General features: G+C 40.2%; 3 protein-coding genes, 1 non-coding gene and 1 pseudogene across 53 annotated transcripts; 4 read left to right on the plus strand and 1 right to left on the minus strand.

The window, feature by feature from the left end:
- The first annotated feature begins 888 nt into the window (after window positions 1–888).
- EPB41L3 (erythrocyte membrane protein band 4.1 like 3) lies at window positions 889–260149 on the plus strand. 50 transcript variants are annotated; one of them, XM_071208464.1, is made up of 23 exons: window positions 889–1195; window positions 155054–155170; window positions 160560–160757; window positions 202045–202149; window positions 203438–203480; window positions 209351–209426; window positions 211647–211865; window positions 212256–212343; window positions 218082–218234; window positions 222080–222177; window positions 222863–223038; window positions 226801–226970; window positions 235651–235704; window positions 237980–238015; window positions 238732–238923; window positions 245248–245322; window positions 248037–248159; window positions 248748–249131; window positions 249859–249990; window positions 256878–256976; window positions 257430–257510; window positions 257774–257890; window positions 259039–260149. In XM_071208464.1, exons 3-22 carry the CDS (start codon window positions 160704–160706, stop codon window positions 257882–257884), a joined length of 2469 nt encoding a protein of 822 aa, XP_071064565.1. In that variant the 5' UTR covers window positions 889–1195; window positions 155054–155170; window positions 160560–160703; the 3' UTR covers window positions 257885–257890; window positions 259039–260149. The 50 variants fall into 50 exon arrangements, with proteins under 50 accessions (XP_071064565.1, XP_058133409.1, XP_058133411.1 ...); XM_071208462.1 differs by having other exon boundaries at window positions 904–1195; window positions 226747–226970; XM_071208440.1 differs by lacking the exon at window positions 889–1195 and adding an exon at window positions 85566–85950 and having other exon boundaries at window positions 155004–155170; window positions 226747–226970.
- A 131249-nt stretch (window positions 260150–391398) lies between these two features.
- Window positions 391399–399455, plus strand: ZBTB14 (zinc finger and BTB domain containing 14). The gene is made up of 3 exons (XM_058277438.2): window positions 391399–391853; window positions 394281–394364; window positions 395482–399455. The coding sequence occupies exons 2-3, from the start codon at window positions 394362–394364 to the stop codon at window positions 396826–396828; spliced, it is 1350 nt and encodes a 449-aa protein (XP_058133421.1). The 5' UTR covers window positions 391399–391853; window positions 394281–394361; the 3' UTR covers window positions 396829–399455.
- A 30057-nt stretch (window positions 399456–429512) lies between these two features.
- On the minus strand, window positions 429513–429619 carry LOC111766192 (U6 spliceosomal RNA). The gene has a single exon (XR_002798300.1). It is a non-coding gene; the product is annotated as a U6 spliceosomal RNA (small nuclear RNA).
- A 28383-nt stretch (window positions 429620–458002) lies between these two features.
- Window positions 458003–458983, plus strand: LOC131273597 (transforming acidic coiled-coil-containing protein 3-like; annotated as a pseudogene).
- A 34353-nt stretch (window positions 458984–493336) lies between these two features.
- On the plus strand, window positions 493337–546439 carry AKAIN1 (A-kinase anchor inhibitor 1). Its single transcript, XM_071208474.1, has 4 exons — window positions 493337–493948; window positions 494059–494136; window positions 494605–494799; window positions 544375–546439. Exons 3-4 carry the CDS (start codon window positions 494724–494726, stop codon window positions 544557–544559), a joined length of 261 nt encoding a protein of 86 aa, XP_071064575.1. The 5' UTR covers window positions 493337–493948; window positions 494059–494136; window positions 494605–494723; the 3' UTR covers window positions 544560–546439.
- Window positions 546440–576716: the final 30277 nt, after the last annotated feature.

Raw genomic sequence — 576716 nt, forward strand, 5'->3', positions numbered from 1 at the left:
TTGATACACACCCAGGGGTCAGACATTTCTGAAGGATTGGATAGCTTTCCAGACTTGTGCTTTTCGGATTTTTATGGCCTTTCTCCTCCGGAGGGCTATACCAAATTAGTTTTCTGGAAGCACGACTTTGAGCTACCAAGACAAAGCATGAGAGAAGTGCGAACCAATACCCTGGGCAGGTTATGTGAACTCCTGCCCTGCTCTTTAGCGTGCATGTGAAAGCGAAAGGAAAGATAACTTCCCATTGTTGAGTTGTAAGGCCAAAGAGTTGCACAAAGCACAGGCCTAGTCTATGCACCGCCTGCGTTGACACCGCCAGGCCCCGGATTCCAGCAAGCGTGGGGCGAGCCCCGCCCTCAGGCCTGCAGGTCCAGTGCGCACCAGCGGTGGGAGTTCAGCAGGTGCTGGAACCCCAGGCCCCTCCCAGGCAGCAGCACAGGCTGGGGGAGAACGGCCGGGAGAGGTCAGAACTTCTCTTCACCTTTTAGCGCTGCTGGTGAAGTGGGGAAGGAAGCTTAAACCCAAACACCACCCAGACCACTTTCGGGCCCACACTACACCCCTGGACTCTTGGCTGCTGTGACTTCAACTCTCTCCAGAGAGTGCAGAAATTTAATCCCAGGGAAAGGAGCCTTGTTACCCGGTTCCCTTAAGGGACACGTAGGACTGTTACTATGTTCTCTCCTTCCTCCAGTCACCAATTCACAGCACTGTATGTGCGTGCGCCTGTGCGCGTGTCTTCGCTGCTTGCAAAGAACGGGGGCTCCTAGACCCCGCTGCATGGAAGCCCCGGGAGGCCTGCAAGCAGCTCTCGCTGCCCCGGCACTGCGCGCGGAAGGCGGATCCGGGCGGGGCTGCCGGGCGCCGCCGCAGCCAACAGGCAGAGGGGGGCGGGCCGGGGCGGGGCGGCGCGGGCTGTCACTGGCGCCCGACTCGCGCTGCAGGTGGGAACTTGGAGGTGCCGCCGCCGCCGCCGGAGGAGCCCGGGTCCGGCGGCCCCTTACAGCCTCCGGCAGTCCTCTCCTGCCGCAGAGCCCGAGATTGGACCCGGGAGAAGCCGAAGGGAAGAACCGTTGTCCCGGGCCCTGTTGGCAGTCCTGCCCTTGCGCTACTTTGTTTCTTCGGGAAAGGTTGTACCAGAGGGCCGGGAACGCGCTCCAGGAGGCGCGAGAAAGGAAGGCGCCCGGCCACTCAGGTGAGCTCCTCTCCTTCCCAGGGTCTCATCCCTCCGCGCAGGCCGGGCGCGGCGGTCGCCCTGGGCAGAGGCAGGGACGCAGGCGCCTGCCCTTGGTTCGAGGTCGTCGGGGGACAGAACTGGGAAGGGGTGAGGCGGGCGCGGCCAGGGACTGGCGCCCCGAGAAGGGACGGGAGAGGAGGTGGTGTCGAGGTGGCCGCAGGGCGCGCGCGCCCTTGGTGGCTGCTGGACAGGTTCGCCGCGGTGCGCGCCGTGGGGGAGCCGCCGCGGGAACCCGGCGCTGCGCCTCTCCGCGAACCCCCCGGGCCGGCAAGGCGAGCGCTGAGAGCTTCGCCGAAGGACGTCATCCCTCTCCCCGCAGCTCTTCCTCCGCCCCACCCGCCTCCACCCTTCGCGCCCGTGGCTAGGCTGATTCGGAGAGGTCGGTGCATTTTGCAGATGCGCGGAGGACTGCTGCTCCCACAACCCGTCCGCCGGGCGCCGGACTGGGCACGCTCGGGTCCCGGCCCCGGCTCTGCCGCCTAGTTTGCGCGCTGGAGGCGAGGCAGCTCGCGGCTTCTGTGCGCCTTCCGCGGCGCGCACTGGCTGGAGGGGCGCAGGGGCTCGCTCTCTAGTGATCCCCCTGTTCTCCCTCCTCGCCCCCTCAGCCCCCACCGGTGGCCGACGGTGCGGCATCTCAGAAGGCAGCCTTTGCTGGCTCTGGAGGATCGAGGGGCGCGGGGTTCCTAGGCTGGTGCGAGCCTTGGAGTAGAGGCGAGCCTCCGCCTCCCTCTCTGCATCTCAGCCCGCCTTGAAGCGCACTGTGTCTCTGACCTCGGCGTTCCGGCCCGCGGTGCGGGGGCGCTGCCGGGAGCGAGCGCGTGTGTCCGTGCGGGGGTGTGGGTGTGCGTGTTGTGATTTTCGGGAGGCCGAGGCGCACGATCCGCTTCCCCTGCCCCTAGCCACCAGCGCTGCGCAGCGGCATCCCAGCAACTCCGGCCCTGCTGGCTCCTCTCCTGCGCGCTCCGGCGCCAAAGCCCCTCCACAGAGCGCGTCCCAGAATAAAATAACCTGGCTCTGTGTGTGTGTGTGTGTGTGTGTGTGTGTGTGTGTGTGCACAGTGGGTGATCGAGACTTCCCCCGACGCAAATGCGGCGGGATTTCAAAATCCGTGGGAGCGCCCCTCGCTGGGCATTTCCTCTTTCCTCCGCTCGCCATGTAGTGGCCTCGGAGGGAGGCTGGTGGAGGCAGCCTGTTAACCAGAGGCCGGCGGCGTACAGTTCGGGACGCCGAAGTTGGGGCTGCAGAGCCTCCCAAGTCCCTTTTGCGCTGTCTACCTACGAAGCGGAGGAGCCGGGAGCTGGCGGTGTGGCCCGAGTTCCAGGGCTCGGCCCGAGGGGGCGCGCCGCGCGGGGGCCGGGGCGCGCCAGGGACCCGAGCTGCGGGACCCGGCGCGCCCGGGTAGAGTGTCAGGCGCCGCAGCTGGCTCTGGGGGTCGAGTCCCGCGGGAAGTTGAGGCCTGGGTGGGCACAGTCGCGGGGGGCGCCGCCTGGCCCTTCCTGAGCGCGGCGGCTGCGGGTCTGGACGCGGCAGCCCAGCCCGGGCTCGGGATCCGCTTGCCCCGCCGACCGCCGCTTTCGCTTTTGCTTCTGCAGAAGTGAAGCGGCAGCTGGAGCTGGCGCGAGGCCTCTGCACGGGGAAAGCCGGGGGTCTGGCGCGAAATCCTCTCCCGAGGGAGAGGCGGGGTTCCAGCAGAGACGCAGAAAGTGGAAACTCCGGGTGCGCAGGTAGCTCAGTCGCGGGAGGCGGGGTGAGCGTCAAGGATCCCCGAGGCAAAGCTAAACGAATGCGGGGTCCTCCTGCTCCCGGCCCTGAGCACCGCTCTTCCCAGGGAACCGGCTGTTGGAAGTCCCAATCCTCAAGACTCATCACCAACTCTTGTGTAATTCCCATCGAAATGCATTGGCTCAAGACCGGGTCGGCAGAATCCACGACATGAACCAAAGTAGAACGACTATAAATCCCAAATCTAATTTCGGTTTAAATCCAAATTCCATTTGATTAGAAATAGATTGTAATCTGGGAGAGCAGCGTCTGGGTGGGGTCCCCTATAGTTACATGTCTCATAGTGGCAGTTACTCAAGGGCCAGGCAAAATTTGCGTGCCCCAAAGTGGAATTGTGCTCAGTGAGGGTGGGAGCTGGGAGTGGGGATGCACGTATCTTTACACGTAATTTAGAACAGGGAAAGCTTCAAGTTGAGATGGTTTTGAAATGACCTTGCAGGCCTCTTCATTCCCTTATCTGTCCTTGGTGGGTCAATTACAGTTCAGACACAAGTGACGTCAGGGGTTAAAGATTCTCTCTTGGAACCTTAGTTTCCAAAAAGGACTTTCCTATAGGCTTCTTAGAACATGTAGCAACCTTGGGAAAGCATTCTCTGTTCTGAGGAGCAAGCACATTTTCATCCGGTCAAACTGACATTTTATACCTAGACTATGAACCTCTCAGTCTCAGTAATAATTCCTTCTCTAGAATGTGAACTCTTGCTGGCAGGGCTTCTCTTGTCTTTCTTATCCTTTCATACCCAGGACCTGGCACATAGTAGTGTTCCTTAAGTATTTGTAGACTGGTACTTATAATTTAAAATATTGACCAGAAAAGGCATTTAATAATTTCTAGAACCAACCATTATTTAAACAAGAATATTAAACTAATTATAATCATCATTTTGAGGACTTGTGTGCATTGTTCCATTGTATACATTTTAAAATTATTTGAGATTGATGAAACTTTAAATAAATAAGGCATTTAAGATTTTAGGACATTTAGAAATAAACGATGAGTTTCATGGTTGAAATCCTTCTAAAACAACCTATAGTTGAATACCTCTACTAATGGGGACCTCACTACTTTCAGAAGTAGTCTATGCCATCTAAATAAATTCATTATTAAATGCTAGAACTCACAAATGAACATGATGTGGTCTCTGTCACATTCTTGGTGTCTGGCCCAAAAGGAAAATTTTTGATAAAGGTGCCACTGTATAGATAACATGAGAAAGTTCAGGGACTTTGGTGACGTGATCCCATGCTTTGAGCTGCAGCAACAAGGGAGAACCTCTGGAAGGACAGGTCCTGTGGCTTGAATGTTGAAGGAGGAGGAAAGTTCTCCAGGAGGACTATATAAATAGACAAAGCTGTTCTCTGAAGGTCTGCCTGCATAGCTATTCATTCCTTCCAGTTCTAGCTTCTAAGCTTTGATACCCCGGCTTCTCTCTTTTCTACATTCCCACCTTTCCTGTATTTAAAACGTTCTCTGCGTCCCTCTGTTTCTTCTCTCCTCAAGCCAAAGAGGCACAGATTCTTCATCCTACCCCCAACCCCAAATGGCCCACTCTCCTCAGAACACACTGAGTGTTGACATGCTACCTCTAGACAAAAGAACAAGAGCTAAGGCAAGGGATGATGTTTGTAGGATTTTAAGTCAAGGAGCTTTGTCCATGAATGGTTCACTAAAAAGACACGGAGAGCTGGATGAGTCACAGTCCATACTGGGCAGCTACTTCCTCATCTGTAAGTAGAATAATAATTTTCACCTACCACACTGTGAGAATTAATTTGCAACTTCAGAGTTCTCTGAAATGCTTGGAAGGAAAGTGTGAGACTTAGACAGGAAACATAGAATTTTCTGATTCAGAACTGGTTCACCGAAAGAGCAAGAAACACAATTAGCAAGACTTTGAAGGGAGAGCTGGTCAAGAGGCTAGAAATGGATCGAACCATGATCTTCACAATGAAGATGGAAAAATTTATATAGCTATTAAAACGTTAATGATTTGTCATATTGCCAGGGAGTTGAAGAAACTGCAATATAGAAATCAAAGTAGCCACCAAATGGCTCAGTTAAAAAAATATATAATTTTGTTTTAATGCTAGCAAGTAGTGTGTGAGGCTTGTACTTGTGACGATTTGGTGTTATTGTGAAATGACTCATAAAACAGCAGGGCTGGTAGATGTCTAACTTGGTTCTGAAGGGCTAAGGGTCACATAATCCAAAGCTGATAGAAAGGACAATAGTTTAGTGGGATTGTGGCAAGAATTTAAGACTCAGGAGCTGAATGCTTGGAATCCAATATAATGAAAGAGTGAGTCACTAACTAGGTTAAAAGCCGCGATGAGATGAGGGGAATGGCACTGAAAATAATTGGGGCTGATTAGGAGAGATTTCTGTCAAGTAGAATGAAGAAAAATCAGAACTAGGGGAAATAAAGTAGTGGGCAGAGGAATGGATAGCAGCGTTTTACTTGGGAACACTGAACTGAAAGGAGGGAGAGAGCCAGCACATCTTGGTGAGGTGGAAAAATAAGGGCACAAGTCAAACTTTACCACCTCTCTCCTGTAATGTGTGAGTGCTTTGTCCTCAGAAGGAGATGAGAGTGTGTTTTGGTGAGAAGTCAGTAGCATGGCATGAAAAACCCCAAGAGCCAGCCTGGGGTTCAAGTCAGCTGCCTATCTCAGTTTGCCAGGGCTGCTATGACAAATACCACACAATGACTGGGCTTAAACAACAGGAATTTATTATCTCATGGTTTGAGAGGCTAGAAGCCCAGCATCAGGTTATTGGTCGGGCTTGCCTTCTCTGGTGTCCACAGCATTCTGGCAGTCTTCCAACACATGGCTCTCTCTCTCGCCTTGTGTCTGCTCTTCTGATTTCTGCTGGATTCCAGATTCTACTTCCACGTCCAATTTTCTTTGCTTATACAGAGTCCAGTCATATGGATGAAGGCCCACCCTGATGCAATCTGGCCTTACCTAAATAGGATCTTCAGAGTCCTCTTGGGGGTGTATGCAGCTCAAGTGGTTGTGTGCCTGCTTCCCATATACAAGGTCCTGGGTTTGATCCCCAGCACCTCCTAAAAACAAAACAAGCAAACAAATAAATGAAAAAACCAACTTTCATTGGGGAGCAGATATAGCTCAGTGGTTGAGTACCTGCTTCCTGTGTACACAGTCTGGGTTCAATCCCTGGTACCTCCTAAAAAAAAAAGTCCTATTCCCAAATGAGCCTGCATCTTAACTAACAATAACATCTTCTAAGACCTTATTTACAACTGGGTTCCCTCTCACAGGACTGGGAGTTAGTTAGGGCTGAAACATGTCTTTACGGGGAGCGCGATTCAATCATCAACACTGCCCCAGCAAAACGCTTCTGGTTTCCTAGAACCAGGGGTATGGGTTGGAACCAGGGGTATGGGTTGGCTGGATGGATTGTTACCAGATAATTCTTCCACATCCAGTAGAAATCTAGTTCTACATTTCCATCTGCCAAGTGGATATTTATATCCAGCTGTTTCACAATCAGAATATGCCTAAAAGCTACATTCATCAATTTCGTATTTCCTCATCTACCCTAGTACCATCATATCCTTGGTCACCCACACCTGAAACCTGGTCTTCACGACCCTGACACGCCACTTCCTGAGCGGGTCCTTAGGTGTTATTTTCTTGCCTATTGAGGTTCTCATTCCCCCTGCTGGAATGCTCCTCTTCACCCCCTCTCCATCTTGAAATTCTATCCATTCTCTAAGTTCTACCTCAAACATTGCCTCCCTCATCAAGTTTTCCTTGATCGTTCTCAGAAGCTCTCTCCCTCATCTTTCCTTCTGCAGCTATATGAGAGAATTCTTGGTTTGGGGCTTTTGCGTTTGTCTGGTCTAGAATCCATTTTAGGAAGCTTTCATCTGATTCCTATCATGGCTCCCTGATTTACAAACTATAACTGTGTGTGTTCATTAGAAGCTGTAGTTGTTTAAGTGTTTCTGATCTAGATAAAATTCTTTATTTGGATTTTAAGAAAATGAAATCTCTTATGGCCCTATACTTCCTTTGTTTTTGTTTGTTTGTTCGTTTTTGTTTCTTTAAATGTACCAGGGCTGGGGATTGAACCCAGGATCTCGAACGTGGGAAGCTAGTTGTTCACGTGTTTTTGTTTTTAGGAGGTACCGGGTATTGAACCTGGGACCTCTATATGGGAAGCAAGAACTCAATCACTTGAACTACATCCACTCCTCAATGAGAGTTGGGTTTTTGTTTTTTTAGGAGGTATCGGGGATTGAACCTGGTACTTTGTACATGGGAAGTGGACACTCAGGCACTTGAGCTACATCTGCCCCTCCCCCCATACATTTTTGTTGCTGTTAAGAATGAATAGACAAAGCCATTCCTCATTGTGCATACTAAATGTTTGAACATTTAGTATGTTGGAGAACATTTAGTATGTTGCTGGTGGATAAACAAATTTTAAAGAGATTGCCAGCTTCTACATTCCAGGAACAGAAAGCTTCTAAGCAGTCTTAAATATACAAACCTTCAAACTTGAGAGGATAATTCCACTCTCATCAAATAGTTATAAACAGTCCATTGCTCACTAGGAATGAGCAAATGGAAAAAACAACAACAGGGAATGATCTGGTACTGAAGTTTTGAATAGTTAGGAATGACACACTCATCCTGTTAGAATTATCTGCTCAAACCTCTTCTGGAATCTGAGAAATTGGATGGACCAAACTGATCAAGAGCTGTTGTTTCTAAGTTACATATATTTTGACACACAATATTTATAAAGTTTGTATAACTATGCTGCAAAATGGAAAAGGTGGTAGGCATCTACTAGGTGAAAATATTTGGCCACACTGAAACACAACCCTTTTCAACCTTCAGATTACTTAGCCCCTTTCAGCCTCAGCTTTCTCACTGGTAAATGGAAATAATCATGTTCCCAACATCATAGAAAGGATGAAAAAAATTAAATGACACCATGTTTTTCTCAGCGCGTTATAAGTAAAGTAAGACACTGGGGTCATTATCTTATTTATTGGTCTGATAATTTAAAAACTCAGCATTATGCCATCTAAATCTCTCTATCTCTGTTATTTGCTGGACTGCCTGAGAGCAAAATCATTTCCTTTATCACAGGAAAAGATTTCAAAAAAGAAACCTTCCATATCAAACTACTACATGGAAGATTCAAAAGGATTAATTGAAATATAAGCAAATGCTTAATCAGAGACTCATAGTGGCCTTTACATAAAGAACGTATTTCTTTTCCCTTAATAGCCACAAAATTCTGAAGAGCTCAGTAATGAAACCAGAAGTCCATGTGGGTAAAGATCGTTTTGATAAGATAGAGGTCAGATATAAAACCAATTGCTATCACAGATGGAAATACATTTGCATTCCACATAGAGTCGATTCTTTGAATGTTAAAGAACCTTTTCAGATTGCATTGTGAACAAGAAAGTATCTTACTCAAAATAAGAATGTTTAAATATCTAGAGCCTGCAAACTCCACAAAGCAAAATAAACATGATAAATGTTTATAAATCGAGAGAGGCACATGTGTGGACATAGTCAGCTGCACCCCGATGTCTCGTGGAGAGTGTGGATATGTAGAATTACACTGACTTTGGAGTCAAACAGGCCTGGAAACAAATCCTACTCAGGCCTTAATTAGCTGAATATTTGGGGCCAATACCCCAATTTTTGGAGTCTTAGTTGCTCCTTCTGCAAAACAAGTTTAGTAAAACCTACCTTGCACAGTTGTGGGGAGAGCAAGAAATAATACTTTTCAATGTCTGGGACATAAGTGCTGAAGCAATAAACCTTAGTCCTAAGTAATTTTCCCTTTATCACTTCCAAGTTTATTTTTTAAATAGTAACTAAAGCAAAATACAGTTAGGAAGACAAACCTGATAACCCTACTGTAAATAGTTTCAGCATTGCATAATCCAAAAGAAATTTTTACTGTGTGGGTTCACACTTTCTATGTCTACAACAGGCCAGTTGGAAAAAAAGTGAGTGCCATAAACATTTAGTTCTGTCTGCAATGAAGCCCCTAAAATAATGTGTGACAAATTCATTTATACTCCTTGATCTTGAAGTGATCTACACTGATCATTTAATTATCAAAATAATTAGATAAAACAGCTGCACTTTTATTTTTTCCAAAGGACAGAGCTGATCTGGCATTTTCAAAGGGCACTTTAAGTTTTAGTGGATACGAATATAACCCATTTGATCCTAATAGCTTAGTAACTCTAAAACAGCCTTTATTTCTTTGACTCTACCCCTACTTGCAACAATGGTGAATTCCAATTACAGTCAGATTTCTCCTAACAAGGTTTAGGAATCCCTGGGGATCTGTCTCCTGCTTCCAAAACCAAATCCTGTCTGTGCCTGGAACCTACTATTCTGACTTGCTCCTCTTCTGGCTGCCATTCTGACATCTAACATGGAAGATTCCAAAGGCACCGATGAATGCCGGGAAACCCATTGTGGCCGAAACCCAACAGAGACTCACCAAAACTGCCAGGGGGTGATGTGCTTGCCTGCCTCCCTGAGCTCTGGAGATTCACAGAGGTTCTGGGTCTCTGCTCCGTATGCTGGGAGATCCCACGGCCCAGGAGGCCCAGCGACCCCATCACACCCCCGTGCCTCCCGGTGGATTCTGTGGTTTCAGGGCAGGAGCTCTTTCACTCTGGATGCAGATCTTCATCTGGCTGCTATGATAGAGGGCACAGCGAGATACGCTCCATGTCATATTCAGAGTCACCATTTTCGTAGAAAATGCCTGGCATGTAGAAATGCTCTAACAAGTGTCACCAACTTCTAAGTTGTTAACAAACTTTGGGGTCTATCTATTTGAAGGATTTTATGCAGGAGAGTAGCATGGGAGCTTCGATCTAGAAAGATAACTCTGGCTATGAGTAGAGAGAATTAGGCTGGAGTAAGAATGGACGATCAGACGGCCAGCTAGGAAGCGTTTGCGCTTAGCACTGCATTGCACACAGGGCTTGGGCCAAAGTGTTTACCTTGCTTCTCTTTTCCCGTTACCTGATTCTTTCCCTGCAGATTCCTTACTTTTTCTCATATGGTTCAATATTGAAATAACAAAAGCTAAAAATGCAGAGATTTGATTTTTAAAAGGTGAGATGGCTTACATACTTCTTTCTGGCAAAATTTATGAATCCTGGGGAATATTATCAGGTTGCACCATCATCTGCATCATATTTATAAAGGATGAGTAATTTGTGCTATTCTTGGCCCTTTGATTCCTTTGAAAAATATATTGAAGATGAAAATGAATTAGATAATGCGATAATGAGTAATGCTGCTAAAGTAAACATGTGACCTGGCTGTCAAACCTTTTCACTCTGTGAAAGAAAACGTATCACGATGTTTTGTTGTAGCTCTGCTACTATTACTTTATAAATATACCCTTACCTCTTTGGTTACTCCAAGTACTGTTTTGTTTTAAGTGTTGCTTTGGTCTCCCTAGTATGCAGTTAGAAGTGTATTTTAGGAAAAATAAGCAGTGATGTCGTTTTCCAGGATGTGGGTTCGTCACTTAATTTCCCTGGATGACAGTTTATTCATCTTTATGATGGAGTTGCAGCTGTTTCAGCTTTCAAATTTACAATCCTAAAACATCATTATAGATTAGAACCTTTTATTTTTTAAACCTGGTAAACATAACAGAGCATAAACTTCATGATTGTTTTTACAGCTCAATGTTATTGAAACACAATTTTGATGCAAGGAAATGGAAATATCACTTTGCACAGAATCTGATATAAAAATGCTGAAGAATGTTTTAATAAAAAGTATAATGATCTTATTAAGGACCAACTAATGTAGTTTTTGCTCTTTGGATAATTGATCACATTGAGCTAACCAATGACACTTAAACTAATCCATTGACTGAATTGACTCAGTACCTTCACTGAAATCTCATTTACCTGGAATCTCATTTTATTCTTTTCTTTTCCTCTCACCTCTCCCCATAGATTGAGATGAATTCAAAGAAATTCTGGGTAATCTTTTCAAAGCATAGCAAGAGAATTTATCTGGGTGGTATCCATTAAAATCAATTGAAATGATAAACTTCTGGCTAAAGTATAGCACATTTCTTATAATACTTTCTCCTGGCCTCCATTTGGCATAAGGAAAGGGAGTGTTTGTTACATCCACTAGCTGTTAGTCTAGTCAAAGACTAAAGTCAGCTAGGCTGGCCTGGAACGTAACAAGTGGCACATTTCCTCCTGACTCAGCATGTGGGCTGCTTATATGATGCTTCGAAGAACTGCTTATATGATGCTTCAAACCACCAGTTGTTTGACCCATAAAAAGATTTCTCTCACCCAAAGCACCATTTTGGCAAGACTAAGGAAAAGGCTGAGAATAGAAAAAAGCGTACAAAGGAAAAGAACCACTTCCTTGTATTGCACTTCACTCTGCTATATGTGAATGAAAGGAGTTCAGTGTATATTCTGCCCATTGCCTCGGAGTATCAGCCTAGACACTCCCCTCCAGAAAAGAAATGGATGTCTTTTTAGAGCCAAATGCAGATTTTTGTGGAGTTGTCCTTTTACATACAGCACATAGTAGGTGTTCAGTAAATGCAAATAAGTATACCCACTTTATTTAGCATTGCATCCTAGGGTAGAATTTTGAGCACATCTGTTCATGTATTTTCAGAAGAATTTAAGTGGCTGAGCTAATCAGAGTGATTTTTAAGACTCTTTCTGTCTTTATTAAACCTCTCCATGTAACTTCAGGAAGCAGTGTGATTATACCTCTAATACTAGGCAGTGAGGATGCTTGTTAGGACCTGATTTCCACGAGAGACGACAACGAGTTCTGTTCTAAACACAATATTTCTTTGGTGGTTGGATGGTTTTGTTGCTGTAGAGACAAGCTGGATTTGCCTGTATGGGGTTGCTTGCTCTGGATTTATGGTGTAGTTCCTACCACATTCTACTCAAAAAGATACACACTGAATTCAGGAATTTGTTTCTTGGCATTGACCTACTAAAGTATCAGTTTGCAGCCAATGTCAAAGCCAGCATAAAAGATGTGAGGAAAAAGAGGTCAATGGCCTCCAAATGTTTAGAACCTTTTCTTTCTCAGCTGCCTTCACATGGGGGAAAGACTTGGTTTCGTTTGTGTGTGCCCCTTAGATACAGGTTGAGCAATGTTGCTGACAGATTCTCCCCCTTTTTGTGCCCCTTGTCTTCTTTTAAACTTTTTTCCATTTCCCACATTAAGGAATGTATGCATATCTCCTGCTCTGGAAGGTTCTGATATTTCTTCTCTGAGTATTTTTCAAACCAGAATGCAAGAAATGATCAGAGAGGAGTTTAATGGATGTTGTACCTTTTTTTTTTTAGAGCATGAAGTGCTTCTTTTCATTCAGCCTCCTGCTTTTTGAGCCCCAGGGGTGAAAAGATTAGCGTGATGAAAGACAGAGACCTACTTTCTGAATATAGGCATTCCCCATTTTACAGATGAGTCATTTTTCCAAAAGTACGGTTGTAAGTAGTTGTTTGATACTTTGAATTCTTTGCCCTGAGAGAAAATGTTTAAAATGATTGTTAGGTTTCCAGGCTAGCCCAGACAACTATTCAATCTCTGTGATGAACACATTTCTGAATTGTAAGACGAGTTGTGGGTTCTAGGACCTGGAAGCCAAAGGGTGCCCCAGCACGTGGCCAGCCTAAGGTGGAAACCTTTGGGCAAGCCTCTAGGGCTTTGCAAGCCCATTTCTTGGCCTATTCTAAGTCATCCTTTTGTGCTCAGAGTCAGGTTGTCTTACTTTCCAAAATACATGCCTCCCTCCTTCTTTCTCGAATACAACTCTCATTCTCTTACCCCTGGGAAATCCTCCTTGGTGTTAGGAGGACTGCAAGAATTAATCGTATTTGTGCAAGGGCTTGATAACCCCTTAGTCCTTCTATACTATTTGTGATTTTAAAATGGAGTACTGTTTAATTCAAATCAAATACAGTTGCTCTATTTATGTTAACTTTCTATTCATCTGTCATCATTTACAAGTAAGGTACGGGCATAGGCTATGAAATATAAATGGGAACAAAATATGATGCTTGTCACCATAGAGGGGACACATTTAAGTACTAATAACACAAAATAAAGTATGATAAGGATCAGTTTCCAAAGTGGGGTTTATGGAAATATCAAATTGTATACATTGCTAAGGGAAGCATGTAAATCGATACAATGTTGAAAAGCAGTTAGGCCTGGTCTTGGCTGCCTCTCCATCCAACCCAGGAATTCCAGGCCTTGTTGCATACCAGAGGGAGGCGCTTGCACATATCTACAAGGAATGTTTCCAAAATACTCATAATTGCAAGAAATCGGGAACAACACAATTGTGTATGGATGAAAGAATGGATAAATTAATGATGGCATAGTCACAGAATGAGTTAGCACACAGCCACAAAAATAAATGAACCGTAGATTTAAACAACCACATGGATGAAGCTCGAACAAAGTAGATCAAAAAAAATTGTAGGAGAATATCTAGGATAGTACCATTATAATTTATAAGGTTCAGAACCACCTTATAAGCTCTGTTTAGGAAGGCAGGAGGACAGAATAGGAGCTACAGTGGTATTAGTAATATTCTCATTATTAAGTCAGGTGTTGGTTTCACAGGTGTTTATTGTATTATTAGGCTTTGTTGCTTACATATGTATATTTATGCGTGTGACATATAGTGCAGACATTTTATGTGCATCTTTTAGTGAACACCCCAGTTCTGGGGAAACGTCAGAGGGAAGAGTTCGTTCTGACTGGGACACTAGGGAAGGCTTGACAGAGAGGCTGGCTCCACGCTGGACTTGGAAGAACAGCAGGGCTTTGGGGTGAGCCATGGGAAGTGGAGGGAGGGGAAGAGAGGGGGAGTGAGGGACAGAGAGACCCAGATAGAAACAGAGAGAGAGGGAGAATGGTAGAGAGTGGAGAGAGGGAATGGGGAGGGAGAGAGGGAACAAGGAAGAGAGGGAAGAACTCAGAGAGATAGTGAGAGGGAGGTAGAGAGAACGGTGGCAAGTGGAGAGAGAGAAAGGGGTGTGGAAGGAGGATGGGAGTGGGAGACTGGGAGAAGCAGCCGCGTTCTAATCTGAGGGGACCACAGCTTCCGAGGAAAGGAGGGGGGCATGGCTGTGGCTGGCTTGAGACATAAAGCAGTCAGTGACTGCTGGGAGGGCTGAGTGGAAGCATGGGGTGTAATAGCAGGACTGGGAGAGCTGAGGAGACGCCACAGTATTTCTATGCAAGGCGGCCAGGTGAATGGGTTGCTCACAAGCTCCTTGAGAACCTACGAGATTCCCAACGGCTTATCTCATAGGATGGAAGAAGAAGCCAACATAGCACCTAGGGGAAGGCAGGGAAGCCAGAAAGCAGTGAAGACCACTGGAAGGAGAACCAGGGGCACAGAACTAGGAAATCCTAGTAAGAGCGGGTTCCAGACCAATGGAGGAAAGGATTCCATACCCCAGGCATAGCATTGTCCTTGGAGAAAAGGGAGTAGTAGTTCACCATCAGAGGAAGATGGTGAGAGAAGGCAGGACAAATTTAGAAGAAGTTGAAGGAGAAATGTTTGTAGAAGTAGCGTATATCGAATTACCCATATCCAATATCAGATTTCAGGGAGGAAAGTTTAAAATAGATTGTCAGTTGATAGAAGGTTCTGATTTGTAATATATTCATTACAGGCTTCCATCTTTTATACCCATACATTCTCTCTTTTTCTCATTTTTCTCTCTCTGTTAAAAATGTACATATTTTTATACCACGTAGGTCAGAATTATCTAAAAGTTGCACTGTCCCTGGCGTAGCCTCCTAGAAAGGAAGAGGCAGAGAAAAGAGCTGCCACTTACTGAGGACCTACTGTGCACCAAGAATTCTCACCCGAGGGCTAGAAATGTCTTTATTTTCAACCTTTACTGATGGCGTGAGAGCACATACTGTCTATCTTCTAGAAACTTCCACCCTGCACTCATGAAAGAGTGAAAGTGAAAAGACCAATAATACCTCTATAGTATATAATATTAGCAGATAATACAGGGTGTGTGAATTGCCCAGGCCAGAGTCCATTCAGGAAAGACAGACTGTCTCTGAAACCCACACTGTGTGCCTCCTTGCTCCCCACCCCTGCCCTAGTGCAACTTTCTTTTTAGTTTTAATGAAGTACATGGAGCTCAATTCCATGCTTTTTTTTTTTTTTTTCTCAGATGTCTTCAACACTTTTAAAGGCCTGCTCTCTCAATGTTTTACCATCTTGGGCTTGAGGGAAGGTTCTTGTGCCTTATCAGTTGCTTGCACTGTACAGGGCACCTCCTTGCTCAGCCGTGCTCTTCTAGCAGGTATCCCTGGAGAATGGACTCTGGTAAAATTGTTGGTTGCAGTCCGCTGGCACTTTCCGTGTTCTCTCTTCACACACGTACCCTCACCTTGATGTGGCTATAGGTTTGTCTCTTTCTCACTGATTTACTAACACAAAATTATTTTCTTGCTATTAAAATCATAATCACGCTTTCAGTTGCTATTTATTCATGGAAACAGCATATTAAAATAATTATTTTTATCTTGCCAACGTTAAAGTCACGAGTCATCAATTTCATAGTCGTAGCTCATTAATATTAACTCCATGGTTTCTAGCCTGTAGCTTCTAGGTGAAATGAGGAATGAGGTTTTTTCCTAAGAGGGAGGGGAGTGTAGAAGGGACTGGGGAATGGATGCCTGGAGGACGTTCACAAGAACTCCTGGGGGTGAGATGGAAAAGAACCAACGAGGCTCTGAAAGCAGCACAGGGGTCCTCGCTGAGGCTAGAAGGAGCCTCTTCTGGGGTAGAACCCTTTGGCATTTCCTTCTTCCTTTCTTCCTTACCCTCATTCTGGCTCTACTTGAAAGGGCATGGCGGCGGGAGATAAGACCAAGCCCATCTGTAAACATTTCCTGCTTCGGAATTGCCCATAAGGCGGATACGAAAAGGTAAGCGCAGCTCAGACCCTGCATCTGAGCATGTTGAGGAGGGCATGCACTTTGGGTGAAGGAGGCTTATGAATCAAAAGTGGTAGAAGAGGAAGTTGAACAGATAATACAAATCAATTTTAATGTTACATATTAATAAAGCACACAGTCCATCCAAAGTGTGCAATCAATAGGTATTTGGTATAATCACATAGTTGTGCATTCATCACTTCAGTCGTTAAACAGAGCATTTTCATTTTGATAATAATAACAATAACAATAAGCAAAACCAGACACACACACAAAAAACAAGAAAATTATTCACCTCTCAATCTCTCTCTGCTTCCCCTGCCATATATTCTATCTATCTATGTATCTATCTATTTTTTTATTTATTTTTAAGCAGCTTTATTGAGATATACTCACATACCATACAGTCTTTCCAAAGTATATAATCAACGGCTTTTAGTATAATCACAATGCTGTGCCTTCATCACCACAAAAGATTTTAGAACAAGTCCATTACTCCAAAAAGAGAAACCCCTTAGCAGTCACGTCTCAATCCCTCTACGTTAATAATTCATTATGTACAGAGAAAGTAACTATAACTGCAGTGCCCTGTACTTGTGGAATATCCTGACATTGACATTAGATAAAGACCAGACTCCCTCTGTTGGCCCATTGGGTCATCCTGATCGGCTTCTACTTTTTTTAGCCTCATTTGTATCATTTGCCCTCTTGCTGACTTCTCTAGACTAGTGGTTCTTAAACATTTTGGTCTAGACATTTTTAAAACACCAGCAAAGACCCCCAAAGAACTTCTTTGTATGTATATCTGTTGAATTTCACTGCATTAGAAATTAAAACTGAAAATATTTATTTCAATAAAAAATAACAACAATAAAGCCAGTCCATGTTAACATAAATAATTTTTATAACAGTTAAACATGTTTTCCAAAGCAAAAATAATTTAGGGAGAAGAGTAGCATTATAAATTTCCTTTAATGTCCAACTTAATAGAAGAGCAGATTTTCATGTCTGCTCTGCATTAGAAATTGGTGGTGTGATATCACGTCATGTAGCTTCTAGAAACTTCCACTATACACTCTTGAAAGAATGACAGGGAAAATGCCAGTAATATCTTAGTGTGATTAGGAAAGTGGTGTTGACCCCATGGGCCTCCTGAAAGGAGCTTAAGAACCTCCAGGGTCCATGGGCCCCTTAAAGAACTGCTGCCCTAGAACGTTCCCTTCCACTTTCTCCCCTCCCCTCTGCCCAGCCGGCCACTTCTCATCCTTCAGGTCTTACCTCAGGAGTCTCCCCCAGGGAAGCCTTCCCTGGCCCTCCCCCCTGTTATGTGATTTGGGTATGATATCAAGAAATTTTTTTTGCTTTGCTTCAGATCATTTATTCCATTGTACATTCATTTGTATAAGTAATAATGTAACATCTCTTCCCTCCACTTGAGGACAAGGACCATTTCTGATTCTGTTTAGCATTTTATCCTTAGAACCCACATGGCGCCTGACACATGATAGAACTTAACTAAAGGTTTGTCAAATGAATGAATGAATGATTTGGTGAGTGAATGAATGTCCCTATTTTAAAATTATGTTTTAAATATCCTCTGTTGAACTAAATTAATTATGGAAATTATAAGTATCTAAAAACAGAGTGTATCTCCCATCTATTACCATAAAGTTTTATGAGATCTTAAGCAGTTCTAAAGTTTTGAAGTTTGTGATAGAAGCTTGTGCCTTTCTGTTCATTTTAGTGGAAGGTGAAAGGATTTGCTTTGATGGCAAATAGCTGGAGTGTTTGGTAGCTGGGAGACAGAGTGAGTGAGGGTTCAGGGGCTTCTGGAATAAGGGACCCCCTCTTCCCCTATGCCTCCAGAAAAGTGCAAAGATAGAGTTGACTTTAGTAATAACAAAGTATCTAGAAGTGTATGAAAAATAATTTCGCTTGGGGAGTCCAAACACACATATCTTTGTAAAATTGATAAATACTAACCACCCCTAATCCTCTAGAACATAGGACATAGAGGAAGTTCCCTAGATGTTTGCCATGTGAGTAGTAATTCCTTTTCTTTCAGTTCAATTCAACTCAAGTCAAAAGATGTGCCCGCTGTTGCCAGGCACTGTTAAAGGTTCGGGAATGTGGTGGTGAACAAGGAAAACCTGCCTTACTCACAGAGGTTATATTCTAGTGGACGAGGCGGACCATCAAGCCTGTAAGTGCCATCGAGTCAGGGGTTGACACGTGAAATGGAGCCATGTGAGCAGAAGCAGGAAAAAAAGGAAAGAAAAAAAAAAAAGAGCAAGTGAGAGATTATCTTGTGTGCATTTTTGCACTTTTTACTTTACCATTTACTTAGTAAGCAACTACTATGTGCAGGAGCTGTGAAGACAGATACAGAAACAATTTACATTTACAAAGCTGAATGAGGCTTCGACCTTGCTTTTCTAAATCTTTATAGGAAAGATGGGCAGGTACATGAATGAGTTCATTAGGTTTTTACAGTACTGAGAGTTCATAATCATGGTACGAACAGGGAAGCAGATTTGACTCAACGGATAGAGCATCTGCCTACCACATGGGAGGTCCAGGGTTCAAACCCAGGGCCTCCTGACCCATGTGATGAGCTGGCCTACATGTAGCGTAGCGCTAATGTGCACAAGGAGTGCTGTGCCATACAGGGGTGTCCCCCACGTAGGGAAGCCCCACGGACAAGGAGTGCACCCCATTAGGAGAGCCACCCAGTGTGAAAAAAGTGCAGCCTGCCCAGGAGTGGCGCCGCACACACGGAGAGCTGATGCAGCAAGATGATGCAACAAAAAGAGACACAGATTCCTGGTGTCGCTGACAAGAATATAAGTAGACACAGAAGAACACACAGCAAATGGACACAGAGCACAGACAACTGGGGGTGGGGGAGGGTAGAGAAGGGGAGAGAAATTTTTTTTAAGTATTTTTTATTTAAAGATTTATTTTTATGTATTTACTTATTTATTTCCACCTCCTCATTGTTTGCATTTGCTTTGTGCTGGTCTTCTTTTTAGGAGGCACCAGGAACCAAACCTAGGACCTCCGATATAGGAGGGAGGCGCCCAATCGCTTGATCCACCTCCACTCTCTGCTTTGCTGTGTCTCTCATTATGTTTTTCATGTCTTTTGTTGCGTCAGCTCACCATGCTTGCCCATCACGCCAGCTCTCTGCCTTGCTCGTCTTCTTTAGGAGGCACGAGGAACCAAACCTGGAATCTCCCGTGTGATAGGTGGGAGCTCAATTGCTTGAGCAACATCCGCTTCCCACAAATAAAGCTTTATGAAAGTTCAGAGGACAGTGAATGGGAGTGCAGTGAGGAAAAGCAGAGGGAAACCAGTGAAGGGGTCAAAGAGGAACCTTGACAGTATTGAGATTTGGGAGGTATGGTTATGATTGGCATGTGGCGGGATACAGGGGGGCTTGCCGGTAGGAGGACCACAAGTTACAGCAGTGCAGATGTTTCTTTCATGTGATTTTATGCTCTGGAAGTATCTGTCTTCATTCACAAGTCTGGAAAAGCAATGCCTGTGGAGGAATGTGCTGGAAACAAGTCAGTAGGGGACTGACGGGGATAATGAGAAATAAGCTTTGAGCCTACAGCATCCACTTCTAATTTGCACATTCTTGACCGAATGCAGACAAAAATTAGGGACATTCAAACCCCCTTTCCCCCCACATTTACCCTGCTTTGTATTTCTCGAAGGTCTTCCACAGGCACCTTTGCATGGGATGTGTACAGTAACCCTATGAGAAAACCAGAATATCTATTACTCCCCCTTTTCACTCAAGGAAACAGGTGTTCAGTGGCTTGCTCAAGGTCACCAGTTCCTTAAAGACAACCCTCATGTCACAGTCCCAGATCCTTCCCCTCTGCAAGTGGGCCCTCCTCGTGAGACAGGCCCCCACCCCACAGGGAGACGGTGATGGAAATTGTTGGCAGAAGGCATTTGGGAGCAAATATTGAGGCTTACCTCCATTGTAGTATCTTATGGAGGCGTCCCTGTGTTCCCTCTGCTGACTCTTTTAGCAGATGAAAATAGTTAGTGTTCAGGAAAGGATCAGCTGTATGCTTTGACCAGGTGAATTAAAGTTTGCATGTCTACAATGGGAGGAAAATTCACTATTCATTATCAAGAGTAAGGACGCTATCCACAGCCCAAGTTGTTAAACTTTTAGAATACTCAAAGGATTTCAGAAGACCTTGCGTAGGCACTTTCCAGGTGTCTGTGGATTTGGGTAGAGTGGGAGCGACAGGAGAGGGCAGCTACCCTGCGTTCCTTGAGAGCCCTGTAATCAGAGCTGCCAGATGGGCTCATTTTGGGTCTTTGTAGGCTTGTTTGTCTTGGTTTCATTCAGCATCTTTAAACAATTGCTTTTCATCCAACCATCTGCTGATAGTGAGACCATATTTCTTGATTGTTCTAACAAACTGCAGTCTTTTTAAAAACAATTTACACCTAGACTCTACTTATACTCTCATTTATCCTTGCCTTTGACAAATTGGGTCTACCCAGGGTAGCCTTGTTAATAGTGACAAGAACCATCCTGACATAGCTTTTGATGGACTGATGACTAGCATACATCTGTAAAGAAGAGGCCCAGGAGGCCCTAGTGGACCTGAGGAGTCCATAATTCTTCCTGCATGATCTTGATGCCGACTGGTTTCCAAAGGTGACTGCTCATGTAGAAAGTCTGTGACAGATGGGCTTTTGTGGTTTTTTTTTCTGTTTTTTTTTTATTGATTTTGTAAAAATATTACATTAAAAAAATATGAGGTCCCATTCGACCCCACCACCCCCACCGCAACCCTCCCCCCCCCAGCAACACTCACTCCCATCATCATGACACACAGATGGGCTTTTGTAAATGAATGCTCAGTTTGACACATTGCATCTACTTGAAAGTATTATTTTATGTAATTTTATGCTGTGAAATAATCTTCCTAATATAGCAACTATCATGGGCTTATGGGACTGACAGACAACGTATCTGGCAAATTTCATGCCATGGACATTTTTTTATTCTGGGACTCTATAAAAAAAAGATAATAATGACATAGTTCCCTGGGCTTTTCTTTGAAGAACTCAAATTCTATGGTATGTCTCTGACTTGTAGCACATCTAAATTGGGTTATAATTTATATTCTTTGAGGATGTGAAATTAGAATTATTTTAGTCAGACGATTGTTGGGATGTATAAATCATTTGACCAAGTTTTCTGGTTATTATTTTGAGTCTGGCTAAGTCTTTACCTTGCAGTAGTTTTTCTTCCTGTTCTAGCCCAGACTCGATGTTAATTATTTTTATATCCCTATATAGTCATACAACTCTTTCATATTATCTTGCTGGAAACATTGATGGCATATGTAAGTGTGGTTTGGATGAGTAGTCTCTTATTTGCCACTGTTAAATGAAAGCGTTAATGAGAGTTCCCTTTGGATTGCCCCTGAATTACCCACCTCGTTATGCTTCAAGAACTTTCTCCATAATCCATAAGATCTTGGCCAGGGGGCAGTTTCTAGAACGGAGGGAACTCTCATGATCATTCTTAGTATGAGGGTGAGGAGACTCCACCACTTGATACATATTCCTAAACTATTTTTTCTTCTCTTTTATGCTCATCCTCCCTGCTTCTTGGAACGTGGAACGTGGACCTACCCATCTTCTGGAAAACTGTCATCTTTGGGTGTCGGGACATCAATAACATGGGTGAGTCCTGAAATTAATGTTTAAGTTGTCGATTTCTCTCTGTTGGAGAAGAAAATTGCCAAATGAAATCACTGGTTGGGAAAATATCTGCAGTCTTCCATGTCTATGTACGGGAGTTGTGTGTGCTTTTTGTTAGTTAATCCTCTTGCAAAAAAAAGGGGGAGACCCCCAAATCCTACTGGTAGCAATACCCAAACCAAAAGAAAGATGAATCATATTCAGTTGACAAAAGTTGCCATTTAAACTGTGGCTGTTGGTTTTCTTTCTTTCTTTTGATTATACCGTCTTTAATAAGAGTTCTTTATAACAAAGCCGTTTGAAAATACTCACGTAGCTTGAAACGGAATATTCTAAGGCTCTTTCTCAATTGTCTCTATAAATTGCACGCCGCAAATCTTCATATTTACCATCATGGCATTGTTTCTAACATAACCCCCCCCCCAGAAATGGGACATTGTTGATGTGTTTATCTTCAATGAGTCACGAACCTGGAAATGACTGCCTCCCGAGTCGGTCTTTAATGGACGGTGTCAAAACTCAAGCTGCTCAATGTCAAACCCTCACTTAGTTCTTTCAAAATTAAGCAGTAACGATGTATGGTGCACTCGGTCATTCAACCTGCAGGCCAAGGGCTGAGAGAGAGCATTAAACTTGTGCTGGTGGATTTCTTGATATGGAAAAAGGAGGCTAGCAATAGGGAGTTGTTGGTTACAAAGTATGTTTTCAAATGCATTTTCCACTAGCTCTTGAGGATGTGGGAAGCAAGATTTGGAGGGAAAACCTTTGATTGGAATGATATTCTAGAAGAGACTGGCTTAAATCCTTCTCCACTTTTCTTTAAGTATTTAGCAGGACTGATGCCCTAAAAAAAGAAATCAGTCACGTTATCTACTTAGGAGAGTCAGTGTCTCAATTATCAATTCCATTTTCATCCCAAGGCCCCCTCTAAATAAATTTCACACTGCCATGTCACTGTCTAAACAGGTAAAGGATGTGAACATTTGTGGTTGCATTTGTTATTTCTGAAATTTCTAAAATGATATTGAATGAAATTTAGCAATGGTGTTTATAAAGTTTTCTATTCTGGTATAAGAAAATTGGGAATAATTACTGTAGATGATTCAGTTATCCATAAATATCCTTAGGAATATGTGTCATTTGAGTTTAGTCTGTTGAGCTGTGAGTAGCTGATGTGACACAGTTACCACCTAAGCACTGTTTTGTATGGTGGTTATAATTCTTTGGTTCCTCAAAGACGATCTTTTTAGATTCACATTTTCCTGTGTGTCCCTGCAGGTCTTTCCATCTCTCTCCTCTTCCTACATGATAATCAACTGCACCATTATCCTAAAATCTCATTTTCTCTACCAGTAATAATCAGTAGCCAAGACCTGCTTCTATTAAATTCGCCTTGTGTTCTCTCCTTCTTTCTGGGACCTAGAAAGCCTTCTGAAGCTACCACTTTATTTGTGAGATGCTCAGGAAATCTTCAGAAATCTTTGACCCTAAAAATAGCCAAGTGTGAGCAAAGGCGCTATACTACTTTCCGCCTTGACTCTGTTGCAGCAGAGTGTGCTTCTCACCAGCCCCTGCCCCTCCCTCGCTTGGTGCACCCTCCTTCTATTAGGCTTTTTTTTTTAAGGAGGTACCAGGGATTGAAATCAGGACCTTGCACGTGGGAAGCAGGGGCTCAACCACTGAGCTACACCCACTCCCTCCTTCTATTAGTTTTGCTTTCAAGCCGTTTGGGGGAGGGGAGGAGGAGAGGCTGGCTGTGCAGCCTAAAGGGTTACTGGCCTGCTCCAGGGGCGCTTTGCCACGCGGACGTGCTTCCCTTTCTGCATTAGTTGTGATTGCACGACCATCACCACCTTCATCACCTCTGCACCTACTCTCCCTCAGGTGCTGGGCTGCAGGCGACAGGAGTCTCAATTAATTCTCCTGACCTCCTCATGCTCCTGGAATTTTGCATCTTCTGATTTATGGAGGAGCAAACTGAGGCCCAGCTTAACCTGCCGAAGGCCTCCTAAGGAGTAGATTGAGGCTCTGGTTCTAATGTAGGCAGTTTGGGTGAAAAACCATATCCATGATTTTTTTTCCTATTATAATGACCCCCCCCCCACTAAACATGTTTCTTTTTAACCAGTTTAATACACTTTTTTTTACTCCTCTGCACCTCGAAAGGGAGAATTTTGGTGCACCCTGGACAGTATTGTTTCATATATGTCTAAATTTACCTTTTACCTGAAAGTTCTGTGAAGCTCTTTCATGAGTCAAAAATGAAAATCCTACAGCGCCAGGGGTGTGTGTTTGGGGGTTTAAGGGACAGCTGTGTGGTGATTCACTTACTAGGTGGAGAAAGTGGCCGTGAGAGTTGCTGGGGGCAGGGAGCGGGAAGAAAAGATGTGATGTGGGGGCATTTTCGGGACTTGGAGTTGTCCTGAATGATGTTGCAGACACAGATGCAGGACATTCTGTCTCCTGCCATAGCCCACTGGGTGGCCTGGGTGAGAGTGTGAGCCACAATGTGGACTGTTATCCATGTGGTGCGGTGGTGCTCCCGAGAGTGCTCACCAAGGGCAATGAGTGTGCCTTGGCGGGGGGGCCGGGGGTGGGGTTGTTGATGTGGGAGGAGTGGGGTGAGGGGGGTGGGGGGTATATGGGAACCTCTTGTATTTTTTAATGTAACAGAAAGAGAAAGAGAGAAAGAAAGAAGGGAGGGAGGGAGGGAGGAAGGAAGGAAGGAAGGAAAGGAGGGAGGGAGGGAGGGAGGAAGGAAGGAAGGAAGGTGATTTCTATTTCCAGATAAGTTGATGTCTCTGCATCTGGTAGTCTAACCATATTTTAGTAGAACTCATAGTAGTTTAGGAGGAAAAATTAAATAGAATCAAAGCCTTCTACCTACAAATGCCATTTGGATTTTTGGCTTTTGTTTTTAGATATCAAGACTTCTAGATCTAATCATGAGTACCTCTCTAATAGATAATTCTTTGCTCTATTAGTCAGGGTTATAAGGACCTTCAAAAAACCAGAGAGATAAGAAAAACAAAAATCAGCTAGCTTGCCTCCCTTGAATCTTTCCAGGAACTTGATTGGTAAGTGTAGGAATTTTTTTTTTTTTTTTGCTTTAAAAAAATAAGAATTTATTTCTTTTTTACTCTAGTAAAGTATACATAACATAAACATCACTTTAAGCGGACAATTCTTTGACATTAAGTACACTGACAGTTTTGTGTATCTTTGTTACTATTTCCAGACTGTTTTCATCATTAGTGTAGGAATTAATGGAGCTCAGCTATGGAAGCAGTTAGCCAGGAGGTCAGTGTTTCCAGTTGCCTAATGTGTGCAACTGGATTTTCGTGACAGTGCCCTCAACCCTCCTTTCTGTCTTCATTCCATCCCCTATCTGCAACAAGAGAGATCTATCCAAACTATCTATCTGTGCTTGCCTCTCGATTGCTGTAGACACTCTGGAACTCCATGCGTCCCCATTGTGCTTCTCCGTCACAGTATTGCAACAACCTGGAGAGTGTTGATGATTTGTGTGGGTGTCACTGATAATGTGTTACTCATAATAAATGCAAGGCTAACTTTTATAAGTTACTTATTTTTTTTAAAGTAAAAACATAGACTAGATTCAAGTTTATCCCTATAACAACATTGCTTATGATACTCACATTTTTTCCTGTGTTATTTCTGGACTGGGAGAGAGAGAGTGATGCTCTAGCAAACTAGGCACCAGGGATTGGGTAAGGGCATCAGCCTCATCTCTCTGTCCCTTTGCCTCATGGCTCCTAGCTAATGATTCTCTTATCAAGGGTTTCTCTAGTGCTTGTGAGTTGTGATTTTATAATCATTAACTTTTGTCCATGTAACTTCACTCATGGATAACTTCTAGGTAAGAAGGAAGACAAGAGTAAATGAAGGAAGTGCCACCCTTTCTATGGTACATAATGACACTGTGGACATTCTTATCCATAATGACAGTAGCTATGATTACCAAATAAACAGCAAAACGGTGATAGAAGTCAAATTTGCAAGAAGATAAATCCTGTGAATAAACAGTTAAGATCTATAAATTACATTTGTTTCAACAACAATGAATGGATCTGCTCTTCAATAGTATGTATTTATTTACCTTTTGAATATTAGTGAAAGGCTGGAAAATAAACAAGAGTCTGTTTTTCAAAACAAAACAGGAGGTCTTGGAAAATCTGATTAGGCTTGATTTTTCTTATAAAATGATTGATTTCATGGAAAGTAAATGATGGCAACACTTGCATGATTATATAAAGGTGTTGTGAATGCCATGCTTGCCCTCCAAAAATGTCTGTGCTATTCTTTGTTTTCTTTTCCCAAAAAATTTTGGGGGAGGTGAAGAGTTGGAAAAACCTGGAAGTGTATGCTGCATGGAAAAGTCAACCGTATTCCATCTATGCCTAAGAAATAATTGTCAAGAAGCAATCCCCTTAAGACAGCCCATACCGTCATTTTTTCATGATCCTAGCACTGCTTACCAGATCCTTCTCCCATTTTCACCTTTGTCCCCACCACTTTCTCACTTGTGGCCCCAGCTCGACCCATCCATGTATCCTTCCTTTAGCATCCCAGTCACCTTTATATACCTTTTTTTTTTTTCTTTTTCTCATCCTTCCCTTATCTTTTCAGGGTACCTGTTTTAGTTTGCTAAGGGCTGCTGGGAACCATATACCAGAAATAGGTTGGCTTTTAAAATGGGAACTATTAGGTTGAAAGCTTACAGTTCTCAGGCCACGGAGGTGTCCAAATGGAGGCATTGTCAAGAGAACGCTCTTCCTGAGCCACAGCTCTGAGCAGTCAGGCTCAGGGCAGAGCATAACGGCGACCCTGCCCGCCTCTGCCTTCCCCTTCAGGCTCACTGGCTCCCGGAGCTCAGCTGTGGATAGTCAGGCATAGGGCTCATCTCTCTTCTCTTCCGGGCCTTGTCCTTTTCAACCTCGTGGAGATCTCTTTCTGCGCTTCTGTGCTCCACTGATTCCAGCCTCTGGCCTCCAGTACCTCTCTCTCAGCCTCTCAGGGTTTCTCTGTTTCTGCAGCTCTTTTCTGTGTATCTGCGACCTTTTAGTCCTCCATTATAAACGACTCCAGTAAGAAGAATAAAACCCACCCTGGGTCCAGCAACTTAATCAAAGGCCCTTAACTGAAGCAATTAAGTAAAAAAAAAAAACTGATCTAATCAAAAGATCCCTTAGGAAGTGGACTTGGCCCAGTGGTTAGGGCGTCCGTCTACCACATGGGAGGTCCAAGGTTCAAACCCTGGGCCTCCTTGACCCGTGTGGAGCTGGCCCATGCGCAGTGCTGATGCATGCAAGGAGTGCTTTGCCACGCAGGGGTGTCCCCCACGTAGGGGAGCCCAACACGCAAGAAGGGAGCACCGTAAGGAGAGTCGCCCAGCGCGAAAGAAAGTGCAGCCTGCCCAGGAATGGCGCCACCCACACGGAGAGCTGATGCAGCAAGATGACGCAACAACAACAAAAAGAAACACAGATTCCCGTGCCACTGACAACAACAGAAGCAGACAAAAAGAAGAACACGCAGCTAATGGACACAGAGAACAGACAACTGGAGCGGGAGGGGCGGGGGGAAGAGGAGACAAATAAATAAAAAAACAAAAGATCCCTTAACCGAATCTAGACAAAAGTTCCCATCTACAATGGGTTTACAGGCACAGGAATGGGTTCTCTTTCAGAATGAGGTCCACAAAAGACTCGAACCAGCACAGTACCACCTGCTTGTCTTGGGCTACTCCAAGAAGTCTGTTCTCCCTGCACCACTGCCCAGGTTTTGGAATCTGTTGGGTGCTGGAGCAGCTCATGTGTACCTTTCTCATACAACTTTACATATTGCATGGGAGTGGTGGACTCACCTGTGTGTGTTCCCCACTGATTCTTAAGACCTGAAAGAACTGGGACCTCATCTTTCAACAATTTCTCTATTTATAATACCTAAAATTGGGTAGACTGCCACAGGCTGTGTTCCTGGGAATGCGGGCTGGGAAATGGAAACCTTGGGGCTAACTCCTGTGGAAGAAGGCAGGCTGGGGCAGTGAGGGAGGTCCGGCGGGGTCGAGTCCCAAGGAAGGCCTCAGCCAACACCGCGGGGCTCTGGCGCTGGAATGGCCTCTGCGTTTTCTCTACTAGAGCAAGGGGGCTGAGCACTTCCCCCCACAGAGACCAGGTGTTTGGATGGGGCTGCCCTTGGAAGGTGATGTGACCCAGGTGGGGCAGTTTTATTTATTTTTCCCCCAGTGGAGATAATACCCAAAAAGGGCTGCCACTTGAGGGATGTATTCTGGCAGCACTTGAAGCAACTGGAGGATTATAAACCCTTCATTCCTGCAAGGGGACCTGAGGGGTATCTCACAGTGTCTAACCTTTTATGAAATTAACTGAAAAAGAGCAAAATGACAATGAATTTGGGGGATTGTGGATAAGAGGAAGAAGCAAAAACACTTGGGCAGTTTCTGTTTGCTCTATTAATAGAAATGGCTTTAATAAAATGGAATTCTCCCTGAATAAGAAGATACGATTTTTAAAAATATTTATTTTATTTATTTATTTCTCCCCTCATCATAGTTTGTGCTCACTGTCTGCTCTCTATGTCTGTTCGTTGTGTGCCTGTCTTCTTTTTAGGAGGCACCAGGAACTGAACCTGGGACCTCCCATGTAGTAGGTGGGCATCCAACTACTTCAGCCACATCTGCTTCCCAAAGATGTGATTTTTAAACACCCCTTAGGCTTTAAGCCTCCCAACCCTAAAAGCAGTAAATGCATTGTTTTGAGCGATTTCACATATTTAACTTTCTGCTACTCATTCTATAATCATTTTTACTGAATACCCAAAATATACACAGCATGCTCGTAACTGGTGGGACTGAAAAAAATGAGTAGAACAAATGTCAGGAGGTTGCAAATAGTTGGTAGATAAAAATAGTGAACACGTAATCATAATAAAAATCAGAATCAAACTAAGATCCATTCTGTACAAGTAGAGGGTACCAGAGAAAGGATGAATTGGCAGAGGGAAAGGGTGTGTGTGTCTGTACATGTGCAAGTGTGTGTGTGTGTAAAATATTTTTGGAATGAGATGTCATATGAACTGACCTTTAAATGCCTGGACACTTGAGTTTCACCCTTCCAGGAAATGTTAGCTTTTTTTGTTTTTTTAATATTCCCCCCCTCCCCAACCATGGCTTTTTTGCATGCTGTCTGCTCTCTGTGTCCATTTGCTGTGCGTTCTTCTGTGTCTGTATTTTTATTTATCATTTTTATTTCCCCTCCCCCCTTGTAGCTTGCTTGCTGTCTGCTCTCTGTGTCCATTCGCTGTGCGTTCTTGTGTCTGTATTTTTATTTATCATTTTTATTTCCCCTCCCCCCTTGTAGCTTGCTTGCTGTCTGCTCTCTGTGTCCATTCGCTGCACGACCCTCTGTGTTCTTGTCTCCCTCTTTTGTTTTGTCACCTTACTGAGTTGGCTTTCCATGGCGCTTTTCTCCATGGCGCTTGCGGGCCCGGCAGCACTCCGCAGCGTGCGGGGAGCCTGCCTTCACAAGGAGGCCCCGGGATGTGAACCCAGGGCCTCCATATGGTAGACGGGAGCCCAACTGATTGAGCCACAGCTGCTTCCCTGTTAGCTTTTATTTTCCTTCTTTAGATAGTATCTCCTCCAAATGTTAAAGTTTCTGCAATCGTTCACCCCTGTGTATTAGGAGGGGCACTCCTATCAAAACGTATAGTTGCCTTTGAAATCAAACTCATAACTCCTCCTTTATTCACTCCCAGAATCTAAAAAGAAAATGACCCTAGTGGATCTGAGCTCTGGTTCCTGCATGCAAACAAGGCTGCTGCACGTGGGAATATAGTTCAACTCCAGGGCTGGGCTTACAGGCTTGTACGGGTCTCGCCTTCTGACCTTGTCTTGCAATGACCTTCCTGAGCCCTCTGTGGACCCTTCTGCCCTTCCGTGACTTTGCAGGTAGACTCTGCATCTGCCAGTTTCCACTGTGTCTAAAAGAAACTGTCTCTGTTCACTCGCCTTTCGCTTGAGGAGGCTCCTCCTTCCTTTTAACAGCTTCTGTGTATATATGTGGTGTCTTTGTTTTTCCTACCTTATCTTTAATTGCTACGACGATGACAGTGCCAATGAATAAGACATTCTTTCTCGCCCACAAAGGTTTAGTAAAACGGAGGGAAAAAAATGAATCATTTCAAATTACACTAGCAAAGTTCTAAATTATGCTTAGGAGGCAGTGTTGATGATAAGGAAGTAGTTAAACATTATTTTGCTTAGAAAGAAACTGTTCTCAGGACCAATACTAAGTGTCAGCTAAATGAAAAACAATTGATTCATCAAGTTCTTTCCTCCCTGGCATGTAACAAATGGGATTAATAGCTAAAGAAATTTATTCTAAATTCCATTTTAGTCTGTAGATTTCATTATCAACCATTTTCTTGTCAGTTCTAAAGTCGTCTTGTATTTAAGAAGTTTAAAACATCTGTTACTCCTTCTTCCCTTTTCATTATTCTAAGGTATTAGAGATAAAAGAGGAGAGAAAGACTGTAATTTGTTGAGTCTGAATTGTTCTTTCCGCCTGGATTTAACATCCCCTCCCTTCTTTGCCAGAAATGGACATAAGGTGACTGGCTAACCATTATCTATCTTTGAAGGAAACAATGTTGAGTATAAGTTTTACTTTTGAGAGGCTATTACCATATTACTGATAATGGCTACAAAAGTGGCAGGAGGGATGAGGAAAGTGCTGTGTTTTGGAGGGGAAGTATTAGCTTGTGTTTTCTAGCCTGCTTTCCCCCTCCCATTTGAAAAATGAATTGGAAAATTCCATTAAATTAAAGCAGAAAATCCAACTGCTTTACTATCAATACCAGACCTTGGTATGAAAATTTACAAAGTTTTACATGAAGGCTGCTGTCAGTTTTAAAGATCTTGAAAAATGCTCTCTGCTTAAAATAGCTGGTCCAATTCTTGCAATCTTTATTTTAGCCAATAAACTGTTTGAGATCTCAGAGCCATGGGTCTTATGTACTAGTTTCTTTTCTGTTTTAAAAATCACCTCTGTCATCAAAAGATTATCCACTCCTCAGTGCTGTCCTTCTTTGCTCCCACTGGTTTTGTTCCTATAGATCATCTATGTAGCAGAGTAATAATTTGGGTTTATTGATCAGTTTGTAAAGTAAAAAAGATTCAGATTGCATATGGAAAACATGAAGCAAACATAAAAGAAAATTTGTTTTTCATAATTAATTTGCTTTAACAGGTATAAATCCCTAGTTATGTATGGAATTAAGTTCTTAGGCTAGCTCTAACTGCCTTCGTGCTTATCTGGCCCTGAATTAAACCAGCTTCTTGAACTTTCTGGGAAAGAAGTTATGTGGGGTCAGTGATTTACACTTGGTCAAAGGTTGCTCAGCCACATAAGTCAGCTGTCAGCAGAACCATGTCTTTCCTGTCCCAGAATTTTGTATAAATCTGAAGAAGAAGAAAAAAAAGAAAGACTCTGCAAAATTTTATTACCTAGCAAACTGACAAATACACGTAGGATATGTCAGCAAAAGCTTTTAGGAATTGGGCCAGGGTTAGCCTCACTGCTGCTCTCTACTTTGCATTTGGAGCACGTTGGGTTTGAAATCAAACCCTGAGATAGCACAGAGGAGCCAACTTAGCAAAGTTGTGAGGAGATAATGGTTGGTTTTATCCTGCAGCAGTGAGTGATCACTAAGTTTGGCTGTGTTATCTCGGAAAGTCTTATCTCCTCCAGCTAGAGTTGACTGTGGGGCTCAGGGGTTCAGTTAGAGCCTATTTTTAACTGCAAGTCCTACTTACCGGTAATTGAACATGTGGTTTGTTCAATTCAGAAACAAACCCTCTTCCTCACACATCGGACAGCTGGAATGTCTGATTGAGGCTACCTGTATGTCCGCACCATGAAATTTTTAGTGGTTTGAATGTGTTTTGGATTTTTTGCATTTTTCTAGTCCAGGTATATATATATTTAAAGAGTCTTTAATTTGTTTTAAACAACAGTGTATCTTTAATTGGAATGCCAAGACTTATCTGATTCCCATGCCCACTTTAAACACATCAGAACATTTACTCTGTTAAATATTTCACAAGCATTCAGAAAAATTTTATTCCCATGCCTTCTCCCCAAACAAAATTTAATGTTGGCAGTGGAATTCAGAGCCTTAGAGCTCTTGACTGTGGAGCAGCAGCTTTACAACCAGTGCTTCTTTATAGTAAAATTTAATGAGTAGTATTTGTTTTAATGGTTTTAATTATCAGAATGAAAAAATTTCCCTTGTGGGACTATAGATTTTAAGGTGGCATTTTAAAAATGTGAGAATATGGGTGCCTTTTTCTGTTTTGCCTCTACTCGTTCTTTTTTTCCCTTTCCTTATTAATCACTTCCAATCTTGGGAAAGGGGCTCCACCTAGTGTAAGTTTTAGGTTCAAAAAATAGTATGGATATATGTGAAGGGGAAAAAATTAGCTGAAAGTACTCCTTTATGATAAGAATGCAAAATAAAGGTGTTGCTATTTCATAAAACACTCTTCAGATCATTAATTTGTGGGAAAAGAGTCTTTCTCATTACTTCATTTCTCCACAAATTCTTATTTTTATTCCTTTTTTGGGACAAAATTATATTATTTATGTATACTTAATACAGCTTTAGGTTGTAAACATCACCTTTGCCAATGCTGAATGGGTTTAGGTTGAATTTTTGGTATTATAAAATGTGAAGAATCTTACATGAAACAATTTGGGATGTCTCAGCAGTTCATAAATTTAAAATTACTGCTTGAAGTAGTATTTTGTGTTTTTCTTTTGTAAACAGGGGCTTAAATTTTAGATCGACGTTTTCATTTAGTAATTTTTATATCATCTAGTTACATATTGAAAACAAAAGTCCTTATGTTGCTCAGCTTGAAGAGCCAGGGTTTTTACTTAGCAACCACTAAGTGGAGCAGGACTACTGTTGACAATTTAATTTTTTTGCAACTTTGGAATTTTCACTGTAGTATGATTTCAGTTTCTTTATATACATTTTATGGTAAAGAGGAATCTCCAGTCCTTATTTATATTGCCAATGAGTGCCACTAGAGTTGATGTCTCAAAAAGATTAAATACTAGACTGAGTTTACCACATAGAGGACCATGATCTAACTTCATGACATCACAACACTTGAGAAAAATGTTCTCTTGGAGATTTGGAGTTTCTGATGTGCAGAGTTTGCCTTAGAATTGACCCATTGTTATTCCAATGGGAATATTATTTCCTGTGAGCCTACTGTGTGCCATGTTATACACATATGATATGTTTAATTTTCAGAACACGCTGTGAATTAGGGTCTGTGAGGTTTTTTTCCTTAAGATGAGGAAACTGAGGCTCAGAGAAATCAAATACTTATGCAGGTCATGTTGGGATTTGGACTCATGTCTGTTTTTCTCCATGGTATGTGCTTTTTCCTCTGTATAATATAACTAACCTACCCAAAACTTAAAAATTCCTTTTCTGACACCACTTTTTTTTCCCTTTTTCACTTAATTATTCTTTTTATTCAAGACTCAATACGTGCTAGATTCCAAGTTTAATTGAAAAGACTATCTGCACTCTCAAGTTTAATTGAAGAGACTGAGCTCAAATGTATTTTCAAAAATCGTATATTCCCTTGTGCATTTCGTTAAGTACTACATGTACAATACAGACTATAGTGTAAAGACAAGAGTGTCTTCTTTTCCACTTCCCCTTCTCCAGCAATGAGAACCTTCCTTCTGGAAGGGTGGAGATGATGAGTCAAAAGAATATTACCTAATGGTCAACCACTACACTTGGGGACCAAGAGAGTCTATACCTGCAAGCAGGAGAATTCCATCCATCAGCCTTGTGGGATCTAAGCCCCCTCTTGATTTAGAGGTGGAGTGGACATTGCCATCCAGGGTCCTCAGGATGGAGGAATGAAATATGGATTAGAGTGGACTTACTGGTATTCTACTGTAAAATTAGTGTGACTCTAGCAATGGAAGAAATTATATCATTGATGTGGAAATAGTAGCTACTGAAGTTGCTGAGGGCAGGAAGAAGGAAAAAGAGGAGTGATATGGGGGCATTTTCAGGACTTGAAATTGTCCCAAATGATATTGCAGGGACATATGCAGGACATTGTACGTCCTGCCATAACCCACTGAATGGACTGGGAGAGAGTATAAACTACAACAAAACTATAATCCATGATTTGTAGCAGTGCTCCAAAATATATACTCATCAAACGCAATGAATGTACCACACTAATGAAAGAAGTTGTTGATATGGGAGGAGTGGGGGGAGTGGGGCTGGGGTATATGGGAACCTCTTATATATGTATTTTTTTAAAGATATATTTTTTATTTATTTCTCTCCTCCCCCCCCCCCACCCTGCCCCAATGTCTGCTTTCTTGTGTCCATTCATTGTGTATTCTTCTGTTCTTCTCTGTCCGCTTGCATTCTCATCAGGCAGCACAGGGAATTCTGTGTCTCTTTTTTGTTGCATCATCTTGCTGCATCAGTTCTCCATGTGTGTGGTGTCACTCCGGGGTGGGCTGTGCTTTTCACATTGGGCTGCTCTCCTTGTGGGGTGCACTCCTTGTGCATGGGGCAACCCTACATGGGGGACAACCTTGTGTGGCATGGCACTTCTTGCGTGTTGGCCTGCTCACCACACAGGCCAGAAGGCCCTGGGTTTGAACCCTGGACTTCCCATGTCCTATATGGTAGGCGGATACTCTATCAGTTGAGCCACATCCACTTCCTTCTTATATTTTTTAATGTAACATTTTGTGTGATCTATGTATCTTTAAAAATAATGATAAAAAATTTTAAAAAGACCATTATCTAAGAACTGTGATTCTCAAACATTTTGGAGTTGATAGCCCTTCATACATAAAAATTGTCAAAGATTCAAAAGAACTTTGGTTGGTTTAGGTAGGTTATACCTATAATATTTACCGTTGTAGGGAAGTGGATGTGGCTCAAGCAATTGGGCTCCTGTCTACCATTTGGGAGGTCCAGGGTTCAAATCCTGGGCCTCCTGATGAAGGCAAGCTGGCCCGTGTAGTGAGCTGGCCCACACAGGAGTGATGGCCCGTGTAGCAAGCTGGCACAGCAAGATGACACAAAGAAAAGAGAAACTGAGGAGAGATAATAAGAGACACAGCAGACCAGGGAGCTGAGGTGGCACAAGAGATTGAGCACCTCTCTCCCACTCTGGAAGGTCTCAGGATCAGTTCCTGGTGCTGCCTAAAGGGAAGATGAGGGGACACAGAAGAACACACCACAAATGGACACAGAAAGCAGACAACAAGGGGGGTGGGGGAGAAATAAATAAATCTTTTTTAAAAATTTACCATCATAGAAATTAAAACTAAGACTATATAAACATATCTATTAATTCATTTTAAAATGACATGAGTAAACCCATTCATGTTTATGTAAATGACACATTTTTATGAAAAATAACTATATTTTATAACAGAACAATTTAGAGAGAAGAGTGGTATTATTTACATATTTTAATCTCTTTAGTGCCTGATTAATAAAAGTCAGCAGGAGTCTCATCTACTTCTGCATTCAATCTGTTCCTTTATTTTGATTGATATATAGGAAGAAAATCCAACTTCACACATGTCTGAAGTTGGGAAAGGAAGGCACATTTAAATAGCCCTTTCAAAATTGTAGCATTGATGTGGAAAAAGTGACCACGGTAGCTGCTGAGGGTAGGGATGGGAAGAAGAGATATGATGTGGGGGCATTTTCAGGGCTTGGAGTTGTCCTGGGTGGTACTGCAGGGACAGATGCTGGACATCATATGTCCTGCCATGGACCACTGGGTGGACTGGGGGAGAGTGTAAGCTACAATGCAAACCATTATCCATGGGGTGCAGCAGGGCTCCTACATGTATTCACCAAATGCAATGAATGTCCCACGATGATGAAAAAGGTTGTTGATGTGGGAGAAGTGGGGTGGCGTTGAATGTAACATTTAAAAAAATAATACAGAGAGAAAAATAAAATATTATAAAATAAATAATAAATAAATAGCCCTTTCAAGTAACTGTGGCTATTCTTTGATACAACACTACACTCAACAAGTGGAGGTTATTGAATGGCTGGTTGCAATGTGGAATCTGAAACCATACTGACAAACTTTTCTTACTCTGAACACTTATGAGAGAGTGAGGGTGGAAAAGGACAATAATATTTTATTATCATTTTAGGAAAATAATTTGACCTTGCGGACTCTTGGAAGGGATTTGAGGACCCACAGGGTTCCCTGTACCTTACTTTGAGAACTGCAGTTCTAAGTAAGATGAGACCTACTTTCAAATGTCACCTCTTCCCCAGGCTTGAAGCCATGGGAAGTTACTTAGAGTTTGGCAGGCCTGTTGAATCAATGAACCTAGAAACAATGTGCATGCAGGGTCTGGCACATAGAAAGCACTCAATTAAGTGGTGGCATTGCTAAGGCGATGCTGTTATGACATGCTGCTGCTGCAGCTCTAGTGGTGGGTGTTGGAAGCCCGGCTTCCAGAGTTAGAAGATAAAGTCACACGCAGCTCTGGAGTGTCTAGGGCCAAAACTATGCGGAAGACCATGATACTTTGAGAAAGCAGGATCTATTTCCTTTTCTAGATTGGACAGCTCAGTCCTCCCAAGTCTTCTGCCATTCCATCCAGAATGAAATTGATTTGCAGATCTTGCACAGCCTTCCTAAACTCTGAATATACTACATTTGGAGAACTAGTTAAGGTGGCTTACTGGAGCAAAATATAACAAAGATGGGATTTTATATTTTATATTCATATTACGAAACTCATTTAAAGTGTTGTGATTACTTGCAATTTTTACCAAAATAAACACTAGAAAATGGTACCATGGGATTAGAAAAAAATTTGAAATATTCCATGGAGGCTTTTGAAATGCTTTTCAGAGGTTTAATAAATGTTGATGTTGAATAAAGTGTTTCATCTGCGACATGTGCTTTGCTCACTTTTTCTAGAACATTTTGAAAACAGCACTGTGTCTGACATGTGACATTCAGGCTTGGAGCTGGGGATGAAGCAGAATAATGGAGGTCAATCCTAACGGCAGGTTCTGAAGCCAAATCATCTTAACAGGGAGACTAAATGTGAATGCTCTGAGTCAGAGAGGAGGTCACGAGATTGGTCCAGGAAAGAACCAAAGACCTGAGAAGCAGGGAGACCAACGTGCTAAAACCAAAGAGGATGTGCATGATAAAGAAGACCGTGGTGTCAAATCAGGAAGTTAGGAAGAAAGAGGAGAGAGAAGTTAGACTCCCATTAGGTCTGGGATGGGGTGAGACAAATGTATGAAAGAACTCTGGTCCAAGCCAAAGCTTGTTGACCAGAACTCTGGTCCAAGCCAAAGGCTTTTATGAACAGCTCTGCTTACTTTTGTGGAGAGGGAGAGAGAAGATTTCAAAATGCTGGAAAAACATTATCATAAAAGTAATTTTTTAAAAGTTTTTTCAAAAGGTTCAAGAAAAAAAAGCCTCATATTAGAACACTATGAAAATGACTCCGTAAAATTTTTTTTCTTAGTGCTTTGTCAGAAGGATGACATAATGTTTTTATTTTAAAAGGCCACTTTAGCCACAGCAATAAAACTGCCACAAGAGATGTATCGTTTAGAGGAAGAAAAAAAATGACTACTTTCTCAACTCTGTTTGGAATGGATTAGGAATGAGGGATTGCTTTTTCCCTGCACCCTCAGTGCTGTTAGGTAAAATGAATATTGCCAACTAGTTTGAAAGTCTCAGGCTGAGTCACATTTTCATGTTTGTAGTGGACATCCAGAAGTTTCAGAAAATCATAGGTGACCTGCCTAATCATAGGTGACTTGCTAATAAGAAGTCTCTCACTTCACTCTGTTACTTTGAGGTTTTAGTGCTTTTGTTTATAACACGAGAGAGTAAGATTAGACTGTACTTCTCAGAGTGTGATCCACAGGCCAGTAGCATCAGTATCACCTGGAAGCTTGTTAGAAAGGCATTCCTGGGCCCCATCCCAAACCTATTATTTCCTTTACTAAAAGCTGCCAAAAGCAATATACCAGAAATGGGTTGGCTTTTACAGTGGGAATTTAATAGGTTGCAAGCTTCCAGTTCTAAGGCTGTGAAGGTGTCCAAATCAAGACATCATCAGGTGATGCTTTCTCCCTGAAGATCAGCACATGGAGGCTTCTGCTGGTCTCTCCCTTCACTTCTGGGTTTCACTACTTCAGCTTCTGGCTTCCTCTTTCCCAGTTTCCATTGATTTACTCCTTGCTTTCATAGCTTTCTCTCTCTGCTCCCAGGACTTTTTTCTATGTTCTGTGTATTTCTCTCTGTATTCATCCCATTTAAAAAGGACTCCAGCAAGAGGATTAAGACCCACCCTGGGTCATACCCTACTGAACTAATCTAATCAAAAGGTCCCACCTACAATAGATTCACAGCCACAGTTACGGATTAGCTCTAAGGACATGATTTTCTGGGGTCTATAAAAGCCTCAAACGACTGCACCTACTGAAAAATAAACTGTAGGGGTGAGACCCAACAATTTGCATTTTCATAAGCCCTCAGATGATTTTGTGCATGATAACGTTTGGGTACATGATAATGTTTGAGATGGACCTGATAGTCACTAAGGTTCCTTCTAGCTTCAGTACTATATGATTCTAAGAAATTACGTAGTTCATTCTAGCCCTCAGATGAATGGTTATCTGAGCCAATCAGAACGGAATATTGGTCTCTTGAAAATCTCCAGAGTATGGTGTGCTCAGCTGGATAATGACCCTTCCAAGATGTCCAATTCCTAATCTCTAGAGCCTGTGGTCACCATATATGGCAAAAGGGACTTTGCATATGGAACTAAGTTAAGGATCTTGGGAGGAACAGGTTATCCTAGATTATCTGGGTGGGCTTTAAACGTAATCACAGGGTTCTTTATACAAGGAAATAAAAAATGTCAAAGGAGAAAGTAGGAAATATGACAATGGAAACAGGAGGTTGGAGGGATGTGAGGAAGGGGCCAGGAGCCAAGAAATGTGGGTAGCCTCTATAAGGCAAGGAAATGGATTTTCCCCTAGAACCTCCAGAAGGAATGCAGCCCTGCTGACACCTTGATTTTAGCCAAGGGAAACTGATTTCAGAACCCTAGCCTCCAAAATATAAGAGGATAAATTTATGTTGTTTTAGACCAGTAATTCTGTAGTAATATGTTGTAGCAGTAATAGGAAACTAATACAGATGGAGGCTGCCTTAGGTGATTCTTTTCACTGCTACCATCTCAGAAAGCACTTCTACTTCATCGTACAAAGATCTATTTAGGGCAGTGTGTTTTAAGTCCCTTTACAATTCCCTTAAAAACTTAAAGAGAGCATTGGAGATTCACCAGGGTGTGTATGGGAAGATGGAAGCACCTACTGGAATATACATTAAATTTTATATGCAATTTCTGAAGATTTACAGACTCCCTAATGCCTATCCATTAGGGCATGGTTGAGAAGCCCTGTGTAGTAGATTAACTCATGTACCCCAACAAAAGACAGGTTATTCATTTTAATCCATATTCCTGGGGCTGTGGACCCATTTTTAAATAGCACCCTTTGAAGGTGTATTATCAGTGGACATGTGGGCTCATTTGTGAATAGAATTTTCTAAGATCCTGTTTAGGTGTGGGCAGACCGAACCATGGGGGGCTCAATCCGTATTGTGGGAAGCCTTTTAAAGAGAAGCCAGAGATAGCTATGGGAGGAGACCAGAGGATATAACCATGTGACAGGCAGAGATGCAAGTCAAGAAACCCCAAGATTGTGGCAAGCCAGCACCAGAACCCTACAGACCCCAAAAGAAAGCCTGACCTGGTCAATGCCTTGATTTGGGACTTCTGTCCTCTACAACCATGAGCCAATGCATTCTTGTTTAAGCCAACCCATTCTGTGGCATTTGTCCTAGCAGCCCTGGCAGACTAAGACACTCTGGGTTAGGAAAAAAATTGATAATCTGTAAGCAGATACTGAATCAGAGAGTCATCCGATAAATTTTCTCCAGTTTTCCTTTGTTTGTCAAGTATGCATCAAACATCTAGTGATAGAAAATGCATTGTTTTGTCCAGGTCCTGTGGAGGGATACATGCCCATACTCTGAACTTTCACACAATTACCTGCAAAAAGGAACAGAAAAGAACCAAATGAACAACAGAGTCCTTCTGCCAAAAAATATGAGGGGGGAATTCTCAAAGGAGATGGCTCATGAGCTGACCTTTGGGGTTGGCCGCAGGATGGAGAAGGGGTGGAGGAACCATTCGGAGCAGAGCAGATGGTGTGAGCACCAGCAGGAGGGTGAAAGACCCTTTAACAGATGGAGAGTTACTGGCCCAGCACCCGCTGGTGGAGTGTCTCCCAGTGAGGAACATGCAGGTCCTTTCACTTTTCTTCGGGGGTTACAAATAAGTCTCTAGAAGTAGGTGAGGTGGAATCCTTTCCGTCCCACTTGTATGTTAATATGCACAGTTGTCAAGTCTCTGCTTTAACTCCAAGGATTCTCTTGGAAACAACGAATTTCTTCTGGCTAAGAGGACTGGATCTTAAACAATTAGACTCACTTTCCTTATAGAACCAGTTAAACCTTTGCCCACATGACATTTCCCAGAAATGAGCTAGGGTTTTACTTCAACTTTAAGGAGTCTACAGATGGGTCATTTTAGAGAGCTAGTAACTAAATAAGTTGCTTACTATAAATGTGCCTAGATTAATTCTATATATTTAATAGGTGCTCATAAGACATTGCCTCTTGATCTTTTAACAAGATTTTAATTAATTTTTGTAAGAAAAGCTAATTTTCCACTTATTTCCTAGTCCTTTCCAATTATAATTACAACCATTTTGTCTTGATGACCTCAGAGTATAATCATGTAGCTCAATATCATTTCTTGGTTGTTTAATTGCAAAAGAAATAGGACTGTTTGAAAGTATTTTCCTGATTTGATGAAAACTTCATGCTTAGTATTCAGACTATATTCAGAGAGAATTCAGTATATTAAGACTTTTTTTTTTTTTTAAAGATTTATTTTTATTTTATTTAATTCCCCTCCCCTCCCCCGGTTGTCTGTTTTCTGTGTCTTTTTGCTGCGTCTTGTTCCTTGTCCGCTTCTGTTGTCGTCAGCGGCACGGGAAGTGTGAGCGGCGTCATTCCTCGGCAGGCTGCTCCCTCCTTCGCGCTGGGGGGCTCTCCTTATGGGTGCACTCCTTGCGCGTGGGGCTCCCCTACGCGGGGGACACCCCTGCATGGCAGGGCACTCCTTGCGCACATCAGCACTGCGCATGGGCCAGCTCCACACGGGTCAAGGAGGCCCGGGGCTTGAACCGCGGACCTCCCATGTGGTAGACGGACGCCCTAACCACTGGGCCAAAGTCCGTTTCCCTATTAAGACTTTAGTACTGGGAAAATGATTTGGCTCAATGGTTAGAACGTCCGCCTACCACATAGGAGGTCCACGTTTCAAACCCAGGGCCTCCTGACCCGTTTGGGGCTGGCCCACGCACAGTGCTGGTGTGCGCAAGGAGTGCCATGCCAAGTGGGGTTGTCCCCCATGTAGGGGAGCCCCACATGCAAGGAGTGTACCCATAAGGAGAGCCACCCTGTGGGAAAAAAGCACAGCCTTCCCAGGAGTGGTGCCTGATGCAGCAAGATGATGCAACAAAAAGAAACACAGATTCCCAGTGCCGCTGACAAGAATACAAGTGGACACAGAAGAACACACAGCGAACGGACACAGAGCAGACAACTGGGGTGGGGGCGGGGAAGGGGAAATAAATAAAATAATAAATCTTAAAAAAAATATTTAGTACTGACAAGGCCTGCTTAAATTCATTGTGAAGGGAAAAATCAATTTAAAGAGCTGGTTTTTAAGGCTACCTTTTAAAAAGTTGGGTGAAGGAAAATAATGATATTGGCTGGTCAGAAAGTACAAGATAAACAAGTACTATCTACTAGAATTTGGGATGACATAATTAAAAGTTAAACTACAAGTATTAAAATTAATTCTTAATATGCATGAATTCTTATGAAAAACACAAATTATCCCTGTACATTTTATTACAAAGGATATTCTCAAGTCCTTTAGAGAAAAAGTATTTCCCTATCTCTTAAAACTAGGTTAAGCAGAATAAGAAGCCCAATAATTTTTCTTTGTCCACGTAAAAAGTAATTGAGAGGTCTAAACAATTGAAGAATTGGAGCCGGCAGAGGGGAAGTAGGTAACAGAGGTTAAGAGTGCAGTCTGGTAAATTGTGCATTGTAAACATCGTTAAACAATGCTAAACAACCAAACAGCAAAAATTCCATGACAGTCAGTGGTTCTCATCCTTACAATCAACTGGGGAGTTAAAAAGCAGTACTGCTGCCTGGCCCGATCCATTGAGCCGCCATCTCTGGAGATGGCCCTGCCCCCAGCCTTGGCATGCCCAGGTGGTTCTCCAGGGCAGCTAGAGGTAAGACTCTCTGGTCCACCCAAAGCCTTCATGCTTGTCCCATTAGGTCTGTGATGTGACTGAGGACAAGATTCCTAGAGATGTAGCCACAAGATGCAAACTCTTTAATGGCAATTGATTTGAAAATGTCCAGGAACTGTTGCCTAAAGCAGCAGATAGCACAGCCTGTTCCCAGAGGTGGAACTTTCCAGGCTTTTCCTGGTTCTCTGTAGGGATGCACAGCTATGGTGGCTAAACCTGTGCACAGCCAGGATCTTCCTGGGTTGGGGGCAGGCAGGTCGCTCTCTTGCTCACGCTTCTTGAGAGCTGCCTACACTCCTGCTTCCCAGTCCCTCTACCCAACCCCTTCTCCCTGTTTTGGAGAGACTGGTGACATGTTTGTTCGCTCACAAGGTGCAAATAGGTCCCTGGAAGCATTCCCCTCCCCCCTCCCGCAGGCCCAGCCAGGCCCCCGACCATCTAAAGTCCCGCTCTAGACAATGAGTGCTTCGATAACTCCTAATTTAAAGTTTCGGGTGATTTTTCTATGTCGAGCTTTTGGTGGCCTTACATTTTTTTAGGTAAATTGTTCATCATCATACTTGATTAGCTCATTGATATTTTTTCTCCCCTCTTTTTAAAAGGCAAGGCACTCGGGAAATTAACCACCATCTAAAGCATTTTTGTTTAAATCCCAAAGCTTGCTTAGTGTGGTATTCTTCTTAGGAAAGAAAGGTTGAATGTCCCTCAGAGAAGAGTTGGCCTGTGAGTTATTTGGCAGTTACTTCATCTTTTCTGGGAAGAGGTGTGGCTGTAAATGATCACATCGTGCATCTGTTTTTGTGATGGTCTCCCTTCCCTGAAAATGGTTTAGTGGAATATTCTGGAAGTTTTCACTTTTCCTTCACTCCTGGCTTTTCTGTTTTATCCTATACATAGGGGAAGGGAGGAAGGAAGGAAGGGAGGAAGGGAGGAAGGGAGAAAGCGAGGAAGAGAGGGAGGAAGGGAAGGAGAATGGATTAAATATTATAATTGTGAGATTCAGACGTGAGTTTTACAAAGAAAATGGCACATCCAAAATTTTAGCAATTGTTGCAATGCCACTTGAAATTTTATTTTCCTATATTACTTCCCCTCTCACCCCCAACCCTCCCCCCACCCCTTCCCAAACGAAAGATATCATTTCCCCTGGCTCTGAAAAGTGAGGCATTGGAGTACACAGATTCCATGAAATTTTATGAAATAGAAAGCAGGTACAGAGAGAAATTGGTAGATAGATGGTATTATCAGTTTGGATTTATTATTAAATCAAGGCTTGTCTCTCTCACACTGCAACATCCTTTTATTTTTTAGTTATATATTTAAAATTACCGTACAGCGTATTTGACTTCTTTGTATGTACAGGATACAGGTTTCCCCAATCAGGATGCAGAATAGTTCCATCTTCACAAAAGTTCCCTTGAATCACCCCTTAATAGTGACACCCTTCCCCCACTCCAATGGAACCATATAAATTCTTTTCTTACTCAGCACAATGCCCTTGAGATTGATCTAGGGTGTTGCATGTATTGACTGTTGGCTTGTTTTTATTGCTGGGTATTATTTCAGCGTATGGATGTACCAATTTGTTTATCATTCCCCCATTGTAGGACTATTTGGATTGTTTCCAGATTGGGGCGATTATAAACAGAGCTGCTTTAAACCTTCATGGGCAGGTTTTGGGGTGAACATACAATTTCACATCTCTAGGGTAAATGCCCAGGCGTAGAGAATTGCTGGGTCATGTGGTAAGAACTTTGTAAGAACATGCCAGGCTGTTTTTCAGAGTGGCTCTACCATTTTGCTTCCCCTCCAGCAGTTAATGAGAAGTTCCAGTTGTTTGACATCCTTGTCAGCACTTGGTATTGTCAGTACTTTCTTATTTTAGCCATAGATGGATAGTGGTCCAGGCTGGTTTTAAAAGAGGGAAGAATTATGCACTGGATGCTATCTGAGCTCACCAATTGCTCTGCAGAGTTGGAGCTGCGTTGGAATGCTCTCCCCCAGGGCTCCAATCTGGGGAGATCCCAGTCCCTGTTCTAGCCCACTGCTGGCCAAGCTTTGTGAGCCCAAGAGGAAAGGGAAAGCAGAAGGGGAAACAGACTGAGTGGGAGGCTGGATCAAAGGAGCCTATCACTCCCCTTCTTTTTTCTTCTCTTGCCTTCTTCCTCTCATTTCCCCTTTCTTCCTTTCCCCACAGTGGCAAATCAATGGGTGTTGTGACTTGCCCCTTTTAATTCAAACTGATGTCTACCCTGAAGAAGGACAGTACACTGTGAGTCCTACAGCCAGCAATCCCCTTCCCCCGGCAGCACGTCTTGACTGCTCTCCCACAGTGGTTGGTAGCAGAGATCTGTGAGCCACCTTCCACAGTCCCTCAGGCCATCACCAGATTGCTGCCAGATGGAAAGCTCCCAGTGTGTGCCTGAGGGTTACCCTGCTCCCTGCGGTACCACGCACTGGGAGCATGGGTCAGCTCCTTGCTGAGCTAGTTTGAAGCAGGAGTGGGGCCAGCCAAGGCTCCACAAAATCCTGCTGCATTTATGTGGGCTCTTTCTTGATTCGGTGTTTGCTCTGTTACTGCATTCATTGAAGTATTTCCTGGAGCACTGAGAAAGATTTTTCTGCGAGATCTTGCTGGTCGTTCAAAGCTTCTGTGGGGGATCAGAGCCCCAAAGCATCCCACTCTGCCATCTTGATGGGGCAAGCTCATATATTTTGTTTTTGTAACAAGTTTCTATTAGACTGCATAGAGATAAAGAATCAAATGAATGCAATCAAATGTGCCTACTCATCAAAAAAGATACATTATAATACTTGCTTCATAGCTATAATTTTATGTTGTCAGTCATCAGGACCTTGAGTAAGAGATAAATAACAATATATACTACTGCAAACCAAACCCCACACTTACCTTTTACAACAAAGAATGGACTCAAGTAAGTTTGTAGTAATCTTTTTAGAGGAAGGAGGTGAACAGGGGAGCACTTTTGGCAGGGAGAGAAGCTTGTTATGGACTGCTAAATATTTTAATGGTTTCCCACAATCATTAGCATTTCTAATGTAATGAGCTGATACCATAAAAGTTGTTTTGGGTTCTCCTCAATGGAAAGAGGAAATTATGATCAACTCTTTTTGTATCTTTAGCTTTAATAATTCTCTAGTATCATCTGCCTCCTCATTTAATTATTTATGGGATCTCAGTGTGCCTGTGTCGCTCTAAATGCAATATAGATCAAATGTTTAAATACCCATCTCTCAAATTAAACACATTCCCATCTCCAGAGTAATAAAAAATTTTATTGAAGAAAGAAGTCATAAATTCGTGGGTGTCTGAAAACACATCTTATATGTAGCCTTTATCCCTTATTTTCTTCAAAAAATAAAATCATCACATTTATTAATGAATTCTACTTTGAAAGTCACAAGATTTTATTTAGATATATTGTTTTGTTTTTTAACTAGCCACAGACTCTTTAGAAATAGCAACCTACTGCTTCAGTTACAACAGTGAGACACTTTTTAGTTCTTTGAGGCTGAGTATTGGTGACAGACTTCTGATGTTTGCTCATTTCTAAAACCTTTGTGACTGTTCAATATGCTTAACCTCTCTGCATCTTATTTTCCTCATTTTAAAGATGAACATGGTAATAGTACTCATATTTTAAGGGTGTGTGAAAGTAATAACACTGAACAAATATTTATTGAATAAATGAAAAATGAATAGCTCTATTGTTTTATTCCTGCTCTTTCACCCAAGACTGCTTCATTATGCCTTTCCAATACATATATGTATGTATATATGTATCGCATATTGCAAATTGAAACTAACATACCATTCTTTTATAATTGGAAAAAGACATTTTCCACATTATTGAAGGCATTCCACATTATTTTTAAAAAAAGTCTTTGTGCACATAACTTTTCGTCTTTTTGAGGATACTATTCAAAGGGCTGTGATCATCAGTGTCATGTCTCTTACTGACAATTGCAAGCTTGTTCTTCAAAGTTCATTGTACTCATTTACCAGAACTTATGATTCCTTGCAACTCCTGCCAACAGTGGAGTTATTATTTTAATTTGTGTTTCCTAGTTCAGTAGGTATGAGATGATCTCTTATATTTATTTAAATTTTTGATGCCCTCATTGTCTGCGAAGGTGAATATTGTTTCAAAGTATGTTATTTTAGAGTTCCTTGTATGAACTGTGTTTCATTGTTGTCAAGTTGGGGGTAGATATTATCTCAAGAGATTTAATCAGATATTTCTAATAGGCTTACATTCATGAAAGGGAAACAATTATTGTGATAATTGAAGCTATTTTTATTTTCATCTTAGTTCTCATTTTCATATCCTATCAAATTATTTTCTGTCATAAAATTGAAGTCATTACCTTTAATAGATTTTTAAGAGCCAAACAAGCAACCTCTTGCTCCCCTTCACAATTAAAATTATCTGTCTCTCCCTTTTAAGCTTGTGTTTACTGCTTTTGGAAATTATTGTGAAATGTTGTGTGAGGAGACGGAAACATGAAGGCAAAAATAATAACTATTATGGACATTTGCAGTTCTGTGCTACACAGTGTGCCCTCCCCTGTGACAGTCTTTTTCCAATTCATAGGTCCACAGTCATTTGATTAACTTCTGCCCTTCTTCTTCCTTGATTATTCCAATTTCCCGAAAACTGCATGAAATTGTTCTCTTTAGTAGTTGATTTCTGTCAGAGATAATGACTCCTACAGGGTAAATTTCAATTCCAAGGTATATATTGAAACATATTTTAGTAAATTCAAAAAATGTCGTAAACCACAGTAAATTTATTCATATTTACCCAGGATATTTTAAAGTGTTAAGGTTTTACTACTTTTCTCATGCAAGAATGAAGCTAAAGAATTGTTAAGAGTTATGAACAGATTTTTAAGAAATGACGACTATAATTACCATGACCCTAAGGTTTCTAACAGTAAGTCTTTTTCCATCCCCTGCTTGTAAATGTGTCATGTTGTCAACCTTGTGGATCAAAATGAGTAGCCAGCCTGCCAAGTAATTTTCTTTGAAAATAACTTAAATTACCATACTTGAAATCCTATTTATCTTAAACAATACCACATACAGAAAAACTCAAAATAATAAAAATTCATTGATTTAAAAAATATATTTAGTATACTTATCATAACATAAGAACCTTGAATGTTTAGCTTCTCTGCCTACTGGGATTTGGGCAAATTAATGTTTTTATAAAAAATCTGACATATGCCAAATACAGAATTTTGTTATAACTGAACACATTTTCGTATATATTGGCTTGATTTGTAATAAACTCATCAGGACCATCTCAGGAAGCAGGAAGCAGAGTCATCTGTGAATTTCAGAGAATTTAATGCAGGGAATTTTGCAGAAATGTTGTCAAGAGTTAAGGATACCAACAAGAGATGTTGAGGCACCTGCATACTAATAATAGTGGAAAACTGTTACCACCCCTGAGCCTGAAATGGTAAGGGGAGGAAATGGTGTTAACAGAGTTCACTGAGAGCTGAAGTAGTAGAAGAGAGACCATCCAACAAGAAGCATGCTTGTCGAGGGATGCAGCCACAGGCACAAAGTGGCACCCAAGCATGGAGCAAGCCTGGGGGAAATACCCCAGTTTCTCTGTCCTCTTTCCCAATCATGTTTCTTACTAGCCAAAGCCAACTAATGGCAGAGGGTCAGGCTGATACAATTCAGAAGGGGTAGAATTACTCCCTGCCTCTACCCACCCCAACTCCCTAGTACGGACCAGAGCAGGGACAGGTGGAAAATGGATCTGGGGAGTTAACAGAATGATTGGCATGATAAAACATTGAGGTTCCCTTCAAGGAAAACTATTGGTAAACACATTAAAAATAGCAGTATGCAATAGAATCATTTATCTTTTAAATAGATCTATACTTGCATTACTTGTTTCAAAGGTAGATGGTTAAGATCCATCTGTATTATTTGAGTAGTGGTAACAGAGCAATGGTTAGACATCAGCAAGAGTTTCACTGGAGCTAAAATGGAAATCTAGTTCTTGTAACTTATAACTACTCACTCCATATAGGCAAATTATTTGAACTCAAACAGAACAATAACTAAAAGTTTACCCACTGTATCTAGGTTTATTTTTTATTTTCCTTTTTCTTTTAACTTTTGTTTTTTAAATATCCTTTCTTGAAAATTATCACACAATTCTTGAAGGGATAAAAAGATTATAACAATTTTGGGAAACTGCACCCTCCTTAACAAGGAAACCATTGACTTAAACAATAAGACTCACACAGTCCTGCAATCCAATTTTCTGAGTCATCATTTCATGCTATACTTAGCATTATATCCATTTCTTTATTCAAGTCAGTCATCTCTTTGAAGCTGTATGCCTTCAGCTTCCGTTTGTTACAGATATTCACTTTGGAGGAGACGAAATAATTTTATACTTTGGGATGCCTCCCCATTCGTGGTTGTAAATTATTTTCATACTGTTTTTAATTAGAATAGCAAAATTCTTCCCTTTATGATGGAAAGAAGCATAAAATATTATTCAGAGAAGAAAACCAATGTGTATTGAACACTTCTTGCATGCCACAATCTTTTTGTCTTTTGTTTGTTCTTTTTACCTCATTTTATTTGAGTTACCACCTAAATTTAATCCTCAGCTCAGCCATGTGCTAGAGGTGCTGTGAATTTTACTTAACAAATAAAAAAAGGAATGTCCAGAGAGCCTAAGTAACTAGTAAGACTATGAACTGAACCAAATATTTCAGTTCAACCTTGCTTTCTCCCCAATAAAAATTAGCAGTAATGATCAGCCAATGTTAAACTTAATACCATGAAAATAACAAAACACAGCTTGCACTACAAACTGAATACACATTACGGCTGTTTCAAAATGGAACACATTCTTGTTGCATCTGCCCAAAGAATTCTGCCTCTGCCACCTAAGAATCTAGCTGCCCTTATGGTTTGGATTGAGAAAACAGCGGCCCAAACTATTTGCTTGTTTTTGTCATACCCTCATTCGCAGTGACATTAGGAATGGAGAAACTGCACATAAAATTTATGGTCCATGTCAGAAACATGTTAGGTAAGCATTTAAGGACTTTTTTTTTCAGAAATAAGTCCTTTATAATGGTTAATCTGAAAGTCTCAAAGGTGTTTATCACCTGAAAAAGTAAAAAAGTAACATACCATCTTAATTCTAGGCCTATGATTACCCCATCAATTTTTTTTTAAGGAGGTACCAGGGATTGAACCCAGGACCTCATACATGAGAAGAACGTGCTCAACCACCAAGCTACATCTGTTCCCCAATAAGAGTTGTGTTTTATTTTTTCATTTGTTTATTTGCTTACTTTGTTTTTATTTTTAGGAGATACAGGGATTGAACCTGGGACCTCCTACACGGGAAGCAGGTGCTCAACCCCTTGAGCTACATCCACTCCTCACCCCATCAATTTAATAACAGCTTCTCAGTGGGGGAGCAACACAATCGCCTTAAACGTAGGCATCCACTTCATATTTCAGCAGTGTGGAAATACTGGGGGGAAAGTCTGGGAAATGAGGAAATACGGAGTTACTTTTGAACATAGGTTTCTCGAAGTAATTTTTTGCCCCTGTAGCCAGCTGTATCTAGACAGAATTCCGAAAACACGAAGGGAAGTGCCCGTTGTTTCTGAACTATCACCAGGCCCCTCCCGGTGACCTGGGATCGGATGCTGTTTAAACAGTGATTTGGGTAAACAACGGTGGGCTCCCCCAGGAAGAGAAATGAGCCTAGATTCCAAGCTGACTGTGCCGCTCCGTCCCTGAGCTTCTCCGGGCTTCATTTATAAAGTGGGCAAAGAAATGGTATTTCACGAGGTTGTCGTGAAGCTTAGAGGAGCCCAGGTGTGTCAGGTACCTTGCCCTGGCTCTGGCACACAAAGGCGTTGTTACTTCGTTCTGCTGTCGTTGTATGGCCGGCTGGTCTCGTCTACCCTACCTGGGAGGTGAAAGGGCTTAATACAAACAGTCACACGATATCATTTCCCTGACTAATCCTTCTACCTGAATTTCAGGAATTGCAGCTGTCCCTGTCTATTTACCACTCAGTGATCGGGAGCACGGAAGGAGACCCCCTGGGCTCCGCCATTTTCCTCTCCCGCTTTCCCTCCAGGCCGTCTGCAGTGGAGCCCCGTCCCGGAGAGGCGGGCGGCTTCGCGCTGAGGATTCTGGGAAGCTCTGCTCTCAGGAGGAAGCTGGGAGCCATTTTCAGCCGCTGCTGAGGCTCGAGTGTCCCTCCGGCATCTTAGGGAAGTGTTTTTACTTTGCACTTACACTTTTATGGCTGCCCCTGTAATTCCAGGGGACACTTAAAATTTTATGAGCGGCTAAAATATTTAAAGTGAAAATGACCACTTAGGTCCCGCTTTCAGCTCAGCTATTTGTGTAGAATCAATAAGTCCCTTAACTCTTTGGGACTCGCTTTCCTCCTTCCTGTATGGAGGGCTTCCTATAATGTGGGCTGTTATCTGGTCCTTTTTAGCACGAATATTCTCTGTGATCAAATAATCTGGGCTGTTGTAAAAAATATACCAAGTCATATGTAGAAAACATGAGTTCTAGAATATCCTTACACATAGTCTGTTTAGCATGTTTAAAGTAAACATCTGTTCAATGTTGGGAGAAATTAAATTGTAGGCTCCAGATGTGGTTGAAGTCTCTCTGAAATACATCTTTAATCACAGATCTCTCACCAGCCTTGAGGTGGTTGCCAAGTTTACGTTTCCCGCCCTTCCCACTCATCCTCCTTTCTGGTACCTGCTTTCTACTCTGCGCAGCCATGACGGTCGTTGAAGTAGTTCCAGCTCTCTCTGCTTCCCCTTCTCTCTAGCAACCAGCTTTTCCAGCCTGGTATCATAGGAAGGCTTTCTCGACGGCACTTCCTTTAGGGTAGATGAGCCAAACAAAGTGACCTTGGAGTCCCAGCCCTTGGAATTCCGTTGGGAGAAAACGCTTGTGGTCTTTGAATTTGAAGTCACTGGGGACTTCACACTGAGACACCATAAAGCCAATTTTTCTAGCTGGCTGTAAAACTCGACATTCCAAATCTTTATTCTCTTTTTCTTTTCAGCTGTTTATGTGAAAGATATAGTGAAAACACATCTTTTAAAAGTTAAGCTTTTGCGTTTTGAAGACCTGAGTGGTATTGGTGAAGTGTGGTAGAGGTAATTCAAGGAGTATACGTGTGAGTAGGGAGACAGGGGTCCCATTCACTCCGCCCCCCGGTGATAACTATGTCTGGTTCTCACATATTTGAGAGATATGGGGTTTTTTCATTTTTTGATTTTTCACATTTCTATATCCCTTTTCCAATTCTTGTCCATTACGTTTTTTATATCAACAGAAAATATTGAAAATTGTAAGCTAGTTACCTTCTCGTTATTCTCCAGAGTCTCTGGCCTTTTAAAATTCAATTTGCGAGAATGTTCTTGTGACTGAATTTAAACTCACTAGAGAATGTCACATAGAGACCCTCTAAGGGGAAACCCCTCCAAACTAAAAAGCTTCAAAAATAAGATACCAAAACCAAATTAGCAAAAATGGATTCTCTGTAAATAATGATACTTTCCTTAAGTGGTTGCAATCCAAACTCCATATGCTATGTATCAATATAAATAAAACACATTTTTGTTTATTTGCTAGTATCATACTACAAAGTTGGAGGGATTTTTCCAAATTTAGAAACATCAGATATAGGCTAACTAGTTTCCATCAAATTCATTGTGCACAGACATTCACAGGTGTAGGCCCTTAGCCTCTAGAGAAGCTTAAACTGAGATGCAGCCAGAGGAACAAGCCACAGCAATGTGCTGAAAACACGTATGATAGTTGTAATTGGGAGCCTCAGGCTGATGATCATGGGGCCAAGTGCTCTGGGTGAATTCAGCTGCTTTTTAAAAAAATTTATTTTATTTATTTATTACTCCCTACCCTCTTGTTGTTTGCCCTTGCTGTATCTGTTCATCTTCCTTGTTTCTTTAGGATGCACCAGTAACTGAACCCAGGACCACCAACGCGGGAGGGAAGCACCTAATTGCTTGAGCCACCTCCATTCCCTACTTTGTTGTGTTTCTCATTATGATTTTCTTCTTGTGTCTCTTGTTATGTCATCTTGTTGCATCACCTTGCTGTCTTGCTCATCTTCTTTAGGAGGCACTGGGAACCTCTGCTCCCTGCTTTGTTGTGTCTCTCATTATATATATTTTTTCTTGTCTCTTTTGTTGTGTCAGTTTGCCATGCCTGCCCATTGTGGCAGCTCACTGCCTTCTTTAGGAGGCACCAGGAACCGAACCAGGGACCTCCTATGTGGTAGGGGGGAGCTCAATCAGTTGAGCAACATCTGCTTCCCCAGGTGATTTTAAGTATAGGTGTTTCTCACATGGACAGCTCTATGTAATATGTGCTGTCAGAAGGAGCGGAAAGTTTTTAACAACAGTTAATCAATCTCTTGAGCAATGCTGGAAAAGCTAGGTGGCATTTTGTGCATGTGTGTGCACATATGTGTGTGTTACAGATATAGGTCTGTGAGTGTTCTATACATTGTGTATGTCTGTGTGTGTGTGAGTGTATTTATACATGTGTGTGTTTCTGCACATGTGCATGTGCATATCAGAGGTGAAGGCCTTGGCAACAGAGCCAGAAGAAAGGCTCTTCCATCTTCCGTCATCATTGTATGACCTTGGAGAAATTTCTTAACCTCTTTTTCTTTCAGTCATTTACTTCATCTTTAAATTGGGGATAATAATCATTCATATCTCACAGGCTGTAGTGAGGGATGTATTTGAAAAATGTTGGTAAAAGTACTGGCTTACAAGCAACCAAAAGTGTTAGTCATTGCCATCATCATCTTCACCATTATCTCAGTTCCCCCCAAGCTAAGGAAACTGAGGCCGAGAATGAGATACATTTGTCCCCAGTGGCCGACATGGGATGTTGCAAGTTCAGGCTTCTAGCCTAGGTCAGGTTTGACATGGCCCAGAAGAACCTCCTTGGCTGCTGACATCTTTCCCGCCTTTCTACATTATCTGGAAGATATGAGTTCTGGCCATGACCCAGAGACGAGGTTCTGCCATCGTGGTGGGTGTGAGTGGGGGTAACTGGTACTGTTTGGGTATCTCTGTGAGAACAGAATAGCGCTCCTGCCAGGTGGAGTCTGGCAGATCTTATTCCGAGTCCCTGATCCATCACTGGGCCAGATTTGTGTGTGTTTGCTATTTTTGTCTTGCTTCTTTGGATGCTTTTAAGAACTCAGATGTACAATGTTGGATTAGTAATAATCCTTAGTTAATGACACACTCCCATCAGTGTTTCCTTTTAATTTGTTCATTATTAAACATTTCCAGTTGTACAATAAGTATCTATGAAATCATCTCCCAAAACAGAAATAAGGATGTGTTACTTCCTCTGACCCTGTGGCCATTGCCTCATCCCCCCATCCCTTCTCTCCACCTGACACAGACATCATCCTGAGTTTCATGCCTCTTAATCCTTTACTTTACTTACTATGCAATCTCATTGCATCTATAAAAATCCTAAAAGGAATATTTTATTTTAATTGCTTTTAACTTTCTAAAAGGGACATTATATTGCATGGGATCTCTTAAGGCTTTTTATTGTGAAGATTCATCTATATATTGTTGTGAGATGCTGTAGTTCATTTGTGTTTTTTCCACTATTTAATATTCCAATTCATAAAACAGAATGCGGTGATTGATGTGTATTTGGGATGTTTTCAGGTTTTTACTGTTGTGGAGAGAGCTGTTTTGACATTGTTGAACGTATCTTCTTATGCATGTGTGTAAGAATTTCTTTTGGATAGGAGTAGAATTTCTGGGCCATATGGTATATGGATGTCCGACTTGAGGAGGTAGGCCAAATCATTGTTCATAGGGGTTGCTCCAGTTTTCACTCCATCAGAATGTGGATCTACATTCCCTCCAACACTCAGGTTCTTCAACTTTTTCCCTTGCTAATTGGAAATAAAACAGCTATCACACAGGGCTCTTCTTTTACAATTCCCTGACTACTAGTGATGCTCCCCTCCTCTTTCAGGTTTATTGGAGGTAGGTGATTCTTCTGTCATGAAAAATGATACCTTTTCGTCATTTTTCTTTTGGGTTGTTTGTGATCTTATTGGTTTGTAGAAGATGCATGACAACCTACTTGATGATTTTGAGGTCATTTCTGCCTCTGTAAAAATGGGGATAATAGTACACTGTTATTGGTTGCCTTTAGGATTAAACTAATTTTACACATGTAAACACTAGAATATAGCATAGTAGACAATAAAAATGTAAGTACTTGCTGCCACCTCCATTCAGTGGACAGGCTTCATTGGAATCTTCCCGTTTGCTTAGTGGAGAGTCTCTGCTTTTTTGGTGTGGCCTATGTAGCCCCATGATATTGTTGTATGTTGGGGCATAAAGCAAGTTCAGTGAATTCAGACTCCCTTGGAGGAAATAGAGGGAAAGAAAGTGGAAGGGAAGTGCTTCAAGGGAGTCTTTGGCAAAAAAGAGAAATAATTATCAGGGTAGTTATCCTGCTGATCTCAACATCCCTATCTGTAGATGTTCGAACTGAATTTAATATAACAACTGGGAAAATTAAGGATTTAAACATTATCCAAATGCATAATTAACGTGAGCAATGGAGACCAAGCAAAAGATCCTGTTATAATTCTCGGAAGCTGGGGGTCCTAGGTAGCCTTATGACAGTTTAGTTTTCTTATTTCCCTGCTGCTAGATCTCCTTCCACAGCACTTTTGAAAGTGCTGCACAGTCATGCAGAGAAGCTGCACCGGGAAGCAGGAAGAATTGTTAGCAGAGTCTGAAGGACACCCTGAAATGCTGTGTAGTTACTGCTTGCAGCTCCTGGATTGATTTTTGAGTGTTGGATTCAAGGAGAGTGTCTGGACGTGACAGTTAAACAATTGTACCACCCTGGATCTCCTTCTTTTGGTGCTTCTTTAACAATATTCCTCGAGGAGTGGCAGGCGGAATGTCAGTGCTACGGGAACTCTGAAATTGCTGCACTGCAGCATGCCATCTCTCATTTGTCTCTATCTGTGTTCAAAGTCCCTCTTAGGATTCGGAGGTAAAAATTTTTTTATTCCTAACATTAATGCATACTTTATGAGAAGTGACCATTTTTAGTGTTTATAACTTTGAATTTGGTAAATCTTTACACAAATCCATGCGCGAATTCTACTAGGGGATTGTGAAAATTACTTTTTAGTGCATGATGCCTCTTAAAATGCATGTTCTCTCATGAATTTGCTGTGCTAATTATTCTGTAGTTTTTCATTGGCTTGGAAGCTCTGGTTTTTAGTGATTAGAAGGAAAATCGGGAAATGGAAACAAATGGAGTTTTAGCTACAGTGTCATCTCACCTTTCCCTTTGTCCTTTTCAGTACATGTCAGTCTGACCGATTAGTCAGAAATCCTTATTTAGTATCTTTGCTCTAGGGATATATGTTTGAAGAGTTGGGAAGCAGGTCTTAGCTGTGATGGCAACTTCAATTTAGGAAGTGGTTAAAAAGAGATGTTTGGGGGAGCAGATGTAGCTGAAGTGATTGAGTACCTGCTTTCCATATACAAGGTCCTGGGTTCAATCCCTGGTACTTCCTAAAAACAAAAACAAACAAACAAAACAAATGAAAAAGCCAACTCTAATTGGGGAGAGGATATACATCAGTGGTTGAGCACTTGCTTTCCACGGTTGAGGCCCTGGGTTCCATCCCCAGTACCTCCTAAAAACAAAAAGTTTGAGTACTCTCCAAAGACAAGGATGCCGTGTACTTATGCTCAAACTCTGTAATTCACAAGTTGTAGTTTGTTTTCCTTTGTGCCAGCAATGACATGGAAGAATAGCAAAATATAATTTGTATGTTTTGTAAGTAGTTTTAAAAACAACGGTAACCCTGCTTCTCTGAAACATGGATGGTACCTAAGCCACAAAGGGATGGTCCTGCTCATCAGTCAAGCCCAGGAACCTATTTTGAGGTCCAGATACTGACATATGGGCCCTTAGTGGCTTTTGTTGGTTCTTGGGAAAATGAACTCCAACAGTTCTTGGTATTCGAAGTGACTAATGAGCAAGGCATGTATACAGAAGCAGTAAATGCTGAGAAGCATTTCAGCAGGCTCTTTTCTCATTGAACTTTTGATCTTGGTGTGTATTTAATAGAAAAGGTTCAGGATAGACTGTTTCCTGGCTATGTCAACTGCCTCATCCTGAGGGACAGGGGTTCTAGCTGATCAGGAGCCCAAGTCTGCCAATGACTGGGTTGCTAATTTTTCTTAATTCTATTCTTCTCATCTGACAGTAACTTTCCAACACTGTACTATTATTGCTACAATATTTTATGCTACAATAATATGCTATAATATTTTGAGATTTTTTCTTATATTTGTTGCAAATATGTTCCTTTGAATGCCTAATTCTGAAATTAATCCAGAAATTTTTGCAGAACTATATGAAAATGACTTTCTACTATGGGGGTTGCAGAGAAAATAGGCCTCCCTTGACAGAGCTGTTTTGCTTTACCATCAACTTTAATAGACTGTGCCTTTTAGTAGCAAATAGTTAAGGAATCGTTTGCACAGAAAATCAAAATCTTGCACCTGGATACTATTTGCACTTGTAAGCTGATTCACATTTTATATGCAAGGTTATTAAGACCTTTCTAGGTTGAGAATTACTCAGAATTCAACAGCAAATGGCAGAAACAAACAGTGGGGGCTAAAACCTGAAACTAGTCTCTTGACTTCAGGTTGAGAACTTTCCGTTTACAAACTTTTCCCTTTCTGTATGACACAAGCAGCGGTCTAACTGAAGCAGTGGGAGTGCATTGATATCTAGAGGACACAAGCTTGAGGAAGGAATGGTAGGGGCAGATTATGGAGGGCTTTATAAGTTAGGCAGGAGAGGCTAGAAATGATGTAGCAAGCCTCGAGAGCTATGTCTGGGGCTTCCAGGTTCAGTACCTCACTAAGAAGATGCGCAGGACTCAGCATTTAGTCATACTCACTGCTACGATTCATTACAGCAAAAGGATACAAAGCAAAATCTGCAAAGAGAAAGGAAATTGGGGCAAAGTCCAGAAGAAACCAGGCACAGGCTTCCAAGAGTCCTCTTACAGCAGAGTCACACAGGATACCCTTCATTCCCCCAGCACCGAGTTGTGACTGCACACGTGAAGTGCTGACTACCTAGAAATTTCATTAGAGACTTTAAGTGCTTGAGGTTTTTACTAGGGGCTGGTCACCCACTGCCTAGCATGTGTCAAAATTCCAGGCTCCCAGAAGGAAACCACGTTGTTTGTACAGTTCAGGCACCATGAGCTGGGGGATGGTGGGAGCACTCCTAAACTCCATGTTTCTAGACGGCAGCCAAGGGCCAAGCTCATGACAGACCTTCCTAAGAAGAGCAGTCTCAGGCTTGCTATGCTGATTCTTCTTTGCCCAGGAATTATTGTAGGTTCTTGAACAGTGACAGAATAGAAGCAATGGTTTAAAAATACTAAATCTGGGCAGAGTGGAAACTGGAGCCAAGAAACTTTAGAAATAATCCAGCCCAAACTTGTGCTATCCATGTGGGAATGAAAAGAGAATAGATGTAAGAGATGGTTGTCAGGAAGAATGGACAGGTTGGAGGTAAGGAATGCTAGGAAGAGTAGGAAGATGTTTTCATGTTAGGAGTTGTTCTTTGCAGAAGAGGATGTCTTATCCCATGATGATGGAGGAGGTTGTTGTTATGGGAGGAGTGGGGTGAGGGGGATGGGGGATATATGGGGACCTCATATTTTTTTTAATGTAACACAAGGGATTACTATCAAATACCAGCTGATGATGTGACTAGAAAATGACCTTGAATAAAAGGGTCAACTCGGACCAGCAGAATATCTCAATCTACATATAATACCAGGAGTTAAAAATGCCTTTTGACCTGAATAAAAGGGGGAAATGGAAAGGACAAATGAGTTTATATGGCTATGAGTCTCCAAAAAGAGCCAGGAGGTTATCAGAGGGGTTGCCCTTATGCACACCTAAGCAGAGTCCCAGAGACACATAAAGTAGATACAACCCCAGGTATTGGTTCTTCTGAAGGCTACAGAGACCCACAGGTTCTATGGTCATGGCAGATGGAGTTCAGTGCCATGTCAGTTGGTCCTACTTTGGAGTTTGTGTTTCTGTGTGATGGAGCTAGATGTGATCTTTGTCCACAAGTGTCTCCTGTTACTTTTACCAGAATTGTAGTTGTTGCTGGGGTTTAGTGTATACCCAGGGGACCTGAATCTCTGGACTGACCATATAATAGCCAGGCCCTGAGCCTCAACAGACTTCAGCTCCTACACTCTGGTTTATTGGACTTACCCCACTCAGCTAACACGGAGGTGAAGAAGGTCAACCACCACACCAGGGAGCCAAGAGTGCCTACAACTGAAAGCAGGAGGATTGCATCCAGCATCCATGTGGAATCTAAGCCCCCTCTTGATATAGATGTGGAGTGGACACAACCATTCCAAGGTCCACAAGATGGAGGAATAGAGTATGGATTAGAGTGGACTTACTGATATTCTATTCATGAACTATTGTGATTAGTAATCAAAGAAAATGTGGCATTGGTGTGGAGAAAGTGGCCATGGTGGCTGCTGGGGGTAGGGAGTGGGAGGAAGAGATGTGATGTGGGGGCATTTTCGGGACTTGGAGTTGTCCTGGGTGGTGTTGCAGGGACAGTTACCGGACATTGTGTGTCCTCCCATGGCCCACTGGGTGGACTGTGGGAGAGTGTGGGCTATGATGTGGATCATTGACCATGATGTGCAGCGGTGCTCAGAGATGTATTCACCAAATGCAATGAATGTCTCATGATGATGGAAGAGATTGTTGTTATGGGGGAGGAGTGGGGTGAGGGGGGTGGGGAGTATATGGGGACCTCATATTTTTTTAATGTAATATTAAAAAAAATAAAGACAAAAATAAAAATAAAAAATAAAATAAATCATGGGTCAAAGAAAAAATTAAAAATAAATAAATAAAGACAAAAAAAACAAAAGAAGAGCAGCTGTTTGAGAGGGGGAAATATTCTAATTTCTGGATATATTGACTTTGAGGTGATATACAGGCTATCAAATTAGAAATATATTTTTTACCACAAATGAAATCCATTTAGGATTTTGGTGAATTACAGTTTTTAAAAACTGATTTTGATAGGAAGTTCATGTCCATGTTATATCTCTTGAGTCATAATTGGGGAATTAGAGTAATTCACATAATTGGGAAATAGTACTAAGAAGGAATTTTGACTTTGTATTAGCTGTGAAGAACACACTGTTAACAGGAATAGTTTTTTTTTTTTAAAGAATAATTTATTTATTTATCCCCACTCCGGTCCCCATTGTTTGCACTCACTGTCTGCTTTCTGTGTCCATTTGCTGTGTGTTCTCTGTGTCTGCTCATCTTCTCTTTCGGAGGTACCGGGAACTGAACACAGGCTCTCCCATGTAGAAAAGAGGCACTCAATCCTGTGAGCCACCTCAGCGTCCTGGTTTGTTATGTCTCTCATTGTCTTTCTACTTTGTGTCTCTCTCTTTTTTTTTTTTAAGATTTATTTCTCTCCCCTCCCCTCCCCCCCACTCCGGTTGTCTGTTCTCTGTGTCTATTTGCTGTGTCGTCTTCTTTGTCCGCTTCTGTTGTTGTCAGTGGCATGGGAATCTGTGTTTCTTTTTGTTGCGTCATCTTGTTGTGTCAGCTCTCCGTGTGTGCAGCACCATTCTTGGGCAGGCTGCACTTTCTTTTGCACTGGGTGGCTCTCCTTTTGGGGCACACTCCTTGCGCATGGGGCTCCCCTATGCAGGGGACACCCCTGCGTGGCACGGCACTCCTTGCGTGCATCAGCACTGCACTTGGACCAGCTCCACACGGGTCAAGGAGGCCCAGGGTTTGAACTGCGGACCTTCCATGTGGTAGACGGACGCCCTAACCACTGGGCCAAGTCCACTTCCCTTTGTGTCTCTTTTTGTTGTGCCATCTTGTATCAGCTCGCCATGCCTGCCCACCATGCAGCTCACCTTTTCCAAGAGGCACTAAGAACTGCACCTGGGACCTCCCAAATGGTAGGCAGAAGCCCAATCGCTTGAGCCACATCCGCTTTCCAACAGAAATAGTTTTAACATGAAAATATTATTGTTGTCAAAGATATACATCGTAGGTAATTTTTTCAAAGAATGAGCACAGTATTCATTGAAGACATAATTCTTCACTTAAGTTGTCTAACTAGTCTTTTTTTTTTACAGAAAAAGTTCATATTTTATTTGTTTGAATGCATGATGCAAATAATAATGAAAATATTTATAAAACCGGTCCCCTGGAGGTTTGTTTTCTACATGGAATGGGAGTCTGCTGGGTATAGAGTTAGCAAAGGAACATAGGAAATAGAGTCTGCTGGTAATATGAAGTATTGAGTTGCCTGTCAGTCTCTAAACCAAACCAGTGAAACAAATGTGTATATATATGTTTCTAAATACTCTAGCATAAGGTCTGTTCCCTACTAATTGTCTACATCAGATGATGAAATTTCAGCAACCTGGAAGTATCCATCACTAACCATAGTGGCATCTGAGTAACTGTATTTATAGTTTGTTTCCTCTACCCAGATATTCCATTACATATTCAGGTACTATTTATTTAAGATGTAGGACTGATTTAGATTGGAGATCTCACTATTTTATTAGCCCAAGAAATGTTTCCACATTTCTCACATGTTTTGTTTGTAATCAATCTGCTCATTTAACTCGTGGGGGTAGAAATATTGTAACAGGTTTGGGATAATTTTTAGGATCACACTTGTGGTGGACAAATGGTGATACAGTTATTTTGCAGCGATCAGAACAAAACTACTCATACCTATGTATTGTGGGGACGATATTCTTATGTTAAACAAATTGGATGTGTCAGGGTTTTAAATGTCACCTTTGGATTTAGTATAGGAAGTGCCTGACTTGCATTTTCTCAACTTTCCTTAGATGTGACCCTGTAGCCACAGTAACTTACTTTCTTCCTGGCTGCCAAAGAATGAAACCTCCTACCTTTCCTTCTTCTGTATCCTACCTCCCCCCTACTTCTATTACTTCTAACTCTGGATATCAGGACTCACAGCAGCAATAAGTGGGGAGATGGCTTGGGAGTATCCTTCCTTCCACTTGGATTCACAGAATGGAGGAGAAAAGAAGATCATCTTCTTTCTCTTCTATGCTATTCTTTTGTTAATTTTTTTACATTCATTGTTCTAAAGCAGATTTGAGGTAGGCATCCCAATTATTGTAATAGAAGAAATCACTGAGTGAGTCAAGGTTAAAAGAAAGTATGGGGAGAAAATAGAAAAGCCAGGACAAACTGAGTATGATAAACATGCACCTGAATGCCTTGTTTGGTTGCTAAAGATGGGTTGCAAAACTGGTTCTTAGGTTCCTAAGAAAGTGAAGGGAAAAGCATGATCACTGATAAAATTCAAAGTATCTATAAGATAGAAACCCAGGTTTTCCTAATCCTCAAACCCAGGAGGCGTTTTCTCCATGGATGCTCTTAAAGGGTAATGTAATGGACATTGAAATTCCTGTAGCACCCTTATAATGGACATGACGACTGATTATGACATTATTGATATCTGCTTATGACATAGTACACAAATCTGATTCAGTAAAAAGCAGTTTTGAAAGAGCCATTGATGTCCAAATGTCCCGTTTTCCTGTCCACGAGAAATTCAGGAAATTTACCAGACTAGGCATTCCTACATCCTTTAGGCCATCCTCCATAAATATATTTCTCCCAATTGGACTTTTGGTAAGACTTACTTGACATAGAGTCTTGGTTTATAATCTTTGACTAAAAAACATGGAGGGCAGTGTTGCCAAAGCCTTTGGGGATCCAATGGAGATAGGATAGGGTTAGTTTTCTCTAATGATGTTTAAGGACTCCTCCCTGAATGAATGGCTCTGCGGCTTTTCTCAGATATGAGATGATGGAAGATCATGAAACAGGGATAAAATCTTCTACTGCAAATAATTCTGCATCTGCTTCAAATCAACATGGAAAACGGTTTTAATGCAGGTTGCCTTAGCTGCATAACAATAATTTGGAAAAGTTAAAAACAACGCCATTGCCTAGAAATGAAATGTCATGAAAGTATGTGCTATTCCCATTGGAAAAGAAGTCTTAAGTATTATGTGAAGGACAAATATTATATTAACTCACTGATATGAAAGAATTAGAATAAGCAAGCTCAGAGAGTCAGAATCTAGAATATAGGTTACCAGGGGATGGAGTGGGGGTCGAGAATAGGGAGTTAAGGCTTACAATGTCCAGAGTTTCTGTTTGGGATGTTGGAAAAGTTTTGGTACTGAATGGCAGTGATGGTAGCACAACAGTGTGGACATAATTCACAGCACTGAATTATATATTTGAATATGGGTAAAAGGGGAAATTTTAGGTTGTATATATATTTGTAAAAGTATCATGTGGAAATGGAATTAACCACCCATTGGCACATTTTTAGGAGCTTAGCATTTGAAATAGAGCAAACTGAAAAAAGTAAACTCCATAGATGACACTGAAATTTTTATCACATTCCTTCCTATTCTATAAGAGCCAAGCAAACCTATAAAACATTTTGCATTCATTTCTCTAAAGAATTTTCTTTTTTTTTTTTTGGTAAGTAGGCTAAATGTATTTCAGGACAGAATTTTCTTTAACATTAATCGTAATGGTTCAAAATGAGGATATTTAGAGCAAATGTTTATTTTCTGACACTTCTTACAGTGCTTTCAAATTAGTTTGCAACTACTTTTTGCATAGTACATGGCTTCAGAATACCAGAAGTTTTTCACTTAAACCTTCAAAGTGTGCTAGTGTAATAGAGAAGCCCATTTGAAAGCAATGGGCATAATTAAAATGCTCCATGTGTAGTGGACTTATATTCAGAAACAAAAGAAGTCTCTAAAAACGTGGCATTTGATTAAAAAAAGCACTGTCTATTTAATACAATGAAACCTCTTTTATTTCAAGGATGACAATGTTAGATGGAAAATGCTGATAAGGACTTGATTTCCATAATGACTCCAATCTGCTCCTTAACCTCTGACATCTCTTACCATGTCTATGTTGCCAGGCAACAGCAGGGAAATAAAACCTGTGTGAGCAAAGAAAGTTTCCAGCATAAGCATGGTTGTATTCTAGAAGTTGATGACCCAGTTATGAGAATTTTAAATACATTGTTCATGTTAAAAAATATTATAACTGGTAGCTTAGTGCCCAAGCATAATTCATAATGCTGTGAGGAAAAGTAACATCTTTGCTAACCAGAATAAATAACTTGATGACCCTTTACCCAAATGCCAAGATCCAAAAAATGAGAAAATGCCATTGAACAGTCAAAATCGATGTTACATATCCCTTGTATTAAAACATGTCCTTCTTAGTTATAGGAAAAACTAGGTGAAACCAAACCCATGCATTCTTATTTTAAATGTAATTTTAGCAAGTCTTACTATGTGATGTGAAGGGTGAGAAAGGATGGCATATGGAGGCACGTAGACAAAATTAAGACGTCATTGCTGACAGGCTGAAGATTGGGGAGGATAAAGAAAACCTTAGAAAAATAAGGCAGGCACACTCACCCACCTCTGGAGGTCCTGAGAAAATCTCCATATTATACCTCCTTATAAGGATTATAACATCCCATAAAGAGCAAAATGGTGCTCCTTTTAAAGATCATAAGTGTACATTTTAAATCACTTGAATCATACATGGGTAGCATTTAAAAGAAAACGGGATAAAATACAAATTTTAAAGAAGTCTTTAGCTCTTAAGTCAAGTTCGGCTAGCTAGGAAGATGAAAACCCAAGCTTTTTCTGTAAAAATACAACACTTTGTTTATATCTATTATTTAGGTGATGTTGCCTTGGGAAGATGTGTTGTGAATTCCAGTAAGGGGCACCAGACAAACATATCCCCCCACTTAGAGGCATTGCAAGTTAGCTACAGAGAGTTGCCTGCTCTTAAGAGATGGACAGAAAAAAAGAAGAGGTATTTTCATCTCTGGGTTGAGAGAAATACACATCTCTAAGGTAGTCACCAGGGAGTTATGAGCTGGTTACTGATATCTGTTTTCCCCTAAGGAAGTTCAGAATGCATCCTTCCATTTCAACATCGCAGATGCCCGATCTTGTGGGCTGGACATTCACCATGGGGTTATCTCTAATTTGGGGCTACTTTATATATTACAAATTAGCATCCTTTTAATCTAATTGCCCGTGAGCCGTGCTGACCCTTAATTCCTGTTTTGGAGATGGACACAACAGCAACTCTAATTCCAAATTAAAAGGTGAGTGATTGGTAGAGCGCCCTTGGGGTCACTTCATCCACCAGTTACCAGTACTTGGCTAAACATATTTCAAAGCGGCTGAGCAGTCCCTTAGCTTGGAATTGTCTAACCAAAACATTCTGTTTACCAAAAGGAAACTTGTTGTTACTGTTTTGTTTCATTATTTATGCCTCTGGATTCCTCTGAGTGTTTCTCTTGCAGATTACTGAAAATTGTTCTCAAATGCTATGCTGTCCCATTGAAGGAAATGTTATCCAATCAAATCTACAGGTTATAATCAAGATGCACTTTGTAAAATTGTATTTATGGAAATGTTCCTCAGGAGATTGCATAACCAGCCCTAACCACAATCTTCAAATGGTTCCTTAAGCCTTAATAACTGAAAGTTTTGGTTTTCCTTTCTTAATGTTTCAGTTTGGGTTTCTCACAGAACTCCTTAAGTTCAAAGCCTTTTAGGGTTTGGACCCGATCTCCTCCCAGTTTCTGGTGAAAAGTGGTTAACATATAACATATTCAATAAAAACTCAATTTGGAAATTCTGAAGTTTGAAAGTATGGACTTCAAGAGCAAAATATTTTAACATGCTTCCTCAGTTAGAGGACCTGTGAGTTGTTTTGAATGGCTATTGCTAGGAAGATGCCTTAGGGGAAAGCTACTGCACCTTCCTTAGTCTCACCTGGTGTTGACAAATAATCAGTATTACCCACAGATGCTTTGCATTTAATCAGGGCTTGAATATACCCTATGGACCCTCTAGCAAATGTGGATTTACCTCTGGGAAATCTAGATCCATATTTCACAGTTTAGTGTTTCAGAGTGTTTCAAAAACATTCTTTGATATGTCAACAAAGCCTTTGCCTTCTCTTGCACCTGGCTTTTTTTTCCTTCTTCTTCTTCTTTTGTAACCATCCAGAGGAATTATAGAAACCACAGGAAGTAGGAAGGGAAAGTTTGGGGTATGGTAGACTCTCTTGAAGACCAGTTACTACTACACTTTTGCTTGTGTACCACTTCAAAAATTTTTGAAAAACTATGCACTCCCTTGCACATTTTTCAGTTTATGTCTAAAAGTTTTATCTTAAGTTTAAAAGATATAAAGGATGTAATTTCAGATATTCATGTATATATCATACTTTAAAATCAAACAAGTACCTTGCTCTTTTATAAATATCTTTAAATATCAAAGCAATTGGATATCCACCATCATCTATTTAACAAATAACAGGAATAAATTTTTCTGTTACAGATATTTTGCATCATTTCATTTTCCCCTTAAACTTTTATTTCCATTCCACTTCCTCCATAACATTTCCAGAATGTTACCCTAATGTAATATATTTATGCTCGAAAGAATTTATTGGCTACCCTATCATAATTCTCTGCAGCAAAATGGATTTATAAATTGAAATTTTCATTTTGCATGACTATAAAGCCCTAAGTTCTAAAAATATATGTATTTTCTCATTTGAGTAACTCTAATTAATAGTATATACTTTGATCTGAACAACATAAACTTATTACACATTTTTATATATTGAACATAAAAAGTAAAGTGTCATTGGAAATTAACCTCTTCATATGACAGCACAGTTTTTCCATCAGTTCATATATCTCTGGATAAATGTTACCTCTAGGTATTGCTAGACTGAGATGGGGCTCAGCAAGAATTTCCTTCCTTCCTTCCTTCCTTCCTTCCTTCCTTCCTTCCTCCCTCCCTCCCTCCCTCCCTCCCTCCCTCCCAAAGGCAGCAGGGAAGGTAGGAGGGGCTCTGACCAGATCTGCCACTGCACATGCACATTGGAGCTTTGGATAGTGTCTCTGGTAGCTGAGATATGGACATAGTTCTCAGTGGCTTCATGGACAGAGGGGATTGGTACCAGTAGCCAATCATTTAGAGGCTGTTCATTAGACTCTTCATCATCGTGGTCTCCACCATCCCCGTCGCCATGGTTAACACTAACTGATGTTCCTCTCTTGACATGGTTTATTGCATTGGATCAGTCATGTCTAGTTCTGTGAGGTAACTTGCCTCATCCCATTGGATGGATGAAGAAACCAAGCCTTAGAAGGATGTATGTGCTCAAAGTCATCTAGTAACAGTTGGTTGCGTGAGGGATAGAACCAGGCCCTATGACTCTAATTCTTTTATCCAAGCTAGTTATGAGCTATTTAACTTCATTGTTTAACTCCTCTTCATACTTTCAGATACAATTCAATCTGGATACAGAGCTGCAAAGCCAATTTACTTTTAATCTTTTAATTTTTAAAAATTTTATAACTTCTCTTTTTGGAATAATTTCAGACTTACAGAATAATTGTAAAAGTAGTACCAAGAGTTCCTATATATCCCACAGCAAGCTCTCCCTACTGTTACTCTCTTACATAGCCGTAGTACAGTGATCAAAACTAAGATGTTGACATTAGTCCAATGCTATGAGCGGAAGGCTTCATTCAGACTGTTTTTCCAATGATGCCCTTTTTCTATTCCAGGAGTCAATCCAGGATACCAAATTGTATTTATTTATATGTCTCCTTAATCTCCTCTAATTTGTGACAGTCCCTTAGTCTTTCCTTTGACTTTTGGTGACTTCAACACTTTGAAGAATAACTGATCAAGGTAGTTGCAGAATGTCTCACAGTTTGGGTTTGTCGCGTGTTTTTGCATGATCAGGTTGAGTTGATGCAATTTGGGGATGGTCACTGCAGGTGTGCCTCCTGTCAGGGGCCATGTGATGTCCATGGACTAGGTGCTTATTCTTGAAGGTAACTTGGAATACCTGGTAAAGGTGGTATCTGCGGCTTTCTTTACTGTCGAGTTAACCATTTTCCTTTTTCAATTAATAAGCATTTGAGGGGCGGAAGATACTTGAAACATTGCAACTATTTTATTTCTCCTTTTACCCACTAATTCCAGCATTCATCAGTGGCTCTTGACTGCAGTGGTTTTTGAATGGTAATTTCCTTCTCCTTCCTTCCTACTACAGTTTTTAATTGGAATCTTTCTGGAACAAACAGTTGTTCCTTCTCTTCCTTTTATTTATTTCTTCAGCCATTTGTTTATATCAGCAAGGGCTCATGGATATTTACTTTACTCTTTGGGATGTAATCTGATACTATCTATATTTATTTATTTGCTCAAATTGTTCCAGCCTTGGCCATAGGAGCCATTCAGATTTGCTCCTGTTTCTGTAAGTCCCAAGTTTTGTGCTATTTTTTTAAAATTTATTTTTCATTTTTTTAGCACTTCCTTACTTTCTGGCACCACAAGATACTCCAGGCTCAGCAAACAATGCAGATGTCACAAGTATATTGCCTCATGCTTGTATCAGACTTAAAAACTAAGTAGCATACTTGAAAATCAAAATTTCTCATTAGACATCTTATTCTGTCTATTACTAGCCATTTAGAAGCTTGACTCGTCTCGTGAAGGATTTGCCTGTGTAGTCGTAAGAAAACCACAGAAGAGAATTGGTTCTTTTTTCTTCTTTCCCCCGAATATAAAGCCTCAGAAATTACTATGTCAAGTGTGGTGTGTAACATTCCAGGCACATGACAACGCCTGCCATTTAATTTCCTCTCAGTAAATGTGCAGACGTTCCCCTTCCTGATCAACGTACCTGAACAAATGTGGTAGATTTAGACTTTTGGAATAGTGTAGCAGGCATCCTGCAGTGCTCTCTAGAACTATGAGGATCTGCATGTTTAATTCCCCTATTACATGAACTTGTACTTTGCCTGTGGCTTTGACTTAGCTTCGGAGCCAGTTGTTTCTTCCTGCAGAGTGAATTTTAAGTTTGAAAAAGTTAAAATGAAAAAATTGCTCTTTCCAGGTAGCCTTATGCTGTCAAAAATGTTCAGTCTTTGTAGTGAATTGTAAATGAATCTCTGGGGAAGCTTTTATCTTAAAAATTAATTTTGAGGTAGAGGTAAGAGTTCTTCACTCATAGTCTTACAGAAACTGCTCTAGTGGAAGTGGTGAATGTCCTCTGCCTTCACTCCTCTCCCTCTTGCTTTGCCATTCTTCGAGGGAATCCATCTACTTTCAGGCTTAGCATGCATCAGCTCTTGGGCTTATTTGCATTTTCACATCCCCCTTTTATATGTATACTAAATTATTTTCTGCATTTCTGTAAATCAGAGTTGCAGAAAACCTCATTCAGCAAACAGGTTCTGAGAGCAGTTGTGGGAAATGGAAATCACACTGGAAAAGGTCATATTGGATTGGGTCAACAGACATACATGTATTTTCACTTCTGGGTGGTTTCAAAATAAAATGAGAAGAAAAATCAACAGTCTATATAAAGAGAAGCTAAATAGCATGCTAATGCTAGACGGTACATCAAGGCAAAGATTTAAATATAATAATTCAGGTCATAGCACAGGTGCAGCATAATGAGCTTTCTCTGGTCTTACTAGCAAAACTATCGTTTATGTGGCTGATGGAAAATATTTTATTTAGATCATGTACAAAGGAATCTGAGGCAGTAATTAAATGGTCAATAATTTTGTTTGTCTTTCACAGGTTTTTATAGAGAGGGAACTGAGTAAATGTTGCATGATTGATATTCACCGCCAAAGGGTTTCAGATTAAACCAAATGATCGTGAATTGATAAACACATCCACAAGTTCATTCATTTGTAGATTGATTATTTGGAACTTAGGAGATCTTTTCCCATAGAAAGACTGTTTTTGTGGTTGGCTTTTCTGGCAGTTGGACAAAATGGGCCATTTAATCCATAACACACTAGAAGTATGGATTAACTATACGATTTCAATTACACCGAATTGCCATTTTTTATATTGCTGCTATGAAGCTTTGCTTTCGGATTCTGTCTCTGGGGCTGGTGAGTTAGCTGGGTGTACACACAGAGCCCCAGATAAGATTTCTTTGGTGTTGGAAAATGCAGCAGAAGAAGCAGGGTTCTAATGGCAAAAGTAGGAACTTCTGTAGCGAAGACAGATATTCCCGGGTACCATCCTTGTCTCTCTCATTTTGTAGAAAATCAGTATTCTAAATTAGGAAACCAGGGAAACGTTTCCTTCTCCATTTTATAGAGCTTTCATTAAGTCCATACATAATGATATAAGAACATTCTCTTGTGCAAAGCATTATCTGTTCTTTTGGTCTGCAACTTTGGAATAACTGTGGCTGCCTCAACTTTATAAAAATAAAACTGGAGCCAAATATTTTGAAGATCACAATGTCCTGTACAGAAAAAAATATATTTATCTTCATAGGGAATCTATGCCAAAGTGTTCTTTTTTAGGGTTTATATAGAAATGGTCCTGTCCTGAAAAATTTTCACTTTAGCAGCTATCATTTAATTAATTTCAGACAATATGTAATGTTGGCAAAGAAAATACTCGTAATGTTCAAAAAACTCAGAGTTGATGTAGGCTAATTGAATTAAGGCACCACTGTCAAAATTACATATGCTTGTAGAAGATGGATATTTGTCCTCTTATGCTCTCTTTCATATAATGGCTCTCTTAAGGAAATTAAGTAATGTATTTTTATATAAATTAATAATATTAGCTAATATTTATAATGTGATTACTATGTGTTTGTTATGCTCAAGTGGAAGAGCTTAACATGTTTGATTCTCAGACAACCCCATGAAGAGGGTAAAGTGGTAATCCCATTTTACAGCAGAGAAACTGAGCCCTTGAAGAGTAAGTGACTTATTATACAGCAGAACCTTCCTGAGCCAGATGTACATCTCGGTCTGACTACTTTGAAACCTCTACATAGCTAGAATAAATATAATGTGTAATTATTCAATGTAATAAATGCTTATGCTTCACGAAAGCATAATGAGTCTGGATATGAATGCCATGATCTGTCAACCATTTCTAGGTTTTTCTTTTTCTTTTTCTGTTGACTTTTTCAAATATATACTTAAAAAAGTATTTTTCAGATACTTAGATGACATAAATGTTACATAAAAAATGTAGGGGATTCCCATATGCCCTGCTCCCTACCTCTCCCACCCTTGCCCATATTAATAACATTCTTCATTAGTGTGGTACATTTGTTACAGTGGATTCTAGCAATGGAAGAACTTTTATCTAGGTTTTTCTTAGGCTCATCCTGCTTCCCACTTGAAAGGGTCTCATAATGCTTCCCATGGGATTGGATAGATATGTACATTTGCAAAACCCTGTTCTCAGTGGTTTGGGTCCCATTCTGGGATAATACTGCACATCTACCCAGTGTTCTGTTTGGCATTGATTGAGGAGCTGAAACATTAAATAATAAGATTGTTGTTGTTTCTTACCAAATATATCGGAGGGCATATATTCAAAGGAGTGTTGCCTTCTTGGAGAGAAGGGAGATATTTAAGTATAGATATATGCACTTATGCTTTCTGCCTGATTGTGACCTTGGCCAAGTCACCCAACCTTTTAACTTTGGATTTCTCATCCATAATGAGATGCCCATTATGGATTAATGGATTAATCACAGGCATACAGAGAATACAAATAGACTCATAGCTTTCCTGAAACTTTAGTGATAGTGTATGTAAAGCACTTTCAGAGTGCCTGGCACATAGTAAGTACCCAATAAATGATACTTTTAATTGTTAGTAGAGACGGTTCTTGGAATTACTTTTTGAATTCCTTTCTGAGCAAGCTCACTAAACTCACTAAACACTAAACTCTTGTAAGAATCCAGTTGAGTTAGATTATAGTGAAGACAGTATTTTTGATGTTGAATGGGCCTACCCAAACTAAATCTCCTTATTCATTAGCCCAATATGAAGTCTTTTTAAAACACTAATCACGTTTTAAAACGTGGATATTTTCAATTTTTGCAGTGATTCCAAAATAGTGAGGCGTGTGCTCTTGAGAGAACTTTTCAAATGAGTGCTTTGAAAATGCTTTGAGCCACGACTGCAAGGCTGGGGGAGGGGAGAACCATATTAGGAAGGGCACATGTTGATATATGTATTCTTAAATGTTTATTTAAAAAGCCGAGCCCGGTTATCTCCTAGCAGATGCTATTTCCTTCACTCACCCCTTTAGCTTCAGGCTATGTAACCAACTCAGCAGGCCCTGTGGGAAAGCCATTAATGGTTCCTGGCTGCTGCTTCCCAGCTCCTCTAAGTGGGTTGGTAAGTTCAGCACACCTCCCAAGGGTCGAAAGCCAGCCTCCTTCACTTTGTCAGAGCAGCTGGCTTTCCAAAGGCGTCCCTGCTTGGGTCCTGCCTTGCTGTGTCCACAGAAATGAGATAGAAGGAGGGAAGCTGCTCTTGGGGAGCTCCTTGGCTGCACTCGCCAGGAGGGGTGGCCTACAAGTATTATTGTGAGCCCTTGTCATAATTGCAACACACCATTGTATGACATTTTAAAATTTACGAAGTGCTGTTTACATGAATTATTTCATTGAATCCTCTCAATGATCCTTGAAGCAGGTTGAGTCACTCGGCTTTGAAATGAAAAAGCATCAAAAGAGATGAGGCAACGCAGCCAGAACCAAGGACTCAGCAGTGGTGGCGATTCCAGGTTCTGAAGGCAGGTCTACTGACTGCAAAGCCCTGCCCTGTCCACCATGCGAGTCCATGGGCAGATAAAGATACCCATTGTCTGCCATGATTTCTCTGTTTTTTCTCTTTTTTTTTAAGATTTATTTTGTTTATTTCTTCCACCTTCTCATGGTTTACATTTGCTGTCTGCTCTCTGTGTCTATTTGTTGTGTGCTCATCTTCTTTTTGGGAGGCACCAGGAACGGAACCCGGAACCTCCCACGTGGGAGGGAGGTACCCAATGGTGAGCCACCTCAGCTCTCAGCTTGTTGTGTCTCTCATTGTGTTTCCTCGTTGTATCATCTCGTTGTGTCATTTTGCTGTGCCAACTTGCTGTCTTGCTTGTCTTCTTCAGGAGGCTCTGGGAAATGAACCTGGGACTTCCCGAGTAGTAGGTGGGCCCCCAACTAGTTGCGCCACAGTTGCTTCCCTTATTTCTTTCTCATTTTTCTGGCCTTTAATTTCTTCAAATGGGTTAATCATGGGCATTCAGAGAGTAAATATGAATCAGTCTGGCAGTTCAGAAGCTGATGCTCTGAGATTGTGTGCTGCTTCCTCCCGTAGTGGCAGCAGTTACGATGCCAAATGTTCCTACTCCAGCTGCACTTCCGGAGGAAATGACAAGGTTTGGTTCCTGGAAGATAAAGTGCCATCAGCAGCTCTGGCTTGTCCTCTACACAGATTAGATGCTCAGTCAATGTTTGTAAATGATGTGGATAAATACTTGGTTGTCCCTTGTGAGAACTGCTTAAACATCCAAGATCCAAAAAGCCTGTTGATGTTTATTTGCTTGCTTTCTTCCTTTGCCTCTGGCAGAAGTCGTTAGCCACTGGCTGCCACCTGTGCTGTCTGACACCTAACTATTATGTATCGGACCACTTCCAATGATGACAGTCCTACCGCAGTCATTTCTCATAAATATTCATTAAGTGCCTCCTGCGTGTCAGGCAGTGTGCTGGCTGGGACACAGTGGTGAGCTGGAGCAAGCCTGGGCCCTGACTGGGACTTGCATCTAGGGTAGGGAGATAGCCATTCCTCAGATCATCACGCATGCAAATGCAGAGCTGCAGCAGTTGGTGGCCGAACTGGAAAGCAGAGGTACTCTGGCTAGCAGAGTCCTTAACAAAGCTGCATGACCTAGTTAGGGATGCTGAAAGAGGACTGGAAAGGTGGTGGGTCTCCTGGAGCAGAGCAAGGGAGCAGGATGAGTGAGAGGGCACTCAGTCCATACAGGCTGAGTTAAGGGCTGTCCTTGTCCCAAGGACAATGTTCTAAGCATAGGTGATGTTATCACCATTGTGTCCCCAAACGCTCACCCACTGTGGGAGGGACCTGATAAGGGACAATTGCAGTAGCCCCAGGTGAAAGCTGATGGGGGTGGAGGGGTGGGACAGATTCTGGAGATTATTGGAGGTAAAAGGTGAAGGACTTGGTAACAGATTTGAGAATGGGGTGGAGGGGACAGTATGTTGTCATAACTTGCGTACCTGGGGATTGGAGGTGTCATTCGCTATACTCTCTAGAATGTGGTGCTTAGGACTTTTTAGAGTTTCTTTTATGTCTAATGTATGAAGCTGTTAATAACAGATGATACAAATGAATAAGACAGACCTGCTCTCTCACAGAACTTACATTCGAGCAGCAGGCATTGGGGTAGTGGTTAAGAGCATTCTACCTAGCCCTCTATCTCTGAAAATGTGTTTGAAGTCTGGCCATTGCATAAAGAAGGCAGTGGTCAATAGATGCAGCCACCACTCCCCCTCCCACAGAAGGTAATTAGGGTGTGAGAGGCCTTAGAACTTGGCACCCCAGCCTCTGGGGATCTGGGGGTCTCCAGATCCCCAGAAGCTGGGAACACAGAGACATCCTTGGCAGATGAAGGAATGACCTCACGATGTTTGAAAAGGCACCGTGAATCACTGAATGAAACCTTAATGCAGATGGAAAAACACAGCACAGCCTTGAAGCTTGAACTCATAGAATTGAAAACTCATCCTTCATGGGCATGCCAAGTGCAATCAAGGAGGTGAGCCATTTAGTGGGACCAAATGGGAAGAGAGTGATTTGTGATGATGAAGGGTGGGTTGTGACTTCTTTCCTCCAACAACCTCTTTAAAGTATTCACTGCTTGATCATTGCTCAGTCTTTATGAGTATCACCATGGCAACCATTGATATGAAAAATAATATTAGCCTGGACCCTTCTGCTTCAGATGATCTGACATTTTGCACAGCAGTGGTCGTGTCCACTGTTTGTGCAGTGAATGAAGCAGCTCCTACTTGGACCCTGCCACATTTTCTTTGGTCTTTAGAAGACGTGTTCATTAAATCCATGAGGAAATAGAGCATTTTGGGGAGGGGCTGGTTTCACCATTGTTTCCTTTCATCCCTGGGTAGGTGGCGGAAGGGAAGCCCCTAGTAGTTATTTGGCTTAGTTCAGGAGTAAGGATGGGGGACCTTTTAGGGGGGGTCGAGAGATTTTTCCCAAACAAGTTCCATCATTGGACCTGGAGAAAAAAGGTCTCATGTAACTACAGACACATTTTTATCCTATGTGCACTGTTCCCTCTTATATCTCCTTGTATCTAATTCCAATCCTGGGCAATCTAACTCTTCTACTCTGAACTTTCTCTCTAGATGCCCTCCCCACAGGGTCCCCTAATTGATAATCCCTGCTGCTTTTTTTCTTTTTTTTCATTCCTTCATTCAACATTTAGTGGATGCCTTTTGTATATGGCAGACACTGTTCTAGGTGGATGGGTACCCCAGACTCCTATCTTTGTAGGGCTTATATCCAAAATTGTAGAGACTGCCCTAAGGGATGTACGTGGTAGGGCAGATGATAAGAACTGATGCAAAAGAAAATAGAGTAGAATCAGATAAGGGGGGAGGGGTAGGAGAGCAGGGGCAGCCCAGCCCCAAGTTTAATAAGGTTTCCTGGGTGGCCTCTTCGAGAAGGCCAGCTGTGAGCAGAGACCTGAAGGAGGTGAGGGTGTTTCCACATCACAGGGAAGAGCTGATGCTGATACCGGGGCTGGGAGTTGTTTGAGCAACTGTGAGGAGGCTGAAGGGCCCGACTGAAGGCGCCTGGGAGCGTGGAAGGAGGGGTCAAGAAAGTGGTTGAAGGGGCAGATGGTGCTGGTCCTGGGAACCTTTGGGGCTTTGAGCATGTCAGGATCTGACAGATTTTTACCAGGTGCACTGTTACTTCTAGAGGGGTACAGGGGTGGCAGCAAAGAAATGTGACAAGGCCATTGCAGGAAACCAGGTGAGAGGTGGTGGTGGCTCGCCCCCGAGTGCAAGCAGTGGGTTCAGTGAGGTTGTCGGGCTCTGGACATATTTTGACGGCAGAGTCACTAGGATTTACTTGTGGGTTAGAGCATTCTCCCTTGGCCTTTCTAACCAAGTCTAAATAGTAACAGAGCCATCTTCAAACTTAGTGTATAGATAAACTTGTTTATCTATACAAGAATTCCATATGTGGTGCAGCTTTTTAAATTTCGGCCTCCCTTTTTCGGGAAATTCCAAGTCTAGGGGCAAATCAGCAAATCAGCACTGTGGCACAGAGCTCAGGATCTGACGTGAACTCTGCTTCCCTGCTTACTACCTGGGTCACCTGGGACGAGAGACTTGGCTTCTCGGTTGCCTCAGGTTTACTGTCTGTCAATTGTGGAAAATAACAGCTCTGCCTTCCCAGAACTGTGAGGAATGAAAAGATAATATCCAGACGAAGCCCTTAAAACAGTGGATGGCACGCAGTAGTCAAATAAATGTTAACTGTAGTAATCATAATCATTATTTCATTAGCATTTGCCGTAAGCTTTTTTCAGTAGCTTCTCAGACCATAAACAACCTGAATAATGTTTCTGTATTAGGGTTTGCAATGGCTTTTTTTTTTCTTCAAGAGTTATTTATTTCTCCCACCCCCTTGTTTGCGCTCACTGTCAGCTCTCTGTGTCTGTTCATTGTGTAAGTGTCTTATTTTCAGGAGGCACCAGGAACTGAACCTGGGACCTCCCATGTGGAATGGAGGTGCCCAGTGGGCTGAGCCACCTCCACTCCCTGCAATGGCTTTTCAGAGGACTTCTTGTTTTCTAATTAGCCTCCAGAGTAGTAGAGCTAGTCCTTCCTTAAGTCAATGGTTCTCTTCATTCATAAGGAATGAAGTGATTTCCCACCACAGTACGTTATTTTTTGAAAATTGCTGTTTCGGAAGTCAAAAGCAGTTGAACATCAGTGATTTCATATGATTCAGCCAAATCTATTTATGTATAGATTTGTATCTATATGAGAATATATGCATGCATTTATACATGCTAGTAGGCCTGTATACTTATGTATGTATACCTACTTACACCTACACGTGTATATTAGAGGCCCTAGGACTCCTGATCAGGAGATACTTTACCTTGGGCACACCACTGAATCTGTATAGTGATGCGGTCTATCTCGTAGTAGGTTCCCTTGCAGGGGTGGGGGATGAGTTATTCTATGTAATGCTCATAGACCAGCACCTAGTACAAGGTAAATGCTCAGTGAATCTTAGCTGTGAAAATAATGATCCCTAAGATGGGTGCCATGATAAGTTTCCCAAAGCCTGAACAACCCTGAGGTTGGGGGTGGAGGGAAAATCCCTGGATCCAATTCATCAAATTTTAAGATTATATTTATTTGAACATGATCTCCCACAGACCCCTCTAAATTTTCAAATATTTTTTTAAAGATTTATTTATTTATTTATTTATTTCTCTCCCCTTCCCTCCCACCCCGGTTGTCTGTTCTCTGTGTCTATTTGCTGCATCTTCTTTGTCCGCTTCTGTTATCAGCGGCATGGGAATCTGTGTTTCTTTTTGTTGCGTCATCTTGTTGTGTCAGCTCTCCGTGTGTGCAGCGCCATTCTTGGGCAGGCTGCACTTTCTTTCGCGCTCGGCGGCCCTCCTTACGGGGCACACTCCTTGCGCGTGGGGCTCCCCTACATGGGGGACACCTCTGCGTGGCAGGGCACTCCTTGCGTGCATTAGCACTGCACATGGCCCAGCTCCACCTGGGTCAAGGAGGCCCGGGGTTTGAACTGCGGACCTCCCATGTGGTAGACAGATGCCCTAACCACTGGGCCAAGTCTGCCGCCAATTTTCAAATATTTTTATCTGCCTCATCAAAAAGTACATGCTGGAAACTTCTATCATTTGCCACTTCAGAGAATCCTTAGGGTGTATCTTCTCTCCATCAAACAGGGACTTAGAATAAAATCATGAATTTTTTTTTTTCATTTTGGTGTTTGAAGAGTTGTTGAAATTGTAGTCATGGTGTTTTGCATGTAATGAGTTCTTTATGCCTGTTGTTAAATATACCAGCGTTTTATTGACACATTACTATGAAATGAGCAACCAGCACAGTAGTAGGTTCCCCTAAAGGGTGTGAGCATCAGCAAATCTGAAGGCAGGCCAAGTCAACATGTACTCAATGGGGAAATGAACAAAAAGCAGCTAGCTTAACAGAAGAAAATGAATATACCTATGTGGATCCAGTGGCTTCTCTGGAGTAGAATAGGTAGGTGGTTGTTATTATTTTTATGGCCCACTCTTTTGAGGAATTCCTAACATTTTACTTAATTTTGTGCTTTAGTCTCCTTTTCGTCCAGGGTTTGTTAACTCTTCCTACACATAAGAATCACTTATTTACAAACAAAACAAAACACAAAACAGAACAAATCCAGAAACTAGAGAGACAATGACAATTAAATGCAATATGTAATCCTGGACAGGGTCTAATAATGGAAAAGAAAAAGCCCAAAAGGACATTTTTAGACATATGAAAACTGGAATTAAGTCTGGAAGCTTTATATCAATGTTAAATTTCTTGAACTTGATAATTGCACTTAAGGTGGTTATATAAGTGAATATCCTTGTTCTTAGGAAACAAACATGGAAGCATTAAATGGTCAAGGAGTATGCTGTATACAGCCTACATTCTAGTGTTCAGAAGATAGATGATAGGTAGCTAGATACACACATTCAGACAGACTAACAGAAAGATAGGGCACATGTGGCAAACTGTTAAAATTGGTGGCTCTGGGTATCTGAGGAGACAGGGATATGTTGGAGTTCTCTGTATGGAGTTTAAATTATTTTTGTGACTGTCCTGTATGTTTGATAGTATTTCAAAATAAAATGTTTTTTTTTTAATGAAAAAAAAATTACTTGGGGAACTTTGATAAAGCTGCTGCTACCCTCGTCCTACTCCCCAGAGATTCTGATTTAATTGGTTTGGAATAGAGCTCAGGCATCAGTATTTTAAATATTTTTTTACTTTAAAATTTTTACTGTGAACTATTTTAAACATGCACAAAGTAGAGAGAATTGTATAAAAAGATAATAAGCCCACATGCGTCTACCAACCAGCCATAATAACTAACTTCAGCTGCTAATTTCTGAACCTTCCCCCAAGTGATTCTAATGTGCAGCCATGGTTGAGAACCACTGCTCTATTCTAATAAAGCAGAAAATAGAAAGAATACTTCAAGTGATATTGATATCTAGAGAAGGTGGAATTTGCCTAAGGCTTCAGGATGATTTTAAGATATTATTTAGCACTGTGTCCATTGAGCCATAATGACACATTTAAGCATGTAATATGGCAAGTGGATGCCAGTTTGATTGAGTTAAGTATGGAATAACTTTGAAACAGGTATTGGGACATCTGGGGAAAATTCAGGAAAAGGTTAAGATCATGGTTTTCCATTCAGAATCTTTATACCTTGATTCAAAAAAACAATAACACATGCAGCTGTATGAGGTAACTCAATAAAGCTTGGCTCAGAGGTAAAGAAATGTCTAGAGAGTGAAGGTGGGATGGAGGAGATGAGAGTTGACAGGTCAGAGTAAACATGTGGGATGGGAAGAAGGAGATAGAAATTTTCATCAGATTTATGGGAAAACAGCACTGAACCAGTGTCTTTGTTTGCCAGAGCTACTATCACAAATATCACTACCTGGTTTTGGCTTACACAACTGGAATGTATTGGCGTATGATTTGAAGTTTAAAGAAGTGTAAACTCAAGGTATTTGCAAGGCTTGCTTCCCCTTGAAAGTCAGAAGTGTTATGGTGCTGGCTGCTGGCAATTTTGGGGCTTGTATTTCTGTCTCCTGTCACACAGCAATGTCCTCTTCTTTTGGCTTCTGTGACCTCTTTTTTCTCTTAGGAGGCCTTAGTAATTTGTACAAAGACTCCACTCATTCAGTTGGTTGCACCGTAATAACATCTTCAAGAGGTCCTGTTGACAATGAGTTCACACCTACAGGGACACGGATTAAGATTAAGAACATATGTGTTGTGATACAGCATTCAACCTGCCACAACCAATGACAAATTAATCTCATCATACAATACAAAGCTTTCACAGGCTATGCAGACACATGGTCAGACATATGTCAGCATACCATAATGCTTTTGTTCTTTGAGCTGCTACCTCAAACAATGTAAAATTGTGGGCAAGCCCTAGTTCCTGAGTGGAAGACAGTTGGAAAACAGTGTGATCTCCAAGTTGGACAGGATCTTTCCCAAATGCCCACCAATAGCATTATTGATGATATCATCTGTTGTCTCCTTGAACATTCTATCTGAAGAGCTTATATTAGAAGGCAATCATTTTTACTGAGCTCAAATTTCATTCTTTGAACATCTCTTTAAAGAAAGAAAATATTTTTAAGTGGCCCTACCAGGTTGTGTTAAATTATTTTTGTTGCACAAATACATACAGATGTAAACCAGCTTTAAACTTCAGGCACACAGGTCTCATACAACTGTATAACCAAAGTAACCTTATATTTTGATATGAAAAATACTGGACTCATACAATAAATTTAATCTTATCAAATGATATTGTTTTGCTGAAACAAAATTCCTGATGTTGTGCTGAACAGTAGAAAGATATAGCCTATTGTCCATTTATTGATTGAACTTGGTCCGCAATTTAGTTTTCACTAATCAGGACAGAAAATGCCTGTCTGCATATGTTGTTTGCAACAAAAGCTAATCATAATTTAAAGCCTGTATTTTCTGGGTGTGGGCTAGACAGATCTCAAACTTAGCCAGCAATTGGTCCTCTAGTTCCCATTTTAATGGGACATCCCTTGGCAGCTTTGTAAAGATGCTTTGTGCTCTTAGAAATTAAGGTCAGAGTCGTCGTGTTATTGCCATCTTCAATAAATGGGCATCTAATCCAGTTATTGCTGGAATTGGGAACAGAACACTCTTTCATTGTAATTTATCATTATGCTTACGCTAATGAACTGCTGTTGAAAACTGCTGCATACGACTCGACCCAAGCAATAACTCTTCTCGCAAAATGTGTACTTACAGTTGTGTAGGTGTTTTCAGCTCAGCGCAGCTATGCTGCTGGGCGACACTCTTCTCCATCACTCTTCTCTGTTCCAGCTTCTATGAAATATCTGTCTGTAGAGTATACTTGGCCACCTGTGCGATTACTGTTGACCGTGGTCACCTAGAGGAGTGGCTCTCAAAACTTAGTGGGATCTAGAACCATCTAGGGAGCTTGTTAAAAATGCTTTCTGGACTCTGCCCCAGAGGTTCTGATTTTCTTAGTCTGTGGCTGGACCCCAGACATTTGCATTAATAACAAGCATTTGAGTGATCTTGCTGTAAATGGTGTGAATACTTATATCATTTTTAAAGATGATTAGTGGCACACAAACATCCAACTTAGAAATTGCCTTATAAACATATGGGTGGGTCCTGGTATGAGAAACTCTGGTATCCTCAGATTTGTGTCATCCCCAAATAGGCCAGCCTCGGATTTTCTGATCTGTCACTGATAAAAATCTTGGACAGAAACAGTCAGTAAGGAGAAGTTTCTTTCAAATGGCTTTGGTCTCTTGAGCAAAACATTTATTTCAAGGTACCTAGACATTCTAGATGCATTATTAACAAGCATTTGAGTGATCCTGCTGTAAATGGTGGAATTCCCAGTGGAATACATTTTTGGCTGGTACACTCTTGGAACCTGCATATACAATGAGGCAACTGGGGAGGGGGAAAAGTGCTGGAAAACAGGAACCAAATGAAGAAGCAGAGCTGATATTTTTCTTAGAGTAGATTTGCAATATGTTTCTTAGTTTATAATGTTAACCATCCATCATACATGTGCCTAAAGAGGAAAATGTAAACTTGGAGAACGGAGCCAATAAGTTGCTGAGCCAGACTTCTTTCTGCATGTGTCTTACAACCCTTTTTTTTCCTGTTAATTCTTATTGATAGCTCTTGGTATGAAATATAAAAGCTGGTAAGGATTGCCTACAACTTTACAAGAGATGTAGAGGCTTGCTGGCATTTATTTTATGTCTTTTTGAGGGAAAAGTGATTACAATGTTAAGTGTCTTGGCATAACCCCATAGGTAATTATGTTTTGGATACCAATGTGGTCTCAGATAGTGAATAGTTTGGGAGTTGAATAGTGAATAGTTTAGTTAGTAATACTAAAAATTACCAACTTCCAATCTTTGTATTTCACCATTTTATATAAAAACACCAAATATAAAATATTCTTAATGGATTTTTACTTTCACTTTTGGGGAGAATAGATTTATTGGGCATTTAAATATTATAGAGAACTGAGGATTAGAATAACATTTGGATTGTATTGTTAGAAATTATTATAGTCAAAGATTCCAAGACTTATTTCTAAAATTTTCTTAAAAAAAGGAGAAAATTAGAAATTTTTAATTAAGGGCATATTGTAATTTACTGAAACTTACATAATATATATTGGCTCTACCTTTATGGAATATATTTTTACAAAAGAAAGAAGAGTGAAAAGGAGGCCAATATGGAATTCTGATGAATAGGGATGCTTTTTCAAAATGACATATTAGTATGTCTAAACTTGCTACCTTTCAAACATATATATTTTTGAATATTTTATGCTGCATTTGTACTTACTGATGTTTTCCATTTCTTTCTGCATCTGTGTTCTGAATGTATAAAGACCCCTGAAATGATATATACAATCTCAGAATAAAGGGAGCATCTGGAAGCCTTAATGAGCTGTAAATGCAACACTATTCTTAGAGCCTAGAAACTCTTAAATGAATTTTTATTTCAGGATAGCTTGTTGCTCTTGAATTATGCACTCTTCCTTGCATTTCTCTTATTTGTGGTCCCCAGTGACACTGTGGCTGAAAACTTTGTGTCCTGGTTTTAGGGATTCAATATGCAATCCAAGAGCTTGACATCATCCTGAGCGAGAAACAGTCCTCAACTAGTTACTCCAAGTGCTGCTACCATTTTACTAAGGCAGCTTAGGTGAAAAATTAGTTAACTTAAAGGATTAAAGAATATGGAGATAGTTTATCACAATGTTTTAGGTATGGGGTAGTCTGAAACTGTCAAAGAGAAATTTATTGTTCTCTGCCTATTAAAGTAGCCTTTGTAAGTTTTGGTCTTTTCCTTATTTTTCCCAAGCCTAATGTTTGAGGCAAAATTCAAATAGATTCCCTGGACAGATTCTCTGTCATTTCTTTCTGGAGACTTCCCCGTGATTCGGTGCTGTCAATGAGCCCTGCAAATTCTATCCTTGCTTTGGGTACCAGGTTGGAGTTATTGTTGCTATTTAGATAAGAGAGCCCAATGAGTACCAGGGAGCTTAATGCTGGCTGGCTGGCTGTTCGTTGAGAATTCTCCTTTCTTCATCTTAGATGAAGTTATATGCATTTCTTAGCGGCAGTAAACTGTGCCCCTTGTATCTGTTCCATAGCTCGGGTTCTGATGTTTTTTAGCTTTTGGTGATCTATCTGCAGTTGTCATGCATAGTGGAGCTGGGAGCTCCTATATAAGATTAGCCTGGTAAAGTAAACCTTAGAATGGTAGTGGAGAGTGGAGATCAAAAAGATCTTGGATGCACGCATGGAAACTTTGCTCACTTTATATGGATTATTTCATTATTTGTGTAAGACTGCATATAGTGTGGTGCGGTATTGCAAATGAGGAATCTGAAAAACTGACCCAAGAACTACTTTTCTGTAATAGTGAAAAAGTGCCAAGGAGTTTTACATTGACAAGAATGGAGGTCTTTGAGGGGTAAAGGGTTGCTTTATTCTTGGTAATGTGAGGAATGCAGAGAGAAGTTAGTCATCTAGGAAAGAAAGCAAATCCAATTATAATTATATGGTTACTTTGCCTTCTATTTTATTTTGTTACATTTCTTCTCCTATCCATCAGGAGAGCTCATTTCTAATTCCTGAGGAGAGTTCAATGGTAAGATGTTCAATATTACTTTTACTCAGCATGTATTAAGATGTGATCTCATCTTTTTATTTTATGGACTCCTAGTATTTTGAACCATAGAGATTTTAGAGTAATCCCTTACTTTATATAGGGAGGAAATTGAACCTTCAAAGTAAAGTGACAGATTATTCCATTCCATGTTCATTATTCCATGTCCATTCATTCATTTAGCAAAAATGCTAAGTGCTTGGCTTGCAATGTACCAAATGAGGCACTGTGGGGAGACAGAGATGGCTAAGAGGGAATCCTGTGTGGTATCACCAACCCTGAATGAAGTGTCATTAGAGAAGTGGGCAAATTATTGTGGGAGCTCTGTGCTGCTCTCAGCTGACTTTATTTTTTAGCATTTCTTTTCTCTATATTTGTGCCTGGAAAAACAACAAAAATGTCACACACAGCCTTGGTGAAGTCCAATTATAATTGCTTCCCAAATTTACTACTGAACTACACAGCAGTGTAGTTTTTAATCCAAATTTTGAATTCATGGAACATTATGACACTAAGCTAGGTATTTCTAACTTAGTGTTCTAATATCCTTCTTCCAAGAAACTAGGGAACTAGTTGTAAGCATATTCTCAGTGATGTTTCTCCATCACCAGAAAGGCTATGATTCCTGAGCCAGAGAGAACAGTTTGTTTCCAGTTTCAAAAAAATAGCAAAAATACCACAAGAAAATGAATGAAAATGTGAAACCATCTGTCTGTCTTGATGATAATGCCAACTTAGTGTTTATTGTAAACAATATGATTTATTCGAGTCCACTTTTAGAGTTCTTTAGTTTACACACATTAAAGGAGAGTGAACCCTTTCTTCAGAGATTTTACATACTATCTGTATATGTATGTATGTGGCACACAGCTGTAGATGTGTATATGTGTTTCTAGCACTCACGTGGCCCTGATAGGAAATGAATGCAGATAATCCCCAAGTTTCTATCATCCAATGGAACTGTCACCATTACCTGCTACTTTAAGAGCCAGGTCAGGCCCTCATGACCTTGCTCAGACCAGGACTTGGTTTCTTCCTTTTGTCTCCTTGCTGTTTGTCAATCCATTCTAGTCTTTGCAATGCGACCAGATTTTTTTCCTAAAACATTAGTTAGGTACACTTTCTTGCTCAAATTTTTCCAAAGCTGCACGTCTTCTACAGAATACAGGTCTATAAACTTTACAGTAGTAATATATAACCATTTTTCCATCTTTCTCACACAACCTGACAAAAACCGCTCTGCTCCAGGCAAATTAGTCAAACACCCTTCTCCCTCTATCTACTAAAAGTTTCCCTGCCCTAGAACCCCCATGCCAAGATCCCCACCTTCCAGAGGCCTCACTTAGACCAGGCCCACCAGTCTCTGGCATCTCTAAAGTTTGAGGCTTCCCCCGCCTCCCTATCCTTGACACCCAATAGTAAATGCAATGCTCTGGTGAATCATTTTTTCCCTCCCTAATGATTCTGGGAGCTCCTGGAGGCCTGCGTAGGGGTATTTAGAAAAGAGACCCTAAAAAATTAATATGCCTCCATTATTTGGTTAGAGCTTAGACACTGTGAGACCACAGAAATTATTTTCCCCCTACAATTCAGGGTCTGAGCCCCCAGGTGAGCTTTGGAGACCTCCTGTGACCCTGGACTTTGATTCCGGACAGGGGGTCGACGGGAGGGGTGGGAAGTAGCCGAGTTGCTGAAGGACAGGAAAACTCTAACCTGAACTTTTAATTCACATCTTCTCTACGAACAATATTTCTTGAGCACCTAGCATGTGCAAGACACTGCTTATTTGAATTATTTAATTTCAAAAAGAAAAAAAAAATCACTGCAGTCCCTAAGCCAACAACTCACCTGAAGGTCAGGAAACACCCCCACCCCATACACACTCACAGGGGGTACCTGGGAGGGGGGAGAGAGGGAGCAAGTAAGTCACCTCAGTGGAAATCCAAAGGTTAACGCTAATGGCAACTGTCTGCAGGCGTTGTCGCCTGAAGCCTGACGGAGCGCCAGGATGGAGACTACTGTTACAATGTAACTGTCCTGAAGTCCCGCGGCGCCGCCCTCCCCCGCATCTGATGGCGAGGTCGGGACTCAGGTTGGCTGTCTCGGCGCGGCCCCTGGGCGTGTGCCCCGCCGCAGCCCGGCGGAGCCGCGTCTCTCCTGCACCGGGGGGCGGGGGACCGCGGCTGAACGGCCCTCCTCGTCTGCTCCCTTCCCGGCTGCGCCCTCCCCGCGCCGCGCCGCGCCCGCCGCCCGAGTCTCCTGCGCACAGCCGGGAGCACGCCAGCCCCAGCCCGCTCGCCACGCTGCGGCGCGCCCCGAGTCCTCGCCGACCAGAGGTAACTTTTCCGCCTCCGGGAGTGGTGGGATCCGCGGGGGTCTCCCCGTTGCCGAGCTGCGGAGGACGTGCCCGAGGCCGGAGCGAGGCGCGCCGGGCGGTGCGGGTGACGCGTGGCTCAGGCGCCGCGGGGCCCCCGGAGATCGCCAGATCCACGCGCCCAGCGCCGCGGCCCGGGCTCCCCGCCGCCCTCCGGGACCCCAGCCCGAGCCCCCCCTGCCGGGGCCGAGCCGCTGCGCTGCGTCCCCCGCCGGGCCGAGGCGTCCCGCCGCGCCGCAGCATCGCCGGCGGCGCGCGGAGCCTGCCCGCTGTCCCCGGCCTGGGGGCCGCCCGCGGAGCCCTCGCCCACCGGGGCGACCCTGCCCGGCGGCCTCTGCTCTCGACTCCTTTCGGTGAATCTCCTCATTCGGGGCGCCATGTTTTGAGTTCCCACTTGGGTGGGGGGCGAGCGGGCTGCGGCGCCCCCCCCCCCCTTACCGCGCCGCGGGGCCCGCAGAGAGGGCCGGGGGAGGGGAGGGGAGCGACACTGCGGCGCCGCCGGGGCGGGGGCGGGGAGGCCGCTGCGCCTGGAGGCTGCGGGCCGGTCCGGGGGGCCGGCGAGGGCGGGCGCGCCTCCGGAAGGTGCGCTCGGCCCCGCGCATCCCCGCCGGGGGCCGGCGGGCCGCTTTATGTAACTTCCCTGGAACTGGGGCCGCGGCCCCCGACGCGCGGCGGTGGCCGCGTCCCGCGCCCGGGGTAGGGGCTGGCGGTGGAGGAGCAGCGCCCAAGCGTGGGCGCTCCCGGCCGGGACACCTGCGTGGCCCCTCGCCCTGCGCGACCCTGCGCCGGGAGGCGAGACCCGGCCTGCGGGGCCGAGGGGTGCGGAGCGGCGCTCACCTGGCGCCCCCGGGGCTGCGGGCCGCCTGCCGCGCGGTGCCTGCGAGGGCGGCTCTGTGGCGGGTGGGGGCGGGGAGCCCGAGCTCCTGGCCGCCGGAGTTGTATTCTTAGCGGGTCCCTTGCGGGTGTTTCCTTTTGCAGGAGGGGCTCGCTTTCTTGGATTTTTTCTCCTCTCATCAAGCCCTCCTTGTGCCCCTCCCCTCCCCCCCCCCGCCAAGTTCATGGCTTCTGCAATGCGGTGGGTGTGGTTACAGAGTAAATTGTAACTCTGGTCCTTTGCGGTGAGAACATTCTATCCTCTTCTGTTTTTATCTTTATGGATTCAGAGTTTTCTAGGGGCTTTTCCTCCAGCTGCAGCCCGGGGTTAAAGTGGGGAAGAGGTTGTTGCAGAACAAATAGAATGATAAAGGAAACATGTGGTATCAATTACGTGTGCAAGGCTCGACTGGGCCATAGCATGAGGGTCAGGCCGTGCTGCTAATGCAGCGGTTCCGATTATGCGTTAAGTTTGGTGTTTCAGGTTTTTAAAAATTTCATTTTGCATCAGTCTTGAGAAATTGCCTTCGCAGATACCGTCCCTGTCTTTTCTTTGACCCAGTTGAGGTTCTGTGGGAGGGCTAGGTGTGCTGGAGTTTTCTATGCCTAGTAGGAACTTTTCACCTTGTGCTAAACATATTCTTTTTAAATTTTACACTGATTTTTGAAATCTCAAGGAAATAAACATGATAAAACTCTGCTTAACTCACCAGTTAACAGGAATTTAAGCCGAGGAGCTCTATTGAGAAAAGCTTCAGGAAACCTTAGGAGGTGATTTGTATTTTGGCTCAGAGAAGGTTTTTGACAAAATGAGTGTAAATTGTGGCCGCAAACCTTTAAAACTCTTGTTGGTGTAACAGAGTTATTGTACGAGGAATAAATTCTCAATTGGAGGAGTGGGACTTCAGTTTATTAATTTCAAAAAGCCTTAATGGAGCTGAATACTAAACGCTATCTCATTTGCATTTCTGATCTTTAGAAAAATAAAATACGGATGCACAAGTTACGGCATAAAGTTTATTTAGTTAATACACGTTGGGCAAATAGTTTTTGCAAAACAGCACATGTTTTCAGAATGACTCCTTAATAACCAGTAGGGAGCACCGACCTTAATTTGTAAATCCCTTTTAGGGAGGATTGAGGAGACTTAGGTCAAAGATCAGTGCCTCAGTGAAATACATTTAATTTTTAAGTCATGTCTTCAGCATGAGTGCATTTTAGGTTAAAAGCATTTTTTTTTGGTCAGTTCTTAAACCGCACTTGGACTTTGGCCAACTTTGAAATGTGCTCAAATAAGGGATCAGGGATGTTTTACTTGATTGGCTGCTTTATGTTATGTATACATTGCTTTGTTGAATTGGTTGGTCAGATCCACTCAGGGGCCACATCTGTAGAAGAGAGGCAACCATTTCCGTACTAAAGGATGTGATATTGTCATCAACCAGGGAGTCCTTTGGGGGCTTATTGTGTATTGGATTATGTATGGCAGGAACTTCTTCAAGGTATTTTCTTCCATGTTGTAAGATATGCATTCATCTTTTAAGTTGGATGCTTTAAAAAAAAAGTCTTAAAACTCACAAATTGGTAATCATGTCCTTGCTGTTTAAAATAGAACTGCAAGAGTAGACTGAAAACTAAATGCACATTTTTTTTTTGTGAGAATTTGACCATAATGGGGAGCAGGATTTTCCTCCCATTTAGATACTCTAGTCTCTTTCAGGTATGCCACTCTGATTTTGTTCTTTGAATATCAGCTTTATTATGGAATATAGACTTACCGTGGAAAGCCATGAATCAACTTTATCTTTAGCACCACTTCATTTAGAGAGTCCCTTAATGAGGTGATTGCTGCATCTCTTGCTTTCAAAAGGCTAGTGAGCTGCCAGTTTCTTTGGAATTCAGCAGACTGTCCGGGCTCCTGGAGATTCTGCTGTTCTTTGCTGTCATTTGATTTGCCTTGGCTGCAAAGAATTATGTGCTCAGAGGCCTGCACCGGAGCAGTGAAGTCATTGCTCTGCCCTGTGTTGTGACATCACTATGGCTCAAAGGAAACAAGGGTGGGGCAGGCAGAACCAGATGGTCTGAAACCTCTTTCCTGGCTTTTAACTTTGCGTGATGAATGAATGAGACGCTCCTTTCTCAAGTTGAACTGTGCCATAAGGTATCGTTTGGAGAAATGGAAGGTAGAAGTGAGTGCAAGACTACATGGGAGAGTGTGTCTCATAGATCAGGAAGAAGAGGGTTTTTTTTTTTTTTTGGTGATACAGTAGTGATGAATGACTTTTGCGTTTATTGGGGAGCATACTGTCATCTTGAAAAAGGGCCATTTAAAAATTATCAAAATAACAAGAGTAATGTGTATAGCTTTATTTCTGCATGGAGTCAGTATATGTCTTACTGTTGTTTGTACCACAATAGAATTCTTGCTGAGTTCTTTGTTTAGATTATTAGTGTTGTCTTTTAAAATAATTTGGTGTCTATAAAGGTACAGAATATTTTTTTTCCGGGCAGGCAGTGTTCTTTCTGATTTAGTTTTAAATGATGAGGTTGTAGTTGGTAATTGGAACAAGGAAAAAGCTAGGGATTTCACAGTAAGATCTCTGCAATGATCTGGGGAAATTGCTTTCCATTTATATTTTTGTTTTATTTGAAGATTATTTTATAATCTAGCATTTTAATCCTAATTTGGAATTCAGTGCAGAGATTATCAAGGACCCATCCCATTTCATCCAGACTGAAATTCAGAGACTATAAAATACAGTTATAGTTTGATTTCTGAATTTTTTGATTATGAGCATAAAGAAGTGAAGAACCACTAGAATAACTACAAATGTTCATTGTCTTTCCTGTACTTTCTTGGTAAGATGACTGTCGTTTTTTCATGTGAGCATATTATGTATATGGGAACTCTGGGCAGCTCTCCATTAACTGTGTAGCTATTCCATAATATATTTCAAAAGCAAAAGGAAGACAGAATGACTGAAATTGAGAAGCTGAAATTAGTTACAAGAAACTGCAGATCACTTGGTTGAAACATCTTCAGTACCGCATTTTTAGACCTTGGGATGATTTGGTAAATTGCACACTTTAGAATTGTAAGCTTCTATTAGCACTAAACCCCTAATTCTTTTGTAATTTGCGGTACAGAGGAAAAGCCGACAACTTAATTTTTAGATGGCTGACATTTTGATACACTGTTCTTATAGCCCTTCCTTAGAAACTTAAAAAAAAAAAAAGAACAAACAAAGAAACAGGGGGGTCTGCATTAGACCCAGAAAACAAATGAAAAATTTTAACTGCCTCATGCATATTGTTTTCTCTCCAGTTAGACTGGATGAGTGCTTGATGTGGGTAGGACTTTCTCTTTCATCCCCAAGGCAGGTATAGAATTGAGCAATTATTTGTGAAATTGAATGTAAATTGAGGCCTTTTGTGACTTGTGCTCCCTTACTAAAACATTTGAAGAGGCATAAACACTGCTTTATTTAAAAATGAGTATTACTGGACTCATCTATGCAGTCGTTATTTTTAATGGATACCTTTTTGTAACAACCTCTCTACCTCTATCTGTGGCTCAAATTGAGTAGGTTCTGGAGATTTTGCCATATCAGAGAAGAGGATACTGCAAGTACCAAGGAAACAAAGAATGGCTTCTTAGGGGAAAGAACTGCAGGCAGCCTGCTTTTCCTCCTGCCAGCTCTAATTGGTGTGCTGGAGGACATCAGTAGAGAGGGCATTCTCAGAAGTGCAGGAGAGGGATCAGATTGAAGCATGACTAAAGCCAAAATGGATTAGTGCTGGGCAGTGATCTTGATCTTGGCATTGAATTAAAAAGAGAAAAACTACCTTCTCTTGTAGATATCAGTTCATTGCTTGTATTTGTACATTTGGTGTTTACATCCTCAAACTGAGTTTCTTTGTATTCGGTCCAAGCCTCAGATGTCATCATTTTTCAAGCTTATGTTTTTCACTCTTCTACATCTCTAAAGTTGGGATGTGGCTTACAATTGCTGTCAGCCCTGGGGTAGTCATGACATAGTTGTCAGTGTTTGTGAGAGTGCTTCGAAACTTGGCAGTTGAGTGTCAGCTGTTGGGAAGAAAATCCTGGAGACAATAATGGAGCACCCTTATAAGAAGTGATGCATCACCAATGCTCTCGGTGACCCAGCAGATAGTGTGTGGATTAGCATGGACAGCAGTAACCCTGAGTTAACATGTCATTAGGAGAGTTGGAATCTGAAGATGGAAGAATATTTAGAAATACCTTGGCCAATTTATATTCTTTATATTTCCCTCATGTGTACGTAGAATACCTGAACTGGTCAAAAATAATTCTTTAAGTAGAAAATAAAAAGTCCAATCTTAAAATGTATTGTCATAACTTAATTGGCAGAGTGCTCCGTACAATAATGCTATCACTTACTCAATCATTACTCAATCATGTTATACATTTTATGAAATATGGTTTGTCCCTTGGCTATGCAAGTTATTTTAAATATGCTTTATAGTATTCAGTGCTTATTTTTGTGGCTCAGTCTATAGACTGGCAATTATGTTTCTTATACTATCTCTTTGTGGGAATAAATGCATTGAACGATTTTCATTTTCCGTTTTGACTTTTCTCTTTTGGCCCTTTGGGAGATAATTGGCTTTTGATAGATTTTAGTGCTTTCAAAGACATTGCAGCTGGGTCGTCCAGAAGCCAAGAGGCCCACATTTAGCTAGAATGTAAGAATGGTGAGAGATGAGGAAAGTTTTTGGATGGAGTAAAGGTTATTTTGGACTTTGCTAGATAGTGGGAGCCACTGAAACGGATTGAGTAGGGAAGGTTGTTCATCTGGTTATGCTTGTAGAATGTATTGGAAGATGGAGGAGTCTAGAGAAAGATGATCTTTTGTTAATGGACTATTTCCAAGTTTTGAGGTAATGGTTTCTCTTCTCAGTTATTGATATTTTGGCAACTCAAACCAGATGTTTTTCTGGGTATATTTAATTGAAGAGTAAATATTACTTTTTTACTGGAAAATGTGATAGAAGAAAGTTGAGAAAATGAGATATAAGGAAGATTCTTCCAATTAAAATATCTCTGCTATTTCAGGTGTTAAAAATGATGCATGATCACTTAAACATATTCTAACAAAACTGAAAAATAAGAAGTCTCACCATCTAGAGACAGCTACTGTTAATATTTTGGGTGAACATCTTTCCAAAGCTACCTTTCTGAATGTATCATCGAGTGTAGTGGGCCTTGGAATCAGACAACAGGGTTGGGATCCCAGCCCAGTATTTAATAGCTCTGTGACATTAGTCTTCCTTGAGTCTGTCTGCTCATTTGTGGAAAGATGCTTTCATCTCAAGGGTGTTGTGAGGATTAAATGATACTGGGTTCATTAATCCAGTACCTGGTATATCCTGAGTGTCTAGTAAATAGTTGTGCACAAAAGAGTTCACATGGACGCTTAACTGCTATCCCTTCAAAGTCCTGCTTACGAGGTTGATCCTTGGCTGGTGACTGAGAATTTGGATATTGGGAAAGTTCCCAGCCTTCCCAGAACTGATAAGAGTGGCTCACTATGCCTAAACTGTTTGTACAAACAATGTGGTGTATGCTGAACACCTGCTTTTCTTCTGGAGCCTGGAATTTTAGGTACTTGCCCGGCAGGGGTTGCCTATATGACCAGCTCCCAATAAAACTCCTGGGCAGTGAGTCTGTAATGAACTTCTCTGGTTGACAGCATTTTGCACGTGTTGGGACAGCTCATTGCTGGAGGAATTAAATGCGTACTGTGTGATTCCATCGGGAGAGAAGCCTGCCCCGAGTTTTCCCCAGACTTCACTCCATGCACCTTTTCCCTTTGCTGATTGCTCTGTGTCCTTTCACTGTAATGCATCTTAGCTGCGTGTGACTGTGGGTGTGTCCACGTGACTCTTCCAGATGAGCACCTGGAGGTCTTGAATATCCTTGACATCATAACAGTAACATTATTTTGGGTAATGATACATACGAAGATATTTTACATGAACAAGCTCTTAAGTACTAATATGTGACCGTTTTCTTTTTTATGTCCTGGGAAGCTTATAATTTGAATGTTCCTTGGAGTCTTCACAGAGGGAAGGCCTCTTCCAGCACAGTTAGACTTGAGTCCCCGGGACGGCTGTCCTTCCCACATGTGCACATCCCAAGAGGATGTGGACCCAACTATCTATAACGGCTCTTGACTCTTGTTTGGGTCAGTCTTAGAGTTAATGCTTTTTGGGGAACTATAGGTCATGTTGGCTCCCAGAGGCAGAAAAAAATAAGCTTTCCTTCATCTTGTTCTGAGTTCCGAACCTTTCCTTGGTTTTTAGCAATAGAATATCAATAATGGCAGATTCAATTCACAGATTTCATTATGGATGAGAGCAAGGTTGTGCCTGGTCTTAGATTTACTTGGAACCCAGTCTCATCCTCCCCATGTTCTCATGGTTAAGGAAAATTGCTTTATCTAGACTTTTCCTGGTTATAAGTGTGGTGCCTTAAGGATGGACCTGAGGTTGGCTTACTTTTATGTAATTTGTACCTTGAGTTGCTCACATCACAGAGATGTGAAGAGTCTTTGGCAATTTCATTACCGGGAATTCCTGAGGAATTTTTGTATATTTTATACATTATTTTGTACTATTTGGTGATGACTTTCATTACCTTGAGTTTAGTAGGAATACCCGTATGTATTGGAAAAATAAGAATAGGGGATTGGAAAAATAGCAGTGGACTAATTTGCTCAAGACCTTTGAAAAGCTATTTTCCCTAATTCTTGAAATACAGATAGCAGTAATCCAAGGGAAGGAGCTGCACTGTAGAAAAAAGAAAATATAATGAGCTAGAAAAGATATGGCTTGAAACCTCTACTGTCCTACGGCGAAGTGACTTGTGTAGATACACCATTTCTGGGGGCATCAGTGTCCGCAGCTGTAAAATGGGGATAATGGTGCTTACCTCAAAGTTGAGGAGAGATCTGAATTTGAAGTCTTCTAGAATGGTGTCCTGTGAGAGTAGGCTCCTGGTACATGGTTTCCTATTGCAGCTAGTATATGTTGTTTGCCTACTTTGCTAGTGCCCAGGGACTCATGTTAGCAGTTGTCAGAATCCAAAAGTGATCTTGAGAAGAATATAGAAGTACCTAAAATTCCATCACAAACTCCATAGTCAAAAAGATGATTTTCCTTGGGAATATAGAATTTTGTCAATATGAAACTCCAAATGATGTATTAAAGGTTTGCAAAGAATTAGATGGCAGTGGTTTTCAAATTTTCATGTGCTACAGAATCACTAATAGAGTTTGTTACAAAGCAATTTTGGGGGACCCCTCCAGAGAGTCTCATTGATAGTTCTGGGTTTGGGTCCAAGCAACTGTATGTCCCTTAAGTACTTCAGTGGATTCTGATTCAAGTGTCCCTGGACCACATTTCGAGATACCCTATCTTATGGAACTGTGTCTTAATGACTCTCCAGCTTACACGCTATTATCAGATAAGCATTTAATCTGGAAAGATAATATGCTGTAAATAATGCTGATATTTGAGAGTGTACTTAGCATAGAGGGAAGCGCCCTGCCTTGGAATCAGAAAACCTGGGTTTCCGTTATGGTTGGTCCATCACTAAGTGGTTTCATGTCCCTAGGAAATAAAATAAAATATCAGAAGTTGAGGAAGTAGGATAAAGGGTTAGTTTTCTTATCTACTAAATATAGGGATGATAGTAAGGACTAGCAAAATGGCCAGAAGGATTAAATGAGGACCATATGTCTTCAGTTGGGTAAGTTTTCTTTCTCTGTGATTGATAATTGAAAAGTGGGGTAAAATCAGAGAGTGAGGGCAAATACTTCCATGATTAAGTGTGATTCTGTTGATCAAACTTATACTGAGCTATTTGGGCCTTAAAGATATTCTCAGGATGTTATAAAGTTTTTAACTTGTATATGTGAAACTGTTAAAATAATTAAAGTCTTTGTTTTCTTTACTGATAACTGCTATTTTTAGTGATACTAATAAAAATGGTAAATGGTCAGATTACTTTATAATTACGTTAATTAGCATTTTCTCCCCTTATTCATGTCCAAGAAGGACACAAACACATAAACCACATGGGGGTGGGGGAGGGACCAAAGCAGAAGTCACTTTTATTTCACATTTAAATGGAACCATTTCTTAGGATCCAAAGGTGAATTCAAGAGGGAGCTTCCAGTCTTTGGAGCTGTAGGTGCAATACAACCATAAGGATCTTAAGCTTTTTGACATTGCAGCTCTGTCTTGATAATGAAAGCCAGCGAGTCAGATGAATTCTTTAAGCATCTTTAGTCCCTGGCTTTTCTCCCCCTTGCAGTCACCTAATTTAGGAGAGCTTCAATTGAAGATAATGTATGTAAAAAGATCTTTGTAAAGGACGGAATATACAATCATTAGTAAATTAACTTTCATAATCTTTTCTTTCTACCTAATTCCAGTGAAAGTTTCCTTGGACACATTTATTGGTTTTATCAGCTTACCATCTCATCTGTTTCTACATGCCCTTATTTAAGGGTTGGATTTCAGCTAGGCAGCGTCCTTGCCTGTGGCTCCTCTTGGCTTGAATTGGAAAATATCTTACGTGGTCTTACTAGTGTAGGTAGGCATCTGTGGTGCAGCTTCTTGGGTGAGCATCTACAGCCCCCAACCTTGACCAGTTTCCAGCTTCTTTATCTCAGTAAATGTTTCACCATCCCCCAAGGTGAGTCCAGGTTTTCTCTTATCAGGCCAGTTTCCTTCTAATTATCTTTTCTCCAAACAACTCTAGTTCACGTGTCTCCCAGCCCAAAGAAATAAGCAAAGCAAAACAAACCCATCTTTTTTTTTTTTTTTAAAGATTTATTTATTTATTTAATTTCTCCCCCTCCCCCGGTTGTCTGTTCTCTGTGTCTATTTGCTGCGTCTTGTTTCTTTGTCCGCTTCTGTTGTCGTCAGCAGCACGGGAAGTGTGGGCGGCGCCATTCCTGGGCAGGCTGCACTTTCTTTTCACGCTGGGCGGCTTTCCTCACGGGCGCACTCCTTGCGCGTGGGGCTCCCCCACGCGGGGGACACCCCTGCGTGGCACGGCACTCCTTGCGCGCATCAGCACTGCGCATGGCCAGCTCCACACGGGTCAAGGAGGCCCGGGGTTTGAACCGCGGGCCTCCCATGTGGTAGACGGACGCCCTAACCACTGGGCCAAAGTCCGTTTCCCCAAACCCATCTTTTGACTCAGCGTTCTCCTCAAGCTTATCGCCAGTATTTTGTCTCAACTGCTTGACCATGAGCCAGACTGCTTTGAAATTATGATTTGTCCAGGAATCATATTTTATTTTGCAACATTAAGAGTTGATATGAAAAGACTCACCACAGTCTACTGAAATGTACATTTAAACAGAAAAGACATAACCTGACCCAAAACACAGTGCTCTGAATCTTCGTCAAGTTTTCTTCCTTCATCTGTTCGTTTATCCATTGGCTTGTTTATTCCACAAATATCTCTGGAATGCTCATCATGAACCTGGTACCATGAGGTGATATGCTGGTGACAAACAGGACAAGCAAGGCCTCTCTCTCTCTCTCCTCCTGGAACCTGTGTTTTAAGCAGTGGCACAGGCAGTGAGCAAATGATTTCAGGTAGCGGGAAATGTTCTGTAGCAGGGCCAGGTCACAGTAAACATGGGTGTGGAGGGCTGCTTTAGATGCTCCCGCTTGGCAAATGTATAACATTTTATTATGCCCCCCGCCTTTATTTTTTTTAGGTACTGGGGTGAGGGATTGAACCCAGGACCTCGTATGTGGGAAGCGGGTGCTCAATGCCCAGCCACTGAGCTACTCTGGCTCCCCAAGTTGCCTTTTTTATTTGTTCAGTTGTTTTGGTTTTAGAAGGTGCTAGGGATTAGACCTGGGACCTTGTATGTGGGAAGCAGGCGCTCAGCCACTTGAGCCATGTCCACTCTCTGTGCCCTTCATTCTTGCATGCATCTGTTTTCTATATGTGTGATGTCAGTTCTAGACTGTAAACACTGCAGGGCAGGCATCCTGTTTTAATCAGCCTTCTATGTACAACATCTTTATACCCAGTGCTCCTCGTTAACTGCTGAATCTTAAAGAGCTCTTACTCTCTCCATCTTCATTTTTGTACCTTGTCTTTCCTTGTGATATTATTTTATCATAAAGTGTATACTTTCCTCCATTTTGTGTACGTTTACTTTCTTTTACTCTCCCATTCACATGTAGACTTACCAGGAAGCTCATGAAGTTTGAGCTTTAGCCCTCCTGACCCCCTTTGCAGAATCCTTTTCCATGTTTATACCTGAGTTCGTAATTTGATGTTTTTCTTAAAGAAAATTCCCCAAATTCTAAAAGCCTCAGCTCTCACAAAACCTGGATCCACCTCTGAGCCTGACCCATATTAAGTTCTGCTCTGGAGTTTTGACTGCAACTCAAGGTAAGCAGTATGGAGACCATGACTGTGTGCCTATTAATCTTGAAGTATTTTGTGAGCACCCGTGAGAAATCCAAAGCCTGAATTTATTTGTGACTTGACTAAAACAAGTCACAAACCTCTCAGAGCCATTAACTTACTCGTAAATGTGCAGAGCCACCCTTTACTTCTTCCTACAGAATTGTTGTGAAGTTCCAACAATGTCATGGGTGGGAAAGCACTTTTTTTTTGGCTTTATTTATTTTTTTAATGTTACATTAAAAAAATAATGAGGTGCCCATATATCCACCACCCCCTCACCCCACCTCCCCCCATAGCAACAATCTCCTCTATCATCACGAGACACTCATTGCATTTGGTGAATACATCTCTGAGCACCACTGCACATCATGGTCAGTGGTCCACATCATAGCCCACACTCTCCCACAGTCCACCCAGTGGGCCATGGGAGGACAAACAATGTCCAGTAACTGTCCCTGCAGCATCACCCAGGACAACTCCAAGTCCCGAAAACGCCTCCACATCTCATCTCTTCCTCCCATTCCCTACCCCCAGTAGCCACCATGGCCACTTTCTCCACACCAATGACACATTTTCTTTGATTACTAATCAAATAGTTCATGAATAGAATATCAGTAAGTCCACTCTAATCCATACTCTATTCCTCCATCCTGTGGACCTTAGAATGGTTTTGTCCACTCCCATCTATATCAACAGGGGCCTTAGATTCCACATGGATGCTGGATGCGATCCTCCTGCTTTCCGTTGTAGGCACTCTTGACTCCCTGGTGTGGCGGTTGACCTTCTTCACCTGCATGTTAGCTGAGTGGGGTAGGTCCAATAAACCAGAGTGTAGGAGCTGAAGTCTGTCGAGGCTCAGGGCCTGGCTATCATATGGTCAGTCCAGAGATTCAGGTCCCCTGGGTATATATTAAACCCTAGCACCAACTATGGTTGTGGTAAAAGTAACAGGAGTGGCTTGTGAAAAAGGATCACATCTGAGTCCATCTCCATTACACAGAAACACAAACTCCAAAGAAGGGCCAACTGACATGGCACTGAACTCCATCTGCCATGTCCATAGAGCCTGTGGGTCTCTTCAGCCTTCAGAAGAACCAATACCTGGGGTTATATCTACTTTATGTGTCTCTGGGACTCTGCTGAGGTGTGCATAAGGGCAACACCTCTGATAACCTCCCGGCTCTTTTTGGAGACTCATAGCCATATAAACTCATTTGTCCTTTCCATTTCCCCCTTTTATTCAGGTCAAAAGGCATTTTTAACTCCTGGTATTATATGTCGACTGAGATATTCTGCTGGTCCGAGTTGACTCTTTTATTCAAGGTCATTTTCTAGTTACATCATCAGCTGGTACTTAGTAGTAATCCCTTGGCACCAGGGAGGCTCATCCCTGGTGTCATGTCCCACGCTGGGGGAAAGGCAACGCATTTACATGCTGAGTTTGGCTTCGAGACTGACCACATTTGAGCAGCACGCAGGCTCTCAGGAGGTAACTCTTAGGCACCCTGCAGCTCTAGGCCTTGTTCTTATTTCAGGTGCACAGGTTCACAAACATAATCATTAGTATCAAGGGCTCATTGTTGAACCTTCATTCTTTTTTGGTCTTTGCCCTTGCACTTGGGGGATTGTTGCTGTTCCTTTAGGGACTGTGATAGAGCTCTCCTGGCTAGGAACTCAGCACTCCCTCAGTTGTTTTTAATTGTATCCACTATGAAAATATCCAAACATTTTTATGTACCCTGCATATATGCCCTGGAGAACTCTCTGCCAACCATATGTCCCCTGTCAATAACATCCCACACCAGTATTCCTCCTCTGGCATTGTTGAACCTTTCTGTGATCCAAAACTGTCTGAAAAGTGAAGCCCAATATATTGCCAGGTTCCATTAATAGTAAAATGGAATATAGCAATGAGTTTAAAGGTTAGATATAGAATACATATTAATTTGGAAAAATTATGGTAAAAATAAATTGGGGTATCAAAACATTAAAAAATGCAAAAGCTTTGTTTTTGATGTTTTGCCTTCCATCACTTTTTGAGCTATGAAGATATATCCGATAATAACCAACAGTTTTGTTATGGAGTTAAGGTGGAACACATTTAGGGAAAGGAACATCTTTGCTTTCTTCCCTGCTCTGCTCCCACAGTTGTATGACTTCATTCATCCTTCTAGCAATAAGATTTGTCTTAGGTACATATGAAGTGCCAGCACTGTGCAGGCACCAGGGTGGTGCAGTGAAAAAAGTGCACGGCAGTGCCTACTCTCACGGAAAGAGCTAAGTGATGATGACTTGGCCATTGCAGCCCACTGTGACAAGTGCTAGGCCAGGGGCCACCAAGTCAACACAAGAGCTGCTTGCCTGTCCAGACTTGGGCATGTGGCCATGGAGAAGAGGGAGTGATACCTACACTGAGACTCGAAGGATTAGCAGGGAAATGGCATTTGGGGGGCGGGGCAGGTATGGGTCTAGAAAGGCCAGAGAGGAGGATGGTTGAGATAACTGGACAGAATGCACAAAGGCCAAAAGGAAAGCGTGAGCTCTGTCAGTTTAAGGAATTGAAAGAAATTTCCGATAGCTAAACACTGGGGTGGGATCTAGGGATAGTGGGGGAAGGCGATGAGATGAGGCTGCAGAGGGAGCTGCCATTGGGGCGAACTGTGCCATCCCGAAGGAATCGCCCCAAGTTCCCCATCACAGTTGTACCTCTTCCTCCCAGAAGTAGGCACAATTCCGAATCTGCCATGTTGAATGACACGAGGAGATGTGTTTTTAGGAAAAGTAATATTCCTCAAATCATAATGAAGGGATGTTTTAAGAGACAACGTATTGTTGTGGCTAACATGATTGTATTTTGAATTTCTTTTTTTGAAGGAATGAATGAGTTGAACTAACTCATTGATAAATCCCGACTCCATACCAGTCTAGCTTTAGAATTTGGCATGAATGCTTAACCTCGAAAACTTGACTTTCTTTTTTGATGAAATAAAAGTAGTCACACTTCACGATATAGCGAGCCTTACAACCACATCGTGTTTAAGTTCTCTTCATATAAGTGTTCAGTAAGAGGTGGTGATGTTACTGTCCAGGGGAGAATTTAATGTGGTCTGAACAAAGTAGTGATGGGGAGGAGTGGATAGTTTAAACTCTGTTTAGGAGGTGGAATTATGAGCCCTGGTGAGGCTTTGGGCCTGGGACGGTCCCTGAGCTTGCCTCCAGCAGAAGGGGATGGTGGGTTGCTGATGGTGGTGCAGAGGGGAAGAGTTCCCCCTGAGGTTCCTGTGGCACATCAAGAAGAGATGTCCACTAGCCTTTACACTTAAGTGTGCAAGCCAGGGGTCCAGCTTAGGAATCAAGGCTCATCATCCTCAAAATTGGTTGGTGATGAAAGCCCTGGAAGAGAGGGTGGAGGGAAGGGAATCTAGGATGGGATTCTGAAGGGATGCGTTTTGGAGGGTCCATGGGAATGAGGAATGCAAAGGAGGAAAACGAGAAGAGGAAAGTGTGAATGCAGCCAGGGAAGGAATGTTCCAGGAAGGAACAGAGTTCCGTGCTGTATGAGCATTCAGGTAATGCAGTGACTGAAACATTCCATTTGCATTTGCCTTGAAGATGTTGACTCTGCCATGAGGGATTTAGAGGCCTGTGCCTCTTTTCACTGCCAGGACACTGAGTTTTCTAGAGGTCACTGAATCTAGACCTAGTGGGTTCAAGGTTGGAAACCAGGATGAAGGGAGAGCCAGCTCACACTGGAGAGCCAGCTCACACTGGTCTTATTTTGATGCAGGCATACCTTGATGCTTACTGAAAGAGAGAGGGAGGGAGGGGGGAGAGAGGGGAAAGAAAGGAAGTAATGAAAGAAGGGGGAGGGAAGGGAGAGGTGGAAAGGGGAGGGGAGGGGTGGAGATGGAAGGGGAGGGAGGAAGGAAGGAAGGAGGGAAGGAAGGAAGCAAGGAAGGGAGGGTTATTGTCTTTATCAAGATGAAGGTGAAACAAGAAATATGTTATTTAAAATCTCCATTTTATCCAATGTTTTATTTTTTAAAATAAGTGTATTAAGAAGCAAAGGTGACTATGCTAAAAATACCTATCTTTTGTGTAGATGAGGACTGTAGTTAGAATTGTGACAGGCAGCTCAGTTTAAAGCACTAAACCTAGAATTGCTATATTTTCTTTTATATAGCCTTTTTCTGTGGACCATAAAAGAGGCTCTAATGTATAGTTTGAGAGTGCCAGAAAAATGTTGACAGCTTTTGAATTCCCTTCATTTCCCCCCTTTCTCCTCTTAATAACAAATGATTCTACCCATGGTAAACTATTTTTAATCATATTGGTACTCTTTTGTCCATTACTTAAAAGACAAGCTTCAAGATGATCCAAACATGGTTAACTAAGAGAAACTAGAGGCTGAGAGATTAGAATAAAAAAAAAAACTTATTGTGAAATATTTCTGACACACAAAAGGGTTGAATGATACAGTAAGGCCCCGTGTACTCAACATTCAGGTTCAGAATTAAAACATGACCAAGTAGGAATGTCCCCAAGTTCCCCGTCACAGTTGCACCTCTTCCAGAAGCAGGCACAGTTCCGAATCAGTGTTTGTCGTAGCCATGCATTTCTCTATACCGTTCCACGTCACAAACTACTGCTAATATCACTCAACCATTTGTAGTGTCATTTTGCATGTTTAAAATCTTTGTAAATGGTAGGCTGTGTCTGTTCTTCCGCAGCTTGCTTTTTGCCCACTTATCATGTGGGATATCGATAGCGTGGTAGTCCATGGTAGGTTTCTTCTGCAAGAAATCTAGTGAAGATGGGACCCCTTCACGGAGGCTTCCTGGCTTCCTTTCTGATCTTTGAACCCGGCCGTGCTGCCACCTTGGAGTTGCTGTTTCTTCCTCCCACTGTCTCTCTACACAGCTTGCTCAGTCACCTCCATCAAGCCTTTGCCTCTTCGAGATGCTTTGCATGCCACTCCCACCACCTCTTGCCTCTTCCAGCATTACCTGCCAGTGTTCCCTATTTACATTTATTCATAGTCCTTATTGCCTTTTAACAGGACACATTTTACTTAGATCATTATGGGGTCTCCCTCAACCAGAAGATAAGCTTCCTGAGGACAGGATTGAAGGCTCTTTGTTTGCTGCTCTAGACCCCAGCTCTTAGAACAGTGCTAGGCAGGGAACAGTCACTCAATAAATATTTGCATGAGTGAATGATTTAAAATACAAGGCGAAACCTTCCCACAAGGCGAAACCATCCCACAAACCCTCTAGAAGGAACCTCTAGCTCTAGGGTTTTGTTAAAGGTGATTATTTAAATTGTAAATGTAATCTTCAAAACTGAGAGTCCCTGATGAGAAGAGCTTGCCTGTGCAGCCTGGGGCTCTTCTTGAGGACATAAGGAAGCTGTATGTGCCTGGTCCCAAACTTCTCTTCACCAAGCCATGGGTTCAGCCTTACCTCCCGTTGTGACAGCTGGGTTTCAGTCATTTTCAATTAAATTGGAGTTGAAATTCTTTGTGCTCCTTAGAGTATAGTAATTTCCCCCTTCCCCAAGAATTAGCACGTCTCTGTTGTTAGTACTTTCCCAGATATACCATCTGGCCTGCTCCTTTCTCTCTCTTCCAATTTTAGCACAATCTAAGGTAAACAGCTTTTTTTTCCCCTCCCCAATGAATATTCCATTGTCTTGCAATTTGGAAAAATATTTCATACACCTTTCATTTTCACTCTCTGTATTCAGTGCTAGGCAAATCAAAGTGCAATTGGTTTTTAATTCTGAGCTCTTCAGTTAGACACTGAGTAAATAAGCAAGGTTTTGATTAGATGTGCATTCTAATTAAAGAAAAAGGGATGGTAATTTTTCATTTGGACTACTGTAAGAGTTTATTCTGCACTGTAAAGATAGATTTTTATGTTGTTCCATGGGCAAAATCAGCTATAACTTAGTTTCAAAGCATTTCTTATGCAGAAAGGAAGTTTCAGTACTGCCTTATTTCTATTTCTTTATAAGAAATTAGACTTTTCTCTAAATCTGGGTATCATGCCTAGAGTTCAGGAGGGGAGAGATCTGGAATTTCTTCTTATTTAGCTCCAAGTACCTAGTAAGCACTGGAGAAACCAAATGATATCTCTGCATTGTTAAGTTTTTAAGTCAGTTATATTACTCTCTTCTTTTTTTTTTTTTTTTTTTTTAAAGATTTATTTATTTATTTAATTCCCTCCCCCTCCCCTGGTTGTCTGTTCTTGGTGTCTGTTTGCTGCGTCTTGTTTCTTTGTCCGCTTCTGTTGGCGTCAGCGGCACAGGAAGTGTGGGCGGCGCCATTCCTGGGCAGGCTGCTCTTTCTTTTCACGCTGGGCGGCTTTCCTCATGGGCGCACTCCTTGCGCGTGGGGCTCCCCTTCGCGGGGGACACCCTTGCGTGGCACGGCACTCCTTGCGCGCATCAGCACTGCGCATGGCCAGCTCCACACGGGTCAAGGAGGCCTGGGGTTTGAACCGCGGACCTCCCATATGGTAGACGGACGCCCTAACCACTGGGCCAAAGTCCGTTTCCCTCTCTTCTTTCTGATACCGGTGATAATTTGTACGATCAATTTGGGTGTATATTAAAGGAAAGTTGATTGGGTGGGAAAGGAGACGTCAATGTAAATAATCTGTAATAACTGATGTTTGGGAAACCTTCACCTTCTATAATCATTCTTTGTGAGCTGTGGTGAGCTGCTCCAACAGCTTTGGCCAGGTGGGTCACTGCTTCGGCTGTGCCTGAATTTGGCGTCACTGATTTGAGAGTGTCTGATGACAAGCATTACTCGGTTGGAAGCTATTGTTCTTGAGCCCTGGGTAGTCAGGATTCTTCCTCTGCCTGGATCAGCAAATTTGATATTTTGAAACTCCTTTGATGGAGTCCCTAATGACAGAGATAATTATTTTTATGACTTTCTAGTGAAGTGCAATTGCCTGCTAGCTGTCTTGTTTCTTGGTGGCCTCTTTTTCTAATACTGAAAAGAGTGTGAGGTTGAAAAGGGATGAGGTTGAGAAACAGTGAGCATTTTCAATAGAAAACCATTATTATCAACTCATAAGCCCTAAATATGCGTCAGCTGTTTCTCCCATGGAAGGCAGCTTCTTGGTTGAGGTACTAAGGTCCCTGCGATGATTTTAATGCATCTGCCTGATAAAGAAACATTGAACTGAGTGGTGTGGAGGATAACAAAATAGATATTCAACTAAAATCATTCTCTGCTGGTCTCTTAAATTCTAAAAAGTATTTGTAAATATTTCATGTATGAGAACTATGTCATACAGTGGATTTATAATATATCTGTAATAACTATACGTATTATAGTCACTGTGGTAGTTTTAGATCAGATTATATATGATATAATCTCTAATCCCAGCTAAATCACTTTTTACAAATAGTGTAGACATAGCCAAGTTATTTAACCTCTCAATCTGTTTCTTCAGCTGAATGTATGGGTAGTAATACTAGCCGCATTAGTTTTTTGTTTTGTTTTGTTTTTATGTCTGTTTGTTTGTGCTTTAGGAACCAGGGCCTGGGGATTGCACCCGGTATCTCATACGTGCCGGCGCTCAATCCCTGAGCCACATGGGCTTCCCTAAGTTGTTTTTTCTCTTTGTTTTGCTTGTCGTTTGCTTTTGTTGGGAACCAAACCCAGGACCTCCCATGTGGGAGGCGGGCACTTAGCCTCTTGAGCCACCGCTGCTCCCTAGCCTCATTGGTTTTATGTAAAGTTTATACACATGTTAAGTGCATGTATAAAATGGGAACTGTAGTAGAATTGACCTCATTGTGTTACCACAAGGGTTATTTTTAATATCATGATGCTTTATAGAGTTGGTTTCAAAATGCCAGCCGACGCTACAGTGCCAGGCCAGGAGAAAGTCTTCCTGGGGCCTTCACGCCCCTCTTGAATGAATTCCTCGTTATTTTAGTTATGCCTTGCCCGTCCCCGCCCCCCCGCCCCCAAACCTCAGGGCAGGTAGCCTCCTGGCCTTCGTGGGCCCTACAAGGAGAAGGTGGAAGAAAGGGCACAGAGCAGAAAAAATTTTTTTAAACAAAACAAAAACAACTTGGCTTCTCTCACTTGCACATATTATTTTAAACCGAATGAAATTAAATATGGCATATCTGTGTTAAAACTGGGTTCCCTGCCCTGGTAACACCGCTCATTGCAGGCATCTCAGTGGGACCAGCTCTTCCTCCCCCGTCCTTTGGCGTGCTGGTGCTTTCCTGGCGATGATCTGGGCTGTTGGTCCAGCCTCCTGCCCCCTGGCCGGAGGAATAGGCTGAGAAGGCAGGTGGATGGACCTGGGCAGGTGCAGCCCTGCATTGCCATGGCAGGTGACCCCAGCTGGCTCCGCACACCCTTCTCTGAGTTTGTTGTGGATGGAGGCACAGGGGAAAGAGGCCTTAGCTTTTTGAATGCCCGAGATAGAAGAATTTGACCTTGTTGCTTGGCCCAGAGAGCTTGAGGCCAACAAGAGAGAAGTGATGAGGTTTTAGTAAAGTTGAATCCCTGAGGTCTCAGCAGATGCTGACTGTCAAATGGCCAGAAAAGTTTCTTATTTATATTTGTTAATTTTTTTTTTTTTAAGATTTATTTTTATTTAATTCCCCTCCCCACCCCCGGTTGTCTGTTTTCTGTGTCTTTTTGCTGCATCTTGTTTCTTTGTCCGCTTCTGTTGTCGTCAGCGGCAGGGAAGTGTGGGCGGCGCCATTCCTCGGCAGGCTGCTCCCTCCTTCGAGCTGGGCGGCTCTCCTTATGGGTGCATTCCTTGCGCGTGGGGCTCCCCTACGCGGGGGACACCCCTGTGTGGCAGGGCACTCCCTGCGCGCATCAGCACTGCACATGCGCCAGCTCCACACCGGTCAAGGAGGCCCGGGGCTTGAACCAGGGACCTCCCATGTGGTAGACTGACGCCCTAACCACTGGGCCAAAGTCCATTTCCCAATATTTGTTAATTAAGGACAGTAGGAAAGTGTAGTATAGCATGGTAGTTTTAAGAGCCCTGCTGGTTACTATCCATTTTACTGTGGAAAAGTTAGATAATCTCTCTGTAGCTGCCTTTTCAATTGTGAATAATAGCGTGGACTTCATAGGTTTGTGAGGACTACATGAATATTTGTGGCATAATATGCATGCACATAAAATATATGTATATAAAATATGTATTTATATATGTATAAGTAATATGTATATAAAATATGTATTTATAGATCTGTAGGGTACTATCAGTATATATATATTCACTTTTTTTTTTTTTTTTTAAAGAAAATGCTCCCCCCCCCCTTGTGGTTGCATCATCATCTTTTTGGTGCTTCGTTTTGCCATGCGGAGGCCTGTGTCTCTCTGAGAAAAGGTTTTTAAGGCCACAAAAAAGTAGGGTGGACATGATCTTGGACTAAAGTACAGTCATCAAAAAGGCCAGTTAACAAGCTTTATACAGTTAACAGATATGAACATTTTAAAATTCAGATATAGTTTTAAAATTGAAAAGGAGAAATATTCCATTTTCTTGTACATGAGATTGTACATTATTTATAGCAGTTTTGATATCAATCTCTTGCAGTCTTGGAGTATTGGTTTGCTGTTTTATTTCCGAAACCCCAATTTAAATTGCTTTAAAGAAGGAAAAAGGAATTTATATGAAGGAAGCTCTGGTGGCCAAGAATCAAAGGAAGACTTGGGGAAGCAGAATAACTTGAAGGGGACCCACATTTGAGCAGCTTCTATTCAGAAATCATCATGGATCATTTTTGCTTTGGTAACCATCTCCAACATGATGTTGCCAGTCTGAAATCTAAAAGTGCGGGAATGGCACTTTTCAGAGTGTTTGTGGCCTTTCTGTAATATGTTTAGAATATATGCCTGTCCCCAGGAAAGGTTTTCATGGGAATTACTCATTTTGTATATCCCTGTTAGCCATACCTGCGATGTTTTGGATACTAGATCCTTCATATTACTTGTCCTTCAATATTTAAGTATAATCTATTTATAACGTGATTTATGGTACATTGTAGTAAAACTGAAAACTTGTCTATGTTATTTTGTATCTGCTGGTTTGCTTTGCTAGTTGTTGTTTACGTTTGGCCCCAGTTAGGAAGGCTTTTAAAAGCCAATTTAATCAGTCATCTTTCTGGCACATTAAATGTAGTCATCAGTCAAAAACTAAGGGGATGGGTGTGTGCTCTAAAGGCTTTGAACACTAATGAAATTTTATGGTCAACAGGCCAATGACTATTTGCATTTGGGTATTTTTGAAGCTAAGTCGGGTAAGAAGAGATGAAATTTACACTGTCTTTAAAAGATAGTCTACTGAGTATACCTTGAGTGACAACACCTTCTTTCAGCCAGACCAGGGTTTGTTTATAATACAGTGTCTACAGGAAGATATTCATTCTATTATTATAATCATATAACTTTTAAAATCTATTTGCATTGAAAGGAATAAATATTTCTGTTCTGCAAAGATAACCCTGTTTCCTGTTATAAACAACCTCTTGAGGTACATTACTTAATAATGTTTGATAACATTCTTACTGCAAGCTGAATTTTTTCCCTTTTATTTTCTTTATTAGAGATTTGTCAGTTTACACAACAATCATGCATAAAATACAGGATTCCCATATTCCATCCTGTTAACACCTTGGATGTGTGGAACATTTGTTACAATTGATGAAAGCACATTTTTATAATTCTACTATTAACTGCAGTCCATGGTTTAACTTAGGGTTGGTTCATTGTGTTGTGTAGTTCCATGGATTTAAAAAAAAAATTTAGTCTGTTACCATATATACAATCTAACATTCCCCCCTTTAATTACATTCAGATATATATTTCACTGCTGCTAATTATGTCCACAATGTTGTGTTACCATCACCACCAGCCATTATCTAAGTCTAACTTTTCCACCGTTCCAAATAAGAACCCTGTACATTTTAAGTCTTAACTCCCCATTTCCTGTCACCAACCCAGCCCCTGGTAATTTATAGTCTGGTGTCTCACTCTAGGAGTTGCTTATTGTAATTATTTCAAATCAGTGAGACCATACAATATTAAGCCTTTTGTGTCTGGCTTATTTCACTCTACATGATGTCTCCAAGGTTCATCCATGTTGTTGCATATATTAACTTTATTCCTTTTTACAGATGAATAATATTCTACTGTATGTATATACCACATTTTATTTACCCATTCATTAGAGGATGGACACTTGGGTTGCTACCATCTTTAGGCAATTGTGAGTAATGCGGCTATGAACATTGGTGTGCAAATATCTGAGTGCCCACTTTGAATTCTTTGGGGTATATACCCGGTAGTGGGACTGCTGGATCATATGGTAGTTCCCTAGTTAGTTTTTTGAGAAACCACCAAAACGTCTTCCACAGTGACTGTACAGTTTACATTGCCTCTAGCAATGAATGAGTGTTCCTATTTCTCTCCATCCTCTCCAACACTTGCCATTTTCTTTTTTTTAAATAGCAGCCATTTTAATGGGTGTGAAACAGTGTTTCCCCGAGGACTAGTGATGTTGAGCATCATGTATGTGCTTTCCAGCTCTTGATATATTTTCTTTAGAGAGATATATTCAGGTCTTTTGCCTATTCATTAATCGGGTTGTTTGTCTTTTTGTTATTAAGTTGAAGGATTTGTTTATATATCCTGGATATTAAACCTTTATCAGATATGTGGTTTCCAAATATTTTCTCCCATTGTGTAGGTTGTCTTTTTACTTTCATGATAGTTCTTTGAGGCATAAAAGTTCTCAATTTTGATGAGATCCCATTTTTTCCTTCTGTTGCTTATACTTAGGGGATAAAATCTAAGATGACTTTTTGACTATTAATATTGTTTATTATGATTAAGGGTAATATTATGGCTAATGTTGAGACTAGTTGCCAATATTTCAATATTTTATGACTAAGGTAATCCCCATAAAATTTTGAATGCCCTGCTAAGTCATTTTACATTGATGTACTTTTTCACAAAGTATTTCTTGAGCACCTATTTTATGCTAGGCACTTTTCTCCGTAGCAGTGAATAAAAAAGAAAATCCTTATCTACATGGAGCTTATATCATAGGGAGCTCTTCTGTTCTCCCTAAGCCTACAGCAGCATTATTAGGAAGACATTATACACCTGGTTTGTAGAGGCAGCAGCTAAACCTTAGGGAGTTAAATGATTCATCCTGTGAAATATGGAGAGTGAATGGAATTTGAAGTGGCTGTGACTAATTCCCAAGCCATTTTGCCATTAGAAATGCTATGTGCATTTTGAGTTTCAAACCGTTTCTCTTATGGTATTGGGTTTTGCTCTTTAGCTAGCCATGCCTATCACAGTGCTTTTTCTTTATTGAATGACTGAATATTAGTAACACATGTTCCTGGCAAGCTCCTGGTATTTGGTGCAAAGCCGGATGAGGTTGGGAATGAGCTGGCTATTAGGCTGTTATAGACCTCAACTGCAGTCTTTGAGGTGCCGGCAGACCTGTTGTATTTTTCTGGGTTCAGGTAAGTGCCTTAATGAAGTGTATTTAGAGTTAGCCAGCAATTTAGATAAAATGCTTAAAAAAGCAAATAGTTGCCTTGTAATCTCTATGCAAGACCAGTTATTGAAAATATGTGCTTGAGTAACAAATGAGAACACTTCTTACAGATGGCTTTCTGGGTTTTAAAATCCTAAAGCATTCTGGAATCGTTTTATTATTATTATTTTTTGCCTGGGGATAAAGATTTAAGTCAATATTGATAATTATTTGTGATCTTCTGTTTTCAGTATTCTGCTTAAAGAGCCTGGGTAGGCTTCAGAGCACATAACTTTCTGCATTTGTTTGTTTTTTAATGCCACTTATTATTGAGTTCATATTCTTGGCCAATATTTACTCAGAAGACAAATCGTGCATTCCTAAAAATTTCTCTAGTGTAAACTAAAGGGCCATTGTGGAGGTTATCTTATTGTACTTCTGTTTACAAGTGATGAAACAGAAGGTCTGGGAGGACCAGAGCCCTGGCCAAGGCCAGGTGATCAGACTGTAGAGCTGAGGCTTTCCCTGGAATGCTTTCTTCTTAGAATTTAATAGTCCAGTCGTGGCAGCAGGAGTTGCATTATTCCAGCTTTTAATTTTGCCCTGGTTGTTCCTTTCTGTATCACGGAGTTTCCATCATCTAGATGTGAGTCCTGAGTAGAAGCTCTAAGCTTTAGGCATTTTTCTCTGGGAGGCGATGGAGAGCTGGATGGGTGATGTTACTGGGAAGTAAAAAACCCAAAGTTAATTAGTGCAGCACTTTCTAATTTTCTTCCCCCAAATAACTGATATTTGTAAGAGTGTTGTTCTCTGTATCGTAGTTGGTGAAAAGCTGGTTTGAAGCGTTACTACCTGTTTTATTATTATTCAGATCTCACATATTGGGTTTTAGGTATTTTTTCTTTAAATAGCATTTTCTCTCCTTTAAATTTTTATTTTGAAATAATTTCAACTTACAGGACATTTGCAAAAATAATACAAAACCCATATAGAAAATTCCAATATACCTCACCCCGATACCCCAAATCACTTTTAACATTTTATCACACTTGCTCTATCATTCTATCATCTATCTAATCTATCTACTTACCTTCTTTCAGAACATTTGAGGGTCAGTTATATACATCATGCTCCTTGTACAAATAATATTTCCAAATATATTTCCTAAGAACAAAGGTATTCACTTATGTAACGACTTTGAGCTGTCAAGTTTAAGAAATTAAGTAGCACTTTGAAAATGAAAACAATGGTTTAAATTCTTGGAAGGTATTTTAAGTAGATTTCATCTTTCATTTTTGGTTTGGTAGACAGTAACCTTAATAACCAAACAATATTCATATAGAAAATGTCATTATAATTCGGCATTTTCTAGCCAGAACATTTTAACTCTCTGGGGAAGGCCCCCACTCCCACCCCCCACCCCCTTGGGTTCCTCTTCTTTAAAATGAGACAGTTCACTCATTGTCTCTTCTGGATTAAAACTGTTGTTTAGAAAACTACCCAATTTATACAACTTGGAAATAAACCTGCCTAGTTTCTTTGGCCTTGATTATTTTCACCTTGATGCAAAGCATGTTATTTTGGGGGACATCTTTGAAACTTGAAATTGCTGTCTATTAGTATGTATGCATTGTTATTCATCATTGTATTGTGAATCCCAGCAATGAAGGAGGAAGTATAATAGTGTACCACGGATAAGCTCTTTGACTCATCTCCAAAGACAAAACTAAACAAAACCATTCCAAGGCCGAGAATCAGTTGCTGCTTTAATGCACTCAGGCATATTGGGTTTTGGCTGTGCTAAGCAATATTTGTGTAGAGCTAGAGATCATGTTATTCTTCATTCTAATGATTTCCTTGAAAATTGAACCATGCACATTTACCTGGTAACCACTGGAGGAAAAGGTATCAGTAATTCCTCAGCTGAAACTACTTCTGGAAAGGCAGGAAATCCTTGCTAAGTGAAAACAAAGACTGCCCTGCAGGTTGAATGCCTTAGGGATTGCTTTGTGGCTGAAAGTAAGGCTGTGCATCTCACGGCCCTCTCTAAGAGGTTCTATATTACTGCAGCGAGGAGACCTCACCCAAGGCACTCACCAACGTAGGGACATCCCAGCTTACTCTGGAGGTCCCCAGAGGACCCCCAAAGGTGGGGGACACCGAAGGAAGTACCTTTCTTTGAAGAAGGGATTCAGCGGTTGTAGAGGAAGAACCCACTGCTCCGAAAGCATGCCTGGCACTTAATTTGTGAAGGTACAGCAATTCTTGGGTATAGGTGATGATAAAGGGAATATTTTCCATGAGAATATTTGAAAAGGAGAAAAATAGGAAGCACTGTGGGCAAGTCAGGGGTAACTGAGATAGAGGACGATGGTGAAGAGGAGACAGTTTATAATAAGTGCACACTCGTAAATCTTTTCCCACTTTACTGTGAGGTCTGAAGTGTCTTACTCTGTAAGTACATCCGTGTGCATTTCTGCTGCTTTACCTGGGCGCAGGACCCAGCCTCTCCGTGCGATACAGACAGGTTTTACCAGAGACGTGATACCTGCTTTCAACAACAACAGCAAAAAACCCCCAGCTGTCGTGTGCTATTGTAATTTCCATCATTGTTTTCCTCTTTAAGCTTAGCGTGAGTCCTTTTCCCTGCAATTCTTCTCTCAAATCGACCCTATAATTTTACTGTAATAATTCCCTGTGGTATATCACTTGACACACAAACAGATCGCCTGAATTTGCTGCACAGAACAAGTTCAGGCACTTTTGGGTGACAGACTCTTTCTGCTTATTCTTGTTAAATTTGGGATAGTTGAGAGATACTGGCATCAAAAGAAAAAGGTCAGGGAGCGGATGTGGCTCGAGCGGTTGAGTGCCTGCCTCCTACACAGGAGGTCCCCAGTTCAGTTCTCAGGGCCTCCTGAAAAAGCAAAAACAAACAGCAAGGAAAACAAATGAAAAAACTAAGTCAGGGAAGCTGTTGTGGCTCAGTGGTCGAGCGCTGGCTTCCCACATACAAGGTCTTGGGCTTAATCCCCAGCCCCTGGTACCTCAAAAAAACAAAACAAAACAAAACAAAAAACTCTTTTGCTTTTTGTACTCATTACCTTTTATTCGCAAAGATGTGTCCATGTAAAAAGGACATTCATTACAGCACCATCTGAAAGTGGCAAAATAATTGGGAAATTGTCCATTTCTAGCAAGAGAGGATGGAGTACTTACATTTTTACATTCGTGTGAGGGACAATCAGACATGGTAAAAAACGAGGAGATCCTTCCATCCACTTAATGAAGATGCTGCTAAGAAGTAGTAGTTAACATATCTTGCTGGTTCATAAATTTTTCAATTAATGTTTATTGAGTGCCTGTCCTTGAATGCCAGGTATTTTCCTGGAAATTGAGGCCAGGTCAGGGAACAAACTGATACAAATCTTGCGCTCTTGGAGCTTATACTCTGGAGGTGAGAAGCAGACAATTAACAGTAAATCAGTACAGACAGTGGACGGTCTCAATGCTCTAGAGAAAAAGAAAGCAGGGAAGAGGCACAGGCAGAGGTGGCTGGAGTTTTCAGTAGTGCCATAGGGGAGAAGCCAGGAGGAGCTGGAGGGGTTCATGGGGGTGTCTGAGAGCGGAACTGCTCAGGGGAGAGGTGTGGAGGTGGGGGCATGCCTGGCACCTTTTTTGGAGTTGCAGGGAGCCCAGAGTGGCTGGAGCAGGGTGAGCAAGAGTAGCAGGAGGTCAGATCAGAGAAGAAATGCAGCCACAGCTTGGAGGGCTTCGGCAACCACTAGGACATGGTGACTTCGCCGAGTGGGGTGGGAAACTACTGGAGGCTTTGAGCACAGTAATCACCTCATCTGACCTTTTATGTATATGTATATATATATTTTTTTAAGATTTATTTTTATTTATTTTTCTCCCCTTTCCCCCTGTTATCTGTGCTCTGTGTCCATTTGTTGTGTGTTCTTCTGGGTCCGCTTGCGTTCTTGTCATGTGGCACCAGGAAACTGTCACTTTTTTTGTGTGTCATCTTGCTGCGTCAGCTCTCCGTGTGTGTGGCGCCACTCCTGGGCAGGCTGTGCTTTTTTCGCTTGGGGCGGCTCTCCTTATGGGGCGCACTTCTTGCGCGTGGGGCTCCCCTACGTGGGGGACATCTCTGCGTGGCACGGCATTCCTTGTGCACGGCAGCACTGCGTGTGGGCCAGCTCACCACACGGGTCAGGAGGTCCTGGGTATCGAACCCCCGGACCCTCCATATGGTAGGCAGACGTTCTTATCAGTTGAGCCACAACCGCTTCCCTGTATATGTTTTTTAAAACTTACATATTTTTGTGTGTATGGTAAAATACCTGTTGGATTAAATTTGCCATACTAACCATTTTTAAGTATACAGTTTTGGCATTGATTATATTTGCGGTATTGTGCGGCCATTGCCATTATTTCTAAAAGTTTTCAGTACCCCTAACAAGAAAATCTGTACTCATTAAGCAATAACTCCCCATTCTTCCCATTCCCCAGCCTCTAGTAACCTCTAAGATTGAAGGTTTTTCTGTCTCAATGAATTTGGCTATTGTAGATATTTTGTGTAAGTGCAATAATCCAATATTTGTCCTTTTGTGTCTGACTTCACTTAGCATAATGTGTTCAGTGTTCATCCATGTTGTAGCATGTATCAGAACTTCATTTCTTTTTATGGCTGAATAATATTCCATTGTCTGCTCTATCACATTTTGTTTATCCTTTCATCTGTGGATGTACACTTGGGTTCTCACCTTTTCATTTTTGTGGCTATTGCTGGTATGTACGTTGATGTACAAGTATCTGTTGAGTCCCTGCTTTCAATTCTGGCCTCTTCTAGAGATGAACTCCAGTAAGGTGAGAGGGAGACATGTTCAGTTTAAAGATCCTAGCAGTTTCCTTTTTTTTTTTTTTAAGATTTTTTTTTTTCTTTTTTCCTCTATCTGGTTGCATCATCTCTTTCGTTCCTGGCTTTGCCATGTGGGGGCCTTGTGCCTATCTGCACAGTTCCTTTTTTTTAAGATATGTAGATCACACAAAATATTACATAAAAAATATAACAGGTTCCCATATAACCCCCACTCCCTTTCTGCACAGTTCTGGGATGCTTTTTTTTTTTTTTTTTTTTTTTTTTTTTAACCGGGAGCTGTTGGGGATTGAACCTGGGTCCTCCATATGGTAAACTGGAGCTCAGCTGCTTGAGCCACAGCCACTTCCCATAGAGCCTGTAGACTCTCCTTCCCCACTTCTTTCAATCCGGGATGCTCTGTAGTTCTTCCATTGGGACCCTGCAAATTCTGACTCTAGTAGGCCCTCAGAACTGCAGTTGGTGCCTCTTATTCATTCATTCAATCACCTATTCATTCAATCACAAATATTAAATGTCTGATATGTGCAAGGAACTGTTTGAAATATTTGTTGATAGAACCATGAGAAAAATGAAACGATGTCACTGTCTTTAGAGTAATGCCAGCCCTTCTCCAGGGCTAATCTGTGCTGGATTTGGGGACTATATTTACATGGGGCTTGGGAATTCTCCTAAAATATTGTTCACATGCGCCTGGCTTAAGACTTTTATAGATGGCCCTTGAAGCCGCACTATTTCTGGGGAAAACTGAATTTTGGGCTCCTGACAACCATTTTATAAGTTACATTTTGGAATACAATTAATTGGAAAATTGGGTACTTCCCATCTAGTGCTGTAAAACTGTTCTTATCGGCAGACTTTGTATGTAATAAACAATTCTTGGTTATCTCTGCTAATAGAAATATGTAGTAGTGTAAATATAAATATGTGTTTTAACCTCTGAGTTAGAAATAAAATCTGTCTCACTAATTGTTATGCTTAGGCTTATCCTAAAATGAGTTTACATTCCCTGAATCCATTTCGACTGATATCCAAGACAGTCTAGCTGGGTGTCCTGATATGAAGGGGTGCTGGAAGTACACAGCTTTCAGCATTTCTGGTTTAAGGGAGACCTGGAAGTGTGAGGAACACTGGCAATCATTTCCACCAAAAATGGTCTTAAAACTTTTCTTCGGTACTGGAAGCCATAAACTTTTGAGTTTATTGGGAAATTCATTTGGGGAACAACTGATAATGTTAGGAAGCCAGCTTGAATATACTCTCTCCTGCTCCACTTAATAGCTGGCTTGAGAAATTCTCACACTCGTAAATGGAATGAGTAAGGGGAACAAGAATTCCCAAATGCTTCCTTCAAATAATAAAGATAAATGGTGAGACTCTTCAGTTGGGTGGGCAAGCTTGTCTTTACATCCATCACTCAAAATTTTTTTTAAAAAAAGCTTCCTTTTAGTTTTGTAACCCTTGACATCTCAAAAATCCACAGAGCAGATGAGTCCTTGGTTGTAGTTAGCTCCTATCTTGTTCTTTCAAGTATAAGAAACCGGTTGCAAGTTGAGTTTCTTGGTAATGGCCAGTTGTCTGTTACACAAAGGGACAGCTTATCTGTCATCAGTACTATTCATGTGACTCTCCATCCCTGGAGAGAAGCCCAAAGGACTGGGGACTGTGAATGGGGTCCCCCAACAAAGGCAGTGCCACCCGCTGAAACTTCGTTATTAAAAGTTGGTTGAGAAAAATTTCCTGAGCGTTTGTTTCCTGTGAATACTTTGACCAGCGTTCAGAGTGTGGCATGGGGTGCCGTGTTATGAAAATATTTTCTTTTGCTTTAAAAATCAGATTTCTCTGTTTTAAAGATCCGTTCCAATTGAAAGCTTGCTTCCTCTTTGACTTTTTGACTTATTCTGACTCGCTTTTTTGCACGCTCTTTTTTTTTTTTAGACTTGTTAACCATGAGGATTTTGAAGCAGGGTGAGATTTTGGCCTGCTCCCTCTCAGTTCCTTCTTTCTGTGCCATTTCCGTTAATCCTGGTGAAAAGGACCATTACGTAAAAAGCTAGGAGAGCTGTTGTAAGAGCTTCAGTACTGATCTTCTCTGCCTCTTCAAATTAGGAAGTTTCTACTTCCCTGTTTTTTATGCTTAGTCTCAGTTCCCCTCACATGGGGCTGACTCAGAGTTGGCTTCAAGGAAGCCCTTGCTTGTAGAACAGACTTATTCATAGCAAATGGTTGAAGACTTCATATTTGCTACCCAAGCTGAATTCCAAACGGTATTATTCCAGCAGGACCATTTTGATGAGGACTTTTTGGGGAATACTGTAGAGAACTTGCAGTACCATTCAACTGTGTAACTCTACAGCTGCTGGAAAGTCTAAGTATAGGCTGGGAAGCCCCTTAGGAATTACAGGCAGTGTTCGCAGAAGGCCTGGGTGTAAATGACAGCTGTTTGCCTTAGGCACCAGGCAGCTGGAGTGTGTACAGAATAAGAATCAAGTGTACTGTCCAGCGTATGTTGGCTTTAGACACGTGTGAGAACCACCCTGTTTAGCGTTCGTAATAATAGATTGTTGGCAAATCACTGTAATAGCTCTGGCTCCAAAAGCCCTGTGAGGAAGAGAACACATGCAATTCTCTTACAGTTACAATTGTGTGTTTGAAGCACTTGATTATTAAGTGCATGTTGATTTAAAGATAGTGTAGGAAATAAACATTTTGCAGCTGTAATTTGGAATATCAGAATATTATGGGCGCAGCTGTGCCCTGTCGGCATTAATGGATTCTAGGACCGAGGAAATCCCACCTCTTGTCAGAAACATATGGCATGAGAAATATTTCATCTTTAAAAAAAACACAAACCCTCAAGTGCCAGAATAATACCAAGGAAGTGATAATGATTCCTCTGAGGGAATACATTTCTCAGACTTAGCATTTTTTCATTATTATAAAAAGCTTCACTTGAAAATATATTGTTTCTTTGTAAACTTTGTTAATATTTTGACATTTCTTGATAAAAATAAAATAGGCACAAACAATAGTATCCCATGCAATTAAGGCTAGGTTTGTGACATTGTCTTTTAAAGAGGAGAAAGTGACTTTGGAAATAATTATGTACAGATGGTCTATAAGGGAGAAAATGTATTTCAAAAGCAATCTTCTTGTTGTGTAACCTATATATGTAGTTTTAATATTTTTACTTTTAATGTCATGTGACTTATTTTGGTTATGGTTTCAAATTACTCTTCCACAAAGTACAAAAAGTTTTATGCCAATTGTGATCAACATCAGATATAAAAACATATATCAACTTATTTTTTCTTGTTGCTTTATCTGAAAAGAGAAATTGAACCTCACCTGGAAATCAATAGTGAAGATTGTATTGTACCAAGAGCTGCCCTGCTGTTTTGTCTCTGTTTGGGGCAAGCAGGAAGACGAAGCATTTCATACTGAAATAATCATTGCATAAGTATTGTCAGCTATGTGGCTGTTAAGAGTTGTAATTTAAGACAAGATATTCTGAGAAAATGCTCCTTTTCTTCACTTTTGTGGCCTTATAATTAGGCTTTTGTCTCTATCTTGATATGAGCAAAGTCTTTTTTTTTTTTTTATTGATGTGAATTTCAGCTTTAAAAATGCAACTTTAGCTTTGGTGTATCATATTTTATCAGATTTCTGTTAGGACATGCATTAAATTGTTTGTTGATTTTCAGTTCTAGATAAGGCATCATGACCATAAGATACTATATTCTGTGCATATTGAATTTGGAATATCAGAATATTATGGATGCAGCTGTGCCTTGTCTGCTTTAATGGATTCTAGGACTAAGGAAATCCTACCTTCTTGTCAGAAATATATGGCATGAGAAATATTCCATCCTTTAAAAGAACACAAACCTACAAATCTTTGAGTGCCAGAGAAGTATAAGAAATATATGTATATAAGTAATACTACCTAATGTTTAAGTTCTTAATATGTACCAGACACTGTCGAACTTACCTAAATTATATCATTTAATTCTCATAAGCTAGTAAGGAAGAACTGATATAATTCTCATTTGGTAGATAGGATTAATATCCCCACTACTGAACCAAGACTCAGAGAGGTTAAAATAATTTACCCAAAGTTACAGCTAATTAATGGTAAAGCCAGGATTTGAACTCAACCATTCTGACTGTAGGGTTTATTCTCTTACCTATTGTGTTGTATTTATTGCCTCTCAATAACAGATGGAGACCAATCACTGACATGAGTAATCCCCTGACATAGTCACAAAGGAGATTCTCCATAAATATTTAAGTGAGAGAAAAGTTTCCATTTTCTAGTCTGTCACATCCTCTATAATCTTGCCATCCTGCCCCATCCTTTTTTTTCTGGGTACTTCAGACTTAGCATGAGCATTGCTGGCTTTTTCTTCTCTCCTTAATGGCATGCATGTGGCCTTCTCCAGCTCAGTCAGTCAGGGTACTTCAGGTTATGCTGCTATGACAACCCCCAAATCTCTGTGGCTTAAAAAAGTCAAGACTCACTTTTTTATTGAGGGATGTGTCCATTGAGGTTTGGCAAGGGGCCTTTACTCGTGGCGATTGCTTAGAGACTCCAGCTAATTGGCCGTCTCATAGCTGAGGGAGAGAGGGAGCTGAAGTTAAATGCTGTGACTCAGGATCAGCACATGTCATGCCCTCTCACAACTCTCTGGACAGAACTTGGAAGATGATTCCACAAGTGGACCAGGAAGTACAATTCCCTAGTATGTGCCTGGAAAGAGGAGAACCAGAAATATTCTGGAGAGAGCACTATTAACTCCTGTGGCTGTCGTCTGCAGCCAAGAGAATAGCACACACCATCCCCTATTTCCTTCACCCCACCATAACACCTTGATTCTTTCTCTGTGGAATGCACTCTTCTCCAGTGGTAGCTATAGCACCTTTAAATCGGTGGGACTTAGCCAGGTAAGCTGTTTAGAAGTGGGAAACTAGAGGATTAATCTTAAACCCACATTTGCAAAGCCTGCCATTTATAACTTCGATTTTTTGGAGGTGGGGGTGACTGGTGGTGGGAATTGGGACTGATGGAGATAATGAGGACACAAGCCCCTCAATCTCCATGCCCCTCAAAGCCACGTCTCCATTTTTGTGATGTTAGAATTACCAAGGGGGAAGCGGATTTGGCCCAGTGGAGCCTACCAAATGGGTGGTCTGAGGTTCAAACCCTGGGCCTCCTTGACCAGTGTGGAGCTGGCCCATGTGCAGTGCTGATGCGTGCAAGGAGTGCCCTGCCATGCAGGGTGTCCCCTGAGTAAGGGAACCCCACGCACAAGGAGTGCACCCCGTAAAGAGAGCTGTCTAGCGTGAAAGGAAGTGCAGCCTGCCCAGGAATGGTGCTGCACACACGGAGAGCTGACACAGCAAGATGAAGCAACAAAACAAGACACAGATTCCCATGCCACTGACAAGAATACAAGTGGGCACAGAAGAACATACAGCTAGTGGCCACAGAGAGCAGACAACTGGGGGAGGGGAGAGAAATAAATTTAAAAAATATTTTAAAAAATTGAAAAAAAAAAGAACTACCAAGGTCATCACCTTCTTTTTTCTGGATCATTGTAATGCATCGCTAACTGGTCTTCTTTAACTTTGACCCCAGGTGCACTCTCCTAATCCATTCTCCACTCTATAGCCAATATTAGAGGTCTAAAGTCAACTGATTGTACTCCTCCACTGAGTCAAACCTTTAATGTGTTGCTCTGAACAGGCACTGCTGAGTTCCCAGGGCTCTGATTCCTGACTCCCTCTCTAGCCTCCACCGTGTCTGACCATCCCCATCCCCATCCCCAGACCTTCACCTTGCCACCTCCTTTGGGTCTCAGATTTCACTTTCCTTGAAAGGGATTCCTGATTTCCCCAGTGGAGGATAATGTCCCCCCTACTCTCTGTCTTGTAGCATCTGGAACTTCCCAGAACTGCCCACTTGCTTGCCTGTTCCTCTCCCTACTACCAGGCCTTTTGGGGTGGGAGTATGCATCCTTATCTTTTTGTTCACTGTGTCCCCAGCATTCGCACACTATGTGGTATTAGTTAAATGACCCAGCAACTTGACAACATTACCTAGTATGATTGCCCTCTAATTTTTCTTCCAAATCTGTATCTGTTTTCTTGCGTAAATGAATTTGACCAAAAAGAAAATTCAAACACTTCCTGATCTCCTTGTCTTATTAAATGCTATTTTCTAATATTACTGTATTCAAGAAACCATTTGAAATTGCTTACTTGGGTAAAGACGTATGTCCATACATTCTAGGAGAGTGGGTCTCTGTGATTTCTTTCAGCCCCATCCCTGCCCCAGAAGTGGTCTTTCTGTGTCTAGAAAGTTAGGCTGTTGAGGGCCCTTGAAAAGTAATCACTGGGAGTCACCCCTTTGAAAATTTCTCTTAATGTTTAAATGTTTCTTTTAGAGGAGAAAAGAAACTTTAAAAAACCTCAGTTCAGTATTGTAGGATATGGATTAAATGTTTCACCGAAAATAATCTCTATTTTGTTAGAATAACTGTAAAAAGACAAAAAAGAAAATATAAAGCTGGGCCAAAGCCAAGCTCCTTCTTTTGAAAGACGGGATATCCCAGGTTTTTACCCACTGATTCCTTTTGCATAAAGGAAAGATCAGTATTAAAAGACAGGAGGGTGGAATTCAGTGCCTTTAACCTTTTCTATCTATCTCTTCAACTCAGTATTTCTAAGGAGATACTGAAGAGAAGCTGAATTAATTTATTTGAATTTCATATACTTTCTATTTTTTCTCCTTCCTTTGTATTGAAGGTCCAAATGCATATCAAAAACACCAAAACATCCAATGCAGGAAGAAGAGGGGGGCAGGTCGAAGATAATGCACACTCTGCCTAACTTAAATGGGAATTTAGGTCTTTGCTCAGAGTACATCATTCAGGTTTTTGACTGTAGCTGTGTAACAGGTATCCCAGCCTTCATTGACTGTAACCTGGTTGTGGAGCTAAACTATTTCCCACTTGAATTAAGGGAGAAAACTCACAAGTAGGGTTATTTCAAACCCTTTACTTTTTTCAGCAACTCGGCATTTGAAATCAGTTTTTATTCTACAGTTCAAACTGACACTCAAATGGAACTAGCATTTAAGGTAAAAAAAATAGTCATATAAACTTAAGGATTTTTATCAGGGAAAACTTGAGGGTGACAGATTATACTTTAAAACCGCCCCTGTATTCATTTCGTCAGTATCTCTCTAATGAACAAACATGTGCGCGGTGTGCTTGGCCCTGTAATAGAACTCTTAAAAGGGCTTGCTCCCTGCAGAGGCCGACCTCAGGGTCAGGCAGGCACCGGGCAGTGGCCGGGCGGCGTGGAAAGTGTCTGAGAATGTGGGCCCTGCTCCAAGCAAGGGTGAGGGGCTCCCCCTGCCCGACCCAGGCTTGGCGCTGTGTAAGGCCCTCTTCCCGTGGTGCAGAGCCCCCCACTGCCAGCAGTCAGTGTCAGACCCTATCCTTCCTTGGACTCCCTGATAGCGGCTGATGGGTAGAGCAGACGTCCTGCAGAGGCACGCAGCTCCCAATGCGAGTTTTTGCAACAAAGTCATAGAGTGTGTTTGTCTGTCATATCACATTAATGGGTCTCTTGAAGTGAAAAGAAATTCTCTTTCAAGGGTACGGAACCGTCAAGGGTTATTTTAAAACCACGCTTGCAATACCAGCTTTCCCTGATTTCCATAGTAAGATCCTGCAACTGTAGCCCGGGGTGACTGCCAGTTCCAGGAGTTCCAGGGACCACCCGTGTTGGCTGGAAGTCACTCGCTTGTATGTATTTAGCTCTTTTGATGATTGTACCTCTAATGTTGTCCTGTGATCAAAAGCTGACTGCATTGAAAGTGAGATCAGAGGCTCCTGTCCTCGGGACCCAGCCTAGGGTGTATAAATACTCTTGAATTTTAGGTGAGTGAGTGAATGGCCACTGACGAAGGCTGATTAGGAAGAAGATGCTTAGAATAAGTATTTTATATTCCAAACAAAGGAGAAGAAGAGCAAAACGGCAAAAGCCCTATTAGCAGAAATGTACTTGAAGCGCTTTGGGAAATGAGGCGAACGGAGCAATTGGTCGCCGGTGGCGGGGCTGTCCTGGGTACTTGGACTGAGATTTCAGCATATCCGGTCAGGAGCCAGCAGACTTAGCGTTTTGGAGTCTTTCGATTCCTTTTAGATTAGCATGATTCTAAAGTACCGCACCGTGAAATAGGAAGATTGTCTTCACTCCCATTTTAGATTTCCAGCCATTTCTTTCTTCCCATTGTGTTTAACTCTCTCCCTTCTGAGCCCTGGGGTCTGTGGGAAGCGCTGCTGGTGGACTGGCGAAGTGTCCTGTGTCACCAGAAGTGGGCGCTGTGGAGTCCCTTAAGCCAGGGCTGTCTCTTTCAAGGGCAGGAAGGCTCACGTGGAAGGTAGTGAGGGTCTCTGCACGGGAGCCAGGCGAGGACTCGCGCCCTTCTCTGCCTCTGGGGCCGGCGTCCTTAAGTGGTCTTTGCTTTACTTTTCTCAGAAATCCATGAGGAACTCCTAAACAGAATCCCTTTCTCTTAAAGTCTCCTCTCAAGCAAACGCAAAGCCCGTGTGAATGTTTCTGAAGGATTTCTCGTGCTTGCACTGGTGTGTGGTGATGGGAATGGTCATGTTTATTATGTGCAAGTGGGTCCGCCCGATCTGACTCTGAAATTCTGCCTTCTGGGGTGGGTCTTGTAATCCTGAAGTTATTGATTAGAGATCACAAAATATCATTTTTTAAACTTCTCATCCACACATGAACATCCGTAAATAATGTGTATAGTATAAGTTGTGAACTTACAAATGAACAGGCATATTATCATACAGGCCTCCCATGCATCTCCCCACCACCAACACCTTGCATTGTTGGGAACCAGTTGCTACAAACAGTGAAAGAGCATCGTCGAAACATTACTACTGTCTATAGCCAATATATTACATCTGGTGTATTTTTCCCCCAACCCACTGGTTAGTGACACCCTGTATTAATATTATATATTTGTTTTAGTTCATGAGAGAACGTTCTCATATTTGTTCTGTTAACCACGGTCCATCTTCCACCAAGGGATTCATTGTACCTGGCTTTGTACAATCCATTCAAAGTGTATATTCAGCACTCATTTTCATCACAGAGTTGGGCTGTCATCACTTCAGTTGATTTTAGAACGCTTTCATTATTCCAAAAGTAAAAATCCTGTATACGTTTATACCCCTCTATTGTTGTCCCTTGGAATTGATATGTTATCTTCTTTGCCACTGCTGCAAAAACATGACACTATTACTGCAGTATTAACTATAGTCCATAAGTTACATTAGTTGTAATTTTCCTATGTATCACAATATATTTGACACTTTGTAAAGGAAGAGCATTCTTATACTTTTAACCACAATCTTCATCCACCACCCAAATCACTGTTATATATTCCCCACATTATTCTTTAGCTTCTTTTCAGTTGAAGTATTATATCCACAGACTACTCCTTTCAGGCACAATCACATTTGTAAATCAGCAGTGTTTGTTATACTCATTATAATGTATTTACCATCAAATCTATTCATTTCCACACATTTACAATAAACCTTATTAAAAATTCTACATACATTAAGCATCAGCTCCCATTCTCAACCCACATTCAATTGCCTCGTAACTTATACTCTAGAGTTTATGGAAATATCTTTTTTATTCTCTAGATTTGGAATTAACTGTAAAGTGTTTGTCCTCACTGTCTCAGCATTATTTATGTCAACATTCTCTTGAAGGCTAACACAAGCACAACTTGCTGTCTTTTTTTTTTTATGTATACCTATCACCTTTGGTTAACTGGTCTGGGTGCAGTCTTCAGACTTGATATTTTACATATCAGATAGCCGTGATTCTCGTTGTATGCAGGAGAAGCAGATGCATGGTGATGGGGCATGAGGGACAATATGGAGAAAATAGAAGAAAAATTAATACTCTGCAGAGGTTTTGGAATAATCCGAAGGTATGTCAGTGGGAGGTGTGAATTCTGTGTTGGACAATGAGAATATACAAATTTTAGTGTAGTTAAACATTCTCTCTTCCCCGTTACCAGGGGTTGGGGGAAGGGAATGAATGGCTTGGAAAGTGATCTGTTTTTTATCGTACCTAAATGTAGAAGACAAAATATTTATAGTATCAAATAAGAGTTAGCCTGTAATAATTATGATATTTAGGACACATAACCAGACTCGGAATCTTGGTGCTCAGAAAATTTATTTACACTGTCTTCCTGGCTAACCAGGGACGTTATTATCACATGTAACCTTTGTCTGAACTCTTTTCCCTCATGCCCCTCCTGAGAAAGTCCCAGGAGTAAGATAATTACCTTCCAGACTCAGATTTTCTACCGAGTTCATTCCAGTAAGTATGCTACTAGAAATGACAAGTGCACAGAACTGATAGATGCTGCTCTTGTTTTCCTGATAGAGTGGCAAGGAGAGAATTCAACCTGTCCCTTAATTTGGCTTATTAATTATGATTATATTAGCACCAGCATTCTTTAAGGCCTGTAAATCTCTCAAGGAAGTGATAATATTTCTTAAGTTTCGAGGGACCTTGTCCAAATTGACCTTTAATTAAGATGTTCGTTTTTTATCCAGCCAGGAGATACTAGCAAGAAAATTTTAATTGCTCCACTGGTTTGACTATAAAGATGGGCCCATTTATTGAATGCCTCTATTGTATATGGTACTATATATTCAGTGCTACTTTTATGTGCATAATTGTACCTAAGTCTCAACACTTGTGAGAGTTGGACATTTTCTCTTCATTTTACACTTGATTAAAACTGATTTTCAGAGGGTTTAAGAAACTTCAGTTCACATGGCTAGTAAGAGACTGGTAAAATTTGAATGTAATCTGTCAGATTTCAACCTTTGTAGGAGATTAGTGGCTGATATGAATCAGAGGAAGTGATGAATTGTGCTTATTATTGTTTCTTGTAATATCTCAAATAATAATGTCCTTTTGGCTTTTGCTGTTAATGCCTTTTGAAAGAAGTTAGCCTTGTACCAAATTATTTCATGCTAAATATGAGATAGGTATGTTATAGTGTGTTGTGTATAAATTAATATTTTAAGCATCCTTTGATTGCCCTGTGCTTTTTTTTTTTTTAATCCTCAGATGTTCTCTTTTGTATACCGGCAGGCAAGGATCTGTCTATGGCAGAGCCTTATTCATAAGGAAGATAATACACAGGAGATCAAGGTTAGGGTTGGAGATGGATGGTGATTATTTAAAGTGCTTTTTTAGGTAATAACCTTTTCGGTTCTGCACAGATTGGGCTGTTCCTCTTGTAGATAAATGAGGAGCGGTTGCATTCTCTGTAAGGCAGGGGTAAGGTATTAGCGTAGAGGTATTTTTAATTCAAGGTGCGCTGTGAGATGACTGTATTCAGCCCTATTAGCTAAACTGCCTTTCAGGTTCCATTCGTTGGGGAACCAACTCTGGGCTGGTCTTTAGGGGGGTGACTCATGGCAGTTCTGAAGGCCCAGAATCTGGAGATCCTTTGATGCTTCTCAGACCTGCTCTTGGAAGGACACTGAAGAGGGAAGAAGGACTCCTTCCCAGGTGAGGAGACATCGTGGCGCTGTGGTGTGTCGGAAGGATAAGGCTCCAGTGCCCTGATTGCCAGGGTGTAGGCACACATGGAGATAATTACCTGGCTTCGGCTGGTCAGGGCCCTGCATGTGGACTGCTTTCCCACCTCCTATTCTGGTATTCCAGTAAAGAATAATCCACATTGGGCAATTTCTCAAGAACATGCTGAAATTAATAAGAAAATCAGTAATAATAGTAGCTGTAATTTATTGAGGACAATAGCCATAATTTATAATATAAAACATAAGATACTAACAACTATATTATATAAAAACATATTATGTTGAGTGTATCTTTATAATATAGTATGATTAAATCATAAAATGATATGATTAAATAGGGGAAGAAGATGTGGCTCAAGCGTTTGCGTGCCCACCTACCACATGGGAGGTCCTGGGTTCGGTTTCTGTTGCCCTCTAAAGAAGATGAGCAAGATAGTGAGCTGATGTGGTAAGATGATGCAACAAAGAGATAGAATGAGGAAAAAAGCACAATGAGAGATCAACAAGCAGGATGCAGAGGTGACTCAAGTGATTGGATGCCTCCCTCCCATACAGAGATCCTGGGTTAATTCCAGGTGTTTCCTAAAAAGAAGCACACAATGAACAGACCCAGAGAGCAGACAGCAAGAAGAAAGAATGGGGAGGGAAATAAATAAAAATATATAGTATGACTTAATAATATGTACTTATGTAATTTAATGTAATTAATATATATTTTGTATATACTATCATTAGTATCTAATTATATATAAAGAATAATATTTATAATAGCAATAATTTGTTGAGGATATGTTGTGCCTTATCATCACCACTCCTGACAACTAGGTAGGCATTGGCTCATTTAAAGATGAAGAACCTGAAATTTGAGAAGTCGCACTGCCCAAGCATGCACATTTAATAGTTGGCAAAGCTAGACTTCCCGTCCATGTCTATCTAACATCAGTGCCACACTCTCTTCACTCTCCTGGGATGTCTTCTGTGAAAAACGATTCTAAGAATTTTGGTAACTATGTTAATTGGTATGCCATTTTGCCTAGAAGTTAACTGCAATAGAAAGCACAGTAGAAAGTAGCTTTTCAGAAATTCAGCAGGTGAGTTGTCATAATTCAAGCAACTTAATTGAATGAGTGCCTATTAGGTGTCCAGCACTTGCTGTTCAAGGACCTCCAGATCCAAAGCTGAGTTTATACACTGAACAAATATTTGTGGAGCACCTGCTGTGTGCCAGGCACTGTTCTAGACAGTGGAGATACAACAGTGCACATCAGATTAAAGTCTCTCTCCTCATGGGCTGTAGAGCCACCAGCTGCAGAAGGCAGATACTAAAGTAAATAAGTGAACTATTTAGTCGGTTGGATAATGGTAAGCATTATGGAGCAAATAGAGCAGGAAGGGGTCTAGGGAGTAGAGTTCTCCCTGATGAGTGAATTTGAACAAAGACATGAATACAGTGAGGGAATGAACCAGGGGAGAAAAGCTGTCAGGCAGAATTAGTGTGTGCAGAGGCCCTGAGTCAGAGGAGTGGCAGGTCAGCAAAGTTGGATCTCAGTGGATGAGGGGCAGAGATAAGATCAGAGAGACAAATGGGGTGCTGAGGGGTGGGAGCATTATGTTAAGGACTTTGGATTTAGAGCAGAAAGTGATATGATTTGATTTATATTCCAAAAGGACCACCCTGGCTGTTGTATGGAAAATATACAAAAGGAAGTGTGAGAGCAGAGGTGGAAGAACAGTTAGGAGGACACTGCAGTAACTGGGCCAGTGATACAATGCCCCGGGGGATGGGGTGGTAGCGGCACAATGGGTGACGCCTTCAGACTCTCCGTGTATTTTGAGGGCAGAGCCATAGTATTTACTAAAGGACTTCATGGGGAGTGTGAGGTCAGGAGTTTTTTATTTTGTGTTAGTGTTTTCTGTGGCCTATGTGGCACCTCAGTATTGTTTATGAATTCCAAAAATAGATATTGGATTATGTTTGTAAACTGGTCTGTTTCTCTGGGCGTATTAGATTCAGAGGTTTCACTTTTACTTCATTAAATCAAGATTAGGGCTTTCATTTGACCACATCATTAGGGCACTGGTTCGAGTCCCCGCCCCACCCCTCTTTGTGGGCTATGTAAGTGGATGCTTAATCAAAGACAGAGAAACAGATATGTAAGGAAAGAGAGAAGGCTCCATTAGACACGGCAGAGGCCCCAGGAAGAGAGATGAGCTTAATAGTCTACAGCGAACCTTGGGAAGAGACCAGAGCAGCTGAGCCTTGGAAGAAACTAGCCCTGGGGGAAGAGATGAGCCTTATGCCAGCCTCCAGCTGAGATAGGAAGAAGCTAGGACCACAGAGCCTTAGGAGGAAGAAGGAAGGCTGAACTGTCCCAGACATCACCCACCATCTTGCTTCAAAACATGGCGACAGACTTTGGGTGAGAAAGTGCCTCTTCTGGTATCTTAAGTTGGAACCTTTAGAAACTTGTGACTATAAGTTTCTACCCCAAATAAACACCTTTTATAAAAAGCAGCAGATTTCTGGTACTTGGCATCAGCACCCCTTTGGCTGACAAATACAACCTAAGACCTGGCCAAGATGTATTGGCCATCTGGGGAGGTCTCAGGCATGAGCTGGTTTGGGGGAGAAAGTTCAGTTCATTTCCTAAGTACGAGTTGTCCACTTGACTTCCAGTTGTGAGCAAGAGTAAAAACCTGGCCTTTTCCCTTAAATGTCTTCCTTCTAGTGAGAGAATGTCAGAGGCAAAAGTCATGCGAGATACATGTAGGCACAGGCACATGTGCAAGTGTAGTGGTTTGCCTGGAGGAAGCCCATTTCTGAGGAGAAGGGGTCTTGGGAAGACTGCAGGGAGTCTGAGCTTTGAAATATAAGGGTATATTAGTTAGCCAAAGGAGTGCTGATGCAAAAATACCAGAAATTGGTTGGTTTTTATAAAGGGTATTTATTTGGGGAAGGGTATTTATACCAGGCCATAAAGCATAAGTTACTTCCCTCACCAAAGTGTATTTTCACGTGTTGGAGTAAGGTAGCTGCTGATGTCTGTGAGGATTCAGGGTTCCTGGGTTCCTCTCTTCCCAGGTCTTGCTTCTTTCTGGGCTCAGCTCCTCTGTGTTTTCTACAAGGTCAGCTATAGACTATGAGTCTCTCTAAACTTTGCCTTTGTCCACAAGGTCAGCTGTAGATTATCAAGTGAACAGCTCTGTCTCTCTCCCTTGGGTTTCTGCCTTGTCTAAGGAGCTGTCTCTATTCTTCTGTGTTCTCCTGGCTCAGGTCCTCTCTTCCTGGAGCTTGCTTCTCTTTGCTCTGCATACTGACTTCCTGGGGCTCTAGCTTAAGACTTCAGCATCAAACTCCAACATCAAAACTCCAACATCAGAAACCCTCAACTCTGTCCTTTGCCATGCCTTTTGTCTGTGAGTCCTCACCTACCAAGGGGTAGGGCCTCAATGCCCTAATGACATGGCCCAATCAAATTTCTAATCATAACTCAATCATGCCCAGGTACAGACCAGATTACAAACAGAATCCAACATTTATTTTTGGAACTCATAAATATGTCAAACTACTGCAAAGGGTGTAGTAGTTCTTGGAGGAAATGGTTGAATTGAAGGCTTATAGGGTCAGGGACAGCATGTTCAAGGGCAAGGAAATTCAGAAAATCACGGAGCACATGGTGCCCTACAGGCCATTCATTATTGCCGAAGCTTGACCTGTGAGGATAAAAATGAGTCTTGAAAATCAAAAAGGGCTCTGTATGTGACTGCCCTTGGTGTTAAGTCAAGCAGAAGAAAAGGATGGAGAAGTGTTGAAAATATTTATTGCTAAGAAAGAAATAGCTTCTCACTCCCAAACCTGCCAAGAGTCCAGCTCTAGACAAGTATCAGTGAAAAACAACAGAGTCTAGATTTTACTCCGTGCCTTTATTTATGATTAGAGCAGTTGTAGGATTACTGAAAAATCACGCAGCAAGAACAAAGTTGTTCCCTGTTACTAACATTTTGCATTAGTGTGGTCTCTTTGTTGCAATTGATGTAACAATATTATTATAATTATATTATTAACTGTAGTCCATAGTTTACATTAGGGTTCATTCATTGTGTTTTGCAGTTGTTTTTGTTCCCTGGTAAATTATATACAACCTAAAATTTCCTATTTTATCCACTGTCAAATATACAATTCAGTGGGGTTAATTGTATTTACCAAGTTGTGCCTCTATTACCGTCATCCATTTTTGCCCTTATTTTGTTACTATTTTATGCTCTTTTTACAAAATTTCTCAAGCCAAAGAATGTTGGGTTTCTAGTTCTCATTTGTGGTATTATACATCATGGAATGAACTTGTGAATGGTGCTTGAGCTCCATTTGGACCCACTGCTGGTTCCTTTCCTGTTGTCCTCAGGGGGAAGCTGTTTTAGTGTGCCAGGCCGCTATCACTAATCCCACACGAGTGGTTTAACAACAGGAATTTATGGACTCACGGTTTTGAGGCTCGATGAAGTCCAAATTCAAGACCGGCAAGGCTTGAATTCTGCTGGAGTTGGTAGTGTTCTGGTGCTGGCTGTCGGTAATCCTGGGATTCCTTGATTTGTGTTGCTGACCCCATCACACAGCCTTCTCTTCTCCTCTCTGGCTGCTCTGACTTCTGTGTTCTCTTCATACGGCCTCCAGAGGTAAACATTAGGGCCCACTCTCACTGAGTGGGCCACACCTTAACTGAAAAGATCACCTTCATAAGGTCCTGTTTACAAAGGGTTCAGACCCAGAGGGACAGGAATTAAGATTAAGAACATGTGTTTGCTGTGTTCCAGAGGCCAACCCATCTCAGAAGCTAAACCCAGGGTTTTGGCTAGGGTGAAAAGAATACATCAAAGATTTCATTCGAAAAGGATTTAACAGGTTACCTTGACATTCAGGATCGGGAAAGTAAGAGGTCAGTCCTATGGGATTTTTTTTTTTTTTAAGTAAAATTTTCATGTGTCTGTTAGCCCTCTGTTTTGTGACCCTGATCCTGACTTGGGGCTCAGTGCTTTGCACGTTTATATTGAATTGAGTTCGAAGCTCAGGGTAAGGGCCACATTGGGGGAGTCCCCATTGGGGATAGCACTAAAGCAAGAACTGAAGGTAGCCTTTAAATTTTTATTGCAGGGTTTTATTTTCCCACTTTTCCTATCGATTCCTCTCTCTCTTGCTAAACATATCCTCTCCTCTGGCAAGTCCATTTCATTTTAAGGCAGAAGCTTTTTCAGTGCAAAGAGGAAATAAGATGTTCTCGACATTTATTTCAGTAAAATTCATCACTCATACAGGTTGATAATACCTTTCCACAAATTATTACCTAATCTGTTCGGGAGAAGATTAAGAAGGACTGAGAGAGAACAGATCTCTTGTAAAATATGGCTGGTAATGAATACTACATATTCATAAAGTTACAGCCTTAAAACTCAAGAACATATCTTTATATACCTCTGAATAAACCAGTAAAACAAAATGGCGTACACATATTTGAAATGCAAAGGCGATTAAGATGGCTGCCCAGATTCAGGGGCAGGAATCAAAATATGCACAACTTGATGGTCTTGACTAAGACCAATGTTGTATTGTTCTCTCTTGTCAATTCTGTCTCCAAATGCAGTTACTCAATGGCTTTGGTGTGAGAAGCTGTTAATTTCCTTGTAGGCCAGTGGTTATCCAACAGTAGTGTGTTCAGGAATCACCTGGGGACTTATTAAAAGTGCAGATACCCTATCTCATTGTTCCTTATCCGGGCTGCCTTTTAGAATCCTAGGGAGTTTTAAAAATTGCCTATGCCTAAATACATACACACACGTGCACTAGAACATTATTCAGCTGTAAAGAGGAATGAAGTGCTGATGCATAGGTGGATAAACCTTGAAAACGCGATGCTAAGTGAAAAGCCAGGCACAAAAGGTCATGTATTGTATGATTCCATGTGTTTGAAAGATCTAGAATAAGTGAATCCTTAGAAACAGAAGGAAGATTTGGGGATGCCAGGGCTAGGTGGAAGGGGTTATGGGGAGTAACAGTTTAATGGGTACAGGCTGTCATTTTAAGGTGATGAAAATGTTTTAAAACTAGGTAGAGGTGGTGGTTTTGTAACATGTGAGTGTGATAAATACCATGGATTTGTTCACTTTTAAATGGCTAGTTTTATGTTGGGTGAATTTTACCTCAATTTAAAAAGTAATGGTCCTATGCCTGGGACTATTACCAGGGATTTGGTTGAATTGGTGTGGCGTGGAGTCCTGGCACCTCAACTCCAGAAATCCTGATTTCATGGACCTGCTGTTTGGTCTACGGAATACGCAGTTTTTAACAAAATCCCAGATGCTTCCGATCTAAGTGGTCTGAGTAGTCTCCATTGCAGACCTGAAACCTTGACTTACGTGCTCCATTCCCTGAGTGGTGGTGCTGAGTTATGGTAATATAGGATGAATGGTTAGGCTTATTCCAGAAGTGTGAAAACAAATTGTATTAGAATTCATCATTGTTGTTCTTTCTACAGAATCTTAAGTTCAGACAGTAGGATAGTCATCCAGCTAAAGTATTTTAAAAATATGATGAAGGAATATTTTGCTGGTTTGCTTTCTCCTGATAATCAATTAACACATATTACAGAAAATCTGGAGAAAAAAAAAAAAAGGGAGCCAGCCTTTTAGGGCATCACTCTTACCATTTGGGTTCTAACTAGAATATTTCTTGTCATGTTGAGTCTGGATGTTGAAATCCTTGGGCTTTATCAATGACCTCTTCCTCTCCAAATGTACGACCTCTCTGTTGAGTGCCCATTTCTTTTTTTCAGAAAGAATTGCCTCCCAGCTCTCAGAAAACAGTTTGTCTTCATTTGCCTCGCTCTAGATCTGAGCCTCAAGTGGGAACCCATGAAGCTCTCATTCTGCCCCAAGCCTCTAACCCTCTCCAGTAAAGACAGACTTTCCCTGTTAAACCTGCTAGTACCAACCTCATCCACTCTTCTCATCAGTTCCAGTAATGCTTTGAATTACTGATTACTAACTACTGTGAAAAATAAGAGCAACTAGTAAGGTTGTTCTCGGTTTGAAGTTTTACTAGTCTCAACCTGTTTGCCAGAGTCTATTTTAGGGGACCAAATACTCCTTTCCTTGAATATTTCAGAAACTATTTGAACAGAAGAGTTTTAGAATAAGGAATTTAGTGTGACTTCTTTACTTACTATGTATAAAAGCTTCCAGTTACACAGATTGATTTTCTTTTAATTACACCAAAGAATTTAAAATTAATTTCATTGTGGAAACTGCAGTAATAAAAAGAAAATATCAACCTATGAAATGGAACAGGTTCTTGCTGTGATTAAACCTTTTTGAAAACCTAGACCTAAAAACGCTAACATTTTTATTATTTTAAGATGAAAAGTGCCTTTCAGTTTTTCTTCAAATTTACTTTTGTCAGTAGGGTTTTAAGTTAATCCCAGTTGAACTGAAAAGATGTGAATTAAAATTGAAAGCGCCGTTTATTGACTGAGTTGCCTGTTGGAGAAAAAGGATATAAATGGAGCATCACCTTGTAGCTGCTTAGTCATTTTTAGTACGTTGTGTGGGAAATTCAACCCCAGTGATTAGAATGCAGTTCCAACCTCAGGGCTGCTGTTTTATTATTTATTTAGTCACCTCAGAGAGAGGAGGAAGATGGCGGTGGGGCCAGTCTCCTGACACTTACATTACAAAGCTCTTGAGAGGCAAATGGCGACCCTGCCCCTGCTACAGGCACCCAGAGAATAGCCCTGGATAAGGAGTCCTCTTCTCGGCCCCTTAAAAAGAAAGAACTCAAGGCACTATTTTCAAGCAGCTCATTTGTATGCCAGTGTGATCTCCTAAGAATGTTTTTTGTGGTCTTCATTACCACTGTAGAGATAAAAAGCTAATGCACTATAGTAAAAACAGAGCTAAATATTTGGCCTCACATTTGTATTGAGAAATGGAAAAAAATGCAGCAGCCTGTCAAATCCCCAGGTAGGGATCCAGACTGACAGAAGAGTTCCCCATTTCCTCTCTATGTAAGGGTTGTGGGAAATACTATTAACTCTTAGTTAATGAGTTGTGGCAAAAGCACCATGATATGGAACTGTGAAGAAAAACTAATTTTATTAATTTGGCTTTGAAATGCAGAAATGGCTAGAAAATGTCGGGATAGAAAAGGGTAACCGATTTGATTTAGCCTATTTCTTAAATTAACTTGTATTCATTTGTGCTCAGCGTAGCACACTGCCAAACAGTCAAGGGATTTAGAGGTCAGACTGCATTGGATCTGATTTCCCAAGACATCATTCGCAGACATGTGACTTAGGGCACGTTTATATTCAGTGAGACTGATACCTTCATTTATTTAAATATTTAAAGAGCACCAGGCTGCCAGTAAGAGTTACTTTCTCTGATTTTGTAAGTATTAGATGGAAACAATAAAAGAGCGCCTGAATTTCCCATATATTTGATGTCTTTCCATTAGCAGTAGAAGTGCCTTTTTTCATACTGCTCAATTGAGTTATCAAATGACTAAGGCCGGTGAGTCCCCAGGATTTGCCATCTGGAACTCCTTTAAATGGCCCTCCTGAGTCCCTGAAAGGCCTTACTTCCCCTTTGTTTTCTTTCTCATTCTCACCGTAGGTCCTTATAATGACTGTAGTTTTGGGGGCCTGCATAGGCTTGTTCTTAGGAGCCACCCACAGAGAGAAGGGCCTTGAGACGGACAGGCCGTTACAGAAGGTGGACAGGTTAGGGCCCTGCTCTGTTGTTCATCTGAATTTACAGGGCTCCTAGAGTTAGTGGAATCTTGTGTGCTTAGGATTCAGAAGTGCACATGGTCCCTTTACTCATTTTCTGTTCAGAGTCTGTTTGTATGCAACATTCCCTGGACAGACACAGAATTGGAAGTGCAGGCATTCATCCTGGTGTGGTTTCTAGACATCCATTCTTGTTCTTTCTGTTCAAATCTGTGGTATTGTTGCCACCCACATTTGTTGCTGTGAAGAGAGACCTGAATCGTGGGTTCTCTGCCAGACACCCAGATAGCGGAGGGTTTATTGGCCCTCCCTCCCAGGCAAAAGTTGGAAGTTTTAGTCTTAGCCTCTCCCCTATTTTTAAAATGAATGGTTCTGTGGGGCGAGAGATCCATTTCAGAAAGTCAGTAAGCTCTCATTTCATGGTAGATAACTGTACAGAGACTGATTCCATTTTAATTTATTCACTCTCTGTGGTTCACACCTCATTTCTCACCAATGCAGAGTCAGATGTTGGGTAATAGAAAAATATGCTCCTGAATTAAGGTGCCAAAGATAATCTTTTTGCTAATAAGTTCTGCTGTGAGATAAAATTGGCCCAATGATACGGAGGAAATATGTGGCCTCTATTTCTTTCCTTTCTTGATTTTAGCAATGGAATGCCTAAAAATTTTAAACAATGAAGTCACACATTTATAACTTGAATGTATGTTATTACATTAGTTTGCGTTAGTTTGACCCCACCCCCAAACATAACTGTTTCAAATTTGGAGCTGATTCAACACTTTGGCTTGTTCATTTGAGGCTAATGGCCACAACCAGTCAAAGTCTGTAAGCTGTTGAGATCACTTGCTTGGTAGAAAATCTATAAGCAGAATAAGTATTTTCTTTAGAAGCAACAATGATCATTTATTTTTCTGTTTTCCAGGATTAAAATGGCAACCTGGACCAGGTTCCGGGAAGTTCATGCTAGATTAGAAATCTCTCTTTACAAAGGATGAAACTAGTGTTTGTGATGCTTAATTATAGATTTTTATAATTGTATTAATAGAGATTTTTAAAAGAGGAGTCAGTAGTAGGGGAAATAGTCTTTAAAACAAAAGATAATTCTATAAAAGTTTGAGTTTCCTAATTTTGACTTAGGTTCACTAAAAGTATTACAAGGTAGCGTATTGTCAACAGGGACTTACAGATGGTCTGATAGAATAAGAACTTTGATAAATTGTCTAGTTCTGAGATACAAATGGGAAGTCAGGAGTAGATTTCACTGATGTCCCAAAGCACAGGACTTGTATAGAAAAAGGAGCTTTGTTATTGACGGCAGAAACTCAGATTTACTTCTTGGCTCTGCCCTTCTTGTCATGTGATCTAGGGCATGTTGGGCACTAACCTCACTGCCCCCGTCTTGCCCCCATCTGTCCTGTGTGGAGTAGTGTATTAGTCTGCCAGAGGGGTGCCAATGCAAAGTACCAAAAATGTGTCGGCTTTTATAAAGGGTATTTATTTGGGGATAAAAACTTACAGTCCCAAGGCCGTAGAAAGTCCAACTCAAGGCACCATGAGAGGTGCTCTCACCAAAGTAAGCTGCCATGTCTTGTAGCAAGATGGCAGGTGATCTTTGCCTGGTCTCTCCTTCCCCTCGAGGCTCCCTCTTCCTCGTCACCTCCATGGGCCCAGCCTCTTCAGTTTCGTGCTTAAGTGATCCCGCAGTCCTCTCTTTCCTGGCATGGGGCTTGTTTCTTTCCAGGCCTTCTTTATTGGTCTTGGCTGTTCTGCTCTCTTCCCCATGTCAGCTGTAAGCTATCAGGCAAAATGGCTCATCTCTCCCTGGGGCCTCAGCCATTTGAGGCTTCTTCCTTTCTGTCACATGACAGGATACAAAATGACAGCCCTCTCCCTGTGTGTCTTCCTGAGTGTCCATTTATATCAGACCCAGCAAGAGAGTGGGGGCTCAACCTGAGTCAGACCTTACTGATGTGGTAGAATCAAAAAGCCCCGAAAGCATTCTTAATAGGTAATCTAATCAGAGTCCCCTCAACTGAACTTAATACAGTCAAAGGGTATCACACCTGGAGGAATAGACCCTTTTACAAACACAGTCTTTCTCTTTTGGTATTCATAAAATAACCTCAAACTGCCACAGGTAGTATCCCCTCCAAGGCTGTCCCGGGTAGGGATGGGGGAGTGAGCGAATGTGAGAGAACCCACCTGAGGTGCTTAGCACTCTATGCCTGTGATTTGCCTGCAAACAACTTCCTTTGCTGTCTCAAGTCCCATGCCATTTTCACTTAAAAGACATTAAAATTCCAAAAGGTTTATAATTTCTAATGAGAAATCATTTCAAACTGCCAAATTCATAAAGACCCTCTGCATTTTAGAATTGAACATCCTTTTAAGGGTAGGTACCACAAGGTAATATTTTATAATATTTTTTTTAGAGTTTAGTTAAGAAGCAAAGATGCCATATTTAAATTTTGCTCTCCACATTCAAGGCATATTGACAATTTCTTCTTTTAAAAGAATAATTTATGTTTAACAGAAAATGGAGAGGGTAGTTGCTATATTTAGCTCATTCACTTACACTTTCCAGGATTCGATTTGACATAAGGGCTGAGTACTGCTCTTTATTCTGCATTTCATTGGTGCTCTGTAATTCCCATTTTGATTTAATTTGTTTTGCTTAAAACCTCAACAATAATGTGGGGACTGCCTTTGGCTAAGGGAAATGAAGTCATAGTCAGTCCTGAATTCTATTTCAATCACAGAGAATGCTAATGAATTGCTATAAGCAAAGCTATCAGGGTATTCGAGAATGTGTACTACCTCCTGAAAAATATGTGTATTTTGGAAGTTTCCTATCCCATAAACAGCTCTTTAAAGTATTTGTGCTATAAAATAAACAATGTCTTAAAAGGCTGCCAAAGTGCAAAATAGAAATATTCTGAATCTCTGAAATGAGTCTAAGTTCAATACTAGGCAAAAGAGAATTCTCATGTGGAAACTTAGAAACTTAAATAAAACCCTTTAATAGCACCAAAAGGATTCTTGCATAGACTACTAAGAAACCTTAATAGCACTTATTTAAGTTCCCAATAATGACAGCAACAGTGATAGTCATGTCAAATTTCATGGAAACTTAAATTCTCAGCCAGATTCTGTGTAAAATGCTAAATACTGCTGCCACTTAGCCATTGTTTAGAAACACATTAGCAAATGCTTTTGTGGTAGGATGCGCAATTTTATTTAAGTTTTTTTTTTTTAATTTTTTTACTTTTTACTTTGAAATACTTTCAAACTTACAGGACAGTTACAAAAAATAATAGAAACCCCATTCAAAGAACTCCAACATATCCCATTCCCCCCAGAAACACAGATCCATCAATTTTAACATTTTGCCACACTTGCTATATCATTCTGTCTATCCATTTATCCATCTGTATATCAGTCCATTTATCTGTGTGTCAATCTAGTTTTGAACACGAGTGCAGGTTATTTACATCATGCAACTTGAACACTTAATACTGTCATGTAATTTTCCTAAGAACAGGGATATTCAGTTATGTAACCACATTAAGTGCAATTATCAAGTTTAAGAAATTTTATGTTGATATAAAGCTTATAGACTGTATTTCAGTTTTTTATGTCCCAAAAATATTTTGAACCTTTTCTCCTCCCTTGCTAGACCTATCCAGGACCTTGCATTTAATCCTCAATGTCTCATTAGTTTATCTTTTTAATCGTGGGAACATATATGCAGCATAAAGTTTCCCATCTCAACCTCTCCCAGGCATACCATTCATGATGTGATATCATGAATATCACATTCATGATATTGTGGGACCTTCATCACCTGCCATTACTAAATGTTCCCATCTTCTCAAACAAAAACCTGACACCCATTATGCAGCAACTCATTTCCCCTGCTCTCCCCACCCCCACAACCTGTACTCTAATTTCTGTCTCTCTGACTGCATATTCTCCAGTTATCCTCTTTGTAGTTACCATGGGGATTAAATTTAACATCCTAAATAACACCCTTGTTGCTTTGATACCAGTTTAACTTCAACAGTATACACAAACTATGTTTCTATACCATTCCATCCCCCATCTTTCTGCAGTTGTCACAGATCTCTCTATACAATATGAGCCCTAAACCACTGATTTCTTATTACATTTCATGCATCCGCCTTTTCGATTCTGTTAGGAAGTAAAAAATGGAGTTACAAACCAAAAATACAGTAGTGCTGGAATTTACATTTATCCACATTGTGCCCTTATCAGATCTTTATTTCTTCATGTGACTTTGAACTATTGTCTATTGTCCTTTCCTTTCTACCTGCAGAACTCTCTTTAGCAGTTCTTATAAGGCTGGTCTAGTGGTGAATTCCCTCAGTTTTGGTTTATCTGGGAATATCTTAATTTCTCCCTCATTTTTGAAAGGCTACAAAATTCTTGATTGGCAAGTTTTTGCTTTCAGCATTTTAAATATTTCATCCCACTGCCTTTTTGCCTCCATGGTTTCTGGTGAGAAACCAGCATGTAATCTTATTGAAGTGCCAGTATTTGTGCTATGTTGCTTCTCTTGCAGCTTTCAGACTTAGCTATCTTTGGCATTGAATGGTTTGAGCATGTTGTGGTGTGGGTCTGTTTGGGTTTCTCATGTTTGGGACCCATTGACTGCCCTAGATATGTATATTCATATCTTTTTATTAAATTTGGAAAGTTTTTAGCCATTATTGCTTTGAATATTCTCTCTACCCCTTTCTCTCTTCTCCTCTAGGACTTCCAAATGTATATTTTTAGTATGCTTGATGGTGTCCCATGGATTTCTTAGGCTCTATCCACTTTTCTTCATTCTCTCCTCATTCTGCTTCTTAGACTGAATTATTTCAGTTGTCTTATGTTTAAGTTCATTGATTCTTTCTTCTGCCAGCTCCAATCCATTGTTGAATCACTCTAGGGAATTTTTATTATCTATGGTCTTCAGTTCTGTTTGGTACCATTAAAAAATATATATTTATTTTTCCTTATTTATTCTCCCTCCCCCCCAGGTGGTTCTCTCATCTGTCTGCTCACTGTTTGCTCACCCCCTCCAGGAGGAACTAGGACCTGAACCCGGGACCTCCCCCATGAGAAGCTAGTGCCCAGTGGCCTGAGCCACACCTGCTCCCTGTAGGCTATGGCATCTGCTGGTTTGAGGCATCTCCTTGTCGTGTGTGTGTGTGTGTGGGGGGGTGGTGGCATCTGCTCATTTTCTTTTAAGAAGCATTAGGAACTGAACCTGGGACCTCCCATGTATTAGATGGGCACCCAACTGGTTGAGCCACATCTACTTCCCTGGTACCGTTTTATAATTTCCATCTCTCTAAGGATATTCTCTCTGTATTCAGCTACCATTTTCCTGATTTCCTTTACTTCTCTATCCATGTTTTCCTCTAGCTCTTTGAGCGTAGTTAGGAGCATTTTTTAAAAAGTTTTTGTTCTAGGTCTGGTTCTCCTTTTTGACAGTATCTAATGTTTTAATTGTCTTCTTTGCCTGGGCCATCACTTCTTGTTTCTTTATATATTTTGTAATCTTTTGTTGAAGCCTAGACATTTTAATTTTCAATGTTATCACTGGAATTTAGACTCTGAAATTTCTGTTCCTAAAGCTTGTATCCAGCTACTGATATGACAGAGCTTTCCTTAAAAGTCATAGGCTAACAGCAACAACAAAAAAGAAAATACTTTTCCCAGTCTTTCCCTATTGATCTAGTGAGTGTTCTTCAGAGTTTGTCCATATAACAAGTTTAGAGAATAGCTCGAGTTCAAAGTGTAGGGGCCTCCCTGATCTTTTCTGCACATACTTCCTCTCTTGAGAATGTGTGTGCAGCCCCATGTATTTCCCCATTTACATGGATATGAATGTTCCCTCTTCCGCAGGAAAGTTTCCTCACAATCCTAGGCACTGCTGTGTCCTTCAGCCTGCAATCCTTTGTTCCAGGCAGCCATGACTTGATTCCTCTCCCACGGTATTCTGTCTGCCTTCTACCCACAGAGCAAGTTCTGATGTGGTGATTTTCCTGGGGCCATCACCAGGCAGATTAGGCCAGTCTTGCATGTTCCTAGTATGCGCACAAGAGTTACTCTGCTCTCCTGGAACCTGTACCAGGGACCTACATTGAAGCCTTAGGCTGGCTCTGTACTGAGCCATGGGGGTGGGAGGTGAGTGGTAGCAGCAAGGATTCCATGAAAGTCTACCACTTTTTTTTTTAAGGTGGTACCCTGGATTGAACCCAGGACCTTGTACATGAGAAGCAGGTGCTCAACCACTGAGCTACACCCACTCCCCAAGAGAGTTGGTTTTATCGTTTGTTTGTTTTTGGAGGTGTCAGGAATTGAACCCAGGACCTCGTGCATGAGAAGCAGGCGCTAAACCACATGAGCCACATCTGCTTCCCAGCCTACCACTTTTAAGTAGTCTTTTGTTGATTGTCTGCTTATCCTATTACTGTAGTCTTTTAACTATTTTCTGGAATGTTGGAAAAGATGTTTCTGCCCTTTCTCCATGGTTGTTCAAAGCTTCTGTAGGGAGTAGAGCCCTGACGTTTCTTGCTCTACCATTTTGATCTGGGCAGGGCCAGTAGGTTTGCAATTTTTTTAAGGTTGGAGCTGTCAGTTTTTACATGACAAGAATACATTCATGGCAAAAAGAACACAACAAAATCAGGCATTGCTTTTCACTTAAATGTTACGATTATAAAAGTTATTGCTGATGTTACAGGCTCACTAATGATTTCCTGTATTAAAGATGATGAGTATGACAGAACAATAGAGAGCTGAAACTTGGTATTTGTTGGATGTCAACTGAAAAATAACAACTAAAAATAAACACCTTAATTATGTGTGATGAATCTGGACTCAGATGGGATCTCCCTTCATAAGACTTTCATGCTAATGTGCTGGAGGTGCAGTTAATGTTGGGGTTTAAGATATATTTAGGGGATTTGAATCTCTGGACTGACAATGTGATAGCCAGATCCTGAGCCTCAACAGACTCCAGCACCTACAATCTGATTTATTGGACTTACCACACTCAGCTAAGATGGAGGTGAAGAAGGACAACCACCACACCATGGAGCCTAGAGTGATTACAACTGAAAATGGGAGGATTGCATCCAGCATCCAGGTGGAATCTGAGCCTCCTCTTGACATAAAGGTGCAATGGACACAACCAATCCAGTGTCCACATAGAAGAGGTGGCATTGGATTGGGAAAAGTGGACATAATGGACAAAGGGTATGGGGAAAGGCAGGAAGAGATGAGAGGTGGAGGCGTCTTCGGGACATGGAGCTGCCCTGGATGGTGCTTCAGAGGTAATCACCGGACATTGTAAATCCTCACAGGGCCTACATGATGGAATAGAGGAGAGTATGGGCCATGATGTGAACCAATGTATATGAGGTGCAGAGGTGCCCAAAGATGTACTTACCAAATCCAATGGATGTGTCATGATGATGGGAACGAGTGTTGTTGGGGGGGGGGGGAGAGGGGGGGGTGGGGGGGGTGGGGTTGAATGGGACCTCACATATATATTTTTAATGTAATATTATTACAAAGTCAATAAAAAATAAAAAAATTAAAAAAATAAAAATAAAAATAAACACCTTAAAATGCAAAGCAATAAAGGCATTTAATGTGGGGTCATAGAACTGCAGTTTGGAGAGCAGAGATTCAGGTGGCAACTCAAATCATGTCCCACCTTGGTGTTTCCAGGCAGGGAAAAGCAAATGAGACAGTTGCTTGTGGTTACTGGGTATTTGGAGTACTTAGTTGTTAACTGACTTCTCTATCTTGTGGTTTGTTTCTGCTGTCAGGATCTCTGTAGGTCTTTCAGGAACCTTGTTCCTTGCGGTTTTGGCTACTTCGGAAGTTTGTTATATGTGGCTGAGACCTGCATCAGAGTAACCTCCAGAAGGACCTCTTACTCCATATTAAATCTCTTAGCCATAGAAACTCTATGTAGTTTTGTTTCTTTTAACAAAGGTGGCAAGCATAACGCATAGATCAACAGATGGCTGCAACTTGACATTTGACCTTAGGGTCTATTGGACAATGTGCTAGTTTGCCATCCTTTCACCTCTAGGGATCTCTGTATATGAGACTTACTATTTATAAGAGATTTGTCCATCCACCTCAGTCCATTTTCCTTCCCTTATCAAAACTCCAGTGGTAGCTCATCTGCCTTAGAAGGACTTCTAGAAGTCATTTCTCTGCATCTCTCCTACTTTAGCACCTCAGCTATTTTCTCTCACCTGGACTGTTGCTGTAGCCTAGGAACAGGGCTTTGTCCTCCCACTCTTCTTACTCCTCCACTCAGAAGCTGGAGCAGTATTTTAATAGCATCAATACGAACCTGTCATTCCTCACCTTAAAATGTTCCACGGCGTTGAAAATAAACTCGAGCTTCAGAGACAGGTTTGCAAAGCTCCCACAGGATCTACCTCTACTTGCTCTGTTCTTCCCTGCAACTTCTGCATCACAGCTACAATGGTCTTTAGATTTCCTGACCATGCCAAGCTCATTTCATCCTCCGTTCCTGGACCCAGCTTTCTGGAAGGCATTATCCCCAGCTTCAGCATCTTCACATGGCTGATTCTTCTTGGTACTTGAATTTCTGCCTAAATGTCACCTCCTTTGAGAAGCCTTCTCTACCCCATCTAGTTTCATCTACTCTACTGTAGACTGGATTGTTTAATATTTGTCTCTCACCGACATGTTACATTTTTTCTCCTGCAGTTAGGAGGTACGTTCCAGAATAATAGAGACCCCATTGTTCTGTTCGGTTCATCCTCAAGCCTCAGAACAGCAGATCAGGCAATGTTTTATGTATGTATTAATTATGTTTTATGCATGTATTAATTAATGGAGAAATGGTGTAGTCACTATTTTTAACCTTAACTAATTTCCAAGCAAAAGCAAAGAAACTTAATTGGCATGTGTAGCCATGCCATTGCTGAGTATAGAGTTTTCCTTTGAGATAGCACAACAAACTCGTAGATCATTGGGCCTCCCTTCCCCAACCTCTGGGGTTCACGCATCCCATTTTGGGATGATCTTTGCTTTGAAGAGTGTGTTCACAGTTCATGGATCCCTAAAGCAGAACTTAAGTGGTTCCTCTATCGACCTAATTTGCAAGTGAGCTTCCCCCTCCGGTCCCCTCCTCTTATGCTATCACTGAGCCCCATTAAAGTCCCTCAGTAATATCTCGACAGGGAGCCAGCTGCTTCCTTTGTTTCTTGAAATGTACTTTGGGGATTCATGGGAAAACCAGATATTCTTGGAATTTCAGAAGTTAGGCAATTTAATACCCTGTTACCTGACTCTAATTGGATTTAGAAATATGATGATATATTGATAAGTTGAGGCCTACACTTTCCATATCAATATATATTCTAAATTGCACTCCTTTATTTTTATGCTCTCAAACAGATCTGAACATTTTTTAATGTAAAAAGGAAAGCTAAAAGCTTACTGAAAATAGGTCTGATTTTTCCAAGGTATAAACTGAGAGTGTTTCTTTAACCTTCTTGGGTTATCTGGGTAAAGCATTTGCTTTGGTGAATTAAGTAAAACCTCAAGAGCCTGAAAGAGTAAATGAATTCTTCCTGATCCATATGGGAAGGTTGACTTTCTCAGTGCTTGAGGATTGTCTGCCCTAATATATAGTGTTATACATGTGGAGCTAGTCGGTAAATCCAGTTAGTATCTATCTTTACTTATCTCAGAGGACATATTTTCTTAGATTTAGTGCTGTTATTATAAGCCTGACTCTGATTCTCAGAAATCCTGGAATTTCAGAATTTTAGAACAAAAAGGGAAGCCAAATTCCATTGAGGTCACAGAGCACACTAGCGGAGTTGGGGCTGGAACCCAGTTTCTCCTGCCTGGTTAGCTCTGGGCTGCCCTCTCGCCCACCTTGTATTCTTATTCCTGATGATTTTCTTTTCCTCTTCCTAAAAGGGTCTGTGGTTTTTAATTGCTTCTGACTTTGAAAACTAATTATTTGACTGTGGGGTGAAGGTTAGTGATTGTTTTTCCAGCAAACCAGGCTGATTTCCAGGAAGAAGCCTTCCCTTCCCCTTAGGCTCCTCTAAGCCCTTTCTTGGGGCTTGGGGCTCGCCCTGGGTGCTGCGGTCGGTTGGTCTCTCAGGGTGCTCTGTCAGAATGCACATTTCCTGAAGCAGAGGGACAGGACCTCTTCTTTTGGTCCTGTTTAGGTTTTTAATTCCCGACAGAACATTGTAGATACACAGCATTGTTGGAATCTGTCTCCACCTGGCAGGGTGTTGGGTGGCCCTTTGTGGGTTGACGGTGGTCACTGTGAAAGTCATTTTGGAAATATTGTGTCCTCTTCATAAAAATTCCCTTTTCTGCTACTTCTATAGTCTTAACATGTCAGCTCTGTAGCAGATGTCATATTGGTTAATCAGATTTCAATTTAGTATGACCAAAAGTTGATTTGAAAAAAAAAAACAGAATCGTCCTTACTGTTGGGTTTAAACATTTAGTGTCTCAACTCTCTATTGCCAAGTTTCTGAAAATATTTAATAATGATCAGTCCTTAATTCCACTGTGTCATACTTTGAGGAGAAACTTGTCCCATTAAGGTCTGTTTGTGCTATTTGTTTGGTCTCATTTTGAGTTGGAACAATGGATAAGACCGCCTGACCTGGTCAACTGTAGGTCGCCCTTGCTAGGGGAGTCTTTAGTAAGGAGATGAGGTCTCCTTAGCCAGGATCCAAAGGCCTCGTGGGACCTGACTTCTGCCTAGCTCACTCTCAACACCCCTTGTCACTTCCCGCACCCTCCTATGCTCCAGCCACGGCAGGTCCTCTGTCTGCTCACAGGTGAGTGCCCCAGGAGCTCTCACACCATGCTGCTTGATCAGTGACTTCTGCCTTGCACTCTCTGTCTCCCGCCTCTTTTAACTCAAGAGGTGAAATGGACAGGCATCAGGTGCATTGGGCTCACGGAGTCAGGAGCGAGGTGGGGTTTCCATTCCCAGCATGGTACAGGCAGGTGGTGGGAGGCTAGATGGAATAGATGGGAGGAGGAGAGGGAAAGCAAGACTTCTTATTAAGGAATGTTTAGATTAGGTGCCTCTGAGATATTCAGATAGAGAATTGAGAAGTAGATAGTTATGTAGATGGCTCTGAGGCTCAGAGGGCAAAGATGCGAGACCTGTAATTTGGAATTGCCATTTGAAACACAGTGGATAAGCTCTCCAAAAAAGAGGGTTCAAAAAGTGAGACTGACTTCTAAAGAACCTGATGTTTAGAGGTAGAATACTGGAACTAGGATATGAGGAGGCATGGGTACCAATGGAAATGAGAAATTAACTAGAAGAAGTAGAAGGAAAATCAAGAAGGTGTCAAACACAAAAACAGTCACAAGAAGGAATGTCATAGAGGATTTATTTACTTGTAGGGAGGCCATTGGTAACTTTAATAAGATGTTCTAGAATAATGTAGAATATTTGAAGAGTGAATGATATTGCAGGGACAGATGCAGGTTATATATCCTGCCATAACCCACTGAATGGACTGGGAGAGAGTGTGTACTATAACGTAAACTTTAATCCGTGCTGTGTAGCAGTGCTCCAAAATGTGTTCATCAAATGCAACAAATGTTCCACACTAACGACAGAAGTTGTTGATATGGGAAATGTGGGGGATGTGGGGAGTGGGATATATGGGAACCACCTATATTTTTTAATGTAACATTTTGTGTGATCTATATGTCTTCTTAAAATAAATAAAAAATATATTGAAAAAAAAAAAGAGTGAATGAGAGGGAGGAAGTAGTAACCACATGAGAAGAAAATTCTTTCCAGAAGGTTGGCCATAAAGAAAAGTTCAGGGCTAGGGCCATCCTAGAGGGGTGAAATGTGAATCCAAGAGCAGGCTGTTTTTGTTTCTTGTGGTGTTTCAGGTAGATGATATGAGAGCAAAAAAAATTTTTTTAATGCAAATAGGAAGAATCCAGAAGAGGAACTGTCTTCTTTGTTAGTCCAGTTTTTGGTGGGTCTGTGGATGTTATTCAGTAATCAGAAATACTTATGCAGAGTTTATATAGTAGATATTTTAGCCTTTCCTCTCCTAAAAATTTATAGTTGAAGCCTAAAAGGAGAACGGTTTTGTTGTTGTTTTTAATTTGTCTATCATATTCCTCTCAAGGCGGGCAAATGGTTTAGAGGGTTTATTTTATGAAGCTCTTTGTTATTCAGTAAGACTCATGTCTTATATAAATGACAGAGATTTATGTTAAACGTTTTCCTATATTATGGCTTAGGTTTATGTTTTTTAATAATACCACTAGCTTTTCATATCAGCAAGAGAGGAAGATAAATTTGAATATAGAAGCTAGTTTAGTAGCTATGTAGTTAGGCGATACTAAGTATACCGTCTGAAAGTGGAAAAGATGGAGATAAACTGACTTGTTTTCTTCCTTCTACGGAATAAAAAATGTATACTACAGCTGAGAAGGAAGGGACTCTTTCTTTGCAGGACGATGGCTGTCTTTCTGTAGGTGAGCTGGATTGGGAATTGTGACTGATTACTTGGCACCTAGGAAGTTCACTACTACCTCTTTCGCAAGCCATTTAATCAACAACCCCGAGAGAGGCATAATGAAATACGATTTATGTTTCTTTAAAAGAGAAAGGGGGCTCTTCTTGCCTTCTCCCCAACTTACTTATAAATGTCCTCACCTCAACTTTTAGGGTTTGGAGTTTCTAGGAATCCAAACATTTTTAGTCCAAGCAAAACACAGGTAAATTTAGTATAAAGAAAGGGCACCGTTTAAGTCAATGCTTTAGCAGAAATATTTTGTATCCCTTCCTGTTGGGGATTGCAAATGTAGGTGTTTATATTTCCACTAGCCCGAATAATCAACAGTTTAGTCCAAAGCAGATAGAACAGGGAACCTTGAAAAATAGTAATGTTTGATGAATTGGAAAGGGAAATAAGGAACTTTAATAGCAAAGGTCTTTCAAGAAAGCAAAGAATGAGTATGAGAAAAAGAAGACCAAAACTATGTAAATGTTATGAAAATCTTGGTTAAGAAACGGTTTGGTATTTGGGTACCAGAATAGGGGTAGCATAGCTTATTATAAATTGAAAAATAATGAGTTAAAGTTAAAAGTACCTTATTTAAAGGTATTTGTGGTTTTAATTTTATAATTTTAAAAATCTATTCATTACTTATATTGGCATATAAGTAAGGAGGAAGCCTGTTAAACAGTTCTGAAATTGAGTTTGCTGATCAAAGCTGTCAACACTGGATTACTTGTAGATATGATATGAACTCATGCCCTTTCAGATATGTGAAAGTAGATATTGATTCTAATGAGATTGCATGATTTAAAAGCCTTATTTATTTATTTTTAAAGATTTATTTATTTATTTAATCCCCCCCCCCCCCCCCCCCCCCCCCCCCCGGTTGCCTGTTCTCTGTGTCTATTTGCTGTTTCTTTGTCCGCTTCTGTTGTCATCAGCGGCACTGGAAGTGTGGGCGGCGCCATTCCTGGGCAGGCTGCACTTTCTTTCGCGCTGGGCGGCTCTCCTTATGGGGGGCACTCCTTGCGCGTGGGGCTCCCCTACGCGGAGGACACCCCTGCGTGGCAGGGCACTCCTTGCGCACATCAGCACTGCACATGGGCCAGCTCCACATGGGTCAAGGAGGCCCGGGGTTTGAACCGCGGACCTCCCGTGTGGTAGGTGGATGCCCTAACCACTGGGCCAAGTCTGTTTCGCTAAAAGCCTTATTTTTAAAGTTTATTACTTTTTTAATCTCTCAATAGCGATGAGTTTTATTTTGTTAAAATTAGTCAAAGAACAGCAGTGATTTTCACTTACTATATTATGCATATCCTCCTGGACAAAATAATATACATAGGAAGTATTTGACAAGGGTAAAGGAGTTTGTTTTGAGGCTCTGATTTATAACAGGTAAGATTTATATTTTTACGTATTCAATTTTTAAAATGATGGTATATTATGTTATTTTTAAAATAGTTGATAGGGAGTTGCTTTGCGTTTTTATTCAGCCTGTGAATAGTTGGCCCCCTGCCTTGGAGAGGAGTCATGGAATTAAAGGCAAAAACAGGTTTAAAATGGTTTCACAACTAGAGTAATAACACTAAAGCTCGAAATTGTGTTTCACTTTAGTAATTTTTTCCTTTTACTTCGTTTGTACTGATTCCAGGGACTAATGGCATGTTTTTAGAAATATTTCTATTGTAACACCTTTTTTACTTTTTAACTTAGTTTATTGATAGGAGAAGAATATACATAGCATCTACATTAGTGTAAGAAGGCCTGAAGTTTGAGAAGTAGTAAGGAAGTTGAAAGAGATCATGAAAAAGATGGCAGAGACTTGTTGACTCAAACTGAAAGACCTACTGGGTTTCTAGGCTTTCACCACCCCATTAGCCTCCTGCCCTCCATCCCTGACCCCTCTTCCTTCACAGGGGAGGAACCTTTGGCATCACCAGTTCCTAGTCTGACTCCCTCATTTTATAAAAAGGAAGCAGAAGACCAAAAAAGTATTCACCCAGCATCACACATGGCAACTTATTTGCTGCCATTTATTTTTATGTACTATGTCTATAAAGATTATATATGAATTTTGAAGTGATGAGAACAGAAACATTTATATTTTGAGATATGACTCTGGTTTTCTGCTTATATAGCAGTTTTACTTCTAATTATTTAGTTATAGCCATTATTAGCTGAAGTACATATAATAGTGACAGATCCTAAAAATGATTTTCCTAAAAAAATACTAAAAAAAAGATGTTGATATCAATTTTTTTAATAATAAAAATGATTTATATGCAATAACTGCCGTAGGAAATTTTGAGCATCTTTTTAAAAAATGCTTTATCTAGTAGGCATTTGTTTTGCTTTATTTTTTAACTTTTTATTGTAATAATATATGTGTAACTCAAAATTTTGCATTTTAACCAAATCCAAGTGAACAATTGAGTTGTATTAATTACAGTCACAGTGTTGCGTTACAATCACTCTTATCCATTACCCCAACTTTTCCATCATCTCAAACAAAGTTAGCACCCCCTGAACAACTCCCTCTCTATTACCTGCCCCTCCCCACCTATAACCTCTCAGCACTTGCTTCTTCTAGTTGTTTCATATAAGCTTGATCATACAATATTTGTTTTTTGCATCTGACTTATTTCACTGAACTTGATGTCTTCAAGGTTCATCCATGTTGTAGCATGCACCAGAACTTCTTTCCTTTTTGTGGCTGAATAATATTCCATTGAATTTGTATACCGCATTTTGTTTATCCATTCATCTGTTGATGGATACTTGGGCTGCTCCACTTTTTGGCTACTGTGAACATCGGTGTGCAAATACCTGTGTGAATCCCTGCTTTCAGTTCTTTGGGGTATATACCAAAAAGTGGCATTGCCTGGTAATATTTTAATTCTATTTTTAATGTGTTTTATTTTTTAAAGTAATGATTTAGTGACTGTTTATTCTCTAAATCACCTAATCATTTTCTTTTTTAGTCTTTTGGCCTACTGGTAAAACAATTGCATTGTAAATAAACCAATAGTGTCTATTACCTTGTAGGGAATTTCAGTTCTGAAACTTTTAACTGTGTTGTTTTCTTAGCTATAAAACATAGGAAGTATCTATTCCTCATCCACATTAAAGAGATTTTACAATGGTTGAAGACCACTGTAAGAATTAACACACTTTTAAATACATGTATGTTGAAATAAATGAGATTGACTGTTGTTTAGTCATTCATGAAATAATTATTGAAATACCTGCTATTTGTCAGTACTATGTGGGATATATAGAAATGGTCATGTCCCTTGAGGATATGGGGAAGGAAGTCAGGGCTGGAGATAATTATAATATTTGATAAATTATAGGAAGGAAGCACTGGAGTATAGTTAAAATAACCATGTAATCAGGGGAACCCTTTTTCAGACAAGCCTTGAGGAATGGGCAATTGGCCATTTGAAATGCAGAGGAATGTTCTCTGCATTCCTTAGAATGCCTCTAAAAAAAACCCTCAAAGCAGAAAAGCTCGATGCAATTTGGAAACTGAAAGGGGACTATTGTGGCTGGAGCTAGTGGACAAGAGGGGTGGGCAGTGGACACTGGGCAGGGATGGGATGCACACCCCTTAGCCACAGAAATTGAGAGTTCAGATTTTATTGGAAGTTGCACTGGCAACTCCTTACAAGGTTTTCAGCTGAGTGATATGACTAGATTTATGTTTTCTATAGATTAGACTACTATGTGGAGATTAGCCAGAGGTGGGCAGGAATGGAAGCAGGAATAACCCGTTGGGGGGTAGTAAAGGCATTCAGGGAAGAGATAATGGTGGCTCACAGTGGTGACGGGACCAGTTCAAGATCTATTTTGGAATTAGAATCAACAAGACTTTCTTAGATAAGGAAGGCCGGGGAAAAGGAAATGTCAGGGGGGACTTCGGGAATTCTGGCTTGCAGGAATGGCATTGCCATTTATTGAGGTGAGGAAGATGGGAGAAGGAGGGACAGGTTTGGAAGAGAAAAAACAGAGATACCCGGGGGACATCCAAATGGAGAAGGTCAACTGGGAAGTCAGGTCCTAGCTTGGGACTCAGAACAGAGGTTTAGGCCAGAGAGGTGCATGAGGGAGCCATTTTAGCTTAGGGAAGTATTTGAAGCCCTGGAGAAGGACGTCATAAGAATCCTGTGATTCTAAGAGAGCTTAGAATTAAAAGTTTTCTGGGACATTACCATGCTTGGAGGCTGGAAAGAGGAGCAGCCTGATAAATCAAATAAGGAGGAGAAGCCAAGAGATAGGAGGAAAGCAGGAGGGGTTGGTGTGTGTTGAATCCCTAGCAAGAAGTCCCGGGCCTTGGCACTGCTAGGAGGTCAGAGGAGGTGAGACCAGGCAAGTGTCCACAGTCTAATGCCTTGGCCCCATGATCTACCTCCATGGAGTGTGTGGTCCAAGCCAGACTGGAGGGTGGCTCAAAAGGTGAAGTGAAAGGCAGTAAAGGTCAACAACTTTTTTTTTTTTTTGAGAGAGAATTCAGAATAGGCTATGAATTGGGGAGCAGAGAGATAGGGTGATAACTGGATGGGGTGGTGGGTAAGGCCAAGGGAAGGCTACTTTGTTTTTATAAAATGGAAACCACTAGAGCGTGATCTGTATTTTGGTAGAATTTTTGTCTGTAGGCTGGGGGTTCGTTTGGTGTGAGCTAGTACACTGAGGCTCGTATGAGACAGAAGTTTCTTTCTGCCTCATGCAACAATCCAGAGCTGGTGGGCTGAGTTCCGAGGCATCGTTCAGCGACCCTGGCTGGCTGGCATCCTTCTGAAGGTAGCACCTCCATGTCTGGATCTAAGGCAATGGTTGCAGTTTTTTGTTACTTTCCAGCCAGTGGGAAAGGGCAAGCATTGCCCTTACAAAGATGGCGTGAACTTTGAGTCCATTTTCTGTCTCCTTGGCTCAGACTTAATCACATCGCTACAACTCATGGCCCCCTAGGTTTGTATCAGCAGTAAAACCAGAAGTTTAGTTACTAAAAGAAGGATGGAGAAAATGGATTTTGAGGAGAGGCTGCTTTTGGCGGCTGGCTGTGAGCAACCTGAGGTGAGGAGGAAGGTTACAACAAATTCTGCTTCCAAACCGTGGTCAGTGCTTGGCTTCTATTTGGTACCCAATAAACGTTTGGTGCATTCGAATCAATTTTTATAAAACTAGCCCAACCCCACCCCCACTTCCAGCAGTAGGGAACTAACTGTGGGTTTTACATTCTGGAATCCTTTCTTCCTATTTTCATGCCACTTTCTGATAGAGCCATGCAAAAGAGAATATAATGTTTACTTTCAAGATTTACTTGAAAGCCTATAACATAAGTTGGGAAAAAGAAGAGAATCTGTTACAGTTTTGTTTGGATCACAATCTTGCTTGGCTCTGGACTTGATATTTACATACATTGATGACCTGCCAAGTTGATATGTCTTTTATTTAACAGAAAGAAGAGCTGGTAATCATAGTAAGTAGGGACATAGCATTTAGTATGTAACATAGATTGGTATTTTTAATGTTCCTCTTCAAATGATAATATATATTCCCTAATAGGTACTATGTAAATAGGCACTAAATGGTGTTTGTTACTATAGAGTTATATGAGTTATATTTTTGTATAACTCTATTATACCAATAGGCTTATCATTTACTTAAAGTGCTAAACCACCCCTTTGCTCATGATCTGTTTTTTTTTTTTTTACCATAAAATTAGAATTAGGAAAGGGAATTTATATGACATTCCCAGATACTTGGTTGTGAGATGTTTTATCCTACATACTTAAGAAAGTACTTTAGATGACCTGGCTATTACTGGCAGAGGATTTTTCTTGCAATTTGGAGCAAAACCTGCTTTAAACATAGTGGCATGTATAATATTGAGGCACACAATTACGGCAGGAAATAAACTGAAAGTTCCTTAGTTATGATGTTCATCTGGCAAACATGGAAGCTGAGACACAATATATTTAAGGGTCTTGACTTGCAAACTATTAGACGGTGGTAGTTTTATTTTAGAAGTTCTTTTGTGTTTTCAGAATTTAAGAGCAGCTTATTGTGTGTTCAGATCATTGGATTGAGTTCCTTGTGAGATATGAAACAGAAGAGCTTATCTTTCAAGCTCCAGGGAAATAAGGGGAATACAAGAATTACTGGCTAGAAAGGTAAAGTGAAACTGGCAAGCAATTTTCCTGGTCCAGGACAGAATTTATGCTGCTAAAGAAGACTCTTAGTTATGATTGCTAATGTAAAAGAGGGCAATCCGTTTATGAGAATCAAATAGGAAATGCATTTCTTCATGGAAGAATCCATATATTCTGGGGTTGGGAGTGGTCCCAGTGTGGAAATACAAAGGGGAGAGAGAACTGAGAATGTTGCTTCAAATATGACATCATTCTTGCCACTGATTAAAATATGTATTTAGCTGATGCAACGTATTCATTTTTCTGAAATTAAACGCACCCAAGTCACTTCATTATTGTGACATCCCTTTAATGTCATTTAATGATCATCTGTGGCAAACATCTAATAGGAATATAACCTGCGATCATTACAAATAAACTTTTTCCTTCTTGAAAAAATGCTAAGTTCCAGCGATCCATGGGCAACCATCTTTGTTATGAATTTCTGATATTCATTGGGTAATTTTTAAATTGTGGTAACATATATATAACATAAAACTTGCCATATTAGCCATTTTCAAGAGTACAATTCAGTGGCCTTAGTAACTTTTACAGTGTTATGCTCTCACCACCTCCCATTACTAAAACGTTTTTATCACCCACAGCAGAAAACTCTGGACCCATTAAGCAACAACTCCTCATTCTCCCTCCTCCCTTTCCCTGGTAACCTGTAATCTACTCTGGGTCTCTATGAATTTGCCTGCTCTGGATATTTCCCAAATGTAGAGTCATTCATTGTTGGTCCTTTTGTGTCCGGCTTATTTCACTGAGCATGTTTTCCAGGTTCATGCTGTTGTATCATGTAACTGGGTAAATGTAACAGTTGTTTCATGAGGTGTGCGGGCTTGTCTTTCGGTTCTTGCCTTTCCCCATCGTTTTTAATGTGCTTTCCTTTAGCCTTTCTCACTTAGTCTCCTAGTTTCCTCTCCTTGGGAAGGTAACTGCGTCGAGTGATCGGATCTTCCTCTTTTCTTCTTGCAGAACAATCAACCATGACGACTGAATCTGGATCGGACTCGGAATCCAAGCAGGACCAGGAGGCCGAGTCCCAGGAAGCGGGGGGCCAGCAAGGGCTCGGCGTGGAGCAGGAGCAGGCCGTGGAGCAGTTCCCGGAGGCTGCAGGGCACAGCACCCCCGTGAAGAAGGAGGTGAGCCCCCCTGGCCTCTTCCCTGCCTCTTCCCTGCCGTTCTAGCATCACCTGACCCTGGTAGAAAGTCCATCAGGAAGCCCATGTTGACTGAACATTTTTTCAGCATCTGGCTGAGCCTCGGTATCTTAGCACCAGGGGAACGGATGCGAGGCCATCTGTGTCACCCCTTCTGGCCCCAGGCAGAGGAAGATTTATGCCATTTTAAAGCTTTCAGTGAATGGCATTCCATATCCTTCCTTGGTAACTCCTTCATTTAATTAAAACCCTTAAATTCACACTGAAGTCTTGACTGCAAACTGTTGCTATATCTATGTTTAAAGGAAGGGAAAGCATCACATTTTTTTCTGACATTAAATTTTCTGAAATCCTTTTAGATATACTCTCTTGTTCTCAAGGTAGGTGTGTTGCCTGGTACACAGTAAAGTGGCTTCTAAATAAGGAAAGCTTTTTCTACTAATTGTTAACATCCCTAAACAAAAGGAGAAGGTGTAAGTTAAAAAATTCCTTCCTCTGTCCTTCGTCAGTGCTTCATTAAGATAAAAAGTTCATAGGCTAGACACCCAGTTTCTTTTGTAGGGGCTTGGAACTCTCCATCCTTTATAAATATCCATTTTTTTCAGGTATTTAAATCCCCCAACGCACACACATACACACTTCTCCAAAGTATTAGAGCAAAAGTGAATGCAGAGGCACCTGGCTGTTCTAAAGACCTTTTTCAGGCTCTAACCAAACCACCAGTTTTAATTATCCTTGTGATTTTTTTCTATTTCAAGCCTAGGAGTTAGAGTTATTTTGATTTTTCCCAGGGGTCACTGTGACCCTAAAATTGCATCAGTTCTTCAGAGGATGTGCAGGTAGGTTTCTTTCCCCCTTCTTTATACATGAATATTTTCAACTCTGTCCCCTGTAAATGTTCAAGTTGCCATGCATAATAGAAATATTTCTTTTATACGTTTGCATCCAAAAAATTAAAACTGATTTATAGCTGTGCCTTGAGTCTATATATGTTTAAATTTAAACTTGGAATCAACATGTTTTAGGGTTCCTAACTATTATGTTGTGGAGAAATCTGGAGGTGGCTGACCATTTATAGTTTGGAAATATGTGTGTCAAGCTAGAAATTCTAGAACAGGGGTTCTTAACCTTTTTATGTCCCACAGACCCCTTTGCTAGTGAGATGAAAACCATGGACCCCTTACTAAGTCCACACTATACTGTATATTATTTAGTAAGTGTATCACACCCACACCAACACATCCCCACAAGAATAATGTTTATTTTTTGAATTTCAAATCAAGCTCATGGACCCCTGGTTAATAACTCCTGTTCTGGAAGATGTTAGAGGAGACATGAAATCAGGATGTTAGTAAAATTTTTGGAAGGCGCAACACATTACTAGAACATTAAATTATATGTTTACAAGACTATTTTATTTCTTTTCTGATGGCATTTAAGAACCAGTAATATTTATTTTTAAGCTCTATAAATTGATGTTCTATCTGATCTAAGAAGATTTGCCATGGAGAGCTTGGAAGAACCATCCCAGCCTGTTAAACAGCATCTAGAGAAGCTATTGTTGTTGTCTCGTGATTTTCTTTTATATTTTCTTTCTTTTTCTTTTCATGGAGGAGTGAGGGTGGTAATGGATTTGTTTTTTTTTTAATCTTCACTTTTTAAAAATTATTAGACTGAGTGGCTTTTCTCAATGCTTTCTTCTTCACTTTTCTAAAGTGAAATGAAATACCATCGAAGTGCGGGTAATTATAGAGAGAAGGATGAGTATCTGTATCCAGACATGATTAAATATGCTTCCTCTGTCGTCTTTGGTAATGTTTGAAACAAACAAGAGAACAGTAAGAGGGGGAAAATGCCTGGATGCCAAAGCCTTCAATTCCTGTGGGCCTCAGCTTCCGTAGGTACACAACGAAGAGTTCAGAAAAGACACTTTTAAATGCTTTGACTCATACGAGGAAGCTATTAATGCTTATGATACAATTAAGTGCATTTTGGTGAGTAGCCAAACACGGGCTTTGGCTGATGTACAGTCCCGTTTACTAGTTTTGTGACCTCGAGAAAGTTTCTTATGACCCGTGTGCTTCTCTGTCCTCCCCTGCCTAGAAGGGTGATACCTCCCTCACAGAGTCATTCAGGAAGCCTTTGACATTTACGATTTGCTAAAACATCTGACACTGTTATTTTTTAATTATACTACACGATATGACTATGTTTGACATTCGTTTGAGGTACTTGGTCTATACCTCCAGCATGGTTAAAGCTGCTAATAACCTGTGAAGAGCCCCGTGATCGGTTCCTGTTTCAAGTGTTCCCAGAAACAAGTCTTGCCCTTTGAAAGTTGGTGGTTTAAGATGCCTCCGGAATTGACGCTGAAGTAACTCAGGAAGTTTATTCTCATGTAGATAAACTTCTATTTGAGCAGGGGAAAAGTGAAATTTTATCTTCCCTAATACACAGAAAGGGTTGGTTTCAGGTAAAATTTCAATAAAAATGTGGCTTATAGTGACCTTGCCTGAGATGAGATAACACGTTTAAATTAAATGTTGGGATGTGATAACCAGGTCCTGAGCCTCAACAGACTCCAGCACCTACAATCTGATTTATTGGACTTATCACACTCAGCTAAGATGGAGTTGAAGAAGGACAATCACCACACCATGGAGCCTAGAGTGATTACAACCGAAAATGGGAGGATTGCATCCAGCATCCATGTGGAATCTGAGCCTCCTCTTGACATAGAGGTGCAATGGACACTACCAATCCAATGTCCACAAAGAAGAGGTGGCATTGGATTGGGAAAAGTGGACATGGTGGAAGATGGGTGTGGGGAAAGGCAGGAAGAGATGAGAGGTGGAGGCGTCTTTGGGTCATGGAGCTGCCCTGGATGGTGCCTCAGAGGTAATCACCGGACATTGTAAATCCTCACAGGGTCCACTGGATGGAATGGAGGCGAGTATGGACCATGATGTGGACCATTGTCTATGAGGTGCAGAGGTGCCCAAAGATGTACTTACCAAATCCGATGGATATGTCATGATGATGGGAACGAGTGTTGTTGGGGGGGGAGAGGGAGGGGGGGTGGGGATGAATGGGACCTCACATATATATTTTTAATGTAATATTATTACAAAGTCAATAATAAAATAAAAAAATAAATAAATAAATAAATTAAATGTTGGGGAGTGGGCGTAGCTCAGTGGTTGAGCTCCTGTTCCACATGTGTGAGGTCATGTGTTCAATCCCCTTTACCTCCTATAAAAAATTAAAAAGACAAATTTAAAGGGTAGCAGATGTGGCTCAAGCAGTTGAGTGCTTGCTTCCCACACAGGAGGTCCCGATTCAGTCTCCAACCCCAGGTACTTAGGGAAAAAAAGGCTTTTTAAAAATGTGCAAAAACTGGGAAGCGGACTTGACCAGTGGATAGGTCGTCCGTCTACCACATGGGAGGTCCGCGGTTCAAACCCCGGGCCTCCTTGACCCGTGTGCAGCTGGCCCATGCACAGTGCTGATGCGTGCAAGGAGTGCCCTGCCACGCAGGGGTGTCCCCTGTATAGGGAGCCCCACGCACAAGGAGTGCGCCCCATAAGGAGAGCCGCCCGGAGCGAAAGAAAGTGCAGCCTGCCCAGGAATGGTGCTGCACAGAGGGAGAGCTGACACAGCAAGATGACGCAACAAAAAGAAACACAGATACCCGTGCCACTTACAACTACAGAAGTGAACAAAGAAGACGCAGCAAATAGACACAGAGAACAGACAACCGGGGTGGGGGGTGGGGGAGAGAAATAAATAAATCTTTTTAATAAATAAAAATAAATAAATGTACAAAAATAAATAAATGTACAAAAACCTAAGGCAAATTATATAGCACTTAGCAAATACATATTATGATTACTGACATAAAATTCCAAGATTACCGAACTTCTTAAACTACCTCAAGGCCAAAATGAACAGTTTTATAAATTTATTGTGCATATTATTTTAATGCTTTGATATGAAAAGACTTAAGATCAAAGAAAGTTGAACCAAGTTCTCCAAGCAGGTTTTCTTTTGTTTGTTTTCCTGGGCTGGCCTTCTCAACTACTTTGGCCTTTGAAGTTGGTTATTCAATTTTTTTCTCGGTTTCTTCTTACAAGCCCAGCAAATGATCTGTTTTTATTCTTAAGAACTCCTCAAGACTTTGCCTTGAGTTCCTGGGCAAAGTAGTGGAAGAAAGGACTATATTAGTCTGGATAGAAAACAAGATAGAAAATGCCATTGTCAAAGCAGAAATCTATGCCTCAAATCCAAAACAAAGACACCAAAAGAGTACCTCTATGATTTTATTAGTGCATTGTAAAATTGCTGAGGCTAACAAAAAAAAAAAGTTGAAATGACAAACCGAGTACTGAGTCTTTAATCTCAAGCCCATGTATTTTTAGCTATCAGGCTGATAAGGAGGTGCTCATAAGAGAGGAAATCTCATGCTTACTCAAGGGCCCTAACCTGAATTTTGGCATATATCTCTGTCAGTGCTTAAGTGGAAAAGCTAGTCTGGCCTATGGATTGGATCTGCAGTTGCTACCCATAGTTATCATTTAATACAAGAGGGTTATAAAAAGAACAGGTAGACAATGGCACACTGAGAGCTTTCAGAGGGGATTGGTTTAAGGGAGAATGTCATTCTTACATAGGATGTGCTGTGCAGTATCAAGTCTAGCCTGGACTAGACCATTTTGATCTGAAAGCAGATTAAAGCATTTGGATAGCTTAGGGCTGTTCTTATACAGGCTCATTATAATGAAACAGATTTAGGGATTACTTTGTAATGAATTTTGGTACTGCCGACTTCATTGAATTGATTCTGCACGAAATCAAATATTTTAACAATTGTTAAATTACTGAGAAGATTAATACTTGATGCTCTCTAGGCCTTAGAGTTTGTAAGATACCTTGTATATATAAGGAATGGTTATAACACTCCTTGGAATTTAGAGGGATCCAATGAATTAGGAAGATAGAGTACATTAAATAAAATTTAGATGATTTATTTTTGAGGCCTGTACTATCCAATACATTCTTTTTACTCAGGTCAAATTGTATGCTTCTTTGCTTGAAACCTTGATGAAATTTCTACCTTGGTGCTTCAAAGTTAAATCCTTAAGTCAAACTAAAATAAGGCCCTATCATTTAAATGGCAAAAGTTATTTAGGTGAATCTGTTAGTATTCTAGATACCTAAATGTGTATTTTCATTCCTCACCACCTAATGCAGTCAGCTCTCATTCTCTAGGAAATAGAAACACCCGTTTCTACAGTGTTCTGTTATTGCTTGAGCAATGCAATATTTATTTCCTGTCTTGCAATGAAAACTGTTCATTGTTTGCTCTTCACAGGTCACTGACAAGGAGCGGGAGTTTGCTGCAGAAGCTGCAAAACAGCTCGAATATCAGCAATTTGAAGACGACAAACTTTCTCAGAAATCCTATAGCAGTAAACTCTCTCGATCTCCGTTAAAGATTGTCAAAAAACCTAAAAGCATGCAGTGCAAAGTGGTACTTCTGGATGGATCAGAATATGCCTGTGATGTGGAGGTAAGCATATTTTTTAAAACTTTTTTGTCCCAGATATTGATAGCTGGGGATGTTGATAATGAAGCATACACATACCTCTTAGTTTTTTAGAACTCTGGAAAATTACTCAGACTCAGTCTCTAAATACAAAATTATTTCCAAAATCTATAAGATGGGATCAAATTACTAACAATATAATTTCCCAAAATGTTAAAATCAAAAGTAAAATATGGTCTTACTTTTTTAAAAAGGTGAAATTTCCAGCATTTTCTGTGTAGGAAGTAAAAATTGGGAGGCTTTAAAAATCGAGTTTTCTTTAATATTCTGACTATGAACTATTATTTAAATTTTACCTTTTCTACTTGAATGGAGTTTTACTTTTTCTATTCGAACTTGTTGCTTGATAGAAACTTGTAAATGTTTTTACGTAGGAGTGTTGGATCATTTGAACTGGGCATGTCCTTTTCTTGCTCAGAGAATGAGTAGTAGTTCAAGGGTCCATCATAGCAAACACTGCAGCTTTAGCATAAAAAGATAGATCCGACCTTTTGTTCTTTTTGTTAAGAAGACAAATTCTTCTCTGAGAAGGGGCAGTTGACTGATTTTTGTCAGAGATGGTTAGCAAGTCCAGGTTAACAGATGGGGACACACAGCCTGGCCGTGGTGGCAGAGCTGGATGGTTTTTGAGTTCTCTGGGGGATCATGGAGAACACATGCAGGGCGTGAACGCGAGCCGCGAGAGCCACCCACAGCATCTTCTCTCCAGGAGCTGGGAAGGAGCAGCCTGCTTTTTGAAGGTGATTTGGTTTCAGAGTTGGAGTTTTCCATCCGAAGATTACCTTCCCAAGTCCAGCCCTCTCCCTTCGTCATGACGGCACTCAGAGCCACCCCTTCTTACCACGTCTGCTGGCTATTCTGTGATCCTCCGTCATGCCCGAAGGTGTGGCCAGTGTGTCACCACCCACCTTTATGTCTCTTTCCTCCTGGCTCAGCCAGCGCCCAGCCTATCCCATCGCCCACAGTCCACGCTCATTCATCTCTGCTTCGTCAGTTTTCCAGCTCCCACATGGTAGCTCCGGTATTTTGCATCCTGCACCAGATGCTCTTCTTGGAACAAGATTCAGTTCATTTCATGTTGATGTCATTTAGGGTGGAAATGTGGCATGGGTTACTAAATTAGTACAGGCTGCACGAACATGCAAACACTATAATTTTAAAAAATAAAATCTTAGATAAAAAATGATGTAGTCTGCCATCTACTAATTTATAGAAAATTGTAGTAAAATCTTATGATTTAATACACCTTAACCAATGTCGAGGGACTGCTACAGGGAGTAAATACCTGTTCCAGGAACCCTACCTAAGGTTTGATGTACCCTGATCTATTGCTCACATTTTGCTGGCTCTGTCTTTGGCTAATTTCTTAGCCCCAAGTGTTCAGTTATTGATTTCTATCTTTATTCTGTGAACAGAGAGATCCAATAGTGCACTCCTAACTGGGTTTATTCTAAGAAGCTTGGATTGTGTTTTTCCAGGGTGGATTCACTTTCTGGAAAAGATAATGTAAGAGATTTTTTTCCCCTTAATTTTGAGGAGATTCTATTGATTTTATTTATGTAATGGACATAAATAGGGCTACATAATAGTCCTCTAGTCATGGCTACCAGAGTTTTTTTTGTTGTTTTTTTTTTTTAATTCAAAACTTTTTATTGTGATAACATATATGTAACAAAATTTGTCATTATAACCACAGAATAGTGGCATTAATTACTTTTACAATGAGGCGCTACCATCACCACCTTCCATTACTAAAACTTTTCATCACCCAAAACAGAACTCTGTTCTTTAAGCATGAACCCCCCGTTCCCTCTCTCCCTGCTCCCCCTGTACCAATCTCTGGATTCCCTGGTAACCTCTAATCTACTTTCTGCTCCGTGAATTTGCTTCTTCTGGATATTGCCTTTAAGTGGATTCATACAAGATTTGTCCTTTTAATGGCTGGCTTCTTCATTCAGCATTATGTTTTCAAGGCTCACCTATGTTGTGGCATGTCTCAGAACTTCATTTTATGGCCAAATAGTATTCCACTATATGGATAGACCACATTTTGTTTTTGCACTCATCTGTTGACAGACAGTTGAGTTGTTTTCAGCTTCTGGCTATTGTGAGTAATGCTTCTAGGAACATGGGTGTGCAATTGCCTGTCCGAGTTGTTGCTTCCATTGTTGGGGGGATTGCTTTGTCATATGGCAATTTTATGCTTCGCTTTTTGAGGAACCATCAGACTTTTCCACAGTGGCACCACCATTTTACACTCCCTAAAACAATATACTAGAGTTCTAATTTCTCCACATCCTCCCAACACTGTTATTTTCTGTGTGTTTTTTTTTAAGTAATAGCCATCCTAGTGAGTTTAAAGTGGTATCTTATTGTAGCTTCGATTTGCATTTTCCTGATGATTTATGATGTTGAGCATCTTTTCATGTGCCTATTGGCCATTTGCCTATCATCTTTGCTACCAGAGTTTTTAAAGAAGAGTTTAGAAGAAAGTTTGCAATTTCGTGGAGGGGCAATAAATACCCACAAGTCAGCCCGTGGTGTGTATAATGTTGTTTTTGTTATTTGATTGTTTTTTGTTTTGTTTTGTTTTTCACTTAATTTATATCCCATGCTTCAGAATCATTATAATTACTGTGTAGTTGGGGACAGAATTTTTATACAATTTAGTGTTACTTTTATTTTTTTGAGGTACCAGAAATCGAACCCAGGACCTCATATAGGAAGCAGCGTTCAACAACTGAGCCACATTGGCTCCCCTGAATTGGTTTTTTCATTTGTTTTACTGTTGTTTATTTTATTTTTTTTGGAGACACTGGGAACCAAACCCTGGGCTTCCCACATGGGAAGCAGGCGCTCAACCGCTTGAGCCACATCCACTCCCCCAGGGTTAGTTTTAATGTTTTGGTGAACATTTTGAGTGGCATGGCATTATTTTCCTTTATAATATTTTCCTTTATAATAAAGTATTTTCATAAATTTAGCAGATATTTAAGAGTAACTTTTTTCTGGAATATAAACCTTTGCTGGTAGAATATTTTCAGTTTGTCAAAAGGTGTTGGTAGAAGTAAAATGTGTTCACTAGTGATATCTTTGTTGAGAAGATTGGGAAATTAGGACTTGATAAAGTTAAGTGGATTTACTTGTAGCTGATTCATTGAAGAAAAAAAATGAATGATGAATTAGTGACTTGATTCTCAAGCAGTGACATGCTCGGTTGAAAAAGCTTGTTCAAAATGTTCTTTGTTTTTATGATACAGATTATATTAACCAAAGGGGTGCTGATGCAAAGTACCAGAAATCTGTTGGCTTTTATAAAGGGTATTTATTTGGGGTAGAAGCTTATAGTCACAAGGCCATAAAAGAGTAAGTTACTTCCCTCACCAAAGTTGTTGCCACGTGTTGGAACAAGATGGCCGTCAGTCTCTGCGAGTGTTCTGTCTTCCTCTCTCTCCTCAGGCTCCTTGGTTCCAGCTTCTTCTGCTCTCACTGGTAAGCTGGAGGGCTCGTTTCTTTCCAGGCCTTCTCAGCTGCTCAGGGCTCTGGTCTCTGCATCTGCAAACTATCAGGCGAAAGTCTCATCTCTCTTCTTGGGCTGCAGGATCCTGTATAATAAGCTATGTCTACCTCTGTGTTCTTCTCTGGGCATTTACTTCCTTGTGGGGACTCAACCCTGCTTGCCCTAATAACTTGGTCAAATAAAAGCCCTAATCTTGATTAAATAAAGTAAAAATGAAATCTCTGAATCTAATACAATCTAATATGCTCAGAGGAACAGATCAGTTTACAAACATAATCCAGTATCTATTTTTAGAATTCATAAACAATATCAAACTGCTACACAAAAAATAAAAATAAAACTTGGCTGGTGAAGTATATGGGATGTAATTGGTAAGCAAGGGTTGTAATAGATATCTCAGTGGTTTCTGTCCTCTGACTGCATTTTTATGAAAGACTTCGATGACCACACACACAAAAAAACACAGCTGGACAGTTTTTAAAGTGTGTTTATACAGCTTTAAAAGATACCAATGTGTCAGAATCCAGTTTTATTATGAAATATATAATGTGTAACCCTGAGCCAAGCTAGTGAGAAAGGATTTAAGAAGAATGGTTGTGGAACTTAATTCTGTTCTTAAGAAGTGCAAAATAGAAAAGCGTTTGGGGGAAGGGCCATCATATTTAAAAACATAAAAGGTAAAATCCATCCTTGGGTTGAAGTTGATGGGAAACTGGTCATTAACCAGCAGTGCAGCGTACCTGACTATTGTCCTTGTTGATCGATATGGTGGAGTGAGACACTCTAGGGCCCCTTCCCCCAAAGAAACTTTGAACATGCACCAAAAACTGGCAGAAACATCTTTCTCAAAGCTCCAGAAAACAGTTAAAGGACTCCAGTAACTGGGTGAGTACTGACAAGAAAAAGGCCATTTACAAGCAGCAAGACCTCATGACTCCATGTCTGGGCCCTTCCCCACGTGTCACCAGCTCAGCACAGAGCCAGCCCACACTCCTGGAGTGGATCCCTGGACCCATTTCCAGAGGGAGCAGAGTGACCCTTGTGCACATACGAGAGACATGCATATCTGGCCCAACATGTCTGGTGGTGGCCTGAGGGACTCGCCATCCCAGAACTTACCCTGTAGGTAGAAGGTGCCTCACAGAACACTCCTAAAGAATGCTGTGGGAAAGCAGTCAAGTCGTGCTGCTGGGGGCAAGGGCTTGCTGGCTGTAGGGGATAGAGTACAGAGCCTGGACTGTGAGGAAATGGTTCCCTAGGGAAGAGGTGACATCCAGAGGTATAAGCGGGGGAATTCCTAGGGCCCACATGTGCATGCCCAAAATGAGAGGGATTCTCAGAAAGGGCCAGGTAGGCCCCTTCGCTTTGGCCTAGAGCTATTTTCCAAATACCTTGTATGGAAAAACCCTGAAGGAGAGCACTGTCACAGATAAAGGAGCAAAGACTGGGAAAGAAGTTTTCTTTTCCCCCCACGGTCTCTCTTTCTTTCTCTCTGGTAGGTCCTGGCATTCAAGGAAAACCCTGTCATAACACTAGCTGTATCCAGGCTTAAAGGACAGATGTCTTAGAGTCTTAAATTCCAGTGATAAACACACTGAAATATCAAAATATAAAAATATCTGGGTTCCAACAAAGATTACAAATCATACAAAGAAATAGGAAATGATGGCCCAGGTAAAGGAATATGAAAGTAATAGAAACCATCAGTAAGGAGGACATACCTGGGATATTCCAGACAAAGGCTTAAAAACAACAACAACAACAAAATCACCTAAATGTGCTCAAAGAGCTAATATAATACATGGACAAAGAATAAAGGAAATCAGCAAAATGATGGATGAACACAAAGAGAGTATCGAGAGAGAGGTAGAAATTGTGAACAGGAGCTAAACAGAGCACAACAATAGAAATGAACAATTCAACAGCAGATTGGACCTGGCAGAAGAATCAGTGAACTTGAAAATAAGACAATCAAAATCATCCTCTCTGAGGAGCAGAAAGAGGAAAGAATGAAGAAAAGTGAGCAAAGCCTGAGGAACATGTGGGGCACCATCAAAAGTACCAAAATATGCATTATGGGAGTTCCAGAAGCAGATAAAAGAGAGAAAGGGGCAGAGAGAATGTTCAAAGATATAATGGCTGAAAACTTCCAGAATTTTAAGGAAAATATGAATGATTAAATGAAATATGTCCAAGATTTTCAATGAATTTCAAACAGAATAAACCCAAATAGATCCATACTGCACCATTATAATAAAATTGTGGAATGCCAAAGGTAAAGAAAGAATTCTGAAAGCCGCAAGAGAGAAGCAATGTATCTCATCCAAGGGAGCCTCAGTTAGATTAAAAGCTGATTTCTCATTGGAAAGCATGGAAGCAAGAAGACAGTGGAATAACATTTAAAGTGCTGAAAGCAAAAAATTACCAACTAAGAATTATATACCTAGCAAAGCTGTCTGTCAAAAATAAGAGAGGAATTAAGACATGCTCAGATAAAACCAAAGCTTTGTTACAACTCAGCTGGCTCTACAAGAAATGCTAAAGTTTGTTCTGCAGGCTGAAAGGAAAGAACACAGGACAATTGACTGAAGCCACATGAAGAAATAAAGACTTTGGGTAAAGATAATGCATGGATAAATATGTTTACCAGTATGATTGTATCTTATTTCTACCTCCTCTTTTTCCTTTCTACAGGATCTAAAAGACAAATGCATAAAATGTAATGATAAACCAGTAGTTTTGGAATAATAATGTATAAACATGTAATTTGTGACAAGAACTATATAAAGGTGGGATGGAGGAGTGTATTCGTTAGCCAAAGGGGTGGTGATGCAAAATACCAGAAATTGGTTGGTTTTTATAAAGGATATTTATTTGGGGTAGGAGCTTACAGATAGCAGGCTGTAAAGCATACGTTACTTCCTTCACCAAAGTCTATTTTCACGTGTTGGAGCAAGATGGCTGCTGACGTCTGCCAGGGTTCAGGCTGTCTGGGTTCCTCTGGGCTCAGCTCCTCTCTTTTCTCCATAAGGTCAGCTGTAGATTATTAGGCAGACAGCTCTGTCTCTCTCCCTGGGGCTCCAGCTTTAGACTTCAGCATCAAACTCCAACATTAAAAGCCCTTAACTCTGTCCTTTGCCATGTCTTTTATCTTTGAGTCCCCACACACACAAAAGAGTGGGGGCTCAGTGCCCTATTGGCACAAGAGGTTTACATGATTACTTAACAGGGCAAACCTCTGAATCCAATAGAATCTAATATGCCCAGAGGAAAAGATCTGTTTACAAACATAATCCAATATTTCTTTTTGGAATTCATCAATAATATCAAACTGCTACAAGAGGTATAGGAACATAATTTATGGGTGCTCTTGAAGTTCAGTTGGTATCAAAGCAAATGCGATTGTTACAAATTCAGGGTGTTCAATTTAGGCCCCAAAGTAACCACAGAGAAAATATCAGAGGATATGCAGACTCATAGAGACGGGAAGTAGAGTACACTTGGGGGGTAGGTTCAATAGGAATTGAATGCAGACTGAGTGCAGGGTTTCTGTTTGGGGTGAAGGCAAAGTTCTAGGAATGGAAAGTGGTGAGGATACTGCAGCATCATGACTGTGATTTATCCCACAGAATGCTATACTTGGGAAGGGTTGTAATGGGAAGATTTATGTTGTATATATATTTACATAATTTCTTAAAAAAAGGAAAATAAGAGATAGTGACAATTGATATGATACTGAATGGGATCTAAGAGTGGAGGAGAAAAGGCTCAAAAGGGTATTATTGGGCATTTTTTAAAAATTGGAATGCAGAATGTAAGTTTTATATCAATGTTAAATTTCTTGAACTTGAAAACTACTCTTGAGGTGATTACATAAGTGAATATCCTTATTCATAGGAAGTGTATGTGGAAGTATGTATTCAAGGAGCATAATGTGTGCTACCTGCTCTCAAATGTTCAGAAAATAGATGATGGGTGGGAGGATGGATGGATGGATGGATGGATGGATGGATGGATGGGTGGATGGAGAAATGAAAAGATAGGTAGAAAGATAGAATGATATGTCAAAGGAGTAAAAATGTTAAAATTGCTGTCTCTAGGTAACTGAGGATGGGGGTGTATATTGGGGTTCATGTGGCAGGGGTTCTTAATCAGGGGTCCATGGATCCCCAAGTGGTCCATGGAAAGATTTCAGGGGTCTGTGAGCTTGAATTGAAAATTAAAAAAAAAAAAAATTCTTATGGAGACATGTTGGTGCGGGTATGATATATTTATTAAGTAATACACAGTATAGTGTGGGCTTAGTATGATTTTTATTTTGATGTAGCATGTTCTGAGTGCGGTAGATGACTGCCTGCAAAGAGGTTGGTAAGGATGGCTAAGATGGTTTTATGATGCCATGAGAAAACTCCAATTTCTAAATGTTTGCCAAAAATGATGTTTGAACAGATGTTGAAGCAAGTTAGGTAACCAGGTATTGAAATTATGGGAAAGTTGTAAAACATAATTTTGAATAATTCTAAAATTTAATTTAAAGACATGTTGACATTGAGTGTCATAAAACTATTTGCCGCTATATTCTGAGAAGGGGTCTGTGATTTTCACCTGACTGGCAAAGGCGTCTGTGGAACAAAAAGGTTAAGAAACCCTACTGTATGGGTGTATATTCTTTTTGCACCCATCCTGTAAGTATGACATTATTTCAAAATAAAAACCTGGAGTCCTTATAATCACAGGCTGCTTCCATGTAAGTAGAGTGTTCAGTTTATAGAAGGCAGTAAGTCATTCCCTGTTTCTGAGGCGAGAGAGATCACTTCTGGCTGGCCGGCTTTAGTGTACATGTGATATTCACACTCTGAAGTCACCAGGCTGGGTTGTGATGCCCAGTTTGTCCATTTGTAACCTGTGTGATCGCAAAGAACTTCCTTAAACTTTCTAAACCTCAGTGTGCTCAACAATAAAATAGGGATGAAAATGTCCCAGAAAAGCCATTATTTAGAAGATTAAAGCAGATAATGTATTTAAAATTAAACACTTTCTGGGAAGTAGCAAATTCTCAAATGGTAGCTGTTTAATAATGATAATACAGTAATTGCAGTGAACTCTGAAATGAGCATATTTAGCAGAAACTTAGAGGCTCATGGAGATCTAGAAAACTTCCCCCGAGGAATGGTTAAAGAAATAGGATGTGTTTAATATGGAAAAAGTAAGATTTTGAAGGGATAGGGTAACTGTTTTCAGTTACTAAGAAAGGTTGTCAATGAAAGTTGTAATAACATTTTTTTATGTATAGAAATGTAGAAATTACAGGAAGACATATTTTAAATTTATGCAAGAACGTTCTTCAGTTATTGCCCTTGACCTCATGCTCTCTCTCATTGGAAGGGTTCCAGCGGGAACTGTAGGCACATTTTGGGAAGCCAGCAGTTCCTCTGATGAAACCTCAGACGAGATGACTCCAAATGCCTCTTCCTACTCTAAAACCCACGGGGAAAGGCAACAAATAAATAAAACACTGAACTGAAAAAAGTGGAGTTGCTTCCCCAATCCCTACCTCCAATACATGCAATGGTAGGTGAATTGAGAACAGAATGCACAGACGAAAACAGGCATAACTTTTTTTTGGAATTTAATAAGACATAGGAAAAAAAAGGGTAGGTTGGTGTTTTTCCCTGTGGCTGTGTATTTTTAATGTTATCACCATCAAAATTTACGAGGTTCAACTCTGGCATTATTCTCTCTTCTTTTGAGCTACAAGGTGGCATTTTACCATGCCACAGCAGTGTGGCTGGGGGAGAAACCCAGGGACTGGAAAAGACAAGAAGAAAGGAGCATTGGCTCTCTAAGACAATTGTTGAACTCTAATTACCTCTTCAATCCAAACCTTCAAATCTCCTTCTTAACTGCAAGCCTTTATCATTTTAGAGTTCAGTGTTTTTCCATTCGAAGAGACGTTTCCCCTTATTAAATTTTTTGAACACTTAGTCTTGATTATCTAAAATATGAGATCTTGGTATGGGGAACCCATTTATGGGCACCTTGACATATACCTTTGGGAAATGTTTGCATTCTACCAGATTTTCATTTATACCAACAAAATTACTAATTCTGTCATCCCCGTTCATTCTTTTTATTTAGCTTCCAGAGAACACAATCAACCTCCTAGAGCCAGTTGGTTATTGTTGTTGCTGTTTATTTCTCAAACATGAATTTTAAAAGAAAATAAGCAAAAATGCCATTGTCACATGCAGTAGAGAAAATGGTGCCATCATGTTTATTTTCATCCCATTGCTTCAGTGTTTGGCCCAACTGGTTGGGATCCAAGTGATTAGAACACAACATATTCCTGCAGATCATCCAGTTTGAAATTTTGGCTTTCTCTTATTTGGGCACCATTCTCATCTAATCTGGTGTGGTTTTAAGAAAATAGGTCAGATTTGATGTGAAATTTGAGACCATATTTCTTAGTATTAGGTGCTCTGTTGCAGATACTAAAATTTTGTCATTTTAAGGTACATTTTGTTTTATGTTTTCTACTGGGAACCCTGTTGCAGGAGGAATCACTGGAAAGTGATGTGGGGTTTATCTTGCAATGTTAACTCCAAAGAGCCCTGCCCTGTTTCTCTCCCCATGTGAACCTCCATTTACTTTACTTAGATCATAAAAATATTGTTTCCACAGTGAGGGAGACATAGTACTTATAAGATCCAGGTAATTTCAACCTGGACTAGCACTCCAGGGAAAAATGCCAGAGAACAATGGAGAGAAGTTTCTCTCTAGATTGCAGCAAATCAGAGCTACTTCAGTGCAGCAGTAAAACTGTAGAAGCTGGGGCCCAGGTGAGGCCCTGTCTAGCGGCCTGCAGGTTATATGGGCTCCGTATTGGAGGGCGATTCAGATCCCTCTAGAAGGGCCTGCCTGGGGTCTAGGCATTCTGGACTAATCCACCCATGGAATAAGCACAGGCTGCAGAGAGATGACTCCAAGAAGCATTTGTTGACACTTCTCAGGAACCAGAGAGGATGAAGAGATTATATGAAACTATTATGTCCTAACTGCTTTTGTCACATTCTGATGACTGGTAAGGGAGGGATTGTTTTCAAAAATTGCCCGATGAATGCTCTATCTTGATGGTGATTCGATTGACTGTCCAAAACATGTTCCCCTTTCATATACTTCACCTACTGAGATTTGGTTGGAAAAACAAACTCATTGTCAAAATGTCCCAATGTCTTTAAGTTATGTGATTTAAAAACTTTTCAGTTCCTTCAGAAGTTCCAACTGGACACTTGATGGAATCATCATAATCTAGAAAGATGGTTAAAATAGTGGAACTATTGCCTTTTTTGGATTATAAGAAGTTATAAATAATTGTAAAATAAGGGCTTCTTCAACACAGTTCATGTATTGCTCACTCAACAAGTATTTGAGGCCTTTTATTGCAAAACATGGAGCTTTTGACTCAGTTTAACCGTGACAATGTTTATGTAATCTACAGCATATCTCTCTTCCCAGTGGATCTCTGTCCAATAGAATGATTTACTGCCTTGCACCATCCATCATGGGCAATAACTGAATGACCCAGTCAAGCAGCTGCAGCTTTTCTGCCTGAAGCACAGAGGCCACTAGGGACTCTGGAGGACAAAGGACATTAATTAAATATTTCCTAGTAGGACAGCTCTTTGGGGCACCCATAGGAACAGTTACATACAAGAATTATTAACATGCAGTTTCTCATTTACCTGGCATAGTTAACATTAAATATACTCCCCAAGGTATTGAGATCTGTCCTTACCAAGATTTTATTAAGTAAAACAAAGCTTACTAAAACTGTTAAATTGAGTCTCCTGGTTTTCAGTTTTTAAAAATAATAAATGTTAATGTTCTATCATTGGTGTTTACATGGTCTATTAATCTAAATGATATTAAGTTTAATAAATGTGAGCATTAATGGCAAGAAATAGAAACATTAAACTCCCTATTTATTAATATACAGTGAATTTTGGGACTTAAGTGCCTGAGTGCCTTGAGTGATTGATTCTATCTAAAAGGCAAACAGAGCTGGGCCTTTTTTTTTTTTTTTTTTTTTGTATTTACTCCCAATTGTCACATTGTGTTAAGGCCTGACAGAAGGTTTATTTTCCAAATGTTAATATTCTAATAGTGTGGTGCTGAAGCACTAAGTTTGGTTTTACATGGTTATTATCCCCCTAATTCTTCATATTTCATTGTTTTACGGTCAGTTTGTGTTGAAGATTTGGATGAAATGAACTTTTCTGAGTTGAGGCAGCAAGTAAAACACTCTCAGATATGTGTATTATCTTACCTTTCCCAGAAGGCAGTGTCTCATTTATCTTAGTGTTTTGTACAACACGTGATTTTTCTCGTAGTACACGTTCATTCTCCGTGTTCAGTGAAGGGAGCCGTCTTCCAGGCTTGAAAATAATCTGAGTTTTCTAGGATTCACCCTCCTGTGACTAGAATTTTAAGTTGTGATCTATTTTTTCTGTCTGGTTCAACTTGCTTGAAATGATCGTCCTTCAGTATTTCCCCCAAATGTATTTCTGAGTTCTCCTGCGTCCTCTGGAACGAGTCCCATGCATCCCCTTACCCTATCTGTGGCCGTGTTGTCACAGGTCTTATGAGACAGTGATCAGCCACTCCCGGTTGCCATTGGCACATTTGCCCTGGGCTCAGGTGGAGGGCACTGTTCTCTCCTTGCTGCTGCTTCAGAAGTAGAACGGGTGTTCCCTAATGCCCCATAGCACACCTGAGTGTGGGCTTCACTTGAGGTATGGGGAAAGGTCATAGTGTCTGCTACTCCAGAGGCTCTTATAGAAGTCACAGGCCCAGGCTCTACCGCAGCACCCCTTAGTCTTCCTGCCCACTGCCTCTTGGCCTGCCCATTTCCACTCACAGACCAGGCTCCCCCAGTCCTGGCCCCAATTTGGACCAAAGGAAGTTCTTCCAAGGGCCATGGTTGTCATCATCCATCCCCTTGGGTGGAGACCACCCCCTCCCTTCCACACCCCTTAGTCTCCATGATCTCAGTAAGACAGCATCTGCTACTGTGGATCACTTCCGGGCTCCATTCTAGAAGGTAAAGTATGCAGCAGTTACAGTGACAGTACTTAACAGCTTCAACAAAAACCCCATGGTGTTGTATCTACCAGGCACCCTGGCTCCTCACTAAAATCTCTGCATTTTCTAGGATACAGAAATGTTTTTTAATATGCATTGGGATTTTAATAGCAGTTGTCTTTTTTTTAAAAAAAAAATCTATTTTTCATTTATTTCTCTCCCCTTTTCCCCGCCCACCATTGTCTGCTCTCTTTGTCCACTTGCTGTATGTTCTCCCGTGTCCGCTTGCACCCGTCAGCAGCACTGGGAATCTGCATCTCCCCCTGCCGCGCCATCTTGCTGCGTCAGCTCTCCATGTGTGCGGTGCCACTCCTGGGCAGGCCGCACTTTTTTTGCGCTGGGCGGCTCTCCTTACGGAGTGCACTCCTTGCGTGTGGGGCTCCCCTACACCGGGGACACCCCTGCATGGCAAGGCACCCCTTGCGCCTACCAGCATCCCCGCAGGCCAGCTTACCACATGGCCCAGGAGGCCCTGGATTCAAACCCTGGACCTCCCATGTGGCAGGTGGACGCTCCATCGGTTGAGCCAAATCTGCTTCCCCAATAGCAGCTGTCTTAATGCATATTCTTCTTTCATCTTCACTACGATTTTAACCTTTAGTACTGATTTCTTCACATTGTGTGGTAAAAGAAGCCAAAGACGTTTACTAATTTTGTGGGGGCTTTAATATAAAAATGTCACTAACCGTCCAACACACACTTCTGGAGGGCCTGGAACTACCAAATGAGTCGAAGCCTTTGAGCTTGGGCATGGGATTGTCTTAGTGAGTCAGAAATCTTAGATCTGGAAGGAACGTTGGAAATAATCTTGTCTATTACCTTGTTTCATGAATGAGGAAATAGAACTAGAGAAGAAAACAGTAAGTCTGACGTCATACAGCCTATACGGCAGAGAAGGACTGGAACGGAGGTCACCCAGCTTCTGCTCTAGAGATTTCTTCCCCACACATCAAAACATCCAAACTCTTTATCAGCAGAAGGAACTAAATGACTTGAACAAGCATAGGAAGAAAAAGGAAGACGAAAAAAGATCTGCTTTTGAAATTGTTTAATCAACCACAGAAATTAGATTCTTGCTTATCTCCTCAATTTGTAAATCTGTACGCTTTCAGCCTCAAAATTAATTTCTTGGTCAGGTATATAATGTTGGGTTGGTAGGACAGAGAGGCTGCCAAAGTCAGTCTTTTCTGATCTTTTTATCTGCTCCTTTCCTTCCTCCCCCTATTCCTCTTCTCCTTTCCCTCTCCCTCTCCTTGTGACTGCAAAGCTTTGGAACCTCCTTGAAGCAGATCTGAGTAGACCCTGAAATGGGTCTCTTCTCTGAAGAGGGAAGTTGGGTGTAGGTCTGCACTGGAATAATTAGGCCTCCATAGGACAAGACTTAGGTATGGGCAGGTACTATTTAAGAGGATTGGGAATCAGTTGGTGGGAAGGAAGGCATTTTCTCAAGACTCCTTCATCTAATGTTTAAAAATGCTGCTGCTAACTCAGCATGTAAATTCCCCCCAGCATGGGACATGACTCCTGGAGATGAGCCTCCGTGGCACTGAGGGATTACTACCAAATGCCAGCTGATGATGTGGCTGGAGAATGACCTTGAATAAAAGGGTCAACTAGACTGGCAGAATATCTCAGCCTACATGTAATATCAAGAGTTAAAAATGCTTTCTGACCCTGAATAAAAGGGGGAAATGGAAAGGACAAATGAGTTTATATGGCTATGAGTCTCCAAAAAAGAGCCGGGAGGTCATCAGAGGGGTTGCCCTTATGCACACCTCAGCAGAGTCCCAGAGACAGTTAAAGTAGAAACAACCCCAGGTATTGGTTCTTGTGAAGGCTACAGAGACCCACAGGTTCTATGGTCATGGCAGATGGAGTTCAGTGCCATGTCAGTTGGCCCTACTTTGGAGTTTGCGGTCCTAAGTGTGATGAAGTTGGACTCGGGTGTGATCTTTGTTCACAAGCCTCTCCTGTCACTTTTACTGGACCTGTGGTTGGCGCTGGGGTTTAGTGTATACTTGGGGGACCTGAATCTCTGGACTGTCCATGTGATAGCCAGGCCCTGAGCCTCGACAGACTTGCAACTCCTGCCCTCTGGTTTATTGGACTTATCCCAGCCAGCTAACATGGAGGTGAAGAAGGTCAACCACCATACCAGGGAGCCAAGAGTGCCTACAACTGCAAACAGGAGAATTGCATCCATCATCCAAGTGAGTCGAGGCACCCTCTCGATAGAGGGGTGGAGTGGACATAGCCATCCCAGGGTCCACAGAATGGAGGAATAGAGTATAGATTAGAGTGGACTTACTGATACTCTATTCTGGAACTAATGTGATTAGTAGTGGAAGTAAATGTAACAATGAGATAGAGAAAGTGGACATGGTAGCTGCTGAGGGTGGGAATGGGAAGAAGAGATGTGATATGGGGGCATTTTCAGGACTTGGTGGTGTCCTGGGTGGTACTGCAGGGACAGTTACTGGACATTGTATGTCCTCCCATGTCCCACTGGGTGGACTGGGGGAGAGTGTAAACTGTAATGTGGACCGTTGACCATGTGGTGCAGCAGTGCTCAGAGATGTATTCACCAAGTGCAATGAATGTCCCATGATGATGGAAGAGGTTGTGGTTATGGGAGGAGTGGGGTGAGGGGGTGGGGGGTGTGTGGGGACCTCATATTTTTTTAATGTAACATTAAAATAAATAAATTAATTAAAAAAATAGATAAGGAAAAAAAACCTAATTGGAAACAACGCATGCCCACCAATGAGTGAATAGATGAGCAAATTATGACATATCCATATTATAGAATGCTAATCAACAATAAAAAGGAATGAACAATATACAAGCAAAAAATAAAATAAAAATGCTGCTGCTGCTTCCATTTGGCTGTACAGTGAGGGATCGTGTGGAAGTCAAGCTTGGAAGCAGTGCTTTTTATGTGAGAAGAGGAAAAAAACCTGGAGAAGCCCTCCAGGACAGTATGTGGGAGCTTCAAGGCCTGAGACCACTCTTCACCCTTGAGGAAAGGGGATTTAAGAAAGTCGCTGAGTTTTCACATTGCCCACGTGCAAGTGAAAAGGCTCTTCTAAACCGAGGACCCCGGCTGTCCCTTATCGAGAGAAACAATTTTTGCCATCCAGAGCTGCTTTTTCAATTTTCCTGATCAATTGCCAGTTTATTTCATAATTACAGCGTTTCCCCATGGAAAGACAGGTTGTAATTTTCAAGATTATAGCTCTTCTCCTGTTAGTTAGCATTTAAATTGATGCCTTTCTTTTCATGGAAGCACTCTTGGCCCTTCAGGAAGTTTACAAAGCAGCTTACTGGCATCAGGCACTACATCAGAAAATCTCTTCGTAGATGGGTAGTAACCTGGGAAGATTCCTCGTGATGGATAGTCTTGAATTTGATACCTCTTTTTCGTTAGCTTCAGTTTTGGAGGGAGGTGTCTTTTGCTCCTGTCCCCAGATTCTGAGACCTGTGAACAGCATCTGGGACCTCTTTTGGGATATAGAGCTGAGGTTGGATAGAATTACAGGTTCTTAGAGCTGGAGGAAAACAGGAGCTCTTGTACAAACCTTCAAAGGGTGTGCGCATGCACACATTTTTCCAACAGAATTGTTCAAACACTGTAATGCTGGAAGTGAAGCCTTCTTTTGGTTACTCTCACATATACTAGAAGCGTGGTGGAACATTTCAGCCAAGTTGCAGTCACGACCGCACTCGTGTACAGGTGCCATTTGGCAGGGCACGTATGCCTCCCAGTCCAGTGTCCGACTGGCATGTGAAGAGGCAATGCTTTCTAGCTGTTATCACAAAAGCAATTTTGGCTCTTGGTTTGAAAAAGTTTTAACGTGAAAAGAAGTACTAAAACGCATTTATGTCAGAAAATGCCTTTTGTGATGTAACTGTTCCAATGATCTTGCTAAAGTTTGTAGCAGAGCAAAGAGGAAAATCTGCTTTGGTAGTATTTCAGCCCAGTCTTGTTTGCAGTTTGGATAAGGCATTTAAATAATCCAGTGGGGAGTGCTTGTGGCTCAAGCAGTTGAGCATCTCCGCCTCCCACACAGGAGGTCCTGGGTTAGGTTCCCAGTGCTTCCTGAAAAAACAAACAAGCAAATAAATGAAAAAAAATGTTCAGGGGAAACTGTTTTGGCTCAATGGTTGAGTGCTGGTTTCCTACATGTAAACTCCCGGGTTCAATCCCTGGCCCCTGGTACCTTAAAAAAAAAAAAAGCCAGTGGAAAGAATTATGATGTAATAGAGCAGGGAAAAGCATTCTGCTAATGTGTTTCAAGGTGGAATTGAATAGCTTCCTGTTCTTTTTTGTTAGTAATGCATATGCCATGGCTAATATTTATTGGGAATAAATTAGTAAATTACAGAGGCCAGTGTGGGCACATACTTAAAGGATAATATAAGCTTCGTTTGGAGCAATGAAAAAAAATATTGCTAGTCTTTCTTGCCAAGGCTTGATATTTACCATATATTTACCCATTCTCTCAAGATTTCCGTATCAGCCGGGCAAACTGAGGGCCTCTAATATAAGCCACTCCAACAAACAAAGGGCTCTTTTAACATTTTAAATTCAGCTTTTTGAATTTAGCATTTAGATTCAGCTTTAACATGATTTTAACTTAAATGGTCTGCTAAGAAGCTTGCCCTGTTGGTTTTTATGCTGTGTTACGCAAAATATCTAGGGTTCATTAAAGACAAAAGAGTGGAAATGTTGAGCTCTAATTTTACATTGAATCCATCCATCCAGTAATGGAACTGGCATTTCTATTTCAGTTAAAAGGATCGCTCATACTGAGTCTTTACAAAACTCATAAAGCATAGTGTTTTAGTTTGCTTTTATGATGGGAATTTTATTAGGGTTAAAGCTTACAGTTCCAAGACTGCAAAAATGTCCATATTGAGGCATCATAAGAGATGTTTACTCACCAAAGGTTGGCTGCTAGCAGATCCTGATATCCTGCCACATGGCAAGGCAAGATGGCGGGACTTCCCAGTCTCTCTATACTTTCTTCTCAATCTCAGCTGTGGGCCATTAGGCATCTCTTCCTGGGCCTCAACTCTGAGCCTCTCAGGGCTTCTCTGTCTTTCTGAAGCTGTAGGTGAACCTGGAATCTTCTCTCTCACATGGCAGAGTCAAAATGGCAGAGCTTCCTTTCTGTCTCTTCTCTGTGGATGCTCTGCCCAGCAGGAGGGCAGAGACCCAAACTGGGTCACGCCTCCCTGATATAGTCCAATCAAAAGTCCTAAATTAAGTCCTAAATGAATCTAATTGAACATGGTCTAATCAGAGTTCCCTTAACAGAATCTAATCCCAAGGCCTCACCTACACTGGAATTACAGGCACTGGTATGGGTTAGCTTAAGAATGTAATTTTTCTACAGTCTAGAATAGACAAACAGGACACAAAGATATCCTGATAATTGATATCAGAATTTCTAGGGAATTACCATGAATAAAATCAGATTTAAGGATTGTGGTAGAATAGAATGCATTTTCCCAATCGATTCTTCAAAGAATTTAACTTTTTTTTTAAAGATGTATTTTTTACTTATTTTTCTACCTTCCTCATTGTTTGCACTTGCTGTGTCTTGTTTGTTTTGTGCTCATCTTTTTGAAGGAACCACAGCCAAACATGGGACCTCCCAAGTAGGAGAAAGGTACCTAATTGCTTGAGCCACCTCTGTTCCCTGCTTTGTTGTATCTCTAATGGTGTTTTCCTCCATGTGTCTCTTTGTTGCATCATCTTGTTTTGTCATCTTTTTGCACCAGCCTGTCACATCAGCTCATTGTCTTGCTCATCTTCTGTAGGAGGCACAGGGAACTGAACTTGGGACCTCTCATGTGGTAGATAGGTGCTCAATCATGTGAGCTACATCCACTTCCCCAAAGAATTGAATTTTGAGCTTAAGAATATTAAACTTTGGGAACCAGAATCTCAGAGTAGCATCAGCTGGGTGGCCTCTTGGCTTTGCCATTGATTTGCAATTTTCCCTTCTTTGAAAGCCCCAGTTTTCTTATGTGTAAAATAGACCTCACAGGGTGGTTATGAGTAGTAGAAAAAGTGAATTTTAAGTACCTAAAAATGCCAGGGACTCTGATAGAACTACAGAGGTTGGCAAATTTGATAGGTTCCTTAACTTTATGAAACTTCTATGTCCCATAAAACATATCCTCTCAGGTCTTTGTAGGAATATAAACATAAAATGTTCTCTGTGGTCATGATTTTTAAAAATAAAAATGATATCTTTGTCTCTATACTATTTAGAGATTTGCTCTTATCAACTAATAATATATTAGACACTGGAAGGATTTCTTAAATGTGAGCAAGTGAATTTCATTTTGACTTTTCATTTCTAATTTTTCACCTGGAAAGAATAGTATCATGTTTTCACCTCATCTAATCATTAATTTTGTATTTTGGAAACACTGAACAATTTTATAAAATGAGAACAGGAAATATTTACTGTGCTTGTGTCTAAGATTAAAAAGACACTCACCTAGAAGCTTGTCAGATTGTGAACCTGACCTGAAAAACATAGGAAATTTGCTTTTTTTCTTACTGCCCCATTTGAACCTGCTGAGATTAGATAGAAGATGCAGCTACAGTTCTTTGCTCTTGTGTCAGAAATCAGTAGGTGTTTAACAAGCCTGGATATGTTCTGAAAATAATTATATACACTCCAATTCTGGCTTTCAGGGCTTGTCACTTTTTCTGAACTGACTCACATTCTGTGGTGAGCCACGAGGTAGCTCGTGTTCCCTTGCTTAAATAATGAACTCCCTCAAATTGTGTAGGAAGAGCTATTGTAGAAGGGATCTGATGAAGTCACCCTGCTTTTCCTCCATCTTTATTCCCTGCAGAAGTTGGCACGGAACCTTCTTTCTAATTCTCCTAAGCCTCGACTAGCTCTATTTTCTAATTTCTTGCCTTGGTAACACTGAATGGTATATTTGAAGAGCAGTTTTTACAATTCTGTTTGATTTTAAGTGTCTTTAAAAATATGGCTCAATCTATACTTGATTTTCTGGAACAAATACAGGAGAGGACTCTTCTTTTACCTGATAATGTAAGGAGTTCTGTGTTAGGCAGGAATTGAGTAAAGAAACCAGGGATACAACTCAAGTAGCAAAGAAGGAGAAAAGAGATGGAACCCTCCCCAACTCACTTCCTTTTCATGTTGAAACAGATCCTCTACTATTACAGAGAACTTTCTCTCTTGCCTGAAGTAAATTGGGAGTGGCTGTTGGAGGCATGTTCCTGGGTTCTTCTTTTTCTGTTAAGATAGTGTTTTGAAAGAGGGCTGCCGTATAAAAAAGGCATGACTGGAAATCTTTATCTGGCAGTAAACAATCCCTTAGGAGTAAAGATTCCTCAGCAGTGGTTCATATGTTAAAAATGGCAAGGTCTCCAATCACCATTTGGCAGGTAGCTATTAATTACTAGAAAAATGTTGGGTGGCCCTGCCTTCAGGATATTTAAAGCTGCCTAAAATCAGGTAGCATTCACATATTTTATTTATTTCCAGAATAAATCTGATTATTCTCGTGGCAGTTACCTATCGTTCTGCATAGGACCATCATCATCTGGATACATAAGGAGACGTGAGCATTGAGAATATTTGAAACATATGCTACAGACGTGAGAGGAGATGAGGCTAGAAAGCAAGGCCAGGGGGCCAGCATGGAGGATTGCTCCGGTGGGCTCACTAGCTGGGATATGGTATGATAGGTGCACTCATTTTTATCATGGCCTGACAAATGACCATAAACTTGGTGGCTTAACATAACATGTACTTATTATCTCACAGTTTTTGTGGGACAGGAGTTGGGCATATTTTGGCTTGACCACTGCTCAGGGTCTGGTCAGGCTGAGGCTGGAGGCTCTAACGGGGAAAGACCCGAGTTCCTATCCCCTCGGGTTGTTGTCAGAGTCCACTCCATTGTGGCTGTACCAAAGTCCTCATTGTCTTGCTGGCCAGCCCCCTGGGACCACTGTCAGTTTCAGATTTGCTATCAGCTCCTTGCCATGACTCTCCATATTGGCAAAAGAGGATCCCCTTTCCTTGAATCCCTCTCACCTTCGAATCTCTATGACTTCTGCTCCTGCCACCAGCAAGGGAGTGTGTGATTAGGTCAGCCCACCTCTGTTGTAGGGTCAACATGCTGTAGAACGTCCCCTGAAATCTATCATGGTCACAGCCCCAAGGGTTACGCAGGGAGTGATGGGGGTGGCGGAAGTCTTGGGGCCCTCTTAGAATTCTGCCCTTCACAGTAGGTGATGGGGCTTTACAAAGGGGAGCCGTTTGGCCTATTTGCATTTTTAAATCTTTCTTCTGTTCAATAGCAATTGAAAGGGAAGAGACTAGAAATGGAGACCAGTTGGCTGTATGGCATTCTGCCCACTGAAAGGTGTTGAGGACTGGATCCAAGGCAGCAGAGTGGTTTAGAGAAGAGAGAATGGCTTCTAAAGAACTCGCCTGACAATGAGAGGACCTGAGTAATTGGATGGGAGTGTGGGGCGGTGGCATCCAAATTTCTGGTTTGAGTGACTGCATAGAGAGTGGTGCTACTGATGAATGTGAGAAAGTTTTAATTTGAGACCTTTTGGATTTAAAATGTCTGGAATATGACTACTATTACACTTGGGTATATTGTTTGGCATTTGGAAGAGAGTTCAGACTGGTAGACTCTGTGGGAGCCATTGCCGTTTATACTTACTCTAACGGGGGTGTGTGAGGTTGTGCTGAGGAATGAATGAGTAAGAAAAAATAAGCATCCATAGCAGAGCCCTGGGGAATGCTAGTGTTTAAAGTTGGAATTGGGGAAGCTTTGTAAAAGTGCCCACCTCCAAGATTCTCCCTTATACTCACCTCTTGCTCCCCCTTTTGCCCCCCTCCCATGGCGAGGGGGAGATAGCACTAGTGATTATGGTCGAATGAGTCTGCCTCAAACAATTCAACGAGAGTCTGTGTAGATCAGCATTTCCAGTATCATTTTCTAAATGCCACTTAAGGCATGGCACTCTGAGGTAGAAAACAGGAAGCTGGAGATTGTATACAGTGCCATCAAGTGAGAAATAATTAAGTGTTGTCATGACATGTGATTGATTCCTGTGCCTCCCTCTGCTCATCGCCAAGTCTCCTTGTATTTCTTTAATTCAGCTTTTTGCTGTCTTTCGTACATTAGCATTTCAATTATGCAAAGTGATAAGAATCGTAACATTATGTTGCTTTTGAGAAATGACTGATCCCTGATATGTTGAACAACTTGCGATGTATATTAGGAGCCTTTTTACATTAACATCCTGTATAATTGGGATTTTTAAGGGACCAGAATTGTACTCGATGTGTGAAGGAGTGGTGGTATTCAGAAATGTCTCTCCACCTTGAATGATAAAATTTGACCCTGATTGAAAAAAAGGAACATCAGCTTCACCTTCAGCTTTTCTCCAGCATGGGGGCCCTGCCCCTCTCCTCCAGGCTCACCTTATTCCTGGTCCCAGGCAGAGCGGTGTCTGGTGCTCCATCCCTCTCTCTATAGCAGAAAAGCAGAGGATTCTTTTTCCTCTTCAAATGTGTGGGTTGTATTGACCACCTCTAGCAATTTAAGCTTTTTATATGTTTATTCTAGAAGGGGTCACCGGCTCGCCTCCCAAGTTGCAGGAGCTTTTTGTTGGAGCACATCAACATTTGTATCAGTAAAGTTAACTTTCTAAGTTTGTTGGTGTGAGTTCCCCTGCCCGATGACTATTGTGGATATTTTTTAATTCAAGATCAATGGCATTTAGAGTCTGTCTATTGCTTCTCTTGCCAAGAGTGACCTATTTTTTAGTGTTGCCTAGTGATTGTTTCCTGCAATCTAGGTCAAGGATAATGCCACACCTGGTGATTAAAAATGGCCAGATTTCATATTAATTCATGAAATTTTGATCAGTGGGAGTTTTCTCCTTGTCAACAAACAAGGTATCTTTGTTATAACGAGTGTGAATGTTTGTGTTCATTGTGACAGACAGCCATGTTTGACTGGTATGCACACTTGGGAGTTATTTTCGAAGATGGGTGAAAGAAATCCCTATCGCTAAGTCCTGATTACACTGAGGAATGCACCACATTTTCCCACTGCAGCTTACAGGAGTGAGTGATGGTGTGCAGATGGGTGGCCAGCCCAGGGAATCCATGCTCAATATGGTGTTTGGAAAATGGGAAGGAATAAAGAGACTTATTATTTTTAGGGAATGCCATGGGAACAGCAAATAAAGCCCCTGAAGTGCTACCACATTCTTCAGGGGAAAGCCAGTAGGCTGAGATGTAAAGCACGTGTCGGGCCTTCAATATTACCCCACGCCAAAATGCTCCCGTTACTGTCCTTAAAACAAATATTGCCCTGGATGTCATGGTTCAAAAACAAACAAACAACAAAACGAATGTCATGGCTCGCAGAGCATTCTTTAATAGTGTGACGATCAAAGAAGGCAAAACAAAAAACCCAACCAAAACTGAAATGCAATGGGTTTCAAAACTGCATTGTATTTGGGCTTCTATTATTTATGCCCCACCCTGTTCTAACAAGGGTTTACGGTGTTTTCCATAAGTGTACTACCATAATGAGAAAATAAGTGAGTAGAAGGCTAGGGACCAAGAGAAAATGAGAAAAAGCAGCAGCCAGAAATGAGGTTGCCATAGGAAACCCATGTCCTGAGCTCTCTAGCAGCCAGTGAAGGCAAGTCCACGACTCCCAGTGTCTGAACAATAAAACACGCCTGATGTTCACAGGAAGCACTCCCTGCAGCTGTGTGCTAGCTCTTCCAGCAGGAGATCTGCATGTAGCCGTCAGGAGAGTTCCCTGTTATTTCTGTCGGTGAAACCTTTACTAATAAGCATTAGGGAATGGTTTGTCACTTTGAGATTTTGCTTTTTCTTAGGTACCTGAGATGCCACTTTTTCTGATGTTGGCTTAGTGCCTATCAGTTTTTCTTTTCTTTTTTCCTTAAGGAGGTACCAGGGATTGAACCCAGGAACTCATATATGTCAAGCAGGCACTCAACCACGAGCTACACCTGCCCCACTCCTATATGTGTGTGTGTATATATATATTTTTTAAGATTTTTATTTTTTATTTATTTCTCTCCCCGCCCCCACTTGTCTGCTTTCTATGTCCATTTGCTGTGTGTTCTTCTGTGTCTGCTTGTATTCTTGTTAGCGACACTAGGAATCTGTGTCTCTTTTTGTTGTGTCATATTGCTGCGTCAGCTCTCCATGTGTGCGGCGCCACTCCTGGGCAGGCTGTGCTTTTTTGGCGTGGGGTGGCTCTCCATACGGGGTGCACTCCTTGCGCGTGGGGCTCCCCTACATGGGGGACACCCCTGCGTGGCAGGGTATTCCCTGCACGCATTAGCACTGCACATGGGCCAGCTCCACCTGGGTCAAGGAGGCCTGGGGTTTGAACTGTGGACCTCCCGTGTGGTAGGCAGACGCCCTAACCACTGGGCCAAGTCCGCTTCCTCCTATATATTTCAATTGCAGAACTAGGGATTATATTGACATCTCATGAGAGACAAAACTTGACGGGAACATGTTTACCTTCCTTCTTCAAGGGTGTGGGCTATGGACGTGCTGGAGGGTGAGGTGAAGATAGGCCTCAAAAATTGGGACCTAGGCCATGGTGCAGTCAAAGAGTGCTCAAGACCCCAACACTGTACTGTGTAGGGCAGGACTTCACCACTTTTAGCCCTTATAAAAACCTTAAAGCACGCATAGTGGGGCAGCTGTGGCTCAAGCAATTCAGCTCCCATTTACCATATGGAGGACCCAGGTTCATCCTTGGGACCTCTTGGTAAAAAAAGAAAGAAAGAAAGGGGAAAAAAAAGACATCCCAGACCTGCATGGAGAGGAGCAAGGCCCCTGCACAGCACAGTGAAGCGACGCACCAAAAAGATGATGACACAACCAGATAGAAAAGAAAAAAATGAATGAATAAAGCACCCACAGCACATTTAACTTTGGGCAAAATAAGTTTGTGAAGGCTACCCTTCAAGGTAGCCTCAAAGCAAAATATGTGCCTGGATACACAAAAGAGTTCATATACTTTTATAGGATTGTTAACTGTAAACCATTAGCTCTTGGGCCTGGTGCAAAAATACTGACTTGAGTTTTTGAAATTACAGGAAGCAGGGCCAATTCATTGACCCTAGTAATAGTTACTCTCCAAACTGTTGTCCACATGTTTATTTTTCTATTCTCTGTTGTTGAATAGGGAAGAGAGAATACTCTTCCTCCTTACCCAGGAGTTTTAAATAAAGTTTTCAAAACAGAATCCAGAACATATCCCTGTCTTACCCACAGAACTGCTCTCCACACTCATCAAAAGACTGTATCTACTAAGCAGGATGTGGGTAGATGAGGGTCTGTTGAGTCATTTTTATCTGAGTTCGACCAAGGGAAGGTCCTTAAAAACCATGATCAACCTTATAGAGTTAAATTTTATGAGGGTTCATGTGTATTTCAAATGAAAGTGTTGGAATAACCAAAATTGGTACCACCTGCTACTTGAGGAGAACTTGAACTTGAGAAGACTAGATGAGAAATTCTTCAGGAAGTTAACCTGCAACTTTGGAGGTGGGATTTTAGAAAATGAATTGGTCTTTTATTTGTGGGAATGAGAGATTGTCTTCTTCCAAAATGGAAAACAAAAACAAATCACCAGATTCTGGCCAGAGCAGATCATACCCACATGGCAGAGAAAAGCAAATAGGTCATGAGCAAATTTCTAAATTCAAAGCGGTCTTTTTGAAGGTTTGAAGCAGGAAATCAACCCCAGATGCACATATTTAGCATGATCTTCTTTCCTATTTAAAAAAAATGATTTTCTTATGGGCCCAGCCACTGTGGTAAGTGTCAGGAATAGAATCACAAGTGAAAGCAGTTTACTTGGGAAATGTAAAATTGCTAGAGTGACACTTGCATTGCAGGAATTGTGGGGATTTGACCAAGGATGGTCCTGAGGAGAAAGGGGTCTTGAGTAGCTATCAAAGGTTGCCCAGGTAGAAGCATTCTACGGGGTGGAAATAGCTGGTGCAGGTGCTCCTTGGTAGGAGAAAGCCTGTGAGGGAGGAGGGGGCCTGAAGGAAGGTGGTGTGTTAGTAGGTGGAGGCCTGGAAGAGGTGTCGCGGTGGGTAAAGCCCAAGACCCTGGCCCCTTGTACGGGTCTCACCATTCATACATTGACTATCTGTATTCAGAAACACCTCTTTTTATGGAATCTGAATTCTGCTCTATTTATTTTAACCATGCAATTGGAACATAAAAGAAATTTGGTAAAGTCTCAGGGTTGATATCCTTGGGATCATTTTACTGCCTGGTATTTCTTGCTGAGCCAGGTTAGAGCAGAGACCACTGCTTCCTAGTATCAATAGTTTGTTGAAAGACGGTGACAGAATTACCTGAGTCCCAAGCAGCATTTGAAAAGCCCTTCTTCCCCAGCCTCCCCAGTTTAACCGTGAACATAGATAAACTCCAGGAAAGATAATTGCTTTATTGTGAGCAGAGGAGAAAGCAGAATGATCTTGAATGAGTGTGCGGTATCTTACTTTTCGCTCAAGTAGACTCTCTCAGTTGTTTGTTAAGATAAAAGACCATAAATATTATATTATTTTCTTGATTCATATTTCCTTATTTTAAATTTATGCAACTATTTCCCACCATTGACTAGTATCACTCATGCTTTTTGGTTGTTTTTAATTTCAACTGCAAAGCTTAAAGAAATAACAGGTTCACATAAGGGGAATGACTCCTGTTCTTGCAAGGTTAGGTGAGATCCTGGAACTCCTACAAGCGTCTTTCTGCTGCTCCACCTTCTCCTAGTGTGAGAAGCTTGTGCCTGTCTGGTCTGGTCTCAAAATTAGAACCAGGCCTCCCATCTTCTTGGCAGGGTTAGGCAACCTCCGCTCGCCCCCATTCAGAGGAGCAGGGACAGACAGACGATGGGCTGGCAAAGAGGATTAGTGCTGGCTTTTCAGAATTGCAGGCTCGAACATTATTAAGCCAGGATGCCTCTGATAAAGCCATATTAGGAAATGTTGCTGATTTTTGACGTGTAGCTCTTAACGATGAATCCACGTGGTACGTATGAGGTATTAAATGTATTAGAAAAAGTGAAAGCAAACGGATGTAGAATCAAAATATTTAATGATTGGGGAGCAGATGTAGCTCAAGTAGTTGGGCACCTACCTGCTTCCCATGTACGAGGTCCTGGGCTCAATCCCTGATACCTCCTAAACAAACAGAAAAACCAACTCTCATCAGGGAGTAGATGTAGCTCAGTGATTGAGCACCTGCTTCCTATGTACAAGGTCCTGGGTTCGATCTCCAGTATATACTATTAATAAAAATATATATGTATTGAATGATTGAAAAGTCTCCCCCCCTCCCCACAGTCTATAAAATTTTGGATGCTAACCTAAAATACGATCTGCTTAAAAGAAGACAAGACTGATCTAAGTGTCAATGTGTGGTCATACATCCTACTTTTACCAGACATTTATTTATATTTCACTATAGGTCTTATATCAATTAGAAGATCATTTCAATTTAAAAATTTTAACTGATAAGTGATATAACTAATTTCATTTTTAAATTATGTAGGCAGTCCATTTAGTAACTGATTTCCTCCCACTTCCTGCTCACTCCCAGCCTTGCCCTGTTAACAACCTAAGACAGTTGATGCAGAGGACAGAGGATCCCTCAGTAACTTTTATTTTTAGAACAATGAAAGTGTTCTTTTTATATTGTTTTGCTCATCAATGCCTTATAGAATTGAAAAGTGACAGCTAGGAAAACTCATACTCATTAGAGTCATATCATTAAAAGTCGAGTTTTCATTCTCGATGTTTGCATTGCCTGCAGCTCTTTATTTAACCAAATGAATTTATAACCACAATTTGGGTTTTTCGCTTGTTCTTTTTGAGAATTGTCTTAGAAAGGAGAGTACATACGTCCTCAGGCAGGAAAAAGTTCTCCAAGTTCCATGTCATTCAGAGTTAGCCAATATGGTTATTTTACATGATTCGAGTTTAAGTTTGTGTCTCTTTCAAACCTTCCTCTTTCTCAAGGCTTCCTTTCCTGCATTCATTTTGCATACATTGGCTTAGTGACCTGAATCCTTAGCAGATTAACAGCAGGAAATGTTGTCTGACAGTTCCATGCCAACATCTCATATGTGTGATGTGTAACTCTTTGTAAAAAAAATCAAGCTCACTGTTGTGCTGGCCAAGAAGAAGCATGCTTCACTGGAAAGCTATTATCCACCACAGTGTGCACCTCTGAGCACAGAAGTCTTATTTCAAATAGAGACTGAAATTGCTATACAAATGAAGGCAGAAAGGGATTTCAGCTGAAAGAAAAAGGCTCCCCCTTTCCGCCCCCCCCCCCAAAAAAAAAAGAGGGAGAGAGGCTTACTGTGTAGGAGGGGACTCTATTTTTTATGTGCTAGCTATATCTGGGTGCTGAATGTAAGGATTTCAGTTAAAACATAGGTCGACTCTATTGCATTTGAACAAATCATTCTTGGTTTGGCATTACCTTATCCATATATATGATATATAACCATCTATGCTTAGGCCTAGGATGTACCAAAACGTGCCAATATACCCAATGAATATTAAAGACCATTTCGTGTATGTGTGTAAAAGATAATTGAATGTATGCTCAGTTTCCTGATAATACTATTTTGGAACAACTTCCCAGTTACTTCTAAAATGAGAAGGGGTTTGTTTTCTACAAGAGTGATGCAATGATTTGTTTTCTATTATATCATTGCAGAAGCAATAGACTTTCTTTTATTTCTTAATTATCCTTTTTAAAGGTAATAGATCACACTAAACATTACATTAAAAAACATAAGATGTTCCCATATACCCCACTCCTCTCCCTCCCACCCCGGTCATTTTTTTAGATTGTGTTTTTTTTGCAGATACATAGATCACAAAAAATGTTACATTAAAAAATATGAGGTTCCCGTATAGTATGTCAACCTCTATACCACAATTTAGCGTTAGAAACTCTAGATTTGAAGCCTAATAATCACCAGCATTCATTATTTATTGTTTCGCATGAACCAGGCAATATTGAATGCCATTACTCTATGAGTAATTGCCAGTGTGATTTCCATTTTATAGTTGAAGGTAGTGAAGCACAGAGAAGTTGTATAACTCATCAAAGAACCCAAAACTAGTTAGTTGCTGGTCTACCTCATTTCTAATGGAATGATGGGAAAAAATAGTAGATTAGGATATCCATTCTAAAGGTGTTTAAGTAATGCAAGATGGATTCTCATCTCTAGGTATATTAGTCATGGAAATAAATCACATATGTCCAGTATTTTGCTTTATAAACCTATCCCGACTACAAAATAGCACCCTATTCATATTTCAGCACAACACTACAGATTGCCTTTGCCAATGTCACTAAGAAAGATTGTGGTAAAATAAATATTGATCCATTTCTTAGTATTTGAAAGAAGTAATCGTCATGGCTTTCTGAGAAGCTTATTGCTCATGAATTTAAAGGAAGGGCTGGCAATATATGTGACATCTAGACAAAAGAAATTTGATGACTGCCCCTTATGTCAGCCCACTACAAATTGGCTGCCCACATCATATTTGGGATCACTGGCGGCAGTTATACTAATTATTGCTACATACGCTGGAGCTCCCCCTATCAAGAGGGGTTCCGCTTGAGTAGACATTGCCCCTGTGGGAATGGATTGTGGCAGGAGTGGTATGGATAATGGACTTTGTACGTGCTTATTAAACTTGGCAGTGGATGTATGCCCAAGAGAGCAAAACCCAAGCAGGAAGTAGATTCAGGGCAGCTGGTGCCATATCTAGCTTCTTAGAACCTCTGAGTCCCAGCTCTCTCAAAAGAGTTTATGGACTCTGTTTTCACCCACCAGATACTATCACTATCATCTTTTGGTCCCAGGTTTCAATACAGCCTCTCTGTATTTTCCAAGTGTGGATTTAAAAAAACAAACAATCCACACTCCATTTAAATTTCATGGCAGGCGATATTAGAATGTTTTTCTACCAAGACGCCAATAGAGAAAAAGGAAAGCAGAGGAAAAGATGATTTGCGCACAGTCCAGGTGTCTAATTCAGACTCAAATCTCTGAACTAGATAGCTTGGTGAGCTTTTCAGGTGCTCCTATACTCAAGTGGCAGTGCAGTCATTTTAGAAATAAAGAGAATTCTGATTGACCTTCAGAAATTAGGCAAATGGAGTAGCACTGAATAAAGAAAATGCAATTAGAGAAGGAAGCATTTTTTTAAATGGCATTTTGCTTCAAGATTAACCCAAGATTATGTGAGAAGAAATTCTTCAAATTTCATGCCGTCAGAACTAATTAAGCCCATATGTTGAATACCTGCTGAACTCAGGCTACTAGAGGAATGGCATTAAAAAGAGTAAACAGTTTCCTGTCCTCAGGGAGCAGAAACACAACTTCACAAAATACAATACATGGAAGAATATTATTTCGAAAGACAAACAGTGGTCCATTTGAGGAACATATGTGATAGAATAAAGTATTTACAGTGTTGATATTCCCTCAAATTTGAAAGTAGCTGAAATAAGGTTTCAGAAGTATCTGTTTTCCTGAAAGTTCTCAATATCATAGCTCTGAAATAGTTTCTTGTATTAACATGAGCAGTTTAAGCCTAAGCTAATAGAACAAGAATCCCATTTTTTGTCTTTTCTTTTTTCAACGTGCTAGTTTAAAGAAATGCATATGTAAATTGTGAGGAGCCTTTGAGATATACATATACCCTGAAGGGAGTTTGGTCTTTTTCCCTCTGTGTTAGGGATTGAGTCCACAAAAGGCACGTTTAGGTCCCAAGCCCTGGTCCCGAGGGTGTGAGCCTATTTGTAAATAGATTTGAAGGTGTTATTAATTAAGGTATACCCAGACTGTGGTTGGGCCAAAGTTGTTATAAAGCAAAGGAAACTGGACAGAGAGAAGCCATTGGAGCAGCCAGAAGCTGATGTCAACCCAAACCAGAAGGGAAGAAGACACCACCATGTACATTGCCATGGGATGGAAAAGCCAAGGACCCCAAAGATTGCCAGGCATCCAGAAGCTACCCACCCTGGGAAGGAGCAAGCCTTTGAGACCATGAGCCAGTAAATTCCTGTTGTTAAGCCAGTCCTCTGTTTCAGCAGCTTGGAAACTAAAACACACTCTACCTTTCCTAAGAAGTGGCAACTGCTGATTAGTTCAAGTTCTCAGGCAAAACAACTTGCTCCTTCTCATTTTCTTTGTGATTGTGCAGCATCAGAGAGAGAACTGCAACCAATTCTCTAAGAGTAGAAGATTATATTTGACATGACATGTTTTTTCATTTTGGCTGTTAAAAAGCCTCTGCCCAAAGAGAGCGTCACGCAGGCTGATTCATCGCTTTATGAGACTGAAGGGGGAAGAAATTCTGTTGAAGTCTTGTGCTGAGATTTAATACAATCTGCATTCCCTGCATTTGCAATTCATTGTCCTTCTTTCCCCCAAATTTAAAAATTTTTTATTGGATTTGTGGTTGGCTCAATATAAGATGCCATCCTCACTCAGCAGAATTGTAAAATTCATTGTCTTAAGCATCAATTTAAGAAGTGATTTCTAGGTTTCTGGTTTCTGAGAATGTGCTGACAGTGACCCTGCTGTCAGCTGGGGGCCGTGAGGCTCTCATTTGGCGCTTCCCTGGGTCCAAGGCTGGGAGCCTGTTCCTCCCATCACCTCAGTAACCAGCTAGGGAGGTGCCAATGCTTCTCGCTAATGGAAAAGAGGAAATCAGGAGATTTCTAACCTACTTGGCATCATTCTTTAGTAGTGGGGCAGAATCCCTGGTACCTCCCAAAATATAAATAAAAATATAAATAAATTTAAAAACCTACATTCTTGACCTAGATTACAACTAGTCTGGTTTGCTAGACCATCAAAAGCAATATACCAAAAATTGGTAGGCTTTAAAAATAAAAAATAATGCTATAAGCATCGTTTTACTTTCCTGGGCTGCTAAAGCAAATACTGTGTAATGAGTTGGCTTAAACAATGGGAATTTATTAGCTTACAGTTTTGAGGCTAAACGAAAGTCCAAATCAAGGCATCAACAAGATAGTGCTTTCTCCCCAAAGACTGTGACATTCTGGGCCTGGCTGCCAGCGGCCCTTGGTTCTTAGTTTGTCACATAGCAAGGCACTTGGTGGCGTCTCCTGGTCTCTCCTTTCTCTTTCAGATTCTACTGATTTCAGCTTCCAGCTGTTGCTTTTGTGGCTTTCTCTCTCTCATGTCTAAATTCACTCCATTTATAAAGGTCTCCAGTAAAAGGATTAAGACCCATCCTGATTGAGGTGGGCCACACCTTAACTGATGTAGCCTCATGAAAAAGTCCTACTTACAATGGGTTCACACGCACAGGAATAGTTAAACTTCAAGAACATGTTTTTCTGGAGTACACACAGCTTCAAACCACCACAAACATGATGTAGCTTCAAGTGTGCCTGCCTTTCATCCATTCTTGCAGCTGCCTTGGGCAGAAACGGATTTAACTGGCTTGAAATGTGGGACCCAGGCATTGCCATATTTTAAGTGCACGTTGAAACCACTAGTTTAAAATATTGCTTCTGTGACATTGGCTATGATATGCTGGTGAGAAGAATTAATGGCATTTGACCAAATTTAAGGCTCCATGGAAGATAAAATATAGGTGACATGGTACTGCTCCTTGTGTCTGGACAGTCACAAGGGATATTTGATGTGGGTGCAGAAATGGCCGTGATTTAAGGCAGGATAAAAATGCCCTTTTGGTGCTGTGAAGTGCTGTGATGATCAAAGGGAGGGAGAAAGCACATTTGGCTGGGAGGCCAGGAAATACCTTAAAGAAGTGGCACTGGACTATGTCTTGAAGGATGAGAGCGTCTTGAGGCAGAGCTTTTCCGACAGAGCATGGCCGGCTTGAATAAGACCAGAAGTGGCTCAGGTTGCCCGAGTGCAAGGGTGGGGGATTGAGGGTAAAGTCTGGGCATCAATACTGCAGTATTGGGTAAAGGCCTTATTACCAATAATCTTAACGGTGAACATGTCAGGCCCACTACAGTAGACAGGGAGCCATTGAACAGAGGAATGAAATTTCCCTTCCTAAAATTTGGCTGTTGTGTTTAGGGTCTATGAGAACACATTTAGTTGGAGAAGCTCCTAGAGGCAAACTATAAAGAGGGCCTGAACTAGGGGAGTTGGCATGGGGACAAAATATTTTTTAACAATGCCAAAGTAGAATTGTCCCTGCTTGGTGATGAGGGAATGTGGGGAAAGGTGAGGAAGGAGTCAAGTTGACTCTTGGCCTTTGGGTGGCTTGGGGGAGCAGGGCTCCCAGTGGGAGATAAGAGGAAGTAATTCCTCACACATGGAGATTTGGGAAACACCTGTACTGGATTGAAGTGTATTAAACCTGACCCATGAGTTTGTCGTGATAGTGTAAAACACAAAATCTAATTGTGACTTTCAGATGATGCTAAGGAGCTAGCTCATCATTGTGAAAATGGATAAAGGGAAAGAAGCAAGCATTTATCCTGACTTTTGTAATCAGATGATACTATTGGATAAAGATAATTATGACAGAGAAGGATCTCTTTGTAGACATATTCTATCTAGTAAATGTAGAAGGAATAACTAAGATTAGAATATCACCATTTTGCTTTTGCAAATTAATGGACCTAGGCAATGATCATAAGGGACTGGTGAAAAAAAAAGGCAGGCAGTTACTTTTGCCTCCTGAATAAACTGCATGGTATCACCCAAGGAAAAAAAGTCAAACCAGAATCTTATCAAGTTTCTTGTTTTAACTACCAATATACAGAAAATACAGGGAACGGGGGATCTTATTAAATTACACATAGAGATACAAACAGCATCCAGACTCTACAAATGACCTTGTTCTTTGACCAGTTAATGTCAAGGAAAAAAATAAACAACTTGCAAAATAAGTGGAGAACTTGCAGGTAAAGAGAGACTGAAGAGTTGTATCAGCCAATTGCAGGGGATGGATTTATCAAACTAAGAAAGAAAGAAAAAATCTTTAAAAATTGGGGAAATTAAAGTAATAACCAGATATTTAATGATATTAAGGAATTATTGTTAATTCTGTTTAGCTGTGATAAATATACAGAGATTTCATTTTTAAAAAGAGTAGCATCCTTAATATATAAATAAAATTATTTGCTATTTCCTACATTTCAAGATAACCATGGGGAGGAGTTGAGTAAAACCATATGTGAAAGAAGAAATAAGATTGTGACCCTGGGATAGTATTTACTGAAGCTGGGTGATGAGTTTCTAGGGTTTCTTTTTACTGCTTCTATTTCAGCATTTGTTCAAAATTTTTCATACAAAAATGTTATTGAAATACTTTTTAAAAATTGCTCCTCTAGGTTGGAAAAATAACAATTTTAACACAAGTTCTACCACCTCTATAAATATGTGATTCTTTTGCAGTGAAGTTCTTTAATTTGAGCGAGCATCACAGTTACCTGCAGGGCCAGTCCCCAGAGTTTCTGAGTCAGTATCTGGGATAGGGCCTGAGATTTTCATTTCTAGCAGGTTCCCAGGGAAGCTGATTGATGAGCCATACATGGGAAAGCAGTGTTTTGCAAAATCTGTTGTAAAAATCTTAGAAGACCCATGGCTTACAGGAAGTTTCATCAGTGCTGCAGAAAAGCGTATTCCATAGGCTGTATTTGAGTGGTGATGGTGAACTTATCCTCTTGAATTTGGTGAACAAAGAAAGCCTCCAAACTTTAGCTAAGGCATTACTTCAGTTGTTTCGTTTGGATTGCCTAGTTGCTCAGTGTTGCTCATGAGTAATCATTTTGATCTATCCTGGTGTTCATTACCAGATTACAAGGTCATCTTGGTTTAGCCCTCAGGCCCTTAAGACTCAAGTTTTCTAGGAATGTGCATGTGGGATGGAGGTGGATAGTAGACTTTTGGTGACTAAAGGTTACATTTTTCTAAAATGTTTCTCTTGATGAAAAATTTAATTTTATAAAGTAATGATGAAAGTAAAATTATATGGAGTTTAACATTGTTAACCTTTTAGAGTATTCATTAAGTTATTCTATTAGCAATTTGAAAAGAAGATTCTGCTTTTCTTTTGTCAATGGTTCTCTTTTGACACACCTCTCCTGGCACCCAACAATTGCATGAGTCAGTCTGGAAAATTTGAAAATTGAAAATTTTAAATAGCTAAGGGTGGAAATTGTTTATATTGCTTGGAGATGTACCATTCTTAGAACTTTTAAATTCTTTCACATTGTTAGGTTATAATATCGCCATTTAATCTATCAGAAACAGAAATACAGTTTGCCAGTGGAAATTTCAAGAGGGCAGTTCACTGTGGACTTTTTGCTCTAGAAAAGTAAAATCAACCTTTCTGGATGTTCAGGGGTTAATAGTGAATGGTACATGTGAACTTGGAGTAGCTTTGAGTCAGAGATGACCTGACAACAATAGTAAGTTATCCATTATGTTAGAAAACCTCTGTCAAACTTTTTTCCCCCTATTCAGTTCTTGACTCACAATGGTGATACATATTCACAGTCAATGGTAGTAAAATACCTAGATTTGATCATTTAAATGAAGATAGCATCTTTGGAAACCATAATAGTTAACATAATTTTTCCACAATTTCCGGTCTAATTGTTGAACTTTAGTTATATAGTAAATGTTATTATCTAAAAGGAAATGCTGATGTCAACAAGTAGAAATAATTGACTCAAACAGTTAAATAATGTGCTGGGGGGAAAAATTATCTAAGTTAGAAGGATCAAGAACTTTCTAGAATTGGGAGAGATGTCAGAGGGGATCCAGTCTGGATGGAAAGTAGGTTTCCTGTCATATCCTAACTCCATCACTGAACAGCATCTTTCTCATCACTCTCTAAAGAAGGGAGTTAAAGCCCAGTCAGGGTCAGTGGGAAAGAGTGTCACAGGAATGTTTGTCATAAGAAAAGGAGGGCTCAGTGTTCTAGTTTGCTAAAGGCTGCCAAGGCAGTATACCAGAAATGGGTTGGCTTTTACAATAGGGATTTCTTAGGTTAAACGTTTACAGTTCTGAGGCTATGAAAATGTCTAAATCAAAGACTCATGAGGCACTGCTTTTCTCCCCAAGGACTGGCTGTTGGTGGTCCTGGATTACTCTCTCATATGGCAGGGCACGTGGTGGCTCATCTCTCCCTTCTTCTCCAGGGTTGCCTTCAGCTTCTGCCTCCCTGGGACCTTCTTTCTCAGCTTCTGGGGGTTTCTCTCTGTCTCTGTGGCTTCGTTATCTCATAGGTTCATCCCTTTTATAAAGGACTCCAGTAAAAGGATTAAGACTCACCCTGGGTCATGTCCTACTGAAGTGATTTAATGCAATGGCCCTTAACTGAATCTGATCAAAAGGTCCCACCTACAGTAGTTTTACACACACAGGAATGGGCTAATTAAACTACCTGCTCCCCCTCCCCCCCCCCCCAGTTATAGCCTTAGGCCCTTAATCTCCTTGATCCACAGAGTCTTACATCCTCATTCAAGAATGAGAAAACTGAGTTCCTGAATAACCTGAGAGACTTCTACAGGCACCTAGCTAGTGGCCATTTTGCTAAAGGGGGTAGAAATTTCAGCCCTTCCATATAACAGTCTACAGTAGATTCCAGACAACTGGTCTCCATCTTTTTTTCAGATTTAATTTTTATATACTTCTCTTCCCTTCCCCTCCATTTTCTGCTCCCTGTGTCCATTTGCTGTGATATTATTCTGCATCTGCTTGCATTATCCAGTGACACTAGGAAACTGCGTCTCTTTTTTGTTGCATCATCTTGCTGTGTTAGCTCTCCATGTGTACAGCACCACTCCTGGGTGGGCTGTGCTTTTTTCACGTGGAGTGGCTCCCCTCGAAGGGCGCACTCCTTGGGTGTGGAGCACCGCTACTTGGGGACACCCCTGCGTGGCACAGCACTCCTTGCACGTGGCAACCCTGCATGTGGGCTGGATCAGGAGGCCCTGGGAATCAAACCCTGAACCCTCCATATGGTAGACGGATGCTCTATCAGTTAAGCCACATCCGCTTCCCTGGTCTCCTCCATTCTTGGGACAAGGAAAAAAAAATCTCCATTATGAAGAATGGACCACTGTAGTTGTCTTTAAAGACTTTTTGTAGTGCTTAAAATATGCTTAAAATTGTGCTCACTTTGGCAACATATATACTAAAATATGCTTAAAATATTCAGTAAGACTATATCTGGTCTATTAAAAAGAGCTAATAGGCCACATGTAAGAAGTGCCATGCCACGCAGGGGCGCCCCCGCATAGGGGTGCCCCACGCGCAAGGAGTGCACTCCACAAGGAGAGCCGCCCAGGAGTGGCGCTGCACACACGGAGAGCTGATGCAGCAAGATGATGAAACAAAAAAAGAGATGCAATTTCCCATTGCTGCCGGATAATGCAAACGGACACAGAAGAACACAGTGAATGGACACAGAGAGCAGACAATAGGGGGGATGGGGAGACTGGTCTCCAGATGGAGGCATGGGTAGAAATAAATAAAATAAATCTTAAAAAAAAAAAAAAGGCTAAGAGAGCTAATGGTCATTAGTGAAAATCAAATTGTAGGAAGCCAAAAAATGAGGAGCCAGTTGGCCATCTGTGCTTGAGCTATTCCATGCCACCTGTTAGGAAAATGGAGGCACACAGCAGTCAGAAAACAAAGATCACAGCAGCTAATTCAACAATGTCCAAGAAGTCTGCAGCATATTCAGAAACTCTTCCTTCATTGAAGGGCTGTGTCAGGGGATGTAGAAAGAATAGAATCAAGAGAAACCTGCAGAGAAAAGTTTTTGTATTTGTTTTGTTTTGTGTTCACTCGTTGAGTTCTTGGCCATATCCTAAGGTGTACTTGCGTCGTGTTGTTTTAGGTGTGTGTGTATAAATAATATGGTTTAGCTAAGCAAGAAGGTACTAAGTAGGTAATATCTAAAGAAATCAGAGGGCGTATTAATACTAAAGCAGCTCTGGTGCCCTGGGAATTCATCTGTGTGGGAATCCATCTGTGCTCCAGAAGAGAAGATGGTTAATAGTTCCGCATTATGTATTCTGCCATTTGTCAGCCATTTGGGTTATAGTAAGAGCTGACATTTATGGAATGCTTGACCTGTGCTTCCATGGGTCTAAGCTTGGATACATTAATTTAATGTCTACCATTCCAAAGAAGTAGGTGGTATCCTACCCATTCTACAGAGGGATAAACAAAGTTTCATATAGCTGCAAGGGACGTACTGAAGATTCAAATCCATGTTTATTGGAATCTAAAGCCACTGCTCATAATCATTACATAGCACTGCTATGCTCTTCTGACTTCCAAAACCTCTGTGTTCTTGCCTGTAAATTGGACCTAATAACAAGTGTAAGCATCAGATGCATCAATTCTGCATGAGAACATTATAACTTGTCAAGTGTTATTCAAAAATAATATGCTTTTAATTATAAATAAAAGAATCCAACCAGCAAGCGGTATTTCATTTTCATACCATTTAGTCATATCCAGTGAGCAATGTTACTGTGTCATTTTGCTAATGTGTCATTTATTTGCGTGCTTTATTGAGCTGCTTTTTCAAATATATCATTGATTGTTTAGCTGGCTCCCATTTAGGCTTTACTTTCCTATAATAAATTTACCTATTTAACTAAATAGTTATGGATGTGAGGACTACATAATTTACTTGCAGTATAATTAACGGTTACACAGTAATAATACATGCAGATATTCTGAATGCTTATTATTTTGGCACAGACATAGTTCATCAGTTTTCATATGTCTCATTGTTAATATATGAAATCTTATTGAAAAATATGCTTAGTACGTTAGATATGAAGTGTTAGTGCCACACAAACAAAAAGTAGTTTAGGTTAATTGTTGCCAGTTAATCCATCTCAGACTCCAAGACTGTGTTTAAAGACCTTGGAAGAATTAAATGAAATTATAACACAGTATGGTCAGTTTCATGTCATTGAAGGTCGTCTTAACCAAAAAGTCCTAATGAAAATTGATTAAACAACTAGAAGCACATAACTCAGACTTATAAATGTATCACAATAGGATTTTTTCCCCCAGATGACTGTTTCATGGTCAAAATCATAGCACAAATATCTATATGTTCTATTTATATATGATAACTAAAATCTTCCTTAAACCTAATGAGTTTATTAGATGTTTTAGTTTGTGAAAAGCTGCTAGGAGCAATATACCAGAAATGGGTTGGCTTTTACAATGGGAATTTATCAGATTAAAAGCTTACTGCTCTCCTGGGTGGTGCTGCAGGGACAATTACTGGACATTGTAGATCCTCCCATGGCCCACTGGATGGAACGTGGGAGAGTATGGGCTATAATGTGGACCATTGACCATGAAGTGCAGCAGTGCCCAGAGATGTACTTACCAAATGCAATGGATGTGTCATGATGATGGGGGAGAGTGTTGCTGTGGGGAGAGTGGTGGGGTGGGGGCGGTGGGGGTGAATGGGGACCTCATATTTTTTGAATGTAATATTTTTTTAAAATGAATTAAAAAAAATAAAATTAAAAAAAAAAAAAAAAGCTTGCTGCTCTGGGGCTATGAAAATGTCCAAAGCAAGGCATTATCAGAGATGCTGTCTCACTGAAGGTTGGCCTTGGTGATCCTGCACTCCTGCTATATGGCAAGACACAGTTGCGGCTCTGCCAGGCTCTGCCTTCTCCTGCAGGCTCACCTTCTATCCGAGCTCAGTTGTGGGTGATCAGGAACATGGCAGGGTCTGCTCATCTCTCCCCTCCCCTCCAGACCTTGTTGCTTCAGCTTTGGGCTTCTCCCTCTGTGGCTTTTCTCTCTCCTGGGTCCATCAACATCTGCAGGAGTCTCTCTGTCACTGCGGCCTATTTTTTCCTGTGTCTGGAACTTTTTAGTCCTCCGTTTAGAAAGGACTCCAGTAAGAGGATTCAGACCTACCCTAGGTCCCATAATGTAATCACAGGGCCTTACTTGATGTGATCTAATCAAAAGACGCCATCTGCAGTGGATTTAAGGCACAGGGGTGGGTTAGCTCTAAAGACATCTTCTGGGACCCACCCAGCTTCAAACTGTCACTGAAGGATTTGCTCTAAAAGAAATTAAGAGAAAGTTGAAGACTGTAATATAACATGGCAAACTATAATAAAGAAATAAACTGATGAAGTTAGTTTAACAGACTTTAGAAAGTGATCCATAGCTAGAATTTCTAAGGATGGGAACAGTTTTAAGTGAGGATCTGACGAAAGGAATGTTCATTCCTCTTTGGCTAAGATTCTTATAATATGGCGACTTGACTTAGGGTGCTCTGAAACATGGCTTTTATTGGTCCTTCATACTGTCTTTCAATGTCAGAATTTTTGTATTTCACAAGGTACTTGAGGCTTCCAAACATCACATCATTTTTCCAAGCTACTTCTATTTTATTATTTTAAACAAATCAATTTTATTGACATATTAATAAAGCATAAATCCATCAAAAGTTACAATGGTAGTATAATCACAATTGTGCATTCATTCCTTCAATCATTATTAGAGCATTTTCATTATTCCAATAATAATAATAATAATAATACAGACCAAAGAAACCTCAGTCTCTGTGCTTTCCCTGTCGTATATAGCCACTATTCTGTTTCCATCTCTCTAGTTTATTTGTATTTATATTTTGTAAAAACAGTCTTATATATGCAATATTACTCGTGTTCATATTTCACATGAGGTTTCCGTATGTAACAGTCCCATGTTACATGTTTTAGCTATCCTTCTAGGAATATACATGACCTTAGACTTTCCCTTTCAACCACTGTCATACCCATATAATAGCTCTCCCAGTTACAAATACTGTGATGTGCTTTCACCATTTCTATTCATTTCTAAAGATGTACAAGCAACGTTTTTACCTATTCTGTACAGATTAACCCTCAGCTTTCCATTTTCTACCCTCCTTATTTTTCTTGTGACCTATATTCTAATTATTAATTCCATGAGTCACACTGTTTTTAGTTCATCATAGCACAATCATACAGCATTTGTCCTTTTATATTCTCCAGGTTCATCCATGTTATCATATGTTTCACAACTTCATTTCTTCTTACAGCTGCATGGTATATATTCCATCATGTGTATATACCATGGTTTGTTTATCCATTCTTTGATTGATGGACACCTGGGTTGTTTCCATCTTTTGCCAATTGTGAATAACACCGGCAAGCTGCTTCTATTTAGAAACCGTCTACCAGTCACCTTAGTGGGACTGGTGATTTTTGTTTGTAGGGATGGGGATTTTGTTGGTTTGGGTCTATCTTATTGAGCCTTATTACTAAAGATAAGATGGCAAAGTGATCATACTCACTAGTGCCTTACCAGTTATAGCCAACAATATTTTAAATTTTATCCAATTTATTCGCGGTAGTGGAGAGAATTTTTTAAGTGCTGATTTTTCTCTGTTATTTCTCGTAGAAACGCTCCAGAGGTCAAGTGTTGTTTGATAAAGTATGTGAACACCTGAATCTACTAGAAAAAGATTACTTTGGACTTACATATCGAGATGCTGAAAACCAAAAGGTGAGTGATTAGATGCGATACAAAATATTATAGATTGTGCTGCCTGTTTCTGCACAAGAGTGAACTCATGAAATAGGTGGGTCATTTTCTCCATCTCTGCTCACATTCCCACTTTTACTACTTGGAGTCCCTAAATGTTATTCATTTCTTTATTCCCTCATGAAAGAAATCATTTACAGTCTCCTTTAATCTGGAATAATCTGAAAATGGAAAGTCAGCGCTTCTATTTTTCATGCTTTAGTTACTTATGTTTCCAAGGAATCATTGTATATATAAAACTTTTTTTTTTTTTGGCTGATATATTTCACTGGATTATTTGAGCCAGTGAAAATCAAATAGCTTGATACTTGATGTAGAAAACATGTTCATACCCCAAAATTCTCTGAAAATATTGTGGTTGTGACACAAATTATCGGGGCAATTCACTCCTGGGACTGTTGTGTTCTTATTTCATCTCATTATACTTTCTTATTTTTAGGGAATCAGAATGTGAAATGGGCCATTTGCTAATCTGACACTTGTCTGAAGCATTCTGTAGGCATTCAGTGTTTAATGGAATACCTCTGCAGACTCTTAACCTGAGTAATGTAATTTATGCAGGGCTTTGACTTCCTAATCCCCATAACTACCCAAAAAAATAAAGACAAAATTGTTTCCAATGGATTGGTGGTGGAAACTGAGTCACAGATTTTGTTCATAGATGTCACTTGTTTGCATGTTGAGATGAATCATACTTAATTCCTATCTAATTCATTGGACCATGTCTAACTTCATTATTAAACATCAGATTTTTTTGATGCAGAAACTCAAAAATCTTGAGTGTTCTTTGGTTAGGAAAATTTTCAGGTGGGGGCATGAGAATCGGTAATCACAGAAAAGTCACTAATGTGGAACTGAATGGCTAGAAACATCAGTATGTCAGATTAAGTGTATCTTTAATTTAATCTGGTAACTTGTTTGAACATAGAATCCTCCTCAGATCCCCCCCATCCCCACTCCCCCTTTTCCATGCTAGCCAGCATCCCTGGAGGCAATGGCTGTACAAGGGAAAAGAATTTTGTCAAGCATGAATTGTGCACACCCGCACTTTTGCATTTTCTTTCTTAGACGGTTGCCTGGGCCCTGGCAGTGCCTGGCAGGGTTGGCCACGGCCCAGAGAGCCTTGCAGTAGCCTGTCACTCTCAAATAGGTTTATTGAATAGTTATGCATATAGTGAATGTCAGTACTGATTGCCATTGTCATTTTTATTCTTCTCTGATTCAAATTCAGAATGCTTTTCGTTTTCAGAATTGGCTGGACCCTGCTAAGGAAATAAAAAAGCAGATTCGAAGTAAGTTCTGTTGGATTTATTTTGTATGGAAATATGAAGATTTTTGGAGAGCAGGGTTATTTGAATTGGAAAACCCGTACCCAAACGGCTAGGTGAATATAAAGGTTTTTGTAAGACAGATTAAAATCTCAAACTTGATCTTTGGCAGATTGGTCTAGCTCAGACAATCCCCATTTTTATTATTTGCAACTCAGGAATTAAAATGAGCATGACCCTTGACCTCTTCTGTGTTTACCCAGATGTGAAACATATGCCTTAATCAAGTGACCCTCCAACTGACAGTTAACCATTTAAAAGTTACAAAGTTAATTATTAATGTTACATCAGCCCTGTCACAAAATATGGTCAAGTTAAAAGGAATAGTCATTTGATCATTTGGAAGTGGAATAACAAGTCAGACTGAAGTTTCTATCTGCTGACAATCTCTTTTCTTGGTCTCTTAAAGTGAGTTAAGAAATGCTTATGTCCTAATGGACAAAACAATAGTCTAAGCAACTCAGAAAATTGAAATACAAGTAGCTAATAAATAAGTTGCTAAATCTTAGTAATAATTAAATGCAGATTAAAATGAGGCGTAATTGACGCAGCAAATAGACACCAAGAACAGACAACCAGGGGAGGGGGGAAAATTAAATAAATAAATAAATCTTTAAAAAAAAAAAAAAAAAAAATGAGGCGTAATTTTTCACCTCTTTGGATTAGCAAAGATTTTTAAAGTTTAAATAATAAACACATAAAAACAAAATAAGTAAAGAAATAATAAAGGTTTAAATAATACACTGCATTGTCAACTATGTACCCAATTGGTAGAACTAACAATTGTTAAGGGCACTTTGTCAATATTAAGAGTTAAAATGTAGGTACTCTCTGATCCTTTATTTTACTTGGTAGAAATTTTTCAGCATGTGTATAAGAGAGAAAAATGTGTATGTGTGAACCCATGTGAAAGTTCACTATAACATTGTGGGCAGTAGCAAAAAAGTAGAAGCAACTTGAGTGTCTGTAAAGATATGGTTAAATCAATCACGGAATAGCTATAAAGTGAAATACTAGGCAACTATTAACTAGAATGAGGAAGAATAAATAAGTCAGCCATGTGAATGAAAATCATGCTGCAAAATAGGATCTATAACATTTGTATTTTAATAAGTGCACATAAACAGATACACAGAAAAATTGGGGGAGGGCATAAAAGATATTATTAATAATAGTTACCTTCAGAAGTGGTACTCACTGCAAGGTAGGGCACTGAGAGAGGAATTTTTTTTTTTTTTAATTTTTATCTTTCACCCTTTTTGCAGCTCACACTCTTGTCACAAATATGTATAATCTTTATCATTTTAAATGTTAATTTTTAAAAACAATTCATAGTTTTACCAATAAAATGTTGTTTAATTCTCCTGAACTAATTCTAGCTGAAGAATAAATTTAAGACCCCTTTATTAATAAGAATATCATTCTCCTTTAAGTTTTCAGCAATTTACTATGAAAAGACAATAAATGCTTTTAGTCCTTTTGTTGAAAGTCCTGAGATGTCAAAATAGTCAAAGTACTGATAAAAACAAATGAGCAATTTGCAATGGTTTAATGTCTCAGAAAAAAGAAAACAATCACTGTACTTGTAGATATTAGTTTTCTGGTTGTTTATACAATTAAGACATCTTTACTAAGTTTTAAGAGAAATTTTATCTATCTCTTAACAAGAAACTTGGTAGTAAAGTAGTTACACAGACAGCCACAATTGTGAAAATAAGTGAAAACACTAGTTTTTTTTTGTTTCAGAGAACTCTGATAAAATATTTAAGATGATGATATGTTTGAAGGATGTTTTTATGGAGTCTTTAAAAACAGATATGCTGGCTGTATCAGTCTACCAAAAGGGGTACTAATGCAAAATACCAGAAATGGGTTGCTTTTATAAAGGGTGTTTATTTGGGTAGAAGCGTACATTTACCAGGCCATAAAGCTTAAATTACTTCCTTCATCAAAGTCCATTGCCACGTGTTAGAGCAAGATGGCTGCCTTTGTCTGCAAGGGTTCAGGCTTCCTGGGTTCCTCTCTTCCCAGGGCTTGTTTCTCTCCAGACTCAGCTGCTCTGGTCTCTCTACAAGGCCAGCTGTAGACTATCAGACAAACGGCTTGTCTCTCTTCCCGGGGCCTCTGCCCAGCCTAGTGGAACCTTTTCTCCTTCCTCATGTATGTTTCTCCTGCTTCTCCTGCATGTTTACTTCCCAGGGCTCCAGGATCAAAACTCCAGCCTCCCTTCTCTGTAGGGTGGTTTCTCTGTGAGTCCCCGCCCACCCAGAGAGTGGGGGCGCAACTCCTACTGAAGTGGCCCAATCAAAGCCTTACTGAATCAAGTAAAAGCGAAATCTCTGAATCCAATCCAATCTAATATGCCCAGAGGGACCAGTTCACAAACATAACCCAGTATCTATTTTTAGAATTCATAAGCAATATCAAACTGCTGCACTGACTGTATACCATAACATTATATTTGCGCAGTCCTCCGTATTCATCTAATTAATGAAATCCTGTTTCCTACTTCCCTGATAAATAATTGCCAAGTGCTTCGAAATACGTGAAAATTTCAAGGATAAGTTGTAAACTGTATAAAAAGTCTAATTTTCTTTTCTAGAGTTAATATTCTTTTTTATCCCCCTTAACCTCTCATTTATCTTGTCTTCTACCTTCCTTTCTAAGATAAGAAAGCTAAATGGACATTCAGAACATGAGGTTTAAAGGATCTTTCCATCATGCTAATAGTCAATTTTTATACAATGTAAAGAAAACTGACAGTGCTACAGATAAAGGAGGAGGCAAGAAAAATTAAAAAGTAAAGATGGAATATATGTTTATCCTTATTCCTTATTGTTTCCCACAAACTAAAATGCTATCTTTCCACAAAATTTACATTCTACCAAGGCAGACAAGTATTATCATATATAATGTAATTAATATACCATCATCTCTTCTTCCTGAATATAGATGAAAAAAGGGTACTTCCATCCTTTTTAAGCTGTAGGTGCAGTTTCGATCTCTAGAATAAGATCTTCAAGATAATGGAGACTGAGCTACCATAGTATTTTAAATTACAAATTTATGATAAATAGAAAATTCTGAAACTGAAGAGTCTGTTCTTATGAAGAAATTTCTAATCTCGGGCATCTTTTATGCATGCCAAGTCTTAAAATATTGTATAAAGATAGTATATTTTTGATATAGTAATTTTATTATATGGAGTGTTTTATGATATGAATATATAGAGAAAATTTTAAATTCAGCATGCATAAAAGACTAAAATCAGAAATTTTTCATATGAATGAACTCTTTTCAGTTTCACAATTTTCTATTTATCATAAATTTGTAATTTAAAATCCTAGATCAGCATTATAGAGATATTCATTTGAATGTGTTCAAGTGATTTCATTTCCTGTTTCTAAACTAGGCCATGGTCTGAAGTAGATACAGGGTTGCAACCCCATTAGTTGCTTAAGCACATCCTTCCAGTTAATTTGTTTCTCTAAATTCTTTATTGGGATGTGTAGTCATGCTTTTATCTGCCTCCCTCATTAATTTCTATTTTTATGGCCCATTTAGCTGGATTTTTTTCTTAGTGTATAGGTGGAGTTTCCTAAAACCTTCCCACTGTTTCAGAATAATGCCTTGTAAAACTTGATAGTTATTATAGCCTAAGAAAATATTATCCCAAAATCCGCCAGTATTAGAAACACAAGGGGGCTTACTAAAACCATACGTTTCTGGACATCTTCCAAAGCTCTGAAGTAAAAATCTCTGGGTCGTGGGTCCCAGGAATTGGCATTTTTAAGTATCTTATATGATTCTTGGGCCCACTGTCATTTGAAACTCACTTTCTTAGAAAGAGAATTTTTGCATTGAAATGTTTTGCTTAAATTTTTATCACTTGATTAGTTTCCAACGTAGAATTTTCACCCTAAATTTATTATAAGATCGCATAATTACATTATAAACTACTTATTGGAATCAAGGCATACTTTGAAGTAGTCAAAAAATTATAAAAGAACAATAAATCTATTTCTGTAATTAGTCTTAATTTCACTTGCTTGTGGAAAGTCACCTCTCATTTTGAACCTCACCATGGGCAAGCAATGAAGGGGGCTCCATTTTAGTAGGAAATCCGTAAGAATCAAGAGGAATGTGAGTCCTAATCAGACTGTTTTTAAAATAAACGGAAGACCTTTCTCAAGAAGAGTGGAGAAAATACTCACTAGAAATACATTTGATTAACAGACATTTTCGTGGGTTAATAATTCTTAGAACCCATGTTGCAGTAATGTTTCCTGAATGATTTACAAATATTAAGCATCCAATATTACCTGGTTTCATGCTTGTCCTTTGTACGGCACTGAGGTTTTGTCCCTGCCATATGGACTTTTATGTCTGATGTACATGGCATTGTCAAGATTAAACCAGAATTAGTAAATGGGCATATGCCATTTACAACAGACACATAGGAAATCTATGAAGTTAGAGTTTGCAAGAAAATAGTGCAAAGAAGGAACTAGGAATTACTTATAATACTGTGCTTTTCTTCCGCGTTTTTGGGAAGGGCTCGTTGGGTAATGGAAAGTCCAGCCAGATGTCATTTAACTGGGAGAGAGGCGGGTTTGGAGAGGATCTGGAGCCTAAGGGCTGGGCTGTGCAGTGGCAGGGTGGTGGCGTGAGAACATCAGTGCGGGGTGAGAGCAAGACAGTGACTGCAGCGAGAGGCCTATGAGCAGGCTTCCAGTGCCAAAGCTGGAGAGGCTGAAGAAGCAATCTGTTGTCCGCTCAGAATGCAAGCAGGGTCTAGACTCTGTGCTCTCAGGCTGCTTGCTCCTCTGGTGCAAGGAGACCGGGGAAGCGGTATCCCAAAGAACCCCCAGACTTCGGTAAACCACTGCATAGAGGCCAGAAAGAGCAAAGTAAATATAAATTATAAAGGAGTCATCAAGTAGGGAGATTAAGTGTAGGAAGAGGTGGTCTGTTATGTTTATTATGGTAAACCCCATACAATTAGAGACAGTATTTGTAAAATGTGTAGCTTGGTAAGGCTTACTACTGTCAGTGTAGATATGTGACAATACAGGGTATAGGTCCTGAGACCTGACATGTGGTTCACCCTTTTCTCACTGGAGAAGCCTCATATATGTGGCCCAGGGTAAAGAATGGCAAAGTGTAAAGAGTCAGCATGATTCACAGGCTATACAGAAGTATGGAATTTGGTAACACACCATAAATAAATTCAAGAATCTAAAAAATTTCCCCAAGAAAATAATTTCAGCAGCCCACTTATCAAAACAATATTCAATGACAAACTTTTCCCATAAAGTAACATTTTGAATCATCCCTCGACATTTATTATAATGGGATTCGACCTGTAATAACAAAGCAGAGAAGGCAAAGAAAATAGGAGTTACATCTGTAATTTTGGTATGTGATCCATCCAGAAATTCGTAGCAGTAAATACAGTCAATCCCAGACTTGTCTGATTGGGGATTACCCATATTGTTCATTTTTTCCCCTTCTTCCAAATGCTTACCTTTGTCCCTGAGAAGAGGAGGAAGTTTAGTCCAATTTCTTTACTACTTAGAAGCTTCAGTAAATGACTTGATTGGGGAGAAGATTAGAAACTAAATGAGGTTTCAACTTCATTAAATCTTCCCTAAGTCTGTGGATTTTGTTTAAAGGAGGCTTCCCTATTCTCCAGTGACATTGATGATTAGAATTTGGATTTGCCTGGGGGTTAATGCTTGGAGTTAAGGTGGTTTTGGTTATCAATTATAAAAGCAAAAGTAGAAAGAGATTTTCTAAGGCTGTATTGTATTTTTTTTCTCCCTTGCCTGCAGGTGGTGCTTGGCACTTTTCCTTTAATGTGAAATTTTACCCTCCGGACCCCTCCCAGCTCTCTGAAGATATCACCAGGTATTTGAAAGTTGGCCATGAAAAAGGCAGGCACGTTAGGAGAGTTGTGCTTCTCATAAACTCTCTGGGGAGGTACACGCTTGCATCTGGTCACCTGACAATCACCCACACTCAAAGGCAAACAAAAGGCAATGAAACAGAGCAAACATCTGATGAGAGGATTTTCCAAATCATTTCTCTTCACAGTTGAATCTTTCTTGGTAAGCTGATACTTGCCCCTGCCTGACCCTGGAGGGGAAAACATGCTGAACTGAGAGACTCTCAGCAACCCACCATGTCCAAATTGGATGGGATTCAGCCTTAAATGATACAGCACTTCTGAGCACTCCTGCTTCAAAGAGTAAAAATAGGTCTTTGGTTACTCATGCTTTTCTTGATACAGCTGTTTAAAAATTTACACATACACACATAGATATGCACATACACATACATTGAGGAGTTGCTTTCCTTACCCTGTTGGTGAAAGGAAAATGATTAATTTGTTTTCTGGAAAGAAGATCTTGAGAAAGGAATCTAACATAAAAATGTTCCGGCTTGGTGACTGAGCTTTGAGCATGACATAAAAGCCCATTATAAAGTGACACTGGATTTGCTGTGTGTCTTCTAGGCTTCTCTGCATTCTCTTTGGATCCTTGGCTTTCTCCATCTATTTGGTAGTAAGTTTGTGTCCAGTCAAAGGAATTTTGTGCAGTGTGCACTAAATATTTTGTCTTAATCCAGCATCCTTCTTGGAAGGTTTTTGGAAAACAGTGTCAGTTACTTGGGCTGATGAAAAGACTTGTTAAGAAAAGGATTAAGACAATTTCAAGAGGATTTCTTTTATAGCTGCATTAACTTAGAGGAAGTTTGTAATTTCTTATTGCAAGATACTATTCGTCCATTTTTAGGAGCTATATAGTTGTGGCTAATTGTGGGATTGTGCTTCTGTATACCTGTGTTTGAAAATTTAGTTCATGGTTCCTTTACATCTCGGGTAATGATTTTAGAGCCTGTTAAATGTTTGGAAATTAGTGTATCTAGATTATATGAAATTTACTTATATTACCAGCTTAAAATAATACTTACCATTTTATCATAGTCCCTCTGCTCCAAGCAGATTAACCATTTCTTTCTTACATGGTAGGTACAAGGGGCATTTTATTATTATGCCCATATACTAAGCTGTGGTAGGTATTATTAAAATTCATCAATGTTACCACTTACCATGAGGTCTTTTGCAATTTGTACTATATCTGCAAATCTTGGAAGCAAAATAACAGAGAAGATAATTCATCTCTTAGTGGAGATACTTTTATTATATCTTGGCAAAATCATAATGGGAAAATGTTTTCCATCTCCCCAACTTACATACTCTACTTGTAGCAATAAGATTCTCAGATTTTTAAGGTAGTTCTTCAGAGTTCATCTTCATATCAGTTAGATTCCAGGGACTGACATAACTAAATCGAAACATGGAAACTTAAAATGGGAGAAATTATTTATTCTTTATAAAGAGACTGTCTCATCCTTGATGTAGGAAGTTGAGAGTCCAGTCTATGATCTCAAAGCTGTTGAGTTATCTAAAATCTATCTGGGCCATAGGTTAAGGCCTTTAATCCAAATATCAACATGAGACTTCCTTAAGGCTACTTAGGACCTAATAATTTATTTATTTAAAAGTATCATTTTTATATTTAAAATCCCCCCAACCAAAGATTTCAGGGAGTGTGTTGGTCACTGTCCATTTGACTTCAACTGTTATTGTAAAAGATGTTAGAAGAATATGTCCTTAGCCTTTTACTATCCTTTATTAATAAAACCCTAATGTTTGTACACAATGACTTGCTTCTAAATGCCCTTAAATATTATATTTCGTAGCCAAATATTTTCCCCTTTGACCTAGGTCAGGGGTTCTTAACAAGGAGTCCATGAGCTTGAATTGAAATTAAAAAGCAAAACAAGACACATTATTCCTGAGGGGACGTGTTGGTGAGGGTGTGATATATTTATTAAATAATACACAATATAGCGTGGACTTAGTGTGGGGTCCCTGGTTTTCACCTGACTGGCAAAGGGGTCCTTGGAACAAAAAACACTAAGAACCCCTGATCTAGATCAAAATATAGATGCCAGATATTTGGTACTCACCCAGGACAAATTGTTTACAGCACAATTTGTATCAACTAATCTGCTTTCCATGTATCCTACCATTGACACTCCGTTTTTTCTGGCTCCCGGAAGGTACTACCTCTGCCTACAGTTGCGGGATGACATAGTGTCTGGACGGCTGCCCTGCTCCTTTGTCACGCTTGCCCTGTTGGGCTCCTACACTGTACAGTCAGAACTCGGCGACTACGATCCTGAAGAATGTGGGAACGATTACGTTAGCGAGTTCCGCTTTGCACCAAACCACACGAAGGAACTGGAGGACAAGGTGATCGAGCTGCACAAGAGCCACAGGTCAGTCCAGAAACCCTGAGCTCGGTACATTCCATTGCCTTGATGCATGAGCATCATTGACAGAAACCCATGTTTTCCCAATGCATTTCTTAATGTATTTATTTCAATACATTAAGGACAGAACCTTCAGCAGAAATTCTGTTTATGAGAAAGTCTTGGGACAGTTAAGCTCTCAGAACATTCTGACATTAGTTTGTAATGTTTTCTTTCAAAACCATGTATCTTCTTGTGCTCCCCCTCCCTACCTCTGGAGAGCTCACATCTGCTGATGTCTCAGTGGTGGCTTATTTGTTAAATAGCAAGAGAGCTCAGTGGGAAAAATGTTAGCATTCCAGCCAGGCAAAGGAGGAGCCGCCTTGTAACACTTTTTTTTTTTTTCCATCTTCTCAGAGGAATGACACCAGCAGAAGCAGAGATGCATTTCTTGGAAAATGCCAAAAAACTATCCATGTATGGGGTAGATTTACATCATGCCAAGGTATGCATTTTTTTTTTAAACTTCATACTTTGTATTGAATTTTATTTAATTCATAGTTACTGGTAGAACCGGTGATTTCGATTTCAGTTCATGTGAACTTTGGAAATTCAAATATGGGCTTGCCATTCAAGCCCTTCTGAATAATAAAGTACATGTAGTTTTCTGAAATTGACCAAAGGTTTGCTCCCATGGCTCAAACTCGCATTGATCATGGGCTCATCCTACTGAAAACCCACACTAGGCAATGTTCCTGATTGCCTATTGGCCCTGCTAGGGATGTGGACCTCTCCTCACCTTCCTTTCCACCTGTCTAAACATTACCTGTTGTCCAAGACCCAAGGGACCCATTAGTTAAATGCCAGGTTAATGCCTCCATTCTGAACACCCCCTGGGCGCTAAGTAACCTCCTGTCATATTTAAATCTCTAAACATTTGGCATGCCGGCAAATAACCAGTATTTTGAAATGAGATTGTCATTTTAAAATTCAACTTAAACTAAGCACCCAGGCTGAGGATTGGCTGGTTGATTGGGAAAATGCTTAAGATGTACCTTGGGTAGAAAGAAGTTTGCATTAGACCGTTGTAGGGTAAACGTTCTGAGTATCCTCCTAAAGCTTTTATTCTATGTCATGTTCTAGAATCTCTGTATACTTTTCAGGGGCAAGAGAATGCGCATTTGGGCTGCTAATCTACGATGTAAACAGTCATGAATAAAAGTACTGTGGAATTACAGGCAGGCTTGTATGAAAACTTGAATAGAAAAACATATGAAATCTGTTAGGATCTCAGGGACGCTGGTACTACTACAATGTTAAAAAGATCAGAATATCTGTGAATCTTTTCAACTGTGTTGAGCTGATAGCATCACTCCGGTAGAGCAATGTGCATTTTACTTCTGACAGACAGAGTGATCACCGATTTCATGGTCTGGGACTCATAAGAACATGCAATTATAGGCCTCCAGGCAGTAAATATCTTACACCGTCAAGTTTAAGGGCTAGAAATGAAGATGACTCTGTTGAAGCAAACATCTGAACAAACTTGAGGGCCCTTGGGAGGGAAATCTGTATGATCTATAAGTTCTGGTGGTGCTGGAACAGGGCTGCTCTCTGGTCGGCCTTTTGGGAGCAAACTCGTCCACGTGAGTTAGGATAAGAAAATGGCGGCCGTCACATGTATGTGGTTTTGATTGGTTGTGTCTGCAGATCATTTCGGACTTGACCAAAACGAGCACATTTAAGGCCTGGCACTAATAATATCACTGAGGCTTGGCTGGGATCCTTTGCCAGGGCCGTTCTGGGACACTGAATGTCAAGCGATTTGACATTTGTGTGTAACTACAACAGCAGGTGTAGCTCCGTTTACTTGCCATTTCGTTACTATACTTCTAGATTTATTTTGCTTCTCAAATAACAAAAGATGTTTTAGATTTTATACCAGGGATACAGTAGGGTGACAATTTCGACATAAATATTAGGACACCAAGATATGTATGTATTTTTTCTCTTAGAGTATTTCCCTAGGTGGTCAAGTGGCTAAAAGACAAGGAAACAAGAAGGAAATGATGGGTGCCTGAGAATTTAAGTGATTCTAAAGCGATTCATTAATTACATTCCCTGCACTGATTCACTTAATGTCCAAGAAAAATAAATAAATAAAAGATGAAGGCGTCTATTTAGAGAAGTGCAACCCAGGATGTATCTGTGTTCCTATGAATAAAAATAAAATCTCTTAACACTGCTTAGCAACTGAATTAAAACATATGACTGCCTGTTCGTTCAGTAATAGGATTTGAAATTATGCCAATTAAAAAAGAGAGAATTGAGGATGCGCAAATGCAGCCTGTTATAGGATTGCTTGTGAATATTAAGTATAACAAATGGTTCTGTTATGGACTCCTATTTTCTCATGCATAGTCCATCATTTTAGGAAGGAAACTTACTGAATTAAATTAGAGCTAATTTCCTGTTATAAGTGAGATGCTTCTCTTCTATTAATGGTATGAAAGACCCTGAGCTTTAGGATCCATTTGAAAATGCTGAACTCTCTATGAAGAATAAATACATACCCGTATTAGTTGAAGGTCCTTTGTTTTAGAAAACCTATACTAAATGCTTTCCTCTTTTAGGATTGTCTTTGCTTTTTAATTGTGTTTGCCTTTTAATGTCAGTCTTAAAGGCTTTCCTCAGTCATTTTTTCATGGAATAATCTGAAATGAAGAGAAAAATCCTATCACCTATCCTGTTATAATGAATGATTGACGAAGTTTGAAAAGTAACTTTAACTGAAGGGAGTCATATACTCATTTATTTTAATAACAATGGACTAGCTGAGACCATCTAAGTCTTCCTTCAAGTGCTTCCCTGCTAAAGGGAATATCGAGTGTATTTGTTGGTGGTGGAGTATCCATGTCCCCAAGAAAGACTGCTGTCATAGCTTTTAATGTGAACGATTTATCAAACTACCCTGTGTATGTGGACTGTAGCAGAAAAATTTCTATTGAAAGTATCATTTTTTGTTGTCCAATTCATGAAGACTCCCATTCAATTTAATACCTGAGATTTTCTTGATTCATTCACGTTTTCTTACAACAAACATAATGACATCGTGAGTGCCAGGCCATGGGATTGCAAAAGTAAAGCAGAGCTCCTGCTCTTACCAGCCCGGAGGAGAAGGAAGACGAGTTGGGGCTCATTTCAGTACCATTTGCTAACTGTGGTGCTAGAGGTAACAATGATGGGGACACAGAGGAGAGTTGGTGGGGCAGGGAGAAGAAGAGGGTCAAAGAATTGTCCCTGACCTTCCTTGTGAAGGAATCCTGTTTTCTTGTGATTCAGAGACAATAAGGGGTGATTATTTAAGAAGATAATACTGGGAAGTGGACTTGGCGTCTGCCTACCACATGGGAGGTCTGCCGTTCAAACCCCGGGCCTCCTTGACCCGTGTGGAGCTGGCCCATGCACAGTGCTGATGCGTGCAAGGAGTGCCGTGCCACACAGGGGTGTCCCTGCGTAGGGGAGCCGCACATGCAAGGAGTGCGCCCCATAAGGAGAGCTGTCCAGCACGAAAGAAAGTTCAGCCTGCGCAAGAATGGCACCACACACATGGAGAACTGACACAACAAAATGACGCAACAAAAAGAAACACAGATTCCTGGTGCCACGGATAGGGATGGAAGCGGTCATAGAGGAACACACGGCGAGTGGACACAGAGAGCAGACAACGAGTGGATTGGGGGGGAAAGGGAAGAGAAATAAATAAAAAATAAATTTTAAAGAAAAGAGAACACTGGAGGGGTGTGGATGTAGGTCAGTGGTTGAGTGCCTGCTTCCCATATATAAGGTCCCTGGTTTGATCCCTGGTACCACTAAAAAACAAATGAGGGAAGCAGACTTGGCCCAGTGGATAGGGCATCTGTCTACCACATGGGAGGTCTGCAGTTCAAACCCCGGGCCTCCGTGACGCGTGTGGAGCTGGCCCATGTGCAGTGCTGATGCGCGCAAGGAGTGCCGTGCCATGCAGGGGTGTCCCTGCGTAGGGGAGCCCCACACGCAAGGAGTGCACCCCATAAGGAGAGCTACCCAGCACAAAAAGAGTGCAGCCTGCCCAGGAATGCTGCCGCACACACGGAGAGCTGACGCAGCAAGATGACACAACAAAAAGAAACAGATTCCCATGTCGCTGACAACAACAGAAGCGGACGAAGAACACGCAGCAAATGGACACAGAGAACAGACAACTGGGGCGGGGGGGGGGAGGGAAGCGGAGAGAAATAAATAAAATCTTAAAAAAAAAAATGAAAAAACTAACTCATTGGGGGAGTGGATGTAGTTCACTGGTTGAGCACCTGCTTCCAGTATACAAGGTCCTGGGTTTAATCCCCAGTACATCCTAAAAAAAAAAAAAAAAGATAATACTGGAAAAAGTACTAAACCATCTTTTCCCCTCTGCAAGTCAAAGAAATATTTCCTCACCTTATCTTCTATGTTTATCAAAAAAAAAGAAAAAGAAAAAGAAAAAGTGAATCAAAAAGCAGTTACCTGCCAACAGTCCTTATCATACCTGAGTTTCTGAGGTGGACACATCCTTAGCAGGAGTTTGAGCAGATTGGCTGGTTAGAAAGAGATCAGTAAATGCCAGCTACTTGTCAGTATCAGGTTATAGTTCTCCAGATTGCGTTTCAAATTAAAGCCCTTGATAAATGATAGCCATTTTCTGGCCTCTGGACTAAAATGTTCTTTTTCTTCAAATTTTATTATGTGGTAATATCCTGTCAGCAAATATTTCCACTCCTAGAGTAATTTGATCTCTGATGAAGTGATGCATTTCCAATGTAAAATATTTTGATTTAAACCAATTATGTTCTATTTGTAAACTTGGATTTCCCAGAAATGAACTAAAATACTTATTTTTTATTCTAGAAGTGTTCATCTTGTGCCTTGTCTAGTACTGACAGGATATATGAAGTACATTCCTACAATATGGATGAATCAGAGTCTCCTGTTTAGATTCCTCCATGTCCCCTCCCCTTTTAACTGGTGAAACAGAGACTCCAGGAAAGCTGGGAGTAGCCCTGCCAATTAAGAGGACAGAAGAGCAGAGCCCCACCTCCTGGGTGTGGCCGTCCTCCTGAGTCCCACCTCCTGGGTGTGGCCATCCTCCTGAGCCCCGCCTCCTGGGTGTGGCCACCCAGCCACCTCTTTGTGGTCAGCCTACAACCCATCTTGCCCCTGTTTCCACCCATCAGTGAGACAAGGGGTTAGGAGCCATACCTCATACACAGTCCTGTTTTCTGTGGTTTCTTTTTACCCCAAATTCTAGGCCACCCTAGGTGTTATTTTACTCTGATTTTGCCAGAATACAACATTTAGGAAGGACTGACTGCACGTGATATGTTTCTTGAGCTTTTTATATAAAATCTATGATGACCACTGGACACCAGACATCCCTCAGAAGTTACCTAAAGATGAAATGTCCGGGTAGTAAAAGCAAGTTGCAATTATAGTATGATCCCACTTTTGTTAAAAACAAAAACCTCTGCACTCATGTAAAGTATTTCTCTATTTATGTATATGAACCTATTGTTTACTGGGAGTGTGTTTGTGGGGGGTAGAGGTGCTGAGGGAGCACATTCGTACTTATTTAGATTTTTTTATAAAGCAAATTTTACTCTGATAATATTGGTAATTTGAAAAGATGGAGGACCTTTTTAAAGGGACAAATTCCAAAGCACTGAGGAAGGAACAGGCCCCCTTGGAGTATATACATATTGTTAAGAATGTTCGACTTGGGCAAAACACTTGACCATTCCATACCTCAGTTTACTCATCTGTAAAATGGGAAGAATGGCAACTATTGCAAATTATCATAGTGGAGATTAGAAGAGGTAATACAAAGTGGTTTGAGCAGTGCCTGGCACTCGTTAGTAGTAACTGCAGCTCTTACTATTATTCCTCTTACTAGTTCACACTTATCTGATTGCAGTATTTTACATTATAGTTCTAAGATACCTGGGTGAACAGATTTCACTTAAATACCACATCCCCCTAATCCTAAATAACACATCATTTGAAGACTCTTATTTAATGACAACGTGACAAAAATGGCAGCAGGATTTTTCTCACTTAAAGTAGAGGACATCAGTTATAGGTTCCCTAATGTATGCTTAAATACTGCATCCTGCTGTAAGTGGGAAAAGGTGAGATCCTGAACCAGTGTTTCTTGCTGCTGTTTTACAGGATTCGGAAGGAGTAGAAATTATGTTAGGAGTTTGTGCGAGTGGTCTGTTGATATACCGCGACCGACTGCGAATAAACAGATTTGCCTGGCCCAAGGTCCTAAAAATTTCATACAAACGGAACAACTTCTACATTAAAATCAGACCGGGAGAGGTAAGTAGACCTACATTAGCATGTCCATCGGGGAGAAGGGTACCTGATAGCAAACAAATTTAAATTGCCTGTCCATGAGCACTGGAGGACATGACAGGTTATTTTTAAATGCCTGAGAGAATTTGTTGTACCTTTGTCCAATAAACAGGAATAAACAAAATGTTCTCTTTTTTTATTACTTTGTCCAGTTCTTTCCTGTTGCATACATTAACTAGAAGAGCCTTTTTTACATATTTTAATATAAATTCAAGATTCACGAATAATTTCTTGTATATTTCAAGCTGTGGCATAAAAGAAAATCTTAGTTGTTAAGCTTCTTTGTGAATAAGGAATCAATTTCTTCCTCCTTGCCCTTCTGTTATGTCACTGTGCCCTCCTTATTTGTCCTTCAAATCTGGTTGCACCATAGAGTGAATAGCTTAGAGATAATGTACTTCAGGTAGAAGGAAGAGAACAACTAGGACACTGAGAGTAAATTATCTGTGTTTCATAGCCCAATGTATTACTGCCATTTTTTTTTTTTTAATCAGAAAGGCTCATGAGTCAAAATTGTTAGCCCATCCTTACTCTTTGGGCAGCAGCATCAAGATCAACTCACACTGGTAACTCCTCAGTGGTTTATTCCTCTTGGAGAGTAAATATGTGCTATTGTCTGTACCATAGGCAGTTAATAAATACCTCCAGTTTCTCATTTGTGCAGTCAATAGAGTAGAGGCAGACAAAGTGCTAAGAACCCAGCTCATTTGTGTCTCAGTATTCTCTGGTGTAATATGAAGTTATCTCATGTCTTCAAAATCTGCCACCTTACTGGAGTTGTTTTGTGGAAAATGCAGTAAATATAATCAGAATATAAAGCTCGCAGTCATGTTTAACTTTGATTTAAAATTGAACTGGTGTTTGAGTGTTACCTGAAATTACAGTGTTGTTGTTGTTTTTTAATGTTTCCTAGAGATTGCAGGTCGCATTTATGACCAATATATATTCACCTGAATGCATTGAATTTTGAGTGGTTACCTCAGCACGGGGAATAGAAGGATAAATAGGGCCTTGTTCCTATCCTTAAGGGCCTTTTTGTTTAGCAGCGAAACAGACTCACCCAGTTTGAATTAAAACCTTGTGGCGCAAAAGCAAGAATATTCCACAGACATGAAACGAACCCTGCTTTGTGAGAGTCCAGAAGGGAACACTGGAGAAATGCATGGGGAGACAAGGAAGGTTTTAAATTAGGAAGGGATAAAACTAGAGGAGTATTTTGGAATGATAGATTTCTTAATGAATTTAAACTAGTGATGTGACGTGATAAGACTTAAACTAGGATGGTAGCTGTGGGGATTTCTGTCCACTGACTGCAGAGTAGGTTACCGATGGGAGCCAGGGGATTTCAGAGACAGGATGTGGGGTTGATCAAAGAAAGAGTTCTAAACAATCAGAGGTTTTCAGTGAGGCAGATGGAGTAACATTGGGCAAGAAGGAAAACAGGGGGAGCGTTTCTAGAAGAAACACCCCTGAGACAGGGTTTTGGAGCTGGCAGGGGAGGTGTGTGATTCTTTTTTTTTTTTTTAATCCCCCTCCCATCTTTGCAGCTTTTTGTGTGCCGTCTGCTCTCTGTGTCCATTGGCTTTGCGTTCTTTTGTGTCTGTATTTATTTCCCCCCCTTGTGGCTTACTTGCTGTCTGCTCTCTCTGTCCATTTGCATTCGCAGCGCACTCTTGTGTGTTTTTTTTGTTTTTTGTTTTTTTTTACTTGTCTCCCTTTTTGCTGTGTCACCTTGCTGAGTCGACCCTCCGTGGCTCCACGGAGCTTGTGGGCTGGGCAGCACTCCATGGCACTTGCGGGCCAGCAGCTTTCCACGGCATGCCGGCAAGCCTGCCTTCACAAGGAGGCCCCGGGACACAAACCCAGGGCCTCCCATATGGTAGACGGGAGCCCAACTGATTGAGCCACAGCCGCTTCCCTATGTGGTTCTTGCATAGCAAGAAATATAGTGTTCATACAGTCACCAACTATATACATACTCTGGGTAACACCACTGTTTGAGGGAGGGGAAGGCAGAAGAGATTAGGGAGATTAAGAGAAATGGTCAGAAACATAAAAGAAGGAACAAAGACCATCATGGATGACAAGATGTGTTACATGGAATCTGTTTGTGGTTGCTGTATGTCACCGAGAAGGCACACGTTTGATCCAGTCATTGCATTTAAGAGTTCAGAAATGTGTTAGGAGCCCTTACAGGCTTGCAGTGAGGACAGAAATCAAGTAGTAGAGGCAGCAACTTCTCTTTAATGAAGTTGAGCAGTGAAGATTGAGCTAGGCAAGTGTCCTTAACAAGGAGTCGGTGAGTGTGAATTGAAATTCAAAAAACAACATTCTTGTGGGGATATGTTAGTACAGGTGTGATGTATTTATTAAATAATGCACAATATAGTGTGGGCTTAGTAAGGGGTCTATGGTTTTCACCTGACTGGCAAAGGGGTCCATGGAACAAAAAAGGCTAAGAACCTCTGAGCTAGGGTTTCAGTTCAGGCACAGGCTCCAAGAAAGCTACTTTCCTTCCCCTTTTTAATAATCATATTTATAGGCCAAGGAGGAGTGAGAAGAAATTTTTGGAGCACAAAGGCTCTGAAGAGGTTGAAAGAAATGGATGAAAAGCACTGGGATAGATAAACATTCAGAAAAGTGCAGGGACATGTATCATCCTTGCAAAAAGGATGGAAATAAGATCATCTTTGAGCATCTTGCAGCAGATTGAGGTTTTACTCTTCTTTTGCGCCCTTGACCTTGGCATAATGTGTGGTACATATTAGATGCAGGGTAACTAAATAAATGCGTGATAGGTTAGTCAAGTTCAGTTGTACTTCAGGTTTGTCAGTTGACTGAGTCAACTGGACAGTGGCTACTTTTACAATCACCTCTCCACATGAACGCCCAGAGTGAACGAGAAGCTGGGAAAGGTGGTTGCTGTTAGAGGAACTCGTGATGTTGTTCCCAGTTAAACACATGTGAACTGTAGAGGTCAAGCATGAGTGTATCTCACGTGCCTACACAGCCCCTCACCTTGGTGTTTTGTCACATGAATGACTCTGGCTGTGGATTATAGCACAGGTTGGTGGTTTTGTGTTCTTTCTGGGGAGCTCTTGTTGTTTAAGATGATTGCCCCCTGGTGGCCTGATGTGTATCATCTTCAGAAAATTTATTTTTAAAAATTATTGAACGTCTACAAAAACATTAAGGTATTATCATTAGTGAAAAAGAAAATGTCTAGGAGACTGAAATAAACATACTGAAAAGATGAAAATGTGTTCTCTGATCTTAGGGATAGCTTAGGCAGGTATTGCCCTTTAACCTAATAGTCCTTTTTGGAACATGCAAAATCAGACATCTCTGACACCAAGGCAGCTGCTACCCAGGGAATATACATATTTCATGGCCACATACTAGGAAAAACTGTCATTCTTAAGAGTGCTGTGGATCATCTATAGACATTTTCTTTTTCATTTCTGAACATTCCAGTTGAAGTTACTGTATCACTGGGAAACCATGAAAATAAGATTTAAAAATGAGATTGGGACATATTGGTCTCTGGAGGGAAGTGTTTAGTTTTCTAAGTTCCACACTTGTGCTTAAAACATTTACTACGTGCATTACGTAGTTACCTACACCTGCGACATTTTAAGGAGATAGACAAGGCCATTTTTACATTTTTTAAAGCGTGAATTCTGCATCATGGTTCACTTAGTAGTGAGGAAATTTGTGGGTAGTAGTATGATTTTGTGAATTATTTGCAAATCTTCTCTTATTCATGTTTCCAAATGTGACCCTACTTTCAATATATTTTTTTATTTTAGTTTGAGCAATTTGAAAGCACCATTGGGTTTAAGCTGCCAAACCATCGAGCTGCCAAGCGTTTATGGAAAGTATGTGTTGAACACCATACATTTTTCAGGTAGGTAGAGGCCAATTTGGAATGAAGAATTGGAACGATTGGCATCACTTACACTTAAAAAGATTGATGGGAAACGTGTGTTTAGAATGTGGAAGCATACCTTTTCTATTCCTTCGTGTTCATTGTCATAGAATTTCTATGCAAGAAAACTTTTAAAGGACTCCTGACCAAATTTGAAGGAATTTCCTTAATTTTTGGACTTATCTGCCCTATCCCCCCCTCTTTATTTTCTTTAGTATCTTATTTTTACATGGTGTCCACTTCAAATGTCCAGTCCATTCCTTACTACAATAACTTCTAAATACCGTGGACTTCTTTACCCAAACACTGTACTAGGACCACAATATTTGTTGCTATAAAATAACATAGATTATCACTGTTCTTCTTCATAACATCGTCTGTTTAACTGCTCTTTGGAGTTAATAGAACTATGGACTTCTGGTTGCATAAGTGTTAAAAGTGCAGATAGTCCAGCCCATCCCTCATTTTATGTATCTCCTCTTACCACATCTTTAGTTGATGTAGACAATATGAATTGATTTTTTCTCATGAAATCAGATTTATTCATCTGTAAATTATGTGTTAAACCTTTAGCACTTTACCTCCCATAGCAGAGTAAAAATGTGATAATAGCATTCCTAGTATCGACGTCCTGGTCATTCTGTTTTGTTTTTCATCTATTTAGACTATTATTACCAGAAGCACCTCCAAAGAAATTCCTTACCTTGGGTTCCAAGTTTCGTTATAGTGGCAGAACGCAAGCCCAAACGAGAAGAGCCAGTGCGTTGATAGACCGTCCAGCCCCTTACTTTGAACGTTCGTCCAGTAAGCGCTATACCATGTCTCGCAGCTTGGATGGAGGTAGGCATCAACCACTTCATCCACCTTTCTATCCAGAAAGGTGTATGAAAGTACCATGAGATTCTGTAAATGAGGATCCTCTTGGATATGGTGAAATGAAAAATAGTTGGTTTATGACTAGATGTCACATTTTTAAGCAAAAAATGTCTTTCTTCACTAACCTCTATTGTTGGCAGATTTAAATACAATGATGTAAAAGATGATAGCTAGATGGAGAGAGAGAATGATACAATGAATGTGGCAAATTGTTAAATTTGGATGTAGGTACCTGCAGGTGTTTGTTGAAGTTTTCTGTATAGAGTTTGTATTATTTTTTCAACTGTCTTTTAAGTTTGAAATTATTTCAAACAACATGAAAAGACAACCCCCACAGAATTGGACGAAATGTTTATAAATACATAGGCAATCAGAATCTTGTATCCAGGAAAAAAGTGTCATTACAAAATGTGACTGGGAAATGGATGTGGCTCACCAATTGGGCTCCCGTCTACAGTATAGCAGGTCCAGGGTTCGATGCCCACGGCCTCCTGGTGAGGGCAAGGTGGCCCATGTGGAGTGCTGGCCCATGTGGCAATGTCGCCCCTCGCAGGAGTGCCGCCCTGCATGGGAATGCCACCCAGCACGGGAAAGCCACCCCGTGCAGGAGTGCCGGCTGACACGGAGAGCTGGCGCAGCAAGATGATGCAACAAGAGACACAGAGGAGAGAACATAAGATGATGTAGCAGAACAGGGAGTTGAGGTGGCACAACAGAGTGAGTAATCGCCTCTCTCCCACTCCAGAAGGTCCCAGGATCAGTTCCTGGAGCTGCCTAATGAGAACACAAGCAGACACAGAAGAACACACAGCAGAAGGGCACGGAGAGCAGACCACAGGGGGAATGAGGCAGGAAGAAATAAATCTTTAAAAAAAAATGTGACTTAGGCACTGCGGCCCAATAAAGATGGCAGAATGGGGTACTGCAAGGCTCCATTCCCAGAAGCTTTGAACAACCAGCAATAACAGGAAAAAACATCTTTCTCAAAGCTCCAGGGAATACCTAAAGGACTGTAGTAACAGGGTGAACACCAAATCAAGAAAAAGGCAAGGGGGTCTGGGGAGTTAATGCACAATGGGTGTAGGGCTTCTGTTTGGGGAGATGGGAAAGTGTTAGTAATGGAAGGTGGTGAGGGTACTGCAATATCATAAATGTGATTAATTCCACGAAATGGTATGCTTGGAGTGGTTGAGATGGGAAAGTTTATGTTGTGTATATGTTTCCACAATTTAAAAAAAGGGCAACTGAAGGGGCAGTGACAATTAAATGCAACACGTGATCCTGGATGGGAAATAGCAAGGGAGGCGAACAGGCTCAAAGGGACATTATTGAGACGTGAAAAAATTGGAATATAAACTATAGGCTTTATATCCATATTAACTTTCTTGAACTTGATAACTGCACTTAAGGTGGTTACATAAGTAAGTATCCTGTTGCTAGGAAGTGTACATGGCAGTACTAAGTGTTAAAGGAGCATGAGATATGCAGCCTAGGCTCAAGTGGGGGGGTAAGTGGATGGGTGGATGGTGGCTGGAAGGAAGGGAGGAGGAAAATAGAATCCCTAGCATGCATTTATGATTACAATAATAAGCAAACACCTACATAAAAATAAATACACGTTGCAAGTGCCCTGAATCATCTTCCTCCCTCCCTTTATTCCCTGCTGTCCCCGTAGAGTCTTCAATTCTCTCCGTTCTCTCTTCTCCATCCCTCTGTGTGATTGATGGAAGCAATATTCTCCCCGAATCCCCTGACGCAAAGTCTGGATTTTCCTACTGAGATACTTTATAAACAGTTGATAGAAGTCAAAAATTATATTATTAGTGCTATATTGCGAAAGTCACTAGTGAAGTGGAAAGAACATTCGTCTGGCACAGCTAGGTCCAGATTCAAGTCCAGACTGCATGAAAGTTAGAGAATAATTTAAACTTGCTAGTTTCGGTTTCTGTCATCACTATAAAATGGGGTAAAGCCAGCTCCAGGGTCATTGTGAAGAGTGAAACATGGAATCACTCTCGTTATGTATTTAATAATAATAATTCTCAACAATTTTACTTATAAGTAATCTTAAATGTTTTTGTGGGCTGGCCTGGGAAATTAATTACTGGCCTATAGCTTCTAAGTTTCCTGTTCTCTGAATACCAAACGTTTGGAATAAAATACACGTTAGCACTGCTTGGAGTTGAATTAAGATATCGAAATATCTTTTGTTGCCACATATTGACCTTGTAGCTTTTCATTATGGCTATAACATTTTTTACACTCTTAAAGCGTTGTTTAGTGTCACATATTTTTTTCCTGAATGACATCCACTGTGTTTTGTGATGCTGTGTATCCAAGGGAACCCATTTGTTGTGACTGTTGTTTTCCTAATGACCTTTTGTGTGATACTGATTGCTGAGAAGACAGAAGACCATTGTGATATAAATGTACTAATATCCTGCTGTCTCTTCCTCCCTGCCCAAAGCGATGTTAGTATGTGTTGTCTCTCACTCTTTGGGGTCCTGCCAGTTCTAGTATGTTTTCTGCTGTTGATTGGCTGGGTGCTGCGGCTGCATGTTGGAACATAACCTGCTTTTTGCGAGATTGCATCTTACTTAGAGCAGTCTAGCTGGCCCATTAGGAAACTGTATCTCACATGAGCTTTTTCATCAGTATAAGGAGATGTAAAGTACAGAATTACCATCTATGAACAGAGTGTGCTTAGTGAAATGGTCTGGCTATTGCCAGGGCTTCAGGATCCTTTCTAATATTTACATTTTAAAGTTCCTAAAATATGAATGCAGGTTAATATTTTGTCTGTGATTACCTTTTCTGCTCTGAAAAGACTTTTCATAGATTTTATGATAAATAAAACCTAAAATAATGAGTACCAAAATTTTAAACCTGAACTGAATTAAGCATCTGTTTCACTAAGACATCTTATCTGCGATGAAAGGCTGTCTCCTTTATCTGTTTTGTTTGCATGCTTGGCCTTTGCATGAATGTCATTTACAACCTTTGTCTTATTTCGCTACATATTATAGCTAATCTAGGCATACCATGTTAGTCTGTTTTCAGTGCAGTAGAAGTTACAACATTTCTGGACCTCAGTTGAACAAAGTTGCCATCTGAATTTTTTAATCTTTGCCAAGATGGTTAATTTTCCTTATGACCCATAGGGCCATTATATCATTAAGAATCGTAGCCTTTTGACCGTTATTAATAAAATAACAGAATTTTTAAAAAAATGAATTGGATGCGCATTGGTAAATGATGTTTCTAAAAATAGGTTCATGTGTACTAGAGCAATTGTCTACTGCAAACCCTACTATTAGTTGTAGAACTTGCTCCAGAGTGCCTCCCGCCTATGAGATAAATAGGCTTGGCAACAGCTCAGCCTCACAACCTTCCACTCCAATCTATGCTGCCACACCCTTGCCAGAGAGCTGAGTACCAGTGAAAATTGTTCTGATGGCTTCAAGAGATAAAACATTTAAATAACATTAAAATCCCATTAAAGGTGATACACAGAGATGAGTCAATGGCAGTGCTGATTTGTCTTTTTGAAACAAGCCTGGTATTTTGTAGAGGTTTTTTTTTTTTTTCCAGCCATGGGGTAATTGGTATTGCTAATCTGTCTTCTGACTTAACTATTTCAGATTTTATTTCTTCAATTGTATTTGCTTTTAGCATCAGTGAATGAAAACCATGAAATATACATGAAGGATTCTATGTCTGCTGCAGAGGTTGGTACTGGCCAGTACGCCACAACAAAGGGCATCTCTCAAACCAACTTAATCACCACTGTGACCCCGGAGAAGAAGGCAGAGGAGGAGCGGGACGAAGAAGAGGAGAGACGGAAAAGGGCAGAGGGAGCCACGCCGCCTGCCGTAGCTGTACGGCACGAGGGAAAGGTACATCTCCCAGGCTGCCTTCTAGAGCTTGCTTACGCTTTTCACAGCTACGAAATGATTCTAAAGATCTAAACCATGAATGTGCTAAGACTTAGGGTAATTCCTACTTGGACATTTGGTCACATTCATTTTGTCTATTTTTAATTGTTGCTCCTGTTTCAGCATTTTTCTTCGAAAAGGTTATTTCTTTTCTTAATTTTGTTGAGGATCTTATTTTAGTTTAACAGCGGGATGTGCTATGCAAGACTTTCAACAGCTGTCCTGTGTGTTTACCTTACAATTACTTACAGTGGCGAACTATACTTTTCAATTTGGGCTTACAAGTGCAGAACATTCACAAATGCTATTTTCTTTGTTTCTGGCCCCATTCTCCTACCCAAGAACTGTGTAATCACATTGCCATTCTTCTGAGTACAGTGAGTGGCCATAGCCTCTGTATTTATATACCATTTCCTTTCTTAGCCTCATAATTATAATCTGATCATCAAAGTCATGAATGGCCATGTTTTGAAAAAGCATACTAAACCAGAGGGTTGTAAGAGAAGATAAAGTGAATTTGGCAACAATTTCTCCAGGTGTCTTATTCATTCAGTTTCTCTTTAAATGTTCTGTCGATTTCTGGTGACCTTGTTATCCAGTGCTATAATGCAACCTTACAGAAAAATAAAGGTCAAAAAGACCTATTTGGAAGTTTATAACTAATAATGAAAAAATAGAGTGGTTCCTGGATTGTACCAAGAACAGAATGAAGGGAAATAGATTAATAAAAAGTGTTTGTATACCTTATAGGTTATAGTGAAAGTTGCCTAGATTTGAATCAATAGCTCTTTTGCATATAGGCTCTTCAAGTATACTTTATTTATGTGCTCCCCATCTGGGGTTCTATAGAAAATGTTCCTTTTGACAGAATTTGACGGTGATGTCTTAATGGGTAGACCAACAAATATATATATTTATAATATTATAAATAATATAGTTATATATTACAAATAATCCAATCCATCATCTTTTTTTAGTAGGATAAGATGATTTATTTTCCAGACACAGATAAAAATGGATAGGAGATGATGGCAAAGATATTTGGATCATTTTTGCTGTTAAAATGTGTTTTGTTTTTGAATGTTGTTTTTATAATCTTTTCACTTAAGTCAAGGCAGCTTTTAAAATAAAATGCAAAAAGATGATATACCTAAAAAGCAAATGTATGGTTTCCATACTTAGTTATTCAAAGATTTCTTGAAACCACCCATCTGATTCGCATGGATATATAAGTATGATTTTGAGTGGCATGGAAAAGTAAGAGTTTTAGTTTGTTCCGTAACAGGGCCAATCCCTTTCACTTTGTAAAATTTTTTTAAGAGACCGTTGACTTGTTTATGTAAAATATAACTATATTTTTGTGCCATTTATGCCATGTGAAATTTAAAAAGTCAAAGAAACTACTGTCCTAATACTCTTGAGTTTCTGAGAAACCAGTACTTTTATTAAAATGCCTTTAGAAAGGCTATTCCAGAGACCCAGGGCTTAAGTAGATGAATGACTGTTTTTATTTCCAACGGTATAAGATTGTCTTTTAAAAACCCCTTTACATGCAGTATAAAATATTAAACCTCAATGCTATTCTTCCTCTTCAAAAATTAACATAGAGGGAGTGGGTGTAGCTCAGTGGTTGAGCACCTGCTTCCCATATACGAGGTCCCAAGTTCAAGCCCCAGTACCTCCTGAGGAAAAAAAATAACATAGAGGGTCCTTGTTTTATAACCATAATGAAAATAGTTTGTAAAATACTGATCACCTAGGAGTCCCTTAAGGAAGGTGTGTTTCCTAGGCTAATGGTCACCCAGGGATTTTAACAGCCTTTCACTGGTTGGGGAGCCATTGTCTTCCTGCAGAAGTCAGCTCGTAACTTTTACCTTATTCTTGAATGAATGGAAAATTCATATTCCTGAATGGTTTGGGCAGCTTCCTATTTAAGATGCAATGTTTAAGGTCAAATTGAGTATGCGGAAAAGAGACATTTGTCTAAAAGTAAATAGAGACTTCTAAATTCAGATATATCTGTGATATAATTTTAGCCTTGCATTTTCTTTCCTTCATGCCTACGATGTCATTTGTGCATTTTCGTTTCCCCTAGCCCCCCTTCTCTTGAAAGCAGGATTGGATTAGCCCCCACAAAGCAGGCTGGGTAATTCCCATGCCTTCAGGTCACTAAACAAAACACCGACATACTCTGGAGAGCAGCAAAGCCGCCTTACTCTCAGGTGCCCTCTGGCCTGACCTTGAACTCCCCAGGCTGGAGCAGTTTCTGTGCTCTGGCCAGGTTGTGGACTGGGGTTGGTTTGCTTCCTCTCCTTCTTCCCCAAAGCAGGTCTTCCTCCACCACCTGTAGTTGGAACTGGCTTTGGTTGCTGAGCCTGCCAGGGTCCAGGGACTGGAATGTGGGCTTTTATCCTTTTATGAAAGACTCAACCCTAGGGAGTCAGAAGCCTGGGAAATGGTACCTTCGTATTAGTTATGGGCCACAAATAATACAGAGTAAACACTTAGAAGCCATGTTTCAGTCAAGTACACTTAGCTTGTTTGAGTTTATGTTCATTTACCTCATGGATAAAGGAGCCAAAATGGAGTGGGAGTTTACAAAGGAATCTTGATTCTTTTTGGGGAGTCAGAGTCCCTAAAATGCTATTAATAATTATTGACATTTCTGATCATTACTGCTTATCAGTAGGAGAGGGGCCAGAAATTTTTTTTTTTTAATTTGGAAGCCCATCAGATTTGGATATAATTGGCCAGCTAAGGAAAGCAATAATGCTAGAGAACTTTTTAAAAAGATATATATATATATAAAATTAAAATTTGGACTTATTTTTAATCAATGACCTAGAGTCACAGATGTTTTTGCAGGCAACCAGAAGGTTATTGAAAGTCTTCAAGTTGTCAGAGAGTTATTTTTGCTCTCCAAACCCTAAAGCTTTGTGTAGAATTGTATTTCTCAAAGAAAACTTTTCAGTTACATGAAAATGTAGACTTTGGAATTGCCCACAAATATCTTCTGACACTTAAGGGAAAAAAGAAAAAAAACCTCCGCATATATTTGACAGTCTAGATTTTGGCATGCATCCTGAATGCTTTAAAATCCATGAGCAGCTACCCTTGTGCTAAAATTCTTGTTTTACAATTTTATATTGATACCCATAAGAAAATTAACTAATTGCAGTTTTCTTTTTGTCCTTTTGCATCTCTGTTTGCTGCTTCTGTCTCTCTCTCTCTCTGTCTCTCACATCAGTCGCCTGGGCTTGACACTGATTCATGTCCCTTGTCACCACCATCAGCCCCTAGTCCCCCTGCATCTCCCACAAAGCTCCGCAGGAGATGTAAGGAGAATGACCAAAAACCATCAGGCCATGAGCCATCTAAAGACACTGTGCAGGGGCATGGGGAGCCCAGCTTGGACGCTGATGGAAAAGGGAAGCCCTACCTAGGGGAGCAAGATGTGGCTTTCAGCTACAAACAGCAAAGCGGCAAAGGGGCAACCCTGTTCTCCTTCTCCTTGCAGCTCCCTGGGTCATTTCCTTCTCTTCTAGATGACGACGGGTACCTCTCCTTCCCCAACCTTTCGGAAACCAACCTCCTCCCCCAGAGCTTGCAGCATTACCTCCCAATCCGCTCTCCCTCCCTCGTGCCCTGCTTCCTCTTCATCTTCTTCTTTCTGCTCTCCGCCTCCTTCTCAGTGCCATATGCGCTCACTCTCTCCTTCCCTCTGGCTCTGTGCCTCTGCTACCTGGAGCCCAAGGCGGCCTCCTTGAGTGCCTCACTAGACAATGACCCGAGTGACAGCTCAGAGGAAGAGGTGTGTACCTCGGCATAGAACACACTTTCCCTCCGTGTTCGGTGCTTCAGTCCGAAACCATGTTAGACGGCTGCTGCAATAGTGGTCCTACTTTCAGAGCCTCATTTATTGTCTGTGCTGACATGTGAGGAGGTTTTATGTGTTGGGGAAGGCAACCTGGGCCCAGGGTTAGGCACAACCTGTGTTTGTAGCAGTCTCACCCAACCTGGAACCGGTCAGCCGATCAATTTTTAAATAATTCATTAGCTATGTATTAAAAAAAAAAATCGGGATGAAATTGAAGGTTCTGTTTGGGTATTGCCTAATAAAGTAAATTACATATGATATTCATGGAAAATCTTCCAACTAGATTTAAGGAGTGTTACCGAAAAGTATTCTGCTGTGATAGTACACGCTGGCGCCACACTCTAGATAAGGGTAATCCAGGTGAGCTGGACCTTTGGCGATGTAGCATCGTCATGTGGGTGGCTTTTCAGAATAGTCAGTGTGCCCTCTCTGGAGATTCTGAAGTGCCCCTGATGCCCTTTTGGAATGACATTGCCAGGCTGCCTTTGTGACTCTCCAGGCGGAGGTGCGTGCCACCCTGCAGGCGTGTTGCATCAGAAAGGATGTCGATGCACTTACAACACCCACGTGACACCAGCAATTGTTAGGGCCAGAAAGAGTATCAGAAAGGGCCGCATGTGGCACTTTTCAGACTCTGTATACCAGATAAAGGCTTATTTGTCGTTTCTATCCATGATGGAAATGGGCTGGTATTTCATCAGGACTAGCAATGCTAATGTTTGTTGGATGTGCTGTTGGATGCCGGCAATGCCTTCAACTCCAGCAGGAGCCAAAATACCCACACATTTTGAAACTCTTCTAAGGTCAGGGAAGTCAGATTGGCCTCGGTGGAGCTCCAAGCCCGGTATACATGGTAGTGGGGGAAGGACCCGAGCTGTCACCTTCCATCCTTGAAGGCTCCTGGCGGTCTCCTGTCTGTCATCGATGCAGCCGGCTGAGAGTTGACGTTGTAGCCAACAGTTTGTCCTCTTAATTGCTTTCCTTTCCCACCATTCCATTGCTGTACGAACAGCCCAGCTGATTCTCTTTCTACAGGTTTCTATAGAGAACAGGGAGAAAGAATAGAAGCTCCCAACAGAGGCATTGGTCTGTCATCTCACCTGCCCACACTTATCCCCCGGCTTCCTCCATCTTCCCTGTTCCCACAAAAGAAGGATTTTTGTGGTGGGAGACAAGCCAAATACTCCTAGCATTAAAAAAAAAAAAAAAAACAACAAACCACCAAGTCAATGCTGGAAAAGAAAGTCTATTCAGTTTTATTCTCAGCTAGAAAGTCACAATTTGCATTGCACCTGTGAGTGTATAGAACTGGAAGGATGTGTAAGAACCTATATTTAGAGTTATTATGATCATTTATTTGCAGCAGAAGGAAAAATGTGAATGGTTCCAAAGATGTTTGACATAAAGGTTTTGAATTTGTTATTGCATAAGAACCGTTTTCAAGGTGTGTGGGTCAGAGAAGACTAATAAGTTGAACTGATATATAAATAACTTTTTCATGCATGAAAAATATTTTAAATGAGATCTACTTCCTTAGGCCCTAAGACCACTATTTCTCATAACAGCAGAATCAGACTAGAACATACTAGAGTTAAGAGCATAATAGTCTCTACAAATAGTGTTAATATTTGCTGATTTCTAACCTGCAAGTATATTTTCCCTTAGCAATGGAGGCAGTCATCAAGCTAACCCAAAGCACATGTTGCAGTTTTATGCTTTTCTAAATTCTAAATAACAGTTTAAGCTTTTATATAGCAAACCACACAGATCTTGTGCCTAATCCAGGGTATACATCTTGTTGTAATTGATGCATGGGAGTTACTGTTAAACTTGGGCATGTCTGCATTACATTGGCAAAACAAATCACAGCAGTTAATTGATGCAAGCTAGAGAAAGTGGGACTGGAGCTTCCAGACCATAGCATTCCTTGTTCTTCCAAACCTCTGAAACCACGAATTACCTCTGGCAGCTGCAGTCTTCCAACCCAGCCTTGGGGAGCCATTTGCAGTTGTGTTCCATGCTTTTGAATTGCAGAATTTTGGATTTGGCCATCTGTTCAATGATATCTCTTAACACCCCACCTAGCATTGTTCAAGTTGAGTTAGAGATTTCATATTTAGGGCATTCCATTTTGGGTTTTTTTTTTTTTAATGTTATTTGTTTCCATGGCCTATTTTATCTCCAGGCTGCAAACACTTTGGCAGCTGAACTGAGAAACTTAACACAGTTGAGCTATGTCACTTGCATTTTTCCAAATCACTAATGACTGTAATTCTTTTTAAATATTTTATCATCACAGCTTACATTTTTCAGGTGTTGTATGGCAGCTTAACCAGTCCCAGCCTTTCTCAAGAGTGAAACCCAATATAGAAAGATTTAATAATTTGAAACCAAAAAGCCGATGGCCTGGCATTTTTTTTTTTCCTTTTGTACTTCCAAATGATCAGATAAAAGGGACCAGAATATCAGATCAACTATTAAGAAACTTAATATGCATTTATCTCACCATACCATAGAAAGCAATTTCATGTTAATTTCTAAATAACTTTTTGAAAATACAAAAATAAATTTAAAAAGGAATGAGATTCAAATCTGGAGGAAAAAAAATCAGTTGGTCAACTGGTGTTTAACAATTTGAATTGTGTAAATGTTACGTAATATGATGTGCGTGAGTGGCTATACATCTTGCAGCTGTGTTTAGCCAGAGTACATCATATAAATAACAGTTGTTCTAAAAGCTCCTTTAATTCAGCCTTGATTCCTTCATTCATTGAATATTTATTGATCAGGTACTGTGATTGTTCACTGACTTAAGTGTTAAGTAGAAATTCTAGGGAGTTTAGATAGGGACCAAGCTGTTTGACCATAGTTAGGAAAAAAGCTGTGATAATTATATATTATTATATTAATTACAATTATAGGAATTTTTGCACTCTCTGTGGGTCAGGCATTCTGTAAAGCACTTAGCATCCATTATTCCTTACAGTTAGGGCTAATTTCCCCTCACTTTATAGAGAAGGAAAGCAGAAGGGAAACATGAAATGCTCCCAGCATGTCTCAGCACGATTGAATAGCGAGGATTTGACCTCATGTCCATTAGACCCATAACTATTACTATACCCTAATGCTGAGACCTTTGGAAAACTACTGGCGTAAACTTTAAAAATATAAAGGAAATAATCTATGTGGGAGGCAAAATATTTGCAGGAACCATGAAGTAGTCAACCCAAATATGAAGCGCTAAACTTAAGTCATTCTTCCTTAGTCTTGAGAGTCTAAGATTTCTTTGAGTTAGTCTCTACATGTGAACAATAACCTGCTTCTCTTTTTGAAAGTGTAGCCCTACTAATACCATAAGCAATAACCGTCTTTATAAGAAGAGTAAAACCTCTGCCTGCTCCCTTCTAGTTGTTGCCTGAGATGGTGAGGCTGCGGAAACTTTTCTTGGCCGATCTACTGGACGTAGCTTAGGCTTGGTAACAGGATTGCCAGAATTATGTCCAAGGGGAAACATGCCAAGCATGGATTCTGACTCCTTTTCTTTTAGGAATATATGAAATGAAAGTTTGCGATAGTGCGAAGAAATCAACCTGGCAAGCATTAAGTAGATAGAAGCAGCGCTGTCCAAACTATTCCTTCTGGGCATTTTTTGATCTTTAGAGGGAGAGGTTACTTTGGAGGAAGATTCGCAACCTTAGAGCCCCTGGTTTTGATGTTTAAAAATATTGATTATGAATCTTTGGTCAAGGGAATTTTATTAATACTTAGGTTGATATTTGTAGAGGGCAAGTCAGTTAATATAGTATTAGCGCACTTAGATGAACTAATTCAATGTCCATAGCAATATTCTCAATACAAAATACCTTTTGTTTCAAATCATAAACCCCTAAGAAACAGGTTAAAAACCAGTTCTGAAATTTTAATTCTCATTCTCCCCTGTAATCCTAGGCTCTGTCAAATGCTGTGCTTTGTTTTATTTGTTTCCAAGTAGATGTCTCTCTCTTTCTCTCATATTAGTATGACTATCACCATCACTATTATTCACTTCATTTGAATGATATTTTGGAAAAAGGTGTTTTAATACATACTTTGATATACTTCTATATATTGGAGGGCGGGGGCAAATGAAACCCAACATATCTACTTTGGTACTTAAAAAAAATCTACTTAGCAATGCTACTTGAAAGTGAATTGCCTTTTCCATGTATAGAACATATGCCGGTGAGTGGCTGGTGTGTGCTTTTTATAATTACTAGGTAATGCAGACAGCCCGATAGTCATAAATGGATGTAAATAATCAAACTGGTATAAATGAGGGGCTGAAAGTCCGGTGACTGTTAAAGTAGCTTTTTATTTAAATTTACCTTTCAAATATGACATCATACTAGCACGAAAAATAAACATCAGTGTTCTTTGCATTAAACATGGTTAGGAGATCTTTTCCGGTGTTTTCGTGGAAAGGGGAGGGGGGGTGGTGAGAAATTGGTCATCCTGAGCTGTGCGCCCAGGCAGGTTGGTGTGACCGATACGGGCCCTGCAGGCTGAGTGTGCCTCCAGCCTTCCTCTGAGCCTGCCCCTGACACCTAGCTCTGGCCGTTCTTTCGCTTTTGCTGGAACCTGCAATCTTGTGGGAAGGTAATAGGATGCAGCTCACGGAGAGGGAGAGAATGAAACATTTCACCCGTGCCAGACCTTGTGTGACCAGATGGCTTTATTTTCTATCCCTGCTTTCCTCCCGGAACCTGTCACGGCTGTGGTCGATAGACGGACAGTGAACGCACAGATACGGCTGCTGATGGGGAGACCACTGCCACCGAGGTTGGTATCAGAAACGGACGCTGGGCAGCTGGGGTTGCCTAAGGAAGGTGCCCGGTGGGTGGCTGTGCATTTCAGTACTTGGCATGTTACCTGTTGGAGTGGAGAGAAACGCTGACTTGCAGCAGTCGGAGTTAAGTGGCTCTGGTGCCTTGACCGGCGGTTCTCAAACTTTGGCTTGTGTGAGAAGTACCTGGAGGGTCCCATCCCCACATCTCCAGTTCAGAAAGTCGTCTTGTTAGAAGTTATGTTTCTATCGAGTTCCTGAGCCATGTTGACTGTCAGTCTTGGACTCACATTTTGAGAACCACTTGCCTGAATTGATAATACTTTTCTTTCAAGTGTTTATCCCCAGTGAGAGGTTATTTATAAATGATCACTATGATGAGTCAGGGAAGAGGGTCACAATTAATTTAATTAGCTTATTAGCTAGATACAGATAGAGTTAAAAAAATACTTTTCTTGTTTTTTGTAGACTGGATGTAGCCTTGCTCACTCATAAGCAATGAATACTCTGGGGAAAAGAAAATTAGCATATCATTGTTTATTTTAAAAATATAACCTCATTGAATGATAGGTGAGATACCATGTTGTTATTTCTCCATTATTCTTTAGGACACGTTTGAAAAACAGATTTATCTGTAGTGGTGAAAGTCAAGATGTTAATTTCCTAACATGTTAGCGGACATTTTTTTTTTGCTTTGCTTTGGGTTGTTCACTATTTTTTACATAATCCAATCCATCATTTTCTGTTTGCATATGTAAGAAAAACTAAAAATGTTTTAAGAAGTATCTATATTTCACTTAATTGAAAATACCCTCTGAGAAGCATTTCATAATGATAGTTTGATTAAACATCTTCCTTTGGAAATGCCAGAGATCACGTCAAAGCTTGGAAACAGCATTTTTTTTTTAATTAAAAATATTTTAAGACTATTACCCAAATTATTTTAAGTGACCATAAATCTATTACAAATTAATAACTTTCTATGCCAAATATAGCAAAATTTCACCATGATTTTGTAAGAACTGGTCACATGTAGATACATGTTAATATATGCAGAACATTTTCACTGTAGTCCTAATGTGTGCTCTAAATGAAAAACATGCTAATAATAACACTTTAAACTTCCTAAGCAATCTTTTAAAGCAGTTTTTGATGCATACAAATAAATGTAACATAGGTGGACCGTGAAGGTTAAAAATAAAATGAACACCTGTGAACCTACCACATACTTTCCTAGGATGTCACCAACACTTGGTATTAAACAATTTTCCTTCTTTTATCCAGATAGCCAGCACCAAAGTAGTGCATGCTGGAATATGTAGAGCAGATATTCTTGTCCCCATTGGCAGATAAGAACACTGAGACCCAGATAGACTGAATGATTTGCTTAAGGCCATTTTCCCGGGTCTCACCATTTTCTCACCCCAATATTTCACTCTGGAGTTCCTCTTGTAGCAAGGGGCATTGAGCCTCGTCCCCACGAGCCATGGGTGAGAACACAGATTTACCCCTACGTGGATAAATGGCTCTAGGTTATTGGTACTCAGATTCAAATCCAACAACTAGAGAGGGCCTTGAAATTAGAGAAATAAGGATAGTGACGTAGGTTTTGGATATATTTATTGCATTTTTTCAAACCTCAGAAATTGTCCTACATATTTTTTTTTTAAAGAAATGATGGTGTTTGGATGGCAAGTGATTTTTCTCTCCCAAAACTTCCTCCTCCCTTCCAAATTTATTATCTGGGTTTTAAAAATTCAGGGCTCAAGTAATTTTTAAAGGTGAGAACCTCTGGGTTAAATTCTTTGAGTCTTAGTTTTCCAGTCTACAAGTTTGGGGATAACAGTAGCTAACCTCATGAGATTACTGTGAGGAGTCATACAATACAACAGTGTTCACCTCTGCGTAATCATAGCCATTTTTTAGAAATTTTTATCTTAAGCTAGCTTACTACCCTTCTGGAGCCATTTCTAATGCTCATTCAAATACAACCTTGCCATCATCTTTCATGATCTGCTCTTCACAGTTGGGGTTGTCCAGTTTAAAATGTCTAAGGCCCATTGAGTGAAGAACTCTCTTGCCCCCATGTTCCTATCAAGCTTCTAATAATACGTGAGTGTGTCGTGGTTTGTGTATAAGCAAAGAAATGGCATCTCTGTCCAGCACAACCTAATCCCCGCATTTAGCAGGTTGATGTAGTGCATCGTTCTTCCACCTTAGAATAAATTGCCTGGTAAGATTTTATTTCCCACTCTTTCTCGATGCTCACAGTCGGACCAGGAGGAAGATGCAGAGCTCAAGGCACAGGTAGAAAATTTAAAAACGAAAACAAAAACAAAACGAAGCCAAAAGCGTGCGATATCATTGTTTGTCTAGTGTTCGAGTCTTTCCGCATGCCCCGTAACGGGTACTGTGTCTTCGATAGTGTGTGGAGGATAATAGTTGTTCCCTTTGCAACTGTGTCCCTTACCTTTCCCTTTCTTCTCCACTTTTTTCAGAATAGTCTGATTAAGCGAATAAAGGGTGAAAATGTGTATGTCAAACATAGTAATCTTATGTTAGAGGTTGGTATTTGTATAGACCAGTGCATGTTTGTGTGCGTGGAGTTTTTTAGTCGCACTCTTGTGAGCTAGCTCCTTGCTGCATGAACACGTGCCCCCTCCTGTTAATAAGTGGGTGTAACCCATGGCTTCCTCTGACGCTTAACTTGCCTAGATCTAGATCCCTTTTCCTGTGTGCATTTGCATTTTGATTCTCTCCAGCTCCACGTGAATTCTGCTCTTTCCCATTTTACCTTTGGAAACCATTTTGATTTGTGTGCTCTTGTGAACTAGATTTGGGTGTGGTTTATTTTTTCTCTCTCTCATTTCCTTGGAAATAGCACATTTTCACCAGAGTGTTTGTGGTCGTGTCATGAGCCCTGATGTTAAAATCCATTTTTCTTTTAACTACTAATGAGATTGATATTACTTAAAAGAAATGTGAAACGTTGACTTTGGGGATTCTTTATTTTCTAAATGTAGGAGCTAGATAAAACCCAAGATGACCTGATGAAACATCAGACCAACATTAGCGAGCTGAAAAGAACCTTTTTAGAAACCTCCACAGACACTGCCCTGACGAATGAGTGGGAAAAGCGGCTTTCCACGTCCCCGGTGCGGCTGGCCGCCAGGCAGGAGGAGGCGCCTATGATTGAACCGCTTGTGCCTGAAGAGGTCAGTGTTTGGGCGTTTGGTTGGCTTTGTCTTCTCTTTGTCATTCTCACTTCTCAGCTGTCTAGAACTGGGGGAAAAGCATCTGTGAGCTGCTGTAGAAAACTCTCATTGCTTGTCTGTGTATAACCTCAGCTGAGATACCCACTACTCCAAAGGAAGCCTGCAAAGTAGAATGACTAGATGGCTTAAGAAGGGAGTATTTTTTTTTCTTTTTTTTTTTTTGAAGAAGCTCTAGATTATGTAAATGTCACATCAAAAATATAGGGGACTCCCATATACCCCACCCCACCCCCCTCACACACACTTTTCCCCATTAACAACATCCTTTCTTAGTGAGGTGCATTTGTTGCAATTGATGAACACATACTGAAGCATTGCTACTAACCATGGTCTGTAGTTTACATTATAGTTTATACTTTGCACTGCACAATTTTGTAGGTTTTGACAAAATATATCATGACTCCTTTGCACTGCACAATTTTGTAGGTTTTGACAAAATATATAATGACTTGTATACATCATGCGGAACAATTCCAATGTCCCCCAAAATGCCCCATATTATACCTTTTCTTCCCTCTCCCTCCCCTCAGAACCTCTGGTGGCCACTGACTTTCTATCAGTGTTTCAGGTTCTCCCATTACTAAACTAATACTGTTATAAGTCTACTTAGGTCCATAGTTGCCTTCCCCCCTTTTATTTGTTCAATCCTCAATCTTGAGGATTTGGGATGTTGATGAAGAGGGAATATTTAAACAGGAACCTCTTCCCCCCCACCCCACCTCATAGCAGGAGACTGTTCTACAAGCTCACTTATTCCTACCATAAACCTAGATTTTACAACTGGGAGAAACTGGAGACATTATGTTAATGAACTGACACTTTTTCTGAATATACATATGTTCTGCTGCTGCAGTGAGAAATATCCTGAAAATGCATGTGTGTCTTTCACTGATTGCAAGATGAGATTATCTCAGTGGTGGTCTGCAGTTGGTAGTGTTTCACGATCTGTCTTGCTCTAAGATAGTAAGCCAGGCTTTCACTGCCCAGTGAAAATCAATGTGTTATTTGATTTTGAATGGGGAAGCCAGGGACAGAAATTTCTTTTAAGTAAGACCCTTCCATGTAGGAAGCACAACCAGAGCGTGTGACGGTTTACCTAGTATTACCCCAGGGATCCCGTTGTGTGGGCCCCTCAGATGGCAGTAGTGCTCATTTGTGTGCAGTTGGATATCCTCGTGTTTTAGCCCTTTTTTCAAAAAGAAGTTAGTTTTGAACACTGCATCTTTCAACAGCATCTTGATTACTCTCCTTCTTATCAAGACCCCTTTTATTGTAAAGTATTTGTTCATGAAGCCAAGACAGAATACAAGAAAATTAAAACAGGCCTCTATCAGAGAAAAATCCTTTAAACTTATGTCTGTATGCAATATTTAGTTCCTTGCAGTCAAAATAAAAATATATTTTCACTCATTATTGGTCATTGTCTAAACTTCCTTTGAAAACTTTAGCAAAGATAGCCAAGATCCCATCATCCCTAAATGCTTGGCATTTCCAATCCCAGCTAGAAAAGGAACAGGTGTGTATCCATTTGAATTACCTTGAAAAGAGCCCTTTTATGCATAATGAATGCAAAATCTTTACCAGAATGTTCCTGTACCATTGAACACCAGTTCTATCTGGATTACTTGAGTTTCAAGAGACAAAAAATATGGTATTCCTTGAGTTATTAAAAATACTGGTTGTCAGTTGTGATCTAACAGATTCAATTGTCATTGATCAAATTTGGCTAATTTGTCAATTTCTACTCTCTGCTGGAAATAAGGAAGAATGTGCTGGTTCTAAAGATGTTACATTAAGTTATGAAACAGAAAACGAGCAGCCGCCACAAACAAAACAGAAACAAGCCTCTCTTCCTATGCTGTTATTTAAGAACGTAGTAGGTGGTAGCTATTTTGAATGGAAGAGTTCGGCTTTGTAGCTTAAAGGAGTTAAAGGGCGGTACCAATAGACAAACGGACTTTAAAAGACTAATCTATTAGACTAGTACATTTTAAAATTTTACTTGGTGTTAAATTCTCTTCTTCTAAAACAATGATATTAGATGAACCCCAAGAGCATTATTAATTTAAGGTAAGGATGTGAGGTTTTGAAAGCACTGAACTTTGCCTGGACCTCAAAGCCTTGTCTGTATTAGCATAGAAGAAGTGGGGTGAGCCCAAGAAAGGATTTTTTTTTAAACAATTAAAGAGTGGAAACATGTCCTCTGCAGAAGAACAAAGTAGTTTGGTTATTTAGACAGGAGAAGACCAAGGACTGGCTTCGTAACTGATTCCAAGGGTATAGTTATCTGTTATGCAAAGGCACAGCCTTTGTGTCGATTGTAGAGAAGAGGAGACTGCAGAAAGTGCTCGGCTAGACATGATGATGAATTCTCATGTACAAGGCTGATTAACACAGGTTGTCACAGGAGCTTCCCTTGGCAGTGGGCTCAGCAGAACAGCCTCTTTGTCCCTCCCAGCTCTTTCCCAGGACCCTCGTGTTCATCAGTGACATCCAAGTTTATACTCTCTTTGAGGGCCCTATGGATAAGCTTAAGAACAAATTAGAAAGTTCTCATGCTCTAAATTCTCGCCAATTTCTGTATTAAAATCATGGCTTTTATTATTTGTTTTGTGGAAGGCTTAAAAGACCATTTTATCCTTCTAGCTGTGCACATACGAAGGCTATTGGTCTAGGGACACATAACCAAAAGAATTTTATTTTGGAGGAGAGGTATTTTTTGAAGTAAAGTGCTAATTTGATACCACTTCATTATCTAATATGGCCCACTTTAATTAAACAGTAACCAGCCAGTTGAGAAAGAAGTCATACTACTAGTAATCAAAGTATTGATAACTTCATCTTTTAATTAATAGACTGTGTTTTAGAGCAGTTTTAGGTTTACTGAAAATTGAGTACATAGTTCCCATCCCTATCTCCTCAGCTCAGTTCCGCTCTAAACATCTTGTATGAGTCTGGTGCATTTATTTCAAATGATGACTCGATATCGATACATTATCATTAAAGTCCCAAGTTGACATTAGAATTCACTCTAATGCTAGGGCTTTGACAAGTGCCTACATCATGTATCCATGATGTAGTTTCATACATGATTTCAGTTTCATACAGAATAATTTCACTGCCTCCAGAAATACCCTGGGCTCCACCTCTTCTCTCCCACTTCACCTCCCAACTACTGGCAAGCACTGATCTTTAACTGTTTCTGTGGCTTTGCATTTTCCAGAATGTCAAACAGTTGCAATTGTACAGTATCTTTTCAGACTGGCTTCGTTTCACTAAGCAATATGCATTTAGGTTTCCTCTGTGTGTTTTCATAGCTTACTAGCTCATTTATTTTTATCGCTGCATAATAATCCATTGTATAGCTGTACCACAGTTTATTTGTCCATGCATCTTTCGAAGGACATCTTGGTGGATTCAGGTTTGGGTAATTAGGAATAAAGTGACTATAAACATTCATGTACAGGTTTTTGTGTGGACATAAGTATTAACTCCTTTGGATAAATAACTAGGAGTGTAATTGCTTTTACATGTAGTAAACCTATATTAAGCTTTAGAATAAACTGTCAAATTGTCTTCCAAAGTGGCTGCACCATCTTGCATTCCCACCAGCAATGAATTGGGCACTTCAGTTGCTCCACATCCTTATAAGCATTTGGTTTTGTACGTTTTTTAGGTTTTAGCCATTCAAATAGATATGTCGTGGTGTCTCATTGTTGTTTTAATTTGTAAGTCCCTAATGATACATGATGTTGAATATCTTTTCATATGCTTACTCGCCATCTGTATGTCTTCTTGGGTGAGGTGTCTGTTCAAATGTTTTCTCCATATTTTAATTGAGTATATTTTCTTATTGAGCTTTTAAAGTTCTTTATATATGTTGGATATAAATCCTTTATCAGATGTGTTTTACAAATATTTTCTCCCATCTGTGGCTTATCTTTTCATTCTCTTAACACTGTCTTTCACATCCTCTCCCCGCCAGATGGCTTCCTTGTCTATTTGCTCGTTTGTGCATAAATTGTCTGCTCAATTTTTTTTTTTTTTGGCTCATTGTCTACTTGTTATTTTTTCTCATTGCTTGTTTTTGTTCGATCTCTGCTCGTTCTTTGTCTTCTTTTAGGAGGCACCAGGAACCGAATCTGGGACCTCCCATGTGGGATGCAAGCACTCAACTGCTTGAGCCATATCTGCTCCCTGTCTTTAACATTTTTAATTTTAATGAAGTCCAGTTTATCCATTTTGTTTTCCATGAATCACACTTTTCCAAACCCAAGGTCATTTGAATTTTCTCCTGTTAGCTTCTAGAAGTTTTATAGTTTTGCATTTTACATTTAGTTCTTGAGTTAATTTTTGTGAAAGATGTGAGGTCATTATCTAGATTCATTTGTTTGCATCTGAATGTCCGGTTATTCTGGCTCTTATAGGGGACATAAATAGGGGAGTTGATGTGGCTGAAGCTGTTGAGCACCTGCTTCCCAATTGAGAAGTCCTGAGTTCGGTCCCCTGAGCCTCCTAACAACCAACAAACAAAAAACAAAACAACAAGCAAACAAGTGGAAAAAACCAACTCAGTAGCGCCGATATGTCTCAGTGGTTGAGTGCCAGCTTCCCACATAAGAGGTCCTGGGTTCAATCCCCAGCCTGGTACTTCAAAAAAAAAATTTTTTTTTTTAAATCTCGCCCCTTATATTACACCTTTTTCTGTAATTGGATTTACACATTCCTAAATACAGTCAGCATTGACATTTTCAATCATATCACATAGATGTTTTTGAAATTAATGTCAGATAACAGTATATGCTGAAAACCACTGTTGCTGGCTTTTGTTTTGTTTTAAATAAAGCTTTCATCACAGGAACAATGTTTAGCTCCGTGACTATAATTATAGGCTTGGCAGTGTTATTTTGAAAAGTACCTATAATTTTGACCTTTCTTCTCTGTTTCTAATTTCTGTTTGAAAAAGAGCTACAATTAAAAGTAAAATATGAAAGAAAAATCTGCATTTAATGACACCATATGGTACATTTTATCTTTTCCAATAGCTTCCTCCAAAATGCACCAAAATAGGATTTTTTTTTTCTCTTCTGAAAATGGCTTATTTGTCCCTTATTTACAAGGGGTATATGAGTAAATGCTATTAAAATCTGTCAATATGTCTGTCAAAAAAATATTCCAGAGGCTCCCCTGAAATTCCTTGCAGTAAATGATTATATACAGTATAGATTTGTAGACAAAAAGGAATTTTCGTTCTGATAAAATCATACCGTTTACAACAATATGATTTACTTAAAGAGTTCCATTCTTCCAGAAGCTTTGCAATTTCCATTATTTTTCAGATTAGTTATTCTTCCGAAACATGCTTTCTGTCCCCACTCTAGGGCAGTGTCTGCTGTGCATAGATAAGTCCAGTAGCGGATGTAGTACCACTCGAATCATGCCAATTTAATAAAATTTAATAATATTAATGCCAAATTAACAAAAGATTAAAAAGTAGTTTTTAGGGGAGCAGGTGTAGCTCAGTGGTTTGAGGGCCTGCTTCCTATGTGTAAGGTCCTGTGTTCAGTCCCTGGTACCTCCTTAAAAAAGTGGAAAAACATGACATACTCACTTGAACGTTTCTTTCTTAAATGTACTTGTTAAAGGCAAGTATGATTTGATATAACTAATTATTCACCATGTTATGAAAGTTCACCGAAAGCTTATAACCCTGAGTGTTTCTTTTATGTTTACTTGTGGGACAGTAAAGAAGTTGACTTATGTATAACTGGTTGGTTCACATTAGTGGTTAATGCAGTAACCCCTGTTCATCTGGGTACCGCTAGATCAGATGGCATACTTGTCAGAAATAGGACTGAAGCTGTTTATTCCTAATGTCAGCTTTTAAAATTTTTTAAATATTTTCTTTTATTACTCACTTTTATGGCCTTGCCACAGATACAGATAAACGCTTTTCAAACGCCAGGAAGCCCTTTACATCACTCTTGCCTGTTCTTTGTCGGTAGAAGTGAAAAATATTTGAGTCATAGAAACATCAAAGTCTCAGAAAAAAATGTTACCCTTTGGAAATTGTTATTAAGTTTTAAGATCGTTTCAGACCATTTTACCAATTAAATGATAATCTACTTCAGGAAAAATATGAGTGAATATTTTGAATGTATATATACTATATATATAGCACAGTAAAAGAACTCTCCTCCTAACTTGCCTTTTTGGAAACTGTCTACTTCCTCTTCTCCAACCCAACCCCCTTTATTCAAACAGACCAAAGAAGAAAGAGAGATTTCTGAAAAAGTTATATTTTTGCAGCAAGGAAGTCCTTCATTCCTTGAGTCTCAGGTAAAAAACAAATACAAAAGAATTTTCCAAAAAGAGTTGCTCTTCAGGCTTCAGTGTCATTATAATGTCTTTAGTTTTTATTTTCCTTTTTAACTGTATCATGAATAAAAACTAAGGTAGGTATATAATTTTTGCCTAAACTTTGGGGAAGGGGAGAAAGAATTTTCTTAATATTCTAGTAATCAGTTTTCCAGTGTTTCTTTATGACTTCTACCTCTAGGTGATTCTATCTGTCTGACATTGGAGCATTATGACTAGGCTTTCTCATTAATAATCTTATTGAAACTTTTTACTATCTGTTTTTAACCATAGAGCAATGCTAATTTAGATGATCTTGATTGATTTTGAAAGTTTTGATTCTTTTCCACTAGCCAAATGTGATAAGGAAAATGCTAAAGGAGGAGATTCTGCTGGCTCTGTGGTTACTTCTTGTCAAATAATTTTCCAGAAAACTGTCCTGTCAATCCTAGAGGTTATTTTTAAGTTCATTTCATTTAATTCAGTACCTACATAAAGCTGAATCTAGAGTCATTTTTCTTAAGGCACATGTATTTCTTAGATCTAAGCTTTCAGGCTATAATAAATACGAAAGTAGAAAGCATCCTAGTTTAAAATGTAAACCAAGGCACTCACCTGCTCCTGGTTTAATTTCTCAACCCTCTGTAACCTATTAATCATTTCATCTGCCTGGTCACATCCTATTAAGTCTTCTGAATGCAAAGATCTCTTAACTTTCAATTCTTCTGCCTTGTTGGACCTAACACTAAGGAAAGTGGCAGAGAAGTTGCTAACACATTGAACTTCAGTTATAAATAAATATGGACATGGTACAGATCACAATAGTCTATTTATAAGAGACTCCAACAATGCCCCACTGGGGGAAATATTTCATTAAAATACCTGGAACATGTATATTCAGTATTTATTGGATGATAAATGCTTTGGGGTGGAGTTGATCCCCCTCTAATATACAAACAAAATTATATTTACAGAAATGTGTGGGATGCTGGCAAAAAGACATGAAGTACAGTATTACATTTAAAATGGAAAACTTTGTGTCTGTGCAAGTAGAACTAAATAACACAGACAACAATCTCAGTAATACTTAATCTTGAAATGTAAAATGACCAGACATTTAGTATATGGTCAAATATATATCTTGAAAAATTGATGACCAAAGTATGTTTATGGTCCTATTTAAAGACATCTAAAAGTGCAACTCTATGTGCAAAACATATTTCAAGTTGGTCATAATTTATAAACTTCAGATGAGACACGATTACAGCCATAATTATTCGATAAGAACAGCAGCCCTTCGTGGCTACATCACAGACCCAAGTCTAGCTGTCACCCTCATTTTCTTGAAGGATTCTTGTTTTAGAAATGAGGTACCATCAGAATTTCTAATGTAGCTTTTATATTTCAAATATAGGGCACAGAGGATTGGGTTATTGTAGACAAAATACCCACCGAGGTAGTGGATGGTGATTCGAAAAAGATTGTGACTTACAAGGTGGTCACTCTGAGCACGAAAGCTGGTGACATCCCAGCCGACATCCTAAAATCCGGGGCCATTGAGATGCATAGCTTCGATGACCTGGCGCGAGAAATGCAACTGAAAGAAGAAAGCAAACAGAAAATATACACCCTAGGAAAATCCTACGACACTGTGTCCGGAAAAATTGTTACTATGACGGGGAAAGCTAAAGAAGGGGAGAAAGTAGCACAGGCATCCGCTCTGGAAGCTCTTCAGAAAATGGAGAGAGGGGTGTCAGAGACGGTGAAGATCATTCCAGTCACGGCGGAATACGAGATCCTGGAAGCCACCTCCAATGAGAAATCCAAGAGAGGGCCTGACGTCCAACCAACAAGGAGGAAGTTGTCAGAATCCCTGACACCCATAGAGGAAGCTGAATCTCGACAGCAGAGCCCCGATGAAGACGACCTCAAAAAAGCCCCGAAGCTGGAGAGGGACATGGGCTACTACAGTGGACTGGAGAGTGTACAGTACAGCAAAACAGAGCAAGCACCAGAGAGCGAAGCCTTGAAAGTGGGACTCTTCGGTCCCAGAAGGAAGAGCCTGTCCGAGTGGAGATATTCCCAGGACCCGGGCTTCACCATCGCTACTGCTCACTTCATTACTGAGTCGTCTTCCCGAGTAGTGGTAACCAGTGGCTTGCGTTGGGGCCACAGTTTCAGATTCAAGCATGACTTTTTTTTTTTTTTTTGAAGCAGTGCCCTTCTACCCTGAATCTTTTGGTTTCTCTTGCCGCTTGGCTTTATGTTGAGAGCAGCCAACCCAGCTTTTTTTATAGTTTATTTTTTATTTTTTTTTAAATATAGTTAAATCAATACCGCAGTCCAACATGGGCATTCCAACACTTTTGTTGTGTTTCCAGCTCCTTGTTTCCAAGATGTTATAGTGCTGCTGTGGCTTGCAAATGAAGGATAAAATGATCTGCTTAAACCAGCAACGCCCCAATCCTTATAACTTTCTCTGCTTTCCGGAAAAAAAAAAAAAAAAAAAAAAAAAAAAGCACATGGTCACTTCAATTTGCTATTTTATTTCCCATTCTTTTCCAAACTCGTATCTTCAATTCCTTCATCCCTCCTCCCTTTTTCCCTCTGCCTACAAATTTGTTTAACAATCTGTATGTGTGAATGTCTCTTTCTCTGTCTATTGTGCTTGACTCTACATTTCTTTGTTCACTCAGACTAAACAGTCTTCTGGTGAAAAACTCATGGATGGCTCTGAAATCTTCAGTTTATTAGAATCCGCAAGAAAACCAACAGAATTCATAGGAGGGGTTTCTTCTACTTCCCAAACCTGGGTTCAGGTGGCCATTTGATTCCATCCTTGGTGTTTCTACCTGTGCCCTTTGTGTTTCTTTGTGCCTTTTTAGGTGTGTGTTTTGCATCCAAGTGGCTTTGCTTACATACCTCAAATGTGTCCTCAGTGGTTTTCTTTTGTGCCTGTTTCATGTGTTTGGCATAATGCTTTTAGTTCCATTTCAAGAATATACCTAAGATATTCAAAAGATAACCATGTTGAGCAAGTTTAATAGCTCTGAATTTTAGAGGCATTTTATCTTACCTACGGGGTCTATGAAAGCAGCCACAACCAAGGTGAATGTACTACAATGCTTTTGGTTTTTATTTTTTAATTGCATTTTATACTGCATTCTGCTGCTTTTGTGAATATTCTGCAGTAGCAGCATAGATTTGAATGTATATGTGTTGGGGATGGAGGGCAGGCACGAAAGATCCTGGCAGGGAGGATGCAAGCTGATTTCTATTTTCTATAAGTATTTCTAATTATAATCACTTGACACTGGCCTTAGGCATCCTGCTGAATGGCTTCTTTAGTTTTTATGACTTTTGGTTTGGGGAGAGTCATTCTGACACCACACTCTACTTCCATGCAGAAAATGGAAACCAAGACGGAGTCCAGCAAAACAGACACAGAAACACCTCAGCACCACCAGCCACTGAGCACTGAGAAGGTTGTGCAGGAAACCGTGTTGGTGGAGGAAAGACATGTGATGAATGTCCATGCAAGTGGGGATGCATCTTACGCAGCTGGAGATGATGTGGATGCTGTAGCACAGGCAGCATCTGCTGATGTATCTAGTGTCAAAGGGAAGGAGGGCTCTGCTCTGACTGAGGGGGCAAAAGAGGAGAAAAAGGAGGTGGCTGATAAAGCTGTTCTCGAACAGGAGGAAACAGCCACAGCTTCCCATGAGCAAGAGGACAAGCAGAGTACGACAATCCATGTTACTGAAACTGTGGAACGGAAACCTCATTTTGAGGTAACTAGTTATTTTTAGTACTAAAGTAAAACACTTATATCATTCTCTCCAAAATTAATATAAAGGTGGAGCTGAGTTTAGTCTTCTGTATTTTCCTAGTATAGTTTGTTTCTCCTCATATTTCCTTCTTACATGGCAATTATTTGTCCCCATGCTGGTTTCCATCTTTTGGGTCACACATAGACATATATGTTGATTATTAATAATGTATAGTATGAGGAAACTAGTCTCATGGTAAATATTGAAATTGACAGTGAACCTGGGGAATGCATAGTTGGCCAAAATATTAGAAAATTTGAAAAAAAAAATTCTGAGTATACTTTTCTAAAAGGGTCAAAACAATGCTTGCCCAGTTGCCAAATGCCAGAACTTATTCTTAATCTTGTTTTATTAAGATTCATGAACTATTTGTGGGGGGAGTTAATGTCTTATTATTTGTTCCTACTTTCTAAGAAGTTATTAAAGGCTTATGGCATTTAATCTATTAAGATTAGTTTGTGATAGAAGAAGGGGACATAAAGAGATTTAATTTCTTTCAAAATGTTTATTACCTAAAACATTCAATATAAAATATTGTATGGAATTTTGGGAGGCTGTTGCATATATATCTGTTACTTCATTCCTCAATTTACTGCCATGTAACGTCTAAACTATTTCATATCTCTGTGGGAAATATATGTATTTGTGCAAACTATAAAACCACTCTACTTTCTTCCCGTTGGCACAGTCATCAACTGTGAAGACAGAAGCCATCAGTTTCGGTAGTGTTTCACCAGGAGGAGTAAAGCTAGAAATTTCTACCAAGGAAGTGCCAGTAGTTCATACAGAAACCAAAACCATAACATATGAATCATCACAGGTAAGTCAGCCTATGAGTTCTGGTGCTTAGCACTTTATATGTTACTTCTTTTTATAGCTTGGACCTTTAAGTAAAACTGTATGGTATTTAATTCATTAGACTTAGAAAGAATCCAGCAGTCAGACTGTCTGTCTCTCTCAAGAGTGGTACAGTAAAGGGGATTATTGGAAGATAGTAGAGTAGCAAGCTCCAGGATTCAGTCCCTTCACCAGAACAACTATTTCAAGATTCTGGAGACCAGTAGGACCCTGTACGGCATACATGGAAGAGAAGGAGGCTGGTAGATTATGGATAATTGCTTTCCATGTGGCATTTCCCATACCCCACTCTCATAGCAGGCCTTTGGGAGGGTATGGCCACTGGCTATCTTGTTGGTGACAAAAAGTGCCATAAAAATCTACTACTCCAAGGTGGGCATGGTCCAATCAGTGATCACAGATTTTGATTAGCGATTTTGGATCACTGGGTGACCAGCTCTGAGGGCAGCCAATGTTCTGAACTGCCCCAGAAAGAGGTGCCCCAAAGAAAGTGTAGCTTTGGGGATCTGTGAAAGAAGCTTCTGCCACCCTTCCTTATCCCTACTGCCCAGAGCATTTTGGAGCCAGTCTGCAACCCTTTCGTGGGTCACTGCCCTTATTCCAGCTGGGAAAGACTGTCTTGGGAATTTCCTTTCCAGTATGCTTCCCTCCCAGAATTTACCTTCCAAGCAAAAGCAACTTGAGACAATGAAAGCAGTATAAGAAAAAACTAAAGCAGACAGCCTAGGTCAAAGACTTACCTGCTGTAAACAGCCAGGAGAGGGAGAAGGTCTCTCTCCTGGGAAGCAGAAGGGGCATTCAAACTCCTGTAAACAGAAAAACTATGAAAACACTAACAAGCAAAAGCCCAGGAATGTCACAAGCACAGAAAGACAGGGACCTTGGGTAGACCTTCTAGATAAGAGGGCTGAGACTCAAGAAAATCTCTTATCACCAAGTGATTACAAACTCAGCAGACAAACATCTCAGGGAATAAATACCAGAGTTAACATTTTAAAATATTAAAATGTACAGTGTACATCAAAAGATTACAAGACAAACAGGAAATAATGGTCCATCTAAAGGAGGAGGATAATCCAGAAAACACCATTGAAGATCAGACTATGGAACTACCAGATAAAGACTTTCTAAAAATGAACTTCCATAAGCTCAAGGAGATGAAGGAATATACAGAAAGAGAGTGAAAGGATATCAGGAAAACAGTGAATGAGATATATGAGAATCTCAAAAAGAAATTTTTAAAAGGAACCAAACAGAACTAGAGAAGTTAAAGACCACAATAACTGAAATGAAAAATTCCCAGGAAGGCATCACTGGCAGATTAGAGCTGGCAGAAGAAAGAATCAGCAAACTTGAAGACAAGATACTTGAAATGAGTCCCTTGAAATTAAAAGAGAATTATAAACAGCAAAAACAACCGAAGAGACCTCTGGGACACCATCAAGCTTACCAGTATATGCATAATGAGAGAAGGATAAAGAGAGAAGGGGGCAGAAGGAATATTCAAAGAAATAATGACAGAGAACTTCCCAAACATAACAAAAGATGTGAATATACACATCTAAGAAGCTTGGAAAATGCTGAACAAGATAAACATGAAGAGAAACACAGCTGGTGATATTTTGACCAAAGTTGATTGCAAAGAATAAGGAGAGAGTTCTGAAAGTTAAAGCGGCAGGAGAAAAACAATGCATTGTGTACTAGGGAGTCCCAATTAAATTGAGTGCTGATTTCTCATCAAGAGACCATGGAGGCAAAAAGGTAGTGGGTTGAAATACATACATAACTGAAAGAAAACAATTGCCAGCCTAAAAATTTTATATCCATCAAGGCTTTCTTTCAAAAATGGGGGAGCGATTAAGATATTCCAGACAAACAAAAGCTGACAGTTCATCATCACTAGACCTGCCTTACAAGCAGTACTAAAGGGAGCTCTTGAGACTGAAAGGAAAGTATGTTAGAGGTTCATAGTAGCATAAAGAAATGAAGACATCTGATAACTATTTGGGTAATTATAAATGCCAGCTCTATTTTATTGTATTTTTGGATATATAACTCCAGTTGTTCCTTTCTACAGGTGCTAAAATGCAAATGCATAATATGATAAATCTATGGTTTTAGATGTACAGTGTTACAAAAGATATAATTGGCAGTAAATACAAAAACATGGGGCCATGACGGGGTATAAATCAAACCAAATATGATTGTTATATATGTTTTAGGATGTTAAATTTTGACCCCATGGTAACCACAAGAAAGAAATAGGAAAAATACATCCAGATAACAATGAGCAGCACAACCCAAAAATCAAATAAATATAAAAGCAGATATTAACAAAAGAATTGAGGCACAAAAAAGGTATGACATACAAAGACTAAATAGAATGTCAGAAGCAAGTCCTGCATTATCAGTTGTAACTTTAAATGAAAATGAACTGAACTCTTCAGTCTAAATGGCAGAGATAGGCAGAATAGATAAGAGTATGATCCAAATATATGTTGTCTGTAAGGAACTCACCTTAAATTCAAAGACATAAATAGGTTGAAAATGAAAGGATAGGAAAAAATATACCTTGACAAGTACCCACCAAAACAGAGCAGGAGTAGCTACACTAATATCAGATAAAATAGACTTTAAGTCAAAAATAGTTATGCAGGAAAAGGATGGCGATTATATATTGATAAAAGGGACAATTCAATAAGAAGATGTAACAATTATAAATATATATATTAACCTAACAGCAGAGCCCCAAAATATGAGGCAAATACTGACAGATTTGAAGGGAGAAGTTATTGGTTCCATGTTAATAGCAAGAGACTTTATAAAATACTACTTTTGATAAAACATCTAAACAGAAGATCAGTAAGGAAGTAGAAGACTTGACTAATCCTCTAAACCAACTAGACCTAACAGGTGTATAAAGAACAATTCACCCAACAACAGAATACACATTTCTTCGTGAGTGTACATGAATCATTCTCCAAGATATATCATATCTTAGTTCACAAAAGAAGTGTCAATAAATTCAACCATAGGAAATCATACCATGTATCTTCTCTGACCACAATGGAATGAAGCTAGAAATCATTTAACAGTAGGAGAAATGGAAAATTCTCAAGTATGTGGAAACTAAAACACCCAGTGGGTTTAAAAGGAAAGCACAAGAGAAAATAGGAAATATGAGATAATGAAAATAAAAATACAACATAAAACCTAAGGGATACATGAAGGTAGTTCTGAGAGGGAAATTTATAACTCTGAATACTTACATTAAAAGAGAAGACTTCATATCAGAGACCTTCCCTCAAAATTAGAAGAACTACAAAAGAACAAACTAAACCCCAGGCAAGTAGAAGGAAGGAAATAAAGATTAGAGTGGAGATAAATGAAACAGAATAAAAAAGAACAGAATCAATAAAAACAAAAGTTGGTCCTTTGAAAAGATCGATAAAATGGACAAACCTTTAGCTAGACTGATGAAGAATAAAAGAATGAGGACACGGATATCTAAAATAAATGAAAAAGGGAACATTACTACTGACACTGCTGAAAAAAAAAGGACTATAAGAGGATACTATGAACAACTATATACCAACAAATTAGATAATCTAGATGGAATGGGCAAATTCGTAAAAACATACAAACCACCTATATTGACTCAAGAAGAAATGGAAGATGTCAACAGTACAATTATCCAAAGACTAATGAATCAGTAATCAAAAACCTGACAACAAAGAAAAGCCCAAGGCTAGATGGCTTCACAAGGAAATTCTACCAAAGATCCCAAAACTTAACTCCAGTTCTGCTCACTCTCTTCCAAAAACTAATTCATTCTATGAGGCCATCATTGCCCCCCTCCCAAAGCCAGATAAAGCTAACATAGGAAAAGAATATTACAGACCAATATTTCTCATGAATATAGATGCAAAAATCCTCAACAAAATACTACAAAACAAATATAAGAGCACATTAAAAGAATTATAAACCATAAATCAAGTGTGATTTATTCCTGTAAGCAAGGGTGATTCAACATTAAAGCAATGTAATACATACACTACATTAACAGAATGAAGGGGAAAAAAACACATGATCTCAATTGATGCAGAAAAAGCACTTGACAAAATCCAGTACCCCGTCTTGATAAAAAACAAAAACAAGAATCAAAACTTAGGGCACTAGGAATAGAAGGAAACTTCCTCAACATAATAAAGGACATATGTGAAAAACCCATAGCTAACATTGTACTCAATGGTGAAAGACTGGAAGCTTTCCCTAAGATCAGAAGCAAGACAAGGATGCCCAGTGTCACTACTGCTATTCAATATTGTAATGGATTAGGCAAGAAAAAGAACTAAAGGGCCTCCAAAATTGGAAAGGAAGAGGTAAAACTTTCCCCAGTTGCTGATGACATGATCCTGAATACAGAAAATCCTGAAAAGTCTACAACAAAGCTCCTAGAGCTAATAAATGAATTCAGCAACATGGCATAGTAGATCAACATCCAAAAATTAGTAGTGTTTCTATACACAAGCAATGAACAAACAGAAGAAGAAATCAAGAAAAAATTCCATTTACAGTAACAACTAAAAGAATCAAATGCCTATGAATAAATCTAACCAAGGATGTAAAGAACTTATACACAGAAAACTACAAAACATTGCTAAAAGAAATCAAATACCACAAAATAAAGTGAAGGACATTCCATGTTCATGAATTGGAAGACTAAATATTATTAAGATGTCAGTTCTACCCAAAATCATTCAATCAAAATTCCAACATCTTTTTTTGAAGAACTGGAAAACCCAATCAAATTTATTTGGAAGGTTAAGGGACCCCAAATAGTCAAAGCCATTTTGAAAAAGAATAATGAAGTTGGAGGACTCATACTTCCTGATCTTACTGTAATTACAGTAATCAAGACAGCATGGTACTGGCGCAAGGATAAACATATAGACCAAAGGAAAGGAATTGAGAGCTCAGAAATCACCCATCACATTTATGACCCATTGATTTGAGACAAGGGGGCAAAGACCATTCATTTGAGAAAGAATAATCTTTTCAACAAGTGGTACCAGGAAACCTGGACCTCCATTTGCAAAAGAATGGAGGCGCACCCCTACTTTATACCTTATATAAAAATCAACTCAAAATGGATCAAAGACTTAAAGACAGGAGCCAGAACTATCAACTCCTTGAAGAAAGCATCTTTAGGACCTTGTGATAGGCAGTGGTTTATTGGACTTCAGACCCAAAGCACTAGCAAAAAAAGAAAAAAATATGTAAAGGGGACCTCATCAAAATTTAAAATGTTTGTCTCAAAGGACTTCATCACGAAAGTAAAACAACCACCTATACAATTGGAGAAAATATTTAGAAATCACATATCAATACAGGTTTAATATACAGAATATATTTTAAAATCCCTTAACTTAATGAAAAGATAACCCAATTTAAATTTGCCGATTTAAAAATGGCAAAAGATTTGAATAGACGTCTCTCCAGAGAATATATACAGATGGACAAAAAGCACATGAAAAGATGCTCGACATCATCAGCTATCAGGGAAATGCACATCAAAACCACAATGAGATACCATTTCACACCCACTAGAATGGTTACTATTGAAAACAAAAAAACAAAAACAGAAAGTTACAAGTGTTGGAGAGCATGCAGAAAAAAGCATTGATTGATCCCTGGTGGCAGTGGATCTAAAATGGTACAGCTGCTGTGGAAGACAGTTTGGCAGTTTTTCAGATAGTTAAGTATACAATTACCACATGACGCAGCAATCCCACTTCTAGGTATATATGTAAAAGAACTCAAAGCAGGGTCTCAAACAATATTTGCACACCATTGCTCATAGCAGCATTATTCACAATTGCAAAAAGATGGAAGCAACCCAAATGTCAATCAACCAATGAATGGATAAATGAAATGTAGTATATACTAATAATGGATTATTATTCAGCTGTAAAGAGGAATGAACAACATAGATGAACCGGGAAGATACCATGTTGAGTGAAATAAGCCAGACACAAAAGGACAAAAATTACATGATCTTACTGATTTGAAATAATTATAATAAGCAACCTCATGTCAGAATCTAGAATACAGATTACCACGAGATGGGGTAAGGTTAGGAAATAGGGAGTTAAGGCTTAAAAGGTAGTGTTCCTGTTTTTGATGATGGAAATGTTTTGGTAATGGCTGGTGGTGATGGTAGCACAGCATTGTGAACGTGGAATGGATGGCATTGAATTGTATGAAAGTGGTTTAAAGAGGAAATGTTAGGTTGTATATATGGTAATAGAATTTTTTTTATATCCATGAAACTGTGCTATGCAAATAGTGAACCCTAAGATAAACCATAGACTATAGGTAATAGTACAATTATAAAAAAGTGTTTTCATCAATTGAAACAAAGACACTACACAAGTGCAAGGTATTAATAATAGGGTGGTATATGGGAATCCTCTATCTCATACATGATCTGTAAACCCACAACTTCTCTAATAAAAAAAAAATAGTGCAGTAATTTTATTACTGATCATGGAGCACAAGTGACTTTAGCAGATTTTCAGGTATCAAAATGTTGAAAAGGGCTAAGAAACCAATTTCCCTCGACCTACATAAGGAAAATTATCCTTATGTAGGTCTAGGTAAACTCATCCACCCACAGTTCATTTCTAAAGTTCTGGGTTTTTAATGATAATTAACTACGGTAATACTTCTCTATTAACAGCAGCTCCAAGATGCTGATTAAAAGACTAGCACAGTGGCTGTAGGAGTTAAACAATCACAGTGGTTTAAATTACCCTCTATCTTAATGGGTGTCCTTCACTTATTCAGGTTGATCCCAGTGCGGATTTGGAACCAGGGGTGCTGATGAGTGCTCAGACGATCACATCTGAAACCACCAGTACCACCACCACCACCCACATCACCAAAGTAAGTGGCAAGGCAGCAGAGAGGAATGTGCCTCAAGTTGGAGAAAGGTGCTCATTCAAAACCTCTTACAGGTTGGGCAACCCAAGCAGGTAGCCTACTTCAATATCAGGATGCCAGGAAAGATGCAGTGAGGGTTTTCCAACTGCTATGTTTATGATGCCTTTGTCCTCATGTCCTGATCAGGAATATACATTCCAATAGCCATTGCTTAACATTGATTCTAGCATGTGGCATATGGTAGGTTTCCCAGAAATGTTGGGCATCCAAACCAAAAACATCCTAGTTCCTGAAATTAGCAGTTGTGAATATCTACCATAGGTAGACTTCTATTTCTCTTCTTGAAGAATGGTGTTACTTCAAACCCTGTTGGCATTTTCTGCCATCCCCTGTCATGGTCAGTGACGGTCCCTCCAAGGGAGTGAATGCAATAAGGCTTGTCTTGGTTCCTTTCAGACTGTGAAAGGAGGCATTTCAGAGACAAGGATCGAGAAGAGAATTGTCATCACAGGAGATGCAGATATCGACCACGACCAGGTAGTGTGAGAGAAATGGTAAATGCGCTGGCAGAGAAATAGTTGTTGGCTCTCGTATTTGCAATACTATTCTTATAAACCAGCATGAATCCTTAAAAAAAAAATTGAGATAGCTTTCCAACCTATGACAAGATTTCTTATGGTAATCATTGTCCCTCATTTGTAAATTGTGCCTATAGATCTGGCTCATAAGTCTCCTTGCTACTGATCATGCATGTCCCACTTCCTTTTTGTTTTTGCCCTTCTGTGATTTCTCGGGGATAGGCGCTGGCTCAGGCAATTAAAGAGGCCAAAGAGCAGCACCCTGACATGTCAGTGACCAAAGTAGTGGTCCATAAAGAGACAGAGATCACACCAGAAGATGGAGAGGATTGACCGCAGGTAAGAGGCAACACTGGTTTTTCAGGCTCGGCTGGCATGTGGCATGTTGGCACGTCCTCTCCTTTCTTCTCTCACTGGCATTTGTACAGCTGGTTGGTGACCAGGAAGTTGTCACATCGATTTGCGGGTGCTGGTTTGTTTCAGATTTGGAGGCTCCATCCTTGTGGACATTTTGCATGTACTGCCAGTTAGAGAATAAAGAAGCACAGTCTCTGCTTGCGTTCTCTCGCTTGCATTCCCTTTAAATCCATGCTCTGCTCTCTTTCTGTGATCCAAACTCAAAGTGTCACGTTTGGTTTCACTTGCCCTGTGGCCTCATCAGAACTAAGGCAGTTTTGTTCTGAGAGGTGCAGTTGGTGTGTTCCAAATACTAGGGAAATAAAGTTAGACCCCTCACCCCCTTTGGATGGCAACGTTATCCCGTTGTAAGCATTCTCTTCAACTCTGTTTGGTTATGGCCCATTTATGCTTTGCTTTTAATTTGAAACCTGAGCAATCCCTTTCTTCTTGGATCTTATTTCTCATGTTCTTTGGGGTGATTTTTCCCCCTGTCATAGCTTTGTATCTGGGGAGGAAGCACAGATGCAGTCTGTGGACCTGCCTTCCTTTGGAAAGCGCATGCCTTTCCATCTCCTATTTGGCCAGCATTGTAAACAGACCATTCCTTCCATGTATGCACAAACTTGGCATGCGTACTAACCTGCCTGGCAAGGGCGCTTGAGGTCCTGAGCATCCCTTGACTGCTGAATGCCACAGATGATGCAGTATTTGCACTACTTGATTATGCGCTCAGAGCCTCTTGAATGTTGTATACTTCTAAATTAAGTTTAAGAAACAGATGGACGAGTGGCATCTTGTAAAGAAAAAGGAAATTAAACTCACTCATTATATTCAAATTACTGATCTGTTTTAGAAGTGGAAAGCAAATAAGGTTTTCCTGAGTGAGCTTCAGCCACTTGGGTGATGTGGTAATTATTTAAAAGAAAGCAGATCATCAGCAGTGACTTACACTGGAGTGTTTCGGGATCTTGTAAGAGGGGTATTTGATGACAAGCAAGATACATTGTGTGAGGGTGTGACCTCAGTCTGAGAAAAACTTTTTCTCAGGTCTTTTCACGTGCATAACTCATTCACTCTTTTTTCAACAGGAATAACTTAGCTTGCACATGAATCCAGTCATGCAAACCATTAGGAAAACCAGAGCCTCTACGGAGTTCCCTCTTCTAACCCAATTGACTTGAATCTGCCCATGGAAACTTTCAATACAGAAGAATTGATGTTGACCATTAATAAAACACACTGGCAGAGATCGTCCCATAATAAAGCAATCCGAATCAGCATCACTAAACTGATATTGCATGAAGCAAGGATAAAAATTACAAAAGAGCAGCATTTTTAATTTTCACAAAATGTCTAAGTTTTCAGCTCTACCTGCACGTTCATAACCAACAGTGTAGACGGTGGTCTCATGTAACGCATACAGGATTCATGCCTTTCATAGTTTATTATTATTGAAGTCTACACAAAATTGCAATCCCTTAGGTGACAAATCTTTTGTTTACAGATCAGTGAAGATTACCCTAAAATGCTAGAAGCTGTATAGGTCTGGTGTGTCATTTTATCACAGATTAGATGTGCCAATAACCGAGTTTATCCAGTAAACAACTTGAATCTTGTACTTGTTTCATCTGGTTTTATTATTCTCACCCATAAACAGTAATGACCTTCTGATCCTATGAAAATATGTAATGCTTACGATCTTGCGTTGTGTATCTAATTTAATTCATTATAGGTAGCACTGATTTTAGCATATTCATGTGATTTCTTCCTTGTCTTTTGCTTTGGACTGTGTTCAATCCAGAAACCTGCCCAGAGTCCCCTAATAAGTCCTAAATATGTAAGTTGTCATTATTTTGGGAAGAAATCCTGTATTTGTTAGTTTACATTATGAAATTTGACTCAAGAAATACCTGATGGGATTTTGTTGCTTGGTTTTCTTTCTTTTTCTTCATGTTTTTTTTTTTTTTCAATTGATTTCTTTTTCTTGAAAGAGGTTTTTTTTTCCAAATCTGGTCCATTTTTACAGTCTAGTTCAGAGCCAAGCCTTAAACTGTACAGAATTTCCACTGTAATTAAACTATTCTGTGTTTAGTTATAAATAGCCTTCAAGAAGATCTATATTCTCCATTCCATTGTCAGTGCGTTGCAGCCCATGGTGAATGTGCATTTCTGCATAGCAAAATAAAAATGGTAAATGCATCTAAGACTCTAACCTTCTCTATTTAATAATTTCAATATTGTATATATTCACCACAGAGGTAACAGTTGCCAACACGAAAGGCCTCTTTCAAGTGCGTTCCTGATGTCCCTTCATTTACAGATCATATCGCAGTGTAAGGACCCTTCGAGGTATTGGAGATTAGAAAGAAGTGAATCTTGCCTCCACAACAAAGCCTGTTGTCTAAGGGCCTTTTGGTGTGTGTATACATACATACATACATATACTCGTGCACGTATGTATGTGTTCACACAGATACCCTTGATTATCATCATTCATAGTACTATTCTGTAACTTTTGTAAGATTACTGTGAACACTGAATTAGCAAGTACTGAACCACCAATCAAGGGGTTAGGTTCCTACAAGCCACTGTTTACAACATTTTCGTCAACCAGTCAACCATAACCTTGTCTTATGTGAGTTACTATTGAAAGATGCCTTCCTTAATATAGATTATTGATTCATTAACATTGAGCTCACAGCCAACAGCCCAATAACAAGTTCCTGAAGGAGGCTTATCTAACACACCATAAGACACATCAGGAGTTAAGACATGGTTTTTGCTGGGTCTCCTGTAAGACTGCAGTCAAGATTTGCCCAAAGCTAAGTTCTTATCAAGAGGCTCAAGTAGAGAAAGATCTACCTCCAGGCTCTCTCAGGCTATTGGCAGAAGTCCTTTCCTTGTGGATGTAGGACTTGGGGCAGCTTGTCGTTTCAAAACCAGCCATGAAGGAAGAGGCTGTACCGTGTTTCAGCTAGCAAGACAGTCTTGTCCAACAACATAATCAAAGGAGCAGCTACCCAACACCTTAGCAATTTTCTCTGTTGGTTAGAAGCAAATCAGGGAAGCAGACTTGTCCCAATGGATAGGGCATCCGCCTACCACATGGAAGGTCTGCAGTTCAAACCCTGGGCCTCCGTACCCGTGTGGAGCTGGCCCATGCGCAGTGCTCATGCTCAGTGCTGATGCGCATAAGGAGTGCTGTGCCACGCAGGGGTGTCCCCCGTGTAGGGGAGCCCCACGCGCAAGGAGTGCAACCTGTAAGGAGAGCCGCCCAGCACAAAAGAAGTACAGCCTGCCCAAGAATGGCACCGCACACACGGAGAGCTGACACAGCAAGATGACGCAACAAAAAGAAACACAGATTGCCGGTGCCGCTGATAAGGATAGAAGTGGTCACAGAAGAGTGCACAGCGAGTGGACACAAAGAGCAGACAACTTGGGGGAGGGATAGTTGGGAAGGGGAGAGAAATAAATTAAAAATCTTTAAAAAAAAAAAAAGGCAAATCATAGGTCCCACCCACAAATTTAATCCGAAACTTAGATTTATACCTTAGTCGCTAATTAGTATTGCCGAAGCCAGATTTCACTAACGTGGCATAAGTCTAGCTAATGCCTTATTGCTAAACTCTTGGGTAATCTCAAGTGTTTTGTTTGGACAGTACTGCTGTTGCAAAAAAAAAAAATAGCATTTGGCGTGAAAGAGACCCCTGATATGACACTTTCAGAAAGTGAAGAATTCCACTTCAGTTAGTCATTAATCTCACATGAAAGTCCCTCCTGCTTCTCAATTTGCTCTAAAATCAGGTACAGGATGGTAGAAAAAGAAGAATAAATGATTCTTTCAAATGAACAGGTAAACAAATCACAACTCTAAAGGCACTTTTAATGGTAACCTGCAATGACACAAGAATTTGCAAAAACATTAGTTATTGAGTTACCCACCTAAAAAATAGTCTACATGCTATTTTCTCTGGAGTCATAGAGCAAATTGCTAAGTCCAGATAATAGTAGTATAGTAAATACACTTTCTAGCAACTTGAGTGTTTTCTCAATTTCTATATGTTGTATCTATTGTCACTTTGTGAGCTCTTACAATAACACCATTAGGTTGTGTTAGCTGCAGAATTTTAAAAATACATGTGTGCTAGTAAGAGACAGCCTTGCTTCAAGTCAGGTAGAATGTTCTACTTTCCTCCTCCAGGGGACCTGACCTCGAGCTCTGCCTGGGGAGACAGCCTTGCTTGATGTGGGCTCATCCTGCTCAACCTGCACCCGGGATGAGTGGGAGGCACTGCAGGGAGGCTGGGCAGCCACTGCCCGGAAAGAAAGGAGGGCAACACTGATAATGCGGGAATTCCGTTCAGTTTCATTCTCCCAGGAAAATCTTCCATCCCCTACTCTATATTCCTTTCCGACTTCCCAGAGCAGCCATGTCCAGTTTGCTTGGGCACAATGAGTTAGATCAGGCACCTTATAGAATTATTCAGCCCATTTAAAAAAAAAAAAATTTAAAGCAGTAAAATATATAAGATTTTTCCATTTTAACCATTGTAATTATACCATTCAGTGGCATTTATTATATTCACGATTTCATGCAGCCTTCACCACTATTTCCATAACTTTTTCATCACCCCAAACAAGTTCTGTACCTACCACGCAATAGCTTCCTATTTCTTTCTTCCTTCTACCCCTGGTAAACTCTAACCTACTTTGTCTATGAATCTGCCCAATCTAGATATTTCATGTAAGTGGAACCATACAATATTTGTCCATTTGTATCTGGCATAATTCACTAAGCATATGCTTTCAGATTCCATTCCTATTGCAGATATCAGAACTTCATTCCTTTTTGTGGCTAAATAATATTCTGTATGTATACCACATTTTGTGTATCCATCTGCTGGTGGACATTTGGGTAGTTTTTACCGTTTGACCCTTGTGAATAATACTGTTATCAACACTAACGTGCAAGCATCTGTTTAAGTCCATACCTGGAAATGGAATTTCAGCCTTTTTCTTTTAAATAATTACTATAATCCCATTTCCTTCATTATATGAACTTGTTCCTAGCACATCAATAACTCTTAAGTCAACATCACCTCTATAGCTGTATTTTTAAAAAATTCAACAGGTAATCTAAAACAGGGATACAGAAATTGCTTCTAACGTACTTTCAAACTGTCAGCACCCTGCTGGCTGTACCAGACCCAGTGCCACCTCCAAGGAAGGTGCCTCACCGCATGGAGGGTAGCAAGAGCGGAAGAATGACTGCTACCAGGTACAGCCGCTTAGTCCCCGCCCACTCCATGGTTTGCAGGTGTCAGGGTCACCAGCAAAAGCACGACTCACACAGGTGCCAGATAGAACATTCACTCTCACAGAAAGGAGACCAAGCAAGGTCAGCATCCCCAGTGGGTGTCAGCCCTCCACAGCCAGCGGGTCTCCATGCACAGCTAAGGTGGGAAGATGGTCTATCACACACTTGCCGTGTCATGGTGGATGGAGACCAGATACACCAGCGGGGAGGGAACAGGTGCCATAGAAAGTGGACATGCTTTAGCCAGGCGGTCGCCAGTGAATGGTTACCTATGCTCGGGGCAAAAGGCCCGCAGACCACTATCTGCTAGAGAAGGTGTTTTACCTCAGACACTCTGAGGTAAAAGAAGAGAAGGAAGTCAGCCCACATTCATCATCCTGACTTATCCTTCAAGCTAACACACCTAGTCCCGAGCACAGGGCTTATTTGTGGGTCACGGGGAAGGTGGCCGGCCTCCGTGACTGTCCCCTACCACACTTACAAATGAGGGTTATACGTACCTTCCACTAGATGCTCTGGTTTAAAGTCTCACTACATTAAACCAGTATTAAAAACGTCTGCCTTGGGCTGTCATAGAGGTGGGCTTGTAGTTTAATGGCCATTTACTCTGCTAAGGGAGAAATAAATACAAGGCAAAACTGGACTATACAATTTTAAAGAAAATGCATTTTTCTGACAAGCTCATTGGTGCCTCCGAGACTGTTTTCTCAAAAATGACATTTGAGTTTGACAAGTTCCTTAACAGAGCTTAAACTCTGAGGAAGGGTGGCCAAAGGAGCTGACGCTTCCCCATGGGCGTGCTACACACCACACACAGGAGGCAACAGAAAAACTAGCACCAAAGGGCGCCGGCTTGTCACATCTCGACCGTTCATGTCAACGTTGCCTGTCCCAGGACACCTTCCACCTGTACTTAAACCACCAAAAAATTGCAGCAATGCTGAATGACCTCTAACTTGATAGCAAGAGGTAAAAATCTAAAACCAAAGCTTATATGGAAATAGCTGTGGGTAAAACCTATACAAATATAAAGCTTTTAATTTTGTTTAAGATGATCTTCCATTCATCCTGTTATACCAGCCAGAAAGCCTGGGAGACATTCTCTACACCACTATCTCCCTCACCCACCATCTCCCTGACCTGTTGGTTTTATTCCCTTACTAGTCTCTGACTCTGTGATTCTGTGGCTAGCCTACTCTGATTCTTGCTAATCTTCCCAAGTCCTCTCTTGGCAGTCCATGCCATCCCCAATCCCTCACATTGTAGCTTGTAGCCTTTAAGAAATACAAATCTAAACATTCCAATTAAAGTCCTTTTTGGCTTTCCATTGCTCTTAAGGTAAAGACTCCAATTCTTTGAACAATGTCTGAGGGCCCTCCAAGGGGTGGCTCCCGACCCACCTGCTTTCCTGGGCATGCTCCGGACAATGTGTTCCCCTCCTCTCTCAATGCATCTCCATTCAGTTCCTTGAATGGACCAAGATCCTCCTCCCCAGCTGCAGCACTGTTACATTGGCAAAACTTTCACCAGCACTGTTTCACTCTGTCAGTTGTACTGTATATCTGAATTCACGTGTCTCTTTCCTGATTTTGCTCATCCACTTTCCCTATTATAAGCTCTCAACCCATTGTGTTATAGGGGAACATAGCATGGTTGTAATTTTTTATTTACTTGCTGCACTATTTATTTAATCAATCTCTTCTGGATGTTATGGATCTTACAGATGGTGCCCTAGCTCTAAGCACAGTGCCTGGCTCACAGTCATGCTCAGTATTTGCATGCATGCTTGAACATATAAACATATGGGTTTGTCTGCTAAGATAAATTTGAGGGAAGCGGATTGGGCTCAATGGATAGAGTGTCTGCCTATCACATGGAAGGTTCAAGCCCCGGGCCTCCTTGACCTATGTGGAGCTGGCCCATGCACAGTGCTGATGCGCACAAGGAGTGCCATGCCACACAGGGTGTCCCCCATGTAGGGGAGCCCCATGCGCAAGGAGTGTGCTCGTAAGGAGAGCTAATGCAGCAAGCTGACACAATAAAAAGAAACAGATTCTCGGTGCCACTGACAAGAATACAAGTGGACACAGAAGAATACTAAGTGAATGGACACAGAGAGCAGACAACTGGGGAGGGGTGGGGAAGGGGAGAGAAATAAATAAAAAATAAAAAGATAAATTTGAAAAGCATAAGATTCTGAGAATTTTCTCTGAGCCCAGCAAGCGAGGGGGGGGGGGTTGCAGTCCCCAATGTTTATTTCAGGTCATCCCTGGTCAGCTGCACACCATGGTCATAGGGTCAGTCACGATCTGGGGAGGCCCCTCTAAAACTAGCAACGGTCTCTTCCCAAAGCAGTGTCACTGGAAGGTTGGTTCAGCCCCCAGTTGAGGCGCTCCCATTCTTTCCCATCTGCTGGTCAGGTGTGCTCAGTCTCGGAGGACAGGCTTTGAGTCACTGTCATCATGCTCTAAGCCTCGTGTGTACTTGAAAGTGGTCTCAGAAGCTGGAGTTGAAAGCCAGTGAAAGAGCTCAGTAGACTTAACTCCTTACACTATTTGTGGGCAATGGGAATCTTAACCACATCATAGAATCTCTCTCAAGGATGGCAGTGCTTCAGTCTGGGCAAAGTGGAGAGAAAGAATAGTACAGACCTAAAAACTTGGTGTTATTTTTGACTCTTCTTTCCTTCACAGTGTGGAAGTTCCTTTGTATGTGGCCTTTCTTTACCACCCTACTTTAAGCTCTCATTTCTCACCTGTGCTTATTGATTAGTCTGCTAATTGGTCTCTAGGCTCAGTTCTGATTATCCCCACCTCTCCCCCCAAAACTCCCTCAGTCCTTCAGGCTCAATCCTCTTCCCAAATCAATCTTAAAAGCACCATTGTGGCTCCTTCATTAGAGAATGTGGCAGAGCTCCCCAGAATGGGAATTCAGTATTCTTTCAGTTATTGTGTGAATCTCCACCCACTCTGGCAGTGCCCCATGAACATTTGAACACATTGATGCACCTTACATGTATGCCCAGGTGAACTTGCTCCCATGTATCCCTATCACTGACACCCCACACCAGTGATTCTCTCCTGTCACAGTTGTAACCCTTCTGCAGGCCAAAACTTCTTAAAAAATGAAGCCAAGAATATTGCCAAATGCAATTTATAGGAAAATGAGATAGTAATGATAGGTTAAAAAAAAGAAATAAAATACATAATAATTTAGAAAAAATAAATTGAGATGTTAAAAAATAATGAAAAATATTTTTAAACATTTTTTTGACTATTTTGTCTTTCGTCATTGTAATATCTGTTGTCCTATATATACAGTGACATTTTCTTCCATTTCTTTCCCAGTGTCTTTTTTCATTTTGTTTTCAAAGAAGTTTTAGGTCACAGTAAAGTCACATACAGAACATAGGGGACTCCCATATACCCAACATCCTCTCCCTTTTCCCCCTTCCCGTATCAATAACTCTTTATATGTGGATAGTATATTCATTAAAACTGATGTACAAATATTGAAACATAGCCACTAACCAAGGTCAATGGTACATTATGGTCTACACTCTAAACCATACACTTTTACAAATTTTAGATGAAATTCAACATGGCCTGTATCCATCATTGCAAGATCATGCAGAACACTTCCACTCCCCCCTAAATACCCCCTCTTACATTTACTCTATTCCTCTCCGCCCCCCCCCCCCAAGACCCACAACAACTACCAGACTTTACTACTTGAAGGACAAGAGTCATAGTTACTTGCAACAAAACAGGGTTTGACACACTAGTCTGCCCTCCCCTATTAGGAACTGCCCACACGCTCGAGAGACACCCACCCCTCTGTATGAGAACATATCAGGCCTCCCCAGGATGGGAATCCAAATCCTTCCTGTTCATTATGTGAGTCTCCACCCACTGATAAACACACTATGACAAAATGACCACTTGCACATTCTCTAGAAGACTGCCCCAGGTACTCCCTGTCCTAAATGCCTCCCCCATCCAACACCCTAAATGAGTAACCCTTCCTTGTCATATTGCCAAAAGAGCTTTTCCAACATGTAGTTTCAACCACACACCCACCAATCCCCAGTGTTCACCTGCTCCCATTCTCAACCCTACCCCAGTTCCTTGGACCATCCAACCCACCCTCTCCACCCTATGCCCCTCCCCCATCAAACTTGCACTACCCAACCCAATAGTTTCCCTACACACCTGTCATATCCCTTTGCTGAACAACTACTCCCACCCAAGTGCAGGACAATGACTAGTGAAGAGGGGTGGTCCATTGTTGGGCCCTTGATATTGACAATTATGTTTATGAGCCTTTGCTCTTAAATTTGCAACTTAGCCTAGTGCTGTAGGGTGCCTAAGAGTTACCTCCTGAGAGCTTCCATGTTGCTCAAACATGGCCTTTCTCTAAGTCAAACTCAGCATATAAGTGCATTATCTTCCCCCCAGCATGGGACATGACTCCCGGGGATGATCTTCCCTGGCACCAAGGGACTACTACCAAACATCAACAAGCAATGCAACTGGAAAAAGTCCTTGAATAAAAGGGGGAAAGTTAAAGATAAATGAGTTTATATGGCTAAAAGACTTCAAAGTGAGTCAAGAGATCATCCCAGAGGTAACTCTTATGAATGTCTCAGCAGGATCTCATTGACTGTCAAGGTAGATACTACCTCAAATAGTGGGGTGGCTGAGAGCTCTGGAGACACCCAGGTCCTGTGGTCATGGCAAACAGCTTGCCAATAGGCTCTACCTTGGAGTTTGTGCCCCAGAGTGTGACAGAGTTGGACTCAGATGTGACTTCTCTACCCCAACCTCTTCTGTACCCTCTATTTGAACTTATAGTTGGTGCTAGAGTTGGTAGGTGTATGTCCAAGAGACTTGAATCTTTGGACTGTCCCTATGCCAGCTGGGCCCTGAGCCTCAGTGGAGTTGCAACACCTACTCTCCAGTTCATTGGACTCAGCCAGGACAACTGGCAAGGATGTGAGGATGGACAACCACATACCAAGGAACTGAGAGTCCCATCCATCAGCCATATGGGATCGAGGCCCCCCTTTCAATTAGAGGTGGAGTGGGCATCACTATTCCAGAATCCTCAGGATTGGGGAATAAAATATGGACTAGAGTGGACTTACTGGTGTTCTACTATAGACTTATGGGTATTCTAGCAGTGGAAGAAACTATATCATTGATGTGGACACAGTGGCCACTGGAGGTGCTGAAAGAGGGAAAAAGTAGTGTAATATGGGGTCATTTTGGGGACTGGAATTGTCCTGAATGACATTGCACCAACGGATACAAGCCATTATATATCCTTCTATAACCTACAGAATTGAGTGGGAGTGTAAACTACAATGTAAACTATAATCTATGCTTAATGGCAATGCTCCAAAATGCAATTCAATTATAATGAATGTGCCATTAATGAAAGAAGTTGTTAATGTGGGGAAGGGTGGGAGGTGTGTGGAGTGGGGCATATGGGAATCCCTTATATTTTTTTGTGTATCATTTTGTGTAATCTAAGTATCTTTTTAAAAAATAAAAATACATTTTTAAAAATAAATAAAAATAAAAGCACCATTATGACATTACCAGAAAGCCTTCAGTGCTGCCTCTTCACTTGTTCCCTCAAGTTCAATTCTAAACTCTTAAACATCAGTTGAAATTTCATGATCATGCCATAGCCCAACTTGCCTTTTTTCCCCCTCACACATACTGCAGTACCAATTTGTTGCTCCCACCAACATCATGTTCTCATCATATCAGCTCTGCTAGACACCACTCACTTCTGCCACAGGGCCTTTGCTTATACCAGTTTCAGGCAAAATTCTCTCCTTTCTAATTTATCCAGCCCCAAAAGCATTTAGACATTCATTTGACAGTTAATAATAACCAACACATACAATGAATGCTTATTATATGTTACCTACTGCTCTAAACACTATATGTATTCATAGAATTTTCATACCAATCCTGGAAGGTTATTTGATTATCTTTGGCACACACCTGATGTATTTTAGGCTATCTATTTTTTTTTTTTAAAGATTTATTTATTTATTTAATTTCCCCCCCTCCCCTGGTTGTCTGTTCTTGGTGTCTATTTGCTGCGTCTTGTTTCTTTGTCCGCTTCTGTTGTCGTCAGCGGCACGGGAAGTGTGGGCGGCGCCATTCCTGGGCAGGCTGCTCTTTCTTTTCCCGCTGGGCGGCTTTCCTCACGGGCGCACTCCTTGCGCGTGGGGCTCCCCCACGCAGGGGACACCCTTGCATGGCACGGCACTCCTTGCGCGCATCAGCACTGTGCATGGCCAGCTCCACACGGGTCAAGGAGGCCCGGGGTTTGAACCGCGGACCTCCCATATGGTAGACGGACGCCCTAACCACTGGGCCAAAGTCTGTTTCCCATTTTAGGCTATCTAAATTCCTTAACTATGTTGTAGGTTTAAGACATAAGACATGATATACACTTTGTACAGTTATGCATCTGAATTGTCCTTATAAATTCCTAGATCTTCAGCTTGATTGCTCTCAATATAGTTGTAAGGGCACCTGAAAAAATAAAGTGGTTGAATAAGTTTCCATAAACATTTGGAATAAGGATAAAAGAGAAGGATGTGGCCCTGCCTATCAGGGCTTAAATTAAACCCAGGTACAACTTATGGCACATATACCTGCAAATAGCCAGTAGTCTCACCAAGGTCAAATGGGTAAATAAGAATACCTAAAATTCATTGAGTATATGCAATCTGATAGACACAGCATTATGGATTTCACTAATATTCTTTCAACACCTTAAGAGTTAGTGGATTTTTTTTCTGAATTTGCAAATGAAGTTAATGAGGTCAAAGAAATACATGAAATACATTATTGAAGGGAGTACTATATTCAACTTAGATCCAGAATTTGAATCCAGGTCATATTTGAAAGGTGAAAGCAGACTGACAAGTGTTATTAATGTAGAACTAAGAAAGTGGAATCTTTAGCTGGCAGGGAGAAAAGACAAGAGTCAGAATAACTTATACTGCAGAATTCTCAAAATCACTCTTCCAAAAAATCTGAAGAGGAGAGAACACAACCTAACTCATTCTATGAGGCCAACATCACCCTAATACCAAAGCCAGAAAAAAGTACTACAAGAAGAGAAAATTATAGACCAATCTCTAATGATATAGATGCAAAAGGCTTCAACAAAATACTTGCAAATTGGATCTAAAAGCACATTAAAAAATTATACACCATGATCGAGTGGGTTTTATCACAGGTATGTAAGCGTGGATGAACATAAAATCAATTAATGTAGTAAACCACTTTAAAGAATTGAAGGACATAAAATGGTAGTTTGTAAATCTTTGAAGATGAATAGAAATGGAGAAAGCATGTCACGGTGTTTGTAACTAGCAGAGGTATTATATGGGTATGACAATGGTTGAAAGGGAAATTCTAAGGACATGTATATTACTAGAAGGAAAGATAAAAACTAACATGGGACAATATAAGAGAGTAAAATCCCATGTAAAACACAAATATGGGTGATGTTGTATATATAGGACTATTTTTACAAAATATAAATACCAATATACTAGAAAGAAGGAAACAGAATAGCAGTTATGTATGGTAGGGGAAGCATGAACAAATTGAGGAGTGATGACTTTTGTTTGTTTATTACTAGTTTTACTATTTGGAATAATGAAAGTGCTGTAAGAATGAAGTGATGAATTCACAAATATATGACTACACTAAATATCATTGATTATACACTTTGGATTTATATTTTATTAATGTATATCAATAAAATTGATTTATTTTAAAACTTGAAGGAGAAAAATCACACTATCATCTCAATTGAGGCAGAAAAGGCAGTTGATAAAATCTAAAGATAGGAATAGAAGTAAACTTTCTCAACATGGTACAGAGCATATATGAAAAACCCTCAGCTAACACCATACTCAGAGGTGAAAGGCTGAAAGTTTTCCCTCTCAGATTGGAACAAAACAAATATTTCCACTGACACCACAGTTATTCAACATTGTATTAGAAGTTCTAGCTAGAGCAATCAGGCAAGAAAAATGAAAGGTATCCAAATTGGAAAGAAGGAAGTTTCCAGTATTTGTAAATGACATGATCCTATTTTTAGAAAATCCTGAAAAATCTACAACAAAGCTACTAAAATTAATAAAAGAGTTCAGCAAAGTGGTAGGATACAAGATCAATATGCAAAAATCAGTAGTGTCTCTTTACACTAGTATTAAGCAATGAGGAAGAAATCAGTAAAGAAATTCCATTTATAGTAGCAACTAAAAGAATCAAATATCTAGGAATACATTTAACCAAGGATGTAAAGGACTTGTACAAAACATGTTTAAAAGAAATTAAAGAAGACCTAAACAAATGGAAGGCCATTCCATGTTTATGGATTGAAAAACTAAATATCATTAAGATGTCAATTCTCTCTATATTGATTTACAGATTCAATGCAATCCCAGTCAAAATTCCAACAGCCTACTACTTGGAAGAAATGGATAAGTCAATAACCAACAATTTTTGAATGGGAAAGAGACCCCAAAAAGCCAAAAATACCTTTAAAAGGAAGAACAAAGTTGGAGGACTCTCACTTCCTAACTTTAAAGCATATTACAAGACTATAGTGGTCAAAACAACATGGGACTGATATCAGTAGAGATATACTGTCCAATAGAATCGGGTTGAGAGTTCAAACATAAGCCCTCACCTCTATGGTCAAATTCTTTTTTATAAGGCTGCCAAGTCCACTTTACTGAGTTAGAACAGTCTGTTTGACAGATGGTGCTGGAAGTACTGGATATCCATATCCAAAAGGAAGAAAGAGGACCCTTATCTCATGCCTTATACAAAAAATAACTCAAAACGGATCAAAGACCTAAATATAAAAGCCAGGGCCATAAAACTCCTAGAAGAAACTGTAGGAGAACATCTTTGAGATCTTGTAGTAAGTGGTGGTTTCTTAGACCTTACAAAGTATGAGCAATGAAAGAAAAAAAAATAGATAAATGTAGTCCCCTGAAAATTAAATAGTTTTGTGCTTCAAAGGACTTTGTCAAGAAGGTAAAAATGCAGCCTACTCAATGGGAGAAAATATTTGGAAACCACATATCCCATAAGTATTTTTATCCATGATATATAAAGAGATGCTACAACTAACAAAAGATTAATGACCCAATTTAAAAATAGACAGAAGACTTAGACATTTTTCCAAAGAAGAAATACATAAGGCAAAATGCACATGAAAAGGGAGGATCCAAGATGGCGACAGTCAGAAACTAATTATCAGGTCATCCTATAGGGCAACTAATTATAAGCCAGATATGTCCAGATCAATTGTTTGAGGCACTCCAGGGACCAGAAAAATGCAGTGCCCCATCAGGGAAGAACAGGAAGAGGAGAGTGACAATCTGCAGTGAAGATTCTTGAATAGATACCTCCATGTTACAGAGGTGGTTGCCCATCCCCCACTGGTGAGGTGGACTGCCTCAGTACCCACTCCCCAGCTAGAAGTAGAAGCTCTTTCCCAAAAGCGGGGAAGAGGAAGTGGCCTGGCACCAGCTCCAGCTGTTGATTGGCAAATTCAGCTAGCTGGATTCCATTCTTGAGCACGGCTAAAGTTTAAACCTGCCCTAGCCACAAAGAAGCCAGCAGCTTTTGTTCTGCTGTCTCCACCCCAGGTAGGCATGGACACAGGGGCGATTGAAAAACACACTGGTGCCCTGGACGTGGGGATCAGATTCAGTGGGCACAGTTTAGAAAGCCACTGCTTAGACCACCACACCCAGCAGGATAGGAAATTGGGTCCATTTAAAAAATTTTCTAAGGACAGAGCAGGCAGAATCACCCCACCCACCATGAAGGGCTGCTGCACACTAAGTCCCAAAGCCCCCCAGAAGGAAAGGAAGTGTGCGCTCTCTCTAGGGCAGTACACATAGAGTCACCAGGTCCACATTAAAGGACACTGCACTCTCATCCCCAAGGTGCCCCAGGAAGGAAAGGAACCAAGAGCTTTCTGATCACTCTCTTTTTAGACAGTACAGATAGAATCACCCCACCCACCTAGGGGGGTGTGCAGAACAGGAGGTGGCAGTTGATCGAGAACTTAGATCTCAGGGGCTGGGAGCTGTACAAGAGTTTCATCCCAGGTAGGCTGGCAACCTCAGCCTCAACCACACCTCCACCAGGAGCTACATCAGCTGAGACTTAGAGCACAGAATAATCTTAGGGCAGCAATGAAAAACTGAATGAAGAATACTACCTGCTGGGTACCTTAGGAAAGCCTAGATTGGGGCTGGCATCAAAGAAAAGATTAGAGGCCTTTAGGGTCTCTTCCAGAGCACACTGGAATCTATCTACTCTCCCTTTATAGATCCTCTGAGTTTGTTTTGCCTGGGAAGCCAGAGTTGGGAAGGTTATCTCCAGGGATACAATTCTATGAAAATTAGCCCTCCAGGTAAGACCGGTAGGAAAAAAAACAAATGGAGTATTAAAAATATATGAGGCAGCTCCCTTCCTTGTTGCTTTGGTGGTGGCTTTGGCCATGGCGTGCATGTGGGGAGCAGATGCCAGAATTTTCCCAAGTTGGTCCTGTGCAAGCATGAGGTCATTTTGTCTCTTCTTTGCCCTTGTGGCTTTGGTCAGCTCAATGGATGTTCCTCAGTTGGTGAATCCTGACTTCACAGATTAGCACAGATCAGCACAGATCAGCACCAGGACAGAAATCACCTCTGGAGCCAGATGGAACCCAAATGGAAACTGGGTCTTAGCCAGTTGTTCAGTTATCATTAAGGCTGCTTGGTCAGGACTCCTGTGTACAAACTATTAGTTGTTAATTCATCACATGTATTATAATGTATTGTAATTCACAATACATAGTATATGTATTTTAAACTCACAAATGAAGGGCTATTAAAAATATGTAATATATATATAATATATACACAGAGGCAAATAAACAAACAGAACAGAATAACACAGAGAAGGAACAGGGAAAGTTTTAGCAAAAAGTCAACCAATAAGAAAGCCATAGGCTAAAGAGTGAAACTGTAAAAAAATCAGATGTCAAGGCACCAACAAAAATTGCAAGTCATACTAAGAAACAGGAAGATACTGCCCAGCCAAGAGAACAAATTAAACTTTCAGAAGAAACACAGAATTTGAGACAACTAATCACAGATATCCAAACAAATCTCCTTAATAAATTCAATGAGATGGATATGGATAAAGATATTAAAGGTATTAAGAAAACACTGGGGGAAGCGGCTGTGGTTCAACTAGTTGGGCTCCCATCTACCATATGGGAGACCCTGGATTCGTATCCCAGGGCTTCCTTGTGAAGGCAGGCTTGCCTGCATGCTGCGGAGAGTTGCTAGTCTGGGCACCATGGAGTGCCGCCGGCCCACCAGTGCCATGGAGTGCCACCAGCCCACCAGCACCACAGGGAGCCAACTCAGCAAGGTGATGCAACAAAAAAGTGAGACAAGCAAAAACACAGAAGAGTGCACAGCAAATGGACGTAGAGAGCAGACAACAAGCAAGCCGCAAGGGGCGGGGGAATAAATAAATATAGACACAGAAGAAAGCACAGCGAATAGACATGGAGAGCAGAGAGCAAACAAAAAACCACAAAGGGTGGGGGAATTTTTAAAAAATGAATGAAGAAGACACTGGCGGGCAGGTGGTGGGGGAGGAAGGCAGGGGAATATGGCGTCCAAGTGAGTGCACCCTCGTCATCTCTCCTGCAAAAAACTGGCTGAATGGGGACAGAATCCTGCCCGAGTGAGCTGTTTAGGGAACCACAGAGCAGGAGGTTTCTGGACATCGATCTGGAGTGTGACAAAAGGAGTTCTTGCGCAAGGTATAACCAGGGATTTCTAGCCCTTGTGCCTGAAGCTGTGGGAAGGCTAAACCCTTCCCCTAGGGCTGATAGCCACAGCATTCCCTGAACACTGCTAGTTCCTGAGCCCTTGTTCCCCAAACTCGAGATCCCCAAAACCACATTCCCTGTTCCCTGTGTTCCCCGAGCCCACATTCCCTGAACTACTTTCCCTGAGCCTGTGTTCCCTGAACCCATCACTCCCCAAACCATAGTTTGTCTGCTGCTCTCAGACAAACCCTGAGTGGAAAGGTTCTGGTGAACAGTGCAGGGGGACCCAAGGAATGTGGGTTCACTTGTCTGTTGCCCCCATTTTTGAGCTTGGAGGAGCACACACCAGTTGGCTTGGGGAGAGGCTAGGAAGAGAGGAGAGTTGAATCTGCTGAGGCACCCTGATTTAACTAAATGCCCTGAGATAGGGAAAACTGGTCTGGGAGAAGGTGGAGTCAGGCAATTAACTAGTCCTGTGCAAGACACTTAAGGGAGGGGGGCAGTTCAAAATGCTTGGTAGGCTTCCAATAGCATATTTAGGGTTCCTGGCAAGATGTGGATGCTAGCTAGCTCTCAAAGGGTCATTATTCTCTGTGGTGAGTTGGTTCACCAGGGTCCCATTTGAATCTCGGAGAAAGCTCTCACGTGGGCTTCCTGCTGCCCTGGGAGAGAGAGAAGTGAGGAAGAAAGAAAGGGGAAGGACAGATTCCTAAACAGTTTATTCAGTGGCAAAGAGGACGCCTTGCTTGAGGGCTTGTCTGGTTTTGTTTGTTTTCTTGTCTTTCCTTCCTCTTTATCCCCCCACCACCATTTTTTTTTCTATTAGGCACTGTAGGCAGTGTTTTGTTTGCTGTGCTTCCTCATCCTCTATTTCCACTTTTCTGTATATACTGATTTTGGTTACCATTGCTATCCACTTTCCTTTACATCTTTCTATCTTCCATCGTCTATTGTTTCTTAAATTCTACCTCTCTTTGTTCTCCGATTTTTCTGGATTTTTATTTCTAACACCTCTATTCTGTTTTCTTTTATTCACTCTTTATGTCATTGTCCTTTCTATTCACTTTCCCTCTCTCCTGATCACACTAGCCTTTTAATTCATACTATATTCTTCTCCATAAAAAGTTTTCCCTTCTCATTACAGGCACTCCACTTTCTTACTGTTATAACTCTACACAACTTACATGAGTTTAATATTGATTCTTCTAGGTCTTACATGGTTCTTCTGCTAACATTTACTATCAATACTACTATTATACTTTTTCTTTTCTTACCTCTTTTCCTTTCCCTGGCCCTAATCGTTTTCCTTCAAGGGAACTGAGACAACAACAAAGAAATAGAATAAGAAAAAAAAAGTGTCAAAGAGAAGATTTAACACACACACACATGCAAAAAGCATCTAAATAAACCCAGGACTAGACAGAGAAGCTAATAAACTGAATGAACCCATCAAGATAAAATGATGACCAGACAGCAACAAAAAATTACAAACCATACCAGTAATCAGGAAGACATGGCTCAAACCAAAGAATGAACTGAAAACCAGGAAGAGGAGCAGAATATCAAACATCTAATCAAAGGTCTTGAAACAAATATCATGGGCCAGCTTAATGAAGCAAAGGAAGAGATTAAGGATATTAAGAAAACACTTGGATGGGAAGCAGATTTGGCTCAACTGATAGAGCATCTGGCTACCACATAGGAGGTCCAGGGTTCAAACCCAGAGCCTCCTGACCCATGTGGTGAGCTGGCCCACACACATTGCTGATGTGTACAAGGATGCCATGCCACGCAGGGGTGTCCCCCATGTAGGGGAACCCCATGCACAAGGAGTGCACCCCTCAAGGAGAGCTGCCCTGTGCAAAAAAAAGTGCAGCCTTTCCAGGAGTGGCACCACACACAGAAAGAGCTGATGAAGCAAAATGACAAGACAATGCAAGCAGATACAGAAGAATACACAGTGAATGGAAACAGAGAACAGACAATGGGGAGGGGAGGAGAGAGAAATAAATAAAAAATAAATCTTTAAAAAAACAAAAGAAAACACTTGGAGACCAAAATGAAGAAATTGTAAACATACCCAAAAAGATAATGGATATCACAGGGATGAATGGCACAATCCAAGAAATCAAAATTTGAAGAGGCAGAAGAAAGAATTAGTGATGTAGAAGATAGTACATCTGAAACCAAACAGATAGTAGAAATGATTGATAAAAGGATAGAAAAAATGACAACTGAAAACATGTAAACATATGCATTATAGGCATCCCAGAAGGAGAAGAGAAGGGAAAGGGGACAGAAGGGGTAGTGGTGGAAATAATGGCTGAAAACCTCCCAAACCTATTGACGGAGATAGGTGTACATGTCCACGAAGCACAACACACCCCAAACAGCATAAATTCTAACAGGCCTACGCCAAGACCTATACATGTCAAATTATCCAATGCTCAAGACAAAGAAAATACTGAAGGCAGCAAGAGAAAAGAGAACCATCACATACAAGAGAAGCTCAATAAGATTAAGTGCTGATTTCTCATCTCAAACCATGGAGGCAAGAAGGCAGTGGTATGGCATAGTCAAGGTACTAAAAGGAAAAATTTCCAGCCAAGAATACTCTATCCAGCAAAGCTGGCATTCAAAAATGATGGAGAGCTCAAAATATTCACAGATAAACAGAAACTAAGAGAGTGTGCAAACAAGAAACCTGCCCTTCAAGAAATACTAAAGGGAGTAATCCAGGAGGAAAGGAAAAACAAAACAAAACAAGAAAGACAGAGTTGGAGGAGAGTATAAACTAAACTAAAAAGAAAAAATGAAAAAGAAAAACAACTAAGAAGAAAAAAAGAGAAGTAAAAACAGTATATGACATACACAAATCCAAAGAAAATATGGCTAATGTAAATAATTCCTTGAGAGTAATAGCATTGAATGTCAGTGGACTAAACTCACCTGTCAAGAGATACGGATTGGCAGAATGGATAAGGAAATATGATCCATCCATATGCTGCCTACAAGAAGCCCATTTTAGATGCAGAGATTCAAAGAGGTTGAAAGTGAATGGCTGGAAAACAATCTTACAGGCAAACAAAAACCATATAAGGGCAGGAGTAGCTATATTAATATCAGACAAAATAGACTTTAAATGCAAAACTATTGTGAGAGAGAAAGATGGAAACTACATATAAGTAAAAGGAGTAATCTTTCAAGAAGAAAGAACAATCATAAACATTTATGCTCCTAACCAGGATGCCTCCAAATACATGAAGCAAACACTGGAAAAACTAAGTGAAGGACTAAATGCCTCTACAATTATAGTGGGGGACTTTAATACACCACTATCACCCATTGGACAGAACATCTCAGAAGAGAACCAATAAAGAAACAAAGTTTCTTGATAAAAACACTGCAAAAGATCAGAATAGAAGGAAACTTTCTAACATGGTAAAGGGTACATATGAAAAACCCACAGCTAACATCATTTACAATGGTGAAATCCTAAAATTTTTCCCCCTAAGACCAGGAACAAGAAAAGGATGCCCACTATCACCCCTCCTTTTTAACATTGTGTTAGAAATACATGTTCGAGTATGAGGCAAGAACCAGATATAAAAGACATGCAAATTGGAAAGGAAGAAGTCAAAATTTCACTATTTGCAGGTGACATGATCCTATACATAGAAAATCCTGAAAAAATCTACAAAAGAGCCTCTAGAACATATAAATGAGTTCAGTAAAGTTGCAGGTTATAAGATCAATGTGCAAAAATAGGTAGCATTTCTGTACACCAATAATGAGCAATCAAATAATGAGGAGGAAATCAAGAAACAAATACCATTTACAATAGTAAATACAAAAAATCAAATACCTAGGAATAAATTTAACTAAAAATGTAAAGGACTTATACACAGAAAACTACACCACACTGTTGGAGATTTGGACCCGAAAGGTATCGGGAATGAAAGATAGAGAAAAGGGAGAGTGAAAGAAAAAGAGAAAAGGGAGAGTGAAAGAAAGAGAGAGAGAGAGAGAGGAAGAACAAGAGAGCTGAGATCAGGGGGTCTGCAAGTAGAGACTCATCAGACAACTTTAGCGTTTACAAGGGGCTCTCTATATACCCCAGTCTACATGACAACAAGTGGCAACATGCAGTTAACTATCAGCATTACTCATAGTCTAAGGAATTAAAAAAAATCTTACCTCAAGGTACAAAATCTAAGGGTTCTATTTACTACAAAAAGTATGTGCTCATCTTTTCTTTCAGCCTTTAACAGCTTCATCCTGTTTGCTGGGAACTCTTAATTACTGCATTCCTTAGGTTGCAAGCTAGCCATGGAGACAGCACTTCTCTACTTGTGAGACCACTGTGCCTCAGTTTCCAACACCACACTGTTAAAGGAAATCAAAGACGACTTAAATAAATGGAATAATATTCCCTGTTCATGGATAGGAAGACTAAATATCATAAAGATGTCTATCCTACCCAAACTGATCTGCAGAGTTAATGCAATCCCAATAAAAATCAACACAGCATTTTTTTAATGAACTAGAAAAACTATGAAATTTATTTGGAAAGGAAAGAGGCCCTGAATAGCCAAAGACATATTGAAAAAAAAATGAATTAGAGGAATCACACTACCTGACTTTAAAACATACAAAGCTACAGTGGACAAAACTGCATGGTATTGGCACAAGGATAGACATACTGACCAATAGAACCAAATTGAGAGTTCTGATATAGATCCTCACATATGCAGTCATCTGATATTCAACAAGACCACCAAGCCCACTCAACTAGGAGAGAATGGACTCTTCAACAAATGGTGCTTGGAGAACTGAATATTCATATGCAAAAGAATGAAAGAGGATTACTATCTCATACCTTATACAAAAATCAACTCAAGATGGATTAAAGACCTAAATATAAGGGCCAAGACCATAAAAGACCTTGGAAAACAACATAGGGAAGCATCTAAAGGATCTTGTAATAGGAAATGGCTTCATGAACTTCACATCCAAAGCATGATCAGCAAAAGAATAAATAGATAAATGGGGCCTCCTCAAAATTAAAGCATTTTCACCTCAGTGGAGTTTGTCAAGAAAGTGAAAAGAGAGCCTAACCAATGGGAGAAAATATTTGGTAACCATATATATGATAGGAGCCTAATACCCAGCATATATAAAGAAATCCTATATCTTGAAAATAAAGAGACAAACAACCCATTTAAAAAATGGGCAAGAGATTTGAACAGACACTTCTCCAAAGAGGAAATACAAATGGCTAAAAAGTACATGAAAAGATGCTCAACATCGCTAGCTATTAGGGAAATGCAAATGAAAACTATAATGTGATAGCATCTTACACTCATTAAACTAATGGCTATTAAAAATACAGAAGACTACAAGTGTTTGAGAGGATGTGGAGGAATGAGAACACTCATCCACTGCTTGTGGGAATGCGGAAGGATCCGGCCATTCTGAAGGACAGTTTGGTGATTCCTTAAAAATCTAGCTATAGATTTTCCATATGACCCAACAATTCCACTGCTGGGTATATAGCCAGAAGAACTGAAAACAAGGACACAAATCGATGTAGCCACACCAATGTTCATAGAGGCATTATTCACTATTGCCAGAAGTTGGAATCAACCCAAATGCCCATCAACAGATGAATGGATAAACAAAAGGTGGTATATACATGCAATGGAATACTATTCAGCTGTAAGAAGGAATACAGAACTAATACATGGGATAACATGGATGAATCTCGAGGACCTTATGTTGAGTGAAGCAAGCCAGGCATTGAAGGACAAATACTACATGACCTCCCTGATATGAATTAAGCAAACCATGCTCTCAGAGAGCTAGAGACTGGATGATAGGCTTATAGGAAATTGGAGGGGGTGGGGGGGAGAAGAAGTTTATGAGCTGACACCTACATGGGCAAAATCTATGATAAAATAGAGGTAAGTAGTTGTTCATGGAAGAGATAAGAAGGGGGCATTGAGATACTTTTGGGTGGGGCTTTGCAGCCTTGAGGGGGGTTAGGGTTGGGAGGGTGGGTCAGATGGCCTATGGAATTGGTGGGAGGTTTTGGAGGGAGTAGCTGAACATGGGAGATTGTCAAGTATGTGGTTGAAACTATAATGTTGAAAAAATGCTTTAGAAAATATAACAAGGAAGGGTTACTTGTTTAAGGTGTTTGATGGGGGCATCTGGCACAGGGTGAAACTGGGAAAGCCTTCTAGACAGGGAGTGAATGCTTATCTTGTTATAGTATGTTATATTATTGTGTGGAGACCCATACAGTGAGTGGGATTGTGTTGTACCCCTATCTGGGGAGCTCTGATTTTTTCAAACAGAGGGAAGGGTGACTCTTGAGAGCATTGGTGGCTCCCAATTGGGGATGACAGTCTAGTGTGTCAAACCCTCAGCATTGCTGCAAGTATCTATGAATCTGGCCCTTCAAACAATAAAGCTTGGTTGTCACTGTGGGCCCTATGGGAGGGGAGAGAGAGGAATAGAATAGACAGAAGAAGGGGTGATTGGGGGGCAATGGAAATGTTCCACAATATCATGCAATGATGATATAAATTTCACCAAAAATTTATATGTTAAATTTCACCAAAAATTTATAAAATTGTATAGTCTAAAATGTAAACCATAATATAACTAAAAACTTAGAAAATTGTACAATGTAAATATAAACCATAATGTTAACCAAAATGGAACCATGGTTAGTAGCTATGTTTCAGTATCTGTACCTCAGTTGTAGTAACTATAACATCCACATGTAAAAAGATCATTGCTGGGGTAGGGGGAAAAGGGTTTGATGTTGGGTATATGGAAGTCCCCTATATTGTATATGTGACTTTACTGCGATCTAAAACTTTGCAGAAAAAATTAAAAATTAAAAAAGAATGGATGTAGACACTTAGAAAGGAATGGAAGAGATTGCTTTGCCACAGTACATACAGGGCAGTGCTTGTTACAACAATGAAAGGCAAAACATCAAAAGCAAAGTTTCATGATATTTTTCTTTTTTTTAAAAAAGATTTATTTATTTATTTAATTCTCCCCCTCCCCCGGTGTCTGTTCTGTGTGTCTATTTGCTGCATCTTGTTTCTTTGTCCACCTCTGTTGTCGTCAGCTGCATGGAAAGTGTGGGCAGCACCATTCCTGGGCAGGCTGCACTTTCTTTCGCACTGGGCAGCTCTCCTTCCGGGTGCACTCCTTGGGCGTGGGGCTCCCCTACGCGGGGGACACACCTGTGTGGCACGGCACTTCTTGAGCGCATCAGTACTGCGCATGGGCCAGCTCCACATGGGTCAAGGAGGCCCAGGGTTTGAACCACAGACCTCCCATGTGGTAGACAGATGCCCTAACCACTGGGCCAAGTCCGTTTCCCTTTCATTTTTTAATACCCCAATTTATTTTTTACCTTACTTTAGTTTTCCTAAATTAATATGTATTCTCTTTCTAACTTTTAAACCTATTATTACTATTTCATTTTTCTACTAATTGAACTTGACAATATATTAGGCTTCATTTTTTAAGATGATTTCAATCACAGAGAGGTTCAACTATTGCAAGAGAGGAGCACTGGTGTGGGGTGTCACTGATGGGGGAAACATGTTTGGAGGGAGTTCTCCAGTGCATGTATATAGGATATATAAAAATTTTTGGATATTCATTGGGTATTGTCATAGTAGGTAGAGTGTTGATGAACAAATGAAGGAGTGTTGAGTTCCTAGCCAGGGGAGCTATGTCACATTCCCCAGTGGAACAGCAACAATGCCCCAAGTGTAAGGGCAAAGACCAATGAAGAAGTGTGGTCCAATGATGGGCCCTAGATACTGATGATTATGCCTATGACCCTGAGTGCTTGAAATTCCAGTTAGGCCTAGAGCTGCATGCTGCCTAAGAGTTACCTCCTGAGAGCCTCCATGTTGCTCAAATGTGACCACTCTCTAAGCCAAACTCAGCATGTAAATGTATTACCTTCCCCTAAGCATGGGACATGACTCCTGGGGATGAGCCTCCCTGATGCTGAGGGATTATTAGCAATCACCAGCTAGTGATGCAACTAGAAAAAGACCTTGAATAAAAGGGGGAAATGGTAAAGACAAATGAATTTATATGGCAAAGAGACTTCAAAGTGAGTTGGGAGATCATCAGAGGGGTCGCACTTATGTACATCTCAGCACAATCCCAGAGATAACCAAAGTAGATACAAACCCAGGTACTGGTGCTTCTGAGGGCTATGGAGATACATGGGTTCTATAGTCATGGCAGATGGCTCTGGAATTCAGTGCATTGCCAGTGGGCCCTACTTCGGAATTTGTGCTCCTGTATGTGATGGAGTTAGACTCAGATGTGATCTTTCTACACATGCCCCTTCTGTCACTTTTACTGAACCTGTGGTTGGCACTGGGATGGGTATATACTCAGGAGACTTGAATCTCTGAACTAGCCATGTGCCAGTTGGCCCCTGAGCCTCAGCAGAGTTGCAACACCTACTCTCCGGTTTGTTGGACATACCCAGGTCAGCTAACGGGGAGGTGAAGATGGTCAACCACCACATCAGGGAACCGAGAATGTCTGCAACAGCAAGCAGGAGAATTGCATACCTCAGCCATGTGAGATCTAAGCCCCCTCTTGATTTAGACATAGAGTGGACATCACCGTCCTAGGATCCACAGGATGGAAGAATAAAATATGGATTAGAGTGGACTTACTGGTGTTCTTCTATAGAACTATTGTGACTCTAGCAATGGAAGATATTGTGTCATTATGTGCAAACAGTGGCCATGGGAATTGCTGAGGGTAGGGAGAGGGAAGAAGAGGTGTAATGTGGGGTCATTTTCAGGACTTGGAGTTGTCCTGAATGATATTGCAGGGACAGATGCAGGACATTATATATCCTGCCATAACCCACTGAACGGACGGGGGGAGAGAGTAAACTATAATGTAAACTATAATTCATGTGGTGTAGCAGTGCTCCAAAATGTATTCACCAAATGCAATGAATATGCCACAATGGTTCAAGAAGTTGTTGATGTAGGAGGAGTGGGGTGGGGTGGGGTGTTGGGTTGAATGGGAACTTCTTCTATTTTTTAATGTAACATTTTTTTGTGATCTATGTATCTTTTAAAAAAAAGAATTAAATTTTAAAATTTTTAAATAAAGAAGACACTGGTCAAACACAATAATTTGAAAGTTTGCAAAAGTAACAGATCTTATGGGTATGAAAGATACAATGGATGAGATTTAAAATACATTGTAGACATGTAATACTTATAACAGCTGATTTGAATTGGTTGCTAACAGAATAAGTGAGTTTGAGGACAGAGCATCTGAAATTGAAAAGACAGAACAGAAAGAGAAAAGAATGGAAAAAATGGAACAGGTTCTTAGGGAATTTAAAGACAAAGCAAAATGCACAATGTATGTGTTATAGGTACCCCAAAAGGAGAAGAGAATGGAAAAAGGGCAGAAGGAATATCTGAGAAAATAATGACCAAAAATTTACCAACCCTTATGAAAGACATAAATATCAATATACAAGGACAATTAAAACAGAATAAATTCAAATTTATTTGGAGTCTTGTCTACTCCAAGACACCTACTATTCAGAATGCTAAATACCAGAGATAGAATTCTGAAGAAACAAGAGAAAAGCAATTCAGCAGATACAAGGGATGCTCAGAAAGACTAAGTACCAATTTCCCATCAGAAACCATGGAGGCAAGAAAACAATGGTATGATATATTAAAGGTTCTAAAAGAGAAAATCTGCCAGCCAAAAATTCTTTATCTGACAAAACTATCTTTCAAAACTGAGGGTGAGTTTAAAGTTGCCAGAGATAAAGAAAAACTAAAAAGTACATCATTGAGAGACCAGATTTACAAAGGGAGTGCTGCAACCTGAAAGGAAAAGACAGGAGAGGAGGGCCTGGAGAAGAGTGTAGAAATGAAGATTAGTAGTAAGAGTAATAAAAGGTATAAGAAGACAGATAACAGTAAGATAGGTCAGTGGAAAGCCAAAAGATATAATGGAGGAAGTAAGTAATACCTTTACAGTAGTAATGTTGAATGTTAATGGATTGAACTCCAAATCAAAAGACACAGACTGGCAAAATGTATAAAACTATGGATCATCTATATGCTGTCTACAAGAGACTTACCTTAGACAGGACAGAAATAGACTGAAAGTAAAAGGTAATCCCTACAAACAGTAATCAAAAAAGAGTTGGAGTAGTGATACTAATATTGGACAAAATAGATTTTAGATACAAAACTTCTATAAGAGGTGAAGAAAGGTATTATTAATAATAGGAGCAATTCACCAAGAAGAAATAATTTTAAAATTTTATACAGTTGCCTGTGTGTGGAAAACACACAGGCAAACTTGAAGGGAGAAATAGACATCTCTACAATAATAGTTGGGGACTTCAATATGACACACTCATCTTCAGATAGAACATCTGGACAAAGGATCAATAAGGAAACAGAACTTGAATAATATGATAAGTGAACTAGACCACACAAATATATATACATCACTTAACGTCAGAACAGGAGGGTATATATTCTTCTCAAGAACTCATGCATTTTTCATGCATGCAAGAACTCATGCATATGTTGGGTCCAAAATCAAGTTTCAATAGATGTTTAAAAATTGCAGTTTTGCAAAGCTTTGTCTCTGATCATAATGGAATGAACAGGAAATCAATGGCAGGTGGAAAAAGTCTCAAATATATGGAGATTAAACAACACACTCTTAAACAATCAGTGGGTTAAAGAATAAATTGCAAGTGAAGGCAGTAAATATCTCAAGATGAATGAAAATGAGAACACCAGATATCAAAGTCTATGGGATGCAGAGAAGGCAGTGCTGTGCGGGAAATTTAAAGACCTCAAGGCTTACATAAAAAAAGAGGAAAGAACTAAAATCAAAGACCTAACTGAACACTTGCAGGAACTAGAAAAAGAACAGCAAATGAATCTCAAAGTAAGCAGAAGAAAAGAAATAACAAAGATTAGAGCAGAAATAAAAGAAATTGAGAACAAAACCAAACAAACAAAAAAACAATAGAGAGAATCAACGAAAGCAAAAGTTGTTTCTTTGAGAAGATCAACAAAATCGACAAAACCTTAGCTAGAGTGACAAAGAAAAAAGAGAGATGATACAAATAAATAAAATCAGAGGCATTACTATTGATCCCACAGAAATAAAAGAGATCATAAGAAGATACCATGAACAACTGTAAGCCAAAAAGCTAGACAATGTAGGCAAAATGGTCAAATTCCTAGAAACACATGTATAAACTTCACTGACCCTAGAATAAATAGAACATCTCAACAAACCAATCACAAGTAATTAGATTGAAACAGTCATAAAGTAATCTCCCAAAAATGAAAATTCCAGGTCCAGATAGCTTCACAGGTAATGCAAAAAAGAATTAATTCCAATCTTGATTCCAATCTTGATCAAACTCTTCCAAAAAAACAGAAGGGAATGCTACCAAACTCTTTCTATGAAGCCAACATCATCCTAATACCAAAGGTATACAAAGATACTATGAAAAAAATTTACAGACCCATTTTTCTGATGAATAAAGACTTAAAAATCCTCAACAAAATACATGCCAACCAAATCCAAAAGCACATTAAAAGAATTATACACCACAATCAAGTGGATCTTATCTTAGATAAGCAAAGGTGGTTCAACACAAGAAAATCAATTAGTGTAATATACCACATTAATAAATTGAAGAAAAATCACATGATCACTCTGATACAGAAAAGGTATTTGACAAAATATACCATACTTTTTTGATAAAAACATTCTGAAAGATAAGAATAGAAGGAAACTTTCTCAACATAGTAAAGGGCATATATGAAAAGACCACAGTTATTGTACTGAAAGATTTCTTGCTGAGATCTTGAACAAAACAAGGATGCCTACTGTCATCACTATTATCCAATATTATGCTAGAAGTTCTAGGTAGAGAAATTAGGTAAGATAATGAAATAAAATGCTCCCAAATAGGAAAGGAAGAAGTAAAACTTTCACTAATGATACAATCCTATAGGTAGAAAATCCCGAAGAATCCATAAAGCTAGGAGACTAAGAGATGAGTTTAGCAAAGTGGTGCAATTTAAGATTAATATGCAAAAGCCAATAGCATTTCTGTAGACACTACTAAGGAGCAATCTGAAGGGCAAATCAAGAAATTCCATTTTCAGTAGTGAGTAAAAGAATCATATATTTAGGAATGAACTTAATCAAGGACATAAAGGACTTGTATTCAGAGAACAAAATACATTGCTAAAAGAAGTCAAAGAAGACCTAAATAAATGGAAGGACATGCTGTATTTATGGATCAGAAGAATAAATGTTAAGATGTCAATTCTACTAATTTGATTTACAGATTCAATGCAATCCCAATAAAAATTTTTATTTTTATAGACATGGAAAAGTCAATTATCAAATTTGTTTGGGAGGGTAAGGGGCCCCAAATAGCCAAAAGTATCTTAAAGAAAAACTAAGTTGGAAGACTCTTTCTTCCTGACTTTAGAGCATTTGTCCTAGCTACAGTGGTAAAAACAGCATTGTTCTGGGATAAGGAGAACCAAATTGACCAATGGAACTGAATCGTGAATTCAGAAATAGACCTTCACCTCTGTCATCAAGTGATTTTTGAAAAGGCTATCAAAGCCACCCACCAGATCAGAACAGTCTATTCAAAAAAATGGTGCTGGAAGAACTGGATATTCACAGCTGAAAGAAAGAAGGAGGACCCCTATCTTACACCTTATACAAAAATTAACTTAAAATAGATCAAGGACCAAAACATAAAAGCTAGAACCATAAAACTCCTAGAAGAAAATATAGGAAAACATCTTCAATATCTAGTGGTAGGTTGTGGCTTCTTAAACCATACACCCAAAGCACAAGCAATGAAAGACTAATTTTGTGCTTCAAATGACTTTGTTAAGAAGGTGAAATAGAAGCCTACTCATTGGGATAAAATTTTGGAAACTACCTGGCCAATAAGGGTTTGAGCTCCATGTTATACAAAGAGATCATACAAATCAACGATTAAAAGACAACCAACCTAATTTAAAAACAGGCAAAAGACTTGAACTGAAATTTTTCCAAAGAAGAAATACAAATGGCTAAAAAGCCCGTGAAAAGATGCTCAACATCACTAGCTATTACGGAAATGCAAATCAAAACTACAATGAAATATCTTTTCATGCCTTAAAAATGGCCATTTTTAAGAAGGTGGGAGACTACAAGTGCCAGAGAGGATGTAGAGAAATAGGAACACTCCTTAACTGTTGGTGGGAATGTAAAATGGTGTAGCCTCTGTGGAAAAGTTTGGCTGTTTCTCAGGAAGAGAATTGCCATATGACCCAGCAATCCTGCTACTGGAAAAATTCAAAAGAAGTAAAAGCAAGGATGCAAACAGACATTTGCACACCAATGTTCATAGCAGCATTATTCAAATTTGCTAAAATATAGAAACAACTCAAATGTCCATCAACCGATTAATGGATAAACACAATGTGGTATATATACATACAATGAAATATTATTCATCTATAAGAAGAAATGAAATTGGGATGCATATGACAATATGGATGAACCTTGAGGCCATTATGTTGCATGAAATATGTCAGACACAAAAGGACAAATATTGCATGCTCTCATTAGTATGAGCTAAACACAATGAGTAAACCCATGGAGCTGAAGTCTAGAGTATCATTTTCTAGAACACAGTATTTGGGTTAAGAAGGAGGAGCTGATGCTCAATGTATGTAGAATGTTTAATAAGGAGGATTGCAAATGTGGGGAAATGTGTAGGGGTGATGATAACATCATGGCTACAAGGGGTCATCTAGGGAGGTTAATGCCAATTGAAAGAAACTTAGAGCACAATCTAGCGACTGTATTGCATAGTGATTTTGGTGGTAGGTGATGATTGTTGATAATAGTACAAACACAAGAAAATTCTTCCATTACAAGGTATTAAGAACATGAAGATACATGGGAAAATATAACTAATATTGTAATATTTTTGCAGCAATGGAAAAGAAGTACTATATATCAATGCTAAAGGTCAGTAATGGGGTGTGGCTATAAGGGAGTATGGGATTTTTCCTTTTGGAGTAATGAAAATGTTTTGAAATGAACTGAGCTGATGACAACACAACTTTGTGATAAAACATAGCCAGTGAGTATATATTTGGGATGGATTGTATAAGACAAGAACTGTATAGCACAGTGTACCCCATGGTGAATGATGAACTGTAATTAACATACAAATATGAGAATGTTATCTAATGAACTATAACAAATCTACAATACTAATACATGGTTAATAATAGAATGGTTTGTGGGGGAAATACACCAAACATAAGCAACCCACTATAGATAGCAGTAATGTCAAAGTTCTTTCATCATTTATAACAAATGTAAGATATTGGTGATGGGACGATAAATAGGAATCCTATATAATATACATGGTTGTTTTATTAACTCACAACTTCTCAAAAAAAAAAACCCTCAGACTGTTCAAGCTCACAGGGACCCTAAGTATTGTGGAGTTCAACATGTTTCTTTGGGAAAACAATCTTTACGAGCCTGGCCAGGTGTTGGGGATAGACTCACGTCCCCCACAAAGTCATGTTCAGGTCATGGAGGTGATCTCTTTAGTAAATAGGATCTTAGAAAAAGTTATCAGGTAAAGAGTACCAAATTGAATGAGGGTGGCCTTCATCCAATATGGCTGAAGTCTTTATAAGCAAAAGGAATTGCAGACACAGTTTCTAGAACCAGAGCAGGAGAATGGAAGAGGCAGATGGGCATGCGACAGAGGTGGAGAAAGCCATTGCCAGAATGCGACAGACTTTCTACAAAGCATGGCCTTGCTGACACCTTATTTTGGACTTCTGGCCTCTAAAACCATGAAGCAATAAATTCCTATTGATTAAGCCAACCAGTGTGTATTAAGCTCTGAAAAACTAAGATGCCGGGTTTTTGTTGTTGTTGTTGTTAAGATTTATTTGTTTAAGATGCCAGGTTCTTAAAGAAAAGCTTACCTGCCAGATAATGCATGGATTTCTGGAGTACCATATAAATGAAGTACCAGAATATTTTTTTCCAGCAAGTTTTAATGCAGTACCATTTTCTACCAAATTGGTCAAAACATTTTTTTTAAGATTTTTTATTTATTTCTCTCCCCTTCCCCACCCCCCAGTTTTCTGCTCTCTGTGTCCATTTGCTGTGTGTTCTTCTGTGTCCGCTTGTTTCAGTGGCACCCGGAATCTGTGTCTCGTTTTGTTGCGTCATCTTGCTGCATCAGCACTCTGTGTGTGCAGCACCATTCCTGGGCAGGCTGCACTTTTTTTGTGTGGGTGGCTCTCCTTATGGGGTGAACTCCTTGCACGTGGGGCTCCCCTACACAGGGGACACCCCTGCGTGGCACGGCACTCCTTGTGCGCATCAGCACTGCACGTGGGCCAGCTCACCACATGGGTCAGGAGGCCCTGGGGTTTGAACCGTGGACCTCCCATATGGTAGGCAGACGCCCTATCTGTTGGGCCAAATCTGCTTTCTTTTTTATAATTTTTTTTTTTAAGATTTTTTTTTTTAAATTTATTTAATTCCCCTCCCCTCCCCCGGTTGTCTGTTTTGTCTTTTTGCTGCGTCTTGTTTCTTTGTCCGCTTCTGCTGTTGTCAGCGGCACGGGAAGTGTGGGCGGCGCCATTCCTGGGCAGGCTGCACTCTCCTTCACGCTGGGCGGCTCTCCCTACGGGGCACACTCCTTGCGCGTGGGGCTCCCCTACGCGGGGGACACCCCTGCATGGCAGGGCACTCCTTGCGCGCATCAGCACTGCGCATGGGCCAGCTCCACACGGGTCAAGGAGGCCCGGGGTTTGAACCGCGGACCTCCCATGTGGTAGACGGACGCCCTAACCACTGGGCCAAAGTCCGTTTCCCCAGATCTGCTTTCCAAAACATTTTAATTATAAGCTTCAGTGAGAGAGTAAGTCATCTGCCTGTAATAGGTGGATAGATACTCTTAAATTTTTGCAAAGATTTTTGTCTGACAAATCCACTTCTTGGAATTTTTCCTAAATAAATCATAGAGGTATACAGTAGTTAGTGTATAGGGAAGCTTAACTCAGTGTTGCTCATGAAACCCAACAATTAAACAATTGTCAAAAATCAAAATATCTGGCAATGGAAGAAAGCTATAATAATTATGGTATTTATGTAAGATAGACTACTGTAAAACCACCAGAAATTGTAGAACACTGACTTGATAGAAGAAACAGTGATAATATATTAAAGCAGTATTATGTTATGGTGAAAATTAGCTAAAATGGCTTATAAATGCCCATAAAATGCCTGGGAAGACAGAAACCAAAATGGTAGCCATGATTTTTCTCTTCTGAGGGGAGAACGTAAGAGTGATTTTTTAATTTTTTGTTCTGTTCTATTTTGCCAAGTTTTCTTCAATGAGTGTTTATCGCCATTACTGTATTTAAATACTATAGAGGTTAAGAAATGGAATCAATAATTTGATCTAGGAACTTGAGAGTAATGAAGAGCAGAAGATATGTAAATGAGACGATTTTGGAAAACCGACTTTTTCCTGGAACTTTGTAAACCATTATTAGAGTCATCAAACGTTGTAAATATGTTTGTTAAAGACTGAGTTCCATAGTCAAATGCTAATTAGAAGAGTAATAGATGAGTTTCTATTGCAAACAATGGAGTTATTTATAGTAACACTTGGTGTTAGATTCTTACAGATGCATAACTTCTTGGATGAATATTAGCAGTTTAAGCATGGCATTTGCTCTTTAAGGGTGTTGTTTAGTATGCTGTAAAAGTAGTTTTAAGTAGATTGGGAAAGAGTGTAAACTACAATGTAAACTATAGTCCATGCTGTGTAGCAGTGCTCCAAAATATATTTATTAATTGCAATGAATATACTACACTAATGAAAGAAGTTGTTGATGTGGGAAAAGTGGGGGGTGTGAAGGGTGTGGGGCATATGGGAACCTCCTAAAATGTTTTAATATAACATTTTGTGTGATCTATGTATCTTTTAAAAATAAATAAAAATGTACTTTTAAAAAAGAATCAAAAAAATAAAAATAATTTTAAGTGTTACCATAGTATAATTGAAAGGTAATGCTTCTCTGCATAAATTCATCTATCACTAGATCTTTAAGCCAGCATGTCTTTAAAAAAAAAAGTCCAGACTCTGAAATTAACAATCCTGTGCTCTGCCTCTTACTAATTTTGCCACCTTAAACCAGTTACTTAGTCTGAGCCTCAGTTACTCACAGTGAAAATAGGAATTAGAGTCAACTACAAAGATTGTTGTTATGAAAACCCTTGGGGGGTATAAGAAAATATATGACAAACTAAAAATATATGTGAAAGTGCTTTGTGTTTAAACTGCAAAGTGACAGTTTGATGTAATCACAATTTCCTTCCCTCTTCTCTTTCCTTCTCAACATCTGCCTCACTTATTCTGTATATGAGAACTAAGAGCTTTATGTCAGGAAGAGCTAATCACCTCTGTTTAGGAAAAACATTAGCCCTTACCTTGGGAAAGGAGATCAGAAGCTATAGAATCATTTTCTTGTTATGATTCAAGAAATTTAGAGAATGTGTCTAGTATCCTTCCCTGAACAAGGGTCAATTTTCATTTTCATTGAAATAGGCAGAAAAGAGATGTTTTTAAAGATTACCCTTAGTTTGGTGGTTCATGCTTTTCCATGGTGAGAATTTTACTAGTATCGTCAATGAAATAAATGAGTACAAAAGCAGCTAGAACTAAATACGATGAGTAAACTTATGAACTGTAGGTAAAGAGTAGGAGACAGAATATGAGTTGAGAAGAGAGAGCTGATGCTGAATGTATGTAGAATGTTTAATTAGGTCAATTGTAAATATGTGGAAGTGGGTAGTTAACGGTAGTACATTATATAACACTGCTGATTTGTAGTAAATGTGTAAATGTGATTGTAGCTGAAAGGAGGAGTCTGTGAGGGTTAATATTAATTGAAAGATAGCTATGATAATACCGGGACTGTATAACAGTGATTTTGGTGGTAAATGAAGATTAAGGGTAATAATGTTCCTCTATTACAAGGTGTTAAGAATATGGTGATACATGGAGAAAATATAACTAATGTAACCTATAGACTACAGATAACAGTAATGTTGTAATATTCTTGTAACAAAGGCAAAGAAGGTACTAAGTCAATGTTAAAGGTCAAAAAATAAATATGGGACTTAGTTTCATGAGATATGAAATGATCGAGCATTTCCCCTTCCATTTTCTTCATTAACAAGGAGACCTTGGTTCTGTCATTTAACCAATCTGTGCTCATTATCCTTCTGAACACTGGAGAAACAATTGAGTGTGCTTTTAGGATTAAATAAGATAAACGTAACTGGATGGAATTTTTCAGTTATCCTTCCATAATTTGTTAAACTGCTTTTTGTCTGTAAATTTTTGACATTGAAATAAAGTTTACTTTTTAAAAAAACAGCTATTACAATTCCTAGCAATATTAAGCATGCAGTAAGTGTGCACTGAATCTAAAACCTCTCTGTGCAAGTTTCTGCTATTGTTGCTGCTTGTTGGGTCAGGTATGTAGCTACATAGACACACCTATTTGCTGATGAGATATCAAGGCTTTCCATATACAGGCTTCGTATTTGCATTGAACATATTACGTGAATATACAGCGTTTCTAAGAAATAATGCCTTCCAAATGCCATAGAATATTTACGTGCTTCACTGGATTCACATCAGGTACCTTTTCTGGAGCTGCTTATTGAGAACTGGTGCAGAAATAATCCACTGTCTACACAGGTTCAGACCTCGGGCGCCATAGGACTTAACCCTAGTGCACATTAGAATCATCAGGGGATTTCGTTTAACTGTTGATCCTGAGCCCCACTCCAGGGGTTCTGAGTGTATAAGTCAGCCATGCCAGAAACGGGTTGGTTTTTATAAAGGGTATTTATTTGGGGTAGGAGCTTACAGATACCAGGCCATAAAGCAAAAAATACTTCCCTCACCAAAGTCTATTTCCACGTGTTGGAGCAAGATGGCTGCCAACGTCTGTGAGGGTTCAGGCTCCCTGGGTTCCTACCTTCTGGGGTCTTGCTTCTTTCCGGGTTCAAGATCCCTTTCTTCCTGGGGCTGGCTTCTCTTTCCTCTGTGAGCTTACTTCCTGGGGTGCCAGCTTAAAGCTTCAGCATCAAACTCCCACATCAAAACTCCAACATTAAGTACCCTTCTACTCTGTCCTTTGCCATGGCTTTTATCAGTGAGTCCCTGCCCACCAAGGGGCAGGGACTGAATGCCCTAATGATGTGGCTCAATCAAAGCCCCAATCATAACTTAATCACACCCAGGTACAGACCAGATCACAAACATAATCCAATATCTATTTTTGGAATTCATAATCATATCAAACTGCTACACTCCACCCTCTGAATTCCAAAAAGACATTACAATATTTTTATAAAACCAGAAATCAATTACAATGGACGTACTAAATTATATCACAATCAATTTCAAGAAATACAGTTTGTCTTGGGGCAAAGTCCTGTCTGCTATAGACCTCTGAAGCTAACAAAACAATTTATTTGTTTCCAGTGCACAAATAACAGACAAAGGATAAACATTTTCATTACAATAAGGAGAAACTGGGAGGGAAACATGAGTCATGGGTCCTCTACAGTTCAGTAAACCTGCAGGGCATCCTCTATTCAATTTCAGTCTGGGAGTCATTCTTAAGATGATGGTTTCCTCTCCTTAGTGCCTTATGGGAACCCACCTATTCCACTGGCTTGCCCAATGGCCATTTTCTTGATTCCACCCTCATCAAGCATCTTGGTGTCGACCAAGCTCCAGACCTCACCCTCTGAGAGCTTTGGGGTGATTGCCACAGCTTACCCAATCTTTAATCCCCCTAGTACAGTGACATGAAGACAACATTCCCCCTAACCTTTGGCATACAGACTCAACCCTCTCAGAGCAAAGAGTTGACCACCTGGCCTTCCCTATCAAGGGGCAGGGACTGAATGCCCTAATGACATGGCCCAATCAAAGTCCCAATCATAACTCAATCATGACCAAGTACAGACCAGATCACAAACATAATCTAATATCTACTTTTAGACTTCATAACCACATCAAACTTCTACACTGAGCTACTTCGGGACTGGGTATTACAATATTTTAAAAGCTCACAGGTGAGTCTAATGTGCAGCCAGTAGAGAATCACTGGCCTAGTGAGGTGGTTCTCCAACTTGCACTGGCATCAGCATCATTGGAGGACTTGTTAAAATCCGGAGTGCCACCTCTAAGGTTTCTGATTCAGTAGGTCTAGAGCAGGGTTCTTAACCTTTTTTGTTCCATGGACCCCTTTGCCAGTCAGGTGAAAACCACGGACCCCTTACAAAGTCCACACTATACTGTGTATTATTTAATAAATATATCACACCTGCACCAACATGTCCCCACAAGAATAATGTTTTTTTTGAATATCAATTCAAGCTCACGGACCTCTCATTAAGAACCCCTAGTCTAGGGCAAGACCCAAGAATTAACATTTCTAACAAGTTCTCAGGGACTGCTGAAAGCACTCTTTGAGAACTGTAGCCTAGTGTGAAGGACATAGATTTAGGAGTGAGAAGAGCTAGGTGACAAATTACTTGACCTATTGTGTTTCAGTTTTGTCCTCTATAAAAGGAAAGTAACTTACCCATCTTGTTATGGAGTTTTGAGATAATATTCTAAGAGTTATCATAAAGAATGTTTCAAATGTTGTACAAGTTCAAGGTAATATTGTTATCTCCCCACTTATCAGGAATCTTTGAGACAAAATTGGGGTGATCTTCAAGAACATTAAGAGAACAAGGATGATAAAACAATGACAGCAGCAACTGGTTGTGACAACAGTAGAATGGGAATAACGGTTCCAGTAAAAAAACAAAAAAAAAAGTTATATCTTCTAGGGACAGCAGGAATCACCCTGTAAATATTGATAAGAATAGCCAAAGTATCAGAAGGTAGGTGGTTTCCAAGAAGGCAGCAATAATCATCAAAAACATTACAACGATGCCCCAAAAGGTGCTACAGCATTCATTTGTTTATTGAAATCTCCCAAGATAGGCATTAAACATAGGCTAATCAAGAAGCCTTGAAATCACTGTGGAAGCATGGCTGCTCACAAAGATGTTGTTGAAGAGGCAGTTGGGCAGAGAAAAAAATCGATATACGATATAACATGGTAGAAGATATAAAAATGGTGAATGAAAATTAGGAGCCGAGAGGATAAAGAGCCTACCCGAGGTGGGACTGAAGTAGTGACGCTGGAATTGCTCCTTAAAGGATCCGTTGGGTTCTCCAGACATCTGACAGAGGTGTGAGGTGGAAACCAGGAATCTCAGAAAATAGAAGCTACTTCCCCAAGGATTGTGTAAAGACAATCCTTCCAAACAGCCACTCACTGCCACTCTAGTAACTGTGGGGACATTGACCAAAATGAGCAGAGTTGTAAGGGAACCGCTCCAAGTGTAGAATGCCAGTCTATATGGCTGATTACCACTGAAAAGCCCTGGCCGCACCTTCTGATTGCAACTCCAGCTACCAGAAGGGGCAGAGGTCTGGGAGCTGGGAACTTAAGAGAGAAGGTAGTGAGCAAAGGAAGAGTTTTTATGACTTGACCCAGTGATGGGGATAGTGGCAATCTTGAAAAAAATAAATAAAAATAAAACAAATGTCCACTTTTGAGACGGACTTCAAATGTTCCACAAGAAGGTCTGCAGATAGACTAGACTTGTTATCAAGTAGCTTTCCCAGTTTTGTCAGGTGGGATTTATACCATAGAAGTGGCAAAGTTTTCATATAAAAGAAAGTTTAAAACAGAAGATTTCTTCAAGTATAAAATAAGTGAATAAAGTATTTGAGTAGAAGAATTAAATTGGATTTTTGTATTACTAGGGTGGTATATGTAAACTGTGTTTTGTATATTTTGCACATGACATTTCTGTAGACCTATAACTTCTTTAACAAAAAATTAAAATAACTTTAAAAATGCAACTACCAGGGATAGTTGGAGGTAGAATGGTCTGAGTACTTTATATCAAGTATTTTGGACATGAGCTATCAGTGTTTAAAAACTGATGATACCATGTAATATATTTAATGCCAATAATACTATGTATAATTTCTTCTTTGATGATTCAGAACAGCCTTTCTAGATTGTTCCGTGTATTGGAGTGTTCAGCATATTTCTTCTCATTATAGTATTTGGATGCAGGAGGTGAAGGAGATAGACATAAGTGTGTACTGACTTCAGGACCAAGCCCAAAATTTACTTTTTGGAATAAATTCCTTAGAAACAGCCTGTTTGTCATGTGCCTTTCTCATAAATGTGGAATATAAGTTCCAGATGCAGGCCTTAGGTTCTTTGACTCTTTGAGAACATGGATTTAAGGTGAAAGGGGGCTTCCTGCATAAGGAAATAAGACCCATCCATCTGAAACAGGGCTTTGCCTCTCAGATTTCAAGTTTGGAGAGCACTATATTATCTAAGGGTTCTTGAGGAAATCTAGCCAGCATTGAAGATTGTTGAGACTGCTTGGGAGGTTCTCCATTAGATTTTAAAATATAGAATTATCCTCAGGATTAAAGGCATCCTCAGACATTCAGGGTGGAGCAAGCCTGGCTTCCTTCTGTAGGAATCATTTGTTTCTTATAGTTTATGGAAAAGGAATTCTATTTCTACCTATTGGTGTCAGGCTGATAGACAGTGGAGGAAGGTGGAAACACTGGGATCTGGGGACAGCTGGGTCTGGGTCTGGAATTAGCTGGCAGGAATCACAGAGGGCGGAGAGAACCAACCGCCAGGTGACACTGCAGATTGGAGCGCAGGAGCCCTGGGTGCCGCGCGTGCACCCTGCACCGCTAGAAGGGTGGCAGAGAGACAGATATGAAAAAGAGAGTGAGGGCAAAGTCAGGCTTAGTTGGCCAAAGTCCAAGAACACACCAAGGACATTTTTCTGGGCATAGGTGACTTTAAAAATCTAATTTAGCTGTTTTGCTTATCATTCTCCCTTCCTTTTAAAAGTAGGCTGGTGGGGAGTGGGAGATAAGGGGAAGCAGAAGTCTAGTTGAGTGTGCCTGTCAATTAAGTACCCATTAATTAAGGGATGGCTATAAATGAATGTGATTTCAGAACCCTTGACTACTATCTAGTTGTCATTCCATTGCAATGCCCCTGCTGTGCCTGGAAAACCTCCCACAGAAATTCTTGACAAGTGTTGTATGTTAAAAGAAGAAACACCTGACTTCGGTCCTTTTAGATCCGAAAAAGGAAAAATGTTAACACCCCTTCTAAAGCCATGCACAGTAGTGGTGACTCTTAAGCTCCACTCCACCCTTCCCCACACATGCCCATTTTGTATTTTGTTCAATTTACCCCCTTCTTGGCGATACCTGTCTCCCATCCCCACCGGGGAGAACTTTTCAGGGGCTTCCCTGTCCTCATTAGGTCCCCTCAACCCTGTCTGAGCTTTATTTGCAAATAGCCTTCATTAAATTTCTTCAGACACTTTGAGAGTCCCATTTATTCCTGCAGGGACCCCACAGCTGCTTACTTTTGAGCTTTATGACACTTGTCGGCAAATTATTAAACGTCTTTCAAATCTGTCAGGTGGGAGATTCTGTAAAGTGGTATTTAAGAACTGTAGAAAATGCCAATATTTGATCAGTTTTGACAGAGAAAAATGCCAATTGCATATGCTGTGAGAATGAAACAAAGCGATTAGAATGGTGCTTGGCTCATTGTATACTATTATTCATTTCTAGTTATGTCGCCTGGGCCCTATAAATTATGTCTTTGCCCAAGGATAGCAAACCAGTGACCTGTGCTGCCCCTCTCCTCCTGCAGTCCAAGGAGTAGATGCTGTTAATTTATTGTAGGACTCTTTCCCACCGAGACAGAGGAAAATTCAAAACCCTTTCAACACAATTGTGCACCTGCAGGAAAGCTGCACTATGTCCCAACCTCTGTCTCATTTCTGCCCCCATGACCCTACATTTTCAGCCTGGTCCTGGGAAGAATTTCCTCTTCCATTGCCCAGCTGAGCCCATGAAAGGGGTGCTCCTAAATCATTGTGGTGGGGTCACACAGTGCTTTTGGCCTCTCAACAGAATTTTTTCATAGGAATGTTGTATTACATGGTGCTAAGTAAGGTCTTAAGGCATTATAAATATCAGGTTGCCCTTCACTTACCTTCTAAGTTAAGTGGGGTTTTCTGGGCTTGCTTAGTGGCTCAGGAACCTTGATACACGTGGACACCATTCCTGGCAGTGTCTTCCCACATGCCCATCTCTTGTCTGCCTGGGGGCATCCCTCAACTCATGGAGCTGCGCGCCCCCCCCCCCCCATCGTGGAAGTGGGTCTTCAAGATGCAGAAAGTGCATGCCCGGGAGTGCGAGCTGATCAAGGCTGTGAATGAGCTCACCTCCTTCATCCACAAGGCATGACTCTTAAAGCAACAGAACCAGGTGCTGGAGATCAAGGGAACCTGCTGCACCTGAACAACTGCAGGAAGACCCTGGAGTCCACGTACAAGGGCGACGTCAACAACATGCAGAGGCAGCTGGAGGCAGTCAGGAGACAGGGCAAGCCTGGACTCAGCTGAGGAATGTGCAGGATTTGGAGGAGGAATGAGGTGGAGATGAATAGACACACAGCTGCTCAAGAGGACAGGGATGTCACCTACCCTAATGAGGCCAAGCCCCAGGCCAAGGTGCACCCCTTGACAGGTGAGCTCAAATTCTTCAAGTGCTTCTCAGTGACATGTCGTGGACAATAACTGGGACCTGGACAGTGTCACTGATGAGGTCTGTGTCCCCAGTGAGAAGATGGATCTGAAAAGTAAAGCTGAGGCCGAGGCGCTGTACCAGAGCAAGCCCCAAGAGCTCCAGGCAACTGCAGACTGGCAGGGGCTGACCTCTAACTCACCGGGGCTGAGAGCTCTGAGCTCAGCTTGCTAACTTGGAGTATCTGCTTGTTGACAGGGAATGTGAAGCAGCAGTGCTTCAACCCGGAGCTGGCCATTGTGGATTCCAAGCAGTGGGGTCCCTGTGCCCTCAAAGCTGCCAGGGCCAACCTAGGAGCACTGGAGGCCACTGTGCACCAGCCAAGGGTAAGCTAGCCCAGACGCTGGGAGAGTACCAGGAGCTCATAAGCACAAAGCTGGCCATGGACATGGAGATCGCCACCTGCCACAGGCTGCTGGAGGAGAAGTGCCAGATGTCTGGGGAATATACAAATTCCATGACCATCTCCTGCAGCAGCAGCACCAGCACCAATGCTGAGGCAGAAGGGTCTGGTTTCAGCTTGGGGTTTGGTGCCTCAAATGGTCACAGCTATAAACCTGTGGCCACATATGTCAAAACCAGAGCCAGCTGTGGCAAAGAATTCAAGGCCCCCCTGGCCAAAACCTGAGGCAGCAGCTGAGCAGCAAAAAATGGCTGCCCGATGAAGGCTAGGCGATGGGATCTGGGAGCAGAAAGCTTCAGACCCGGTTCATCTCCTTCCTCCCTCACCCTTCCCGTTTCCCAGTCAGGAAATGTTTCGTCCTGTACCCATCATCCCAGTACCATCCCCTCTCCCTGCTGTCCTCTGCAGAGCCCTGCTCTGATATGGAGGCCATTTGCTGGCTGGGTGACCACTTTGCCTTAGTCATCTTTCACTGGGTCACTGCTCCAGAATGCAGCTATGAGATGCATGCTCAGCGTGTTTCCTGCAGCCAGGTACCCCTCTGCCCATTTGCCTTTCTTGGACCTTCAATACCAAGGGGCTGTCTTTGTCCTTTTATTGGGTTGGTGTCCAGCTCTCTACTTCTTCTTCAATAAATGATCAATTAAAAATAATAGAGGGAAGCGGACTTGGCCCAATGGATAGGGCATCCACCTACTACATGGGAGGTCCGCGGTTCAAACCCCGGGCCTCCTTGACCCATGTGGAGCTGGCCCACGTGCAGCACTGATACGCGCAAGGAGTGCCGTGCCACGCAGGGGTATCCCCCGCGTAGGGGAGCCCCACGCACAAAGAGTGCGCCCCGTAAGGAGAGCCGCCCAGCGCGAAAGAAAGCACAGCCTGCCCAAGAATGGCACAGCACACACGGAGAGCGACACAGCAAGATGACACAACAAAAAGAAACACAGATTCCTGGTGCCGCTGACAACAGAAGTGGACAAAGAAGAAGAGGCAGCAAATAGACACAGAGAACAGACATCTGGGGGGGAAGGGGAGAGAAATAAATAAAAATAAATAAATCTAAAAAATAATAGAAATAAGCTTTGTGTATGTTTTGAGACATATGTTCTGGGTTCCGAACTTTTATTGTGCAATATCTGCTAGGTTTATGGGGGGGGGGGGGGGGTTGGCTATCTGGCTGAATATGCCAGAACAGGCTGAAGCATGGTTTAAACTGCCCCTGGGTGTGTGTGTGTGTGTTGGAGAGGGTGGATTTTCCATGGGGTACTTATGCCCCAAATAAATTAAAATATATACATGTACCAGTTTGTGCCCCAACTATCCTCATTCTAATGGCAGCCTGGTTTTGCAGCTCACTTGCTCCATTCTGCACTTACTCTGTAAGCTAACATTTCTAAACATTATCAAAACTTCCCAGTACACTGGACTTACTGTCTAGACTCAGTTGTAAACCTTCTGAATCCCACCTTTCAGTGCTAGGTCTCAGCACTGTTAAATTTAGAACACATCTGTGAAAAGGAAATATTAAAGACCTGAAGCATACCTATAACTTTAAAGAATTTAGACCAGATAAAGATAAAACTTCCCCTTTTGAGAAACAATGTTTTTCAAAAATGCATGGTATGAAGGAGGCCTACCTTTCCCTACTTTTGTAAGGTCTATTGCCAAAGAAAGTTTCCAGCCATGCACATTCTGCAGACTTGGTTTGTGTGTAACCAACATCTTCTAGAGGTACTGCCATTGTCATAAAATGAATGGTTTCCTTGTCACATCAGCAAAATAAATCAGAAATTAATTCAAAACAACAGAAGCACTGTATTTAAGTAGCAAATCCATTTTGTATAGTTTTAAGTGGAGAACTTTAGCTGCACTGTATTCACTAAGGGGTAGAAAACCCATCCATCCCACCTATACTAAGGGGTAACAGCAAATATGATTCAGACTAAGAACAAGAGTATCTGGCTAGCTCTGGGAATGAAGCTGATAAAACAACGCAACAAATTATCTCTTTGTCTATAGAAATAATTCTCTACCTACTAACTTGGTCATTTTGCACACACTTAGATAACTGTAATTTTGATTCCTGTCTTTACATAGAGAAACTTTGTGTGCATTAGCAAACTATATCCCAAATGCAAATTTAGCATACTATTATATTTTAAGGATATATAGTTCTGTATACTTAAGCTAATCCAAATAGTGGTGAAATTCCTTTTCCTAACAGAAAATAGGAGTACTGGATTTCAGAGCCTCTTTAGGCTCCTTCTCGGTCTAAATCCAGGTTTAGCCCACGCAAATATCACATCCATTCTAAATTTAAATATTGCCAGATTTGTATAACATTTCACTCTCCAGTGTATTTGCAGCAATGTTGCAAGACATTGCTATATTTCAGGAATCATTTTTGCTCTGCTTTCAACAGTTTTGTCAGGAAGCTTGTGTTTATTTTCGGTCGTGCTACCTAGTTTGATTTCACAGTGGAAGTCCTTGTGCATTGATTGGCCAAGGGATGCAAGGCATTTTTCCGACCAGAAGGAAACTATACTAGCCACCTCCTAAATAAACGTGAGGTGCTACCTAACTTCCAATACAAGTCTGGTCTTTCAAAAAGCGGGAACTTTCAGAATGTCTCCTGATGATTTAGGGTGTGTTTTTCATTAGCCTCAGCTGTTGGGCTACAATTTCAAAGGTAGCTCTGATCCACTACTCAAGATATATGGCCCACATATATGATTTTGAAAAACACCAATGAAAGAATTTATTGATCAGCAGGTCTCAAGTTTCTGATCATCAGGGTTCACCTTTAGATTTGGGGCTGTTTCAACCTCTTGGCCCTGGGCCTGAGTTATGGAAAACCACCACGGCTGCCTGTTCTAGGGAAACCTGCACTCCGCATCTTGGCAAGCTCACCCAAATGGAAGCGGACATAGTCCTGCTTTAAATACTCACCTTTCTTGGAAGTGAAGACAGAGCAAACTCATTCTCAGGGCTTGCCCCACTGCTCAAATCCCCTTTACAAGATCAGTTGTCATTCCTTGTCGACAGTCCAAAAATTCCCACTATTCTGTCCGATTTTAAGAGGGCACCTACAGTACATTATTTTTTTTTTTGGCATTCGTGGCAGGTAGCACCATGCCTGACACACATACGTTCACAAAAGCTTTGAAATGAATGCTGAAGTTGGGTGAGGAGGATCCAGGTTCCTGGCCAGAAGGGGAGGCTCACCTGACTTGAACTGTGGTGAGCCAGTGCCCTGCGGAGAAAACCCAGCCCTACTGCTCCTAGGACTGCTGGTGGAGACATCACCTTTCCACCAGTTCTGTAAATAGGACCCAGCACCAGAATCATCACACGTTCTATCTAGTGTAGATGGAGGTCTTGGTGGAACAAGTCTTGCCTTAGATTTTTTGTATACTCTGAGATCACCCTAGGTATTTCAGAGATGCTGTCGGCCAGTTTTTAATCGGTCCCCTTGGTCACATAGATGGCCCAGCTCCTCTTGCAGGTGCATTGTTTCACCAGGTGTACCCACTGTAGACATCATCTAGTTCTTCCTAGAAGCTTTTGGAGTCTTCTGCAGGAACACCACTTATCATCATCATCCAGAGTACCTGAAATCAAATGCCTTTCTTTGATTACTGACCGTGCATTTCTTGCAGACTCCCTGCATTCAGGGTTGATAACTCCAGATTCCCTGCAAGTATTGGGAAATGCAGACTGTCTTCAGTGGTGCAGAGATTTAGGCATTCCTTCTTTGCACCTTGTTCTTTACACCATGACTGGAACAACAGCTAATGTCCTCACCAGGAAGGCATGGACTCCAGTGGAAAGGATCTCTTCTTTTCAGAAGCAGAAGCCCATAAATGTTGATATTTGCAGGAGAATTTATGTGAGCATTTTCTTCCCCAAATAGAACCTTCTCATACAATTATTGAGAAGAACAAACAATAGCGCTGGTTTTCTGTATACCTGACCCTATGATCAAGGCCAACTCAATATATTCAGAAGGCAACAACTCCTTCACTGATTTTCATGTGGGAGGTAGTACAGTCTGGAATGGGGGCAAGAAGTAGATTTGGGCTTGAATCCAAAAAGGTGATGAGTAGAAAATCAAATCCAATGCCAAGAATGGTCACTCTAAATATATGAATATATCATTTGGCCTTTGAAATGCATTTGACATTGTCTAATATTTTATGAACATTTGCCACAACTTGGTCTATCCCATAAAATAAAGTCCAAACTCTTTTATGACATTCAAAGCCACCTATAGTCAGAACCTACCCACCTTTCAGCTTCCCCACTGGAGACTTCCCATCTTGGTCTGTATCCAGGAGTGTAGACACTTTGGGTCACCATTTTCTGAAACAATGCCCACATTGAGACTTTGGTACATTTGTTTTTGGCGGGCCCTCTCTATTAGGGCTCCCCAACCCTGTCCACCTAATAGCACACCCAACAGATCATCATTTTCATGGAAAATTTGATAAAATGGAAGGATTTAGGATAGCTGTGGGTTTTTGTGGGGAAAAAAAAGATTACTTTTTCCTTACAGAATTATTATAAAATGTGTAGACTGATATTGGGGAAAATAATTATAATTTTAATATATTTTAAAACAAAATCTTTTCAAATTTTAATGAGAAACTTGACAGAGTTCTTTCTATGAATTTTTTTTATCTGTTTTCAATGCTTAGCTCCATTTATTTCTGATCAAGAAATTTTAATGGTTTCTTCAAATTTTGATAGTCAACACCGATGAGAAACAATTTTTAAAAACGACTGGGTAACAAAAATGTAGAAACCATTGATTTTACAATCATTCAAAAATTACTCTCACCATAACAATTTACATTCTCCCATTTTTATACTGAACAATTCAGTTCTCACAAGTCCATATTCCAACCTGCTCACCCAATGCCATCCTGACTTGAAACATGAGGGAGACCTTCTCTTCATCATCTGATCTCTTAAGAAGAGTTACAGTAATACATAGTAAATTTTTATTGTTGTTTGAAATCACATAATTGTTATTCCATCTATAAAGTATTTCCTGATTTTTCCCTAATTTTCACTTTCTAGCTTTTCACCAAAATCTCAGTATTTTATAATGTAATTATTGAAGTCATTTATTTGATTGTTTATGTGCAAATGTGCGTATGATATCTATATATGCAATGCATACATAAATGTACTTTTTATTTTGTTTTATGGTATGTATGATATACATGATGTATGTACACCATGGAAATCTTCACATGCTACAAACTAGAGAATTTTTAAAAAAATTTTTGCTTTTTTTGTTTTGGGAGAGCCATTTTCCACCATTCCACAGGGCTATAATATTTCAGCTTCATTATTATAATCATAGACTGCTGAAATTTTAAAAAAAATTTATAAGGCAGTTGATATTACATTTAAATACTACAACTCTCATATTGACAAATGTACTTAATGGGTTTTTGCATTTAACTAAACTTTTTATATCAATTATGTCAAAATGTAACTACTCAATCATTCATACTCTCCCCAAATTTGTCAAGTACTACTCTAGGTACTCAGCAGTGACCAACAACAATTAAATCCCCTGGCCTCATGGATTTTACTTCCTAGTCAGGGGAGACAGACAATAAACAAAGCCAATAAGTAAAATATTTATTATGTTACATAGTGATATAGAAAAAAATAACAATAAAGGATATTTAGCAATGACAGTGCCAGTCAATTTTTAAATAGGGAGGTCAGGAAAATCCTCACTGAGAAGGTGACATTTAAATAAAACCTTGAAAATGAGGGAATGAGTTAAATGGATATATGGAGGGAAAGCATCCCAGGAAGAAATAAGAAGCACATGCAAAGCCCCGGGCAACTTGTTCGAGAATCATCACGAAAGCCACAGGAGCTTGAGCAGAATACCCATAGCAGGCAATAGTATGGTATGAACTCAGAGAAATAACAGAGGCAGATGCTGGAGAGCTTTGTCGACCACAGTAGGACTTTGTCACCCTGAGAGGTCCCTAGGAGGGACATAACTAAAATACCTTTGTTAAAGGATCACTTTTTCTGCTGGGTTGAGAATCAACTGTAAAGGGGCAAGAACCAAAGCAGAGAGAACAGTTAGGAGGACTTTGCAATAATTGCGGCCAGAGGTGATGGACTGAGAGAACATTTCACCACCCACCTTTTGGCCCATTTGTAGCCCCCAGCACCATAGATCACGAGTTGGGAAGTTCTGCTCTGAAGCATCCAGGGATTGGACGAAAGGTGTTTGGGGTGTTTCAGTCCCAGTTTTTTAATTCACACCTATTCCTATCCCAGAGCCCCTGAATCAAAGCACAAAACTGGAATACCCAAGTGAAAATTCTTGAGCCCCAACATAATTGAAATTGGTTAATTGTCTGTCACACAGCATTAGCCTGGTCTGTTCATTCTCAGCATAGGCTCTGGCAGTTTTATTGGTACAACCAGAATTTGCTCTTATCCCACCTGGAGAAAATTGCTCTGGAGCCTTTTTTGTTTGTTTGTTTAAACAATGGGAGTTTATTGCCTCACAGTTTTTTGTTTGTTTGTTTTAGGAAATTCAGGGGTTGAACCCAGGACCTCATATATGTGAAGCAGGCACTCTACCATTGAGCTACATCCACTCCCGAATGAGAGTTGTTTTTTTCAATTGTTTGTTTGTTTTTAGGAAGTACCAGGTATCAAACTCTGGACCTTGTCCATGGGAAGCAGGTGCTCAATCACTTGTGGCTCACGGTTTGAGGTTAGGAGAAGTCCAAAATCGAGGCATCAGTAAAATGATACCTCCTATCAGAAGACCATGGAGTTCTGCCACTGGTTGCAGTGGTCCTTGATCCTTAGCTTTTCTGTCACATGGCCATATAATATGCGTGGAGGCATCTTCTCCTCTGTCCTCTAGGTTCTGTTGACTTCCAGCTTTGTCTGCTCCTTATGGCTTCTCTCTTTCACTTTGCTTATAAAGGACGCCAGTAATCCAGATTAAAAGCCAACAGTTCCGAGGTCATGAAAAGTCCAATTCAAGGCAACCATAAGAGGTGCTTTCTCACCCAAGTCAGCTGCAACTTTGACAGTGTTGAAGCACGATGGCGGGCGACCTCTGCCTGGTCTCCGCCTTCCCCTCCAAGCTGTACTGTCTTCCAGAGCTCAGCTGAGGACAACCAGGCACAGGGCTTGTCTCTTACTGGGCCTCTTTTCTCAGGCTCAGCTGTTCTGCTTTCTTCCCAATTTCAGCTGCAAACAATCAGGCAAATGTCTCATCTCTCGCCAGGACCTCAACTGCTTGAGCCTCTCCTTTCTGTCATGTGACAGGATCAAAACGTCAGAGCCATGTGTGTAGTCCTCCCTATTCACCAGCAATACCTCTGATCTAAGATTTCTGTAAACCTGGAGCCTGAGGTACACTGACTAAAATAGAGATTTGAATGAGGTGTGCAACTGGGGCAAGGTGAGGTCAGGACACCTGTCGCCCCTCAAGAGCCCCGTTCCCCAGTCCTAGTCCAGATTCTTCTCTAGCTCAATCCCAGTTCCTCATTCATCCACTTCCCATGACCTATCTGGGCCGCAAGATTTGGATAGGACAAACATTTGGCCTTTAATAGAATACAGTAAATATAAGTATATATGAGCTGCCATTTCACACCTCTGTGATATATTCGTGCTGTCCCCCTTTCCTGGAGCCCCTGTCCCATTTCCTTCTACTTCAGGACCAACTGTCCATGACCAACAATCCCAAGCAAGTACCCCTTTGCATTTGTCTATTATAAGACACACAAAATTATAATGAAGGTATTGCTATATGCTTTGCTTTCCCATCAGATTCTAAGTTTTTAGTGCTTAGAGACAGTATCCTATCTACCAATAAATTCCCACAACTGCTCAACACATGTTTGCAGAACTCAAACTCTCCTACTCTGTAAAGCTTATTCAAACAGACCAAATTGATTTCTTGCTTGTCTGAATTCTAACTTGCACCAAATGACTTAGATACAACTCTTCTCTAAGTCTTTGTTTCTTTTCTGTGTTTTACATCTGCTAGACCTAGACCTAAATTTCTTGCAGATTGGGTGCATGTCATGTAATTTGTTATATATTGTAATAGCTAGTACAACAATAAGCACATACTATGAAGTACAAAATACTTATAGATTCTTCATTAACTCTAGTTTTCCTCTATTAAATAAAGAAAGTTGACTAGCTTCTCTGCTTCAGGGAGTAATTATGAACATTGATATAAAAGAATAAATCCTAAACAGAATGAGACCAGCTTGTTTGGTCATTCTTTTCCAAAGCTGTGTATTTGAAGCTTCAGTATTGGAATTATCATAAATGCCAATAGTTAGATATTCACCATGTCCCATATGAACATCATTCTATTGGTTTGATAAATAAATATAATCTAATGAATATTACAATCCCCAAAAGTTAACAAAAATAACAATACATGACATCATGTATAATAAAATTGCTTAATATTATCCACATTTAATTTTTATTTGCTTGTTTAGGGCACAAAACATCAGTTTACTTAGTAATTCAAATAAGAGAGATGGATGCAATTTTTCTAACAACATTTAGAAATTTACCATGTATATTTTGCTTAATAGCATTGGGGAATGCCAAAATGTTATCCATTTTCTTGTTATGGAATATTGTCACTTTCTTTAAAAAAAATCTGAATGATCACAAAACATTTTCTAATCTAGAGATTTCAAACTCTTAGCAGCCTGCAGAGTTTGGAACAAGGCTTACTTATGTAGTAGTAGTAGTGTTTTTAGATGCTTCTATTATTGTGTCTGACTTTATATTTAATAACTGTCCTATCAAACTCCTGTACTTTTATATCATTTCACATACTGACAAAGTGACAGGGCCTTTAAAATATTTTAAATAAGCACCTACTATAAGTAGTAGAATTGAAGAGTTTATATAAAAAGAAAACTTACACTGGAAACACTTTTATAGCAGCCAAAAAGCATTTTAGTGCATCTTTTCGTATAATTCAAGTACAGATTTTAAAAACTGTCCTTCCCAGGGACTCTGCTTTTTTAGTAAGATAGTCTTATATTTTACTCATATTTCAGAATAATATAGCATGTTTTCAGGCAATATGTGTCATTCCAGTAGTTTACTTTACATCATTATATATAGATATATAGATATTTTTAGGAAGTACTGGAAATTGAACCCAGGATCACATATATGCAAAGCAGGTGCTCAGTCACTGAGCTACACCCACTCCCCTGTTTTACATAATTTTAAAGAGATGTTATAAGTGACAATTTTTAAATGTAATCATAAGAAACAGATTAATAGCAATAACTATTCCCAGTTCTGAAATCCTTTTCAGGAACTCTCTGAAAAAAATTTTTATGGCCCACAATAACATAAGGTCTATAGAGTGAATAGAGGGAATCCTGTTATTCTATATCCTAGATCTTAGGTTTTCCTAGGCCTATTGAATCAGCCATTAGAGTTGACCATGGTGTCATGTTTATAAAATGCAGAGCATGTCCTAGGCCAAGGGTTCTCAAACTTTTTTATTTCAGGAGTTCGTCCCACTCTTAAAAATAACTGAGGACCCCAAAAGTGGTATAGATGTTTTATATCAATTATATCAATATTTATGTTTTAGATATTAAGATAGAGAAAATTTTTAAAAATTATTTTTAAATAATTCATTATATATTAACATAAATGATAGATCTGCTTTCCTAAAGTAAAAAGTAAAAAGGCTTAAAAATTTCTTTAATGTCTCTCTTAATAGAAAATAGCTGAAATTTCACATCTGCTTTTGCCTTTAGTCTGTTGCAATTTGTTATTTTGGTTGAAGTACATGAAGAAAATCAAGTCTCATCCAGATATGTAGTTGGAAAAGAGAGGAGTATTTTAATAACTTTTTGACATAATTTTGGATGTTCTTTGATATTCCACCAAAACTCAACAAGTGACATATGTGGTATGTGAAACCACATCAACAAACTTCTTATATTTTGTTACATTATAATACATTGGCATATGATTTTGTGATGTTGTGCTTTGGTCATTTGGAAAATATTGGTTCATAGGGTTATGAAGATCTTTCAAAGTTTGACATAATTCATTAAACAACACAAAAATCACATTAATATCACCAGTATCACAATACTTAAAATCTTTAAGTGTTAGAAAACTGAAAAATTTAGTGAGAAAGATGAGGTTTCCATCATTTTAATATTCACTTGAAAGTTTGAATTTCATAACTGGAAAAAATAATTTCAGTTGAAGTATTTCAAAAGTGGCAAGTTCTTTCATTTATTATGTAAAAAATGTTTACCAAATACTCAAGTTTGAACAATGGTTTGTTTCTCCGTCAAGCATGTATCATGAAATAAAATATCTAGTTAAGCTTATAACTCAAATGGCTACACACATGCTTTTTCTCAAGGAAATCATCACACTTTTTTGTAACAGAAGTGCTTTTTGCTTACTTGCATTTTCGTCACTTGAGTATCTAAAAGACATGGCAAGGGTCGAAATCAAAAGTTATAATTTTCATCAAGGCCATTCTTAGTGAAACTGTCTTTTTTGATTGCAAGTGCACGGCATTGAAGAATACACTGACAACCGGAAAAGTTTTGTCCCACCATCTTGATTTGTTCTAAAGTGCCAGCAGTTTTACTCACTATCATTTTTGCACCATTAATGCAAATGTCAACACAGTGAAAGGGTAAGTAATATCTGAAAAGTTCCTGGGGACCTCTTGGAGTCTGTAGACCACACTTTGAGAATCACTGTCCTAAGCAAATATGGAATCAAAGGTCGCAGGTATACTAAAGAATCCCAAATAGAATCACAATGTTGGAAGAGGCATTGAGAGAACACTTGCTAAAATTTTATACCACATCTTCCCACACTTTCAAGGAGTACAGCATTTCCATTGTATAAAAATACATAATAGCTTTCTTACTACAGTTAAGTGTCTTAGTTTGCCGAAGGGCTGCATATGCAAAGTACCAGAAATGGGTTGGCTTTTATAATGGGAGTTTTTCTGGGGCAAAAGCTTACGGTTCCAAGGCCGCAAAATGTCCAAATCAAGGCATTAGTAGGGATACTTTCTTACCAAAGTCAGCTACTGGTGATGCATGAAGGGGCACTGCCACATGGCAAAGCAAGATGGCCACCAAATTCTGCCAAAGTCCCTACCTTCCCCTCCAGAAACTACCATTTCCTGAAGCTCAGCTCTGGGCAACCGGCATATGGCCTGTCTCCTTCCGGGTCTCCTCTCTCAGGCTCAGCTGCTCCGCTTCTTCTGGAGTTCAGCTGTGGGCTCTAAGGCATATGACTCACCTCTTTAGCCTTGAGCTGCTCCATGGGTCCATTCTCTTGGGGGCTTTGTGCTTAAGCATTCACAGCTAGCTATCCTCCTCACATGGCAGGATCAAAAATGGCAGAGCTTCCTTTTCCTGTGTGTACTAGTCAGCCAAAGGGGTACTGATGTGGGCTATGGGTGGGAGACTCTTTGTCTCTTCAGAGATAACCTAAATTATCTGTGACTTGTGGGTGTGGGATGATGAAAGGTTGCAGTCCTGCCCTTGGTGAGCGTGAGCAGGAGACAGTTTAACAATGCAAGGTCTATAAACTTTAAGTATTCAGGGGAAATGAAAAGCAAATATGCTAAAAGCTTATCGAATGCCTGAGGTCCATGCTAAAAGCTTACTAAGATGTGGAAATATATGCTAATTCAAGCCTATTGAGAACTGAAACAAAAGGACCATTTGGCCTTTCCTCTCTGTATAAAAGGGACTAAAAAATCTTGTTCGGGGCTCGGGATTCAAACAGAAAGTTCCCGAGTCCGGCCGGCCGTCAATAAACCATTTTTCCTTCTCAAAATCATTCCTGAGTCCTGGCCTCTCTATACTCAAGTAATTGGACTTCTCTCAAATTCTACAACAGTACTGATGTGAAGTATCAGAAATCTGTTAACTTTTTTTTTTTTTTTTTTTTAAGATTTTATTTATTTATTTAATTTCCCCCCCTCCCCTGGTTGTCTGTTCTTGGTGTCTATTTGCTGCGTCTTGTTTCTTTGTCCGCTTCTGTTGTCATCAGCGGCACGGGAAGTGTGGGCGGCGCCATTCCTGGGCAGGCTGCTCTTTCTTTTCACGCTGGGCGGCTTTCCTCATGGGCGCACTCCTTGCGCGTGGGGCTCCCCCACGCGGGGGACACCCTTGCGTGGCACGGCACTCCTTGCGCGCATCAGCGCTGTGCATGGCCAGCTCCACACGGGTTAAGGAGGCCCGGGGTTTGAACCGCGGACCTCCCATATGGTAGACGGACGCCCTAACCACTGGGCCAAAGTCCGTTTCCCTGTTAACTTTTATAGAGGGAATTTATCTGGTGTAAAAGCTTACACTTACAAGGCCTTAAAGAGTCCAGTTCAAGGTACTGTAAAGAGGTATTTTTTCCCCAAAGTCTGTTGCCATGTGTTGAAGCAAGATGGCGGTGATCTCTCCTGGTCTCTTCTTCTTTCTTCCTCTTAAGGCTCTGTGGGCCCAGGTTTTTCCTACCCGGCTGTAGGCTGGCATAGGGCTCATCTCTCAGGCCTTCTTGGCTGCTATGGTCACTTCACAAGGTCAGCTGTAAACTGTCAGGCGAATGGTTCATCTCTTCCCCCACCGGGCTCCAGGATCAAAACTGACAAAGTTCTCTCTCTCTTCTTCTGTATCTTCTCCTGTGTGTCTTCTGGATTGAGTGTCTGTTTATATAGCCGAAGGGGGTGGGGACTCAACTCCGAGCCATGCCCTACTGATGTGGTCCAACCAAAGGCCCTGAACTGATTTAATTAAATAAACCTAAAACCTTTGAATTTAAATCAATTAAATGGTATTATACCCAGAGGAATGGACTAGTTTATAAACATAAACTGTATCTCTTTTTTGGAATTCATAAATATCAAACTGCCACGCTGTGCATCTCTCTGTGTGTCTCCCTTTATATAAGACCCAGGAAGAAGAGGGGGGAGACTCAAGCTGAGTCACACTTCACTGACTGCCTCAGTTCAATCAAAAGTGTCCCACACTCACAGGAATGGATTTCCTCAAAAACATAATCTTTCTGGGAGACTCACCAAATTCAAACTGTCTTGATGAGTATTTGCAATCGGCTAGTTTTCTCTCTCAGTGCAGCCTGCCCTTACACATAAATGGAAATCCTCATTCCTAAATTCAAACCCATCTCCTACAAAGTAGAAACGGAAGTTAGGCCACTTCTTTTGCATAAGATTCCTATGTGTAAGAGCATGTAAAATCAACACTCCCTGTCTTCTCAACTTATTTAATCATAAGGTAATCCTTATAGGTTTTCTTTTATAATCATTTTTATCCCTCTTTTAATCCACATTCTTCCACATAACCATTTTTAAATGCATTTATGTTTTGTTCTTGGTCTAGAACTAATGTAAAATGCATCTCATGCCTTCCTCTAGCCCCATACCTACACCCTCTGACTTTCAAGTACCCTTCTTTGAGGAGAAGTTCTGAGAAATTGCTAGTGCCATCAAGAAGAAAGTTTCCAAGAACACAGAGGCTACATGGCAATGTCAAGATGGGGCACAGTTTGGGTTGTTATCTGAATCTGTGCTCCTCAAATTGCAATTCTAAGACCCCAGATAAATGCCTTTGTTGCTTTATAGTTAGTTTGTTATTTCTTGGTTGGCACCATATTGAATTATTTTGTTGCTGTTTTTGTGGTTTAAGGTTTCTTTACGTAGAGGGTTTTCAACCCTTTATAATGCCCTCCATTTTACCCTGATGTACTCAGCTTCACTGAACTCTTAGGTCCATCAATATGCATTTGAAATAATTTGTTTAGAAATATTCACAGGAAAAAATTTTCTACTCTGCAAATCATGTTTAACAATAATTTTCATTAGGCTTATCTTTGAAATTTGAAAGATAAATAAATCCAATCCATATCTGTGATGACTGCAATTACAATAGGAATGGTAATTTTGTTTCAATATTTATATGAATACATGAATATTCTTGTATCATTTATATGATTTATGAATAGTACATTCTGTTAAGACTAGAAGAATGTGAGGCCTAAAGGCACAATCACATTTTTAAAGCCAATTTCTTTCAAGAAGCTTTCATTTACATTTCAGAGAACTGTCTGGTTTTAATTTGATATTTTATGAATTGTTGTAAGGCAATGTGGAGAAGGGAAAGGAAATTGAATTGGGAAATTTTGAAGATATTGCAATGTTTAAAACTGTGCAGGGGGCTATGGCTTTGGGGCCAGACTCAGCCACCTGTGCTCAGCCATTTAACAAATAATTCACTTTATTTAGGTAAGTCACTAACCTCTCTGGATTTTAAAATTCCTTATTTATACAATAAGCCTAAGGTGAGTTTTTTAGACTGTTAGGCTGCCAAAAGCAATATACCGGAAAGAGGTTGGCTTTTACAATGGGGATTTTTTAGTTGACAAGCCCACACTTTTGAGGCTAAGAAAAATGTCCAAATCAAGGCATCATCAGGTGATGCCTTCTCCCTGAAGAATGGCCACTTGCGATCATGAACTCTACAACATGGCAGAGAATACGGTGGTGTCTATCGGTCTCTCCCTTCTCTTCTGGGTTTCCATTGCTTCAGCTTCTTGCTTCCGTGGCTTCTTCCTCTCCTTTACTCTGAATTACAATCTTTTATGAATGACTCCAGTAAGAGGACTAAGACCCACCGCAGGCCACACCTTAACTGAAGTAACCTAAACAAAAGACCCTATTTATAGTAGGGTTATAAATAGGAATGGATTAGCTGGAAGAACATATTTTTCTGGGGTCCATACAGCTTCAAACCATTAGAGGTGAGGGTTCAGGCAGATGGTGGTGGGGAAGCAACTGCCCTGGTCATAGCTCTGAGCAGGTTCTCTTCCTTCCACTTTTCTTGCTGCCTCCGCCTAACTGCATGAGGCTGAGCTACTCAAACTGTATAGGCTTCAACCTTTTTTACTTCTAAGTTAAAAGGTTAGGTTGAGAAAAATCTAAATTCTTTTTCAAAACTGTATTTTATATTCTTTACATCAGAAATGCAATTTTCCTCACCATATCCATCTACACACTCTTTAAGATTAAGTTCATTCTATGTCATGTCTTCCATTACCAACACCCATCCCCAACCCCACACACCAAGAGGAAAATCTCTGTGGTCCAAAGTAGCTATCTCCCTAAGATTAAAAACTCCCTAAGACAAGAGACAGTGTCTTTCTCATCTTTGCAAACTTGGAACCATGGTATGCAGTGCCTAGTACACAGTAAGTACTAAATAAATGTCAATTGAATGAGTGAATGAGTGAGTGAATGCAGGGATAGATTGATGGTTGTAGAGCAAAGAGCTTGGTCCACTTCAAAAAGACATTTCTGAAGTCCAGTAGAATTTAATGTTCAAGTATATTTAAAGTCTTTTGTAACAAGTAAAGATTAAAAATTAAATGAGAGAAAGTAAAGTAGAATGAGGCCAAGTTGAGAAACCTGAATCTCAAAGATAGAGTAAAACTGGGGAGAAAGATATTTTAAAAATCAGTCTGTTGGTTGTCCCAGTGATTGGGATCTCTGATACAGTCCCTGATGGAATTAGCTTTTAGGTAGAAGAGAAGGACTCCATGCACCCCTTTTTCTTTGCTGCACAACTTGCACCTTCCCCTCCACCCCCCCTTCCAGGTACTGGACTCGGTTCTGCTGTGTCTTTGAAAGTTGACCTCCCCGAAAGGAATCAGAGGAGTTTTAGGCAATGGGGGGGGAAAGTGAATGGATGGTTTCTAGCTTTTTCCTCTTCCTTTTCAAGGACTATATATATCCACATGATTATTACAGAATATCAATTTGCCCTTGTTTTTAACTTGCTGCATCATTTTATACTCAATAAGAATTCTGCTGGTAAACTTCTCTTCATTGAAATTCCTGCAAAGTATTTAAATCACATGCACAAAAATTTATTTTACTCACTTTAGGGTCTTCAAAATATCCTTGACTTTTATGTCCTTTTGTGATCTGGATCAAAATACACTAGGAGAAGGAAGTGACTGTGGCTCAATCAGTTGGGCTCCCGTCCACCATATGGGAGGCCCTGGAATCATGTCCTGGGGCCTCCTTGTGAAGGCAGGCTCGCCCACAGGCTGTGGAGAGCTGCCTGGCCCACAAGTGCCATCGAGTGCCGCCCAGCCTGCAGACTCTTTGGAGCTCCACCTGCCCGCGAATGCCGCAGAGAGCCAACTCAGCAAGGTGATGCAACAAAAAGGGAGACAAGCAAAAACACAAAAAAGTGCACAGTGAATGGACACAAAGAGCAGACAGCAAGCAAAAAGCTGCAAGGAGGGGGTGGATATAAAAAAAAATACAATAGGAGAGTATATGCTGCAAAGGAAGGGAACAAGGACATACACAGCTGGTGGTGGAGGTAAAATTTGTAATGGGCCTACTTTAGTGTAGGCTCTATCTACCTTTTATTGTAATAGTGCATGAGATTTCTGTTAGAGTAGAAGGTTCTTTGCCCAATGTGCACAGAAGTCAATGCCATGACCCCAGGATTTCAAGAAAAGAGTTTATTGTGAGGCTACCAAGCAAGGAGACAGGAGGTAAAACTGAACTCTGTCTCCCTGAGCTGAAGAAGTACAGGGTTTTTATGGGGTCTTATTGGAGATGGATCTGGAAGCTTGTATAAGAGGGGCAGGGTTTTGGGTGGACTTAAGTGGGGCTTGCACAATTGATCATCACGCTAAATCATACATTACATGATCAGAAAATGCTGCCCTTAGTGTAACAAGTGGGTGGAGATTTTGGGGGTTGGATGTCATTAGATTAGGTTAAAATTTTTGCTTTTCTATATATTCCCTAGCCTTGGAACAGGGACTTGCTAGTTAGGGCAGGTTATAACTGGTTTTCTTAAGCAAGTTAGGAAAGTGGCTTGATAAAGGGGGAAGCATGAGGCTTTTGCAAGCAGGTGGTTGGTTTCAGTTCTAAATGCGGAATATATTATTTCTTCTACATTAGCACATTAGAGAGTATCAAATATGAATTGGTAATTCACATTAGCACAATGAAAATTTGCCGCATGTATCAGGACAGAGGGGATTCCAGCTTAACTCTAACCTAACAATGCAGCAGATTTGAGAGCACAAACTTGCTCCCTTCACTTTCCAATATCCCCCAGAAGCCAGGTCCTTCTGATAAACAGCAAATTTTTATCATTTTATGCCAGCTCAGTACTGGAAACTCTTTCTAGCATTAAGTCTGCTTTAGTCTGCCAAATGCTGCCGAAGCAGTATACCAAAAATGGGTTGAGTTTTATAATGGGAATTTATTAGGGTAGAAGCTCACAGTTCTGAGGCTGTGAAAATGTCCAAGCCAAGTCATCATTGGTGCTGTCTCACCAAAGGTCAGCTATTCATGGCAAGGCGAAATGGCAGCCCATCTCTGTCTTCTCCTCCAGGCTCACTTTCTTCCCTAGCTCAGCTGTGGAAGATCAGGCCAATGGTTCATTTCTCCCCTCACTTCCGGGTCTCATTGCTTCAGGTTTGGCTGCCCCGCTAATCCCAGTTTCTTGGCTCTCTCTCAGACTGTCAGGGTTTCTCTGTCTCTCTGAGGCTGCAGGTGATCCTGAAGTCCTCTCTCACATGGCAGGTAAAATGGCAGCTCTTCCTCTCCCCTCTCCTCTCTTTATATAAGATTCCAGTAAAGGATTAAGACCCTCCCTGGGAGAGCAGATGTAGCTCAGTAGTTGAGCACCTGCTTCACATTATGAGGTTCCAGGTACAATTCCTGGTACCTCCTAAAAAAAAAAAGATAGCATATATATATATATGGGCCCCACAATCTAATCAAAGGCCCTTAACTGAAAAGATCTAATCAAAAGATCCCTTAACTGAATCTAATAAAAAAGCCCCATGTACAGTAGTTTTACACACACAGGTATAGCTTAAGAATCTAATTTTGTGGGGTCCACAAAAGACTCAAGCCAACACAAAGTCCATTTTTTAATCAACTAAATGTAAACTATCCTCAGAATTATGGGGACTTTATTATTTCTGGTGACCAAAATTAAATTCCAAATCACATACATGTTTTAAAATAATAGTGACATTTTTCCCAGTGTGTGCTATTGTTTAAACTTAGAAACAGAGCTGTACATCATTACAAGGAGTTTCCAAACAATTTTAAATGACAGTAAAAAAGCAAAAACTATGTAATACATCACCAAGCCTGTCAATGCTGCCTGTTCAGTGTCTCCTAAATCTGTCCACGTCTTCCCATCTCCACCTCCACCATCCCAGTTCAAACTACCATGATCACTTGCAGGGAAGTCTGCACTAGCTTCCTAACTCAACTCCCTGAAAACTCTCTTGGAGGATTCCAGTCACTGCTTATAAGGTGATCTTTAGAAGGTCAGATTTGATCAAGTTCCCTCTCCATAATGCTTCATATCTATTCAAGATCTACTCCTGATGGACCTCTCTGTCCTCATTGCTTATCATGCTCCTCTTGGTTAGGGGTTTCCAACCCCACAGGGGGATAGAGGGATACCATGCAGGGCCTCTTATCATGTCATTGCTTTGATGGAGTAGCCTGGAAAATGACCCCCAAAGATGTCCACATCCTAATCTCCAAGACCTGTGAATATATCATCTTACATGGCAAAGGGACTTGCCATGTAGATGCAATTAAATTAAGGATCTTGAGATGGGGAGGGTTATCCTGGATTATCTGGTTGGTCCTAATGTAATGTAATAAAGTCCTTACAAGAGGGTGGCAGAGGGTTCAAAGTAAGAAAGATTGAAAGATGTAACACTGCTGGCTTTGATGGGGCCAAGCCAAGGAGCATGGGCAGCATCTTGAAGCCAGAAAGGGTAAGGCAACAGATTCTCCCCTGGAGCCTCCAGAAGGAATTCAGGTCTGCCAACACCTTGATTTTAGCCCATAAGACCCATTTTGGACTTATGACTTCAAGGTAACAATTTTGTGTTGTTTAAACTACTGAGTTTGTGACCTTTTGTTACAGCAGCCATAGAAAACTCATACCCTTGGCCTGGAAAGACTTTCTTTGCTGCTCTGCCCAGTTACCTCCTATTCGTCCTTGAGATCTTCCTGCAGGCTTCAGTTCCCTAGAAGAACTTTTCTTCCAGCTCCCTAACTAGGCTAGCTAGTCTGTGATCACTCTGGATTGTCACAAAAATCACAAAAAGATGAAAAAACAGAAAAGCATCAGAAAGAATGAATTAACAAAAATAACAGCTAACATTTCCAATACACTTCCCGGGCCAGTAGAGACACTGTTCTAAGGATTTTACATGACTTAATTCGCAAGACTCTCCCAACAGCTCTGTGAGGCAAATAGATATGAATGCTATTATTGTTGTTGTTGTTATACAGATTTTACAGGTGAGGACACAAATACTTTATGTGATGTGACATGACTTGTAAAGCAGAGCTGGGATTGGGATTCACACAGGCTGGTTCAGAGCTGTATTCTTAATTACTGCACTATACTACCTCTCAATAGCTATAATCAGTACTGTGAAATGAGTTTGCTAATTTTTGTAGTTTTCTTACTACTTGTCTGTATATCCTGATTTTTCTTTTTTACCACAAGCTTGCTTTATTTCTAGAATCAGAAAAATAATGAAGGCATTAATATTTTGCATAATGAATGAACTGAATTAAAAAGTCTCAAATGTGCAAGCCCAAGGGTTCAGTTGGAACATTCCATACAAATTTTGGCAATTTTATCCTTTTCTTTTTTAAAATCTAAAAAGTTTTATATATGCTCCTCCCCCTACTCTTGCCCCTGCACTTTTTATGAACAATGAGGTTAAAATTTTGTAGCCATGGATTGATAAGTAGTTATGATTTCACTGGTTGTATATATTGCAACTTTCTTTCAATGACAAGCTAGGATTTTAGCCTTCCCTAGAGCCTCAGTGTTAGTAAACGAAAGCTCATTTCTCTTGGCCGATTTCCACTGACTTAGCTGGAACGTAAATTCCATTAATGAAACCTCAGTTCTCTATAGATATTCCAGGGACAAGATTCCAAATGTTAAGATCCATGATAGCTGAAAACAACTTGGAAGATTTGAAACTGAATTTGAAATAGAACATTATTACTTGGAATAAATGCAGGTGAAATTGGGTACGATGGAGGATTTGTGCCCTTGGGGCATAATTGGTAGAAATGAAGGGACTATCACAGTTCTGCCTTTATGGTTAAAAAGCATATGATACATCTATTCATATTCCATCATAACACGATTTCCCTTATTTTTCAGTTCAAACTTTTTAACACTTAGGGATGTGTGTGTGTCTGTGTGTGTGTTTGATTTGGCTGGTTCATAGTGGGGATGATAAATCAAGAAAAAAATCGAGGAAAGGAAAGAACAAAGAGTAAAAAAATTTTTTCAAATGTGTAGAAAATCAGATCCTTGATATGTAAGAATTATACTAACTTCAAACTTGCTGTTCATTCAAGACAAGGCAGTGATGTCCACAAATGGGATGGCATTGTGTCATAGTTGAGCACATGGGCTGTGCAGTTAGACAGACCCAAATCAAATCCCAGTTCTGCCCCTTTCAAGCTGTGACCTTAAAAACAAAGCTAATTAAAATTTCTATGCTTAAGTTTCCTCATCTATAGAATAGGGCTAAAATTAATAATATACTGAACTCCTAGGATCAGTGTGGGAAAAAATAACAAATAAACATATAAGGCATTTTAGAATGGCTCACATATAGTAAGTGAAACATGTTAGTTATTTGTAATGTTACGTATCAAGATGCAAGCCCAACCTATATTTTTTAAAAAATACCATCACACTCTTTCTTCTTAATGGCATTCCAGTTATGTTATCAAAGCCAAAGGATTGAATTAATACAGGTCTGGGCAAAGTGAACCCTGTGTGAAAAGACCTTGTTGTCATGTGAGCAATGCCACTGTCTTGTTCTGGGGATTTTAATTCTTCTTTCCATTTTCTGAGTGAATCCCTACCACATGCCTTTCTCAGTCTGATTCTTCTTTCTCCTTTCTCATAAGAATGTGTACCTGGAATCTGATAAAGTGGTAAGGATTGAAAAGGAAAGTATCTCTGTTCCATCTTTTTCCGCACGTCGACTGCTGCTCAAACATCATCCCCATCATCCTAAGAACAAATGCGTTTGCATTAGCACTGCATGAAAATTTAGACTAAGACTCTTTAAAATTCATTTCAGTCTAAGGAGTAAGGGATATTACAATAGTTCTTACAACATTTTATTAAGTAGGAAGAAATTTATATTGTATAAACCATGTTTCTTCAATTTTAAGTTGCACAATGTTCACATTCTTAAAATCTCTGCAATCAAGATGTATGTTACAATTCATGCTAGGTCATGGTTTAACCAGCAACATTTTTTCCTTTCTGAAATTTTCATAAAATAAGGGTTCATTTTACAATCAATGTTGTATTAAATTAAATGCATTATACCAGTGAAAGTGTTTTTACGCCATCATAAACGTATAACTTAACTAATGTAAATTTCTTGTTTGCATACATAATCAAATCAACAACTATTTACTGAGCACCTATTATGCATAAGGCACCGTTTTATATAGGAGATTTTTAAAAAGTCATTTATTCACTCATTCAATAAGTATATATTAAATATTTGCAATATGTCAGGCTTTGAGTTGTACACGAGGGAGACATAGTGATTTAGAGAGATAAGATCTCTATCTTCAAGGAGCTTATATTCTGGTAAGAAAGACAGCAAAGAGGTAAACAAAAATATAAAATGAATAATAATAGATTGTAAATATTGCTATGAAGGAAATTTATATTAAATTAAAAGTTTTAGCAATAGATTATTTTTTAAACTTTCCTGTTAGTGAACACATTTCATCAATGGTCCAGAAGCATTCATGAATAAATTGATGAAGGCAATGTTCCCAGAAATATTGCAGTACAGGCTGGGTTCAGAAATTTCTCTGAGCAGGCTGTCTGGAAACAAATCCATTTCTTCCCATAGCTACATTTTCTTTTAGCTACTGAATACGCAGAAATTTGTTTAATTCTGGATATTTTACAGTCATACTTTTGGTGCATTCACAGAATAAGTATGGGAATTGAACAATAAGGCAATAACTTTTAACTTCCTAACCTATTCTTATTCTAGATTAGGATTTAATCATCAGAACATATCTAGATTACACGATACCTTTACATTGAAGGCAAATGTGATTCATGTCTGAATTACAGAAGAACTTGGTGTTGTTTTTCAGGAAGGATGTACAACAAAAACATATGCTCTTTAAATGACAATATCCTAAACCATTCTTGTAAAGGTTTGCCTGCAGTATGTTAAGGACCATATTCAGTAAGTTAGTTCACCCTCTCACTCCGCTCCGCTCCTCCCACCCTGCTCTCTGATAGAGTATACCATTGAAAAATCCCTTAACAGGAAAGCAGTTATAATGTAATTGGCTCATTTTACTTTATGTCATGTTTCACTTTTATGCTATTGAAAGAAATGAGTCAAAGATGTCAAAATGCCGTTCTGGTCTTTCTGACCCAATCCTTGAATTACCTACAAATGATTATTTCACAGCATTTCTTATATGGGCTGGGGCCCCAGTTGATCCTTTCTGCTCCCTGGGTCTGATTCTTTATCGATAGTGCTTTTCTCCTTCCTTTGGTGAGGGTGGCAATGGTGGTCATGCAGCTTCCACTGGAAACTTTAAGGGGGCAATTTTATTTATATCTGCCACTGTAAATTATAAATTGTTCTACCAATGCAAGATGAGGCAGGCCTTCGAATGATATGATTTGGTGTTGCCTCTGGCATTGAAGCTGAGAAACACCATCTGGAAGTGTGAACCTGAATATGAAAGCAGTTTTCCACTCTCCAGGGTCCAGAAAGATACTCACACACCTTTTTTTTGCCCTTGATATGGCTTCCCTTTTGAGCTTGATGTTTTCCTTTGGACTGTAACCTCTAGTTGACCATCAATATTATTTAATAAATTATTCTATTCTGGACTATTACACAGCTAGTCCTGTGACATTTTGAGCATGTATTGTCATTTGTTATTGAACAAATGAGATTTCCCAAGAACACAGACAGTCCTTTTTCTGAAGTAGTCAGACAGTTGCTTTAGGTAGTCATGCAAATCTCCACTATATAATCTTTGTTTTCTTCAAATTTCACAAGGCATTAGGTCTGGGAACTTGGATGAAAATTCTCAAAGTAAACTTGCAAGCTCCAAGGCCCTAGAATGGAACTTCTCAGGGGGGATGCTTCAACACCTCTATCGGTGGCCCAGTCTTCAGCGGGCATCACAATCCTCAAAACCTCTTGTGTCCCATGGTTTTAGTGAAGGGGACTTTTTGGTGGTTCTTGAACAGCACAGCGTGTTAAGAAGTTACATTCTTTATTTCAAGGTGCTGCCACTCAGGAAGGAGTAAGAATAACAATAGTAACTTTAGACCTACTGAGTAATTCAGTACATGCTGGAATAAGCTGGGATGTGGGAAACAAGGGGCTGACAAGGCACAGTTGTAGTTAGGTAACAGGAATGCATTCCCTGAGCCCTGAAGAACACAGAGGATGAAATTGGCGAGGGAAACAAGTAGACTGGCATACTCTTTACATCTTCAGAGTTTGACCGTTCCTTCAAGTCTCTGATCCTCACACACAGCAGGAGGGAGAACACCAAGTTGCTAGACAGAATGGGGCATCTATTCCATTTTGGCTATCTGGGGAGAAGAGACTGGACATAGAGGATCAGCCCCTCTCCTTACCCAGAAACGCTCGCTGGTGGTTGTTAGTGGTTTCCCTACCCTCTTCCTCGAGGGCCACATCTACCTTCAAGGAGAAGAGGTATAAGATTGTGGAATATGTGACCCATGCACATGAAGATGTTCCTGGTTCACCCGAGAGATGCAATTTTGAAAAATCCACATGGAGGTGAAGATAACTTCAGCCATTTTATGAGGCAAGTAGTTGTGCTTCCAAATAATCGATGCATAGAAATGATCAAATTAGGCCTTGTCAATTATTCCCTTAAAAACACATAAAAATGAAGTATTGTATAAAATATAAAATGAAGTAGAAATTACTCTATAGCAGGAGTTCTTAACCTTTTTTTGTTCCATGGACCTCTTTGCCAGTCAGGGACCCCTTACTAAGTCTACACTACACTGTGCATTATTTAATAAGTACATCACACCCACACCAACACATCCCCACAAGAATAATGTTTTTTTGAATTTTCAATTCAAGCTCACGGACCCCCTGAAATCCTTCCACGGACCCTGGTTAAGAATCACTGCTCCATAACAATGATTATTGCTACAATCTGGCCCCTTTTCGAGTGGTCTTCGGGGACTGTTTTAGTTTACTAAATGCTGCCAAGACAATATACCAGAAATGAGTTGGCTTTTACCATGGGGGTTTATAATTTATGAGCTTACCATTCTGAGGCCGTAAAAGTATCCAAATCAAGGCATCATCAGAGGTGCTATCCTCCTAAGCTACAGCTGTGGGCGGTCGGCACAGGCAGAGTCCTCAGTAGATGCTCAGATCCGGGAAATCAGGAACATGGCAGCTTCTGCTCGATTCTCCCCTCTCTTCCGGGACTCCTTGCTTTCAGCTTCGGGCTGCCTAATAGCTCCTATGATCTGTTTATTTCAGCTTCTGAGTTCTTCCCTGTCTCTGCAGCTCTTTCCTATGCCTGCAATTGTTTATTCTGTTTATAAAGGACTATAGTAAGAAAATTAAGACCCACCTTGGGTCATGCAATCTAATCAAAGGCCTTTAACTGAAGTAACTTAATCAAAAGGTTTAACACAAACAGGGATGGGTTAGCTTTAAGAACAGGATTTTTTGATGTCCACAAAAAGCTCAAACCACCACAGTCACTCATATTGGGACCAATTTAATCAATGGGAACTCGGCCATATCTCTCTGATCAAAAGGAGGATACTTGTGTGCAGCTGTTTCTTTATTTCCTTTAAGAATTCAAGAATTAGACTAAAAAAAAAAAAGTTAATGGGGAAACTTTTTCAAAAACCCAGACCAGTTGAAAATGTAATTGACTTGAAGTAGTGACCAAGGAAAAATTGTACCTATTGTCAAATTTTCTAAAACAGATGTGTACAGGATAAAGGCAGAAAAAAACGTAATCAAATTGGACAAAGAGTAGGGGAGCAGATGCAGCTTAAGTGGTTGAGTACCTGCTTCCCATGTATAAAGTCTGAGGTTCAATCCCAGGTACCTCCTGAAAACAAAAAACAAACAAACAAATTGGACAAGGAGTAAAGGACAGCTGCATTTAGAAGAATTCTTGTGTATGAATTTTACTTAGACTGTCCTCATTGGTGTTACAACAGCTTTTGTTCCCAGAGGCAAATATCACCCTTAGCTACTGAGTCAAAAGTAGAGGCAACAGAGTGGTGGCCTTCCTACCCAGTCCAAGGGTATTCTATTGTTTCTGGATCTGTGGCAGACTCTTCAAGGAACCAGTGGGACTAAAATGCCCTGATATACAGGACTGATTTGCTTTGCAATATAGTAGACTATAATTCTCAGAGAAATCTTGGCTGAATATAGATCTCCAGAAGTCCTTATGATAGGAAAAAAGGTATTTGGTATCCTAGGTCACCTTGAACAAAAGACACAACCCTGCTGTGGGGAGGAGTTCTTGCTCACTGGAGTCTCAGGACACTCTATAGTCTTAATGTGATTAGAGAAACACACATCGTTTACCTCCTTGCAGACACACCTCAGATACTATTAAATCAATAACGCTGATGTCAGGAACATTAATCATTCTCACCTAGCTGATACAGCAAGTCAAGGTTCACATTCTATGTCAGGCTCCATCATAAATACTAGAAATACAAAGGTGAATAAGAGAGTTTTTGCCATCTAGGAAGTCATAGTCTTCTGGTGGGGGGTAAATGTATAATGCAATAAAGAGTAATAAGAAAAATAATAGAAATAAATAATGGGAAGTGGACTTGGCCCAGTGGTTAGGGCATCTGTCTACCACATGGGAGGTCTGCAGTTCAAACTCCAGCCTCCTCGACCCATGTGGAGCTGGCCCATGCGCAGTGCTGATGCGCACAAGAGTGCCGTGCCACACAGGGGTGTCCCTGCGCAGGGGAGCCCCACGCGCAAGGAGTGCGCCCGTAAGGAGAGCCGCCCAGTGCGAAAGAAAGTGCAGCCTGCCTAAGAATGCGCTGCCCACACAGAGAGCTGACACAGCAAGATGACGCAACAAAAGGAAACACAGATTCTCCTGCCACTGACAACAACAGAAGTGGACAAAAGAAGAAGACACAGCAAATAGACACAGAGAACAGACAACCAGGGCGGGGGGTGAAGGGGAGAGAAAGAAATAAAAATAAATCTTTAAAAAAAAAGAAAGAAAGAAGAATGGAAGGGGAAGCAGATGTGGCTCAAGCAATTGGGCTTCCACACACCACATGGAAGGTCTTGGGTTTGGTTCCCGGTGCCTCCTGGAGAGGGTAAGCTGGCACAATGGGCAGACACAGCAAACTGATGGCACAAGATGACAACAACAAAGAGGCACAAAGAGGAGAGATAATGAGAGACACAGGAAATCAGGGAGCCAAGGTGGCTCAAGTGACTGAGCGCCTCTCTCCCACATGGAAGGTCCCAGGTTTGTTTCCCGGTGTCAGCTAAAGAGATGATGAGCAGATACAGAGACCACACAGCAAATGGACACAGAGTGCAGACAGTGACCTCAAACAACGGGGGGGAAGGGAAGAATAAACAATAAATCTTTTAAGAAATTAAAAAAAAACAACAGAAGGACTTCCAGGAAGATGGCAGCCTAGAAAGATATAGGACTCTGTAGCTGGAGGACAGGCTGAAACAGCCTGGAAAAAGATCTTCTAGGGTTTAGGACACTGGCAAAGGCTGGACACTGTACAGAGGAGAAAGGGTCAAAGGAAGGAAACTGCAACAACAGAACTGTGAGTTGAAACCATTGACTGCTGCTGCGGGCATCCTCCCCTACACGAAAGATACTTTAGAATTCTCAGGCCTCTGGGCCTGTGGATACAGACAAAGGGAGCTCCAGGTATCTAGCACCCCAGGAAAGGGGGAAGATAGGGACACAACCTAAAGCTGACTCAGCTTTTGAAGCATAAATTTGGACTGCTGTGTCCCAGGAGCCCTTCCAGGCTGGATGGGGCCATGCCATTGCTTGCCTTGAGAATCAGACAGGGACTGCAGATATAAGACCTTCCCAATCTCCTCCTCTGCTAACAGGGTCTGATTATTGAGGACTCAAAGGGGAGTGAAAATATTTCCAACCTGGGTAAAGGGAGGGGGCTGACAGAGAAGGCTGGAGAACTGTCACTGAGATAGTTTGAATTACAAGGCTCTTAGTCTCCAGGCAGGAAGCTCTGTCACATTGATCCAGTCAGTGTTACAGCAAATATACTCTGACCAGACAGTGAACTGAGAGCTGACAAAGAGAGCCATCTGCTGGCAGAACAAGGAAATGCTGTGAGAAAATTAAAAATAAGTAAGAGAGGCTTTTTCTGTCCTTTCTAGCTTCCCTAAAGCCCTATAAAGCTGATCTGCAACCAATTACTGGGTCAAGAGCCCAGTTTTGAGCAACCAGCAGGAGCAATCCTAACAATCCACATCAAGCCAAGAATCAAAAATCAGTGGTAACACACAGTCTCCTGCCACTAAATCCCTACAAAGTAGAAAGAAATTGAGCATCTGAGTAAACTACATCCTAATCAGATGCCTAGAGGACAGCAAAAAATTACAAGCCATACTAAGAAAATGGAAGACATGGTCCAAGAAAAGAAATATATCAAAGCCCCAGAAGAGACACAGGATTTGAGAAAACTAATTAGGGAGAGGTGCACAAATTTCCAAAATCAAATTAATGAGTTGAAAGACAATATAACTAAAGAGATAAATGACATTATGAAAACATTGAGTGAGCACAAAGAAGAATTTGAAATCCTGAACAGAAAAGTTACAGAGCTTATGGGAATGAAAGACAATAGGTGAGATAAAAAACACACCAGAGGCATACAACAGCAGACTAGAAATGATAGAAGAAAGAATAAATGATACCTAAGACAGAACACCTGAAAGTGAAGAGAGGAAAGAATGGAAAAAATGGGCAGGGGCTCAGAGAGTTGAATAACAACATGAAATACAACAACATACATGTCATGGGAGTTCCAGAAGGAGACAAGAAAGGAAAAGGGGCAGAAAAAGTATCTGAGGAAGTAATAGCTGAAAATTTTCCAACTCTTATGAAAGAAATGAACTTACACAACCAAGAAGTGCTCCATACCCCATCAGAAGAAATCTGAGTAAACCTACTCCAAGACACACACTACTCAGAATTTCAAGTGTCAAAGATAAAGAAAAAATTCTGAAAGCAGCATTGGAGAAGCAAACCATCACATACAAGGGACATCCAATAAGACTTAACACAGATTTCTCTTCAGAAACCATGGAGACAAGAACACAGTTATATGGTACAATTAGGATACTGAAAGAGAAAAACTGCCAGTCAAGAAGTCTTTATCCAGCAAAATTGTCCTTCAAATATAAAGCTTAGTATAAAATATTCACAAACAAATAGAAATGAAAAGAGTTTGCGAAAAAGAATCTACCATTGCAAGAAATATGAAAGAAAGCCTTAGAACCTGAAATTAAAAGATAGGAGAGTGAGGCCTGGAGGAAAGTTTAGAAGAAAGAATAGAGAAAGGATAACCAAAAGAGTAAAAGGCTAGACAAAAATATAATATGACATAAGAAAACAAAAGAACAAAATCGTGGAAGTAAATAATGCATATATAGTAATACCATTGAATGTGAATGGATTAATCTCCCCAATCAAAAGATACAGGCTGACAGAATGGATTAAAAAAAATATGAGCTATCTATATGCTACTTACAAGAAACTCACCTTAGACCCAGAATACAAAATGGCTGAAAGTAAAAGGTTGGAAAAAGATACTTCATGTGAATAGTAACCAAAGAAGAGCAGGGGTATCTATACTAATATTGGACAAAACAGATTTTAAATGCAAAAACGTTATAAGAGATACAGAAGGCCATTATATATTAATAAAAGGGACACTCCACCAGGTAGATATAACAGTCATAAAAATCTATGCACCTAACCATGGTGCCCCAAAATACATGAGACAAACTCTAGGAAAACTGAAGGGATTATCTCTACAATAATCATTGAAAACTTCAACACTCCACTCATATCATTAGATAGAACTAGATAGAAGATCAGCAAGGAAACAGAGAACTTGAACAATATGATAAATGAGTTAGACCTAACAGACATATACAGAACACTGCATCCAAATTCAGCAGTTTACACACTCTTCTCAAGTGCCCATGGATCTTTCTCCTGGATAGACCATGTTAGGGCACAATGCAGCTCTCAATAAATATAAAAAGATTGAAATTATACAAAGCATCTTTTCAGATCATAATGGAATGAAATTGGAAATCAGTAGTAGACAGGAAAAAACTAGATTCGCAAATGTGTGGACAACACCCTCCTAAATAATCAGTGAGTCAAAGAAGAACTTGTAAATATATTGAGACAAGTGAAAATGAGAACACAAGTTACCAAACTTATGGGATACAGCAAAGACAGTCTTGAGAGGGAAATTTATAGCCCTAAATGCCTATATTAAAAAAGAAGAAAGATCCTTTATCCTCATTGCACCCTGAGAGTAAGATGGGTCACCAGCTGCTCTTTTGGACCATCTGCAAAAATTCGGCCAGGGTTCCCACTCCTGCCATGTCGGCTCAAACTGACATGGTCTGATCTGGAAATACGGTCTCAATATGTGCCACCAGTGTTTCCATCAGCATGCAAAGGATATGGGCTTCACTGAGTTGGACTAATTGATCTTCCTTGAATGGACTATCCAGGACATCTACCTGACTAAAACAATGTTAGTTTTTTGTATATAAAATAAAACTGAAAAAATTGAAAAAAAGAAAGAGCTAAACTCTTTCAGAAAGATTTAACTGAAGAGCTAGAGAAACTAGAATAAGAATAGCAAACAAATCCCAAAGCAGCAGAAAGAAAGAAATAATAAAGATTAGAGCAGAAATAAATGAAATTGAAAATAAAAAAAAAAATAGAGAAAATCAATAAAAGCAAAAGTTGGTTCTTTGAGAAGATCAATAAAATTGACAATCTCCTAGCTAGACTAACAATGAAGAAAAGAGAAAAAATTCAAATAAATACAATCAGAAATAAAAGGGGGGAAATTACATCTGACCCCACACAAATAAAAAGAATCATAAGAGGATGTTATGAGAAACTGTAGGCCAACTTGACAACCTAGATGAAATTGGCACATTCCTAGAAATCCACAACCAACCTACACTGACATTACAGGAAATACAAGAATTTAACAAACCAATCACATTTAAAGAGACTGAATTTGTCATCAATAATCTCCCAGCAAAAAAAAAAAAAAAAAAAAAGTTTGGGACCAGATGGGTTCACAGGTGAATGCTACCAAGCATTTCTAAAAGAATTAACACCAATCCTGTTTAAATTCTTCCAAAAAATTGAAGAGGAGGGAAAATTACCCAAACATTTTATGAAACCAACATTACACTAATACCAAAACCAGATAAAGATACTAGGGATCACTACGACATACCAGCTGAAGAAGCAACTAGAAAATGACCTTGAATTAAAGATTCAATGCGGAACAGCAGAATATACCTGTCTACATATAATAACGTGACTTTGGGAAGCGGTTTGACCTAATGTAAGGGGGAAATGGAAAGGAGAAATGAGATTATAAGGCTGTGAGTCTCTAAAAAAGAGTCTGGAGGTTGTCAGAAGAATACCCCTATGTACAACTGAACAGAGTCTAAGAGACAGATAAGGTAGATACAACCCCAGGTATTGGTTCTTTTGAGGGATAAAGAGACCCACGGGTTCTATGGTCATGGCAGAAGGGGTTCACTGCCATGACAGATGGCCCTTCTTTGGAGCTGGTGTTTCTGCGTGATGGAATTGGACTCAGAGGGGATCTCTTTTCACAAGACTTGCATGCTAATTTATTGGAATTGTAGTTGGTGCTGGGTTTAAGATATATGTAGGGGATTTGAATCTCTGGACTGATAATATGACACCCAGGCCCAGAGCCTCAACAGACTTCAGCTCCTACACTTTGATTTATTGGACTTACTCCACTCAGCTAACATGGAGTTGAAGAAGGTCAATCACCACAACATGGAGCCTAGAGTGTCTACAACTAGAAGCGGGAGGAGTGCATCCAGTACCCATGTGGAATCTAAGCCCTCACTTGACATAGGTGTGCAATGGACACAACCAATCCAATGTCCACAGAGAAAATATGGAATGGGTGTGGGAACGGTAGCCATGGGGGCTGCTGGGTGTGGGGAACAGGAGGAAGAGATGAGATGTGGAGGCGTTTTCGGGACGTGGAGTTGTCCTGGATAGTGCTTCACGGACAATTACGGGACACTGTAGATCCCCCCAGGGCCCACTGGATGGAACGTGAGAGAGTCTGGGCTATGATGTGGACCATTGACTATGGGGTGCAGTGATGCTCAGAGATGAACTTACCAGGTGCAATGGATGTGTCATGATGATGGGAGAGAGTGTTGCTGTGGGGGGAGTGGGGGGCAGGGGCGGTGGGTTGAATGGGACCTCATATTTTTTTAATGTAATTAAAAAATAATAATAAATAAATAATTTTTTTAAAAAAGATACTATAAGAAAAGAAAATTACTGACCAATCTCTCTAATGAACAGAGATGCTAAAATTCTCAACTAAATATTGCAAATTGAGTCCAACAGCATATCAAGACCAAGTGGGAATTATTCCTGGCATGCAAGGCTGTTTCAACATAAGAAAATCAATCAGCATAATACACCACATTAACAAATTGATTGGTAATTTCAATCAATACTGAAAAAACATTTGACAAAATCCAGCATCGTTTTTCGGTAAAAACACTTCAAATATAGGAATAGAAGGAAAATTCCTCAATATGATAAAAGCGTATATGAAAAACCTACAGCCAACATTGTACCCAGTGGGGAAATGTTGAAAGCTTTCCCTCTAAAACAAGGAACAAGAAAAGGATGCCCACTGTTATACCACTGTTATTCAGTATTGTACTATAAGTTCTAGCTAGGGCAATTAGACAAGAAAAAAAATAAAAGCATCCAAATAGGAAAAAAGGAAGTAAAACTCATTTTTTTTGTGGATGACATGACTTTGTACTTAGAAAATTCTGAAATGTCCATCACAAAGCTACTTAGGCTAATAAATAAGTTCAGCAAAGAGGTAGGATACAAGATCAGCATGCAAAAATCAATATTTTTTTTGCACACTGGTACTGGACAATCTGAGGAGGAAATCAGGGGGAAATTTCTATTTTCAATAGCAACAAAAAGACTCAAATACCTAGGAATTAATTTAACCAAACAAATATGAGACCTATATGCAGAGACCTACAAAATGATGCTAAAAGAAATTTTAAAAGACCTAACCAAATGGAATGACATTCTGTATTCATAGATTAGAAGAATAAATATTTTGAAGTTGTCAATCTTACCCAAAGTGATTTATAGATTCAATGCAATATCAATCAAAATCCCAACAGCTTACTTTACAGAATTAGAAAAGGCAATTACCAAATTCATTTGGAAGAGAAAATGCACTCAAATAGCCAAAAGCATTCTAAAAAAGAAGAGCAACGTTGAAGGAATTTCCCTGCCTGGCCTTGAAACATATTACAAAACTACAGTGGTCAAAACAGCATGGTACTGGCATAAAGATAGACATATCAATCAGTGGCATAGAATTGAGAATCTAGAAATAAACCCTCACCTATAGGTTCAATTAGTTTTTGACAAACCTACCAAGTTAATGTTAACAGGACAAAACAGTCTCTTCAACAAATGAGGCTGGGAGAACTGGACATCTATAATCAAAAGAATGAAAGAGGACCCTATCTCACTCCCTATATAAGAATCAACACAAAGTGGATCAAAGACCTAAATATAAAAGCCAGGACCATAAAACTACTAGAAGAAAATGTAGGGAAATATCTTAAAGACCTTGTGGTAGGTGGTAGTTTCTTGGACCTTACACCCAAAGCATAAGCAACAAAAGGAAAAATAGATATATGGGACCTCCTCAAAATTAAACACTTTTGCACCTCACAGGACTTTTTCAAAAGGGTGAGAAGGCAGCCAACTCAATGGGAGAAAATATTTGGAAATCACATGTCAGATAGGGGTTTAATATCCAGGATATATAAAAAGATGTTACAACTCAACAATAAAAAGACAAATGACCCAATTAAAAAATGGGCAAAAGACTTGAACAGACATTTGTCCAAAAAGAAATACAAATGGCAAAAAAAAAAAAAAAAAACCCACCACACACACATGAAAAAATGCTCAACATCACTAATGTTTAGGGAAATGTAAATCAAAACTACAATGAGATATTATTTCACACCTATCAAAATGGCCACTGTTAAAAAGACAGAGAACTTAAAAGTGTTGGAGATATAGGAACACTTATTCACTGTTGGTGGCAATGCAGAATGGTACAACCACTGTGGAGGACTGTTTGACAGTTCCTAAAGAAGTTGAATATGGACTTGCCACATGACCCTGCAATACCACTATGGGGTATACACCCAGAAGAACTGAGAGCAGTGACATAAACAGACATCTGCACACCTATGTTCATAGTGACGTTATTCACAATTGCCAAAAGTTGGAAACAATCCAGGTGTCCATCAATGGATGAATGGATAAAAAAAACTGTGGCATATTCACATGATGGATTATTATGCAGCTGTAAGAAGATATGAAGTCATAAAGCATCTGATAACATGGATGAACCTGGAGGACACTATGTTGAGTGAAGCAAGCCAGACACAAAAGAACAAATACTGTATATTGTGTAACATATTGTATGATAGAAAAAAAATTTTTATATGTATCCAGTAAAATGAAAAGAATGAAGTGCAAGCAATGACCATGGGCAGACAGAAAATGCCTTATAAAGAAGGGAATGCTTGAGTCAGCTCTTGGAAGAGGAGTAGAAATTCTTCAGAACACCTGAGAAAAGGAAAAATACAAAATGACATGGTTTGTTTGAAAAAGTCTGAAAAACTATGCATTGATTACTGGGTGAGAGGGGAGAAGGTAATGCACCAGCACTGGCAAAATCTAGTAGGCTCTGCTGAGGAGTTTGAACTCTATCAGACATGTCATGGAGAGTCGTTAAAGTGGTTGAGCAAGGGAGAAAGATGATTCTTCTTAATTTTGGAAAGTTGGTGGTGATGTGGTACGTAAAAGGTGGAAACAGGAAGGACAAGCATTAGGGAAGCCAGCTGGGAGACTTCCAGCCATGGCTCATGCAAGTGATAAGGAGGTCTGTGGTCTTGGGGGTGGAACTGAGGGGCCAAATTATGAAAGATTTCTAAGAAGCATATCACCAAATTTCAGGTTGTGAGGGTCCACTGCAATCAATAATATTTTCTGTGGAATATATGAAGATATGGGGATGAGGTAACAGCTGGAAGTCAATGGGTAGAGAAAGAACTACAAAATTGGCTTTTACTTACCCCACTCTGACCACAGTTGCTCCAGCACCTCCCCTCCCTCTCCAGTTTTCACTCACTGCTCCCTTGTTGGTCTCCAACCTCATCATTACTCCAAATCTGCTTTGTTAAGGTCATCAAAACCCTTTTTGCTACACTCAATATAGTCAGTCCTCAACATCCCTTGCATTCCTACAGTGTGTGACACCACTGAAATCTCCTTCACTGGAATGTTGTACTTCCTTAACACCATGACCCCACATTGTACTTGTTTCTTACCCTAATTCCTGGTAAGCTCCCTTTTTTCTGCCTAGTTCTTTAGGCTTTATCCTAGGCCTCTTTCTCTACTTAGGTATTTATCATGCAGTCCCATTCATTTTCATATTCATGTGTGACAGTTTGAATTTGACGACTCCACAAAAGAGAAAGATGATGTTTTTTTGCTTAATCCATTCCTGTGGGAGTGAGACGCTTTTGATTGGAGTACATCAGGGAGGTGTGAACCAGTTTAGGTCTCCACCCTTTTGCTGAGTCTGATATAAATGGAGACACAACAAGAGAGCAACACAGGAAAGAGGAGCTCTGTCATTTTGACCCAGGCATGTGAGAGTGAAGACTCCAGGCTCACCTACAGCTGCAGGAAGACAGAGAAGCTCTGAGAATCTGAAAGGATAAAGTCCAGGGAGAGATGCCTGATGACTCACAGCTGAGCTCCAGGAGAAAGTTGAGAGAAACTAGCAGACTTTCTCTCTTGCCTTACCACATGGCAGCTCACTGGTGAGAAAGCATCTCTGATGGTACCTTGATTTGGACATTTCATGGCCTCAGAACTATAAGCTTTTACCCCAAATAAATCTTTTATAAAAGCCAACACATTTCTGGTACTTTGCAATGATAGCCCTTTGGCAAACTAAGACAATGCTAATGACCTCAAAATATGTTTCCAGGTAGTCTGCCTTCTGAATCTTAGACTTCTATGTTCAACTACATACTTGATTTCCTCTTTGATGTCCCACAGCCATCTCAACTAGACATATCCAAAGACAAAATTATCACCACCCCCTCTCTAGCCCACCCAGCCCCAATCTTGTCCCTTTGCCTCTGTTTCTTATGGGTACCTGGCACAGTCTTCACCACACATCTGGAAGTCATCCTTGACTCCTCTCTATGCCTCGTGAACTCTCCCCCAAACCAATCTATTTCTCTCTACCCTGGCTGCCACCAGTACGTTAGAGCTCACTGTTGTCTATAAACCTATATGTCCACATCAGCTTCTTCCTGATCTCTTTGATTCCCATCTTCTCAGGGTTACTTTCAGAACTTTCTACATGCTGGCTCTTCTACCTAAGATATTATTATAAACCCTCTCCCCACACCCTTGACATTTCCAACTCCTACTCATTCCTTTGGTCTTAGTTCAGTCCCCACTTTCTCCTAGGGACCCTCTCTGACCTTCTTCCCCAGAAAAACATGTTCTTAAATCTAATATATTCCTGTGGGTGTGAACCCATTGTAAGTAGGACCTTCTGATGAGGTTACTTCAGTAAAGATGTGGCCCACCTCAATCAATAGGGTCTTAATCCTATTACTGGAGTCCTTTATAAACAGAATGAAATTGAGAGAGAGAAAGAGAGAGAGAAAGCCATGGAAATCCAGAAGCTGAATAAAACAGAACTGAGAGGTCATGTGCAATTCCACGTGACAGAGGAGCTAAGGACCAAGGATCACTGGCAACCAGCCCCAGAATTCATCTTCTAGAAGAAAGCATCATCTTGATGCTTTCATTTGAACTTTCTCTTAGCCTCAAAACCGTAAGCAAATAAATTTCCACCTTATAAACCAACTCACTGCATGGTATTTGCTTGAGCAGCTTGGGAAACTAACCCCGCACCACCACCACCACCGAAGATTAGTTAGCTGACACCCAATAGAGTTCTTATTATACTCTGCTTAATGGTCTTTCTCTCTTGCTATGTAAGTACCAAAAAAGCAGGTACTGTTCCATGTTATCTCCTCAGTACCTACCACAGTGACTAGCACACACTAGATACTACATAAATATCTATGGAATGAATGCCCGAATAAATGCTTTTGAGTAATTGTTATTGAAGTATAACAAAAGCATAAAGAAAATAATTCCCAAGGAATTTTCTCAAAGTAAAGGTGTGTAAACCAAGTAAAAAATGGAACATTACAAGCAGAAGCCCTTTGTCTGACCACCCTAAGCATTACCCTTCAGTCTTTCCCAAAAATCACATCTACCCTAATTTCTAGCATCCTAAATAATGTTTACATGTTTTTGATATCTATATAAATGGATTAATACAGTATTTATTTGTGTATGGCTTTCTTCTTATTAAATTAGTGATACTACACCATGTTATTGAATATAATAGTTCTTTTAATTTCATAGTTGTTTTAGTTTATATTACATGAATATGCCATAATTTATTTACCCATTCTACTGGTAATGGTCAATAAAGTCTTTTTCAATTTGAAGTTCTTGTAATGTTACTGTGAATGTTCTTTTTATATACTGTATATTGGTGCACACATACATGCATTTCTATAGCATATACCTAGGACTAGAATTGCCAGAACATAAAGAGTATGAATTTCCAAACTTAATAAAAATTGTTAAAATAATGTTCACAGAACATAAAGAGTATGAATTTCCAAACTTAATAAAAATTGTTAAAATAATGTTCACAGTTATACCATTTTATACTACTTCCTGTTGTTTATGAGAGTTCCAGTTGCTCCACATTCATGCCAACACTTGCTATATTTTTAAAATTAGCCATTCTGATAATTTACTATATGTGTATAATGTACAGTATATTGTGGTTTTAATTTGCATTTTCCTGATATTACTAACAGTGTTTAACATGTTCATTTGTCTGTTGGCCATTTGCGTAGCCTTTTTTACAGAGTTCCCATTAAAGTCCCCTTCTTCATTTTTCTATTGGGTCGTCTTTTCCTTTCTGATTTTTAAAAGTTTAAAGATACACATATTCTAGATTTAAGCCCATTGTCACACATACATACATATTCCCACTTTGTATCTAGTTTTAAAACTGATTTTTTTTCATAAATTAATCATCTATGTCTATTAATCAGCATGGGCTGATTGTAGATTCCCTGTTCTGTTCTTCCGGTATATTTGGCTGTCTTTAAAGAAATACTACACCCTCTTATTTATTGTAGCTTTATAATAAATCTTGTTTTTCACTAGAATAAATCTTCCTGATTTTTTTCTTCTTCAATATCATCTTCCATATTGTTGGCCTTTTGCATTTCCAGTTAAAATTTAGAATTATCTCATTAATATCCATACAAAAGAAACCTGCTAGCATTTTTATTGGGATTGCAGTGAATCTATAAATCAATTTGGAGGAAATGGGCTTCTTTACTATTTGACTCTTTAATTCATTAACATGTATGTCCATCTATTTATTAGGCTTCAATAAATGTTCTTTAGGTTTGGATGAAAGGGTTGTGCACATTTTTCATTTAATTTATTCCTTAAAAATTGGTACTATTTTAAATTATATTATGTAATTGTTTATTTCAGGCATAAAGGATATATTTGGATACTTGGTAATTTTGCTAAATTCTAATAGTTTGTTTTATTTTGAATTGCCAAGATGCATAATTATGTCATCTGCAAATAATTGGACTTTTATTTTTTCATGTTAACGCTTATTACTTTTCTTTATTTGTTTGCTTGTTTGTTTACTTCTTTATTGCACTGCCTAGGACATATAACAATGTTGAGTATTAGTGGTAAAAGTGGGCATCCTGTCTGGTTGCCAATCTCAGAAGGAAAGCTTTCACCATTAAGTATGATGTTTACTATAGGATTTTTAAATTGTCATTATTAGATTAAGGGAATTTCCTTGTATTACCAGTTTGTGAAAATTTTTATCTTGGATATTGAATTTCATCAAATGCACTTTTGGCATTTTTTTATGTGGTCATATGTGGCTTTTCTTTTCTTTTTTATTATAATAATGGAAATAAATGATAATCATTGCTTTTCAAAGGTTAAAACAACCTTGTGTTCATAGAATAAATACAACTTATTTGTGATGAATTACCTTTTTATATAGCACAGATTTAGTTTACTAATTTTTTCCTTATGTTTATGAGATATTGACCACATATCCTTGTATTTATTTAAACTTCTCCATAACAGCATTAAGAATTCCAAGCTTCTTCCCAACAAGATGCAACTACTTTTTGTAAAAATAAAAATATTCCCACCTATAACCCAAAGAGAAGAGACCTAAAATCCCCACAGTTACAGCTCTATCCCTCGGTGTTGTTAATTGCCTTCCTGCTTCATTTACAATCCCACCTGTATATTCCATAATATAATGACTAAATTGTAAAACTGACCACCACCAAAGGTCTTTACACAAAGTAATACAGAAAAGGAGGACATGAGAAAAATATTTAAAATGTGAAAATTCATAAATAACAAGCAAGGAAGAAATATGTCTTATTGCTACAATTTTTATTTCTATTACTGGTTGCAAGGCTATATGTTATACTTCTTTTATATCCTAGTCTATGTTTCCTTGGACCTTAGCTATTGCCTAAACCAGTTGGGAAGTTTTACTTGGTAGAGCAACCAAGTTTCATTTCTGAAGGGTCTGCATTTTAATGGTTCTGTCTTTGCTGGTGTCTTAGATTGCCAGGTCTGCTATAACACATATCACAGACCAGTTGACTTAAACAACAGGAATTTATTGTCTTACAGTTTTGGAGACTAGAAGTCCAAAACTGAGTTATTAGCAGGTTGTGCCATTTCCGAAGTGTACAGCATTCTCATGGAGGCTTGCCAGCCATCCTTTGTCACTTGACTATCTGTCTCCTTCAGTTTCCTCACTTCTCCAACCATGACTCCAGGCATATTGGATTAAGAAACACTCCGATTCAAGTTGACCTTATTTTAATAGGATCTTTGAAGATCCTATTTACAAACGAGTTCATATCCACAGGACCAAGGGTGAGGAGTTGAACACATCTTTGTGTGGGACATGATTCAGTCCATAACACTGGGTTCTTGTAGTTTTCCATTTACTTTTATTAATGACCAGGGAAATAATAAGAGTTTCCCCAGAAAAAAAATCTTCTAGTTTTCAGATAATATTTTATGATATAAAAGAAAGCAACTTTCTAATCACTCAGTAATCAGAATTAATTTCCCCAACCAGTGTATTAGTTCAGACATGAGGAACACAAAATGGTCAAATGGTGGTCTCAACTCCCAACCCAATATGTGTCTCCTGGTGGCAGCATTTCTATGAAGTTACTAAGAACTTCAAAGCAGAAGCCAAATATTTAGATATTGGAAGCAAAAATTCTTGGAATAGGTTACTAGATATAATAGTGAGAGGAGCCACTTCCATCATCACCTCTTAATTTCTAGACCCATATATTAAGGAAGTTGGAGAAAAGACATCATATATTGGTTGCTGCCTCAAAGCATATTCTTTAGGATAGAGTCTACTCTCATAGGATGTTTTCTTTTAAGTGGAATCATACTGAATCTTCAGAAAGCTACTCCATTATTCCCTCAAACTAGATGCTTCTTAGTAAGATGGTTCCTGGTAAGGCCAATGAATGCCATGGCAAGAAGCCATTACAGCTCTTCTCTTGATGTGAATTGTTTTCCTTGACTGTGTGGGATACTTAACTGATGAATAAGGTGTTTCCTATATCCATCAGCTATATTGGACAGAAATATTGTGGGCAAGAAAGGCAAATCCATATCTAAAATAAGTGATATCCCCTTGAAGACAGTAACTGCCATCATCAGGATTAAAGGGGTTTAATGTAAAAAGCCTATCACCCAGCCTCTGACTGTTCCCAGAGAATGGCAGCATATTGCAGGCTGAGCGATGGTTTCATGGTAGGTTCCTACCAGTGCTGTTCCCAAGATCAGATTTGATTAAAGGATATGCTGAGAAGCAGCTTCCTGTACTGGATAAAACCAAGTTTCTAGTATGAGAACATGTCAACCTGAGTGAACTAATCAAAATAATTAGAAGGCCCTTGCAGCTGAATGCTAATCAAGCCTTCCTCCTGTTGGTGAATGGACATAGTATGGTGAGCGTTTCCACATTGATTTTTTAAAATCAGTTTTATTGATACATATCAACAAAGCATACAATTCCTCCAAGGTCCACACTGATTTTTGAAGTGTATGAAAGTGAGAAGGATGAAGATGGATACCTGTATATGGTACATGCCTCTCAGGAGACATTTGGAATGAAATTGCTGGTGTAAAGCTGGCAGATGCATCTACTCTAGAAATTTTAAATCCCTTATACCAAGGCAAAAAAAGAGGACGTTACCAACTGAGATTGATCTGTCATCTAATCACAGGTCATCAAAAGAGTAGTGTTCCCACCTAGGAGTTTTAGGAACTTGCTATTGTATTTCAAGCAGAGAAACTGAACTCCAAATGAGTACATTCAGGTGGCCTCTGAATCTTGAACAAGAGAAAAAAGGAGTGACATTTCTTATTTTCAATTTTCTCTGAGAATGCAAACTTGTACCTGATTTGGTAAATAAGCAAGCAGTTATGTTGCTTTCATTAGGACAATGAAACTCAAGCATTGAAATTCAGATGTACTCCCTTCTACCCTTTGGCTTACAGTTATAGAAGTTCATGTTATCTGTTAAGTGTACAATTAAAATATGTTATTAAATAATACTCACATTTTTAAGAGTATTTATCACTGTTAAATGCATGTCAATTGTGAAGAAAATGTTAAGGAGACATAGCTCTTTACAAATATTAATGTTAAGAATTAAACATCTTCCAAATTCCCCCTACAGTAAATGATTTGATGCCTTCTATTACTTGCATTGGGTTAACTATTTGCTCTTTTTATGGGAGGATCGCAGAATAATTATAGTTATGTCAGTTTAGACTGTATATGTAGCCAGTCAAAATTTCTTCTACATATTTAGATGTGTGTGGAATGCCTGTTTCTCTTAGTGGACATGGTTTGCCATCATGGCAGGGAAGCAGTCGTGCTACTGTGGGCACTCATTCACAGGCTGGGAGAGATCTGCAGCCTTCTCACTTCTGTCCACACTGTTGACTTTGAATACATATATTTTTACCCTATGATGTAGAGTCTCAGTCTGCCTGTTTTATTGACATTGTGCTTGTCATTATATCTGACATTCTTGTAAAGTATTGTGTGATCTAAGATTCCTATAAGAAATACTGCTTTTAAAAAACCACATGCTGAGAGGGGTGACTTCTATTCCACATTAGTGGATTGTGGCTTTATTTATAGAATCTTTAAAACAAGGACATTTTAAATGGACTAAGGTGAATAAAGACCACAAAGGAAAACTAAAAAAAAATCTTGTTGACATTGGGAGAGGCAAGGTTTCTTAAGTAAGACACCAAAGAAAAAGAGACAAAAGAAAAAAATAAATTGGACTACAATAAATAAAAACTTTTTGTGCTACAAATGATACCATCAAGAATGTGAAAAAATAACACCAAGAATGGGAGAGAATATTTGTAAAACATACACCTGTAAGGGACTTATATCTAGAATATATAAAACTCATACAACTCAGTAATTAAAAGACAAGACCATTTTAACATGTGCGAAGGATTTGAAGAGCTATATCTTCAAATGTCTAATATACAATTAGACAAATAATATACAAATAGCTATCTGCACATGGAAAGATGCTTAACTGTTTAGTCATTAGAGAAATGCCAATCAACATCACAATAATGAATATACCTATCCAAGACACTCAGTGAATTCCAAAAAGGATAAACCCAAACAGGTCCATGCTGAAACATATTATAATCAAACTGTTGGATGCCAAAGATAGAACTCAAAAAACTATAAGAGAGAAGCAACAAATCACACACACACAAAAAGGCTCAATAAGTTTAAGAGTTGATTTCTCATCAGAAACCATGGAGGCAAGAAGGCAGTGGAATGACATATTTGAAGTGCTGAAAGCAAAAAAAAAACCTGCCACCCAAGAATTCTTTATCTATCAAAACTGTATCTCGAAAATGACAGATTAAAATATTTCCAAACAAAGAAAACCAGAGGGAGTTCGTCACCACTATACCAGCCTTACAAGTGATGCTAAAGAGAGTCCTGAAGGTTTGGAGGAGAGGACAATAGACAATAGATTGAAGCCATGTAAGGAAATGAAGATCTCTGATGAGGGTAATGATATGGTAAATAGAAATGTCAGTGCTCTTGTATTTTGATTAATCTACTTTTTACTTTCTATAGGATCTAAAAGGTAAATCCATAAAATATAATGAGAAGTCAGTAGTTTGGGACTCACAATGTACAAACATGTAATTTGTGACAATGATGGAGGGATATAGGAACATACTTTGTATATACTATTGAAGTTAAGTTAGTATCAAAGCAAATGAGATTGTTATAGATTTAGGATGGTAAATTTAAGCCCTATTGTAACTACAAAGAAAATATAGGAGAATATGCAAGCTCATAGAGACAGACATTAGAATACAGGTTGCCAGGGTGAATGAAGGAGGAGAGATGGGGAGTTAATGCATAATGAGTGTAGGGTTTCCATTTGGGGAGATGGGAAAGATTTAATAATGGAAGGTGGTGAGGGTACCATAATTGTGAGTGTGATTAATCCCACTGAATTTATGTTTGGAAGTGGTTGAGATGGGAAAGTTTATATTGTATACATTTTCCTATATTTAAAAAAACAGCAGCTAAAGAGAAATGAAAATTAAGAGCAATATATGATTGTAGCAGTTTGATATGGTTATGGATTCCAAAAATAGATATTGGATTATGTTTGTAATCTGATCTGTACCTAGACCTGACTGAGTTATAATTAGGGCTTTGATTGGGCTACGTCATTAGGGCACTGAGTCCCTGCCCCTTGTTGGGTGAAGACTCAGAGATAAAAGGCATGGCAAAGGGCAGAGTTGGGGGTTTTTTGATGTTAGAGTTTTGATGTTGCAGTTTGATGCTAAGACATAAGCTGGAGCCCACGAAAGTAAGCTCACAGAGGAAAGAGAAGCCAGCCCCAGGAAAAGAGGAATGCTGAGCCCAGGAAGAAGCAAGCCCTGGGAAGAAAGGAACCTTGAACCCAGAGAGAAGCAAGATCCTGGAAGGGAAGAACCCAGGAAATCTGAACCCTCACAGACATCAGGAGCCATCTTTCTCCAACATGTGAAAATAGACTTTAGTGAGGGAAGTAATTTATGCTTTATGTCCTGGTATCTGTAAGCTCCTACCCCAAATAAATACCCTTTATAAAAACCAACCTATTTCTGGTATTTTGCATTAGCACTTCTTTAGCTGACTAATACAATAATCTTGGACAGGATATAATAATGGAAGAGAGAAGGCTGAAGAGAACATAATTAGGACACCTGAAAAAATGGAATATAGACTGTAAGCTTTATATCAATGTTAAATTTCTTGAATTTGATAACTACACTTAAGGTGTATATGTAAGTGAATACCCTTGTTCTTAGGAAATGTACATGGAAGTATAATTTTTCAAGGAGCATGACATATACAACCTATACTCAGGTATTTAGAAAATGGATTGAAAAATAGGATTAACAGATTGACAGATAGATTGCTAAAATGAATTGGAAAATGTGGCAAAATGAGGAAATTGTTGAAGTTGGTTATCTGGGGTATGGGTGTGTACTGGAGTTCTATGTATGGGGTTTGTATTATTTTTGTAACTGTCCTGTAAATTTGAAAGTATTTCAACATTAAAAGTTAAAAAATTTTAAATAGTTAAAATTAACTAAAATACTACAATAAAGCTTCATACCCACCATGATGGATATTATATTTTAAAAAACAGAAGTTAGTAAGTGATGACAAGAATGTGAAGATATAGGAACTTGTGTATTGCAGGTGGGAGTGCACCCATTGTAAATAGGTCCTTCACTGAGGTTACTTAAGTTAAAGTGTGGCCAACTGAATCAGTTTTCACTTTAATTTGGATTGTTGGAATCCTTTATAAGAAGAATGAAATTCAGACATATAGCGAGAAGGCACTGGGAACATCCAGAAGCTGGAAATCAATGAAACCCAGAAGAGAAAGGAGAGGACATCAACATTTACATTGACATGTGACAGAAATGTCAAGGAGCCCAAAGATTGCTGGCCAGCCATAAATTACTGACCGCAAGAGAAAGCAAGTCTTCTAGCCTCTGAAAACATGATCCAATAAATTCCTGTTGTTAAGTCAACCTAGCATATGGTATTAGTTTTAGCCACCTGGAAACTAAACCACTTGTACACCAGTGTTCATGGTGACATATTTCACATTAGCCAAAAGCTGGAAACAACCCAAATGTCTATCAACAGAAGAATGGGTAAACCAAAGTCAGTAATTTAAGTCAGGCACAAAAGGACAAATATTGTATGATTCCACTTAAATGAAATATATAGGATAAGCAAATTCATAGAGACAGAAAGTAGATTAGAGGTTATCAGGGGCCAGACAAAGGAGTGTGGGGAGCTATTGCTTAATGGGTAAAAAGTTTCTCTTTTGAGTGATAAATAAGTTTTGGTAATGGATGATTTGCAACATTGTAAATGTAATGAATGCCACTCAATTGTACATTGAAAAATGGTTAAAATGGCAAATTTTATATTATATACATTACCACAGTAAAAAAGAAATTTAAAATAAATAAATTAAATAAATTAAAACCACAATGAGATGCCACTTCACACTTATTAGGATGGCTATAATAAAAAAGATGGTAACACATGTTGCCAAGGATGTAGGGTTTAGAACTTGCATACATTGCTAGTGGGAATGCAAAATGGTTCAGCAGCCTTAGAAAGTAATATGGCTTCTCCTTAAAATGTTAAACATACAGTTAACATATTACCCAGAAATTCCATGTCTAAGCATATGCACAAAAACATGTAAATCATATGTTCATGTGAAAAGTTGTATGTGGATGTTCATAGCATCATTATTCATAACAGCCCAAATGTGGAAACAACCAAAATGTCTATTAATTATTAATGGATAAATAAAATGTGGTATATCCATACAATGGAATATTATTTGGCAATAAAAAGGAATAAAGTTTTGATACATGCTACAATATGGATGAACCTTTGAAATTTTTACGCTAAGTAAAAGAAGCCAGACATAAATGGGTCCATATTATGTGATTCTATTTATATGAAAAGTTCAGAATGGGCAAATCCATAGGGAAAAAAAATAGACTAATGGTTGCCTACTGCTGGGAATTACCTACATCTTGATTGAGATAGTGGTTCCATGACTGTATATGTTTGTCAAAACTCATAATCGGAGAAAATATTTGGAAGCTATATTTAATAAGGTTTTAATATCCAGAATATATAAAGAATTCCTACAACTCAACAACAAAATGACAACCCAAATAAAAATTAGGGTAAGTTTTGAGTGTGTATAGCTCCATGGTTAAGCCTGCTTTGCATGTACGAAGTTCCGGATTCAATTTCCAGTAGTTCCTGTTTTTAAAAAATGGACTAAGAATTTGAACAGACATTTATTCAAAGAAGATATTCAAATGGCCAATAAGTATAAGAAAAGATGCTCAACATAATTAGCCATTGAAGAAATTTAAGCTACAATGAGATACCACTTCACATTGACTAGGATAGCTGTTATTTAAAAAACTGAAAATAGCAAATGTGGTGAGGATGTGGAGAAATAGGAACCCTTGTACATTGCTGGTGGGAATGCAAAATGGTGCAGCCACTGTGGAAACAATTTGGCAGTTTGTCATAACGTTAAATATAAAATTACTGTGTGACACAGTAATTCCACTGCTAGGTATATACCAAATAGAATTGAAAGCAGAGATTCAGACAAATAGTTGTACATCAATGTGTATTGCAGTATTATTCACAATAGCCAATATGTGGAAGCAACTTGATTGTCCATCAACAGATAAATGGAGAAAAAAATTTTGGTATACCCAAACAATGTAGTATTATTCAACCACAAAAAGAAAAAGAAAAGAAAAGTGCTGCTACATTTTACAACATGGATAAACCTTGAAGACATCATGTTGAGTGAAATAAGCCAGATGCAAAAGGACAAATATTGTATCATTTCTCTCATATGCAAATTCATAGACACCGAAAGCAGAAGAGCAGTTCCCAGGGATGGTGCAAGGGAGGAATGGGGAGTTATTGCTAAGTGGAGGAGTTTTGATTTGGGATGATGACAATAGTCTGGAAATAGACACTGATAAAAAAAGATATACAATATTGTCAGTGTCCTTATTGTCAAATAATTGTCCACTTAAAATGGTTTAAATGATTATGTGTTTTTATATTTTACCATGATTAAAAATTAATAAATTTAAAAACAAAGTGAAACAACTGATAAAACTCTATACCAAAAAATGTAAATTTTATACTATGTAAATTATACCTCAATAAACCTGACTATTTAAAAGTGATAATTATTCACTTTCATGTAATTATCTCACTGCCAAGGATTTACTCTACAGAAATAAGAAAATGTGCAGATAAAGATATATTCACAATGGTGTTCTTACAGCTTTTTAAACTATTTTGTATATTTAATAATTGAAAATATAAACAATTAAAACCTAAAAAGAAAATACAGTTGAATAAAAACATACATTTCTCAATTAAATGCACTGGATACATATAACTTTTTTTTTTAATCTTACAATATGTTACACAACATATCTGGTTTATAATAACAGTCATACAGTATTTGTCCTTTTGTGTCTGGTTTGCTTCGCTCAACATAATGACCTCCGGGTTCATCCATGTTGTCATATGGTTTACAACTTCATTTATTCTCACAGCTGCATAATATTCCATCGTGTGAATAGAATAGTTTGTTTATCCATTCATCTGTTGATGGATACCTGAATTGTTTCCAAATTTTGGCAATCATGAACAATGTTGCTATGAACATCAGTATGCGGATTGTTCATGTCACTGCTCTCAGTCCTTCCGGGTATATACCCAGTAGTGGTATTGCAGGGTCATGTGGCAAGTCTATACTCAACTTCTTTAGGAACTGCCAAACAGTCCTCCACGGTGGCTGTACCATTCTGCATTCCCACCAACAGTGAATGAGTGTTCCTATATCTCCAACACTTTTAAGTTCTCTGTCTTTTTAACAGTGGCCATTCTGATAGGTGTGAAATGATAGTTCATTGTAGTTTTGATTTGCATTTCCCAGTCATTAGTAATGTTGAACATTTCTTCATGTGGTTTTTTTTTCCATTTGTATTTCTTCTTTGGACAAATGTCTATTCAAGTCTTTTGGCCATTTTTAATTGGGTCATTTGTCTTTTTATTGTTGAGTTGTAACATCTCCTTATATATCCTGGGTATGTGATTTCCAAATATTTTCTTCCATTGAGTTGGCTGCCTTTTCAATCTTTTAATATTATATAATATTGATGATGTAATACTTTGATAATGAGGAGGGAAATCCTATAAAAACAAAAAGTAAAAATTTTCACTCGTAGAAATTCTCATAGCTATAGTGACAGTCTTGCACAATGATATATTTATGATGCTTTTTAATTTCAACCTTGGTTTTTGTTTGTTTGTTTGTTTGTTTTAGAAGGTACAGGGGTTTGAACCTGGATCTCATATATCAAAGCAGGCACTCAACCACTGAGCTACACTCATTCAGCTCAACCTTGTTTTAAATAGCAAAATATTGGAAACAATTGAAATGGCTGATATAGGAGAGAGGATGAACAAATTTGCACACATCCAAATGACAGAATGCCATGCAACTGTAACAGAGAATGAAGGGAGGAAACTCCTGGGAAGATGGTGAAGTAGGAAACTCCAGAACTCAGTCCTCCCACCAAGACAACTATTAAACAGGCAGAAACTGACTGAAACAACTATTTTGAAACTGCAGAAGTCAGAAGAACACTGTACACCCTCCAGGGAAGAGTGTGAGGAAGAGGCTGATAAACTATAATGAAGAACTAGAAATTGTTTTATCTGCACGGTGGCTACCAGAACCCTTCCCCCACTTGCACTTCAGCCCTCTGAGAGGTCCAGCCCCTAGCTAAGTGCTCATGACAGAAAGTGACAGAAAAATTCTCTTCCCTAAGAACAAGGGTGGGCACAGCTTATCGCTGATCACAGCTTTTTACTGAAGAGATTGCAGGGTCCCAGTCCAGTTCTAAGGGCAGATATTGTTTCAACCCTCCACAGACAGGGGTGGAGGTGGTGGAGATTTAAAGAGACAAGGCTTCCTCAGGGTTGTGGGGACAGTTAGCTGAAGGGCTCATTTGCTGGGCAGGCCAGGGAAGCTCATCTTTGGGGAGACATTGGAAAAGCTGTTATTGCCCTTGGAAAGGAGAAATGAGTTTATATGGCTATGAGTCTCTAAAAAAGAATCTGGAGGTTGTCAGAAGGATTGCCCTTATGCACACCTGAGCAGAGTCTCAGAGACAGATAAAGTAGATACATCCCCAGGTATTGGTTCTTTTGAGGGCTAAAGAGACCCACGGGTTCTATGGTCATGGCAGATGGGGTTCACTGCCATGTAAGTTGGCCCTTCTTTGGAGCTGGTGTTTCTGCGTGATGGAACTGGACTCAGATGGGATCTCTTTTCACAGGCCTTTCATGCTACTTTACTGGAATTGTAGTTGGTGCTGGGGTTTAAGATATATCTAGGGGATTTGAATCTCTGGACTGACAATATGATAGCCAGGCCCTGAGCCTCAACAGACTTCAGCTCCTACACTCTGATTTATTGGACTTACCCCACTCAGCTAACATGGAGTTGAAGGTCAACCACCACACCATGGAGCCTAGAGTGCCTACAACTGAAAGCAGGAGGATTGCATCCAGTATCCATGTGGACTCTAAGCCTCCTCTTGACATAGATGTGAAATGGACACAACCAATCCAAAGCCCACAGAGAAAATGTGGCATTGGTGTGGGAAAAGTGGCCATGGTGGCTGCTGGGTGCGGGGAATGGGAGGAAGAGATGAGATGTGGAGCCGTTTTCGGGATTTGGAGTTGTCCTGGGTGGTGCTTCACAGACAATTATGGGACACTGTAGATCCCCCCAGGGCCCACTGGATGGAATGTGGGAGAGTATGGGCTATGATGTGGACCATTGACCATGAGGTGCAGTGATGCCCAGAGATGTACTTCCCAAATGCAATGGATGTGTCATGATGATGGGAAAGAGTGTTGCTGTGGGGGGAGAGGGGGGTGGGGGCAGTGGGGTTGAATGGGACCTCATATTTTTTTAATGTAATATTTTTTAAAAATGAATAAAAAAAAAAAAAGCTATAGAGGCAGACATTCTGGGACAAAGTCCTGCTGGGAGAGGAAGGTTTGTCCCTGGAAAACAGAGGAGACAACCAAACTCCTATAAACAGGGGCACTCCAAAACAACAAGCAAGGAAAGCCCAGGGAGAATCAGAGGCCCAAAAGAACAGGGAAAACCCTGCACACTGCATGCACCTTGAGCAGACCTTCCTAAGAGGAGAACTAAAGCTCAGAGAAATCTCGATATTATCACCACCTGGTCACAAAACCAAGAAATAGACATCCCAGGGAGTAAATCCCAGAGTTAACATTTTATAATATTGAAATGCTCAGTGTGCAACAAAAGAGTACAAGTCAAAGAAATAGGAAATGATAGCCCATCTGAAGGAAAAGGATAAAAATGTAAAAAACCATCAATGAAGAAGATTGGAATGTGAACATGCCAAACAAAGCCTTTACAAAAATGATCTTATAAATACTTAAGGAGATGAAGGAAAGTACAGATAAGAACTAAAGAATATCATGAAAACAATGAATGCACAATATGAGAGTCTAAGTAAAGATAGAGAAATGTTTAACAGTACCAAATGGAACTACTGGAGTTGGAGACCAAAATAGCTGAAATGAAAAGTACCAAGGAGGATTGCAAAAGCAGATTGGAGCTGGCAGAAGAAAGCTGAAGACAGCAGAAGAAGCTGAAGACAAGACGTTTGAAATGAGTCAGACCAAGAAGCAGAAAAACAAAAGAAATATTAAAACTGAAAACATGAGGAACGGATGTAACTCAGTGGTTAAGCATCTGCTTTCCATGTATGAGGTCCTGGGTTTGATCTCTGGTACTTCCTGAAAAAAAAAAAAGTGAAAATAACCTAGGACAGTTATGGATCACCATCAAGAGCACGAATACATGCATTATGGGAGTCCCAGAATGAGAAGAAAGAGAGAAAGGAGCAGAAGGAATGATCAAAGAAATAATAACAGACCATTTCCAAGAAGCTTAGATAATACCAAACAAAATAAACATGAAGAAAAATACATCCCATCATATACTAATCACACTATCAAAGGCAAAGGACAAGGAGAGAGTTCTGAAAGCTGCAAGATAAAAACAAGGGAGTCCCAGTTAGACTGAGTGCCAATTTCTCATCAGAAACCATGGAGGCAAGAAGTCAGTGGGTTGAAATATTTAAGTGTTGAAAGAAAACCAGTGCCAGCCAAGTGTTTCAAAAATGAGGGAGAGATTAAGACATTCTCAGATTAATAAAAGCGGAGGAAATTCATCAGCACTACACCTGCCCTACAAGCAATGCTAAAGGGAGTTTTTCAGACTGAAAGGAAAGGACACTAAACAGTGGTTCAAAGTGGTGTGAAGAAATAAAGATCAGCAGCAAAGATAACCATTTGGGTAATTATAAATGCCAGCATCATTGTATTGTATTGTTTGCTATGTAACTCCATATCTTACTTCCTACAGGTGCTAAAACGCAAATGCATACAAAGTGATGATAAATCTAGGTTTTTGGATATACAATGAACAAATACATAAGTGGTAATAAGTACAAAAAGTGATGAGGGGTAGAGGAGTAGAGGAAAAGTATATGTGCATGATATTGAAGTTAAGTTGGTATCAAACAAAATATAACTATTATATATTGAGGATATTAAAACGTAACCCCATGGTAACCACAAGGAAAAGAGATGAAAAATATAACCAGATAATAATGAGAAGACACTTAATATAATATGACATAAGAAAGCAAATAAATTAAAAAGTAAACATTAACAGAAGCAAGGAACAAAAAAAGGTATCGGACTTACAAAGGCTAAATAAAAAATTGGCAGAAGCTCCTGTTTTACTGACTTTAAATGTAAATGGATTAAATTCTCCAGTCAAAATGCATAGATTGGCAGAAGGGATTAAGAAAAGCATGGCCAAACTATTAATATATCAAGACTGCAAGAGACTGACATTAAAGTAAAAAATACAAGCAAGTTGAGGGTAAATCATGGAAAAGTATATACCATGCACATAGTAACCAAAAAAAAAAAAAAAAAAAAAAAAAGAACTATGTGGCTATACTAATATTGGATAAAACATGCTTTAAGTCAAAAAGTTAGAAGGGACTAAGATGGTCATTACAAACTGATAAAGGGGCAATTCAATGGGAAGATGTAACAATTATAAATATATATGTACCTAACAGGAGAGCCCCAAAATATATGAGATAAATACTGAAAGATTTAAAGGGAGAAATTTGTGCCTCTACATTCATAGTAGGAGACTTTAACACACCACTCAATAATGGATAGAACATCTAGTCAGAAGATCTGTAAGGAAATACAGGACTTAACTGATACACTAAACCAACCAGACTTAACAGACATATATAGAACACCGAATCAAATGAAAACAGAATACACATTCTTTTTGAGTACACATGGATCATTCTCCAGGACAGACTATATGTTGAGTCACAAAACAAGTCTCAATAAAATAAAAAATATTGAAATCAAACTATGTACATTCTTGGACCACAGTGGAATGAAGCTAGAAATCAATAACAAGGGGATAAAGGGAAAATTCACAAATACATGGAAATTAACAATATATTCTTAAACAACCAATGTGTTAAAGAGGACTTCAGAAGTGAAATTAGGAAATATCTTGAGGCAAATAAGAATGAAATTGTAAGATACCTAATTTACGGGATGTAGTGAAGGCAATGCTGAGGGGGAAATTTATAGTTCTAAATAATTATATAAGGAAAGGAAAGGAAAGGAAAGAAAGGAAGAAAGGAAGAAAGGAAGAAAAAGAAAGAAAGAAAGAAAGAAAGAAAGAAAGAAAGAAAGAAAGAAAGAAAGAAAGAAAGAAAGAAAGAAAGAAAGAAAGAAAGAAAGAAAGAAAGAAAGAAAAAAGAAAGAAAGACTTCAAATCACAGAACTAACCTCAAAACTGGAAGAACTAGAAAAAGCAGCGCAAACTAAACCTAAAGCAAGCAGAAGGAAGAAAATAACAAAGATTAGAGTGGAGATAAATTAACTAGAAAAAAAAACCTAAAAGCAGTAGTTCTTAACTTTTTTTGTTCCACAGACCCCTATGCCAGTCAAGTGAAAACCATGGACCCCTTACTAGGTCCACACTATACTATGTGTTATTTAATAAATATATTGCACCTGCACCAACATGTCCCCACAAGAATAATGGTGTTTTTTCAAAAGTTCAATTCAAGCTCACAGACCCCTTGTTAAGAACCTCTGCCTTAGAGAGAATCAACAAACTTAAATTTGGTTCTTTGAAAGCATCAATAAAGTCTACAAACCTTTTGCTAGACTGGCAAGGAAAAAGAGAGAGAGGATAACAAACAATGAAAATCAGAAATAGGACATTAATATTGACCCTGCTGAAATAAAAGGGACTATAAGTGGATACTATGAACAAATGTATGCCAATAAATTAGATAGCCTGGATAAAATAGGCAAATTTTAGAAACCCACAAACTACCTGCATTAACTCAAGAAGATATAGAAGATCTCAACAAACCAATTTCTAGTAAAAAGATTGAATCAGAAATCAAACACTTCCCAACAAAGAAAAGACCAGGACCGCATGTCTTCACAGGGGAATTCATTCCAGGAAGATTAACTCCAATTCTACTCAAACTCTTGTAAAAAATTAAAGAGGAGGAAATAATCCCCATCTCATTCTATGAGATCAAATCACCCTCATACCAAGGCCAGATAAAGACACCACAAGAAAGAAAACTACAGATCAACATCTCTTACGAATATAGATGCAAAATTCCTCAACCAAATACTAGCAAACTGAATCTAACAACATATTAAAAGAATTGTACACCATGAGCAAGTAGGATTTATCACTGGTATGCAAGGTTGGTTCAACATAAGAAAACCAATTAATATAATATACTACATTAACAAAATGTAGGGGAAAAAGCACTTGGTCATCTCAATCAATGCAGAAAAGACAATTGATGAAATATAGCACCCTTTCTTGATAAAAAATAAACTTAGACCACTAGGAATAGAATGAAACTTACTCAACATGATAAAGTGTATTTTATTATTCAGGATCCTCTTAGGGAAACAGAACTGACAGGATATATCTATAAGTGCTATGAGATTTTATGAAATTGTCTTATTCCACTGTGGGGATGTACAAGTCAAAATTCCATAGGGCAGGAAAACGGACTTGGCCCAGTGGTTAGGGCGTCCGTCTACCACATGGGAGGTCTGCGGTTCAAACCCCGGGCCTCCTTGACCCGTGTGGAGCTGGCCCATGCGCATGGTGATGCGCACAAGGAGTGCCGCCCCACGCAGGGGTGTCCCCTGTGTAGGGGAGCCCCACGCGCAAGGAGTGCACCCCCTAAGGAGAGCCGCCCAGCGCGAAAGAAAGTGCAGCCTGCCCAGGAATGGTGCCGCCCACACTTCCCGTGCCGCTGACGACAACAGAAGAGGACAAAGAAACAAGACGCAGCAAATAGACACAGAGAACAGACAACCGGGGGTTGGGGGGGTGGGGGTGGGGATTAAATAAATAAATAAGCCTTAAAAAAAAAAATTCCATAGGGCAGGCTTCAAGCCAGGAACTCTGATGAAGGTCCTCAGTGAATTCCCTAGAAAAGCTGGCTAGCTGACGTAGAGATGAAAATTCTCACTGCTTACTGCTGAAATCATTTCTCCATTTAAAGCCTTCCACTGATTGAATGAGATGCCTCTCATTGCTGAAAGCAATTTTCTCAGTTTACTGTAGATGTAATCAGCTATAGGCACAATCAATATACTGATGATTCAGGTCCATGAAATGCCCTCACAGCAACAATTAGGCCAATGCTTGCTTGACCAAACAACTGGGCACCATTACCTGGCCAAGTTGACACAGGAATCAAACCATCATAGGCATATATGAAAAACCCACAGCTAACATCCTACTGAATGATGAAAGACAGATCTAAGATCAGTCTCTAAGATCAGAAAAATGACAAGTATACCCACTGTCACCATTTTTATTCAACATTGTACTAGAAGTTCATGCCAGAGCAATTAAGCAAGAAAAAGAACTAAAAGGCATAAAATTGGGAAAAGAAGAAGTAAAACTTTCACTATTTGCAGATGATATGATCCTATAAATGGAAAATCCTGAAAAATCCACAAAACTCCTAGAGCTGATAAATAAAATAAACAAAGCAGTGGGGTACAAGATCAACACCCAAAAATCAACAATTATTCTATATACAAGCAAAGAACAATCAGGAAATGAAATCAAGAAGAAGTTCCATTCACAATATTAACTAAAAGAATCAAGTATCTGGGACTAAATCTAACCAAGCATGTAAAGGACTTGTACACAGAAAACTACAAAACAATGCCAAAAGACGTTAAAGAAAACTTGTATATAAATGGAAGGATATTATGATTCCATGTATTGGAAGACTAAATATCAAGTCAATACTACCCAAAGCAATGTACAGATTCTATGAAATCCCAATCAAAATTCTGGCAACATTCTTTGCAGAAATAAAAAATCTAATCATCAAATTTATGTGAAAGGGTAAGGAGTTCCAAATAACTAAAGTCATCTTGTAAAAGAAGAATGAATCTGGAGGACTAGCATGTCCTTATCTTAAAACTTATTACAAAACCGCAGTAATTAAAACAGCATGGTACTGGCACAAGGACAGATAAATAGACCAGTGGTATAGAATTGAGAGCTCAAAAATCAACCCTCACATTTATGGTCAGCTTGTATTTTTAAAAATTGAAGTTTATCATTCAGACATGAAGATACATAAACAATAAGTGTTTAGGAAAAATTGTAAACTTAAAAAACAAAAATACATAACATCATACAGGGTACCCATACATCACCCCACCACCAGCATCTTGCATTGTGGTGAAACATTTGTTACAAATTATGAAAGAATATCAACAAAACATTACTACTAACTATAGTTCATATCTTACATTTGATGTATTTTCCCCAAACCTATTATTTTTTAAAATATATATTTTTATTACAGAAGTTGTGATCTTACAAAACAATCATGCACTTGTGTTGAATTCCCATACAACACCACTTCACCAACACAATACATTTTGGTGAAACATTTCTTAGAGATTACAAGGTAATATTATCAGTCTACAGAGGTCCACAGTATACATTTGGCACCCATTTTCCATCATCCCCATTATCAACACAGTATATCTTTGGCATTGCTACAAGAATATTACAGTATTGCTGTTAACCACAGTCCATAGATCACACCAATTGTATTTTTCTTATGCTTCTCCATATTCCCATATGGTCAACTGCCTTTTTGACAAGGTGGCAAAGACCACTCAATTGAAAAATGGTGCTGGCAAAACTGGATTTCCATTTGCAAAAAAAATAAGAAGTAGGATCCCTACCTTACACCATATACAAAATTCAATTCAAAATGAATTAATGACTACATCTATAAAAATGTAAATATAAATAAATTATAGAGACAGAATTAGATTAGTGGTTATTTATGGCAGGAGAAGGATAGAGGAATTAGAGGTAATTGCTAAGGGGTGGGGGGATTCTTTTTGGAGTAATGAAAATGCTCTAATATTGATTGTGGTGATGAATCTACAACTCTGTGATTATACAAAAAGCCATGGAATGTACACTTTAGATGGTATATCTGGTGTGTTAGTCAGCCAAAGGTGTGCTAATGCAAAATACCAGAAATCTGTTGCCTTTTATAAAGGGTATTTATTTGGGGTAGAAGCTTACAGTTACCAGGTCATAAAACCTAAGTTACTTACCTCACCAAAGTCTATTGCCATGTGTTAGGGCAAAATGGCTGCTGACATCTGCCAAGAGCTCAGGCTTCTTGGTTTCCTGTCTTCCTGGTGCTCCATTTCTCTCTGGGCTCAGCTGCTGTGCTCTCTCCACAAGGCCAGCTGTAGACTTTCAGGTGAATGGCTCTCTCTCTCCCTGGGGCTTCTTCTGTGTTTAAGGAGCCATCTCTATTACTCTATGTTCTTCTCCTGTGTGTTCATTTCCTGGGTGCCAGCTCAAAACTCAAACTCTCTTCTCTGCTATGTAGTTTTCTCTGTGAGTCCCCACCCACCAAGGAGGCAGGAACTCAATGTCCTACTGACGTGGCCTAACCAAAGTTCTAGTCATAATTTAATCATACCCAGGTACAGACCAGTTTACAAACATAGCCAGTATCTATTTTTGGAATTCATAAACAATTCCAATATGTCTCAATAAAATTGTTTTTTTCAAAAAAAGACTCACCAATCCCTTCTTCAAAAAAGTGGACAGAAGAACTAAACATAAGCGCTAGAACTATCAAACTCCTAGAAGAAAATGTAGGAAAGCATCTCCAAGACCTTGTGCTAAATAATGATTTCTTAGACCTTACGCTGAAGCACAAGCAACAGAAGAAAAAATAGATAAGTGGGACCTCATCAAAATTAAAAAGTCATTTCTTGAAGAACTTAATCATGAAAGTAAAAAGACAACGTACACAATGGGAGAAAATATTTGAAATCACAGACCTGATAAAGGATTAATATCCAGTATATATATATATATAAATTCTTCAATTTAACAACAAAAAAGACAAACAACCCAATTTTTCAAAATTTAATCAGTACTGAATTTTTTAATGGAATGATTCACATTTGTTTCCCATTGAAAGCAACAGGGCTTATTTACTTTCCTAACAAATAATGCTTTCCTCTTTTACTGTAAAATTCAGATCTGTCATTAATAATGTTACCTGGATAATCTAAACATTAACATCTTTAAAACTAGAGGGTCTCTGTGGGCAGTGAAGATTCTGGTAAACTCAGGTGAACTGTTCTTCTTGAGTAATAAATCATTGGCAATGAGGTAAAGTAGAGGCACTCTTATGGAAACTAATCATATATTAGTTTCTGATGGCCATGAGGAGTGTCTGATCAGTTTCCACCACCAGTACCCCAGATCCATCATAGCTATTAGAAGTACTGACCAGTCCTCCAAAACCAAGCACATCGTCTGTGAGGTTCAACTTTAGGCCTGTTGTGGCAATGTGATTGCAAGACTGTCCAACAGGGATCAGGTCACAGCAGTCACCTTCCATTCCAGTGTTGGCCTGCAACTTGTGCTTTCCTGGTTGAAGCAGGAAGATGAGAGATTCCTCTTGAATTATTATATTTGGCAAAAAAGTGATACCCCTTGCTGGAAACAGGGTGCTCACAGATGCTATATACTGATCAAAAGGTCCAGCAAGTCCTCTGAGTCTCACAGTCACCTCAACCTCTGGGTCTTTTTCCTCTATCTCCTTCTGGAGCACTTGAAGGCACTTGGTAAAGTCAGTGTGGTCTTGATCAGGAGTGGAAATCAGCTCACCTCCCTTTCTAGTGTAGTACTCTTTGACTTCAGGCATAAAGGAATCAAAATCTCCATTGATGAATTCAGGCAAAAAGCTTTCCTGCTCTCCTTCAATGATATCATATAAGCGGTTGGCACCTCCATCAGCATCTCCATCTTTTAAAAGGAATTTTCTTCAAAGATGACAAAAACAGTCATCCAAAGTCTGATTCAGAAGCAAAAGGCAGTACTTCAAATTTCCATTGGGGAAGCAGGGGTTCCAAAGGGGTAAACATTCACTCAATATTGAATGATTGGCCAAAAATGGAAGGTGGAGCCACCAGCAAAAGGAACACAAACTGAGAGCAAGGGCAATCGACAACTCAGTGATCAGCTAGGAGACTCTGGAGCAGGTGGGCTCAGAGGGTCACTGAGTGGGTCTTCCAGGCTGCTCTACAAAGACAGAATTGCATCTGATGGTGTCCCAATTTTAAAATGGTCAAAGACTTGAATAGATATCTCTCCAAAGAAAATAACAACGGCCAAAAGCACATGAAAGATGCTCAACATCATTAGCCATCAGGATAAGGTAAATCAAAGCCACAATAAGATACTATTTCACACCCATCAGAAAGGGCTGCTATTGAAAAAATAAACAGAAAATAACAAGTGTTGGAGAGGATACAGAGAAAAAGGAACACTCATTCATTGCTAATGGCAATGTGTTAAGGAAGACAGAAAGCTAAGTATAGAATTATCATATGACCCAGAAATCCCACTACCAGGTATATACTCAAAAAAATTGAATCAGGGACTCAAACAGGTATTTGTACACCAATGTTCACAGAGACATCATTCACAATTGCCAAAAGACAGAAGCAACCCAAGTGTCCATCCACCGACGAATGGATAAATAAAATTTGGTATATACATACAATGGAATATTATTCAATCATAAAGAGGAATGAAGCACTGTACACAAGACAACGCAGATGAACCTTGAAGACATCATATTGTGTAAAACAAGCCAGACAAAAAAGATAAATATTGTATGATCTCTTGAGTATGAAACAATTAGAATAAACAAACTCGTAGAGTCAGAATCTAAAACACAGGTTACCAGGGCACGGGGTAGAGATAGGGAATGGGAAGCTGAGGTTTAAAACGTACGGTGTTCCAGTCTGGAATGATGCAAATGTTTTGGTCATGGATTGTGGTGACGTTGGCACAGCATTGGAAATGCAATTAACACTGAAATCTACATCTGAATATGATTAAAAGGAATGTTTGCTTGTATATATGGTAACAGAATAAAAATTAAAAACAAAAATCCATGAAACGACACTGCCCAGTGACCCCTAAGTTAAAACCATGGACTTTAATTAATAGTACAATTATAAAAATGTGCTTTCATCAGTTGTAACAAATTTTCCACACCAATACAAGGTGTTAGCGGTGGAATGATATATGGAAATCCTGTATTTTATGCCTTGATTGTACTGTAATTCCACAACTTCTCTAATAAAGAAAAAAAAGAACGAAGTTACTTTCAATGTACTGATATGGAATAATCTCCAGGATATATCATTAAGCAAAATAGCAATTGGCAAAACAGTGTATAATATGCTGCCATTTGTGAGTGTTTTTAAGGTGAGAGTATATAAATACTTTCATATGCATAGAATTCCTCTCAAAGGATATATTTGAAATTTAGGTGCATAGGATGGCTCTGGAGAAAGCAAAGAGGGAACAGGTATGGAAGGAAGGCTTTTAAAAATACATGTTTTAACTGTTTCATTTTTATCATAAACTTTAACTACTAAAAAGTAGAAATTTTATAACTAATAATAATGGAGAACATTCTCTCATTCTGAAACTTAAAACCAAACTCAAGTCCAAGTGCTATTTGAATATCTTAATCTGAATAGTGTCAGCATTAAAATATACTGTCAACATTAAGAGAAAAAAATAATATACATTATTATTAAAGCTTAATCTACAGCAAATTTCAATATTAGCAAGTAATTTAAATCATTACCCAACATTACCCAAAAAGATCTGGATGAGATTTAAGTCACACAAAAAACTGTACCTTCATTGTTCTTATTTTCTACTAAAAAAACTGTGTCTTAATTTATATTTTTTACATAATTTTTTTTCAGAGTAAAGGAGGCTAGAAAATAAAAAGCAAATTCGTGCAGTTTCCCATCCCACTAATACCCAATTCCATCATAAATATTTTTAAGTATTGCTCTTTTAGTTCTTCTGAGAATTTACCACTTTAATATCTAATAGTATATTTGTACCTTCTATTTCTTGATTTACCAACTTTGAAACAGTGTCTATTGAGTTTCCATTATGAAAGAAGAAGGAATAGCTCATTTTTCACTAAGCTCTAAATCCCATTTCCCTTCCAAATTTTATTAGTGTTATTATTTTTGTTGCTGGTTTTTCTTCTTTAGGTTGTCTTTATAACAATAAATACTGAATTTAGGAGCTATTTTTGATCAGCTGATTTAAACAGTAACTCTTAACTGGATTTATATCATTGCTATACACCCACTTAAAAACAGGACTAACTCTAAATTTAGGAATCCAAAGCCAATATTTCAGAAAGCACTTCTTTGAAAAACATTCTTACATGATACAGACCGGCTTGACAATGAGTTCTTAATTGCATTTGCATAGCTGTTTATACATTTGCTTAATATAGAATCCGTAGTCAAGGAGGAATGCAAAATGAGTAATTTCAGTATTAAATAAATAATAAAACAATTTAACTTCTTTACTGCTATTTGTTTCATACCTGATAAAACCTTAAAGCAACCTCGATAAATCAGGAAAAGTCTTGAAGGAGCATTTGACCCTATATTATCTATATTCATTAGAATTTATTAGATGAAGTGGTAATGACATCCAAGTAGTAACTGAAGCTTTGTGTAAATGTCCCCAATCCTCAGATACTCGAATCAGATTGCTGAAAAGCTGAGTTTCTTGTGAGTCGTCTTCTCTTCTCAGGAAACCAGTTCCTCTGGAAGGGTGGGTGTGGGCAGACAAAACTAACTGTTCCCATTCCTCTTTTCCACCAGATTATAATACCTAAGACACAGAAAGAAATTGAATCAGGCCTGAGAATTCTGCTTTCCAAGAGACTCTATGCTAAAAGCTTTTTTTTTTTTTTTTTTTGCTTACAGCTTTTCAAACTGTATTCAAGAAATGGTTCTGGGAGTGGATGTGGCACAAGCAGTGGGCACCTGCCTCCCACATGGGAGGTCCCAGTTTCAGTTCCCAGTGCCTCCTAAAGAAGATGAATGGACTTAATGAGCAGAGACAATGAGCAGAAAGAGGAGGGAGCCATCTTGGGGCCGGGGTGGGGGGGGTGGGAACAACCCTCGCTACAGCCAGGCAGTGGGTTTCTGCTGATTATTAACGAAAACAATCATCTAAAGCAGTGCTTTCCTTCCTGAGATACCAGAGGCAAGAGAAAACAATACCATGGACCCTTCCCTCTCTTCTGGTCTAGTTCTCACTCTGCCTGTTCTATAGCCATATGATCTACAATGATCAATGTTTCTTTCATTCATTCCTACCGCCTTAGCTTCTAATTCCCTAGATTATTGAACTTTATCATTGTAATCTTCCTAGTAAATTCTGCTTCCAAAAAAACTGAAAGGCATATGTGCTTCCCATAGCCAGAGAAACGATACATGAACAAGAAAACCCTGCTCAGATGGTCCGCTGTTGGGGAAGTCACAGGCACTACTAGCTCGGGGCCATCCCCTACCCCTTCCCTGCTCTCCGTCTCCTCTTTCTTGTCAATCTGTCTCCATTTCACAACCCTGGGGAGGTGTTAGGATCAATGAGAAGGCCTGACCAGACCTTAATGCTGGGAACTGGGAACAAACATCCCCAGATGCTTATCAGGGCAGGAAACGCTCAGCGGCAGGGTCCCCTTCCCACGGGGTAGATCAATAGCCCCCCATTGGGCAGCACAAACTTGTCCCTCTTCCCTGACGCAAAGTGGGGCGCACAGAGCTGCCAGCCCCTGACTCCGACCCAAGCAATATGGGGCCATCTCGAGAGACCGGGCGGGATGGGACCCTTTCCCCTGCTTTTCAGAGCCTTGGTCTGTGCAAGTAATAAAGTGGTCATTTGCTGAAAGTTTCTGTCATGCCCGTGTTCTCACGAAACATGGTGGAGCAACTTTCTCCACACACAGACACGCGCACACACACACACACACACACACACACATACTTTTCCCAACCCCTCTGCCCTCAGGGACCCAGTATTCATAGCCTAGTGTGTCTTTCTATACCTTCCTCCACATATAAGAAGGGTATTTTTACTAGAAAGAGAATATTTTCATTTTACCTTTCTTATTTCAGAATTTGTGTTGGATATTCACCTAGGTCAATGGATAGGAAACTAACTCATTTTAAATATAACTGCATTTATCAGTCACTCTCTGCTGCCTGCTTAGCCATTCCCTCCTGCTTCCCTGCAAACAGAAGAGTGATTTTATTCAGATATCAAATGAGCAGGAATGTGCTCAATCCCAAAGAATGAATCAGGATTGCTGTATAATATAGGCTCTATGTAACCATAGTAAACCCATTTCCTTGTTTGTTTTTGTACAATTTTTTTATTGAAGCATAATATTCATATTGAAAAGTGCATACACATCAATGTCTTTTGACCAAGAAATATACCCATGTAAATATTACCCAGAGCAAGATAAAGAACATGACCTGCATCTCAGAAGCCTGCCTCATGCTTCATCTCAGGTATCACCCTCCCCCAAGATAATCAACATTCCATGTCTATCATCAACCATACACTAGATTTTGTCAATTTTTGAACATAATATAAATTGAATCACGTGGTATTTATTCTTTTGTGTCTGGATTCTATGGTTCAACATTGCATCTGTGGGATTCACCCATGTATTTATATGTAGTAGTAGTTATTTTTCACTGCTGTATAATAGTCCGTTGTATGAAATAACACAGTTTATATATTCATTCTGCTGTTAGTGAAAATTTGGTTGTTTCCAGTTTAGGGTTATTACAAATAATCCTGCATGAATATTATTGTTCATGTCCTTTTGGTACAGATATGTATGAATTTCTTTTGAGTATATGTCTAGGAGTAGAATTGCTCAGTTCATAGAAAAATATATATGTTTATGTTCAGCCATGGAAGATACTTCAAAAAAAGTTTGCTGAAGTATTTGTACCAATTTACACTGCTACCAGCACCAGGTAAAAACAAGTTATCCACATCCTCACTACTATTGGTTACTGTCAGTTTATTTCACTTTAGTCTTTCTCATGAGTATCTCATTTTTGTTTTAATTTCTATTTCTTTAATGATCAGTGGTATTGAGTACCTTTTAATTTCCTTATTGTCCATTTGGATGCCTTTTTTGTGATGTTCCTGATCAGTTTTTTGAAATTTTATAAGGTTATCTGTTATTATTGAATATTTTGTCAAAAATAAATACATATATTTATATATACCACAAATATATTCTCCTACACTGTAGCTTACATTTTCACATTCTTAACACTTTAAAAATATACATAAATTCTTTTTTTTTTACTAATATCTTATTTTTTTAATTTTTTTAATTTTTTTAATTGACTTTGTAATAATATTACATTAAAAATATATATGTGAGGTCCCATTCAACCCCACCCCCCCACCCCCCCTCTCCCCCCCCAACAACACTCGTTCCCATCATCATGACACATCCATTGGATTTGGTAAGTACATCTTTGGGCACCTCTGCACCTCATATACATTGGTTCACATCATGGCCCATACTCTCCTCTATTCCATCATGTAGGCCCTGTGAGGATTTACAATGTCCGGTGATTACCTCTGAAGCACCATCCAGGGCAGCTCCATATACATAAATTCTTAACTTTAATGAAATTCATCAATTTTTTTCCTTTATGGTTAGTGCAATTTGTGTCCTGTTTACAATAAATCTTTGCCTACTACCACCAGTTCTTGAAGAGATTTTCCCACAGTGTCTTCTGGGAGCATTTTTTGTTCTAATTTTTTATTTAGATGTACAATCCAACTGGAATTGTTTTTCTAGTTGATGAGTTGGCAGTCACAGTTCATTTATTTACATATGCATATCTAGTTAATCCAGCGTTATGTGTTGGAAAGGCTATCCTTCCTCCACTGCATTGCATTGGCTCTTTCCTCATAAATCAGGTACCTAGGTACATGTGTGTCAGTTTCTGGAGTCTCTATTTTATGCCATTGGTCTATTCGTATATCTTTGTGTCAATTCTTACTATTTTAAATATTATAGCTTTATAATAAATTTTGACACTGGTGGTGTAAGATCTTAACTTTATTTGTCTTCTTCATGAAGCCAAGCAGCTTCAAAAGAAGATAAGTATTTTTCAGAGATCTTGCCCTAGGATAAAAAAGCAGACAATAGAAAGATAGTTTGAGAGGTGAGAGGCCATAGCTTAGTAACTGGCTGAACATCTAATAATAGTCCTTCCTTGAAGGGTATGAGTGGTAAATTCACTCTGTCTTTATGTTTGAAAATATCTTTACTTTGCTCTCACTGAATAACAGTTTAACTGGATATAAAATTCTAGGTGATTTTCCTTAGCACTTTGAAAATATTGCTCCATTGCCTCCTTCACTGGCAAAGTCAATTTTTTTACCCACTCAAGGTATTATCTCATTTCACTACTATATTATTACTTTTATTCTCCCCTTACAACTGAGATTAGTCTGTAGGAAACCCTTTAAGATTATGTAAATATTCTGCTTCTCATCAAAATTTCCCCTTCGATTTAGCATGCATTGATATTTCTTGACTATTTCAGCCTTACCATAGTGGCTGCAAAATGACTTTCAATTCCATCTCTTAGATAGAAAGTTTTTATGTTCATTCCTCTCTCTCTCCCTCTTCCCTTCTAAGTTGGTCTCAGCTGGTCCCTGCACTATGGGTTCAGGGCTAAGTCTCATAATATCATTGCAGGTCTCCTGTCCTATGGTGATATTTAAATTAGCTCAGATCCAGTCACTGTGCCAATATGGGCACATGGTTCTCCACTGCATTATTTTTTTTACATACTTGGTCATTTTTTTAAAGTGTGATTCTTGGAAAGATCATTGCACTGAATTTTTAACTTTTTAGTCCTCTCTGATCATTTCTGTCTTTTGATAGTACTCAAGGCTGTTTATATTCAGTTTAATGCTTATATGCATGACTTTATTCCTTCCATCATATTTTATAGTTATAGTTTATTTTACTTTGCTTCCTCTTTTTCCATTTCCTTACTTTTAGGGGCATGATAAAGTTTTTATTCCTTCCTCCTTTTAAACTCTTGCTAATGGAAGTTTTGAATGCTTTAAAAATACACGAATGGTTATTTTCTGTTTGTAAAAATCATAACATACATTTCTCCATGTTGTAAAAAATAACCATAAACTTATTTACTTCCACACTCCTCCCTCAACCCCAAATTTACCTTTTAAAAACTTTCATTCCCACTCTCCTCCTACACGTAAGAAAGTTTTGTCTTAGCCACATTCTCTCTCATCCCCATTCCTTGCAGAGTTTGCCCTATCCAGTTTTTATTTAGCTAGTTTAAAACATTTAGTTCCAGCCTATTATTTTTTTTTTTTCTTACAGTATTTTCTTTCTGTTTCAACACTTATATTATAAATTTCCATCACATATAGGACAATATATGTATGTATATATATAATTTATTGTGCACCATTATGATCATTCTTCATCATGACCTATCTTTTTTTTAAAACACATCAATTTTATTGACACATATTAATAAAGCATATAATTCACCCAAAGTGTATAATCAGTGGTATTTGGAATAAGCACAGTTGTTCATTCATCACCTCAATCATCATTTGAATATTTTCATTATTTCAATGATAATAATAACAAACAAAAACCAGACAAATAAAGAAGAAAATTCTTCACCTCTTGATCTCTCTATACTTCCACTACTGTACATCGGTGCTGTTTCTGTCTATTCTTTTTTTTTTTCCCAAATTCTACTCAATTTATTCATTTTTTAAAAGATATTACATTTAAAAAAATAAAAAAATATGAGGTCCCCATTCACCCCCACCGCCCCCACCCCACCACTCCCCCCACGGTAACACTCTCCCCCATCATCACAACATATCCATTGCATCTGGTGAGTACATCTCGGGGCATCGCTGCACCCCATGTCCCGTGTTCCACACCATAGCCCACACTCTCCCACGTTCCATCCAGTGGGCCATGGGAGGACATACAACATCCGGCAATTGTCCCTGGAGCACCACCCAGGACAACTCCAAGTCTCGAGAATGTCTCCACATCTCATCTCTTCCTCTCATTCCCCACACCCAGCAGCTACCATGGCCACTTTTTCCACACCAATGCCACATTTTCTCGATTATTAACCACAATAGTTCATGAATAGGATATCATTAAGTCCACTCTGATCCTTACTGTATTCCTCCTTCCTGTGGACCTTGGCTTGGTTGTGTCCCTTCCAAATCTATGTCAAGAGGGGTTTAGATTCCACATGGATACTGGATGCAATCCTTCTGCTTTCAGTTGTAGGCACTCTAGGCTCCATGGTGTGGTGGTTGACATTCTTCAACTTCATGTTAGCTGAGTGGGGTAAGTCCAATAAATCAGAGTGTAGGAGCTGAAGTCTGTTGAGGCTCAGGGCCTGGCTATCATATTGTCAGTCCAGAAATTCAAATCCCCTAGATACATCTTAAGCCCCAGCACCAACTACAATTCCAGTAAAGTAGCATGAAAGGCTTGTGAAAAGAAATCCCATCTGAGTCCAGCTCCATCACGCAGAAACACCAGCTCCAAAGAAGGGCCAACTGGCATGGCAGTGAATCCCATCTGCCATGATCATAGAACCTGTGGGTCTCTTTAGCCCTCAAAAGGACCAATATCTGGGGTTGTATCTACTTTATCTGTCTCTGAGACTCTGCTCAGGTGTGCATAAGGGCAATCCTTCTGATAACCTCCAGACTCTTTTTTAGAGACTCATAGCCATATGAACTCATTTGTCTTTTCCATTTCCCCCTTACTTTAGGTCAAACAGCATTTTTAATTCCTGTTATTATATGTAGAAACGGATATTCTGCTGGTCCGCGTTGAACATTTAATTTAAGGTCATTTTCTAGTTACGATCATGACCTATCTTGAGATCTTTGTTCTGATTTAATTGAACATTAAATTAGTAAATTCTTGGGTGATTTCCTTGGATAGCATATTCAGGTGGCATAAAATATACATATTAGTCTAGATGAAAATTTTCCTTTTTCCCTAAAAGGTAAATTATTTCTTTGCTTTGTTAGGTACTGTTCTCTTCTTAATTAGTGTTGCAAATGAAAAGTCTGATACTAGTCTGCTTTCCTCCCCTTCAAATGGAATTGTATATGTTGTCTTTTTTCTCTGCAATTCAGAAGTTTCTCCAGGATATATTATCATATTTGGACTTTTTCATTAATCCTGGGTACTTCAAGACATTCACCCATTTTTTCCTTCAAATTACTTTAAAAATTTCTTCTGATTCGTTATTTCTTCTCCATGTAGTACATTTTCTTCTTTGAGCATCCTATTTTTGAATATTCAGTTTCCTGGCTCTATCCTCAATGTTTCCTGCTTTCTCCCCCACGTTTTCCATTTCTCTGTACTTTTCCCCCTCTACTATTGTTTCTTCCAACTGCTCTTCAGATCCTATTGTCTTTTCAGTTCAAAAACATATTTTTGCTTTGGCTGGTATTGGATGTGCTACTAGTTCCATCATGAAAGTAATGTTTACGTTTTTTTTTCTTCTACTTTCCCATTAGTTCCGCTTCACTGTGTCAGCTATCCTAAAAACTTAATAGCTCCACTTCTGGTTTCCAAGTCACTTTACATGAATTGTTGATTTTATAAACTGGCCATGGTTTGTTATTAATCATTAATCAGCTCAACCCTTAGGGCTGCCAGAGCAGTGTCAAAACAATTAGATATTCAAGATTCTATTCCCATGAACTAGTGGGTAAATAACCTGTCAAAATCTAACTCCTCTGGTAAGACAGAAGGAAGAAGAAGCAGCCTCTTTGCTTCCAGGTCTTCCTAAGTGTATCAGTCAGCCAAAGGGGTGCTCATGCAAAGTACCAGAATTCTGTTGACTTTTATAAAGGATATTTATTTGGGGTAAAAGCTTACAGTCACAAGGCCCTAAAGAGCCCAATTCATGGCTATTTTCTCACCAAAGTCTGTTACCACATGTTGAAGCAAGATGGTGGGCGATCTCTGCCTGGTCTCTCCTTCCTTCTCTTCCTTCTTCCTCTTATGGCTTCGTGAGCCTAGCTTCTTCCGATCTCATCTGTAGGCTTTCATAGGACTCATTTCTTTCTGGGCTCAGCTGCTCTGTTCTCTCCAGTTGGGAACTATCAGGTAGATGACTCATCTCTCCCCAGGCTTTAGCTATTTGAGTCTTCTCTCCTTTGGCATCTAAGGACCTCTCTCTCTTCCTTTCTACCTTCTGTGTCTTCTTGAGTGAGAGTCCTTTATATCAGTCCACCAAGGGGGCAGGGACTTGACCTGGGTTACACCCTACTTATGTGGTCGAATCAAACCTCTAATCTTAAGATAATTTAGTCAAATACATCTCACCTAAATCTGATAGAATCAAAGGGTATCACGCCCAAAGGAACAGGCAAGTTTATAAGCATAATCATTATCTTTTTAAGGTTCACAAATAATACCAAACTCCCACATTAAGTATAACAAGTAGCCCTCTCTCAAACATGGTAATGAAATAATTCATTCACCCAGTATAGTTTTCCTCTAAGTCCACTTGAGTGAGCAAGTGCTGACAGGCTGTCCCAGAACAACAGATATGTAGGTAGCTGCAGGTGCTCTCTGAGGACAGTTAGAGACATCTGGTCTCCCAGAGAATCATGCAATGTGGGCATTTAATCTTGAGCCTCCGTGAACATCAAGCACTCCACTCAGAAGGTAGTTACCTTCTCCCTGAAAGATGCTGTCAGAAACTGCACACTCGTTGTGTCCTCGGTGGCCTGCTAGCTGGCCTACCTTTGCTAGCATCCATACGGAAAAGGTATTAGGAGGATGACAGAACCAAGGGCATGTGTCTAAATTACCATCTTCCCAGGATTCCATTACTGAGTTTCTTTCCTACTGTAATTGCCTACTCTCCCTTCCTATTAATCTCAGAAACTCCAAACTTTTCAGATCTCAATTCACTTATTGATTTTCCATATCAATTCTCCAATATTTGGGAGCAAAACCATATCCAAACATCCTAGGCTCAAATTAGAAGCAGAAAGCTAACTCTTTTTCTCCCTACCTTCTTCCTCTATTTTACTCTGCCCAAAACATAAAGGCATCTTCTCCCTTGACCAATTCCTTATTGCGCTGAGCCATTTTTTATCTCCTGTTCCTTGTTTTACTGTCTTAGTCTAGATGCTGAAATATCTTAGTTTGGTTTATTGGGTTTCTGAATATCCTCCCCTCTATGTTTCCTCGTTCCCTTTCCCAGGGAACCCCTTTCAGCTCCCTTCTTGAAATCAAAACACAAATGCCTCTATTTAGAAACATACCTGTGACAGAGACAAGTTAGTATCTGTTACCCTAGAATCCATTCTCCCTCCTTTCCCTCCAGCATGGTACATGGTTGCCCATCCATATTTCCTTGCATATGACTAAGTCCTCACCTATGGACTGTGAGTGACCTGTACAAATTATACACCATTTCCTTAAAAGGAAATTATTTCCCCTCTACTCTTTTTCTTTCCTTTTTCCTTCCAGTTGGCTCTGCATATAGAACTTTAAGCTAGCTTTGACCATAGAGATAAAGATAATACACTAGATTCAAGAGCAACCTGGTCCAATGAGCCACATATGCAATTTAAAATTTTCTAGATTCTATAGCAGCACCATCCAATATAAACATAACATAAGCCACATATGCAATTTTAGATTTTCTAGACCGTTATAAAAATGAAAAGAAACAGATGAAATAGCTTTAATAACATATTTTCATTAACGCAAAGTCAAAGCTAGTTGCTGTCAGAGTGGTTGTCCAAAATTCAGAATTTCTGACCCTGTGTTATTTCACTGCACCACATGAGGTGTTCCTGTCAAGTCTTTCCTCCATGCTTGCCCTTGGGTACTAACTTCCTTAACAGATTATTGGAACAAAGGCATCAATCATTTGGGATAAGGTAATTTTGCTTTGTACCTGACCTTGTTTTTGAGCCATAACTTGGAATACAAGGAATAACTTGCTCTGTCCAAACACTGGTTGTTTGGATTTACCTACTGATATTTGGAAACCTTTATCTCTCTGCTAGCTTCCAGATCTCTTCCTCTTAGACATTGGAGAAAGAAGAGTAGAATAAAAAAGGAAAATTTTATATGAGACAAAACTTGTGGTTGTAGTGTGTTCCATGATGGAGAATTTTTTGGTAATCTTTTCCTATTTTTTCCAGTCACCATGTAATCTTTTCTAATGCCAATTCCTTTCCTTCTTTGAATGTTTTCCCTTTGATCTTACTGGCTTCTTTGTTCTAAGAAAAAAGAATCATCCCTGGGATTATGGTCTTTGTGAAATATCAAGAGATTGAGTCATTGCTGATACCGTCATAAACATTTCATCAGCATCTTCTTGATAGACCTGCTGAAAATATATCATCATACCTGTGATCCAGTCACTTTCTGAACTGAGTGTAGCCTCTGTCTCCCTCTGTCTCCCTCTGTCTCCCTCTCCCTCCTTCTTTCTCTCTCAAAAGTTACCAGGTTAATTCTGAGAAATATAAGAACCTGATAACAATTAGAATTATTCTTAAATATGAAAACTAAATATTTCAAGAACTTTTAAGCTTGGTTATATGTAGAACTCAAATTTATCATTTATAAAATTATTTCTAGTCCAGCCAATGGAAGTTACAGATCCCCACATATGAATTAGGGATAAGATAAAATGCAGCCCTTGAAAATGAGAAAATGACCACTAGAAATTGGACTTACATTTTACTTTGTTGGACATCATCACCTTCTCAGGATTAGGGTCACCAAATTTAGGAAATAAAAATACAGGTTATCCAGCTAAACTTGAATTTCAGGTAAACAATGAATAATTTTTTAGTATAAATGGGCATACTTACTAACAAAACTTTTGGTCGTTTATCGAAATTCAAATTTTACAGGGTTTTCCTGTGTTTATTTGGCAGCCCTACTCAGAATTTCCTTAACCCTAGCATGGTAAAAAAAAGAAAAAAAAACTACCTTCATGGCCAGGTTTGGTCCTCAATGTACACTTCTTGGGAGTCTCCCCTCACCTGTCCCTCTGAAACAATCCTTGGACCATGTAGACCACGTCTACCATGTAGGCTGAAGAGAAGGGTGAGGAGTTTAGAAATTTCCACAGAGTGAGTATACTGGGGAGTGGCTTGCAGGCCAAGGGCAGGAGGCTGAGGCATTCCTCTGAGGGAGAAAGACCTAGGACCCTCATGTTGCCAGTTCATTCTTCTACAAAACCCGGATCGCTGACATGTCATGAAAATATATCCTTTTAATACTCTCCAGATGGAACTCTCTCCTTTCCAGTCAGCACATGGGGTTCAACTTTTTCCTGGCTCCTGTTAAGCCATGTGTATTAATGACAGTGCCCCAACCTTCTCCCACCTCACCCCCATTTGTTTGTTTTACGGTTCTGAAGTGAAAACCAACACCTTTAACCGTGAATGGTTTTTTTCTTGCAAGTGGGGGAGGGGGTAGGGTTGGTGGTCAGGGTATTGGAAAGCAAGTTATCCAGTGGCAGAGTAGAAGACAGTGGTGTTTCCTCAAACTTTAATATTTGTGGGTAGCAGGGTGGGGGATGAGTGGCAAGGGGGTGGTAGCTGTCTGCCTGCTTTCCTTCCTTTGATCTGATCATATTCCATATTCCGTGTGCACTTAGGTTATTTTCTTATTCCTTATTTACAATGTACTGCTACAACGATGGCTAAGGGAATAATAAGGAAAGAACAAGGCTAAGATGAATTAAATACACATCCTCTAAGTATATACCTATCTGAGCCAACATCTGTTATCATCACAACAAATTTAGATGAAAGCGTATAGACTCTTAATGGCATGGAAACCTTTTAGTCACTTATACATGCAAATAGCTTAACCCATACGTTTAGAAAATTGTAAAAAAAAAAAGAATCTTTCCATCCAGTATCACAAGGCTCATTCCAAAAGGATTACCATATTAATATTAAGTTATAAACTTATTAACCTCACTGTATACTGAGGGTGTTTTTGCATGTTTTAGGCTATATCTATACAACTGGTAACAGAATTGAAATTCAAACCTAGGTTGAGAAAATTTCTAAACTCACACCATTTTCATTGTGCTGCTGCCTGAAAGAAAAAAAGCAATGTCCAGCAAAAGGGCATCTTTACAAATGGAATTGGCTACCAGAGTGGAAGAATGCTGGGGCTCAAATAAAAGAGATCTGAAATAGAAAAAATGAAGAAGACAACTATGGCATTTGTAAAAGGAAACATTGTTAAGATAAGAGAGAGGAGAAAGGAAAAAAGAGGGATTCAATGACAAGTCACAGCTAGCTACTGCTTGACAAGTGAGCCAGCTCACTTGGCTTAGTTCTTTCACAGTTTTTCTAAAAACCAAATAAAAGGTCAAGTTTGTGTTTCACAACAATGCAAGGTGTTGTTGGTGGGGGGATGTGTAGGATTCCATACGATAGCATGCATGTTTGTTTTGTAAGTTCACAACCTTTACTGTATAGACACTGTTTATGTATGTTCGTGTATGAATGATATACTTCAATAAAATTTTTAAATGAGAAAAATAATAATGAAGACTGTAGGATGAGACATAAATGATCATTTTAAGGATTCTAGTGGCCCTTCTTTTGATTTTAATAAAGATTAGAAGAAGAAAAAGGAAAAAAAGATCATATTTGCATATTCATTCCACCAATGAGAGAGTTGTCAAACACATTACCACTATTTTCTGACCTTATTTGTGTTAGTTGGTTTGTTGGGGTGCTCATGGTATATATAGAGAAGGAGAGGCCATGGAGTTAGAAGATTCTAGCATTAGCAAAACAACTCACTATCTGCATCATCCTGGTCAAGTCATTTAGCTCCTGAGTCTTCATTTCTTCTAATTTAAAATATCCACTCTCCAAGCTTACAGCATTTTGTAAATGTATGCAGCCCAAGTGAAATACATGTGTAAATGTAAATGACCTAGCTCTGTACAAAAACAAACAAACAAACAAAAACCACGATGACTGTTTCAGCTAAAGGTTACTGAGAGTAATATTTGTTCTTTGAAGCCCAGCAAGTGTAAGAGAAGGAAGGGTTAGAATCCACAAAGGATTCTAGGGATACTGGGATTCTAGTTTAATCTGGCTGCTGTAGAGACTACAATGATTTTGAAGATTTTTGATTTTGTCCTTTCTACTCAGTGGAGAAATAAACCATTCTGTAAGTCTAGATTACGTTTAACACCTCTACAATAAAAACGAAGGATTTCACATTAAGCATTGATTTACTTGTGACTAAAGCTAGAGTGATTCTGACCAAGTTACCACATTTGACAGCAGAAGAAATAGAAGCATCCAACAGTGAATAGTTCCAAGTGAAAACAATCATGCTGTTTCCAGAAATATTTGGCAAGCAATTTGTGTGGGGAGAAAATAATAGCAAAGGCAAAAATGAACAAATGAAAATCCGTCATCAGTGGGTATCCTGTGGAGTCACCAAAGTTAGGAGAGAGATTTCCTGCGTCAATTTCAGATGATAGTTCTCCCTTGTGACTGCATGCAAATAAAGGAAGAGTTGCTGCCTTAATATGACCACTTCATGAATTTATGAGTCAGCATAAATAGATAAAAATGCTGAATAGGAAACTAAGTGACTGCTTCCATTTACTGTCTAACTGCCTATTCTTAAAGTTATATAGGAATCATAAATAATGAAGACTGAACAGTATGAGTGTATACATATCACCAAAATTTGAAGTTCAAAATATAATCAGCCTTCTGCATGAAGATTTTTTTAAAGATATGAAATCAGATATATCCCATTCCTTAGACCTTATGCTATTAAAGACATCATAACTTCTTACTTGTCAGCAGATAAAAATAGAAGTATTATTTCTGGCTTAAATATCAGGTACTAAAATATTTTCAACTTTCAGAGATTACCAAGACATTGCAAAGGACATGTGGAAAATTTAGTCTTTGGGGAATAAAGGCTTACCTGGGTCCAGAAGAGAATGTATCTCATCATTAATTTCAAATATTTTTCAATATGCTTTCCCTCAAATATAGATATGATGAAGTCCTTTCCCCTTGAAAAATGTGAAACAAAATTTGACAATTTTTTAAAAAGGAATGTTAACTGTCTTGCTGATGAACTTGCAATGGAGTAAATGTCACAGAACACTGTGTAGTATGTTAACCATCATTGTCAATGTCGTGATTGCTATTTCTTCTGAAATATTTCTAGGATCCTACCTAGCATATAAATGTGTGCTTATTAATATACTGGAGCCTACTTTAGTCTCACCTATAGTTTTCTACCATTTTTTAACTTTCCTCTGTGATATTGTAGGAACATTTTTTCGCGCCCCCCGACACATACACAGGTCGTGATTCAGTTACAACCTCCTTGAGGGCAGGAATTGTGTCCGCTTTGTTTCCCGCTCTGTCCCCAGTCCCTTATGCCCCGTTGGCGCTCCACATGTATGTGCTTGTTGAATGAATGACTAGGTTAAAGCAGGAGCCACTTGGACTGTGTAGGCAAAAGTGGAAGAGACCAGTGGAAGGAGATATTTAGCAGCTCTATCAGTCGTTTCAAGGGAGCATATTATTTCAGCTCGGCTTGCAACCATCTGGGCCACATTGATTACACCCCAAAATGAGAGACTCCTATGAGATTCTAGCAACAGTTTTAAGTTTTCTAGTCATGAAATGAAACTAAGAGGCAGGGAAAGCAGGATTGGAGAGGGGGTTTTGTATAGTGGTTAAGCGACTCTGGAGCCCCCTCTCAGGGTTCTAACCCTTGGCCTGCTGTTTGCTAGGTGTAAGGCGTTGGGTAAATTATTCCACTTCTAACTGCTCCGGCTGCATCCCTTGTAAAATGGAGCTAGCTACCTCCTAGAGTGTGGTGAGGATAAATGAATTAATACATGCAGTGTGCTCGGAACCACTGCTGACCCATGCCAAATGCTGTCTTGGCCTTCACCGTTAGCTTTATTATTATTCTGAAGAAGCCAGCCCACAGGCCCAGAGGACTAGAGGAGCAGAAGCTGTGGCCATGCTCTGCCACCAATTAGCTGTGGGTGCTGGGCAAGCCATCAGCATCTCTACGTTTCTGCCTTCTCATCTGTAAAATAAAGTAAAGGCTACACAGAAGGGCTTTCGGGTTTCAAATCCTATTACCCTTTATCTGGTCCCCCATTTCTTCCCTTCTGAAATGGGACTGCACAGGGTTACGGTGATGATTGGATTAGTAAATGTGCAAGCACCGTACAAATGTTAAAGCAAATGTATGTCAGCATAGGGTGTATTCAGTACTATATATGCTATTAAAACATTTTAATATTAATTTCCAAATCTTGTAAGTCCCACTTATATTGCAAATATAAAATCAAACAGGCAATTAAAAGAATCATAAGGAAAGTAGAAAATTATCTTAATAAAATGGTTTGCCTCCTGACCGGTAGTTTCTTCTTTTTTTCTCTTTGCCCATCTCTTCTCAAATTTTCCTTCTCCTCTCACTCATGGAACCATGGATTCCTAGAACTAGAATTGTCCTTATTCTTAAAGTTCCCATATTTGAATGCTCACCTACCCCTTTTTAAAATTGGATTTTTCCTTTTGTTTCTTTTATTCTAGAGCTATGCTTGACCTGCTGATATATTTGCCTCAAGTAGGTACATTTTGCCAAGGATAGGGGTATTTAACAGACTGGGAAAAACTATCATAAATTTGTAAATGCTGAAGATCCATGCAGAGCACCTGGCTTATGAGAAAAAAAGTATAATCTATTGTATTTGATATACTGATGAGTGGGTTTCCTTACCTGGTTAACACTTGAGCGAAACTGGAATGTATTTCCTTTAAAAAAAAATAACAGGCTCTGTAAGATATATAAGCATAGCATTTTAGAATTGGAAAGGATCTTAGCATTTATCTAGCCCAATTTATTAATTTGAAAAAAGTTAAATGATGTGATAATAAAGTAATTTCACCTCTTTGGTATTCTTTCCAAACTTTCACAACCTCAGTCTCATCATGAGAAAAACATCAGCCAAACCCAGATTTGGGGATCATTCTCCTCAAGACTGCCAAGGTCATGGAAAACACAGAAAAGACTGAGATGCTGTCACAGACCAAAACTGGGAGACATGACAACTACAGTCAAGGTCAGACCGTGGATTGGATTCTTGAACAAAAATACAACATTAATGGGAAAAACTGGTAAAATTAAAAAAAAAAACATCTAAAATGTCGTTACTAGTAATGAACCAATGTCAGTTTCTTGCCGTTGACAAACGGACCATGGTAATATGTTAACAATGGGGGGCAACTTGGTGAGGGGTATACCAGAACTCTGTACTATCTTTGCAGCTTCTCTGTGGATCTGAAATTATTCCAAAATAAAAAGTGTATTAAAAATTAGCTAGAAACCTCCAATATAAATGGTAACCCTCTTCTTAGGGAACTAAGATGCTCCAGAGATTAAACATGTTAGTAAACATACAGCCCCACTTGTTTTTAAAGAATTTTTTATTTTTTATGTTTTTTATTGGAGAAGTTGTAAATTTACTGTAAAATCATGCATAAAACAGATTTCCCAAATACTACCCTAATTAGTAACACCTTGCATTAGTGTGGTACATTTGTCATAAGTCATGAAAGAACATTTTAATTGTACTATTAATTATGTAGTCCATAATTTACAACACAGTTCACTGTTTGTGTTGCACAATTCTACGTTTTTTGTAAGAATTTATTTTTTTCTCATATATTTCTCCAAGAGTATTCATTGGCACTATTCTAAATACTTTTTGCAAACAATTTACTGGAACTTTATAAATGCATTTTTCACCTTAAATACAGTATAGATTTTTAAAAAAGATCTGTTTAAAAAATCTGCTTCAATATAAAATGCAAGGCTTAGAATAAAAAGCCAATGACAATTTGTCTGATCCTTTCTTTTTCCATTTACTTAAATAGTTTAAATATTAGTTCTTTATGGATGTCTTAGAAGTCTAGTTGGATTGTTTCTTTTTAACTGTGGAGATTGAGGCCAAACTTTTATTAATACCAGATAAAGGAAGTAGGAGAAAATATATTAGCTGTTCCCTAATCATAAAGATAGTCATGTAATATTTAGGGTCATCTGTTACTTTTATTATTCTATACTTTGAATATAGTGGTAGCTAATAAATTAGTTGGCATAAACTCATGCTTGGTCTATTCCTCCCAAAGGAAAAATGGTAGTTAGATCCAATGTGTGGACAGTCATTCAGACAAACCTGCTCAACTCCCAAACAAATTATAGGACAAAATGAATCTTCTACTACTCAATTTGACTTCATCTTTGTCATATTTGCAAAGCATGGAAGGAGAGAAATGGCTACTTTCTAGAAAAGACTGAGACCTGACCATGGAAAGATGGAAGAACACTATAAAGATGTTATCTTCAATAGAATAAAGAATTCTGCTGTGATATTGTTATCCAATTTGCATCCAGTTGTTATCCAATATTGTTATCCAATCAGATCCTGCAGAACAAAGTATCACCATCTGTGGTGGTTTGAAACTGTATGTACCCCAGAGATGCAGGTTCTTAAACTTAATCCATTCCTGTAGGTGTGGACCCATTGTAAGTAGGACCTATTGATGCAGCTACTTCAGTTTAAGTGTGGCCCACCTCAATCTGAATTGGTCTTATTCCTCTTTTCGGAGTCTTTTGTAAGAAGATGAAATTCAGACAAAGGGAGAGAAAGCCATAGAAGCAAGAAGCTGAAATCAACAGAAGGGAAACAGATGTGGCTCAGGCAACTGAGCTCCCACCTACCACATGGGAGGCCCCTGGTTCAGTTCTGGTGCCCCCTAAAGAAGACAGTGAGCTGGTGTGTTGGGCTGGTGCAGCAAGCTGACACAACAAGATGATGCAACAAGAGACACAAGAAGAAAAACATAATGAAAAACACAACTAAGCAGGGAGCAGAGGTTCCCAGTGCCTTCTAAAGAAAATAAGCAAGATAGCGAGCTGATGCAATGGGCAAGCACAGCAAGCTGACACAACAAGATCATGCAATAAGAGACACAAAAAGAAAAAACATAATGAGAGATACAACAAAGCCGAGAACAAAGGTGGCTCAAGTGATTGGATAGGTGCCTCTCTTCCTTATCAGAGGTCCCAGGTTCAGTTTCTAGTGCCTCCTAAAGACACAGTAAGTGCAAACTACAAAGGGGTGGGGAAAAATAATAAAACAAATCTTAAAAAAAAAAAATGGGAAGAGAAGGAAGAGACCAGCAGATAACACCATGTGTCTTGCCATGTGACAGAGGAGCCCAGGATCGTCAGCAGATGGTCTTCAAGAAGAAAGCCGAGCCTTGGTGATTCCTTGATTTAGACATTCTCTCAGCCCCAAACTATAAGCTAATAAATCCTCATTGTTTAAGCCAACACATTTTATAATATCTGCTTTCAGCAGCCTAGGAAACTAAAACATCTTCTTTGGCCATTCAAGTCTGAAGAATGAAGCCAACAGCTAACATTTATAACAGCTGATAATATGAAAGTACTGTGTTCTCAAAGTATCATCATATGTAAATGGTCCCCTCACCTTTTTTTTTACTTTTTATTGTGGTAACATATATGCAACTCAAAATTTCCCACTTTGACCACTTTCAAGTGTACAAGTCAGTGGTATTACACTCACCATATGGTGCTACCATCACCAATGTCCATTAACCAAACTTTTTCAGCTAAGGCAGTGGTTTTAACCTTAGCCACATGTTAGAATCACCTGGGGAGCTTTAGAAACTTTTGGTAGCTCAGGCCACATCACAAACCAATTAATCAGAGCCTCTGAGGGGAGGATGGCAGCGCCTAGACCCTTAAGCCTCCTGGGTAGCTACCATGGGCAGCCAAGGTCGCAACAACTTGAACCCCAGGGTTCACCTGTGGACGTGGCTTCCCTTGGACCCCTCTCAGGGCTGTGATGGCCTCTTACTCTTGCCTGGAATGGAGCAGGGGCACCGCTTCCCCTTCCATGCCTTTCCCCCTCCTTCTCTGTAAGAGCCCCTAGCTTTCCCTGTCAGGTCCTCAGAGGATAGCACCTACCACCCTCCTTGCTGTAGACTCTCTTAACACACACCCCCCTCCCTACCATTGCCGCACCCTCTCATCCTCTGAAGATTTTGGTTCCTAGAGCTCTCTCTTGTTAAGCCATGTTAGAATGTTCCCAGAAGTACACATATAAAATTATTGTTAAAACTGGGGTGTAGTGTGCATTTGATGCTCAACAAACCTTAACATAGTGGAAAAGTGAAACGGAAGCTCACACCCCCATCTGTCCTTCAGACACTGGTGCAGTATAGTAGGTGGGGATGTGTCTCCTCTGTACCCCTGTCCTTTATCTCTGTCCACCTCGGGACATTTGTGTTGGCTGTTTTCCTCTTCCCAGAAGGTTCCTCACCATGATATTCGCCCAACTGGCCGCCAACCTCCCTCAGGTCTTTGCCTAAGTGTTACCTCCTCAGTGAGACTTTCCAGGATGACACCATTTAAAATTGCTAACGCACATTTCCAGCCCTCCTACCCCCTCCCCTGCTTTCTCTTCCTCCACAGAACTTGTCAGGTTAACATAATCCGTATTTTACTTACTTATTTGTCTACTGTCTGCTGCCCAGACACAGGAGGCGGGACTATTTGTATGTTTTGCACAGTGACTTGAATGCCTGGCACAAAATGGAGGTTCATAAGGATTTATTGAAATCATTAAATTTTAAAGTAAGGAGATAAATAATCAACAATGATTTACTCAACTTTGCACTATTTTTATTCTGAATATGCAGATAAGGAAACTGAATCTTGGACAACGAAGTAAGTTACCCAAGATCTATTGGCTAGTGAGTGGTTGGGACAGGATCCAAATTCAGCCCCCGGGAGCCTTTATTCTGAGCTGTTTTTCTTGTACTGGAAGACTTTGTCTCTAACTTTGTAATGAAGGGTGAATTCTGAGGTAGATGAGAAACTAAAAAATTCTATATTGATAGGTTTGGGCTGTAACACATGGTCATTTGACTGGTGATTACAGTGTTATTTAGATAATAAGATCTGAAATTTATTATTATTTTTTTTAGGAGGTACCAGAACTTGAACCCGGTTGAGCAGGTGCTCAACCCTATACTCCCTGAAATCTATTGTAAAAACTCAGCCTAAATGTTGCAATAGTGCTCAGGTCTTGAGGGAGTAAACATGCTCAATGTGTCCATGGAACAGCAGGACAAAGAAGTGGGCAGGGAGAGCAAGGAGAAAAGACTGGGGGAGCAAGGACAAGGACAAAGGACTGGGGGTGGGTGGGGGGAGAAGCAGGTATATACTCACACAAATCTATGAAAACAAATGCCGGTTGGAGACATTTTTTTCCCCCAATTTTTCACTGAGTTACTTATTATGTGGAGAATGAAGTTTTTATGGCCATAAAAACAGTATAACTTTTTGATTTAACCAAAGAGGCAACTCTTTCAGCTAACCAGAATAAGGATAAGTGCATTGCAATTTTTGAACAACAGTATTTGACCTTATGCTGCTAGCAATTTGGAGAAGTTAAAAGTATTAAATTCTACACCAAACCAAACGGTTGATTCTATATGTGATAGGTGCACTCCAGTGAACTGGTAGTAAACACAGAAAGACCATGGCACAGAATTTAGATATTACAGGATTATGACATATGAAAGAAGAAGAGAAGTTTCAAAAAAGCAGCAGGGAAATGATCATAAACAGTGTGGGTCAGAGAAAAAAGAATTTGCCTTTAAGTAGGAAGAGGGTAGATCTTTCTATCTAGCATTAATATTGGAAGATTTCACTTGAAGTTCAGGGACAAGATTAGAAAACGGCCAGTCCTTTGGAGTACAATGGATCACAGTCTGCAGCACCACCCCTCCCACACCATCCCATAAGTAGTGGAAGGACAATTGGCAGGCATCAGTCTGAGAGAAGGAAGAAGAGCTGTTCCACATAGAAAGTGTTCACATGAAAAAAAAAAAAAAAAAGCCCAGAAGAGACCAATTTTATCTCCAGTAAGATGCAGGCTCAAAGAGAATGAAATATTTTGAATATTAATATGAGGACACATGTTTCACTCTAGGGGATGAGGGGCTGGAGTATTCTTTGCTCAAGTACAAAAGCCAAATAAGATTTGTCCTCCAAAACAGAAAAGCTCTGAAGCTGGCCCCCGCTGGTACCTCACTGCTCCACTCTTGTGTAAAGCACGCAGCCAAGCTTTAGAACTGACAAAGGTAGAGGGAAGAAGAAGGAAAGACAACCAATACTATTCCATGTTCCTAGGAATATATGAGTATAAGAAGATAATGGTACTCCATGGTAACATGGCTGGCTGCTGCAAGGAAGAGAGGCAGTCTCGCCACTGATGCACTTGACTTAAAATAGATGCAAAACGTTCCAATAGATGTTTTACCAAAGCACAATTATAGAATTTGAAAGAGCACCAGTATTGGGGTTGAAGCAGTTCCAGGATAGCTAACTGCAATAGGTAATCTTGGTTCAGATCAGGGACCAGGGTTAAAAAAGAGAGATATAAACTCTAAGGGATATTATTAGAAATTAGTGAAGTTCGATGGACTGTGAATTATGTAACAGTATTGTATCAGTGTTAAATACCTGATTTTGACAATATATTTATGTAAGACACTTCCTTGTTTTTGGAAAACACACACTAAGGTATTTAAGCAAAGGTATTTAAGTTGCAGTGATAGCTGCAACTACTCTTAAAAAATGGTCCAGAAAATAATGCATTTGTATGTGTTGGAAAAGCAAGAAAAGAGAGCAAGTGACTAAGTAAATGGGGGCAAAAAGTTAACAACTGGTAAATCTAGATAAAAATAAAGGGTATATGGAGTTCTTTTTACTATATTTTTGCAAATTTTCTCTAATTCAGAATTATATCAACATATGAAGCTATAAGAAAAGGATAACTCAAAAACTTCCCATGTAATTGGAAACAAAATAATAGTATTAACTCACACTTGGATAAATAACATTATTAAATAACATCAGTTAAAAAGGATGTCATAAAGGAAACAAACATGTGGAACTGAGTGTAAACCAAAAAAAAACCCATGGAAAAATATGTTGGAAAAGGTAAAGCAGGGAAGTGAATGTGGCTCAGGTGATTGGGTTTCTGCCTACCATATGAGAGGACCCAGGTTTGATCCCTGGGGCTTCCTAATAAAAAAAAAGCATGCCCGTGTGGCGAGCCAGTGCCCGCACAGTAAGCTGTGTGCCTACATGGCTATTCTTTTGTTATGTCATCATCTTGCTGCATGACTCACTTGTGCAGGCACTGGCTTGCTGTGTGGGCACTTGGCTCACCATGCAGGCACTTGGTCTGGGAAGGAGATGTGGCTCAAGTGATTGGGCTTCCATCTACCATATGGGAGGACCTGGGTTCAATCCCTGGGGCATGCTGGTAAAGGTGTGCCTGCACAGTGAGCCACACAGCAAAATGATGATACAACAAAGGGGAGACGAAGGGGAGAGTCAAGGCAAGGTGCAACAGAAACCAGGAACTGAAGTACACTTCTGAGTATACTTCAGAAGATACAGAAGGGACAGGAAACGTCTCTCCACATTGGAGGTCCCCAGGATCGAATCCTGGTGAATCCTAGAGGAGAAAAACGGAAGAGAAGAAAAAAAAGAGAAATAGATACAGAAGATCACACAGCGAATAGACACAGACATCAAAAAATGGCAGGGTGGGGGGGGAGGAAAAAAATAAAATATACCTTTTAAAAATAAAAAAAGGTAAAGCAGTTCTTAGGCAGAAATGTATAGCTCTTGAAAATAAATTTGTCAGAAAACATGAAACTTATCACCAAATCAGCCACGGCTTTGCCATTTTTCCTTCTGGTCTTCCCACCATGTGGCTCTAAATCAGGGGTTCTTAAGCAGGGGTCCATGGATTTCAGGGGGTCCATGAACTTGAATTGAAAAAAAATCAACTTTTTTTCCTCCGACCTCTAACTTAATCTAGCATTTTTTTCACTTATGAATGTATAAAATAAATTATAGTAGTATTCATTTCACCTGAATGGCAAAGGGGTCTGTGGAACAAAAAAGGTTAAGAACCCCTGCTCTAAATGCAGGCACAGCCATGAAAGTGTACTTCAGAGAGGAGTAACTAAAGCCCCAGCTCTTTGGTTGGAGTATAAAAAAAAAAAAAAGAGCTCCAGAAAGTTGGAAAGTACCAGGGAGATTGCTGGGGGTGAGGGGCATGAAAGTAACCCCATACCGTTGCTTATGATCTCCTAAGCTCACCTTCAAGGCACTCATGCATGAGTCGATCAGCATATAAAAGACTTTGAGAACTGAACTGACATATCTCCTGAACTGATCAGGTCCTAGATTGGTCAGTGCATGGTGCAAATGAGAGACAAACCCAAATAGCACTCCTAAGATAAAATCAGTCTTGGGACCACAGCTCCCAGAAAGTGTGTTGGAACTTGATGTCAGTATTTAACCTGTCAACATTTTAAACAAGGCCCACAGTCTTATAAAATAAAAATGCCCAAGATACAATCCAAACGACTTGACATGCAAAGAATTAAGAAATTTCAACTCATGTGAAAAGACAATCAACAGGCAGCAATATTGAGATAACAAAAAATGTTGAAATTATGTAACAAAGACTTTGAGGCAATTATTATTAAAATTCTCCAACAAATACTTCAGAATAATCTGAAACAAAATAAAAAGTAAAAAGTCTCACTGAAGAAATAGAAGATACAAAGAAAAATAAGGTGGAAATTTTAGAACTGAAAAATATTTTAAAAAATCACTGGATGTGCTAAATAAATAAACGGAGAAGACAAAAGAAAAAGTCAGTGAACTTGAAGATAGATCAACAGAAACTATTGAACAAGAACAAGGGAAAGGAAAAAAAAACATTTTAAAAAGTGAAGAGTTTCAGCATGTAAATGCAATGCCTTCCCCCCAGTGTGGGACATGACACCCAGGGATGAGCCTCCCTGGCACCGAGGGACCACTATCAACTACCAACTGATGATGCAACGGGAAAATGACCTTATACGGAAGGTTCAATGCGGATCAGCAGAATATCCCTGTCTACATAAAATAACATGACTTTAAAATGCTGTTTGACCTAAAGTAAGGGGGAAATGGAAAGGAGAAATGAGTTTATATGGCTACGAGTTTCTAAAAAAGAGTCTGGAGGCTGGCAGAAGGATTGCCCTTATGCACAACTGAGCAGAGTCAGAGAGACAGATAAAGCAGATACAACCCCCAGATATTGGTTCCTTTGAGGGCTAAAGAGACCCATGGGAGTTATGGTCATGGCCGATGGGGTTAACTACCAGGTCAGAGGGCCCCTCTTTGGAAATGGTGTTTATGTGTGATGAATCTGGACTCAGATGGGATCTCCCTTCATAAGACTTTCATGCTAATGTGCTGAAGGTACAGTTAATGTTGGGGTTTAAGATATATTTAGGGGATTTGAATCTCTGGACTGACAATGTGATAGCCAGGTCCTGAGCCTCAACAGACTCCAGCACCTACAATCTGATTTATTGGACTTACCACACTCAGCTAAGATGGAGTTGAAGAAGGACAACCACCACACCATGGAGCCTAGAGTGATTACAACTGAAAGTGGGAGGATTGCATCCAGCATCCATGTGGAATCTGAGCCTCCTCTTGACATAGAGGTGCAATGGACACAACCAATCCAATGTCCACATAGAAGAGGTGGCATTGGATTGGGAAAAGTGGACATGGTGGCTGATGGGTATGGGGAAAGGCAGGAAGAGATGAGAGGTGGAGGCGTCTTTGGGACATGGAGCTGCCCTGGATGGTGCTTCAGAGGCAATCACCGGACACTGTAAATCCTCACAGGGCCCACTGGATGGAATGGGGGAGAGTATGGGCCATGATGTGGACCATTGACTATGAGGTGCAGAGGTGCCCAAAGATGTACTTACCAAATCCAATGGATGTGTCATGATGATGGGAACGAGTGTTGCTGGGGGGGGGAGAGGTGGGGTGGGGGGGGTGGGGTTGAATGGGACCTCACATATATATTTTTAATGTAATATTATTACAAAGTGAATAAAAAAAAGAAAAAAAATGTAAAAAACTAAAAAAAAAAAAAAAAAGTGAAGAGTTTCATGATCCAAAGAGACACACACACACACACAAACCCAATGTCCATGTCATTAGAGTTTTAGAAGAAGAAGAAAAACCTTGTGTTGCTGGAAAAAAATTTGAAGAAATAGTTCAAGAAAGATAAAACTTAAAGAAACTCAGCAAACCCCAAACAGGATAAAGCCAAAGAAATCCACACCCTGCAAAAAAAAATCATAATCAAAATATGGAGAAGTAAAGAGAAACCCTTGAAAGTAGCTAGAGGAAAATAAGGCATTACCTATAGGGGAAAAGGTTTTGTTCTGAAACCACTTTAGATGTACAGGACAGCTGCAAAGGTAGTACAATGTTCTCGCATACCCTCATCCAGCGCCCTCTAACGTTAGCCTGAGAGGACCACAGGGAATCCATTGAGAAACCAGGTCCTAGAGGAAGGAGGAGCAGCAGGCTGGGCTGTGACGGGGATCCAGGGTCAGTGCGCCCAGTGTAGCCCAGGTGACCGCCAGACCTCACCAGGTTCAGGACAACAGAAGGGCCCCTCCATTCAGCCAGCTCAAAAAAAGATCCACATGTCACCCACCTTCCGGAGACCCAAGATGCCGTGTCTCAGAAGACAGCCCAAATGTCCTCAGAAGATTGCCCCCTGGAGAACCAAGCTTGACCATGAGGCCATCGTTAAGGTCCCGCTGACCACTGAGTCAGCCATGACGAAGGTTGAAGACAACACACCGTGTTCATTGTGGATGTCAAGGCCAACAAGCAACAGATTAAACAGGCTGTGAAGAAGCTCTATGACACCTATGTGGCTGAGGTTAGTACACTGATCAGGCCTGGTAGGGAGAAGAAGGCATGTTTGACTGGTTCCTGACGATGATGCTTTAGATGCTTCCAACAAAATTGGGACCAAATAAACTGAGTGCAGCTGGCTAATTCTAAATATAATTTTTTTGGAGAAGGGTAGGAAAGGGAAGGGAAGGATAGGGAAGGGAAGACAGGGGAGGGGAGGGGAGGGAGAAAGAAGGAAGGAAGGAATCTTTAAACCAAGATCTGAGTTCAGTCTTCTGTCCGCACAACAGAAAACAGAAGTGAATCATTTTCCAAGGTGACCTTCCAATGAGTGCACTTCAGAAGACACAGAACCACAGCAAGATGCTTTCTTCCTTTCTATTAAAATAACTTCCTTTTTTCTTTTAGTTTTATTACTGTTAGTTAAGGGATGATACAATGACTCAAATGGAACCTTGATATAATCATAACTCTAAGAATAATGATATATTACCATAGATTATTTAAATGTGAATCTTATAAGTTAACTGATTCTATTTTTAAGGTGGTGTAATTACAGTATTTTTGTTTTTAACAAGACTACTAAAATAATCCAGAAACACAGCAACAGTTTTGTTTTGTCTTTCTTCTAAAATAAGGATGAGCTTTTTCTCTTTTGATTTTATTGCTTTTAAGTGATTATACAATAGCTCAAATGAAGACTTCATGGGATTATCATTCTTTGGACAGTGTTTTTTATAAATATGAATCTCATTAGTAACTTGATTCCTTGTTATTTGGTTTCCAGATAATGTAATTTATAGTATTTTTACTGCTGTTTTTTAACAAGTTTCCTATATTGATCCAGAGGCAGGACAATTTTCTGTTTCCCTTTTAAAGTAATTCAGAATTTCCTCTCGATTAGTTTCACCGGTCTTCATGCATTTGCTTACAGAAGTGCAACTAAGAATTATACTTCTTAGGATAGTGTTTTATAAATGTATTTCATTTAAAAGTAAATTTCATGAGTAAATTGTTACCTTTTCCTTCTATTTCTAAATAGTAATAAAGACAGTATTTCATTGATGGTGTTTGAAAAATCCCCAAAGTGTGGTAAGACTTCTACATGAGCAGTCTTACCTAGAGACATTTGAAACTCAAATTCCATATCTGTACCAGGGGCTGAATTTACTCCAGTTATGAGACTAATTTATTTAAGCAAACAAATTTTAGTTGAGCATAAAATCCAGAATCCCTCACTGTGGACCAGAAGTCCCTATGGGGCTGGGCCCAGCTGGCCTCCCAACCCGTCTCATGCACCTTGTGCCCCTCACTCTGTCCTCCCACCAGAGCCTCCGGCACATCCAGTTATTTCCACCCTTCTGCTCATGCTGTTCCCAGCTCTGCCAGAATGCATTCCCCCCTTCCCTTTGCCTACCTCTTACTCACCCTTCAGGTTTTACATGGATGTCTTTGGAGAAGGTTTCCCTGATCTCAGAATCTAAATTAATTCCTCCTGTTCCTCTTTTTCATTCTATCATATACTTTTTAGCTTTTTATTAATAGCACTTATCATAATGTGCAACTATAATTATTTGGGTGATTATTTATTGACTGTGCATATCTACCCACATCTTCTAGCCAGGGTTTGGATCTACTTTTGTTCATTTCCTGAATCCAGTGTTTTCAGAGTGGGAAGGAGGGTGCTTATAGCATTTGGGTGGGACATTTTTCCTGGTGCAAGAACAAAGCCTAACAAACACCCTCTAAATCTCACTGACCTATGCAACAAACATTTGTTTCTCACTCACAAGTCTGGGGCTAGGGGTCACTTTCCTGGCTTGGTGGGCTTGGGTTGCAGGTGGGGTCATTCTGTAAGGCCTGTTTCTCACTCAAGGGCCAGAGCAAAGGAGCAGTGACTACTGGGCATGTTCCTCTCCTGCTGGCCCACACAAGCAAAGAGGGAGAGCAGGGCCTCTCAAAGCTTCTATCAGAGCTGGCCACTCTCGGCTGCCCCCATTCTTCCAGTCAGAGCTATAGGGCTGCAGGTCAACGACATGGAAAGTCAACGCCACACACTTGTGAAAGCCCCACGTGACCCTAACATTTCCAAATGCCCCTTAGGGGCTGTCCAGTAACTGCCCCCAGGCCCTAATCCCCCAGGCTCCACACATAGGCCCACACCCCATACCCCCTGCTCTCTACACCCCAGGGCCCCCAATCCTCAGAAGCTGGTTCCACCCTGGAGGCAGTGGGGTCATGCCATGGATGTCCCAGCACGCACTGAGTGTCCCCCAGCAGAGTCCAAGAACCCGGAGCCCATGTTGAATGATGGCCATTCCTGGCGGGAGATGGGCAGAACCTCCTTCACAGGCCTCAGGTCTGCATCCTGGAAGGCCCTAACCCAGTCAACCCTACAGTGAGCCCCTGTAATTCGCTCTCAGCCCAACTAAGCTCTAAATTGCCACTTGTCAGTGGGTATTTATTGAAGGCCTAGCTGAGCGCTGACCCTGGTAACACAGGCAAGGTGGTCAGTTTGGGTCAGGCCCTTCCTCCTTTGTACGGAATTGCCTCTTAGACTCATCCCCAGGACTTCCTGTGACCTAGCAAGGGACAGCCCTAATTAATTGATACAAAACCGAGAAGTCAGGAATCTGTCACTTGAGTAGTGCATACTAGCTCCCAGAACCCTTCTGAACTACTATGATTTCATCAGATATGTCCCGTTGACCTACCCATATGTGTATAGATTGTCTTTACATAGTAGGCAGATGATAAATATATGCAGAATGAGTGAAGAAATGCATCCAGTTAGGTGTTCTGGGAGGAGGGAGTCAAGCAGTGGCAGACAATGGACTATTGGGGCTTGGCAGTGTCCCCCACACAGTGTTTAGTAGAGAGACCGCAATCTTGCTCAGCAATATAACCCTAAGATATCAGTCCTATTATTTCCCCCTAATAAACACAAAACATAAGATGGAAGTATAATTTTAAGAGCTATGTAAACAAGAATAAAATAAGCAACTAAGGTTTAAGAATAAAATAAGGAACTAAAGCTTAGAAAAAAATGAACCCAATATTTGAACTGGGTATCTCTAACCCTAGGGCAGTCCTTCTATCCCAACTCATTCATTAGGCCTACTAACCATCTTGCTTTTGTGAGCATCAAAAGGATATGTATAAAAAGGACCTTGTGACACGTTACACAGGTGTCAATTAGCATTACAAAATCTGAGGCAGTATGGAATTTCCTTTAAGAAATTCACGCAGCCAATCATATCATTTCTTAAATGTTTATTCTGTACTTGGTACTTTGCAAGCATTATCTTATCTAATCTTCACACAGTCCCGTGGGGAAGGTCCTGCTGTAAACTCCAGATGTTTAATTCCGCGTGTATTTTTGCTAAACACTGTAAAAACAAGCAGGACCAGCCAACCTGAGCGTCTCTAAGGGGATGGCGAAATTGCTGCCCAGCATCCAGGATTTAGGTGAGCAGTACACACAGAGCAGGAGGGACTTCCCAGTTACCACGTCAGAGGGAACGCGACTTTGAGTGCACCGCAACGGAGCCATTACTTTGGCTGAACCGAGATGTGCCGAGAGATCAGAGCTCTCCCAGGAAGCTTTAAATGTAATCGACTTGCGGCTCAAGACTGCCAGAAGGAGCTACCGCCTCTGGCCCTCTGACATTTCCTTCAGTGTCCGCGTAACCGCGGGAGCGTGGACGCGAGCTCGGCTAGATCCAAGCTTCAGGGGAGCCCGCTTTCTCCAGGATGACTGGGGATGTCCCTTACCCTGCAAATGAAAGCTGCCACTTTTAATTTTTTTCCCTCCCAGTTCTTCCGTAAGCCTTTATAGAGCGCCTACCATTCCCCGGATAAAAATAATGACGCCGCAGCGACACCAGCCGAGATCGCCCGGCTGCGAGCGCGCGTCCAGGGGCCGCCCGTGCGCGCGGAGGCACCGGGCGCAAACAGCGCCCCAGGAGCCGCGGCGCGGCCTGGCGGCCGCAAGATCCAACCCCGCGCGCGCCCGGCCCGAGCCCCGGCGCGCGCGGAGGCGGCCCCCACGCACTTGCAGGGGAGCGCCGGCCCCCGCGTCCCCGGCGCTGGGCCTGGACTGATGCCGCGAATGCGCAGCCCGAGCCTTCGGCTGCAGGCGCGGGCAGAAGCCAGGAGCGGGGGCGGGCAGCGGGAGTTCACGGCGGGGCGGGGACGCGCAGCGGCGCTCGTGCCTTCTCTCGGTTCCGCCCCGCCCACCCCTTCTCCCGCGCGCGGGCTCCGCGCGCCCCAAGCCGCGCGCGTGCGCGCGCGTGCGCAGGCCAGGGCTCCGAGGGGGCGGCCCTTCGACTCCCTTGAAGGCGTCCGCAAAGGTCCCGGATTAACCCTTTCGCCGCTCGCCCGCGCAGAGGCACGATCGGGTTCCGTGCTTGCGCGAGCGGCGGCGCGCCTTCCCCCCAGCCCGCACCGCGCATGCACGGGAGGGGGGTGCCGGCGGGGGTGTTCGCGGCCGGCTAGGCAGTCTGTGCTCGTGCAAGAGGAGGGCTGCTACCACCAGAGACGTGCACGAACCCCCCCACCCCGCCCCCTCCCCAAACTCTAAAAAAAAAAAAAATCCAAAACACACTGCCAGCCCCCGTGCCCCCGCGCCCCGCGTCCATCCTGAGCCAGCCTGCGCGTGGTGAGCGCGGGGAACCCACGGGGAGTGTCTGTGGCTGTGCCAGGCTGCAGGTAAGCGCGGGCCGGGGTGCGGAGGGGCCGAGGACCGTCGGCGAGGCGGGCGGCAGCTGGCGCGGCGGGGCCCGGAGGACGCGCGTTCTCGCCGCGTTCTGGGGCACCAGCAGCTCCAGGACGTGCGAGCGGCCGCCGGCGGCGCGGGGCGAGCGAGGACGGCGTGGGTTGGGTGGGCCGGGGCGCACGGGGGCCGCGCGGCGGCGGGCTCGGGGAGCGGACTCCGGGAGCGGCCGGGCGGCCCCGGCGCGCGCTCTCGCCCAGCCTCGGCGGCGAGTTCATGGCCGCCCTGCTCGCACCGCCGCAGTGCGCCGCCGTGGGGGTGGGGACGGCCCCGAGCCCGGCGCGGCCCGCCGGGCGCCGCCCCTTGCAGCCGCGGGACCCTCTCGGCGCCGGGGGGAGGGGGCCGGGACCCCGCGCACGCACCCGGGCGGCGCCCGCTGAGCTCGGGGAGCCGTCCGGGCCGCGCGCCGCCTCCGCCCCCGGCCGCGGGAGGGCGGGGAAGGCCCGGCGCGAGCCGGCCGGGAGTGCGCGGGGCCGAGCTCGGGGCCGCGGCGGAGCGGGGCGCGGCGCTCGGCGGGGCTGCGAGGCCCGGCGCACGCTCGCTCGCCGTCGCCGCGGGCCCTTCTCTGGGTCTCGGTCCTGCGTCCCTCGCTCGCTCCGAGCCCTGGCGCTGCGGGACCCGGGGCCCCCAGCCGCGTCCTGACGCCCGATTGTGAAAAAGAAAGCGATCTCTTTCTCTCCCCGGCGGAGAAGCCGGGGGCTTTTGTTTTCCTAACAGCGACCTGCCCCATTCCCCAACGGCGCGCGCTGGAAACCTCCGAGCGGGGGCTGACTCGGTTTTGCAGGCGCCTTGGCTCATGCTTTTCGTCCCCGCTTCCTTCCCGCTGAGAAGTTGCGAGCTCTCCGCTGGGAAGTGGTTGCAGCCGCCATTGCCAGCCGTGGGCTGCCCGGGGCCGGGGAAGCCTCTGTGGCTGCAGCCGCTTGTGCAAGTTGAGCGGTTGCAGGTAAACCTGCTCCTTGCTCCGAAGCGGCAACCTAGAGAGACCCAGCGATATGGAGATAGCGCAGGAGGGGACAGTTTTATTTTGAAAGCGTCGTCGGGCTCCATCTTTCCCTCCACCTACACAGATACTGCCCACGGGGAGCATCCAGTTTGACTCACCTGAACTTAGCAATTGGAACATCTCAAAAGTAAAAATGCACCGATGGGCATAAAGTCTCTCCTTTCGGGTCCTTAGAGCTCTTGACAGGCAGAGGCGTGGTAAAGTACACTGGCCAAAAAAGGGAAAATTTATTTTTAAGCCTACTCATCTGTTGCCGTGGTTACTGAATGGCCACTGTTCTCCTAACTTAGTCCTCTGCACTTCCTATCCCACAAGCCTAAGGGAGAGTTACTGGTACAGTGGGAAGTGACAGAATTGAGAGATTTTCCCTCTAGGAGCGACTACAGGCCAGGGTGCACGTTAGGGAACCGGGAGGCAGAGGCACAGCATGTTAAAAAGTTGGAAGCGTCCTTGGGAGTAGTTTCGCCCAGCCCACAAGCTGCAGATGAGAAAACCCCTTGCTAGTCCAGACAGCCGCTTGATGTGTGCACTTTTCTGCAGAGGGAACTTGTTAGGATTTTCCGGATGTTGGTCTTTAGGCTGGAGTCTTGCACAGCTTTAGTAATCCCTCCAGTCACCTGCTGCCACCACACTAGACACCTTGTGTTTCATCACTGTTCATAGATGAAACTTAAGTTTTTCAGGTCTGCAGGTTGGAGTCCTTGTGGTGAGAGTTGAGACTCAAAAAGCTAAAAGATCATTGAGTTCCGTTGAAAGGGGCAAAACGCCTGCATTTCAGGAAGGCAAGCTTAGACAGCAGGATAGTGTGATATGTCTACGTCACACAGACTGGAGGGGGACGCCAACTGCTCTTCCCTCTCCTTCCAGGTTAACTGATGGATTTGTGTGCTTCCATAGCTTTCTCTGTATTTACAAAATATATGCTTACAGACACCTAGAAAAATACGTAGAAGGCTACCTACCACCAGTAAATGGTGGGGACTATGTACACTTATTGGCATGTCTTAATCTGTATAGCTCTCCACATCTTTACAGATAGAGACACCAGCTTTGTTCATGAGAAGAAATTCCTTAGTGGTTCTGGGGCCCAACCTTCTGATTCCCAGCTCACAACCCCTCCGTGCCTCAGGTATTACAACCCTTCCCTGTTCTAGTTCATATCTACTCAGGGCTGGACCTGATGCTGCCAGCTGCTCTCCTCTCAGCTCCTGCTCCCACCCTGAAAATGGGTATATGAATAAGTGGCAGGACAAGAAAGGAAAGATTATTTTTAAAAAAGCAATTCTTGAAAACATTCTTGGTCTAGAATCTGGAATAGAAGAAGATCCCATCTCATGCTTTTTGTCCTTTCCTCTTGCAGGTCTGGCGTGCCCCTGATCAGAGTTATTCTGATCTGAAGACTTCGGTGTTTAAAGCATTAAGATAATAGCCTGAGTTGTTCATGGTAACTATCACTTTGGGTATTAAACCTTGAGAGTGCAATCTGGTGTTTGTTTTCAAATATATATGTCTCAGTTCTGGTTTTGCATTAGCAGTTCTGTTTCTTTGAGGAAAATGTGTACTTTCCTCATTTTCATACTTTGTTGAATAAAGGGAAAGGAATGTTTTTGAAAATAAAACACAGATCTCACTATTTTTAAAAGATCACTTCTTTAGTATGGTGACAGGCATTTCATTCCAGTTACAAATTTTTTTACCTTATGAAATACTTGGAGCACTTGTCAAGTACATCCAGCTTGACAGCACCTTTATCTGGGTGGCAGGTACATTGGCATTCAGGAAGAACACAGCCCTTCTTCACTGCCTTCTCAGAAGTCTTCAGGTCCTTGCAGGGTCATATTAAACCTTAGCCCGCTCCTTCAGAAGTGACCCAAAACTGGTGTGGAAAAACCAGAAAGCAACACTGAATGGAATATTTTGGCCAAAATGTCCCTTTCTAGTTCTGCCACAGTGATTTGTCTCCTCTACCAAGGAAGTGAAACAATAAGCCATCTCAGTTCTTTTATTGACTCTTCCTCCAATTATAGCAGTAGATTAGACCCAGCAGACCAGATGAGTTGGGTTATTTATCATCATTGCTTCCAGTTGTCAGGAGACAAGGGTTATGGAGCTGGGTTGCCTGGTTTCAAGTCCCAGCTCTTCCACTAAATAAGTATAGAATATTGGGCAAGCTCCTAATCTCATCTATAAAGTGGGGGTGGTAATACCTACCTCATAGAGTTATTTGGACCTTAAATTAGTTAAGACATATATAGTCCATAGAATAATGCCTGGCATGTATTGTGTGCTAAGTAAAAGTTGCTGCTATTATTATTATTACAATTAGGCAAATTATTATTACAATTAGGCAAATAGTAAACTTAAGATAAATGGAAGTTACTATGGAAATGCATTATTGGGGCTAGTCTTTTCTACTCCTTACATAAACCAGCCTTTTAACATTGACTCTCTGAAGTCTTTAGATACCAAAAATCCATTAGAAAATGAAAACCTAGCTGTATTTCTGTATAAGCAAGTATTATTCATAATTACCAAACTCTCTTTTCTAAAAATTTTCATAGGAGTTTTTCATCAGTATGTCTGAAACCATTAAGTATAATGACGATGATCATAAAACTCTGTTTCTGAAAACGCTAAATGAACAACGCCTGGAGGGAGAATTTTGCGATATTGCTATTGTGGTTGAAGATGTGAAATTCAGAGCACACAGATGTGTCCTTGCCGCCTGCAGCACCTACTTTAAAAAGCTCTTCAAGAAGCTTGAAGTTGATAGCTCCTCAGTAATAGAAATAGATTTTCTCCGTTCCGATATATTTGAAGAGGTCTTGAACTACATGTACACAGCGAAGATTTCTGTGAAAAAAGAAGATGTTAACCTCATGATGTCATCAGGTCAGATTCTTGGCATCCGATTTTTGGATAAACTGTGTTCTCAAAAGCGTGATGTATCTAGTCCTGATGAAAACAACGGCCAATCAAAAAGTAAGTATTGCCTGAAAATAAACCGTCCCATCGGGGACGCTGCTGACACTCAGGACGATGACGTGGAAGAAATCGGGGATCAAGACGACAGCCCTTCCGACGATACGGTAGAGGGCACCCCCCCAAGTCAGGAGGACGGCAAGTCGCCTACGACCACACTCAGGGTTCAGGAGGCGATTTTGAAAGAGCTGGGGAGTGAGGAAGTCAGGAAAGTGAATTGCTACGGCCAGGAAGTAGAATCCATGGAGACCCCAGAATCCAAAGATTTGGGGTCTCAGACCCCTCAAGCCTTAACATTTAATGACGGGATGAGCGAAGTGAAAGACGAACAGACGCCAGGCTGGACGACGGCCACCAGCGACATGAAGTTTGAGTACTTACTCTACGGCCACCACCGGGAGCAAATCGCCTGCCAGGCCTGCGGTAAGACGTTTTCGGACGAGGGCAGGCTGAGGAAGCACGAGAAGCTGCACACGGCGGACCGGCCGTTTGTTTGTGAAATGTGTACAAAAGGCTTCACCACGCAGGCCCACCTGAAAGAGCACCTCAAAATCCACACGGGATATAAGCCCTACAGTTGTGAGGTGTGTGGGAAATCATTTATCCGCGCCCCGGACCTGAAGAAGCACGAGAGGGTGCACAGTAACGAGAGACCCTTCGCGTGCCACATGTGCGACAAGGCCTTCAAGCACAAGTCCCACCTCAAAGACCACGAGAGACGACACAGGGGGGAGAAGCCTTTTGTGTGTGGCTCCTGCACCAAGGCCTTTGCCAAAGCGTCAGATCTAAAAAGGCATGAGAACAATATGCACAGTGAAAGGAAGCAGGTGACCCCCAGTGCCATGCAGAGTGAGACAGAGCAGTTGCAGGCAGCCGCCATGGCCGCCGAGGCCGAGCAGCAGCTGGAAACCATAGCCTGTAGCTAAGGTTTGGGCTGGGAACAGCGGAGAATGAGGTGCATGGGGGACGTTGGACCCAGGGAAGGCAGCCAGTCGCTGTATTTTTTTGTGGAAACTCATGGAACATTGTGCCCGTGGGACTCGAGATCGTGCTTGGTTAGGTATTTTTAAAACTTTTCAAGGAAATACGTTCCTAGGTTGGGACCAAACCGTTTCACTGCCCTATCTGGGATCTAGTGTTAACGTTGCCAGGAAGGGGTTTTTGTTTTGTTTTCTTTGGGTTTGGTTGCTTTTTTAAAAAACTTAATTTTAATTTGAAAATTCCCTTGTCCAGTTTAGGAGTGAGGGACTTGTATTCCATTTTTAATACTCTCCACTTACCCCTCTGGTGAGTGCATTGTACAGAGTGATAATGGAGTAAATTGATTTCCTAATCATCACACATATGTCACTTGTGGTCAAAACAGCGGGTTTAATAACTTCGTAAAGATAACTTCAGATAGACGCAGAAAATATTGGTGGGCGGTTGACCGAGAACCCTGAGTAGATATGAAAACCAGTTCTGAACATGCAGCTAGGTATTAAATTTATATTTGGTTTGTTAATTTTGTATCACTCTTTTTCACTATTTGTATTGAGGACAACTGATGGTTGCTTTGCTGAAGTTTTGCTTCATCCATTTTGACCTACCCCGAAAGATGTAGTCTCACGTGTCCCACAGACTAAGCAAACCCCTGGGATATGGGGTGGCCTTGAGGCCGAGTTCTTGTATACCTTTTATTTTTGGGCATTGCCACTTCTGCAACAGAATGAGGTTTGTGGAGTGGAGAAGTGCTGAGAGGACTAGCAAAGGGCAAAGAAGAACCTGGCTCTTAGAGATAAGGTGTTCACATTTGCAACAATTCCAATATTTTATTGATCAAAATAATTCTAAATTGATTTCGAAATGGCATTTTGATTTAGGATTAGAATTAGGACAAGAACAGGTGTATGTCTTCAAATACATTGGTCTAATTTAACAAAAAGCCAAGTTTTGGGCTCTGCAGCACATGATTTATCCTGAAAGATGATGCATACACCTAATTAAATTACTAAATTTAAGATCTTTAAAGTGTGTAAATAGTATAGAATTGTTGGTCATATGTATTTCATGTAAAAGTAGGCAGCTGCACTTTTTTTTTGCACCTTGGATTCAAATAATTTTCAACAGCAACAAACATCAGACTGTTTTAACCAGTATTAAAGATTGTCAGACCAAATGTTTACGTTTTTGAAGTATCTTTTATCACTGGTTACAATTTTAAATAGAAGTTGATTGCCTTTTCATAGCCGTAAATCAGAATGATAAATTCTGTTCCAATTCTGGTGTACAAAATGTTTTTTTAACCATTTCTTGAGGAATATATTGAAATGCCAACAATAGTTTGAATTTTGTTCTCTAATAAAGTATTAAAATCCATTATTTTAGAATATGTACAATTTTAGAAAAACGTCAATTTTCAATTCATTTTCTGTTCCTGGGATATATATTTTTTAGAGATACATTAAAGTAATTTGACTTTATAGTTTGTTTGTATTAACACCTGTAATTACTATTGTAGGAGAAATTTTGTTTTTAAATTGGTGTATATGTTATGCCCAAGGATGTAGAATGAAGATACTACCTTTAAAAAAATTATTTATTGGTAAAATGTTTAATTTAGTTTAAAATTAATTTAATTTCTTTTCTCAAAAATTGTTTATTCTGTATGAAAAGTAGTCCAGTCACTGTGTTTATATGCTGTTAGTAGAAGGGGAACTGACTGCAGTTCCTAGGCTGATTTAACCAAAGCAAGGGAAAAATAATTTAACATCATGTCAGTAGCTACTTTAACAAACCATTTTTTGGGCCTTTGTTTTTGTACATAAAAGGAAATATACTTATATCATTCCTGTTTTCATTTTTTCATAGCAACCTTTCACACATCTAGGTTTCTACCAAAATCTGTTTTTTATACTATCATCATTATGGTTTTTATAAATGGTTCCAAGGTAAGCGTGCGATATTACCTTAATTAAAGCCACATCTTTTCAGTGGTATTCCTAAAAAAGAAAGCTTAATTTCCAGCACTTTGACTTAACGAGTGTTCATTATTTGGCCTGTTTGTGCTTACTGTCTCCCACCTCTGCTGGGTTCACATGTGTGTTAGGGTGCCTGTCTTTGCTTTCGGGATGGCAGCAAAGTGATAACATGGGTCCTAGATAGGAAGACTCACTCCCACCCCAGCTGTCTTCTTAATTCCCTGAATGCTGACGCTCAGGTTAGATTCTTCAGGGGTGCCTCCAACACCATGGGCAGTTAATTCTGAAATGTTCTTATCCTGAATCTACAGTGTGAGATGAAACGAAGTGGAAATGTGACTACTTCTTCCCTAGTTACAAATCATCTACTTTTTTCCATTTGTACACTGGACATTTTCCAAGTGTCCACACGCTTGATGTTGTTGACTTGCCCTGTATTGGAATTGACTGAGGGAGGGAATTTTAGGAAGCCTAAAGTTCAGATAATTTGCTTGCCTATTAATTTGGTCACTAATTTAGGATTCCTGGAGATGGCTGAGGACACCATCAAGTGAGCCTGATGCAGAAATTCCTATGTATTTGTAAAAGAAAAAGATTGGGATGGGGGAGAATGGTGGAAATTTATGTAGTTTCCAATTTAACAGGTTATGTTGTGTAAGGTTATCTGTAACTCAGTCATTTGGAAGCTGGAATTTATTTTCCTGTAGCAATGCTATGAACAGTGATTAATTTGTGTAAGTATAAGGGAACTAGACTACAATAAAGCTAAGGATCTTGAATCTGAGTTTAGTAGTCAGGGAACTGTGGCTCCCAGATAAAAGAATGGAGAGCTCTTTCACTTCTGTCTGTTTACACTTAACATATACCCCCTTTGTCCATTGCTACTACCACCCTCCCCCCCTCTCCAAAAAAAAAGAAAAAGTAATCAAAACCACTTTGACAGGGAACTCACTACCTTCAGTATGGTGCATTTCATCTTGAGACATCTCTAACTGCTGCATTGTTCTTTGAAGTAGGTCTCCATTTTCACATACCCTCTCTTAATTAGGAACTTTCTCCCCCTTGAAACTATTCCAAATGAGAATTCATCTATTCAATAAATTCAGATGTGTAAAGCTTGTATGTCATTTTTTCAACTTGTACTGGGCCTCGTGTGCCAGGCCCTGAACTTGAGTCTTTAGCCTGATACCCAGCACTTATTTGGTGCTCCATAAATGTTTCCTTCTTCCTGAAGTAGAGAAAACAGAAGTGAAATTGAAGTTCTGTTTGACATCTGTGAGTACAATCATTAGTTCCAAGCTGTAGACCTAACCCTCATTTTTCCTTCTTAACTGAAAAGATCTTCAGAAACTGATACCTTGGCATTTCTGTAAGTTTCGACCTGCTTGGGGCTTTGTTCTTATAAACTGGTATATTCATCTTATACTTAGTTATTTTTTTTGCTATTATATTTATAATGTGTTTTTTTTTAAGATACTTAGATTACATAAAAAATACGGGGGATTCCCATATGCCCCGCTTCCTACCCCTTGCACATTTTCCCACATTAACATCCTTCATTAGTGTACATTTGTCAAAATTAATGAACACATTTTGGAGCATTGCCACCAAGTGTTGATCATAGTTTACACTGTAGATTGCACTCTCTTCCGCACAATTTTGTAAGTTACAATGAGATACATAATGGCCTGTATCTCACTGCATTGTCATTCAGGACAATTTCCAAGTCCTGAAAATGCCTCCATATCATACCTATTTTTCCCTCTCCCTCCCCTCAGAACCTCCAGTGGCCACTGTCTCCATATCAATAGTAACACTTTTTCTATTGCTAGAATCACAATAAGTCTACTCTAGTCCATAGTTCATTCCCCAATCCTGAGGATTCTGGGATGGTGATGCCCTCTGCACCTCTTTTGAGAGGGAGCTTAGATCCCACGGGGCAGGACGGAAGGGACTATCTTGCTTGCCGTTGTAGACTCTGTTCCTTGAGATGGTTGTTGCCCATTTCTTTGGTTTTGTAGCCTCCCATCGTTTGTACATGTTTCTAAGTAGGTCACTGGAGTGTAGTCAGTGGTAAACACTGGCTTCTGTGAGTGGTTCCTTGTTTTCCTTTGGGAATCTGTCAGGGCAGAGTCAGAATTGGAATTTTGAGAGCTGGCTCTTCTTTGAGTCTCATGCCATGAAATCATGCACTTAAAAAGTTTTTCAATATTATGATTTGCCAAAATTGGGGTGTGTTTCAGAATATATCCCTTTCTGGTTTGTATGAATTCAAGGATGATCTGTTGCTTTCTTCTGCCAAGGGCTTAGACTACTTTCCAAGAATTCTGATTTTCATTTTCATTCCAGAATCACAGTTTATTAATCACATTCTTCATTGGAGGATATTTCCATTAATCTAACATAAAAGCATCTTCTGTAGAGTAAAATTAAAGTGTATCAGTCAAAATACACTGAATGAATGTCTTGTATTTTCCAGTCATTGGACGAGATACTGGGGGTGCACAGTGAACAAGACTGGGCCGTTCCTGCCCTTATCTTCTAGAATGCAGCTGAATGATGAACTTTCCAGATTTTACAAAAATTTACAAAGGTTCACAAATGATTTAGTGAAGATGTGCAAAATGCTTTTAAAAAAAAAATCTGTAGTGTGCATTTAATCCATTCATGGAACATACTTTAAAAAACAAGTCAGGGGGAGCAGATGTAGCTTAAGTGGCTGAGTGCCTGCTTCCCATGTACAAGGTCCTAGTTTTGATTCCTGGTATCTCCTAAAAACAAAACAAATGAAAAAAACAACTCTCATTGGGGAGCAAATGTAGCTCACTGGTTGAGCACCTGCTTCCCATGTATGAGGTACTGGATTCAATCTCCGGTATTTCCTGAAAAAAATAAGTAGAGTTTTTAATAGCCATGAGATTTAGTGGTACCAAAATATACCCTTTCAAGTGACTTTTTGAATGCATACTGAGAAAATATACTTATTAAATATTACCATTTCCTAGAACTATTCCCATTTTTCTCTCACCGATACAGAATTTTCAAAAGAGTAATGGTAGTGTGGGACCAAGGTACTGTATTTCCTGAAAAGAATGGACTCTGGTATCAAGAAACAGTACTAATATTGAAAAAATTAGCAGAGTAAAAGGAAGATAATCTGAGTTTGCAGCAGATTTGAGTAAGGAGATTAATAAATCAGAAGGTTTTAAGAAAAAACACCATGAAAAAATGTTATGCCTAGCAGTGGCTCAGAAATGACAGGGGTCACAGTAGGTCTTCCATAGTGTCCCCCAGCTGTTAAGCATGACACTGTATAGGTTAGGATAACAAGTAAGCTAGTGAAACTCTGAAGGAAAAAAAAATACTCTTGGTTTTAGATCATCTGAGGCTGCCTGTCATTTCAAAGGAATTCTGCAAAAGCAGTCTGCTCTGAAGCCCTCATTCATCTGTCTTTTTACTTTCACTTCTTTCTCACTTTGAACTTCAATCACTGATATATGCTGCATATTTACCAGGTCTCAGACACTGTATACAAAATCTCTTTGTGTACTTTATGACAACCCTGTGAGGCAGGCACTATTACGGATGAAGACACTGAGATTCAAGGAAGTTAAATATCTGTCCAGTGTCGAGTACTATCGGAGCCAGGGTGGAAGAGCAGGTCCATCGCCCCCAGAGGCTGTGTGCCCTTACAAGGTGCACACTCGAGCAAAGGAGCAGCTGTAGCCTGGCACACACCCTTACTGGTTCCAGTCGGCTCTTAGGGAGATGGCGCTGGAGAGGAAAGAGAGGCAGCTGCTCAGGCAGATGTTTCCATGATCAATTGGTCCTGCTATTTTGATTTCTCCCAGACATCTCCCATGCAAGGGACCAGACAGATACAAAAGCAACATTGTATTTACCCATCAGGTCTAGAGGCTGCCTCAAAGCAACGTGGAGAACTGCAGATACAAAGTCGGGGATGATTGCAATGAAGCACAAAGCTACCAGCCAGCTCTCCTCACTTGCCGCGTGATGCCAGTGAGCCAGGGAAGCACCCAAAAACCAAAGCCCATTAGTTTAGTACCAAAATTAACTTATGTAAAGACGGTTATCTGTGTTTAGATCTCTTTCCTTCTCCCCTCTCCCTGTTTGTCATTCTCCATCCCTCTCCCTTCTCTGAAAAGTATTAGAAAACGTGGTTTCAGGTTATTTCTCCACTGTTCTCTAACTATCTCAAGACCTTGGGCTCCATTTTGTCATCCAAAAGTGCAAGTGATAATCCCTGACCAGTTCACACCATTCTAGTTTATTATCCCCAAAGATGACTCTTTTTTCCCCCCTTAAGTAATAGATAAAAATTTAGCTTTGAATGGTTTCAAATATAATTGTTGAAACTTTTTCTGACTTCAAAGAGGATGACTGGTAAAAATGGTTAGATATTTAACCTTTGGGGAGGAAACTTATACTTCATTCTTAGGCTGTTCACATTTAATTAAATAAATGGTATGAGTGCTGTTTCTCCTAAATCTTGTAGTACTTTGACCATTCTGTTGTTCCTGCAACCTTCCAGGAATTCTTTAGCCAAAAAAAAAAAAAAAAAAAAAAGGAAATATTAACCAGATTAGAAGCCTATTAGATCAGTGTTTGTGTAAACAAGATTACATTTAATTGTCCAGACACCCTGGAATAAATGTGGTGTTGAGAAAAGGGAATTTAAAAAGGTAGAGGTGACTTGATTTAGGTGCTGTGAAAGTGATTATTCTGTTCCCAAACTCACTTCTGTGATTATGAGATGGCAAGTTTTCTTATTAAGTGATATGTTAATGTGCAGCAGGCAATATTAACTTTGGTGATAAGGTAGAACTACACTGTATGTTTATTAATGTAATATCTGACTTTTGCAGAGTGCTTTACAGTTACATTATTTAATTACACTATTTTAAGGTAGGTATTATTACTCTATCATTTTACAGACAAGAAAAAAAAAATAGGTTCAATCTAAGTTCTTTGATTCTGAAAAGTGCAGGTACTCTAATCCCTGATTTACAAGTAGCCCAAGATGGAATAATTAAGGATGTATAGGGTTTTTTCACTTAGTAAAGTTTTGGCTTTTTCCAAAACTTCCTAATATTTAAAAAAAAATAAGATTTAAAAGATTGGATTTAAAATCCATGAATTCCTAAGGGTTGTTGGTTTTTATTTTCACTATATGTAATATTGGTTATTCTCCAGTATCCATTCTACCCATTTTTTTATAGTAGATGAATTTTCAGCTGGCCACTGTACTTCTGAGTATAACATTTCTAGACGTAGTTGTTTTTGCTTTTTCCCTACTGAAAATATTTGTATCAGGTCAGTACAGTGATTTTAAATGTGAGCTCTGGATTTAGACTGGATTTAGATTGCCTCGGTTTGAATTCTAGTTCCATTACTAACTTGAAGGACCTTGGGCAAGTTACTAAACTTCTCTAGATGTCAGTTTTCTCATCTGTAAAATGGGATAATAAAAATGTGAGAATTAAGTTCGATAATCTATGGAAACTTCTTACACATGGAAAACATTAATTTTATTATTGTCTATCAATAAATGGAAAGATGGTATAATTGGATTTCCATCTCTTTTCGGCCATTCACTTGCTGTATGAACTTTGAGCAAACTGATTTGATCTTCCTGAGTCATTTCCTCATTTTAAAGGAGGGGCTTGTAGTCATTTCAGGATTCAAGTCTATTCTGTAATTATATAATCATATAATATTATATACAATGTAATTAGTTGAAATAACACCCTTTTTAAATGTGATTACTTGAAACTTACCTGCCTTCTAACTTCAAATGGGCACAAAAGGCGAGATCACCAGTTGCAGGTTCCTCTTCAACACCTAGGAAGGATAAGAGAGGGATGTTGAGAGGACTGTGATCACCTCTCCAGCCGTGCCACTGTTCAAAATGAAGGGAGTGTGCCTAATTTCATGCACACGGTCTCAACTCTTAGCAGAATAATCCAAACTTCGTGTGTTGTAATCCAAGTAAACCTGGGCTTTTCTGCTCCTATTTTGAGGGCAGTTTCGGCCTTTGGAGGTGCATCCAAAAGAAATACAGATCTTACCCCCAAAAAAGCATCAAAAAATAAGGTAGATCTTCACTAAGGTGTTCTTCAAGAAATGTTAACCAGAAAGTAGATCACACAGCAGCACTTCTTAAAATTTCTTTCTCCCTTTTCAAAGTCCTGTTTCTTTTAGCAGCTTTTCATTTTCTCTTCCTTTCTCTTTTAAAAGTCCTCTTCAATCCCCCTCCCCATGTTTCCACTTCCTCCTCTTCCTACCTTTTCTTCTATCACCCATTTGCATATAAAGCAATTGTATCTATTGTCCGAATCTGCCATTTGCTCTACTACCCCTCTTTGGAAATTCATTTAATAAAGGCCTGATTACTTGCAGAGCAAGTAGAAGGAAGGAGGCACTACATAAAGTCATATAACTTATTTAATCTCCGACATATTCCATGTTCTGGTCTTCCTCTAAACCAACTCCTGTTCACCCCCACACACACACACTCAAAAAAGAAAAGGAAAACTACTACTGCTTTATACTTTACGTTGTTATTGCAGGTCACATTCCTTTACATCAAAATAAAAAAGAACCTTGGGGTTGTGTTTTGCTTTTATTTTATTTATTTGTTTTATTTATTTATTTATTTATTTATTTATTTATTTATTTATTTATTTATTTATTTTGAGGTATTTGGGGATTGAATCCAGGATCTCGTACATGGGAAGCCAGTGCTCGACCACTGAGCTATATCTGCTACTCTTGTTTTGCTCTTAAATAGGATAATATACCTTACTATATTGTAGAAATATAGAGAAACCCTTTGGAAAAAGTGCTAAGTGGAATAAATTTAATAATCTTTACCTGCAAAGAAATAATTATAGTTCTTAGGAACTGGAGACCAGCCTCTTAAATGGGACAGATTAAGGCATCTTCTGTTTCTACACACACAAAAAAGAATATAATTCCAAAACCTACCTAGTGTTGAGGAAGAATATTGAGGTACACTCTTTGTCACTTCCTCCAGTGACTAAATTATTCATTTATGATAATTTAAAATTTTTATCAAAATTATACACATACATGGCTCCACAAGGCTTATTACTAAAATCAGAAGTTCCTGTCCAGCTCTCATTTTCTTGAGTCAATCACCATCAGCTATTTTAGCTGCTAAATTTGATATTATCCTCCATATCATTTTTTTAAAGATTTATTTATTTCTCCACACACCCCCTCCATGTCTCTGAGTAAAATCTTACATTGTTTTTTCTCAATTGTTTCAGGATTAGGCATTATTTATGGGCTTCTTCCTGTGGAGATTTCTTCCTCACATCTATAGATACACACACACCTGTGTTCCCAATACAGTTATATTGTAATTGTGCTTAAATCAGACTTCATTATATATGTTATTATGATTATTTATATGCCATTTCAGCTGAGCCACCTAGTATACTATGATTTATTTTCCTTACTTGCAAATATGTTTCCCTGCAGCTAATGACTGGTATTTTGTTTTAATTTTCTATGTGTATACCATTAATTCCACACTAACCTGTCTGCCAGTTATATAAATCTGTCATTATGTTCAGCAGCAACAGGTTATTTATTTATTTACTGCATCTTTTTAAAGAACTCTCAAGACCATGCTGGTGCACTGTAATTCTGACTTTCCCTTCATCATTATTCTAAAACGTCCTTGATTTAGATTCATGTTTCCTGGATTCCATGTTGTCCCTCATTGGTGGAGATGTTCTCAATCTGAGGAGTGAATGGGTGGTGATTTTTATTTTTATTTTTTTGAGATTCATTTTGCCTTCACACTTAATCGATGGTTTGAATGGCCATAGAATTCTAGATTGGAAGTAATGCCAGGAAGTGAGTAGTTTCATGTTGCTGCATGGCTTGGACTTTCTGAGCAAACTGTAAAGGCATCTGGGTTGAAAGACTAGTGTTGGAAGCTAAAGGGCAATTGAACAGCCAAAAACCTCCCAGAGATTTAGAGTCTCATCTCCTTGTGTACTTATATTTCAAAGGGGGATGAACCACCAGAGCCCAGTACTTGTCATTTACATCCCAGAGGATAGCTAATGAATAGGGAGCAAAGTTTTCTCTACTTCTTCCAGAAGGGGAGGACAGCGTGTGGTTTAATGAACTCCCAGATTCATATAAGAAGGCATCTGATTCTCATCCATCACCTGTAGGGTATTGGGATAGGTAAGGGTGCAGTTATAGCTGTAAGTAAGTAATAGTAACTCTACTCTCTGTTCCAGAAACCTCATGTCAAAAATACATCATCTGCTCGTCACCCTGAACAAGATGGCTTAGTGAGATGCTTCAGGGTTCTGTCTTCCCATGGAAGGTTTGAACAATCAGTAAGAGCTGGCAGCAACATCTTTTCAGGGCTCCAATAAATAGTTAAAGGACTGCAGTCACAGGGCAAGTGCCAAATCAAGGAAATGGCTTCTTAAAAGTGGTAGGATCTCTTGGCGCCCATTCCCCATCACTTTAACATGTAAGAGTTCACTTTAGGCTCCTTGGTTTTTATATGTCTCCTACCCTTTCTTAAGCTTGGTCTGGTGTCCTACAATCCAGAGACTTCCTATTTACCCTCTCAGGTGGATATAGTTTTAAAAAATCTCTTTACTGACAGCAAATAGCAGTTTGGGGTAAGTTGATAATTGTGCTCATCTGACCCAGCATTATGTATGTCCAGAAGTTTTGGGAACCATTTGAATACGAAATTTCTCAAGGAATTTATAGGCAAATCTTAAATTAGTATTTGGCAGGAATGTATCCGGGCATAAAGGTTGTAGACTGTAGGCTCAGGTATTAAATCTGAAGTTTTAATATGTGTTCTTAATCTGGAATACCATGAGAAGATTCAACTTCTGCCCTTTGGTTGTAAATCTTTAATTCATGACGTTTGGAAAGAAATTAGTAGGCAATTCTTTCACTGACAGGACCTTACCATAATTTATTTATTCAAGTCTTTAGTATTACTCTTTTTGTATGTTTAATTTTTTGTGTGACTACAGCACACCATGTAGCCAAATCTTTGTGCACAGTATACCTCCTTGGGATAGATCTTAAGAAATAGACTTGCTGAATCAAAATACATGGAAAATCATAATGCTTTGTCACAAACTGAAGGTTGCTATCATCTATACTTCTACCAGTTGTGTATTGAAATTCCTCTTTTTTTTTTTTTAACGATTTATTTATTTATTTCTCTCCCCTTCCCCACCCCTGTTGTAAACAATGATTACTTCCTAGATTTTTAGGTTTCTTTTTGGCCAAAGTTTTTTATTTGTTTCACCTATACTTCATTTGACAATTTAGCCATTAACTTTATTAAGTAATCCAATGGATTGTGTGTGTGTGTGTGTGGAGTTACCAGGGATTGAATCCAGGACATTGCACATGAGAAATAGGCACTCAACCACTGAGCTACATCTGTTCCCCAGTGAGAGTGGGTTTTTTCATTTGTTTGTTTGTTTTTAGGAGGTACCAGGAATCAAACCTGGGACCTCATACATGGGAAGCAGGCACTCAACCACTTGAGCTACATCTGCTCCCCTGATTTCTTAATAGAAGCAACCCTTCTCTTACTTTTCACAATTATTTATCAGTTTGTGAAATATTTAATTGAATGTCATATTAAAAAGTACAACTGGCATAAACAAGTCTGGGGTGTGGGTTGGGACTAACACAACAAACCCTTGTTGAACATACAGCTAAACTGATGGAGGCAGAAATATGTGGATTTTCTAGAAAGTAGCCTACTGGCCATGGGCCTACAGGAGGTTATACGGCTAAGACGAGTTATGTAGAGTGCCATTTATCACGTGCATATTGTGAAGGAATGATTTAGTTCAGTGAAGCAACGTCATATCTCAGTTTTAATCCGCGTCGTTATTTGAATTTTGTTGGTTTTGAAATTTGGTTTGTATTTAAGATGTAATTTTAACAGTTATATAAGTGTTATAAGAAAAGATTTATAATTGGTTTTATTTGTATATGTTTAAGTAACATTCTAATAAAAAAGCATTGATGCCAACCTCAGGAATAAGTGAGAACTTTTTTTAAAATTTAAAAAGGGGATGGAACAGTGTTCAAATATGGGAAAAACTGTATAAGCTAAGAAGGAATTGGCAAGAACTAATGTAAAAAGCGCACTTATCCATCCCTAAGATACACATACATTTACTTTACTGTTCCATTCTTTTTTTTTTTTTTAAAGAGTTATTTTTATTTATTTAATTCCCCTCCCCTCCCCCGGTTGTCTGTTTTCTGTGTCTTTTTGCTGCGTCTTGTTTCTTTGTCCACTGCTGTTGTCATCAGTGGCACGGGAAGTGTGGGCGGCGCCATTCCTCGGCAGGCTGCTCCCTCCTTCGAGCTGGGCGGCTCTCCTTATGGGTGCACTCCTTGCACGTGGGGCTCCCCTACGCGGGGGACACCCCTGTGTAGCACCGCACTCCTTGCGCGCATCAGCACTGCACATGGGCCAGCTCCACACGGGTCAAGGAGGCCCGGGGCTTGAACCGCGGACCTCCCATGTGGTAGACGGACGCCCTAACCACTGGGCCAAAGTCCATTTCCCACACTGTTCCATTCTTATCCTCTACCCACCTCCCAACTTCCCTTGCTCAAATGAATTCTCAATCAGTCAGTAAACAAGCAAGCAAGCTCTGGAGCTATAGTTACTAAAAAGAGAAACAGATATAAATTTGAATAAGGCATGGTCTTTGATGTCATAAAGTTACGTCCAGAAGAGGAGAAAATATATGTTACATAATTTTTCAGCCAAAAATTACTAATTAACAAGGCAAGAAGTTAACTGCCAAGAAAAAAAGCAAGGTGAATACTTCAGGCAATCTAGAACATGGTCTGTTCCTGCTACAACTTAGTTTTTGAACAATGAGTTTCATCATTAAAAACTGAGTTATACCTTCAAGAATTGTTTTTCTGATCTTGCCTCTCTATGGACTAAAACAATTATAATGGTGACACACTGTTCAATTCTTCATTGTTATTGTTAATATATGTCTTTATTATACCATATTTTAAAAATTTATTCTCTCTCTTCTAGGCCCACAATAAGTCTGTTAAAAGAAAGCATGTGTGTGTGTTTAGACCCTTTAAAGTATGAGAGCTATCTACCATCTAAGCAATGAAGGCTAAATTATATTTCAAAGTGAAATTGATAGTTAATTCATTAGCAATGAAGACTGTGATTCTCAAATTTAGGTTTTTACATGTCTAGATGTTCATGAAATGGATTTTCTTAGCGAACCGTTAATCTCCTATTCTGGGAAATGATGCACATAAATGTAGTTCTGACAAAAGTCAACCACTCTAACAACCCCTCTTTGCCAACCCGTGGGAGGAAGCTGGCAGGTATCAGAGGATCTAACCAAACCAGGCTGTGTTTCAGAGCAGGGGCAGGACCTAGTCTGAGAGGTTGATTTGATAACTAGTCTGGGTAATCCCATAAACTGAGGAGTGGGTCTGGTCTTAAGGACCCACTCAGAGAGGGAATCAGAGACCTGCTAGGAACGTCTTGATGTACAACCTCCTCAGGTCCTGTGTGGGTTGGAGGTAGGTAGTCCTGGCACTTAGGTGAAACACTTCAGGGCATCATTCCATTTTAGGGGTTTGTGAGGACAGAAGTTGAGACTGAGTTCTGTCTAATAAGACCTACATGACCTCATTCAGGTACAGCCTTCCCTCAGGAAAGTTAGAAATTATATCAGAATTGATAATCAATCTTTACTCTCAGATTAGTTAAATGAATTTGCAAGAGAAGGTAACAGATCCATGCCTTTTACTATACTGGGAAATTCTTCATCACATAAGAGGAGGAGATGCAGGATTATAATTTCCTTTCTTCATACTTTTCTATATTTTATAAAGGGAAGCAGATGCAGCTCAAGTGATTGAGCTCCTGACTACAACATGGGAGGTCCCAGGTTGGGTTCCTGGTGCCTCCTACAGAGAAGATGAGCAGACACAGAGAGCACAAAAAGCAAGGGGAAGAAAGTAATGAATAAATAAAATAAATCTTTAAAAAAAAAGTTCTTATAGTGAACATGGATCATTTAATGAGAAAATGTAATAATTCTATATGAAATATTCAAGTGCTGTGCATTACGGTTAAACACAAACACAAAATAAGCAAAATGTCATGTACTATATTTAAACATTATGGCTCAATTATATTACTTATTTTTGGAAGGATCCTTGGAAATAAACCATTCCAAATTACTGGTTAAAAAGGTGGAAAGCCCAAAGCTAGAGAAATTCATATTTCTCATGTAGCCACCAACAGATTTGGAACCAAGTTTTTCTCATTCTTATTCTAGTATTCTTTCCCACATATTGTTAGATAGTATGGTTCTGATATAGAATTTTATATAAATAATTCCATTGGAAATCATTAAATTATGTTCAAACTAATCTGATGCCAATTATTCCTGTATATCTACTGCAAAAGCTAAGTAGATATATATATTGAAAGATGATTAGAAAGTACTTTGCCATTACAATAGCAGGAAGGAGTCTGATACTGCTGTAGTCTTAAACAAATAGAAAAAAAATGCCTAAAAATTAACTGGTCTAAAGGTTTTTGTGAGTTTGGAAATTAGAGACAATGTATCAGCTACCAAAATCTTCTTATTGTTCAATAATGGAAATGGACTTCAGCACTTGCCTTGGCTCTTCAAAATCTTTTTGAATGCATGATTTTAAAAAAACAAAACACAGTGTTCAAGTTCACATGGGGAAGAAAATGAATGAAGAGATGCTCAAATTAGGTTTTATCTATGATATTTTTGGAAGTGTTATTATCTGTAATATATTTTTTCATTTGGCATTCAGAAGTAGTTTTGATTAAAGCAAAAGAGTAACTAGCATCCACAATGTATCTTATATATTATATTTTTGCTAAAAGGCCAGTATTTTCTTTCCAAAGTTTCCTCTTAAATCTTTCATATTTCTTTGCCCTGGCTCAGTCTTTCATCTCCCTTCATTTGGACTATTAACAGTTCATTTTCAATTGGTCTTTCTGTCTTTAGTTTCACCTTCCAACATTTCACCATTTGAATGTGATATTAGTTGTGGGTTTTTCATATATACCCTTTATCATGTTGAAGAAGTTTCCTTCTATTCCTATTTTTCTAAGTATTTTATCAGGAAAAGAGCTGGATTTTCTCAAATGCCTTTTCTGCATCAATTGATATAATCATGTGGGGTTTTTTTTTCCCCCTTCATTTTGTTCCAAATTCCATTATGGTCAAAGAAGATGCTCCATGTAATTTCACTCTTCTAAAATTTATTAATTCTTGTTTTCTGACCCAACATGTGATCTATCCTGGAGAATGATCACTGTGCAATTGAGAAGAATGTATATCCTGCTATTTAGGGGTGCAATGTTCTGCATATATCTGTTTGGTCTGGTTCATTTATCCTATTATTCAAGTTCTCTGTTTACTTAAGGATCTTCTGTCTAGATATTCTATTGATGAGAGTGGTCGTTGATGTCTCCAGCTATTATTGTAGAGTTGTCTGTTGCTCCCTTCAGTTTTTCCAGTGTTTGCCTCATGTATTTTGGGCCACCGTGATTAGATGCATAAATATTTCTGATAGTTCTCAGTGGATTGCCTCTTTTATTAACATATAGTGTCCTTCTGTCTCTTTTAGCAGTTTTGCGTTTAGTCAGTTTTGTCTAATATTAGTACAGCTACCCCAACATATATATATATATATATATATATATTTTTTTTTTTAAGATTTATTTTTTATTTATTTCTCTCCCCTTCCCGCCCCCCTCCACCCCCGGCCCCAGTTGTCTGCTTTTTGTGTCCATTCGCTGTGTGTTCTTCTGTGTCTGCTTGTATTCTTGTCAGTGACACAGGGAATCTGTGTCTCTTTTTGTTGTGTCATCTTGTTGTGTCAGGTCTCCATGTGTGCGGTGCCACTCCTGGGCAAGCTGCACTTTTTTCACGTGGTGCTGCTCTCCTTACAGGGTGCACTCCTTGCACGTGGTGTTCCCCTACATGGGGGACACCCCTGAGTGGCATGGCACTCCTAGCACGCATCAGCTCAGCACTGCATGTGGGCCCACTCACCACATGGGTCAGAAGGCTCTGGGTTTGAACCCTGGATCTCCCATGTGGCAGGTGGATGCTTCCCTGTTTCTGTATATTTTTAATACTTTCTTTGTGTCTACTCTGCGGTTTATATTATACAACCTACATCTAAATCCTACTAATTTGAAAAGATACCAACTTAGTTTCAATAGTGTACATGTTCTCTGCTCCCATACCCCTTTTGTTTCCTCCCTTTGTGTTTTTTTGTCCCAGCTTACCTCTTTATATTTTGCATGTACATTATCAGGAAATATGCCTTTTCCTTGTTTAATTGTATTTTGACTCTTACAGGAATTAAGGAGTACAATTGTATATTGAGGATACAATACTATTGGGTTCTGCCTTTATCCTTTCAGTTACCCTTACTGATGATCTTCATCTCTTCACACTACTCCAAGCCACCTTCTCCTGTCCTTTCCTTTCAACCTGCAGAACTCCCTTTAGTAATTCTTGTAGGTCATATCTTTTGTTGATGAACTCTCTCAATTTCTGTTTATCTGTGAATATTTTTAACTCTCCCTCATTTCTGAGGGGCAGTTTTTCTGGATAAAGAATATTTGGCTCGGAAACGGACTTTGGCCCAGTGGTTAGGGCTTCTGTCTACCACATGGGAGGTCTGCGGTTCAAGCCCCGGGCCTCCTTGACCCGTGTGGAGCTGGCCCATGTGCAGTGCTGATGCGTGCAAGGAGTGCCCTGCCACGCAGGGGTGTCCCCCGCGTAGGGGAGCCCCATGCGCAAGGAGTGCACCCATGAGGAGAGCCGCCCAGCGCGAAGGAGGGAGCAGCCTGCCCAGGAATGGCGCCGCCCACACTTCCCGTGCCGCTGACCACAACAGAAGCGGACAAAGAAACAAGACGCAGCAAAAAGACACAGAAAACAGACAACCGGGAAAGGGGAGGGGAATTAAATAAATAAAAATAAATCTTTAAAAAAAAAAAAAAAAAAGAATATTTGGCTGGCAGTTTTTCTCTTTCAGTACCTTAAATCTATCATACCACTACCTTCTTGCCTTCATGGTTTCTGATGAAAGGTTGGCACTTAGTCTTATTGAGGATCCATTGTATGTGACAAATTGGTTTTTGCTTGCTGATTTCAGAATTCTCTCTTTATTGGTATTTGCCACTCCAATTAGAGTGTGTCTTGGTGTACGTCTATTAGAATTTCTTCTGTTTGGAGTACATTGTGCTTCTTGGACATGTATATTTATATCTTTCATAAGAACTGGAAAATTTTTAGCCGTTATTCCTTAGTCTTTCTGCCTTTCCCCCCTTCCTTCTCCATCTGGTATATATGCTTGTTGCTTAATGCTGTTACTCAAATCCCAGAGACATTGCTCATTTTTTTCTTTTTTCTATCTGTTCTTCTGACTATATTTTGATTGTCTTGGCTTCTAGTTTGCTGATGATTCTTTCTTTCTGCCTGTTCATATCTGCTAGTTGCATGCCTCTAGTGTATTTTTAATCTCTACTGTTGTGCTTTTCATCCCCATAATTTCTGTTGTGGTTTCCTTATACTTTCAAATTTTTCTTTATGCTCATAAATTGTCTTCTAAATATCTGTGGCAGTTTGATATTGTTTATGAATTCCAAAAATAGATATTTGGATTATTTTGTGAACTGGCCTGTTCCTCTGGCATATTAAATTATATTAAATTTAGAGGTTTCACTTTTACTTGGTTAAATAATGATTAAGGCTTTGATTAGGTCACATCAGTAGAACATTGGGTTTCACCCCCTTGGTGGGTGGGGATTCACAGAGAAAACTACATGGCAGCGTTAGTTGGAATTTTGAGCTGGAACCCTGGGAAGTAAACACACAGGAGAAGAACACAGATGAATAGAGGCAGCTCCATAGACACAGCAGAGACCCTGGGAAGAGAGATGAGCCTAATAGCCTACAGCTGCTGCTGAGCCTGGAGAGAAATGAGCCCTGGGGAGAGAGATGATCCCTATACCAGCCTATAGCTGAGATTGGAAGGAGCTGGGACCACACAGCATTAAGAAGAAGGAAGGCTGGACCCTCAGAGATATTGCCCACCATCTTGCTCCAACAATTGGTCAATGACTTTGGGAGAGAAAGTACCTTTTATTGTACCTTGAGTTGAACTCTTTAGGGCCTTGTGGCTGTAAGTTTCTACTCCAAATAAATACCCTTTTTAAAAGCCAATGGATTTCTGGTATTTTTCATCAGCATCCTTTTGGCTGACTAATACAATATCCTTTCTCTCTTTATGCATGTTTTCCTTCATCTCCTTTAGTGATTTAGATTTGTTTGAAATTCTTTGATTAGTTGTTCCAAACTCTGTGTTCCCTTGACTGAGCCATAGCTTCCTCTTTCTTATATGGCTTGTAATTTGTTGCTGATGTCTGATTATGTTGATGAGTTAACTCTGAAGATTAGTTTCTCTTTTGTCTAGAGTTTTATTGTTTATTAGCTTTGTCTTAAGGCTCTTCTTTGATGCTTGGTCCAACTTTTTCTAGATATTTAGAGTATCCCATGTTTAACTGTTCCTGCTTTTTTCAGCTCTTCTTCATCTGGTTCTTGCCCTGTTTGTGCAGTACAATTTTTAAAGATTTAGTGCAATCGTTTCACCTCCAAGAAGAAACTCCTTTTTCCTCTGTTCCTTCTCCAGGAATCTTGTTCTGTTCTGTTTGTGTTTGCTCAGAATTTTCTCCCTAGCTCCTATAATTTGTTTAAATTCTCTCCCTCATTTAGTACTTCAGTACTTCCTTTTCCTTATATTTTTTAATTCTCTTTTAGAGCAGTTCAGTTTAATACCCCCCCCCCTTTTTTTTTCTCTGAGGGTTTTTGCCTACACTTTCTTTTCTGGTAGGTTATCTCATTCTGTGGAAGCAGATAGGGTCAATTCAGATAGTTGGGTCACTCCAGAAAAGCCCATTTTGTGTTCAGGTGGACAAGTCAACAGAAATGGGATTGAATGAGCATACCTCTTGCCAACAGCTCTGCTAAGGTCTCTCTCCCCCACCCACCCATCCCACTGGGAACCCCTTTGTATGCAGCATGACTTAGCAGCTTGTGTTCATCCCTGGGTCTCTGTGGACTTGGGTCTCTGTGCCAAATATATGGGGTTCTAACTTGCTGCTCTGAGTGGCTCTATAGTCTTTCTCTGCAGTGGGAAGGACCTGGGCCATGCTGCTCCTGTGTGACTCCCAAGCAACATGAGACAGAGTGAGGGGAAGGGGTACAGCCCAGTGGGTCTGGGACAGAAATTGCCTACGTGATTTTGGAGATTCTTTTTCTTTTTCTTCAATTCAGTGTTTTGGGACTCTTGCAGTCTCTACCATCCTTCAGAGTTCTGAGTAAGTGGGATTTCTTCTTTTATTAACTGATTCTATGGGGAGACTTTTCCAAATAATGTCTTATGTCACCATGTTAATGATGTCACTCTCTCTTATTATTCAGTTTTAAGAGTTTATATATGCTGAGTCCAAGTTCTTTGTCCCTCTGGTTCTCCACTCTCCTACTAGGACCCCAGTCACGCATATTTTAGTCTGCTTGATGTTGTTTCACAGTTCACTCATGCTCTATTCATTTTTTCAGATTTTTTCTCCTCTGGTTTCATTTGTGTTGCTTCTATTTCTATGTCTTTAAGTTCACTAATCTTTCTTTCTGTAGTGTCTAACCTGCCAGTAACCCCATTCAGTGCAATTTTCATCTCAATATTGCAATTTTCTCTAGAAACTTCTAGAAGTTTGGTTTGGATCTTTTAAAATTTTTATTTCATTTTTGTTTTTTGGGTTTTTTTTTGGGTCTTTTTTAAAAAGATTTTATTTATCTATCCCTACTCCCTCACTGTTTTGCACTTGCTGTGTCTGTTTCCTTCCTTGTTTCTTTAGGAGGCACCAGGAACTGAACCCAGGACCTCTGATGTGGGAGGGAGATGCTTAATCATTTGAGTCACCTCCCTTTCCTGCTTTGTTGTATCTCTTATTATTTTTTTTCTTCTTATATTTCTTGTGTCATCTTGTTGCTCAGCTTGCTGTGCCTCCCCATTGAGTCAGCTTGTTGTCTTGCTTTAGGATGCACGAGGAACCTCTGCTCCCTGCTTTGTTGTGTCTCTCATTATGCTTCTTGTGTTTCTTGTTGCATCATCTTGTTGTGTCAGCTTGCCATATCTGCCTGTCATGCCAGTTCACTGTCTTCCTTATGAGGCACCAGGAACTGAACCATGAACCTCCCATGTGGTAGGTGGGAGCTCAGTTGTTTGAGCCACATCTGCTTCCCTGTTTTGGGTCTTTTTTATACCTTCTTTTTGTCTCATTATCATGCTTTTGTTTTCTCCATTTTCTTTGGCATACGGAGTATATTTTTAATAGGTTTTTAAAATATCCTTATCTACTAATTCTATCATTTATGCCATTTCTACATCTGCTTCTTTTTTTTAAAAAAAAAGTTCTCTTTCTTATATGTTATAATTTCCTGCTTATTTGCACACTTGGTAATTTTTCATTGGATGCATGACATTGTGGATTTTACCTTGTTGGGTGCAAGATTTTTGTACTCCTTCAACTGTTCTGGGCTTTGTTCCAGGATGCAGTTAATTTGCAAACCATTTGATCCTTTTAAGGCTTGATTCAAAGCTTGGTTAAGTGGATCCAGAACACCCTTTGTTCTAGGACTAATTTGGCTCCACTATGAGGCAACACCCTTCTGGTGGATTCTACCTGATGTCCACGTGTTAGAAGATCTTTCCACCCTTGTTGGTGGGAACACAAACTATTCCTAGCCCTATATGAGATCTAAGGATTGTTCTGCATCTTCTTTCTGGTGGTTTTTTCCCCTAACCTCCATAGTTTCCTCATACACAAGGATGTGCTAAAGATTTGGGGGGATCCTTCTGTAGGTGTCTGGCATTCTCTGTGGAGCTCTTCCTCTATGTTACTATGCACCATGAATTCCTGCTGCCTTGGCCTATGCAAATTCTAAGCTCATAAGGACAGTCAGTCTTTGTTTAGGTCTTTCCTCCTTCACTGCCTCTGGAAATTCTCCCCAGATAGTAGGTTAGGGCAATGGCAGAGCTCACTTTATTTGTTTCCCTTCTCTCAGAGACTGCTTTCTTATGCTGCCTGTCAGTTTATGTCCAAAAATCCTTTTTTTCATGTACTTTTTTCCTATTTATTAAGTTTTTAAAGCAAGGAGGTAAATCTATTGTCTGCTACTCCATTATAGTCAGAAATGGAAGTATTTACTTACTTTTAGTTGATACCATTATTTTTTCTTTAGACCATCCTAAACTTACTTATTTTAAAAATATTTGCTAGTCTATGCCATAAAATTATTTTCATCTGGATGAATTCGTGTCTCAATGGTTGATTTATTCATTATCTTTCTTAGTATTCGATTTATTCATGGATTTTAGAAATTTAGTATGCAAGTTTAAGGAGATTTTTCACCCTTTTTTAAAATTTTACTTTTCTCTCCCTCTCCTCATACCTTTTTAAGTTTTGTATTTGTGCCCACCAGTTTTAGGCCCTCATTTGAGAGCCAGATTTCTGTTTTTGTTGTTTCCTCTCTCTCTCTGTCTCTCTCTTCTCCTCCTTCCCTCCCTTTCTCCCTCCCTTCCTTCCCCCCCCCCCCCGCCCCGCTCTCTTTCTCTCCCACTCTCTTTCAAATCTAGAGTATATACCATGAGATATCTCAGAGGTCACCAGCCAAATCATTGACTCTGATCTCAAGATTGTTTTTCCTTACACCCGCCTCCTAGACCTGCCCCAGGCAGCAGTACTGGTTTTTCTAAGCCTCATTTCAGGAGCAATTTCAGACTCTAGCAAGAACTGAAATTTAGCCCCTTCTGCTTCTGCACCTAGAACCCAGAGAGGTAGCTTTCGACTTTGTTCAATGTCCACAAGTTCAGGTTCTATTCCATGTTTGTCCAAGCACATGTATGTTGTGCTTTGTAAGCCTGAATATGTTTTTTTTTTTCTTTTTACACTTTACATATCATTATTAAGTGTTTGTCATAGAGTCTCAAAGAAGAACACAGTCAGCTTGACTGGTAGTCTATTAGCACTTTTTAAAAAAATTAAATAAACCTTTAATTTCAGGCCAGCTTTAGATTTATATAAAAGTTGTAAAGAAAGCTTCCATATACCCCTTAAACATTTTCTCTGTTATTAACATTTTTAAATTTTTGAGGTATCAGGACTGAGAACCCAGGACCTTGTATGTGGGAAGCCAGTGCTCAACCACTGAGCCACATCAGCTCCCCTGATTTTGCTTTTTTTCATTTATTTGCTGGCTGTTTGTTTGTTATTGTTGTCATTTGTTTTTAGGAAGCAGTGGGGACCAAACCCAGGACCTCCCATGTGGGAAGCAGGCACTCAACTGCTTGAGCCACAGCCACTCCCCTATTATTAACACTCCTTATTACTGTGATACATTTATCTACAATTAATGACTAGACACTAGTACATAAGTATTAACTAACCCCACACTTCATTCACATTTCACTCTTTTCCTCCTAATGACCTTTTTCTGTTCTAGGAACCCATCCAGGACACTTCATTGCATTTTGTTGTCCTTAACATCATCTTACCTGAGACAGTTTTGCAGACCTCCTTTCTTTTGGTGACATTGCCTATTTGGAGGAGTACTGGCTAGTATTTTGTGGAATGTTCCTCTATTTGGGTTTGATTTCCTTATTTTTAGATTGGGATTGTGGATTTGGGAGGAATAGAATGGCAAAGAGATAAAGTGCCATTTTCATAACATAACAAGGGACATGTTATCAGCATGCCTTTATCAGTGGTGAGACTAATATTGACGACATGGTTAAGGTAGGTTTGCCAAGTTTCTCTACTGTAAAGTTACTTTTCCTACCTTTTTCCACACTATGCTCTTTGGAAACAAGTCTCAAAGTGCAGCCTACACTAAAGGAGTTGGCAGTTAAGTTCCATTTCCTTCAGGGTTGAGCATCTACAATAAATTCTACAGAATTCTTCTAGGTAGGAGTTTGTCTCTTCTCCCCCATTTATTTTTTATTCAATCATTTATTTATATCACTATAGACTCATGGATATTTATTTTATACTATAGGTTGTCATCCAGCATTATGTTATTTACATTGTTACTTAGATTGTTCCAGCTTTGGCCACTGAAGGTTCTTTCAGGTTGATGCTTGTGGCCATTTGACATGCCTCATAATTTTGTTTTCTGATGCTATAAGACTCTCTAGGTTCATCTTGTATATTTCCTATCCCAGTCCTAGAATCAGCCATTTCTTCAAGAGCCCTGGTTCATTTTATGGAAATGGTATTACAAACAAAAATCTGGGCAATGGGTGTCCATTAGAATTTTTTCCTTTAAAAATATTTAATTGATATATAATTCACATACCATAATATTTACCCTTTTAACTTGTGCAATGCAAAGTTTTAATATATTTACAGTGTTGTGCAGCCATTATCATTGTCTAATTCCAGAACATTTCATCAACCCCAAAAGAAACTCCATACCCATTAGCAGTCACTCCATTGTCCCTCCACCCTAAGCCCTGAAAGTCATTAATCTAATTTTGTTCTCTATAGATTTCCTTAACCTGAGCATTTCATATACATAGAATCATCCAATATGTGCCCTTTGTGTTTGGCTTATCTTACTATTTGTCTAATTCTTCTCTAACAGTTGTCATTTTCCATTATTTAATAGTAGTGATGCTAGTGGGCATGAAGTTATATCTCATTGTGGTTTTGATTCACATTTCTCTAATGGCTAATGACATTGATCATCTTTTCCTGTGATTATTGGCTATTTGTATATGTTCTTTGGGGAGCTTTTGTGGCTCAACTGATAGAGCATCTGCCTACCATATGGAGAGCCCAGGTTTCAATACCTAGGGCCTCCTGACCCATGTGGTAAGCTGGCTCATACGCAGTGCTGCCACGCACAAGGAGTGCCATGCCATGCAAGAGTGTCCCCCACATAAGGGTGCCCCATGCCCAAGGAGTGCACCCCACGAGGAGAGCTGCCCCTTGTGAAAAAAAAAAGCACAGCCTGCCCAGGAGCGGCACAGCACACATGGCGAGCTGATGCAGCAAGAAGACACAACAAAAAAAAGTGATACAGTTTCCCGATGATGCATGACAAGAATGCAAGTGGACATAGAAGAAGACACAGCAAATGGACACAGAGAGCAGATAATGGCGGGGGGGGGGGGGGGGGGAGGGAGGGAGAGAAATAAATAAAACAAGTCTTTATAAGAAAAAAGGTAACTACTCCCTTCTTTCTGTTTAAAAATAAAAACCACATGACAAGAATATATATGTTCTTTGGAGAAATATCTACTCAAGTCATATACCCATTTTTAAATTGGGTGTTGGTCTTTTGGTTGTTGAGCTGTAAGACTTCATTAAATATTTTGGATATTAAACCTTCACTGGTTATGTGGTTTCCAAACATTTTATCCCATTCTGTTGGTTGTCTTTTTATTTTCATGTTAAAATCCTCTGATGCATGTATTAGTCAGCCAAAGAGGTGCTGATGCAAAGTACCAGATATCTGTTGGCTTTTATAAAGGGTATTTATTTGGGGTAAAAGCTTAAAGTCCCAAGGCCATGGAAAATCCTACTCAGGGTACCATAAGAGGTACTTTTTCAACAAAGTCAGTTGCCATGTGAAGCAAGATGGCAGGCGATCTCTACCTAGTCTCTCAGGGCTTTCTATATCAGTCTCTGGCATAGGGTTTGTTTCTTTTTGGACCTTCTCAGCTGTTCAATTGCTCTGTTCTCTTCAGCTGCAAACTATCAGGCAAATGGCTCATCCGTCCCCACGGTCTCAGGATCAAACATGACAGCATTCTCTCTCTGTTCTCTATATTCTTGAGTGAGTGCCTGTTTACATCAGCCCACCAAGGGGACAGGGGCTCAACCAGAGTCACACCTTACTGACATGGTCGAGTCAAAAGCCCTAAATTGATTTTAGCAAGTAGACTTTAAACCTTTGCTTTCAATACAATCAAAAGCTACCACACCCAGAGGAATAGATTCATTAACAAACATAATCTTTCTTCTTTGGGGATTCACAAATAATCTCAAAGTGCTACAATGCACAAAAATTTTTTAATTTTAATGAAATCCTATTTTTCTATTTCTTTTGTTGTTCATGCCTTAAATTTAAAGTCTAAGAATTCATTGCAAAACACAAGATCCTGAAGAAACTTCCCTGTTTTCTTCTGGAAGTTTTGTAGATTTGGTTCTTATATTTAGGTCTTTGATTAGTTTTGAGTTGATTTTTGTATATGGTAAGAAGTAGGAGTCCTTTTTTTTTTGCAAATGGAAATCCAGTTTTCCCAGGACCATTCGTTGAAGAGACTATTCTTTCCCAATGAGTGGCCTTTGCACCTTGTCAAAAGCAGTTGGCTGGATTGTGGGAAGATGGTGATGGACTAACAGGCAGAACTGATGCTCTCACAGAAACAACAGAGACAGTGCTAAAAGCTGCCCATGGGACCTGTTTTTGGGCTCAGCAGACCAGGACAAGGCTACACAACTACCAGGAGTGTGAAGGACAGAGAAACAAAGAAGCTGAATCCATAAACGTGAGTTACCAATCCCCCATGGCAGCTGGGAAGGGCTCCCTTCCCCCACCCCCAAGATAATAAGCTGAGGTAAAACCCCTCCCCCACTTTAACCCACTGAGAGGGAAACAGACGTCTTCTTCCCTGTCAGCTGTTTCAAGGGAAAGGGAGGGGAGGTCGGATGCTTTTCCTCAGTGAATCTGGCTAGCAGAGCCTGCATTGAATCTCCCATCTGGAGATTCAATATAGGAACACAGGAAAGTGGAGACTGAAACACGTCCATGTAAAGGTGCACTGACTAGCACCATCTGCTGGCCAGTCTGAAAACTTCATGGATAAAAACTATCCACACTCTCTGTATCCAAGCCCTGGGAGAAAATCTATGCCACTAGTGAGTACCTGGCCTGATTTTGAAAACTTAAGATGGGCAATTTTAAAGACTGAGAATAAGTTGAACCAACAATAAGTTGTCATTTTGACAAGAGCTGTGGGGAGAAAAACACAATAAGCAAGAGAGAGAAATTACCCATCAGAATAAATACACCAACATATTCAGATGCCAAGACATCAGCAAAAAAAATTTACAAGCCATACTAGGAAATAGAAAGAGATGGCCCAGGTAAAGGGACAAACCAGTGATCCTGAAGAGATACAGGATTTAAGAAAACTAATCAATGATAATCACACAACTCTCCTAAATCAACTTAAAGAATTGAAAGAAAATATGACTAAAGAGTTAAAGGATATTAAGAAAACACTGATTGAACATAAAGAACAATTTGAAAGCCTGCAATGAAAAGTAACAGAACTTATGGGAATGAAAAACACAATAGATGAGATTAAAAATACATTAGAGGGGGAAGTGGCTGTGGCTCAATCAGTTGGGTTCCTGTCTACCATATGGGAGGCCCTAGGTTCATGTCCCAGGGCCTCCTTGTGAAAACAGGCTCGCCCACATGCCGCAGAGAGCTGCCAGCTCACAAGTGCCATGGAGTGCTGCCCAGCCTGCAAGTGCCAATGAGTGCCACACCTGCCCACAAGCACCACAGACAGCTGACTCAGCAAGGTGATGCAACTAAAAGGGGAGACAAGTAAAAACACAGAAGAGCACATAGTGAATGGACACAGAGAGCAAAACAACAAGCAAGCTGCAAGGGGGAGGGGAATAAATAAATACAGACAAACAGTGAATGGACACTGAGAGCAGACAGCAAGCAAGCTGCAAGGGGGGGGGATAAAAAATATGTATTAGAGGCACATAAGAGCAGATTTGAATTGATTGAAGACAAAATTAGTAATTTTGAAGACAGAATATCTGAACTGGAAAAGACAAGAGAACAGAAAGAGAAGAGTATGGAAAAAATGGAATGGAGTCTTAGGAAATTGAATGACAATGCAAAATGCACAAACGTTTGCATTATTGGTGTCCAGAAGGAGAAGAGAATGGAAAAGGTGCAGAAAAAATATTTGAGTAAGTAATGACTGAGAACTTCCCAACCGTTATGAATGACCTAAATATCAACATATAAGAAGGATAATGCACCCCAAACAGAATAAATCCAAATAGACCTATCCCGAGATACCTACTATTCAGAATTACAAATATCAGAGATGAAGAGAGAATTCTAAAAGCAGCAAGAGAAAAGGAAAGTATCACATACAAGAGAAACATGATAAGATTAAGTGCCAACCTCTCATCAGAAACCACAGAGAGGAGAAAGTGGTATGCTATATTTAACATACTGAAAGAGAAAATCTGCTAGCCAAGAATTCTATATCTGGCATAGCTGTCCTTCAGAAATAAGAGTAAGTTCAAAGTCTTTACAGACAAACAAATACTGATAGAATATATTACCAAAAGACCAGATTTGCAAGAGATACTAAAGGGGGTGCTGCAGTCTGAAATGAAAAAACAAGGGCAAGAGATTTGGAGAAGAGTTTAGAAATGAAGATTGTTATAAAGGGTAAACTAAAGGATAAGAAGACAAACAGTAGAACAATATGACATCAGAGAGCCGAAGGACAAAATGGATGAACCATTTTGAAGTTGCTCTTCACATCTATCCAATGAACCCTGAACTATAGAAAGAAGACCTCTCTTGAGCAAGGACACTTCAGGAGCATCAGAAAGTGGCACAGAGGATTAAAAAGGGTGAATCATCAGCAGAAGTAACAGATTTCTCACCAAAGTCAATTCCTGACTATGACTTTGAAAATGATACGTTTGTAGCTGTTTGTGCAGCTACTGCTGAGAAACAGAAGACAGCTTCAATAAGTAAAGCAATGGTTATTGTTTCTGCTTTTGGGACTGTAGAGACTGTGAGAAGGAAGATGGTGCTTCAGCACCAGATGGCTCTGTTTTTTTCAAAGCCTGACGAAGGAAAATGTATAGCATGAATTATTTGAATCTGTCTTTTTTTGATTAACATTTAAAGTTTAGATATAGGGACATTTATTCAGGAGAAACAGGGCAAAACTCGTTTGTAAGATACATTTTTCATATGATGCATATAAATCTAAATGGTAGTATTATTGTATAGTGTTTGGATTATGCTTTGATAAATTATGGTTTATACCTAAGAGTGGAATTCTGAGAAAAATGTTTTTGATGTAGAAATTTAATTTAATCCAAATATATGGATGAATACATTTTAAAGACACAACTTGAAAAGCAGCTTCTTGAATTGTAAATAACTTGACCAGTGTTATTAAAATGTTGACTCATTGACTTTGTTTTATGATAAAGGAAATAAGTGATGCTTTCTTTCCTAGAAATACACTGCTGTTACTATTCACTTTGCTTTCCTTGCTTCTGTAAAGTAACTTTGTCACAAGGCTTAAATGTTTTTAATATTCATTTTGATGCAAAGTTGTGGTTTTGTTATATGTGGAATTTTTGAAAGTTCAGCCAAAAATTCATGCAAATGTGAACATTCAAGTTTCTCTTAATTCTGATTTGTGTTTAACTTTTTGGCTTTAAAGAAGTTATAACAATGATAGTTGCCTCCTTCAGTATTTGTGAGATGTGTGAAGTACTGATAAATGTCACAATGATGGTTTTAATTTTTAGATTGTAAGTGTAGGTAAGTTAGTCCTTACCACAAGGGAGTCATTTTTTTTAAATGTGCATGTTTAAATTAGTGGATTTTACAGATACGTCATAATCAATTGTACTGCTACATTAAAAAAATATGGGATGATGTGGGAGAGGGAGGGGGTTTGTGGGAATCCCTCATACTTTCAAAGTAACCTTTCTGTAATCTAAAATCTCTTTAAAAACAAAGTTTATTATATTAAAAAAAAACCCACACCAAAAAAACCTTTCTACATTTGGGAACTGATTTCATCTCATCCTGTTACAGCTATTTAGTCCGTCTCAATTTCATCTCAAAATTATATGTCAAGTCAGTATGGTGTGGTAGTATAAAGCTTAGTCTCTGTTGCCAGGCTGTGTAGGTTCAATTCCCAGCTTTACCATGTACTAACTGTATAGTCATGGAAATTAATTTCTATTTGACTTCCTTTCTTCTTCTGTAAAATGGAGATCATGATAGTATGTAACTGATAGGGCTATTGTGAAGACAAATTGAGTAGATAAAAGTAAAACCCTTATAATAGTGCCTGGCATATATAAAATTATATAATTTGTTTACTTATAAAAGTTGTAGGTTTACAGAAAATCAATGTAAAAATACAGTTCCCATATACCCCCCTATTGTTGACACTTTCCATTTCCACTTTATTAAAACTGATGAAAGGATATTAAAATAGTGCTGTTAACTATTTTTTAAAAAGCAGTTGGTCATAGATGAGAGGGTTGATTTCTGAGCTCTCAATTCTATTCCATTGGTCTCTATTTATGTCCTCGTGCCAGTACCATGCTGTTTTTTTTGTTTTTGTTTTTGTTTTTTTAGGCCTTTATAAAGAGGATTTATTTGGGGTAAAAGCTTATAGTTCCAAGGACATGAAATGTCCACATAGAGTGCCATGCTGTTTTGATTCTTGTGGCTTTGTAATAAGTTTCAGATAAGTACATGTTAAGTCCTCCAAATTCATTCTTCTTTTTCAAGAAGTCTTTAGCTATTTGGAGATTGGCTCTTCCATTTCTGCAGAAGGTTGTTGGAATTTTTATTGGTATTGCATTGAATCTATAAATTGTTTTGGGTAGTTTTGACATCTTTATAATATTTAGTCTTCCTATCCATGAACATGAAATATCCTTCAATTTATTTAGGTCTTCTTTAATTTCTGTAAGCAATTTTTTGTACTTTTCTATGTACAAGTTCTTTACATCCTTGGTTAGATATATTCCTAGAGATCTGATTCCTTTATTTGTTATTGTGAATGCATTATTGTTTTCTTCATTTCTTCTTCTGATTGTTCGTTGCTTGTGTGTAGAAACACTACTGATGTGGGGTGTTGATTTTTTGCCCTGCCACATTGCTGAATTCATTTATTAGCTCTAGGAGCTTTGTTATGGATTTTTCAGGATTTTCTGTGTACAGGATCATACCATCTACAAATAGGGAAAGTTTTACTTCTTCCTTTCCAGTTTAGATGGGTGGAGAGTGGTTCCTTTTCAGTGAGTTTGGCCAGCTGAGGCCTCTTTGAATCTCAAAAAAGACCCCAGCAAGTACTGAAGCAGCCCCAGGGAGAGGGGAGTGGGTATCTAATCAGACAGGCTGTCACATCCTGCTGCCCCAGGAGAGAGAGGAACTAGGTTGGTGAGGGGGCAGAAACAGGTGCCTAGCCAGCCAGGCTCTGACAAACTGTTAGAAGCCTAACTGGCCTGAGGTAATGGGAGTGGGAAGAACAAGGTTAACTTTCAGAAGCCTACCTAACCTGTGGAGTGGAGGTAGCTCAGTGTAGGAACTCCTGCTTTGCATATACAAGGTCCCTGGCTTGATTCCTGGTACCTCCTAAGAAAAGGGATCCAGAGAGTGGTCCACAAGTTTATTAGGCACACGGCTAGCACCTTATGACAGGGAACATATAGACAGATTTTTGTTTGGTTGTTTTAGGGTTTTTTTTAATGTAATTTTTAAAATATTTTTTTAATTCTTTATTTTATTCACTAAAACTACGTGTCACGGCACTCCTTGCGTGCATCAGCACTGTGCATGGGCCAGCTCCACACAGGTCAAGGAGGCCCGGGGTGTGAACCATGGACCTCCCATGTGGTAGACGGACGCCCTAACCACTGGGCCAAGTCTGCCGCCTCATTTCCTTCTGTATATACTTTTCAGATCATTTCCTGTGATTAAGACATTAAGGCTTAACTTTAATGTCCTTAATTTATAAAAATCACTTTTTATTTGATACCAATTTATCTTAAATAGCATATACAAACACTGTTCCTAGAATCCTCTGTCTCCCCACCTTTTGTTTTATTTCTTACAAATTATATCTTTATATATTGTATGTCCAAATCATAGATTTATCAGTACTTTTTTTTTTATCCCCCCGCCCCTTGTGGCTTTTTACATGCTGTCTACTCTCTGTATCTATCCACTGTGCATTCTTCTGTGTCTGTATTTTTTTATTTATTTTCCCTCCCCACCCCTTGTGGCTTGCTTGCTATCTGCTCTCTGTGTCCATTTGCTGTGTACTCTTCTGTGTTTTTTTTTGCTTGTCTCCCTTTTTGTTGCCATCACCTTGCTGAACTGGCTCTCCACGGCACTTATGGGCCAATGGCACTCTGTGGCACTTGCAGGCCAGGCAGCACTCTGTGGTGACTGGGCCGGTGACTCTGCCCGCACAAGGAGGCCCTAGGACGTGAAGCCAGGGCCTCCTATATGGTAGACAGGAGACCAACTGATTGAGCCACAGCTGCTTCCCTATCATACTTTTTATGGATTTGCACTTTAAAATCTGTAAGAGATAAAAAGTAGAGTTATATACCAAAAATTACAATATAATAGTGCTGGTATTTATAATTATCCATATGGTTACCTGTACTGGAAATCTTTATTTCTTTATGCTGCTTCAATCCACTGTCTATTGGCCTTTTCTTTCAGTCTGAAGAGTTCCCTTTAGCTTTGCTTGTAGGGCAGGTCTAATGGTGGTGATGGACTCCTTCAGCTTTAGTTTGCTTGGGAATATTTTAATTTCCCCCTAATTTTTAAAAGACAGTTTCACTAGATATAAAATTTCTTGTTTGGCAATTGTTTTCATTTAGCACTTTAAATATTTCATCCTATTGCCTTCTTGCCTCTATGTACTGATGTGAAATCAGCATTTATTTTTATTGGGTCTCCCTTGTTGATAACATATTGCTTTTCTCTCCTTGTACTTGGTATTTCATAGTTTGACTACAGTGTGTCTGGGCATGGTTCTCTTTGAGGTTATCATGTTTGGGGTTCACGGGCCTTTCTGAATGTATATATTCATGTACTTCATTAAATTTGGGAAGTTTTCTGTCATTATTTTTTTGAAAATTCCTTCTGCTCCTTCTCTCCTTCCCATCTGGGACACTCATATTGCCTATATTGGTATACTTGATAGTGTCTATAGTAGTTTGATATTGTTTATGAATTCAAACAATAGATATTGGATTGTGTTTGTGGACTGGTCTGTTCCTCTGGGCATATTAGATTATATTAAATTCAGAGGTTTCACTTTTACTTGATTATACTATCATTAAGGCCAAAAAGGGTACCACTAGCTTCTCCTACTATTTATTAAGTTGTATTTTCTTGATTTGGTATTCACCTAGTTACTGCAACCCTTTAACTTTTATATGGAGTTTTGAAGAAGTTAGCTCTGCCAGCTAGTTTTTCAAGATTCTGTAGGGGAATAGAATCCTGAAGGGTCTTATGCCACTATCTTGTTTGACCAGAAATTCATAGTGTCCGTTAGCTTTTTTTTTTTTAATTTATTTTTTAATTATTTATTTATTTTTAAAAATTACATTAAAAAAATATGAGGTCCCATTTAAAAATATGGAACGCTTCATGAATTTGCATGTCATCCTTGTGCAGGGGCCATGCTAATCTTCTCTGTATCGTTCCAATTTTAGTATATGTGCTGCCGAAGTGAGCACCCGTTAGCTTTTTAAAAGCAAATTTATTGAGTTACTGGAGCCTAAGTAAAAAACTCACACTAATTTCTTTTGAGCTATATACTTTCACATACAATGGGTGATACACACCAGGCAATTTAAACTGGCATTACAAGAGAAACATTTAAAACTGATAAGATTATGCAATTAAGGATAAATGCACTTAACTATGATTTAATCCAAAGAGTGTAGCTTCCAGACATCCAGGATACCACTTTAACCTCCTGGGTATTAGGGTATGAGCAGTGTTGATACTGAAATTAGAAAGAGACTTTACAAATTAAATGATAATTGAAATACAATTTAAAATTATTCTGAAGTATAATTTAAAATATAAAATTACCAACTTTTATAGTTATATTAAACGAGAGTTATTATAGAGTAGTGTGTTATTAAATAATTATTCATTCAAAACCACAAAATAACTCCTAAAGTCACAAAATAGTGTCCATCAATACTGTTTCACATTTTTTACTTTTCATATCTTGATTCTTATTTACATATACTTTGGTGTTACTAAAGGCTGCCAGCCCCCTTCAAACTATTACTAGTTAATAATGATTGATTCTAGAATAAAGATTAATTTTTACCCCATTCTAGTTGACTACCCTGAGTGCCAAAATTCCACAAGGTAAATATAACTAGAGACCATGTCAAGAAAACTTAAGTAGAGAATGACTGAGCATTTGCTAATGTTGTCCAGAGCCTGTTACAACGTGGCTCTAGAAGAGAACAGTTTTTAAATCTGGTAACCCCCCACCCAGAAAACCAGCATCATTTAACCCAGTTTAAACTAATCTCATATGCTGTTTATGGTCCCATTACATTTGTTGATTCCCAGGAAGCATACCTTCATAGCCATTATAATTTGTTTCTTTTCTTTTAGACATTAAGTACTGTCCAATAGAGCACTTTAAAATATATCTTTTTATTGCAATAAGTTCCTCAATTATTTATTATCTGTTTTCCTAACAAGTGACATTACTTGATCCCTATTTTGTAAAATTCTTCTTTTATCAACCCTAGAACTGAGAATTCTGGAGCTTCTAATAGATGTTTCAATATTTGTTTAATGGAATTGATATTCAAATACAGGGCTATCTATGACTTAAATAAAGATATGTCACTCAAATTTGGGATATATAAACCTTGAATTCAACATATGAGTTAGGGCCTATCATGGTTTCATTTAGGGCGTCATTTTCTGAAATTAAATACTAACTTAAACTATTTTCATATTTTGACTTTTTTCCTGCACCCCTTCTCTTTATCTGCTTTCCTTTTCTTCTTAGAACTTTAACCAGTTACAATGTAAGCTATAAACTGCTTGTAAATATATTACTTGTTTCTACTTGCTATTGATGACCTTTTATACATCATTTCTTGCTATAATTTTCTCAGCACTCATGAATTATAAGATCATCAATAACATATGAAAATCCATAATTTATTTCAAACATGCTCACTAGTTAACCTTAATATATTTTCTTGAAAGTTTTGCTTGTCTTTTTTAATTATCCTGTTCTTTTTGGGTGTGTGAGAACTTCAAAGGTCAGACAATGCAGTTTGCATAAACTTTAATGGATTTTTGTTTTATTTTTAATAAGCTTTTTAAAATGGAAAATATATCTATCAATCTATTCATTTTTTTTCAATTTTAAAACAGCTGGAGATTCTGTGACTTTATTCTCTTTTTAAAAAGTTTTAAAATTTCTTTTTAAAAGATACATAGATCAGGGAAGTGGATTTGACTCAACTGATAGAAAGTCCGCCTACCATATGGAGGTCCAGGGTTCAAACCCAGGGCCTCTTGACCCATGTGGTGAGCTGACCCACATACAGTGCTGATGCAAGCAGGGAGTGCCATGCCACACAGGGGTGTCCCCTGCATATGGAATCCCCATGCACAAGGAGTGCACTCTGCAAGGAGAGCCACCCCACGCAAAAAAAAAAAAGCACAACCTGCCCAGGAGTGGCGCCGCACACACAGAGAGCTGACACAGCAAGATGACGCAACAAGAAGAGACACAGAGTCCTGGTGCCACCAACAAGAGTGCAAATGGACACAGAGGAACACACAGTGAATGGACACAGAGAGCAGACAGTGGGGGGGAGGGGAAGGGAGAGAAATAAAAAAAATAAATCTTAAAAAAAAAGATACATAAATCACACAAAATATTACCTTAAAAAAATATAAGAGAGTCCCATATGCCCTACTTCCCATACCCTATTTTCCCACATCAACAACTTCTTTCATTAGTGTGGTACATTCATTGTTATTATACATTTTGGAGCACTGCTACACAGCCTGGATTATAGTTTACATTGTACTTTACACTCTCTCCCAGTCCATTCAGGGGGTTATGGTGGGATACATAATGTCCTGCATCTTTCTCTGCAATATCATTCAGGACAGCTCCAAGCCCCAAAAATGCCTCCATGTTACACTTGTTTCCCTCTCCCTGTCTTCAGCAATTCCAGTGGCCACTGTCTCCACATCAATGATATAATTTCTTCCCTTGCTAGAGTCACAATATGTCTATAGTAGAATACCAGTAAGGCCACTCTAGTCCATATTTTATTCCCCAATCCTGAGGACTCTGGGATGGTAATGCCCACTTAATTGAGAGGGGGCTTTGATCCCACATGGCTGGTGGATGGGATTCTCCTGCTAGCAATTGTAAACTCCTTGGTGTGGTGGCTGACCATCTTCATTCACCTCCTTGTTAGTTGACCTGGTTAAGTCCAAAGAACTGGAGAGTAGGTGTTGCAACTCTGCTGAGGCTCAGGACCCAGCTGGCACATGGACAGCCCAGAGATTCAAGTCTCCTGGACATACACCTACCCCAGCACCAACCACAGGTTCAATAAAAGGGATAGAAGAGGCATGTGTAGAGAAGTCACATCTGAGTCCAACTCCATCATACTTGGGAGCACAAATTCCAAAGTAGAGCCCACAGGCAAGGCACCAAACCCCGGAGCCATCTGCCATGACTGTAGGACCTGGGTGTCCTTGTAGCCCTCAGGAGTACCACTACCTGGGATAGTATCTACTTCAGCTGTCTATGAGCATGACCCCTCTGATGAACTCCCAACTCATTTTGAAGTCTCTTGGCCATGTAAAGTCATTTGTCTTTACCATTTCCCCCTTTTATTCAAGGTCTTTTTCTAGTTGCATCACCAGCTGATGCTTGGTATAAATCCCTCAGCACCAGGGAGGCTCATTCCCAGGAGTCATGTCCCATGCTGGGGGGGAAGGTAATGCATTTACATGCTAAGTTTGGCTTAGATAGTGGCCACAGTTGAGCAACACAGAGGGTCTTAGGAGGTAACTCTAAGGCACCCTGCAACACTAGGCCAAGTTGAAATTTCAAGCACAAAAGGCTCATAAGCATAGTCATCAGTATCAAAGGTCCATCATTGGACCATCCTTCTTCACTGGTCATTGACCCTGCACTTGGGGGATTGTTGCTGTTCCACTGGGGAATGTGGTAGAACTCCCCAGGATGGGAACTCAGCACTCACTCAGTTGTCATGTGAATCTCTACCCATTTTGTCAATACCCAACAAACATCCAAACATATCTATATACACTATAAGCATGTCCAGATGCACTCCCTCCCATGCATCCTCGTCAATGACAACTCTTGCCATAGTTGAAACCCCCTGTGATCCAAAACTTCTTAAAAAATGAAGCCTAATATATTGCCAAATTTAAAAAATAGGAAAATGAGATAGTAATGATAGGTTTAAACATAACCAATAAAATATATAATAATTTTGAAAAACCAAAATAAATTTTAAAAATTGGGGTATTAAAAAATGAAAAATATCAAAAAATATTTTTTTGCTTTTCATCGCTATAATAGGTGGTGTCCTATATGTACAGTAGCAATTTCTTCCATTTCTTCCTCAGTGTCTTACCTTTTTCTTTTTTCATTGCATCTTAAAAGAAGTTTTAGGTCACAATAAAGTCACACACAGAATATAGAGGACTCCCATATATCCAACATCCTCTCCCTTTTCCCCCTTCCCTATTAATGATCTTTTTACTTGTGTGTGTTACATTTGTTACAACTGATGTACAAATATTGAAACACAGCTACTAACCATGGTCAGTAGTTTACATTGTGGTTTACATTTTAGACCATACACTTTTTATAAATTTTTGGTGAAATTTAACAAGGCCTGTATCCATCATTGCACAATCACGTAGAACACTTCCATTGTCCCTAATTACCCCCTCTTCCATTTATTCTATTCCTCCCTCTCCCTCCCCTCAGGGCCCACAGTGACAATCAGGCTTTACTACTTGAAGGGCAAGATTCATAGAGACTTGCAACAATGCTTGACACACTGGTCTCTCCTCCCCTATTAGGAGTCACCCATGTTCTCGGGGGACACCCTCCCCTCTGAGCACAATCAGGCCTCCCCAGGATGGGAGAACAACACCTTCATGCTCATCATATGGGTCTCCACCCACTAATATAACACACTATGACAAGATGAGCACTCACACACTTCCTAGAAGACTGTCCCAGTTGCACCCTGTGCCAAATGCCCCTCCATCCAACACCCTAAACCAGGAACCCTTCCTTGTCATATTGCCAAAAGAGTTTCTCAACATTATAGTTTCAAGCACATACTTGCCAATTCCCCACGTGTGTTCTCCTGCTCCCTCTCCCAACCCTCCCCCCAGTTCCATGGACCATCCAACCCATCCTCCCAACCCTCAGCACCATCAAGCTTGCACCACCCTACCCAATAGTATCCTTATACCCCTGTCATATTCCTTCACTGCACAACTATCCCTTTTCCCCTTATCATAGATTTCACCCCTGTGGGGGTTGACTCATACCCTTCTTCTCCTTTTCTATTTCCTGTAAGCCTATTGTCCAGTCTCTAGCTCTCTGAGTTGGCTAGAGATTTGCTGAATTCATATCAGAGAGGTCATGCAGTATTTGTCCTTCAGTGCCTGACTTGCTTCACTCAACATAAGGTCCTCAAGATTCATCCATGCTATCCCATGTGTTAGTACTGTATTCCTTCTTACAGCTTGTAGTATTCCATTGTATATATATACCACATTTTGTTTATCCATTCCTTGGTTGATGGGCATTTGGGTTGATTCCAACTTTTGGCAATAGTGAATAATGCCCCTATGAACATTGGTGTGCATATGTCTGTTCATGTCCTTGTTTTTCCAGTTCTTCTGGGTATATACCCAGCAGTGGAATTGCTGGGTCATATGGCAAATCTATATTCATTTTTTGAGGATGTGCTGTATTAGTCAGGGTTCTCTAGAACAACAGAATCAACAAGAGATATCTGTCAATAGTATGCGATTTTATAAGTCTCTCACGTGACCGTGGGGATGCACAAGTCCAGGTTCTGCAGACAGGCTGCAACCAGGGGCTCCAATGAAAGTCCAGTGAAGGTTCTTGATGAGTTCTGGGAGATGCTGGTTGTCCAAAAATGAGCCGGGAAATTCTCACTCAATGCTGGAATCACTTCCCCTTTTAAGGCATTCAATTGATTGGATAAAGCATCACTTATCGCTGATGGCAATCTCCTGATTGATGTAATTGCTGTAATTTACCACTGCAGTAAAGTCAATGGTGACTAAAGACCATAAATGCCCTTGTATTATAGTTAGCCCAGTGGTTGCTTGACCAGACAACTGGGCACAATTACCTGGCCTAGCTGACACATTAGTCTAACCATAACAAGTGCCAAACTGTCCTCCACAATGGCTGGATTGTTCTACATTCCCACCAACAGTGGATGAGCATTCCCATTTCTCCACATCCTCCCCAACACGTGTAGTCCTCAGTTTTTTAAAAAATAACCACCAGTCTAATGGATGTAAGATGGTATCTCATTGTAGTTTTGATTTGCATTTCCCTAATAGCTAGTGAGGTTGAGGATCTTTTCATGTGCTTTTTAGTCATTTGTATTTCTTCTTTGGAAAAGTGTCTGTTCAAATTGCTTGCCCAATTTTTAAAAATTAATTTATTGAAATATACCACACACACAAACATACATAAACAATGTGTATAGTAATAGTTGTGAACTTACAAAACAAACATATATAACATTATACAGGACTCTCATAACTCACCCAACCACCACCACCATACATTGTTTTTAAACCTTTTGAACTCATGATTAAAGAGCATTGTCAAAATATTTGTACTAACTAAAGTGTTTTCCCCCAACCCTTCCTATTATTATTATGTTTATGTCATTTACATATGAACATACATAAACAACTAAGTGTAGTAAAAGTTGTGAACTTACAAAGCAAACATGCATAACATTATACAGGGGTCCCCTACATCAACCCTCCACCAACACCATGCACTGTCGTGAGATGTTTCTTACAGATTATGAAAGAATATTGTCAAAATCTTACTACTAATTATAGTCCTTATCTTACATTTGGTGTGTTTTTCCCCCAACACACCTTATTATTATTTTTTAAATATATTTTTTATGACAGAAGTTGTAAACTTATAAAACAATCATGCACATATGCAAAATTCCCAAGCAACACCCCTCTATCAACACACCACACTGTGGTGGAACATTTGTTACAGATAAGATAATACCATCTGATTGTTACCATATTCATAGCATATATTTGGTTCACATTTTCCATATTGCCCCATTGTCAACACAGTACCTCTTTGGCATAGATGCAAGAATATTAAATTATTACTGCCAACCACAGTCCATCAGTCATTACAGTTGTATTTTTCCCAACACCCTGCAAATATACACTCTTGCATCTGTACCATCAACCACAATTCTCATCCACCTCTTGGTTTACTGTGCTAGTCAGTTCCTAGATTATTATCTAGTGTTCTGTCAATTGGCATTTACATCCTTAGACTACCATTTTCAGCTGTTTCCCCATTTATAAACTAGCGATCACTATTTTTACCGTCCATTCTACACATTTCCACACTTTAACAGTAAAGCTAATTAAAACTTCTACATACATTAAACATCAGTAGTCCATCTCAGTCCTTCTCTTATCTCCATTAAGAATCCACCACCTACCACCAGGTCTTGAAGATATTTTCCTACAATTTATTCCAGAAGTTTTATGGTTCTTGCTTTTATTTTTAGGTTTTTTACCCATTTTGAGTTAATTTTTTGATAAGGTGTGAGATATAGGTCCTCTTTCCTTCTTTTGGCTATAGATATCCAGCTCTTTCAGCACCAATTTCCTGAATGGACTGTTTTGCCTGAGCTGTGTGGGTTTGACAGGCTAGTCAAAAACCACTTGACATTACGTGTGAGGGTCTGTTTCTGAGCCATCAATTTGGTTCCATTGATCTATGTATCTGTTTTTTTTTTTAAAGATTAGTTTTTTAATTTAGTTCTCTCCCCTCCCCTCGCAGGTTGTCTGCTCTCTGTGTCCATTTGCTGTGTGTTCTTCTGTGACCACTTCTATCCTTATCAGCAGCACCAGAAATCTGTGTTTCTTTTTGTTGCGTCATCTAGTTGTGTCACCTCTCCGTGTGTGCGGCACTGTTCTTGGGCAGGCTACACTTTCTTTTGTACTGGGCAGCTGTCCTTTTGGGGCGCACTCCTTGCGTGTGGGGCTCCCCTACGTGGGGGACACTCCTGCGTGGCTCAGCACTCTTTGCGCGCATCAGCACTGCGTATGGGCCAGCTCCACACGGATCAAGGAGGCCCGGGGTTTGAACCCTATCCATTGGGCCAAGTCCGCTTCCCTATGTATCTGTCTTTATGCCAGTACCATGCTGCTTTTATCACTATAGCTGGGTAGTATGACTTAAGGTCCGGAATGATGGTTTACTTTTCCTTTCATGATGTTTCTGACTATTCAGGTTCCCTTACCCTTCCAAATAAATTTGCTAATTGTGTTTTCAATTTTTAAAAAAATGCTGGTGGAATTTTTACCAGGGTTGCATTGAATCTGTATATCAATTTGAGAAGAATTGACATCTTAATGATATTTAGTCTTCCAATCCATGAGCATGGAATGTTCTTCCAGTTATTTAGACTTTGATTTAACATTGGGTTGCAGTGTTCTGAATACAAATGCTTTATATCATTGGTTAAGTTCATTCCTGACTACTTCAGTTTTATCTGTCATATTTTATTTTCACCACTCTTTTGACACTTTTAGTTACTTTTATTGATATAATCTTCATTTCTAGACTCTCTTCCAGGCCTCTTTCTCCTGTCTTTTCTTTTCAGGTTCTATCACACCCTTTAGTATTTCCTGAAAATCTGTTCTCTTGCTTAGAAATTCTCTCAGTTTTTGTTTATCTGTGAATATTCTAAACTTGTCCTCATTTTTGAAAGACAGTCTTGCTGGATATAAAATTCTTGGCTGGAAGTTTTTCTCTTGTAGTATCTTAAATATATCATACCACTGTCTTGCCTCCATGGTTTCTGGTAAGACATCAGCACTTAACCTTATTGGGTATCCCTTATATGCTACGCATTGCTTTTCTCTTGCTGCTCTCAGAATTCTCTTTGTTTTTGGCATTTGACATTCTGATGAGTATGTATCTTGTAGTTGATCTATTCAGATGTTTTTGGATGGGAGTACACTGTGCTTCTTGGACATGGATATCTTGGACATAGATTCAATAGGGTCGGGGAATTTTCTATCATTATTTTTTCAACTATTGCTTCTGCCCCTTTCCCTTCTCTTCTCCTTCTGGGACAGCCATGACACATATGTTTGCACATCTCTGGCTGTCATTTAGTTCCCTGAGACCTTGTTCAATTTTTTCCATTCTTTTCTTCATCTGTTCTTTTGTATGTTCACTTTCAGAAGCCATTTTTTCAAGCTCACCAATCCTTTCTTCTGCCTCCTCAAATCTGCTATTATATGATTCCAATGTTTTTTCAAATTTCATTTATTGCACCTTTCATTCCCATAAGCTCTATTTTTCTATGCATGCTTTCAAATTCTTCTTTGTGCTCATCCAGTGTCTTCTTAATACCCTTAATCTCTTTAGCCATCTCATTGAATTTATTAAGGAGATTTGTTTGAACATCTATGATTAGTTGTCTCAACTGCTTTATGTCATCTGGAGGCTTATCTTTTTCCTTTAGCTGGGCCAAAACTTCCTGTTTCTTGGTGTGGATTGTAATTTTCAATTGGTGTCTTGGCATCTGGATTACTACAGTATTTATCCTGGGTGCAGTTTTTCTCTTTAGTTAGGGCTTCCTGCCCTTTCTTCCTTGTTGGTTGTGTAGTAGGAGCCAAGGATGTAATTTGTGCTATAAACGGTAGAGGTCGAAGCTGCCCTCATTGCCCAAGGGATGGATGAAGTTTCTCCCAACTTTCTCCCTTCCCAGAGGTAGGGACAGAGCCACAGTTGTGTAGAATAGTCCAAGTCATGCAGGCCTAGACTGTAATTGCCCAGAGAGGCTGATGAAGCTTTATGCCCCTTTCTCCCCTGCCTGGGACATGGATGGAGCTGCAGGTGTGAGCAGCAATCTATGCAGTGCATGTCCAAGATGACCTCAGTGCCCCAGTAGACTTTAAATTATTCAGTTTGTGCCAGCCAAAGGTACCCTCAGTTACCTGGATAGACTGATGCTGACCTAGCCAATGTCCTCCCTGCCAGAGGTGGGATTGAAGCCAAAGCTAGGGCTGCAGGCTGATCTAGGTGAAAGAAACTGGTTCCTACTGTCACTGTGATATTTCGTCAGCCCAGCTTCCCCTCAGGCTGGGGGCGGAGTCAAAATGGTGTCCACCGGCCTTTTTCTGACTTGGACAAATTCATACCACAGCTGTTCCTAGGGTTATTCCTTAGCAATCTGAGTCTACCAATCAGTACCTGAAATCAGCGGCCAACTGTCTCCACCTCCCTGTTGTATCCTAACCTAAAATCTGCCCACTTCCCTAGTAACAGCTAACGGCACAAGACCACAAGTCCGCCCACGAGCTTCTGCCAACCCCCAGCTGCCCCGTACAGGGACCCCCCGCGGTGTCCGGTTCCTGCCCACTGCTGCCCCTCGTCTCTTCAGTCACCGCGCTTCTAAGGTAAGGACCCCTCGTTACCGGCCCCAGGCGAAGGTCATGGGCGGGCGCCTATCCTCCCGTCAGGCACCCCAAGTTAGGGCACTAGCTGCCTTACTTGATACGAACCAAGTTAAAGTCTCCTTGCGACAGCTCCAAAAGTACTGGGACCTTCTGTTGCCCTTTAATCCATGGCTAGCCACCTGCCACCTTTGGAGCCCAGACACTTACTCGCGTCTCATTGATCGCGTCACCTCCTCTATGGAGCATGATGGCAGGTCGTTTCCCCCTGGCCTCCTGCCCACACTCGTGGCCATCCGCGCCTGCCTCCTTGGCGCGCCTGCCCTGAAAGACGCTTACCAGGTTTCTGCCGGGGCTGCTGCGCGGCTGCTCGACTGCGACCCTGACAAGGGGGACACTCTCGACTCAGATACCGAGTCCTTAGCCGAGCAGCTCAATGCCGATCTTGAGCGTCACCCTTTTCCGCCGCCCCAAGATGGTGAACTTCCCCCTTCTTCTCCACCCGAAGACGGGAAGTCCCCACCCACAAATCCTCAAGATGGCGAACTTTCGCCTTCTTCCTCGCCCGAAAAAGGGGAGCAAGAGCCTTCCGGTAAAGAGCCGGCCTCTCTCTACCCGCCTCTTCCTGCCCCGCCGCCATCTTGGTATAGACAGGAAGAGAGGCCGCCGCCATCTTGGTGTAGACCGGAAGAGAGGCCGCCGCCATCTTGGTGTAGACCGGAAGAGAGGCCGCCGCCATCTTGGTGTAGACAGGAAGAAAGGCCGCCACCATCTTGCTATAAACCGGAAAACCAACCGCCACCATCTCAGCACACGCCGGCAGGAAAGCCGCCATTTTGCCAACCACCGCCATCTTATTCAGCTTCATGGCAGGCCACGGATTCCTGGACGCCCCAGCCAACTACGCACCTCTTTCCCTTGAATCCGGTGCCCACTGCAGCGCGCCCACAAGAATGGTTTCCCTTCACCAATGAAGAGATGAAAACACTCCGCAAAGCAGTCAAGGAGGACGGAGTGGGCAGCCCCTACGCCCAACAGCTCCTTGACGAGCTAGGGTCTCAGCTCGTCCTCCCTTATGACTGGATTTCCCTGGCTCGTGCCATACTCACACCAGGACAATTCATCGAATGGCGAGCTCACTTTCAAGCAGAGGCAGAAAAGCGCATTGCCGAAAATGCCCGCACAGGTGTCCAAGATCCACCTGAGGCATACATCGGCACCGGCACTTACGCCAATCCAACACAATATCGCCAAGCCCCTGCTGGGTTCTGGTTACGGCTAAAAGCCGTTGCCTTACAAGCCTATCGCAATGTTTCTACCACACGCCCTACTAAGATCACACAGCTTACCCAGGGCAAAGATGAAGATTTTGCCACCTTTGTAGCTCATGTATATGAGGCTTGTCAACGGAAAGTCACTGGAGAAGAAGCGCAAGTGGCCCTTGCCAAAGACCTCATCATTGAGGGATGCCTCAATGCATGCTGTCAAATCATCATTACAATGTGGCACAAAGGAGTCCACGACTGGGTTCTCGCTTGCCGCAACGTCGACCCGCAAGCCAAAACGTTGGCCAACGCCTTTGCCTCAGCCATGGCTGTCTCCTCCAGATGTTTCCGATGCGGTGAAACAGGCCATTTTGCGCGTGACTGCCCACAACCACAATTGGCCAAACCGACGCGTCCTTCATCTAATGACCGTCCTCCGGCTCATGCGCGAGGACCCTCTACCCCGTGCCCTCGATGCGGGAAAGGATTCCATTGGGCCCGCGACTGCCGCTCTGCACAGAATCCTCGCCAACCTTTAAACTCCCAGTGGGGCAAGCCTCAGCCCCGCCCCCAAGAGGCCACCCATCAGAGAAGCCCCAAGCCTTGATGTGGATGGTTCCCATCAAAAGCGCCTCCAAGCCTGTCATGGAGCTCAAAATCGAAGGGCAATGGTTAGAGGGACTCCTCGACTCCGGTGCTGAAGTCTCCTGCATTCCCTTTGAAATTGCCGCCTTCAACCACTGGGCTCTTGAGCAGGGGCCTCAGGTAATTGGGGCCACAGGCTCCGCCGAGTCCTGGAGATGCGCCACTCCTATCAAATGGGAGGACGGAGAGGGCCGGCACGGTCGCTTCCGCCCCCTCATCCTCTCCACCGTTGGCGGCATCCTCTGGGGAAGAGACATCCTCAGCCAAACGGGAGCCATCCTAACTACCGAAGCCCTTTCGCTCAATCTGCCCCCCCCCTTATAGGGGCCACTGCTCCCATCACAACGCCTGACCCTATCCCTCTGGAATGGGACACAGAGGAGCCCATCTGGGTCGAGCAGTGGCCCTTGCCAGCCTACAAACTGCAAGCCCTCTCTGCTCTCGTCGAGGAGCAATTACAGGCAGGGCACATTGAGCCATCCACCAGTCCCTATAATTCGCCTATCTTTGTAATCAGCAAGAAAGGCACCGGTAAATACCGCCTTCTCCACGACCTGCGTGAGATCAACAAGCACATCAAGCCAATGGGGTCACCTCAACCAGGATGCCCGCACCCCACTGCAGTCCCGCAGCATATGCATGCGGCAGTCATCGACATCAAAGACTGCTTTTTCTCCATCCCTCTCCATCCACGAGATTGCCCATGGTTCACCTTCACTGTGCCACGCACAAACCACCAGGGCGCAGCACAACGTTTCCAGTGGAGAGTCCTCCCTCAAGGGATGTGCAACAGCCCGGCTATTTGTCAGCTTTATGTAAACCAAGCCGTTGATCCACTTCGTGAAGAAACAAATGGACAAACCTACATTATTCATTACATGGATGACCTTCTTCTCGCTGCCAACGACCCGCGCAAGCTCGAGGCTCTCGTCAGCACACTCTTACATAACCTTGCTCAGATTGGTCTTACTGTTCATTCAGACAAAATTCGCCTTCAAACCCCCTTTCAGTTTTTGGGGTTCCACTTCCATCATTATGTCAAGCCAGTGGCACCAAAGCTTTGAGTCGCGCCAAAAATGTCGCTTACAGAACTGCAACAGCTCTGCGGCCAAATTAATTGGCTGCGCTCGGCTCTCCCAATCACAACAGCCCAGATGCAGCCTCTTTTCGAGCTTCTTCAAACAAAGGATTTTCCCGCCGATGCGGTCACCCGCTCCATCACCATTACCCCTGCTGCGTGAGCAGCCGTGCAAGATGTCAACGAGGCTCTTCAAGCCTGTCGCCTTGAGCGCTACGCTCCAGGACAGCCAATCCTTGCGTTGGTTCTTCCCACCCCAGTCACGCCTACCGGACTTCTTTGGCAAGATGGGCCATTGCTTTACCTACATACCTCCAAAAGCAAGCTTCCAAAAATTTGCCCTTTCACGAGGGCATGGATCACCCTCGCTTCCGATCTTGTGGGACTTTGCGTGCATACCTATGGAGTTCCTCCTTCTACAATTATCTGGCCTTTTGATGCCAAGGCCACCACCAACTTGCTCATGCACAATGAAGATATTGCAAATACTTGTAGAAACATTCCGAGGCTCCTTTGACAATCATTATCCTCATCATCGACTACTTCAAGGGCTTTCACGGCTCGCACTCTCCTCCCCGTTCCATCCGCTGCCAGCCCGTAAGCCCATTTCGTTTGCCGCGACGGCTTTCACCGATGCTTCCAAGACCTCATACGTGGCTGTCATTTACATCTCAGGGTCACCCGAGCCGCGAACTCTTGTGTTCGCAAACGCATTCTCTGTTCAGGTATGAGAGCTCCTCGCAGTCGCTACTGCTTTGCACACCTACCCTGACCAACCACTCAACATATTCACAGACAGTCTCTACACTATGCAAGTGTGCCATGCTCTGCCATTGGCCACCTTCTTTCCAACAGACACCGCTATTGACAGAGCGCTCCAATTTCTGCAACGTCAACTAGAATCCAGACAGTCGCCCTGGTTCATCGCTCACATTCGAAGTCACTCTAGCCTACCTGGACCTCTCACCCGGGTAATGACATGGCAGACCAAGCTGTCTCCTCTGCATGTTGCGCCGTGCTCTTACGTGCAAATTATCACGAAGGACTGGTCAATGAAACACGGCTCGGAAACCTTATCAACCAAGCAAAATTGCTTCATTCACAGTTCCATTTCTCCGCCCGTTCCATTCGCAAACTTTTCCCAGACTTACCTATAGAAACCTGCAAACACTTGGTGCGTTCCTGCCGTACATGCGTGCCTCTGCTCCCCCTTGGACCACTTCAACCCCAAGGAGCTAACCCTCGAGGCCTTCGCCCAAACTCCAGATGGCAACTAGATGTCACCCATGTTAATTCTTTTGGGCGCCTAAAATTCTTGCATGTAGCGGTGGACACCTTCTCACACATGTGCTTTGCCATACCGCAAACCGGAGAAACCACCAAACACACCATCAAAGCCCTTCGACAGGCCATCCTCTTCATGGGAGTCCCCTGGGACCTAAAAACAGACAATGGACCAGCATACCGTAGCTCAGCTTATGCCGCCTTTTTGCAACTCTATAATATCAAACACCATTTTGGCCTCCCTTACAACCCTCAAGGACAGGGTGTTGTAGAAAGAACCAGCACCAACCAGCACCTCAAGCTGCTCATCCAAAAAGAGCAAGCCACCTCTCCTCACAAGTCACCAGCTGACATCATCACTGCCTGCCTTATACACCATAATCTCCTCTCCTTTGACAAGGAAGGCCTTTCCCCCACTCATAAGCACTGGGGTCCCATGTGGCAGCCCTCCCAGGTTCCCCTCGTGCACTGGAAGGACCCCCTCACTAACCGCTGGCAGGAGCCAGCCCCCCTCCTTGCCCAAGGGCGAGGATTTGCTTGTGTCTTTCCAGATTCCGAGCCTCAACCATTGTGGATTCCTGCGCGTTACATCCGACCCGCCACCGACCCCCTTGTGCCGCCATCTGACAAACACCCTACGCCGCCCACACTGGACAACGTCGCACCTTTTGCAGCGATCAAGTTCCAGCCCTCATTGCCACAGCCAGAGAATGCTGCGCCTGTGCCATCAAGCAACAGCCCACCACCGAACACCCTCTCTTCGCCTGCCCCCCGAGATGACTACACCGATGGAGCAGAGGACTGAAGCTCGTCTGTATCCAGTCCTTCTCCTCCTCATTCCTCTTCTCCCGCCTGCCTTCCCCAACCCACAACATCAGCCCTTCAATTGGACCCTCTCTGACTGGAAATTAGATACATTTCTCGCCTTTAACGTCACTGTGGGGGCACCTTCCTTCTCACTCCACCTTTGTCGCTTAACTGGCCAAGCTCCTGACTGTTATCTGGGATGCCAGGGCCAGGGCTGTTACGGTGCCGGTGCATACGGGGTCCCTGTTCGCCGGCCCTCAAGGCCCCTCCATCTCCGGCTACTACATCTGCCCCTCCTCTATTGCTTCCTCCTCCACTTCCTGCCATGACCCCGCACATTTCTTCTGCCCCTCATGGGGATGTGAAACCATGGCTGTTGGTTGGGCTAGACCCTCTAACAGAGACCCTAACCTCCACTTGCTCAGCAGGCAACTGTCCCCTCGACACCAGAACGTCTCCCTCCTCGTCAAAGACCCCTCGGCAGACAATTGGCTCACGGGTCGTACTTGGGGAATCCGTCTCTACATGACCGGTTATGATTCAGGAGCCTTCTTCACAATCCGGAAGATACCCCTCCAGTCGCCCAGCAGCTAACATCGGCCCAAACCAAATCCTCAACCCGCCATCTCCCGCGTCTGCCACCCCTTCTGCGTCCCCCCTTCCCTCTTCTTCACTTTACACCCCACCGCCTGCCAGCTTTCAGCTGCCTCCCACTAAGTACTCCAGCCCTCTCATTAACCTAATCAGAGCCTCCTACACCTCTCTAAATACCTCTCACCCCAACCTCACCAAAAACTGTTGGCTTTGTCTCTCCCCCTCTCTTCCTCTATACGAGCCCGTCGCCACCAACCTTGCCTTCAGTGAATCCTCTGAACATAATCCTGCTGAATGCAATTGGAACGCCTCTTCTATCCCCTTAACTTTTCAGTCTGTTTCCTCCACGGGGCGCTGTGTTCATTCTCGCCAAGGTTCCCATCCCCTCCTAGATGCCTGCTCCAATTACTCCTCTCCCAATGCTTCTGCCAAATTCTTAATTCCTCATAACACCTCCCAATGGCTTTGCACATCTACAGGATTAACCCCCTGCCTCAGTGTCGCCACCCTCAACGCTACCAAGGAAACCTGCCTGCTCATTCTCCTAGCCCCTCGAGTCCTTTTCCACAGTGACGAAGAGTTCTTCTCCGCCCTCCAGAGCCACAAACTCCCTGCTCACCTCCAGAAAAGAGAACCCATCACCGTCCTCACAGTTGCTACCCTTCTAGGTCTCACTGGAGCAGGCATGGGAATCGCCGCCCTTGCCACACAATCCTCTTCCCTTTCCTCCCTCAGGCAAGCTGTCGACAGTGATATCTCCCACCTCCAAGTTGCTATCTCCCATCTTAAAAACTCTCTCAATTCCCTTTCTGAAGTAGTTCTCCAAAACTGCCGGGGCCTTGACCTTCTCCTCCTCAAGGAGGGAGGCCTTTGTGCTGCCCTTGGAGAAGAGTGCTGTATACACGCCAATTCTACTGGCCTTGCCGAGGACAACTTAAGAGAGGTCCGAGAAGGACTAGAGCGGCGCCAAAAAGAGCGTGAAGCCGCTAACTATTTTTCTGGAGTCTTCCATACCCTCCTCCCATACCTCCTCCCTCTCCTAGGCCCGCTAATAATAATTTTCCTAGCTCTTACCATAGGGCCCTGGGCTGTCAAGAAGATCATCCAGCTCGCCAAGGACCAAACCAACGCAATCCTCACGTCCTTCGTGCGCATCCAGTACCATCAGCTCGCCACTGAAGACAGCCCCTCCAACGAGCCCTGTTCAGCCCGCCCCAAGAAGAAATCAAAGACTACCCAACTAAGAACCCCGCAACGCATTCCATTGCTCCCCCAGCCCGCGCGTTCCCCACCTTAGCTACCAACCTCGCTCCCCTCCCCAGCCGGGCAGGGGGCGGGGCAGGCCGGAGTCTGAATGGCAAGCGTAGCCGCACCTAGTGGGGGAAGTGCGCAGCCCACCACTCACGTGTAGCACAGCTGGTCTGTTCTGCTTGCCTGCCACTCTTTGGACCTGCCACCCGCCCCCTGTTAGCGGCCAATATAGCCTACACACGTCCATAAGTGCACACTCCAGCAAACCCCTCAATTACCACTTACACCCCCCCCTACCTTCTCAAAAAAGAAAAAGGGGCAAATGTTGTATCCTAACCTAAAATCTGCCCACTTCCCTAGTAACAGCTAACGGCACAAGACCACAAGTCCGCCCACGAGCTTCTGCCAACCCCCAGCCGCCCCGTAACCCTCACTCCTCCTGCTCTACCCCCGCCCCCCTCATTCTCTATATAAACCCCTGCACTTCCTTAATAAATTAGACTTGTTCTGCACTCCAGACTGTCTCCGTGGTCTCTCTTTACCACGCGTCCTTCCACGCCTTAGAAGCCCCGCTCTGGCCCACTCCTCGCCTGGGTCTTAGAGCCCATCGTCGGCCGTGTCAGCCCCTCCATCAACCCCCGCTGACGCCCGACCCCTTGGGGCGCAAGCAGCACGTCACCTCCCGTTTTTGGAAATGGAGCTTCCAATTCCAGTCACAAAACAGCTCTTGGGATGGCTTGCACCACCAGAGTAGGACAATCACCAGCCTCTGTGGCTTGGCTGGCAATTTCCCAGAGAGGCTGGTGCAGGTCCCTGAAGCTTCCTCCCTGATGGGGGTGTCACTGAGTCTTAGGCTAAACCTGCAATCTGACCTGGATGGAAAGAAGCCATGAGCACTGGGATTTTCAGTCCACCCCGCTTCCCCTCGTGCCAGGTGCGGAGTTAAGATGGGAGCTCCCAGCCACTTTATGACTTGGACAGGCTCAAACTTTAGCTGTTCTCAGGATTATAATTTAGCCCACTGAATTTTACTCATCAGTAGTGGAAGTTGGTGCACGACTGTCTCTTCCTCCCCCATTTTTGGGAAGTGGAGCTTTCAATTCCAGTCATGGAACAGCTCCTGTGGTGGCTTGTGCCTCCAGTGGAGGATGGGCACCAGCCTCTGGGGCGTGGAGCGCTCTACTTACGAGTCTTCTCTGCAGATGGGCAGTCTCCTTCTACTCCTTCAAGGACGTGACGGGATGCTCTTCTGGCCTCCTGAAGCCTCGAAATAGGTGCTTCTGCTAGCTCTAGAGAGCTCTGGGTGTTTACTAACTGCCCTGTAACAGGAACTGACTCTAGGAGCACCTTACTCTGCCGCCATCTTACTGTTCTATCCTTGCCCAATTTTTGAATGGTTTGTTTGTCTTTTTATTTTATTTATTTTTTATTTTTTTTATTTTTTTAAAGATTTATTTATTTATTTAATTTCCCCCCCTCCCCTGGTTGTCTGTTCTTGTTGTCTATTTGCTGCGTCTTGTTTCTTTGTCCGCTTCTGTTGTCGTCAGCGGCACGGGAAGTGTGGGCAGCGCCATTCCTGGGCAGGCTGCTCGTTCTTTTCACGCTGGGTGGCTCTCCTCATGGGCGTACTCCCTGTGCGTGGAGCTCCCCCACGCTGGGGACACCCTTGCGTAGCACGGCACTCCTTGCGCGCATCAGCGCTGTGCATGGCCAGCTCCACACGGGTCAAGGAGGCCTGGGGTTTGAACCGCGGACCTCCCATATGGTAGACGGACGCCCTAACCACTGGGCCAAAGTCCGTTTCCCTGTCTTTTTATTTTTGAGATACAGGATTTCTTTTTATATGCTAGATATTTGGCTCCTATCAGATATATGTTTACCAAATAATTTCTCCCATTGAGTAGGCCGTCTTTTCACTTTCTTGACAAACTCCGTTGAGGTGCAAAAGGTTTTAATTTTGAGGAGGTCCCATTTATCTATTTTTTTCTTTCACTGTTTGTGCTTTGGGTATGAAGTTCATGAAACCAATACCTATTACAAGGTCCTGTTGATGCTTCCCTACATTGTCTTCCAAGATCTTTTAGGGTCTTGGCTGTTATATTTAGATCTTTGATCCATCTTGATTTTTGTATAAGGTGTGAGGTGGTGTTCCTCTCTCATTCTTTTACATATGGATATCCAGTTCTCCAAGCACCATTTGTTGAAGAGGCCATTCTCTCCCAGTTGAGTGGGCTTGGTGGCTTTGTCGAATACCAGATGACTGTACATGTGAGGATCTATATCAGAACTCTCAATTTCATTCCATGGTCAGTATGTCTATCCTTGTGCCAATACCATGCAGTTTTGACCACTGTAGCTTTGTAGTATGTTTTAAAGTCAGGTAGTGTGATTCCTCTGATTTCGTTTTGCTTTTTCAATATGTCTTTGGCTATTTGGGACCTCTTTCCCTTCCAAATAAATTTCATAGTTAGTTTTTTCAGTTCAGTAATAAATGCTGTGTTGATTTTTATTGGGATTGTATTAAATCTTTAGATTAGTTTGAGTAGGATAGACAGCTTAATGATACTTTGACTTTATTCTTTTGGTAGATATTTATGGTCACCTAACAGAGTTAGCCTCAAAGAACATAGTCCAATGAGAGATATTTAAGACATAACATTATATCATAAAAAGGGCAATGCCATCTATTTAGTTACGTAGGTTTCTCAAAGCAATTAAATCGGTCTGGTTAAACAATGGGAATTTATTCGTTCTTGGTTTTGTTTTTTTTAAAGATTTAATTTATTTCTTCCCCCTACCCCTGATCCCCCTGTTGTCTGCTCTCTGTGTGCATTTGTTGTATGTTCTGTTTCTGCTTGTATTCTCATTAGGCAGCTCTGGGAATCGATCCTGGGACCTTCCAGAGTGGGAGAGAGGTGATTACTCTCTTGTGCCACCTCAACTCCCTGTTCTGCTACATCTTCTTATTTTCTCTCCTGTGTCTCTTGTTGCATCATTTTGCTGTGCCAGCTCTCCATGTCAGCCAGCACTCTTGCGTGAAGTGGCTTTCCTGCACTGGCTGGCATTCCCACGCAGAGTGGCACTCCTGTGTGGGATGGCATTCCAGCATGGGCTGGCACTCCACGTGGGCCAGCTTGCCCTCACCAGAGGTCCTGGGCATCGAACCCTGGACCTCCTATATGGTAGACAGGAGCCAAATTGGTTGAGCCACATCCGTTTCCCCGCTCTCAGTTTTGAGGTTGGGAAAATGTCCAAATCAAGGCATCATCAAGATGAAGACATCTTCCTGAAGACCAGCTGCTGGCAATCCTTGGCTCCTCTGTCACCTGGAAAGGCACGTGGCAGCATCTGCTGGTTTCTCCCTTCATTTCTGGGTTTTATTGATTTCAGCTTCTTGCTTCTGTGGCTTTCTCTTTGTTCATATTTCATTCTTTCATAAGGGACACCACTAATAGAATTAAGACCCATCCTGATTGAGGTGGGTCACACCTTAACTGAAGTGGCCTCATCAAAACATCCTCCTTAAAATAAATTCATAACCACAGGAATGGATTAAATTTAAGAGCATGCTTTTCTGGGGTACATATAGCTTCAAACCACATCATCTCTGGATCAAAAATAAGAAAGAACTTGAATAGAAATAATTTTTACTAATCTTCCCATTGTTGTAGGCCCAGAGCTAATAAACCAAGAGAGATCAAAATGGAAGCTGTATTATCATTTATATCCTGTTCTTAGAATCCACACACCAATCACTTCTGACATTCTATTTGTTGGAAGCGAATTACCAAGTCTGGACCACACACAAGGAAAGGGAATTAGGCACCACCTTTTGAAGAAATGAAAACCAGTGAAATTGTGGGCATATTTTAAAATCACTACAATGTGTCTTCTCTGGAATTCTTTCTTCCTTCTCCTCCCAAATTCATTTCTCTTGCCTATTCCAACCTCACCCACCACCCCACCTCCCCCACATACATGCACACTGCATTTAAAAGATCTTTCAATCTCTTCCTGGTATCATTAGGATTGGTTTTGGCTGCAGTAACAAAACTCAAAACTACAAAGTAGCAGTAGCTTCAATGACAGTACAAGTTTATTTCTATCGAGTGTAAAAGATGTCTCCAGGTGGCAGTGCAAGGCTGGTAAGGTGGGACTGTCACCTCAGGATCTTGGGCTCCACCACCCTTAGTTGTCCCTCATCTTCATGGTCCAAGATATCTTCTAGTTATCATAACTGAATCCTAAGCATCAAGACAGAGGAAAGGAGAAAGGAAAAATGTGTGTGCTAACAGTTGTTTAAGGTTTCTTCGAAGCCTACATCTCAGTGGTCAGCACTTAATTCATGCAAATGTGTGACATAACATGGAAGCACATAGCTTACAAGGTCATCTGGTATAGTCAGTCTTTATTGGCAGGTGGCCACGTACCCAGCTAAGAGTCAGGAGTTTCCTTGCTAAGGAAGAAGGGGAGAATGGATATTGGCAATGGCAATCTCTGTCCTTTTGGTCACCTAAATACCTATGAGCACCTTTTTAGCTTTGTAGGACTGCTTGAGTGTCTTCAATCTAGGGCAGCTGGTTTCCCCAGAGCCAATCATCTAAGAAAGATAAAGATCATACACACATAAAACACATTCGCTCCTTCACCCAAGAGGACAACTTCAAAGTCTATCAAATTCCTACATTCTTCCCCAAGTCCAGGGTCTCTGCACCATATGACTGCCTTTAAGTCATATGTAGTTTCCTACAGTCTTGCACCTATAAATAGAATACATATGTGGATATGGAAATGAGATACACAATAAAAGCTCCCACTTGGGAATGGGGAGGAAGAGAAACTTGCAGCAAGATTCAATGATCAAATCCCTCTGACAGAAAGAAAACTCCTGCCCTAGTAGAGACATGAGTTCCCTGCTGTATTAGTCAGGGGTCTCCAGAGAAACAGATCCGACAGGAGATCCATCCATCCATCCATCCATCCATCCATCCATCCATCCATCCATCCATCCATCCATCCATCTATCTATCTATCTATCTATCTATCTATCTATCTATCTATCTATCTATCATCTATGTATCTATGAGATTTATTATAGGAATTGGCTCACAAGACCATGGGGGCTGACAAATCTGAACTTCTTAGAGCAGACTACAAGCTAGGAACTTCAATGAAGGTGAAGTTCCATTCCCCATGAGAAGCTGGCTGGCTGAAGTAGAGGTAGAAATTATTCTTTCTGACGTCTGAAATTCTCAGTTCTGGCTTTTAAGACATCCAAGTGATTAAATGAGAAGACTCCCACATTGACAAGGGCAAGCTCCTTTGTTGATTGTAGATGCTATCAGATATAGTAGGTGCAATTAACTGATTATAGAGGCAATTCAAACTACGAAACACCCTCAGGGTAACAATCAGCTTAGTGCTTGCTTGACAAAATAGCTGGACACCATAACCTAGCCATGTGGACATGTGAAATTAACCATCGATTTGCTTACCACCTGTGATAGTCCCTGGTCAAGCTGTCTTGTTCACTGTTCCTTGTAGTCCCTATCTCTTCCTCCATGGCTGCATCTGAAATGGGCTCTGGGGCTGAGGCCCCTTTGGAGTACTGGGTATTTTTGGAAGCCCTCTTTCTATTGGCAGGGGTTTAGGGATCCAGAGATTTAAAAGTTTGATGGACATAAGGCAGAACTGAAATTCCCTTAAAATCTAGCAATCTTTTGGTCTATTTGCATTTAGTCATTTCAAAGTGTGTTAGTAGGCAAAGATTATGTCTTGAAAATTTTTAAGCCTGAAGACTTGGGAGCTTTATGTGTTGTCATCTAGGCTCTGCCTATTCTACCTTCTTCCCTCTCTAGTCCCAATCCTACCAAATAATGTTGGCTATCTTGAGACAATTAGAAAAAATAGGCAAAACTGGGTCTTACTGATTGGCAATTGCTTAATGGAAAGTACTTGAGAAAAGCTTATGGTCTGTGGTACTCTGAGCATGTTAATAACCCCAGTGTTTACCTCTCCCTCTACCCATACCTTCTGCAGTACCCTCTTTATGCTGGGGGAAACATTCTTGCAGTGACATACTAGTGCTTAAAAATGGATATTATATATATAATATATGTATTGCATGTATTTATAAAATAAATTTTCCTGAAATAATGGATTTGTAGCACACAATGGACAAATAATAAAAAATATACACTATTCTTTATTGTAAATTCCATACAACCAATTGATTCTCACAGAGTGCTTTCTTTGACTCTTGTTAAACTCTTTATCCATAGTCAACCTATAATTTTAAATGATGAACAAGTATAGTCCTGACATGAATGTTGCTTGGTATTTTCATTGTTAATGAGCAAGAGGAAAATAAAACAAGGAAGATGGAAGTTGGAAGGTTACTTTTTTGTCAATGAGGTGACATCATTGCAGAACTAGATAATAGTTTTGAAATACTGGAAGAATATTTCCTCAACATTTTTGGTATTCACAAAGTAACAGTTACAGACACAACACACTTTTTTTTTTTTAAAGCACTCTACCTATTTATGATCTATCTGTTCTAGCTATCTACATCAGTCTATATCACATGTACATTTTCTAGAGAAATTGTGGGTTTACAGAACACACAACAGACTTTTAAAGTTTATTTTGCATTTACAGTTTCTCTATCACTTTCTTAAGCTATGCAATCATCAAAACAATAAATCAACCCCTGATTTGTAATATTTACCAATTTCCATGCTATAAACATTCCCTAACTTCAAGTTACTAGTGACACAGTGAAACATGATATAGTACTTCCTCCAAACACAAGCAATAGAGGCAAATAATCTTAAGATTAAGAACATAGACAATGGTAAGATGTAGTAAAATAAATAGGAAGTCATGAGTTTTGAGTATTTATCTTTCATTATAATTATTTAATTATAAGTATATAATTTAATTTTAAATAAAGACTGTGTTTACCACCCAGCTTGCCAAATTCATGAACATTTAACAAAGACTTGTGAACTGGCTCCAGTACCACTGATTCTATTGACCTTAGGCTTGGCTATTTGACTGGCTTTGGCTAATGGGGTTATAATAAAACACAATAAAAACAGAGGCTTGAAAAAGCAATTGTACCTTACTCTGTTCTTTGGCTCCTCTGCCTTAAATATACAAACATTTCTGGGCTAGCCCACTGGAGGATCAGACAGTGGAGGGGAGCTGAGTAGTCCACTTGTCTCAACCAAGGTCATCTTAGACTAGCACAGAGTCAGCTGATCGCCAGACATGTGAGAGAGCCCAACCAATATTAGCAGAGCAGCCCAGGTCCTGCAGTTGACTGTGGATCCAATCGAGTGCAGCCAAGATCAAAAGAAGCACTCACCTGCCTCACAGATTCATGAGCTAAATAAATGCTAATTGTTTCAAGGTACTGAATTGTAGGGATATGTTTTTATCAGGATATATGTATATACTGATACAAGTCCATAGTTTCATTGCTTGGTAAGATACCTTCCTTGAAGTCACTGCTGATAACTGCTTTGGGGTATAGAAGCACCTGCATGCTTCACTCTTTCAAGGTTTCAAATAAAAGACTATTAATAAAATTAGACTGTAGGCCACAGGCAGAGAGTACTTTCATAGCAGAGCTATGTTTCCTTCCAACTCTATTCACAGACTTGCTTACTCTAGCCTCCTTTGTCTTTCTTTTTCTGATTGGCAAGAAGGAAGCACAAAAGAAGAACAAGCTGGACTTTTCCTACGATTTTCCCTAATTCTCCAGTCTCATAATTTGCCTTTGAAGATATAGCACAGGGAAATGTAATCCATTGCTAAAGACCACCAACTTTCCAAACTCTAGTATGAAAGCCTGCCCTGCCTACTGCTTGACTGTTTACATAAAGCCAAAACCACAATTTCGGGTGCTTTTAACATTTAGTTTCATGGTCCCAGGTATCACATTCTGCGTTAGTTGGATTAGGATTTCTCTTATTCTCTCTCTCTTCTATCTCACACACATACACACACACCATAGAGATAGGTAGTCCAGAGCTAGTATGATGGTTCCACAATTCTCAGAAATCAGCTCTAAGGCCCACCACCTCTAAGGAGTGGCTCTCATCCTCATGATCCAAAATGGCTGCTAGGACTCTTGCTATTGCACTTGGATTCTAGACAGTAGAATGGAGAAAGAGGGAGAAAAAAAGGAAAAAGGCATATTTTGGCTGTCTTTAATAAAATGTTTTCCTGACAATGCCTCAGAAGATTTCTGCTTATATCTCAATGTTTAGAGTTTAGTCATATGGCCATATCTAATTGCAAGGAAGGTTGAAAAATTTCATCTTCTTTGAGGGAAGGCATGGGCCTAGCTTAGAAATTGAGGGTTCTATTACTAAGGCAGAGAGGAGAATGTATACCAGCAGGGTAGGGAAATAATTGAGAATATCCATTCTCCATTTTGGCCACCTCTTCAACTCCTTGATTCCAGAGCAGGGGTCATGTTTTGCTTTGCCAGGCTGCCTTCTAGGAACATGGATTTCATCACTCTGATGCATGGTGCTTACCATTCACAGACTTTCCTCACAACTGTGACTTTCTTGGCATGTATAGCCCAGCAAGGTACTTTTCTCTGCTATGAGACCCACCAGCCCCATTGTTGGCTTGGATTGCCTTTTACATGAACTAGGGCTTAGAAGAAATTTCTACAGATGTCTTTCAGTGAGGAAAGGATAGGTCCAATGTATAATTTTAACATGCTTTAAGGCAGAGTTCTTTTTTTTTCCAACTTCTTTTCCATCAAAGAGAATGTACTTCAAAGTGGAAAACAGAAGTAAAACATCATAAAGGAGGACTATAAGTCCGCTATTGGTGAAGTAGATGGAAAACACTTTTGAATTTGTATATTCAGCCCAGGAGTTCATTCCAGGGCACTGACAGAAACTAATAGTGTAATAGAAATTACAAACAAAATAAAGCAAAACACTCACAAAAGTGTGCCAGAAATCAGAGAGAGCACTTAAACTCATAAGCAAGCATGCTTGATAAAAATTTAGACATTTTTACGAATAGATTATGTAGATGTGTGAGCATTTGAGAAGAAAGTGGAGATTATCATACGAAAGCATAAACTTAATTTTGAACATGCCTATCAAGATAATCTCACTTGTATCTTTAGAATTACTGGTATGGGAGATTCAATAAATGCCATGTTTCTCAATTTTAAGTCATTTTACCAAGTCCTAAGGTCTACACACAGAAAACATGGAGAAACATGACCAAGATAATAATTAGATATGTTCATAGATAGTTGAAATTGTTTCTTAGCAGAACAGAGATGCAATCTGGCCTCTGCCTATCTCTCCAATAGCATCTTGTATCATTCCCCATCGCTCCAGGACTGTTCCAACTATGCTGAACTACGAGCAGTTCCTTAAATGTATCCTATTCTCAGACCTCTGGGCTTTTGCCTGGACCAACATTTTTCTTCTATTCCCTCATTCCTACTCATCATTCTAATTTCAGCTTTGTGACTCTCCCAGAAAGCCATGTGAGATCTCCAAGACATTGCTTAGGTATGTCCCTGTGTGCTACTAGGGCACACTCTTCCCACCTCTCTACTGCTGTCCTGCATTTTATGGCCTGCTGATTTCTTCAGCTTCCAGTTGTAAGCTACTAGGGCGTCCCCAATACTTACAGCACTATGTGATAACATCATTGTCTGATGACTAATTATGGAAATATAGGGGGTTCCACTGGCTCTTTTCAGAACTTACTAATCATTTGGAAAATGCCACAGAAAACAAATTCATCTATTTTGTAGATGATCTAAAGCAGGCAGCATGTTAGAATCAAAATTCAAAGATTCAAAATGACTTTAACAGGCTTTAAGGCCAGGCTGAAAAGAAAGTAAAATTCTAGAAAGAAATACACAGGTCTGCATTGAGGCTCATGTTGTGCAGTGGTTCTCAAAGTGTGGCCCTAACAAATATGGGAGAATATATAATTAAAACGAAATCTCCAACCAACCCAGGAAACCTCTCCACAAAGGTAGAAGAGAAAGAAAACTTTGATTATTGAACAAGCATTAAACCAGAATGTGAAACCGCATCACAGGCAATCCAATGAAGAGATTACAAAGACAGAAAGAAATCTCACCCCATTATTTAGCTACACAGAAGCAACCCATCACGTACATGTTCTCAAGATAAACAGTAACTAGTCCTCAAGTAAGAGGACTTGAGAGCACCATTTGTCACATATAGGTTATCCTAAATTCACCTAGTAATTGGGTTACCATCTGTGTTTGTATTTTTCTAAAGAATCTCATATATTTTTGATAGAAGAAGGTTTACAATTTGAAGCCAGGCACAAGCTAAAGTTAAGTGCCTTATTCTCCTAGGAAACTGGGAGATAGAGATGCTTATCCATTTCAAAAAGCTTGCTCCTAGGTCCTTGAGGAAACATTCTTGGGTTGTAAAATTGGCAAGAGGCTTACTTATCTCTCAGAAAGATTTATGGATGTTTCAAGAAGGCAGAGAAAGAGCTTAGAGTAACAAGTTTCTAAAAGTAAATGTTCAAAGACAAGGAAGTAGGATGGGGGTGAGATCTTTTTTTCTCTTTCCATTAAGGAGAATGACATTTTCATTTCTGGTTTCTAATTTGTATTTCCCTTTCACCAATAGCATCAGTATGGCCTAGGAACTTTAGTTTTAGAGACACAAATTCTCAGGCCCCAACCTAGACCTACCAAATCAGAGGATGGGGGTACAACCCAGTCTTCTGTTATAATGAGCCACTCAGGTGATGCTGATATTCCCTCTAAGTTCAAGAATCATTGTAGAGAAATGTTGACAGCAGGCCACATGAAAAAGATCTGGGTAAGAAGGAGGACTTTATTGTACTTGAATTAATAGCTATCTGCAGTTTGCTTATTTGTTACCTTCAATTAATTGGCAAGAAATTAACATATCTGAAATAAAGGCAAGATAGTCAAATCCTAAGGACTTGCATTAAAGGTAAGAGTAGGAAAGATATTATTGAAAAAAAAATGGCATTCATTTGGCTCCAGAGGGCATTCTCTAATATACAAAAAATTGTCTGATTTTCTGACAAATCACAAGACTTCCAAATAAAATAAAGTCATAAAAACCAGGCTCAAGAGAAACTAGGCAATTGTGCAATTTTCTTACATGGATCCTTCCTTAAGTTCCCTGGCTTTCTACTGGGGTCCAAATCTCTCCTGTATTAATGTACCACAATTTTCGATGCAAATTGGAAACATCTGAGGATATATTTAAGAAGAAAATGCAGGAGATTTTGAGGGAAGTGGATGAGGAGAAAACAATGAATTCTAAGGGCGTATCAATTCATAGGAGTAGTCTGGACAGCGAGGCTCTCCCTAACCTGGGGAGCTAATGCTCTTCCCTTCTCAGCAGGGGCCAGGGCCAGCCATGAACCTCAAAAAGGAGAGCTCAGAGACCCTGCTGAAATTCTAGTCATGCGGGCCAAGGGAGATTATTGGAGCAGTTTGGAACTCCCTCGTTTAAGGAATCTGCCTTGAGAAGACAGTTCTTAAACCTCAAATTTGACCCACTCCTGAAGACAGCCCCAATAAACCAGTTCCCATGGCCACTGAGAAAAACAGCATTCATGATGCAAACAAGCAATCCTCAGGAAGTCCGTCCACCTGCGCAGAAGCTGGTGGAATTCGATTTCTTAGGAATTTCAGATATCGCCTCTCCTTGTGTGTCCTCAGACCTGTGGGCCTGGTTCTGCCCACTGGTCCCAATGTGAACATGCTGTGCTATAGCCAGAATGATCTGAATGCTGCAGTTAAAGTCACACAAGTGGAGAATCTGGAATTGAAAAGCAAGTATGAGGAGCTCCATAAGAAACGCCTGGAGATGGGAAAAATCATGGATGGGTTTTTAAAGGATCATACCCCAGGTGATGGAGGAGGCTCAGAAACAGATGGCATTTGCCAAAGCCAAAATCAAGAAGGTTCAGATAGAAAAGATCAACTTACTAGAGACCTGAAGTCGTTGGAGAGATCTTTCTCTGATCTTCTCAAGAGATTTAAGAAACAGAAGGAGATGATTGAAGGCTATTGCAAGAATGAAGAATCACTGAAAAAATGTGTTGAGGATTATGTATTAAGAAGTGAAAATGCAGGCCAGAGATCTAAACACAGAAGGCCCAAACAGAAGAGAAACTCAATATAGCCAATGAGGAAATTGCCTAGGTTTGAAGGAAGACCAGAGTAGAGGTGCTAGCCTTCCAGGAAGAGTCTTAGAAAGGAGGAACTGCGAGTCCGTTCACTGAAGACCATCAAGCAGAAGACTAAAGAAAATGAGATGATCAGAATCCGTGATGACCTGGTATTAGTGGTGGACTAATCTGACATGGAAGTCACTAAGCAATGACATTCTCTCCTCCTGTCCATGTGACTGTCTCTAAGCAGGTCTCCTGTACTTTCTTCCCTCTTACTTTTTTCTTTTGGTGGAGATCTAAGTGAGCCTCAAAAAACGAGATAGCTATAGAAAATTAGGTATGAGATATTTTGACTTCTCAATGTTACATGTTTTTGTGCTCTTTGACTTATTAAATATTGATGCTAATCTATCATTAGTTTTTTTTTTTAAAGATTTATTTATTTAATTCCCCCCCTCCCCCAGTTGTCTGTTCTCTGTGTCTATTTGCTGCGTCTTGTTTCTTTGTCCGCTTCTGTTGTCGTCAGCGGCACGGGAAGTGTGGGCGGCACCATTCCTGGGCAGGCTACACTTTCTTTCACGCTGGGCGGCTCTCCTTACCGGTGCACTCCTTCCTCGTGGGGCTCCCCTATGTGAGGGACACCCCTGCGTGGCTGCAGCACTCCTTGTGTGCATCAGCACTGCACATGGGCCAGCTCCACACAGGTCAAGGAGGCCCGGGGTTTGAACCGTGGACCTCCCATGTGGTAGACGGACGCCCTAACCACTGGGCCAAGTCCGTTTCCCTAGTTTTTGTATTCTATCAAATATATGCTCTTGTGAGAGTTATTGAAAGAACACTTTCTTTTTTTTCTTGATGCTGGTATCCTACACCCTTTTTACTGTAGGAAAAACATTGCTTTGAAATAATCAGCCAATAGGACCATGTCTCAACTTATTTTGTTAGAACACAGGCACTACAAAAGTGTAGTACATAAGTCATCTTATTGCAGGACCCAGTTTCCTGAGGAACTTTTGTAATGCTAACTGGCAATGAAAAAAATAATTGCCATAACCTGTCTTTAGTCATACCCTGTAAAAACATAACTAGTGATTTTTATATGGTCCTCAGGTATATAAATTGCCCGCGAAGGAGACAGGGATTGTTGTTTTTTTTTTAAAAGATTTATTTCTTTATTTCTCTCCCCTTCCCCCCCTCACCCTGTTTGTCTGTTCTGTGTCTATTTGCTGCATCTTCTTTGTCCGCTTCTGTTGTTGTCAGCAGCACGGGAATCTGTGTTTTCTTTTTGTTGCGTCATCTTGTTGTGTCAGCTCTCTGTGTGTGCGGCACCATTCCTGGGCAGGTTACACTTTCTTTTGTGCCGAGTGGCTCTCCTTACGGGGCGCACTCCTTGTGCGTGGGGCTCCCCTACACAGGGGACACCCCTACATGGCATGGCACTCCTTGCACACATCAGCACTGTGCATGGGCCAGCTGCACACGGGTCAAGGAGGCCCGGGGTTTGAACCACGGACCTCCCATGTGGTAGACGGACACCCTAACCACTGGGCCAAGTCTGCCGCCAGTGATTAATTTTTAATACAAAGATACTTAATTAGGAATTCAAGAATATATTTCAGTTAGACACCTGTAATGAACATCAGAATGATAAAACCCATGGAACGTTTTTGGGAAAAGTAGTTGTGGATTTTCCTCCTTAGAGGGTTTCAAGAAACTGCTTGCTTGAGGGCTCAGATACTCCTTTAATTTTTTCCCCATCTTTAGCTCCATAAATGAGAACCACATAATTGTTTTTCTAAATTCCCTCTCCCCCTTTGCAGCTTGCTTGCTGTCTGCTGTGTCCATTCACTGCACACTCTCCTGTGTTGTTTTACTTGTCTCTCTTTTTGTTGTGCCATTTTGCTGAGTCAGCTCTCCACAGTGCTTATAGGATGGGTGGCACTCTGCAGCGTGCTGCCCAGCCTGCTTTCACAAGGAGGTCCCAGGACACGAACCCAGGGCCTCCCATACGGTAGACGGGAGCCCAAATGACTGAGCCACAGCCACTTCCCAGAATCACAGAATTTTGAACTAAACTTTAGTCATCTAGTAATATCTTTAATTACAGAAGAGAAAATGGACATCCAAAAATGTAAAGTGATTTACCTGATGTGAAGGAGCTATGCCATTTAGTTCAAGGGAATAAAGTCAAGTGGATACAGCTCAAAGACTGCACCAATCTCATTGTTATTATTATTTTGCCATGAGTTACATGCAACATTAAATACACATCAAAACTGCTTTAGTTGGGCTTTCTGTCCTAATCTGCAAGTATTTTTTAAAAATGTAATTAAGAAAACAACTGTGGGGTGAAAAAAAGTCATAAAACATGAATCAAAACCACCATTCCACACACAAAAAAGCATTCTACCAGACATCAGAATATGCACTTAGAATTTTTTCTCAGAATATGTGTTCCTGAGGACATGTATTGTCTTATTTATCTTTGTTCACGAAGTACAGTACTTGCATATAGTAATGTATGACATATCTTGATGGTTGAAAAGTAAATACATTTCCAGGTAGTGTCCAGTACCTAGATTTCCCTGGCCAAAAAGACACAATATGTGAAACTGTTACGCTTTCAGAAGTGAAATGAAAGTGTGTACAAGTAAGTGGTCGCTGTTGGTTGTTGGTGGTGTCAAAACTTGGCTGCCAGGCACACTAACCTAGGAAGCTGTCTCAGGGCCGGCTGGTCCTGACTTTCAAAGGCAGTCAACAGTCTTCAAACTTGACGGGTGGCGGGACAAGATTCCTGGTGATCTATGCGATCTCTTAACAGTTCCCGCCCCCCAGTAGCTGGGATGCAGGGCAGAAGGTTGGGGCTGGCAAGAACAGGCTGCAGACAATTTTCAAGCAAGGATGGGGGACCAGCAGCTGGAGCAGGGGAGCTGTCTGTGAAACAAAGGCAAGTAGGGTTGGCTCGGTGAAGAGCGGCTATCCCGGTAACCGGGTGCAGGGATTCCCAAGACAGGAGGGGCCAAGCCGGTTATTTTCTAGCCACCCCGGCCAGAAGCCCGCTTGGGCGCATCCCGGAAGCCCTCGTAACGGGCTCTCCCTGTCAACGTAGGGAACGACCCACTCCTCTGCCGCCCCGGTGAGGCTGCTGATTAAAAATGCTACTTCCAGGGTGTAGTTCGAGAATCTAGCCTCAAAAAACTTCATTTAAGAAGCCGCTTAGATATTAAAAAACAACAACAATAAAATAAAACTCGGGAAGCCGGGCGGATTCGCCGTTAAACTTCTCAGGAAAAGCCACCTGGCAGGTCGGCGGACGCACCTAGGCCAGCAGGTGGGTTTTCTCGCACAGCAGCCAAGGGACCTGGTCCACGAGCTCGTTACTGTCCCCGCGCAGGGCCTGGTTCTGGGTCAGGAGAGCCTGCATCGTGACCGCCCGCGTGTCCACACCGTGGACCCCCAGCGCGGGGCTCCGTCCCGTCAGCCTCCGCCCAGCGGTCCCCGCGGCCGCGCCGCCGGAAGTGCGTGTCGGCATCCGGGGCTGCATCACCAATCGGACCCGGGTCCGAGCGGCGGTGGACAGGGACGCGCGGCCCTAGAAACGCGCGCCGAGGGGCCTGAGGACTCCCGGCGGAAGCGGGAGCCGGAAACGGGAGCCGGAAACTGGTCGGGGGCGGCGGGGAAGCCCGGGACGTGGGCCCGCGCTCCGCGGAGGACGCCGCTATCATAGCGGAGATAAACTCGCGAAGGCTCCTTCCGCGGTGCGGGCCGCGAGCGCTTTAAAGGAAAGCTGACTGGGTAGCGGCGAGGCCCAGGCCGCGGACACTGTTCCTCCCGCGTGGCTTTGTCCGCAGGCCTTTTTGAGCCAGTTTCTCGTTCCTGGTTCTTCTGCCCGAGTCCTCATTCCTTCGAAGAGGCACTTCCAACGAAGCCGTTTGCCCTTCAGCCTCGGTTTTCCTGTGGGGATTCCGATAGAAACGCAGGCGGGACGGCTACCATTCATGGACTGCCGCTGAGGGGCCGGGCGCCTTCTGTAATCTCATTGACCCTCCTGACTCAATGAAGGAGACACTATATATATTTTTTTCTCCCGGAGAACAAAATTTTCTCTCAGAGAGTCAGCAAACCTACTCGGGCTCCAAAGGCAGTGGAGTAGCGGGAGAGGAGAAGGCTTTCTGGGTGCCGGGCTTGGGAAGATGATGTTGGCAGGGTCTGGAGATGTGAAGAGACCATGTTTATCTTCAAGCTTTCCGTGTTTACAGGAATGGAAGAAATGTATTCCATTTGGTTTGCAGATCTGCAGGCTCCTGGTACTTTGGTCCAATTCAGTCCCTATCTCCTGGCACAGGCTGAGAGCGCGGTTCTGCTTCTGTTAAAAGGCCCAGCCTCTTTCCCACCCATCCAAACTCGTATTTTATTCCTTGGGGGAATGGACTAGGAATAGAAGGCTTTAGCTTTGTGTGTGATTGTATCCAAACTTGAACACTCTGACCCTGCCGAACCTTGCATGCCTGAACCAGAGAAGATGGAACTATGGGTAGAAAATTTCAGGAGGGCATTTTGAGCTATATAGTTAAGGATCTAAGAGATTCAAATAACGTTTCTTGACAAGTAATAATATTTTATTTAAAAAGCATACCTTTTGACTTTTGAATGATAAGAACGAATACTTTCTGCCAGAAGCTTTCTTTCATCATTTACGTGGATAGGTAGGTTTTGATTCTGGCTTTTCATTGATTTATTTTTATGTTGATATTTTGCTACCTTGTACTAATGAAATAATATTTTGTCTAATGAAACTGCACAAAAATTGTGTTCGAACACTTCAAAAGCAAAATACAAAACGACATGCATTTCAATATTAACACATTTGCGCCTTGGAAAAGAAAAAAGTCATACATCAAAAAATAGTTATCTTTGGGTGGTGGGTTATGAAAAAAATTTGTATAGCAAAATATGTGGGTTTTTGAAGCTACTTGATTTCATAATTTAAAAAATAATAAAATTTATTAAAATGAAAGAAAAACTTAAACATAAAAGAAATGCTTTCAATTTTTAACATATTAGTTGCCTAAAGGCAATCTTGGAAATCAGAAAGGACACATGCAGAATTTAACTGAGACTGCATTTCAGATCTCAGACTTAATCTGAAAATAACTGGAAATTATTTTCCTTGCTGAGGAAAAGGATAACATGTCATTGTATTCAATTTATCTTAAAAAAGAAAAGCCATTCATTGATACAGTATAATTTGTCTGGAGCTACAGATAGTATCAGAATGTCATTTAAAGTTTTAAAGCCAAAATGAACTCTTTGTCCTCAATATGAAATATAAAATTTATGACTTCAAATACTGGGCCATCATGCTCAAATGCTCAAAATGTGTCTGCCATTAATAATAATAACCACATACAATATTTTGCCAGACATAATAGGTACCAATAAATAGGCAATGCATAAATTTAATTGATGTGAGGTATAATAAAACTAACACTCCTGAATCTCTGACCCAGATTAAAGGTCTATAGTGTTGAATTTACTGTGGATTACTCCTCTATCCATTTACCCAGAGTTATCTACTGTCCTGAAATTTGTGTTTATCATTTTGTGACTTTTAAAACTACTTAGGTTAGATACACACACACCCATACATATATACATACATGCATACATAAATAATGTATGTACACACATATATATGTGCTTTAAAAGTACAGTTGTGTATACATGTTTAGTCTTGTTTCTGACCTTAAGAATATTATCAGACTATATTAGATTTCTGTAACTTGCTTCACTTCTTCAACATTACATTTCTAAGATTCATTGAAGTTATGTCATTTCTTTTCAATGAAGTATAATACACCACTGTGTGAATATATCCATAATTTTTTTACCCTTTTCCCAGATAATGGACATTTGGATTGTCTCTAGCTTTTTGGTAGTATAAATGATGATATGATTATTGTACATGTCTCCTGGTTTGCTTGTTAAGAGTTTCTCTAGTTCATGTGTTTAGAAGTTGAATTGTTGGATTAGAGGGCATGTGTCTTTACAAGCTAATGCTACATTGTTTTCTAAAATGGTTGTTTTGACTTTCAGTAATGCATGGTATTTTCATACCTCTTTGTTAGTCTAATAGAAGTAAAATTATCTGTAATTGGTTTTTTAATTTTCTTGATTATTAATATGATTGAGCATCGTTTCATATGTTTATTTTCCATTCATGGTTTTGTTTGTTTTGTTTGTTTTTTTCTGTGCTTGTTCATGTACTTACCTACTTTGGGGGAATTTTTTTTCTTATCAATTTTTAAGAATTTTTAATATATCCTGGGTATAATGTTTTTATCAGTTATATGGATTGAATATACGTACTCCATGGTTGTGGTTTAACTTTTTACTTTTTTTTTGCTTGTATCTTATAAACTTTTTGATGAACTTTGTCTTTTGTTTTATTTTTCTTTTTATTTTATTATTCGATTTTTCTATTTGTTTTTTTCTCTTTGAATTTTGTCTTTTGATGATAATATTCTTGTAATTTAGTCATTTTTCATGTTTAACAGCTTTAATGGCCTTTTTAATTATTTTTTTTAAAGAATTTTTTAAAAAAAGATTTATTTATTTATTTAATTCCCCTCCTCTCCCGGTTGTCTGTTCTCTGTGTCTATTTGCTGTGTCGTTTCTTTGTCCGCTTCTGTTGTCAGCGGCATGGGACGTGTGGGCGGCACCATTTCCTGGGCAGGCTGTACTTTCTTTCACACTGGGCGACTCTCCTTACGGGGCGCACTCCTTGCGCGTGGGGCTCCCCTACGCGGGGGACACCCCTGTGTGGCAGGGCATTCCTTGCGTGCATCAGCACTGCGCATGGGCCAGCTCCACACGGGTCAAGGAGGCCCAGGGTTTGAACCGTGGACCTCCCATGTGGTAGATGGACGCCCTAACCACTGGGCCAAGTCCATTTCCCTAATTATTTTTTTTGAGGTACAAGTGCCAGGATTGAACCTGGGGCCTCATAAGTGGGAAGCTGGTGTTCAACTACTAAGCCACATTGACTCCTCTGAGTTGGTTTTTTTCATTTGTTTGCTTGTTTATTTTTAGGAGGCACCAGAACCAGAACCCAGTATCTCTCATGTGGGAAGCAGGCACTTAACCACTTGAGCCATGTCTGCTCCCATTTCATGACTTTTTAAAAAAGATTTATTTTTTAATTTCTTCCCCCCCCCTCTTGTTGTTTGTGCTTGCTGTCTGCCATCATTGTGTGCTCTCTGTGTCTGTTTGATTCTTTTTTTTTTTGAGGTGGCACTAAGAACTGAACCTGGGACCTCCCATGTGGGAGGGAGGTGCCCAATCACTTGAGCCACCTCTGCTCCCTGCTTGTCGTGTCTCTCTCTTTTTTTTAAAAGATTATTTATTTATTTAACCCCCCTCCCCCCCACCATTATCTGCTGTGTCCATTAGCTGTGCTTTCTTCTGTATCTGCTCGTCTTTTCTTTAGGTGGCACCAGGAACCGATCCTGGGACCTTCCAGAGTGGGAGAGAGGTGTTCAACCTCTTGCACCACCTTAGCTCCCTGGTCTGCTGGGTCTCTTATTGTCTCTCCTCTGTGTCTCTTTTTGTTGTGTCATCTTGCTGTGCCAGCTCTCTGCTCAGGCCAGCTTGCTGCATAGGCCAGCATTCCCATGCAGGCCAGCACTCCGTGTGGGCCAGCTCTCCACTCAGGCCAGCTTGCTTTGTGGGCCAGCTTGCCTTCATCTGAAGGCCATCGAAGCCTGGACCTCCTATATGGTAGATGGGAGCTCAGTCACTTGAGCCACATCCGCTTCCCTGTTGTGTCTCTTATTTGTTTCCTCATTGCATCATCTTGTTGCTCGCCATCTTGCTCATCTTCTTTAGAAGGCACTGGGAATGGAACCCATGACCAACCATGTGGTAATGAGTGCCCAACTGCTTGAGCCACATTCACTTCCCTTTAATGACTTTAAAAATAACCTTTTCCAATCTCAAGATCAAAAAATATTCTCCTATGTGTTTTTCTATGATTTAAAGTTTTGCCTGTCCAATTTTAGTCTTTACTCCATGTGGAATTGAGTTTTGTAGCTTAGGGACCCAATTCTTTTTTTTTTTCTCTATGATTGATTATTTGTTCCAAAATATTTATTAAATAGTTTCTCCTTTCATCACTGGTTTGCTATGTCATCTTTCTCATGTATCAAGTTTCTATGTATGTATGAATCCAATTCTGGACTCTTTTTCGGTGTCATCTGTTTGTCTATATTTCCACTGTAATAAGCTGTGTTAACTTATATAACTGTACAATGAGTTTTTATAACAGGTAGGACAGTCTCCTTCAGGAGTGTCTTGGCTATTCTTGGGTCTTTGCCCTTCTATAGACATTTTAGAAAACAGCTTGTTTAGTTCCTCTCAGTCCATTTGTCTTTCCTCTCTGGTTTCTATTAAGATATTCTCTTTGACTTTGGGGCTGAGGTTGCACTACAAAGTATTTCTGAAAGGATTTCTTTTCATTTAGCTTGTTTGCTACATTTTGTGCTTCCTGTATCTGTGGATTCATGACTTGGTTCTGAAAATTTCTCAACCATTATAACTACCTTCAAATATTGTTTCTTTTTCATTCTTTCTATTTTCTCCTGCTGGGACTCATGTTAACAGTAGGTTAGATTTTCTTATTCTAGCCTCTTTTTCTCTTAACCTCTCGTAAAAACCAGATCCTTGTCTTTTTCTGCTGCTTGTGGGTAAAATCTTTGAGCAATCTTCCTTTTCACTAATTCTCTATTTGCTCTAAATTTGCTGTTTAATCTATCCACTGGGTTCTTGGTTTCAATAATTATATTTTTCATTTCTATATGTTCTTTTTAAAATGGTTCTGGATATTTTAGTAATCTCATGTATTGTTCATTTTTTTATTACATATTTCTATCTTGTAAAACTTTTCATATGTGGTTATTTATATTCTGTATCGGGTAATTCTGAATGGAAGTTTGAATTTATTGTAATTTCTGATGGCTCTTACTCATAATGGCTTGTATCTTTCCATGTTTAGTACATTTTATATCATTAGTTCATATATGAACACCCCCTACTCTAAGCCTAAATGATATATGTATCACATCAATCCACAATCCTTAATATTTTGGCTAACTTTTAAAAATTTATTTTAATATAGTTTAAGACACAAACATATTAAGATGTTTATACATATATACTTAAAATATTCTGTGTCATCAGTCTTACCTGTACAATACTTTTTGATAAGCACAAAATTTAACAGGAATTTAGCTCTTTTGAATAAATATTTCTTTAATTTTCTCACTAAACTAAAGCAGTTAATGTTAAATGCTCACCTGAGTCCATTCACCTCCTACCTGTGTGACTTTGAGCAATTTAACTTATCCATACCTTAGTTCTTCTTTAAGTTGAAGGTAACCAGAAGATAATGTATACAAAACTTTTAACATAGTACCTGATACATAAGAAGGATGCAAAAATGGTAAATAACATTATTAACTTCTTTTAAGGTCTCCCTGAGTAGAAAATTAAAAATGTCAGGTATTTAGCATTTGAATAATCCTCCTGGAAGTTAATAATCTATATAAAAAATATTTTTTTCAAGGATATAGCTCATGTGTGTGTGCACATTTTTATTTACTGAGGCAAAATTCATATAACCTAAAATTAACCACATTAAAGTGAACATTTCAAAGTCGTTTAGTATATTCACAGTGTACAAACAACTGTATTTATTTCAAATCATTTTTATCACCACAAAATAAAATCCTGTATCACTTAAGCAGTTGCTCCCCACTTCCTATTCTGCCTTAGCACTATTAACCACCAATTTACATCCTGTCTCAATGGATTTACCTTCTCTGAACATTTCATATGAATGAAATCATAAAATAAGTTACCTGTTGTATTTGACTTCCTTTTCTTAGCACAGTGGTTTTGGTGCTCATCCATGTGATAGAATGTATCAGTACTTCAATCCTTTTTTATGACTTAATTTTCCATTGTATGTATATACCACAATTTGTTTATTTACCTGTTGATGGACATTTGGGCTGTTCTACCTTTTGGCTATTGTGGATAGTGCTGCTCTGAACATGCACATACATGTACTTGTTTGTGTACCTGTTTTATATTCTTTTGGGCATATACCTGGGAATGGAATTACTGGGTTATATGGTATGTTTAACTTTTTTAAACAAATCAATTTTATTGATACATATCAATAAAGCATACAATTAATCCAAAATATACAGTCAATAGTATTTCGTATAATCACATAGTTGTGTATTTATCACCTCAATCATCAGAGCATTTTCGATATTTTAATACTACTACTACTAATAAACAAAAAACTAACAAGAAAACTCTTCACCCTGCAATCTCTATTCTTCCCCTGCTGTGCATAGCTGCTATTTCTAGCTATTTTCCACAATTACTTATTTATTAAGCGGTTTTACTGGGATATATTCATATATCATATGCTCTATCTAAAGTGTATAATCAATGGCTTTCAGTATAATTGCAATGTTGTGCATTTATCACCACAAAATATTTTTTAACAATTTCATTATCTAAAAAGAATATCTCCACACTCCTTAGAATTGTCTACATAACTACTAATCTAATTTCATCTTTATAAATTGATTCATGTCTACATTTTCTATAAATGGAATCATACAATATGTAGTACTCTGTGTCTGGTCTCCTTCATTTGGTATAATGTGTGTTTTTTTGGTCTGATATTGACATTTTGTAGTATTAACCTGCATTTGTTCAGCTTCAAAGAAAATGGTTTTACATATGCAATTTTACCCGTAATCATATTTTCACATAATAAATTTATATTTCACGTAATATATTAATAGTAGTGCAATCATACAGTATTTGTCTTTTTGTGTCTGGCTTGCTTCACTCAACATAATGTCCTCCAGGTTCATCCATATTGTCATATGTTTCACGACTTCATTTCTTACCACTGCATAATATTCCATCATGGGTATGCATCACAATTTCTTTATCCATTCATCAGTTGATGGTCATCTGGGTTGTTTCCAACTTTTAACTATTGTGAATAACACTGCCATGACTATCGGTGTACAAATGTCTGTGTCACTGCTGTCAGTTCTTCTGGGTATTTACCTAGCAATGGTATTGCTGGGTCCCATGGTAAGTCTATATTGAACTTCTTTGGAACTGCCCAACAGTCCTCTAGAATTGCTGCACCATTCTATATTCCCACCATCAATGAATAAGCGTTCCTTTCCCTCCACATCCTCAAACATTTACATAAGTTTTCTGATTTTTTAATAGCAGCCAGTCTAATAGGTGTGAAATTATATCTCATTGCAGTTTTTTTTTTTGCATTCCCCTAATCGCTAGTAATTTTGAGCAATGTTTCATGTGTTTCTTCACCATTTGTATTTCTTCTTTGGATAGTTGTCTTTTTTTTTTTTTGGTTCTATTATCTCTTTATTATTATTATTTTAAATGTCACAATAAAAATATAAGAGGTTCCCATATACCCCCCACCTCTCCCTTCACTCCTCCCATATCAACAACCGCTTTCATTATTGTGTCACATTCATTGCATTTGGTGAATACATTTTGGAAGAAGAGATATGATGTGGGGGCATTTTTGGGACTTGGAGTTGTCCTAAATGATATTGCAGGGACAGATGTGGACATTATATATCTTGCCAAAACCCACCGAATTTATTGGGGAAGAGTGTAAACTATAATGTAAACTATTATCCATGTGGTGCAGCAGTGCTCTCAAATGTATTCACCAAATGGACAGTTGTCTTTTAAAGTCCTTTGCCCATTTTTTAATCGGATAGTTTGCCTTTTTATTCTCGAGCTGTATGATCTCTTTATATATCATGGCTCTTACATCCTTATCAGATATGTGATTGCCAAATATTTTCTCCCATTGATTCAGCTGCATTTTCACCCTTTTGACAAAATCCTTTGAGGTGCAAAAATTGAATTTTAAGGAGGTCCCATTTATCTTTTTTTTCCTTTTGTTGCTTGTGCTTTGAGTGTAAGGTTTAAGAAACTACCTCCTACCACAAGATCTTGATGTTTTCCTAAATTTTCTTCTAGGAGTTTTATGGTTGTCACTTATATTTAGCTCCTTGGCCCATTTTGAGGTAATTTTTGTATACGGTATCAGATAGGAGACTTCTTTCTTTCTTTTGGATATGGCTATCCAGTTCTCCCAGCACCATCCATTTGTTGACTAGACTGTTGTGGCCCAGCTGGGTGGCCTTAACAGCCTTGTCAAAAACCACTTGACTGGAGATATGAGGGTCTTGAGTTCTTGATTTGGTTCCATTGGTCCATCTGACCTTATGCTAGCACCATGCTGTTTTGTTTTGTTTTGTTTTGTTTTTACCACTGTAGCTAAGTAATATGCTTTAAAGTCAGGAAGTCAGTGTCCTCCAACTTTGTTCTTTTTTAAGATATTTTTGGCTATTCAGAGCCTCTTACTCTTCCAAATAAATGTGATTATTGACTTTTCAATTTCTATAAAAAAAAAGGCTGTTGGGATTTTTTTGGGAATGCATTGAATCTATAAATCAGTTTAGGTAGAATTGACATCTTAATGATATCTAGTCTTCCAATCCATAAGCATAGAATGCCCTTCCATTTATTTAAGTCTTCATCAGTTTCTTTTAGCAATGTTTTGTAGTTTTCTGAATACAAGTCCTGTATGTCCTTGGTTAAGTTTATTCCTAAATATTTGATTGTTTTAGTCACTATTATAAATGGATTTTTTTTCTGATTTTCTCCTCAGATTGCACATCAGTAGTGTACAGGAACACTATTGATTTTTGCATATTAATCTTGTATCCTGCCACTTTGTTGAACTGTCTATTCTACTATCTTTGTTGTGGATTTTTCAGGATCTTCTAGATATAGGATTATATCCACAGTGAATAATGATAGTTTTACTTCTTCCTTTCCTATTTATTTACCTTTTATTTCTTTACCTAATTTCTCTAGCTAGAACTTCTAACACAATATTGAATAATAATGGTGACAGTAGTCATCCTTTTCTTGTTCCTGATCTCAGTGGGAAAGCTCTTAGTCTTTCACTATTGGGTATAATGCTACCTGTAAGTTTTTCATATATACACTTTACCATATTGAGAACACTTCCTCCTATTCCTATCTTCTGGAATGGTGTGTTTCGTTTTGTTTTTTAATCAAGAAAGGGTGCTATATTTTGTCAAATGCCTTTTCTGCACCAATTGAGAAGATCATATGATTTTTCTTCATTTTATTGATGTGGTTTATTACATTGATTTTTTTTTGTGTTGAACCACCCTTGCATACCTGGGAGAAAACCCACTTGATGATGGTGTATAGTTCTTTTAATGTGCTTTTGGATTCTGTTTACAAGTATTTTGTTGATGATTTTTGCATCTATATTCATTAGAGATATTGGTCTGTAATTTTCTTTTTTCACAGTATCTTTACCTGGTTTTGGTATTAGGGTTTAGGTATAGAATGAGTTTGGTAGCATTCTTTCCTGTTCAGTTTTTTAGAAGAACTTGAGCAATATTGGTATTCAGTCATCTTTGAATGATTGGCAGAATTCACCCATGAAGCCATCTGATCCCAGGCTTTTCATCTTTGGGAGGTTTTGATGACTGTTTCAATCTCTTCACTTGGGACTGGTTTGTTGAGGTCTTCTATTTCATCTAGGGTCAGTGTAGGTGGTTCATGTGTTTCTAGGAATTTCTCCATCTCATCCACATTTTCAAGTTTTTTGGCATACAGTTGTTCAGAGTATCCTCTTATGATCTCTCATTTCTGTGAGGTCAGTGGTAATGTCTCGCTTCTCATTTCTGATTTTACTTACCTGCATCGTCTTCCTTTTTTTCTTTGTCAGTCTAGCAAAGGGTTTGTTGATTTTTTTGCTCTTCTCAAAGAACCAAATTTTGGTTTTGTTGATTCCCTCAAATTTTTTTATTTTATTTTATTTTTTTGGTTTTCAATTTCATTTATTTCTATTCTGATCTTTTCTATTTCTTACTTTTGGCTTGGTTTGGGATTGGTTTGCTGGTCTTTTTCTAGTTCCTCCAGGTGGAGTTAGGTCTTCAATTTTAGCTTTTTCTTTTTCTTTAATGTAAACATTAAGGGCTATAAATTTCCCTCTCAGCACTGCCTTTGCAGTGTCCCATAGGTTTTGATATGTTGTGTTCTCATTTTCATTCATCTCAAGATATTGCTGAATTCTCTTATAATTTCTTTTTTGGCCCACTGGTAATGTAAGAGTGTGTCATTTAATTTCCATATATTTATGATTTTCCTTTTTTCCACCCATTTTTGGTTTCCAACTTCATTTTGTTATGATCAGAGAAAGTGTTTTGTATAATTTCAATCTTTTTAAATTTATTCATTCTTGTTTCGTGACCCAACATATGGTCTATCTTGGAGAAGGATCCATGAGCCCTTGAAAGGTCTGTATATCCTGCTGTTTTGGAGTACAATGCTCTATAGATGTCTATTAGGTTGAGTTCATTTATCATATTATTTAAGGTCACTGTTTCTTTCTTTATCCTCTGTCCAGATGTTCTACTCAATACTGAGAGCAGTGTATTGAAGTCTTCAACTATTATTGTAGAGACATCTATTTCTCCCTTCGGCTTTGCTAGTGTATGCCTCATGTATCTAGAAGCACTGAGATTAGGTGCATAAATATTTAGTATAGTGATATTTATTGCTGAATTATTGCTGAATTGCCCCTTTTATTTATATACAATGACCTTCTTCATCCCTTATAACAGTCTTGATTTAAAATCTCTTTTGTCCAATATTAGTATCACTACTCCAGTTCTTTATTGGTTACTATTTGTGTGGAATATCTTTTTCCAACCTTTTACTTTCAATCTGGTTGTGTCCTTAAATCTGAGGTGAGTCTGTTGTAGACAACATATAGATGGCTCATATTATTTTATCCATTCTGTCAGTTTATGTCTTTTGGTTGGGGAGTTCAAGCCATTAACATTCACTGATATTACTGTAAAGGCATTACTTCATCCATTTTTACCTTTGGCTTTCTGTCATCATACTATACTGTTGTCTATCTTTTTACCCTTTAATTTACCCTTTCTATAATCTTCATTTCTACAATCTTCTCCATGTCTCTTGCCTTTGTTTTTTCCTATCAGGCTGCACTACCCCCTTTAGTATCTCTTGTAATTTTGGTCTTTTGGTAACATATTCTATCAGTTTTTGTCTGTGAAGACTTTGAATTCACCCTCATTTTTGAAGGGCAGCTTTGACAGATACAAAATTATTGGCTAGCAGTTTTTCTCTTTCAGTACCTTAAATCTATCATACCACTTTATCTTCTCCTCCATGGTTTTTGATGAGAGGTTGGCACTTAATCTTATGGTGTTTCCCTTGTGTGTGATGCTTTCCTCTTCTCTTGCTGCTTTCAGAATCCTCTTTATCGCTAATATTTGTCATTCTGAATAGTAGATATTTCTGAGTAGGTCTATTTGGATTTATTCTGTTTGGGGTGCATTTCCTTCTTGAATATTGATAATTGATATCTTTCATAAGGGTAGTGAAGTTCTGTCATTATTTCCTCAAATATTCTTTCTGTCCTTTTTCCATTTTCTCTTCCTTCTGGACACTGATAATGAATATGTTTTGTATTTTGCATTGTCATTCAGTTACCTGAGATCCGTTCCATTTTTCCCTCCTCTTTCTGTCTCCTGTCTTTTCCAGTTCAAGTAGTCTGTTTGTGAAATCACTGATTCTGTCTTCAAGTAATTCAGGTCTGTTCCTATGTGCCTCTACTGTATTTTTAATCTCCTTATGTCTTTCATTCCCATAAGGTCTATTACTTTTCATCGAAGGCTTTCAAATTTTCGTTATACTCATCCAGTGTCTTCTTGTTATCTTTTATCTCTTTAGTCATATTTTCTTTCAGGTCTTTAAATTGATTTAAGAGAGTTGTGTGATTATCATTGATTAATTGTCTTAAATCCTGTATCTCTTTAGGATCATTGGTTTGTTCCTTTGGCTGGGCCTCCATTTCTGCTTCCTAGTATGGCTCGTAATTTTTTTTTTAAGATTTATTTTTTATTTATTTCTCGCCCTTCCCCCTCGCCCCGTTGTCTGCTCTCTATGTCCATTCACTGTGTGTTCTTCTGTGCCTCCTTGTATTCTTGGCAGCAGCACTGGGAAACTGCATCTCTTCTTTGTTGCATCATTGTGCTGTATCAGCTCTCTGTGTGCGGCATGCTCCTGGGCAGGTTGCACTTTTTTTCACACAGGGCGGCTCTCCTTACAGGGTGCACTCCTTGTGCATGGGGCTCCCCTATGCAGGGAACATCCCTGAATGGCAGAGCACTCCTTGCACACATCAGCACTGCGCATGAGCCAGCTTACCACATGGGTCAGAAGAATCTGGGTTTGAACCCTGGACCTCCCATGTGGTAGGCAGAGGCTCTAGCAGTTGAGCCAAATCTGCTTCCCTGGCTTGTAATTTTTTGCTGATGTCTAGGCATCTGAATATGTTGATAAATTTACTCTGATGGCCAGTTTCTCTCTCTTGCCTATTTTTTCCAAGTTCTTCTTTGATATTTGGTTCACCTTATCCTAATTATTTAAAATTTCCCAGCTTAAGTTTTCAAAAGGGGCTCACTAATAGGGTGTAGATTTTCTCCCAAAAGTTAGAGAACAGAGAGACCCATGTGCAGTTTTTGTCCATGCAATTTCCTGATCAGCCAGCTGATGGTGCTAGTTGGTGCACCTTTCCATGGAGATGTATCTCTCTCCATTTTCCTATGTTTTTGGTCTGGCCAGAGCTGAGTTTCAAAACAGGCTCTGCTGACCAAATTCACTGAAGAAAAGCCCGCCTGCCCCCCCGGATTCCCCTCTCTTTTTTTGTAACAGCTGACAGGGACGAATATGTGTGTTCTCCTCTCAGTCAGCTGCAGTGAGCCAGGGATTTTACCCCAGCTCAATATCTTGCAGTTGGAGGATAGGAGCACTTCCTGGTGACTAGGAGGTTTAGTAACTCACAGTTTGTTGTTTTGGGTTCCTCTTTCTCTGTCCCTCACCCTCCTGGGAGTTGTGAAGCACTGTCCTGGTCTGCTAAGCCCCAAAGCAGGTCCCTCAGATGCTTTTGGCTCTTTCTCCATGTTTTTGTTAGAGAGCTGAGCCTTGCCTGCCTAATCTGACTCCATCTTGCCACAATCCTATGTTTAACTTTTTGAGGAACTGCCAAACTTTTCCACAGCAGCTGCATGACTTAACATTCCAATTAGCAATGTACAAGAGTTTCAGTCAAGAATTTCAATTACTGTATATCTTTGCCAGTACTGTTCATTTCCTTTTTTAAAAAATTTATTATAGCCATCATAATGGATATATATTGGTACCTCATTGTGGTTTGGATTTGCATTTCCTAATAAATAGTATCTTTTCATGTGCTTATTGGTCTTTGGAGAAATGGCTACTCAAATATTTTGCCTATTTTTTAATTGGGTTGTTTGTCTTTTCAGTTGTTGAGATGTAAGAATTCATTATATATTCTAGAGAGTATATCATTATTGGAGATATGACTTGCAAATATTTTGTCCCATTCTGTAGGTTATCTTTGTGCTTTCTTAATACTGTCCTTTGATACACAAAAGTTTTTTTTTTTAATGGTCTAATTTATCTTGTTTGGTTTTTTTTATTCTTTTGTTGCTTGTACTTTTGGTGTCATTTAAGGATCCATTGGTGAAATCCAAGTTCACAAAGATTTACCCCTGTCTTCATCTAGAGTTTTATGGTCCTAGCTTTATATTTATTCACTGATAAATTTTACCTATCTTTTTCATATGGTATGAAGTAGAGGCCCAGATTCATTCTTTTGCATGTGAACACACAGTTTTCCCAGCACTATTGTTGAAAAGACTATTTTCCCCTCATTAGTATTGGTACTCTTGTTGAAAATCATTTGGCTCTAGATGTGTGGGTGTATTTCTGGACTCTCAGTTCTATATTTATGCCAGTACCACATTCTGTTGATTATTGGAACTTTGTGGTAAGTTTTGAAATTGGGAAGTGTGAGTCTTCCAACTTTGCTTTTCTTTTTCAAGATTGTTTTTGCTATTCAGGGCCCCTTACAGATCCACATGAATTTGAAAATTGGCTTTTCTGTTTCTGCAAAAAAATTCTCTTGGGATTTTGATAGAAATTGCATTGATTCACTAGATCCTTTTGGATAGTATTGCCATCTTAAAAATATTAAGTGTTTCTATCCATAAACCTAGGATGTCTTCCCACTTATTTGGGTCTTCTTTAATTTTGTTCCTGATGTTTTATACTTTTCAGTGTCTTTTACCTTCTTGGTTAAATTTATTTCTAGGTATTTTATTCTTTTGGACATTATTGTGAATGGAATTGGTTTCTTAACTACTTTTTCAAATTAGTCATTGCTAGTATATAGATACATAGCTGAACTTTTTTGTGTTACTCTTGTACCCTGCAACTTTGCTAAATTATTTTACTAGTTCAAGTAGTGTTTGTTTGTTTGCTTTTTATTCTCTGGGACTTTATATAGAATTGTGTCATCTGTGAATAGAGATAATTTTACTTTTTCATTTCCAACTTAGATACCTTTTATTTATTTTTCTTGCCTAATTTCTCTGGCTGGAACTTCCATTACAATGTTGAGCAAAAGTGACAAAAGTAGGCACCCTTGTCTTGTTTCTAATCTTTGGGTGACAGCTTTCAGTCTTTCATCATTGAGTAAACATTATCTGTGCATTTTTTATATATACTCATTATCAGATTGAAGAAGTACCTCTTTCTTCCTAGTTGTTGAGTAATCTTTTTTTCATGAAAGGGTGTTAGATTTTATCAAATACTTTTTCTGCATTAATTGAGATAATCATGTGGGTTTTTTCTCCTTCATTTTATTAATGTGGAATATTGATACTTGGATTGATCTTTATAGGTTGAACTACTCTTGCATTTCTAGGACTAGAATGAATTAGGAAGTATCCCATCCTCTTCTATTTTTTGTTTGCTTTTTGGAGGACTTTGAGAAGGATTGATATTAGTTCTTGGAATGTTTGGTAGAATTTGCCAGTGAAGCCATCTGGTTCTGGGCTTTTCTTTGGTGGGAGATTTTTGATTACTAATTTAATCTCTTTATTTGTAGTAATTCTGTACACATTTTCTATTTCTTTTTGAGTCAGTTTAGGTAATTTGTGTGTCCATTTGTCCATTTCAGTGATGTACCTTTTACAATCCTTTTTATTCTGTAATGTCCCCACTTTTATTTCTGATTTAATTATTTGCATGTACTTTTTTTCCTTTGTCAATCTAGCTAAAGTTTGTCAAATTCTTTAATCTTTTCAAAGTATCAAGCTTTGGTTTTGTTGATTCTCTCTATTGTTTTCTATCCTTTATTTTGTTTACCTCTATTCTCATTTTTATTATTTTGGATTGATTTGCTCTTCTTTTTCTAGTTCCTTAAGAGTAAAGTTAGATTATTGACTTGAGATCTTTCTTCTTTTTTAATGTAGATGTTTATTCCAATAAATTTCCCTCTGAGCTCTGTTTTCACTGCATCCCATAAGTTTTGGTAGGATATATCTCTTTTAATAAATATAGCATTCTCTACTATATACTGTCCCTGTCCAAGTTGTGTATTCTCATTGAATATATTTTCTCTTAAGCCCTTTAAAACACCTTGAGGATATGGTAAAACTATAAATACAAAAACCCATGATCCTGACTCTTAAATAGTATATTATGTGTTATAAGACTTTTTTTTTTGATAGGAAACACTTGAAAGATAGTTTCCTATAGGAATATAATAGTGAACTATATCCTTAATTAATGATTTAAAAATTAATAGAAAAAGAATATATAGAAATTTGAGCAAATTTTTATGATCATTTGTATTAGAATAAATGATGGCCTAATAAAAGCAGGTATTTATGAGAACTCATCGAAATGCTGCTGTTGTTTTTTTTATTTGACTCACTGTTCCTTTAGAAAACAAGTTGAATCAGGAAGAATTCCAAATAGCTACTTCCCTTAGGCAAATAAATAACTGGGCAATGCTCTCTCTGAGGAGTTAATCATAATATATTTGAAACTGCTAAAAGCAATTATGACAAAGGATGGAGCAACTATAAAATAAATGGTTGTTTTTGTTGTGCGGGATGCCCCTTTATCACTCGCTTACTCTCTTTGAGGGATCATTTACAATGACTCGGATTGTAATCAGGAAGCAAGATATCCCTTGATATCACATTAAAAAGACTTGTGAGACTTACAAACTACAGGGAAATTAAATGGATAGCCTATAGGATTGAAATGGCATTTTAAAATGGGTACATATTTCTTGCAGATGTCCTTGGGGGACAGTTTTTCTGCCCTTTGGAACATACTTTTGTTTGTTTTTTCTCCTGAAAGTGTCCCCATATCACACCTCTTCTTCCCTCTCCCTGCCCTCAGCAATTCCTGTGGCCACTGTTTCCACATCAATCATAAAATTTCTTCCATTGCTAGAGTCACAATAAATTCTATAGTAGAATACCAATAAGTCCACTCTAATCCATATTTTATTCCTCCATCCTGAGGACCCTGGGATGGCAATATCCACTCCACCTCTAAATCAAGAGGGAGCTTAGATCCCACATGTCTGATGGATGGGATTCTCCTGCTTGCAGCTGTAGACTTTTTTAGTTCCATGGTGTGGTAGGGTTGACCATCTTCACATCCCTATTAGCTGACTTGGGTAAGTCCAATGAACCGGAGAGTAGGTGTTACAACTTTGCTGAGGCTCAGGGCCTAGCTGGTACATGGACAGTCCAGAGATTCAAGTCTCCTGAGCATACACCAACCCCAGCGCCAACAACAGGTTCAGTAAAAGTGACAAAAGAGGCATGTGTAAAGAGGTGACATCTGAGTGCAACACCATCACATTCAGGAGCACAAATTCCAAAGTAAGGCCCACTGGCAAGGCACTGAACTCCAAAACCATCTGCCATGACTGTAGGACCTGGGTGTCTCCATAACCCTCAGGAGCACTACTACCTGGGATAGTATCTACTTTGGCTGTCCCTGGGATCCTGCTAAGACATGCATAAGCACGACCCCTCTGATGACCTCCCAACTCATTTTGAAGTCTCTTAGCCATATAAACTCATTTGTCTTTACCGTTTCCCCCGTTAATTCAAGGTCTTCTTTTTTTAAAGATTTATTTTTTATTTATTTCTCTCCCCTTCCTCCTCCACCCCAGTAGTCTGCTCTCTGTGTCTATCCACTGTGTGTTCTTTGTGTCTGCTTGTATTCTTGTTTGCAGCACCAGGAATTTATGTCTTTTTGTTGTGTCATCTTGCTGCATCAGCTATCTGTGTGTGTGGTTCCACCCCTGGGCAAGCTGCACTTTTTTTTTTCACGTGCGGCAGCTCTCCTTATGGGGCACACTCCTTATGTGTGGGGCTCCCTTACATAGAGGACACCCCTACATGGCATGACACTCCTTGTGTGCATCAGCCCTGTGTGTGGGCCAGCTCACCACATGGGTCAGGAGGCCCTGGGGATCGAACCCTGGACCTCCCATGTGGTAGGCAGACACTCTATCAGTTGAGCTAAATCTGCTTCCCCAAGGTCTTTTTCTAGTTGCATCACCAGCAGGTGCTTGGTAGTAATCCCTCAGCACCAGGGAGGCTCATTTCCAGAAGTCATGTCCCATGCTAGGGGGAAGGTATTGCATTTACGTGCTGAGTTTGACTTAGAGAATAACCACATTTGATGGGGCTTTCAGGAGGTAACTCTTAGTCACCCTGCAGCTCTAGGCCTACTTGAAATTTCAAGCCCACAGGCTTATAAACATAGTCATCAGTATCAAGGGCCCATCATTGGACCATCATTCTTCACTGGTCTTTGCCCTTGCACTTTGGGATTGTTGCTGTTCCATTGGGGAATGAGACAGAGCTCTCCAGGATGGGAACTCAGCACTCCCTCAGTTATCATGTGTAAGTCTACCCACTAGGACAACACCCAATGAACATCTGAACATATCTGAATGCCCAATATGCATGTCCTGGAGAACTCCCACCCATGCATCCTCCATCAATGACACCCCAAACCAGTGCTCCTCCCCTGCCATAGTTAAATCCCTCTGTGATCTAAAACTTCTTCAAAAATGAAGCGTAATATATTGCCAAAATCAATTAGTAGGAAAATGGAATAGTAATGATAGGTATAAAGATTAGAAATAGAATACATAATAATTTAGAAAAACTACAATAAGGTAAAAAATAGATTGGGGTATTAAACTTTTTTTTGATGTTTTGCCTTTCATTCTTGCAATAGGTGTTGCCCTGTATGTACAGTGGCAAGGCAGTCTCTTCCATTTTTTCCTCAATGTCTACATCCTTTTTAAAAAAAATGTTTTATTATGTCTTCAAAAATGTTTTAAATCACAATAAAGTCACATATAGAATATAGGGGACTACCATATGTCCAATATCAAACCCTTTTTCCTCTTCCCCAGCAATGATCTAGATCCCATACTAAGGTAATGACCCTTTATGATAGTTTGTCAGCATCTTTGAAACACCAACTGTAACCACTTGACCTTATAGATTTGTTAGGCATCAAATGAATAATGTGTGTGAAAATATTTGGAGGGATCAAAGAGTAGAAGGTTGATGATACAGGTAAGTTGATACCTTTAAAAAGAGACCATGAAATACTGTGTCAGAGGATTCATCAAGAACCAATTGTAGAAGGAGAAAGAGAGGAAGAACAAATTGTAGGTTTCAAATGTTTGTAGAATATTTAAATGAATTTTGGTATTTAGATTTTAAGGATGGTTTTATTGAACTTCAGAGCTCTTAGTGTGAGAAGCAAAGAATGAATGAGCTTAATGGAATTCATGGTTTTAGTAGCAGAAGTAATATGCCCACATGATTATTAATTTAACAAGAGAAATCAGTAAATGATGCTTAGAGAGAGTATTCTAAGACCAACTACTATGATTTTACTAATCATGAAAAAATTGAGAAAGTGTTCTTTTACCTTCTGATTCTCTTTTTTTCTGTTTTCTGTTAAACGTTGATATTCCCCATCCCAGGACTTTATCTTTTCCTCTATGCCTTTTCCCTATGGTATATCAATCAGGACTAGCGCTCCAGTCACTTTATTCCAATGACTTCCAGATCTTTGCCTCTAACTCTCCTCTGAGTACTGGACCACTGTGTCCAACTGCTTGGATGTGTTAAAAGTATCCAATCTAATCATATCAAAATTTGATCTCTCTATCTGCACTTCTACTGAATTTCTATCTTGGCTAATGGCATCACCATTGGATTAGTTATGGTAATTCTAGCTGCTGGGTGAATCTGAGAATCTTAGTTGCTTAACACAATAGATGTGTATTTCTTACTAATGCAAAGTCTAATCAATGGGAAGTGGATATGGGCTCTGCTTCATTCAGTCTTTCAGGGATCCAAGCTAGCAGAAGCTTGGGCACTGACATAAAGCTGATAGAGGAAGAGAATGGAAGACAGACCCAGAGAGATTTTTGTGAATCAGTTTGAAAGTGGTGCTCCTCGTTTCTGCTCTCGTTACTTTAGCCATAATTCATTTAACAGCTCCACCTAACTGCAAGTTCAGTTGGGCATGTCAGCTCGCTGTATGCTCAGAAGTAAGAAAGAGTCTGATAAGCCTATAGCATTATCTTCTATAACTTGTCTTCCCATTAAAATTAAAAACCTTTTCATCTTTTGACTTTTCCTTCTTACTTAGCCATTGAATTCTATAAATAAATCCTGTCTCTGGAATCTATCCTCCTCTATCATTATTTTTACTCACTCACCTAGCCAGAACCCTCTTTTCTTCCTCAGACTTTTAAGAATAGTTTTGAAAATAGCCATCTTGATTCTAGTTACTAAAATCCAACCTTCATTTTGTCAACATTCTTTTTTTATAATTCTGAACTAATTATGTCACTCTAGTACTTAAATATCACTTATGCTTAAAAATGCTTCAGTCACCTCAGGATAAAATAAAAACTCTGTGGCAAGGTACAGAAGGCTTTGGTTTTTGGTTCCATGTCTCATCCTCTGCCTGGTGAATATCTATTCACTACTGTTTCTGTGATGCCTTTCCCTGTGGCCCCTATCTGTATAAATTTCTTTCTCAGTGGTGCTTCATATGTCTAAAATAAGGTATAGCACATTTCTCACTAGTGTATAAGCTCCACAATGTCCTGTTCACTGCTAGGCCTAGAAATCTTTGCACTTAATAAGCACTCAATAAACACTGGATTAATTGATGGTAGTTTTTTGTGTACGAATATGTTTGCCATATTATTTATAAATTAAAGATGAAAATCATGCCTACTAATTCCTGAATTAGTAATTTCTGCATGCTACAGAAAAAAAAATGTTTCTGAATTGAGTAAAATGGGTCTTAGAATATATGAGAATAAATTAATGAGCATAGGTTGGCTTAAGATGTAGCAAGATGGTTCTGAGGAAAGAAAGAATTGGGCATGTACATGCAAATGACATCATCATTTCATTATTAAAAAATATTTATGACTGCCAGTTATGTGCCAGGATTGTCTTAGGCACTAGAGACACACCAATGAGTAAAACCAGACACAGCTGCTGCTATAGTATGTGGGGCTCATGATCCATTTATTAAAGCAAACTGGGTCAAGCATACTGAAAGACAGTTAACATTAAGGAAGTGTATGACAAGGGATCCCAGCCTATACTCTGAAGTCTGAGTAGTGGTCCTTGAGAATAACACTTAAGCTGAAATCTGAAGGATGTGAAGGCATTAACCAGGTGGAAGGGAGGAGATGGGTGATTCTCACAAAGACAGTAAGCTTTCCTGCTCTCAGAAGAAATGTGGTTATGTTTGAAGATCCAAAATAAACCAGCATGTCTAGAGCACAGAGAGTGAGGGGGTGAGTGGTGCAAGATAAGGCTGGAAAGCAGGTAGGGGCACTAAATAGAAGACCAGGACACAAGTTTTAGTCTTCATCCTAAGAGCAATAAAAATCCTTTGACTTTTAATTAAATGAGTGGGAGGGATGGGAAATTATTTGTTTTGAAAAGATCATTCTGGCTGCTGTAAAGACTGGTTAGGGTCGGAGGAGATGTGTAGAGGCCAGTTGAAAGGCTCTTGCAATTGTCCAAGTAGGGGATGATAGTAGCTTGGATTAGCAGAGTAGCAGGAGAGAGAGAGAGAAGTGGATCACTTTGGGAGTTCTATAAGAGGTTAAATTGACAAGATGTGATGAATTGGATGTGTTAAAGAAAAATATGGTGGTTTCATTTATTGAAATAAGGAATACTGGAAGAGGATCATAGTTTTTTCTTGGACATTGCAAGCTTGTCATTACCAATAACAATGGCCCTCCTTAATGTCAATGCCAACCACCCTCTTACCACTAGTTCTTATGTTTTCAGATCATTTCTCTTATACCCCCAGTCTAACATTGCTTTTCCCACCAACACCTATAATCCATTGATCTCTCACCATTTTACTGCTATTCACTCCTCTTGTGATCTCATCGCCCACTATATTCAACTTTTATTCCTTCTATAACATCATCATAATTATTCCCTATTTTACATCCTTGACTCCCTTGACCTTCTCTTGCTTCAGTCTATCTTCTTGGAAAAAACACAACCCTCCTTATATTCAAACCTCAACATGTTCCTCGTCTCCCTTCACACTGAAATCACACACACACACACACACACACATACACACACACACGCTGAGTGGGCTCATTTTACATGATCACTACCCTCCAATGTACCCATAAGGCTGCCTGGAAATTGTACTGGAATTCACTAATATTCACTCTCCAGTTCTCCTTGATGGCTGTTTCCTACCAACCACACCTCAAATCATTCCTCCCCAATCCTACTGTAAGCTCACGAGCTTGTATCATATTGCTCTGAGAAAACAGAAGCAAGTGGAAGAGAAATTTCTTAAATGTCCACCACCACATCTACATACCTACCAATTTCTATATCCATGTACTTTCCCTTTTCTCCTATTACTAGAGATAAACTAACTTTGTCCCTAACAAAAACTGGCCGCTTCACTTGTGATCTCATTTCCTTTTAGGATGAGACTACTCAAAAGCAGGACTCAGCAAATTGTCTCCTTTCTTTCCTGCATCATCAATCCTGTCCACCAAAACCTTCTCTCAACCTCATCACTTTCCTCTCTGGTTAGTGCCCCCTTTTCTTCCTTCACTTAACATTGAGACACCTCAAAAGAGTTGTTTGTACTCACTGTCTCAATTTCATCTCTTCCAATTCTCTCTTGTATCAATTCAATCAGGCTTTCATGCTCATCACTTTACTTATTCTGAACGAATCAAGGTCACTGGAACCTCCAAGTCATTTTTCAATCCTCATTTTATTGACCTATTGGCAGCATTTGTCATAGGTGGTCACTCTTTCCACTTTAAAACTCTTTTTTCCTTTCAAGCATCACACTTTCCTGATTTTACTTCCCTTTCTGGATGCTCTTCTCATCTCCTTTGCTGGTTCATTCACACCTCCCTGAGTTCTAAACATTGAGAACTCAGATCTCATTTCTTGGACCTCTTCTCTGATTTACTTCCTGAATTATCTCATCCAGGCTCAAGAATAAATACTATATATAAAACTGAAGACTCCCCGATTCTTTTCTCTAGCCTAGACTGGCTCCTGAACTCTAGACTTGTATATCCAACTTGAAAGTGTTTCACTCTCAAGTTGAATATACAACTTAGGTGTCTCAAAATTCATGTTCCAAAATGAATTTCTGAAAAAATACATATTTTTATGTATTTTTGTTTCTATTTACTCCTCTCAGGTAGAATATATAAATTCTATGAGACCGAGAGTTTTGTCTGTTTTGATCACTACTGTACTGTCAATTCTAAGATATGCTTCACCCTTAATAGGTATCAATACTTGTTAAATGAATGAATTAGTTAATTCAAGTGCACATGTTAAGAAGGCAGTTAGACTTATTTAAGAGTGTGGAATTCAAAGAAAAGGTCTTTATTGGAAAAATAAATTTGGGACTCTTTTTCATATAGATAGGGTGAATATATATTCAAATTGAACCGGAACAGTCTGGACATGATTGTTAATAGGCCTTCCCCTACCTTCACTCTTAAATATGTTTGAGTTTGAATGATAGATTGTATAGTTCCCCTAAAAATACATGATAATTGAAACCTAGGACTGGATAAGATTGCCTAGAGAAAGTGGGTAGAGTAAAAACAGAAGAGGATCTAGGAAAAAGGCTGGTAGAAGAGGTGGAGTCTGAAAATGAGATTGAGAAGAAGTCAGAGAAATATAAAGAAAACCAGAAAAGTATGACAAAAACTAAGAGAAAAGAGTGGTTCAAAAGGGAAGAGAATTGTTAATGGAGTCAAAGTCTATCGATAAAATAAGTACTGAAATTTATCTGTTAGATATCTTGGAAGTAAATGATAACCTAACAGATAGCCCTTTTGGTGGAGTTTTGAGGGAAGAAGCCAGATAGATGAAATAGTGGGAGGAATATGAAGTCAGCAAGTATAGAAAATTCAGCTATTTTGGTTGTGACTCCAAGAGAGAAGGGGGAAATTCTAGATTGCCCACTTAACAGAGCTTAAGGCTCTAACAAAGCAGCAGCATCAAAACCAAAAACATCAAATATATGTATATAAAAGAATTTAGTATTTAACAGTTCAGAAATGAGAAACTAAAGGAATCATCTTCAACAACTCATAATTTTATTAGACCTTCTGTCAGCGATTTTAATTTTGAATTATATATGGGCTAGAGCACCTCAATACTTAGGTCCTCTGAAAGATCAAATTTGGATCTGTATGTTGTTATAGCTAGAAGTGGGAATGACAGTTTAAATGTTGATGGAAAGGATCTAGATGAGAGAGGCCAGCTGAATAAACAGAAGAAGAAAGAGATGAATGATGGTGGCATTACATCAGAGAAGGTGCGAGAGGATTGGATCTGAGGACAGATGAAAGATTTCACATTAGATAGGTGGAAGGAAACCTGTCCTACTGTAACTGGAAGAATGAAGGAGAGGCTTGGTGCATATTTTGATGGGTTTGGAGAATAAGATATGGGAGAGGAAGGGCTTTGCTATCCGAGGTTTTGAATTTCTCTGGGAAGTAGGGGCAATGCCATCTGAGAGTGAGAGAGGTGCCTGGGAGCTGGGGCTTAAAGCAGAAGAGTAAGAAGTCACTGACTAAGGAAACAACTCTCTGGGCTCTTTTCAGGTTATCACAAATCATTGGTAGACATTTCTTCACTACCTAGGTAGTTGTAGGAAATAATCATCTCTTTCTTTAATGAAGTAAAACGTCAGAGAGGGAGAAGTATTTAAGGGTAGCATTATTCTTAAGGGGCCATATATCTGCTTTTTTTTGTTATAGAATGACTCAACATATACATGTGGGAAAATAGTAGAGATAGTTCAGAGAAAACACTCTGGAAGGCAGTCTAATGTTTTTTTCTTCCAGGAGAGTCAGATTGAGTAAAACTAAGGTTTTTTTCTCAGAGATAAAATTCACACTGAACTTGGTGGGAGTTGAGACACCTAAGTCATCATTCTGGTTTCTATCTCTGGATTTCAGTCTCCTTATCAAGAAGAGATGAATGGATGATCTTATTTTCTTTCCAGTTCTAAAATTCATGAGTCTATAGCATTCTATTTCCATCTTGGTTTCTAAGTGACAGGTAGGGGTATAAATCATGGATTTCTTTTTAGAGTTGAAAGTGTTCTTCTGTGTCTGAATTTCTGTTCTAAGATATTGGATTTGAAGGGGACCCAATAAAATTTATTCTTCTTGCTGACCAGAATTTTGAACCAATTAAAAGATAAGGCAAAGGAGCCAGGCAAACATAGATTAAAATGTCTTACTTATTACTAGTAACTCTGATATTGTGGAATATGGCTTTGAGCTTTGGGTATGTGCTTGTAATACTGAATCTCAAAATGAGGCAAACTTACCTACCAGATTCACAGACAGCACAAAAAATTGTAGGCCTTCGCACATTAGCCCTGAGAAAATTATCACCCAGAGAAGCAGAGAAGAATGCAGGCTTTCTGCAGTCAGCCAGCTCCCTAAAGCCAAGAAGACAGGAAGGGATAGTCACTCATTCTCATATTCTCCAAACATACCAATCAAGTAGGTTACTCCTTCTTGGGGGAGAAATACGGAAGGGGCACAGAAAGAAGCCAGGAGTATTAAGCTACTTCATTGGCTTCTTCTAAAGTTACTTTGCTGATTTCTGTTCGTTTTCTTGATTTCTAAACACTGGAATGCTTCCAGGATTTTGTCCTTGTAACTCTTATCTATCCTGTTCTCTTCCCATTTGCTCTGTCCCAGTCTCATGGTTCTATATGCCAGTGATCCCCAAATTCGTATCTCTAGATTGCAATGCTTCTTTGATCTCCATAATCTCATCCTCTTGGGTTTTTGCTCAAATGTCCCTTTCTCAAGGTAACTTTCTTGACTATCCTATATAAAATACCTGGAAAGTTCTTCCCATTGGGGTATATGGGAACCTTTTATACTGTTTATTGTAACATTGTGTGTGATCTATGTATCTTTAAAAAAAAATTAGAAAAAACACAGGGGATTCCTATATGTCCCACTCCCCACACCTCCCACTTTTCCCACATTAACAACTCATTAATGTGGTACATTCATTGCAATTGATGAACACATTTTGGAGCATTGCCACACAGCATGGATTATAGCTTACACTGTAGTATACACTCTTTCCCATTCCATTGTGTAGGTTATGGCAGGATATATAATGGCCTGTATCTGTCTTTGCATTGTCATTCAGGACAATTTCAAGTCCAGAAAATGCCCCCATATTACACCTTTTTTCCCCTCTCCCTGCCTTCAGCAACTCCAGTGGCCACTGTCTCCACATCAATGATATAATTTCTTCCATTGCTAGAATCACAATAAGTCTATAGTAGAATACCAGTGAGTCCACTCTAGTCCATATTTTATTCCCCAATCCTGAGGATTCTGGGATGGTGATGCCTACTCCACCTCTAATTGATGATTATTTTTTAAAAGTTGGTTTCCCCCACTACAGAATGGATTTTTTTAAAATGCAGAAGCTATCTTATTCATATTAGCATTTCTAGAGGCACAGAACAAATCCTATTTAAATGAATTTTGGGGATTGTAAAAAAGAGGAGAGAAAGGAAGTTAGAGGGCAAAAATAGCTGAATCCTGGACACAAAAACTTATACAGAAATACTCAAGGGAAGAGTAGACTTTAGCTTTCAAGGACAACCTGTAGTTTAAGACTTAGTTAAATTGATGATTGGGGGCTGTTTAAGAGGTCAGAGGGCCTGAAGAAGAGATAAGAAGTGAAGTCCCATTTCAAAGGTAGGATATAATTTCTCTTATAAAATAATTATTATTGTTAATAATAATATTATTACTACTAATATTTATTATTTTGCTACAATAGTGGTTTGGTAAACAAAGAGAGAATGGGGGTGGGGGTAGGTCCTGAATGGAGGTGTTTAAACAGAGTGAGACTACACTGAAAACTGAAGTTTCAGTAGTGAAGTAAGACTGAATAAATGGTCCATCAAAGGATGTGGCTCTTATCATGGTAGAAAAAAAGGGGCCTTTCGTTTTTCTGCCAAGCATCCTATTAATAAATTGATGATTTATGTTGAGCTTTAAGGTAAAAATTTTAATAGCATTATTAGGGTATTAAAATCAACAGAAGAGCTCCAGTAGTAGTAAAACTTGGAGACAATATTGTTAAATGGAAATTTTACTGATGGAAAAACTAAAATAAAAATTTATTATATTGCCCTGGTTTCATCATGAATAAAATTAATTGCTTTGACTGAAATATATAGGAGCCAAAAAGAAAATTTAAGACTCTTTTAGAGCTATATTGGGAGTATATTGTCCTCTGGCTAGGTAACAGTGGTGTGTTGGTCAGAGAAAATGAAGAGAGGGTGGGAGGAAGGAGGGCAGAGGAGAACTGAGGGTGGGGTTCAAAAGAGGGTTTTCTCTTCTGCTCTTGACCAATTGCACTGGCTTTTACTGGATCAAATTATCTCCTATTGCCACAGTGGACTGATCAAATAAACAGAGGAATTCTGGACTATTTTCAGGCATTCTTTCTTTTTGCTACCATTTTGGCCTCTGTCTAGCTTGGCAATCTATGGGAATCCATCTGGGTTCCTCCCTTGTTTAACATTTATGAAGATGAACTCTGAGTTTGGGGGAGAAATAAGTAATTTCTTTTAAAATGCTGATACATCTAATACTTTGCTGCCTAAACTATAGTCTAGAGACCTGCAGTACCGTTAACATGGACATCACCTGGGACCTTGTTAGAAATGAAGACTCTCATGTCCTACTCACTGACATATGAAATCAGAATCTGCATTTTAACAAGATCCCCATGGGTTTCATATGCACATTAAGAGGCACCGATATAACATTTTATTTGCATTCCCATAAGGTGTCACATAATCTGTGATTTCTTGGGATGGATGGGTTTAATTGGAACTGGATTCTCTGTTAATTAATCCATTATCTCATTTAGTCCTCACAACAAATCGTCAATGTAACTTAATCCTCAAATTGCAGATGAGATAGGATAGGTTAAGTAATTTAGCCAAGGTCATCCAGCTGGTAAATGGAGAAGACATTCTACCCAGGTTTGACTGATTCCCAAGTCTTTTTTTTTCTGTTCCTACACAATACTGCTTTTCTTGAATTTAATCATGTGTAATTGTTTTTGCATTAGGAGTAAAAGCCCATTAGAAAATAAGGGTTTCAAGTGAGAGTGTTTTTGATTTTGTTAAAAGAAAAAAGTCTTTCAGTCATTCACACATAATTTCAAATAGCACTTCACACTTCCTCCAGTAATGAAGCAAAGGAGACAGAGAGACGCATCAGTGGTTCCTGACTTTTGGTGTAACTTGGGGAAGTGAAGGGACTGCATCCATTTATGTACACACTTCATTCTGCTCATCAGCTAACTTGCATCTTGTTGCTGCTGAAGCAGGTCCATGTGTTCAAGCCTGTGTTGAAAGAGCAGTACTGATTGTTATGTTAAGGTTGCCCATGTGCCATCTTGCAAACTTTAGTTCATGAATCATACAATTATTTGAATTTTCAATTTATTAGATTGCTTTGAACAAAACCCGTGCCAAAAAGGCTATTTGAGTGCTTTACATTTGCCAAAGGTAATGTGGCCACCAACCAAATTATTAAGAAACATTGTATTTTCAGAGAGAGATGCAAGTGAAGAAACTCCATAGAACACTGGAGATGACCCTGATCACCCTTTGTTCTTGGAAAGCCCTATTCAGCTGCAAAAAATGGGGGAAAACCCAAAGCAACTGACATCTTTGAAGATGGAAGATCCTTTGTGGCTTTAGCTCTGGAGTTGGAACCCAAATGGGCCTATTTTAATCTGGGTAACAACCTGTGTGGGTTGTGTACACTATACAAACATTACTTGGGGGGAAACTAGACAACTCCTTAAAATGAAAAACAGATTGAGAGCATGAATAGAATAGAAGTGAGCATGTGGTAAATTCTAGTACCTATGCGCTAGAGCTGGCTGTTCACAGGGAACACAATTTTCAGTTGGGTGAGGGCAGGGCAAGCACTAATGTTTCTTGATTGGTCTGTCAAGGTTGTTCTCACACTTGAAGGGGACTTGGTTGGTTCATCCTTGTAAAGGACATGCGAATTTGTCTCTGGAGGAGACCTGCCTCACCAAGGTTTTGTTCCTTTGCACTTATAGGCGCTGCGTTTTCTAAAGAGATGACCTTAAGGGCCTCCAAAGCTTAGGATATTTCAGAGTCAACTGACTGCCCCAAGCGGGTGGGAGGGGCGGGGGTGGCTGACAGAGGCACACCTCTCACTCTCCATAGTCACACAGTCCTTCCCTCCCGCTCTCTTTCTGACTTTATGGAGAGAGTGGAGTCATGGGCCCCAATGAGTGATTATCTTGGCTACCCCACCTCTCTGTACAGAGTCAGTCCAACTCCAAGAATGGAGTTGGCCCTGAGAGTAAAGCTCTTTAAGTTGAAATAAAGAGAGAGAGAAGGAAGGGAGGAAGGGAGGGAGGGAGGGTGGGAGAAAGGAAAAGAAAGAAAAAGAAAGAAAGAAAGAAAGAAAGAAAGAAAGAAAGAAAGAAAGAAAGAAAGAAAGAAAGAAAAAAAGAAAGAAAGAAGGAAGGAAGGAAGGAAGAAAGAAAGAAAAAAAAAGGGCAAACCTATCCTAAATGTCAGTCCAATATCCACTGGGGCGAGTGACAGCAGGTAATTAGAAGTAATTAGCTGTCCCCCTGCCGGGCAATTACCTTTTTCTCTCTTCCTCTCCCTTCCTCTTCCGTCCTTCCTCCTCCCGTGGCTCCCTGAGCAGCAATGTACGCCGAGCTGGCACAGGAATGAGGGATGAACTGAGTAGGGATGGGTCTCCTCCTCCCGCCGCCGCGGTGGCCGCCGTGGAGCAGTGCATTGTGGAGGCAGAACGCGCCGCGGTGCCTGTAGCTGCTGCTCCAAGACCGCGCGGCGCGGGGAACTGTCCGAGGTGCTGACGGCCCCGGCCCGCGGCCCTGCGCGCCCCCATTCACCGGACAGCTCCAAGTCCTGGTCTGGCTCCCACCCTCCGTCTGTCCGTCTGTCTGTCGCAACCTAGGGGCGCGGCGGCTGGAGGAGATCATGGTGTTCGCTCCAGGTACACCGCACCTTGCTTTTTCACCAAGTGCCCAGGCAGGGAGCGGGGTGGAGAAGAGGAAGCAATAGGGAGAAAAGGCCTCTACCTTACAGTCCTTCTGCGCGTTTCGGAGTTACTATCTGGGAGCGAGGCGCGGGAGAGTGCCCTCCGCGCGGCGTCTTCGCTCCTCTGCTCAGTTCCGCCTCATCTGTCCTCTGGCAACCTCTGGCTCTTACTCGCCATCGTCTCACTGTTCCTCTTCCCCACCCCCGGCTCCGCCACACACACCATCCAAGCACAGGCACCTTGAGAACTGGACCTTCGCCCCGCAGCTCGGGCGCCTACGTAAGCGTCTAGGTGGGGCTAAGAGTAGTGGGCTTCGGGCTACTTGGGTAGGAATGTCCTTCATGCCACTTCCCCTGCAGAAGTGGCAAAGTGGCCCGGCTCCTCCCGGTCTCCTGAGGAGAGAAGTGGGCGAAGCCAAGGGGAGTGAGACGAAGGGCCGAGGAGCGTACTCCGTAAGGAGTGAGACTTGAAACTCCGGTCGAAGACTGCAGCACAGGCTGCTACTGCGGCGCCGCTGGCCTTTGCAGCGTCGTTTTAGAGCTGGCAGTGAGGGACCTTGGTGCCTTTGCTGCTCTTCGTGGCTACAACTTGGCGAAGAGTCAATTTTGTGTGCGGATGACCTGCTTACCCGGCGTGTGCGTGTGTGTGCGTTCGAGCGCGCCCCATCTGGGTGTGTATCACGTGGGGTCAGACCGAGGTAGAGAGCATTCGGGAAAGTGTGGTCACTGTTAAGGTAGGAAGTTGTCTCTAGGGGTAAACGGGTAGATTCAAAATCTTTTTTTTTTTTTTCCTCCTTAATTCCAGGCTCTGCTTTCATTATCAACCGCTGGGGAGAAAAGGGGGTGGGAAAAAGTATGGAGGGGCCTAGAATTCTGAACTTTTTTATCGGTCTTTAATTTAGAGGGTTAGTTTGTACTTGTGGTCATGGACCTCAGATATCTGGGGAAGAAAGTGATGGTGCACTTTTAAAAGGAAGCATTTGAGTCTGAGCTTCAAAAAATTCAAGTATAGAACTTGAGAGGAAGAAGTCACTTCCCACTCCAACCCCATCAGGATGCTAACCTGGGAGGCAGGAATGCGTTTCTCTCAGTTCTGACTCTCACCCTAGGAGGAATGCTATTTTGGCTCAGGAGCCCTTAATCTGCTGGCCATCCCAAATAACTCAAGAGGAGAAAATGTTCTATGCAATGAAAAACATTCAGCACAGGATCAGTGAAGTTGGAAAATAATAACACTTTGCTCCATTTATTAGCCACTTAGCACTTTACAAAATATTTTCATGCTATTATTTCATATGATCTTCAAATTATCCTGAAGGGTAAGCAGTTTTGTCTCTATTTTGCCAACCTCAGATAGGCTGATTCCAGATAGACTTGTCAGCCTCAGCTGGAGTTTTCTAAACTCAGATTCTCTTCCTTTTTCCTACAGCTCAGAGCTTTTCTTCTGCTGCTTTATGGCCTAAGATCACATCTCTCCAGAGGAACAGCATGTCCTTCCATTTCTGAGGTGGGGGGCGGGTGGTGTTTTCAGAGTTAAGGTTATTGGATGATGTTAATGAGGCATTTTTCTAAAGGCATGATCACCAGAGAAGGATTGTGTAATAAGCAGTGCAGAACTTCTGGGATGGACTGACTTGGCTTTGGTAGCCCACAGTTTGGACAGGGCTTTACTTTTCCATTTCACTTCCTAGTTTCATATTAGGGTTTTTTGTTTGTTTGTTTTTGTTTTTAATGTGTGTGTGTGTGTGGGGGGGGGAGTAGAATAACTTATTCATTATGGTCAGAAACAGTTTAAATTGACCAGGGTAGGTATGAAACAGAAGCTTGTGAGGAAACATTTTTTTGGATCATTTAAAAGAAACTTGGAGATTCCCTTGAAAAACTATGTTTTTTTTTTTACTGTAAGAACAGAGTGCTAAAAATATTGTTAACTTTCTTTCTTGTCTGCTGATCAAATGTCTTCTAATACATATAGTGATACTGTTCTGAAAGAAAACCGAGCAGTGAATTATTTTTGAACTGCCAGATTTTCAGCAATACCACCTCATTGCTAGAACCATCACTCCTTTAAGTGTCTATAATCTGGGGATCCAGATGTTTCCCACTGGTCAAGAGAAGTACACCTCTTTTCTCCAAGCCAACTCTACAGTCAGGAAGGAAGAGAAGAGAGGTATGTACCAAGATCACTCCCAAATTAATAAAATGCTATTAGATAATCCAAGATGCATGTAAATTAACAATGAGCTATTCATAAAATTGGGTGAGTGGGTACTTGCTCTTCAAAACACATTGTATCTCTTTGGATTTTAGCAAAGGGAAATAAGAGCCCTGAGGTCTAGTTCTGGCCCTCCCTCTGTGGTCTGAGCAGCATTTGAATTATTATGCTGCTTCTTCACTTACCTTAAAAACAAAGGTGAAAATTGATAGAGAGTCACAAAGCAAGTTTCAGAATTAAAATGGACTGATAGATAAATGGAATGGGATTTTATAAGGTTTATTAGGATTCATTCTTATCATATAGTATTAAAAAGTCCTTGCATTTTCTTATTCCAGTTACCTATGCGTTATAAAGAAAAGAACTTAAATTGGAAAGAGTCCTTGAGTTGTTTTTCAGTGTATATATGGCAGAAAAGTCAACTCTATGCCTTTCTTCTTTTTATGCAGTTACTGGACTTTGTAGTTTAGGGATGGTTTTAATTTTATGCATATCAAATTTTAAAACCCTTAAAGATAGGCTACCGATTTTTAAGGACTTAGGTACCTGAAACCTGAATTTTCTCATTTTTCTCTTGCCTCTAAGGGATCTGTACAAAATTAATAAGAGTTATGTATGAGGAATACAGTATAGATTTGTCAATTTCTCTATAAGTAACATGGGCACATTACTTAGGCTTGAGGCCGAACAAAGGACCCTTGTTTCCTTTCCCTAAACTTCCTATCTCTTTCCTTCTCATCCCCCAAACAGAAGGTAGAATCTTCCTAGATCAATGTAAGCAAAATTAGAAGCATACCACCAGGGCCAAAGGAAAGAGGTGAGATAACTAAAATGGAGAAATATTTTTGCTGACTCAGGTTCTTTAGTCTATGGTTATAGCAGAAGCTTTCTTTTGGGGCTGGAATTCTGGGAGGAGGTGTCTGGCCTTCCCATTTGGGGCTATTAGTTTTGTGGGAGAATTATCAAAGCATTCTTAACAATTTTTAGACATAGTCAAAATGGTTGTACGAAGAAATAATACTGACCTTTGTTGCTGGCAGCAAAAAAGTGGACACTTTTCTAGGAAGAGAAAGAGGGTATGCTCACAATTTTAAATCTCTTTTCAATGCCATGGTTTCACTCAAAGAATTCCAGACTGTGAACAATCGGATTATCAAGTCCTTCTCCCCCGAGGAAGAGCTAGTAAGGAATAGAGTGAGAGATGGAAAGTGAGGGTAGAATTTCTTTATTCCTGGACCATTCCCTACCTCCTCTAATGATTAGTATATTCCTTAGGGATTAACGTGTCTCGCTTATGGATGGGCCCAATACATGCTGTATTTTTTGACCTGTTTAAATTGCCTTCAAGTCTGATATATTGTCAACAGAAAGATTTTTCTTCTTTTGCACATATTAGGCAAGGTATGTGTAGCAGTTTGATATTATTTATGAATTCCAAAAAGGAATACTGGATCATATTTGTAAACTGGTCTTTTCCTCTGGGAATATTAGAGTGTATTAGATTCAGAGGTTTTACTTTTACTTGATTAAATAATGATAAGGCTTTGATTGGGCCACATCAGTAGGATGTTGCATCCCCGCCCCCTTGGTGGGCAGGGAATCACAGAGAAACCACACCACAGAGAAGGGTGGTTATAGTTTTGAGCTGAATCCCCAGCAAGTATGTGGGTTGGCAGATTGTAAATCTTACAGGTATGACAGTCTGCCAAGTAATTTATATATTCATTGGTCTCTCATTAGTAGGAGGCTTATTTATTTATTTATTATTATTATTTTTTAAAGATTTATTTTTTCATTTATTTAATTTCCCCCCCCTCCCCCGGTTGTCTGTTTTCTGTGTCTATTTGCTGCGTCTTGTTTCTTTGTCCGCTTCTGTTGTCGTCAGCGGCACGGGAAGTGTGGGCGGCGCCTTTCCTGGGCAGGCTGCACTTTCTTTCGCGCTGGGTGGCTCTCCTTACGGGTGTACTCCTTGCGCGTGGGGCTCCCCTACGCGGGGGACACCCCTGCGTGGCAGGGCACTCCCTGAGCGCATCAGCACTGTGCATGGGCCAGCTCCACACCGGTCAAGGAGGCCCGGGGTTTGAACTGCGGACCTCCCATGTGTAGACGGATGCCCTAACCACTGGGCCAAGTCCATTTCCCAGTAGGAGGCTTATTTAAATAAATAAAAGTTATAGCTGCCTTGCGATAAATATTTTCTTAAGTATATTTGTTAGCTCTCTCTAGAACTATTGGTGCTAAATATTCTTCAAATTAAGCTTAGAAATCAAGGCACTGGCCACCTAATTGCTTGTAATTACCCCATTTTACTGTGCCATGAAATCCTTTCTATCATACTGTAGTGGTTAGCCAAAGGGGTGCTGATGCAAAATTCCAGAAATCTGTTGGCATTTATATGGGGTATTTATTTGGGGTAGAACCTTACCCCAGGCCATAAAGCATAAGTTACTTCCCTCACCAAAGTCTACTGCCATGTATTGGAGCAAGATGACTGCCAGCATCTGTGAGGGTTCAGGCTTCCTGGACCTTGGTTCTCTCTAGGCTCAGCTCCTCTGCTATCTCCACAAGGCCAGCTGTAGACTCTCAGGCAAAGGGCTTGTTTCTTTTTCTGGGGCCTTTTCTCTTTCCTTATGCCAACCCACATAAATTTTCATTTATTTTTACTCATTTATTATTTAGAAAAATTTACATGGAGTAAAATTGACTTTTGGGTGTACAGCTCTGAGTTTTAACACACATATAAATTTGTGTAATGAATCACCACAAACAGGGTACAGAGCAGTTCTATTGTACTAAAGAATTTCTTCATGCTGCCCCTTTGTAGTTAAAGCCTTCTCCCAAGCCCTTCTCCCAAGCCCTAACTCCTGGTGACCACTGATCTCTTCTCTATTCCTGTAGTTGTGCCTTTTCCAGAATGTCATATAATTGGAACCATACAGCATGTAACCTTTTGAGATTGGCTTCTTTCACTGAGCATGATGCCACTGAGATACATCCATGTTGTTGCATGTATGGAGAGTTCATTCCTTTTTACTGTTGAGTAGTATGCCGTCATATCGATGTACCCATAGTTGTTTATCCCTTTCCTCTTTGAAAGACATGTAGGTAGTTTTCAACTTTTGATGATTATAAATAAACTGTGATAAAAATTTCCATACATGTATATGTGACCATAGGTTTTACTTTTCCTATGTAATGTACTTTTCCTATGTAATTACATAGGAAAGGGATTCTTGGCTTAACTGTTCTCTTGAAGGGCTAAGCCATTTTGCTGCAGTGTTTGAGAGTTCTAGTTGCTCTGCATCCTGGACATTCTAAATAGGTGTGTAGTGATATTCAACGTGTTTTAATATGCATTTCCCTAAGGACTAGTGATGTTGAGCATTTTAAAAATGAGCTTATTTGCCATATGTATATTTTCTTTTGTGAAGTATCTGTTCAAATCTTTTGCCCATTTTTTGTGGGTGATGGTGGTCTTTGTTTTCTTATTGTTGAGTTTTGAGAATTTTTTATGTATTTTGGATACAAATCTATTGTCAGATATATAATTTGAAAATATTTTCTCCCTGTTATGGCTTGTCTTTTCATTCTTTTAACACTGTGTTTTCCAGAGCAAAATATTTTAATTTTGATTCAGTCTACTTTTTCAAGGTTTTCTTTTATAAATTATGCTTTTGGTATCTAAGAACTCTGTGTAAGCTAAGGTCTTAAAGATTTTCTCCTGTTTTCTTCTTAAAGTTTTATAACTTTTCATTTAGATCTGTGAAATATTTTGAGTTGATTTTTTGTATATGGTATGAAGGATAGATCACAGTTCTTTTTTTTTTTTCCTTGCATACATATGTCCAATTTTTCTAATACCCTTTGTTGAAAAGACACAGTTCTCTATTAAGTTATCTTTGTAACTTGCCAGAAATTATTTGTCTATATTAGTATGGGTCTATTTGGATGTTCGATTGTATTTCACTGATCTGTGTGTTTAGCCTTTCACCAAGATCACATTGTCTTGAAGACTATAACTCTAAAATAAGTCATAGTATAATGTAATGAGATTCCTCCAACATCTTATTTCTTTTTCAAAATTATTTTGACTATTTTAGTTCCTTTACCTTTCGATATAAATTTGTAGCATCAGCTTGCTGATATCTACATAAAATCCCGCTAACATTTTGATTTGAATTCCTTAAAATCCATAGGTCAATTTGGGAAGAATGGATATTTTAACTCTGTTGAGTTTCCGATCCATGAACATGACATGTCTCTCCATTTACTCTTTGTCTTCTTTGATTTCTTTAATCAGTGTTTTGTAGTTTTCGGCATACAGACCTTCAACATTTTTGTTAGATTTGTATCAGTTTCTTTTTTGTGTGGGGCTACTGTAGATGGCCTTTAAAAATAATTCGCTTTACAAACATTCATTACTACTTTAGAAAAATGATTAATTTTTGCATGTTGGCCTTGTTTGTCACCTTGCTTAACTCTCTTAATAGTTGTAAGTGCTATTTCATAAATTCCTTAGGAGTTTCTATAGAGGTAATCATGTTTGCAAATAAGAATAATTTTATTTCTTTTTCCAATTTGATGCCTTTGTGCACTGGCTAAGTCTTCTAGTAAAATGTTAAATAGGAGTAGTGAGAGTGCACATTCTTGTCTTGTTTCTAACCTTAGGGGAAAGTATTCAGTCTTTCACCATTAAGCATGATGTTAGCTATAGTGTTTTGTTTTGTTTTTTAAATAGATGCCCTTTTCTAGTTGGAGAAAATTGCCTTCTATTCCTAGTTTCCTTAGAGATTTTATCATCAATTGATATTGCATATTGTCAAATCTTTTTTTCTTCTATTGATATGATCATGTAGTTTTTCTCTTTTTGACTCTTAATATGGTAGATTACTTTGATTGATTTTCAAATGTTGAACTATCAACTTGAAATAACACCCACTTGGTCATGTGTTATTCTTTTTATATGTATCAAAGAATTTAATTTGGTAATATTTTGTTGAGGACTTTTGTGTCAATGTTTATGAAGGATATTGATCTGTAATTTACTTTTCTGTACCATCTCTGGTTTTGGTGTCAGTATAATGCTGGGCTCATAAATATATTGGGAAATGTTCCCTCCTCTTCTATCTGGAAGAGATGGTATAGATGGAATTATTTATTCTTTAAATATTTGGGGAAATGCACCAGCAAAACCATCTGGACTTCGAATTTTCTTTGTAGGGAGGTTTTAACCATGAATTTAATTTCTTTAAATTAGATACAGTATGATCTATTTACTTTCTTTAAATAAATGCAGGACTGTGGCATTTTGGTATTGTTTATGAATTCCAAAAATAGATATTTGATTGTGTTTATAAATTGGTGTGTTCTTCTGAGTGTATTAGGTTGTATTAGATTCAGAGGTTTCACTTTTACTTTATTAAATCAAGATTAGGGCTTTTATTTGACCATGTCCTTAGGGTGACTTGGTTTGGGTCCTCACCTTTCCCCTTTCCCTCTTTGTGAGCTAAATTAACAGATGCTCAGTCAAAGACAGGGAAATAAATACACGGAGAAGGAGAACACGGAGAGTTTAGTTTTGGACTGGAGCCCCGGGGAGAGAGTGGAGACCTTCACCTGATAGTTTGAAGCTGAAGAGACCAGATCCCTGAACAGCTGAGAAAGCCCAGAAAGGAACAAGTCCCTGGGAGAGAGATAAGCCTTAGGCTAGATGGGAAGAAGTTGGAACCATGGAACCTTAGGAGGAAGAAGAAGCCTGAACCCTTGCAGAGATCAGCAGCCATCTTGCTCCAACATATCACGATAGACTTTGGTGAAGGAAATAACTTACTCTTTATGGCTTTGTGACTGTAAGCTTCTACCCCAAATAATTACCCTTTATAAAAGCCAACAGATTTCTGGTATTTTGCATCAGGACCCCTTTGGATGACTAATACAAGGATTATTTCATTTGTCTTAGGTACAGTTTGGTCGTTTTTCAAGGAATTGGTCCATTTCATTTAATTTGTTGAATTTGTGTGAATAGAGTTGTTTGTAATAGTCTCTTTTTTTTAAAATTTTATTCATCTTGTAAAAATATTACATTAAAAAAATATGAGGTCCCATTCAACCCCACCACCCCCACCCATTCTCTTATCCATTTAATATATGTGGCATCTTTTGTCCCTGCCAGTGGTATTTCATCTTTTATTTTTTTTCTTTGTCAGTTTGGCTGCAGGTTTATTACTTTTTAAAAATCTTTTCAAAGAATCACCTTTTTGGTTTCACTGATTTTTCTCTATTGTTTTTTCTGTTTCCGATTTCATTGATTTCTGCTCTTTATTATTTCCTTCTTTTTGCTTGCTTTAACTTTCCTTTCCTTTTGTTTTTCTAGACTGCTGATGAAAGCTTAGAATTTTTTATCTGAGATCTTTCTTCTTTTCTAAAAGAAGCACTTAATGCTATAAAGTTTGAACTAAGAATTGCTTTAGTAGTACTTCCCCAAAATTTGGTATGTTGTAATTTCATTTTTGTCCAGTTCAAAATATTTTCTAATTTCCTCAATACCTTCTCTTTGTCCCACTGATCACTTAGAAGTGTTTCCAACTCTGGGGATTTTCAACATATCTTCTTGTTATTGATGTTTAGTTAAATTCCATTTTGGTCAGAGAATATACTTTCTATGATTTCAGATTTCAGTTGTTTTAAATTTGATAAGGTCTGTTTATGACCCAGAATATGGACTATCTTGTTGAATGTTTCATGTGTACTTTGAAAAAATGTGTATTCTGTTTTTATTGGGTGGAGTGTTCTATAAATTGTCAATTTGATACAGTTAGCTAATGATGTTCATTTCTTCTATGTCCTAGCTGATATTTGATCTTCTTGGTCTATCAATTACTGAGAGAGGAGTGCTGAAGCCTCTAACACAGATTTTGGATTTTTCTATGTTTCTTTCGGTTTTATCAGTTTTGCTACATGTATTTTGAAGCACTCTTATTAGGTTCATATACATTTAAGATCGTTATGTAAGACTAGTAATTGATCCTTTTATCATTATGTAGTATCCCTTTTTTATCCTTGGTAACTTTCCTTTTACTGAAGTCTGTTTGGTCTGATGTTAATAGAGCCATTCCAGCTTTCTTTTGATTAGTTTACATGATACATTGCTTTCTATCTTTTTACTTCTAACCTACCTTTATAATTATATTTAATGTGTATTTCTTGTATACTGCATATTGTTGGGTCTTGCTTTTTAATGGAATGCATAGAGTTTTAGAGATGGTTTAAATTAGCCACTAATTTCCTAGATATTTCTCCTCTATAATTCCTGCATTTTCTAATTTTCCAATATCAATTAAAATGTAGTATTTCATCATTATTTTTTAGAATAAAACAGACTCAGAATGGCTGACCAATTTTAGATTGCAGAACCAAAATTTGAAATTGAATCCACTTATTTTCAATATATAATATAGTTATTAAATAACAAGCAACAAACAATTTGGAGACTACAAGTAGAGACACACAAAACTAAAGTTATGTGCCCTTGATAAAACTGGTATCCTTTAGGGAGAAACTTCTGCATATTAAATACCTTTTCTTTCAAGTTAGAATATATAAGGTGTTCTTCTCTCAGACCACAGAGAAATGAACTCTGTCCTTTTTCATTTACTTCTGCCTTTTGCAGTCAGTGAGGGAGAGTAAAAGAATGGACAACCAGATTTGCCAAAAGTTGACTAGTAAGATTAAAAGTTCCATTAAATTTACACAGCACTTTATAGTTTTTAAAACATATATATTAATTAAGTGCTGCATGCAAGGTCTTTCTTGTGTTTAGAATAAATGGTATCAGGCTAATAAATGTAGTCTCTCTTTCTCTATAGAACTAATGTAATATTTCAGTCATGCCATAGCAATTCAAATATGGTTTCCGAAGAAGTTCAGGTTTGGGTTCAAACAGCTTCCCTCTGCCATTTCCTTGCTTAGCAGCATTAGGTAAATCATCAAATCTTGATGAATCGCTTATCTGGAAAATGAAACTCATATTACCTATTTTCCAGAGTGATGACAAAAATAAAGATGAAGTATCTGGCCCATGGTAGGCTAAATGGTAGCTATTACTGATGTTCTTGGTATTTGAAAAGAGAATGGCTAATAATAATAATGATTAATAATAAATATTTATGTATGCATATGAGCTCAAGATTCAATCATCAGTCTTGGGGGGCATACTATTGGCTCTTCCTGTGGAAGAAGACTGACTTACTCGTTCACTATGTTACCTGAGTAGAGGTTATGAAACTTTAAAGCAAAATGCTATGACAAGCTGAATTGATGATAAAGCAGATGTCTGAGTGCATCCTGGGATGAATAAGTTATGAATCATGGAAAGTTGCTGTTTAAAGGCTAGCAGCTGCATGCTTGAAAGCAGATGGCCATCTTGCTGATCTGAATAATTCTGGTCTTGTCTGAATTGAAAAGCTGAATATGTTTAGGTATAAAGAGGAAAGTGTAACAACACTCAGTAGCCCTGAATGATGATTTTCTGGTGAGAGTATAGTACATTATGTTTACTTAGGGTAAATTTATCTTTTGAGTATTGTTTCCTTATGCTTTAAAAAAAAATTCTCCTTTCCCTTTCTGTGGTTCTATGTCACAGCCACTTACACATTATTAGCTTCCAGTCTTTGAATATTATCTTTGGTCCAGACCTAGTTAGATCTCTAGAGGAGAGGAATTGGAAGTTTTCCTTCAAAAACACTGACTTGCTATGTGACTTTGAGTAAGTTACTGGTATCACCTATGCCTCTTTCCCAAATGTTTTTCACAGTCACTTTATAAATGATCTTCCATGGCATCCTTAGATTTCAGTAAAGACTTAGTTTTCAGTTAAGACCTTTATTGGGCAGAAAAGATGAGCATATGGCAAGGCTAGGGACCTTATACTTATAGAACACCTACAACGGACCAGGTACGTCACATGCAGTTTTCAGCAAGGAAAAACTTTATAAAATAAATGCCAAACGAAAACTGCCTTTATTAAACCTTGTGGCTAAAATGCTATTCCATGTTCCAAATAGTCACAGCTGATTTATTGGCTGAAACTAACAGACACAAGTGAAATGCCTTTAAAAAAATTTTTTTTTCAGAGGGAAGTAGTCCTTATGGTACTCAAGAAATACAGCTCAAGTTATGAATGTAATATCTGTTCTGGACACCTCTCATAAACAAGTGATGAGTCTGTTTGATATTTAGACAGGAGGCCTCCATAGAATCCACATCTTGTGCTGTCTGACAGAAGTTGCTAATTTTTATCTCCATGGAATTTATTCCTAACATTCTTGTGCACTTATTTCTGCCTTTCCATTTTAATTTTACATTTTTTGTGGGACTGTAAATTGAAATTATATGTTTATTGCAGTACTATGGATGAGATTTTAATCATCCCTAAGCAGGGAATTTAGAATGAAGTTCCTTATTGCCTTAATTGCAATCTGACTCATGCTTCAGAATAGATGATTTCACCACATGATCAGACCTTGCTATATAAGTCAATAAATAATAGTTGCCTTACTCCAAAAATAACTTCTGTCTCAAGAGGGACAACATTTAAAGCTTCACTACGCTTGTTATTCTTTCTTGTGCCTACATGGCAATGCTGATTGGGTGGAGCTGTTGGCCATTAGAATGGAACTCAGTAAAAGGGATAAGCATGACTATTCTTCCACTCACCCCCTTTAGACCAGAGCAGGTCTCTTGGTTAAGGTTACCTGCAGCCTGGCCAGGGAAAGAGGGGATAGCATCCTTGGTGGGAATGGATTTGGGGTTAGAAGAGAAGGCCTTCAATGGGTGCATGGGGGTTAAACATCTTAGATAATTTCATTCATTTATTCATTCATTCATTTATATTCACTTATTCAACAATATTTGCTGTGTATCCTCTCTGAGCCAGGCACTCTGCTAGTAGGTGGACACTAGAACTTTATTATAAAAGAATATTTTAATATAAAGAAGTACACTAAAGGCCTGGCATTTTGTGATAGAAAGGAGTAGGGGGAAGAGGGGATAAAGACAAGAGATTGGTCACTTCTGTTGAGGAGGGAGTGAATGCCTTGTCCTGGGTCTGATTCCTACTGGGGTGCCTATACTGGAAAATGGATAAAGCCTAGCTCTAGTGGAGAAAGCCTTGTTGACCCTCCTCTGGTGCCACTGGGCCACACATAAGGGCATATTTGTGAGTGGTGGAGTATGTGATAGAGAGGAGTTTCCTCTGGTCATGTACTTTAAGTACATAAAACATCTTAAAAGGAAATGGTCTCAAATGTCTTTAAATGGAAATCAAGGTGCCCTCAAGGAAGGAACATATTGAAGAGCTGGAAGGAGACTTCCTAAGTGGAACAGATGTGATTGTTCCTGGCCCTGAAGTATATCTTCTGCTTGAGGTCATCAACATTTGGTGACTACTTATCCCCACCAGAAGAGGATGAGGTGTATATGTTCCTTCTAAGAGTAGCCTCAAGCATGGGTAAACATGTCCTTTACTTAATTTCTCTAAACCTGAGTGAGATGGACTATTGTTAAACACTAGGGGAAAAGCCAAAGATAATAGCATATGTATACCTTCAAAGGGTAAGGATTTGATCCTATTATAACTATTTTATTTCTAAATCTGCTAGGCCATGTTCCAACCCACTCCTTTACTATCTGTGATACAGCTTAGGAATTTTGGTCCTGACTACACATCGAAATTACCTGAAAAACTTTTATAATATTCCAGTGCTCTGGGTCTACTCTGGGACAATGAATTAAAAATCCCCAGGGGTGGGTTCTAAGTATAAGTGTTTATTAGAAGATCTTTGGTTAATTGATTGTGCAGTTGGGCTGAGAAACACTTATTTAACTTAAAAGGGCACATACAACAAGGAGACTCCTTGTCTAATTTTTACACTCCCGCTCTTCACGTGTTTTCCCTGATCCAGAACAGGGCATGTACGTGTGCTCAGTACGTGTTGCATAAATGAATGAATGGATGAACCCATGGTTGTCTTTCTTTTCACCTCATAGTCTCCCTATCGAATTAAGAGCCAAGAGAAAATTCTAACTCTGTTGCCCACCTAGCGCTTGTCTTAGTTTCCCAGGGCTGTCATAACAAACTACCGCAAACTTGATGGCTTGAAACAAGAGAAATTTATTGTCTCACAATTCGGAAAGATAGAAGTCTGAAATCAAGGTGTCAGCAGGGCCATGCTCTCTCCGATGGCTCTAGGAAGACTCATTCCTTGCCTCCTCTAGCTCCTGGTGGTTTGCCAGCAGTTGTTGGCATTCCTTCCTTGAAGCTGCAGTACTTCAGTCTCTGCCTCCGTTGTCACATGGCCTCCTCTCCCATGTCTGTGTCTCTTCTCCCTTGTTATAAGGACAGCAGCCATATTGGGTGAAGGGTCCGTGCTACTCCAGTCTGACCTCATCTTAACTTAGTAAATTCCATCTGCAATGGCCCCATTTCCAAATTAGGTCACATTCTGAGATACTGGGGGTTAGGACTTCAACATGTCTGTTTGGGGGGAGCACAATTCAACCTGTAACAGGGCTTTTCCACAAAGACCCTGTGCTCTATTTGAGGAACCCTCCTCTTCTCCAAGTGAGTAGCAGGACTGTGGGATTGCCTCTCTTTAGACACTAGGAGTGGTCTTACCCCTCTTCTTCATGGTGAAATCTCAATCATTCAATGCCTGTGGCATTCATACAACCAGGATTGCATACTTCAATAGCGGGAGGCAGTCTCACTGTGGTGAGGTTAGGGAATAAAGCAATTAGCACAGTTCTCCAATAGATAGCCAGAGCACAAACCCACCCAGAGGGATATCAATGACGAATGGCCCTGAGGACGTCAGGGACAATATCTCTCTTGCCTGGCTGTTAGCTTGTGGGTGTGACTGTCGAATGTATAAAGGGCCACGGATGAGAACGGAATAAGGTAGAATCTATAACACATGTGCTCAGGGATCCCTCCTGGTAGTGTTGGCTGTATAGCCTCTCTAGCAACACTCAAGTGGTTTTTGTGTTCCTTCAGATACTAATCTAGGTCAGATAGAGAAATAGATTCCACATTTAAGAAGGGCATGTTATTGCAAATTTCAAACAGAAGAAAAGAATCAAAGTAATCAAATCTGTTTTCCCTTAAGGCTTATATTTTTTGTTACATAATTTAACTTAGAAGCAATGTATACATGATAAAATGAGAAAAACATATGTGTTATTTATAGAGCATTGTATACACTGAATAAGTTTGAATATAAGTATTTGATGTTATTTAATATACTAAGCGCCTCCATCAGTTTTGGGAATCCTGGAGTAGAATTGTCTAAATGTTTTGTTACACTGCCATAGAGGGTGATATTATGCATATTGATATATAAAACCAAGGAAAATCTAATTTGTTATTTAGTTTTCAGATCTTTTAAAAAATATAATTCAAAGTTAGCATTCAAAATATATAGATGTAATGGCAAGTATAGATGTACTTGGATAGAAGTCAGAAACTTGCCTTTAGTATCAAGTTTTTCTACTTACTTGCTATGTGATTTAGAGGCAGTGACTTGGTCTTTCTAAACCTCAGTTTACCAAATTATAAAATAGCAATAACAATTTCTTTTTCTTATCATATAAGGGTGCAATAATGATTTAAAAAGAAAATTACAGTAAAATGTGCTTCATAGACATATCCAATATAAATTTGAGTTATAATTTGTATTTTAGTTTTTAACCTTAATTAGAGACTCACCTTGGATTAATTTATAAGAAAAAAAATCACGATACCAGTAGACAGTTCCAACACTAATTTTTTTTTTTTGGAGAACTTGTAGGTTTACAGAAAAATTATGAACAAAGTACAGATTTCCCATATACCTTCCCCACATACATTTTCTCATATTATTAACATTTTGCATTAGTGTGGTATTTTTGTGACAATTAATGAAACAATATTATTATAATTGTACTATTAACCATAGTCCATAGCTTACATTAAGGTTCACTGTGTTGTACATTTCTATGGATTGTGTAAATTTTTAACCTGGCAACATATCTATAACATAAAATTTCCCATTTTAAACACTTTCAAATATACAATTCATTGGTGTTAATTATTTTCTCAATGTTGTGTTACCAATTGCACCTTCTATTACCAAAACTTTTCCATCATCCCAAACAGAAGCTCTGTACTTAATTAATTAACATTAATTCCCTATTCCCTACCCTCACCCAGATGTGTGGTAAACTGTATTCTAGTTTCTGACTGTGAATTTGCATATTCTAATTATTTCATATAAGTAAGATCATATAATATTTGTCCTTTTGTATCTGGTTGATTTAACTCAACATATGTCTTCAAGTTTCATCCATGTTGTTGCATGTATCAGAATTTCATTCCCTTTAATGACTGAATAATATTCCATTGTATCTATATACCACATTTTTATAATGCATTCATCTGTTGATAGATACTTGGATTGTGTCCATCTTTTAACAATTATGCTGCTATAATCACTGGTATACAAATATCTGTTTGAGTCCCTGCTTTCAACTCTTTTGGGTATAAACCTAGAAGTAGGATTGCTGGGTAATATGGTAATTCTATATTTAACTTTCTGTGGAACTGCCAAGCTGTCTTCCATAGTGGCTGCCCCATTTTACATGCCTACCAACACTGATTGAGCATTCCTATTTCTCCATATCCTCTCCAATGCCTGAAACTTTCCATTTGTTTAAATATAGCTGTTCTAGTGGGTGTGAAATGTCTATTCAAGTGTTTTGCCCATTTTTAAATAGCAATATAGAAACTGACTCCTTTAAATCTCTCCCATTTCTCTAAAGAAGATACACAGATGGCCAAAAAGCCATGAAAAGATGCTCAATATCATTACTTTTTAGGGAAATTCAAATCAAAACCACAATGAGATACTATTTCATACCCACTATGGTTATGGGTATGGACTAATTTTCTTGATAGGAGGGTTAAACTCTGGAGGAGAACAATAGCCAACATGGAACCATTTTGCAAAGACTGTTTTTTGTGTTGGTTTGGTGGCTTTTATTAACTCCTGGTTCTCAAGGAAGTCTCTCTCATATCATGAGTGTGATAAAAACTTAAAGAAGAGAAAGCTGAGGATCTAAATCCCAGAGTTGACATATTAAAGTATTAAAATGTAAAGTGTGCAAAAAAAGATTTTAAGACAACAAAGAAACTGGAAATGATAGTCCATCCAAAGGAAAAAGATAAAAACTCAGAAATCACCAGTGATGAAGACCAGATTCTGGACATACTAGAAAAAGGCATTAAAAAAAAAAGTAGGCTCAAAGAGATCAAAGAAAACACAATGAAAGAACTAAAGGATATCAGGAAAAGGATGAATGACAATATGAGAATCTCAGTAAAGAGATAGAAATTTGAAAAGAAACCAAATAGAAATGCTGGAGTTGAAGACCATAATAACTGAAATGAAAAATTTATTACAGGATTAAATAGCAGATTAGAGCTGGCAGAAGAAAGAATAAGTGGACTTGAAGGTAAGATATTTGAAAAGATTCAGACTGAGGAGCAGAAAGAAAAAAGAATTTTAAAACAGTAAACAGAACCTACAATACCTGTGGGATACCATCAAGCATAACAATATATGCATTATAGGAGACCCAGAAGGACAAGAAGGAGAAAGGGGGACAGAAGGAATATATAAAGAAAAGTGGCAAACCGCCCCCCCCAATTTAACAAAAGATGTGAATATGTACACTAAGGAAGCCTAATAAATCCCAGACAGGATAAACTTGAGGGGAATCCCTCCCCCCGCCCCCCACCCCCCAGACACGTACTAGTCAAACTGACAGAGGACAAGGACAAGGAAAGCTGCAAGAGAAAAGCGACACATTATGTACAGGGGAGTCTCAATAAGATTAGGTGCTGATTTCTCATCAGAAGTCATGGAGGCAAAAAAGCAGTGGAATGAAATAGTTAAAGTGCTGAAAGAAGACAATTTTCAAACAGGAATCCAATAAAACTATCTTTCAAAAATGAGGGAGAGATTAAGATATTTACAGATAAACAAAGGTTGAGGGAGTTTATCACCACTGTATCTGCCCTACAAGCAATGCTTAAAGGAGTCCTTCAGACTAAAAGGAAGGGACACTACACAGTGGATTGAAATGGCATAAAGAAATAAAGACCTTCCATAAAGGTAACCATATGGATATTATAAATGGCAGTAATATTGTATTTTTTGGTATATAATTCCACTTTTTACTTATTACAGATGCATACAAATGCATACGAGTAATGATAAACCTATGGTTTGGGACATAAAATGTATAAAGATATAATTTGTAACAAGGACATCAAGAAGGTGGGGGGGGATGGATACTATAACAGTGTTTGTGTATGTTATTGAAGTAAAGTTGGTATCCAACAAAGCATGATTGTTATAAATTTAGAACATTAAAATAAGACCTATGGTAACTACAGGGAAAATATATGAAAAATATATATAGAAAAAAAGGAGAGGGTATGCAAAATGGTACACAATAAAAATCAAATAAAATGAAAGTAGACAGTAAAGAAGAACTGAAGGACAAAAAAGCATAAGACTTACAAAGACTAAATAATAAAATGGCAGAAGAAAGTCCTGCATTATCAACTATTACTTTAACTGTAAATAGATTAAATTCTCCAGTCAAAATGCAGAGACTGGCAAAATGGATAAAGAAGCATGACTGAACTATATGCTGTTTACAAAATACTCACCTTAAATTCAAAGTCAGAAGTAGATTTAAAGTAAAAAAGATGAAAAAATATTCTATGCAAATAGTAACCAAAAGAGAACTGGTGTAGCTATACTAATATCAGATAAACGAGACTTTATTTATTTATTTATTTATTTATTTGTTAAAACATTTATTTTGCTTTCCTGGAAAAAACATACATCCTTCAGGCTATGTGATTCTTTCCAAAAATTTATTTTCTCATACTAAAACATTTTTTATTGCACTTATGGATCTTGTGTGAGAAGATATGTTTTTATAGTTTATGAACATAATTTTCTTTCTCCTTGTCTTTTTTATTTTTGACTGTACTTAAAAAATAAAAACACATTAAGCCAATTCAGTGAATAAGTATTTAGGGATAATATGTAAAAATTGAATATTCAATTCTTTTCTTTGTTCACTTTATTAAGAAACTTTGTAAATAAGTTTTGTTTTCTTTTGCTTCCATTATAAAATAAAATATTATGAAAAATTGATACACTTTCTAAATCACTTTGTTTCCTTTTGTTTCTATTCTACAGTAATGTATTCTATGAAATTGCTACTATGCCTGGCATGAGAAAAAGCCATGGTTTCATTATCAGCACCTCGAAACTTGGTATATATTATTTTTCAATGTCCACAATACAAAAAAGAATTATTATTTTGCTCCTTTGGAAGTTATGCTATGGAGCTTGTATTACATTTTTAGAAACACCCAATCTTTAGTACTTATAAAGAAATAATACTTATATACTTATAAAATTGGAATTCTGCAAATCTGTGTAGCAAGAATCTTGCCTTAGCTCCTTCAGCTGCATAGTCCTGAATATCGTTTCACTTCTTTTTTTTTTAAATTTTTTTTAATTGACTTTGTAATAATATTACATTAAAAATATATATGTGAGGTCCCATTCAACCCCACCCCCCCACCCCCCCTCTCCCCCCCCAACAACACTCGTTCCCATCATCATGACACATCCATTGGATTTGGTAAGTACATCTTTGGGCACCTCTGCACCTCATAGACAGTGGTCCACATCATGGCCCATACTCTCCTCCATTCCATCCAGTGGGCCCTGTGAGGATTCACGATGTCCGGTGATCACCCCCGAGGCGCCATCCAGGGCAGCTCCACGTCCCAAATACGCCCCCACCTCTCATCTCTTCCTGCCCTTCCCCATACCCATCGTCCACCATGTCCACTTTTCCCAATCCAATGCCACCTCTTCTATGTGGACATTGGATTGGTTGTGTCCATTGCACCTCTATGTCAAGAGGAGGCTCAGATTCCACATGGATGCTGGCTGCCATCCTCCCATTTTCAGTTGTAATCGCTCTAGGCTCCATGGTGTGGTGATTGTCCTTCTTCAACTCCATCTTAGCTGAGTGTGGTAAGTCCAATAAATCAGATTGTAGGTGCTGGAGTCTGTTGAGGCTCAGGACCTGGCTATCACATTATCAGTCCAGAGATTCAAACCCCCTAACTATATCTTAAACCCCAACATTAACTGCACCTCCAGCAGATTAGTATGAAAGTCTTATGAAGGGAGATCCCATCTGAGTCCAGATTCATCACACATAAACACCATTTCCAGAGAGGGGCCATCTGCCCTGGTAGTAAACCCCATCGGCCATGACCATAACTCTCATGGGTCTCTTTAGCCTTCATAGGAACCAATATCTGGGGGTTGTATCTGCTTTATCTGTCTCTCTGACTCTGCTCAGTTGTGCATGAGGGCAATCCTTCTGCCAGCCTCCAGACTCTTTTTTAGAAACTCGTAGCCATATAAACTCATTTCTCCTTTCCATTTCCCCCTTACTTTAGGTCAAACAGCATTTTAAAGTCATGTTATTTTATGTAGACATGGATATTCTGCTGATCCGCATTGAACCTTCCATATAAGGTCCTTTTCCAGTTGCATCATCAGTTGGTATTTGATAGTGGTCCCTCGTTGCCAGGGAGGCTCATCCCCGGGTGTCATGTCCCACGCTGGAGGGAAGGCATTGCATTTACATGCTGAGTTTGGCTTCGAGACTGGTCACATTTGAGTAACATGAAGGCTGACAGGAGGAAATTCCCAGGCACAATGTTGCTCTAGGCCTTGTTCTTATTTTAGGTTTATCAGCTCACAAGCATAGTCATTAGCATCAGGGGCTCACTGTTGAACCCTCACTCCCTCCCGGTCCCCGCCGCTGTACCTGGGAGACTATCGCTGCTCCCCTAGGAACCACGACAGAGCACCACTGGCCAGGAACCCAGTACCCCCCCTGCTGGGTTTTTAATTGTTGCCACTATGAGGCATTCAAATTGGAAAGGAAGAAGTCAAAATTTCATTATTTACAGATAAACGAGACTTTAAGTGAAAAATGGTTACAAGGGACTAAGAAGGACACTATATAATGATAAAGGGGTCAATTCAAGAAGAAGATGGAGCAGTTGTAAATGTATATGCACCTAACAGCAGTGTCTCAAAAATATGAAGCAAATACTGACAAATTGTAAGGGAACACTAGATGGTTCTTCATTAATAATAGGAAACTTCAGCACACTCCTTTCAATAATGGATAGAACATCTAGACAGAAGATCAATAAGGAAATAGAAGACTCAAACAATACTGTAAATCAACTAGACCTAATAAACATAAATAGAACTCTTCATCCAACAACAGAAGAGTAACCATTCAGTGGTGAATTTTACCAAACATTCCAAGAAGAAATAACAATTATCCAGCTCAAACTCTCCAAAAAACTGAAGAGCAGAAAACACTTCCTAACTCATTCTCTGAGGCCAGCATCACCCTCATACCAAAGCCAGTTAAAGATACCACAAGAAAACTACAGATCAATATCCCTTATGAATAAATATAGATGGAAAAATCCTCAACAAAATACTAGCAAATCAAATCCAACATCACGTTAAAAGAGCAATTAGGCAAGCGATAGAAAAAAAAAAGAAAGGTATCTAATTTGGAAAGGATGAAGTGAAACTCTCCCTATTTGAAAATGACATGATCTTATATATAGAAAGTCCTGAAAATCCACAACACAGCTATGAGAGCTAACAAAGAAATTCATCAAAGTGGTGGGGTACAAGATCAACATGCAAAAATCATTAATGTTTTTATATACCAGTTGTTAGCAATCTGAAGAGGAAATTAGGGGGGAAATTCCATTTATAATAGCAACTAAAAGAATCAAATATCTAGGAATAAATTTAACCAAGAATGTAAAGGATTTATACATGGAGAACTACCAAATATTGCTGAAAGATATTAAAGGAGATCTAAATCAATTGCAAGGGCATTCCATGTTCATGTGTTGGAAGACTAAATATTGTTAAGATATCAATTCTACCCAAACTGATTTATAGATTTGACACAATTCCCATCAAAATTCCAACAGCCTTCTTTGCAGAAATGGAAAATGCTATTGTCAAATTTATATGGGAGTATAAGGAGCCCTTAATAGCCTATCCCTCTTGAGAAAGAAGAAAGTTGGAGCACTCATAATGTCCCAGTTGTAAAACTTACAAAGCTATGGTAATCAAAACACTGTGGTACTGGAGAAAGGACAGAAATGGAATTGAATTGAGAATTCAGAATTAAACCCTTACATCTATGGTCAATTGATTTTTGACAAGGGTCCTAGTCTACAAAATTGGGAAAGAATAGTCTTTTCAACAAACGTTGCTGGGAAAACTGGATACCCACATTCAGAAGAATGAAGGTGGACCCTGTACCTCACACCATATTCAAAATTTAACTCAAAATGAATTAAAGTTTGAAATATTAGAACCAAAACTATAAAACTTCTGAAAGAAAACATAGGGAAATATATATTCAGAACCTTGTGTTAGTTAGGCAATGACTTTTTAGACTTTATATCAAAACATGAGCAACAAAAGAAAAAAAAATAGATAAATGAAACAAAAATGTTTTGTGCATCAAAGGACTTTATCATGGAAGTAAAAAGACAACCTACAGAATGGGAGAAAATATTTAGAAACTACCTATCTGCTAACAGTTTAGGGTCCAGAATATATAAATATCTACTGCAGCAAAACAACAAAAGGACAAATAACCCAATTAAATGTGTACCCCTGAAATTATGTGAAGCCTTTCCAAAGGATATATGGGTCCAGGGAAAATTTTAAGGGAAACATTTTGTGCTATTTATTAAAATTTATTTGCCCAAGGAACTGTCTGTAGTCAGCAGATTCTATTATCCAGTTTTATAGTTGACATTTTCTCTTTGCACAAAACAAAAGAATCTATATCATTCTTCCCTATATCAAGACATTCCTTGTCTTGAGGTGGAAAAACCTTGGAGACACCAAAAATTCAGGAAAAGATGTTAAGTTTAGCATCTTAGACCACTTGGATCCTACAAAGTCTACCGAATTTAAAGTACTTGGCTTTTATACCATTTTTTCTTTTCAGATTATGTCAGTCTGTATTAACTGTATACTCTCTAGAGAAGTGGTTCTCAAGCAGGAGTGATTTTGTCCCCATCCCTCTTCTCTAGAGGACATTTGGCAATGTTTGGAGACATTTGTACATATCACATCTGAGGGTGCGCTGCTGGCAGGGCCAGCTACCTAATTTGTGTGGCCAAGTGCAAAATGAAAATGATGGGTCCTTGTTTATAAAGCAGGAAAAATTTCATTAAAGGTACTAAAATACAAAGCTTTCTCCTTTCTTTTGTTGGTCTCTCAATTTATCATTATGTGTTTAGTTGCTATTTAATGTAGTTCTAAGTAAAGAAAAATTAAATTTTTTTATTTTTGGCACAAATTTTATCATTCTTTTAATATTGCACCAGTTTTAAGTACAAATATCAGAGTGTTTAAATTTTTTGCAGAATCAATGAAATTACAGGTCAAATTTTGTAGTTCGTATATGCATATATATTTCTTACTAGAAATGTTGTACATAATTAACGGAACTCTTTTTATTTCACTTCTTGATATGCACTTGTTTTGATCAAATGCTCCACCTTTGGCTCTCTGGTGATCAGGAAGGACTGAAAGGAAAAAAGGAGCAAAGGGTCACCCTAACTTTCCCTTTCCTTCTAGGAAGGAACTTTCACCACAAGTTTTTGACAAAGACAGGAAAGTAACAAGAGCAAGAAAGAATACTATAGGGTTCCTTGGTTGTTCATGTTTCTTAGAACACCCTGCCTTCTCTCTGGTCTAAGCAAGTTCTGGATCTAACAGAAAGAGTGGCCTCTTAGGGCTGTCCATTCTCCTTAGAGACAAAACATACCTTGACTAACTTTGAGTCTTTTTTCTTTTCTTTTCTTTTTCTCTCATTTTAGTTTTTTATTTTATTTTTATTTTTTATATACACCTGTATCCATTCTTTTTTTTAAATTCATTTTTTAAAAAATATTACATTCAAAAAATATGAAGTCCCATTCAACCCCACAGCCCCCACCCCCCACTCCCCTCATAGCAACACTCTCTCCCATCATCATGACACATCCATTGCATTTGGTAAGTACATCTCTGGGCATCGCTGCACCTCATAGTTAATGGTTCACATCATAGCCCACACTCTCCCACGTTCCATCCAGTGGACCCTGGGGGGGATCTACAATGTCCCATAATTGTCCGTGAAGCACCACCCAGGACAACTCCAAGTCCCGAAAACGCTTCCAAATCTCATCTCTTTCTCCCATTCCCCACACCCAGCAGCCACCATGGCCACCCTTCCCACACCAATGCCACATTTTCTCTGTGGACATTGGATTGGTTGTGTCCATTGTACATCTATGTCAAGAGGGGGCTTAGATTCCACATGGATACTGGATGCAATCCTCCTGCTTTCAGTTGTAGGCGCTGTAGGCTCCATGGTGTGGTGGTTGACATTCTTCAACTCCCTGTTAGCTGAGTGGGGTAAGTCCAATAAATCAGAGTGTAGGAGTTGAAGTTTGTTGAGGTTCAGGGCGTGGCTATCATATTGTCAGTCCAGAGATTCAAATCCCCTAAATATATCTTAAACCCCAACACCAACTACAATTCCAGTAAAGTAGCATGAAAGTCTTGTGAAAAGAGATCCCATCTGAGTCCAGTTCCATCATGCAGAAACACTGGCTCTAAAGAAGGGCCAACTGACATGGCAGTGAACCCCATCTGCCATGACCGTAGAACTCGTGGGTCTCTTTAGCCCTCAAAAGAACCAATACCTGGGGTTGTATCTACTTTATCTGTCTCTGAGACTCTGCTCAGGTGTGCATAAGGGCAATCCTTCTGACAACCTCCAGACTCTTTTTTAGAGACTCATAGCCATATAAACTCATTTCTCCTTTCCATTCCCCCTTACATTAGGTCAAACAGCATTTTAAAGTCCTGTTATTATATGTAGACAGGGATATTCTGCTGATCTGCATTGAACCTTTAATTCAAGGTCATTTTCTAGTTGCATCTTCAGCTGGTATTTGGTAGTGATCCCTTGGTGCCAGGGAGGCTCATCCCCAGGTGTCATGTCCCATGCTGGGGGGAATGCACTGCATCTACATGCTGAGTTTGGCTTTGAGACTGGCCACATTTGAGTAACATGAAGGCTGTCAGGAGGAAACTCCCAGGCACAATGCTGCTCTAGGCCTTGTTCTTATTTCAGGCGTATAGGCTCACAAGCATAGTCATTAGTATCAGGAGCCCACTGTTGGACCCTCATTCCTTCCTGGTTCTTACCATTGCACCTGGGGGACTGCCACTGCTCCCCTAGGGACCACGACGGAGCACCCCTGGCCAGGAACCCAGCACCCCTCCAGCTGTTGTTTTTAATTGTTTCCACTATGAGTATATCCAAACATTACCATGCACCCTGGACATATGCCCTGTATAACTCCCTGTCAACCATATATAGCCTGTCAATAACATCCCATACCAGTATTCCTCCACCGCCATTGTTGAACCACTCTGTGATCCAAAACTTCCTGTAAAGCGAAGCCCAATATAATGTCAGGTTCCCTTACTAGTAAAATGGAATATAGCAATGAGTTTAAAGGTTAGATCTAGAGTATGTATTGATTTGGATAAATTCTACATCCTATCTTTTTCTTTTCTTTTTTCCTATTATTGAGCTTCTCTTCACAAGAGTCTTAGATCACAGTAATTCACATATACAATATACAGTACTCCCACACATCCACCATAAAACCTTTTCCCTTCCACAGCGATAATCTTTTAACTTATTCATATCATATTTACTGAAACTGATGTACAGACTCCGAAACAATAGCTTTCAAACAAGGTGACATCTGTGCTTACAATGTGGTCCATACTTTAGGATATATAGTTTTCTAAATTTTTTAGTTATCCTGTGTTTTACATTATGGTTTACATTATTAGTCTGTCGTTCCCTATATGTTTTTGGTGTAATATTACATGTTTTATATTCATCCTCGTGTACTCTCACAAAACTCCTCTCTTGCCCCCACATTTACCTTGGTTCCATCCATTCAACATCCATTTTCCCCTCCCCTTGGGGCCCACAGCGACAGCCAATCTCCATTTCCTGAGGAGCCACGTCCAGAGATACTTGCAACAGTATTCAGGGCCTGACTTGCCTTTGAGTCTTTCTGTATGTGTAAATGGGCCTGCAACGAACAGCATACTGCGAATGTCCTCTGCTCAGTCCTATTGGACTTTCCTTACAAATCACAGGTGCAAAGACAAAATTACTAAGAACTTCAAGATGGCGACAGCAGAGTATTACACCAAGCACAGGCTCTTCTGAGTGTGGGGCCTTGTGCAACCACTCCTGGCATCTCTTGGGTGGAGGCCAGGGATGCTGTTAATTGCCCTGTAGTACACAGGACAGCTCTCACCTCAAAGAATTATCCAGCCAAAGGTCATTAGTGCCAAAGTTGAGAAACCCTGTACTAGGGGGTGTTCTACTCTCTAAGACCTCTGTGCAGAGGGGCTCTTTGTGCAGCATAGAGGAAGAAGTCTCTGCTCCCTGCTAGAGTGGCCTCTTGTGACCCATCCACTCTCCTGAAGCTATGGTCACTGCTGGAAAGATTCATATTCTACCTCTGAAGGGAATCTGAGGCCTGTCCATGAGGCCAGTTTCCTCCTCTTCAGTGGAGTTGTTCTAATTGTGGAGTCTGTCCTGTGTTCCCCAATGTCATGATTACTCCACCCCAGACAATTGCTTTCTGCTCTTCTAGGGCTCATTGAATTGGCAGCAGTCTGTCCCCTCAGTCCTTGACCTGGAAGGGTAGTTTTTCTTTGTACCCTCTGTTGTCAGTTTGCTGATGAGGCCAGTCAAGGTGGTCCAGGTCTCCAAGGTCACCCTGGAGTGCTCCTGGGTGTGGCAAGTGAACTTTGGGGTCACTGTGGGCATTGCTCCCTCATGAACACTGCCTGTCCCTCATGGCAGACACTGGGAGAGGTGGCCCTCAAGGGCTGGGAGTGCCTTCTCCAGTGGTCCTTAGGGTTGCCCTAGCCAGGTGTCACCATCTGCAACAGCTGTAGCTGGGAAATCAATACACACTCACACCCACTCATGCACACACACATTTATATATTGATGTGGACAGAGATGGGCAAAATGCAACCATCCGTGAATCTAGGGGAGGTACATCAGAGTCCACAGAACTGTTGCAACTTTCCTATAAGCTTCAAAGTTAAAAAAAAAATGCTTGTGGAAGGAAGGCTGGCTTAGGAAGCCAGGAAACCAAGGGCAAGGAGCAAAGAGAAGGTACAGAATGCATATATGCAAAGGGCTCAGGGGCAAGTGCTCAGAGCATCTTTCTGATTTTTTGTCAACAATCCCAGACAGCCCGGAGCGGATCCCCTCACCCCTTTTGTTGGCTATAGCTCCATTTCTAGGTCTCTAATCAAATGCACAGCAGATGGCAGATGGGAGGATCATGGCAAAGAAAGCCCAGGCAGGACAGATGCTTTCAAAGCCCTGCATGCTGCTGCTCATTGCTATCAGGAGATTCGATTGTTTCATGGTCATCTCTCCCCACTACATTCTGTACTCCCACAGTTCAGGATTATTCTTTTGAGCTTCAACTACGGATTCCCAGCATCTGAGGCAGGGCTTGGTTCGTATTCATTCATTAATTATATGTTTAGGCAAATATTATGTGCCAGACCTGGGCTAGGGCTAAACAGATGTGACCCTGGCCCTCAGATGGCCTAGGGCGTTTATGCACAGAGTCTAGACAAACAACACTCTGCCAGTTGTTCTGACTATGCTTTCTCCTCTAAAAGAAAGTGCATAGTTTTATCCCAAGAAGAATAGAACAACACACAAGTCCTCTTCTCTGTTTTGGCTCACAAAGAGTTGCCAGCTGCCTTTGTTGGACGTTCATAGCAACGATGGCTGTTCTTCATTTTTGGACACTAGGAAAATGTCAGTATCTTGAATCAGTGATTTGGGAAACAAAACAAAAAATAGAAATTATGAAAGCTATGAATTGTTACCTACCATACATGCAAAACAACTATGAAGCCCCATGATGTGATAATTAAAAGTGTCTGTGTAATTCCACCCAAGGTTTTCAGCAAAATTTTCATCTAGTCCATGCAGCAGTGGTCAGTAAAAACAGATTCCTTCCTGGGGAAGGATCTCAGCATGTTCGTGGTTATTAGTAATTGGAATGACTTAATGAGATCTTTGTTTCTCATTTTATACTTATCAACTTGCAGGATTTTAATGATGAAATATTTTTTAATCAGTAATGAAATGAAACATTTCTCACCCTTTATAACTCAGATAAAGTTTTAAAGTAAGACTTTTAACCAATTAAAAGCTTCAAAATATCTAATTATGCTTCAAAATATCTAATTATGCTTTAAAACAAACAAAAAGTGTATTTTGATACCACCCCTAATTTCTTCCAGAATAATTCTTTCCTTCATCAGCAGGACCCCTACTTCCAAGGCTTAATATGTTCCTCAGAGAGATTATTATGGATATGGGACAAATGAACTCAAGCAACCTCCTTAGAAATTGCTTCTTCCAGCAGTAACATTTCAATTTCTTACATTTGTGGTTAAGTATAAATAGAAGAGCCCAAGAAACAAACCCTTTTCTTATACAGAGCCTAATAGGGTCTTCATGAAGATTAAATGAATTAATGCATATGTAAAATGCTAATGCAGAGTAAGCAGAGTAAGAGTTTATTATTGAGTTTGTGAGATGTTCTCGGGGACTGTACAAAGGCTTGAATTGGCGGAGACTCAAAATTCTAGAGTTGCCAGTCTAACCACTTTATTTACACATAAGGAAACTGAAGCCCAGAAGTTTCCTTGCTCAGCCACCCAGTGAAAGAACTGGCTCCACAAGACCCAAGTTATGAATGCTGATTACTTAAGGTCAGACTATGGGTATGGAAGCTTACAGAGCTGACAATCATGGACATAGACTTCTAAATAGTTAATGAAGACATGTAATGAATGGTCTGACTCCAAAGATCCTTGGAATCTGATTAGAAGATAGACCTGATTATAAAAGGATTAGATCTTTTCTTTAACTTGCAACATATTTGTGTTCACTTGCAAACTTGGTTTTTGCCTTTATTTTGTGATTGATAGGATCAGATGAATTTCTGCTAAAATCACTAGTATCACATATTTTGCCACATAATGTATAATAGGCATTATTTTATTAAAGATCAGAATATTTTCAAATATCCCAAAGGTGTGAATTAGTAATAGAGAAGTCATGTCAGTCTTACTGACAAGCATGGTTGTACCCAGTGTAAAATTTCCAATGGCTACAGTTATTAAAACTTTAGGACAGCACAGGACGGAAGGTTAATTTGTGGGACATTGGCTACAGTTGCAGATGGTTAATATAAATAGCTTTTAATGAGCTAGTGCTCATTTCTTTATTTGTAGCTTATTAAAAGCTATCTTCTTTCTTAGAAATATGTAAATTTGGAGAAAGTGCTTTACTGCCTTTTAGTTTATCTGGACTTTCTAAATCTATAGGTTAGACTCCAGGGCTGCCAAGTCAGCTGGTGGCAGCCAAGTCCAAGGTGATCCTTGGTGATGGCGCTGCTGTGGGGGAGGATCTTTGAGGTCACAGATGACTAAGAGATTTCATCACCCATTCCAGGTGAGCCCAGCGTCCTGAAGCTCCCTGGGTAGAGCTGGCCAGGGAGAGGGCCCTGGCTGAGCAGTGGTGGTCTCAGTCAGGGGGACTGGCTGCTCAGGTGTGCTGTGTATTTACTGTCCCTGTTGTGAATGTCACCCAACGCTCCATAGGTCCCTTATGTCTTCTCCAACACACTTTGAAGAATCGCTTTGTTGACAGAAAGCAAAGAAGCTATGAGAAGGGTGTTAGCAGGGACAAGCCTCTTTTATTATCGGTGTCATCCAAATGTCAAATTTCTAGGGTGTCTAGGTTTAGAGGCAGGATCCATTAAGGAAGGGGTCATACTAAGACAAAGATTAAAAATATATAGGTAATAGTTTTCAAGACAAAGTAGCATTAAAAAAATCACACATAGAAATAGGGAGACAGTGTGGTGTCGAGGTGGAAAGGGCTTGAGGTTTGGAATTGGGCAGCTTGTATTTGAATCGTCATCTGCGTCTTACTGCTGTGTGGGCTCAGAAAGTTACTTAACCTTTCTGAGAGCTATTTTCCTCAATTGTAAAACAGAGGTCATGATACCCATTACCCACCTTTTGGTGGGCAGTGGACAATATTTGATTAACACAGTGCCTGGAATTTATTATGTATTCAATCAGCAGTAGCTGCTTTGGTTCTTTTGGTTATTAAGAAAAGCCACTCTGAGGCTATGGCAAAACAATGAAGTGGGCTGACGCTTTTCTTTATTGCTTCCTTCTGCTCTGCTAGATAGCCTCCTCATTGCTATTTCACCCAGCCCTGCTTGCACACTCTGCATTCACATCAGGATATAAGTGATAAATCAGAGCTCTCATTGTTAATAGGATTTTTTGGTAACAGGGCTTAAGCATAAACAAAAATGACAAAATCCTGGCAGTAACCAGAACACGGAGGAAACCATGGTCATGGTTGTGTTGGAGGCAGGGAAAGGGAATGGGGGCCTACCTTTGTGCCTGCGTGTAAGGAACACAGTACTGCTTCGTAAGGTTGTTTGGAGGAAGCAACGAGATAATTCATGAAAAATGCTTAACTCTTCCCCAATTTAGCAAGTCATCAGTAAAGGTTAGATGGAAACAGTAGTAGCAACAGGGGCAGGGGTCATTATTGCTAAGACTGACACAGAACACTTCAGGTGTGGTGAAAGGAGGAAAGAAGTCTAGGCAGGGTAATAAACGAGGTGCGTATCTCGGTGCCGTCTAGACTGTAAAAAAAAAAGTTTGCACTGGGAATTAATGAAAAGAAAAATAATAAGGCAGGGCAGATGGTTATTCTTACCACTGTTTTGCAAATGGTTTACGAGAATTTGCCCTGTAAAACCTCACCTCTGTTACAAACTCGAGTGTTAGAAACTCTTGAAGGGATGATGTTGCTTGGTATTTGCTGCAAAGTTAACAACTTTGATGGGGCACACATTGATGCTTGCCCAAAGGACAGCATCTCTTCTTTCTTCTATGTAAAAGATTTTGTTTTGGTTTCTACCTTTCACCCATGTGACTCAGATAAATCTTGGTTGGTGCAGACTATAATGGTGGCTCCATTCCCACTGCTGATGATTGGCTGAAGGGTGGCCCTATGACCCAGGTATTGCCAAACAGATATGAAAGGAAGCCTGCTGGCTGGGAAGTGTGCACAGAGGATTGGGGAGGGAAGAAGGCATCTAGTAAAAATTTCCTGTCTCTTGGAAACAGTTACAAGGAAGAAGTAGTCCACTTTCTGCTTCTGGAGGTTACTCTGAGGGCACGATGCCTGGTTGTAGTATAGCCATCTTATGGACATAAGGGAGAGAATAGCCATCATTTTATTACTACTATTTTTCATGTCCTTTTGCCTGGGGAGAAATGCATACTGTCGTGTTTTTATTTGGATGGGGACAGGGTGGGAAAAGGAAGATGGGATGCATATTGGTTTTGTCTTTGAACAATCCCCCTGTGTGGACTCCTATTTCTTACTCCTCCCTCCACGATACAGTTGATTATCTCTCTTTCATTCTTTTTGACCTCAAATTTGCTGAATTAAACTGATCACTTTCCTCAGTTCAAGCACAGCATCATCATTGGTTCTTGCTAGTCCCTGCTTTATAGTTTACTTTATAACTTATTTTCTATCATCTTCCATCCTCAATGTCATTCCTCTCCACAAATGTGCACAACTGCTTTAGGCTACCTAAGTAATATTCTTCAGTTTGGCAGTGGTTGTCAGTCTTTAAAATTTCACCATTTTCTCCCCCAAGTGGAGTTAGAGATTTAACAATTTTAAAGAATATTTATCCAATCTTCTCAGTACCTTTCTCTCCTCATTTGAACTGCCATCTTCACCACATACCAAGCTCCAGGCTTTATAACCTGTTCAGTTTATCCATCTGTCTGATTTGGGCTAGCATCACAGTCTTTGAATTATTACATAATTTTTAAACATTTTTGTATGCAGGGGTGAAAATCACATGTCATGTCCTTCATGTATCATTTAATTTAATTAATAGAGGGCTAGTTAATAACTGGCACATATGTTAGCATAGCAAATTGTTAGTCACTGTCACCTAAACCAATCGCATGTTAAGTTTTACAGCTGATGAGCAATGTTATGGAATAGTGACTTTAGGAGAAGAAATATTTAAAAGTAATACCTATAATGAATTCAAAAGGAAACACATGCTCCCACATTTTTGTGAACTCTGGATTAGAGTCACTCAGGATGCTTACTGTGATTCACATTCTTGCAAATTCTTGCACATTCTTAGCTAATGTTCTGTCAACCTATAAGAAAACAATTTCAAATGCCATTTTGAGCAAGAGCAAAATGAAATCCAAGGACTAAATCAGGCCCTGACCTTCTTATTCTCCATGTTGAGCAGACTCACATCTGAAATTGATTTTTATGAGCAAATCTATCTTTTTTGTGTGTGTGCTTGTAATTGAGATGTGGTTTAAAATATGACTCTTCTAGGAAGTCTGTGGGAATATCATGGCAGCGCTGAGAATCAGATTTTCTGCTTTTTGATACAAAATGGTGCCTGGTTCTGTGAGATAGCACTGGAGGTTGGTTCTATATGCCTGGTTTGGGGGAGGAAAAAAAGGAGAAAGTGCATAGCCAAGAAGTTTTTGGCATCTCCTGGGGCAGAATGTGAGGGGAAAGTTGGCAACCCATTAGTGAATTTCAGGGGGCCTGAAGAGTCAAATTTATTAATTAAGAAAAACAAAAAACAAAAATCTCTAGCATTTTGTTGTGTCTTGTTGCCAACAACAAAAACTAATGCATTATTGTAAGATTTCAGCCTTTAAATTCCTACCAGTAATCAGTAATATAATAATGATTTGGAGAGAAGCTCATACATAGATGCCAACATGATGCTTTGGGTAATTTGTCATTTAATTCTGGGAACTTTCTCCCTTATAGATGCTCACAGTCCTTCTAGACACTGCCTACATTTTAATTAATTTGCCAAAAATCAGATTTAAAACCGAGAAAATAGTAGCTTATCACAATAATCACATAGCACATTTTAGAACATTGAATATTAGAGATGTCTACCCTTTGGGGAAGAAGTTTGAACTCAGATAAGTCAAGTGAATTGTTCAAGTCATTTAGTAGACTAGTGGTAAAGCTGGATGCAAATACAGACCATTACTTGCAGTCTGGCACTTGTTCCATCATGCTAGGAGCTACAACAATCCCTGTCAATGAGCAGTGGGAAGAGGCTGTTTGGACCACTGAGTGGAAAAGAATCCTGAGGATGCAGTGAAGCTCACTTTTAATAAGCAACATGATGGATTAGCAGTGCCTCCCTTGGAAAGGGAATGGGGATACATGGGGTATTTGTCTGCTAGTCCTGTACATACCTTTCTATTACTTCAAGAATACAGTCTGTAGATGTTCTTTGCTGCTCTGTGAAGGATTCCACTTAGACCGTGTTGGACATGTGGGTGAAACTCCATCATACCTGTTTTTAGGACTAGACATGAAGATAGAATAAGTACTTAGATCAGGATCCTTAGCATCCTGTCTTTGAACTCTTACTTGTACTTTATCTGGAAATTGGGGGTGGTACAGAGTGTCATTATTCTCATACTGATCTTAGGGATTTAAGTTCATACTATAATATCAGAGTAAATAGAAATAGAGTAAAAGGAAGTTAAAATGTTCTTTTGTTGTTGTTGCTGTCCCCTCTTGTACCTTATTCATCACTTCCTATCTCCTTGGAATTTTGACATCTATCTGCCAGATAGATATTGTCACTCTCCAGTTATGAGCCAAGTGTGGTAGAGAACCAGTCACTAATAGATGATTTTACATACTTTTATTAGCTACCAATTAAGGCCTCAAATGGCAGTCTTCCCTTGATAAGCAGGACTCACAGGTTGGAACTTTTCAATGGAATGACTTGGTGGGTTCATCTTTCTCTTTTAATAGACTTGGGTACTGATCCACATTCACTCACTTCCCATGCTCAACAACCTAGTTTGGTTGGCAGATGGGTGTAAACCTGAGACACCAGGTCTTTACAGCAGGAAATGCAATGAAGAATTGAAAATTATTCAATTAATGTGCCAGAAAGGTGGAAATCAATTCAGATCATTCAGGATGATAACCTTGCTTATACATTTTGCTGTCATCTTTAGACACAATTGAATAAAAATGAGTGGCTTTTCCTCCTAACCCTTTAATACTGATTCAGAAAGACAAATGCTATGACAATTTCCCTTATCCTCCATTACTAGGAATGTATTGTCTACACCAATTTATTTTTATGTTATATCTGAATGATATGTTATGAGCTGCCCTTTGTATGAAGGATGACATTGATGTAATATTTATTACTTGTATGACAGATGCTGTAAATGTTTTCAAATGTGGTGATAAAATTTTAGTTAAGCTACTATTTGCCTTCAGCCATCTCTACCTGCATGAGGATACAATGAAGAAAGTTTACCTGGCTGAGAGATGCTTTCTGTATTCCTGAAAGAAATACAGGTTCACTCCAAATTGTAGATATGACCTTGACCTTGACCTTCTCAGCCCTAGGCAAAACAGTTAAGTTCAGTGGTTTAGAGATAATGAAGTAGAATTTAGATAACATATTTTCCTTGCTTTTCCAGAGATAATTTTTTTTCCAGGGAACGAGAAATTCTATTGGCAAAATAACTTGAAAAATTGCCAGATATCTGCAATTCACTTGAGTTTCTAAATTATGTTAACATCATCACAAATCACAAAAGTGAATTGCTTACTCCCCTACTTCATTGAATTCTGAACTATTAAGGACTTTGTAATAAGTGTAGGTACCAAGAGACCATATATTTCATCCTTTATCATTTTCCTATGAATTAATTTATCCCTTCCCCTAGGGTAACATGATTTTATGTAAAATCATTTCCTTGTGCAATTTAAATTAAAATGAGTTCTTTTTTTTCCCCCCTTCACCATACTTTTTAAAGCTTATTCTAGATTTTCTGTACACCAAGAATCATGTTTTCCAAATACAGGTACAATATCTGCCAATAATATATATTCACTTGTATAATGGTCTTTTCTGTTCATCTGATAGCTGTAATTACAAACCCCTCCCCAGTTTTCTAAAAAGGCATAATTGTTGAACTTTTTGGATTTTTAAAATAAACTGCCCAGTACATTATGTGATTCACATAAGTAAACCAGATGGATCCAAAAGATATTGAGTCATTGTTCAGCCTTCTGAACACACATATTGATAACATTGTCTGCCAGCTTTTCTTTTTCATCATTTGCAAATGTTCTCTGTTGATTCACCTGTTAATGCTTCATAAGACTTGGAAGTGCTTATTCTAATTTTCTTACTTCTTGGAAGCCATTTTAATTCATTCCTATTAACTCCAATCAAGTATTTAAATAAATAGCTTGATGGTTGCTGGGAAGACAACATGATTTTTATGTCGCATACTAAGAAGTTAAAGCATATGTATGAGAGGAAATTTTTACATAGGTAAGAGCTTGTAATTTGAGGATGTTTCTGGCTAATAATGAGTTTGGCTTCACAACAAAGTAGAATTTGAGTATTTTTCATCTTATTTCCATTTTTCAATATCCTAGAATTACCATCAAGCACTTCTACATACCCTTAACAAAAAGTTGTTCCTTATATTGTCTGTAAACGTGATTTTTTTCCTACAGAAAATCAAAAGAGAGGAAACATTCAGAAGTCTATTTTATGAGGTCTCCAAAATCCAATAAGGATTGTATGAGAAATAAAATTACAGGCCAAACTCAATCATATACAAAGATGCAAAAATTCTAAACTAATCATCAAACAAATCCAGCAATGTATTAAAAGAATAGATTGGCTAACATTAGAAAATTGATCATTGTAATTTGCCACATCGATTCAAAGAGGTTAAATCATATGTTTATCTCTACCGATGCAAGGAAATATTTGAGAAAATCTGGTAGCCATTCCAGGTAAAATCTTTTAATCAGCTAGAAATAAAAGGGAAATTTTTTATACTGACAAATAGGTACATATAAAAACCTGTAGCAAATATCACATTTAATGTTGGAATAGCAACATCCTTCCCTTTGAGACTAGGAACAATATAGGAATTACCACTTTTATTCAGCCTTTTACCTGTCATAGAAAGGTAAATGAATAGGTAAATAAATAAACAGAAAATGGAAGGATTTGAAAGACAGAACTGTCATTGTTTCGAGATGCTATGATTGTGTTTGGAGGATTCAACAGATTAATTAGAATTAATGAGAAAACTCAGTAAGTTTTCAGATTTTAAATCTATAACCAACATTAAGAGATCTATTTAATTTCTTTCATATCTATACATCAACAACAAACTCTTGGAAAATAACATTTAAGGAAAAAATGCCATTTACTATGGTGTGAAGTACTTTGGAATAAAGTTGACAAAAGTTGTTCAATACCTTTATGAAAAAATTTATAAAACTTCTAAAAATTAAAAGAGACCTAAATAAATGGAGACATATTCTATGGGTATGGAATGGAAGATTGAAATATGTAGAGATCTAGTTCTCCCAAGATGGATCTATAGAGTCAGTGCAATCCCAACCAAAATCCCAACAGTTCTTTTTTTAAAAAATCTAATATCCTTATTCTAAAATTTACCTAGGAAGTCAAAGGGTCAAGAATAGCTAAGGCTTTATTTAATAAAAAGTAACTTATTTTCTATCATCTTCCATCCTCAATGTCATTCCTCTCCCCAAATATACACAACTGCTCTAGGCTATCTAAGTTATATTCTTCATTATGGCAGTGGTTGTCATTCTTTAAAATTTCACCAGTTGATTTATTATAAAGGTGCTATGGCAGGTGGGTAAGGAAAGGGCAGACTTTTGAAACAATTCTGGGGTAATTCACTATCCATGTGGAAACACATGAAATCACACTCTTACTTAACATCATGCACAAAAATCAATTCCAAGTGGTTTAAAGTCCTAAATGTCAAAGCAAATTTGTTAAAATTTTGAAAGACAGTAAAGGAGAATAATTTCATGAGCTCAGGGTAGGGAACTCAAGATGCAACAAATCACAAAACAGAAATGAAAAAATATAATGGATTTGGCTACATTAAAATAAACAGCTTCCCTTTATTAATAGAACTGCAGAGCTAAAAAAAAAAAAAGCTACAATATGGGAAAAAGCATTTGCTGTACATATAACTGACAAAGGAGTAATGTCCAGAATATATACAAAACAGTAAGGAAAACAACAGAATAATGGGCAAATGACTTGAACTAGTACTTGACAAAAGAGGAAGTCATAAGAATAAATACATCTCTGAAGAGATGCTCAATCTCCTTAGCTGTTGAGGAAATGCATTAAATCCATGAGATCCAAACATGTGCACATCAGGTTGTACATTTTAAAAATCTGACATGTGCTAGGTATTCACTAGGATATTGGACAATGGGAGCTCTCCTTGCTACTGGAGTATAAATTTGTACGACTCCTTTGGATAACAAGTTGCCAATAGCTAGCAAATATGAGCATGTTTATCCTCTACAGCTCAGAGGGTACCCCTCTTTCTATGTCCTGAAAATGCCCACATATGTGCCTTTGTAGGAAAGGCTAGGAATGTTTGCAAACTTGTTAATAATAGCTAAAAAAAAAAAAAAAAAGGAATCAAGTCATGTGTCCATTAATAGTAAAATGGATGAATAAAAGAAATTTTTAAAAAATCTCTGTGTTAAATGGGATGCTTTATAGCAATGACTGATCAAAGTACAGACACAGGCAACAATATGAATATGTGACAAAATATTGAAGGGCAAAGGGAGTGATTGCAAGAAAATTCATGAGTTTGCTTAACTGTGGTGAAAAGGAGAGGAGCACTCAGGTGGCTTCTAAGACCCTGGTAATGTCTAGTTCTTATATCAAGTGGTGGCTAAACAAACAAACAGATAATGGTAGGAGAATTAGTGACTGAGGAACTTGAGAGTTCATGGAAAAAAATAAGATGAAAAGAACTGTAGGTCATAACTCATGTGAATATATTATTTTCACTAAATAAAGCAAAAATGACAACACATTAAGGAGAATATCAATGCAAGCTCTTACATCTTAAACTGGTTTTAATGTGTCTCAGACAATTAATTTCTGTTTACCAGACTTTGCTTGCTAGAAATTTTAAAGGTAATGCCAAAATTTCAATCAGATGCATGTAATTTAAATTTTTTTTGGGGGGGAAGCTAATTTGTATCTTCCTTAGAAATCTTGTTTCCCTTCTCCTTGCCTTTTCTTTTTTTCTTTTTTTTCCCCAAATGCTCAAAACACTTGCTGTATTATGATTTTAGTTTTTGATCGTGGTGATCCAGGCTTCCTGAGACAGAGGTTGAAATCCATCCCTTTAGGCTTCTGCTACACAGCTCTCACAAACACTTCTAGAGCCTGGGCTTATTTTCTTCAGCCTCCTTTTTCCTTCTGAAATATCACAGGAGGAAAAAAAGACATAAAACAGATCCTGTTCTTCACTTCCTTTTCTATTCCCAGCCACCTGTTCTCTCTTTCTAATTAACCCCAACACAGTCAAAAGAGCCAAAATTCTCATGGTTATATAAAAAGAAGGTATAATAGAAAAGCCACATATACTTTGACCATGATTTTGGTATTTCTTCGTCCAGTCTGCAGGTGAAGCCCTGGTAACTTGTCTTCTCATTCCTCTGCTTCAGAACACGAATCAGAATGTTCCCACATGCATTGTGTGGGTTCAAGATGAGAAGTCTGAGGCCGGTTCAGGGGTGCTCAGACTTGAGATGGGATTCAGGCTCAGCTCCTGAAGGCAGGGGACTGTGCAGTGAACTGTTTCTCAGCACACACGAGGGCGGCAAGCCTAGGAGATCTGGAGGCCCTAATAACTTATATACCCAGGCGTACAGTGTTAAAGGACTTTGTAAACTGCCTGGAGGGTGTTTTCACTGCAAACTGCCACCCAACAGGAAAAAGAGTCATCGGGACATCACTGGACCCAAATGAAGGCAGTTTATGTTCGCCCTGCCTTTTCTGAAAAGTATTTGAAGCAGATGGAAAGAGATGAGAACTGTCCCTTATGAGGGCTTCTAGGACCTACAGGGACGTAGAGAATGGGAAAATGAGGCAGGAGGAGAGAGGGATCAACCTGGCAATAAATTTCAAAAAAGGTCACTGGGGAAGTGGACATGGCTTAACTGATAGAGCATTGGTCTACCATATGGAGGGTCCAGGGTTCGATCCCCAGGGCCTCCTGATCTGTGTGGTAAGCTGGCCCACACGCAGTGCTGCCGTACACAAGGAGTGCCCTGCCATGCAGGGGCGTCCCCATGTAGGGGTACCCCAAGCGCAAGGAGTGCACCTGCAAGGAGAACCACCCCACTGTAAAAAGCACAGCCCACCCAGGAGCAGCACCACACACAGGGAGAGCTGATGTAGCAAGATGATGCAACAAAAAAGAGCCTGAGTTTCCCAGTGCGGCGGGATGATGCAAGTAGGTGCAGAAGAACACACAGCGAATGGACACAGAGCAGACAATGGGTGGAAGGGGAGAGAAATAAATTTAAAAAAAAGTCACTGGCTTAGTTGTCTGTGGCCTGAAAACTGGAGCAGCCTTGTACTCCCACATGCTTTCTGTACTGTTTTTTTGCCGGTGGCTCTAAGCTGGTGCCAAACATGGTCTTCTCAGCTGTTTCTTTCTGCACATTTACTCCAACCACAGCGGAGCAGCGAAGCCTGGCAGAGCAGACCAAGGGCAGAACATTAATGCGAGCAGAGAGGGGGTGGGAAGAGAGACTGGAAAAAGGGAAACAGGTCAGCCATCACGTCTACAGCAAACACTCACCGAGCGCCCACTGCCAGGCGCTGCGCTGGGACCTGCGGGCGGATGGAGGAGACAGAAAGGCTCCTCTCCCAGAGCCTGACGTGGCATATGTTAGGGTCACTTCGAACAACTGCGGACCCCTTCTCTATTTAGAGAATTTCAAGGAAGGCTGCATATGCAAGGCTTTTAAAAATTATTATTATAAACTTTCTTTATTAATCTTATTGACCCACTGAACAGTGAACATTGCTCTAAATATTTCATCAGTACATCACATCATACACCAGAACTTACACACTTAACATAAATGTCCCCAGACCTTTACTGGTTGGTTGGAGTTCTAAAAATCTACCCCCTCCCCATGATAATCAGTGACCACCACCTGTCACAGCTTGGACCCAGCCTTATATCTGGATACTTTTATTTTTGGCTCTCATACCAGATTATTCTGCTACCTAAACCCGGGCTGCATTGTCTCTCTCCTTTAACTGCTTTTACACTGTTCACTCACGAATGTTCTCTCTTACTAACATGCTCCTTCTCTGCATCAAAATCCCTCCTCTATGTCTAAGCCAAATTAATTGCTTCCCCATTTGTTGCTGTAGCAGTTTTCACATTCCATATCTGTCTTTTGCTTGACTTAGCCCCTTAAGGACAGGGGCCATGTGAAGTAATAAGCCCCAAATTATAATACATCAATATTTGGACCTAAATATGAGGTAACATCCTCCTCATCATCCTCTTCCTCCTTCTCCTCAGTATTAATATCAGAAAACCAAGTGTGTCATTCCTTCTGGTGGTGCCATGTCATACATGAGGTCACAGGTATAACTACCCTGTGCAAAGGCTTGGAATCTCAGAAAAAGAGACTGTTCTGAATCTGTGTCAACCCGAACTACTCTTATTTTTGTTATTTTTATTTATTTAACAGACACTTGGCTAGGGCTTCATATGTGCAAGAGACAGTTCTAAACACCTTACAAAAATGAGTTTATTAATCTTAGCAACACCCTTATGAAGGAGACCAGCTGGACCAAGCCCCACGGGAAGTGCCAACAGCCTACTCAGACATTCAAAATGGGATCTTCCCTGTGATAAATTGAATACAGAGCCGCAGCCTGTGAGGGAAGGGGAGAGGCTGGGCAGCAGATGGGTCCAGTGACTCAAGGCCCTGATTCCGCAGTAAGCAGTTGAGCTGTTATTCCAAGTGCCAGGGGAGTCTGAAGGAGGTTTTGAGCGGGCAAGGGACATAAGAGTCAGAGTTTTCAGAGGTCACTCTGGGTGCTGTTTGGGAACCAGGGGGCAAGGGGAAAGACAAATAGAAATGATTTATTATGGGGGAAAAGAAATCAGGAAGTGTGTGGGGGTGTGAATATTTGTTTTCCATTTCATGCAGAGGAGGAAATGGTCCTTGGGCTCTGTTACTAGCTGCCCAATTCCTTTCTTTCCTGAAGACCAGGAAGCATGCAGTGGGGTGTCGTGGAGAGGATTCCGGGTCCAGGGGCCTGGCATCAGTTCTAATCCTGGCTCTGGGACTTTCTGCCAACCCCAGCAAGTGTCTCTAAACTTCATCTGTGCCTCCGTTTCTCCTCCTTAAAAAATTGGGAGAACTGATTCTTCACCTCTGTTAATCCTTTCAAGTCATAAAACATTTCATGGTACTTGAAAACTGTGAGAAAGCTTAGCCGTTACATTGTTCCTTGAAGTGAAAACTCTGCCTGTCTGGCACATCAGGTTATTTAGTAAAAGGATCATGAGTGACTATTTACAGAGCGGGCAGAATTTGAAGATAGCTGGTAGAGCATCTAGTTCCATGCTGTGCCCTGCACCCTATGCCAATTAGGATTTTGGAAATTCATCATTAGAAATGAGCTCAGAACATCAACATCCATCAGCGTTGTATTGCTTCTTGGAATGCCTCCAGCCTGGTGTGGAACCAAGAAAGACTCCAGGGCACATGGAGGGGTTTTAAGGGGGAGGGGTGCCATATTTGCACCCCTTTCTATAGTTGAAGGCTTGGGGTCACATGACTCCTGCCAGTTTTCAATGCATCTGGAAGAGACTATTGTGATTAATAATCACCATCAAACCCATCCGAAAGCATCTCTGAATTCATAGCCTCTTTTTGTCATTGTGGCATGAGGGGATTGTGAAATATTTTGACATTAAAAAGGAATCATATTCCAAAGACTGGGAGCTGCTTCTTCAAGGAAAGCAGAAAAGATTTTACTTCTGTCAGAGCAGTCTTCCTCTGCTTAGCCTCCTGAGCATCTTTCTATATACTAATTCCTCCAGGGACTAAGGATTAGTTTTTAGAGATTATTTAGTCAAATTCTAGACTTGCACTTTCTGAAGACCTGTCACATCTGGGAATTTGGTTCTCTCTTGAGCAGAAAAACGATGATTGCGGGGGCTGTGCTGTTCATGTTAGGGAAGGTGGTGTGATACTTTTTTTTTTTTTTTTTTAAGAATTCCTTTAAAGCCATTCACTGCGCTAATACTGAAGGGAGAACCTATGGCTATTGATGTCTGGGAACTGGGAATCTTTTGTTAAATATTTTAAAAATCTTGCAACACGGTAAAGTAATTTTCATCAAATGAGAAAAGGAAACCTCTGAACCGTATTTCCAGCCACTTCAGGACTCGTGGAAGGACGCATCTGTAAATGGCCCAGCAGTTTTTGTGTTCAGAAAGTACCACGGAAGGAAATGTTAATTACTCTAAGTGAGTTGGATAAAATAAAATCTTCCTGAGTCGAGAATCACTCATTCACACCCATACTCGCATACACTCACACATTCGCCCGCCCACACACACTCACAGGTCCACACACATGCATTCCCACCCCCTCACCCCTACACACTTACAGTCACACACGCATGCTCACGCGCATCCTCACCCATGCACCCTCCCGCACGCACACACGCACGCTCTACAGAAGCAGGCAGCTCCCTGCCAAACGCGGGGCGCAGCGCGGAGTCGGCGGCAAAGACAGGAGCTGCCACCAGGGGGCAGCAGAGGCGGAGGGACTGGGGGCGGCCGGGCGGCGGGGGCGGCCTCGCAGCTGCGGCCGGGGAGGGGCGGAGGGGCTATCTGGGGCAAATCCTTGGACCCTGAACCCGGGAGGAAAGTACGGGTCCGCAGGCCTCGGAAGATCGCTCTGCTTTCTGAGATTCGAGTCCCGGCAATGCGGTTTCCTGTAACACACAAGCTTTCAGGCGGCTTAGTTTTCCGGTCCCCTAAATACTTGACTCCTAAATCTGCAGAGCGTCGGTCTTGGCTTTGCACGCCCACCCACTCTCCCTTCGTGGGCGGGAACGGGGGGCTGGAGGCGGGCGAAGGCCCCCGCTGGGTTTGTTTGCTGCTCTGGGAAGGGAGGACTGGCCCGGATGGCTCGGTCCCCTGCGGGGAAGTGAGCGGTCAGAGGCGGCGCTGGTCGTTCCCGGGGAGACCGCCGGCTCTTCGCTCCCCCTCCCCCGACTGTCCCCCAGGTGCCACCTTTAAGACGGGAAGTTTGTCAGTCCAACCGTTCAGAGAACGTAAAGCATTATGGCATTTTCAGAAGCATTTCCCAGCCTCAGCTTCCTCAAGTGAAGAGCCTTTTCTCCACGTGCATATCTCCCTGACAGAAATCACTGAGTTTTTTTTTTTAACCTTTTATAATTTTAAGTATAACATAAAGACAGAAAAATATACAAATAATTCAGTGTCCAGCTCAAACAGAAACAACATTATAGGACACTTAGGAAGAAGCCCCATAGTATGTCTTCCAACCTCCCCAAAGGTGACTAGTATCCTGAGTTTTATTATAGCCCGGTTTACCAACTTTGTTCTTTTTGACCGTTCATTTTTCTGTTCTGTTTAAGAATTCTTTGCCTACTCCAAAGAGATCCTTCTGTATTTTCTTCTCAAACCTTGATTGCTTTCCTTTTCAAATTTAGATATGAAATCCACTTGGAAATGATCACATGGCGTGAGGTAGCCAAAGTTCATTATATTTCTGTATGAATACGAAATTGTTGCAACCACGTTTCTTGAAAATGCCATCCTTCCTCCCCATCACACTACAATGTCATATTTTTCATCAATTATGGGACTGTGTGTATATGGGACTGTTTCTATACTCTCTGCTCTATTTTCCTTGTCAATTTTTTTATCCCTACACCAATGTCACACTTTCTTACTTACACATAGCTTTATAACTGGTAGTTGGTATCTGGTAAATTAAGTCCTCCTGGTTTGTTGTCCCTTTGTTATTCTTGGCCCAAATATGCAAATATGATTTCTAGTTTAAAAATTCACATTTGATTGGCACTGTTCCTTGTGGCTTTCCTAAGAATATGTAATAAATCACAAGTAAAGTTACATTCTAAAAAATATTCAGTAACCCTCCAAGATAAAAGCTCTATAGGACACTCCAAGGTAAAAGCTCTGTATGACTCTATATGGACATCTGTGAACGCATGTCCATCCTGCCCTCCAAAGCCAGAGAAAGAATTCCTCTCTTTTCTCCTTGGCCTTTGCAAATTCCATCTGCCTGGCAAGGCCTGCTTGGCATCCTGCATGTTCCCAACCCGATTCCATAATTCTCCTCCGGACCCTCCAGCTGAGCTGGGTGGCCCAGATTTGGCCAAACACTGCTGCTTTGCTCTTCAGGAAAGGCCCAGACAGGCCTGCAAGGACCTGCACCTCCTGGGCTGAGGCTCCCCAGGGCCGTCTCCTGTCTTTCTCCCGCTGGCTCCCCACTCATCGCAGGGCCTGCGCTTCCACCCTCCCTGCTCCCCACCCCCCACCTCCTTTTATCAGTTTTATCAGTCCATGCCTCGTTCATCTTCCATGCTCCCTCACATTTCTCTGACCCTCCAGCTTTTTCTGTACTGTGCTCCCCAGGCCGCCCTTGGTTTGTCCAGTCATAATTATAAACCTAGTTAATTAACACCTGGCTTTCCCACTAGATTGTAAGCTCAAACAGGACAGGAGCCGTGGCAGCTTGCTCGATATTTTAATCTCCAAAACTTATCCTAGTGTTTGAAATATAAGTGCTTTGTGATTATTCTATGAATGAATGATTTTCATTCATAGAATGAAATGAACACTTTGCCTTAGTTGTCTGTGTTACTCTTCATAGCACCAGGCATATAAATGCTCAATAAATATCTGACTGATTTAACTCCCCTTTTACTATTGGAGATTTGTTTGTGTTTTTTTAGGAAGTACAGGGGATGGGGACGTTGTACATGGGAAGCAGGCACTCAGCCACTGAGCTACATCTGCTCCCAGGAGATTTAAATAAAGAACTCCATATAGTGTATGAGAAGAGCGCGCCACATTCTGAAGCAACATTCCTGCCCATTGCAGAGTTAGGGATGATTCTCAACACCCTGGTTTAATGAGGGCAGGGGTGTTAATAGTGGGGCATCACTCAGATATGACCTAGACGTATCTTGCCTTTGCCAGTACCTGTCTTTGCCTTTTGCATCTCGAATCTGCCTCCTGGGAACCCTACGATTCTGTTCTGGTAATGGTGCATGGGAAGCAGAAGCTGGAAACTTGGGTGTGGGACTTTCCATCACTGCACCGCCTCAGTGTCAAAGCAGAGCCACCAGGACAGCTTCATTAGCAGTTGGCAGAGATGAGTGAGATCTAACATCTGGTCCTTCATGGAAAATTCCTGTAGTTACAGAGCTGGCAAAAGGCCAAGATTAGTTCCTGTCCTCTGTGCTCCATGGCTAGGCATTGATGAATGGCAATACTGGCTTCATTCTCTCAAGCAATGAAGGGGGAAGATTTTTAAAATGTGCTCTATGGTTACCCTCAGAGCTCTCTCTTAGAGGATGTGCAGGCAGTGATGGCAGAGGCCAGGCCTGCCCTGAGAGACACACATGGCCAATTTAGTGACTGAGGGAGGAAGGTTCCGGGCTGGCTTCTAGGAGACTGCCCATGGGAAAAACCACCCTTCCCCAAAACCCACCACACTGGGTTAATATAGAGAGGTAAATGGCATTTAGGTTCTTGGGGGGAAAAATCAATATAAATTTTTATTGGGAGGATCTTCCCATCAATTTTAATGGCTGTAAATGAGGGGTCAAGCCCAATTATTAACCACATTGCCATCGAGTTCCTCAGACACCTTCCACTGGGCAGCTGAACTGGGGGTGGAACAGTCTGTTCTGGAAGGGAGGGGGGGAGGCACAGGTGGCCTGAAGCACCTGGAGCCCCTAGGGAGGTGTGGGACACACAGGGAAGCGTGAGGCTTGGACGCCTGAGACGGGAAGGGGTGGCGGAAGGATACCGAAGGTAAAGGGATAGAAGAATGAATCTCGTTTACATCACGTTTTTGACGTGCATGTATTTATATTGGTCATTTAAGATTTTAAAGCTAATCAGAACAATTCACTGTCTTGTGAAAAAGGAAAAAAAATGATTTTATAAATGATAATTAGACTAGAGGACATTCGCACCATTTGAAAGTAGGCATCAGGGCACCTACAAGACCACACAGATGGTAGATGATTCTTGTTTTTTTTTTAAGATTTATTTTTTATTTATTTCTCTCCTTCCACTCCCCACCCCCCGCGTTGTCTGCTCCTTGTGTACACTCACTATGTGTTCTTCTGTGTCCACTTGCATTCTAGGCGGCACCGGGAATCTGTGACTCTTTTTGTTGTGACAGCTCTCCGTGTGTGCGGTGCCACTCCTGGGCAGGCTGTGTTTTTTTTTTCATGTGGGGCGGCTCTCCTTGCGGGGCGCACTCCTTGCGCGTGGGACTCCCCTACGCGGGGGACACCCCTGCGTGGCAGAGCACTCCTTGCGTGCATCAGCACTGCGTGTGGGCCAGCTCACCACACAGGCCAGGAGGCCCTGGGTTTGAACCCTGGGCCTCCTATATGGTAGGCAAATGCTCTTATCAGTTGAGCCACATCCACTTCCCTAGATGATACTTTATATACAAGTAAATTGAAGGCATAGCCGCTGCAATGTACTTCACTCTGGAATGAAGCAGAACAGTTTCCAAAACAGAGCAGGCCATCCCTGTATGATAATCATCCTTGAAAGAAGAGAGTATTCAAGAAAATCTGGGGGGAGGCACTTAATATAAGCAAAGTGTGAAGAAGTGCAAGCCATGTTTCTCTCAGTTTTATGCACTTATCTTGATTTACTGGCACTGTTGAAACACAAGTTTCACCCAAAAAGCTCTGAATCAGTATTTTTTCCCCTGACATGTTTCTCTCACCTCTAGGCCCTTATCTCACAGTGTGGGGCCAAGACAAGGAGCCCTAGGCAGCTCCCTCCTCGGAAGTCACTGCACCCTCACCTCTTGATCCTTCCCTCCGGCCCCCAGCAGATCCTTCCCTCCGCCCCTTGGGGTGACCTGCCTCAAAGCCAGGTTTCCGGGGAGGACAGCAGTAGCCTGAGTCTGTCAGAACCTTCCTCAGGCATCAGAACTGACCAAGTGGTGAGAGTCCATCAGTGGAGAGCCAAGTTGTAGCTGAAGTGCTCTCAGAGAGAAGGAGCCATGAGAAATCAGGGGGCACTAGCTGTCCAAACCAGCAGACAAGAGAGTAAGTGAACACCATTTGGTCAGGAGACTCCAGAAGGCAGGGAGAGGCTCATCGGTGGTAGCAGCAGATGGAGATGGAGCAGAAGGAGAGGCGAAACCCTCTAAGGGCAGAGAATAATCCAGCGAATTCGATTATTGGAGCTACATTGGATTCTTCCAATTTTTGACTTGTAATGTGGACTCAGTTATACATTGTGTGGCGTCCAAGGATGATGCCCATATGCCCCCAGTAAACCACCCCCCCACTCTCTATAGCATAAGAGAAGTGCTTTTATTGTCTAAGTGCTTTGGGTGGCACCCCCTCAACTTCAATCTGCTCTTCTCTGCTCCAGCCACTCTCTTTGTCCCACATCCATCCCCCACTGCAGATAGAGCTTCACCGTCCAGAGCAGAGCAGTAATGGATACAGGAGGATATGACAATTTAGCTCAAATATTAGGTCACAGCTAAATTTAGAGTAGATTTTCTTTTTGCTCTATTATTAAAGAATCAGCTTACTGTTTTCCCTAGATTCTTCTTTCCTCCTTGGAAAGACAGAAGGATGTTTGTACAGCTGTGGCATTTTTTGAGCTGCACATTTAGTTTAGCTAAGATATTCTTTCCAGGAGTAGGTGTGGACTCTTGAACTTTTTTCTTGTTGTTCACACCTGTATGCTGGATAGTGGTAGCAGACAGAGCTCCTTAAGTGCCAGAATTGACTTGATGCAAATATATACTCTCCCAACTTAGCCCTGGCTCTTTCAGGGAAATAATTTTTTTTTTAAATTCTTAATTGCTTCTTTGATTGAGCATTAGGACCTTCCTGAGTTTCAGCAAGACAGCCCAACTGAAGACTGTATTTCCTAGCTTCCCTTGTAGCAAGTTCCACCAGTAGATCATGAGCAGAGTGATGGTTGCAATTTCTATGGCAATTCTTTAAAAGAAAATGGCTTGTGCTACATCTTCTCTCTCTTCTACCCTCCTGTGGGTTGAAATGCAGATGGCCTTTTGGTTAGCAGCTTCACTCCTGCAGAGGAGGGCAACATAACAGGAAATGGCAGAGCACCAAGATGGAAGGAAGGCGAGGCCTCAGATAACCTGGTGGAGCAGAGCTACCTGCACACCTGGAGTGCCTCTGGACAGTTAGAGGAGAGAGCATACAGCTCTCTCCCTGGGGTAAATGCTTCTGTTTTTTGAGTTTTTCCTTTACAACAGCTTAATAAATAATGGTGGCCATTTAGTAGGTGCTTACTATGTGTCAGATACCACATTAAGTGCTAAATATGTGTTGTCACCTAATTCTCTAGCAAACCTCCTAAAATAGATACCACCTGCCCATTTTATAGGTACTCAAACAGGCTGGGACACAAGGTGCTTTACTGAAGAAGGCAAGAGGCAGAAATGAGGTGAGCTCAGCTCCAAAATGCTTTAAAACACATATCCTTACACCAAATATAAGATAAGGGCTATAGTTATAGCTTGACGAAGCTCTTTCATAGTTTGTAACAAATGTTTCACAACAATGCAAGATTTTGGTGGTGGGGTGATGTGTAGGAGCCCTGTATAATGTTATGCATGTTTGCTTTGTAAGTTCACAACTTTTAGTGTACACTTATTGTTTATGCATGTTCATGTATGAATGAAATACTTCAATAAAATTTTATTAAAAACACACACACATGGGAAGCAGATGTGGCTCAAGCAATTGAGCTCCCACCTACCACATGGGAGGTCCATGGTTCTGTTCCTGGTGCCTCCTAAAGAAGATAGTGAGCTGGCATAATGGGCAGGCACAGCAAGCTGACACAACAAGATGACAAAACAAGAGACAAAGAGGAAAAAGATAATGAAATATGCAACAAAGCAGGGAACAGAGGTTCCCAGTGCCTCCTAAAGAAGATGAACAAGACAGCAAGCTGACATGACAAGAAGAGCAACAAGAGACACAAGAAGGAAAACATAATGAGAGTCACAACAAAGCTGGGAACAGAGGTGGCCAAGCAATTAGGCACCTCCCTCCCATGTTGGAGGTCGTGGGTTCAGTTCCCGGTGCCTCCTAAGAAACAAAGAAGATGAACAGACACAGCAAATGCAAACAACAAGGAGAGGGAGAGAAATAAATAAATTAAATTAAAAAACCAACATACACATTATTCACAACTATGCCCCAGAGTCTCTTAGAATTACTATTCACTGCTCTTCACTCTTTTTCTACAGAAAATATTCAAAATATTCTTCTCTGATACGTTCAAATTTCACCCTCTTACACATCTTAGCTCTGGATTCCTTCTCTGCTTGATTTGGTGTAGATGGCACAATTATCTTGCATGTTTTGAGGGAGTTGTTCTTTCATTTTGAATAGGCTCACCGTGCCTTGCTTGCTAGACTGTAAATACCTCAAGGGCTGCTGCTAATGACACAAATGCTGCTTTAATGACATTTATGTGTCTGGGGGGATAGGAATCCTTCTGGGCTTGCAGAATGACTCAATATTCCCTGAAGTTTTCTGATGGGTGTGTAAATTCTGTGAGTATTGAATCAACCTTGGTGAAAACTACCCCCATATTAAAAGCGTTCTCGTGGTTACAGTTGATTTGAATAGGAGAAACGTCTGAAAAGATGATTTAGAATAAGGACTGATGCCCAGTCCATTTATCACTATAAATATAAGGAGGTGGAATATAAAGTTTTCAAGATTGCACTTTAGTCAAATGTTAGAGTCATGATCATTCTGCTGTGAATAAGTTAGTATTACGTTTATTGCATAATTAAAGAAAATTCAAAATAAAAGTGCCTTAATTAAGATATATTATCTTTTTCTCACCTGGAATCAGTCTCGAGGTGGACAGTCTAGGACTTTTCAGTAGCTTGTTGGTCATCACAATCATGGGCTCTTTCTAACTTTCCCCCCAAATGCCTGAAAGTGGTTAGCATTATCCCCGCTAATGATAGCCATCATGATAGATTTGGAGGCAGTAGGACCGGGAAGGAGCAAAGGGCCTTTATTAGCCTGTTCCCTTTTAAAGATTTTCCCCAGATTGTCACTAAAAGAATTTCCATTTATTTCTGATCAGTCAGAACTTAACTACGCCCAGTTACATAGCTCTAAATTAAGTCGGGACTTTACTTTTTAAAATTTAAAAAAAAAATTGTTTCTAAAGAAGCTTTAGTTAAAATAAAGTTTCATAAAAATATAGGGGATTCCCATAAACCCCCCTTCCCCCCTCCCCCCACTTTCCCCCATTAACAACATCTTTTATTACTGTGGTACATTTGTTACAATTGATGAACACATATTGAAGCATTGCTAATAACCATGGTCTGTAATTTACATTATAGTTTATACTTTGCACTGCACAATTTCACGGCTTTGATAAAATGTATAATAGCCTGTATCCATCATTGCAATGTCATGCAGAACAATTCCAGTAAAGGAAGAGTTCCCCCTCTTCTTTTGTTCCAATGTTGGGTAGACTGCCTTGCCTTTTTAAAAAATTTTTAAATTTATTTCTCACCCCCCGCTCCTTGTCTGCTCTCTGTGTGTTCCTCTGTGACTGCTCCTATCCCTATCAACGGCACAGGGAATCCGTGCTTCCCTTTGTTGTGTCACTTGTTGTGTCAGCTCTCCGTGTGTGCAGCGCCATTCCTGGGCAGGCTTCACCCTCTTTCGCTCTGGGCGGCTTTCCCTATGGGGCTCACTCCTTGTGCGCGGGTCCCCTACGCCACGGACACCCCTTTGTGGCACAGCATGCTTTGCGCGCATCAGCACTGCGCATGGGCCAGCTGCACCTGGGTCAAGGAGCCCCAGGGTTTGAACCGCGGACCTCCCATGTGGCAGGCAGATTCCCCATCCATTGGGGCGAGTCTGCTTCCCTGCCTTGCCTTCTAATTAGAAAATTTCCATGATTCTAGATCAGGGATTGGCAAACTGTAGCTCACAGGCCAAATCTGGCCTACAGCATATTTTTTGCAAATGAAATTTTAGCAGAGTAAAGCCATTGTCTGTAGTTGATTTCATGCTGCAATAGCAGAGCTGAGTAGTTGTTAGAGAGATCCTATGTCCCACAAGCCTCAAGTATTTACTATCTGGCATTTTGCAGAGAAAGTTTGTCAGCCCGGCTTCTAGATGACTGAGGAAATCTTCTGATGAGTGGTTTCATTCTTTCCGATTCTACTCTGGGAGAAGGTTTGAGGTTGAAATGGATTCAGTGACAATTTTTTATTTTCTCCAGTGAGATTATATCTGTTTGGCGCATGTTTGGGTGCAAGTAACATAAAACCTGACTAATGTGGATTAAGCAAAAAGGGGGTTATTTTTCTCACGTACAAAGTAGACGTGGGTATATGGTCCAAGGCTAATGGCGATGCTCAATGGTACCTTCAAATGTGGGCTCTTTCATTCTCCCCCACCATGGCCAGAAAGCTGACTTTCATCAGCATGTTTGCTGTAAGAGGCAGCAACACCTCACGGCATGTGTCTGCATTCCACCTGGGAAGAAGAAGGTGCAAAAAGCCAAAGGGTCAAGAGGCGTTTCCCAAAAACCTTCCCGGAAGTCCTCACTGACCAGGACTAAGTCTCATGACCAGCGTCTCACAGCAGGGGATTCTGGGGTGGGGAGAGCTGGTCACCTTCCTGGGCCAAACCAAACGGGGATTCTCTTGTAAAGGAAGCAGCAGATGACAGCCGTGTGTGCCACAAAGGGCTCCTCACGGTTCCCCGGGCCCTCGGAGCATGCGCTTAGGCTTCCCCCGTCCCCCCACCTTTCCCCTCAGCCCCTCCCTTGGCACAGTTTCTGAAATCTTCTCTCTCCCTTCCGTATTTTTGGCTAGGTGAGAAGCCTGGAAATGAGCCCGAAGAGGCGAGGCTGCAGCACGCCAGCAAACAGATCGTGCAGCACGCCATCCTGCAGGCCGTGCGGCAAGTCTCGCAGGAGGGCCGGCGGCCCGCAGACAGGGCCAGCGGCAGCGTCCGCCTCGGCGTGGGCGAGCTCACCGAGAAGCACGAGAAGAAGTAGCTGCGGTGGCTTCGGTGCTTGCCTCGGGCCTGGTTTCCAGCCTTCCTCTTAGTCTAGGATGTGTCACCAAAATGTTGCCCACAAAGCAAAACAAACGTGTCACCGGCACCTAGCACTGTTTTGAAAAAGTGCATTAGACGATTCAGTCTGTATTTATGCAGTGCCTCTTAAACATAATGGCCCCAAACAACACCGTAATTGCAGAAGTAGTTTTGCAGCACCATTTATTTTTAAAGTTCTTTTAAAAAAATAATTGTTTTATTTATTTACTTCTGCCTTTTATGCATTCTTTCCGTGAATTTAACCAGCAGCGTTTTTTTTGTTGTTGTTGTTCTTTGTTTTGTTTTGCAGAAATACTGAGTGCAGTATTGTGTTCTATATAATTTGAATATGTATATGTATGTACATATATATGCTGCAAAGGTAAAAAAATGATGCTTTAGTCGCCTTCAAATATGAACTGAAGAATTATAAAGTAGGCACAGGACCATGATCAAATTAAGCAAAGGCAAATTCTAAGATTGAACTCCTTAGGATATTATAAGGCATATATATATTTATATTACTTTAAAAAAGGTGTTTAGGATTTTCAAGAACTTGGTCTTTGAGTTATAATCCTGTCACTTGACTGGTCCTTGGTGTTTTCCCTCTGTGCAGAAATCCTTTGGAAATATTATGGATTTCTTTTACTGTCTCAAGACTAAAATATGACAAATTAGTCAATATGCATGAGTTCTCAATACTCCATTCTTTACCAGCCCCATGTAGAGCAGCTAGAGTTGCAGATTCCTTAAACCGCAGGCCATCCTAGAAATACTCTGGAGTGTGGTTATGGGGCACAGCATCCTTGGAAGGGGTTCCTGTGCCCTGTAAAAGCTACACTGTCACCAGGCTATGCTTCTGCACTAGCACCTTACTGATAGAATATTCGTTCCTCTATCCACAAATGAGAAATAGGTTTCTTGAGATTATGAAGATCACACAGATGAGGAATGAGTAACCCTTAGATGAAGAACATAATTTTTCTACACTCTCTGAAGCACTAACATACAGTGGGAGCAATGTAGTGACGGTGTCGCGAATGCCTCTGTGTGTACCCATATGAGTAAAGCCCTTTCTGTTGCAACAGGCTGCCTTCCTGCTCTGCCCCTATGTGGGCAAAGCACGTCTTTCAGGAACTGGGAGACTCCTACTTCCTGGACTTTGCAGAAGTTATTGGGTTGGTGCTCCTGGGGACAGAGGAAGAATTTGACCCTTGTTACAACCTTTTGACTTCCAAGTATCATTGCCTACATTTTATAGTTTTATGAAAAGCAAAGGATTGGCACATAAAGTGACTGACATTAAGATGTGCTTTGAAAATTCCAGTATGTTACATGCAGAATGGATAGGGTTGAGGATAGCAGATGGGTGAAAACCATCTCATCTCTGCTCTGTTAGACCATCTCCCACAGTGCACAGATGGAATCAATTTATGGGGAGTGGGGAGCAGAGGGGATTACATTTTAAATACGGGCTATCCAGAAATATTTTTCTTAGCAGAAATCATGATATTTGAAGACTGAGTTTTAATTGTGCTAAAGTAAGTTGGGTGCTGTAATTGCACAGCATAGATAATGATTGATTATTCAGTAGTGTCCACAAATAAAAAATAATAAACCCAATGTTCGTGGTTTGCAAGTGATCTGGCACACTGTTTACTGGAGTGTCTGGGTATAACCAGCCTGGGGTTTGCTGCCAAATGGATAGAAACACATAAATGCACTGCCTTTCCTCTCTCGTGTGTCTGTGCTAGTCCATGGGGGATCTTTGAGAACATCTTATTGACCTCCGTATCTAAATGCTATTTATGAATAAAATATATCCAGCTTTGAAATGTGTTGCTGTTGTAAGCCGAGTTTCTCTTCTCTTTGGCTCCTTATATATTGGCGCTTTACATTCGTAGGACACCACAAGGCCTTCCGAGGCCGTTCTCCACCCCACTACGTACCACGACCAGTACAAATGCTTCTTCGATGGGCCCTTCAACGTAACTATTTGAGGAAGGCTGTGGGGTGGTGGTTCTGAAGGCTGGAAGGAAAGGCATGTATGCTGGGAAGTGCCTCTTGATCGCAGAAAGAAAAGGGGACTGGATCTGAAGGTCAAGTGTCTTTCACAGCAGTTTTGGGTTTCACTGTTTCTCCCAAAAAGACATGTTCATGTCCTAACCCCCGGTCCTGTGAATGTGAGCATATTTGGAAATAGGGTCTATGGAGATATTATTAGTTAAAATGAGGCCAAATTGGATTAGGGTGGGCCCTTTATCCAACGTGACTGGTATCCCTATAAGCAGAGGACCTTTGCATGCAGTAAGACAGGCAGACAGAGGCTGTGTGACAGAGGCAGAGACTGGGTTATGGCAAACGTCGAGAGACTTTGTGGATTGCCGGCTGCCCACCAGAAGCCGGGAGAGAGGCATGGAATGTTTTCCTCCCTTTATGAGGAAGCACGGCCCTGTCGACACTTGGCTTTCAGATGTCTAGACTCCAGAACCACAAGACAATACATTTCTATTGTTTAAACTGCGGTCACCCCTCGGGCTGAAGTGTGGTTTGCTGGCCTGGCGGGGGAGCAGCCGCGGCAGGCCAAGCCGCTGCCCCCATAATAGGTGGCTGGTCGGACTCACCGCCACCCCTGAAGGGAGCTCGGCATGGGCGCAGAGTGCCCTCGGGTCTCCCCTTCTCGGCAGCCATGCTTCCGCGACCGCCCCTCCTCCCAGATGGCGCCACCCGATGCCTTGTGGGGCGGCACCCTTCTTCTTCCTTCTCCCTGCGCAGGCGCAGGGCGGAAAAATCCAGTCTGCCCTTTTCCCTCCCCCCGACAGCAGCAACAGCCAGGCGTGGACGGGAAACTCAAGTCTGCCCTCCACCCCAGCAACAGCAGCCACCAATCCCTAAACCCTGCCCCTTCCCCCAGCAAAGCGACAGCCAATCCCTAACCACCACCCCTCCCCCGTCCAGTACCGCCCACTGACCTTTCACCGGCAACCAATCAGAACAGGGCGTGGCTTCGACCAATCAGCCTTCCCCAGCCCCTATAAAACTGTTGCCTCTCCCTCAATAAAGTGGACTTGCGTGTTTACCTTGTCTCCGTGGTAGTTCTTCTGCCGTGCGCCCTCCGGTCCTGAGAGCCCCCGACAAGGGCCTGGCCTCCCTTGTCCCCAGTTCGTCGCCTGCTTCTCCGGGCGACCCCTTCATCGCCTGCTTCTCCGGGCGACCCCTTCGTCGCCGGCTTCGCCGGGCGACCCCGTCAGCCAAACCATGCAACCCCTTGTGAGACCGATCCCTCGTCTGCTGCCGGACCGACCCCTCGTCCCAAGTGGGACCGACCCCTCGTCCAGAGCTGGACCGACCCCTCGTCCGCAGCCAGACCCCACCTCTACCGACCGAGCAAGCCGCCGCATAAACCAACTAGTCTGTGCGACTTTGTTATAGCAGCCCTGGTAGATTAAAGCACTGATCTTTCTGAGACTGGAAGTTCACAGCGAGGAAGAGAAATATTAATAAATCCTTGGAAGAACTCAAGAATTGCATAACCCCTGCATTCCATAGTAGGTGCTCTATTGGCACAATCCTAAAAAAGCCAGCATATAAGTAAATGCATCTGCTAGAATCTTACTTATATCTATTCCAGTATGAAGTTCCTGTGCTTACAGGGTCCTATAAAAGTTGATTTGGCATAGGATTAAGATAGCTTTCCATTTGGTTATCATAAACCAGCACGCAGCTTTTAGTTTGAAGAATTAGCAAGAGTACTTATGTCCTTTAGCTTCCTGATTTACTAGATTTTAAAGCATACATAGGCCTCTAGTTCTGTGTGCTCAGCTGTTTATCTTTTGCTTTGTTTGTCTCCAGGGTAGAATGAACTTAAGAAATCCTATTATGTTACTTCGTTTTTTCTGTACTCATATATCCATTGCAATAAGAATTGTAAATTGATATGAACCATCTTACTGGCTTCCGGGCTTCATCATTATTATTTTTTCCTTCTTCTTTCGTTTTTTTTAGTTACCTATCCCTAATGGTAGGATTTCAGGTTGCAAATAATCAATTATTAAAAAATAATCATTGAATTCACGTCAGTTAGTTACAGAAAACAGCTATTTTCCAGGCTATTTTAAGGTCACCGTGAAAAAAAAACACAATAGAAAAAGGAGGGGTTTTAAAATTTATCCACTCTAACAGTTATTCAAGTAAAACAGAATAGAGAATGAAATCTCTGAAAAGCTCAGTAGCTAGATTAGCAATGATAGTACCCAAACTGGTATAAAGACAAAATATTTGAGCAAATTCTTCAATGCATAGAAGGACAAAGTGGAAACTACAAAAATAACATCTCTGTCGAGTATGAGAGTTTTCCAAAATACATTACTATATATTTATTATTTTATTTATCACATTGCCACGACCTCACAGGTTGGGGTGGCCAGGGCAGACCTAATCCTCCTTTGGCCAGTGTCTTGCATCAGACTACTTCATAGCAAGATTCTCCACTATGCCCTACCATAGTGGAGAAGAAGCTACAAAGCATCTCTGCAGGAAAGAAAGTGTGAAGCAAGGGTATGATTTCCAGCCCAAATGACAAGAATAAAGACAAGTACAAAACAAAACAAAACCTCTCAAGGGTTGCCAGACCTCAAGGGCCCTCCTTAAAAAAACTACTTGACCAGGAATTTCAGCCATTTAAAAGATGGATCAAAATAAAGAATTTAGGACTGGAAAGGCTATGATAAAAGGCTCTTGAAAAGTGAACATTTTAAAAGTGTGCAATTTTGGTTGAACAAAAGAATGTACAATGTTAAATCTTTTTTTTTTTTTGTAGGTACTGGGATTGGGGCTTGAATGCAGGAACTTGTAGGTGGAAAGCCAGCACTCAACCACTTAGCCACACTAGCTCTCCTGAGTTGGTTTTACTTGTTGTTTGTTTTTTTATTTTAAGGAGGCCCTGAGAACCCAGCCCAGACCTCGCATATGGGAAGCAGGTACTCAACTGCTTGAACCACATCTGCTCCCCCATTGTTAAATCCTGACAGTATAAAAACAAGAGTAACAAAAATCAAGATTCAGGGCAAGGAAATGAAATCATGCTAATGACTTAATCTTTTAGAGAAAAGAGAGAACTTATCTAAATTCGTAAGATCTACTTAGAAAACAATAATAACAACCAAGGATGCTCATCTCTTGATAGACTTAGTAGTTCCTTTTCCTAACCTCAGAGAAATCTATGAGAAAATAATATTTTATGATAAAGAAATATGTATTTAAACTTTAGCAATTTTTTACTTCCCATTTACTTTCTTTTTCTTTCATTAAATTGAAAAGAAATGAAAATGTAATATATGCATATTTTTACTTGGGACTTAACCCATGCTATTGTACATGTTGCACTATTCTTTCACTTTCTACCGAAGCTGACCAAAAACACTCTTGCACTGTGGGATCATCCAAGATGATTTTCTCATTGAGAAGATAATTCATGTGCACTATTAGGCCACAGCAGCCCAGCATCTAAATAAGAGAAGAAAATAACTCCTGTTATTCCTATTTTTAAAGCAAGTCATTGAAAAGCAGATCCTCTGATGGCTGATTTTTATTTATCCTACCAATCAGTGCTTTCTCCACATGCATAATACTCATGCTTAGAAACAACGGTCTTGCACACCCTTGCACTAGTGCTCTGCTAATTCAGTTAGATGTGTAGCACGCCCTGTTGGTGGCCATTCTTGTACCCTTAGCACTCATCAGTTCCCTACACAGAGGTGGCTTCTTACTGCAGAAAGTATCACTTTTTGCCTTCAGGCTTTCTCTAGCTATAGCTCTGCGCTCAGCCTACACAAAGAAAGAGCAGATCCTCCAGGGACCTAAGACCGGAGCAGCCCTTAAGCAATGGTGGATGGGAATTGGCACAAAACCATACCAGATCCCTTGCCCAGCATGTTCCATGCAGAATACCAGCAGCTGCAGCTGATGGAGTCCCAGCTGGGCTCATTTTCTCTCTCACACCTCCACCTTGGTGCTTCCTAAACTGATTTCCCAAATAAGTTAGTTTCACTCAAATCCTTGTCTCAGGCTCTACGTCTGGGGGAACCAAACTTAAGAGAATGAGTGGCAGTAGGGTGGTTTTTTATCAAAGAAAACTGAAGTTACTAATGAGTTGTGTCTTGTTGCAGGAAGATTGGATGGGTCTTTCTGCAGAGACAATTTGCCCCAGCCTGATACTGGGTCATACTTGGCATCTTTAAACAAATCCCCAAAGTAATGGACTATGAGTTGGTTAAAACATGGACATGTGTGTGCATTTTAATACTTTTTGAAGAACTTATTTTATTTATTTATTTATTTACTTAATATAATTCTCTCCCCCCTTGTTTGGGCTCACTGTCTGCTCTTCTTTTTTTTTTTTTTAGGAGACATTCAGAACCAAACCCGGGAACTCCCGTGTAGCTCAAGCCACCTCCGCTCCCTGCTTCTGCTTGTTGTGTTTCTCATTGTGTTTCTTTATTGTGTCTCTTCTTTGTGTCAGCTTGCTGTCTTGCTCGTTTTCTTTAGGAGGTACCCAGGAGCCAAACCTGGGACCTCCCATGTGGCAGGCTGGTGCCCAACCCTTGAGCCACAACTGCTTCCCTTGCGTTTTTATTTTATTACAGATATATTGGTTGTCTGGAGATGGATTTATTTCAGTTCTCTTTTCTAAACTGGCTGATTTATAAACCAGTGGAGCCACATAAATATCAAATAAGCAGGCATCTGAAGCTACTCTGCTAAGGGAGAGCAGTTGAGAGCCTGTTACCAGGCCACATGATTTGCTAATCTGAAGAACCGAGCTTTAACATGCAGAAAACAGTGTTCAAGGCCAGTAATTCAGCAGTGCATTCCATGCTGAAACTGAGTATTTTTGACAAGTCTTGGGGAAAAGTCATCCTTTTTAATCTGTTTATTGTTTTGCAATTAAAGGTTGCACTTTTAAATAGGGAGAAATAAATTCACGCAGATTGATAATTTGCCCCTGGTTTTTAAAATGTTCAAAGTTAATGGAAAAAAGGCAGTGGTCATGAAAAGCAATAATTTGCCAAGACACCTGGGTTTTAGCCCCAGGGATAATTCTAAAACACCCTGCGATGAGATACTTATTTTTTAGATGATTGTTTTAATTTCAGTTTCTGCTTCTAAGTGCAGGTGAGTAACCTTTCTTATTTAATCTGTAAACTAATACATGTTAAGGGAATAAATGACCTGCATGACATTAACATCCTTCTCAATTTTTCTGATCCTGAGTTTCCTTATCTGTAACATAGAACTTGTTCAAGATGATCATTAAGTGTCATTCTAGTTCTAAAATTAAATGATTGCATGATTTTTGTATGTTTTATTGAGGTTTCACCTAAGCACACAGCTTGATGGATTTTTAACTTTTCATTTTGAAATACTTTCAAACATACAGGACAGCTAAAATAATAATACAAGCCCCATACAGAGAGCTCCCACATATCCCTCTTCCCCAGACACTCAGATCCATTAATTTTTAACATCTTGCTACATTTATCAGATCGTTCTATTGATCGAGCGATTGCTTGATGGATGAATTTTTATATATGTGCATAGTCAAGTAACTGCCTCCAGATTGCCACAGTACATCTCCAGTACCCCCAGCAAAATTCTTTGCGCCTCTGCCCTTTGATACTTTCCCAGAGTTATCCACTGTTCTCACCTGTATCATCTGGATTCATTTTGCTAATTTTATTAACTTCATATAAATAGAATCAAGCAATATATTCTCACCTGTGTTTTCTTTTTATTCCTCAACATTTTGTCTGTGAGATTCATTCATAGTGATGCAAATAGTGGGAATGTGCTCTTTTTATTTGCTCTATATTTTATCGTATAAAAATATCACCACTTATTTTTCCATTCTACCACTGAATATTAGGGGTTCTCCTCAAATCTGGCTATTAAAGATAAAGCTATTAGGAACATTCCTGCACATATATCTGAATAGGTGTGTGTCATTTGCCTTGGGTAAATACCCAGGAGTAGAATTTCTGGGTCACAGTGGATTTGTAATAGATCTTTACTAGATTTGGCCTAAGAGGTTTCCAATGTAGTAGTACTAATTTATTCTTCCACTAGTAATTGATGAGAGTTTGATTGCTTTATATCTTTGATGCAAACCCTATTCTTCTAAAAGAATTTTTGTCTCTTAGGCATAATCCCCTATGAGATTATGGGGAGTTTCACTCTGTCTTTCAAGGACCTTGGCTCCCTAATTTCCCAGATATAGCACCAGAACTCAGCAAAAGTTCTTTGGGGGAAAACTGGTCTCATTTTGAATGCCTTAAGTTTCCAATTTCATTCATCTGACTGCTAAAGTCCTTGCTAATTTCATTTTCCCTCCAGTCTTTACCCAGAATGAGCAACAACACAAAACAAAAAAACAAAGCTTCCCTACCCCTTCATAACAAAAAACAACCAGTGATAGCTCACCATAAAAAGACTCCTCCTAATCTGGAATGTGTATTGCATCCACATGGCTCTGCTTTATCTAAAGTATGAGCTTTGCAATTTATCCAGTCTTTTCTCCAGTTACTGCAGTAAGAACATTGGGCTATTCTGACTTTACACATTCTTCCTAGGAGCAGAAACTCATTGATTCCATAGGTTATTAATTTCAGACATGTTGTTATCAGTGATATCACTACCAGTTACAGATCATTTTTATGATATTGGAATCAAATAAAAGCAGTAAAACCTACTTTTCACTTGATTTTAGATGTGTTTTAGAATCAGAACATTGGAAGCAACCTTGAGTAACTATTTCAATGATGTGCTTTTTGATACAGAATGGTTTTCAGTGAGGACATTTTGTTAGAATCTTAGTCACTTAAAAATATGCTTAATAAAGGAACCCAAGGCTTGTAGATAACAACTCCTTTCACATCTTGTCTTTTTTGCCTAACTTTCTGTCCTCTGTGTTAGTGTTCTTCAGATAAACAAAACCAACAGAATTATCTATCTATTTATCTGTCTATCTATCTCATTTTCTCTCTTTCTCTGTCTCCACACACATATGCACACACACATATACACACAAAGAGAAAAATAAAGAGATCTGTTGGACCATGGGGATGGGCTACTCCAAATTCCATCCGGCAGGCTTTATAAAGATGATATTAACAGCTCTGTTGCATTCCCTAATGGAACAGCAACAATCCCCCAAGTGCAATGGTTAAGACCAATAAGGAAGGATGGTCCAACAATGAGCCCTTGATGCTAATGACTATGCTTGTGAGCCTGTGTGCCTGAAATAAGAACTAGGCCTAGAGCTGCCCGGTGCCTAAGAGTTACCTCCTGGGAGCCTCCGTGTTGCTCAAATGTGGCCACTCTCGAAGCCAAACTCAGCATGTAAATGCCTTCCTCCCAGCATGGAACATGACTCCCAGGGAAGAGCCTCCCCAGCACGGAGAGATTACAGCTGATGATGTGGCTAGAGAACGACCTTGAATAAAAGGGTCAACTCAGACCAGCAGAATATCTCGGCCTACATGTAATATCAGGAGTTAAAAATGCTTTTTTGACCTTGAATAAAAGGGGGAAATGGAAAGGACAAATGAGTTTATATGGCTATGAGTCTCCAAAAAAGAGCCGGGAGGTCATCAGAGGAGTTGCCCTTATGCACACTCAACAGAGTCCCAGAGACAGGTAAAGTAGATACAACCCCAGGTACTGGTTCTTGTGAGGGCTACAGAGACCCACGGGTTCTAAGGTCATGGCAGATGGAGTTCAGTGCCATGTCAGTTGGCCCTCCTTTGGAGTTTGTGTTCCTGAGTGTGATGGAGTTGGACTCAGATGTGATCTTTGTTCACAAGACTCTCCTGTCACTTTTACCAGACCTGTGGTTGGCACTGGGGTTTAGAGTATACTCAGGAGATCTGAATCTCTGGACTGTCCATGTGATAGCCAGGCCCTGAGTCTCAGCAGACTTGCAACTCCTACCCTCTGGTTTATTGGACTTACCCCAGCCAGCTAATGGGGAGGTGAAGAAAGTCAACCACCACGCCAGGGGGCCAAGAGTGCCTACAACTGCAAACAGGAGAATTGCATCCATCATCCAAGTGGAATCGAAGCACCCTCTCGATACAGAGGTGGAGTGGACATAACCATCCCAGGGTCCACAGAATGGAGGAATGGAGGAGTATGGATTGGAGTGGACTTGCTGATGCTCTATTCTGGAATTTTTGTGATTAGTGATGCAAGTAAATGTGGCGTTGAGGTGGAGAAAGTGGCCATGATGGCTGCTGGAGGTGGGGAGTGGGAAGAAGAGATGTGATGTTGGGGCATTTTCAGGACTTGGAGTTGTCCTGGGTGGTACTACTGTGGGGACAGTTACTGGACATTGTATGTCCTCCCATGGCCCACTGGGTGGACTGGAGGAGAGTGTAAACTTAGATGTGGACTATTGACGATGTGGTGCAGCAGTGCTCAGAGATGTGTTCACCAAGTGCAGTGAGTGTCCCATGATGTTGGAGGAGGTTGTTGTTGTTGGAGGAATGGGGTGAGGGGAGTGAGGGGGTATATGGGGACCTCATATTTTTTTAATGTAACATTAAAAATAAATAAAGACAAAAAAATAAAAAAATTAAAAAATATATAAAAAATAAACAACAACAACAAAAAGATGATATTGAAGTTCTTAGTCTGAATTCCCCCAGGGGAAACTGGCTGACTGGAAATTCCAGCAAAAGCCAATGTTGTGGTTGAGGCAAAAATTCTTCTGACCTCTGAAACCTGAGTTCTCTTTTTTAAGACCAACTGTTTAGATAAGGAGATTACCCACATTGCTGAGGATAAGCTCCTTTGTTGATGGTAGATGGAGCTAACTGATTGTAGATGCAAGTCCCACCTACAAAATATCTTCACCTTAACAATCAGGCCAGTGTTTGACCATAACTTAGCAATTACACTCCCTACCAAAATCTCTTCTCTACTTTCACCAAGTCTTCTGCTTCATCACCAACCATTAATAATTTTGAACCCAATTTTAAAAAGAGAAGCAAGAAGGAAAAGGGAAAAAGAGGGAAAGAAGGTTAAAATAAATCAGGAAAGAAGTATGTTCTAAACTTAATGAAACAATGTGCATGTGTGTGTATGTCTGCTTCATGCACGTGAGGCATATGTGTGTGTCTGTGTGTGTTTAGGGTGAATTTGTTTCCTAAGTGTGAAAATATATGATTAGGATGAAATTAAGTGATTTATTATTATTTGTCTTGGCTCTAAGTCAAATGTAGAATCATTTGCATAAAAAGCATATTCTTGGGCTTTCACCCCTTTTCAGAGATGAAGCCTCTGTGGCAACAGGACAATTAAAAAGTGGTCCTGGAGAGGTGGGGCAAGATGGCATCTGAGTGAGTGCACCTCACACTCTCTCCTGCAAAGAGGCAGCCAAGTGGGGTTGGAGTCTTGTTGGAGAGGGTTGTTTTGGGGGCTTGCAAGGCAGGAGGTGTGGATGTCAATTTGGAGAGACAGTGACAGAGGTAGTGCTTGCTAAAGGTAGAAATGTGGGTTGCAAGTACAGAGGTCGGAGGCTGTGGGAAGGTGGGACCCTTCCCCTTAGGGCTGGCTGCCGCTGCATTCCCTGAGAACTGTCAATTGTGTGGCGGCGTTCCTGGACCCTATGATCCCCAGATGCATGGTCCCCAGGTCCGTGTCCCCTAAGCCCCTGTAGCCTGCATCACAGACATCCATACCCTGAGCCTGCAGTGTTCTGGACTTCCCTTTCCCAAGTCCAGCGCTCCCAGAGGTCTGGGATTGCCTTAGCCCTCCGGTTTAGAACTGACTCCGTAAGTGGGAGGGATACAGTGGGGGGTGCACCAGAGGGGTTGGGCGAGTGTGGGCTCAATTTTCTGGTCCCCCTCCCCCCTTTTTTTTGCACTTGGAGGAGCATACCAACTGGCTTGGGGAGAGCCTGGGAAGAGAGGAATGGTGAATTTGCTGAGAAAGCCCAATTCACCTAAATACCCTGGGATAGGAAACTTATCTGGGAGAAGGTAGAGTCAGAAAATCAACTAGCCCTCTCGTAGCACACCTAAAGGAGAGGGACTGTAGGAGGTGCTTTCCAATCTTCCAATAGCACACTTGGGGTACCTGGTGAGGTGTGGGTGCTTTCTCTCTGGAAATTAAGAGTCATTGTTTTCTCTGCAGAGCTGGTTCAACAAGGACTCACTTGAATCTCCTACCAGAACTCTCAGGCAGCTTTCCTGCTGCCTGGGAGAGAGGGAAGGGAGGAAGGGAGAAAGGGGAAATGTCAGATCCCTAAGCATTTTATTTAACTACAAGGAGGAATCCTTGCTTGAAACTTTGCCTAGTATTTTGTTAGTTTGTCTTCTTGTTTTTCCTTCCTCTTTATCCCCCCAAAGCCCTTTTTTCTTTCTTTTTTCTTTTTTTCTCTTTTTCTTGCTTGCTTTCCTTCTCCCTTTTGTCCCTTTTTTCCCCTTTCTCTTCTTTTTTCTTCTTTTTACACTAGGTGCTGCAGGGAGTTGCTTCACATTTGCTGTATTTACCCATCTCCTATTTCCTCTTTTCTGTGTGTATTGATTTTGACCATCAACACTATCCCCTTTCCTCTACATCTTTCTATCCTCCATCATTTATTGTTTCTCTTACATTACACCTCTCTTTGCTGGCCCCTCTATTTTTCTGACTTTTAATTTCTAATACCTTTGTCCTGTTTTCTGTCTTATATTCACTCTTTATAATATTGTCCTTTCTTCTCTATTTCCCTTTCTCCTGAACACTGGCCTTTTAATTCACACTATATTCCTCCCCATATTTAGTTTACTGTCTCATTATACGTACTCTACTTTTCTCACCGATATAACTCTACATACCTTGCATGAGTCTAATTTCCATTCTCCTAGATCTCACATGGTTCCTCTATTAATATTTACTATCAAACCACTATTATTCATTTTCTTTTCTTACTCCTTTTGCTTTCTCTGGTCCTAATATTTTTCTTTAAGTGAACTTAGCCAACAACAAGGAAATAGAATAAGAAGAAAAAAGTGACAAAGAGATGACTTAATACACATGCAAAAATAACAACTAATTAAACCCCAAACTAGACAAAGAAGCTAAGCAACTGATTAAACCTGTCAAGATAAAATGATGACCAGACAGCAACAAAAAACTACAAACCAAACCAATAAACAGGAAAACACGCCCAATGCAATGAACAAACTAATAACCAGGAAGAGGAGTAGAACATCAAACAAGAAATTAAAGCTCTCAAAACATATATTAGGGACCAATTTGATGAACTGAAGGAAGAGATTAAGAATATGAAGAAAACACTTGGAGAGAATACAGAAGAAATTGCAGTCATACTCAAAAAGGTAATGGATATGATGGTGATGAACAGCACAATTCAAGAAATAAAAAATACACTCTCAGCAAATAACAGCAGAACTCGAAGAGACAGAGGAAAGAATTAATGATGTGGAAGACAGTATATCTGAAATCAAACAGAGAGTAGAACTGATCTATGAAAAGATAGAAAAAATCCAGCAGGGACATAGGGACCTGAATGACAACGCAAAATGCACAAACATTTGCATTATAGGCATCCCAGAAGGAGAAGAGAAGGGAAAGGAGACAGAAGAGGTGTTGGGGGAAATAATGGTGGAAAACTTCCAAAACATATTGAGGGAGATGGATGTACATGTCCAGGAAGCTCAACGCACCTCAAACAACATAAATCCCAACGGCCTACTGCAAGACATATACTTGTCAAATTATCCAATGCTTGAGATGAAGAGAAAATACTCAAAGCAGCAAGAGAAAATTGAACCATCACATACAAAGGAGGTGCCAAAGATTAAGTGCTGATTTCTCATCTGAAACTATGGAGGCAAGAAGGCAATGGTACAACATGGTCAAGGTACTAAAAGAAAAAAATTTCCAACCAAGAATACTCTATCCAACAAAGTTAGCATTTAAAAATGATGGAGAGTTCAAAATGTTCACAGATAAACAGAAACTAAGAGAGCATGCCAACAAAGAATCCTGCCCTTCAAGAAATACTAAAGGGAGTTCTGCAGGAAGAAAGAAAAAAACAAGAGAGACAGAGTTGGAGAACAGTGTCAGAGCAACTAAAAAGACAAAAACTGGAAAAAAAAATCAAACAAAATATGACAAACACAAATCCAAAGAAAATGGCTAATATAAATAATTGCTTGAAAGTAATAACACTGAATGTAAATGGATTAAACTCACCCATCAAAAGACTCAGACTGGAAGATTGGATAAGGAAATATGACCCATCTATATGCTGTCTACAAGAAACACATCTTAGACCCAGGGATTCAAGGAGGTTGAAAGTGAATGTCTGGAAAACAATCTTACAAACAAACAACCAAAATGGGGCAGGAGTAGCTATATTAATATCAGACAAAATAGGCTTTAAATGCAAAACAATTGTGAGAGACAAAGATGGACACTACATGTTAGCTAAAGGGATAATCTTTCAAGAAGAAAAACACAATCATAAACATTTATGTTCCTAACAAGGGTGCCTCCAAATACATGAGGCAAACACTGGAAAAACTAAGTGAAGGAAAGGATGCCTCTATAATTATAGTGGGTGTACTTTAATACACCACTATCAACTTTGGACAGAACATCTCAGAATCAAGAAAGAAACAAAGACTTTGAACAATATATTAGAGGAGCTGGACCTAATAGAAATATACAGAACATTACACCCAAATACAGCAGGATACACATTCTCCTCAAGTGCACATGGATCATTCTCCAAGAAAGATCACATGCTAGGCCAGAGAAAAAGTCTCAATGAATTCAGAAAGATTGAAATCATACAAAATAATTTCTCTGACCACAGCGGAATGAAGCTGGAAATCTACAAGGGCCAGACACCCAGATTTGGAAGTTAAACAACACACTCTTAGAAAAACAGTGGGTCAAGGAGGAAATCTCAAAAGAAATGAATAGGGAAGCAGATTTGGCCCAATGGATAGATCATCCACCTACCACATGGGAGGTCTGCGGTTCAAACCCGGGACCTCCTTGACCCATGTGGAGCTGACCCATGTGCAGTGCTGATGCGCGCAAGGAGTGCTGTGCCATGCAATGGTGTCCCCCGCATAGGGGAGCCCCACACGCAAGGAGTGTGCCCCATAAGGAGAGCCACCCAGTGTGAAAGAAAGTGCAGCCTGCCCAAGAATAATGCTGCACACATGGAGAGCTGGCACAGCAAGATGATGCAACAAAAAGAAACACAGATTCCTGGTGCCACTGATAAGGATAGAAGGGGTCACAGTAGAGCACACAGCAAATGGACACAGAGAGCAGACAACTGGGGGGGAGGGGAGATAAATAAATAAATAAATAGAAATTGACAACTACTTTGAAACTAATGAAAATGATAACACAACATATCCAAACTTATGGGATGCAGCCAAGGCACTACTGAGAAGGAAATTTATAGCCATAAATTCATACATCGAAAAAGAAGAAAGGGCTAAAATTGAAGAACTAACTGCACACTTGGAGGAATTAGTAAAGAAACAACAAACTAAACCCAAAGGAAGAAGAAAGAAAGAAAATATTTGATAACCATATATCTGATAGGAGACTTATATCTTGCATATATAAAGAACTCCTATAGTTTGAAAATAAAAAGACAAACAACCCATTTAAAAAATGGGAAAAAGATTTAAATAGACACGTCTTCAAAGAAGAAATACAGATGGCTAAAAAGCACATGAAAAAATGCTCAAAATCACTAGCTATTAAAGGGAAATGCAAATCAAAGCTATAATGAGATACCATCCTACTCCCATAAGACTGGCAGTTATAAAAAAGAAACAAAACAGAAGACTACAAGTGTTGGAGAGGATGTGGAGAAATGGCGACACTCATCCACTGCTGGTGGGAATGCAGAAGGATCCATCCATTTGGGTTGACAGTTTGGCAGCTTCTCAAAATCTGACTATAGATTTGCTATATGACACAGGAATTCCACTGCTGGGTATATATCCAGTAGAACTGAAAACAAGGACACAAACTGATATATGCACATCAATGTTCATAGCAGCACTATTCACTATTACCAAAAGTTGGAATCAACCCAAATGCCCATCAACAGATGAATGGATAAATAAAATGTGCTATATACATACAATGGAATACTACTCAGGTATAAGGACAAATACAGTACAAACACATGTGATGACATGGATGAATCTTGAGAACCTTATTTTGAGTGACGCAACCCAGGCATTAAAGGACAAATACTACATGGCCTCTCTGATAGGAAATAAGTAAACCAAGCTGTCTCAGAGAGCTAGAGACTGGATGATAAACTTAAAGGAAGTTGGGGGGTAGAGGAATGTTGTGAGCTGACACCTACATGGGTGAAATCTATGATAACCTGGAGGTAAGTATTTGTACAGGGAAGGGATAAATTGGGGGCATTGGGATACCTTTGAGTGGGGCATTGTGGGCTTGAGGGGGCTAGGGATGGGAGGATGGCTCAGATGGCCCAAGGAATTGGGGAAAGAGTGGGGGGAACATTTGAACATAGGAGATTGTCAGATATGTGGTTGAAATTTTAATGTAGAGAAAACTCTTTAGAAAATATAATACGGAAGGTTACCTGTTTCAGATGCTTAAGGGAGGGGGGGCATCTGACACAGGGCAAAAGCTTCTAGGGAGTTCGTGTGAGTGCTCATTTTGTCATAGTGGGTTATATCATTGGGTGGAGATCCATACAATGAGAGTGAAGGTATACCCACATCCTGGGGAGGACTGATGTTCTCAAATAGAGGGAATTGTATATCTTTAGAGAATTGGTTGCTCCCAATGGGTTAGGGCAGTCAATTATGTCAAGCCCTCAACATTGTCACAAGTATCTCTGAATATGGTCCTTCAAGTGATGAAGATTGACTGTCATGGTGGGCACTGAGAGGAAGGGGAAAGAGGTGTTGAATACATGGAATCAGTGCAACTGTGGGGCAATGGAAGTGTTCCACAAGATTATGCAATGATGGATATAGGACATGTTAAATTACACCAAAAATGTACAAAAGTCTGTAGGCTAAAATGTAAAGCATAATGTAAAACATAAGATAACTAAAAATTTAGAAAATTGTATAGTCTAAAATATAAACCATAATGTAAACCCAAATGGAACCATGTTTGAAAGCTATTGTTTCAATAACTGCACATCAGTTGTAGCAAATATAATATGAACATGTAAAAATAACATTGCTGGGGAAGGGACAAAGGGTTTGATGTTGGATATATGGGAGTACCATATATTGTATATGTGAATTACTGTGATCTAAAACTTATGTGAAGACAAACTTAATAATTAGAAAAAGAAAAAAAAAAGAAAAAAAAGAAAGGATGTAGACACTGAGGTCAAGAAATGGAAGAAATTGCCTTGCCACTGTACATACAGGGCAAGACCTATAGCAGTGATGAAAGGCAAAATGTCAAAGACCAAGCTTTTTCATTTTTTGATACCCCAATTTATTTTTCCCTTATTTAATTTTTCTATATTACTGTATATTCTATATCTAACCTTTAAACCCATCCCTCTATTCCATTTTACTATTAATGGAACCTGGCAATATATCGGGCTTCCTTTTTGAAGAAGTTTTTCACTACAGAGAGGTTCAACTATGGTGAGGGAGGAGCACTTGTGTGGGGTACTATTGGTGGGGGGCACATGGTTGGGAGGGAGTTCTCCAGGGCATGTATACAGGGTACACAGAAAAGTTTGGATATTTTCATAGTGGTTTCAGTTGGAAACGACAGAAAGAGAGTGCTGAGTTCCTGGTCAGGGGAGCTCTATCACACTCCCCAATGGAATAGCAACAATCCCCCAAGTGCAATGGCAAAAACCAACAAAGATGGAAGGTCCAATGATGACTTGACACTGATGGCTCCGATTATGAGCCTGGGTGCCTGAAATATGAACTAGGCCTAGAACTGCAGGGTGCCTAAGTGTTACCTCCTGAGAGCCTCCATGTTGCTCAAATGTGGCCACTCTCTAACCAAACTCAGCATGTAAATGCATTGCTTTTCCCCCAGCGTGGGACACGACTGCCAGGGATGAGCCTCCCTGGTGCTGAGGGATTACTACCAAGCATGAGCTGATGATGTAACTAGAAAAAGACCTTGAATAAAGGGGTCAACTCAGACTGGCAGAATATCTCAACCTACATGTAATATCAGGTGTTAAAAACTGATTTTTGACTTTGGATAAAAGGGGGAAATAGAAAGGACAAGTGAGTTTATATGGCTATGAGTCTCCAAAAAAAATTCGGGAGGTCATCAGAGGGGTGATGCTTATGCACGCCTCAGCAGGATACCAGAGACAGCCAAGGTAGATGGAAACCCAGTGCTGATTCTCCTGAGGGCTGCAGAGACCCACAGGTTCCATGGTTATAGAAGATGGCTCTGGAATTCAGGGTCATGTCAGTTGGCCCTACTTTGGGGTTTGTGTTCCTGAGTGTGATGGAGTTGAACTCAGATATGACCTTTCTACACATGCCTCTTCTGTTACTTTTGCCAGAACTGTGGTTGGTGTTTTGTTTGCTGTATACTCAGGAGACCTGAATCTCTGGACTCTTCATGTGATGACCAGGCCCAGGGCCTTAGCAGACTTGCAGCTCCTACCCTCTGTATTGTTGGATTTACCCTGGCCAGCTGACAGGGAGGTGAAGAGGGTCAAGCAGCTGACAGGGAGGTGAAGAGGGTCAACCACCACACCTGGGAGCCAAGAGTACCTACAGCTGCAAGCAGGAGAATTGCATCCATCATCCATGTGGATTCTAAGACCCCTCTTGTTGTAGAGAACAACAAGACATAATCATCCCAGATTCCACAGGATGAAGGAATAGAGTATTGATTACAGTAGACTTACTAGAGTTCTCATGGGGAACTATTGTGATTAGTAAGAGAAGAAATTTTAGTAGTGATGTGAAGAGGGTAGCCATGGTGGCTGCTGATGGTAGGGAGATGGAAGAAGAGATATAGTGTGGGGGCGTTTTCAGGATTTGGAGTTGTACTGGGTGGTGCTGCAGGTATGAAGGCTGGACATTGTGTGTCCTGCCGTGGCCCACTGGGTGGACTGGGGGAAAGTGTGGACTACAATGTGGACCACTGTCCATGTGGTACAGTGGAGCTCCATAATGTGTTTGCCAGGTGCAGTGGATGTGCCGGGATGATGGAGGAGGTTGTTGATGTGGAAGGGGTGGGGTGGTTGGGGTGGGGGCTATATGGGAATCTCAAATTTTTTTATTGTAACATTTAAAAGAAAATAAAATAGAAGAAGAAAAACGTGGTCCTTTTCAGATATATGGCCTTGTGATTTTCTAAAAACTTTCCAGCTGAACTTCCAAAGAGAATTCTTTTATTTAAAATGAGTCATCAACCCAGAGTCTTGTTATTGTTTTAGAAAAAGAAAGAAAAAAAAACAAGCAAGAAAATATCTTCCATCATCTTTGTAAAATAGTTTTCCTTTTGGAATGTTGATATCCTGATTTGCCTCAAATAATTTTATTTTATTTGTATTACATTAGAAGTTTATTGAAAATTAGATTTCATGTTGAAGTAATATAATTATTAAATGATTATAAGTCACTCGCATGCTGACAATTATTCAAAACTAATTGGATTTTTGAACTTAAGCAAATGAGTTTAGCTTTATGGTGCTTGCTTTTATTATTTTAGAGAAAGGAGATCATTATACCAGTTCCATTTTTTAGTCATGTCAGTATATAATCAGTATCAAAATCTTGATATCATTAATTCCTTCCTGTGGAGCCCCAAGAACTGAATGGGTGGAAAGCTCTCTCAGCAAATCCATTCTTAACAGTAGCTAGACATCAGGGCCAAGATGTCTATGTGGTTTCTTAACCTGGTTAAACAAGGAGGGCAAACCTTTTAATCTAGACTAGCAGAAAGCCTAAGCATCTTGCTCTTCACTTGCCTTTTTTTTTTTTTTTTTTTTCCTTCTTAGGCCCTCCTTTATTTTCTCTTGACTTCTAATGATAGGACCCTCCCCAGGCAAGGTTCTTTATACCATGTGCACAGGAGGGTGAGAACCATCAAAAGAATCTTTTTTCTTCAATTCAATTCTATTTATACTTCTTCCAATAAAAGCTACACCCAATCTCTTAAAAGCTTCACCTTTTAATTAATGACCTAATTATAAGTCTACGACGATTCCCTTTTGTCCTTGACCCACAAAATCCTCAGCTCTTCTTGAAGTTGGAGTGAGAGGAAGTGCCTTGCGCTCCCTCTAGTGGGTACAGTGTGCCATTACATTTCTGCATGGGATTAGTTCAAGAAAATAAGTGTGATTGAAACATGTTCAGTTAGAAAGTCCAAGGTACCACAGAGATGCACTCAGTTGATAACCTACAATGTCCTAGTCTCAGTATTAGGTGAGCTAGGAACATCTTCATTTTCAAGTGGTTTTTAAGGTCTAGGAATGTTATTTATGAAAACTCATATGAAATAAAGTAGAAACTAAAGGACTAAATAAAAAAGATATGAAATGGCAAAAGAGTAGGAGCAGGGAAGATTCCAAGAAAGAAAGTATATTTAGATGGAATCTTTACACGCAAGAGAATTGGAAGAAAAGGAATGAAAAGCTGTTGTTTTAAATAAACTCTCAAAATTGTATCTTTGATCTTTTCAGATTTCAAAAATGTATTTTTCATATATCAAAAATGCCTTGTAAAATTCTTTAAGATCTTATGGTAGGCAGTAGTTTCTTAAACCTTGCATCCAAAGCACAAGTAACAAAAGAAAAAAATAGATAAATGGGATCTCCTCAAAATTAAACAGTTTTGCACCTCAAAGGGCTTTGTCAAAACATGAAAAGGCAGCCAACTCAATGGGAGAAAACATTTGGCTATCACATAGCTGATAAGGGTTTATTATCTATGATACAGCCCCAAAATAAAAAGACAAACTACCAATAAAAAACGGGCAATCAACTTCAAAAGGCAATTGTCCAAAAAAGAAATCAAATGATGAAGAAAAGCATGAAAAAATGTTCAAAATCACCAGCACTTAGGGAAATGCAAAACAAAACTACAATGAAATATCATTTCACATCTATTACTATTATAAAGTCACTATTATAAAGTCAGAAAACTGTAAATGTTGGAGAGGATGTGGAGAGATAGGAACACTTGTTCACTGTTGGTGAGAATGTAGAATGGTACAGCCACTGTGGAGGACGTTTGGCAGTTCCTAAAGAAGTTGAATACAGACTTGCCATGGTACCAGCAATACCACTACCAGTTATATGCCCAGAAGAACTGAGAGCAGTGGCACAGACATCTCCACAACAATGTTCATAGTGGCGTTATTCACGATTGTCAAAAATTGGAAATAACCCAGGTGTCCATCAACTGATGAATGGATGAACAAACACCTGATGGAATATTATGTAACAGTAAGAAGAAATCAAGTCACAAATCATAAGACAACATGGATGAACCTGGAGGACATTATGTTGAGAGAAGCAAGCCAGACACAAAAAGACAAATACTGTATGATTGCACCATTGTGAACTAAATATACTGTATAAACTCATGGAGTTAATAATTAGAATATTGGTAACCAGAAAATAGAAGAAGTGTAAAGAATGGAAAGCTGAGGTTTAATCTATGCAGAATTGTTTAAACAGTTGATTGTAAATCTTTAGAAATGAAAGGAAGTGTTAAAGAATATCATGGGGTTTGTAACTAACGGTGCTAACGTATGGGTAGGACAGTGGTTGGAAAAGGAACGTCTAAGGTCATGTAAAATACTAGAAAGAAAGCTAAAAACTGTAACATGGAACTGTGTAAGATAATGAAACCTCATGTAAAAATATATATGCACTACTACCCACAAATATGTGTACTATTGCATATATAAGAATGTTTTTACAAAATATAAATACAAATATAATAGAAAGAAGGGGGAAAATAGCAGCTATGTATGCCAGAAGAGGCATAGAGAGATTGAGTGATGAATTTTGTTTGTTTGTTTTTTGTTTATTATTATTATTGGAATAGTGAAAGTGTTCTGGGAGTGATTGGGGTGATGAATGCACGAACATGTGGTTATACTGAATACCATTGATTATACTCTTTGGATGGATTTATGCTTCATTAACATGTATCAATAAAATAGAAAAATGCTTAAGAAAATAAAAATATGTACGAAATTAATTAGAGAGACAGAAATGAAGTATTAGCTAAATACTGCAGGGGGAGCTTAGATTTAGAGGTGAATATTAGGGGGTACATTTATTTGCTTTTTTAAAAAAAATTACTACTACTAATAAGGGAATAATGAAAATATTCTAATGTGATTGAACTGATGAATGCACAGCTATGTGATTATACCAAATACCATTGACTTTACACATTGGATAGAGTGTATGCTTTATTAATATGTATTTGTAAAGCTGATTAAAAGTTAAAAAAAGAATTAAATGAGGGAAGATGCTGTCAGAGAGAGGGTGGTCTTGCCAACACCACGCTTTCACACTACTTTCTCCAGAACCAGGAAAGAATAGATTTCTGTTGTTTTCTGCCAAAAACATAAACAAAAAAACCCTTGTAATTTGGAGCCTCCCTTTACCCATCTAGTTTTATCTCCCACCACTCTCTGTCACTCTATGCTCTAGCAGTATTAAAATCAATTGTAGTTTCTCTTTGATTTCACACCTTTATGGTGATCATGGAGTCCCCTCTGCCTGGAACACTTTCCCCAACCTCTTTAATCTTGGAAACTTTTATTCACTTGTAGGAATCAACTCAAGCATTTTATCTTCCCGAAACTATCTTTCGCACATCTAGTTTCATTCATTCAACCGATTAGATTGGTTTAAACACAGAATTCCGTGTGCCCAGAGCTCCCAGGATGAGTTTTGGTATTTGCCACATGTTCTTGCAATTAGAGACTGAAATGCTCTTTCCCCGTTTAAGGTACTTCTGGAGCAGCCCATGTCTTAGTCATTCTTGTACTTACGTGGTATAACACAGTGCCTGGAGTAGTTTGTACTCAGTAAATATGGGTTTGAGTTGTGTTTTAAAACTTTCCAATGTCTGTTCTGAACTATGCTGCATTTTTAGAGATGGGGTACAATTGAATTCCTCTCATCAGCCTTTTGTTGTTACGTATGATGAAATGGGTTATTACCTCTAATTCTAATGATCTTTGGTAGTTATTAAGAGTTGTATGAGGACCAAGATTTACATCATCTTGTTACAGGAACTCCTATGTCAAAGGGTCTTCAGTAGCAGCCCATACCTCAAGTCAGTGAATCAGAGAACTCTCAGGCAAAAAGTTAATATTTATGCCTGTCATAAAGAATATAATTGCATTTACCTATTATTACATTTGAGAGTGATCTAACTCCACTTCTTCAGTAGGCATGTGGGAAGGTCTAAAGAGAACCTCAGATCCTATAAGAATTCTACTGCTTCATATCAATTCCACTAGTGTCAGTCCTTCCTGTATTGTTCATACCTATTGCCCTCTCTTCTGCTATCATTAGAAATCACCCCTCAAGTGGGGTGAGAACTTGAGAAGAACATGACTGAAGAGCAGAAAGTGAGAAGTGCCTAGTAGAAGAGTCCCAACTGTGTTTTCAAGGGCCCCTCAAGGCTGAATTAAAATGAGTTTTGGGGGAGCGGATATGGCTCAAGTGATTGCACCCCTGCTTTCCACATGGGAGGTCCTGGGTTCAATCCCAGGTTCCTCCTAAAAACAAAAGCAAACAAATGAAAAAAACCAACTCAGAGGAGTTGATGTGGCTCAGTGGTTGAGAGCCGGCTTCCCACATTCCAGGTCCTGGTTTCAATGCCTGGCCCCTGTACCTCAAAGAAAAAAAAAAAGTTTTGCTGCATCACTCAGAAAAACTGTATCTGCACATCTAAGACCTAAAGGCTACATAGGATTCCCACAGGATTTTTCCCATGTTTGGATGTTCAAAATACTTGGTAAATTGCAGTCTCCCTTTCCTTGTCCAGCTCCTGAGAAGGAACTTTTTTGTCTCTGTGCTTGAGAATTTAAGACGGTTTAGGAAACTAATTCTTTAAACCTCAGTGGTATGATAGAAATTCTGCTACCAAGAAATCAGTTTGAAAAGATGATTTGCAGTTTCAGAAAACAGAGCCAAAAATACTGTTAGAAAAGTGCTTGTAATCTTAAATTTTCTGTTTTATTATTATTATGTTTTAAGTACTTTGGTCTACCTACATACATTCCCCCCCCTTCCCATGGGGTGCTACACTTGCTTCTAGTTTATATCTTAGTTTTCAGCTTTCTTGGTCTCCTCATCTGTGAAGCTCAAGTACATTATAATCATAATAATAAAATTAGCTGTAACATCCATGAGGGCAGTGAATGCAACACCCTGGCTTGGTATACAGTAGGTGTTTAATATATATTTGTGGAATGACAAACTAATTTATTAGAACGTTTATAACTAATTGATTCATTCATTAGCATTTATTATGTACCCAAACCCATAGTTTAGTGTGGTGGATTGAATTATGTACCCCAATTTAGACATGCTCTTGGTCTTGATCTGCATTCCTGTGTGTGTGAACCTACTATAAATAGGATCCCTTGAAGATGTTATTTTAGTTAGGGTTTATGGCCCAGCTGCAGGAGGTTGGGCCTTCATCCCAATTACTGGAGTTCTTTATAAGCAGAAGAAACTCAGACAGAGAAAGCCAGGGGGAGGAGCTGGAAACCGGAAGTCAATGGACCCAGGAAGAGAGAGGAGAGGTCATTGCTGTGTGCAGGAGGCACAGGTGCAAGCAAGGAAACCCGTGATCGCCTGCAGCCAGCACTGGAATGTTTCAGACTTTGGAGGGAAAGCATAATCTTGCAGAAGCCTTAATTTTGGACTTTTTCTAGCCTCAAAATGGTGAGCCCATAAATTCCCGTGGTTTAAGCCAACTCGTTGTATGGTAACTGTCATAGCCTCCTGGAATATTTGAGACAGTTTCCCACCTGCCCTAGCCAATTTAATTGTCACTTTTCTATAGTGTACGGTATTCCCATTTTATAGTTTGGGAACTGGAGATGTGGAGAGGTTCAGTAACTTTCCCAAAGCCAGCCCTCTAATAACTGTTGGGATAAAAAGTGCCCTGCTATTTACAATTTGTGACCACAACTTTATTGTGGCGCTAAGGGGTGGTGTAGAAAGAATCACTGGAGTGGCCAGAAGACACAGTCCTAATTCTTCCATTTACTGGGTTTCTGTCCTTTCTCAGGCTTTGTAAATGCAGAGAGTAGCAACCTCCCTGCTTTCTTGCTGATTTATTGTGAGGATTAGATTTAAAAGTAAGATAAATCAGGAGACCAGAATCTCTAGACTGTCCATGTGACAGCCAGGCCCTGAGCCTCAGTAGACTTGCAGCTCCTACCCTCTGGTTTCTTGGACTTACCCAGGTCAGCTAACATGGAGGTGAAGAAGGTCATTCACCACACCAGGGGGCCAAGAGTGCCTGCAACTGAAAGCAGGAGAATTGCATCCATCATCCATGTGGAGTCTAAGCCCCCTCTCCATATAGAGGTGGAGTGGACATCACCATCCCAGGGTCCACAGAACGGAGGAATAGAATATGGATTAGAGTGGACTTACTGATGTTCTACTATGGACTATTGTGATTAGTAATGGAAGAAATTGTAGCATTTGATGTGGAGAAAGTGGCCACGGTAGCTGCTGAGGGTAGGAGGGGGAGAAATGTGATGTGGGGGCATTTTCGGGACTTGGAGTTGTCCTGGGTGGTACTGCAAGGACAGATGCTGGACATTGTATGTCCTGCCATAGCCCACTGGGTGGACTGGGGGAGAGTGTAATCTACAATGTAAACCATTATCCATGTGGTGCAGCAGTGCTTCAAAATGTATTCACCAGGTGCAACAAAATGTCCCACGATGATGAAAGACATTGTTGATGTGGGAAGAGTGGGATGAGGGGTGTGAGGGGGTATTTGGGAACCTCATATTTTTTTAACGTACCATTTAAAAAAAATAAAGAGAAAAAAAGAAAAAAAACCTTTAAAGTACTACACAAAAAATACATGAAATAAATATTAAGCCAAGGTGATTATAAAATGTCTAGCAAAAAATTAACTGTACTTTTCTATAACCATAGCTAAATACAGATTTGGAAGATGTGAGTTAGTATAGGATAAGGATGAAAACTTATCTCCTTTCTGAGTATACCTAATCAAGGAACCTGAGGGCTAAATCAATCTTTAGATTTCCTTGGAAATCTTGGTGAGAGTCAAGGGATATAGGATATAGGAAGAAGAATCCTTTTTTTTTTTTTTTAATGGAGAGATTGGTATTTGTTGAATCTATATACATTTATAGATCATAAATGTTAATTGACTTTGGGAGTTTTTGATCAAAACTATAAAGTATTTTGTTAATGAGACTTAAAGTATATATTAATAATTTAAATGCTGAATGGGCAATGTTTATAGTTATAGAACAATATTATCTGGTCTCCACAGCTTATTCATTTTGTGCTGTATCTGGACCATATCTCAGTGCTCCTTTCAAATGTGGGATAGAACTTAAAAGATTTTCTCATCTAATTAAGGATGCAAGATTAGTTAACTCAATTAGACTGATCTCTCTACTCCCCTACTCCCTGTCTTCCAGCTACTTGTTATAAGTGAATTAACATGCAATTTAAATTGAATGAATTATAGCCCATCAGGAGATATACTTAGTATCTCTGGGAACAAAAACTAATAGGAAAACAAGCTTCACTAAAGCTTAAGTTGTCTTAAAATTTACTTTGAAATTGGGTTTTGAATCAATTAACTTAGTATATAAATTCCAGAGTTTAAAAATATGATGTACTTGGATGTTATCATTTTTGTGTTCTTTGTGTGAAAAATTGATACAATATTTCTAAACAATGGGACTGAAACGTAGCAACAGTGACTCTACCAACTTTAATAATTTATAATTAACCACTTAACCACCTACAGTCATAAAATGCTAGAATTGAAGGAGACTTTCAGCCTAGCCTTTCTCAGAGTTCTGCAAAATGCCTAGCCTCATAAGATGCTTTCAAAAAAAATCATTTTATGGGTCATCAAGTCAGAAAGCACTGCTCACCATAGCCTAATCTTGGGAATTTACAATGTATGTAAACTTATTAAAGACTGGGAGAAGTTCTGCAGTAATGAAACCTATCTATCTTTGTTCAAGCAACTATTTTTCCCAATAAGTTTCACCATAGAATCCTTGGAGCAAAACAGCTGTTAGTCATTTGTGGGGAAAACACATTGGGATATTTCATTCCAGAGAGGTCAAGCAACTTGCCCAGGGCCATGCAAATTTAGGGATATTGATTCTCAGTCTGCTGCAGCTAGATGATGTACTTAACAAAAGGAAAAAAAAAATGTGATTGTTACAGAGTATTTTTAGAGAATACATGTTTACTAGTAGTGATTGCATTTATTTATTTATTTATTCATTTATTTTTAAACTTCACAAACCATCCTTTTAAACACCTGCTCTAACATGTTAATGATTATTGATATCAAGTTTATTCATCTGTAGTTTCTACTTTCTCCTTTTTGAAACTTGAAGCATTTGCCAATGTTTAGTCTTCTGATACATTTTTCATTTACTTCAGTTTCCCAAAGATTATTGATTATTCTGTAAACACATATTCAAGCCTCACTGATATAAATTAATTAGGTTATTTAAAATCTTTTGGATATTTAAAATCTTTTGAAGCAACAAATTGCTCTCATACAATTATCTTATATATCTTGTGTTTTTTTTCTCCTTATAACCTTTGTTTTGCTTTTTTCAATTCTTCTTAAAGGAAAAAATATGGGATCTTACTTTTAATCTCTGTTTATTGCCACTTCTATACAACAAAATTAATGGTTGGGTAATTTAATCTGATACAGATAATGCTTGTATGTTGACTTTTGCAACTTAGACAATAAAATATTAAATACATGTTTTAAATGTTGCTAATCATATGCCCATAATATGAACGAACACTGTAGCATTTCTAGACTTTGCTCTGAAAAATTAAATCATATATTTGGATTAATTTCTGAATAGTTTAACACCCATATGCTTCCCCAACCTCCAACAAAAAGAAAAATGGATGCAGTGCTGAATTAAAAACAGAAAATATCCCTATATAAATAGTAGCAGTTCCAAACCTGGAATACTTGTGAAATTCTTAAGGTAAGCACACCTGAGCTGACAAAACCAAATAGACATGATGGAGGGGCCAGCCTCAAATGACACATGAAACTGGCAGCCTAAGAGGAAAATGAAAGTTATGCAGTTTTATGGAGACACATTGTATATATAATAGGTCCAGAAAGTTTAGCCTGAGTAGTGGAACTATTACCAGACAAATTATTGATTGATGATCAACCATTGAGAAAACTTTTCTTTCAGAGGAGATAAGAGTTTGATCTTGCTGAAGGTCTCAGTGAAATGATCAGGGATGGAAGCTTGGGGGACTGGTAAACCCAAGTTTAGATGGAGCCCAGCTCAACACTGGGATGAGGTGAGGTAAGAGCTGGGAAGTTATGAGATGTGGGATATGGACCCATGTTTCAACCAGGGATTGTTTGAGATCAGCTCAGATGAGGCCTGATGCAAAGCAAAACATAGTATTCAGGAAGTATAGCTACATATTAAGAAATAACATTTCTCAAGTTTCTGCTACATGCAAACCTTTGGGCCAAGTATTTTCAAAGTATACTTTCATTTAATTGTTAGCACAACCATATTAAATATTAATACCCTCATTGTACAGATATGAAAACCAAGGGTTAAGGAGGTTCAAGAATTTGTTCAAAGTCAGGATCTAGAAAGTGACAAGGAAGGAATTTACATCTAGGTCTGTTGCCTCAAGTTCCCAGTACCTTGACCAGGTCCTGGCTATACTGTCAATGGACAACAGCACAAGCAGTTGATGGAAATTCGTCCAAGATGTCCAAAGACAAAGAGTCCTTTAGTGGGAATATTTGATGAAGCATTCATTCACCTTCAATGTTCTGAACTTTTAGGTATAGTGCTAAGTACCAGGGCTACAATGAATTAAACATAATACTTGGTGTTGCGGTTTTTTGGTTCATTTTATAAGGAGGTACCAGGAATTGAACCCAGGACCTCATACATGAGAAATACACACTCAACCACTGAACTGCATCTACTCCCCATTGAGAGTTGGTTTTGCTGTTTGTTTGTTTTTAGGTGGTACCAGGGATTCAACCCTGGACCTCATACATGGGAAGCAGGCGCTAAACCACTTTAACAACATCTGCTCCCCAATACTTAGTTTTATGGAGTGCTCAGTCTAGTGGCCAAGACAAGTATTTTTTTCTCTTCTTTATTTTCTTTTAAATGTTATATTAAAAAAATATGAGGTCCCCATATACCCCCCATGCCACCCACCCTACCCCTCCCACATCAACAACATCTTCCATCATCGCAACACATACACCGCACCTGAGGAATACATTCTGGAGCACCGCTGCATCACATGGACAGTGGTCCACGTTGTAGTCCACACTCTTCCACGGTTCCCTCAGTGGGACACGGCAGGACACACAATGTCCAGCATCCATACCTGCAGCACCACCCAAGACAACTCCAAATCCTGAAAATGCCCCCACACTGTATCTATTCTTCCATTTCCGTACCATCAGCAGCCGCCATGTCCACCCTCTCCAGAACACTACTACAATTTCTTTCCTTACTAATCACAATAGTTCCCCAGCAGAATTCCATTAAGTCCACTCTAATCCATACTCTTTTCCTCCATCCTGTGGACCCTGAGAAGGTTATGTCCAGTCCTCCTCTATATCAAGAGGGAGCTTAGATTCCACATGGATGATGGATGCAATTCTCCCTCATGCAGCTGTAGGCACTCTTGGCTCCCTGGTGTGGTGGTTGACCGTCTTCAGCTCCCTGTCAGCTGGTCAGGGTAAATCCAACAAACCAGAGCGTAGGAGCTGCAAGTCTGCTGAGGCCCAGGGCCTGGCCATCACATGGACAGCCCAGAGATTCAGGTCTCCTGAGTATACAGCAATCCAAATGCCAACCACAGATCCAGTAAAAGTAACAGAAGAGGCATGTGTAGAAAGGTCATATCTGAGTTCAACTCCATCACACTCAGGAACACAAACCCCAAAGTAGGGCCAACTGACATGGCCCTGAACTCCAGAGCCATGTGCTTTAACCATAGAACCTGTGGGTCTCAGCAGCCCTCAGGAGAACCAGCACCTGGATTTCCATCTACCTTGGCTATCTCTGGTACCCTGCTGAGGCATGCATAAGTATCACCCCTCTGATGACCTCCCGACTCTTTTTTGGAGACTCATAGCCATATAAATTCACTTGTCCTTTCCATTTCCCCCTTTTATCCAAAGTCAAAAAGCAGTTTTAAACACCTGATATTACATGTAGGCTGAGATATTCTGCTGGTCTGAGTCGATCCCTTTATTCAAAGTCTTTTTCTAGTTACATCATCAGCTTGTGCTTGGTAGTTATCCCTCAGTGCCAGGGAGGCTCATCCCTGGGAGCCATGTCCCACACTGTGGGGGAAGGCACTGAATCTACATGCTGAGTTTGGCTTAGAGAGTGGCCACATTTGAGCAACCTAGAGGCTCTCAGGAGATAAATCTTAGGTACCCTGCAGCTCTAGGCCTAGTTCATGTATCAGGCACACAGGCTCATAATCGGAGCCATCATTAACAAGGGCTCATCATTGGACCATCCATCTTTGTTGGTCTTTGCCATTGCAATGGGGGACTGTTGCTGACCCATTGGGGAGTGTGATAGAGCTCCCCTGACCAGGAACTCAGTACTCTCTCATCTGTTGTTTCCAACTGAAACCACTATGAAAATACCCAAACCTTTCTATGTACCCTGTATACATGCCCTGGAGAACTCCCTCCCAACCATGTGCCCCTGACCAGTAACACCCCACATGAGTGCTCCTCCCCCACCATAGTTCAACCTGTCTATAGTTGAAAACTTCTTCAAAAAGGAAGCCCAATATATTGCCAGGTTCCATTAATAGTAAAATGGAATAGAGTGATGGGTTTAAACATTATATATAGAATGCATAGTAATTTAGAAAAATTAAATAAAGGAAAAATAAATTGGGGTACAAAAAATGAAAAAAATGTAAAAACTGTTTTTGACATTTTGCCTTTCCTCACTGCTATAGGGGTTGCCCTGTATATACCGTGGCAAGGCAATTTCTTCCATTTCTTTCTCAGTGTCTACATCCTCTTTTTTTTTTTTCTAATTTTTGAGTTTGTCTTCACATACGTTTTAGATCACAGTAATTCACATATACAATGTATGGTACTCCCGTATATCCAACATCAAACTCTTTGTCCCTTCCCCAGCAATGATCTTTTTACATGTTCATATTATATTTCCTGCAGCTGATGTACAGATATTGAAACAATAGCTTTCAAACATGGTTTCATTTGGGTTTACATTATGGTGTATATTTTAGACTATACAATTTTCTAAATTCTTAGTTATCTTATGTTTTACATTATGGTTTACATTTTAGCCTATAGAGTTTTATACATTTTTGGTGTAATTTAACATGTCCTATATCCATCATTGCATGATCTTGTGGAACACTTCCATTGCCCCACAGTTGCACTGATTCCATATATTCAACACCTCTTTCTCCCTCCCCTTAGGACCCACCATGACAGTCAATCTTCATTACTTGAAGGACCGTATTCAGAGATACTTGCAACAATGTTGAGGGCTTGACATAATTGACTGCCCTAACCCATTGGGAACAACCGATTCTCTTGAGAGATACAATTCCCTCTGTTTGAGAACATAGTCCTCCCCAGGATGTGGGTATACCTTCACTCTCATTTCATGGTTCTCTATCTCCTTTGAGATGTAGAAGGCTTTAATTATGAGGAAGTCCCATTAATCTATCTTTTTCTGCTCTTGCTTTTGGTGTGAAGGTCATGAAGCTGTTTCCTATTACAAGGTCCTGTAGATGCTTCCCTGCATTGCTTTCCAAGGT

Source organism: Dasypus novemcinctus, chromosome 16 (genome assembly GCF_030445035.2).
Source record: "Dasypus novemcinctus isolate mDasNov1 chromosome 16, mDasNov1.1.hap2, whole genome shotgun sequence".
Classification (NCBI taxonomy): Eukaryota; Metazoa; Chordata; class Mammalia; order Cingulata; family Dasypodidae; genus Dasypus; species Dasypus novemcinctus.

What these genes read in the sequence shown, in the direction of transcription:
- EPB41L3 (XM_071208440.1), top strand. Translation starts at nt 155,015, where the DNA reads ATGACGACTGAATCTGGATCGGACTCGGAATCCAAGCAGGACCAGGAG. An exon ending in TAGATTTACATCATGCCAAG is followed by an intron (nt 212,344 to 218,081) that starts GTATGCATTTTT and finishes GCTGTTTTACAG; the next exon opens with GATTCGGAAGGAGTAGAAAT. An exon ending in GAACACCATACATTTTTCAG is followed by an intron (nt 222,178 to 222,862) that starts GTAGGTAGAGGC and finishes TCATCTATTTAG; the next exon opens with ACTATTATTACCAGAAGCAC.
- AKAIN1 (XM_071208474.1), top strand. Translation starts at nt 494,724, where the DNA reads ATGTTTCCCACTGGTCAAGAGAAGTACACCTCTTTTCTCCAAGCCAAC. An exon ending in CAGGAAGGAAGAGAAGAGAG is followed by an intron (nt 494,800 to 544,374) that starts GTATGTACCAAG and finishes ATTTTTGGCTAG; the next exon opens with GTGAGAAGCCTGGAAATGAG.